Below are 576716 nucleotides of genomic sequence, written 5' to 3'. Positions count from 1 at the left end.
GACACTCTGGAGGGAGCCTATTGAACTAGGACTATGCTTTCAGCCCAGGAGCAGAGGCAGAACGGGGACAGTTGTCCCCATGCCCGTTATACCCACCCAAGGAGTAATGGGGTAGAGAAAGCAGAGAATCTAAGGGGAGAAGCTGTCAGGACACCACAAGTGTGCCTCTCAGGTGCAGTGTGCCTTGAGTACTGGACGGCTGGTGTGAGTCTCATTTTCCCTGTCTGCAAATGACACTAATGAACACCCACAGGTTAACTGTATTAAAAGGGAAAACAAGAAAGTGCTCCTGGTCTTGGTTGGAACCATGGCAATGATTATCCGGTCGCTTGGTTAATCAACATGGTTTTATCACTCTCCTGATGCATGCCAAGGACGTGCTACACATTGCCTCATATTATCTTCACAAGAACCCTGAGAGGAGGGTATCATTCCCATTTTATGGACAAGGAAATGGAGGCTGGGCTGTGAGGTTAATCATTTGCTCAAAGTTGCTTTGCTAAGTGATCATTCACTTGCAAGTGTTGGGCTTCCGAAGCCCATGCTCTTTGCACTACAGGACTCTGCCCCCACCCTCTAGGGCAGGAGACGTACACGAGAGATACAACGCATGTGCATGGAATCAGTAGAACGAGGGTGATGATATCGGGTGTAAGACTCACGCTGAAGGAGTTTAGCCTCCAGGGAATCAGTGGAGCCAAGGTGCGGGGAAGCTTTGTGCAAGAGATGAGAGCTGCCTGGGCCTCACATGGAGGGTGGAAGACACAGGCGGGCAGACAGCAGAAACCGTGGCCCGGTGGCCGTCGAGGTCTGGAGCCTACTGGGGCCAAGAAGAGGGCTGGGCACGGTGAGAAAAGGGCACCTGATTTGGGGCATCTGCAAGGGCACCTGCAGCATTGGCTGCAGGCCGGGCATCGTCTGGGCATGGCGGGCATAATGGTTGTGTCTCTAGGATGGCCCTGTCACCACAGGACTCCCAGTCCAGTGGGGGATTCAGGCAAATAGAGAAGCCACTGGTACACAGACAGCCATGTACTCTGAAACGCAGAGGAGATGCACCTCACCCAGCTGGGAACACATACCAAGAGGCTTCCAGGAGTCAGGCTGAGGCAGAAGGGAGGCAGGGCAGGAAAATGGGTTTCCAAGAGCCGCCATAGCACATTACCATAAACGTGATGAATTAAAGCAACAGGAATGTGTCCCCTCACAGTTATGCCGGCTAGAAATCCAAACTCAAGGTGTCACAAGGTGTCACCAAGGCCATGCTCCCTCTGCAGGCTCGAGGGGAGAATCTGCTCTCACTTCTTCCTAGCTTCCGGTGGCTCCAACAATCCTGGGTGTCCGTAGCTGTGTCACCCAATCGCTGCCTCTCTCTTCACATGGACTTCGTGTTTATGTGCCTTTCTGTGTCTTCTCTTCTCATAAGGACCCTTGTCCCTGGATTTAGGGCCCACCCCTTGCAGAATGAACTCATCTCCATCTTTAATTATTCCTGCAAAGATCTTATCTCCAAAGAAAGTCCCATTCTGAGGTTTCAGGTAGACATGAATCTGGGGGCTCACTCTTCAACTCACTGCAGAAGGCCAGGATGAAGTGGAGAGAGACAAGATCACAGCCTCGGGCTAGGGGACGCACACAGACTCTGGACTTCATCCAGGGACATTGGTGATAGGTGGATGTGTTTAGGCCAAAAAGTTATAGGACAGAATTTAAGCTTTAGAAAGATACGCTGGCTGCAAGGTGGAGAGCAGACTGGGTTCAGGCAAAATTAGATGCACAAGAACCAATTAGAACAGTATGGCAGCAATACAACGAGAAATCTCTCTGACATTTAATCGCTCTTTGGGGACAGAACTGACAAGCTTCGGTGGTGATTTGGAAGTAGGAGGAAGGAAAGGAATCACATTTTGTTCTCGAGTTTCTGACTCAGGCAACTGAAAGGAGGAGAGGGAACATGGGAGGAGGGACAAGCATGGGGAGGCAGGAGAGGGCAGGTCCAGTGGGGATTCGGGGAAGACTCTGGACTCAGTGCAGTAGACTTTAGCTCAGGGGAGCTGTCAGGGCTGGAGAGAGAGCCCATGGATGGGCCTGGTGCCATGAGGAGTGAGCCCTGTACAGCGTGAGGGGACAGGAAGGCTCAGAACAAGACTGGAGGGGCACCACCATTCAGGGCTCGGGCAGACAGCACTTCCAACAAAGACTGAGAAGGAAGGGAGAGAGCCTAGGAGAGCGGGCGACAGGGAAGTCACCCAAATTTGACAGTGCCCAGATCTTTCCCTGCCCTGCCCCCTGTCCTCGCTTCCCCTCCGGTTCCCTTTCTACTTTGCCACCGCAGTGAAAGCACTTGACCTTTCTTCGGGGTGATGGCAGGACAGCCTTACAGGACAGTGTTCAGCCCCTTATTTATTTACTCAAGCATGTTCTGTGCTTTTGTTTTCTAATCACAGCCTGCACTGGACAAACCTGGGTTCCCCTCTGTCACTTTCCTCCTTTAAGCTCCAGCCCCAGGCCCCTGGGTTATCTGGAACCTTCCGCTGTGTCATTCCTGGCAAAGAGCCCACACCTTCCAGCTGCTCTCCACGGTAAGGCAGCTATTAGCCCCAGGTGGCTATTAACCAGAGGAGGTCCAAATAGAGCTGGTTGAAATTGATTAAAATGCACACAATTTCACAGACTCAGTATGAAAAAAGATGTGCTATCCTGGGAATGATTTTATGTTGATTACCCCAAAATTATATTTTAAACATACTGGGCTGGGGCGCCTGGATGGGCTCAGTCAGTCGAGCCTCGGACTTCGGCTCAGGTCACGATCTCACCATTACTGAGTTTGAGCCCTGTGTCAGGCTCTGTGCGGACAGCTCAGAGCCTGGAGCCTGCTTTGGATTCTGTGTCTCCCTCTCTCTCTGCCCCTCCTCCACTCACGCTCTGTCTCTCTCTCTCTCTCTCTCTCTCTCAAAAATAAACATTAATTAATTAATTAATTAATTAGGTTAATTTAAGCAGTTTTTAAATTAATGTCACCTGTTTCTTTGTGCTTTTCTTTTTTAAAAAGAAACTGTGGTTCTTTTTTTTTTTTTTAAGTTTATTTATGTATTTTGAGAGAGAGAGAAAGAGCATAAGTAGAGGAGGTGCAGGGAGAGGGAGACAGAGAATCCCAAGCAGGTTCCTCCCTGTCAGCACAGAGCCCCACACGGAGCTCAGTCTCACAAACTGTGAGATCATGACGTCAGGCGAGATCAGGAGTTGGACACTTAACCGACTGAAGCACCCAGGCACCCCTGTGCTTTTTTTTTTTTTTAATGTGGTCACTAGAAAACCTAAAAGTACATATATGGCTTGCATTGTATTTCTATTGGACACTGCTGCCTTAGAGATTTTATCTGATGTCAAAATTTACTTGAGGGGCGCCTGGGTGGCTCAGTCGGTTAAGCGGCCGACTTCGGCTCAGGTCATGATCTCACGGTCTGTGAGTTTGAGCCCCACGTTGGGCTCTGTGCTGACAGCTAAGAGCCTGGAGCCTGTTTCAGATTCTGTGTCTCCCTCTCTCTGACCCTCCCCCGTTCATGCTCTGTCTCTCTCTGTCTCAAAAATAAATAAACGTTAAGAAAAAATTTTTAATAAAAAAAAAAAAAACTTACTTGAAACACAGAACACTTTTCCATTTCCCAGAGTCCTGCTGGCACAGTCATGGGAAGGGAGAAAGGCATGTCCAATGTTGCATCTGTGTTTCGCATTTTCATTGTATTTTTTTTTTAATTTTTTAAATGTTTTTATTTATTTTTGAGACAGAAAGAAACAGAGCATGAGAGGAGGAGGGGCAGAGAGAGAGGGAGACGCAGAATCCCAAGCAGGCTCCAGGCTCTGGGCTGTCAGCACAGAGCCTGACGTGGGGCTCGAACTCATCAACCATGAGATCACGAGCTAAGCTGAAGTCGGACACTTAACTGACTGAGCCACCCAGGTGCCCCTCGTTGTATTTCTTATAACTCATAAGAACACTTCTTTCTTGGGGCGCCTGGGTGGCTCAGTGGCTGAGCGTCTGACTTCAGCTCAGGTCACGATCTCTGATTTGTGAATTCGAGCCCCGAGTCAGGCTCTGTGCTGACAGTTCGGATTCTGTGTCTCCCTCTCTCCCTGCTCCTCCCCTACTCGCACTCTGTCTCTCTCTCAAAAATAAATACACATTAAAAAAAGTTTATAAAAAAAAATACTTCTTTCTCCTCCAGATTTTTAGATGACAAAACCTGAGGGCCAAGTTTAACTAATGTCCGTTCAATTCCTAAGGCCATAATTTTCCCAATACACAATGTTGTCAAGTCTAATGGTTGATAATAGTCTTTAAAGTACCTCCTCAGATAGTAATAATCCCTTTATGCACATAAAGCATCTCATATCATTTACATCATCCCATTGGCTCCAAAAGAAAACCTTACCACCTTCAATATAAAATAATGTATTTTTAAGTTTTGTTTATACACGGCAGAAAATTAAAAGGTACAAAGATATGTGGAGAAAAGTCAGCCTCCCACCCACCCATGACTTCCTCCCTCCTACCACCCTCTGTCCACACCCATCTCCTTCCCCAACCCCTGCCAACAACATGCTCTGTATATCCAGCCAGGGATGTTGATGCACAAATCCAACGAGGTATGTGGGTGGATATATAGCCATTTTTTTCTTAGACTCAAATAGTAGCAGGTTATACCCACATTCTACATTACTCTGTCCTTAGCACCTTATCTTGGATACCCTTCCATATCAGTGTATACGGTCTGCCTCTAACATACGTCATATTTAGGGGTGCCTGGGTGGCTCAGTCAGTTAAGCGTTCAGTTTGGCTCAGGTCATAATCTCCAAGTTCGTGGGTTCAAGTCCCACATCGGGCTCTGCTTTCAGCTCAGAGCCTGGAGCCTGCTTCGGATTCTGTATCTCCCTCTCTCTCTCTGCCCCTCTCCCTCTTGCGCTCTGTCTCTCTCTCTCTCTCTCTCAAAAATAAATAAACGTTAAAAAAAAAGTTGTTTAACTGGTATGTCATATTTAAATGAAAAGAATTTTGTAAATCACAAAATACAGTAAAACCTTGGACGGCAAGTAAGTTGGTGTGCGATGAGCAAACATTTCTAGTAAATTTTAACTTGATAAATGAGCAATGTCTTGCCATACAAGCGGTACCTGATGCCAAACAGCACATGATCACAAGTGAGCCAATGGTTCTTGAACTTCTCTTTGATATACAGGTGCTTTGGATTACAAGCATGTTGCTGGAATGACTTATGCTCACAAACCAAGGTTTTATTGTATATTCAAATAAGGAAATGAAGTTTGGAGAGTCATTGGTCTTTTGACAGCGACTATGACAGAATGAAGATAGGACTCAGGCCACCCGACCCCTGACCAGAACCTGCTTCTTCTCCTTGAGGCTCCCAGGGTCCCTATCTATAACATAGTGGAAATAATTCCTGGCCCACCTACTGTGAGCCTGACATGGAGACCAAACAAGCTGTCGAAATCTGGAAAGTGTGATCCAAGCAAGAAACGCTGTCATTATTATTATTGTAACTTTTTTATCTGAGTCACACCTAGGTAGAATTTTGAGTAACCCCGGCGAGAATAGGTCTATCTGACAGGGGACTCCCCCTTGAATCACAGCACAAGGGAATTATCCACTGAACCCATTGTATTGTCCCCCACCCAGTGTTGCTCTAGCCCAAGACGGATCCTGGCTGTCCTTCCCAAAAAGTTTGCAACGTTCTGAGGGACTCAGGTGTGACCGTTCAGCCCCTTGTCTTACGGGGGATAGGTGGCCACCATTCTTGGGCCCTGAGAACAGGCCTCCCCTGAGGGAGACTCTATTCACAGGACTAAGACAGAAACACAGACAGACGTAGACCTGGAAATCTGGAGCCAGGTGAATGGAAAACTGTCCTCAGCTCAGGAGTGGCTGGTTGTTTATGTATGGGCAGCCACAGCCTGACATTTTCCAGGCCCAGGCCCAGCACAGGGAGCTGAGCGGCCTCACAACCACAACTTTGGCCTCCACGCAGGGAGCAATGTAAACGGGATTAATCACAGCAAAATTAGCCAAGCCAAGGGGTCTGGCTTGTGCCATCGGGTGAGCAACTGACTGGTTAAAGAAACGCAACCTTATTTCCCTTGGCGGTCATGCCCACAGCCTTGGTGTCTGGGACTTGCTTCTTGCTTCTTCCTGGGTCTCCCCTGGCTCAGGGTTTGAGGAGAAAGAAAAGGGAAAAGTAAATCTCCAGGGAAGAAAAAAGCAAACCCAGACTTACCCAGGCGAAATCCAGGCCACTGGCCACCTAGCCTAGATACAGTCCACGTGTCCTCCTAGCTTTTCTAAGATGGTCCCAAGGTGCCCAGACTTGCAGGGGAACTGTTTCTGTTGTGTGAACGTGAGGACCAAGCTTCCAGGAGCTCCCTAGAGCCTAGGAGAAGTGCCCACAAAGCACAGGGCTTCCAGAAAGTGTGCCTTCCTTTGCCTTGGCAAATATCCACATTGCCTCCACCCAGGGAGGTGGAAGGCAAATCCACCCATCCTGTTTATAGAAAAGGTGTGGGGAGAGTGAAAAGACACCTCCTGCAGAAGACATGAATAGACCCTTCTCCAAAGAAGACATCCAGATGGCTAACAGACACATGAAAGAGATGCTCAACATCATTCATCATCAGGGAAATACAATCAAAACCACAATGAGATACCACCTTCCACCTGTCAGAACGGCTAACATTAACGACTCAAGCAACAACAGATGTTGGCGAGGATGCGGAGAAAGAGGATCTCTTTGGCATTGTTGGTGGGGATGCAAGCCGGTGCAGCCACTCTGGAAAACAGTATGGAGGTTCCTCAAAAACTAAAAATAGAAGTACCCTACGACCCGGAAATTGCACTAGTAGGTATTTATCCATGAGACACAGGTGTGCTGTTTTGAAGGGACACATGCACCCCCATGTTTAGAGCAGCACTATCAACAACAGCCAAAGTATGGAAAGAGCCCAAATGCCCATCCGTGGATGAATAGATGAAGAAGACGTGGAAGATAGATAGATAGATTTATATATAGAGATAGATAGATGATATAGATATAGATATATAATGGAATATTACTCGGCAATCAAAAAGAATGAAATCTTGACATTTGCAACAACGTAGATGGAACTAGAGAGTATTATGCTGAGTGAAACAGACATTCTCCCTGCTCCATGCTGCCCGGCCATGGCTGAGACAGTCGTGTTTCTCAAACTGCCAAAACCCCATTGTTACATTTCTACCTGCACTGTCTACAGGAAGAAGAGGAAATGTTACCAGGGCCTGGGGTGAGGGGCGGAAGGAGGGTTATTATTCAAAGGTGTACAATTTCTGTTTGGGATAATGACAAAGTTCTGGAAATTGATGGTAGGGATAGTTGCACAGTATTGCAAATGTACTTAATGCCACTAGAGTATATACTTAAAAATGGCTAAAAAGGTAAATTTTATGTTATGTATAAATCTATGGCATATGTTTTACCAAAATAAAAAGATTAAATTTTAAAACCATACCATAAAACTGACCCATGGCCCAAAGGTGATCTGAAAGACGCAGAGCAGTAGATCCAGAGAGTCGGCACCTGTTGGGTGGGGGCATTGCCACTGTGAGACATATGGACTAGTGACTCATGGCAGGAGTGGCCTGGGGCCTTTATCCAACCCAGTAGGGGATCACATAGTGGCCAAAGAAATATTTGGATTGAATTGTCTCACAGTCCAGTAGGCTGAGGAGATGAAATCAACATTAAACTGTGTTATTAGTCATGGTTCGCCAGAGAAACAGAACCAGTAGGATGTATACGAGAGAGAGAGAGAGAGAGAAGATTTATTGTAAGAATTGGCTCACATAATTATGGAGGCCAAGAAGTCCCAGGATCTGCTGTCAGTAAGCCAGAGAACCAGCAAAGCTGATGGTGTAATGCAGCTCAAGGCTAAAGGCCTGAGGATCGGGGTAGATGGTCTAAGTCCCAGGCTGAGTCCGAAGGCCTGAGAAGCAGGAACACTGGTGTCTGAGGGCAGGAAAAGATGGACATCTCAGTTCAGGCAGAGTGAATTTCCCTCCCCTGATCTTTTCGTTCTTTTCAAGCCCTCAGTACATTGGGTGATTCCTACCCAATATTGGTGAGAGTCTCCATTTTCCTCAGCCTACCGATTGAAATGCGACCCTCGTCTGGAGGCATCCTCACAGGCACACTCAGAAATAATGTTTTACCAGCTCTCTGGTCATCCTTTAGCCCAGTCAGGTTGACCCATAAAATGAACTGAAACAAGCTATTTTAGAAATTAAGAACTATGCCATTGCTTGCAGACAAAAGTTGGTGAACGGGGTCTTCCCAGTTATGAGAGATCTAGAGGTGGTTACTATGGGTGAGGTGGGGTTCAAGTGCACCTTGAGAACAACGGGAAGGGCTTGGGGCAACAAAGAGAGGGACTGGAGACCAGAAAGAGCAAACACGTGACAGCCCAGGTGAGCAGGGAGTGGGTGGCAGGGACGGTGAAGAAATGGGCTTGGCGGAAAGAGTGTCCAAATTAGGGGGCAGGAAGGAAGCCACTTTGAATGTCTCTCTTCCTCAGTATCAAAACACATCTGTCACTGAACATCTCCATGTCCCAGCTTCTGGGCCGTGTGCTGCCGAGTGCAGAGAGAAGTGAATTGCAAGACCTGTGCCTTCTTGAGCTTCGAACTTCGTTAGATGATGTATGTACATGGAGCTACATACTCAAGGCAGAGTGCCAAATTAGTGACATGGGCCATTGAGGCATACTTACTTATCAACCCGGTCCTATTCAGCTTCTTCGTACCATGCTATACTCTAGGGATATGGAGACAGATAATACAAAGTGCCATCCTGGAGAAATGCAGATAAATCACTCCCAGTTGAGGGAGATCTTCCAGAACTGGACGTGCATGGACCAGTAGACTTTGATGAGTATCTAAGGAGGAAGTAAGTATTCCACACCTGTGGTGCAATGGATAGAGGGACAATGGCCTGTGAAACGTCCCAGGGGAGCTGGAGGTGAGGTGGGCAGAGTGGGTCGGTCTGAGAATATCTGAGGTGAGAGCAAAGAGACAGATAGTTGGAAGGTTGGAATGACAGGAGAGGTTGGAAGCTGACGATAAAGTGTTCTGGATGGCGTTCCAAAGACCTCTGGGCTTCAGACTCTGAGCGCCTGGTGCTACCGAGGACCCCTGATGTGGGGTGGGGTCCTGAATGTGTGTGATGCGCAAAACCTCCTTCTGCTTTCAAAGTGAGTGGCCAATGGACCCAAGTGGGGCTCGGTGTTTTCATGTGGGGAACGTGGCCCAGTAAAGATGATTTGTGGTGCCGACCTCTGAGTAACTCCTCTCCCAGGCTCCTGCCAGCTGTAGGCAGTCACCAGAGCCTGGAGGGGCCCACATGTTCTTGAACAGCTCTGGAATTCCCTGTTTCTTCCAGTCAGACTGGAAGAGACAACAGAGCGTCCCTGTCACATCAACCTCTGTTCCCCATTGCTAGCTGAAAGGGGAGGATAAGGAATCCCCGAGGCCCACAGCAGAACCTAAGCTCACTTCCTGAGTCCCAGGAATGCTTAGATGGAGTCAGGGCCAGCCAGGCCTCGTTGACCACAAACTTAGCTGTAGGATACACAGAATGTTTCTTCAGGTGCCTGAGGCAGGTCTGTGTGCGGGCACGCACGGGGCTCCAGGGTCCAGGGTGTTGGATAACCCACATCTGATGTCCCAGCCCAACAAGCAGCCAAGGGATTGTGACAGGCTTTACCTCTGAGGGTGCTGACAAACAATTCTCCTTGTGAGGTCATTGTCCCCAGGAGCCCTGACGTCATGAACACATTGTACCATATGCTCCCTCTTCTCACGGACAGTACAACTGAAACCAAACACCCAAGCAGTGTAGATTTTAAGTGATGAGGCTAAGTTTTCACCAACACCCAGGTTCCCAGTGGATGTGTGTTGATTAAAAGGTAAAGCGGTCACAAGAAGACCAACCCACGGCCCTGTAGTGAGTTGGAACTTGTCTGTCCCTTTTCCTCAGGATGGTGGGCATGGCGGTGGAGGCAGTGGGATTGATGGGGAAAGAGAGGGGGTATAGATTTGCTACATCAGAATCTCCGGGGCGTTGGAAACCAGGCACGAATATTTCCTAAAGTACCCCAGATGAGGTCAAAGACTGAGAAACCAGTGTCCCCCAAGACAGAGCCTTGCCCCAAGCGGAATTACGTGCCGGGAATAAACCAGCCCGCCAGGTCTGGAGAATCCCCCGCCAGATCTCCATGGTCACCCAGATCCTTGCCTCAACCTATGGGCCACATTACAGGCGGGGCTCTAACACCCCTGCTGCGGCTGATGGCTGCTGCCCTAGGAATTTCATCCAGTCCCAGTTCAGAAGAACACAGGATCACCACCTTCCAGACCCCACCATCGCCCACACTGCACATTCAGAGATCCTTCCCCCCCTATCCTGGAAGAAGTACAAAGAGTTTGGGGTTTTTTTTTGTTTGTTTGTTTTTTTTGTCCCCACAAGCAAGCGGGGGTCCGGATATGGGCAAAATAGGAGCAAACTTGGTGTGTGACTTCTGGACGCTGGGATGAACAGTCAGGCCAGACTGCTGCCCTGCCAGGGTACCAAGCAAGCACTTAGATTCTTTAAATGCAAATTTCCCCTGAGGCAGCCCTGGCTTCCTCCTACAGGGACAGCAGCCACCCTGGGAGGAGAGATGAGATTTAAATTGGTAATAAAGCACTGTACCAAATTGGACTTTGACCTTGTTCAGAATTCCACTGGCCCACGTTCCCTGACCTGCCACCCCCCCCCCCTTTCTGCCCAATTGTTCCCTTGAGTAGCTGTCTAAGGCAGTCGGGCAGGCTGTCACCGGCTTCTGCTTCTCTGGCTGCCTTCCACCTGGCGGGCTTGGAAAGGCTTGGAAATCAAACAGCTCTGCCTTTCCAGCCTTTCTTGCTACCTCTGAGCCTGGAATGAGGCACGAGTGGTCTGGCTGAGGCCTCCGGCCCCGGCTGGGCCTGCTTGTGGGGCATGGGAAGAAGGGAGGACAGCCCCAGCAGGCGACTGTCACACATTCTTGGTTACCAGAGCGATTCCCAGACAAGGCCTGGAATGGCCAGAGTGGGCCCATTCACCTGCTACGTCCATGGAAGCAGCATAGAATCCTCATTTATTTTTTTCTACTCCCTCCACTGCCCCAGAACACCTTCCTCTTGCTGCAAAACACCAACTTTCTTCTGCCTTGTGTCCTTCGCCCGGAAGGTCTCCCACATTCTCTTCTGTGTGTCTAAATTCTGCTCTTCCTTCACGGCCTGGGAAACCACTCCCCACCACAGAGCCTACACCGCCCTGCAAGCCTGGCGCCCTTCTCTGACCTCCTCAATTCAGGATTCGAATCAAGTATGGGAGGCACCTAGTCACATGCTGATTTGCCTTGTTGTCTGTTTTAAGCCTCATTGTCCCAGTATGATGGTAAATTCCCCGGGAGCGTGTATTACCTGGAATTGGACCTGGTAGTTCTCCTGAGAAGGAGTAAATCAAAGGACAAATGAATGAGGAAATGGATTGCTTTGGTCAGAGCAATGTTTTCTTTAGACACCCAGAATTCTTCCCAACAAAAGAGCTGTTCTTTCCATTGTCTAAGCCACCGGTGGAAACAGTTGCCAATGCCTCAGATAGCACAGGAAGCCAGGCGTGTTTCACCGGGAGTCAGTTACCCAGAATAGCTGGACCTCCATCAGCGTGCAGGGCACTAGTGAGTACTGGGAGCCTATTTCCTGCCCTCCTTGATCTAATCGGGGTGATAGAATGTGCTCACATGAAGACGTGGCTTCTGGTTGTGCCCATGTATATAAGTTCTTGGAGAGGGACTCAGGCTAGGCTGTCCTAATCAGAGAGCATGTAGAGGATATAGAAAGTAGGGCTGTTGAGTGGAGGCAGAGAGGAGGCAAAGTCTAAGGGGGGGGGGGCGGCGCAGGGAAGAGCACCCCCTCCTCCGTCTTAAAAAAAATAAACTTAAATAAAGGAAAAGAGTCCAAATACACACGTGTGTGTGCAGGGAAACTTCCTTTCCCATTCTAGCTGGAGACACAGACATCAAGAAAGCAATCAATTAACTAATAATTCTGTAATTATTAATTAGTTAAACAAGTTATTAAATATTTTTATGATTTTTAATAAATGATTGAATCATAATTGTTATTAAACAATTAAATAATAATTGTTCATGGTTAGTCACTAACCATGATTATCCGGGGGAGGAAGGGGTTGTGGGAGAATGTCTTTTATTATGAGGAGGGTGGGTTAAACACCTAGAACATCTGATAACTACATATTCTTGAGAGCACACACCCACACATATTGTAGTGTTGAGGCCAAGAAACAGTGGAAAAGCAGTCAGAGAGGGAACAGAAAGGGGGCTGATATGGAAGTACACGTTCCATCTCCAATCAGTCTAAACTGAGTTAAGACCATGGTTCCCACACCGGGCCCTGCAGCAGAATCGCCTGGCAAGGTCAGTGAACATGCAGGTTCTTGGCCCCACTGCTGTCCTGCCAAGTCAAACCCACATGGGGTGGGGAAATTTGGGTGTGTGTGTGTGTGTGTGTGTGTGTGTGTGTTCAATGAGGTCCCCTGGGATTCTAATGCCATATGCCTCAACCCTGAGTTTGGAATTGTTTGATTGGTGAGCAAATTCCACGCAAGTTGGTGATGCTCTCACTCAAGGCCACAGGCAGCCCTCCAAGGACAGACCCTGAACCCAGAACATGGAATGGGCAGGCCAGGTCGACTCCCAGGGAAGCACTGCACAGCCTGAGCACGTGCTCACCTTAGGTTGGTTGGGCTTCCATTCCTCCCCAGAACCTCTTTTCTAGCACTTCGTGGTTTTCTTTGACAAAATCAACTATAGCTGAACGACTTTAAACTGCACAGGTGCACATATTGGTGGTGGGTCTTTTTCAGTAAATACGGCACAGTACTACAAATGTATTTTCTCTTTCTCACGGTTTTCTTAACATTTTCTTTCCCCTAGCTTACTTTATCGTGAGAATACAGTATATGATATATTTAACGTATAAAATATGGGTGAATCTACTGTGCATGCTATTGGTAAGGCTTCTGATCAACAGTAGGCTATTACCAGTTAAGTTTTGGGGGAGTCAAAAGTTAGGTATGAAGTTTTGACTGAGCTATGGGTCAGTGCCCCTAACCCTTCTGTTGTTCAAGGGTCAGCTATATTACAAATATTTGATGATAGAAACTTGAATGTTGACTTCCTTCCTGTTTAACATATTTGTCAACCAATCTTACCTATCAGAGGTAAGTGGAAACTTATCAGCCCCTGGCTCATTCAAGACAAGCCTGGGGTCACTAAACCATTATCTTATTTACTTTCGAGTTTCTGTTTGCCTGATCTGTTTTACCTTCACTTCAAAGTGATTTGGAAAGTCGGGATTAGACCACTACCCCTGAGAGAAACGGCTTGGGCAGATGAGACAGTGCCTCTGTTTCTTTCAGCTTTGTTTGCTCCTAAGGTAAGGATAAGGTCACAGAAGAAAGAACACTCCTTCCACGTTGATGGTGCCAAACCCTTGTAATTTACCGGTGATGTCTTACTCACTCATGAACTATCCTGGGTCTGAGTCACACACAGTGGGGCCGTTAAGAGGAGGGGAAAAAAAAAAAATTCTTGAAATAAATGAGTTACCTTCTGGCCAGTGAGGCAAGACAATAGAAGCACTCACTCTCCCCACATAATGGGTACTGACAGCTGGTGGGGATTGGTGGAAAAGGTTGTGAAGTTGGAGAATATGGAAACAACGCCTAAGGCTGTCCCGAGGGGGTGTAGTCGAATAGGACACTGTACTGGATCCCCAAAGGGCCACATGCAAGTGGAAAGAAGGAACTAGAAAAATATCTGCCCACAAAGCAAGGAAGATTACTTGTCTCTATCCTTGTCACCGGGTCCAAGGAAAATCATCTCCCCTGGGAAATGAAGGAAGGAGGCAGGGAAGAAAGAGACAAGAACACTGACACCTATCGAGTGTCGTTTATGTGACATCTGTCATATGATAGGCACTCACATCTTATTAGCATAGGCAGTCCCACAAATTGTCACCTTCTTAATGGAAGAGGAAACTGAGACTCAAAGGCCATGACCGACAACATGAGCTTGCAGATCCTATGATCACTGGTGTTGTCGAAGACGCTTTGCTGGGACACCAGCTACCACTGCCAACCACTGCCCAGGAATGGGTTCTCCACATGCACTCCCAGAACAACACCTTCTTTCCATTCATTTGGGATACGTGTTTTGCCCTCAGTGGGAGGATCTCGGCATACCAGCCTCTAAGACCAGGAACAAACACCCAGGCCAGTGGGGAACTTCATAGAAAAGCAAGATAACCAGTCTGTGATGGTTAATTTTAGGTAGTAGCTTGGTTGGGCCACAGTACCCAGATATTTGGCCAAACGTTAGTTGTTTCTGTGAATGTATTTTTTTAGATGAGATTAACATTTTAATCAGTAGACACCAGTAAAGCAGATTATCCTCTTAATGTGGGTGGGCCTCATCCAATGAGTTGAAGAACTTGATAGAAAACAAAGACTAACAACCTCCCCCAGGAAGAAGGGATTGTGTCAGCAGATTGCCTTTGGACTTGAACTGCAACTCCTCCTCTGGGCCTTCGGCCTGCAGCCTAGCCTGTGGATTTTGTGCTTGCCGATCTCCACAATGACATAAGCCAATTCCTTAAAATAATCTATATGTGTACACATCCTATTGGGTAATACACAGCCCAAGAGACAAGGGCATCCACACCACACTGTAAACCCATGCCAGCAAGGAGACCTTTGGCCCTTGCAGTGAGGCCGGCTGTCACAGTAACAAACTCAACACCGACTTAGCCATGGTTTTCGTGTTGCTGCTGTCAGGGGCACAGAGATGTACAGGGGGCAGAATGTCTGTCCTCCAGTCCTTGCTAACTCGCCACAAAGTTCAAGAGTTGCAGTGCTAAAAGGGACCCCGGTGAAACTCATCTAGTTCAACCTGTTTCGTGGACGGAAAACCTGAAGGGAAAAGTCGGGATTAGAGCCTAAGGGGAGTTTAGGTGAAGAGTGAGATGCGAGAGATGCTCACATGAGAGTGAGCATGAGCGATTACATGGGCATATGACACTCGAACTGAAGGCAGTGGGAAGAGAGTTAGCCCAAGGAGGGGAAGCTTTGTGGGATCTCTTTTCTTTTTTTTTTTTTTATTTTCAAAAAAAAATTTGTTTAATGTTTATTTATTTTTGAGACAGAGAGAGACAGAGGATGAACAGGGGAGAGGCAGAGAGCGAGACACAGAATCTGAAACAGGCTCCAGGCTCTGAGCCGTCAGCACAGAGCCCGACACAGGGCTTGAACTCATGGACCATGAGATCATGACCTGAGCCGAAGTCGGATGCTTAACCGACCAAGCCACGCAGGCGCCCCTGTGGGATCTGTTTCCAACAGCGCTGATCCCATCCCCGAGGGCTCCACCCCCATGACCTCATCACCTCCCAAAGGCCCCAGCTCCTAACACTGCCACTTTGGAGATGAGGCCTCAACATAGGAATCTGGGGGAGACACAAACATTCAGACCAGAGCAATACACACAACACGCATCACACTGTGTTGGCACCTCCCTCATAGCGGTTGTCACAATCCGCTGCGGGTCATAACGACATGTGACTGTATTTAACACCCTTTCTTGTAGATTCCTGACAAGGGAGGAAGCATCCTATGTCGTTGATTCTTACATGTCTGTTCAAAATTGCTCGGTGTGAAACCGATCATTTTTTTTTTTTTACTAAATTCCACAGTCCTGATGCTAATGTTTGGGTTCAGCCACCACTCAGAGATAGCCCCCAGAAAGCCACCACCCCCTCCTCTGGCACTGACTTGCCTCCCACAAGAGGTGGGGTTGTGTTTTTTTTTTTTAAGTTTGATTATTTACTTATTTTGAGAAAGAGGGAGAGCACAAGCGAGAGGGAGAGAGAGAGCAGAAGGGAGAGAGAGAATTCCAAGCAGGCTCCGCACTGCCAGCGTGGAGATCATGACCTGAGCTGAAGTCAGACATTTAACGACTGAGCCCCCCAGGCGCCCTTCCCATGAGAGGGTTTTAATGAGATGCTGCCCAAGGGCTCTTAAGTGACACCTGCCCCTTATCCAGATCTTCAGCCCTTCTCAACCCAGCTGCCTCTCAACCATAAGAGAATTTCTGGGACTGTGTGACATTCCAAGTGCACAGTTGTCATTGTCCTGTGCATGATTCCTGGTCTTCTCGCGTATTCATTCAACACCGGGGCGTGCGACGAAAAGGTGGGCTGGGCTCCAGTCGTGTCGTCACTGGGGGGAGCAGTGAAAGGCCTGCCTGGCCATGAAGGTTATCACTGTCCCAGAGACGAAGGCCAGGCTTTCATCCTTTCCAGCAATGCCCTTCTGGGGGAGCTCGGAGTGTGGCCCTGGGGAGGCTTTGTTTGCTCATGGCAGGAACCAGGAAAACGTTTCTGGCTCTAAAGCCCCCACTGCCTCTCCCTTGTGGGGCAAAATGGGCAAGAGATTCAAGACAACAGGTTGTGCTGCCAGTTAGACGGCCCTGGATGGGGTGGAGCGAGCCTCATGCCACATGCAGCCCACACATCCTGCGGGCCCGTGTGGTCTGATCTAGCAGATATCTGGAGGAGGCAGAGCCAGCCGGATCCTAATCAGAAGAACCAACTCTTTCCTCAGGATTGCACGTGGCAGCTTCTAAGGCTCCTTCCTATTTTCATCTCATCGGGTCCTCAAAACTAGCCTGGGAGGGGCAAGGATAATTATTCTTATCCCCACTTTACAGATGAGAAAACTGAGGCCCAGGGAGTGAAGTATCCATGGATCTCGAGGGGCAGCACTACTCAGTCTTCTGACTCCAAGTTCATTGCCTCCCCTTTTTAGGGTGTAGTGAAAAACAGACTCCACAGAGGCTAGAATTACTTCACCCTCTCAAGCCAACTTGACGACAAGGCATCAGAAAGGGTCTCCTCAACTTCAAGATGTAAAGACCACTTCTTAGAGCAAACCCTGCCTGACCAAGTCACAAAACACGCTCTTGCTACCTGATCAGAACCAGAAGGTGACCAAGGCTGCTTTGGGTTGTCCCCACTCTGTGGGGCAGTGGGTGGAGCTGATCCGGGAGTACATCCCACTGTGGGAGAAGGACCCAGGACACAAAAGTTCCCACCATTCAAACAGCTAACTTGAACTTCCTCCTTCGGGATGAGGTTGAAATGGCAGATTTCAACATATATAAGTACAGAAATGCGAAAAACCACTTCGCTTTTGCAGTTTACAATTGATCTAGTCAATCAGCAAGTATTTTCAGGGCAACATCTGTTTGCCCAGCCCGATGCGAGGCACGGGGAGAGCTACAAGCACAGCAGAAACACAGGCTCCGTGCAGAGTTAAGGACAGCAGAGCCCTGGGAGGCATCCTCCTATCTGCTTTTCCTGCCTCAAACCTCAAGGTCAAAGAGAAGAAAGAACAAAGCTCTCTCAGAATCCCTGCTCTATCCACTCAGACTCAAAACCAGGCCTTCATGGGCTAGCATCGTCAAGGGCAGAGGGACGTTCCTTGCGTGCTTCCGCTGTAGCTGAGGGAGGAGACTGTGCCAAGATGTTCCATCCCCACAGGCTGGGTCTGCTCTGGCCCTGGCTTACCTGGAGAGGTTGATTATGGCACTGGGTAGAACCGGAAGCTGTCCAGGCCAGAGCAGATCCAATGAGAAGGCCCTAGAAAGAACGGTCCCAGGGAGTCCTGAGACCACCTCATGGGCCCTTGGGTTTCTTCCACGGCAGGTCTGACCTCCTCTGATCCAAACTACTGTTTCCCATTGGATCCCACGTGTATCCCTTTGCCTGAACTTGCCGTCACAGAACTTGCCTCGACCGTCAGGGTATCTCATGGCTGCTGTCATCCTGACTCCTCAGCTGGATGGGAAGTGACACGAGGGAGGTTGGCAGCTGCTCTCCCAAAGCCATAATCTCCCATCTCTCAGCCTGTCACCCTTCTTTCCTCTCAAACGCTCACCATCCTTCCGGGCTCTTCCTACCCAAACCCAATCTCCAGAAAGCATCTCAAACTGAATCAGAGGCATCAGGAGCTGAAATGACTTGCTAACTTCCCCAGGTGAGGAGGCTGAGGTTACTACCTCGTTCTGTGTCCCTACCCCTGCAGGCCACACTTAGAACAGGACAACTGCAGGCACCAGTGAGGAGTGGGACACTGAGTGGTCAGAGCCTTTCCTCCACAGCACCCATTTATGAAATCAACGCTAGGACCCTGCTTCCCGTGAAGACTTTTCATGACCCAGGAAGGACAAGACATCGCGCATCCTTGGCACCACAAACCCCAGTTCCGGGAACAAAGGAGTGAGCCACTCTGGGTCTACGCAGCCGACATGGGCATGCTTGAGCTTGCACTGGCCTCAGTAGGTGATCAGAGCAGCCTCAGAGGTTTTGCTCTTTTGTCATTTTTCTCGGTTACGCTAGAGTCACTAGCTGCCTTGCGGCTCCAACTCCCAGACACACGCAGCCCTTCAGGCTCTAAAATACTTACCGATTGACTGAATTCATCGTAAACTACAAAAGCGAAGCGGGCAGCGTCTGGAAGCAGGAGCCTCCATCCTATATCTCGCTCCCACAAGCTGGTTCAGGACGCATCTATGGAGCACCTATGTTGTTCCAGGCACTGGCAGGGGCGCTGGGAAACCCACACCACACGCTTCCTCCTGGTCTGATGGGAAGACACATAGGCAACCAACAACCTCAGTTCTTCTCGGGGTGAGGGGAGGCTGAGAGAAGGGTGGGGAGGCAGATGTCCATCTGCACAGATCATTTCAGTAAAATATGGAAAGTGGAAGGAAAGAGAGATGTACAAAATCTGTCTTAAAAGGGAAGTCTTGGGGCTCCTGGGTGGCTCCGTTGGTTAAGCATCTGACTCTCGGTTTCGACTCAGGTGGTGATCTCACAGTTCGTGAGTTCAAGCCGCACGTCAGGCTCCAGGCTGAGAGCACTGAGCCTGCTCGCGGTTTTCTCTCCCTTCTCTCTCTGCCCCTCCTCTGCTCATGTGCTCTCTCTCTCTCTTTCAAAATAAATGTTAAAGAGAGAGAGAAGTCTTCCCCGGACCTGTTTCCCTTTTGCTTCGTTTTATTATCTCCTACCCTTCACAAAAATGTTTTTACAAATATTATGCACACTCATTTCCCGCTCCTCTGAAAGTGCTCTAAAATGACTAGGAACCTCGGGACGGATGAGCTGCAGTCTCCCCCTTCATTCCGTAAGCCCCTGTGATGTCTGGCCTCTTGGACACTCCCTCCTCCCATCTGGGTCCCCCTCACCCGTCTCTCCTAGCTGGCCGGCTGCTGGCTCCTTGGAGATTGTGTTCTTGACTCTCTCCTTTGCACAAGGCTCATGCTCCCCAGGGCCATTTTACCCACACCCGGCTTCAACTTCTCCCTGGTGACTTAAAACGACCAAGTGTCTCGGCGGCCCAGATACCGTGCCAGGCACCCTCCACATATTCCCTGATGCAGTCCTCCTGCAGCCTGGCAAAGTAGGACTTTGATTCCTTTTCCGCCAAAGTGGAAAGCAACGCACAGACGGCTTGTAGATCGCGTCTTCCTCCAGTTTACGCCACTAGTAAGAGGCAAAGCCAGGATGCAAACTCAGCCAGGCTCCTTGCCCTTCTTCTCTAAGATGGTGACACCACCTCTGATGTCAGATCTCTCCATCCCCTCCCTCTCCTTCACTCCGGGCCCCTCCCATGGGAGAGATCCTCCCTCGGGCACCGCAGACGTTCTGTGTCCGGGACAGAACTTGTCCTCATCCCTGTCCTGATTCCCATGGCAACATCACAGACACATGACCCTGGGCTGTGTCACCCCAGATGCCCCCCTCCCTCACTGTCTGCTTCCTCTCCCCACTCCCCCTGCCTGGGTCTCATTCCTCAGCGCTTTGATATCTTCCTGGTCCCCCCACTTCCAGGGCGCCCTCCGAGTCCATCCTCCGCACTGTGGCCCTCGCTTTCTGAAACACAAACCCCTTACTGGTTGCCCAGTGCTCTCAGCCTCCAAACAATTTAGCTTGGAACATCAAATCTTCCAGGACTCAGCCACTCACCTCTCCGTTTTGTCTCCTGTCCCTCTCACAGTGGGCCCACAGTCCAGCCACCTCAGGTGCCTATGGTCCTAGGAAAGTCTAAACTCTGTCCCGCCTTGGACTTCATAGATGCCTTTCCCTGTCTGGGACACCTATGTGATAAAATGCTACTCATTCTTTTTTTTTTTTTTTTTTTTTAACATTTGTGTATTATTGAGAGACAGAGCGTGAACAGGGGAGGGGCAGAGAGAGAAGGAGACACAGAATCGGAAGTAGGCTCCAGGCTCTGAGCTGTCAGCACAGAGCCGGAGGCGGGGCTCGAACTCACAAACCGCAAGATCATGACCTGAGCCGAAGTCAGACACTTAACTGACTGAGCCACCCAGGCGCCCCATACTCATTCTTAATAATGTTCCAATGTCACCGCCTCCAGGAAGCCTTCCCCCACACCTCCCCCCCACCCCGCACCACCACACCTTCCCAGGCACATTTCCAGACCCCCTCCTCAATGTCCCCATTTCTCTACTCACCACTGCATTTCTCTACTCACCACTGGTATGTCACTGTTCACTCAACTGTGTACCCCTATCCCAGGCTGCACCCCCCTCCTTCCAGATGGTGGTGCCTTATTGATCTTGGCACAGTGCTGGGCAAAGAGTTTCTTTTTTTTTTTTTTTAATTTTTTTTTTCAACGTTTATTTATTTTTGGGACAGAGAGAGACAGAGCATGAACGGGGGAGGGGCAGAGAGAGAGGGAGACACAGAATCGGAAACAGGCTCCAGGCTCTGAGCCATCAGCCCAGAGCCTGACGCAGGGCTCGAACTCACGGACCGCGAGATCGTGACCTGGCTGAAGTCGGACGCTTAACCGACTGTGCCACCCAGGTGCCCCAGGGCAAAGAGTTTCTTTAATAAACATTGATTGGTTGATTGGCTGATTAGTGAGTTAAGTGAAAAACAAGGTCCCCTCTAAAGGAACTGCAGCCCAGATGGGGAAGAAGGCCAATCTGGGTAAAGTGATGGGACACACTCATGCCAAGAACAAGCAGGTTGTCCTGACCACAAAGGACAGGGACCTCGGGGGGCTGGAGGGGGAGCAGTCTTCCTGGATGAGAAAGGGGTTAATCAGTGCACAAGCCTGGGCCGTGGATCCACCTACACCTGGTTTATTTTCCAGCAGCAGCAACATTTGAGCAAGGGTTGGCACCAAGAGGCACCCGGGGTCCCTTCCACACAATTAACATGTCTCTGGGGGAGGCCTGAATCCCACAGTCTGGAATGTAGACAAAGCGTTTCTGTTCCAGTTATGCTAATTGCTGCCGCTCTCCCACAGAGGATGGGGCTGTGAGAGATTCCAGGAGGCGGCCCAGCAGATGGGGAATTCCTCGGCTCACTTCTCCCAGCCGCACCCAGGGAGGGGGCCCTCCCAGCCGAGCAGGCTGAAAGCCAGAGGCAGAGCCACATTCATAAGCCCCCTACACTTTCACTGAGGAAGTGTGGTTTGAAGACCTGGCAGTTTCCTATCCAGGAACCCCAAAGCTTAAAATTCCACTTTAGAATTAGTGCTTTCTCCTGGAAGCCACTTTTTAAATGCAGATGACCATGGAAGAAGTAACACATTAAGTCCCTAGCACCTCAGTGTAAATGGGGGGGGGGGGGCGGGGGGTACGGCTCTCCCAAGGGGCCCAGAGGCCTGGGAAGTCAGGTGCCTTGAATTGTAGCAGGAATGAAGAAAAGACAAGAGGCCCTGGTCACAGACCCCGTCCTGCCACAAATGCACCCCCTACCGTTTATTGCCCAGCAACCCCCTTTGGAACCGGCCCTTCTTTCTGCCACCACCCGGGGCTGAGAACCTCATGAATCCTTGGGAGCACCCACCATCCCTCTCCTACACCCCCTTTTCAAGGCCTTCCTCTCCTCAGAATCAGCCTTCTCCCGAGGCCACAGGCCGTCTCACGGGTTTACAGCCCTCAGCTACTCTACTGAGGTGTTAGTCCATGTTGGGGAGGCATTTATGGGGGGGTGAGAGCATTTGATACATATCTAGCAATGGTTCTCAAACTCCAGTGTGCGGAGAGCTTGTTAGAACAGATCACTGTGGGGGGCTCCTGGGGGGCCCGGTCAGTTAAGCGCCCAACTCTTGATTTCGGCTCAGGTCATGATCTCATGGTTTGCGAGATGGAGCCCCACATCAAGCCCTGCGCTGGCAGCGTGGAGCCAACTTGAAATTCTCTCTCTCTCTCTCTCTCTCTCTCTCACACACACACACACACACACACACAAAACAGATCATTGGGTCCCATCCCCAGTGGGTGGAGCAAATCTGAGGTGGAACCTGAGAATTTTGCATCTCTAACAAGTTCCCAGGTGATGCTAATGCCTGTCCAGGCACCCCACTTTGAGAACCATGGCTCTATAGCCTTGAGACTCAAATGGTGGTCGATGCACCAGTATCCCTGGCATCATCTGAGAGCTGCTTAGAAACGCAGAACCAAAAGCTGCATTTTAATAAGGTCCCGGGTGACTTGTATGCACATTAAATTTTGAGAGGCCTCCTCCAAAGCAGGGTTTCTCAAAGCGTGGTCCAGACCACCTACAGCAGTAACACCAGGGGAGCTTATTAATAATAAAGACTCCCAGGCCCCACTCCAGGCCTCCTGAACCAGAATCTCTGTGGGCAGATTTCAGAAAAGGGCATTTAACAACCCTCACGGTGATCCTCTGGACCCTAATATTTAGGAACAACATGGTCTCTACTTCGACTGCCCATTAGAATATCCTGTGGAGTCTGTCCAGGCTGCACCCAGAATATTCAAATCAGACTCTTTTGGTTGGGGGGTGGGGGGAACCAGGCATCGGCATTTTTAAAGTTCCCCAAGTCATTCCCAATGTGCATTTGAAGTTGAGAACTTCTGGTCAACCACATCATCGTCTCAAGGGCAAATGTTGGAGCACATACCCTAGGTTATCTGACACCAGAAGTTCTCAAACCTGCCTGCAAATCAGAATCTCCTGGGAGGCTTTCAAGTTTGTTTTTTTAAGATACTATTCACAAAACTTAGAATCCATCATTGTGACCATTTTAAAGTGGAAAATTCAGTGGCTTTTAGCATAGTTGCAACGTCCCACCACTATCATCACTATCTAATTCTAAAATATTGTTATGGGGCACCTGGTTGCTCAGCCCATTAAGCATCCGACTTTTGATTTTGGCTCAGGTTATGATCTCATGGTTCATGAGATTGAGCCCCAAGTCGGGCTCAGAACTGGGTGTGGAACCTGCTTAGGATTCTCTCTTCCTTTTCCTCTGTCCCTCCCCCACTCACGCTCGCTCTCAATAAACAAATAAATAAATAAATAAAATATTACTATCATCCTGAAAGGAAAGCCCATAACTCTCATTTCCACCCTCCCCCATTCCCTGGCAACCATTAATCCACCAATATGGATTTGCATATTCTGGAGATTTCATATAAATGGAGCCATACAATATGTGGCCTTTGGCTTCTTTCACTTAGCACAATGTTTTTGAAGTTCATCCACACATATAACAGCACTTCATTCCTTTTTATGGCTGGGCAATATTCCATTGTATGGCTATACCACATTTGATGTATCTGGTCATCAGTATTTGTGTGGGAATATACGTTTTCTGTTCTCTGGGTCCTATTCCTAGGAATGAAGTTGCTGTGTCATGCGACAACTCTGTTTTTAACTTGAGAAATTGCCAAGCTGTTTTCCAAAGCAGCCGCACCATTTTACATTCTCTCCAGCAGTGTTTAAGGGTTCTGATTTCACCTCATCTTCGCCAACGCTTATCTTTTGTTCTTTATTTTTTTAATGTTTTTTGAATGTTTATTGAATTTTGAGAGAGAGAGAGGCAGACCGCAAGGGGGGGAGGGGCAGAGAGCGAGAGAGAGAGAGAGAGAGAGAGAGAGAGAGAGAGAGAGAGAATCAGAAGCAGGATCCAGGCTCCGAGCTGTCAGCACAGAGCCTGACACGGGGCTCGAACCCATGAAGCGTGGGATCATGATCTGAGCCGAAGTTGGACGCCCAACCGACTGAGCCACCCGGGGGCCCCTCTTTATTTTTTATTATAGCTATCCTATTAGGTATGAAGTACTAGCTCATTGTGGCTTTGATTTGCCTTTCCCTAATGACTAATGAGTTTGCACATCTCTTCATGCACTTACTGGCCATTTGTATACCTTCTTTGAAAAAACGTCTGGCCCAATCTTTTGCCCATGTTTTAGTTGGGTATTGGTCTTTTTGTTGTTGAGTTTTAAGGGCCCAGAAGGCTTTTAAAATCTTCCAGACATAGGCCCCAAAACAGTTCAATGAAATCGGAACCTGGAGTGCACCTGGGCATCGGTATTTTTTCAATTCCCCTAATCTGCATCCAGGGTGGAAAAGCACTGGATGGCACCGCATGGCCAAGTGGAAACAAAAGCACCGTGTAAGAGTTTATGCCCTCCTCCACTCACCTCCAGAGCCATGTCTGCTCATCACCCAGCACTAAGTGCCTTCTTCGTGCCAAGCACGGCGCTAAGATGGGGAGAGGCACAGTCCAAGACGAAGTGGATAAGACATGGCTGCTGCGGTGTGAGAATTCTCAGGGCAACAGAGAGGCTGAGTCCCAAGCAAACAATTATAGTCCAATGTTTTCAGTGCTGTGATGGAGGGATGTAGAGTGCATCAAAGGGGCTTCAAGAAAGGGCAACTCAGCTCCTTCCTGACTGCATTAGTATTGTTGATTGTGGGTCGGTGGTCATGCAGGCCCTCTACTCAAAGGTAGTCCCCCCCGTGAGCTGTGTTAGCACCCCATGGCGGCTTGTTAGAAATGCAGAATCTTGGACCCCATGCCAGCCCCACTGAATTACAGTCAAGTTTAACAAGATACCCAGGGGGTTCTTATGTACATAAAGTATGGGATGTGCGTTGATCTATTTAACTAGGTCAGTTCAGAAGCATTCAGAAAGTCCACCCACCTAAAACAAAATAAAACAAAGCAAAAAGATTCTACCGCAATGAGGTATGGGGTTATTAAATTGTTCCTTAAGATAACTGACTTGCTCTTTGCAAATGCAACATGTTAAATAACAGTCAAATATGTCTCAGCATGAATTTGCTTCTCAGAATGGTTTAGCCTGAGCCATTGTCTTTCTGCGGCCTCTGCCAGCCATATTGCTAAGGCCCAGGAGTTGAGACCAGACTGGAACAACGCTGGTTCTTGGGCCCCAGGCACAGTTGAACTGAAGGACGGAAGTGACAGGGAAAATGAAAAATGACCGCACAATTTTTTTCCAAACCCATCCCTACTGACACTTTGACACCAGATTTACAGAGGCAAAAGGCTTGTCCCAGCCTAACACAAGAAATTAGTGTAGCGGGAGATGGTTTAAGACTTGATTGAAATGACACAGTTGACTGTGTTCGACCGACCAGATTACATCTGAACTTGATCTTGGGACAGGTGAGATTCCAGCCTCCCCTGGTTGTGGGCTTCCCAGAAGTCAAATAATCCATATCCCAGTCCCATAACTAGTTGCATCTTACTCCCAGGTGCCCTCATACGTGAAAGTTTCCATGTCTTCCAGAGGTGACTTGGTGCACTGTTTTGGGAATTTTGCTGCTGGAAAAAATCTTCGTGATTCTTTTAAATGCCACCTGCTACAATGGGAGATTACATCTTTTAGAGCCGTGCAGTTTCCTTATCCATTCCAGGTTTCCACGCTGAATGCCGGACGAGAGACACCCACTCTCAACCCCTCCGTCTAAAAGCACCCAGGCCCCCAATGAGACCCCAGATACAGGGCTCTCTGAGGGATAAGAGACGTACAAATATACCCCCATAGTGTTGGTTCTATGAAAGCCTTAATACAAAATCTCTTTGAGCCACCATCCAAAGCCCTTCCTGGATCCACATCCTGAGACATAAACTTTTTTCTCTCCCTCCTCACTAACTGGGTGTTAACAAAGAAGTAGGAGTTCCAGTATCTCTTTAGTCATTTATTGAATGCCTCCCGGCTTTAGCCCCTAGGTATCCAGTACAGGAAACTTCTGTCACCGCTTGTGCTGACACTCAGGTCTGGTCCCAGGACTACAGCAAGAGGCGCAAACACAGTTGAGGCTTCCCATCTACAGCACCTCAGATCTTAGTAGAGGTCTCTCCTTATTCCGTTTCAACCATTTTATTGAGATATAATTAACATATCATACAATTCACCTATTTGGAACGTACTATTCAAAGGCTGCTAGTATATCCACAGTTGTACAACCATCCCCACAGCCAATTTTAAGACTTTTCCATCACCTCTAAAAGAAACCCCATACCGTTTAGCAGCCACACTCCAACCTCTCTGCTCTAAGTCCCTCAGCCCAAGGCAACCATTAATCAACTACATCTGTAGACTTGCCTATATTCCGTATGGTTTCTTTTCCACATAGATGGAATCATACAATATGTTGTCTTTGGGAACTGGCTTCCTGATCTTAGCATATCTTAGCATGTATCAGACTTTATTCCTTTTTGTGGCTGAGTGATATTTCATTGTATGGACATACCACATTTTGTTTAATCATTCTTCAGTTGATGGACATTTTAATTGGTTCTCCTTTTTGGCTATTATGAATAATATTACTATGAACATTCATGTACCCCCCAAAAAGTACCTTTTGCTTTCTGAAAAGACCAGAAGGAAAAAAACAAGGATCTTGTTAGTCATCCCAATATTTTGGGCAGAAAGAAACCAGTACAGGAGGAAAGGCAACAGACTACATCTCCTTGGACCATTTACTGGCATCAGAAACCTCAGGTTAGGTGCCCCTGAGCCGTGAGCTCTTGACTAAGCTATTTGCTTTATCTGTGCTTTTTTTTTCCTTCTTTAATTAAGTACTTCCTACCTCTCCTAGGGGAATCAGAAGACTATGCATTAAATCATTGTTGGAGTACTTACTTGTTATGCATGAGAGACTTATTCCAGAACAAAAGAAGGGAAAATTGACATCATCATGAATAACCTAGTATCAATCAGTCAGATGTTACATCCATTGCCAAATGTTCCAAACCTTCGTGCCTGTCCTTGTCGTGGCCAGACCCACTCTACCAGGATCTTCCCCGGGGCCCTCATGACACTCCTGGATGGTGTTAGCCAATACACGATCATGGAATTTGGGCAAACTCACCAGTCATCACGGGGAAGTTATGCACACAGCTGCAGGGCAGGGTGATCCATGGCCTGGAACGTCCTCTAGGAAACGAAAACTTTCCAAGTACCCCCTGAGTATTCTTCCAGAGTCTTTCATTCATAGAATAATCTGCACATCTTTACAGCTCAGGTTAATCTTGTGAATACCGGGTGATAGCCCTTCCTGGCTTTGCACAGATTAGGACAGGCTTCTTGGTACCTCTAGGCTGGCTTAAGCCCTAACCCTGTAACATGTGTCTTTTGTATTCATTTTCTTCTAAAAATTGTCAGGATTCTGACGAGCACGTTGTGTAGCAGGTGCAGGCTTTCCCTGGGTCTTCCTTCCTGGCCAGCCACTTCTGGCTATCTTTGCCCATTTCTGTACCTCTCTTTTATTCCCACTTCTCATACATGATTCTTTGTGTACAAGCTTTTAGATTTATCTTTTCCTAAGTGTTGAAATTGGATTGGGCAAAGTAAAGATTTGCCACACTGTGGACTGAATTCTTGGTAGACTACAATCTCCTTGATAAAAACAGGTCTAAATTACACGAAATCACGGTTTTTAGAAATATTCCGTTTGATTCATTTTCGACCGGAATGCCACGGACTTCAACCTCAGTAAAGTCTATCGACAGTAACAGGAAGTAAATAAAAAAGGAGAGAATAGGTTATTTATCACCATGTGCACATCCTGGGGCAGGCTTCCCAGAAAACGGTCTTTCTATAATCCCAACTTTCTTCAGATTAATGTGGCTAGATGGGGCCACATTGTTTGGGGCTGTTGACATTCTGAAGGGAAGCAGGGGATGTAGTCTGAGAGAAAGCCACCCAAGTGGGTGACAATTACCTGAAATGATCACCAGGTCCCCTCCCCTCCTGCTCTCCCACTAGGGACAACGGTGTCCGGAACCCTGCTACAAAACAGTGTGGCATGGCCCAGAGGAGGAGGGACACGGTAGAGCCATTTGGGCCGCGGGGGCCCTGCGTTTCCAGGCAGGCTGCCAACCTGGGACAGAGCAGAGAAGGAAGTCATACTGAGCAAAGTCAGAAGACAGAGTACGAGACTTCTTTGAAGTATCCACAGATGTGGTCTGTGGTGTGACCGCACGGGGGACAGTGGCAGTGCCTGAAGAGCCTGCCTTCGGCACCGCGACCACCCTGGCCACCTCTCAGGGTTTAAACTGCTTATGCTTGTAAGGGATACTCCGATGGGCTTCAGAATGGGGAAGAAGATACCGCTCAATGCGGAGCTCAGGCGAGCACAGTTTCCCCAGTGTGCCTTATAAGGTGAAAGGACGTGGTAACCACGGTACCCACAGCAAATCCCCACAGAAATCCCCAGCTTTCTGTCTGGAGGGACTTTGCAAGCTGAGGTTCAGGGAGGTATAAGAGCTGAGCTGGCTCTCCACGGGGCTCAAAGTCAAAGTGCCCACTTTCACAGACCAGTAGTTCCCACATCTGACCCCTGTTCTGCATTTCAAAACTCCATGCCTGCTGAGTGAAGGAGGCTGGACGCTGCCTGCTCCCCCACACCCCATCAACCCTTCCCCTTCTCGGTCTTAATCTTTCCACTAGCTAAATGTTGAAGAAATATTTTAAATAGGGGGTCTGAAGGTATGTAATATAATTCCTTATCCCGCTTGCTTCATACACAGTGTAACTCAGTGTTTAAAAACAACCGATTTAGGGGCGCCTGGGCGGCTCAGTCAGTTGAGCATCCGACTTCGGCTCAGGTCATGATCTCACGGCTCCTGAGTTCGAGTCCCACGTGCTGACAGCTCAGAGCCTGGAGTCGGCTTCGGATTCTGTGTCCCTCTCTTGCTGTGCCCCTCCCTTGCTCGTGCTCTGTCCCTCTTTCTCTCAAGAATAAATAACACATTTAAAAAAAAACAAACAAAAAACCCGATTTGGTGTCAGTGAGACCTGGGCTCAAAATTTAATTCCAACCTCCACTTATTGCCCTGATATTTGACGATTCAGTCTCTCCAGATCTCAGGGTCCACATATGAAATAAAGGATGGGAAAATCCATTTCATAGCAGTGCAGTGAAGATTAAATGGAATGGAACTGAAAAGGGCCTAGTTCCACACTGGGTCCTCTACTACTTCCAGAACTTTTCATGCCTGCCTTACTGAGCCATAGCTAGAGCCCTTCTCCTCTTCCTGTAGCTGCTCCTTCCCTTGGGTAGCATCCCCTCCCACCACACTAGGTGGTTCTGCTGGTAAAACATCTCCAGGCCATCCTTCAGGAATGTGCGATTCCGGTATCCCACAGCGAGCCAGTTGGGCAAGTTTGGAAATCTTGGTGACATCTCATCTCTCACTCACCTGGAGCACTGAAGAGACTATTTCCTCATTGTCCATCTTCTTATGAGAAAATCGTAGAATGGGTGTTCCCTCACAGAAAGCAGGTGGCCGGCCCCACCTCGCAATAAGTGAACATCCAGATTTATACAGAGGACAGACTCACTCTTCAGAAAGGTAAAGTCTTCTAGTGCTTTTAAGGGAAGGAAATAACACAGGCTTTAATATCTGTGGACCCAAGTTAAATCCAAGTTCATCCACTGACTGAGAGACCCTGTACCAGCCGCTGACCTCTGGGGACTTCAATTTGCCCCCCTGATAAGAGGAGACATTGTTATGGGCATAACAAAACCTACAGCAGAGATGGTTGTAAGGGTCACATAAGGGAACATAGGTGAGAGGACTTATTAGTCATTATATAATTAAATTTACAAAAACGTAAGTCTGTCGTATAAGGAAAACTCACTTACGTGAGCCAGCCCAAGGTTGTCTTTAAAGACCCCATTCTAACTCTTTAAACATGTGGGGGGATTCCATGAGGCACATATTATTGCGGCAGAATAGGACAAGATTTAGGTCAAGGTGAATGTTGCCTGAATAGCAAGGACCACTTAGGAAATCCGTTCGTTAGGATACTCGGATAGGATACTCGTTAGGATATCACCTCGGATAGCTCTGGTTTTCATTCGCATCAGCAGCAGGTGAATCAAAACATGTTTGAGTATCACAGTCGTATAGTATTTTTTGGTGCCATTTCCTCCGACTTCCCATCTCACATGCCTGCCCCTGTTGAAAGGGAGTTGAGGAAAGTTACGAAGTGAGTCTTCACCTTCCACGAGTGCTCCCCGAACGCCCCAGCTCTGTGATACCCTGCTCCCCGTGAGCAAGCCTCTCTTCAGCTTCACTTGGCCTTGATTCAAAGACTCCCTCTTTCCCTGTCTCTCCCACTGCATCATCCCTGTCCCTGCCAGATGCTTCCTCCTCCTCCTCCCCAAATCAGGGCAGCTTCAAAGGGTGCCATGTGAAAGGGAAAGCATGCCTGGGTGATGTAAGTGACTTTGGCCATAAGCAGTCATAACAGGCCAGTGATAATTGCCTTCCTATTTGGCCCAGTCTCATCTCTGAGCCTCAAGGGCTGACCTTATTTTCTCTGTCTACACTCCTCAAAGCTTGGAACTAATTGGAAGCTGGTTAGGAAATAATCTGGCCTCAGCTGAATTCCCAGGAGACAGTCGTCTGCGTGAGGTGGAGATCTGCATGCAAAACTTTTGCTGGGGACTGCTCTCAGGGATCACACCTGGGGTGAGGTGGGGATGGGGGGGGGCAGGAGTTCAAGGGCAGCAGGAGGGGCTGGTCCCACCAGGAGATCTGCAGCCCCTAAGGCTTCAGATCAGTCCTGTCTTGAGCAGGGAAAGGGGGAGCCTAATCACCAGTCAATGGCCAAGTACTGCCCCCCCCCCCCCGGGGGAGGAACTGTGCCTTTGAGCTCCTTGGTTGGCTGAGGCCAACTCCTGGAGAGAGGCTCATCTGACAGCCCTCAACTGCCAACTCTCCCAGCAGCCTGGGAAGGAGAGTGGCAGTTCCCCCTGCACCATGCAAAGTGGCATCTCGACATTTTTGGCCAAATTTTAAATTTTAAAAATAAAAATGCCACTGTAAGTAAGTGATTGCATATTGCTTAACATGGTTCTACTCAAAAGTAGTTTTTGTGTGCATTCAGAAAGAGTAAGCCAAGCCCCCTGAAGAAATAATGCTGTCTGTCATAGACAGTCAAGCTATAAAATATTGAATTCAATCTAAAAAGTGTTCCGTGTGGAGGTGGAAGGGGGTTACATGGGTGACAGACATAAAGGAGGATACTTTTCTGGATGAGCACTGGGTGTCATATGTAAGAGATGAATCACCGGGTTCTACTCTTGAAGCCAAGACTACACTGTATGTTAAGTAACTTGAATTTAAATTTTTTGAAAAGACGTTGGGGCGCCTGGGTGGTTCAGTCAGTTAAGCGTCCTTCAGCTCAGGTCGTGATCTCACAATTCGTGAATTCGAGCCCCACTTGGGGCTCTGTGCTGACAGCTCAGAGCCTGGAGCCTGCTTCACATTCAGGGTCTGCCTCCCTCTGCCCCTCCCCTGCTCACGCTCTGTCTCACTCTTTCTCTCAAAAATAAACCGTTAAAAATTGTTTTATACAAAGAAAAAAGACATCAATTCTCAAACAGGCCTCTAGATTCAATGCAATCTTACTAAAATCTCAGCCGGCTTTTTGTAGAAATTGGCAGCTGATTCTAAAATGCATATAAAAATGCATATGACCTAGAATAGCTAAAACAACTTGGGAACAAAGTGGGAAAACTATCAGGGTGCAATTTCAAGACTTATTATAAAGCTACAGTGATGGAGAGAGTGTGCCGTTGACATCAAAACAAATGAATAGATCGGTGAAACAGAGTCTAGAAACAAAGTCACACACACACAGACGACGTTTGACAAAGGTGCTAACACAGTTGTCTAGAGAAAATATGGTATTTCCAACAAATGGTACTGACACAACTATCTGTATGCAAAAAAAAAATGAACTTCGATCAATACCTCACATGTAAAACAATTAACCTAAAATGAATCATAGACTTAAATGTAAAACCTAAAACTAGAAAACTCCTAGATAAGACAGAAGAGAAAATCTTTGTACCCTTGAGTTAGGTAAATTTTTCTTACAGATGATACTAAAGGCAACATCCATAAAAGAACAAATGGATAGACTGCATTGCGTCAAAATTTTAAGCATCGTTCCTCAGAAGGCTCCGTTAGGTGACTAAAAAGATAAACCATAGCCTGGGAGAAAGTATATGAAAGTCATATGTCTAATAATTTATATCCAGAACATGTAAAGAACCTCCAGAGTTCAGTGATAGGAAAACAAACAACTTCCCCTAAAAGGGAGAAAAGAGTTGAGCAGGTACTTCACCAACGATACAGGAATGGAGGAGGGAGGGGGAGATGGGGAGAAAGGGGAGGGGGAGGAGGGGGAGGGAAGAAGGGAGAGGGAGGAAGAGGAGGGAAGAGGGGAAGGGGGGAGGAAGGGGAAGGGGAGAGGAAGCAAGGGAGAGGCAGAAGCAGGAGAACAGCTACTGAAGAAGCCTGCCTTGGAGGGAGAGACAAGAGTTGCCTGATCACCAGGAAGATGACTGCAGGGTTTATGGAGCCACCCTTCGGAGGGTCTCTTTTTGACAGGCCAGAAGAAGCCTGCATGGAGAGTTTAGGGTAGCTCGGTCAGAAAGAAGAAAGCTGTGTTTATCTTTTAAAAAGACCCAGGACAGACAGTAGGACTGATATCTCTGACCAAAAAATAAATAAATAAATAAATAAATAAATAAATTGTTGAGCTCACGATACGATGGTGTCCCTCCCAATAAATCGCCGAGGCTTTGACTTCACAACCATCGCACTGAACTTGTCTTGAGATACTGAGCAGGGCAGCAGGCAAGATATCTTTACTTTTAAAGTGTGTTCCAGGGGCGCCTGGGGGGCTCAGTTGGTTAAGCCGTCGGTTCTTGGTTGCAACTCAGGTCATGATCTCATTCTGAGAATCTAGCCCTGCGTCCAGGCTCCACACTGACAGCACGGGACCTGCTTAGGATTCTCTCTCTCTCTCCCTCTTTCTCTGCCCCTCCCCCACTTGAATGCACCCATGCTCTCTCTCTCTCAAAATACACAAATAAATTTTAAAAATACAAAAATAAAGGGTACTCCCCCAAAAAGGGTGGGGGGCACTGAGTGGTTCAGTTGGTTAAGCTCACCGATGCTCACCGAAGCAGACCCTTTGGCTCCGGTCACGATCTCCCAATTTGTGAGTTCAAGCCCCTCATTGGGCTTTCTGCCATCAGCACAGAGCCCACTTCAGATACTCTGTCCCCCTCTCTCTGCCCCTCCCCAACTCTCTCTCTGTCTCTCAAAAATAAAGCAACACTTAAAAATCATAATAAAGTGTACTCCCACCTTCCACACCCCAGTGAAATAACCCCAGCCTCTGTTCCTGGCCTCAACACTTGCAAGGTTCACATATGGCATCTGACCATGACCACCCACCTCCCGTGAAAGTATAGACAGCCAGAGTGTGCATTCTTTTGGGCTGCCATAACTAACACTGGGCCAGTTAACTACTCCATGCTGCTCTCTGGGCCTGAGCCCTTGCCTGCTTAGACCTGTCCTAGCTTCCAGACTCTTTCAGAAGCCCTTCCCCGTCACAACACATACATACACGGGCGCGCTATAAAGAAAGTCAGGGTTAAATGATATTGCTGACCACAGGTGTTTAGAACAAGTGACTTGAACACTAGTTTGTTTTACCTTTATTCCTTTACTTATTCATCTTTTTCTTAGGAGAACCCATCCCCAATTTGTAGATAAACCCGCAGTTACAAAAGATAGCTTCGACACCTCTCGCCACTTCTCCATGGCAACTACTGCCCCCATGGAGACTGTTGGGGAGGAGGGGGAGGGAAAAAACAAATACTGGTGCTCCCAGGAGCTATAGGTCAGGAGTGAAGGCAGGGGATCAACTGGGCAAAACAGCAATATTTTTTGGAGGAAAGATTCCCAAGCAGGACCACCACCCTGACCCAATATTTTCCTGCCCTAACAGGAAACCTTCCTTTTGATTTGCCCTGCCACCTCAGTGCAAATCAAAGATTAATTTGGGTTGACAAGCATCCTATTTTGACAATGGGAATGACTCTGGACTGGCTAAAACCTTACTTTACTAGCCATTGGTACATTAGCATGACTGAGTTGAAAGCGTCCAACAATCCCTCTTGGGAGTTAGCTACACCGAATAAACAAGGGCTTGGGTTGAGGGAGTAGAAACTCAAGTAAATTTGGAAAAGGGAACGTCTGAGGGGGAGGGGAGGGGAAGTGCTTGCAGCCACATGAGAGTGTGCAGTAGGAAAGGAGGCACCAGGGGAACGCAGTGGGCAGGCAAGGAACGTGGACCTGACGACCAGCCATGGAGGGACAGCTAAGGAACAGATGATGGTCCCCTCACTGTATGGACATTTCTGTGGCCATTTACAAAATGACCATTAAGCTCTATTGCAACAAGCGAAGTGCCCTTGATATTGTGTAGTGAGGAAAGCAAGAGGCATAAGAAAGAGACGCCAGAGTTTGACAAATATGAACTTTATCTAGTTCAATATTTTCAATATTGAACGAGTTCGAGAATATTTCAAAATAGTTCAAGAATATTTCAATATGCTTCTCCTCTTCCTTCTCGTGGGCTGGAAGGGGACGTGACGGGGGACACTTTGGATTGTGGGGATGAAGCGAACACCCTGTGGTTGGAACAGCAAAAACTTAGAGCCTGGACCCTGCTTTCAGGAGCCGAGCCTCAATACCAACTGAGACTTTAATAAAATAGAGAATTCAGTTTCTACCTGCATAGTTACAGCATAAGTTTCTGTTATCTGGGGCCCATGCAATGTGCACCAACGTGCAGCCACCCCTCCTTTTTCCTAATGTATATTTCAGGCACTTCTGCCATTCAAACAGTTTTCCTTCTTGCTCTTTAGTGAAAGAAGCTGTTGTCCACTTCCTACCACTAATTAGTACCAAATAGAGACTATAGTTTATATGTAGGTCACTTTTCATCAAACTCTAGGCTTGGGCAGCCATAATTCTTTCAAATGTTAAGAACTGAGAGGCCAGACCACAAAGAGTTATATAGATTTTTATTATTTTCCTATTAAAAATTTTTCATCTTGAAATTGGTTAATTTTAAAATAAAAACTAACCATATATCTGTTTTTATACATTATATACACTGGAGAAATAAATAGTACTCTAAGTGTTAAAAAAAAAAAAAAAGCATCATTATATACAACTAAGGCTTCAAGCCAAATGTATAAATACAGGACCCACTGAGGATTTGATTCCCGACGCTTCCATTCCTAAAAACAGAAGGCAGAAGTAATCAGGAGGCATGGCCAATAACAGAAGCTCCACTTTGGCTAGAAAGCATTCACAGAAGCAACAGAAGAAGCACACAATTTAAGAAAACACCTTGAACTAAGACTTGACTGGTTACGTCTTCAAAAGTCTGGCATTGAACAATTACACAACTTTGGCACAACACAGGTTAAAACAACATCTTTCGAAAAACCGAAGTGCAAAGAAAAATCACTCTTCTCCCCAATTTGACATCACACCTCCTTCCAAATAAATCTCGTCCATAAAAGGCCCAACCTCTTATTCCCCTGGCTATATACTAATATAAGGGTTTATGGTTTAATGGATGCCTCCAAAAACCAGCTCCTTGCATGTCACCTCTGAGGCCTGTTGGGGTCAAAAGGCTGTAGACATCTTGAGGAAGTTGCAGAAATGAACACACCACGGGCTTTGCCTCCAGGAAATCTGGGTCCTCACCGGGCTCCACCACCGACCTGGGATATAAATCTAGGCATGTGGCTGAACCTCATTAAGCCTTCGTGTTGTAAAACAGACATTAGCTGCCTTGCGCTCCTCTTGTGAGTCTCCAGCGAAGTGATGCACATGCAAATCTTTTGAAAAGTATAAACCAGTTTCTCAGATATCGCATATATTCATTTATGTCAAGAGCTACAATTGGAGGCTTTTCTAAGTTCAACACAGAGAAGGAGCTGCTATTAGAGCAAGATATTCCACGGAGGAAAAGGCATTCTATTGAATCTTAGCGCCAGCTCTGTTTGACAGGTGCTGGTTTCTGTATGAACAGATACGTATAACAGATATATGATGCCTTCTACGTCCCCAAGCAGAAGAGATTTTGCTCTGAAGCAATCGCATTTGGAGATGGGCCACGGTTCCATCCCCAGCACGTGTGGCACTCTGCTCGTTTCCATGCAAGTGATCAAACATGTCACTCTTACAGGGAGTGTGCACGTTAAGTAACAAGAAATAGCTGAAACCACTTCAAGCCTCGGATCCCCGAGGCTTACACCCTGTAGCCCTCCCGGTGTCCATTGTGCCCTTCATCCCATGGATATTCATGGATCATCTAAACTGGGAGGGAGACTAGAAATCCCAACTCCATTAGATTCCAAGTTTGGAAAGGTTTACTAATGCGTCTACTGCCTTGTGCTAATCAAGTTTAAGTGCTTAATAAACATCTGTCCAATCAAACAATAAGCAACTGGAAAACCAAGACACCCAATGATGTGTGCTTTAGAGAGTAAGCTGGGGAGCAGGACGGAATGCCTGCAATGTAACGATTATTGATCAATGCAGCCCACCGAACCCCAACAGTGAGGGCCTCGCCACCACCCCACATCTATACTCCCCTCCCTCTGGGCAAATGAGATCATGGGTCTGCCATCGTGACACGAGTCAGCTCCCAGTGGAAAGACCTCTCCCCACCATTCAGATCAGGCAGCTGACAGTCCTCCATGCGCTTTCACAAGTGTCCCCTGTCAGGCGAAGCACAGGCTCATCCAGTCACCCAGAAACCAGTGCAGTGTGCGCAGGAGGCCCGGGCGTCCGACCCTTCGCACACAGGTCTGGAGTTAGAGCAATTCTAGAGCAGCAGGAACAGCAGGAACAGCAGCGTATGGTCCCCTCCGGCGAGAAGTCCCAACAGTCATAGGAGGTAAGGTCCTGGGCCCAGCAAACAGTCTCTTGCCAGTGCCTGAGGATCAAGGCCAAGAGGGGTCCTTCCATCAGGTGGGTCCTCAGCAGTAACTTTCCTCCATGTGTCTGGAAGGCGGGTGTGAGTGGGCCTCACTGGCCCCTCAGGAAAGCTCCACAGTTGGGCTGAAAGGAACCATGTAAGAGATGAACAATATTTGGCATCCTCACCTGGCTTGCTTGGCAAACGTGCAGCCTGTACTGAGGATGTACTCTGTTTGCCACAAGTTCAAGCTTTCTTACACACCTATCACACACACACACACACACACAAATGCAGGGAAAACTATCCATGATCCTCTTTGCCTTGATCCAGAAATACGAGAGCGACTGTAGGGTGGCAGGAAGGGGGCAAGACAGAATCCAGAGATCTTGATCCTAGTCTCAGCTACACGAACATGCAATTGAACCTCTTGGAACCTCAGTCTCTTTATCGGTGAATAGGCGAACAGTATCCACATCAGGTGAGAGGATACCGAAGGCATAACCTATGTCTAGGGATTGTCACAACTTCCTAGTGTCGATGCATGACTCAGGCTTCTATCGCCTTATGTTCTTTTGGGGGTAATGACTGGCTTTCTCATTACCAGGATGACTAAGGTAGGATGTTAGTAGGACGAGATACTAACATTACCTAAGTATCAACATAACATCCTCAGCTGTTACAAAGTTCCGGAGCGGAAAAGAAAAAGAAAATGTTTTATCATAAGATATGTTATCATAACAATAATGATAAGAACAGTGATCCTTCCTGGGTGCGTACCATCTACACGGCTATTCTGAGGATCAATGAAATTGATGCATGGGGGAGCACTTTGGAAAGGTAATAATCTGAATACGAATGTAAAGAACTAAAGTTATTATTATAGCAGAATATCCTATGAGCCTGCACTAGACTGAGCTATTCGATGGGCAGTTTTCAGAATCCTACATGTCCTGTGATCACCAAGGTTGTGATCAGGCTGGTGATCCTGAACAGGACACAGAGCAGTCAGGATGAAGCCTGGTCCCCAGGGTTGGCAGAGGGCTCATCACAGGGGCCCCCCGAATGGGTGCAGCTGCTTGATAATTGATACCCAGATCAAAGTGAGGTGATTTATCTGAGTAAGTGAACCCTCCATGCTCAAGAAAGAGTACAGACTGGGCACCTGGGCGGCTCAGTCAGTTGAGCTTCCGACTTCAGCTCAGGTCACGATTTCACATCCTGAATGTTCGAGCCCCATGTCAGTCTCTGTGCTGACAGCTCAGAGACTGGAACCTGCTTTGGATTCTGTGTCTCCCTCTCTCTCTCTCTCTGCTCCTTCCCCCCACTCATGCTCTGTCTCTCTCTCAAAAATAAACATGAAAAAAATTTTTAATTAAAAAAAAAAAAGAGTACGGGCTTTAAAATAAACCAACATCAAATCTTCACTCTACCATTGCCTGCTGGGGGAGCTGGAAAGAGTGACCTAACTTCCCTGAGCCTCAGGGTCCACAACAGTACACAGGGTTAACAGCACCAATGTCACGGGGCTGGTGATACAAGTAAATGAGCTAACATAGAAAAGGCACTAAACACAGGTGAGCACATGTCGTGTGCTCGGTGTATGGAGGCTGCATTATTATACAGCATCTCAGTTGGGGCAAGTGGTGGAAGCCATCGAGGGGCCCATCTCCGTCCTCCAGAAGCAGGTGTTTAGGCTCAGAGACTCTGTGATGAATTTCCCTTTTGGATGCACCTGCTGCCTCACACCATGAGATCTGCCTTCCTCAAATCTGAAATAATGGGACTCCGGCATGGGGTCATGGGACACAGAATCAAGACGTGCCTTTTGTCTGGTTCAGTGTCATACACATGAGCACTCCTGCTTCTCCAAAAGGGGAAGAGCTGATCACTATCCCTGACACCCACCCGGGGTTCCAGAAAAACCTAAAAATGGGGATTATACCATGCCCTTCCCCTTTACCTCCCACCTGAGTCCCCATTCCAAACGGGTGCCCAGAAGGAAGCTAGGGGCCCTGGAATCTTCCTGTAGCCCCTGTCACTATGGAGAAGTTCAACCTAAGATGGCCTGACTCCAGCAGGACCATGGTCTGTGAACATCTTGAAGGGGAGTTGGACCAAGGGGCAAAGGGACACAAACGCCCTCCGACATCCTGCATATTCCACGGATTGGTCTATCTCTTCCCAACAGGTCAGCCTCACGAAAGAGGAGATCTGTATCTGGTCTGTTCACTGCTACATCCCAAGCACCCAGACCCATATCCAGCACATGCTAGGTGACCTGTCTAACAGGTACCGCATGACCCTATGAGAAAGTCCCTGGTTACCTGGTTTCATTTTTCATTCTCCAGCCATCCCGACACTTGTGAAACCAGAGCTCTTGGCCGGGGGATATGCTGGTGTCGTCAAGGTCTTCCACACAAAAGGTCAACCTAGGAGGAAGAAGAAACCACTCATGTAGCCAAAACTCAAGTGGGGGAGGCACATTGCTGTGCCTTAGCCAGACGGTGCTTTCTGGATCCAAAGTGGACCAAGTGAGGAGAAAAGGGCTTTCATCATGCCACACCTTGACTCAGAATCTTCAGAACCCCTCATTGCTGCTGCCATGTCCCACTCTGACATCTCCCGTGGTTTGGTTCATGCAGCCCTTTGATCACACCTTCCACCTTCTCCTGCCTGTCCATCCAAAAGGCTACCTGCCTTTCAAGGCATAGCCTCTCTGAAGTCTCCCTGACTGCCCAAGCCCTTGACCTCAATAGAAAAGCATATTGTTTTATAGGTGTTGCCTTTGCTATTGTCATTCCTATGCACGGCATGGAGTTAATAATAAATGCTTCATCTTATTTTACGCATCATACACTGCCTCGAATTGTTCATGGATTCCCGTATCTATGGTGGACCACAGTCTCCTCAAATGGAGGAATTCAATGTACCTCCAGTGGGGTGCTCATAAGCACCCATCAACAACCATAAATGGATGCAGCTGTGAGTCAGAAAATGCTCAACCAAGGTCGCAGAGAAAAATCACTAGTCTAATAACCATTTCAACTCTAACGTACAGCCAAACCACGTGGGTTACCGCAGCCTCTGTGGTGTGGCGTTCGTATGACCCCGCGACTGACAGATGTACGGGATACCTGATCCTGATGCCGATGGGAAGGACGAACGCCACCTGCAGAACAGGTTTAAGAACCTTTACCAGAGGGGCACCTGGGTGGCTCAGTTAGGTGTCCGGCTCTTGGTTTTGGCTCAGGTCATGATCTCACGGTTCATGAGTTCAAGCCCCGCATCAGGCTCTGTGCTGATGGTGCAGAGCCTGCTTGGGATTGTCCCTCCCCCTCTCTGCTCCTTCCCTGCCTGTGCGCGCTCTCTCTCTCTCTCTCTCTCTCTCTCTGTCTCCTCCCTCTCTCTCTCTTTCTCAAAATAAATAAATAGATATTTAAAAACAAAAGAACCTTTACCAGAAAGCCCAAATGGCCCATAAACATATAAAGAGGTGAGCCATCTCATCTCAACCAGGAAATTAAAACACGTTAAAGCAACAATAAGGGACCAGTTCACACCCAACAGAATGGCAAGAGTGTCCCCTCCAGTGTAGGTGAGGAGGAAAGGAAAAGGGGGCTCTTACTTTTAGATTGCACTGGTCTAAACACTTTGGACGCAGATTCCATAATATCTAGTCAAGTTGGAGAATACATCTACTGTAACCCAGCGACAGGGGTAGGGTGCAAAGAGGCCTCAGCTCTCCCCAGTTCACAGACTTCTAGACCAGAATCACTCAGACAAGGGACCCCCGCCTCCCTCCCCCTAAGGCCACACTACGCCGCAGGCGATGGATGGAAACAGGACACATGAAGAACTATGATGGAGAAAATACCAGATGAGGTACGAGGAGGGTGGTGCCTGCCTCCTATCATCCCCAGGCTGGCGGTGACCTCCCAGCGGTCTGCAGAAAGATATGGCCGAGGAAACCCTCCTCTTTTGACAAAGGTCCCACGGGCTTCCTTGGCTTCTGCTTAGAAGTTTGCTCAGAGAGTCAAGGTACCATTTTAGGGGATGATACATAAAGGTCTAGAGTTTTCACTCTAAGCCTGAGGTTAAAACTCGTGGGGGAACTGCCAGCTGGCATGGCATAGAGCATTCTCTGTGACTTGACGTCAGGGCCCCACCCCATACCCTTGACTCAGAGCCTTGGAAGGAAGGATATAATGCTCAAAGGGTCCGGGGAAATCAGGGCCTCTTGCAGACCTCAGCCGTGGGGGCTCCGTAGGCCTGATACTCTGGTATGCTCTGCACAGGGGCAAGCGAAGCCTTTGGTTGTGTGGACCCCACGGCAAACAGGTCATCAGGGCAGTGCTCGTAGGGAGCCCCGTCCAGGAGAAGCCCCCCTTCCTCCAAGCCAAGACAAGGTGCGGCAAAAGAAAGGTCGCGAAGCCCTTACCTCCGCTGGGTCTCCCCAGACTTGACCCGGATGCGCCTGATGTTCAGCTGCCGCTCAGAGCTGCGGGGCTGGGACAGGTAGCTGCGAAGCTCCTTCCACAGGTTGTACCAGGACTGAGCTGCCCCCTCCCAGGTGAGTTTGATCTTCAAGAGGTCTCCAAGGTCCTCCTCGGTGTAGACCAGGAAGGTGTTGGTGGCATTCAGCCCGATCTGCTCCACTCTACAAGGGGAGATAGGAGCAGGTCTCACCGCCTGGCCACTTGGAAAACTGCCCCACCGTGTGGGGTGATGCGGTGGCAGCACCTGCCACATGGTGACTGCAGAGAAATGAGCCCACAGATGCTCGCCTCCCTCTGAACTCCCAGCCCCTTCCTGCCTGTCCCCATCATGTGACCCTTGGGGGGACCTGTCCCATCCCATTTATGGAGGTGAGTGTGTGCATACATACCTGGTCCTCCAGCTAGACCCTGAACCCTGGGAAGTGAGTACTTTGAGGACGTTACTTTGCAGTCCCAACGTGACTTGGCATGGCGCCTTGTACCTCGCGTGCGCTTAACAAACATATACCGGTCGCCATGTGCCCCTCCCACAGATCATTAGAAACGGTGCAGGGATAACATTTATGTTCCAAATTTCCCAGAGCCCCAGGTGTCAGGCGTTGCCTGAAACGAAGCAACAGTTTCTGTCCAGCTGACCCAGCAGTTTCTCATGCTGCTGATTCATCCTGGAGCATCCTTCCCAGAAAGGGTCTGAGTCAAGGGCTTGGTGGAGAGTGTGGACCACAGAGCCACCCAGCCCCTCCCGCAGGCACTCAGGCTGCACTCCCCTGAACTGGCTCGCACGCTCCCACGCTCGCTCATTCTTAGCCGGACTCGTTCTCGGTCCTGAACTCATTAAAGGGAGCCCGGGACTCACATTTCCAAAGGCAGGATCTGGGAGTCTGCGTTGGTGCCATAAAGGGTGACGTAAAAGTTGGGTTCGATGTCTCCCATATTCTTGTAGCTGAAGATGTGGATTTTCATCTGATAATGGTAAACTGCACAGACAGTGGGACAAAGGCATTTGTGAACTTTGCCGGTCATCTCAGGACATGCTGAGCCAAACTGAGTCACTCACGACACTGAGTTTTTAGGGGCTAATGTCCCTTTGGTCCAGCCCAGCCTCCCTCTTGTCATCTTCAGTCCAATGGCATAAGGGATCACCTCAGTATAGGAGGAGCCCCAAACTTGGAGGCCAGTGACTCTTTCGGTGATTCCAACCTAGCAACTTTCTAGCTGTGTGACCTTGAATTAAGGACCAAGGTATTAACCGCTTTGGGCCCCAGCCTCCTCACATGTAAATACCATCGGCAAAACCCTATGGTTTTCTCACATGTTGTAAAAATGCAAGACCTCATTTTGATGCCCTATCGGTCCTCCCTCAGATTTGCTGTGACGATCATGAGAAAAATATGAAATAGCTTTGCAAAACTTAATTGCAAAGAAATGACAATTTTCCGTCTCAACACAAATTTAAGATACTGATGTTGCGACCACGGAGCGATGGTTTTCATCACAAAAGGAGTCCTCACCATTTATTTTTAAAGATTGACTTTCCTAGGGCACGCACAACATCGTTGATTTGCAATGGTTTGGTTTAATTGTGCCCTGCCACATCTCCTGGGCTGGGACGTGCCCTGCTCCACAACATGGTATTAGACAAAGGGAAAGGACGAAGGTCCCTCCTCAGGACACTGTGGGGACAGAGGGTTACCTCTGAAGGGCATGCCTGCCCGGGTCTTGAGGTACATTTTGCTGTTCCTCTTACTCCTGGTTTTCTTGGCATTGTAACCAATGCTGTTACAACGGTTCTTGCGGCAGCTGAGACAGATCCCCTTTTTGAAGCGATTTGAGTCCGTGCACTGGAACGCAAAACTCGGCTTGTCCTGATTCACCAGGGAGTCAACAAAGAGGTGTACGGCCCGCTCGTGCTCACATTTCACCACTTCCGTGATTGCTGGGGGAGGGGAGGACGGGCAGGATGAGCCTCTCATCAAATATAGATTGTGCCCTCAAAGCCCACAGAGATGAAGCCATTTGCTCAGAGTCACATGATCGGTTGGTTACGAAGTTAGGAGTGTAACTGGGATTTCCATGCCCACGGTGCGTCCTATCTCTTGTAACCGGAAGCTACAGCCAACAGCCCGGTAAATCCCAGGACCTTAGGAAAAATTTGACAAAGCCACCCCCTCCTCAGTAACACTACTAGTCTTAAGGAATGCCAGCATCTGACAGAGGTCCTTGCTGGACCTCCAAGCTTTGCAGGGGCTACTTGAATATTATCACATTGGGAGAGGGCTACAGTCTTAAGACTGAATGACAGGGCAGGACATCCAAAGGGCGGAGCATCAGAGTAGAGGGAGCCAATAGGGGCCAAGACTTAGCAACACAGCCGAGACCAGAGGGAGTGAGAAAATGGGAAATCCAGAAAGGGGTTGGTCACTCCAGCCACACATGGGTTTCGGCAGCAGATTCGGTTCAATCCAAGTCTGCTGGGAACAGGCTCAGGCATCCAGAAGGTAAATGGTAAGTGAATGGAGACCTCATCTTGGTTTTAATTCTTTAAAATGTCACAAAAAATTAAATTATAGAGCATCCATGCTGTAGAATATTGTACAGCCTTTAAAAAGAATAAGCGGGTGGGGGGAGGGGCCGAGGGGCGCCTGGGTGGCTCAGTTAAGCATCCGACTCTCGATTTCAGCTCGGGTCATGATCTCGTGGGTTCGTGGGTTTGAGCCCCGAACTGGGCTCTGCATAGACAGTGTGGGGCCTGGATGGGATTTTCTCTCTCTCCCTCTCTCTGCCCCTCCCCTGCTCACTTGCCTCCCCCCTCTCAAAATAAATAAATAAATGTAAAAATACCTTTCTTTTAAAATAAAAAGAATAAGATAAGTAAATCTATGTGTTCTGATGTTTAAGAATATTCACTATATATATAGTATATATATACTGTATATCATATATATATACTATATAGTATATATATAGTGACTATATATCATATATATACTATATAGTATATATATACTATATATCATATATATATACTATATAGTATATATATAGTGACTATATATATAATATATATAGTGACCGAAAAAGGAAAATTACAGGACAATGTGATTCTAAAAAATGTAATCTTACACACACACACATACACACACACACAAATGAATTTGCAAAGAAAAGAGACCAGGAGGATACACACAAAATTGTTTATACTGCCTACCTTTAAAGAGTAAAAGAGGCAGCTGGAGGAAGAGGCTTACTGTTTGCTCTAGGCGATTCTACAGTGCTTTTCCCAGCAGCTATATATTCCTTTTCTTATAAAAAGAAATTAACCAATAACAACTGGGACCTCAGTGCATGAGAGGGCAAAGCAGAAGCCAACAGATGGCTGTTAGTAGACCTGCAGGAAGATAAACTGCACACGGGATCGGCCGCCCCCGTGGGGGGGAGTGGGCATCGCAAAATGAACATTGTTGGGAGTACTACGTGCTCTGGCTGACTTAGGAGATGTGATAACCGAGTCAAACCACTGTATGAAGCAGAAAGTAAGGAACTCACTTCCGTACGCAATTGACCCCAAGACATCATGGAGTCCACAGCCCGGCTGGAAATCACCCCCGTTGGGGTAGATGTCGATGTGGCCCACGGGCATCTGAATTCCGATGCTCAAGCCGAAGGAACGCGTGTAGGTGTGGAGGACATCCACAAAGTCCGCGTCGTCGGGGGACAGCCTCCTGTGGATGTCCACCCCTTCAAACAGCGGCCCGGCAGGATCCAAACCTACAGCAGAAGAGCAAGCCAAGAGCAGCTGCATCGGGTGTGCAAAGTCCTGGAGTCTTGATTGAAAAGTAAATCTAAGTGTGCACAGAGAAGCCACCCTCAGAGCCAAGCCCCGTAAATCTGGAACCGTGGGATGCCTGCGGTTGGAGGAACTTTTGCTTTCTTCTGAAGCCTTTACCTATCCTGACAACTGAACTGAGTCACAATGACATACAGCTCCAAGGAACCACAGACTCTCAGAACTGGAGCACTCCTAGAAAGAACTCAGGCTGGCTGTGGCTGAACTAAGCCAGCCGTCCCATCTATTCTGCCACTGGGAGCCTTCTGCAGCCTTAATGTAGCAGCCCCTTTACAGAATAACTAAGCTACCTGCATCTTCTGGAGGGAGGACTCAGTTTCCCCAAACCGAGCTATTTGCATTTGGACTTCCTTTTCCCCTTCCTTTAGTTATGAATCAGGCCCAAAGGTGGATCGATGAGATTGAGGCAACGTGGGGGGAGGGGCGGGGAGGAGCGGACACGAGATACACTGAGGATCCATATCCCAGGCCTCCAAATTCCTCTGTTTTGCAGCAAGAAGGAGAAATCTTTTTGCCTGCAAACTTTCTGCATTAGACAGGCAAGCGGCAATGTAGAGAGAATCGGTTCTCACATTTGAAACAGCACAAATATCTCTGGGAGCTTGTTGAAAATTCAAATTCTACCATGTAGCTATAGAAAACTCTGGAAGGACACACAAGCCCCTGGCTACCTGTGTGTATGTGTGTTGGGCGAGACGGCAGGGAAGGGAACCGAGCAGATGGTAGCAACAATAAAAGACTTTCACCATCTTTTAATTTTGGAACCGCATGAATGTAAAACCATTTAAAAAAAAAGTAGAATTTGCAAAGCATGAAATGCAGATTCCCCAGCCCCCTAGAGATCCTGACTGGCAAGCACCCCCAGGTGATGCTGAAAGGAGGTGAACTAGAGTGGAAAAAACTTCTCCCACCTTCAGCATCATCAATAAAATTAAACCTGAACGTCGTAATCCATACAGCGCATGTGAGATATTAAGAGATTAAGCGCTCGTCAGTGTAAATACCAGCTGCTATTGCCAAGCTCGAGTAATTATGGGAGCCAAGTTCATGCCCGCATAGAAGGCTTTCCGCCCTATGGACACAGAGAAAGGACCTGGAAAAAGCTGAGAATACAGTGCACTATAAGCGGTGGGGGGGGGGGGGGGGGGGTCTGTTGAGCCTGGAACAGGGGTGCCCAGCTAGGTGTGATTTTGCTCCTAAGGGGACACTTGGCAATGTCTGGAGACACTTTTGGTTGTTGCAGTTGCCGGGGGGAGAAGGACGAGGACGAGAAGCCGCTAGCGCCTAGTGGGCAGAGGCCAGGGTGGCTGATAAACATCCAGCAATGCTCAGGTCAGCTCCCACAACAAAGCATTAACAGTGCTGAGGTCGAGGCACCCTGATCTAGAAACACCACGTGGGAGAGGAGTTTAGACGGAGAACAGAGTCGTTAAAGGAGGAGATGGGCAAAAGAACCCACCAGATCCCAGCGCAGTAGAACCAGGGAGCACCCTGTGAGGCCTGACGGGGGTGATTTTAAGCCAAGCAATAGGCCAAGCTATTGGCTGGAGTGGACGGTAAGCTTATGAAATCCATCACTCACGAGAGCTGCGGCGGCTGGTAGAAGCAAGCGGGCTCCAGAAGAAGTTGAAATAAATGCATATGCACGGCCAAGGCAGAAAAGAAGCCCAAGCTGCCTGGCGGTTCATCCCCAGCCCAGGGCCCTCAAGAAGGATGGTACAAAAGCGGTGACCCCCCGGCACAGCCCACGATGACTCATTTCAGAGGCTGCCAAGGGCTACAGGACTGACACAGGCAGCCTCCCCCTGCCTCTTGCTATGTTTTCTGGAAGGAAAAAGAGACAGACAGAGAGAGAGAGAGAGGAACATTCTGCTTTGCAACCAATACAAGAGAGGGGCTCTTCGCCTGATGTGAACAAAAGTCTCCACCAGACGGTCAGTGCCATGGAAACCAAGCTGTGCTGTAGGAATGCAGGCAGCTGACAGGGCTTCTCGAAAGGATGGCTGGGGGGGCAGGCTGAGCCTTCACCCACCCAGACTGACCCAGCCTGACACAGAGCCAGGGCTCACAGACTCTGGGGAAAAGTGGTACGATTTACTTTTTTTTTTAACTAGGGATGGGAGGGAGAGCTTGTCCCCTCCAAAAAAAGAAAAGGTGGAGAGCCAGCCCTTCTTCCATTCAGTCAGACACCTTCCAAGATGTTCCGTCCAGCAAATGGAAACCACACACGCACACACGCCCGGGAAAGCCTCTGCACTCGTCTGGCAGGGCAGGTCCCGCTCGGTTCCCACTGCTGGTTTATCTTCACCAACCAAGAAGAGGCAGTGTGGCACAGTGGCCAGGGCAGGCTCTGCAACCCGACAGCCTGGGTCTGAATCCTGGCTCTGCTACTAAGGGTGTAAAATGTTGCACTTGTCATTTAAGCACTGGTTCCTACTACCCCATCCGCAAAATGAAGCCAAAAGGCCCCCTCTGCCCCACCGCAGCGTGTCTTGGAGAAATAAATAAACATTAAAAAATTTAAGAAAAAGAGAGAGAAGTATATGACCTCTTTCCTAGTGAGGCACAGAATTCTCTCAAAAGCCTAAGAAGGTAAAACTCTGGCAAACCCCCGTCCACAGCCCTAACCCAAGCAACACTAGGGTTCAGGTGTCTCCCTGCTGGCCTCTGCATAGCAGCATCATGGGCCTTAGGACCCCACGCGAGCTACAGTCTGGTCCTTCTACCAGTTGGGACCACGTGGTTCCCAGACCCAGGGGAAGTCTGCCGACTGAGCTAGAAGAACATCCATGCCCCTCCCCCACACCGGACATGCACAACAGCACCCGTCAGGTGAGCCACATGCCCTCTGAGGTGCTGCTGGGCAACTGGACAGAGGGTACTTCTTCCCGCCGGGCTCACTCAGGCCCCTGCCCGCAGAGAAGGGCTGGAGGAGGGGACCATGCTCGGGACACGCAGGCCCCATGCTGCGTGCGGACAGCACGGAGCACTGATTAGCATTCGGTCAGCAAAGCCCCCATCTCAGCAGCTGCCACCCAAAGAGGCAGGGGGAAAGAACTGGAAAACTCTTCCCCAGCTCATTGCAGCTTTAGAAAGAGAATAAGGAAAGATCTGCAACCTGTCCTTGCTGCCTGTGACCCTGGGCTGGCAGGGAGGGGGAGGGGTGGCTGGGGATTTGAATGAGCTGCAGTCTGAACACGGCTGGCCTGGTTCTGCAGCATCAGGCCTCTCACTGGGGGCCAGGAGGAGTCGCTCGGACGGTGGAACCCAGAGCGGCTCACAGCCCAACAGCGCTGTGCCAGCAACGGGTTAACGAGCAGTCCTGTGCGGCCACACGATCACTGTCCGCCTGGATGATTAGGCTCCACAGTCTTGGTAAACAAAAATGAGGCTCTCAAGCTGTGCTAAATCAAGGAATTGGATCTAAAGGAGAGTGTGTGTGTATACGTGTGTGTGTGTGTGTGTGTGTGTGTGTACCTTAGACTGAAGCCCAGGGATGATTTGAGGTAAGCCAATAAAATTTTACAAATATCCATATATATTTAAATCTACCCCACTTGCTTGCTGCTAAAACCTGAAATTCTCCCTTTACTAAATTATTTATTAGCTAAGGACTCCCTTCTTCCCAAGTCCTGTTTTAAAATAAAAATACTGCCAGGAAAGAAATTGATCATATCTTTCCTTCGAGGTGAGCAGCTGGGCCTTGGTACCTCAGAGGTGAGAGGGAAGCTGGGAGTGAAGACAAATAAAAGAATTCTGGAAGGAAGATAAAGGTTTAAGACAACAAATCTGCCATTAACTTCAGCCTAGGGGTAGCTCTGTTTACAGATTTGAGGAAGCATAAAAATGGGAAGGAAAATCTTTCACACTTTTTAAATCATTAAATGATTTAATCCAAACACACATCAAAAGCTCAGCAAGAAGGGAAACCCAATTTTTTGTTGACAACCTGGGTGCCAATATCAGAAAGCCCTCTTTTTTTTTTTTTAATTTTTTTAACATTTATTTATTTTTGAGAGAGAGAGACAGAAAACAAGCAGGGGAGGGGCAGAGAGAGAGGGAGACACAGAATCCAAAGCAGGCTCCAGGCCCTGAGCTGTCAGCCCAGAGCCCATCGCAGGGCTTGAAACCACAAACCATGGAATCACGACCTGAGCCGAAGTCAGACGCTTCACCGACTGAGCCACCCAGGCACCCCAAGCCCTCTTTTTTTTTTATGTTTATTTATTTATTTTGAGAGAGAGAGAGAGAGACAGAGAGAGAGACCGTGAGTGGGGGAGGGACAGAAAGAGAGGAAGAGAGAGAATCTCAAGCGGCACATTCTAAACAGATAATGATCACTAATAAATGTGCCAGCTAAACATTGGAAAGAGGCTCTTGGTGGATGAAACAGAAATAAGGCAGAATTCAAACTCGACTCCACCACCCGTTCATTTCCCTTGAGGTCCTAAGCATCACTGGTGGAGAAAAGAGTGGGCCTCCAAGGCTGATAGGTCAGGACCCACTGCGGTTCTGTACTTTTCAGTTATTAGCTGTTGGCCTCTCGGTGTTTCCTTGCCTGTCAGACCCGGCCAGCAGTTTTCAAAGTGGGTTCCCTGGTGCTCTGGGATCCTGACATTTCTCTGGGGATGGGGAAGGCCCAAGAGCAAAGCTAACACTACCCACCATATATCCAGCTTCAACCAGAACATCCCTTCTGTCTGTTTCATTTATCAGGGTCCCACACAAGCTCAACTTGAAAGAGGGATTCTGTGACTGAAACGAACGCTTGAAAGCTGTGGATTCCATATCCCCCGGGTCCCTTCCAAAGCTAACCCTGTATGGCTCCCTCGTGCTGCCTCTTTGGGAACACTCCAGTTCAGAAAAGCCAGCTTGGCCAAGGAGCCGGGGGAGCTCGGGGGTCAGCTGTCAGCGCAGGAAGCAGACCCTACCTGTGATTCTGCCCACCGTGCCTTTCACGAAGTTGCCAGCATACCCTGCCACGTGGGCTCCGAGGCTGTAGCCGATCAAGTGAACATTCCCAAGAGAAAAATCATCCTTCTCCTGCAGAAAACCACAAAAGTGTGTGAGCGCAGCCAGTGGTCCCGAGCCCACTGGGTCACCAACCATTCAATGGAGACGAGGAAGAGCCATGGGAACCAGGGGCAGAGACTTCCCAGGGCATGGCCCTCATTGCCGGCAATGAGACAGGGAAGGGACGTAGCCAGGTGAGGGGAAGGCAAAAGGACTTTGTGCCACTTTAAATGCCAAGCGCTGGGGGCAGGGTGCAGGTTATGACTAGAAACCACATACCTGACCCTTTGGCTACATTCCCATTCTCTCTGGCACTGCAGGAGGTGCGGGTGGCCATGTGGAAATCAAAGCCACCAGACTCACTGGAGACTAAGTGCCAGCCACAGCCTGCAGCAGCCTACTCTTTCCTCGCTTCTTAGGCCCCAGGAGCTGCCGATCTGCTCACCACAAGCCCACCCAGGACCCCAGAGCTGAAGCACCATACCCTGAGAGGGCACTTCCTGGCAGGGGTGCCGAGGTGGGACTTTGGTCCCACAGCTCAGACACCAAGCTCTACAAAACAACCTAGGCAGAAAAATGAGGTAATGCTAGAGTACCCCTGACCAGATGCTGCCAGAATTCATCAGATTCCAGGGGCAAAAGGAAAGTCAGGCTGGAATTGCCCAGATAATGGGGTCACTTTGCCAGCGCACCCTTGCCCCCAGGAAAGTCTGTGATCTCAGGCAAATCATTAACCTATAGAGAGTAAATCTAAGACCTCAAGACATATTTTCCACACTTAATATTTTAAGTGTGGCATTAGGCTGCATTTGTGGGAACCAACCCTCTCCTCACCCCTGAGGACAGCCACCCTTCAGAGGCAAGAGCAGACTCCAGGAAGTTTTTTATTCCCAACCTGAGGGCATCAGCAAGTAACAACCTATAAGGCAGATTTTCTTCCGGCAAATAAAAGAACAGAAAAGAATCCAGAGATATATCAATAACTAAAAAGCTTTCCCAAAGCGCCAGCCTTCAAGTATTTCAAGCAATACTTAATTCAGTAAAAATTTGCATCCCAGAGATATTCTCAGATGCCTGAAGTTCAATGGAACACAGCCTGAACTGTGTTTTCTTAAGAAGGTTCAGGTTCAAGATCCTGCTCTTAAAAGCACTTACCTGCAGCCAATCGAGCATCCTTGCAACACTGTGTCCCACCACCCTCGTGTTATTGACCGCGTCTGTGTAGAGCTGGTGGGCCAGGGGAAGCCAGTCAACCACCACAACATTGGCTTCTTTCTCTCTCATCTGCAGGGCGGACACAAGCTTGTATAGCCAATTTTCAAACATGCCACTCATCTGCAAAGAAAAAAGGACACTTTTAAAAATTCTCCTTGTCGGTTTCAGGAATCCTGATGAATATGGGATTCGGTTCCATGACCCTCTCCCCAGCCAATTCCAGAACGTTTGCAATGGCTGCTCAGCCACCAGACATTTGTACCTGAGCAGGGCCCGCCACAGACAGGACTGCTGCATGAGTGTTTGTCTTCCATTGTTCTTTATATCTTTTTTTTTCCCGTCAGAATTTTCATAGCTGGTGTCTTAGGCTGCTACCCACTGTCCAACAGGACCATTACGAGATAAACATTCGTGGCGATACTGGCCTGAGGTTAGCCTGAGTCCCTGTCACAGACAAGCAAGAGGCCTCAAAGGCAGGTAGAAAGGGTAACCCTGGAGAATTAGCTTTTCTCTTGGAGACGCAAGGAGATGCGGTCTCCTAGGCGGATGCAGAGTTAACAAATGACCCCTTCCTACAACGGATCTCTGCCATCCCTCTTGACCCCAGAGTAGGGAAGATCTGTCCCTGGAATCCCAAATTAGAACTCAGAACACATTTTCCCACAGAAACAAAGTTATAAATAGTGACTAGGTCCAGTTGTAAACCTACCCACATGTACATTATTAGATAAATAGGTTTTCTGTGCGTGGCCTGGGAACCCAAAGGCCGTTTACAATCCTGCCTCTATGGGAAAAAGCTCTTCCAAGTTCCAGATTACAAAAGAACTTTCTGGAATGCAACCCATTTGGAAGTTGCAGGCAGTTTGTATTTGTATTTTGACAGGGGGGCTTAAAAAGGTTCAATTGCATGATTCTAATTGTAGGCTGCGGGATAAGCATGGATAGACAAGCCCCTGACCACCTCTTCAGTCACATTAGGTAGATAGGCGCCCCCACCCACAAGGCCTGACCCCAGCAGTTGGTGATAGACCTAAAGACCCAGAAAGCATGTAACGGATATGAATTTCTCATCATTAAAAGAAGGAATGTCCCCCCCCTCAATTAGCCCAGGCAGAAACCTGCTCACTTAATAGTGTCATTTTCCTACAGACCATCATTATAGGAATGAATAAACCCCTCGCTGGTCAAAAGCTTCTAAAGCTGAGCGTTAAAGCCCTTTTTTGTTGAAGTTTGTCATGGGCCTTTCAATGTGAATTGCTCAGCTAGGGCGCATAAAGAGCCCCAGTGCCTTTAAACGGAGCCATCTCTATGCAAACAGGAGGGCACCATGCCAACGGCGGCCAGCGATCTGGGCCAGCTGGCTCTTCATAGACTCTCGGAGCCAGTCAAGTTGCTGCAGTTCAGCTCAGCTCTTAGGGAGGGATGGCCCCCTCGAGGCAGTGGTTGACCAATGTAATTAAGTGTAATTAGAGGGCCCCTTAAGAGCCAGTGGAACTGGGCCGCTGCCTTCAGGAGAGCCACTTTCTGAAAGCCCGCTGCGTGCCAGCATTAAATACCACCCTGCTGGCGTCCATATAGCCCCCTCAGCGAAGTGCCCATTACATTCTTCACAGCTGTCTGAAACACAAGCAGCCCACAAGAAAAGAGAGAGAGCGAGAGACAGTAGAATCTGGAAGCACCAGCCTTCTTTTTAATTGACCAAAACAAAGGCAACCAAATCTTGTGTCAAGCTGCCGAGCTCCCTCCACTGGGCTCACCGTCCATCCATGAATGATGAAAAAGGTTTTGGCTGTCATGTTGAAGCCACAGTCTTCCAAGGGCTGGTTGTGGCCGAGGGAGAGGTAGCATCCTTCGTGTTCTGAGTCCCCAGAGGTGCGGAGGTTAAATCTCACAAGAGGTTTGGCAACAATCTGTACATTCCTGGGCGTACGGAGCTCATCTGGGGGAAAGAAACAGAGCGTGGGTGCATCTAGTAGGCTCGGGTAGTTAGAGATCTGGAGTCTAGTTCTAGTTCAATCTTGAGCACATTACCTAATCCTCTGGGTTTCAGCTTTTATACCTGCTGAATGTTTTCTCATTTCCCAGAAGAGTTGCAAAGATATTATAAAGGGACATCTCAGAATTTAAGAACATTAAGCCATCGGTACTAATTACTGTGACTCTGAAATAAATAGGTTCTCTTACCTCTCTTTCCTCTTCCCTACCAAAACGAGTTCTCCTTCCTATGCTCAAGTGGCTACTTTTAGAGAGTATGCGTCCTCGATTCTTTTCCTGAAATGCTGGGGACCAGCCGAGTTTCACAATTCAGCACTTTTCAGATTTTAGAAAGGCATCATGGCACATAAGCCACATAGTACATGACATCCCCAGTAGGGTCTGGGGGCATTCCCCAGTAATCAAACACACTAATGTTTCTGCAGGGAAATACGAAACTACTCACGCTCAAGGGCAGAAATCAAGTCTATCGATAGCCTCGTGTCAGTTCTGATCAGTTTTTGCTGCCACAGGAGTTCAGGGCCGGTGAGGCCAAGTCTCGCTGCCAAACAAATTACCAAACAAATTTTCCAATTTTGAGAGATTCTGGATTTTGGAATTAGAGGTAAGAAGCCATCCGCTATCATACAACGGGCTTCCTCCAGCGTTGCCAGCTAGATTCCGGTACTTACTTCAAACACCTCCTGCATCAGGGCTCTTGCAGTGCTAAACATGGGCCAGACGTTCTTTAAGTTTGTTAAAGAAGTGACTGAGCCATGAGGAAATTCATAAAAGCAGCAAAATCGTAACTTTCAGCGCATACAGTGCCCTTATGCCCTTTTAACACGAAGCACTGTCATCACCACATTATTATGGACAGTCATAAAGGAACCCCATCCAGCATTCTTTCAGCCATCCAGGAAACTATCTCTTGATAACAGGCTGGGAAATTAGAAAAATCAAACTCTCCTGTCACCCAGAAATCAAGGGAAAAAATACCAAATGACCAAACCAGGAGCTTCATTTATCCCAGAGTGGGTGGGCAAATGGCATCATGGAAAGAGACAGCAAAACAGTCGAAAAGGTGGTGGTGAAGAGGGCAGTGGGGAGGAAAAGAATATACCAGATGTACAAAGGGTAAGGTTCCAGAAAATGCAACTAAATATACATGAGCAGACCTCGGGTTAACTGCCATTAAAGTAATGAACAAAAGCCCCAACCAGCAGAAATTTGAACCATGGACAAAAATAGTCTCCCTCCCCAGTTATCACCCAGATAGCTACTCACAGAGACCAGATGGGGAATTCTAGGAGAAAAGGAGAGAAGTCTGCTGGCTTCCTGGGACAGATTTGTGGATAAACCCACATACTGACATAAAAGTTCCACCTTAGCATCCGGCCTTTTCTGACCCCAGAGTTCTCCGGCTTCATTTACCGCTTCCAGCCTGGGGCACTTCAACCTCTGGGACTTTGTGATTATTCTTACCCATGTGCTCTCATGGCTCATTCTCTCACCTCCTTCGGTTCCTTGCTCCGTGGTCAACTTCTCAGTGAGGGAAACCAGACCACAGATTAAATAAAACTGTGCCACCTTCTCCCCCAGCACCCTGTTCCTTCCTCCTCTGCTTTACTTTTCTCCCACCGAGTATCATTATCTATCTTAATTAGTTCTGCCGTCTGTCTTCCCACTACTGAAATGCAAGCTCCGTGAGGCAGGGGTCTTCATCTGTCTTGTTGCACATCACATCCCCTGATCCTAGAACAGTGCCTGGCACTGAGCAGCCATACTTTCTCGACTGAGAGAATGGCCCACAAATATTCGGAATCACAGAACACGTGAAACGGAAGGAGTGTTACCGATATACAGGACAGGAGCTAGAGACCTGACCTACCCCAGGTCCCAGTTCCAGTTAGCATTGGAACATGTTAAGCAAAGCAAGGCTTTCCCATTCATTCAAATTACCCCTCCCACAAGTACATAAACTGGCATGGACCAGCATCGTTGGCCCAACCTCGGCAGACTAGAAGAAGGTGAAATAATGGGGTGGAGTTTGGGAGATCTCCCTTCTCCACTGCTTCGCTAATAGATTTGGCACCCGGATGGGTGATCCTACCCTCACTCCACCAGGGCAAGGCTTCCTCTGGTGAAAGGAATTTGGAAGAAAAGCTAGCAGCTACAAGGAGGAAGGTGAAGAGAGGTAGGAAGAGGAAGAGCGGGGATGGGAAAGGGTGTTGGGGAGGAGGAGGCTGGCAACCTGGGGGAATCGGCCCAGCAGCTTCTGGGCACAAGTTACTCACCAAACGCTCTCCGCAAGCGCTAATCACACCAGAGCCAGCTACCCCTGCCGCCCAACTTTCCCAACACCTACACCCAGACTAGAAGGAAGGGCACCAAGCCACTTAGTTCTAACAACCTTCTCGCCTCGCAAAGGACACGGTTAAAGAGCAGCCGGCAGCCGACTCGGCTGGCTGGACAGCACCGATCCAGGGAATCTTATCAAGGAAGGGGGTGAGGCGAGAGGGTGAGCGCGGGCCAGCGCACACACTCGCCTGCGGCTTCTCGGATGCTTTGCTGGGGATGTGCACGCCCGGAGCGCCAAGAAACAAGTGAACTGCAAGGCTGATTGAGGAAGAGCGAATGGGCAGTGGGAAAGGAGAGAGGATTTCGCAGGCACCGGGAGGGGCTGGAAAAGCGTCGGCGAGACAGAGAGGGGGCATGGCCCGGAGAAGCTGGGGTGGGGGCGGGTAATAAGGGTAAGTGCACGTTACCTTGCAGCCGTCCCTCCGGACCGGGGGGTGTGGGGCTTCCCGCCGCAAAGCAACAATGGACGCTCCAGAGGCAGAGCAGAGGAACGGAGTTTCGCATCCTTCCCCGCCACACCCCCTCTCCCGAAACAGGACTGAAAAGAAGAAGAAGAGGAAGAAGACCTCTCGGGGTTTCCAGCGGTCCGCGCTGGTAAGACGCGAAGTGGGCAGCCCTCTCTCGCCCAGGGAGAGAGTGGTGGCCTTAGCCAGCTGAAGGTGAAGGTGGAGGGGAAAACTTGGCTAAAGTGAGCCGTGAGGAGGGGACGGGGCGTATGAAGGGGCTTGAACTAGAGGTGCCTTCACCCGGGCCGCCCGCCCGCCCGCCGGGGAAGCCAGGACTCGCCGCTGTCACTCCTGGAGCTCCCGGCGAGGTAGTTTTTAAAGTATGGGAGTCATCTGACCCATCGCCAGATGGTGATTTGCATAATTTATTCCCGTCCCCGGACTCTGATTGGTTACACCTTCGCTGACGCCGGAACCTAGGCTCCCCAAAGTTTGAATGAAAGCGCCGTACACACCCACCGCGTGGACGCGCGCCTCGCGCCCAGCCCCGCCCGCCCTGCTGGCAGCCGAGCTCCCACTACCCCACTTCCTGCTAGTGTCCACTCTCAGACCCCAGATTCTCCTCGCCCCTGCCGCCCCAGGGGGGACACTGCCCCGAAAAGCCGCGCCCGCTGGGGACGCGATCCCCGGAGAAGGAGGGTTACCCTCTCCAAAGTGCGCCCTAAGTGAGCTTTCCGCGCCGCGAGCCAAGGGTCAGGATGGAGGAGAGTCATCTGGTCACCCTTCTGGTCCTTCTCCTCTCGAGCCCCCACCCCCACCCCCAGCGAGGCCCGCGACAGGTGCATACGGAGTGACTTGACAAGGACGCGGCAGAGCTGAGGGGCTGTGGGCTGTGGCCTGGGCTTTTCAGGATCGCACAGTCCCTTCTGGAGTCTTTGCTCCGCCACTAGCAGTAAAACTCTAGCAAAGCCCCCCCCCCAGCTTCTCTAAGGTCGTTCCGTCGTCCGCAATACTCGGGTGTTAACAGTGCCCCAAGCTTATGGCACTCGGGGAAATAAAAAGAGATAATGGGGTACAGCGCTCAGCGCGGGGCCTGCCAAGTGACGGGGTAGGCTCTCTCTTACCTTGGGAATGCAGCGCTAGAGGGATACCAGGCGGCACTCTCCAAAGGGAACAGTGAGTCAAACTTGGGGTTCTCAGACACGTGGCCATTGCCAAGTCTCGGCCGACGCACGCAACCACCTGTTGAGTGGAATTAAGCAACTCGTTCCTTCGTCATTTTTCCCCTCCAGTCCTTCCCTTTATTGATTCCGGGTCTCTGTTCCTCCCTCCTGCGCTGGCTCCGGCTCTCTGCCCGAAGCGACCTCGGGACTAGGAGCGGAGAGCGCCCGAGACCTTCGCCGTGAGTCTGCGTCTGGCGCTTGCAAGCAGAGCTGCGCCTGGGGCACCCGCGGCACCAACCTCCCCTGGGGACGCAGAGCTGCCAGAGGAGGTGGCAAAAGGGGCCGCGGGGGGGGGGGGGGGGGGGAGGGGGAGCTGAGCTCAGCGGTCCCAGCGGGTCCAGCCAGCCAAAGCTGGCTCGGCAAGACTGCACCTTTGACCTCTAGTAACCCCACCATCGCAGGGAACCGGTCCCACTCCCACCTGGGGAGGAAAAGCGCCCGGGGCAGCCTCGCGCCCCTTTCTCCCTGGTGTTGGGGCCCCAGCCGAGGAGATCAGTGTGGGGAAACCAGTCCCGAGGAGCAGGTATTGTTCCGGCCTATCCTTGTTACTTTTGTTACTCCAGCCGCCAACGGAGCAAGCTTTGTCCTTCCCGTGTGGCGCAATTCATTAACAAGAAGTCGACTGGCTTTATTTTTCAGTATAAAACCCCGTGCACTTTATGGGATGGTAAATGGTACCCCTAGATATGTTGCTTCCGTTCCCCTCCAGCTCTCCTCCGTTGGTGAACAATGCAGACATAAGTCAGGTATAACTTACACATGAGGGCAGGCCCCCAGTAAGTCATGGGGGCAGTCTGCAGATTTGAAGGACATTTGACAACTAGGTCTCTCTCCTCTGCTCTCTGTTTCATTTGGGCGGTTGACCTCTAACATATGAGCTCTTGGGAACCCTGTCTCCATCTGTCATGCCTCAGGGATGAGGCAGTGGGTAACCTGTGAGCCAAAAATCCCCTTCTCTGTTCTGGGTTGCTCAAAGCCATAGTCCCTAGGACTTTAACCAGACAGTGTGGAGGATGTGTCTTGGGAATCTTTGCTACATGTCGATCCCCTAGGGGAATTAAGTATTCCTGCAAAGTTGGTTATCCTACTTGGAAAGGGGAAGGAAGGAAGGAAGAAAGAAAGAAAGAAAGAAAGAAAGAAAGAAAGAAAGAAAGAAAGAAAGAAGGAGGGAGGGAAGGAGGGAAGGGAAGGGAAGGAAGAAAAAACAGATTCAACAAAGCCCATATCCATTTTTTTAAACTGCCAAGGCTATTACACCACTTAAGTTTTATTGCTGGTTGGTTAGAGTGCCCTCCTGTGTCTCTATAATAAAATATAATGTGATAACTGTCAAAAGACATAACGAAATTACAATCACAGCATCAGAGTAATGTGTAACATCAACTGTTTGTTATGCTTCATACTTTCCAGAAGAACCACGAGATCTGGGGAGCCTCCTGTGTGGAGGAAGTCTGTCTGAGGAGTTTCAACGGAAAACTCTGGGTTTGTGTTGCAGTCAAAATTTCAAGGTTTCAGGCTACGCTAGTGAAGGATTCTGGTCATTCTTTTTGGCTACCAACATGTGAAGGCACCTTTCCGTGTTAGAGGAATGAATTCCCCTCTTAGGAGGCCTCTCCTGCTTCCCTTGTTGTTAGAGTTCTCACTTTAAATTCCGTCAGTGGAACTCTGCACTGGGAGCCAGTGAGGCTAGAAGCAGGTAGCCCCTCTCAGTGGGGCAGCAGCTCTGGCAGGCAGCTCTGTTTCTCTGGCACAGCAGTGGGAAGTGGGATTTAGGCACTGCCTGTGCCTGAACCATCTCCAAAGCCTGGTTCCTGTGCCCCACAGAGATTCTGGTAACTACCCAGTATCATTTTAATGATTCTCTTCTGCATAAATGAGCCAGAAACTATAGTGCTTGCAACAAAGGAGATGGCTTAATCACCACATGTAAATTGAGCAGCTATTACAGGTAAAGCACTGAGCAGAGCACCCCCAAGGAACGTTCACGAGGCCATCCCGGCTCTCACGAACACAAGGCGGAAAGTTAGAAGTGGCAACAGCTTGCTGCGGAGGGGTTACCAGACATCCAGTGCTGTCCGACAGAAATATAATACAAGCCACATGTCTTAATCAGCTCAGGTTACGGTAGCAAAATACCGTAGACTGGATGGCTCGCACAACAGAAACTTATTTTCTCACTTCTGGAAGCTAGAAGTCTGAGATCAGGATGCCAGCATGGTTAGGTTCTGATGAAAACCCTCTTTTTGGCTTATAGATAGTCATCTTCTCACTATGCCCTCACATGGGAGGGAGAAAGAGAGAGAGAGAGAGAGAAAGCTAGCTCCCTGGTCTCTTCTCATAAGGGCACTAATTCCCATCGTTAGGGCCCCAACCTCCTGACCCCATCTAAACCTAATTATCTTTCAAAGGCCCCATCTCTAAATACCATCATACTGAGGGTCAGGGCTCCAACATATGAATTTGGGTGGGGGGACACAATTCTCTCCGTAACTCCACATGTATATTTTTGCATTTTCTAATAGCAACACAAAAAGATAAAAAGAAACTTGTGAAATTAATTTAAATAATATATTTTCGTGGCACCTGGGTGGCTCGGTCGGTGAAGCATCTGACTCTTGATTTGGGCTCAGGTCAGGATCTTGTGGTTGTGAGATCGAGCCCCATGTCAGGCTCTGAGCTGGCTGTGGAGTCTGCTTGGGATTTTCTCTCTCTCTCTCCCTCTCTCAAAATAAATAAATAAACTTTTAAAAAGTAATATGTTTTGTCGAACACAATAGGTCTAAAATGGTATTTCAACATGTCGTCAATATAGGAGAGTATTAATGAGATGTCTTACGTTCTTGTTCTTGTACTGTATACTTACAACGCATGTCAAATCAGACCAGCCACATTTCAAGTGCTCAGTAACCACACATAACTGGTGGCTACCATGTTGGACGGCAGAAATCTAGTGTTAAAACTAAGACAGATCTTAGAGATCATTCAGTAGAACTGTCTCGCTTTACAAATAATGAAACCAAGACTCAGCCAAAATAACCGACGTGCTCAGAATCACACAGCAGGTAAAAAGGCAGAGATGAAACACAAACCCAGGTTTCTGATTCCAAAATCAGTGCTTTTCTTGTGTCCTCTCTCTGTTCAAGGACAGAAACGATGAGCTGAGAGGACCCAACTTAGTGGAAATCCTGGAATAAAGGTAGATCACTGGTTCCAAGAAAGAAAAGAAAAAAAAAAAAAAAAGAGTACAAACTTGACCCCTTCGAATATTTATTAAACATCTGTCACATGTCCAGCATTACGCTTAATGCTGTAAGAAACTCAAAAAAGAAGTGGAAACTATAATTAAATGCACAGCTTACTCAAACTACACATTATACATTCAAAGAAGAAAAAAAATATAAGTGAATCAAAGCTATTGGGAAAAGTATTGGGGTGGGGGGGAAGCAGGACTTGACAAGCCCTTAAAGAATGGAAAAGCCTTATGTCTCAACTCTTGGCTGGCACTGGGATCCTCTAAGTTATTTACTACTTACAATTTTTGGCAAAGGAGTGCAAACCTCCTTCAAGGGAGGAGCATCCGTCTGCTTACTGTCTCTTACTTCTGACCAACTAGCAGGAATTAAAATAAACTGGCTCTCCCTTTGACAAACTCAAAAGCCTGAGGTCTTCAGCTACTGAACTTTCTATCAATCAACAGCAGAGTTTCTCCCAAAAGGAAAGACTGGAACAGCATTTCCCAGTGTGTGGGCCAGAAATGGTAACAGGTGCTACACGGAATAAAATGGGAACGCTGAGTAAAAAACAAGCTATAACAGGCATCCTCCCTGCAGAACTTCCAAGGACCTTCAATATGCTTTAACCCTTCAGTGGCTTCAAGTTCAAAATTAAGATCCTTCACATGGCCTACAACCCTCTCCATGGACTGCCCTGGGGAATGACACCACCCCAGCTCACACCACCCTCCTCTTCTCTCTCTCCCTTCCTGCCCCATGGGCCTTCTCTTCAGTTCCTCTATCTGCTCTACTAAAATACCCATGAGCTATCTGTGACTTTTGAGCCCTTGAAATGGGACCAGTCTCAACAAAGATATGCTGTGAGTATAGAAGACATACCACATTGTAAAGACTTAGAACAAAAAAGTAAATAAAATACTGCATTCAGGGGCGCCTGGGTGGCTCAGTCGGTTAAGCATCTGACTTCGGCTCAGGTCATGATCTCACAGTGCATGGGTTCGAGCCCCACGTCAGGCTCTGCGCTGACAGCTCAGAGCCTGGAGCCCGCTTCGGATTCTGTGTCCCCCTCTCTCTCTGACCCTCCCCTGCTCATGCTCTGTCTCTCTCTGTCTCAAAAATAATAAACCTTAAAAAAAATTTTATGAAAAAATAAAATAAAATACTGCATTCATAATTGTTTATGTTGATTAAATGCTGAAATGACAATATTTTGGATATATTGAGTTAGGTAAAATACATCATTAAAATTAATTTCATATTTTTATTTTTTTGTAACATGGCTGCCATAATATGAAAATTTTTTATTACATATGTGGCTCACATTATATTTCTATTGGATATTCTAAAGCGTCAAGATTTGACCTTTGACCCTGGTTAACGCTAACTCTTATCAAACTTCAGATATCCATTTGTGTTTTCTTCTTTTAGAGACACTTTCCCTGGCCCCTGGCCTACGTTTCCTATAAGCTTAGCCCTTTATTTTGTAGAACTTACCTGGCTCTGTAATTAGACATTATTTGTTTGGCTATTTGATTAATGTCCATCTCCTTGTTAGTGTAGAAACCCCATGAAAGCAGCTTCTATATTTGATTTTGGTGTTTTGTTTTTTCTCCTGGAGCCCAGCATAAATCCTGGCACATAGAAAGAACTTGTGAAATATTTGTTGAATGATTAATTCCATAAATAAAGTATATGATAAATTTCCAAGACGGGGACAGAGTATCTGGCTTTTGCTAATTTGATTTGACCACAGAAACCTCACCCCATGAAAAGTTTAGTGAAGGCTCAGAATTCTCCAAAAAGATAGTCTGGAGAACGCTGTGTTAGGAATTGTAACTACAGAGGAAATTAACTGAGCCTCAGTTTTAATCTCCATTTGTAGTATGACCTCAGCTCTCCCATATGCTGAAGGTAGCTATGGGTAGGCTTGTCTGGATTTGTTTATTTGTTTGTTTCCCTTCCTCTGCAAATCACAACCTCAGCACCTCAGATTCTTTTACTTAGAAGACATCTAGAGGGAGCTAAGTCATTCTCCTTAATAAAGAGATGTTCTTGCAAATCCGTATTTGTGGTTTACACATGGTTGTTTTCCTCCTGCATATATACAGGCATTGAACAGGTCAAATACTGGGTTTAACCAGGGGGTCGGATGGCTTAAGGAATTTACCTGAGAAACTAGTCAGGCCGGCACATTACTTTGGGAAGAGACCGTATGCAGTGCTGGGCTACATTATCAGGATGAGACCCAGGGAAAGGATATTAAGCCCCATTCACACCCTCTACCCCCCACAAAACCAGAGTGGTTCAGCTCAGAGTGCCATTGAATTCACTGTTAGTAATCTTCTCCAACTAGCCCTACATATAAAAACTCAATAACTACTGTGATCCCAGCCAAGAAATTCAGGGTCCTGAGCAGGCCCGGGGGTCACACCCCTCACAGAGAGGACGAAAAGACAGCACCCAACTCCGTGCAGAGGGAGCCCAGCTGAGCAAACCGTGCAGGCTCTGCGAGGACTCTTTCTCTCGCCCATCACGTCCACACAACAGAACAGGCAAAGGAAAGGCTGAAGCAGAGGGACTCATTGCCAAACTGAGAAGCACGGATAATGGCTCAAATGACAGCCTGGAAGACTAGATCACCAAATTAAGTCCATTTTGAAATGCTCTGGCATTTCCAAAGCTCTGTAAAAAGAAAAAATTTTAACCTAATTCAAAAGGTCCATCTTCTAGCAAAATCTGTTACAAAGAACTGACCCCAGGATATCTAGAGACCCAATAACCACAAGAAAAGATTGATAGTGACCAACAATTCTATCCTTACAACCCCCAGAGTGCCAGATGTATATGGTTCCCCAGATAAATTCCCTTAAACTACCAAACGTTCAGTTAAATCCAATTTTTCACATATTCCTATATCTACACCTACATAGCAGATAATAGCTGGGAAAAAAAAACACATGAGCTTGCTAAGTTAAAGTAACCACCACTAACCTCACCTGGTCTTTGAAGTTTGCCTAGCAACCAACTGAAATTCCCTTAGACAATTTCCTCTTTCTACTCCTTCTCTTAGATAACTCTCTCCCATCTTGTCCTCTGCCCTCAGACCTCCAATGTCTCCCCCATCCATCATCCTGATGACCTGACTTCCCGTTTCACTGGGAAAATAAAGTCAATCAGAAGAGAACATCCACAAACCTCTACCATCACACCCATCCATCTGTTCACATCTGTCCCCATGTCCTCAGCCCGCCTCCTGTTGCTAAGGATGAACATTCTACTGCTGTCTAAGCACCACCCCCCGCCAGGGGAGCCCCAGTTAAACACCGGATTCCATCCCCTCTCACCCACATGAGAACATCACCCCAACAATCCCCCTCTCTATTGATTGTTTCCATGGATCATCAGCACACAAACACAAGTTACAATGTCTCCGTCTTAAAAAAATTGCATTGACTCTACCTCCTTCTGTCTCAAGACTCACCTTCTCAGCTGCTCTTTACAGCAAAATTCCTTTAAAGAGTCCCTAATCCCTGATTCCAATTCCTCTCCTCCCATCCCACTCGGACTCCACCACCTTTCCACAATCTCTCTCATCAAGGTCACCAGTGGCTTCCACACAGCCAGGTCAATCCCCAGCCCTCGTCTTACCCCCATCACGGCCACTCCCTCAGCCTTGGAATCTCATCTGGCTTATAAATCCTCCTTGTTCACTGGTCCCTCCTCCTCAGTCTCTTTGCTGACTGACTTCTCATTGTTGGCATAGGTAGAGCACTCTAGGGTCCATCTATGGAGCTCTTATGTTCCTTTATCTAAAATCACTCCCTCAATAATCTCACCTATTTTCACACCTTCAAAGACATCTGTATGTGATTCTCAAACATATAGAGATATATACAGATGTATAGATATGATAGAGAGAGATAAAGACAGAGATAGAGATATATAACCCCAGCCTGAACCTCTTCCCTGAACTCTAGACTTGTTCATGACCTTAGATGTCTTAAAGCCATCTCAAACATACCATGTTTAAAACTGAATCCCTGATCTTTCGCCCCAAACCTACTCCTGCCTCAGTCATCTTTCCAATTTCAGTAAATGGCAAACTAATCCTTTCAGTCACTCAAGCCAAAAATGGGAGCGGACTTTGACTTCTCCCTTTTTTTTCTCATCTCACATCCAACATTCAACAGTTCCTGGTGGCTTCCCCTTCAATGCTCATCCAGAATCTGACCACCATTTAACATCTCCATTGCCCCCACTATCATCTGTCACCTGAAATAAACCATCTGAAATACCTTCCAGTGGCTCCCCAATTCCTTTGTAGTAAAGATGAGTCCTTCTAATAAAGGGCCAGGCTCTGCAAGGCCTCCCCTGTACCTCTCTGACATTAATTCACCCTACTTTCCACCTGACTCAACCCCCTCCTCATTCTGGCCTTCTTATTGTTCTCTGAACACACCATCCATGTTCCATCTTGGAGCTTTCACCTTTGCTGTTCCTTCTACTGATTCCCCAGGTATTTACAGGGCTCACTCCCTCCCTGCCTTCAGATCTGTTCTCCCATGTCTTCATGAGGCTTCCCTGATGACCCAATTGAAAGTTGTAATCCCCCCCCACACACACTGACATTCCCTATCTCCCTCTCCTGCTTTATTTTTCTCCCTAACACTTACCACCATCTGACATGTGATGTATCTTTACTTCTTATTTGTTTACAGTCTGCCTTTCCCTGCTAGGATGAAAGGGATTTTTGTGTATGCTGGTCATTGCTGTATCTCCAGAACCAGGACTTAATAAATACTTGTTGAGTAAGTGCCTGAATAAAATCCGTAACTAAACATTTTCAGAGCCTCAAAATAAAAGAAGAAAAGCTTCGAAATCCTTTCTACAAAATCAGAATAACACTGATACCAAAATCTGACAAAGATTGAAATGCAGAAAGAAAAAAGGAAAGAAAAAAAACTATAAGCCATCTCATTTCAAATGTTTTAAGTAAAATATTAGGAAAAGAATCTTTAAGAAGGATATAAACACAGAAGATGAATGAAAAACATAGTAAGCTTGACTACACAAAAACTTTTAAAACTTTTTTACTGCAGGAAAAAACACTTCAGGGGCTCCTGGCTGGTTTATTTGGTAGAGCACACAACTCTTGATCTCAGGGTTGTTACGTTCAAGCCCCACGTTAGGTGTCGAGATTACTTTAAAAAAATAAAATATTTTTTAAAAATTTTAAATGCAGTTCGAAGACAATTTTGGACTGAGTTCCATAATATTTGTTTACATATAAGAACCCATCTCTAAATTTTGAAAGAATTTTTAAAAAAAGAAGCCAGGGGTGCCTGGCTGGTTCCGTCAGAAGAAGCATGTGACTCTTGATCTCAGGGTTGTGAGTCTGACCCGCACGTTGGGTGCTGAGATTAGTTGAATAAATAAATAAACTTAAAAAAAAATACAATATGGCACCTTGCGCAAATCAGGAAAAGGACTCCCTTCCTCAAAATATTTTACCTCCACTTTTCTGAAAAAGACCACACCATGCTAATTTTGTAGGACCAGACACTTCACTGCTATCTGCCAGAAAAGGGGCGTAATATTGAAATCTATGATCTCTGTGATGTGAATAGCAACCTCTAGGTTGGAGAGTATACAACCCACACAGCCAGCGACACCCCCTATATTCTAGACTTAGGTAATGGTAAATAGTATTTTTCACTTTCATGAACATCCACTAAGATTAAAACATGGCGTTGGATGCCAGTAAACTCTTTTTTTTTTTTTTCCTGCAGGATGAAAAGCATTCTTGCCCCCTCCCCAAATTCCAGTAATCAGTAATACCCTCTAATCATTGGAGCAATCATAAACACTCTTAGGCTTTTCCAAAATGCCCCCAGGAAATAGCACCCCCTCCCCACCCCGCCCTTTGAGAACCAAGAACCAGTGGTGTAGATTGGTTGGAAGGGGTGGAGGAAGATTTTAACTCTTTATGTCATGCTTTTCTATACGGCTTGAATTTTTCACGGTGTGCATGCATAAGAAAATGAATAATTAAAGTATGAAAATATAAATTAATTAAATTAGTACACGGAAGAGCTAAATATTAGAGATAGAGGAATGATTCCAAGGAAGACATATAATATTGATCCCAGTACCTAATAGTTAACAGAGGTCTGAAGTCTACCACCCTCTCAGCAGTAACTGGTTGAGAGAGCCTGGTCCAGAAAGCCAAGAGCTTGACTCTGCCCCTAGGAAAACCCAAAATCAACAACCACCCTCACAGTGTGTTGCATCTCAAACCGGACAGATGGCGTTATCTAGTGCAATAGTGTTCGAGCTCTTTGTAGATGGCAGAGCTCCTAAAGGTCATGATGCTTTTTGCCGAAGAGGGTTAAATGTTAAAATATTCCATTCTATCGCAGAAACTATGATCTCACAGAAACCATTTATTTAGCTCATCTGGGTTGCTTTAAAATGTCAGTTTAATGAAATTTGCAAACTACAAAACGCAGTGTGAAAATACAGATGGAACACCAGCTGTCTCGACATTACTGGCCGGTCCTGGGTTTTCCACTACTACCCCTTTGTTACTTGTTGGTGTTCTTTTCTCTGTTAAAGGCACACAATAGTAGAAAGCACAAATACTTTAAGAAAGATGATGGCTCTTCTGTAAGCCTAAACTAGTTCAAAATAAAACTTTTTTTTTTTTGACATGATAAAATCCAAATAAGGTTTGCAGTTAGGCTGGGAGTATTGTGCCCATGTCAGGGCCCTTGTCTTGACCATTCCACAGTGGTTATGTAGGGTGTCAACATTAGGGGGAGCTGGGTAAGGGAGAAGGAGCTCTCTGTACGATTGTTGCAACTTGTAAGGCAAAAATTAGTTCAAAACAAAGTTTAAAATTTTATTTTACAAAATAGGAATACACAGCGCTCATGTAAAATTACAAAAAAAAATCCAAGGTTAAAAAAAATTATGGGAGATGTACAACATAGTGACTATAGTTGGTGTAGTGCATATTTGAAATTGCTGTGTAGATCTTGAAAGTTCTCATAACAAGAGAAAAACATTTTATGTGTGGTGATGGATGTGAACCAGACTTATTGTGCTGGTTATTTTGAAATATATACTGATATCAACTCATTTTACTGTATTCCTGAAATGAGTATAATACCTCCATTTTTTTAAGTTATAGGAGAAAACTATGGGAGAATATTATTGATGTTAATATTTTTCTGCAAATAAGGGAAAAGCAGTTATTCCATTTTAGTTAAGAGTGTTTTTATCTCTTCTTGAAACTCACCAGAAGGAGCACAGTTTGGAAAACACAGGTGGCGGAGGCATTGGAGGGAGCAGAGGAAGGGACAGTGGGGTGAGGGGGTAGTGACCCGGAGAATCCAATCTGGTTTGCTCTAATTCAATCAGCATAACCCCTTCGTTTCCTCACTTGTAAAATGAGGAGGTAAACCAGATCTTTCTTACCTGAGAAGCCTAGGCACATTTATGTTGAAAAGCCCCTCAAGATGTTTATTCTATTCATCCTTAAAAATCTAAGTCAGAGGTCTCCAGAGGAAAAGCAAAAATGAACTATTGAGACCCCACCAAGATAAAAAGCTTCTGCCCTTTGCACTGCAAAGGAAACAATCAACAAAACTAAAAGGCAACCGATGGAATGGGAGAAGATATTTGCAAATGACATATCGGATAAAGGGTTAGTATCCAAAATCTATAAAGAACTTACCAAACTCAGCACCTAAAAAAACAAATAATCCAGAAGAAATGGGCAGAAGATATGAATAGACACTTTTCCAAAGAAGACATCCAGATGGCCAACCGACACATGAAACAATGCTTAACATCTCTCATCATCAGGGAAATACAAATCAAAAACCACAATGAGATACCACCTCACACTGGTCAGAATGGCTAAAATGAACAACTCAGGAAACAACAGATGCTGGCGAGGATGTGGAGAAAGGGGAACCCTTTTGCACTGTTGGTAGGAATGCTTCCTGGTGCAGCCGCTCTGGAAAACAGTGTGGAGGTTCTCCAAAAAATTAAAAATAGAACTAACGACCCTACAACCCAGCAATTGTACTACCAGGAATTTATCCAAAGGATACAAAAATGCTGACTTGAAGGGGCACATGCACCCCAGTATCTACAGCAGTGCTATCAACAATAACCAAATTATGAAAAGATCCTAAATGTCCATCAAGAGATGAATGGATTAAGAAGATGGGGTATATATGCACAATGGAATAGTATCTGGCAAGGAAAAAGAATGAAATCTTGCCATCTGCAACAACATGGATGGAACTGAAGGGTATTATGCTAAGCAAAATAAGTCAGTCAGAGAAAGACAGATATCATATGAGTTCACTCATACGTGGAATTTGAAAAACTCAACAGATGAACAAAGGGGAAGAGAAGGAAAAATAAGATAAAAACAGAGAGGGAGGTAAGCAAGAGATTCCTAAATACAGAGAAGAAACTCAGTTTTGCTGGAAGGGGGAGTGGGAAGGTGAAATGGGTGACCGGCATTAGGGAGGGCACTTTTGGGGATCACCACTGGGTGTCCTATGTAAGAGATGAATCGCTAGGTTCTACGCCTGAAGACCAGATTACACTGCATGTTAACTAACTTGAATACAAACTTTTAAAAAATCTAAGTCAGAAATCACCTCTTCCATGAAGCCTTCCTTGCCAGGAAAAGGCCAACTAGAATTCTGGAGATGTTCCGAGATGCAGTGAATCTACCTTATAAACCGAAAGGAGCTGACTGGCTCAAGGCTAGACTGTAATGAATACCATGGTGCTTCACCCAAATGCGCCCTCCAGGCCGATGGAAGTGTGGGCTGCTGACGACTCAGAGCAGAGTTCTTCCTGGGAAGTGCTCTTGGTTTAAGGGAATTGCCTGCCCAAAGTCACTCTCCCATCCCCCACTGTAACCTGCATATGCTGTCCGGTAGACGGGGTGGGGGCAGACAGGGTGGCACAAAGGCCAGGTTTCGTTGCCTGCCTCAACTTCACAGGACGCTGCTGGATGACTGGGGCCTCTGTAGCATCACAGTTTGCCACCTTCCTCTGCCCACTTCTGCTGCCTCGCTCCCTCCCTGATAGGATCCCGGGAAGGTTCCCCTACTAAACCACCTACACACGAAACGCTGCTTCAAGTCCATTCTCTGGGGAATCCATCCCAAGACAATCACACGTGCCAATACCTTGGAATTACCCAACCCACTTTAAGAAATCTGTCCTTCGTTCTTTGTGTACAAAGTCACACACACGCAGGATAACTTATTGCAAATAGCAACACATTGTAAACAATGTCCATGGACAGGGAACTAGGCAAATGAGAATACTTATACGTACATGTTTACACAACCACAGAATATTTCTGGGAGGATTTAGAAGAAACTAGAAACATTAGTTTCCTCTGGAGAGAGCATTCGGGTGAGCGGGGGGAGGGGGTTTTTTTGTTTGTTTGTTTGTTTGTTTGTTTTTTGACTCCATAGCTTTTTGGAACCTTTTGAATTTTGAACTGTATGAATACATAATCTATTCAAAGCTAAAATGACGCAAGTAGAGCAAAATAAAATAAGTGTTGCGAACCTAAAGGAGGCCTCTGGGCTTGGAGAACAGTAGCTGTGGATGGTTCTTGGGAAGAGGCTTCAACAGAGTGACGGAAGCAGTACATTTCAGGGGTTGCTGGGAGGAGAGGAGTGGAGAGAGGAAAGGGAGGCCCCCCTTTCTAGATGTCCAGGACAGCAGGCAGCAGACGTTTCCTCTGGACCCCCCACCCCGTCCTTCATGCCCTCAGTCAAACAAAGCCCCTTCGGGGGCTGGCCAGCAGCCTGTGAGGTTGCCCAGACCCCCAAATTCGCCCATCCAGGAACAAGCGTGGCCAAATTTCTCTCAGCGTTTGAACTGAAGTATGTAGAAGCCAAAGAGCCAAGCCAGAATGATGCACAGAGAGAGGCTGTCAGACAGAGGGATCACGGCCCACGAAGCGAGCCAAAGCCAGGTAGGAGGTGGGCACAAAACACGCAGAGCTGCAGGTGAGGAACTTTCCCCGGAGGGTAAACGCAAGAGCCAGGGCGAGAAGGTAGCTGCGTCCCAACAACGGTGATTGCACAAAGCTAGGGCCGAGATCCACGAACTGCCGCTCTTGAGGCCGCCAGCCCTGCCTTAGACAAGGGGGTCACAAGGTGTGGTCCTCAGACCCATAGCATCAGCATCACCTGGGGATTTGTTCGACATGCAGATTCTCTGGCCCTTCCCTAGTCTGACTGAAAACGCTGGAGGTGGCCCAGCCATCTGTGCCTTAAAAAGCCTGCCAGGTGATTCTGATGCACTCGAGAACCACTGGCACCTTAGACCCCGATGCCCAGAGGTACCAGGACTCCTGTGTATGGATCCCTGGCTGTGAGTGTCTTTATCACCAACCCCACTGCTAAAGCCAGCATGAGCTCTCTAGCATAAGATCTTGTTTCCCGCATCAAAAGAGCCTCGTATAGCCTTACCCCACTGGGCAAGTGAACTCCAACACTTACGACACTTACGTGAAGCTTCGGCTCAAGGGCCACCTCCTCCAAGAAGCTTTCCCAGCAGATCTCTCGCCGTCCAGGCCAGGCCTCCCCAAAACCTCTAGCTCAACACTTATGACTCGGTCCCATAACCAGGGATTTATTAGTTCACTTCCCACTGGGATGGGACTATGTCCTCACTGTATCTCCAGTGCTGGAAATGCAATTAATATTAGCTATTAACAGCTATTATTATTAAGCACTCAATAAATGAATACAATACATATATATTGAGTGATTACAGAGTTCCATAAATCACCACGGCTTCCTTAAACAGCGCTTAACTCTTCTCTGGTGAGCCTGCTGAGCCAAGTGATAATTGTTACCAACCGGCTGTGACAGCTCCTGAGCTGAATTAACCCTTTGTTTCTGTGCAGGGAATTCCAAGTAGTCAAGCAGATAATCACGGACAGGAGTTGCAGAAGAAGGCCACAAGACATGCCCAGCCAATCGGGCCTGTCTTTGAGGTGCAGGTAAAAGGTGCCTTCACTCAAGGATTCTGCCTAACAGGGAGGCAGACCCACAATAGACCCTTAGAACACAAAGGGTAAGTTTTACAAGGATGACACAATAATAAGATAATAAAGGGAAAGGCAGGGGAGGGGGGACAAGAAAATACTTAGTATACGTGCATAATATATAACTAAGTTAGCCAAAACCGTGAGTGGATAAATCAGAGAGAAAACACATAGCTGCTATGACCCTCATTTCTATAACAGGTCACAAGGCTGCAGTTGATATTTGTGACTTTCTTCCTCCGCTGCCCATTCCATGTTCCATTTGCCCTGGTGTGGTGAGCCAAACCTTCAATTCCTGAATGGTCTGAAACCCCAGTGAGCTTGTCTTTTTTTGTCTTTTTTTTTTAGATGGTATACTTTTACATTAGCTTCTATTATAGGACATGGAAGTACCAAGAGGTACTCAGAGAATGCCCAGGGTCCAGACAGGGTCGTCTTTGCCCCAGTTGCATGACAGCAACCAAATTTCCCAGGTCATGAGGATCGATCCCTCTGGCCACGAGGTGCACTTATCTTTCAATTCTATGGAACCAATATGGTGTCTCCCAGTGCAATCATTCCTCTCTTGGGAACTAAGACCTCCAAACCAACAGAGTCCAGAGTTGCAGGAACAGCAGGCAAAAATTCTATGAATAGGTTAAGTGTAATAATTAACGGAGCCACTCCCTGTCTTTCCCTCGATTCCTAGACCGTATGCTCTGCCCGTGGGAAAAGTAGCACCATATTTTGGTCACCAATTCAAAGCGTATACCACATCCTGTAAGCCAAAACCTCAGCTTTCCAGCTTGTTCCTCCAACTGGCATGGTATCTACGTGTTCTATTCCACCACTCAGGCCAAATGGGGCCCATGGTAAGAACAGTGATCTCCATGGGCTTGAGCCCACTGCTACTTTTCTCCCCCTGGAAATGAAATGAAATGAGCTCCTTGGTCGCAAGCAATGTTGTGTGGTATACATTTCAGTGTATAAGGCATTCCCTAAATCCACAGATGGTGCTGGGGCCGTGTGTCACAACTGGAGAAGGCAAATCACATTCAGAACACTACCTATTCCAGTTACAACAAAATACTGCCCCTTTCCTAATGAAAGGGACCCAATGTCATCAACCTGCCACCGGGTGGCTTCATAACCCCACCCACCACCCTCCAGGGAAAACTGCTACACTGGGGGCTTAGCAGTGGTGCCCGCCGTGGTGCCCGCCGTGGTGCCCGCCGATTAGACTCTCAGCAAGAGGGGACCCATGTTTGTTTTGGTGAAGGGAAGGCCTTCTCAGAAGTCTGTGCATCAACTAATCAGGGCCTGCCCTCTCATTATGAGGCCCCAGAAGGAGCTAGGAGGCCCCTCCTTCTCAGAAATTTCCGTGGAGCTCGTCCTCCAATACTCTAACCCTGATGCCCCCAATCTCTTCTTCTTGTCCCCATCTCCCTCCCCAGGGATGATAGCTGCTTTCTTACTTCCGTGTTGTAGTTTTGTTCTTTTGGCCAATGGGAAGCGAACGGTGGGAGGAAGGAAGAAGCCTGGGTGTTCATCCCCCTCCCTCTCTGTCTCTTGCAGCCTCTCCAGAGGAGGCTCTGTCTGCCCCAGGGCTCCAACGGCTGTCAGACCTGCTGTGGTTCCAATCTTCCTCGGAAGATCCCAGCCTCTGGCTCTGACCACACTACCCCCTCCCTCTGACCCTCTGACCGAGGGGTGGGAGGCACTTCCTTCCATTGCTGTTCTCTGGGGGCCTCATTAGCCTGTTTGGTGCCTCACCTCCTTCATCACCTGTGTAACCCATGCCCACCGTTCCACTCCCTCTGGGTCACATACTTCCAGTGGTTTCTCTCACCCTGGTTAGCCCCTAATGACACAGCTATATTTGATTGGTTTGGTTTTTTTTTAATGTTTATTTATTTCTTTTGAGAGGGAGGGGGGCAGCCACAGAGGGAGAGAGAGAATCCCAAGCAGGCTCCTGCTGTCAGTGTGGAGCCCGACATGGAACTCGATCTCGCAAACAGTGAGATCATGACCTGAGCCAAATCAAGAGTCAGACCCTTAACCAACCGAGCCACCCAGGTGCCCCTGATTGGTTTGGTTTTTAAAGACATTTTCACAAATCCATGACACCCCCACACACACACACCTTTGCTTGCTTGCCTGAAAAAATCATATTTCATACTCAGGGTTCAGCTTAGAATTTCTTTCCTTTCTAAAGGCTCTCCCATCTCCCACTCCTACCTCATCTCACCTCAGCTGTCCCCCTGAATTCCCTGCCTGCTTCTGGACTCTTCCAGCCCTTGGATTCATCTACTTGTTCCATATAATCATTCCTATGTCTGGCTTTTTTTGAGAGAGAGAGAGAGAGAGAGAGAGAGAAAGAATTCCAAGCAGGCTTCATGCTCAACTTGGAGCCCAACACAGGGTTCAATCCCATAAACCTGGGATCATGACCTGAGCCAAAGTCAAGAGTCAGATGCTCAACTGACTGAGTCACCCAGGCGCCTTAGGATGGCAATTTCTTGATGGCAGAAACTAAATTGTATGCACCTACTTGTATATTTGAAATATGATAGGTGTGCAATAAATGTTGATGGAACGAGTGAAGGAGTAATGGTGGCTTCCTCTGTTTAAAACAAGAACAAGGAGCGGTAGAGAGACTTGAGAGAGGGGTTAGTGTTTAACGGGGGCCGAGGTGCAGTTTGGGAAGCTGAAAGAGTTCTGGAGACGGATGGTGGCGATGGTGGTGCAACAGTGTGAATGCACAGAATGCCACCGAACTGCACGCTTCAAAACAGCTCAAGTGGTAGTTTTTACGTTATGTGTATTTTATCACAATGAAAACAGCCAAGCTAACCACAATAAAAATACCCTTTATTCTCAACTGTAAAATGAAGCTGCATACCCCATGAACCATCGATTCTCCTTTGGGATTCGTACCTTGGGAATGTTCTCACGCTTGCGCACGAGGAAGGAAGCAAGTGCACTGAATTTCCCAGCAGCTTTATTTGCAACAGCAGCAGCGAAGGGGGGAAGAGAGACAACCCAAAAGTCCCGTTAGGAAAATGGATGACTAAATGGCACCATTGCAAACTATGGCATGCTATATAATATTGAGAATGAAATCCATGAGAACTTCATTGATCAACGTGGCCAGTGCCAAAACCACAGGGTTGAGAAAAACAGAGGCAGCAAATTATATCTACGGTGTGATACTGTTTCGTAAATCTCAAAACGAAGCAAGAGCATAATGTATTGCCCACAGCTTCGTTCAGGTACACAGCAAAAGTATGAAAACACGCAATTTTGGGTTAGTGGTTAACCTGAAGGGAGGGAACAAGGTAGAATGAGAGTATTGGCCTGTAATATTTTATTTCCTGCAAAAGGGGGGCATTCTGAAGTACATACGGCAAAATATTACGCATTTCTTAAATCAAGTGAATGGGATGCATGGAGGCCAATTACATTTTTCTGTACTGTTCTGTATTCTTGGAATAGCTTATAATTTAAACTCTAAACACTAAATTAAGTTGATCACTGACACATACCAATTCTAACCAAATTCTCACTACCTACCAGCTTGCCAACGCAGGCATCTGCCCGCTTCCTCAAGCACGAGGCCGTGTGAGAAGATTTGAATAGGGGGAAATAATTGCAACGGGATGATTTGGGCAAGTAAAAACCTCACGCTACATCACATGACGCACGCCCACACGCCAATCGGTTGTGGAGGGCTGAATAAAAAATACAAATTGCCACAGGAGGATTACAATAGCATAGAAATAGAATATTCTCTCTTTTGTATTAAGAATCAGGTCATTGCTTGAAAGTAAAGTTTCCACTAATGAGAGCCTTTGCAGGGAAGATTGTTTCCCAGGGGCTGGTAACAATGCAGGCAGGGCAGTAGTGAATTTCGTGTTGTCTGGCCTCAGCGGGCCTCCCAGGAAAGCCAGAACGAGGAATTGCAGAACTGATTGAGGAGCATAAGCCAGGACGGCAGGGGGCCAGTGGCTACCTGCCCAAGAGTTCCAGTGACCCACAGAGAAAACTTCACCCAGGCCTGAAGTACATTGAATCTTTAAAATCTTCTCATCTAACTGCTCACCTACAATCTCTTCCATTGCACCCCTGTCAAACCTCTGCCCCAAGACTTCCAGATTTGGGGCCCCACTGTTTTTGAGGCATCTGATTATATTATTGGACCATTTTAGTTGTTGGAAGAGTCTTATGGGTTTAAAAAAAATTTTTTTTTAATGTTTATTTATTTTTGACAGAGAGACAGAGCATGAGCTGGGGTGGGGCGGGGTGGGCAGGGGGGAGGGAGACACAGAATCCAAAGCAGGCTCCAGGCTCCCAGCTGTCAGCACAGAGCCCGCGGGGCTCGAACTCACAGACCGCGAGATCATAACCTGAGCCGAAGTCGGACACTCAACCGACTGAGCCACCCAGGCGCCCCGAGTCTTAGGTTTTTTAAGAGAAACAATCAGAACTAAAGCAGGAGACATAAGCAAAGTGTGTGTGGGATGTGGGCACGTGTGCATTTGGGAGATCACGCCTCAAAATATAAAATATTAATATTCTGAGGGTTGGGATTGCTGGTGATTTTTATTTTCTTCTTTTTGTCTTCATTTCCTAAAATGAACACGTTTTACTTTGGTAAAGTGGGCAGAGGTAACGCACGTATTTTAAACTCAGCGGGGTGAGAAAGTTCTTTCTCACAAACGTGCAATAGGCCCTCTCCCGTCTTGTGTCTATTGGTACCAGTTCCATCAGATCTGTCAACTGGGCAGCTCAGAACTTTCGCTGGGCCTGGCTCACACTGGACACATGCCACCCGCCCGTGTGAGAAGAAAGGAGCTTTTCAGTAGCTACAGGAAATGTAAGCATGTCCACCCTTCACATCAGTGAGCTGGGAAAACCCAGGTTCCTCCCTCACATTTCAACCAGCACCTTCCAGAAATGCAATGATTTCCAGCTAAAGACAGGTTAGCAGAGGAATGTTTTGGTCTGAGTGCTCCAGAGTGAGTCGGGGAGGGGCAGAGATGGACGGAGAGAGAGACAATCCCAAGCAAGCTCCAAGCTGCCGGCCCGGAGCCCAACGCAGGGCTTGAACTCATAAAACCGTGAGATCAGGACCTGAACCAAAACCCAGAGTCAGCCGTTTACCCAGTGGAGCCGCCTGCGCCCCTAACAGGTACCATCTTAACTGACGCTTCACCCGGAATGCCCTCTTCCCCACCACCCCAATCCAGACACACAGCGTGTCCAAAACCCTGCGTGTCTCTGCGTGTGGTCACTTTGTTGGAAAGAAGAGCCCAAGCTTTTATCAGAGCCTCAAAAATGTGGGCCCCCTGGGATGATGGGTGCAGCCCAGAGCCGGCTTCTCAGCCAGCCCGCTCCGAGTCCTCATCTGTTGCCAGGCAGGGGTGAGCTGTGTGATTTCGGCCATCTCCTGGGGCTCCTGCTGCCCCTCCCTTAGCCCACCATCCAGGCCCTTGGGTACCAGAAATTATTTCAAGAGCCTGGAGGGAGCCCGACCTTCCCTATCACAGCCTCCCACGGGACCTGCCGGGGAGCAATGAGGATGTCTGCCTGCCTGGTGACAGGATTTTCAGCCGACAAAACCCTCCGGCAGGCAGGAGGCTTGTGTGGCCTGTCCGGCTACAATGTATTCTCTTCGGTCATTTTGACTGAAGCTAAGTGCCGGGAGGGATTTGAATCTCAATGCTGCTGCCTCCGAAATAAGCTTAGAAAAATATACAGGCTCTCTCCAACAAAGAGCAAGCCTGGCTGAGTGTAAAGAACCACGATGGGGTTGGGATAAAGACACCCAGGCAGACACCGTCCAATTGAGCAGGGTCTCAGGACACCAGAAGGAGATTAACCTCTCACTGGAGGGACGGATTGAGCCTGCAGGGGAGACACTGGCTTTGCACAGAAAGGTGGGGTGAAGGCAGGGTGTGACCGGGAGGGACGGGGACTGTGTCAAAAAAAACTTGATGGCACTCACCTGAATGATGCATCAGGAAGTCGAGGGCCTCAGTAGGGAGAGGCGCTGTGTCAAGGACACACAGGGAAGGATGTTTGCTGCAACACAGTTGTCAACGGCAACAGAGTGGAGGAGAAAACCTGTCCTCGCATCGCACATGGCCAGGAGGCTGCATCAGTGCACTAGTTACATGAAAAAAAAGCAAGGTGTAGCGTGTGATGTCTGTTGTGTATGTTCCTCTCTATGGGAATATGCCTGTACATCCGCATAATATCTCCAAGAGAATTCCCAAGAAATAGGTTAGGAGTGGGGTGCAGACTCGCTTTTCACTATATACCTTTCTAGACCCTTTGAATTGTTTACCATGTGCCTGTATTCATGTTTGAAAATATAAATACATAAATAAATACATACATACAAAAATAACGACTACAAAGGAAAGGGGTGGGGAGAAGTTACTCAACCTCTCCCCTTCCTCCAGAATCAGTTCTGCCATCCCTTCCCAGGTTTCATGGCTAGCTTTATGTGTCAACTCAGCTGGGCCCAAACTGGACTCAGATACTTGGACAAACATTATTCCAGATGTTTCTAGGAAGGTATTTTTTACATGAAATTAACATTTAAATCAGTAGACTGGGTGCGCCTGGGTGGCTCAGCAGGTTAAGTGTCCAACTTTGGCTCAGGTCATGATCTCATGGCTCGTGAGTTCGAACCCTGTTTCGGGCTCTGTGCTGACAGCTCAGAGCCTGGAGCCTGCTTCGCAATTCTGTGTCTCCCTCTCTCTCTGCCCCTCCCCCACTCACGGCCTGTCTCTCTCTCTCTCTCTCTCTCTCTCAAAAATGAATAAACATTAAAAATCAATCAATCAATCAGTAGACTGGGCAAAGTAGATTACCCTCTGTGATTTGGGTGGGGCTAATCTAATCAGGTGATGGCTCTGAGAGGAAAAAGGCTGAGAACCCTTAAGGAAGAGCCAGTTTGACCAGCAGATGCAATTTTTGACTCCAACTGCAATTCTTTCCCGGGTCTCCAGCCTGCCAGCCTACTCTGCAAATTTTAGACCTGCCCACCTCCACAATTGTGTAGACTAATTCCTTAAAACAAATTAAATAGATCTCTTTCCTACACGCTATATATATAGTCAAGAAATAGTCAAGAGTCAAGAAGTAATCCTGCTTTGAGTTCTATCATTTAATCCCTACAGCTACCATATGCCATGCTATTGGTTCTGTTTCTTTGGAGAACTCTGACTTGAGGGCTTAAGGGAATCACTGAGCCCAGGCTTGTGCACAGGCAGAGTGAGGGGACCTTTGTCACCCACTGGGCAAAAGGCAGGGGATGGCCACTGACCTCACTCTGGGGAGCAGAGCTTCGAGAAAGACAAGTGTAGCCCATTCTTGGTCAGCATGTGGAACGAGCCCTCCGGTGGCCCTCCCACAGACACTTGGAAGACTCCCTGAGCGGTAACAGATAGGTTCCTTTGCGTCCTCCTGGCCCTTCCTCACGCTCTGTCTTCTTTTTTTCCTCTCTCACTCTCCAAGTCCTTTCTCTTCCGTGTCTTCTCTGTGAACAAGGTTACACCAACAAGGCAAAAATGAAGATGTTGCCTGTTGCTGTTTCCTCCCTGGGTACGATCCTGTTGGCCTCAGTTCAGTTACCCGTCATGGCCTCTGAGGCCAGCACATTCCACTGAGCAGAAAGGACAATCAGCCAGCTACTTCGTCTCAAAGAACCAAGTAAGAAGTTTAACCATTTTCCCCCCAGCTGTTCTTGTTTGACCAAATAAGACCAGGCAATTCAAGTCAAGATGATTGAAAATGACATGTATAGATACCCTGCTTTTTTCTCCCTTCCCAACTCATGACACACTGAATTATTCATTCAGACTGTGTTATTCATTGTTCATTCCACCATGAAAAGGGGCATAAAATGATCTCAAACCTAAGGTCTTTGCATTGGGTGGTCTTTTGAAAATGAGTCTCCTGCCATGGATGCAGCTTCAATCAAGCACTCAATCCACAAAGACTAAACCCAGTTATGATTAAGGCATCACTCTAGGCACCGAAAGGATTCAAAGGAGCAGGAAAAGAGCTTATGTACAAGAAGATTAGATAAAGCACACATGTAAATAGATCATAAATTAGCAAAACGGTATAAGGCTATACAAGTGACAAATCAGAGGGGAGCAGTCACTGTGGGCTGGAGTGTTTCTGAAGGCTCTGGTTTGGATGCCAATGATGGCCAGGAGTCAAGAACAATCCTGCTTTAATTTCTGTTACATCATTTAATCCCTACAGCTACCCAGCAGGGTGAATAATTCAGGGAGATCTTCCCTCTGTCCGGGTGGGTTCAGTTTGAGTCAACAAATAGTTCCTGCCACGCAACAGGAATGAGTGTTCAAAGAAGCCAGGTGCTTTGACCAACGTTTATCCCGCACATCAAAGCCAGAATTGGGGCTGGATTTCCCAAACCCCCTGGTTGGGGCTCTGTTCACTAAATAAGAGAAACAGACAAGGCTTTCCAGCCAAGGGCATCAAAAGGCACAAAGTCCCAGGGGCACAAGGAAAGAGTGGACAAACCAGGTCACCTGGTACAGTGGGAGAGAGGGCTCACTCTCCGTCTCCGTAGCATGCACACATACACGCATTCCTTGTTTTCCTCAAATTACACTCTGCCTGAGAGAATATGAACAGCAAGCAAAGAATTAATCGCATATCAGCTGAATCAGGATCTGAAAGGACAGCTTTGATCTCCAGGCCCTTGCCCCCCATAGGAATCCGGCTCCAAGCCGATTCAGCAATTAATATAATGATACAAAAGCTTCTACTTGGGGGTAACATTATGTCGGAAACTCCTCGAGGAAGTAATAGTAATGCTATTCAGCAAAATAAATAAATAAATAAATGAAAGGAGCTTTATTATGTATGCAAAGTTATGCGCACTGTTCCAGAACTGATAACGTTTGGCACAATTTCAGCTACACACAAAGGAATTATCAGTGAGACAAGGAATTTGTTCTAGGAGCAGTAAATAGTGGGGTGAGGTGTTCACTTCAGCTCATTGGCCTGGGGCTTCCAACTGGACAAGATTTTGCCATGGGGTGACCCGTACAGATACAGTACAACTGGGAGCTGTTACAACCCCAGCTGATGTGAGCAGAAAGAATTGAGTGTGACCTGCCAAGAGATACTGGACAGTGACCTCCACTTTCTCTTCCCTGGTTGGCCAGTTTCCTTATCTGTACAGTCAGGATAATAAAACTAAGAAAAGTGTCTTTGAAGGCCTCCGAGGGCACATCCACGTGGGAACAACTGCTACCATCATCATGACCTTTCCTCCCAGGCAGACATCAGTGAAGACATGGAGAAGCATGCTGGGGGCCTCGTCAAGGGGCCTACCGACTTGGACCGATGCACAGAGTGAAGTGCAACTTCATCTGGGCTCTTTCCTCGACCTGGCTGCTGGGTTCTGCAGGGTCCGCCTTTAATATCCTTTAAGAGAGGGGAATGCAAGCTGGCGCAGCCACTCTGGAAAACAGGATGGAGGTTCCTCAAAAAGCTAAAAATAGAACTACCCTACGACCCAGCAATTGCACTACTAGGTGTTTATCCACGGGATACAGGTGTGCTGTTTCGAAGGGACACATGCACCCCCACGTTTACAGCAGCGCTATCGACAATAGCCAAAGTATGGAAAGAGCCCAAATATCCATCGATGGATGAATGGATAAAGAAGATGTGGTGTATATATATATATATATATATATATATATATATACAACGGAGTATTACTCGGCCATCAAAAAGAATGAAATCTTGCCATTTGCAACTACATGGATGGAACTGGAGGGTATTATGCTAAGTGAAATTAGAGAAAGACAAATATCATATGAGTTTACTCATATGAGGACTTTCAGAGACAAAACAGATGAACATAAGAGAAGGGAAACAAAAATAATATAAAAACAGGGAGGGGGACAAAACAGAAGAGACTCATAAATATGGAGAACAAACAGAGGGTTACTGGAGGGCGTGGTGGGAGGGGGGGATGGGCTAAATGGGGAAGGGGCACTAAGGAATCTACTCCTGAAATCATTGTTGCACTCTATGCTAACTAATTTGGATATAAATTAAAAAAAAAAAAATATATATATATATATATATATATATATATATATATATATATATATATATTCTTTAAGAGATACAGACTCTCTACTGCTGAGATCTTAATTCCTACTCAGCAGATTCCCATCAAGTGGTAGAATTCCCTCTGGTGTCCTGGACAAATGTTCATGCTTCCATGGATGCTGGTTGAACCCAAGTAATGAAGGGAACAGGCCACTTCAGGAGGCAGCCAGCTTATTCTATGAAGGTCACTGTAAATGGTAGAAGTCCTTTATTCAGAAGTTAAATCTATTCTTGATAATTCCCAGGACTGGGAATTAATTTCTGTCTACGCCGTCATCTAAGTGGTTACCCAAGTTCCAAAAGACTATCAATATGAAAACCACCCCCGATCTGAGCTTCTCTGATCCAGGTGAAACACCCACAATTTACCTTTGTAACACAATGGCTATAAGCTTCAAATCTGACAGGCCATGTTTGGAATCCCTTATCTCCTGTTTTCTACCGAAGTGCCCTTGGGCAAGTTACTTAATATGCAAATCTTCCTTTTCTGCACCTGTATGATGAGAATAGAAAGGATAGAAATGCCCACTTCAGAGCTGCTAGGGCAGACACACCCCCTGGTCTCATGCCCTCATAGGATCTCCTCCCCTTGAGTATGGGCAGGAAATGTGACAGGTTCCCAAAGTATACAATATAGCACAGGTGGCAGGATATCACTTCCATTATTATGTCACGTAAGAGTCTGACATCCATCTTGCTAACAGACACTGTCCTTGTTGGCTTTGATGAACTGAGCAGCCACATCGGTGAGGGCCACATGGCAAGGGACTGAGGGCAGCCTCTGGCCAACAACTAATTAGGAACTGATGATGGCCTCCAGGTGATAACCAGTGAGAAACTGAGGCCCTCAGTCTGACAGCTGGCAAAGACCTGAACCTTGCCGACTACCAGCTGAACTTGGCAGATACTCTCCCAGTCAAGCCTTCAGCTGAGACCCAGACCTTGATTAGTCTTACAAAGAATCCAACCTCGCCTGGACTCCTGAACACAGAAAACTGTAAGATAATACATGTGTTGTTTTAAACCACTAAGTTTGATGGAGCGCCTAGGTGGCTCAGCTGGTTGAGCGTCTGATTTTGGCTCAGGTCACGATCTGGTGGTTGAGTTTGAGCCCCACGTCAGGCCTGGAGCCCTGCATCAGACCCGGAGCCTGCTTCAGGTTCTGTGTCTCCCCCTCTCTCTGCCCCTCCCCTGCTCACACTCTGTCTCTCTCTCTCTCTCTCTCTCTCTCTATCCAAAATAAATAAACATTAAAAAAATTCAAACCACTAAGTTTGAGACGTTGTTACACAGAAAAGTGACACTCAGAGATGCTCTGAGATAATATAAGCAAAATTCTCAGCCAATGCTTGGCATGTGATTGGTAAGTGTTCAATCATGAGCAGTGTTTTTTTTTTTTCATTTTACTACTCCTCATATATTTCACCAACACCAATATCTCTATCCATTGTTCTACCCTCCTCAGAGTTTTTCTACTTCCTTGCTAATCTTCAAAACATACTTGTGACCTAGAATCCTTCACGTTAAAGAATTGCCTTTCCAGATCTCTATTTAAAAAATTTACTTTTAGGGGCGCCTGGGTGGTTCAGTCGCTTAAATGACAAACTTCAGCTCAAGTCATGATCTCACAGTTCATGGGTTCGAGCCCCGCGTTGGGCTCTGTGCTGCACACTTGCTCGGAGCCTGCAGCCTGCTTCAGATTCTGTGTCTTCTTCTCTCTCTGCCCCTGCCCTGCTTGTGCTCTGTCTTACTCTGTCTCTCAAAAATAAATAAATGTAAAAAAAATTTCTTATTTTTAATGTTTTATTTATTTTTGAGAGAGAGACAGAGCATGAGCAAGGGAGAGACAGAGACACAGAATCACAAGCAGGGTCCAGGCTCCAAGCTGTCAGCACAGTGTCAACATACAGCCCAACGGGGGACTCGAACCCACAAGCGGTGACATCACGACCTGAGCCGAAGTCGGAGGCTTAACCGACTGAGCCACCCAGGCGCCCCTCCAGGCCTCCAGGAAAATGTACCTGTGTTACTGAGCTGGGAAAGGCCCTTCAGGAAAATATATTATCTTCACACAAGCAAGCTGCCACCCTGGGAAGCAAACACAGGACTCTGAGGGAAAGGGCACAGCTTTGTTTTTGACGTGGGAGGGCCATTTGGAGCACGGAACACCACCAGGAAAGGGCATATCTGGAAAAGGCCCTGTCTGGGAGGGCTTCCTAGGGGAATAGCATCCAAACACATGGCACAGGGAGAGGACTAAGACAGGGGAGCAAACCTACCCCAGGACCCTGTCTGAGGAGGCAGCACCTGCATTTTAATATTCCATGCTCCAGAACCTGGAGGGCTCCACAGGTGGGGACTCTCCCCGTCGGACCCAGAAATATATCGAGTCCCCACTCTGTGCTCAGCCTGGTTGCACCGCGCCTGTATTCGTGCACAGAACCCCTGTATGTCACTAAATTAGGTCTGAGCTTAAGAGCCTTAGGGACAGAGACCACATCTTTTTTATCTTTGACTCTTCCTCCCCACAGGTGCTAACTAAGCTGTAGCAAACTGAGCTCTGCGGTGAGGAAATCTAGCTAGTCTTTGGAGAACTTTCATGGCAAAGGGGGCAAGAAAGGGACGGTGAAGAGTTGGAGGAAGAGAAGGAGGAGTTGGGGGTGTCTAAAGGCAGAGGGGGAGCCCAGCATTCGGCTGAGTAAGGGATGAGTGGGAGCCCCGCGGATGTTGCGGGTGGGGGGAGCCCGGCAGGTGCTGAGCGAGAGGAGCACCCCGGGAAGGGTAGGGGAGGTGAAGAGGCTCCAAAGTGAGGAGGCTAGACAGACGCAGGGTCTCTTGCACGGCTCAGGAAGCAGGAAAGCCTTCCTCCGGGAGTGAAAGGGGACTTGGGAAAAGATAAGGAGCTCTGGACAAGCTGCAGCGACAATAGCTTCCGCATTTGCCAGAACAGGAGCATCATCCAGACACAGTTTTCTGATACTTATCAGGCCTTATGTCTCAACTTTTTATTCCTTAAAAAAAAAAAATGCGGTCATTATGGAAATCACCGCTGAGGGCAAGTGAAAATGAAAGGGAATTTAGCAGCAGGCGGGAAGCAACAATGGAGAATCATTTCCTGCAAAGAAATAAATATACCTTTCCATGTTTACACTCGGTTGTGTTTGCCTAAAGAACACCCAAGTTAAAATAAGAATGGTGGTTATCAGGCTGCCTGGGTGGCTCAGTCTGTTGAGCGCCGACCTCAGGTCATGATATCACAGTCTGTGAGTTCAAGCCCTGCATCCGGCTCTGGGCTGACATCTCGGAGCCTAGAGCCTGCTTTGGATTCTGTGTCTCCCTCTCTCTCTGCCCCTCCCCTGCTCATGATCTATCTCTCTCTCTCTCAAAAATAAACATAAAACAATTTTTTTTTAATGGTAATTACCTGGGGTTTGAGGGGAGGGGTGAATGAGACAGATTGGGAAAGGGATAGGAGTGAGACTTTTTATTAGATATTTTTTTACACTGTTTTGATTTTGGGAACCAATTAAATAATAATTAAAAAAGAAAAAACTGGGGTGCCTGGGTGGCTCAGTCCGTTAAGCCTCTGACGCTTCTTTTAGGCTCAGGTCATGATCTCATGGTTTGTGAGTTGGAGCCCATATGGGGCTCTCTGCTGTTAGCACAGAGCCCCCTTTGGATCCTCTCTACCGCTCCCCTGCACGCACGTGTGTGCTCTCTCTCTCAAAAAACAAACAAACAAACAAACAAACATTTTAGGAAGAAAGAAAGAAAGAAAAAACTGTTTGAAAACTTTGTCTAGAGAGTGTTATGGGGACAAAAAGAAATCCCCGTCAGAAACAAAGCCTCACCCTTTATCTAGTTGCCTTACAAAAGGCCCCAGCCACCAGGAAGGCCACAAGGCAAGAAATGTTGGGACAATATTTTTTATTAGGACAACCGGGTAAGTTGGGGATCACTTTCTGTTACACAGAGAACAGCAGAATGTTTCTTCATCTGCATAATGAAAGAGTAGGGCTGGAAGAGCTCATCAGACCCTTCCAGCTCTAATGGTCTCACGGTCTTTGAGTGAGTTTTCTTGGTTCGGTGTCGTAGGTCAGTACTGTTTCCCTCTATCTAGCCTGCCAGGTTTCCCTGGGGCCAAACCTTCATCATTCTGTGTCGTCTCATTCCCACCACCCCCCATAACCCCAACCCCAGTCTCCGTCCATTCAGAGCCTCATCATTGAAAAACTTAAGGCAGCCCAGTTTGGAGGAAACACAGAGGCCATTAGATCAAAGTTATATTCACTTGTCAAAGTAAACAGACGAACTTGCTACCCGCACCCTTTGCCCACAAAAACTACGGAGACAAGCTTTACCCAACGCTGAACTGGTGCCATCTAGTGGCTCATGGTGTCACCCAGCCACCCCACAAGAGACTGTACCCTTCAAAAGAAGTTTTTGTGAACAATATTAAGGTTTCCTTGAGGCTAGCCCTGGGTGAAATTGTGAAATACAAGGCAAATTTTCCCATTTTCCAGTTTTCCTTGTTTGGAATTCTTCCCCCTGACAGGCAGGTGTAATGGCGAGAAAAAAATGCTGGAGTGAGGCCAACCTAACTAAGCCAAATGTGTCCTGTGCCACCTATTAGCTGCAGGATCCGGGACAGGTTGCAAAACTTCCCTGAGTCTCGGGTCCGTCCTCTGCAAAATGTGGACAGTACAACCTTCTTACAAAGTCATTGTGGGGAGTGAGTGTGACGAAGCGTACGTAGCACTATGTACCCTAAACATGAGCTCCGTCCTCAAGTACATCATTATTTTTGAAATGGGCGTGAAAAAGACAAATATTGAGCTCTGGTACCTAGAGGTATTCAAATAGAGGGTAGATAACCTCTGTTTATATGCCTGCAGGAAACAATTACATGCAGAGAGTTCACCAGAAGAGGCTTTAAGGAAATTGAGAGATGTGGGCAAACTAATAAGGGACGCGGAAACACACCCAGAAACCTCACAGCACAAAGCCATTTCAATGCCCAGGACTAGTGGGACAAGGAAAGTTGACACTGTAATGGGGTCCAAGGAAATCTGAGCCTGGGAGGAGGGGCAATCTGGCAGGGGCCGTAGTCTTGGAGGGATAGAGCCACTCCAGAACCCAGTGCCAAGGCAGCCAGGGAGCTGGGAAGAAATAGCCCGACTTCTCTCCCCATAACCTCCCAACTCCTGCCCATGCTCACCATTGGCCATCACCAACCAGGGTAGCAGTCAGTGGGCTCCACCTCAAGGGGCACGGAGCAGGGCACAGACACCAGAGAATGGGTCTGGAGGAGACACCCCGAGGAAAACCACTGCAGAGTGTCACAGAGGGACAAGTATCTGATCAGGTGATATCCAAGAATAAATTCTGAGGAGAAAGGAAGAAGGAAGGAACGACCCAACATTTACCAAATACCTATTTTATGCTATTCACAATGTCTTTTCACTATCTCCTATGTCTCAGCAATTGGTATTGTTAACTTCCTTTTTTACAGATGAAGGAACAAAGCTGGGCCAAACCAAACCACCTGCATTGAGTCACCCAGCAGGGAAGCACTGGAATCCCGTCCCCAGTTTCTGGATGCCAGTATCCCTCTAGGTGATCCCCGCCACCCCAGCGGTAGCTCTGGGAGGTACAGGAAAGACAGACCAGGCAACAGGGAGGAGAGGGCAGCAGCCCATCAGCCTGAGGGGGAAAGAAAAGGCCTCCAACCCCCTGAATAAAGGATTACATTTTCCTTATTGTCATGAAAAGAATTCCCCTTTCCTGGCGAATAAAGCCCATTTCCAAGTGAAGCTCAAACAGCATTGTGGGGAGGTTTAGAATGAGGAGGGCAGAATAAGTATCTGCCAGGGGATTAAGACTATCCTCCTTGGTTCTCCTGGAGGCCCAGGAGCCAACCCTCTAAGAGTATTATACAAAGGGGCAGGGAAGGTGGGGGACAATGCTAAAAGACAGAACATTGAATATTCACTCATCTGAAAATCCCCCAAAGACATTCTTTTCTGAGAAGATGGTCAGACTAATCCAGACTGGCCGACTGATTGAATGGCCAAGCAGACAGATTTTTTTCCCAACAGATTTATAGCTTCAGCTAAAAAAAAAAAAAAAAAAAAAGAACAGTTGTTTGGACAAACTGTCAAACCCCCGCAGGGCCCACTTGATATCTTGACTTGTGGGGTCAGAGAAGAGAATGGCTACCACTTGGAAAGACTGAAGGTTTGTTGTTTCCTGCTGCTCCCTGGAGATCTAGGTAGTAAATGGAGCCCCAGAGGTCATCATTAAGGAGAAGCCAATAGGAGGTCTCAGGGGAGTTGTGTCTCTGTCCCGTTTCAAGGAGCCCAGAGGCATTTGCGATACCGCTCCCACCTTCTCTACCTTTGCCAAACTCACGACCTCATGCCTGAATATCTGCTAGTTTTTTCTGGGGTTCTGCCATGATCCACTCTGAGGTTCCTGATCTCCCCAATCCACCCAGCACCTCGGAGCCGGAATAATCCTCCTCGACCTGCTCTCATTCGGTCCCTCCTATGAATGCAAGCAACAGTATTCTGAGAAGGTGGGAGTGTGGGCCAGGCCTGGAGAGCCGTGCAGAAGCTGGAGTGGAAGTCGAGAAATGGACTGTCCCGAGGCAGGACGCGGAAGTGAGGGCAGCCCCAGTGAGCCACAGGTCACCAGGAAACCTGGAGGTCACTGGGAAGCAGTCGGGAAGACAGGAAGGTGAAGAACTGGCGGCAAGGATGGTGAGAAAGAACACAGGCGCGGAGAGGAGATCTGGGTTCAAATCCCAGCCCTGTCCCTTTGAACCTTGTTTATCTTATCTGTAAAATGAAACAACAGCGCCTGTTGCCGTGGACACTGAGATGTGCCTCCCTCGTCTTTCTTCAGGAATGAAGGACTTCTTCTCCCTCTGTCAGGAGTGCTGTCAGTCCTCAGCCGTCTCAGTCGTCTCTGAGAATTAGCTGACGACAACTGCTTCACATCTTCCTGGAGAAGCCCCGTCCAGTGACGAATCCATGGGTGGGACAGAGGCCCAGCCCCCACCCAGGTTGGGACAAGTCAGAAGGAACAACCAGCTCCAGAGGTCCCCTAGGTAGGAGCAGGTGCTGGCTGATACCTTCACTGGGACCGCATCCCACCCTAACTTGACCCTCTGATCAGTCCTGTCTCCTTTCCACGATACTGAATCCATGAGCACTACTTAATTTCTATCTCAGACTCTGCTTTCTGGGAAGCCCAATCTGGGCCATCTACCTCATCTATTCAGGAGTTTCCAGAAAGTGGCAAATGTAAAGCATGCAGTCACAACACCCAGTATAAGAGATGTCAATCGGGGTGGCTCAGTCGGTCAAGCGTCTGACTTCAGCTCAGGTCATGCTCTCGCAGTTCATGGGTTCCAGCCCCGTGTCCGGCTCTCTGCTGACAGCTCAGAGCCTGGAGCCTGCTTCAGATTCTGTGTCTCCCTCTCTCTCTACCCACCTCTGCCCCCCAGTTGTGCTCGCTCTCTCTCTCTCTCTCTCACCTCTCTCTCTCTCTCTCAAAAACAAAGATAAACAGAAAGCAAGATGCAGAAGATTGTATACAGTATACTATCCTGGGAGTGTTTGTAATTCATAGAATTTTTCTGGAAGGATATAATACTGATATTGGTAGAAGCCTTGGAAATAGGGAACTGGAAGTTATTGGAGAGAGAAGGTATATCAGTGTGCTTGGGCTTTCATAATAAAGTGCCACAGATTAGCAGGTTTAAACAGAAATTTATTTTCTTAAAATCCTAGAGGCTAGAAGTCCCAGATCAAGGTGTCCAGGTTCTTCTGAAGCCTCGTACTGATCATCCATATAAACTCATTTTACTTTAATTACCTCTTCAATTCAATGCAGTCCCTATCAAAATCCCAGCAGACTTTTTGTAGAAATTTACAAGCTGATCCTAAAATTTATATGCAAACATAGAGGACCCAGGAGAGCCGAAACACCTTCAAAAAGAATAAAGTTGGAAAACATATGCTAGCTGATTTCAAATTTGGCTGTAAAGTTACATGACAGTGACATGCTGCTACAAAGATAATCAAATAGATCGATGGACCAGAAGTGGAAGTCCAGAAATAAATCCTCCCCTTTCTGGTCAATTGATTTTCAATAAAAATGCCACAACAGTTCAATAAAGAAAAGACCATGGTCTCAGCAAATGGTGCTAGAAAAATGGAATATCCACATGCAAAAAGATTGATTTGGACCTTATGTCAAATGAAACTGAGTTACAAAAATTAATTCAACCCAAATGTAAGAACTAAAACTTTTTTGTTTTAGTTTAGTCTAGGTTCGGTTAGTTTAGTTTCGTTTAGTTTAGAAAACATGGGAAAGAAATAATTACCTTGGGATAGGCAAAGATTTCTTAGGTATGATACCAGAATCACAATTTATTTGTTTTAATCAATACATTGAACTTCATCAAAATTTAAAACTTTGGTGGGGCACCTGGGTGGCTCAATCAGTTGAGTGTCCCACTCGTGATTTCAGCTCGAGTCATAATCCCAGAGTCGTGGGATGGAGACCCACACCGGGCTCCATGCTGAGCAGGGAGCCTGCTTAGGATTCTTTCTCTCCCTTTGCCCCTCTCCCCCTACCTCTCTAAAATAAACAATTTTTTTAAAAAAGGGAGAAAAAATTTTTAACTTTTTCACTTTGTTAGACATTATTAAGAAAATAAAAAGACAAGTCAGAGTCAGGGAGGACATATTTGCAAAGCTTATAAAACACTTGTATCCAGCATGAATAAATAACGCTTACAACTCGATAAGAAGACAAATAATCCATTTTTAAATGGCCAAAAGAGTTGAACACATACTTCAGAAAGCTGAATGTCAAATAAGCATGTGAAAAGATGCTCAACATCGTTAGACTTTAGGGAAATGCAGTCAAAAACCACAATGATATGCCACTACATAGCCATTACAATCAATAATTAAAAAGACAGACAATACCAAGTTTTGGCAAGGGCATACAGAAACTGGAACCCTCTTACATTGCTGGTGGGGATATCAAAAGATACAGGTGCGTTAGAAAACAGTTTGGGGGTTTCTTAAAAAGTTCAACATAAACTTAACATGTAACCAAGCAATTTCACTCCTAGGTATCTGCCTGAAGATAAATGAAAACACGTGTCCACACGAAAATTTGCACTCAGATGTTCACAACCGGTGTGTTCATCAGAGCCAAAAACCTGAAACAACACAAATGTCTGTCTGTGGCTGAACTGATAAATTGTGATATAGCTGTATAACGGAATTCTATTCAATAACAAAAAAATGGCTGACTGATACACGCAACTTAGACTGAGACAGTCTAAGTGAATTTCAAAAGCATTGTGCTAAACAAAAGAAGCCAGACACAAAACACTGCACACTATATGATTCCATTTACGTGATATTCTGGAAAAGGCAAAACTATAGTGACAGAAAGCAGATCAATAGCTGTTGGTTCCCATGGGTGGGAGAAAGGGATTAGCTATGAAGAGGCAGGATGGAACTTTGGGGAAGATGGAAATGTTCTACATCATGATCATGGTGGTGCCTATATGACTGTATTTATCTGTCAAAACAATAAATTCTATGCTAAAAAACTGGGGGAATTTTATTATACATCAAGTATACCTTAATAAAGCTGATTTGTAAAAATCCAAATCAGTCACCTTTGGCAAACCTTTGAGGAAACCAGCTCATTTTTCTGAAAGCCCATAAATAAATGGGAAGATTAAGCTTTATCCTGCCTTTTCTATATGAACTATATTTCAAGATAATCAAATAATTGAAAGAGGGAAAATTCTTTTTGACACAAGTCCAGCTAAAAAACACTGATAGACTGAGGGAGAAAAAAAAAATCACCAGTTTTAACTCCAGCTGAAATAATGGATATAGGTAAATAGTTTCAACAGCTGCTAAAGCCATTAGCTGAAAAGCTGATGTCGAACTTTATAAAGAAGGGATAAGACCTACAACTCCTGAACTCACTTACCCATCTTAACATCAGTACAAATGCGACACTCAGATGACACTACGTGCATTCTGATAGGATGCAAGGGGAAATACCACCTACACAATATCACCTATGAAGTTTTCTTGCCCCTGGTATTGAACTGAATCTAATCAAGCTTCAAGATATAATTCCAAGAAACTTGAATGATAAGGGTACTTTAGGTTTCAAGTATTTGACCCCCAGACCTGCTGCGAAATGTGTCCGGAAAGTAGTTTGATACTTGGGGCTAGTTAAGGCAAGAGATGTGGAATGGAAACAGTTTGGGTGTTCTCAGCCTCTGCTGGAAGCCATGTGAGGGATGGGAACTACTGAGGAAAGACTGTGGAATCCATCATCTGGCAATGGAAGTGGACTCCAGGAGAGGGACCTAGGACTGAGGTCTCTGGAATTGAGGTCAAGAAACCAAGAGTGCTTAGAGCATTGTCCAGAGTTCTTTCACTTAGAGTTCAAATTTGCCTGGAGTGACAGTGCTTTGAAATAGAAGAGCCAGTCAGAGGAAGACAGATATATATTTTCATTCATAGGTGGAACTTGAGAAATGTAACAGAAGACCATGGGGGAAGGGAAGGGGGAAAAATAGTCACAAACAGAGAGGGAGATCATAAGAGACTCTTAAATACAGAGAACAATCTGAGGGTTGATGGGCTGCTGGGGGAGAGGGGAAAATGGGTGATGGACCTTGAGGAGGACACTTGCTGGGATGAGTACTGGTTATTGTATGTAAGCGATGAACCACGGGAATCTACCCCCAAAACCAAGAGCACGCTGTACACACTTTTGTTAGCCAATTTGACAATAAATTATATTAACAAGAAAAACAAAACAAAAAAAGAAATAGAAGACCCAAAGTGCTAACACCACCAATGGCTGAGAAGGAATAACCAGATAGATGACTTGGGTGAGGAAGAAAGGGAAGATAGTGCCCAAGGGTTTTTCTGCACCGGAAGATCTAGAAGTGGCACTCTTCAGTAGAACTGATTGGGTGGTATCCCCCTCCAGAGAATTCTCTGATTACCATAATTACGTCCCATCCTTTACATCTTCTTAATTGTCCATTTACCTACCACTTTTAGAGGTGCGTGATCACATAATCAAATCTAACAAATGTTGATGAATAAATGTGCCAGCTATACCTAATAATACGTGATCCTGTGCTAGAATTACAGGCCTGTTCTTAACTGATATTTAAAATCCATAACTTTATTTCTGGATATCAAAAAAGGAGAATTTTGAGACACTCCCTAAGAAGGCAATTCGTTTCCAGATCCTCTCAAGTATATCCCACATTCCCTTTCTCTTAGCGCTCCGCCTATCTTCAAATCACGTTCTTCAGGCTGGAGATCTCGCGAGAGGTCGAGTGCGCATGAATTCTCCCAGGAGCCACCGCTCTTCCTCTTCCTGTAAGCGGCCTGAGGTGAGTGACTCTTTGCTATCTCTCTCCGAGAGCTGAATCCTCCAGTTATCGCCGCCATCCGGGCTTCGGTGGCGCTGATGGCTATGCCCGCGGGAGGAAGCCTCCTGCGGCTACTGATTCTTTGCTGAAGGCGATGTCCCTCTGTGCAGGGGGACGTGTCGGAGCAGAAGGCCGCGATGGGCGGGAATGGGAGTGGAACGGGTACCGGCGGCCTGTCGTCAGTGCCGTTTCCGACTCCCGAGGGCCAGTGTGTTGCGGTGATTGCTGGCCGCGACGCGGCGCGTGTGGGGCTGCAACGAGAGAGTTTGGGGGAGTAAAAGTGAAGTTGGGTTGAGGCTTCACTTACCCATTTGAAAGAGTGTTTCAAGTTCGATGGCGCTTAACCTAATAGCCCAAAAGCACCTGGGAAGATGGCATCACCTTCTGTGGGGAGGGAGCGTGCAGAGGGTTGTAGACGAGCATTCTGCGGTGCCATTGCGTGGAGTCCTTATACTCCTGAGGGATCCAGAGTGGGGTTGAGCCCGGCCACGTTCTCCTTCAGAGGGGGAAAAGGGCTCATGAGGTCCGAGTCCCTAGTAGATGCAGCGGGGAAGAAAGCTCTGGAGAAAAGGATGGCTGCGATGATGGCATTTCTTAGGACACCTTTGGATTGACCGTGAAAACAACTACTTTCTGAGCGGCTGTCGGTAGCATTTAATATGTATTTAAACCGCATCGGTGACTGTGAATGTGTGTTGACAGAATTTCCTCCTGATCCCTTCCAGGTGATCTCTGAAAATGGTTCGCTATTCACTTGACCCGGAAAACCCGACAAAATGTAAGTGAACCGGAAGGGATCTAAATTCCTTATCTTGGGGTAGGAGGAATCATAAGATAACCCAAAATTAACCAAAACTTTTATTTTTCAGCATGCAAATCAAGAGGTTCAAATCTTCGTGTTCACTTTAAGGTATGTGAATCCTCATATATGTTCTGAAAGGGTTGTGCCACATTGTTCCAGTGTTTTGGTTTGTTTTTTTTTTGTTTTGTTTTGTTTTTTACCATTCTAAAAAGGTGGCTGCAGTGATGCGTTTCTTAGGACACCTTTGGATTTACCATGAAAACTAATCAGTTCTGAGCAGTCACCTTTGAGGCATCGAGTCTGTAATGATCAATCATATAATGAGCACTTTGATTTGTGGAATTGCGTGAGATTACCAGAGAACTATTGGAGAACTTGGTGTAGAGATCAAGATAACAAGACCCTTAATAACATGGTTACAAGATGATGGAGTTAAAGCATTATAGTTAGGGGGCGCCTGGGTGGCTCAGTCAGTGAACGTCGGACTTTGGGTCACGTCATGATCTCTCAGTTCCCAGGTTCAAGCTTCAGGTCGGGTTCCGTCCTGACCGTTCAGAGCCTGGAACCTGCTTCAGATTCTGTGTCTTCCCTTTCTCTCTGCCCCTCCCATCTCATGTTCTTTTCTCTCAAAAATAAACATTTAAAATTTTTAAAAAATAAAACCTATTACACTTAATAGAGGTTTGGGGTTTATTTTTCCCTGACTTCCAAGTCTCCCTGGCTTTTAATCACAGACGGGTTTTTTTTTCTCATATTCCCTCCCCTTTAGAGAACGGGAAATCTTTTGTTGATGTATGTTGACATTTTAAAAAACAATTTCGTGTTTACTTCAAAAATTGTTACTCTTTCACATCGTTAAGTCACAGTTTATACTGTTTATACTTAGAACACACGGGAAACTGCCCAGGCCATCAAGGGTATGCATATCCGAAAAGCCACCAAGTATCTGAAAGATGTCACTTTGCAGAAGCAATGTGTGCCATTCCGACGCTACAATGGTGGAGTTGGTAGGTGTGCCCAGGTGAGCACTCACAGTGGCTGTCTGAAATGACTTTGTAATGGAGAGGGGTCGGGTGGGGTTAGGATCTGCCTGGAATCAGGTTCTTTCTGGTTGCTGGGATGACCATCTTAGGACACCTTTGGATTAACCATGAAAAAAAAACTGTTCTGAGCAACCTTGGTGTTGGATTAAAAATCATATTGGTTGTAACACTGATTAAAATGAGGGGAAATGACTAACGTGTTCCTTGGATTCCTTTTAGGCCAAACAGTGGGGCTGGACACAGGGTCGGTGGCCCAAAAAGAGTGCCGAATTTTTACTGCACATGCTTAAAAATGCAGAGAGTAATGCTGAACTTAAGGTACCTAAACCATTGACTTTTATTTATTTAGAGAGCTAGAGAGTGCACATGCGGGGGAGGGGCAGAGAGGGGGACAGAGGATCTGAAGTGGGCTCTGCTGACAGCAGAGAGCCCGGTGTGGGGTGAACTCCAACAAACTGCGAGATCGTGACCTGATCCAAAGTTGGACACTCAACTGAGCCACCCAGGCACCCCAGCATCTTTATTTATATGCATATAACTTGGATTGTTATTCAATTATTGTTGCTATTGTCCAGATTTTTTCTTTGACTGTCTTGTTTTCTCAGTAACTGAAATTTCCCATTCGTTTTTTTAAATCTCTACCTCCTAATTTCCAGAAGACCAATATTTTGTGTGTAGATCTTCAGAAGCATGATCCACTCCCCTTCATGACTTTTAGGGAGGCCCCTTACAAGCTGCATATAGCGCTGAGTTTTTTGTGGTTTTTTTTAATGTTTATTTATTTTTGACACAGAGACAGAGCCTGAGTGGGGGAGGGTCAGAGAGAGAGAGGGAGACACAGAATCTGAAACAGGCTCCAGGCTCTGCACTGTCAGCACAGAGCCCGACGCAGGGCTCAAACTCATGGACCGTGAGATCATGACCTGAGCCGAAGTCAGACGCTTAACCGACTGAGCCACCCAGGCGCACCCTGCACTGAGTTTTAATAGTTATTTAGATTTAAGGAAGGACCCTTAGAATAAAGGTGAAAGCAAAAAAATGTTTGACAGGCTATTTGAAGTCTTAAGGTTTGCCTTGCAAAGATGGGGACTTGATTTTCCAGTGATAAGGTTTGTGGTGTTGAGATAAAGATGTCAATTTGATTTTGTTCATCTCTTCCCAGGGTTTAGATGTAGATTCTCTGGTCATTGAGCACATCCAGGTGAACAAAGCCCCCAAAATGCGGCGTAGAACTTACAGGGCTCATGGTCGGATTAACCCATACATGAGCTCTCCCTGCCACATTGAGATGATCCTTACTGAAAAAGAGCAGATTGTTCCTAAACCAGAAGAGGAGGTTGCACAGAAGAAAAAGGTAAATTACTCACTGTTACTTAAGTCGTTGATCGGTTTTGTGTATGATACTGCTTTTTTGTATATACACATATCAGCACGGTATAATTATCTGCTGATGGCCCCACCTGAATTTTTATAGCAACTTAAAATGCAACATGTGCAAAAAAAGGGCCCCTCCGTCCTCCCCAAACTAATAAGCTTGTTTGCAGTAAATGATCCCATTCAGTTCTTTAAGCCGGGAACCTGGGAGTGATTCTAGATTCCCCCCCGCCCTTCAGCCTAACTAACTTCTGTTGGTTTAATTTCTTAAATACTGTCTTCCGTTCTTGTTGCCACTTAATCACATGGTCTCCCTGTCTCCAGTCTTCAGCACAAACTCCCCTGCCACTCCCCCGTGCCATTTCTCTATGCCAGAGGAATTGCCTTTACCTCTTCCTTTTAACATGTGCAAACTTCTCCAGGAAACTTGTTACAGCCTTTTTTTTTCTTTCCCCAGATATCCCAGAAGAAACTGAAGAAACAAAAACTTATGGCCCGGGAGTAAATTCTGCATGAAATACATGCAAATAAAAGTAAAAACAGAATGCTGGTTGTCTTTATTATTAAACGTATTACAAGTATCCTCACAAAATGGATCAAATGGGTTTTCTTCTGATTAGAATTAGAAACTGATTATTCTGTTAGCCCTGTGCTAACAGGGCTAATTTTGATTTGGAAACAGGCTGTTTTGAATTACTTGGTGCTACCTTGCATAAAATGGAATCTGAGTATGGGGCTATTTCTGAATTTTTTTCCAACCACTTCTATTGAGACTTAACACCTACTCACCCAAACACAATTCAGTTGATGGCTTTTATTATATTTATTTTATTATATTGTTACACATCTGTCACTGGGCAAATCTTTGTGGGCATTTTCATTATCCCAAGAGGAACCTTACCTAACCCAATCCAGCCTTGAGCAACTACTAACATGGATGTATAGATTTTCCTCTTTTGGACATTTCATGCGAATGAGTTGACAGTATGTGGTCTTTTGTCACTGGCTTTAATTTTGCATAGTATTTTGTGATAAAGCAAGTCTATTTTTTGACAAATAGGTATGCATCGTATAAACTAATAACGTTTGGACCCCTTTTTTGAGCTATTGTGGGTAGTGCAGCTGAAACTACAAGCTTGTGTGGGCGTGTCCTCATTTCTCTTGGGTCTGTACCAAGAGTGGATTTCCTGGATTTCGCCTGTCGTGCTGTTTACAGTCCTAACTGCAGTCTGTGAGGGTCCAATTAGCACTTAAAGCAACTTCGTGTTAATTCCCTGCCTGAATCCGACCCTTTTAACTAGCACAGTGAAGTTTAGTCACAACAGCGTTCGGTAACAGCCTGGTCCTTACACGCAAGTGGAGTGACCTTCTCTATGGCGGTGAACCACCGGCACCCGCCGTATCCGGATCAACGTTTTGGATTTTGTTCGAGTGTCCGGGACAGCTGACTCCCCGACTCCCTTGAGCGCAGGGTTTGCGCTTAAGGTGCCGGCGCCGGAAGTCAGGGCGCGCGTCCGCCTGGGCGTCACCGCTACGTCCTGCGCGTCCTCAGCCTGACGCAGGCGCGCCTTTGTCGGCCCCTTTTGCGGTGCCCATTGGCTCGGCGGCAGCACGTCCCTCCCTCCGGAAGTGCGGACATTTCCACTTGGACCCGGTGGACGCGGGTGAGCGGTGCCCGGTGGGCTGGGGCTTTCGGCTGCGGGTTCGGGGCGGGGGTGCGCGCGGGGGGGTCCCTGGTGCCGTCTGGCCGCTTCGCAGGCTCCAGCCCGGGTGGTGCTGAGCGAGCCCCACCCGCCTACAGTTGGCCTGCGCCGGGCACCCCGCGGCCCGCCTGCGCTCTCCCGGGATACCCCGCTTCGCCCTCCAGACGCGCGCCCCTGCCTCCTGCCCTCCCCTCGCCGTTACCTCCTCCGTCCGCGGCCGCCCGCCTCCCGGCCCGCCTCTCCCTTTCCATATGTCCGTTTATCCTCTTCCTTGGCCTGCACTGTCGGCTTCACTTCGCTCTCTTGTCTTCACCACCGTTCGCTCGTATCCTGTCCTGTCCTTTGTCGTTGTCTTTGAATCAGCCCGTCCCGTAGAACGATGTGCCAAACGGGGTTACCTGAAGGGAGGTGGCGTTCCGACACGGTACCTGCCAGATTTCTAACAGAGCCTCAGCCTTTTCCTCTGTAGTCCGTTGTCTTGGACTAAGCCGAATGAAAGCGAATTCCTCTCCTCCGACAGTTTAAATGCGTTTTGCCCGCTTTGCTGTAATATCCGAGAACTGGCTTCATGAAAGTAGAATGATAATCATCTTATCAGTTTGTCATAGCCAATTTCTAGACCTTCCTAAGCCACAGTTTCCACATGTATGAAGTTCCTCAGAGTGTCATAAAGATTGAGAGATAAAATACAGTAGTTTCATTATGAAGAGAGCTAAACAGTTTTATAAAAGCCATGTTTGTGACATAAGCGATTGGTAGTACTTGCTCTTGAGAGTTTCTTTAAGACAATAATTAGGAGTAGGTAAAGATGAATCTGTGATGATGGGCTGCCGGTCATTAACTGAACCTAGTCCTAGCCTAGGAGCACTGTCAGGGGAATAACTTGATCATTGTATTTTTGTTAGGGGAAAAAGCAAGAGTATTGAGGTAGGAAACCAGAATTGGGAATTCTGATCTTAACCAACTCTAGTTACTATTTGCCTTTGCGTGAACTTTGGACGGGTTGCAGCTTTTGGATCTGGGTTTGTTGTTGGGGGTGGGGGGGAGGTTCCTGGTTTTTTTGTGGTAACAACGCTTAGAAGGCACTTAACCCATTCACACACTCTTCTGGCCTTTGTATTCGTTATTAACATATCTAATCCATCTGCATCCCGTGAGAGAGGCTATTGTCCTAATTTTCCACTGGAAGGAATCAAGATCAGACTCCTTGGATAATTTGCCCAAGGACACCAATTCGAAAGTGGTGAGAACAGGTCTCATATTCTGGCAGCTGCCGACCAGTCTGCTTTGCTTAGTAGGCTGTGGTGTAAGAGTGCAAGACCTAAAAACCACATCCCTTCAGACCAAATTCAGAAGGTCTGTGGCCAAAAATAATGATTGCTTGGTAAATGCTGAAAAAGGCTCAGTGCTCGGTTTGGGTTTTTTCATCAGAAAATATGTTCTTTAAAACTTCGGAACAAAATAGTTTGGTAAATTCTTATAATGTTACTTTAATTTGACCAGAGGACTGTCTGAAAGAATGTAGCTATGAATCCTTTATAAAATAGCTGATCGTTCCTTGATGTACATTTATGTTAACTTGTTTATAGCTCTTGTAATTCATTTCAAAGCCACATTCAGATTGGGTTGTCTATACTGCTGCTTACTTGTATTGTGAATAATTTTAAATCACCTTAGTGTAGTCATTGTGCCGATTCATTTGCCAGCAAGTACTACCTGATTTGCAATATTTTGAAGTAAGTTTTTTGGGGGGTTTATTTTGAGAGAGCAAGAGAGTGAGCATGGGTAGGGGAGAGGCAGAGAGGGAGAGAGAGAGAATCCCAAGCAGGCTCTGAGCTGTTAGTGCAGAGCCTGCAAACCCTGAAATCATGACCTGAGCCAAAATCAGGGGACATTTAACCAACTGAGCCACCCAGGTGCCTCCAAAATAGGAAATTTTAGCGTTCTGAACTATTAGTTTTCTGCACTGTTCTGAAGCTTGTTAGTGTTTCATGCCTACTTTAAGGGATTAAAAATTCTTGTAAATTTAAAGTCTTTGGTTCAGTAGTATATTATGGAAGTAGTGTTGTTGGTTTTGAGAAATTTCAAGATTTCTAATTAAGGAAATTCGAGGTATTAATTTTTTTTTTGAAATGGACAATTTACTTATAACGATAATAATACCGCATAATTTTTTTTTTCTCAGCATACTTTAATTGCTATTAAAAAGAAAAAGGCAGGGGAGCCTAGGTGACTCAGTCAGTTAAGTGTCTGACTTCAGCTCAGGTCGTGATCTCACAGTTCATGAGTTCAAGCCCCGTGTCGGGCTCTGCGCTGACCGCTCAGAGCCTGGAAGCCTGCTTCAGATTCTGTGTCTGCGGCTCTCTCTGCCCCTTCCCCGCTCACGTGCACTCGCGCTCTCTCCCTTTTTCAAAAATAAACATTAAAAAAAAAGAGAGAGAGCAAATCTATCAATGGAGAGTTGTTGCCTGGGAAAGTCCAGCTGATTTGCAGCCCAGAGGTCTTCCAAAGTGAGTCCTTAGCGAATTCCATGTTAGAAGATTTGCCCTTAGCCTTGGGGTTTTCGCTGGTCAATATTGTCAGTTTCTGAAGATGATTAGGCCCTGGGAGTTAATTCCCACCAAACTGGAATAGAAGTCATAATTAATGTTCCATGTCTTTGAGCCTACTTTTCTTTGTATGGAAATGGCAAGGGTACTCCATCTCACTGGAGTTTTTGAGGATTACATAGTTAATAAATGCACAGGGCCTAACTGCCTGGTACCCAGCAACTAACTGGTGTCTTTCCTTTATCACATTTATGGTTGGGAAAAAGTGACTGAAGAGGCCTGGAGACGGGAGCCTCACTATTATTTTTATTATGTCTACACCTGTTACTCCTTTACAGAAAGTAGCATTTTATTGAATAGACTTGTGCTTTTCGCTAATTAATGATTTAAGTTTTTCCTTTAATGTAGAACTGGTCCTGTCCAGTATCTTAACCTAGGTAAGTTCCTTGCGTCATTCATGTCTGCTAACCAAACTTGTGTTTTCACGTGTGCCAGCACTTCGGGACCCCAGCCTGGGAGGATGGTGTGTATCCCTTGCATCGTCATTCCAGTTCTGCTCTGGATCTACAAGAAGTTCCTGGAGCCGTACATATACCCTCTGCTCTCCCCCTTTGTTAGTCGCATGTGGCCTAGTAAAGCCCTCCGAGAATCCCACGACAAAAACAAAGACCAAGTAGACTGCAAGGTAGGAACACGAAAATACCTTGAATAAGGGCAGGTGAGGGGGTTGGTACAGTCAAGGTAAAATACATGGCTTTAAAAAGGCAAGCTCTTGGAACCAGAAGCTTCCTTAATGTGCCTTTTTTTTTTTTTAATGTTTGTTTATTTTTGAGAGAGAGACAGACAGAGCATGAGTAGGGGAGGGGCAAAGAAGGAGACACAGAATCTGAAGCAGGCTCCAGACTCTGTCATCACAGAGCCCAATGCGGGGCTCAAACCCATGGATCACTAGATCATGACCTGAAGCAGTTGGCCGCTTAACCGACTGAGCCACCCAGGCACCCCTTCCTTAATGTGTCTTGATTTCTTTGTTTAAAATAAGGGGTTTGGGGTGTTTTTTAAGTAATTAACATTTGGTTTGAACTAAGGTTTTAAACTGGACTTCTGGTCAGTGCATTTATGTCTTGATTTTAAGCTATAATAGTAACCAGTATTTCTTAGCTGGTAAGAATAATAGTAAATAGCTAATGGATGAGAAGAGATGATATTAAAATATGCCAGTTTCATTGATTGATAACTTGGGTAAAAGATTTAGTTGGAAGGATCATAGAAATTAAAGCAAAAAAAAAAACCAAAAAACCACACACACAAAAAGGGGCACCTGGGTGGCTCAGTTGAACATCTGACTTTGGCTCAAGTCATGACCTCACAGTTGGTGAGTTCAAGCCCCGCGTCGGGGTCTGTGCTGACAGCTCAAAGCCTGCTTTGGATTCTCCATCTCCCTCTCTCTCTCTGCCGCCCTTCCCCAAATAAACTAAAAAAGAAAAAAAACTATTTTTTAAAATGAATATTTGGACAACTCTTTTTAGCCTTGGAGCTTGTTAAGCTCCACTTCAACTGTGTTCTGCACTAATTTAGCTACCCTGCCCATTTCTGGAACCAGGGTTTTTTCATTTTGAAGTTTGTCTGTTTTTAAAGAGAAGATCTCTTAAAATGATTGTCTTTTTGTTGTACTAATATCTATCATTGTTTTTTATTTTAGGGTACAGACATGAATGGATTACCAACAAAAGGACCAATGGAAATCTCTGATAAAAAGAAAGACTAAAGTGCTTGTCCCAAAGGATCGCATTGTTTAAAAATGGACCTGATAATATGAAGCACCTTGCTTGTAATTGTCTCTGACCTTTTTCTCTGAGACCAGGATTCCGGATAGATAGCTTAGCTGCTTACCTGATACTAATCAGGAAATACGTGATATTTGTATTTAAGATGTGTTTAGTGAGTTGTATTTAATGATCTCATTCCTGAGTTCCTTTTTCATTAAAGTAGCTTTAATTTCTCTTATTACAGTTACGAAGAAATAAAAGGGTTGTGCCTGTAGACACGGCTACTAAATCAGTACTCATAAATCCTTGGACCTCTGGCTTTTGTTCAGGCTCTTTGAATTTGAACAGAGCATGTTGTTACTGTGAAACAGTGCAGTGAGACTGTGCAGTGAAAGGAAAGTGTTTGGAGGGATGATGAGGACTTGAAACTTAAAGATATAATTACTGTCTAATACAACAGAGAAGCTTACTCAGGAGGGTAGCAATTACTGCTTATGGCTCTGAGAAAATAGAAAAGACAGGGAAATTGGGGAGACGCCTTTGAGAAATGGAATACCTTTTACAGAAATGTCTAATATACACTAATTCTAATCCTTGTTGCATTCCTTCTATTCTTACGAAGTATATTAAATATTCTGTTTAGTGTGTGGTGTCTTTTTTTTCTTTTAACGTTTAAATATTTAGTGGGTTGGCCGGTTAGCTCAGCTGGTTAGAGCGTGGTACCGGTAAAGTTTAAATATTTAAAAGGGCCATTTTGTAGCCCATCAAAAAGCAGAATTACAGTGCGATGGCATCTGTATAGTTGTGAAACAACAATCTTTTTTTTTTTTTTTTTTTTTTTAAGAGTAGATTGTATCCATTACCTTTGCATAATAAGACACTCCAAAATTGAGTGGTTTTTAACGGGGGACTGGGCAGAGTCCTTTGCTGGTCTGGGTCCCCACATCATCTCTCTTCCCTGGGCTTCTTCACATTAGTGTCAGGATGTATAAATAGTCAAAGATGATGACCATATCTTTGTATTGGATGTGTGCATTCCCTATGAGTTTAGAAGGAGAAGTTAGGGACTCCTGCCCTCGAAGTCCTCGGTCCTCACTGAGGCTCTGTTAAGCTGTGTGTCGAGTCAGGTCATTGATCCACCCTGGACTTCATCTGATGCAAGGCAGTAGCTTTACAGTTTTTCTCTTCCACCCCACCTGAAGGAAAAGAGAGATCCCCTTTAGCGACTGTGTTCAGCTGATTAGGTTTTTTGCACAGAACCCCCGAATGAGGTTTTTTTTTAAGGTATAAAAACTATTATAAAAATAGATGTAGGGGTGCTTGGCTGGCTCAGTCAGTGGAGTGTGCATCTCTTGATCTTGGGGTTGTGGGTTCAAGCCCCTGCGTTAGGTGTGGAGATTACTTAAAATATTAAAAACAAAAAACAGCAAATGTTTGTAGTAGGAGAGTTCAAGAGCAAGTTAAATGAGAAGTTAATGTTCTTTCTCTGCCTTTATTCCAGCTCCACAGACGTAACCACTGTTAGTTTTTTGTGTAGCTTTCTAGCAACTTCCTTGACTTTTTTGTTTTGTTTAAAAAAACTTTTTTAATGTTTATTTTAGAGAAAGAGGGAGAGACAGCATGAGACACAAAATCTGAAGCAGGCTCTAGGCTCTGAGCTGTCAGTATAGAGCCCGAATGGGGCTCAAACTCACAAACCGTGAGATCGTGACCTGAGCCGAACTCAGATGCTTAACCGACTGAGCCTCCCAGGCACCCCTTGTTTTCTTTAATGTTTTATTTTACTTTTGAGAGACAGAGTGCTCACGTGAGCAGGGGAGGGGCAGAGAGAGGGAGACAGAGGATCCCAAGCAGGCAGAGAGCCCGATGGCGGGGCTCAAACTCTGGAACCACGAGATGAAGACCTGAGCCAAAGTCGGACCCTCAACTGACAGAGCCACCCAGGCACCCCCTTAATTTGTTTTTATTAAATATATCACTTTTTAAAAATCATAATATTGCAAGACGTATAATGTCCCTACTCCCTTCGTCCCCAAAGGCATTACTCATTTAGGTATTGTTGGTCTTCTGTGTATCGCCATGTTAATAAATAATAACATACGTGCTGCTGTCTTTGGAGCTATTAACTCTTACTTTCTGCCATGGTTGAGCTCAAGCTATCTTACACTGCAAGTCCCACTGCTTCTCCCGCACATCCTCCTAATTTGTTTTCTGAACTTGGGTTGTCACTAGTATTTATAGCATCCTGAGTGCGCCAGATGTCTTCCATTTGCCCCTCCAAATCTGCCTTTGCCCTACTCTGCTGCCCAAGAAACGGTATGAACTACATCAACAGACTTCTGGCCTCTAAGATTCTGCTGGGTTTAGCCAGTGGAGATCTATAGCAGGGGGAAGGGGAAGGAAGGAAGGAGGGCGGTCCGGGTATTTATTCCCTTGGCTGCCTCCCTTGAGGGCTCTTTAAGTCAATTCTGTCCCTCAACCAAAAGTCCCTGTGCCTCAAATTGGCCAACTGCACGTTTTCAGTTTACATTAACTTCTCCCTCACCTTGTCCTTTGGGGCTGATAGGGGTGATAGCATCTCTTAACTACGGGCTGTGGGTCACTGCATTATCTCGAGTGCCTTCTGCTTTCTGGGACACTAACAACGAGCACGCAAGAACCACCACTGGGTAGCGTGTGCTGCAGTCGTCCCCCCCCCGCCCCCCTGCCCCCCCCCCCACCTTCAGTGTTTGACTCACATCATCACAAGGGCAAGTACGGACAGTAAGATACTTTGAGGGGCACCTGGGTGGCTCAGTTGGTTAAGCGTCCGACTCTCGGTTTCAGCTCAGGTCATGATCTCATGGTTGGTGAGCTCAAGCCCCGTGTCAGGCTCTGTGCTGACAGCTCGGAACCTGGAGCCTGCTTTGGATTCTGTGTCTCCCTCTCTCTGCCCCACCCCAGCTCACGCTCTGACTCTCTCTCTCTGGCAAAAATAAATATTAAAAGTTTTTTTTTTTTAATAAGATACTTTGAGAAATCACATTCACGACTTGTCACAGTATAATTGTTCTGTTTCATTATTAATCTCTTACTGTGTCTAATTTATAAATTAAACTTTGTCATAGGTATGCATGTGTAGGAAGAAAATAGTACATATGGGGTTCAGTGCTATCCACTGTTTCAGGCATACACAGTGGGGCTCGGGGCGTATCACCCACGGATGAGAAGGAACTACGGTAGCGTGATGTGTTTCCTTTCACAACAAGCATGGCTTTCCTAGAGTTGTAAATTACCTTTTTTCTCCCTATGCACTTCCTTTCCTGACTAGTTGTTGCCGAGGCCTGGTGCCCAGGGGTAGTTCTTGGGACTTCCTCCCGCTCCTGGATCCCACACCCCACATCTTCCTCTCTCTCGGTTTTCTCTCTCATTTTTTCTGTAGTACACCATTTTTCTAATTCAATACTCTCAGAGGTTGAGTATGAATACTTTTGTAAAGTTCTCCCCAGTCATCCCAGTTCATGTAAACTCACGTTCCCAAGAATTGCTGGTCTTCCGAGGCCCTTGCCCCTCTAACAGTGTCACACTCCAGCACTGATTCCCAGTCGTGTGTCTTACATACGAGTAAAATGTTCTTAAAAAGGTTGAGGGGACTGGGGCGCCTGGGTGGCTCAGTTAAGCGTCCAACTTCGGCTCAGGTCATGATCTCGCGGTTTGTGAGTTCGAGCCCTGCATCGGGCTCTGTGTTGACAGCTCAGAGCCTGGAGCCTGTTTCGGATTCTGTGTCTCCCTCTCTCTCTCTGCCCCTCCCCCGTCCATGCTGTGTCTCTCTCTCTCTGTCTCAAAAATAAATAAATGCTAAAAAAAAAAAAAAAAAAAGCTTGAGGGGACTGATACACAGTTGGCATTTTTATTTGGCCAACCAAGAATATTTTAAAAAGCTATAATGTTTTATCACCATTATTTCAGAAAAGACATTTTGACACTAAAAGGATGAAGAAGAACAGGAGAATAAAGGAAAACAATAGCCCATCAGTTTGAATACGTTTATGAAAAATGTTTTTATGGAAACTTCACACTAATTTTGTCCACATTTTTCTTCTTTTTATAGTTGGTTGGTGAAAACTTATCACCTACCTTAGACAGGATTTGGTAACCATTGTTCAATACCACACCAGTGTTCTCTTGTCCCCAAATATCAGTCCTATCTATCATGTTTCAGGATTGCCTTTCTAGTAAAAGCTAGAAAGCCCTGAAAAGGTGCTTTAAACGACCTTATCAAACAATTAAGCCACCACTCCATTCCGACACAGTGGAGGGTTTGGAGATTTTGGTCCCTGCTCTCCTGTGCTCTTTCCTCTGGATATCCTGATCCCCATTCTCCATACAATGGCAGGACAGCACAGACTGGGGCCTAAATCCCTTAGGCTCATAGCTTCTGGGAGATTCACTTTGCCTAATGAGACCAGCAGTCTCATTATTGTATAATTATATCTTTCTACAAAACATGATCTAGTGTGTGTTAAAACAACACTTACCTAGTTTGGTTCATTTGTGCCAATAAACTCTAACCGTGTCCTCTGAAATCGGTTACATTTCTTCAAATCTTCTTTGGATTAGTTGGTTGTACCCAGTGTTATGGATTGAATTATGGCACGCAGCCTCCCACGCAATTTTTATGTTGAAGCCCTAACCCCCAGAACCACAAACTGTGACCCTATTTGCAAATAGGGTCATTGCAGATGAGATTAGTTCAAATGAAGTCGTTAGGGTGGATCCTAATCCAGTATGACTGGTATTCTTATAAAAAGGAAATTTGGACACACGCACACACACCCGTGCAGAGAGAACACAACGAGAAGAGGAAGGCAGAGATCCGGTGACCCTTCTACAAGCCTCGGAACTCCAAAGGTTGCCAGGAAACCACCGGATGCTAGCTGGAAGGCCTGGAACAGAATCTCCCTCACGGCCTCTGAAAGAGCCAGCTCGGCCGACATCTTGATTTTGGACTTGGCGCCTCAAGAACTTCAAGACAATAAATTCTCTATTGTTTAAATCACCCGATTTGTGGTACGTTGTCACAGCAGCCCTGAATAACACGCCCAGGCATTGTAGTCCACCTTAGTTGGAAAGACAAAATAACCCTGAAGGAATCAGCGTGGACCTTCTTGAGTACCGGTGGTGTCGGTAAAGGGAGCCCTTGAGACGGCCTTGAGACTTCCCGTGAGCAGGTGTGAGCTCCACAGCCACACCGCCTGGGTTCGAATCGCCACTGGCCAGTTTTGTGGTGTGAGGAAGTCTGGGTACCTATTCTGGAGGGTCATAAAGCCCATTGAGTTAATGCACCTGAAACTTTAGAACAGTGCCTGGCATGGGTAGCTGCTTTCCAGACTAATTCATTGAGTAATATTAATTTGTGACTCCTCCTGACTTGTCCCCAGCAGGAAGGAGACTGTGATGACGGCATAGTGCCCCCCCCAGGTTTCTCCAGCAGCAGAGCGGTGGTCGCCTCCTCTCAGGAGGAAAGCTGGCAGGAGCTGTGGTGGTCTGGCTGGCCTAAGCCTTTCTCCCAAGGCTTAGCGTCAGAGCTCAGGATTAGTAAGGAGAGATGAACAGGAACCCTGTAGGCACGGCACGGATGTGTAGCTGAGCTACCGGTGGGGGTGGAGGGAATGGAGGGCTCATTGCGTAGCCTCTCGCTTGGCCAAGCAACTCCCTGGAACTGCGTAGTCATTGCCTTTTGGGCATTCAACACTCTCCGTGGCAGGCGTCTGGCTGACTGCTAACAGCCGGCATCGTTGGGGCTTCGGTAAGGCCTGCGAAAATGGTCCGTCCCATCATCAGCTTACTGGCTGTGTGTCCTTGTCCGAATCCTCATGCGTCCCTGGCACTCAGTCCCTCATCTCTCAAATGAAGGAACTTGACTGATTGCCAATGTTCCTTCCCAGTTGTCCTTTTGACCACCTGTTTACCCAAGACCCAGCTCGAACACAGGTAGAGGGATTGGCATCTCATTTTTCTTCCAAGCGGACCATTTCGCTATCAGTAAGCCAACGTCCACTTAACAAACTATTGTGAAGTCCGAGTCATTTGTTTCCGAGTCATCAGTTTCTACACTAACCCTTTCTCATAGGGTTGTTGGGGGAGTTAAATAAAATAACAGTGCACAGCTCACGGCAAAGAGCCCGTGATGTGAATTGTTAATTATGAGTCCTGGTATTCTTGTCAGAAAGTTCTTTGGTGGAGCTAAAATCTGCATCCTATAACTTCAGACCTTTGGTCCCAGTTTGGCACTCTGGGACAACATAAAACAAGTCTGGTCATGCCTCCTGAGAGCAGTTATAATAACGAGTCTTAGTCTCACTGTTCATACTCAGTTCCGCCAGGCATGCTACATCTGACATGATTTCCAGACCTCTCACCATCCTGATTGCCCTGTCCAGATGATCCAGTTCTGGTTAATCTATACTTCTCTTCAGAGGGATGCCTGGGGACTGGCAACGACAACATGTGAGTTGAGTACCATCTGGATTACGCAGGTGAAATCACATTTATTAAAAAAGGCATGCTACCTGCATTACTTAATTCTCATCGCAACGATGAGATGTGAGGGGAGTATTCCTGTCTCCTCTTTACAGAGAAGAAAACGAGGCTCCGAGGAGTCAAGTAGCTGTGATGCACTGTGTGTTTGTGTTCTCCTAAACGTCCTATCCTTAAACTAACCCTACCTGGGGTGACAGTAGGAGGCGGGGCCTTTGTAGGTAGGTAGATTTCAATAAGGTCATGAGGGTGGAGCCTCCATGATGGCTAAGTGTTTTCATTAGAAGAAACTGGAGCCCTAGCGACATCTGGGTGGCTTAGTTGTTTAAGTGTCAGACTTCGGCTCAGGTCATGATCTCGCGGTCTTTGAGTCTGAGCCCGGTGTCGGGCCCTGTGCTGACAGCTCGGAGCCTGGAGCCTGCTTCGGATTCTGTATCTCCTTCTCTCTCTGTCCCTTCCCCGCTGTCTCTTTCTTTCAAAAACGAATAAACATGAAAAGAAAGAAAGAAAGAAGAAAGACAGAAAGAAAGAAAGAAAGAAAGAGAGAAAGAAAGAAGAAAGAAAGAAAGAAAGAAGAAAGAAAGAAAGAAAGAAAGAGAAAGAAAGAAAAAGAAAGAAAGAAAGAAAAAGAAAGAAGAAAGAAAGAAACTGGCACTCTTTCTCCACCATATGAGGATATGATGAGAAGATGCTGTCTGCAAACCAGGACGAAGGCTGTCACCAGACGCTGGTTCTGATCTTGGACTTCCCACCTTCAGAACTGTGAGAAGTAATTGTCTATTGTTTAAGTCCCCCAGTCTACAGTATTCTGCTTATTTATTTCGAGAGAGAGAGAGAGAGAGAGCACAGAGCAGGGGAGAGGCAGAGAGAGAGAGAGGTAGAGAGAGAGAGGGACAGAGAGAGAGAATCCCAAGCTGGCTTTGTGGGTGGTCATCATGGACCCTGATTTAGGGCCTGAAACCATGAACCGTGAGCTCAGGAACTGAGGCGAAATCAAGAGTAGGACACTCGGGGCACCTGGGTGGCTTAGTAGGTTAAGTGGCCGATTTTTGGCTCAGGTCATGATCTCGCGGTCCGTGAGTTCGAGCCCTGGGTCGGGCTCTGTGCTGACAGCTCAGAGCCTGGAGCTTGTTTCAGATTCTGTCTCCCTCTCTCTGACCCTCCCCCATTCATGCTCTGTCTCTCTCTGTCTCATAAATAAATAAAATGTTAAAAAAAATTAAAAAAAAAAAAGAGTAGGACACTCAACCAACTGAACAACCCAGGTGCCTGCTGCCTTCTTTTAAAGATTTTATTTTTAAGTAAGCTCTACACCCACCATGGGGCTCGAACTCACAACCCCGAAATCAAGAGTTGCATGCTCTATGGACTGAGCCACCCAGGCACCCCTACAGTTACTTTCTAAGTAGCATGAATATTTGTACAGTCTCAGACTGAAAATGTGTCCGGAAAACAGGCAGCCATTTGGAAAGTTTTCTTTCTTAAACTTTATATTTTGGAATATATTCATTTTCCGTTGTTGCTATAATAAGTTACCACAAATTTAGTGGCTTCAGACAACACAGAATTATTATCTTCTAGTTCTGCAGGTCAGAAGTCTGACATAATTCTCACTAAGCTAAAGTCAAGGTATGGGCAAGCCTGTGTTCCCTTCTGGAGGCTCTAGGGGAGAATGTGTTTCCTCATCTTCTCCAGCTTCTAGGGGCCACTGGGCACATCCCAGTCTCTTGCCATCTTCCAAGTCAGCAGTGACCGACCCTTGCATTGCTTCACTTGACCTTCTTGCAGAGCCATATTGAGGACCCTCTTTTGGCTTCCTCTCACTTTTCATTTTCATGATTACGTTAGATCCCCCCTGATAATCCCGGATAATCTCCCTGCTTGAAGGTCATCTGATTAGCAACCTAGTACTATCTGCAACTCTCTGCCTTGTAACCTAACATATTCATAAATTTGGGGGATTTGGATGTGGATATCTTCAGTGGGATCATTATTCTGCCTACCACATGGAATAATTTCAAATGTTTATGTATTGTGTGTGTGTGTGTGTGAGAGAGAGAGAGAGAGAGAGAGAGAGAGTGAGAGTGAGAGCATTCGAATGGGGAAGGGGCAGAGAGAGAGGGAGAGAGAGAATACTAAGCAGGCTCTGCACTGTCAGCTCCGAGCCTGACGTAGGGCTCAATATCACGAACCATGAGATCATGACCTGAGCCAAAATAAACAGATGGATGCCTAATTGACTGAGCCACCCAGCGCCTCTGTAATAATTTCAGACTTACAAAAGAATTGCAAGGTACAGAGAGTTCCTGTATATCCTTCTCCCGGTTTCCTTTAATGTTAATGTCTTACATAACCATAACACATTTGTCAAAACTAGGAAATTAACATTGGTACAATACCATTAACTCAACCGCAGACTTCATTCTGATTTCATAAGTTTTCCCACTATTGCCTTTTTTGGTTCTAGGATCTGACACAGACACTCACTTGCATTTAGTAGCAGGGTTTTCATGACTTTCTGGTAGTGTTTCTGCACCAACTAGACACTGATGTAATCAGGTCAAAGTTAACATGACAGTGGTTCCGGCACTATGGGGAGTTGATGACCAAGGATAATATTTAGCACATTACGTACACAATAAATATTTAGTGAAGGATTGCTACTCCAGCTCATGCTTCATATATTGGGAAAACCATTCTTAATCTAATACGCTGATTTATGATGTTTGCCCAGCAGCGTTATGACATTTACCTAGGAACAGTGGTAAGACCCTTTTTATTTCAAGCCATCCAAAAACTATAAAAAAAGGGAGAATGTTAAATTTAACAATAGGATTGTCTCCAAGTAGAACGAATTGTTTCTTGGTCTCTAGCGCCGATTCTGGAGAGAGACTCACATTTGTTGCTTGGTCATTTGGGGGCAGGTGGAGGGTATAATTTTTGGTACAGGCAAAAATATAAAGTACTTTGAGTTTGGTTTTGGTGCCTCTCTTTCGCTATAATTTTAAAATAAAAATTATAAAATTATACATGTAATCATATTCATCGCAGAAAAAATAGAAAACAGGGAACAACTGAATTTAATCACACACCATCTCATACTCCAAAGTTAATAATTAATATTCTTTTAGCCTTTTCCCCTCCTGGGGATGTGTGTGTGTGTGTGTGTGTGTGTGTGCATCTATCTATATAATTCATTTATAAAAATTGGACAAGATTACATACACTATTTCCACTGGATAGATCATGAGCATGTATCCTAGCATTCTTTACAATGGCTGCATAGCAGTGCCCATCTCTTTTTAGCTAGGCTCCAAGGTACCTTGTGTTTTTAGTATGTTTTTCTGTATTAGTCCTGACAGCTCAGGGAGTTTATTGGTAATAGATGCTAGAAAAGTGTATCTAAAATTTGTATAGTACTTCTCGGGGTACAGCTGACACACTGACTGTAAAAGGGAAGTTAGTGATATTTGTCTCACCTTTATTTGTTGAAAGCAGTAACAGTGCACAGCACATAGAAACCAACCCGGAATGGGAGTTGCTAATTATTGTTATTGATTTGCCAATAGTCCTGTATGGGAAGAATCATCATCATCTTTATGTGTTAAAGAGGAAACTAACGGGAAAAGTTCAAGGACGGACGTTGATCTGGTAACTTCAGCTCATTTGACTTCAAATTCCAAATTTTGGCTGTATAGATACTCTTTGCCATGGGACGTGTGCTTTCTATAAACGGTGCAGGTAACAGATCTGCTACCTGCCTCCATCAAAAGTTATTTTCCAAAAGTCAGCTCTCGACACAAGTGTTTGAAAAGAATAAAGATGGAGATTAAAAAAAAAAACAACACCAAAAGATTAATCATTTTCCTATTTCCCAATTCTTCAGGGCCCTACAAGGAATTGCTTGACTGTGAGTTGGCTATCCAGTTGGGATAAAGAGGGGCCTTAACAAAGTTAAGCCACCAGAACACGTGGAGCGGGGTAAGCGGTCCAGCAGTCTGTAGTGGGCCTGGCCGCTTCTCGAGTTTGCCACGTGGCTTTGCGGTTGCCCTGGACGCGCGCTAGGTGGGTGGAGAAACGTCTAACGTCTGAAGGACTACATTTCCCAGAAGCCTGCGCGGCCGCGCGCCACGTGACCGTCGGCCGGGGCGCGCCCGGCGGTTCGGTCCCCAGCCGCGTTCTCGGCCGCTTCCCTCTTCTCTCCCCGCCTCCCGGCCTGCGCACGGACGCGGCCGGGGCGGGAGCCGAGCCGGAGTCGAGCCGGAGCCCGAGCCGCAGAGACGTGGAAACATGGAGGCCTGAGCCGGCGTGCGCCACTCCGGCTGCGGCGGCGACAGCGGCTTCTTCCGATCCCTCTCTGCCACCCTCTCGCGTGTCGCTTGAGCTGGAAGCGGATCTGCCCGCCGGCTGAGACAGGTGGGCTCTGGCGCCGCCCCCAGCGGAGCGGCCCTGAAAATCCGGCGGGGCCCCCGGCCCCTTGTCGGAGCGGGTTTGAGGACACCCGCCAGTCGGTGGGGCTTCTCCGCCAGGGCGGGGTACAGGGTCCTTTCCTGCCAGTGGGGGACTGGGCCACCCTGGAGGGGCTGTGCCTGGGCCCCAAGAGCTGCCCACATCTTCCCTTCTCCCCGCCCCCTTCCAGGGAACAGTGGCACTCAGAGGGTGAGGGAGTGTGTTAGTCAAGAGAGTGAGAGGGACGTCTGTCCGAGTCGCGGTAAGAGTTGGAGGGATACCGAAGAGCAGGTAGATGCTCCGGGAGATGGGGCGATGTTGGTCTGACAAATGGGCGTGTGATGGACAGGGTGAGCAATAGTGGTTTTTTTTTTTTTTTTTTTTTGACATATACATTGTTATTGAGATGTAATTCACCTACCATAAAATTCAACCTTTAAAAGTACAATTAAAGTATAACTCCGTGGTTTTTAGCATATTCACTGGGTTTGTGCAACTCTCTAATTCCAGAACATTTTTGTTACCCAAAAGAGAAACTCCTACCCATTAACGGTCTGTATTTCCCCTTTCCCACCCCCTGGCAGCTAGCAGTTGTGTCAGCTGAACGGTGAAAGGGTGGGAAGTTAGCCCAGGTGTTTGTGAGTTAGTGGCAGTAGCGGGGTGATAAAGCTGATCGCATGAAAGTACTGAGCTGGGGTAGAGGAGTGATGGGGTGACTGTAATAGGGCCGGCAAAGGGGTACACAGAATGGACAGAATGGGGGGGGGTAGATGAAGCGGGACCCTGAAAGGGAAGAGCGGAGGTTGGTGGGAGAGGCGTGTAGGGAGGAGCTGCTCAAAGATGTGGAAACATGGAGGGTGGAGGCCGGGGAGAGGAGTGTAATCTTATAGAGGAACCCAGGCTTCGGTCTGATGGGTTGAGAGCTCAAGAGAGAAACTGGAGGTGGAAGGGAGGAGATTTATAGGAATAGGTGAGTGGTTGCTGCTGAGCATGAAATTTATGATTTTTGGAAAGATTATTCTGCTTTATAACTTACATCTTCGGTATAATTCTCTTGGCAACTGAGACTAGCCAAATAGAAATACTCCCATTCTGCAGATGAAGAACTAGTCTCTCAGAGCTTAAGTGATTTGCTGAAACTCTTAAGGTTTTAAATAAGGTAAAATGACTTGGAGATTAAAGAATAATTGAACTATAAATTGCAGATGGTTTGAGTGGCAGAGAATTGAGGGGGGCGATGTCACAGGAAGGAGATTCTGTTAAATGTATTAAGTCTTATTTTGATAGAGGCCAAGGACTTTGTTTTTGTAACTTTTAAATACAAATACAGAAGAGTTCAGACATTGAAATAATTTAATATGCCCTCATGTACCCATTACCCAGCTTCGACAGTTAGTAACTCAGGCTAATTTAGTTTCATCTGTGTCCTTTATCCATTCCCATCCCCACTCTGAACTATTTTATTTAATTTTATTTAATTTTAATTTTATTTTATTTTAGTGTTTATTTATATTTGAGGGCGTGGGAGGGGCAGAGAGAGAGGGAGACAGAATCCGAAGTGGGCTCTGTGTCGGCAGTGCAAAGCCCAACGTGGGGCTTGAACCCACGAACCGTGAGATCATGACCTGAGCCGAAGTCTGTCACTCAGTTGACTGAATACCCAGGCTTCCTATTTTAATTTAATTTAATTTAATTTAATTTAATTTAATTTAATTTAATTTAATTTAATTTAATTTATTTTTTAAGAGAGAGACAAAGAAGTAAAAAGACACCAGCGGGCAGAGAGGCAGAGAGAGAAGGAAAGAGAGAATCTTAATCAGACTCCTTGCCCAGTGTGGAGCCTGACAGTGGGGCTCAGTCTTACAACCTTGTGATCGTGATCTAAGCTGAAATCAGGAGTCTGATGGTTAACCAACTGAGCCACCCAAGCGCCCCCAAACTATTTTATTTTATTATTTTTTTTAATTTTAGCAAGAAAGAGAGTGAGTTGTGGAGAGGGACAGTGGGAGAGGGAGAGAATCCCAAGCAGTCTTCATACACAGCACGGAGCCAGACTTGGGGGCTCAATGCCAGTATTCTGGGTCATGACCCAGGGCGAAATCCAGAGTGGGTCACTCAACTGACTGAGCCACACAGGTGCCTGGCCCCCTATTTTAAAGAAGATCATAGGCATACCATTTCATTTGTAAATATGTGAGTGTATATCTGTGGAAGGTTGAGGTACTCTTTTTTTAATATACCCACATACAAGTATCACATCCAAAAAAATCAATGGTAAGCTCTTAATATCAATATTTAGAAGGACTTGTTTTTTAAAATGTGGTATCCATTTGATACAAAGAAGTTACACATTCCAACCGCTTTGATGTTTGACTCTCTAAAAAAATATGGTATAATTGTTTCCTGATTTTTTTCCAGTTGTTCCTGGTATCCTGTTCCTTTTTCTTGGTTAATATGGTTCATCTTGTGTAAAAAGTTTGAAGAATTGTCACTTTGGCATTTTAATCGATGGAGTTTTGTAAGAGCGGGAGAAAGATAGAAGTGAAATGTAACACATGCACAGATTTTTAAAAAGCGAAATGTATATTCACAAATAACTTATGTCTGTTCTAAGTATGGGGCAATTTGATTATGCTTTTCTAGATAATTTCACATATTGTGAGAAGTTGTTTACTGTGTGTGTATTAGTTTTCTATGCCTACTGTAACAAAGTACCACAAATTTAGTGTCCTAAAAACAACACAAATTATTTTTAAAGTTCTGTATTTTAGGGGCACCCAGGTGGCTCAGTCAGTGATGTGTCCAACTTTGGCTTGGGTCTTGCGGTTCGTGGGTTCGGGCCCTGTGTTGGGCTCTCTGCTGTTATCATGGAGCCAGCCTCGGATCCTCTGTCCCCCCACCCCCACTTTTTCTTCTCCCCTGTGCGTGCTCGCTCTCTCTCTCTCTCTCTCTCTCTCTCTCTCAAAAATAAAGAAACATTTAAACAAATTTTTAAAGGTCTCTATTTTAGAGGTCCAAAATGGGTCTCACTGGGCTAAAAAAATTAGTGTGTCAACAAGTCTCTATTCTCTTCTGGAGTTTTCTAGAGGTTTCCTTACCTCTTCCAGCTTCTAGAGGCCACCTCCTGTTCCTTGGCTTGTGGCCCTCTTATTCCGTCTTCAAAGTGAGTAGTATTGTATCTCTCCAGTGACAGTTGGGAAAGGTTAAGGACCCATGTGACTAGATCAGGCTTATCTAGATAATTCAGGAGGATCTCCCCTATCTCAAGGTCCTTGACTTAATTATAGCTGCAAAGTCCCCTTTGCCAGGTAAGATAGCAATCATTGGTTCCATAGATTAGGACATGGACATCTTTGGGGGCTGTTATTCTTTCTGCCATGGTGTGTTTGGGGACATTTTGCTGAGACTTCGGAAAATAGGTGAGGTGACTTCTTTTGCTACTACAAATTCAATGTAAGTGTCATCTTTCACTGTGTAGGCAATGGGAATGGTTAGTGGTAGAGAGGACCACTCCATCTTCCTTTTTAGTGACCATGACAAACATACGGGAAGTACCTGTGCACTTGCAGTGTGGGCTTTGGTAAAATGAGACCCTTAAAAGTGATTAAGTGTATGGGAATGTAAGCTGGTACAGCCACTCTGGAAAACAGTATGGAGGTGCCTCAAAAAACTAAAAATAGAACTACGCTACGACCCAGCAATTGCACTACTAGGCATTTATCCATGGGATACAGGTGTGCTGTTTCGAAGGGACTCATGCACTATTGACGTATTTTATATGTTTATAGCAGCACTATCGACAATAGCCAAAGTATGGAAAGAGCCCACATGTCCATTGATGGTTGAATGGATAAAGATGTGGTATATATATACAATGGAGTATTACTCGGCCATCAAAAAGAATGAAATCTTGCCATTTGCAACGACGTGGATGGAACTGGAGGGTATTATCCTAAGTGAGATTAGTCAGAGAAAGACAAAAATCATAAGACTTCACTCATATGAGGACTTTAAGAGACAAAACAGATGAACATAAGGGAAGGGAAACAAAAATAGTGTAAAAACAGGGAGGGGACAAAACAGAAGAGACGCATAAATATGGAGAACAAACAGAGGGTTGCTGGAGGGGTGGTGGGAGGGGGGATGGGCTAAATGGGGAAGGGGCACTAAGGAATCTACTCCTGAAATCATTGTTTCACCATATGCTACCTAATTTGGATGTAAATGAAAAAAAAAAAAAGTGACTAAGCATAAAAGCGATGTAACAACCTGCAAAGTTTTTTTGTATTTCGTTTCGGTCTCTTCATATTCATGTTTCTAAAGTTTTGTGTACTTGTAATCACAGTGTGTGTAACACCCAGCAGCTGCTTGAAGTCACAGGGCAGGCTGGGGCAGTGAGGGAGAAGGCTCTCCGACTCAGTGGGTGATCAAGGCACCCCCAGTTCGACGGGAAGCTCTTAAAGTGCGAAAACGTTCAGGAAGAGTGAGCTCCTGACAGACCTGGGCTCGAGGCCCCTTCCCGACTTGTCCTTCTGTGACCTGGTTGGTTGAAAAGGGCTTTGAGCCTTTCCCAGGACCAGGAGAAGAGTGAATGTTGGAGGTAGAGAGGGCTTCGGGAAGGCCTCTAGTTTGGTGTCCAGCTTCCGTCCTCAGCTCCCGAGGTCGGGACCGTGTCGGGGCGTGAAGGTGCTGGTTCTGGTGGTGGTGTGTTTCTGGTTACCGCGTCTCAGGAAGAGCCTGTTCAGTATCTGCTCCTGCTCTTTACCTCGTTTCCCCTTGGGAGCTCCTTAGTGGCGCTTAATGCCCTGAACTTCTGCTTAAAACCTGCGTGTAAACAGTGTGTAAGTTATCTGCCTGATACTTCTTTGTGATCCAAATAATCTAAACTAGCAGCGTTGAGAACAACTTTATAAATAGGTCTCACTTACTAAAATGTTCTGTTTCTTTTCATTCCTTTCCGGAAGTTTGGTTGGTACTTTCTGATCTCTAATATTTTTTAAGATGTCTTTTTTTTTTATTTTGAGAGAGAGGGAGAATCTTAAGCAGGCTCTGTGCTGTGAGCGCAGAGCCCAGTGCTGGCCTCGATTCCATGAACCGTGAGATCATGGCCTGAGCTGGAATCGAGAGTCGGCCGCTCCACCGACTGAACCACCCAGGCCCTCCGATTTCTTCTGTAAGTTTGATCCCATTCGTTACATATGTGGACACCAGGCTGGGGTTATGGGGTGGGAGTGGGGCTGGGTATGTGGACAAAATGGGTAAAGGTGGTCAAAAGGTACAGACTTCTAGTTATAAGTCATGGGGGTGTGATGTGCAGCATGGCGACTACAGTTAATAAGGCTCTATTGTATATTTGAAAGTTGCTAACAGCAGATCTTTTAAGTTCTCATCACAAGAAAAAATTGTAACGATGTACGGTGATGGATGTCAACTAGATTTACTGTGGTGATATTTTTGCAATATATACACGCATAGAATACCCTGTGGTACACCTGAAACTGACATAATGCTTCATGTCAATTATATCTCAATGTAAAAACAATGCAGGCAGTAAAAGTAGCTGTTAACTTTCCAATAACACTGGAAGAATTAAAGAATACATATTCTGTATGTGATGTGATTGATAATTTCTTTTTTAGATGGAGTCAGTCACCAAATTGTAACAGTCCCTTCAGAGTATCTCTTGCAACCCTTCCCTTTAGAATACTTTAAAAAAAAATGTGTTTTTTTTTTTTTTTTAACATTTATTCAGTTTTGAGAGACAGAGACAAAGCGTGAGTGGGAGGGGCAGAGAGAGAGGAGACACAGAACCCGAAGCAGCTCCAGGCTCAGAGCTGTCAGCACAGAGCCTGACATGGGGCTCAAACTCATGAACCGCGAGATCATGACCTGAGCCGAAGTCGGACGCTTAACTGACTGAGCCACCCAGGCGCCCCTTGAATGCTTTTGAAGCCTCCTGCATCAGTTAAGATTCGGTTTGGCTGTGCAGAGCAGACTTGATTGAATAATAGCTTAAACATCTTGTTTGTTTCCCGTGTAAAAGTCCAGAGGTAGACAGCTCAGGGCTGGCATGGCGACTCCACTGTCATTAGTTACCCAGTTTCTTACTCTGTCATCCCTGGGGTGTGGCTTGTTTTCTGGGTCCCGATGGTGGTGCATGGCATGCAGTTAGATAAATGGTCTGGCACCCACAAAGAGTTCTGGACTGGATGTAGGTATTTTGAAATCATCAGTGTATGGGGAAGAGTTCACTGATCTCTTAGAAGACCCAGGGATGTGTGCTATCTTCTGGTTCCAGTGGACAAAGTAGAAACCTGTTAGTAAGTCATCCTGTTGTAAAGCATCAGGCATCAGCCTGCTCTCTGGCCCTTTTTTGCTTCCACTCTGATTCCCTCCCTGCTCTAGCCCTGCTCCAGCCGTGTTGAACTTCTCTCAGTTCCTGGAATGGGCCCTTGCCTGTGTTTGTCTTCACTCTAAGCCTTCACGTGTGGTGTTCCCTTTGCTTTGACAACTTTCTGAACCCTACACCCAGCTAGGCCAGTCCTTCTTATCCTTCAGGCCCTAGCTTTGATGGTATGACCTTTGGGAAGCTTTCACTGAGTCTTGAATAGTTGCCATATTATAATTTCCTGTTGATTTACCTATATCTCTTACTCGACTGTAAGTCAATTCCATTCTTCACAATTTCAGCCTTGGTGCTTAGCATTGTGCTGGTCACTAGTGGGCACTTGGGAAATATCGGCAGACCCCCTGTGTTTGCCTAAGCGTAATGTGATGGTGCTTGGGTACTGCTAGTTTGTGTTTTCACCCTGGCACTCTTCTTTGGTACTTGCACATTGAGTTGTTTATATGAATCAGTGATTGTGATGGTGAGTAGTAAAGCACGTTCTCTCTAATTTTATTTATTTATTTTTAAAGTTTATTTATTTATTTGGGGAGGGAGGGGCAGAGAGAGAGAATCCCAAGCAGGCTTCGCGCTGTCAACGCAGACCCAGAAGCAGGGCTTGAACTCACCAGCTGTGAGATCACGACTTGAGCCGAAGTCAAGAGTGGGTTTAACCAACTGAGCCACCCTGGTGCCCCTTCTCTACTTTATTTAAAAGTTAATTTTTCTATTTAAAGTAGTGCTTTTATTTTAGAAAAGATAAGAATAATAGTAGAAGAAGGTACATTGTATAAAATGGGCAGTGCCTTGCCTTCTCTGTCCTTTGGAGTCGGGTTCCCAGAGACAGCTACTTGAACTGTATTTATGACTAATATAACTAAATGGCCATTTTTTGGTTTATCAACTGTGGGTGCTACCTATTGACTCCTTGTTATGGTACACGAGGTGCTCTTCCTCCTCCTCCCCCGTCTTCCAGCCCTTCCATAGGTAAGAATTCTTGGCTCATTGAGCGTTCAGCGTTTACACTGCTAAGAGATATTGCTCGCTGCTGAGCTGAGTAATTTACCTGGTTTCCCTGCTCCCCACCCCCATTTGCTGCTTTTTTCATGGACGTATTACTAATTTTTACCAAATACTTTGAAAGGCCTGTGGGGATTGGGGCCCGGGAAACTGACGCAAGATGTTACTCTGGCGACCGCTGTTGCTATGAGCACTGAATCGTTTTGGTCCCTGTCCCAGAGGCTTCGTGGCTTTGTTAGTGTTCGGGTAAGATAAAATCTCAGACACTTCACACCCAGCCCAGCAGTGTCTACACTTAACACCCCTCTGTTTTGTTCCTGCTTTCTTCTTGGCGCTCCTGTTACTTCTGTCTTCGTGGTGTCTTCTAAGTTTCCATTTCCTGTTTGCCATCTGTCTTCCTGTCCTTTATTATGGGAGTTTCCTTGACCTTATCTTCTCTTTAGTGAATTAAAAAAACTTTTTTTTCAGGTTTATTCATTTATTTTATTATTATTTATTTTTAATGTTTATTTATGTTTGAGACAGAGAGAGACAGAGCATGAACAGGGGAGGGTCAGAGAGAGAGGGAGACACAGAATCGGAAGCAGGTTCCAGGCTCTGAGCTGTCAGCACAAAGCCCGACGCGGGGCTCGAACTCACGGACCATGAGATCATGACCTGAGCCGAAGTCGGACGCTTAACCGACTGAGCCACCCAGGCGCCCCTATTCATTTATTTTTGAGAGGGAGAGGGAAGCAGAGAGAGAGGGAGAGAGTATCCCGAGCGAGCTCCACGCTGTCAGTGCAGAACCCAGTGCGGGGCTTAATCTCACTAACCGAACTGTGAGGTCATGACCTGAGCTGAAATCAAGAGTTGGACAGTTAACCCACTGAGGCACCCAGGCGCCCCTCTCTAGTGAATTTTTTAATCAGTTTTTAATTTCAGGCATCTTTTCTTGTTCTTTGATTGTTTCCTTTTTTTTAAATGACATCTTGTTCTTGGGTCATGGAAACTGTGTGGTATAGTGGTTAAGAGCATGGTTTCTGCACCTAGCCTGCCTTGGTCTGAAACTCCGGTTCGTCATTTTCTAACTCTATAGTCTTGGGGAAGTCACTTAATCTTTTTTCACCTTTGTTCCTTCTTCTAGGCCAAAAGTTGCCAGACATTTGTGTAAAGGGCCAGATTGTAAATAATTTAGGCATTGTGGGCCAAGAAGCAAAATGAAGGATATTATTGTACAGGTACTTTTTTTTTTTTAAGGTTTATTTTTGAGAGAGAGAGGGAGAGAGAGAGAGAGAGAGAGAGAGGGAGACAGAGGATCCGAAGAGGGCTCTGTGCTGAGAGCGGAGAGCCCAGTGTGGGGCTCGAACTCCACAACCATGAGATCATGACCTGAGCCGAAGTTGGACGTTTAACTGACTGGGCCACTCAGGTGCCCCTGTTATACGGGCACTTATGTGATGAGAGAGGAGAAATTTCCATAAGTTTTTTACTGAGGAAATTGAAAATACAATACTAATAATGGCTGAGAATAGGTTTTTTGTAATAAAGGTTTTCTTTTTTTTTTTTTTAACGTTTTTTTTTAAATTTATTTTTGAGACAGGGAGAGACAGAGGATGAACAGGGGAGAGTCAGAGAGAGAGGGAGACACAGAATCTGAAACAGGCTCCAGGCTCTGAGCCATCAGCACAGAGCCCGACGCAGGGCTCAAACTCATGTAATAAAGGTTTTCTAACAAGAAGAATGAAATCTCTTTTTGGAGGAGAGGGGATAACATTTTACCTAATAGGGAATACTGAATGTAAACCTCAGTTGTCAGAATTGATTACAGATGTTCATATGTACTGTTTAAAAATTTTTTTAAAAAATATTTATTTTTGAGAGAGAGAGAGAGAGAGAGAGAGAGAGAGCGCGCGCGCGCACAAGCTGGGCAGGTGCAGCGATAGAGAGGGAGACACAGAATCTGAAGCAGATTCCAGGCTCTGAGCTGTCAGCACAGAGCCCTGACGCAGGGCTCAAACTCACGAACTGCGAGATCATGACCTGAGCCTAAGTTGGATGCTTAACCAACTGAGCCACCCAGGAGCCCCTTAAATTTTTTTTTAAGGTTTATTTTTGAGAGCGCGAGTGAGCGCTCATGCACAAGTTGGGGAGGGGCAGAGAGGAGGGGAGACACAGAATCCGAAGCAGGTTCCAGGCTCTGAGCTGTCAGCACAGAGCCTGACACGGGGCTTGAACTCACCAACTGCGAGATCATGACCTGAGCCTAAGTCGGATGCTCAACTGACTGAACCACCCAGGTGTCCCTAATGTGGGTTTTTTTTTTTTAATGTTTATTTATTTTTGGGAGAGAAAGAGACACAGAGTGTAAGTGGGAGAGAGGCAGAGAGAGAGGGAGACACGGGATCCAAAGCAGGCTCCAGGCTCTGCGCTGTCAGCACAGAGCCTGATCTGGGGCTCGAACCCACAAACTGTGAGATCATGACCTGAGCTGAAGTCAAACACTTAACAGAGTGAGCCACCCAGGTGCCCCCCTAACATGGGTTTTTAATGAGATTTTTTGTATTTCATCTTTGAAAGTATTCCGTGTAAAGTTTATTTATTTTGAGAGAGAGAGAGAGAGAGCAAGCGAGTGGGGGTAGGGGCAGAGAGAGAGGGAGAGAATCCCAGGCAGGCTCCAAGCCTGTCAGCGCAGAGCCCTGAAGTGGGGCTCAGTCTCACGAACCGAACCATGAGATCATGACCTGAGGTGAAAGCAAGAGTTGGACGCTTAACCGACTGAGCCACCCACATGCCCCTGAAAGTATCTTTTTCCATGGTGCCTCCAAATACAGATATAAACCCATGAACGTATGATTTTAGTGGAGCGTATTTATTGCTTGGAAGGCATCTATTGAATTCTGCTAGATTGTTTTCTTGATACTTACCTTTTAGCAAATCATCGCATTGCCCACTAATCACTTACAATGGAAGGTTAGGTAGAAGCTTCTTGTTGCATAGTTAAATGGTTTTCGAAATGTGGAAAGTACTTTTTTTTCTTTTTCTTTTTTTTTTAAGATTTTATTTTTAAGCAGTCTCTACACCCAACATGGGGCTTGAACTCACAACCCCAAGATCAAGGGTTGCATGCTCCACTGAGCGAGCCACCCAGGTGTCCCCGGAAAGTACTTTTATACTTGTATTGAGGTCTGAAAAATGCTGCAACTGTAGTTTTATTTTGGAAAGTATATCTACTGCATATTTGTTTGGGATTGGAGATCCCATCTCATTTTAATTTTTTTACAGCCTAGAAAGTGTGTAAAGCAGCTTGACATCACTTAAGAGTCAGTGTCAGTTGTCCTTGAAATGACTATCTCAGTATAGGTTTTGCATGGAAGTGCTATTGGCCTCCTAATTTTAGATTGAATTCATTGAGAAATATTAGCAAGTCAGCAAAAATGAATTTTCAAAGCCATTCAGTGTTCAGTAACAGTGGCTCAGGGGGATGGTTCTTCAGAAAAATTTCATTCTCAGTTCTGAGCTCGAGAAATTTCCATAAAAACATACCCCTGCTAAGTCATGGTACTGTGTGGTAGGACACATCAGGATATTCAGCTTCTGTTTCAGACAGAATTTTTATGGAACCGATGGTGGTTAAGTTCATGAAGGTAATGAAGTTAACGGTCGTAACTGGTTTAATAACACATGTTAGATTCAAATATTTTATGTAGTGCTCCTGCTCATTGATCATACAATGACTAATGAGTAGGTTGTTGCAATGAGTAGGTTGTTGCTATTGTTTTTTTTTTTTTTTTAAAGTTGTTTTGAGAGAGCGAGAGTGTATGAGTGTGCGAACAGTGGGGCAGAGCAGAGGGAGAGAGAGGATCCCAAGTAGGCTGCGTGCTGCCAGCGCAGAGCCCGATGCGGGTCTCAGACTCGCAAACCATGAGATCATGACCTGAGCCAAAACCAAGAGTCAGGTCCTTAACCATCTGAGCCACCCAGGCGCCCCATTGTGTGTGTGTGTGTGTGTGTGTGTGTGTGTGTGTGTGTGTGTGTGTTTAAATACTGAATAGGTTATAAACACCTTGCATTTTTACAAGGTTTGTAAATTTGTCCATCTAAGCCTTTTCTGATGGTGTATTTTTACCACCATCAGTTATTATGCATGTTAGCAGATCCCACTTCAGGTTGTACCGAATTAGTATTTTCCTCCACTTTTTTGGAAAATAATCATAGGTGTAGTTGTTCCATTCAGACTGTTCTCTGAACACTTATTTTCAATGGAGGGTCTGAAAGATGTTTATTTTTCCTGGACACATTTCTTTGGCTGCTGCACTCACACACGATTTAGTTCATCTCATGATTGGTCAGTGACTTTTCTTGTTTGGTTAATACATGAACCATCCAGAGACTTTGGTTGCAGCCCTCGTTTTCATTCTTTATTGTTGGGAAAGCACCCTGCTGTGATGAAATGCCGTGTTTTGTATTTTTATTTGTTTTTTTAAGTTTATTTTGAGAGAGGAGAGTGTGCACAAGGTCACCTGCGTGCACAAGTGGGGGCGGGGCAGAAAGAGAGGGAGAGAGAAAATCCTAAGCAGGCTCTGCACTGTGAGCACAGAGCCAGACGTGGGGCTCATCTCATGAACCATGAGAATGACCCCGGGCTGAAATCAAGAGTTGGACGCTTAACCAGCTGAGCCATCCGGGCACCCCTGAAATGTTGTGTTTTAAATTTGCTGACTCTCCTGATCGTCGCTTTCGTGAACCGGGAGCGCTCCGTGGTAGGTCATGTGAGGCTGTGCGTAGCTGGTAATGTCTTCCTATGTGGCGTTCCAGTGCAAGCGTGATGCTGTTACCCAACAGACGTGATGCTTCCCCATCTCATCAGGTTTAAAAAAACGATCTCTGCTCTGCTATAAAAGCATGACGTCAAAGTCTGCTTTCTTCTTTTCTTGTTTTGACATGATGTATATCCAGTGGTAGTGAGTGTCACAGTATGCAGGGTACTTGCAGTGCTGACTTCTAACTGTGTTATTGAGATTTGTAGTGTGGGCAGCAGCGGTATAAGGGGATGAAGGCGTCACATGCGGTCTGGGTAGTAACTATGCAGTTCTGCTGTTGTCACAAAAACAGCTACAGGCAACATGTGAACAAGTGAGTGTTGCAGTGTTCCACTAGAACTCTCATAACGTCCACATGTCACAACATATTCTTTTGTTTTTTTTTTCATTCGTTTAAAAATGTAAAAATCATTCTTCAGGCAGCAGGCTGGACCTGGCTCCTTGGGTCGTAATTTGCTAACCCATGATCTATGTGACGAGAACGTAGAAATACCACCTTAGGCTGTGGTGAGGAACAGGTGAGTTAATATGTAGAAAGCACTTTGAATAGTGCCTGGGTGGTGGGGGGGGGGGGGAACACCTGGGTGGCTCGGTTGGGTAAGCCTCATACTCTTGATATCAGCTCAGGGCATATTCTCATGGTTCGTGAGTTCGAGCCCCACGTTGGGCTCTGTGCTGATGGCACGGAGTCTGCTTGGGGTTCTGTCTCTCCCTCTCTCTCTGCTCCTCCTCTGTTCGCTCATTCACTCTCTCAAAATAAGCTTAAAAAAACTGAATAGTGCCTGGGGATATAGCAGGTGCTAAGTAAATATTTGCGTTCATTATTGTTACTGTTTACTCTCTCTGAGGCTATTTTAGTTTTTAATTTTTTCTTAGAATCATCTGTGTTCCAATTCCTTTCTTTGGTTGATTTTCGTTTCTTTATTTTGTGTCGGAGGCATTCCTCACGAGTCTAATCATTTTACACTGGGGCTTCCTCAGCTCTGCTGGTTCAGTTAGTACCCCTCTGTCACCTTTCCATCTTCCACACCTCTTCTGATCTTTGTGAGCTTAATCTTTTTATTCTCATTACTCTCATTTCACAGGAGTGGAATACCCCACTGTACTTAATATAGCACTTGGAACATAGTGACCTTTTGGAGAATGTTCCATTACTTGGTGGACCAAAGGCATCTGTGTGTTTAACATGTCCTTTGGCCAGTGACTGTTGTCCACTATTTCTCTCGTCTCCTGTTTCAACCGTGAGGTTTTGTCTTAAAGTCTTGGGTACAAGGGCGCCTGGGTAGCTTAGTCTGTTAAGCGTCCGACTCTTGATTTCTGCCTAGATCATGGGGTGTGAGATCAAGCCGTGAGTTGGGCTCCATGCTGAGCTAGCACAGAGCCTGCTTAAGATTCTCTCTCTTCCTCTCCTCCTCTTCCCTGCTCCCTCTCTCTCAAAACAAAACAAAACAAAACAAAACATGTTTCTCTTAAAAAGTCTCATACAAATGAGGGGGCATGTGTTATTTTTTTTTCCTTTCTCAGGAAGCAGGTGATTCTGCAATATAGCTTATGATTAATGGATTTTCAGCTTAAGTTGGGATAAAGTACACTGTGGTGTCATTTACATATTTTGAGGGTGTTAGGACAGAATTTGGTTATGGATTTTTCAGATCCACTAACGTTTACTTTCCACTTAAGGCACATGAAATCAGGAGACTGCGAGTCAGTACGCATAAAAGAGGAGACATAATTTTACGTATATATCAAATATTTCATGAATTAAAAACAGAATATTGAGCATATCATTTCTTGTTCAAAGTATCATTTTTGACCATGGTGGTAAAATTGACTCGGGGAAATAACTGGCCCGAGAAGTTAAATAGCAGTATGAGAGTCAGACAGCAAAACAGGTATTACCGGAAGGATACTTAAATTCCAAACGATAGTGAAGATAGTGTGTTTTAGGATTACAGAGGAAAGGGAGGGCTCATTCTGTGGTTAGGGTCAAAGGGGCTGGGGATCAGGGGTGGTGGTCGAAGGCAGGCGTGAATGGCATGAACAGAGGTGTAGATGGGCATGCTAGCTATTGACAAGAACACTTGCCTCTACTTTGTTGTTGTTTTTTTTTTTTTTTTTTAAGTTTATTTCCCTATTTTGAGAGAGAGAGTGTGTATGCTTACACATGCCGGCATGAGCAGAGGGAGGTGCAGAGAGAAGGGAGAGAGAGAATCCCAAGCAGGTTTTGTACTGTCGGTGCGGAGCCTGACTCAGGGCTCGAACTCACAAACCAACCATGAGATCGTGACCTGAGCTGAAACCAAAAACTAGAAACTTACCGACTAAGCCATCCAGGCACCCTGCTCCACACCCCACACCCCCCTGCCCCCCGCCCCACCTATTTTTTTTTTTTTAGCTAGGAGAGCGCATGAGTGGGGAGAGGGGCAGAGGGGGAGAGAGAATCCCAAGCAGGCTCCATGCTTAGCTCTGAACCCAATGTGGGGCTTGATCCCACAACCCTGGGATCATGACCTGGGCCAAAATCAAGAGTCAGATGCTCAACCAACTGAGCCACCCAGGCTCATAAAATCATAAAATTTTACGAAGCAGCTCCTGCTGCCCCCCTATGCTAGGTCAGCTTCTGTAATCCCACATGATCGAGTGTAACAGTATCCAAATTTGTTTGCTTCCCACCTCTTCGCCTGGATTCACCCTGCACAGGCCACCACCGTATTAATCCTCAACAGGTCATTCAAGCCAGGACTGCGATTAAAACCAAAGGTTCTAGTATGAGACAGACCCTTACTAAGTCTGTGCTGAGCGAGGGTGAATCTCCATTTTACACCACCACATAATGGGAAAAACAGTACTTCCAACTCATAAAGTTTTCTGAGGACGAAGCAGGATGAAGCAGCATGCAAAGCACTCAGGAAGGGACCTAGGGGAGCGTGCCTAGCCAAAAAAAAAGGTGAGATGTAATAGATCTTTAATGTGAGTGAAATTACGACTCCCGTCACTTCACGCACCAGCCCAATAACATTCAGTGATTCTTCATTACCTGAAACACAGAGTACGGTACTGGCATTCCAGACCCTCCACAGTCGGAAAGCTCGCGTTCCAACTTGATTTCCAAGTACCCTCCAAACCAGTGATTCCCAGACTTATTTAAGTACATCAAACACCTGAGGAGCATGTGATTAAAATGCAAATGCCTGCCCCTCCACCCCCCCCAGGTTCACAGTGTCGGAGGAGGGCCCAGGCATCTGCATTTTCAAAAAAGCATTCATACTAATTTGGATATAAGTAGTCTGTAACCTCAGCCTATAGATAAGTGTCATAACAAAGTACAGGCGGGGCGCCTGGGTGGCTCAGTCGGTTGCGGTTGTGCATCCAACTGTTGATTTTGGCTCAGGTCATGATCCCAGGGTTGTGGGATCGAGCCCTGTGTCGGGCTCCATGCTAAGTGTGAAGCTTACCTGGAAAAAGGTGATGTTGGGGCTTCTGGGTGGCTCAGTCGGTTGAGTGTCCGACTTCAGCTCAGGTCGCGATCTCACTGTTGGGGAATTCGAGCCCCACATTGGGCTCATTGCTGTCCGCGCAGAGCCCACTTGGGATCTTCTGTCTCCCTCCCTCTGCCCTTTCCCTGCTTGCACTCTCTCTTGCAAAAATAAAATAAAACATTAAAAGAAAAAGAGAAGAAGAACCCACAGGAGTTTTTTTAATTTTAATTTTTATTGAAGTATAGTTGGCATACAATCCATGAGTTTCAGGTGTGAAACTCATGAAATCGTTTTCACAGAGAGTATACGCCCTTAAAATTTTGATAGATACTGCCAGATATCTACACACTAAAAGGGTGCCTGTTTCCTATTACCTCGTGCTGCTATCAAGGTTTGTTTTTTTTTTTTAACCTTTACTAATACGATGGGTCGAAATAATACCATGTTTTTATAATTAGCATACTTTATTACTAATTTATACTGAAGATGTTTTTATATATTTATTGTTTGTGGGGCCTTGGCTGTTTCAAGGTCCTTGTTTTTTGGTGTTGGGGTTTATTATTTTTTTTGAGTAATTTCTCTTCAGCAGTGTGCTGCAGGTTGACTGGAAACGGGGAAGAAAGGTAAAGCCTGATTCATGCCTCTCAGAAGTAATCGACCTCAGGAGACAGGTCTTAGATACAACAGAAAGTTTCAAGGTAGTTTTTACATAGTGGGAACTTTATGGGGGTAGTGGGAAGTTGAGAGGGGAAACTGATCTGGGGAGGGAGGATGGCATCCGTTTTTATGTGTGAAGCTCAAGTTCTTGACTACACGGCATTAACGACGGGTCCTTTAAAAGGTTTATTACTGAAAGCATTAGTGATAGCACACTTTATTTATTTATTTATTTTTTACATTTATTTATTTTTGAGAGACAGAGCGAGACAGAGCACAAGCGGGGGAGGGGCAGAGAGAGAGGGAGACACAGAATCGGAAGCAGGCTCTAGGCTCTGAGCTGTCAGCATGGATCCTGATGTGGGGCTCAAACTCACTAACCACGAGATCAGGACCTGGGCCGAAGTCGGACACTTAACCACCCAGGTGCCCCAGCACACATTTCATTTCTAGTCTAGACTTAGGTAAGGAGCATGGTTATCCACAAAATTACTGATTATATATACAGTTATATATTCTTGAATTAAAAACAACTGTAAGTATTTTAGGGATACAGACAGAACTGGCACTTGGGTCAGAGGTTGGGAGTAGAAGCCGCGAGTGAAACCAGGAGATAGGCTCCGTTCCTGACAGATTGAGAGAAGGCAGGGCCGAAAGCCCAGGAAGCCTGGTGCCCAGCCAGAGGGAAAAGCAACAGGGCCCTTAGGAACTGAGGTGATTGGATAGTGGGTTTTTCAAGTTCCGTTTTATTCTGGGTTTCACTGATAAGGGTCTCACTGATAAAGTTCCAAATAAATTGTGTTCACTTCAGGTGGTGTGTGTGTATGTGTTTGTGTTTGGAATTCTTGGCATGAATCGTTGCAGAGGAGAGACCATTGGGCCTCAGTTTTCTACTTTGCTTTCTGTGAGGGTTGGGAGCAGGTGGAACTTTCTGGCAAGAATCTCCAGTGGCTAGTTGTCTTACTTGGCTGCCCTTGTTCCTCCTGGGCCTTCCAGCTGCCTTAGGCCTGGCCTTGGGCGCCGCCTTCACTGTTCTCGGCAGATAGTACTTACTGTTGCTCCCTGGGGGAGTGAGGGCAAAGGTGACAGGCTGGGTGTCCCGAGTCATCCCGGTCAGTTGTCCCTGGGCTCCGGCATTTTTCTGGCCTTCTGCTTCCGGACTGGAGTTGCTGTTTATACTCTTGCTGCCCTTGATCAGAGGCTCTTCTGCCTGCCTTGGGATGCCGCTTCCCTTCTCAGTCCATCTCCGGCTGTTTTCCAGTTTCCGGGGTTGCCTCACAACTTCTGGTCTCCTGTGACATTCTGAGTATGGCCGTGGCATTACTGACAATTAAGCTGTTTTGTTTTGTTTTGTGTTGTTTTTTTTTTTTTTTTTGAATATTCTGTTCAGTCTCTCCTGAGAAGCTTATAGGCTTGATTCATACTGTTGTTTTAGAAGGGTTTCATAGTGGTCCTGGATTGAACTGACTTGAATACTTTGTGGCCTAGCCTCGCAGCTTTGAAAATAAAATTTATTTGCTATACATCAATAAAAAACAGGCAAAGGAGAAGAACAGGCGATGGCCTCTTTCACAGCAAAAGAAATGCAAACTAAAATCATACTGAGAAACTTTTCTGTCTCAGCAGTTGGCAGGGATCAGAAAGTTTGATGAGACGGTGGTGGCCGTGCTGTGGAGAACAGGTGCAGAGGTGAGCGGGGTGCGGGCTGGCAGCCTCTAAAGAGGGCAGCTAAGCGGTACACGGGAGGAAAAGAAGTCCCCCCTCCACCCACCTGAGTTCATAGACCCTTGTCACGGAAGACAGGTTAGCAGGAGAAAACAAGTAGAAGTTTATTAACGTGTGTACCTCATGTATACATGGGAGATACCGAGGGAAAAATGAGCTCTTCTCTGAGGTGGTGTAGATTTCAGACTCAAATACCGTCTTAGGGGGGACAGGGGAGGGGAGGTGTGGGTCGCTTAGGGGCTCGTAAATGGTTTCTAGGAAAGAGGAATGAGCCCTTAGAAGAACAGACGAGAGGTGCGTTAGTTTGGGATAGTGTGTCTGCTGTGGTGTCCACTTCTGGTCTTCCCTGTGATGAGTTACCCGGTTGGCCACACTTCCAGGGGAGGGATTTATAATAATGAAGTTCTTTTGGAGGAACGGTCTTGAGGCAGATAGACAGCTTCGTCCTGCATTTGTTAGTTTTCACATGCCTGTGGCTCAAAATCATCAAAATGCCAAAGTGGCATTTTTAAATATTTCATTGAGACATATTCAGGAGTCTCAGGCATGATTAATTATTAGAGTATCGTAATTCTGGTATTAGAATTGGAAAGCTTTGATAAAAAAGAAGTAAGTAGTTGAGGATGAAATCTGCTGTGTATTCCTCAGAATTATATAGTTAACAGGAACTCCCTGATGGACCCAAATGCATGACTTCTTTTGCTTTTATTGAAAAAGTTTGGTTTTGAGTAAGACTTGAAATAATTTATCTGCGGAAAGTAGTCTGTGTAATAAAAGAGTGTTCCAAGCCACCAAGAAAAATAATTGTGAGCTCTTAATATCTCATCATGTGATGTTATAGGTGATGAAGTAACGTAATATGGAAAAATAAACCTAGTGGTTGTGATAGAAAGTACCTGTAAGACTTGCTGGCACCTTTCTTGGGCACGTGGATTAGACTTTGAAAGGGTTTGGCTTTTTTTTTTTTTTTTTAACCCGATTAAAAAAAAAAACAACCCTTTATTTTGTAATGATTATAGACTCGTAAGTTGCAAAAATAATGTGGAGAAATCCCAAGTACCTTTCCCTCAGCTTTCCTCAGTGTTAATATAAGGATTGTACATTATCCATTCCAGGAAGTTCATATTGACCCAAAATAATAGACGGTGGACTGCACTTGGGTTCTTCAGGCTTTACGTTCTTTTTCCCTTGTGTGTGTGTAGCTCTGTGAAATTTTATCACATGCGTAGATTCGTGCAGCCATCACCACCACCACCGCAGTCAAGATACAGAATTTTTCGATTCCCACAAATGAACTTCCTCAGGCTGTCCTTTTATGGTCACCTTCTGCCCCCTCCACGCCCTGGCAGGCCACCGATCTGTGCTTCCCCACTAGTTTTGTCATCTTGAGTGTTACATAAATAGAGTCACAGTGCGTAACCTTTTTGTTTGCCAAAACTCTTTTTCAATAACAAATTACAAGCATACAGAAAAGTAGAGAGAACAGTACAACACAATATAAACGCCTGTTCCTTCCGTCCGGATTTGATAATTGTTAATAGCTTGCCATGTTTGCTTTGTCTGTATTTTGTTCTGATACCGTTTGAAAGTTAAGTTGCAGATAAGATTACTCTTTACCACTAAATGTTCAAGCACACATCTCCTAAGAATTAGGTCATTTTTCTACTTACACTATCATTATCTCACTTATGTCCATGTGATAGCTTCTATTCAGTCCATATCCAGTTGGGTCTCAAGATTGTCTTTTATAATGGTTTTTTCTCTTTACAAATCTGGGTTCATTGAAGATTCATGTATACATTTGGTTGTTACAATATCCCTTCAGTCTCCTCCAGTTGAGAGAAGCCCCCAACCCCATGCACAGGGTGGTGGTTCTTTACAACGAATGTCGTGTATCCTGCGTTTGTCAGAATATTGCCGCATGTGGTCATCTCAGTCGTTTCTTTATTCTCAAGCTTCTTGGTTTTGAGCGCTCAAAAGCGCTTCTTTTAAATTAGTTAGGATGTTTTAAGGCCCAGAATGTGGTCTGTTTGGGTGACTATTCAGTGTGAACTGGAGGGCAATGTGTATTCCGCTGTTGTTGGATGAAGTAGGCCGTAGATGTCAGATCCGGTTGATTGATGGTGGTGTATAGATCCGTCAGGCCCTTACTGATTTTATTCCCCACTGGGTCTGAGCATTTCCGAGAGAGGTGTGCTCAGGTCTTTGTTCATAATCGTGGTTTACCTCTCCTTGCAGTTCTGGGTAGTTTTTGCCTCCTGTATTCTGACGCTGTTGTGCTAGGCGGCCCACATTAAGAGTAGGTCTTCTTGGACAGTTGACTCCTTTATCATTATGTAATGCTCTTTTGTTTTTTTTTTTTCAATCTGTGATAAGTTTCCTTGCTCTGAAGTCGACTGTGTCTAAGATTAATACAGCTTCTCCTGCTTTCTTTTGATTAGTGTTAAGTGATACATCTCTCTCCATCTCTTTACTTTTAATCTGTATGCGTCTCGTATATTTAAAGTGGGTTTCTTGGGGTGCCTGGTGGCTCAGCGCAGAGCCTGCTTTGGGTCCTCTGTCCCCCCTTCTCTCTGCCCCTCCCCCGTTCATGTGCGTGCACACCTTCTCTCCCCCCTAAAACAACAACAACAACAACAACAACAAAATATTAAACAAAATATAAAGTGTTTCTTGTAGACACATTTGGTTGGGTCTTATTTTTTGATCCACTTTGACAATCTCTTTTAATTGGCAGATTTAGGCCATTGATGTTCAGGGTGATTATTGATAAAGTTGGATTAATGTCTACCAGTGTTAGTTCCTCTTTTCTATTCACTGCCCTTATTTTTGTTCCTTTTTTTGTCTTCTCTTTCTCTGCCTTTTGTGGTGCTGATGGAGTACTTACGTGAATCCCTTCTCTCTCCTTTCTTAGCATGTTCATTGCGCTTTTTAAAACTTTTGTTTAGTGGTTGCCCTTGTGTTTGCAATACACACAGCTAACCCGAGTGCACTTTCAGACCACACCCTACCATTTCACAGGTAGCGCAAGTACCTTGAGATAACAAAGTACATCATCCTCATTCCTCTCTTCCGTTCCTTTTATCATCCCCGTTGTTCACTCACTTTTATATAAACTAGAATCACTAAACACAGTGTGGCTCTTCTTATTTTGAGTCTGTAACTTTTGGGGGTGGGCTTTGCTCCCTTATCACAATGCCCTGGAGACCTGTGCAAGTTACTGGATATATCAAAGGGTTCCTTCTTTTTATTCCATTATATGGAGGGACCTCAGTTCGCTTATTCATTCACGTGTTGAAAGAACATTTGGGTAGTTTTTTTGTGTGAACCTAAGTTTTCATTTCTCTGGGATCATACGTAGTGCAGGAATGCAACTGCCGGGTCAAATAGTATGTCTGTGTTTAACTTGATAAGAAACCGCGTAACCGTTTGCCAGAGTTGCTGTTCCATGTTACGTTCCGACCGGCACTGTATGAGAGTGCCACTTTCTCTGCATCCTTGGCAGCTTTGGTACTCTCAGTGTTTGTTTGTTTTTTATCTTAGCGATTCCAGTAGATGTGTACTAGCAGTATATCATTGTGCTCTTAATTTGTAGTTCCTTAATGGCTAATAATGATGGAATATCTTTTCATGTGTTTGTCATTTGCCTATCTTCTTTGGTGATGTGTTAAAATCTTCTGCATATTTTCTGATTGGACTGTTTTCTCATTGTTGAGTTCAGAGAGTTCCTTCTGTGTTCTGGGTACAAGTCCTTTGTTGGCTCTGTGACTTATAAATACTTTCTCTAAGTCTGTGGCTTTTTTTTTTTTTTTTCATTCTCTTTGCAGGGTCTTGCACTGACCAAAAGTTTTTAATTTTTGTGAAGCTTAATTTGTCACCTTTGTTTTTTTATGGGCTGTGCTTTTGTGTTATGTCTAATAAGCCCCTCCTAACCCCAGGTCACAAAGATTTTCTCCCTTGTTCTCTCCTAAAAAGGGTTTTATAGACTTTTGTTTTATGTTTAGGTCTGTGATTTATTTTGAGTTATTTATTTATTTATTTATTTATTTATTTATTTATTTAAATGAGCTCTGTGTCCAGTGTGGGGCTTGAACTCATGACGCTGAGATCAAGAGTCGCAGGCTCTACTGACTGAGCCAGCCAGGCGCCCCTATTTTGAGTTAACTTTTAAGATGCAAGGGTTTTTTGTTAGTGGCCTCTGGATTGCAGCACCATTTGTTCAAAGAACGGTCTTTGCTCTATTGAATTGCTTTTGCATTGTTGACAAAAATCAGCTGGTTGTATTCTAGTGAGTCCCTTTCTGGATTTTCTGTTTTGTTTCATTGATCTATGTGTTTATCCCTACTGTGGGTTTGAATTCAGTTCCTCTTTTCTGACCAAGCTGTGACTACGGCTTGTCAGTAAACACATAATGGTGGAAATCTGAAATTTAGATTTTGGGAGATAACTTTAATAATATAATGACATTAAACTATATCAGACAAATAGATTTCTTAAAGTTTGCTAATTGTTTGCCTCCGTAAAGAATAATTTACAGTTTTGGTCACTACTAATTTAGTTATGATGGTAACTTTGTGTTTTCCATACATGTTAAAAATTTAACTATGAGTAGATGAAGGAGCTTAAACATATTTAATTTTTAAAATCAAAGTAATACATAGACATAGTTAAAAAAACTCAGATAATCTGATGGACACAAAACAAAAAGACTGCATGACCACCCTCTCCACTCCAGAGAGGGCTGCACTCCAGTCTCTTAGCTGTTGTTTTTGGTTATTTATTTCCTGATTTATAACTAATATACTTTCACTGTTATTTGCCGATTTAGTAATTAGGTATTTTCTGCTGACTTCCTGCCTATTATGGAAGATGAGAATTTCACACTCTTAAACCACCACTACTGATTCTTTTTTAAGCATCTTCCCAATATAGTTCCCTCGCAATTTTTGGTTAAATGTCTACTTTTTCTATTGTGATGATTATATAAATATCGATAACTGTAGAATTGAGTCATGTACTATGATTACATGACCCTTAAACAATTTTTGTTTTTTCCACAGTGCGTAATTAAAAAATCATTTGTTTTCTGTGTAGCTGTCCTTCGTTCCTACCAGATTCTCCTACAATATTGGTAACGCGCCACAGAATAAGGTCAGACATGTCAGGTGACCTGTCGCTCTCTGGCTTGCTTCCCCCTGGAGGTCATGGGGCCGTCTCGACTCGTGTCCCAGCCTGCTGCACGTGTCTTCTCCTGGGCGTCTCTTACTCCTGTCTTGTGTTGCAGCCTTTGTTTCTTGAATTCCTTGTCTTCATTTTTCTTGGTTTATTCACTCACCTTGAAAGGGTACATCTTCCAGCACCTTCCAGAAGATGGGGCCATGGGAGGCTTTTTTGAGTTGCGGCAAGTCTAAAAATGCCTTTATTCTACCTTTATACTTAACTGGTAGCTTGGCTAGCCAAAGAATTGTAGTTAAAATTGTTATTATTATTTTCTTAAATGTTTTTATTTATTTTTGAGAGAGCGTGAGCAAGGGAGGGGCAGAGAGAGAGGACAGAGGATCTGAAGCCAGCTCTGTGCTGACTACGGCAAGCTTCACGTGGGGCTTGAACTCACAAATCGTGAGATCATGACCTGAGCCAGGTCGGATGCTCAACCAACTGATCCACCCAGGCACCCCTAAAATTATTTTTTATTAATATTTTAGAGACATTGCTTCCCTGTCATTTACCTTCCAGTATTGCTGCTGAGTGATTGAGAAACCATTTCTTTTAAAACAACTCTCACTCTATATTTATGGCAGGAACAGAGGGTAGTAGGCCAGACCCCTGTACATACTGTCCATTTTCAGCAAGTCTAAATATTTGGCACATGTGCTTCATCCCCTTTCTATAATTTTATTTTTTTATTATTTTTTTTAACGTTTATTTGTTTTGAAGAGACAGAACGTGAGCGGGGGAGGGGCAGAGAGAGAGAGAGAGAGAGAGAGAGAGAGAGAGAGAGAGAGACAGAATCCGAGGCAGGCTCCAGGCTCTGAGCTGTCAGCACGGAGCCTGATGCGGGGCTCGAACCCACTAACCATGAGATCATGACCTGAGCCAAAGTCGGACGCTTAACTGACCGAGCCAGCTAGGTGCCCCCATCCCTTTCCCTCTGTTCCTTTCCCCTTTTCTGTTTGAGAAAGTATTTATTGATACCACTAAAGCTCCTCTGTTCCTCTCCTGATAACATTCTGTAAAAGCATTCTTCTGAATTTGCTGTGTATTTTTTCCATGTATATTTTAATAATTTATAGTAGGTATGAACATATCCATGATATTGTTCGCATGTTTTAAAATCATATAAGTGAAATCACACCATGTCTGTTATTCTGTAGCATTTTCTTTAGTGTGTATTTTGTCCATGTTGGTAATTGTAGCTCTAGTTAATTCATTTTCATTAGTGTAATGTACCCCGTTGTAAGATTATATTAAAACATTTCATTTTAAATGACTTAAAATGTGTAAAATAACTTTGGAATTGGGTGTGACAAGTAAGGCATTTATATATTTCAGAATATTTTTATAGCATTTTCTAATTGGGCTTACTAATTCCTCATTTAAGATATTAAACCACAGTGCTGGCTTGGGCAGCGCACATACTAAAATTGGAACGATACGGAGAAGATTAGTGTGGCCCCTGTGCAAGGGTGACACGTAGATTTGTGAAGCTTCCGGATTTTTTAAAAATAAAAATAAAAAATTAAACCACAATCTAGACGTACGATTAGCTGGCTTGATATGGAGGCTTAGTTGGAGCCAGCTGGTTTTGGGGTCCCTGTCCCCTGGGTAGGGAAGAAGAAAATGCTAGGTGGTGTTGAATTCAGGGCCAGGTGACAGGAAGCCAGATTAGTATTTCTGCCTCCTGTTCAGAAGACCGGCTGTCTGTGTGCACTGGGGGAGCCTCATCCATTTAGGTAATTTAGCTTAGTCCAGTCGCAAAGTTCCAAAGAGAATGTGGAAGGCATGCTTCCAAATTCTGATGTTGGCTTCAGTGTCTCTGTGGAGTAAGGAGGGACAGACGTAAGAAAGTAAGTTGCTACCAATGGAGGTTCTCATCCAACTGGAGTTTTTCCTTTGGACATGGTTTCCTTTCATTGCAATGGTAATTTTAGCATAGTGTAATTATTATTCATCTTACCACCATTTTATATTGTCAGTGAGAGGCTTTCCTGAACAAATTGAGATAGAGCATGATCTAGAACTATGTCAAGTGTGGTTTGATGAAGACAGCAATTCATGCTTTATCTAAACCTTCTGCCTTCACCGTGGTCTCCCTGGGCTGCCTGGGGCACAGCTGGGCCCTACAGCACCACCCTCACTTGTCCACACCTGGCTGGAGGGGCCAGGGCTTTGGGAAGAGAAGAGCCCTTTCCTGCAGAAGTCCCCTCCCTGGCCCCATCTGCACCCACCCTGTCTGCACATCCCCGCAGGGCCTGGGGTGGCCTCGGCAACAGCTGGGCCCTGAGGCCATTACCAGCTTCTGGCCTTTCCCGGAACAAGGGGGCTGGACCCTAGTGTGGTTGGTGGACACTTGCCCTGGGGGAGCCCCTTTGACGGGCGCATGAGGAATGGGGGGCTGCCGTGGGGCCGCGAGGCTGGCCTGCTGCTCACGGATGCGCTGAGGGGCGTTTTCACCCCTGTGTTGTGAATGTCCCGAGGAACTGCCGTAAGGCCCACGTTGGGGTCAGTTTGTTTCCCCTCAGTACACACCGGAACTGCTTGTCCCTCGGGGGTCCCCACGCCCCTGGCCAGTGCCTGGCCGCCTCCTGGTGCTCAGACGTCCCTGGCCGTCAGTGTCACCTGATGCTGGACTCGCCTCTGTGCCTTGCTGTGTCCCAGGCCTGCCGCGGTGCTGTGTGGGGCTCAGTGTGCCCTGATGACCCTGAGGACCACCAGAAGAAGCCAGAATAAATGGTTTGCACTGTCAAAAGAACAAAAAGAAAAACAAACAAAAAAACCTCAAGCACAACAGATGTTGCAGATGCTGATCATTTATTCGCCTAAGCTTTCCTTCAGCATACTGCTCAGGGCATACCTGTTACATGCTAGTCTAGACACTGGGGAGAGGAAGGTGAATCAGTTCTTATTTTCAGAGAAACCAAGTGCCTCATGGTTTAGGGGAAGAAGCCTGCCAGCTAATGCTGATATGCATGACACCACAACGAGAGGGACACTAAGTGTCAGCTTTGGAACGGGGAGCCCGTTCTCTTTCAGCACATAACTCAGTTCAGGTTCCTTCTCCCCTGAGTGTAGGTAGCTGATGGCCGTCCCTTCGGCTACTTGCCCCCCTTCTGAGCACGTTCAAGATATGCACTCTCTATCTCTTTATCACCATCATTTGTTGTAAAAGGCCTTCATTTTCAGGGGCGTCTGGGTGACTCAGTCACTTAAACGTCCGACTTCAGTTGGGGTCATGATTTCATGGCTCATGGGTTCGAGCCCTGTGTCCGGCTCTGTGCTGACAGCTCAGAACCTGGAGCCTGCTTCGGATTCTGTGTCTCCCTCTCTCTCTGTGCCTCCCTTGTGCTCTCTCTCTCTCTCTTCCTCTCAAATATAAATGAACATTAAAAAATAAAAGTAGCTTCATTTTCAGACAATTGGTAAGAAGTTATCATTGTTAGGGATTTGCTTTGAGACGTTTCCTAGGCAGAGCTATGCTCATTTGAAGATCTAAAGCATGGAGTTGGACTTTTGTGTGTGTGTTAGCTAAGACAGATTTTAATTTTAGCCCCTTTCTCTCCTTTGTGACTTTGTATCTGGTGTCTAATATATTTAAAAATAAAGAGAAGTGTGATTCCCTTAAGTAATTTTCCGGGTTGGGTTTTTTTTTTTTTTTTTTTTTCATTTAGGTCAAGGATGGGAAAAGTATGATTAATGTTGAGCAAGTTTGAAATTTCTTTTCATTCTTTATAGATTGTCTTGCGGAAATGAAGGCTTAAGGACAAGTTATCTACCAGATTGGAAGATGGGATCGAACAGCAGCAGAATCGGTGATCTTCCTAAAAATGAGTACTTAAAAAAGTTATCGGGCACGGAATCCGTCTCTGAGAATGACCCGTTCTGGAATCAGCTCCTCTCGTTTTCTTTCCCTGCACCAACCAGCAGGTAAGAGGTTACTCAGAGATTGAAGATTCATGTAAACTTGTGTGGTATGCTGATTCAAAAAAGAAAGTTTTTAACGTTCTGTCTGTCCATCCTCTGTCATACATGTACCCGTAGAAAATCCAAAAGGTATGGAAAGTTGGAAATAAGTTTTTCTCTTTCCTTTCTTCCACCCAGCCACCTCCCTTCCCTGGAGGTGATTCCTCATAGCAGTTTCTTTTGAATCTTCTCGAATAATACAAGGTTATTTAAGCATATATGTCTCATGTAGTTTTACAACAGTGTTTAAACACAAGTCCCAGCATCCTGTACATGCCTTGCTTTTTCTTTTTTTGCTCCTATCCCTTGCTTTTTTTCCCCTACAGTTAAGTAAAATGTATTTTGTAAACATGTGCTTATATGCAACTGTCTTATTCACTCAAATGGCTACAGAAAATAAACTTGAAAAAAACAATGAAAAAAATGAAAAAAAAAAACCCAACAACCCTCTCTCTGCCCCTCCCCTACTCACTCTCTTGTGTCTGTCTCTCTCTCTTTCTCTCTCAAAATAAATAAACATTAAAAGAAGTTTTTTTAAATAAAGTGGTTTGAGGGGGGCGCCTGGGTGGCTCAGTTGGTTAAGCATCGACTTCAGCTCAGGTCGTGATCTCACGGTTTGTGGGTTCGAGCCCCTCGTTGTGCTCTGTGCTGACAGCTCAGAGCCTGGAGCCGGCTTCAGATTCTGTGTGTCCCTTTCTCTCTGTCCCTCCCCCGCTTGTGCGTGAGCACGCACTCTATATCCCTCTCTCTCAAAAATAAACATTAAAAAAAAATTAAAAAGAAAGAAAGAAATGTAACTACCAGAAGCAACGAATGCAACTTATTTAGTTCCTAATTCTAACAGACATTATAAAGCCAACTGTAGAAATGTCAATATGGACTCGGTAGGAGGATTTATTGTTAATTTTGTTGGGTCTGATAATGGTATTACGGTTATAGAAGACAATGTCCTTATTTTACTTTAAAATACTTTGAAAAAAGTGGGTGAAGCAAATACAGAAACAATCAGAATGGTATTAATTATGAATGGATAAGCCAAATATGGCACATTCATGCAACGGACTATCACTGAGAAATAAAAAGGAATGAGGTATTGATATATGCTGTGACATAACATTCACAGATCCCAGGGACTAGAACATCTTTAGGGGGCTGCTATTCTGCCTGTCACACTAAACCTGTGTAGGTATTGACTATGTGGGTATTCAGTATTCTAGTCACTCTACGTTATTATATGCCTATCAGTTTTTATAATAAAGTTAAAAAGGAGATCTTGGTTTTCATCTGTCAAATTGGCACAAGTCAAAGAGTCTCAAATTGCATTAAATTGACAAAAGGGTGGGGAAACAGACCTTCTTGCCCTGCTTGTAGGAGTATAAATGGACACAAGTTCCATGGAACAGTTTGGCAAGATCTGTCAAAATTATAAACCCGAACACTCTGACCCAGCAATGCTACTTTGCAGAATTTATACTAGAGATGTATTTGTACACAGGGGAAATGATGTATGCAGCATTATTTGTTATGACAGAAGCCTAAAAACAACATCCACAAATAGAAAACTGATTAAATATTTTCTGTAGATACCCTGCAGCCATTAAAATTAAAAAAAGTTTTTTTGTTTATTTTTGAGAGAGAGAAAAAAACTTTTTTTTAAGTTTATTTCTTTTAAGAGACAGAGACAGCTTGAATGGGGGAGGGGCAGGGAGAGGGGGAGGCAGAGAATCCCAAGCAGGCTCTGTGCTTGAACTCACAAAAACTACGAGATCATGACCTGAGCCGAAATCAAGAGTCAGATGCTCAACCCATTGAGCCACTCCAGCACCCCAGTTACATTTCTTAAATGTCTTTATTTATTTATTTTTAGAGAGAGGGGGAGAGAGAGCACGAGTGGGGCAAGGGTGGAGAGAGAGGGAATCCCAAGCAGGCTCTGCGCTGACAGCTGGATCTTATGAACTGTGAGATCATGACCCGAGCGAAACCAAGAGTCAGATGCTTAACCTACTGACCCACCCAGATGCCCTTTAAATGTCTTTATAATAGACATATTCACTCTCCAGCCCCTGCCACATTTTTTTCCCCCTGTGCTATTAAATTTTTCAACAAACTGGGTGTGTTTTTCTGTAGAATGTTCCACCTTCTGGATTTACCTGATTGCTTCTCATATCTTGTAACTCTGTGTGTGTGTGTGTGTGTGTGTGTGTGTGTGTGTGTTTTGTAAACTGGAAGTCAGATTTAATAGCTTGATGCAACTTAAACAGTTTTGGTAAGGGTACTGTGTAAGTGATTCCATATACTTGATATTGTGCTACATCAGGATGCAGAAACTGTGGTTTTGTATCAGTTATCGTGCTAAGATTGATTTGAGGTTTGAGTGTGTTTTAGCCTCCATTGATGACTTTGGTCTGAATCACCTGTTTCATAAGAAATTACAAAGTGGTGATATTTTTAATTTGATCCTTTCTTTTGTATTTATTAACTGGAATTTTTCTGTAAAGAAGAACTCTCCTTCATCTTTTAAGTGATATGCAGTTTTTACTCTATGATTAAATAAGGGTAAACACTTAATTCCTTTCCTTCACCAATTTTCAGTATGAAAATAGGATAACGGTGACAAATAAGTATTTCCCCTCTCCCTCGACCCCAGGCTTGGGAGGCCTGTCTCTCTGCCTTTGGATGGTGAATTAAAAAGAAAAAAATCTATGGATGTATGTTGTGGTCCTTATGGTTTTAATTTGCCTTTTTTTTTTTTAAGTTTATTTATTTATTTTGCGAGAGAGTGTGGGCATGAGTGGGAGAGAGGCAGAGAGAGAGAGGGAGAGCAAGAATCCCAACCAGTCTCCACTCTGTCAGCAGAGCCTGACGCTTGGTTTGATCTCACAAACCATGAGATCATGACCTGAGCCGAGGTCAAGGGTCGCTTAACCGACCGAGCCTCCCAGGCACCCCCCATCTGCCTTTCTTTAATAATCAAGGGTATGTGTATTTTTATGTGTTTAAAGAGTAAGGATTATTGCTATTTCCTTTTTGTGAACTATTTATATATTTTGGCAATAATGTTCAATTTCTAGTTTCTGGATACAGTTGGATTGGGCCTTGGAAGTTTCACTTAGTTTATGGTTTCATGTGATAGCATGGATTAGTTGCATGTTATAGGAAGTGGGTACTTATTACTGCTTCTGAGATCCTTAGAAAGTTAAAGAAGCTGTGGCTTGGTGGGAGACGTCAAACTGAAGACAATTATAGCATCAGCAGAGTACGAAACCGTTTTCCTTCACAATCAACAAAACTAACAGGCAACCGACAGAATGGGAGAAGATATTTGCAAATGACCTATCGGGTCGAGGGTTAGTATCCAAAATCAATAAAGAAATTACCAAGCTCAACACCCAAAAACCAAATAATGTAGCGAAGAGATTGGCAGAAGACACGAATAGACACTTTTCCAAAGACGACATCCGGATGGCTAACAGACACATGTAAAGATGCTCAACATCACTCATCATCAGGGAAATAAATACAGATCAAAACCACAATGGAATACCACCTCACACCTGTCAGGATGGCTAAAATTAATGACTCAGGAAACAACAGATGTTGGCGAGGATGAGGAGAAAGAGGAACCCTTTTGCACTGCTGGTGGGATGCAAACTAGTACAGCCACTCTGGAGAACAGTATGGCGGTTCCTCAAAAAATTGAAAATAAAGTTACCCTCCGACCCAGCAGTGGCACTACTAGATATTTATCCAAAGAACACAGGAGTGCTGATTTGAAGGGGCACATGCACTCCAGTATTTATAACAGCACTATTGACAATAGTCGAAGCATGGAAAGAGCCCAAATGTCCATCACCTGGTGGGTGGATAAAGAAGATGTGGTGTATCTATACAATGGAACACTCCTTGGTAGTCAAAAAGAATGAAATCTTGCCATTTACAACAATGTGGATGGAACTAGAGCGTATTATGTGAGCGAAATAAGTCAGTCAGAGGAGGGCAGATATCCTGTGATTTCACTCATATGTGGAATTTGAAAAACACAACAGATGACATAGCGGAAGGGAAAGAAAAGATAAAAACAGAGAGGGAGGCAAACCATAAGAGACTCGTAACTACAGAGAACAAACTGGGGGTTGGTGTGGGTGGGTGGGAGGATGGGTTAAAGGGGTGACGGGCATTAAGGCGGGCACTTGTTGGGATGAGCACGGGGTGTCCTTTGTAAGAGTTGAATCACTGGGTTCTACTCCTGAAGCCAAGACTACACTGTATGTTGTCTAACTTGAATTAAAAAAAAAAAAGAAAATGAATCTGTTTCCTTACTCCATGAGGAGTTTCTCACTGAGTGCCACTGCTCGTGTTGAAATAAGACTTAGAGGAAAAAGGGCATAGAGAGACTTCGTCATTTGCTGTCACACACGTTTTCTTTTCACTTGGGTAAGCTACGGTACGGCGCAGTTTTTAGTGTCTTCTGAAAGGCATTGAAAAAGACTTAACTAAAATGGAGAGAGATACCATGTTTAGAGATGAAGAAGACTACCATAAAAATGTCAGTTCTTCCCAAATGGACCTACAGAGAAGGTGATTCCAGTTAAAAATCACAACAGCTTTTTATGGGGGCTGGGGGGATAAGGTGGAGAGATTTTGATGAGCTGATTCTAAAACTTAAAACGGCAAAGAGCAAATCCTAATAATCGAAGAAGAAGAAGGGTGCATATGCGGACACGTGTTTGATTTATGCAGAACTGGCACCTCGGAGCACTGGGGGAAGGATGAACTTCTTAAGGAATAGTGATGCGAAGAATTCGTTAGTTCTTTTTGTCTATTTTGTACCCTCTAAAGTTTGCCATATTTTTGCTGGTGCTTCGTGGTTTGAATTACTGTGGCTTCATAGTTAGTTTTGTTTATTACTGCTCTTTCTCGAAGATCCTTTGCTGTCCTCACGTATTTATTCTCTTTGATGTCATTCCGTTTTCTTAATTCACCCTAGTTTATACGAAAAAGCACATAGGAATCTTAGGAAGTGTGAAAAGTTGTAAAGTGAATAAGCGGCATCGTGCAGGTGTGTGTGTGGGATGGTCCTGGAGGCTTCGTTGGTGGCATCGTACCTCTGCCCCTTTGTGCTGGTATTGTCCCTGCCCCTCGGTGCTGGTGTTTGATGTGTGACCTGTAGAGCCTTGACATTGAACAGGCCCTGAGCTAGCAGGTGCCGCCTCATTGGCCGAGTCAGAGATGGGATTACCTAGTGTATGAATTATTCAGCACTACGATGAATCTCTGCAGAGAAGACTCTGAATTTAGATGGTTTTTAGATTGCTCACTCCTGGAATTTCTTGGATCCATATGTGCGGTTTTCAAGTGCAGCCCATTTTTTGCAGCCAAAAATTGATGTCTGCCTTTTTTTTAAGACACTGTAAGGCCTTTAGGACTAATCTAATTCTTGCTTACTATAAATTATTTTTGGCACTAGAGTAATCAGATTTTGTTCGAGTTTCCAGGCATGGTTGCAAAATCCTATTAAGATTCTTCAATAGTTTTTAACTTTTCACTGTATTAAAATTACTTGTGAAGCAAAAGTCTGAAATAAAATCAAGATTAATTTAAGAGTAGAGTTTAAATAATATGCTGTTTATTTTTTCTTAATAAAATATTTAAAATTGCTTGCATGGCCGATTTTATATATTTCTAAATACTAAATAATAGCAGCAAAAACAAGAAACAAAACCGTGCTTATTATTTTTTGGTTTGTGGGCATCCGAGTATCCCCCCGTGAGGGTATGGTATATGGGAACACATTTGTAATTAATATGTGTCGTCCTTGTGACTGGACCAGATGACCTTTCGTTATTTATAAGCTATTATTAATTTTGTAAGTGTTTATTTTTTAGTTTTTTGAGAGAGAGAGAGGCAGAGCATGAGCGGGGGAGGGGTAGAGGGGGAGACACAGAATCCGAAGCAGGCTCCAGGCTCCGAGCTGTCAGCACAGAGCCCGACGTGGGGCTCGAACCCACCGACCGCGAGATCATGACCTGAGCTGAAGTCTGAGCTTGACCAACTGAGCCACCCAGGCGCTCCTGTAAGTTAAATTTATCCATTTATATCTCGGGATATAATGAGGAACTAGATAACGTCTCTTGCCCTCGAAGAGCTTATAATCTGTCTGTAAACCAACACATGAGTGCAGTGGAGCATGAACACAGCAGCAGCGTCTCAGGGTCTGAGGTAGAGCGGGACAGGGTGAGTCACAGATTTCCTGGGAAGAAGTGGCACTTATGTTTTGAAAGGGAATTCATTCTCATGGTTCAAATCCCAGAAGGTACCAAAGGCTATGTCATGGAAGTCTCCTTCCCACCCCTGTGGCCCTCAGCCAGTAGCCCTTTCTGGAGGCAACTGAAGAAGGAGAGATGCTTAAGTGGCCTCCTGAGCCCTAGGGAATAGGAGGGGCTGGCCCCAGTAGGGGAGGGGCAGAGGGGAGGCCCGGTGTGTGGAACTGGAGGTGAGGGGCGGGGGCTTGGCAGATTTGAGGGGTCTTGTAAAAAAGAAAGCAGTTTCGATTTTGTCCTAATGTGATTGAAAGATTTTTATCATAAAGGCCGGGATCAGACTTTCATTTTATTAGATACTCTGACTGCATCACCTTGTGACTGTCACTGTGTCCTTCAGCAGAAATTACGGTTGACCCTTGAACAGCACAGATTTGAACTCTGCGGGTCCACGTGTATGTGGATTTTTTTCTGATAAATGTAGCCCTGTACTGTAAATCTGTTTTCTCTTTCTTACGATTTTCTTTAATGGCATAGTCTTTTCTCTAGCTGACTTTCTATAGGATATAATACATATAGCATACAAATACGTGTGAATAGACTGTGTGTTATTGGTAAGGCTTCTGGTCAATAGTAGGCCCTTAGGGGTTAAGTTTGGGTCAGAAGTTATATGTGGTGGTTCCCATGCCAGGGGCACCTGGGTGGTTCAGTTGGTTAAGCGTCCAACTCTTGATTTCAGCTCAGGTCATGATCTCATGGTTGTGAAATTGAACCCCGTGTCTGGCTCTGTACCAGTGTGGAGCCTGCTCGGATTTCTCTCTCTCTCTCTCTCTCTCTCTCTCTGCCTGTCCCTCCCTCTCTTTCTCAAAATAAATAAATTTTGGAAAAAAAAGTTATATGTGGATTTTTCACGGTGCAGGGGTCGGTGTTCCTAACCCCCCTGCATTGTTCAGGGTCCACTGTATTACTTCAGTGTCTTTGTTTTGTTTTGTTTTTTAAATAATTCGGTTACAGGATCAGTTATGTATGTTTCAGGTAGGTGCAATGTTAGAAGGTATATGGATGCTGTGTAGGATAGTCAGGATTACAGGACTCTGGAAAGTGTTTTGGAGGGGTTGGAATGTGCCACCCGGGCGCCCCTGTAGCTGGAACTTTAAAAATTATCATTTATTTTTGTCTGAAAAGATAATACGTTCTTGAGGTCCCAAATTCAAAAGACACAAAAGGTTACAAAGCGGGAAGTCTCCCTTCCTCCATCCTGTTGTGTGTCCCGTTGCCTTCCCCAGAGGCAGCCGATGTTGCCAAGTGTTCTTAGATGTGCTTTCAGAGGACGTCTCATGCTGTCTTAGTCCGTTTAGGCCCCTGTAACAGAACCCCCCCCCCCCCCCCCCCCCCCCCGCCCCGGACCGGGGAGCTCATGAACAAGCGGAGTTTTCTGCTCACGGTTCTAGCGGCCGGGAGTCTGCGGCTGTGACATCAGCATGACTGGGTGAGGGCCCTCTTCCTGGTGTGTAGTCAGGACCTTCTCTGGCCCTCACGTGGTAGAAGGGGTGAGCAGGCTCTGTGGGGGCCTTTCTAATAATGGGAACTGATCCCATGCCTAATCCCATCACCTTTTGGGGTTAGGATTTCAACATATGCATTATGGGAGGGGGATCCAAACATTCAGACCGTAGCACATGCATTTATAAACGCATGCACATAGATCCCCCTTGTTTTAGACAATAACGTATGTTACATGCACTTCTGTACCTTGGGGTTTTGGATTGTATTTTGGAGAGCCTTCTCTATATTAGCTTCCTCATTGTTTTTGATGCGGGCATAGCATATGCCCTGAATATACCAAGATTAATATAGCCAAATACATTAACCATTTGGATTGCTTCCAATATTTTGTTATTACATTGCAAGCGAGTGCCACAATGAATAGCCATGTACGTATGGATGAAAGCGGTTCTTGTGCTGTGAGTAAAGCATGACTGAAGGACTTGCATTAATTCTTCTAGTTTGTGTTGGCAGGGCATGAGACACAAGTGTGATAGGTGGGGACCAGATTTTACGGATCACTAAAAACGCTTCCCAGCATGATTCATGGTGTTGCAGGGTAGAGTCATAAGCCTGCCCGGGTCTAGTGGCCTGGAGAAGGGTGCTTACTTTGGGCCACACCTGTTGAAAAGCTGAGGATTAGCATTGTAGGTTCTTGTTGAGTGGGTTTGGCTAAAGTATTGTTTTAGGGAGATCACTTGTTAGGGAGGGTGAATGGTAGATTGGAAGGAGCAGGAAAGAAGAGAAAGTAGGGCAGGAAAGCCACATGCCAGGCGCTGCGGTAATGGATCCACCGCGTGATGAAGGTCTGAGTGTCTGTGCCGACGCAGGAAATGGAAAGTACCGCATCCTCCTGGAACTGGCATAGCCAGCTAACAGAACAGTGCATAGAATGATGTATTTTAGGGGCGCCTGGGTGGCTCAGCCTGTTAAGCGTCTGACTTCAGCTCAGGTCATGATCTCACGGTTTGTGAGTTCGAGCCCCGCATCGGGCTTTGTGTGGACACCTCAGAGCCTGGAGCCTGCTTCAGATTCTTTGTCTACTCCTCTATATCCTTCCCCACTCCTGCTGTCTGTCTGTCTGTCTCTCTCTCAAAAGTAAATAAACATTAAGAAAAGCATTTTTTTTAAATAAAAAAGGATATATTTTAAAAGTTCTTTTGTTTTAAATTGATACTTGATTCGAACATAAATACTTAATGAGCTTACAGTTCTAGATTTGAGAGCAGTGCTCAGCCATATAGTGACAGCTTGTGCACTTATTTTTTAATTTTAATTTTTATTGAATTACGGTTGACATGCAGGGTTCTATTAGTTTTAGGTGGACAACCTAGTGATTCAGCAATTCTTCTGCATTGTGCTCCCCACAGTGTGTAGTTGCCATACAACATCATTACAGCACTGTTGATTGTGTTCTCTGTTGTACTTTTCATCCCATGACTTATTTTATGACTAGAAGTTTAAACCTCTCAATCCCCTCCACTTATTTCCTCCATTCCTCCACCTCCCTCTCCTAGCACCCACCAGGTTTCTTCCCTTCCCTTCCCTTCCCTTCCCTTCCCTTCCCTTCCCTCCTTCCTTCCTTCCCCCTCCTCCCCTCCCCTTCCTTTCAAATGTTTATTTTTTTTTTAAATTTTTTTTTTTTAACGCTTATTTATTTTTGGGACAGAGAGAGACAGAGCATGAACGGGGGAGGGGCAGAGAGAGGGGGAGACACAGAATCAGAAACAGGCTCCAGGCTCTGAGCCGTCAGCCCAGAGCCCGACGCGGGGCTCGAACTCCCGGACCGCGAGATCGTGACCTGAGCTGAAGTCGGATGCTTAACCGACTGCGCCACCCAGGCGCCCCTCAAATGTTTATTTTTGAGAGAGAGAGTGCAGGCAAGCACGATCAGGGGAGGGGCAGAGAGAGAGAGGGAGACAGAGCGTTCCAAGCAGGCTCCTTGTTGTTAGTGCAGAGCCCCTCTTGGGGCTTGAACTCATGAACCGTGATACTATGACCTGAGCTGAAATCAAGACTCGGGTGGATGCTTAACTGACCGAATCACCCAGGTACCCCTGTTCTCTGTGTTTATGATTCTGTTTCTGTTTTTGGTTTGTTTGTTTGTTTGTTTGTTTGTTTATTTATTTATCTATCTATTTATTTATTTTAAGAGTCCACATGCTTTTGTATACTTATTAAGAATGAGAATCATTTTACCGAAAAGGTGCACTGACTTTTTGAGTGACCTGTAAGGAATGGAGGCAGTGAAGCATGATAGGGGGAGCATAGATTTTGGAGCCAGACCAACTTTGTCTGGTTCCACTGTCTCAGCTCCACTACTGACTAGTTTTGTGAATTTAGGCAAGCTGCTTAATCTCACTGGGACTTTTGAAGCTTCTGTAAAATGGAAACGGTAACGCCTGCCCTCTAGATTTTTTGGTGTGTGTGTATGGGGGGGGGGGTATAAAACACCATAAAGCATGTAAAAGTGTTTGACTTTCTGCTTCTTTCAAGGATTAAATATCAATCAGTTTAAAAAAGAGGAAAGCCTCTGTCTTGGGACAGTCTAAAATATTTGAGGGCTGAAAAAAAAAGCAACAGGAATTACCAATTTCTCCGATAACTGCTATTTCCTAAAGTTTGAGAATACTCTGACTCTTTTGAATTAATTGTTCAGTTGTTTCAGAAAATTAAATCAGCCACGTAGTATAGTAATACTTGTCTTTGTGCTTGCATAATGTCCTTTTATAAAGATCACCTTTAGAAACCTTTACTGCATTGTGAAAATTGTATTATGTTTTCCAACCACTAGATGGCGCTCAAACAAGGCCAGAAGGTGGCTTTTGGCACACACAGTTAACTTAAGCTCATTTTTACTTTATTTTATTTTATTTTATTTTATTTTATTTTATTTTATTTTATTTTATTCTATTTTATTTATTTTATTTTATTTTATTTTATTTTATTTTATTTTATTTTATTTTATTTTATTTTATTTTTAATATATGAGATTTATTGTCAAATTGGTTTCCATACAACACCCAGTGCTCATCCCAAAAGATGCCCTCTTCAATACCCATCACCCACCCTCCCCTCCCTCCCACCCCTGGTCAACCTTCAGTTTGTTCTCAGTTTTTAAGAGTCTCTTATGCTTTGGCTCTCTCCCACTCTAACCTCTTTTTTTTTTTTTCCCTTCCCCTCCCCCATGGGTTTCTGTTAAGTTTCTCAGGATCCACATAAGAGTGAACACATATGGTATCTGTCTTTTTCTGTATGGCTTATTTCACTTAGCATCACACTTTCCAGTTCCATCCACGTTGCTACAAAGGGCCAGATTTCATTCTTTCTCATTGCCACGTAGTACTCCATTGTGTATATAAACCACAATTTCTTTATCCATTCATCAGTTGATGGACATTTAGGCTCTTTCCATAATTTGGCTATTGTTGAGAGTGCTGCTATAAACATTGGGGTACAAGTGCCCCTCTGCATCAGTACTCCTGTATCCCTTGGGTAAATTCCTAGCAGTGCTATTTCTGGGTCATAGGGTAGGTCTATTTTTAATTTTTTCAGGAATCTCCACACTGTTTTCCAGAGTGGCTGCACCAGTTTGCATTCCCACCAACAGTGCAAGAGGGTTCCCGTTTCTCCACATCCTCTCCAGCATCCATAGTCTCCTGATTTGTTCATTTTAGCCACTCTGACTGGTGTGAGGTGATATCTGAGTGTGGTTTCGATTTGTATTTCCCTGATGAGGAGCGACATTGAGCATCTTTTCATGTGTCTGTTGGCCATTGGATGTCTTCTTTAGAGAAGTGTCTATTCATGTTTTCTGCCCATTTCTTCAATGCAGTATTTGTTTTTTGGGTGTGGAGTTTGGTGAGCTCTTTATAGATTTTGGATACTAGCCCTTTGTCCGATATGTCATTTGCAAATATCTTTTCCCATTCCGTTGGTTGCCTTTTAGTTTTGTTGGTTGTTTCCTTTGCTGTGCAGAAGCTTTTTATCTTGATGAGGTCCCAATAGTTCATTTCTGCTTTTAATTCCCTTGCCTTTGGGGATGTGTCAAGTGTAAGCTCATTTTTTTGAATACCAGATAATGCATATTTACTTTTGGTACCTTTGTATACAGCGAAGCACAAAGAAGGAAAAAAAAGTAAAAATAATAGCAATCAGAAGTAACTATCATTAACATTTTGGTGTATATGCCATCAATTCTCTTGTTTAAAAATGTGTCATAGTCTACATGTTCTTTCTTTAACTTACATTTTTTAAATGTTTACTTACATATTTTGGAGAGTGAGAGAGAGAGAGGGAGCGGGGGAGGGACACAGAGAGAGGGAGAGAGAGGATCCCAAGTAGGCTCTGTGCTGTCAGCACAGAACCCCACATGGGGCGCGATCTCACAACCGTGAGATCATAACCTGAGCCAAAATCAGAGAGTCAGAAACCTAATTGGCTGAGCCACCCAAGCGCCCCAACTTACATTTTCCTCACGTCAGTGTTTTCCTACAGCATAGCTTATAAATGGATGTATGGTATTCTGTCTTATGGATGTCAGTATGTCAGTAATTTAACTAACATTTAACATTTTGGTTGTCTTTTTTAAAATTTTTTTATTTTTTAACGTTTATGTATTTTTGAGAGAGAGAGAGAGAGCGTGAGCAGGGGAGGGGCAGAGAGAGAGGAAGACAGAATCCAAAGTAGGCTTCAAGCTCGGAGCTGTCAGCACAGAGCCCGACGTGGGGCTCGAACTCACCAACCCCGAGATCATGACCTGAGGCGAAGTCTGACGCTTAACCGACTGAGCCACCCAGGCGCCCCTGGTTGTCTGGTTTTTGTCATTATATGTAAAACTATGATGAACTTCTTGTAGTCAAGTCTTTTTACATATCTGTAATTATATAAGTGGAGTGAGCTCTTAGTTGATTTGCTGGTAAAATTGTCTTTTTTTTTTTTTAATCACACAAATCTTTCATTGTAGAGAAGTTAGAAAATATGAAAACAAGAGGGAAAATAGTCATGTATTTTCTTCACATAAAGAAAGCCACTGTTGATATTTGGTATATATTCTTCCATACTTTTTATAATGCACATGCCTGTAGATAGACATGTGTATTTATATCTGTCTTTTTTTTCTCCTACAAATATGGGATTATACTGTATTACTGTTATGCAACCAAGAAATTAATGTATTCTTTTTTTTTTTAAGGTTATTTATTTACTTTAAGAGAGTGAGCGAGTTGGGGAGGGGCAGAGAGAGAGGGAGAGAAAGAATTCCACACAGGCTCCATGTTATCAGTGCAGAGCCTGACCTGGGGCTCAATCTTAGGAATTGTGAGTCTATGGCCTGAGGTGAAACCAAGCGTTGGACACTTAACTGACCAAGCCACCCAGGTGCCCCTGTATTTTTTTTTTTAATTTTATTTTTAAGTAATCTCTACCCACCCAATGTGGGGCGTGAACTCACAACCCTGAGATCAAGAGTCGCATGCTACACTGACTGAGCCAGCCAGATGCCCCAAATTAATATATTCTATATGACATATTTCCTTTTCAGTAATTGTGAATTTTTAAAGTTTATTTATCGAAAAAATAGTTACTGAGTGCCCCATCTTCATGAGACACTGTTTTAAAGGCTGGAAGTCTTTCTGTGAACATGAGGAATGAAGTCCCTGCCCTCTTATAGTTTGTATTTTAGTGGAGGAGATGGGCAATACATAAAGAAATAAATACATAAAATCATTTCTGAAAATGCCAAGTGCAGTGAAGAAAAATAAAGCAGAGCAAAGTCGCGGAGAGTGACAGAATGGGAGCAAATACAAGCAAGAGATTTCTTTAGATAGAGGGTCTCTGGGGAAGCAGCATTTAAGTAGAGACAGTAGCGAAACCAGGGACTGAGCCATGCAAATGAAAGAATATTCCAGGTAGAGGGAACGGCAGGTACCAGCCTGCACCTGCCGCAGGAGGAAGTCCTACGTGGCAGTGGAATGGCAGGAGGCAGAACAGTTAGCAGGGAAACATGGGACTTTGGCCACGTTCGAGACTTTTTATGTTGCATGGTATTCCAGAGATGAGCACGTTTCACTGCTGGCATTTGAGAGGGGAGTCTAGTCTGTTAGACTCACTAACTCTTCTAGACTACGGAAAGATTTTACTCACATAGTCTGATTTCTTATGGTAAAATTTACATAACGTGAAATTTACTATTGCAGTTGTTTCTGAGTGTGTGATTCAGTCAAGTACATTCCCAGTGTTGTATGGTCACCACCAGCGTATGTTTCCAGAACTCTTTCATCATCTCAGGCGGAAACTGGGTACCAATTAAATCCTAACCCCCCATTGCCCCTTTCCCAGCCCCTGGTAACTTCTGTTGTACTTTCTGTCTCTGTGAATTTGCCTCTTTGAGGTACTTCTTATAAGTGCAACCGTATAACATTTGTCATTTCATGTCTGGCTTCTTTCACTTTCATCCACGTGGCACGTGTCAGAATTTCCTTTTTAGCTTGAATAATGTCCATTTTATGTACATACCATATCGTATTTTCTTAATTAATTAACTTTTTTATTTTAGAGAGAACACAAGCAGGGGAGAGGGGCAGAGAGAGAGAGAGATAGAGAATCCCAAGCCCATGCTCAGTGCAGAGCCCGATGTGGGGCCTGATCCCACAACCCTGAGGTGGTGACCTGAGCCGAAACCAAGAGTCAGATGCTCGCCTGACTGAGCCACCCAGGTGCTCCATCACATCATGTTTATTTGAACTTCAGTTTGTTGTACTTACATATTCTTTTTAAAAAGTTCTCCATTTTGGGGGCACCTGGATGGCTGAGTTGGTTGAGTGTCTGACTTCGGCTCAGATCATGATCTCATAGTTTGTGGGTTCAAGCCCCATGATGGGCCCTGCACTGACAGTGTGGAGCCTGCTTTGGACTCTCTGTCTCCTTCTCTATCTGCCCTTTACCCGCTCACGCGTGCATGCTCTCACTTTCTCTCTCTCTCAAAAAAAAAAAAAAAAAATTAAAAAACATAAAAATAAATGTTTTCCATTTCTGTTCAGCATTGTTAGGTTCCAGTCACCACTGTGATTGTTTTTTTGTTTTTTGTTTTTCCAGGGATCCCTCTTACATTATAAGAAACTATGTACATTCAGCCAAGAGACTCGGCTAACGTACACGTCATCATTCATTTAGCAGTGGTTTATTGCACACGTACTGCGTGGCCAGGTGCTGGGCTTGTTGCCTTAGGTGCCTGTCCATGTGTAGATCACTTGTCAGGTCTGTGAGGTTGGGTCTGCACGTGAGACACTGAGACCTCGGGGGTTGTCCAGGCTCACCTGGCTCGAGGCTGACGGGAACCAGGTTTACACCCAGTTTTTGTAGCTCCAGAGCTGGATTCTGTGGGCCCTCATGGTACACAGTCTCCATTTGGAAGCAGAATCGCAGACGAATTCACATAATGGTGAAAGAGCTACAACATCAAATTGTATGACGATCTTGGAGCACAGAATCGCCAGATCATCTGTTCACATTTTGGAGCACTTTCAAAGCACAGTAGGTCACAATAACAGGTACTTTATGTCTGAGGGCCGTTACATACAATGTAAGTGTGAGGATTACATTGTTTACAGCATGGGTAGGCTGTCCCCCATTTAGCCTGGCCTTGAGTGGAGTGTGACTTCCTCCTGTTTGCAGTGAGCTGCCTGAATGATCCTTCCTCCGAGTTTCTTGATGTTCCCTCTGCTGAGAAACAGGAAGAGAGTCTTTTATTGAATTAGGTCATATGGTTTTAACTGACAGAAACAATTCAGTGATTGCAACATTTTTTTTTTCTTTGAATTTTTGATGCCTGTGTCCGCTGCTGTGCCTTTATTCCCTTTGGCATGCTTGCTGTTCAGTTTCATTAGCTGTTTCAAGTTGAAGCCGTCTGCTCTGCTGTTGGTGTAGTTGAATGGTGACCAGGGTCACATACTCGGTGTTTCGCGAAGGGAATAAATAACTTGAGACTTCTTTTGGCACCTTATTTTCTCCCGTCGAGGGGCCGAAAGAAGGTCAGTTTTCACATCTTGAGTCAAAACCTTTATTTCCCGTTCTTTCATTTATCCCCTTCTATGCAAGATCACTTTAGAAGATGCGTGAGTTTGCCCGGGGTTGATGATTTCTCCCTCAGACTAAAAGTGGAAATGGGGGCAGTAGCACTAGCCTTGTTTAAAACATGAAAATGAGGGGCAAGTGCATTTTACTGCGAGGACTCCCTTCCTTCCTTTCCCCGCTGTGTTGGGTAGCATCTGGATTTTCAAGTCATTTTTTCTGTCACTTTCTTGAGAAAATAAAGACAGTATTATCTTGCATGGTGGCTGCTGAAACTGTGACATTTTAATAGTTATGCTTCCTTTCACTCTGGCAGTTGAATGGCAACATATAGGATTCTCTGTGAATCCCATGAATCTAAACACCTTTTAGGTCCTGCTTGGCGCATTCAAAATTGCTATCATAAATTTATATGCAGTTTTTAGCCTTTGGCTTTTTCCAATGAATGGGCCCTTTTGAAACATTCCTTTTCCCATAGTTGAACCAGTGAATGGGCTGATTCTAGTTAGTTTTGTGAATGATTTCTGCAATTTTCTCTTTGCTAAGGGAAAGAAAAGTCTTTAGGAATGCTTCCATACTTTGCTGAATGGTTACTTGTTTATTTACTCAGGTTGTGTTTTAAACTGGCAAAACATTACATATTTGTCAGAGTGTGTGTGCTGTGGGCTGAAAGAGATAGTATCAATATAATGTCAATTTTGAAATCATTTTATGGCAAAATCCTCAGTGAAGGGGACATAAGCATTTTCAGTTTCTTTTTTGAACCTCATGATTATAGTTTGATTGTTCAGAAATCTATGTATAATTTACCCCAACAGCTTTCTGTCCATCAGCTTTTCATTAAATATGGTTTGAACTATGAATTTGTCATCTGTCATTATTGAGATTCATATATGAGATGGGTGTGCTTAAAAGTGAAATAAAACCAGTCTAAATTGCTGAAAGCTGTGAATTAGGGAATATATAATTTAAAAATTTAGCTTCCTGACCAAAGTATAGTTTATGATTTCTAACAGTTACAAAAAAGTCCCATCTGACATCCTTCCACTTTCCTTATTAGGCTTAAAACTTTCTGTTTCCTTTAGTTTCTTACCATTCACATAAGCTTTACATGATTTTAATCATAACATACAGTTTTTGTGCTGGATAATACGTGTGTGGCACAACTTGTTTTAGGTATGTATAGAAATTCCAAGTAGTTAGTAGGGAGTGTTTTAGATTGATGTCCTGTGGGTTTACTGTAATAAAAAAGCTAAATACTATTCATATTGTAAGAATATTAGATATAAGATGTGTTTATTCCTACATTGTGATCTTGGGCAAGCTACTTGGCTTCTGTTTCTGTTGCCTATAAAATGAGAATACCCCTGTTTTGTCAGGCAGCTTCTTGGGGTTTTGGAAAGCAATCAAGTGAAATGACCATGGTGAGACAACTTTGAATAATTTCTAGGTCTATACACATTGCAAATTCTAATCAGCAAATTTATTTGCATGTCGACAATTAATATGCTAAAGTCCTTAAACATACTTCTTTTGTAGAAGTTTTTTTTTAAACATTACTTTCCCTTTTTTTTTTTTTTTTTTTAGTTTATTTATTTATTTTGAGAGACAAAGAGGGCACAAGCAGGGGAGGGGCAGAAAGGGGGAGGGAGGGAGGGAGGGAGGGAGAGAGAATCCCAAGCAGGCTCCACACTGTCAGCACAGAGCCCGATGTGGGGCTCAAACCCAGGAACCGTGAGATCATGACCTGAGCCGAAATCAAGAGGTGGACGCTTAACTGACTGAGCCACCCAGGCACCCCTCTTTTGTAGACATTAAACAACGCTTGTCCTAAAACTTCTCCCTCGTTGAAGTGCTTTGTTTAAAAAACAACATGAAAGTCAGTTTAACCTCCATTTTAGCCAAACAGCCGAAATTCTAAATTAGTGGAGTTCAAATTAATGAAGTCACATTTTTAGTTAAAAAAATATTTTTCTCTGTAGTGTAAAAACTTAAAAAAAAAAAAACAACCCTTGCTTTTATGTGGGAACCCACATACTTCTGTATTTGAGAGTATGGTAAGACTGTGTTTAGGTTGCAGTGTTGTTTTACAACCAACTGGTAATCTCTTTTCTAAGATCATGTTTATTCAACCTTTTTCTCTTGCTTTAATCCCCGAGGGCCAGCACCATGGCCTGGCAGCATCCATTGGTACCTCTTATGTTACTCAAAATCCAGAGTGTGGCCGGATGAAGGATGACACAGATGGGTTGGTAGAAAAGAGAAGGAAGAGTCGGGGGCATTGTGGCGGGGGAGCCACATTGGATCGTAGAAACCACTTGAGGGCCACAGACAGGTCCTTCCGGTGGGTGTTCTTGGCCCCATGACACAGGTCACAGGTCAGCTCAGTCATCAGCCTAAATGCGCTGCCCCTGGGAGCTGCAGTGGTGAGTGTTTTGCTTGGCAGCCGTAGCCTGGCTGACCTCGTACACCAGCTGACTAAAATATGGTGGTAAATAACTCTTCCATATTTTCATGTGTGACAATTAACAGGAAGAGGTATTTGGTTTATTAGATGACCCTTTTTATATATTTATTTTGGTTGCAGAACCTTGAATTCTTGAACTACAGGCCTCATTTGAAATTGCCTTTTTTTTCCCCTGCCAACCAATGTTCTTTCTTGTTTATTGGTCAGTTGTGGAAACCGCTCTCCGTCTCGCAGTGGCACTGTGTTGGTGAATGCAGGGACGTGTGCCCTCACACCGAGCTCTGGCCCTTTTGTTCTTTCATTTACCAGCTAATGTCGGGATCTTGGTGAGGTGGTTGTGGAGAGCAGATACCTACCCATCAGGCACAAGGTTGTTTCCCGTCTCTCCTGTCACTTCGTGAATTACGGCTGAAGATATTTGGAGATATTTTCTGTATAAGTGGCTGATATGGTTGATTATTTTTATAATGAAAAAATAGCCACAGTTTTTGTTGTTGTTGTTGTTTAATGTTTATTTATTTTTGAGAGAGAGGGACAGAGTGAGAGCAGGGGAGGGGCAGAGAGAGAGGGAGACACAGAACCCGAAGCGGGCTCCAGCCTCTGAGCGGTCGGCACAGAGCCCGTCGCGGGGCTCGAACTCACAAACCGCGAGATCGTGACCTGAGCTGAAGTCAGATGCTCAACCGACTGAGCCACCCAGGTGCCCCCAAAATATCCACAGTTTTTTACTTAATATTTGCTAATATTTTTCTTTTTCTATCACAGCTGAACATTTCTGCTCCTTCCTGTTCTCCTTCTCCTTCTCCTCCTTCTTTTTTTAAAGATTTTTATTTTTAAGCAATCTCTACACCCAGCGTGGGGCTTGAACTTAAACCTCGAGGTCAAGAGTTGCGTGCTCTACTAACTGAGCCAGCCAGACAGACGCCCCGCATCTGAACATTTCCGTATCCCTTTCACTGTACCATTTTGAAGTTACAGCCAGAGTTCTTTGTCAGAGGATCGTCACTTCAGAGTTTAAATCCAAAGAAGTCGTGAACTCTCTATACAGCAGTTCTTGATGTACCCCCATGTTATTTAATACAAAAATTGACTTCCTGGTATGATGAAAGAACTTAGGTGGTGTTGAATAAAATTTGCTTTGAATTTACAGTGGCATGATAATAATTTACCAGCCATCACATCCTTAATGAATTCCTCCCAGTAGACCATTTTAGAGGGGAAAAAATTCAATGTGATAAAGGCTCTTAGCTTGCTTTTGGTCAACATATGCTTATCTGAGTATTAGGATCACTGGATTTGGTGTTAAAAGATCTGGGCTAGTAATTTTGCAAATTTAGGAATATGTGTGAGTTTATAAGCCACAGTTATGCGTTTTTGGTGGGTGGTAATTGGTGAAATCTTTCTACAGTGTAATGTGCAATATTCATCAGAACAGAAGGGTTCATTGGCCTACCAACTGCACTTCGGGAGTTTATGTTAAGGAGATAATTGGACATGTTCAGAAGAATGTGTAGAAAGATACATGTATAAAGACAGTCATAGCAATGTTTATGAAAGAAAATTGCTAACAATCTAAATGTTCATGAGTAAGGAAATTAGATAAAAAAAAATACAAATAATGCATCTGCACACTGTAACGTTACAGTCCTTAAAAATGATCATATGTTTATAGAAAGGGGAGAAGATTCACAGCGTATTAAGTGGTTAAAGCCAGTTATAAAAAAAAGCTCATATATAGTGTAATCTATTCAAGCAAAGTTGTGTATAAGTGTGTATTTTAAAAATGTGTATATTTGTATAGTTCTTGTATAGGTTTGTGTAGCTTTATGTTTATGATCCAGTTTTTAAAATTTGTTATTTTAAAATAATTACAGATGCATAGGAGGTTGCTAAAAATGTTCAGGGAGGTCTCTTGCATTCTTCACTCACCTCCCCCAGCGGTAACAATTCACATAACTACGGTTCAGTGCCAAAGCCAGGAAACTGACATTGGTACAATCCACAAAGGTGCTCGGGATTTCAGCAATTCTATATATGCACTCACTTGTGTGTGTATCTATAGCTCTATACAGTTTTTATCACATGTGTAGACTCGTATTACCACTGCCACAGTCAAGATGCTCACCTCTTTCATCCCAACAGGGCTCCCTGTGCTTTGCCTTTATAGCCCCACTCATCACCCTGCCCCCTCATCGCTAACTCCTGGTAGCCACTGATCAGTTTTCAATCTCTGTTATTTTGTTATTTCAAGAAAGTTATGTAAATGGCATAATACAATATTAAACATTTTGAGATTGACTCTTTTCACTCAGGATAGTCTTGAGACCCATTCAAGTTAGTCTGTATATCCGTAGTTCATTTTTATTGCTTTTTATTGCTGAGTAGTAGCCTATGTTGTGTATGTACCATAGTTTGTTTAAACAATGACCCATTGGAGGACATTTGGATTGTTTCCAGTTTTTTGCAAGTTGAGGTTTCTTTTTTAAAAAAATGTATTATCGTTATTTTAAATTTATTTTTTTAATGTTTTTATTTATTTTTGAGAGAAAGATAGTGCACATGGGGGAGGGGCAGAGAGAGAGGGAGACAGAGGATCCGAAGCGGGATCTGTGCTGACAGCAGTGAGCCCCATGTGGGGCTTGAACCCATGAACTGTGAGATCATGACCTGAGGCAAAGTCAGACGCTTAACCGACTGAGCCACTCAGGCGCCTCAGAATTTATTTTTCATTGAAGTACAGTTGATGTCATATTGTTGGTTTTAGGTATACAGCATAGTGAGTTGATAAACAAAATACTCAGCATGGTAAGTGCAGTTACCGGGTGCATAATTGGTTTTGTACAAAACTGCCAAACTGTTTTCTCATGGCTACATCATTTTACATATGATCTTTGTTTCTCTTCATCTTTGCCGGCCTTTGGTGTTGTCACTTGTTTTTTTTTTAAGCAGCACTGATAGGTGTGCATGTCTTTAGCATGGTTCAGTTTTGCAATAAAAAAAATAAAAACCATTCTCTTAAAAAAAGAAAAATTGGGGCGCCTGGGTGGCTCAGTCGGTTAAGCATCTGACTTCGGCTCAGGTCATGATCTCGTGGTCTGTGACTTCAAGTTGGGTGTCGGGCTCTGTGCTGACAGCTCAGAGCCCAGACCCTGCTTTAGGTTCTGTGTCTCCCTCTCTCTCTGCCCCTCCCCTGTTTGTGCTCTCTCTCTCTCTCCTTCCCTCTCCCTCCCTCTCTCTCTCTCTCTCTCTCTCTCTCTCTCTCTCAAAAATAAATAAATGTTAAGAAAAAAAGAAAAACTACCTAGGTAAGCCTGTTCTGCCACTTATTAGAAGTTGCTTAATATTGATTGAGAAGTTTCCTAGGTGAATAAGGACTGTTGATTTCCTTGGCACTCCACTGGGGTTGTTCTTCTATGGTAGAACACTAGTGTAAATAAAATCAAAGCCAATCACCTACCCTTGTTTGACACAACAAGTATAAGACTACTTCAGAAATTGCTGAATTTTGTTTTATACTTCCCTTCTGTGCCATGGCGGGGAAGACTGGCAAATTACTTGTAAGGCGTGGTAAGGAATAATATATGCAAATTTGATATTTTAATACACATGGTTTTGTTGTCATGGTGGGTTAGGAGACTTCCGTTGAGCTCTGTGCTGAGCACTTTCCATACCTTGCTGTTTATTCCTTACAACTCTCCTGCGAGATGGTGGTATCTTTCTCTCCGTTCTACAGACGAGGAAACCGAGACTCTCTCAGAGTAACTTTGATATTGCTTATATATACCAAGTGACTTTGGTATAAGCTTATACCAATAGGAAACAAGGAAGCTGGCACTTAAATACGTGGCTTCAAACTATGTACTCTTCCCATTATGCGTGTACATTGCTTTCATTAACAGGCCACATGATTGGAAATTCAAGTGCCGGTGTGTGTGAGTTTGGTAATTGATGGGAACACCTAAGTTGAGAGGTGGTATACCTGATGCAAAAGTATTGAAAATGACCGGCCTGTGAATCTAGTGGCGACAGAGGCCTTCTGTGTTCTTCCTGTTGGTGTTCCTTCCCAGCGCTCCAATTTGGTGTATCGTTTTAGCGGAATTAAACTAAAATTTTTAAGCGTTATGCACTTGACTGTGTTCTCCTTTAGTCACAGTTAAGTTAGTGATTTATCTATGTTTGCTGGCCCAACACTTGGTCTCATTGGCTAATTGCAGTGTTGTTGTGAGTGCACGATTAGGCTTCTCACGTGTCACCAGAGGCATTAGGGTTATTCTTTTTTTTTTTTTTGTCTAAAAATCTCAAGATGGTTGTAGTCATTTTACTGTTGTACACTTGGCTACCTTGGCTGCTGCTCTAAGAGTTCGCTGTGTTTTTGATTCTGTGCTCAGTAGCTTCCCATGGAATGCAGGATGAAATCCAAACTCCCTAACGCGACATGGAGGCTCTTCACTCTCCTTCTCTGCCGTGCCACTCTTCGGTGCTGCCTACACTTCGTAGCTATTTCACTTGGTTTTGCTGGATGTTAGTACATTCCGCAGAGGCGGCGTAGAGCGTGTGGACGATCTGAGACGTAACTTGGCAGTCATTGAGCCGTGTTACCGGTACTCACTGGGGAATTTTGTCTCAGAAGCTCTCCCACAAGCGTGTGGAGAGTGTGAGGTTGAAGTCGGTAAGGGTTCTCCTTAGGGAGATTCTCTTCATGAGAATCAAAGGAAGGAAGAAAGGGAGCAGAAATGGCAGTTGTAATGTTTAAGAACTTGCCTGTGGTTGTGAAAATTTTAGTAACTGCTTCATTGCCGAATTATCTTCAGGGAAGTCCAGTGAAGGTTCTTAAAACTGGGAAAATCCCTGCAGCAGTTACACATTTTCTTGTGACGCGTGAGTGTAATTCTTGGGACTATCTCTCCACGGCCTTAGGCCTCATTGTTCAGCGTGTCACCGGCAACCTGGAGACTCCCGTGACTCCCATGTGTTGCTGCTGGAGTACTGGCCCAGCCCCAGGCATGAGGAGTGTGATACCTTATCACATAGAAGGATGGCCGCAGACAGAGCCACACCTGATCGTCGGATCAGTGTGGTTGTTTGTCTAGAGTTTACTTCATTTAGCGAAAGTTTGATGACTGGTTTTAAGTATTTCTCCTTAATCTCCCGTCATTGACATTTAAAATATCGACCTGGGCGTCGTGGAGTTTAAGATACTCTGTGTGGTACTAATGTATTGAACCTGTACTGGTGTAAGTATTTGCTGCCCTCTCGCCCCCTTTTTGCACGCTCCCAGTGCCCCAAATTCGCCTTCAGAAACGACATTCGGTTTCTAATTGTAATTGTCTTGGAAACATTGGCATGTTTTGCAGCACCATTTTGCTTTTATTTACTGCAAATGATGATTTGTCAGTTGCCTGGTGCCAGAACATCTGAGTTCATCTGTTTAACTAAAACAGCCCCGTGCATCGATGCCTATAACGCACAGCAACAGTTACCAGCCACCCCAGTCGCTTACCACCTCATTTTGGCTCTGAATCAAGCAAGTGAGAAGCAAGATCATTCCTAAAATGTTCCAAGAAGTTTAGAAAATGGGGAGGGTGGAGGGATGAGAGGAAGGGGGGCTCTAGTAGAACGGTCGGCGTGTTGCTTTTGGCAGGGGTGTGCCTGGCTGGTTTTCTTTGCGGAAGAAAGCAACGCTTCAGGGTGCGGAGACCACAGCGTGTGCACTACGACAGCAGAGCTCTGCGGATCTTTGATTTACTAGGTCATTACTCAAGTGTTCCGGCCGAACCACGGCACCAGGCGCGGCGGGTGAATGAGACACGTTCCCTCTTCTCTTGTTGCTCATACTCCCGGCGCTGGAGACGCTTCCGACCCGAGGTGGCGATTGTTGAGGTGGTGGCAGTGAAACGGGACTCTTCCAGGTCGTTCCGTGTCGGGGGGGACCCAGGCCTGATGGGCCTGATCACAGGATGGCAGGTGCTGGCTGGCTTAACCACCAGAGAGGGGGCTTTCCAAGAGACGTGGGGGTGGGATAATTCCCAGCTTTTCTTATCTCTTCATCCAAGAAATCAGACTGCTTCGAAAGGATACCTTTCTCCACACCTGGAATTAAATAAGTATTTAAAAATAGTTTAATAAAATTTAAACTTCGGGGCAGGCCTTGCCTTGAGGGCTGGAGAGTGTGAAGTGTTTCTTGAGGAACAAGGGGAAGTAATGAACTTTGTCCTCTGATGAAGTATCTGACGATGGCATTCATTCACTCAGTACATTTTTATTATGTGCCTGCTTTGTACCAGGCTGGGAACGCCGTGATGAGCAAGGAGTCCACAATCCTGGAGTGGAGCGGGGCACAGACAAAGAATTGGGCAATGTTGCTACCGAGTACTCGCTTTTATAAGTGGGTGCTTTGGGGGCTGAAACCAGGCTTTTCACCTGGTCTTAGACGATCAAAGATTTCCTGGAGGAAGTGATGTCCAAACCAGCCTCGCTAACAGACGTTGAATTGATCCTTTTTTCAGGCTAATACTGTATTAAAAATAAAATCAGAGCCCTGTTTTGGGAACATCCAATACCCTTCTGTTGAGAACAGGTTAAAGAACTGAACTCTATGCTCCAGCCATCTAATACCTACTTTTCTAGTCTTGTAGTTTGCCATTCTCCAGTGTAGACGAACCTCTGCTTTCCAGAACGTGCCAGGCTCTCTGTGATGATTTGCATGCGCTGTCAGTCGTGTCTGGAAAGCCCTCTCCTGATGTCTGCCAGACTGAGTTCTCTTGCGGTTACTTCCTCCAGGATGCCTTCCTTGACCGCTCCTAGGGTAGGTTGCACCTACCCTAGGATGCACCTCTTAGGACCTTACATACAGGGCTGGGCTTGATCTTGGTGTTTCCCCCCCAACCCCCCACCCCACCAAATAGTCTAGCTGCTTCTTTATTCCTCCGTGTAACTTGGGGGCTGAGACAGCATCTTTCACGGAACCCAGCATGTCCTGAGCGCCCAGGCAGTGTTTGCTGAATGAACAAGCTTAGAAGATCTTGAAGGCTGTAGCCACATGTATATAATTGAAGTTCTTGGTTCCATCCAGTTTTAAGAGAGTGTTATTGACTGAGGAAAGTCGAAACACCACCGAAACAGATTTTATGCGTGTGGTCTAGTTATTAACCTCATAAAGCTATTTACAGTCTTTTGCATTTATACCTCTTTACTTTTATTTTTTTGCCTGAGTAACCAATAAACTGAGTAATTCATAGTTTCTACTTCTTGCCAACAAGTGTATATTATTAAATCTGACCACCGTGATTTATTAATAAGAACTCTTTTGGTTATTAACAAGAATCAATTTGATTTGGCATATGGCAGAAAGAGGGGCATATGTGATGAAGAGACAGGGATGTCTCATTGAATCCAAGATCAAGAACACAGACAGGCTTTGGGAAGAGCTGGCCCCAAGAATTGGAAGGCCAGCAGGAATCCTTTAATTGCTCTGTTCATCTCTGCTTCTTGCCTCAAATCTCTTTTATTCATTTTCTCTATTTTCTTACTAACTTGCTTTCTCTGCTTCTCAATGGATAGAGGATGGTTTCCCATAACTCTCAGCTTTGCAGCCATATTCTAGTTGTATGGAAAACCTTTCTTTCCTTTCCAGTTCCAGATTCCCCAGACGTTCCAAATGTCTGTCTCTGATTGAGTCAGGAGTGGCCAGGGAGTGGGGTCTTGCTGAACAAGCCTGTCTGGCTCTCCTCACCCCTGGGGGTAGGGGGGAAGATGGAAGAAAGGGATGGGGACATCAGGCTGACAGACACTGTGAGGTGGGCAGACGCTAAAACTATTTTTGTAAATAAAAATACAGTGATAAAGCCCAGAGACCCACAAATGCTTTATTATAGCATTATTTCTAGGTTATTTTGGCTAAAAAAAACTTCAGTGAGAAACTTAGAGATTTAACTTTGACAAGATATTTATCTTTTTGAATGTGAGTATAACTTGAGATTCTTTAAAAAAATATTTTTTTTAATGTTTATTTTTCAGAGAAAGAGACCATGAGTGGAGGTAGGGAGGTCGTGAGTGAAGGCGGGGGGGAGGGGGGGGCGCTCAGAGAGAGAGGGAGGCACAGAATCCGAAGCAGGCTCCAGGCTCCGAGCTGTTAGCACAGAGCCTAACATGGGGCTCAAACCCGTGAGCCGTGAGATCATGACCTGAGCCAAAGTCGGACGCCCAACCGACCGAGCCACCCAGGCGCCCCTATAACTTGAGAATCTTAAGGTAATGGCATGTTTGCTGAAGTAGCAAGTGGGTTCCAGCTTTGTGCGTGTGTATAATACTTGTAATTCTTAGACGTGACACTGCCTTCCGTTGTCAGGAGACAGGTTCCGGAGCAGCTCTCCTGCAAATACAAGGTGAGACACAGGTCATTTAAAGTTTTCCAACAGCCACATTAGAGAAGTGAAGCAGGCGAAATCAGTCTTAATAATACATTTCGTATATATCTATGTGTACATAAAAAGAGGGTTTATAGCTTCTGCTTATCAGAAGAGGTTGTCATGGGGCGCCTGGGTGGCTCAGCCGGTTAAACGACCGACTCTGGATTTCGGCTCAGGTCAGGATCTCACGGTCCCTGAGATTGAGCTCTATGTCAGGCTCTGTGCTGACAGCGTGTAGCCTGCTTGGGATTCTTTCTCTCCTTCTTTCTCTCCACCCCTTTCCCACTCACTCCCTCTCATGCTCTCGAAATAAATATTAAAAAAAAAAAAAAAAAAGAAGAGGTTGTCATGGGATTTAAATGTACTAATAAATTTTAAAGTGCTTTGAAAAATATAACATAGGGGCGCCTGGGTGGCTCAGTCGGTTAAGCGTCCGACTTCGGCTCAGGTCATGATCTCGCGGTTTGTGGGTTCGAGCCCCGCGTCAGGCTCTGTGCTGACCGCTCAGAGCCTGGAGCCTGTTTCAGATTCTGTGTCTCCCTCTCTCTCTGACCCTCCCCCGTTCATGCTCTGTCTCTCTCTGTCTCAAAAATAAACAAACACTTAAAAAAAAAAGAAAAAAAAGAAAAATATAAAGCATTATTTTAATTAACTGGGGGAGGGGGGAACCCACTACATTTTGGAATCAGTAATAGCGATCATTTATTAGGTTTTACTCTGTGCCAGATACTGTTCCAAGCACTTCATAACATATTATGTAATTTAATGATAACGCTGTCTTTTAGAGCAGGTACAATTATTTATCATCTCTGTTTTATATAGAAGGAAACTAAGACATAAAGGTTTAAGAAATTAGTCCAAAGTCACGTAGCTGGTAAGTAGTTGAGCTGGAATTGGAATGCGCTTTTTTTTTTTTTTTAATTGTGGCAAAACACAACATAACATTGATCACCTTAACCGTTTTTAAGTGTGTGCTTCTATGACATTAAATACAGTCGCATTGTTGTTTGACCCACCATCCGTCTCCAGAACTTTTCATCTTCCCAGACTGAAACCCGACTCATTAAACACTAACTCCCCATTCCCCCCGCCTTCAGCGCCACTAACTGCCGTTCTTTCTGTCTCTCTGAATCTGACTACTCCAGGGGCCTTCTATAAGTGGAATCATACAGTATTTCTTTTTTTGTGGCTGGTTTGTGTCACTCAGCATAATGTCTTCAGGGTTCATCTGTGTTGTAGCACGTGTTAGAATTTCTTTCCTTTTTAAGGCTGAATGATGTTACACTGTATGAATGTACCACATTTTGTACCGTGATTCACCCATTGATGGACATTTTGATTGTTTCTACTTTTGGCTGTTATGAGTGATGGTGACTGTGATGTGCAGATATCAGGTTGAGTCCCTGCTTTCAGTCCTTTTTGGGTATCTGTATACCCAGAAATGGAATTGCTGGATCACACAGTAATTTTATATTTAACGTTTTGCTGAATTGCCATACTCTGTTTCAAAGCACCAGCACCATTTTACATAATGCACGAAGGTCCCCATTTCTCTATATCTCCTCCAACACTTACCTTCTCCCTCTCCTTTTTTTTTTTTTTTTTAAGTAGCCATTTTAATAGGTGTGAAAGCAGTATCTCATTGTGGTTTTGATTTGCATTTCCCTGATGAATCGTGTTGTTGCACATCTTTTTATATACCTATTGCCTTTTGTATGTCTTCTTTGGAGAAATGTCTCTTTAAAGTTTTGCCCATTTTTAAATTGAGTTGTTTGGTTTTTTGTTGAGTCAGAGGTTTTTGTTTTTGTTTTGGTATATTCTGGATATCAGTCTCTTATCAGATAGAGGATTTGCAAACATTTTCTCCCATTCTGCTGTGTTGGCTTTTCACCCTGAGATAGTATCTTTTGATACGCAAAAGCTTTTCATTTTGATAAAGTCAAACTTACATATTTTTTTCTTTTAATGTCTGTGTTTTTGGTCTCATATCCAAGAAATCATTGCCTAATCCAGTGTCATAAAACTTTCCCCTGTGTTTTTTTCCGAGTTTTATGTCTGTTTCTGTCTGTGCCTCCTGTCTCCGTGTCACTCATATCTATCTCTGTGTGTTTCTGTTTTTCTTTGTTTATAAATTATTGAAGCTTATGTATGTGTTCTCGTGCTTTTCTTGCCTTGTTTCTTCCTTTATTTGTTGATCTATTTAAATGTATTGCAGGTATCATGAGACTTCATGTTTCTCCTAAAAATAATGGCATTTTTTTTCAAACAACTCTAACCCCATGATTGGTACTCTCTGAGTACATTTTCTAATTATGTCGAAAACAGAAGCTTAACTTCATTTTGTCTTTTTATTTTTTTTTTTAATGTTTTTATTTATTTTGAGAGACCAAGTGCAAGCAGGGGAGGGGCAGAGAGAGAGGGAGACACAGAATCTGAAGCAGGCTCCAGGCTCTGAGCTGTCAGCACAGAGCCCGACTTGGGGCTTGAACCCACAAAATGAGATCATGACCTGAGCTGGAGTCAGATATTTAACCAACTGAGCCACCCAATAAAATTTGTGATTTTATTGTTTATCATGGTACATCCTATTTTCCTTCTAAATTGTTTTTCTCCTCTTTATTTTATTTATTCCTTTAACTGGTCAGTGTGTACCTATTTAGCATTGTAGTTATTAATTACCTTTTCTTCTCTCCCTCCAGCACCGAGCTGAAGCTCTTGGAGGAAGCAACTGTTTCAGTCTGCAGGTCTTTAGGTAAGGGGCAAAATGAGTGAGTGAGTGAGTGAGTGAGTGAGTGAGTGAGTGTGTGTGTGTGTGTGTGTGTATGGGTGGCATTTATTTAAAAATTTCTGTTACAAGTTTTGGTAGTGTAATATGAATTAAGTTAATGAAGTGATATATTCTGGATGATTATATTTAGTAATATTTACTCCTGTTCATGGTGCTCATTGGGGCCGCTAGAAGGTACCATTTGGTCAAGAGCAGTAAGACACATGCTTGCTCACTTGCAGTGGTGGTAATAGACTCTCCTAAACCACAGACTGTTTTAGCTTGTTTTGTTTGGTGTTTAATTGAGGAATAGTTGGACAGTGTTACATTGGCTTCAGGTGTATAACATAGTGATTTGATCTTGATTTGACATTTATATATATCACAAAATGCTCATCGTAATAAGTCTAGTCACCATCTGTCATCATACACAGTTATAATAGTATTACTGACTGTATTTCTTATGCTGGACTTGATCATCTCTGCGACTTACTTCTTTTATAATTGGAAGTTTGTACCTCTTAATCCCCTTTACCTGTTTCACCCATTCCACCCCCTGCCCCACCTGTCAGCTACCACTTTGTTCTCTATATTTATGAGTCTGTTTTGTTTGTTTTTTCTTTTTTCTTTTTTTTGATTCCACATATAAGTGAAATAACACAGTATTGGTGTTTCTCAGACTTTTCACTTAGCGCAGTACCCTCTGGGTCTATCCATGTTGCCACCAATGGCAAGACTTCATTCTTACTTATGGTGGAGTAATATTCCCTTGTATGTATATATCACCTCTACTTTATCCATTCATCTATCGACGGACACCTGGGTTGTTTCCATGCCTTCACTATTGTAGATGATGCTGCCGTGAACCTGGGGCCACGTAGGTCTTTTGAAGTTAGTGTTTTCATTTTCTTCAGATAAAGGCTAGAAAGAGTTGCGTCATAGGGTAGTTCTATTTTTCATCTGTTGAGGAACCTCCATACTGTTTTCCACAGTGCCTGCCCCAGTTTGCATTCCCACCAACAGTGCAAGAGGGTTCCTGTTTCTCCCCATCTTCACCCACACTCGTTATTTCTTGTCTTTTTGATTTTAGTCACTCTGAAAGGTGTGAGGTGATACCTAATTGTCGTTTGGATTTGCATTTCCCTGATGATGAGTGATACTGAGCATCCTTTCATGTGTCTGTTGGCCATCTGTATGTCTTCTTTGGGAAAATGTCTGTTCAAGTCCTCAGCCTATTTTTCTTTAATTTTTTTTTAATGTTTATTTTTGAGAGGGAGAGAGACAGTGTGAGCAGGGGAGGGGCAGAGAGAGAAGGAGACACAGACTCTGAAGCAGGCTCCAGGCTCCAAGCTGTCAGCACAGAGCCCGATGTGGGCCTCGAACTCATGGATCGTGAGGTCATGGCCCGAGCCGAAGTCAAACACTTAAGCGACTGAGCCACCCAGGTGCCCCCCTCGGCCTATTTTTTAATCAGATGTGGGATTTTTTTGGTGTTGAGTTGTATGAATTCTTTACATATTTTGAATATGAACTTTTTTTAAAAAAAGATTTTATTTTCAAGTAATCTCTACACCCAACATGGGGCTCGAACTTACAACCTTGAGGTCAAGAGTCACGTGGTACACCAGCTGAGCCAGCCAGACACCCCTTGAATATTAACTTCTTATTGAATATGTCATTTGCAGATCTCTTCTGCCATTCATTAGGTTGCCTTCTCGTTTTGTTCATGGTTTCCTTTGCTGTGCAGAAGCTTTTTAGTTTGATGTAGTCCCACTTGTTTATTTTTGCTTTTGTTGCCCTTGCCTGAGGAGACAGATCCAAAAAATATTGCTAAGACTGAATTCCAAATTTACTGCCTATGTATTTTTTAAGAGTTTTATGGTTTCAGGTCTTACATGTAGGTCTTTAATCCATTTCAAATTTATTTTTGTATATGGTTTAAGAAAGTGGTTACTGGAGAGGAAGTCTGAAGATCGTAATTTTTTTTTTTTTGCTTCTTTGTTTATTACATCTTTTTCATTAACCATTATGATGAAGTGTTTCTCATTATACTTTTTTCTTTTTGATTTTGCCTGAAATTTGATGAGGTTTTTTTTATTGGCTTATTAAAGTCTTTTCAGGTCCAAAGTTTTCTTTAGTTATGGTTTTGATTTTCCTTGTGTTTGGGTTTCTTCTCCCCCAACTTAGGATCACCTGTTAACAGTCAGCTTGGACTGTTTTTGCTTTCTGTATCTTTCTTTTTCCTTTTTTTAAATGTAATTCTATCATAATTAATATAATTTTATTAATATAATTTTAATATAATTTCTTAAAAAAATTTTTTTAATGTTTATTTATTTTTGAGACAGAGAGAGACAGAGCATGAATGGGGGGAGGGGCAGAGAGAGAGGGAGACACAGAATCGGAAGCAGGCTCCGGGCTCTGAGCGGTCAGCCCAGAGCCCGACGCGGGGTTCGACTCACGGACCGCGAGATCGTGACCTGAGCTGAAGTCGGACGCTTAACCGACTGCGCCACCCAGGCGCCCCTATAATTTCTTTTTTAAATAAAATTTCTTTTTCAAATTAATTTATTTTTCAGAGAGAGAGGGGGCACAAGCGAATGAGGGGCAGAGAGAGAGGGTGAGAGAGAATCCTACACATGCTCTGCACTGTCAGTGTGGAGCTTGAAGTGGGGCTCAAGCTCAACCAATGTGGGGCTCAAACTCAAAAACTGTGAGATCATGACCTGACTTGAAGTCAGAAGTTTAACTGACTGAGCCACCCAGGTGTCCCTGTATCTTCTTTTTCTTCATCATCTTTCTTTTCTTGAGTTTCCTCCTTTATGTTTTTGGTTCAGTGTTTCTATACATTACAGTTTTGTAAAGATTCTAGTGCATCTTTTATTTCATTTTTAATCATTCTTTGTTTTTTTCTGTGTGTCAGACTACTCTCTTTTCATTATACTCATTTTTCCCAGGGGCTTTCTGGGGTTTTTTTTCTTCTTTCTTTCTTTCTTTTTAATTTTTTTATAAAATTTTTTAACATTTATTTATTTTTGAGAGACAGAGAGGGAGCACAAGCAGGGGAGGGGCAGAGAGAGAGACAGACACAGAATCTGAAGCAGGCTTCCGTCTCTGAACTGTCAGCACAGAGCCTGACACGGGGCTCGAACCCACGCACTGCGAGATCATGACCTGAACTGAAGTCAGATGCCTAACCAACTGAGCCACCCAGGGGCCCCTCTTTCTTTCTTTCTTTCTTTCTTTCTTTCTTTCTTTCTTTCTTTCTTTCTTTCTTTCTTTCTTTCTTTCCTTCCTTCCTTCCTTCCTTCCTTCCTTCCTTCCTTCCTTCTTTCTTTTTCTTTCTTCCTTCCTTCCTTCCTTCCTTCCTTCCTTCTTTCTTTTTCTTCCTTCCTTTCTTTCTTTCTTTCTTTCTTTCTTTCTTTCTTCTTCCTTTCTTTCTTCTTTCTTTCTTTCTTTCTTTCTTTCTTTCTTCTTCCTTTCTTTCTTTCTTTCTTTCTTTTCTTTCTTTTCTTTCTTTCTTTCTTTCTTTCTTTCTTTCTTTCTTTCTTTCTTTCTTTCTTTCTTTCTTTCTTTCTTTCTTTCTCTTTCTTTCTTTCTTGACATTTGAGGGGCACCTGGGTGGCTCAATTGGTTAAGTGTCTGACTTTTGATTTCAGCTCAGGTCATGATCTCAGGGTCGTGAGATTGAGTCCCATGTTGGACTCTGTGCTGAGTGTGGAGCCTGCTTGGGATTCTCTCTGCCCTTCCCTCCCTCTCCCTGCCCCTACCATTCCCCTGCCCACTCTGTCTCTCTCTCAAAATAAATAAACATAAAAAAAAAATAGTCGATTTTCTCTTCTTCCACTGATGATGCTTGTTACTCAAATTCGTTTGATAGTTTTTTCAATTTTTTATTTTTTTACGGTTTATTTATTTTTAAGAGACAGAGACTGAGCACAAGTGGGGGAGGAGCAGAGAGAGAGAGGGAGACACAGAATCTGAAGCAGGCTCCAGGCTCTGAGCTTCAGCACAGAGCCTGAAGTGGGACTCGAACTCGTGAACCATGAGATGATGACCTGAGCCTAATTCGGACACTTAGCCGACTGAGTCACCCAGGTGCCCCCTTGTTTGATAGTTTTGATTCAGTTCTTCCTCTGAAGGTTTACCATAGCCTGTTCCTTACTCTGTTGTTACTGTTTTGTTTTTCCTTATTCATGAAACTAGCAAATATTTATTGAGCACCTACTATATTATAGGCTCTATTCTGTATACTGTGCTATATATTGCATAATATATTCCATATTCTGGCACAAAAGACTGACCTAGATTCCTGACCTCATGGCTCTGTCTCATTAGGGGAATCAGACCAGAAATAAACAGACCTACTTTCATATGCTGTGTGTCTTCAGAAAACTAAAGCAGGGTAGACACACAGAGAGTACCCATGTAGGTATGTTGTTTGCTGTCAGAGAGGGTGTAAATACACCTTGTTATTAACTTTGTTCCTTGTGTGGATCCTGTAGGTGCTTGTTGAATCTGCTATTATTTAAGCTTGAAGGCAGGCTCCTGCTGTTTTCTAACTTAATTTTAGAACCCAAGAAGGTTTTATTTTGTGTAGGTTTTGCTTGGTTTAAATGGGGCCTTCTCTTACCCTTACTCTTTGGCTTTGGAGAGAATTATAAAATTCCCTGAAGGAACATCTGGGTCAACATTTTTTGTACATGTACCCTCTAGTGCATGTTGCTCTGTGTCTGGCATGTTTATTTCTCCCCAGTTGTTTTCAGCGGGGTTTGGGGGGGTAGCCTCAGAGTTGGTGTAGGAAGTAGGAGGGAAGTGTAGGAAGTGGGATGAGTAACGTAAGTTTTCTTGTTGGAGTAGACAGAAAGGGGGAGATTTTGTCCTTAAAGTTACTTTCAAGTGGTTAGCCTTGCTAACCGTCCATTGATTACCAAGTAAATACTCATCGGTTCTATAAACTCTGTAGTTCAAGTGTTCTCTGTTTTGGTGGGGAGAAGGACTGTCTGCCTAGAATTAGCATTTGTGTGAACTTGTGTCTTGCTGTGTATTTTCAAGGGTGTTTGATATTTAGGTTTCGTGCTTCTAGAAATGTGGGCCAAATAATGTAATAAACTCCCATAAGTTCCTCTTCTGACTCCACTCATTTTCAGCTAATGGGCAGGCTTCATCTATATCTCTCAACCATTCACGGAAGTATGAAACATGTACAGAAAAGCCGACAAACAGAGAGCACGTCCTCGCATATTAGACACCAACCTCAGGCATGTCATTTCATCCATAAATATTTTGGCATAGATCCCCTAAGAGGAGTTTTTTGTTTTGTTTTGTTTTTTTAAGGAAAACAATACCACTATCTTACTAGAAAGCAATTAAAAACATTTTTTTTAATGTTTATTTATTTTTGAGAGAGAGGGAGAGACAGAGTGTGAGCAGTGGAGGGGCAGAGAGAGAGGGAGACACAGAATCCGAAACAGGCCCCAGGCTCTGAGCTGTCAGCACAGAGCCCGATGCGGGGCTCAGACTCACAAACTGTGAGATCATGACCTGAGCTGAAGTCAGATGTTCAGCCGAATGAGCCACCCAGGCACCCCTAGAAAATCATTTTTAACATTATAAAATAACCACTGAGTGTTCACATTTCTGATTGTCTTAGTTTATGTGACTCAGGAACCAAAATAAAGCCTATCTGTTGTTATTGGTTGATACGTTTTTATGATTCTTTTCATAGCTAGGCTCCTTCTGCTATTGTCTCTCTCTTTTTTTCCCTTATTTATTTATTTATTTATTGAAGAAAGTGGGCAGTAGAGTTTCCCACAATATAAATTTTGTTGAGTGCATCCCCATGGATTGCTAACCTGTCTCTGTCCTAGCTTCTGTATATTTATTGGATTGGGGACTTGGGTATTTTAGTGAAATAATGGGAAAGGTTGTTTCAGGGTCTGGAAGCAAGTCCAACTTTCTTACCCCAGATGGAAATTTTCTTTATAATACCTTTACCTGAATGTTACTCAGACTTTGCTTGAACTCCTGTAGAGATAGGGAAGTCTCTTCTTTACACAAAAGCTATGAACAGATTGCTACAAGTTCAAACTCTAGAGTGAAATGAGTTAGTTTTTAATTTAAGTGCCATTGTTATTTAATTTTACAGTTGAGGAAACTGAGGCCTGGGGTGGGGGGCTGAAAGTAAGTTGCCAGGTGTCACAGCTAGTCAGTGGTGCAGCTGGGATTTGAACCTAGGCAGACTCTGTGGTCTAATTCTGTTATGCTTTTCTGCCTTCCTGTCAGTTATTCCCTGTTCCTGCTCTGGCTTATTCAGCTTGAACGTCATATTTGATTTTTACCAATTAACTTTGATTCCATTAAATTCCATCCAGGTGTTTTGGAATATTGAGTCTACCATTGGGTATTGTTGTTGAAACAGCAGGGAGTGTACTTTGTTTTATTAGTCTGTTTCCCTGTCTGCATCTTGTCTAAGAGTAATGTGAAAACTGAAATGTTTTAGAATGTCAGCTGCATTAAGACTGTGCGTCCTGAGTATCTCCTTAGTACCTGAAAGAGTACTGGGTCCATACGTAGAATTAGCTCAATAAATACATGCTGAATGAATGAATGAAAAGAAAAGGTATCCACAGTAGTAGTAGCTGGTTGCTGTTCCCAACAACACAGTGTTGTTTTTTTGTTGTTTGTTTTTAAATAGCTAACCGTTTATAAATTCAAACAATTACTTATGAAGTCATTCAGTAATAAAGGACCTGTTGAATGAACACAAGATTGTGAAGCTGGGGTTCTGAATAATGCTTGTAGTCATATCCTCTTTGTTTCGGTATTTTTTTTAATTTTAAATTTATTTTTAACGTTTATTTATTTTTGAGAGAGCGCAAGCGGGGGAGGGGCACAGAGACAGGGAGACACGGAATCCGAAGCAGGGTCCGGGCTCTGAGCGGTCAGCACAGAGCCCGACGCGGAGCTTGAACCCCACGAACCGTGAGATCCTGACCTGAGCCGAAGTCAGACACTTAACCAACTGAACAACCCAGGTGCCCCTGTTTCGGTATTTTGTTTCGGTTTACAGCAGCTAGGTAACAATAATTCACACAGAGATGCACTTGCAAACATTAACTTTTTGTGGGTTTTTTTTTTGTTTTTACACAGTGTATCCTGAAATCTCAGGATATTCTTTCATTAAGCCCCAAAGCTTGAAAGAGAAGCAGGAAATTTTTTATTTCAAAGTGTAGCTGACAAGATTTAACATCTAATCACATATCTATTCTTGATTGTAACAGTCGGACAAAACCCACCTTGACTTACCGCACGTGTCGCACCTTGCTGCCCACAGTGGGGTTTTCCGTTCAGCGGCAAGGAGCACCACCTGGGAGACAGTGTTGTAGACTCGCAGGTCACCCTCGACACCTGCGAGATCAGAATTGGAACTTTAAGAGTGCCTTGTGATTTAAAGGCACGTTAAGTCTTGAGAAGCGCTGTTAACTTCAGCAGGTGCAGGGGGGTGGCCCTGGGGTTCTGTGTGTCCGGCAGGCTCCCACATAACACTGTTGCCACCAGTCCCTGAACCACGCTTGGAATAGCAAGGTGCCGCAACGCTTTATTGCAGAGAGAAAGTTACACTGTAACTTGCACTGACTCAAGCTGTGACAAGAACAGCTCCCCAGCAGGTTGACCTGAATTAACTTGACAGTTATTGAGCACCGAGCAGGTATGCTGTAATGGTGTACTTATTCCCATGTGTGATTTTTTTTTTTATGCATGTGTGTGCATACCTGGATTTTTAACAGTTCTGGAGAACTTCGTTCTTTCAAATCTTTGACACATTTTCAACAAGTTCAAATGTATGCATAGAGATGGCAGCAAAAGATAAGTGTCAGGTCTGAATTTTTCTGGGGCGTCTGTGTGGCTCAGTTAAGCACTGACTTCGGCTCAGGTCCTGATCTTGTGGTTAGTGAGTTTGAGCCCCGCATCAGGCTCTGTGCTGACAGCTCAGAGCCTGGAGCCTGCTTCGGATTCTGTGTCTCCCTCTCTCTGTGCCCCTCCCCTGCTCGTGCTCTGTCTCTCTCTCTCTCTCTCTCTCTCTCTAAAAATAAACATTAAAAAAATTTTTTTTTAATGAATTTTTCAGGCAGCAGAGGCCAGTGTGTTTGAGCGTTTGCATTTCTGTTTTTCAAAATAGTTAAAAATACATTTCGAAAGAGAAACAAATATTCAGAACTCTGGAATCTCTCAGTTTGAAAACCGTAAAGCAAAAAGACTGGACATTTGTCACTAACATTGTTGGCTTTGGGCCCAACACTTAACCTTTCTGGGTCTCTTTTTCTTCATCAATAAAATTAAAGTTTTTGGCTAAATGGTTTCTTCCTTCTGATGAGTTTTTTTTTTAAGTTTGTATTTAAATTCATACAGTGTATTTAAATAACGTACAGTGTAGTATTAGTTTCAGGCGTACAATACAGTGATTCAGCATGTCTGTATCACAAGTGCCCTCCTTAATCCCCATCACTTATTTCCCCCCTCCCACCGCCAGTAACCATCAGTTTGTTCTCTGTAGTTAAGAGCCGGTTTCTTGGTTTGCCTCTCTCTCTCTTTCCCCCCCCCTTTGCTCATTTGTTTCTTAAATTCCACATAGGATGTGTGAAATCGGATGGTAATTGTCTTTCTCTGACTTACTTCACTTAGCATAGTACTCTTTAGCTCTGATGGGTTCTTAACTTCTGTGCTTCTGTGATGTATTAAGGTTGTCCAGAGACCCAGTGAAACTAATGGTGTGAATTCCCATTCAAGTCCAAAGGCCTGAAAAACATAAGAGCCAGTGTCGTAAGTCCCTGTCCAAGGGCAGAAGGCTAACGTTTTAGTTCAACAGTCAGCCAGAGGAGGATTCAGTCTTCCTTCGACCTCGGTCCCGTTCATGCCCTTAATGTGTTGGATGATGTACGCCCACTTTGGAGAGGCCCGTCTGTTTTACTCAGCTGAAAATTAAAATGCAGAAACATCCTCACAGATACACCCAGAAATAAGTTTAACCGGATATCTGGGCATCCTGTGGCTCAGTTAAGTTGACTCGTAAAATTAAACATCACGTGTGTCTTACTGGGCAGCCTGATAGAGCTTTATATCTTCATTAAGTCTGATTCCTTGATTAGAGGGGTTGGTGTAGCACAGCATTTTAGAGCCAGGGATTGTAACCAGCAGACAAGGATGTGTCCTTGAGCGGTAACAACAGAGACGTGAGGATCTGTGAAATGGAGGTGATATTGGTGCTTATCCCATAGTTGGTTTTGAGGATTTGGTGAGGTGATATGTGTAGAGCACTTACTGTATATTGGTCAGTGTGTGTTACCTGTTGCTCGATGAGAAAACAGGTTGGAGAAGAAAAGTAATTTGTCTGAGGTTTAATATTCTGTTAATTATAGCCTTGGATCTAGAAACCAGATCTTCTGATTCTCATTACTGTATCCGCTCAATTCTTTGGGCTGTACTTGTTGAAATGCCCCCCTTTGAACTTAAACAACTTCTTGAGCAAATTCTTTAAAATTGTATTTGATCAAAATAGCTTCCCCCGGCCATAGTGCTTTATGTGTCTGTTTTTCGTTAGAATGATTTATGATGATCCAAACAGAGTTTTTGCCTTTACAGTTGATTGTATTCTGTATACTGGGAATCCTTTTTTGAGTTTTTTTTTAACATTTGCTTTTCTAAAGAGAAATAATGTGTGTGTGTGTGTGTGTGTGTGTAAATTGAGTATGTATCAACTATTCTCTCTTTACAGTTTTGAATTCTGCTATGAATTGGCTACTTTGTCCTATTGTTTCCATCATTTTCGGTTTGCAAATCATTTTTTTTAAATTTTCTAAAATGTTTTTTATCTGTGTTTGAGACAGAGAGAGCACGCAAGCACGTGGGGGAGAAGGGGGAGGGACAGAGGATCCAAAGCAGGCTCTGTGCTGACAGCAGAGAGCCCAATGCAGGGCTCGAACTCACGGACCGAGAATTCATGACCTGAGCCTAAGTCAGACGCTTAACTGACTGAGCCACCCAGACGCCCCTTGCAAATCACTTTTTGTTCAAAATTAAGACCAGCAATTTCTCTCATTGTTTATTTTCCTAATTAGATGTGAAGTTGGTCATAAGGTTTGTCTGTGAGCAACTTCAGCTTGACAGCTTGGTTTTATAAGTGTTTTAATATGTTCACTTTGATTTCAGTTTTTAATTTTAACTTTTTAAAACCTTATCTTCTCTTGCAGTTGTAAACAATCCTCGAACAGGAAACCTTGGTGCGCTAATTAAGGTCTTCCTTTCTAGAACCAAAGAACTAAAACTTTCGGCAGAATGTCAGAAGTAAGCTGGCTGATTAAATCATGTTCTCTTTATATTTAGCAATATGAGTATTTTTCATTTTTTGGTGGAAATGGATTATGGTCTTTTTGAAAGCTATAAAGGAATTCTCATTATTAAAAAGTAAAAGAGAGGTTATAATTTACTGTCCAAGTCATTGTGGTGAGGTTATGGATTCTGGAATCTGTTTGATTTCAGCATTTCAGACAATCTTCAGAAATATATTCCTTAAGAAGGTTAATAGCAATGTAATTATTATTAAAAAAGATAGTTTCCCCGCCCCCATTATTATTGCTGTTCATACCTAGTTTAAATTATGACTAAGTTTGAGTATTTCATTCCACATCTGTTTCCTTTCTTCCTTTCCTAGTAGATGAAAGAAAGTTCTGATTAGATATTATAATTTTATTTTTATTTGAATTCCAGTATAGCTAATGTAGATATTAAAATTTTATATTTGATGCCTTGGAAGGTTAATCTTTGATGCCCTCAAGCATTTTTTAAAACCAGTTTTGCTTCCAAGCAAATTATATTGAATCTAATTTAAATTTTTCTTGTTGAGTTCCTGCTTACTAATACAAATAGTGACTATTGTCCTGGGCTGCTGGCAGTGCCCCATTTAAAATTTTGGTCGTGTGTTTGCATATAATCTCTTTATGTTACTATATTAAAAAAAAATTTTTTTTTCGCTTTTCTTTGCCCTGCCCACATGTGGGACAGGTACGAAGTTAAGAACAAAGAGCGGCCATACCTAACGAAAATATTTTTGTTAGGTTGACTCACTAAGTAAAATGTACAGCATGAAACATGAAGTGGATTGGCACAGAGTAATATATCACTAGCCATGAAAAGATAGGGACGCTGTGTTTATATTACAAACGGAATGGGCAAAACGACCGAGAAATCATGAACTGCATGGTGCCCGTGCTCCTGATGAAGTGCTGATTCCCGTGTGGTTTGGTCTTTCCTTTCTAGCCACATCTTCATTTGGCAGACACACAACGCTTTGTTTATTATTTGCTGTCTGCTGAAAGTGTTCATCTGTGAGATGTCAGAGGAGGAATTGCAACTTCATTTCACGTACGAAGAAAAATCTCCTGGCAGTTACAGTAAGTATGGCCTTTGAAGATGTTCCAGGGAGAGCACGTGTAACACGGAAGGATGAAACCTGAGGAATCAAAGCATAGTGTTGAAAATTCTCTCTGTCTTCCCTTGTCATTTTTAAACGACCTGGCACGCTGTCACTCCCTTTTCTCCTATATTTAAATGAGCCAGAGCTCTCAACGTTCTTTTTTTTTTCCTTTTTCTTTTGAAATAAGGAAGCCGGTAGCAGCGAAGCTTTTACTTACTTTGACGCATATGGAAAATAAAAATTAAAAACCACAAATATACCTTTCAGAAAACGGGGTTGTCAACTTAAGTATCATTACTAGGGGAATACATTATTAAAGGAGACAACCAATCAGAAGTACGGATTTTAGACATATTGAAGGTTACTTTCATAGGACGCAGCAGTCTCTGGCTCTTTGGTTCTACTTGATCAGAAATAACATTTAAGGGCAGTTTTACGATGCCGAAATGTGTGGTCTTTGTCCGAAGACACAGGGAAATGTTGCTGTTTTCTCCTGATATTGCTGGGTTTTTTGTGTTACTTTTTTTTTTTTTTTTTTTTGGCAGTAGTTAGGAGGGCCTGTAGTTTTCAAGATGGTGTTTTATGTCTTAGCATGAAAACTTACAGCCTGGAAAGTAGAAGGGCGGAAAGGGATTGTTATGTGAAATACAGGGAGTATAGGATTTTGTATCTACCCTTCCCGCTGACTTCTCTCTGAGGTTTGCAAAGGCAGTGTTGCTCCTGGTTCTGGGTTCATTTTTCTTTCTTTAAGAGAGAGAGAGAGGTGCAAGTGAGTGAGGGGCAGAGAGAGAGAGAGAAGTGGGGCTCACCCAAAGTGGGGCTTATGTTTACCTGAAGCGCGGCTCGAGCTCACCTGATATGGGACTCGAACTCATGAACTGTGAGATCATGACCTGAGCCAAAGTCAGATGCTTATCCTGGACTCATTTTTCAAACTATGTCTCTAGGGGTGCCTGGGTGGCTTATTTGGTTAAGCGTCCAACTCTTGATTTCAGCTCAGGTCATGAGGTCACGGGTTTGTGCATTTGAGCCCTGCATGCAGCTCTGCGCTGACAGCCCGGAGGGAGCCGGCTTGGGATTCTCTCTCCCTCTCTCTCTCTGGACTGCCTCTCTCTCCCACCCCTGTGTGTGTGTGCGCGTGTGTGCGTGCGTGTGTGTGTGCGCGTGTGTGCACGCTCTCTCTCTCAAAATAATTAAACAAACTTAAAAAACCATGTCTCTGTTCTCATCAGACTTATTGTCTACCTAGGGTTTTTTTTTTTTTTTAAATGTTTATTTATTTATTTATTTTGAGAGAGACAGAGACAGCACAAGTTGGGGAGGGGCAGAAATGGAGAGAGAGAATCCCAGGCGGGCTCTCTGCTGAGAGCGTGGAGCTCGAACTCATCAACTAGGAGATCATGACCTGAGTTGAAATCAGGAGTCAGACACTCAACTGACTGAACCACCCAGGCGCCCCCTACCTAGAGCTTTATATGTTGATTCTGAGTTTTAAGAGAGAAATATGTTCAGTTTACTACTGTGATAATCTGTATTTGTTAAACATACATGGATGTTTAAACAGAGCTTTTAATCAGAATTCTGTCTGGCGTGTGTTAATTTTGTTAATGCTAGGCTTCGTTTTTATGATACCGAAAGTGCCAAAGCAGCCCTAGTCGGGGAGGTGCAAACCTTTCCACCAAAGGGGTAGCAGCAGGAATGGAGTGCATGTTTGCTTCATGGGGCCTGAGAGCTAAGCCAGCCAAGAACCTACAAACCCAACACTTTGTTTTGCTTTATGTCAAAACAATTATGCATATATTGTACTTTATTTAGTTAAAAAATTAAAAAAAATTTTAATGTTTTATTTATTTTTGAGAGAGAGAGAGAGAGAGCGAGAGAGAGATAGAGTGCAAGCAGGGAAAGGGCAGAGAGAGAGGGAGACCCAGAATCCGAAGCAGGCTCCAGACTCTGAGCTGTCATTACAAGAGCCCGATGCGGGGCTCAAACTCATGAACCACAAGATCATAACCTGAGCCGAAGTCAGACACTTAACCCACTGAGCCACTCAGGCACCCCTTGACATTTCTACTTATCAGTGGTCTAAGTCCTTTTTACATTTTCTATCAATGTCTTTTTACAGTTTATAAAAGTAATAAAATTAAATGATTGCATACATACTGTTAAATGGTAAAAAAAAAAAAAAAGACATCATTGTGCAGTACCTAAAAACATCCATTTATCAGCTTGTATGTGCATATCCGCATTAGGTATGCCGAAGGCTGCAGGTGTAGATAGTATGCAGTTTGGTTGTTTGAAGGTTGAATTGACGGAAGTACAGGACCATCTACAAACAATTGAGCGCAGTCAGCTGTGGGATTTTAGGATGGTCGGGTTACCACACCCTACAGGATTTTTGTTCCAATTCCTTGTCAAACTGCTTGCGGCGAGATGGATGTTGCTGGCATGTTCAGGGAAGCCTTCTTTCTGAGGCTAATGTGACTGTCAGTAAGCTCCCAGTTTGTGACAGAAATTTGTGAGGATGTCCTCGGTGAACATTTCCCCACGGGCTGTGGATGATATGGTAATAGATTGTTTGCTGCGGAGAATTTGTATCCTCTTGTATCTATAACTCTTGGTGCTCTTCCCTGCCTTTGAGAATAGTCAGAGGGGACAAAGCTAGCCCTAGGGGAAACCAGGAAGCACGACAAAACGGTTTGTTTCCCCTTTGCCTTCTGTGTGAGTTCTATTCCTCCTAGTGTCCTGCGGTTCTCGGTATCATCTTCCATTACCTCCAATACTTAATTTACATTTTGCATCTCCTAAATCCAATATTTGAAGTCCTGAGGGATTTGCATGTATAGTTTGTTTTTGCAAACACTTTGTTTCCTTATGTATTTGAGGATGTTGGTTGTGAGCTTTTGCTGGTTGGATCTCAATCTGAGGCCCCAAATCAGGGAGGGATTTGCATTTGCTGCTGGAGGGATCTAGGGCTGCATCACCCGAGGCCATTAAGCCTCCTCCAGAGGTTCTGGGCCTAATGTGACATCTCAGGTTCAGCTTCCCAGTGGCAACCCGGTGTCGCGGCCTTGTACCATCGTTCATCATCAGGGTCACCCTACCCTTAGAGTTTGTTTACTGCCCAGTGTTTTACTCTGGATTCAAGCCAGTTTGTTCGCCTGTGGTTGTGCTTTTTGGTTATGGTGCAAGGGTCCTTAGAGATTTCCTTTAATTTCTGGAAGCCCATCAATGCACTAAAAAGAGTTATTTTAGCCAAGAACTACTTGTTTTGTATAGGAGGCCTCTTTGGAGTAACTACTCCACTAATATTGCCCCCAGTGGAAGGCAATTATAGTTTATTTACAAACATTTTTACATTTTTTTAAAATGGGGGACGAAGTGGGGTGCCTGGGTGGCTCAGTCAGTTAAATGTCGGACTTTGGCTCAAGTCATGATCTCACAGTCCATGAGTTCGAGTCCCGCGTCAGACTCTGCACTGACAGAGCCTGGAGCCTGTTTCGAATTCTATGTCTTCCTCTCTCTCTGCCCCTCTCCCACTCATGCTCTGTCTCTGTCTCTCTCTCTCTCTCTCTCTCTCTCTCTCAAAAACAAATAAACATTAAAAAAATTAAAAAAAAAATAAATGAAGGAAGAAGCTTTGAAGATTGAGAGACTGAAGACAGAAGAAAAAAAAAGAGGGGGAACGAGCTGAAACGAAAGCCCAGGGAAGTGGGGGACGCTAGGATCGAGAGCACAGAGCGGGGTGCTTTGAAGGAGCATACCATGTGTGCCTGTGAGCAGGTGGTGGTGTGGGTGGGCGTTGAGGGGATGAAGGACATGGGTCATGTGCCAAGAGCTGGGGACAGCAGAATGTGGAGCGTGGTGGTCAGTTATGGCTGTGCAGAGAGTAGGTAGAAAAGACGCTGGAGGTTGTCGGGTCCATGCAAAGGCTCACTTAACCACGTTTCCTTGGCATAAACTAGTTCAATATAAATTTATTCTAAAAAATCATACTGCCCTCAAGCATAGTGGATTGAAACTACATGTTTATCTTTGCGTTCTTCTGAAGCCCCAATAAAACATCAGTAAAAGCACTGTTAGAAAGTCATGATTTTCTTATTAAAGAAGAGGCAGGGGGAACACAGTGTTAACGTTTTGCAAGTTGGAAAGTGGAGTAATGGTGAACTCAACTGATCGGTTAAAGCCGAAGAAGGCTACATGCCTTCAGGGTTGGAGAACTCCAGGAAACAGCCAGTTCTTGCCATAGAACCCTGGAAAGGCTGAGGAATTGGAACTGTCTCCGAAGGCAGACACCCAGGAGGAGTGATGGAAAGAAACAGTGGGTCGCCCGGCTCCTCTCCCCAGCTCTGCGCAGTCAGGAGACCACCCAAGACCACGCCCCTCCTTTGGGCCACCTGGGGAGCTCAGTCGGTTAAGTGTCCAACTCTTAGTTCAGGTCTTGATCTCGGGGTCATAATAAGTTCAAGCCTCGCATTGGCCTCTATGCTGGGCAGGAAGCCTATTTAAGAAGAAAAAACCCACTAGAATCTCTTCTCCAAGAGGCTGAACCAAGATACGGGGGCTCCCTGGCCCAGTGGAGGGGTGGTCTACTGAGAACAGGGCTAAGAGCAAATGCTACAAATGGAGAAGTGAGGCATCTTGACTTGGCTTCCAGGAATGTGGGCACTGGGGTTGTACCCACTATCTCGAAGGTTGATGCATACTCTTCTGGAGAAAATGAACCCCAAACAGGGAAAAGATGTGGAGATGCTGTTGTTTGGGTGTCCCTCAATGGAACAGCTCTGGAACCTCCCCCTGGAGGCAGGCTGTGCCTGTGCACGCAGAAGTTCCATGAACAGTGGCTTCCTTCTGGCAAGCAAATGGGGAACCAAGGGTCCTGAGCAGTTGAAAAAAACTTCCAACTTGTGAGAGACCAAAGCAAGGAAAAGACGATCAAGGATAGAATATTTGTGGGAATTAAAACAATAACCCATAATCATACCTCTCTAACGTAACTACTCTCCTTTTCATTCTCCTCTGGCTGAAAACCTTTCTGAGACTCTTTGGAAGTACCTTCAGAATCCATGATGAATTCATTTAACTAAATGCAGTAAAGGTAAATCTCCCTCCTTTGAAACTAGTTTTGAATTTTTTCAGATGGCTGAGGTGCTTTGGCTCCCATGGCAGCAGGATTTCACTGTTCTCTTCTCTTTGCTTGAGCTACCCTCTAGGGCCTGGAGCAGGCTGTAGCTGAAGAGGTAAACCTGAAATTGTGTAGTGGGTAGGGGAGTTGTTTCTGTCTGGTTTATTTTTGTCTTAGTATAAAACTTAACAGTTTAGTTTCATTAGTTGAGTAACGCAAAAAGCAAATAAAACAGTTGCTGGAAAAAGAACTCAAGAAAGCATGGATTTATTATTTTGAAATATTCAGCATGTAAGATTTGTAATCTGTCTTTGCAGAAAAATAAAAGTGCTTCTAGGACCTCCTGAATTGTTCTTGGCCTTACATTAGGTAATACTGTTTTGTGATATTTCTTTTTTCTCTCTTTCTTTTCTGTTATCAATCAGTGGAATAGAATCATTAAACTTTACTAATAGGTTGCTTTCTGATTTCAAACTATATCACAAAGCTATAGTGATCGAAACAGTGTGGTATTGGCATTAAAGCAGATACAGATCAATGGAACAGAATAGAGAGCCCAAAAATAAACCCACGCATATGTGGTCACTTAATTCGTGACAAAGGTGCCAGAAATATACAATAGAGAAAGGAGAGTCTCTTCAGTAAATAGTGATGGGAAAGTTGGACAGACACGTGCAAAAGAATGAAACTGGCAATCCCTATAAAAACACCACCAGCATTCTTCACAGAGCTAGAACAAACAATCCTAAAATTTGTATGGAGCCAGAAAAGAATAGCCAAAGTAATCTTGAAAAAGAAAACTGATGCTGGAGGCATCACAATCCCGGACTTCAAGCTGTATGACAAAGCTGTAATCATCAAGACAGTATGGAAATGGCACAAAAGCAGACACTCAGACCAATAGAACAGAATAGAGAATCCAGAAATGGACCCACAAACGTATGGCCAACTAATACTTGACAAAGCAAGACAGAGTATGCAGTGGGATAAATAAAGACAGTCTCTTCAGCAAGTGGTGCTGGGAAAACTGGACAGTGACATGCAGAAAAATGAACCTGGACCACTTTCTTACACCATACACAAAAGCAAACTCAAAATGGATGAAAGACCTAAGACAGGAAGCCATCAAAATCCTCGAGGAGAATGCAGGCAGAAACCTCTTTGACCTCAGCTGCAACAACTTCTTATTCAACACGTCTCTGGAAGAAAGGGAAACAAAAGCAAAAATGAATTATTGGGACCTCATCAAAATGAAAAGCTTCTGCATGCAAAGGAAATAATCAGCAAAACTAAGAGGCAGCCAAAGGAATGGGAGAAGATATTTGCAAACGACATAACAGATAAAGGGTTAGTAGCCAAAATCTATAAAGAACTTATCAAACTCAACACCCAAAAAACAAATAATCCAGTAAAGAAATGGGCAAAAGACATGAATAGACACTTCTCCAAAGAAAACATCCAGATGGCCAAACAGCACATGAAAAAATGCTCCACATCACTCATCATCCGGGTAATACAAATTAAAACCACCATGAGATACCACCTCACACTTGCCAGAATGGCTAACATTAACAACTCAGGCAACGACAGGTGTTGGCCAGGATGCGGAAAAGGGGGATCTCTTTTGCACTGCTGGTGGGAATGCAAACTGGTGCAGCCACTCTGGAAAACAGTCTGGAGGTTCCTCAAAAAATTAAAAATAGAACTACCCTACGACCCAGCAGTTGCACTACTAGGTGTTTATCCAAGGGATACAGATGTGCTGTTTCCAAGGGGCACATGCACCCCAATGTTTATAGCAGTGCTATCGACAATAGTCAAAGCATGGAAAGAGCCCATATGTCCATCGATGGATGAATGGATAAAGATGTGGTATATATATATATATATATATATATATATATACACACACACACACACACACACACACACACACACACACACACACAATGGAGTATTACTCGGCCATCAAAAAGAATGAAATCTTACCATTTGCAACTATGTGGATGGAACTAGAGGGTATTAGGCTAAGTGAAATTAGATAAAGACAAATATCATATGACTTCACTCATATGAGGACTTTAGGATACAAAACAGATGAACATAAGGCAAGGGAAACAAAAATAATATAAAAACAGGGAGGGGGACAAAACGTAAGAGATTCTTAAATATGGAGAACAAACAAGAGGTTTGCTGGAGGGTTGTAGGAGGGGGGATAGGCTAAAGGTAAGGGTCATTAATGTATTCCTGCAATCATTGTTGCACTATATGCTAACTAACTTTGATGTAAACTTAAAGAAAAAATAAATAAATAGAATGAAACTGGACCCCTATCTCATACTAAACACAAAAATTAATTCAAAGTGGATTAAAGGCTTGAATGTAGGACCTGAAACCATAGAACTCCTAGAAGAAAATATAGGTGGTAAGCCCCTTGATATAGGTCTTAGAGATGACTTTTTTGAATCTGACCCCAAAAGTGAAAATAAACAGGTGGGACCACATCACACTAACCAGTTTCTACCCAGCAAAGGAAACCATCAAGAAAATGAAAAAGCAACTTACTGAATGGAAGAAGTTACTTGCAAGTCATATATCTGATAAGGGATTAATATCCAAAATATAAAAGGACTCAGCGCCTGGCTGGCTCAGTTGGTGGAACCAACTCTTGATCTCAGGGTCATGAGTTCAAGCCCAAGTTGGGAATAAAGCTTACTTAACAACAACAACAACAGAAAAGCCTAAGGATTCAACAGTTTTTGACCTGTTTTCGGGTTATTGCAGTGCATGGCACCACAAGCTGCAAAGCCTCCTGTAACACCCTGTACGAGGCGGTGCGGGAAGTCCTGCACGGGAACCAGCGTGGGTGCCGGAAGTTTTGGGAGATGGTGGAGCTGCATATCACCTTGAATATCTGTGGCTCTCAGAAGGACAAATGCTTCTTGGGCACCATTGGGCTTAAGTCCACTCCCTGCCTGAAGTTCTCTGTATGTGTTTTGGGGGACCAGCAACACTTGATGAGGCCAAGGCTGTGGATATTCCCCACATGGACATTGATGTGCTGAAGAACTCAACAGGAATAAAAAACTAGGCAAGAAGCTGGCCAAGAAGTATGATGCCTTTTTGGCTTCATAATCTTTGATTGAGCAGATCCTGTGAATCCTGGGCCCGGGACTTAATAAGGCTGGCAAGTTCCCTTCCTTGCTGACCCACAGTGAGAACATGGTGGCCAGAATGGATGAAGTGAAGTCCACGATCAAATTCCAGATGAAGAAGGTGCTGTGTCTGGCATGAACGTTACAGATGATAAGCTTGTATAGAACAGCTGTCAGTTTCCTGGTGTCACTGCTCAAGAACAATTGGCAGAAATTCTGGGCTTTCTACTTCAGGAGCACCATGGGGCCCCAACATCTGTACTAAGGCACAGCTTAATAAACCATAGTGCTATCATAAATATATAATATATATATATATACATATATGTACATATATACACACTATATATAATATATATACACACATATGTATTATGTATTATATAGTACAACTCAATAGGGAAAAATAATCTGATTACAAATGGGCAGATGATCTGAATAGACATTTTACCGAAGAAGACAGATGGCAAAGAGGTACATGAAAAGATGCTCAACATCACTAATTATCTGGGAGATGCAAATCAAAACCTCAGTGAGATATCACCTCACACCTGTTGGAATGCCTCTGGTCAAAAAAGGCTAGAAATAGCAAGTGTTGGCAAGAATGTGGAGAAAAGGTGAGCCCTTGTGTACTGTTGGTGGGAATGCAGCACACTGCTGGTGTAACCACTATGGAAAACAGTATGGAGATTACTCAAAAAAATTAAAAACAGAACTACCCTATGACCCAGCAGTTCCATTTCTGGGTATTTGAAAAAAAGGAAAACACTAATTAAAAAAAATGTATGTACCTGCATGTTCATTTCAGCATTATTTGCATTACCCAAGATATGGAAATAACCTACGTGTCCATTGATGGATGAGTGGACAAAGATGATGTAGTATATATACACAATGGGATATTTATTCAGCTATAAAAAACGAAATCCTGTCATTTACCGACAATGTGGATGAGCCTTGAGGGCATTAGGCTATGTGAAATAAGTCAGAGACAAATACCATATGATCTCTCTTATATGTGGAAGTTAAAAAATATTATACATATATCAGGCTCATAGATGGAAAGAACAGATTGGGGGATCGGGGGTGGTAGAAGTAGGTACATTTATTTATTTTTTTAGTATAAATTGAATGCAAAAAAATAACAAAAGTAGAATTTAAGAGGATAGAACTTTTTTTTTTTTTAAATTTTTTTTTTTCAACGTTTATTTATTTTTGGGACAGAGAGAGACAGAGCATGAACGGGGGAGGGGCAGAGAGAGAGGGAGACACAGAATCGGAAACAGGCTCCAGGCTCTGAGCCATCAGCCCAGAGCCTGATGCGGGGCTCGAACTCACGGACCGCGAGATGGTGACCTGGCTGAAGTCGGACGCTTAACCAACTGTGCCACCCAGGCGCCCCAAGAGGATAGAACTTTCAATTGGCCTAGAATCTAAGTACGTATTATGCAGTACAATACCTTGTCGCATATATATTCTATTTAGTTAGTGGTTACTCACTAAAATCTGTTTCTAAACTTTTTACAATGTACCACGAAACTGTTTTCTACTCTTTTCTGTTATCAACAGTGTTTATACTATACTCAACTGAGAAATAAAAAAGGCGTATTTTTATTAAACCTGGAAGACTATATTATCCTTGAGTATAATTAGAAACATTTCCATTTGATTGTAGTAATAGCAGGCAGCCGGAATGATTGCAGATTTTATTGGAATGTGTGGGGCACAGGCTTACAAATAGTGTAATACATTAAAATGTAGATCAGTTTTCATTTTAGAAAAGAGTGAGTCCATCTGCTTTCCCTTAACTTATGATTATTTTATAGAAGCATGTTCAATTTTGCTCATTAGAAGTTTCAATATGATTTTTAATATTTTAGAATAATTCCAGGAGCCCCTGGGTGGCTCAGTCGGTTGGGTGTCTGACTTCAGCCCAGGTAATGATCTCGTGGTCTGTGAGTTCGAGCCCCACGTCAGGCTCTGTGCTGACAGCTTGGAGCCTGGAGCCGGCCTCGGATTCTGTGTCTCCGCCTCTCTCTGCCCCTCCCCCACTTGTGCTCTGTCTCTCTCTATCAAAAATAAATAAAAAATTTAAAAAAAATTTAGAGTAATTCCAATATTAGTTTCACAAATAAAACTGCCAATTACAGACTTTACCATGGTTTTCTGAATATAAGTTTATAGTAAATACAATCCAGCTTATGTGTCCTCCACCTTAAGGAAGTTAGTTTTGCTCTAAGCTCTTGAGGCACTTTGGGAACCTGTTTGTGGCATATGGCTCTGTTAGTTCTTGATTATATTTTTAATACTTGTGTTTGGCACGGTGTGGCTTTAAGCAGCATTTAGAAACTGGCAGCTTTCTACATGCAAAAGGAAACGGCAGTGAGCTCTCTGTGTTTTAATATTTCCATGCTACCTGATTTAAATGACCCATAGGTTTTTCTCTGGCTGCTGCTTTGTTTTCCTTTAGTGCTGTTTCTTTCCCTCTTCCTCGAGTGAGTGCTTTTTTCATGATTTTCTCCCTCTCCCTTTCCCCTCCTACTTTGGTGGAAGGTATTTGATTTTAACAGTATCTTGCTCTCCTCTGGTTCCCTCCCTAAGGAGCGTGTGGTGTTTTAGCACGTACTGCATGGGGACTGAACAGCTCAGTTTCAAGTGGAGATGCCTGGAGTTGGAAGGGACCGTGGCTGTCATCTGGTCTTTGCTCCTTCCCCTGGCGTCACTCATAGCGACCAGAGAAGCAGGGTTAGGGCTTCAAAACGGGGAACCCCTGGTATAGAAGTAGGATTTCAGTGGCCTTGTTCTGCATAATACTCACAATAACAGTTTCTATTTATTCATTGTTTGAGGTTATTTCTAACTTAGGTAGTTTTCTCTTTTTAATTTTAATTTTAATTTTTAACTTTTTTTAAACCCAAGTTAGTAGCATGTAGTATAATAATGGTTTCAGGAGTAGAATTTAGTGATTCATCACTTACATACAACACCTAGTGCTCAGCCCAGCGAGTGCCTTCTTTAATGCCCATCACCCATTTAGCCCACCGCCCTACCCAACACCCCACCAGCAACCTTCAGTTTGTTCTCTGTATTTAAGAGGCTCTTATGGTTTGCCTCCCTCTCTGTTTTTGTCTTATTTTTCCTTCCCTTCCCCTATGTTCATCTGTGTTGTTTCTTGAAATCATAGATTTGTTTTTCCCTGACTGACTTACTTCCCTTAGCATAATACCCTCTAGTTCCATCCATGTTGTTGCAAATGACAAGATTTCATTCTTTTTGATTGCTGAGTAATATTCCATTGTATGTAGATATATATACATCATGTTTTCTTTACCCATTTGTCAGTGGACATTGGGCTCTTTCCACAATTTGACTATTGGTGACAGTGCTGCTATAAACATTGGGGTGCACGTGCCCCCTTCAAATCAGCATTTTTGTATCCTTTGGATAAATACCTAGTAGTGCAATTGCTGTGTCTAATATTTTTAATTTTTTGAGGAACCTCCATACTGTTTTCCAGAGTGGCTGCACCAGTTGGCATTCCCTATTTTTTCTTTCTTTCTTCTTTTTTTTTTTTTTTTTTTTTTTTTAGAGAGAGTGAGCACAAGCAGGGGAGAGGAGCAGAGAGAGAGAGAATCTTATGCACACTCCATAGTGTGGAGCCTGTCGCGGGGCTCGATCCCACGACTCTGGGATCATGAGTTGGTCACTCAACCAACTGAGCCACCCAGGTGCCCTTCTAAATGGGATATTTAAATCAAAGACTTCTAGTATGCGTTCATGAATGTGTAACATATCACTTTCATGTGTACCTAACACAGGGTATTTCATATGTCTCCCCTCATTCATTTACCAGGGGTTTGTATTTAGGGTCTTCAGTGAATCATGGGTTGTTGGACCAGGTTTTTTCCAACTTTGTGTAGAAACAGGTCTTTAAAAATCATTCATAATGTTTTTGTTTCTGTTTGTTTTTGTTTTTGTTTTTTCTTTCTATGAGTCCGTCTGGATTTGGGTTCAAATCTAGTCTCTGCCACTTACTGTAAGTAAACTGACCTCTCTGACCCTTGGTTTCTTTGTCTGTAATACAATGGTGATGATCATATCTACTTCTGAAGAGTTATTATCAGGCGGGGGGGGTGCCTGACTGGCTCAGTTGGTGGGCTGTACAACTCTTGACCTCAGGGTTGTGAGTTCAAGTCCCATGTTGGGTGTAGAGATTACATAAAAATAAAATCTTAAAAAACAGAAAAAGCTATTGTCAGGATTAATGTGGAATAAGGAATGAAATGCTTGGCACAGTGCCTCTCAAAGGGTAGAGTACTCAGTAAATATTAGCTATGAATGTTATCTCAGAGAAGCTAACATTGAAAATATGAGCCTATTTGACTGAAGCTGTAAGAGGCAATTTAAAACTCTTTAAGAGAAAAAAACTCTGGGTATAAAACTTCACAATATAGTAAACACACTGAATCTGTTCAAAGTCCTTCGCTCATAGAACTTCAATTTACTTTGCCACTGACTTGAAGATTTCAAGGACTTTCTAGATTCTCTTTCCTGTGAGAAATGCATGAGTGTTACTATAATTTTTGGCAGGTGAGTTTATATCTACTTGTTTTTATTGGCACTAAGGAAGATATTTGGCCTCAAATGAAAGCTGAGTGAAAGAAACACTGCTTGGACATCAGATCTGGTAAGCAGTCGGATCTTGTCCATCTTCACTTGATACACAATTATCTGCTTCTAGATTAGTCCCAGACATAAGAATATGGTATTCTGTAGGGATATTTTGTTTTAGGAAGTGGAAGTTGTCTGAGATTTCACCTGGAAATTGCGTATTCTTGTCTTCTGTTAGAGTTTTGGCCTTGAAATGGTACATTTCACTTGCATGAAATGTATTTATCGTCATTTTCATTGGTAGGTTGATGACAAAGCTGTGAATAGACTCCTTAATTGACCTACGCTATAATCTTGGCCGAAGTCAGGATTTGGATGGCACGTGACATAGAATACAAAGTCCTTCTCAGGGTGTTAAGAGTTGAGAATGAGATGTGTTTATACCCCTGAAAGGAAAAAAATCCAACCATGTGTGGGTCCTCGGCATTTGTTCCCTCACATTCTGTAATTAACAGACTGCTGACTACTTGGCTGAACAGGGGACACCGTTCGAGTGGTCTGCTGATTTGGTCTGAAATGTTCTTCAGGGAATCAATGATTGATTTTAAATGTCCTTACTTGGGTCTGTGTCACTCCGTTCTGTAGGATGAGCCAGCAAATGACATTTCTCAAGCTTGAATTGGGTATAGATTGTATGCCAGCAAATCAACTTGGAGTAGGTTATTGGCTCACTTGGGTTATGTTGGACGGCTTTTGCAATGAGAAGGATTTTAGTTATGTGTACTTTGTGTGGTGCAGCCTCAGAGACCAGTGTTACATATCTCCAAATTTTACTTTCTTCACTAGTTGAGCTAAGCCTGGCACTGCTCGAATAGATTTAAGGTAGTTATTGAACTTGATTCTTGCTGTGTGTTCTTTTTAGCACTGATCGTTGTGGTCAGTGTGATTTAGTATTTTCTTCAAGTTCTGCATTTACCTCTCAGAGGGTTACTGTTCCAGTTGTGTTTGTAGCAAGGCAGGAAGGAATTTCTTCATAATTTCTGAGTACCAGGTCATATGGTGGTCTAGAAAAAAGAATTGCTAAACTTTGAAGCTCCAAGTGTGCTGATGCCTCAGAAATAACCACTAGTTTCTCCTAGACGCCTGGGTTAATTTAGTTCAGCAGACATGTCTTTAGTGTACATGGTGTGTGTGTGAAGCTCTTTGTCAGTCCTCATCCTCGAGAAGTACAGAGTACAGGAGGAGCCTTCCCACATAGAGGCAGGAGTCAGGGCATAATGTAACCAACACATGCAGTGAAAGACCCATGCATGAGGCAAGGTGCTTTGTAGATGATTATTTTTACTCAGAGTGAGGCAGGAGAGTTGGGTTTTATGGAGGAGAGGAAGGCTGTGGAGGATCCAGATGGATAAAAATTGGCCCTTAAAAAAGTCAGGTTTTTATCGTCGGAGGGCAGGCTCGGCAGAGGGAATGTTGTTGAGGAGGCATGAAATGGCGTGTTGCAGGTAGCCGATTTGGTCTGAATATAAGTTGTGTTGTTGTTGGAGTATAAATTGTGAATAATGGGGAGGGGTCATGGTAGAAAGGGGTACAGGGCCTGTGTCTTGAAGCGTCTGGCATGCGGTACTTTTGCACGTGGAGTTTTTTCTCATGCCTTGTGTTCAGCTTAAAGTAGTTGAAAGGAAGTAAGCCAGGAGAGAGAAAGGAAGGAGTTGGGTTAGCTCTGTCTGGCAGCAGGCTGGAGTCTGGGTTGGAGAGGAGGAAAATTGAAGGTGGGAGTTGAAAGAAGATCAGGAGTGAGTTTGAGTTTAGTGAGCTGGTTTAACTGAGCTGAGGTGATGAAGTAACAGAAGCCTGACGAGGAGTGCAGAAAAGAGGAACCATCCGAGAGGTAGGCTGTGCCTGCCTAGAGTGGACCTAGAGATTGGTTAAGAAAGCTACGGGAGCATAGTCTGGGTTTGGCCCTGGCTTCTTGATGCAGTCACCAGAAGAAAGTAGAAAGAATAGGTGGATTGGGAAAGGTGGGGTCAGGTTTGAACACACGGAGTTGGGGTACTACTGAAGCATCTAGGTGGAGGTGGCCAGTAAGCCATTGGATATAGAGATAAGCAGTTCAGTGGCGAGGCCAAGAGGGGAAGTGCAGGTGTAGGAATCACCCGTGTGTAAGTGATGGTTGATGAAGGAGGACATAGGGAGCAGGAAGAGAGGAAGCCAGTAACACCGCAGTAGTCGACAGAAATGCTAAGGAAGTGGATCCTGAGAACGAATAGAAAAAGAACTAGATTGGAAATCAGGTGTCGTAGGACCTGAGGGGGGAAAGAATTCTGTGAAGGAGTAGGTGTCAGTAGCATCCACAGCCAGAAGTCACGTGAGCTGCTGATTTGATTGACTTTGGAAATGAGATGGTCGCTTAGAGCAGTTTGGGACAGAGGAGCATTTCTTCTGGATGCTTCTTTTGCATCCTGCCATTGCCACTTCCTCTGTGACTCAGGAAAGCCATTTTACCTTTGGCTCTTGTAAAGGGGTGGTTGGCCTCTTGGTGGGTTTCGGTCTGTGATCTGTGGAGCCCCACGGGTTCAGAACGGTGCTCTGGGGCCCATCAAGGAGATCCAGTGTTTGGTCACGTGTTTACTGGGGGGAAGAAGTATAGGTATTCTACTCATGATGCAAACAAAGTAGCTAGAGCAGCTTGATTTTTTGGTCTATTTTATATATTTCACTATAGTGTAAGATTTTATATGAAACAACATGGTGTAAAATAAGAGATTTGAAAACTGCTACCCTACAGAACCATAAGAGACTTTGATGTGTTAAAAGTTACATACTTAATAGCTAACGTTCAAAATTCCTATACTAGATGAAGATCGTAGTATGTGCTAACTTGCTCATGGTTCGGATTTTATTAGAGGTCAACATACAGCATCTGACTTTATGTAATCATAACTTGTTATTCTTATTAGAAATGAAGACTGAACTAAAAGCTCAATTCTGTTTTACGCTTTGTTAAAAAACCATTTATGTGTCTTACCAGGTTCTGACTCTGAAGATCTTTTGGAAGAATTGCTCTGTTGTTTGATGCAGTTAATCACTGATATTCCACTCTTGTAAGTTCTGGCTCAGCCGGGATTTGTTTTATCTTCTTTTGTATATTGAAGATGGTAATTGATCACGTCAAAGAGTTTGTGGGTCCTGGTGTGGGTTTTGGTTTTGTTTTTGTTTGAGAGAGCACGCCTGTGCACACTAGCGAGTGGGACAGGGATGCATAAGAAGAGGGAGAGAGAGGGGCGCCTGGGTGGCTCAGTAGGTTAAGCGTCCGACTTCAGCTCAGGTCATGGTCTTGCGGTCTGTGAGTTCGAGCCCCGCGTCGGGCTCTGTGCTGACAGCTCAGAGCCTGGAGCCTGTTTCAGATTTTGTGTCTCCCTCTCTCTCTGACCCTCCCCTGTTCATGCTCTGTCTCTCTCTGTCTCAAAAATAAATAAACGTTAAAAAAAAAATTAAAAAAAAAAAAAAAAGAGGGAGAGAGAATCTTAAGCAGGCTTCACGCCCAGTGAGGAGCCCGAATCAGGGCTCGATCTCACAGCTATGAGATCTGATCTGAGCCGAGTCAAAAGTTGGACACTTAACTGACGGAGCCACTCAGGTGCCCCTCTGGTGTAGTATTGTTATGTATGCGTTTTATGTATGTCTCTGTGTACATCCATGGAGTTCATCTGTATCTTTTGCCTAATATTTATACTCTCACTCTGCATTTTCAAAATAAGAATTTTATGTTCAGGGGAAAATAAACTGATCTTTAGGAATATTGAGCAAATGGTAGGCACAATTAATCTCCGTAGCGATATCTTACAGAGCTCTGTAAGTAGGATGTAAGAGAGACTCTAATCCGTATGTGGTAGAGGCAGCTAGTTAGCCACCCAGCATGCTCCCCTTCTTCCTTACTTCCTGACCTCTTTTGGAGAGGTTGGATTTCCATTTCTAGCCTTTTTTGAAGATAGGTGTGATCCCTGAGATGTAAGGGGACATCTTCCAGTAAAACTTCTGGGTAGGGGCACCTGGATGGCTCAGTCGGTTGAGCGTCCAACTTTGGCTCAGGTCAGGATCTCACAGTACATGGGTTCGAGCCCTGCGTCGGCCTCTGTGCTGACAGCTCAGAGCCTGGAGCCTGCCTCGGATTCTGTGTCTTCCTCTCTCTCTCTACCTGTCCCCCGCTCACGTGCTGTCTCACTCTCAAAAATGAATAAATGCTAAAAAAATTTTTTTTAAAAAAACCCAAAAAACTTCTGGGTAAAGCTTTTTAAAGGGCACCTGCCTCAGCTAGGAGATGTATCTTTTTCTTGACAGCTCTTCTTTCCTGCTATCTGGAATGTGGGACCAGGTAATTTGAATTGTGTGGCCATCTTTGCATGAGTCAGGGGACCCACAGAAAATTCTGCTTTGACATCATTGAGCTGCTGAACCAAAGTCATCAACTACCAGTGCCCCCTTGCCACTTTCACCCCCTTCTCATGTGAGAAAAATACTTGTTTATTGTAACTGGATTTCTGTCACTACAGCCGAATGCAATTCTTGTATGCTATAAAATGTTACTTTTAAAGCAGTTACTCTCAACTTTTGTTTAAAAAAAAATTGTCTCTCTAAGGCCTTTTTAGACATTTTTTAAATTGCCTCTCCCCACAAATGAAATTTGAATACCCCAGATAGACTGAATGTATCTTTATGTACTGTGGCCCTTTGGACGGCCACAAACCATTATAATATCTGTGAAGTTTTTTCACCCCTGAAGAATGAGTTTTCACTCTCTTGTGGGTAATATCACCCCATTGAGAATTCAGTCTTTTTCATTAAATTTTTTTTTTTTTTGAGACAGAGGGAGGGAGGGAGGGAGGGAGGGAGAGAGAGAGAGAGAGAGAGAGAGAGAGAGAGAGAGAGAGAATCCCAAGCAGGCTCCACACTGTCGGCACGGAGCCTGATGCGGGGCTCGAACTTGCAAACTGCGAGATCATGACATGAGCTGAAGTCCAAAGCTCAATATGAGCTCCCCAGGTGCCCCAAGAATGCATATTTTAAAAGAATTATTATTTAAAAAAAAATTTTTTTTATTTTTTAATTTTTTTAAGTATGTTTCATGCCCAGCATGGAACCCAGTGTGGGGCTTGAACTCACCACCCTGAGATCAAGACCTGAATTGAAATCAAGAACCAGACACTTAACCATCCAGGTGCCCCTAAAGATTTTAAAGTAATCTCTATACCCAACATGGAGCTCAGACTTAACAACTCTGAGATCAAGAGTTGCATGCTCTACTAAACAAGCCAGCCAGGCGCACTTAAAGGATTTATTTATTTATTTACTTACAGAGAGAGAAGAGAGAGAGAGAGAGAGAGAGAGAGAGAGAGAGAGAGAGAGAGCGCGAGCGCTCAAATAGGGGAGGGGCAGAGGGAGAGACAGGGAGAATCTTAAGCAGGCTCTATGCCCAGTGCAGAGCCCTATACAGGGCTCAATCTCACAACCGTGAGATCATGACCTGAGCCCAAATCAAGAGTCAGACACTTAGCCAACTGAGCCACCCAGGTGCGCCCCAGGAATTATTTTTTAAATAAAGACAAAGATTTTGAGACTGATGAGGACAAAATCCCAGTTAACGTGGTGATATCATTGGACCTGTGTGCTGCTTGCCTGTGGCCCAAACAGGAAGGACCAGGTGTTTGTGAGAAAACGGGCTCCCGGCCTCTGTTGTGCACAGGTCCAGCATCCAGAATTGTAATCTGGATTTAGAAACGACAACTACCAAACCCTGTCGGGACTTGGTCTGATGATGTGCAGCTTGGAAGGTGGGGCTGAGGCAACTGAGGAATCGCCGGGTGGGGAAGGGTACAGGGGACAAGGTCCTGTGGAAGTTGAACTCTGTGAGCGACACAGTTCCTTGCACTTCTGATGGCCCTTCTTGCCCTTTTTCTAACAGATGGCCAGTATTGTTTGGGGGGGGAGGGGGGCAGGCCTTCAGCTTGTCCGTTACCCATCTCTCCCTCCCTGGGATGCGGAGGCGGTGCTTGGGTCGTCCTGAAACCATTATGGTGAGTGCCACCTGCGAAGAATAGTGTCCCAGGAGCCTGGGATATGAATGTTACTATGGAACTATTACACCAGCCCTGGGTGGCTTATCTTAGGATTTCTTCTGAAGTGACAAAAATAAACACTTATTTTGGTTAAGCCACCGTGGTCAGGTTTCTGTTACATATGGTCAAACGTGGGAAGGGGAACACCTATATCGTCTACTATCTACTTGTCATAGTACGTGCGATATTTCGTGTGTTCTTAGTTTTTTTTAATGTTTTTTTAAAATGTATTTTGAGAGAGGGAGAGAGAGAGAGAGCAAGCGAGCATGAGCAGGGAAGGGGCAGAGAGAGAGGGAGAGAGAGAATCTTAAGCAGGCTTCTCACTGTCAGCACAGAGCCCTATGCGGGGCTCGATCTGATGAACTATCAGATCATGACGTGGGCCGAAACCAAGAGTCGGACGCTTAACCGACTGAGCCACCCAGGTGCTCCTTGACTTAATTTTTAAAAGTTTCATCTCTATTATGCATATGTCATTATCGAATACCAGCAATTTAAGATATATCCTCAGTGAGTACATTCTTTTTTGTTTTTTTCCTCCTTTGTTAATAAAATGTCTTGGTGAAGTTAGGGTGGATGGAAATATAAATAAATCTCTTTAGCTGGCAAATAAGCCTTGAATGCAATGAATAGACCAGCCACTTAAACACCCTTGAGGAGCAAGCAGACAGTGTTGCAATATATCAAACATTTCGGTGTTTTAATGTGTTTATACTTTTTTAAATGAACTGAAAATGCACAGACAACCAGATGTCTTATATTATGTACACTCAGCTTTAACCAGCTGCTGAAACAATTTCTGATGATTTAATGTTCTTGGAACTCCATTCTACAAGAAGGTTTGTCTTAGTAACGGTTTCCATGTGAAACCAAACTACTATTTTAAATGGTTCAACTACTATAACCGTAGTGCAGTGTGGTGGATCCACTTCTGACGTAAGGGGGAATATTAACTTGAAAAGTGGGGATGCTCTCACACTGGTGAGAGCTGGGGATGGTGACCATCCCCAGCCTCAATGTAACTTGTCATGTTTAACATGCCAGTGCGGTGCCAGCAGGCGAGAGCAGGAGGAAGGCAGTGTTTTGTTTGTTGGTTGGTTTGTTTCGAGAGAGAGAGAGGGCGTAAGCGATGGGCAGAGAGAGAGGCAGAGGGAGAGAATCCCACAAGGGGCAGAGAGCGAGAGACAGCGAGAGAAAGAGCGAGAGAGAGAAGTGGGCTCACCCAGCTCATGTTTTACCTGAAGCAGGGCTCAAGTTCACCCAAAGCAGGGCTCGAGCTCACTCGATGTGGGACTCGAATTCAGGAACTGTGAGATCAAGACCTGAGCTGTCGGATTCTTAACCGACGGAGCCACCCAGGTGCCCCATGAGGAATGCAGTGTGTTAGCAACCACCGAGGGCAACTTACAACTGGGACTCTGTGTCTCCCTTTCTCTCTGCTCCTCCCCTGCTCATGCTCTGTCTCGCTCTCCTTCAAAAGAAATAATCAGAAAAATTAAAAAAAAAAAAACTGGTTATTTATTATTAAGAGATCAGGATCAACTGTAGTAGTTTAGATAAACTCCCAGAGTTTGTGGGAATTCACTTGTAATAAAGATTGACTTGTAAGGAGTTAGTGGAAACTGCTTCTCTGATAGTTGGATATTTTGGTAAAATAATAATTCTATGAGATGCTAATCTTCAAAGCCTGATTAAAATAGCACATCTTCCAGGAATCCGTTCTTTACTCCATACCTCTCAGCATTTATATATTTCAAATAAAGGCTAAGTCGTTCACAGGGTCATGACTTGGCATTTTTCAGTGTATATTGGGTAGATCCCACTAGAATTCAGTAAAAGCCTGTGCTTTGCTCTGCCTTCTCTGTGATCTCAAGGAAGTGACTGGGAAGGAATAACTTAAGTAAGATGAAGGTATTTTCCTCAAGACATGAATAGAGGGTGTAATACAAGAAATGGTTTGGCATGACAGAGTTGAACGCGTAACACTTAGAGTTTGTGAATCGGTCCTCGCGGTGTTTCTGTTGGGGGTTGAATGAGACCCGGGTGACGCAGCCCAGTGGTTGAGCTTTGGAAGGGCCCCAGCAGCAGAGCAGTAATGGAACATCTGACACAGGGTGGGCCCAATACTTAGGTTTGCTCGTGAGGCTATCTCATTATGAGATAGAAGTTATTTGGAGAACTTGAAGTGGGTTTCTTCTTTTCAAGGTTTATTTATTTATTTTGAGAGAGTGCGCGTGCAGGGGAGAGACAGAGAGAGAGGGGGACAGAGAGAATCCCAAGAATCTGGCAACGCAGAGCCGGACGCGGGGCTCCTCGTGCGATCCTGCCCTGAAATCAGGAGTCCGATTCTTAGCTGGCATAGCCACCCAGGCACCCCTTGAATTGGATTTCTTAACTTGTCTGTCTTTTTGTCTGTCTTTGGTGTTGTTTTTGTGAAAGCCATCCCTCTTAGCTGTATATGATGATGCTCTTGTCAACCATGGGTCCTACCCTTCTCTACGGCTACCACTCCATACAGGTCCCTGTGAGGTTGGCTCCAAGTGGGCCATCCCACCGGCCCCAGGTCGGATGTACAGCCTCTTCTTCTGAGATCCATTTCTGTGTTCTCTTTATCAACCTGTGAACTCGTTGAGGACTAGGGCTGTTTAATTCTCAGCCTGGCCCCGATTTGCAGATTTTCCAGTTATGATTTAATCTAAGAACATTCTTCTTTTAGATGAGATACCCCGAATCGATTGCCTTTTTCTGGGCGTCTCTACTCGTGCAGTGTGACTTTGCCTACCACTCGAGTACGGGGGGTGCTGACGCTCTCCGCTGACCTCATCCGTGTCACTCATTCAGTTTCAGCCACACAGGTGTCCTTGCTAATTTAGGACGTGCCAGCCCACTCCCTGTCTCCAGGGCCTTTGCCCTCTTTTCTTCTTCTGCCTTGAACATCCCCCCTCAGGTACCCGTGTGGCTCGTGTCCTCACCATCATGCTTCCTTGTGCTCCGAGGAGGCCTGCTTCTTAGAAGCAGCTGCTCTGACCACCCTGAAATAGGACCCCTCTCATTCTCTGTTCTGTCGTCATGCTTTGTTTTTTGTCTCTACTCGACACTTACCACTACTTTCCATATTAGCTATTACTCTTCTTGCTTGTTTCCCTCAAATAAGATTAGGAGGAACGCTCCGTGAAAACCAGGACTGTTCCTGTGCCTGCGTTTGCTTTGCTCATTGTTGTTACCATTAGTGTTCAGGCCATTCGGCACATGGTAGGCTCTCAGCAAATATTTGTCGAATGGCTGAGATAGTAGGGGCACAACCTGTCCAGTGTGCTGAAAGCATTTTGTTTGTCCTCATCTAGTCTGTATGCAGACAGTATTGTGCTAAGGCACATTCCATGGCAAATGCAGTGGCTCAAAGCCCTTTGCAGATGGTACGTTGTATTATAGAAACTAGGTGTCCTATAGACGTTAGTAGTAGAAGGGGGCTATAGAAACAGAAACGCGGAGAAATAACGTCTGACAGTATTTAAGGAAATGGTAGATTAGTTATAAATGCTGAGTGGTCTGAGACCATTGAGTTTAGGGACAGTCAACTTTATATCTCAGTAGTCCTCAGATTATCCCTTTACAGTATAATAATCTCTCTTTCATTAAGTTCATTCTCAAAAACCTGTATTGGGAATATGCCGTGTGTCTATACTTTACTAGGCCCTGGACAAAGAAAGGTGTGGTTTCTGAAGAGCTTGGAGATGGATAAGTACGTAGAAAGATTGCCCAGGAGGAGGAGCAGTGCTGAGTGCTAGTCACTGGGGCTGTCGTGATTAGCAGCGGCTCGGCCATCGAAGAGCCAGAGAGGAGTCGGCCCAGGGCCTCTTGAGTGTAAATAATGAATTTGAGGAATCATAAGTGCATTAGTTTTTTGTTTTGTTTTGTTTTTAAAAAGAGCAAGAGAGAGCTCAAGTGGGGGAGGGGGCAGAGAGAGAGAGAGACTGACTGACTCCCAAGGGGGCTTCATGCTCAGTGTGGAGCCCAACATGGGGCTCAATCCCACGACCCTGGGGTCATGACCTGAGCGGAGATCAAGAGTTGGACATCCAACCTACTGAGCCACCCAGGCGTCCTCATAAGTCCACTAGCTTGATTAGAGCAGAGGGTTTGTGGGAGATTAGGGATGGACTGTGTTGTTTGATGGGGCAAAGACTTGAATTTAAAAAAAATTTTTTTTTAACATTTATTTATTTTTGAGACAGAGAGAGACAGAGCATGAATGGGGGGAGGGCCAGAGAGAGAGGGAGACACAGAATCTGAAGCAGGCTCCAGGCTCTGAGCCATCAGCCCAGAGCCCGACGCGGGGCTCGAACTCACGGACCGTGAGATCGTGACCTGAGTGAAGTCGGACGCTCAACCGACTGAGCCACCCAGGCGGCAAAGACTTGAATTTTAGAAAGACTGACGATTTGACTATGTTTAGAGTTCTCTGTTTATTAAGATGTAAAAGAAGGTACTTTTAGAGCTGTTTTTCTAAAATCCATTCTGGAAGTGTTTGGGAAGGGATGAAACTGAATAAGAATCTTATTTGTTAAATCACTTTATCCATAGGGTTTCCAAAATGTAATAGAATGATATGAAATGCATATTTATTTGACCCATAAACTAATGATATTGGCTTAGATGTTATCCTGTGGAAAATTGGAAAATTCGAAAACTTTGGTGCTACCATTGAGAAGGTTTGAGAGTGTGAAAAACCATGAACAGTTACTTTATGAAGTCTACAGTTGATGGGGACAGTGAGGGAACTAGAGGACCCATTGCTGGCAGTGAAGGGCTAGACTATCGACAAAATGCCTTTCTGTAGAAGCCCCGCATGTTAACACCTAAACCCTTCTCCAGATCCAGCCTCAGCAGAGCAGGTAGCTGAAAGAGCAAGTCCGTGTTCAAGTTGTAGGTGCTGTAGGGAAATGCCTAGTATGGCTTTCTGATTGAATTAGGGATTTTTGTCATTACGTGCCCCGAATTAAAGGTGATAGCATTTTCATATGCCAAGACGGTATTATATATTAAGTTCACAACAGCTTTTTAGTTTGAAAATTGATTTCTGGTGTGGTGAGGAGGGGGGGATCTCAGTTAAGTTCTTAAAAACTATCCAAACCTTGACCATGTTTACTGAAGTCTGGTGTGGCGAGGAGGGGGGTTCTCAGCTAAATTTTTAAAAAATATGTAGAGGTCTACCATGTTGATGGAAGTCTGACTAAAACACCTCCAGTACCACAAATCATGTTGATTTTATAAGTTATGTGCTCAGATGGCTCATAATTGCACAACTGATTGTTAAGAAGTATAGGACATACTGTGTGGTAAGGAAAAGACATTACTAATTCTGAATCCAGAAGATCGGGCTTGAATCCCAACTCTTCTGCTAACAGGCGATGTCCTCCACGTCTCAGTATTCTCATTTTAAAGTTAGGGGTAATAGATCAGACCAGAAATTGATACTTGGAAAAGACATTTGAAGACATCTAGTTCAGCTGTTCAGCATTTTAGATAAGGAAATTGAAGTGCATGAGTTTGGCGATCAACTCCTGTGGCTGTTGGAGGAACAGCCAAGCTGTACATCATGTCCTTAGATGCAGTGGAGTGGCCAGCGGCTGAGAGGGAGCCCCTGAACCCAGATGAGGTCTGCCTGGTGTTCTCACTGCCTACTGTGTTGCCAGAGCAGTGCATTTGAAGATGCTTTTGCACATTTTAAAATGCTTTAGGATTATAAAAGTGTATTGTCTTATGCATCCTGAGTACTCAAGAAAAACACTGAATACATTTGCTCTCTGAGTTAATTTTCCTATTTTAGACTTCTCAGTGAAAAGGAGCAGCACTGGGTCACCAACAAGTATAGTGGGCAGAGGGCACATGATGTCTGAGATTGCAGAGAACAAGGCTGAATCATGTGGGAACCGAAGGGAGTTTCTGTCGTGTTTGGCTGCCCGGGAGGACTGGTGCCAACCTGGCCTTTGGTGGGAAAGATTAGCAGCAGCAGAAGTGGGGTCCTGAATCCTGGCTATCATTTTGCCTGTTTGCATATTTTGCTTGCAGGTTATGAGCCAGATAATCGTTGGATTTTTAGAACGAGAATTCAGCTTTTCTTTAGCCTAGCCCTTTCATCTTCTATATGATGTCTCTGGAGTAGAAGGGATATGCATTTCCTAAGGTCAGTTTGCAGGATTCTTAGGTGGCCCTGAAAACACTGACTCTCTGCCTTCAAAGAATTTTTACTGTCATAAAACCAAGACTGGCACGGAATACATTTGTTAATTTCTCTTGCTGTTATTAGTACATGGATAGCAAAGTATGAATGAGGAAGTTTGATAGTAATAATTGCAAAGTTTAATTCTTCAAGCAAAGAATTGATTTTTTTTCTTTTTAATTTTGTGTCACTTACATAAGTTAATTCTTGACAGAGTAATTTCTTTTCCAGATTACATTATACATGTATATTATACACATGTATAATCCAGATTACATTACACATGGATATTTAATACTGGCCATTGATACTGATGCAATTATTTTATTTATTTTATTTTATTTTTTAATTTATTTATTTTGAGAGAGAGTGAGAGTGTGCATGCATGCAGGGTTGGGGCAGAGAGAAAGGGAGAGAGAGAGAGAGAGAGGAATCCCAAGCAGGCTCCACAGTGGCAGCACAGAACCCAACACGGGGCTTGAACACATGAATGAGAAAGAGATGATGACCTAAACTGAAATCGAGAGTCAGACACTTAACCAACTGAACCACGCAGGCGCCCCTGACGGAATTATTTTAATGGTAATCCATGTGTGCTCATGACTTTGGAAAAAAACAGATAGCACGGAGGGCTTATGATGAGAACAAATGCTGTTTGTCCTATCCTTTTGATTTCTTTCCTCCCCAGAGACAGTCATTTTTGATGTTTAACTGTTTGGGTGGTTTATAGAAATCTTTACCGTTATTATACCTTTATGTATATATATTTCTAAATAATGCTATTTCTTTTTCTTTGAATTAGTAGGCTTCAGTTTTCTGAGCAGTTTTTGATTCACAGCCAAATTGAGCAGAAAATACAGGGAATTCCCATCTAATCCTTGTCCCCACACTTGTGTAGCACTCCTACCCCCCTGCAACATCCCACCCCGGAGTAGGACATTTGCTGCAGTCGAGGAACCTACATTGACACAGCATTATCACCCAAAGTCACGGTTTATATTAGGGTTCACTCTTCATGCATCATACGTAGAATAGGTTTTACCAAACGGGAAATGACCTGGATCCACCATTAATAGTATTACAAGAGTAGACTCACTACCCTGAAAGTCCTCTGTGCTCTGCCTGTTCATCCCGTAGCCACCACTGATCCTTCTGCTGTCTCCTTAGTTGTGCCTTTTCTAGAATGTCATACAGTTGGAACCGTACAGTCTGTAGCCTTTTCCAGTTAGCTTTGTTAGCAGTATTCATCTCAGGTTCTTCCATGTTCATGGCTTTATAGCTCATTCGTTTTTAGCACCAAATAATATTCCATTGTGGTGATATACTACATGTACATAAATTAACTTCATGCATGTGTACAGATATAGCCATCATATAAGTTTTAGAATTGCTATTAAGTGTGTACAGTTTAAAATTTGATAAGAATATAAATTTGGTTAAAAAACCCAAACTGTCCCTTAAAGAGATGATATCAATTATTATTTTTTGAAATTTATTTATTTATTTTGAGAGAGAGAGGGAGAGCATGGGGAAGGGGCAGAGAGAGAGAGAGGACAGAGAGAATCCCAAGCAGGCTCCACGCTGTCAGCACAGAGCCTGGTGTGGGGCTCGAACCCATCAACTGCAAGAAAATGACCTGAACTGAAGTTGGATGCTCAGCTGAGCCACCCAGGCACCCTAGATTATACCAATTATAGTCTCACCAAAATCATTTACCAGAGCCTTGCCAATATTGCATAAACTTTTTTGTAAATTAAAAATGGAAATCGTAGTGTGAGTCTTACATGTATTTTCTCATTACGAGTGAGATGGTTTAGCAATCATTTTCAATTCCTGAGAACTCTTTTTCCTCTGTTTCTTGTTTTATGAATGCAACATTTTTAAGTTGGCATAATTGGAGTCTGGACATCCATATAACCATTTCAAGAAGTTACGTGGCTATATTTTATTGATGTGTTTGATGCATTGTTATATGTAGAGCACTGGCTCTTTAAGAAACCACGAAAAGACGGAATGGATATTTGAGTTTATTTGATCTGCCCCCTTGATTTTTACATAAGATGAAGTCGACAGGTGAGGTGGCTTATGAAGGTAATGAGTGACAGTTCTGAGACTAGAATCCAGATTTTTTTGACTCCTAGTCTCCAGGCACTTTCTGTTCCACTATTAAGATTTGTATAAACAAAAGGTATTACCGTGTCTTTGATTTTGTTCACTTTTAAAACCAGCCCCAAAACTACTGACAGCATCTGTGATACACTGCACTCCTTCTTAGTCTTTCCTCGTACTTTACTTTCACAGTATCCTTGGTGGCGTGACAGTGATAATTCTAAATTTTGGTCTCAGTCCTTTGAATTTGTCAGTTGTTTTTGTTAAACATATGTTCCATTTACAGTACTGTCCGTTTTCTTATCCAATAGTAAGTAAAAAAGGAGGATGTTTTTCTCCTCCGTATTCGTTGACTTTGTCCTTAGCCAACACTAACACCCATTTCATGAAGGCTTTTGTCTTTATCCAAGTGTTCCACTCTGCCCTAGCAGAGCAGTGCAAGGTCAAGGCGCCTGTCCTTTTTTTCTTCACATGAAATTAATAACTTGCTCCAACAGTAGTTTGTTTTAGGACGTTTCCAGCCCAGATGGTGGAAAGTTCTTGGGATAATATGGCAGCCAGAGCAACACTTTGGCTTTTTAAAGTTGACTTTGTTTTGGCGATTGTGTGCTACAGATCTTCTGAAGATCATACAAGGACATTAAAACAAGAAAGATCTGTTAGCTTGAAACATTTTTCATCTTTGAAAAACCACCACACTCAGCATGGTACCATTTTGGTTTCTTTTAAGTACTATTGGCCTGTCTGGCTCTTTTCCCTGATTATTTGGCACTTAGGATAGGCCAATTAATACATTTAAAATGTTGTTTTCACAGAAATCTAACATTGCCCTGAATTCCTTTTTTTGAGCATTATAGAAAGTTACAGCAAGAAATGACAGTAGAGATCATTTTGCCCAAAGTACTTATTTAAAAATAGGAAAGCTGAGGGGTGCTTGGGTGGCTCAGTTGGTTAAGCGTCCGACTTCAGCTCACGTCATGATCTTGCATTTTGTGAGTTCAAGCCCCGCGTCAGGCTCTGTGCTGACAGCTTGCTCAGAGCCTGGAGGCTGCTCCGGATTCTGTGTCCCTTTCTCTCTGCCCCTCCCCTGCTCACACTCTGTCTCTGCTTCTCTCAAAAATAAATGAACATTAAAAACAAATTTAAAAATAGGAAAGCTGAGACCCAGAGGAATTATTTGTTAAAATCAACAGAATGAGGTGTTGTTTTGTTTTTTTTTTTTTTTTTTTATGAAATATATTGTCAAGTTGGTTTCCATACAATACCTGGTGCTAACAGAATGAGTTTACTAGAGAGCTTAGAGGCAGACCCTAAGTCTCCTAATTTTGGATCACTGACTTCTACATCATAGCACAATGTGATTTAAGTTTTTGTTTGCTCTTATTTCAATATGTCAGCAGATGTGAATCAATGAAAGTTTAATTTTAACATTTATGACAGTCCTCTGTTTTTAGTTCTTGATTAATTTAATCTTAGAGCATATTTTTAAAATATCCAAATACCTAAGTGAACAGTCTACTGCCTCTTCTGGTTCCGCATCCCTCCAGCTGTTCTGTTTGCTTCCATAGGTAACCACTGTTCTTAGTCTCTTCTGTATCCTTCCCGAAGATGTTCATGCGATGCATATGCAGTTATGAGCACAGATTCTTCTATCTCCCTGCAGTCACACAAAAGATGGGAAATTATACATACTCTTTTGAACTTTCTTCTCTTTCCAGTCAGCACCGTATCCAGGCAGCTTTTGTACACAAGCATTTAAAGAGCTTTCTCATTATTGTTATGAGGATATTCAGATACCCCCAGATTTACCCCTCGAAAGTGTATTATTAGGTGGTCGTTAGTGAATTCACACAAGTTGTGAAGCTGTCATTACCATCTAATTATAGGACTCCTATTACCCCTTTGTGAAATGAATTTAAAGTATTTTTTTTTCTAAATTTGCCTTTCTTTTTTTTTAAAGATTTGAATCTTTTAAGTAATCTCTACACCTGTGTGGGGCTCGAGCCCACAGCCTTGAGGTCAAGAGTTGCAATTTCTACCAACCAAACCAGCCAGGCGCCCCTCTAGATTTGCCTTTTGACTTGACTTATTTGCTTATAGCACGCTTTTGTTTTGACGTGGTAAATTTTCAAAAACGACTTTTAAGAGTCTTAATTCATCCATCGTTGATAGCTTCTAGGCCTTCGGATGTATAAACTGGCTCATTGTTAACATTTTTGACCCTTTCTCTTTCTACTTGCCTTCTTGCGCATTTCATTGTAGCCCCACTGGCTTCTTTGGCGTTCCTTAAATATGCTAGGCATGTTCCTATCTCTGGGCCTTTGCATGCGCTTATCCCTCTCCCTGGCAGACTCTTTCTGTGCCTCCTTGCTTTTTTCAAGTCTTTGCTCAAAAGTCAGCTTCGTGTTGAGTCTTCTTACTTAAAATTGTAACACATCTGTGATAGATTGTCAGTGGTCCCTCAAATTCATTCTTCTCTTTATTAGCATTTGGCTGGGCAGTGGTTGTCCAGGCAGAGATGGCGTTTCTCAGGCTCGCTTGCCAGCTAGCTATGGGTGTACCGGAGGAATTGATATATACAGCTCTTACGTTATTTAAGAAGAAATGACTCTCCTTGGAGTGCACTTTTCTCCCTTCTCTCTGGTGGGAAATGGTAACCAGAACAAACTTGGAAGCACATGCAAAGGGTGACAGAGCTTCCTTCCCGGCAGAGCCTTTGAGTGATCTTACTAAGTAGATCCTGCTTGATCTGACTGCTAAGTGGCAGAGAAATGAGCTTTGATCTGGTTTAAAGCCTCATTTTGGACTTCTGTAGTAGCAGCTTAGCCTCACTATTCCTAACCACCCTAACCAGGTACTCCTTATCCAACCTTCATGCGTTATTTTCTTCATGGCACTTACAACCTTTTCATTTACTGCACAGCATTTTTGTCTGTCCCTCTAAAATAGAAGCACCAAAAGGCCTTCTTTAAAGCATGTTTTAAGAGAATCTCCCGTCTTGGCCCCTAGGATTTTCTTTTTTTTTTTTTTTTTTAAGATTTAATCTTCTGATCTATTTGGGATTTCTTTTGTACATAGGGTCTGAGGTGTAGGTTCAGGTGTTATTTTTCCTTCTGAAAGCAGACTGTGCAGTTGTTTGGACAGTACGTGTACCACTGTGTGTTTGGTATTGTACTGATGAAGTCCCATTCTTAACTTGTATAACAATGATTTACAGATAAGAAGTGGCTGCTCAGCTCTTCAGTAGATGCCTCACAAGAGAGATCACTGTGGTCTCCATCATGATCAAATCTGAGTGACTACAGTGTATTTGAACTGTTTTTTAGTCTATGCAAACAAAGAGACGCTAGATGCCCTTCTTTTCAGGCATTAGTTCCTTTTGGTTCTCTAAATCTTACATTTTTATTCATAGTAAATGGTGTATTGACATATGGGAAGTCTTGGTTTTGGCTCATAGTTATAGGCTATTTTGGAAATCAGAATAGCAAATACTGTATGTGCTAGCTTTATCTTGAGTAAAAAGTTTTTACTGAAATGTGTATTTGCTTTGGATAGTCACTAAAAACTAGGTGTCTGTGTTAGAATGCTGTTTGTTTCTTATGAAGGAACAAAATTTCTACGTACAAAGTCTTTCAAATATGCTTTCAACAACAACAACAAAATGTATGCCTTCAATGAGACTGAATCTGTGACTCTGTGCCTTCAGCCAGTATTTAAAAGTGTAACTTACATCTTTGATTGGCAAGTGTGATGGTTAATTTTGTGTGACAGCTTAACTGAGCTGAGGGGTGCCTAGAGGTCAGACATGGTTTCATTATTTCTGGGTGTATCCGTGAGTGTGTTTCCAGAAGTAGTTAGCATTAGAATCAGTAGACTTAGTGAAGAAGATCATACTCACCCATGCTGGTGTCATCCAGTCCTTTGAGGGATGGATAAAGCACATAGGTGGAGGAAAGAGATAAATTTACTCTCTTGCTTTAGCCGAGACGTCCATCTTCTCATGTCCTTAGACATTGGTCCTCCTGATTCTTGGGCCTTCCGACTTAGCCTGGGGTTTTTCTGGTTCTCAGGCCTTTGGGTTTGGACTGGAACTGTACCAGGCTTTTCCTGAGCGTCCACCTTGCAGATGGCAAGTAATGGATCCCTCAACTTCCATAATTGTGTGAGTCAGTCCTTCATAGTAAATCTCTTTTTGTCTATATCTATTCCTATACTATTGATTCTCTTTCTCTGCAGAGCCCTAAGTAATACAAGTGTGGCTGACTCATTGCTGTGATCTGAATGCTTGTGTCCTTCCAAAATTCTTATGTTGAAACCTAACCTACAAGGTGATGGTATTTGGGGGGGATGATTAGGTCATGCGGACAGAGCCCTCATGAATGGGATTGATGCTCATGGAAAAGATACCCAAGAAAGCTTCCTTGTCCCCCCTCCACTGTGTGATGACACAGCAAAATGATGTTCACTGTCAGGGGCACCTGGGTGGCTCAGTCAGTTGAGCATCCGACTCTTGATCTTAACTCGGGTCTTGATCTCAGGGTCATGAGTTCAAGCCCCATATTGGGCTCCACACTGGGCGTGGAACTTACTTAAAAAACAAGAATAAAAAAAAATTCAAAAAAAAAAAAAAAAAAAAAAAAAGCTCACTGTTTGTGAACCCAGAAAGCCAGCTCTTATCAGACACTGAATTTGCAGGTGCCTTGATTTGGGCCTTTGGAACTGTGAGAAATAAATTTCTGTGCTTTGTGAACTACCCAGTCTGTTAGTTTGTCAATTGCAATCTACAAGCACTAAGGCACTCTCCTGCTAAATTGTTTTTCCCTAGTTACAAAGCTTTGTTACTTTGATTGCTCACAGTGAAGTAAGAGGGGTATCATTAAGAAGACCTATGGTTAAAATGAGGTTAGACATTATCCTCAGACCATCATCACTATGATTTTGTTTCTCAAGGAAATTTCCCAGTAGGCACAGCCATTTGGGAGCAAACATTTCTTACATTCACTTTCTTCATGCTCTTCCTATTTAAAAAGTTTAAATTAAAAATAATAAAAATAGTCACCTGTAATCTCATCTCTCAAGATTGCTTTTTTTATTTTTTGCCTGTTAGCACCTGCATGTATATGCATTCATATAATACATAACGTTCTACCATTTTTGCTTAATATTATGTCGCGAGGCAAATATTTCAATAAAGTATGTCCCAGAAGCAGATGAGTAATGTGTTTTGTAAGGCTAGCATAACCCTGATACTAAAACCTAACGAACATTACATAAAAAGAAAGTTACAGACTAGTATGTCTTATCAATGTAGGAGAAACATATTTTTTAAAAAATTAGTAAATTGCACCCAGTAATATATGATAAAGGGCATAGCATCATAAACAAGTGGGGCTTATCGGACGAATGTGATATTGTTAAGACTTGAAAATCCATCAACATAATATGCCATATTGGCAGAATAAATTAGAAAAGCCATATGAGTGTCTCAGTAAGTGTGGAAAAAGCATTTGACTAAATTCAACATCCATTCATGAAAAAAAAAAACTTAGAAAACTAGGAATAGAAGGGAACGTTTTCAGTACACGTAAATATGTGTAAAGTGATTGTCCATTTGCAGTGTTCTTGATTTAGGTTGATACACCATGAGTTCTAAATCTATAAGCCTGTCTTCTTTGATTAGTCTTAGCCTTTTTTGCCCACGTTAAGCATACCGTCTGTCACTGAGTGCTATTAGTTTTATTTTGTTCCGTATCATTCAAGTCTGGTTGCTCTTTTCCATTCCTGTTCGTGTTTTCATCGCGGTCCTCATAATGTTCTAGCTAGATAATTTATTGCATGTTCTTTGTTTCCTGGGTTGGTCAAAGTATTTCTCCATGTCAGTATGTCTCCCAACCTCTGATGCCCCCCTTTGTCCCACTGTCCCTGATTTTGGACACATGAGGCATAGGGTTGAATAGATCACATTCTTCAGTTCAAGGCTAACTGTCATCCCTGCTTCATGTGAGGTCCATCTCTCCCTCCATTTGATATTCATCTGTTCATTTATTCCCATTTATCCCCATTCCGTGCTGCTCTTCTTTCCCGTAAACAGCCATTTTAAATGTGTTTAATGCATTATTTTTATATGTATATGCTCAACTAAATGTTACATGTACATGTATTTTTAATGTACATAAATAGAATTGTTACAGAACTCATTCTGTTTATTTATTCCTCTCAGAACTGTTCTTAAACGTTACCCGTGACACTAAATGAACATCTAGTCTGCTGCTGTTAAAACTTTCATTGTGTGTATCCACCACATTTTACTTACCCAGTTCCTCAGTGATGGACACCAGGGCTTTCTCCAACTTTGCAACACCACAAGTAATGAATTGTTTCATAGTTTGTTAGGATCAGGAGTGCAGGCACAGCTGGCGTGGTGCCTCTTGACTCAGATACCTCTTGAGGTTGTAGTTGAGCTTATTGGTGGGGCTGTGGTCTCGTCAGAAGCCTCAGCTAGGGAGGGAGAGACCTGCTTTCTTGATTTCTCATTTGCTGTTGGCAGGATTCTGTTCCTCTAGGGAAACTGGACTGAGGGCCTCAGATCTTCACTGGCTGTTGACTGGAGGCCTCCCTTAGTTCTTTGCCAGGTAGACGTCTGCATATGTCAGCTCACAACAGGGTGGTTAGCTTCTCCCACAGAAAGGGGAAAAAAAAGAGCAAGAGAGGGTACCCAGCACAAGCTGTAGTTGCTTTGTAAGATAATCGCCCCTTGAAAGTGGTTAAAAGTGAGTTATTAGATTCAGCCTATACTCAAGGGGAGGCAGTACATAAGAGCTATATGAATAGCAGGAAGCAGGGATTATTGGGGGTTGTCTTAGAGTTTGCCTAGCACAGTCCTCAGCCAGTTGCTGTGAATTTTTCTTTGGCATATATACATATTTGGGTCATGGGTTGCTCTCTAAAGATGACTTCTCTGGTTAATATTTTTATCAGCAGTACAAGAGGGTTTATATATCATCATATGCCTGCTGGTACTTTGCTTTCTACAGCATAAAGGGATATCACACTGTCTTAAACTGTTTATATATTTCGTTCTTATTTCCTAGTGGAGTTCTCGCCTTTTTCTTGGCCATTTGCAGGAGTTGCTGGCAATATTCTAGATATTAGTTTCTTCTTGTTCTTCTCTGTATCGTCTGCCTGTTACCTTTGTCCAAGGTTTCATTTGTTGAGCAGTAATCCTGAATTTTGATGTGATTAAATGTATTTTTTGGCTTTGTGGCTTGTGCTCTTAGGCTTTTATTTAAGAAGTCCTTTTTTTGTCCTTCTGTTAGAAACTTAGCGTACATTTTCTTGTGTTAACTTTAGCTTTACCATTCACCTCCAGGTCTTTAATCTGTCTGTAGTAGGCCTTTGATAGGGATCCATCATTGTTTTCTTTGTGAAATGAGCCAGTCTTCTGTACAATCTCCTCTGTCCTCATTGATTTGTGGATCCATCTTTACTGTATATTGTTTATGTCTACACCGCAGGTGTGAGCCATACATTTGGTTTGTAGGTGGATTTCTTTCGTTTGTCTGTTTCTTCATGTGTGCAAACACCATGCTGTTTTTATTGTTACAGCTGCATAGCATGGCTTGATACCTGGTAGTGAAAGGCCCTCTCATCACTCTTCATTTTCAAGGTTGACTTGGCCATGTTTACTCTTCCACAAAAAGTTTATTTCATTTATTTTATTTTTTTATATATAATTTATTGTCAAATTGGTTTCCATACAACACCCAGTGCTCATCCCAACAAGTGCCCTCCTCAATGCCCATCACCCATTTTCCCCTTTCCCCTGCCCCCCACATCAACCCTCAGTTTGTTCTCAGTATTTAAGAGTCTCTTATGGTTTGCCTCCTTCCCTCTCTGTAACTCCCCCCCCCCTTCTCCTCCCCCCTGGTCTTCTGTTAAGTTTCTCAGGATCCACATAAGAGTGAAAACAGATGGTATCTGTCTTTCTCTGCCTGACTTATTTCACTTAGCATAACACTCTCCACTTCCATCCACGTTGCTACAAAAGGCCATATTTCATTCTTTCTTATTGCCAAGTAGTATTCCATTGTATATATAAACCACAATTTCTTTATCCATTCGTCAGTTGATGGACATTTAGACTCTTTCCATAATGTGGCTATTGTTGAAAGTGCTGCCATAAACATTGGGGTACAAGTGCCCCTATGCGTCAGCGCTCCTGTATCCCTTGGGTAAATTCCTAGGAGCGCTATTGCTGGGTCACAGCATAGATCTATTTTTAATTTTTTGAGGTACCTCCACACTTTTTCAGAGTGGCCGCACCAGTTTGCATTCCCACCAACAGTGCAAGAGGGTTTCCGTTTCTCCACATCCTCTCCAGCATCTATAGTCTCCTGATTTGTTCATTTTAGCCACTCTGACCTGCGTAAGGTGATATTTCAGTGTGGTTTTGATTTGCATTCCCTGATGAGGAATGACGTTGAGCATCTTTTCATGTGCCTGTTGCCATGTGCCATCTGGGTGTCTTCTTTAGGAAAGTGTTTATTCATGTCTTCTGCCCATTTCTTCACTGGATTGTTTGTTTTTCGGGTGTAGAGTTTGGTGAGTTCTTTATAGATTTTGGATACTAGCTCTTTGTCCGATATGGCATTTGCAAATATCTTTTCCCATTCCATTGGTTGCCTTTTAGTTTTGTTGATTGATTACTTTGCAGTTCAGAACGTTTTTATCTTGATGAGGTCCCAATAGTTCATTTTTGATTTTAATTCCTTTGCCTTTGGAGATGTGTCAAGTAAGAAATTACTGCGGCTGAGGTCAGAGAGGTTTTTTCCTGCTTTCTCCTGTAGGGTTTTGATGGTTTCCTGTCTCACGTTCAGGTCCTTCACCCATTTTGAGTTTATTTTTGTCAATGGTGTAAGAAAGTGGTCTAGTTTCATTCTTCTGCATGTTGCTGTCCAGTTCTCCCAGCACCATTTTTTAAAGAGATTGTCTTTTTTCCATTGGATATTCTTTCCTGTTTTGTCAAAGATTAGTTGGCCATACATTTGTGGGTCCAATTCTGGAGGCTCTATTCTATTCCATTGGTCTGTGTGTCTGTTTTTGTGCCAATACCATGCTGTCTTGATGATTACAGCTTTGTAGTAGAGGCTAACGTCTGGGATTGTGATGCCTCCAGCTTTGGTTTTCTTCTTCAATATTACTTTGGCTATTTGGGGTCTTTTGTGGTTCCATACAAATTTTAGGATTGTTTGTTCTAGCTTCGAGAAGAATGCTAGTGCAATTTTGATTGGGATTGCATTGAATGTGTAGATTGCTTTGGGTAGTATTGACATTTTAACAATATTCATTCTTCCAATCCATGAGCATGGAATGTTTTTCCATTTCTTTGTATCTTCTTCAATTTCCTTCATAAGCTTCCTATAGTTTTCAGCATACAGATCTTTTACATCTTTGGTTAGGTTTATTCCTAGGTATTTTATGATTCTTGGTGCAATTGTGAATGGGATCAGTTTCTTTATTTGTCTTTCTGTTGCTTCATTCTTAGTGTATAAGAATGCAACTGATTTCTGTACGTTAATTTTGTATCCTGCGACTTTGCTGAATTCACGTATCAGTTCTGGCTGACTTTTGGTGGAGTCTGTTGGGTTTTCCATGTAGAGTATCATGTCATCTACAAAAAGTGAAAGCTTGACTTCATCTTTGCCAATTTCGATGCCTTTGATTTCCTTTTGTTGTCTGATTGCTGATGCTAGACCTTCCAACAGTATGTTAAACAACAGCAGTGAGAGTGGACATCCCTGTCATGTTCCTGATCTCAGGGGGAAAGCTCTGTTTTTCCCCATTGAGGATGATATTAGCTGTGGGCTTTTCATAAATGGCTTTTATGATGTTTAAGTATGTTCCTTCTATCCCGACTCTCTCGAGGGTCTTTATTAAGAAAGGATGCTGTATTTTGTCAAATGCTTTTACTGCATCGACTGACAGGATCATATGGTTCTTGTCTTTTCTTTTATTAATGTGATGTATCACATTGATTGATTTGCAAATATTGAACCAGCCCTGTAGCCCAGGAATGAATCCCACTTGATCATGGTGAATAATTCTTTTTATATGCTGTTGAATTCGATTTGCTAGTATCTTGTTGAGAATTTCTGCATCCATATTCATCAGCGATATTGGCCTGTAGTTCTCTTTTTTTGCTGGGTCTCTGTCTGGTTTGGGAATCAAAGTAATGCTGGCTTCATAGAATGAGTCTGGAAGTTTTTCCTCCCCTTTCTATTTTTTGGAACAGCTTGAGAAGGATAGGTATTATCTCTGCTTTAAATGTCTGGTAGAATTCCCCAGGGAAGCAATCTGGTCCTGGATTCTTATTTTTTGGGAGATTTTTGATAACTGATTCAATTTCTTCGCTGGTTATGGGTCTGTTCAAGTTTTCTATTCCTTCCCGTTTGAGTTTTGGAAGTATGTGGGGGTTTAGGAATTTGTCCATTTCTTCCATGTTGTCCAGTTTGTTGGCATATAATTTTTCATAGTATTCCCTGATAATTGCTTGTATTTCTGAGGGATGGGTTGTAATAATTCCATTTTCATTTGTGATGTTATCTGTTTGGGTCCTCTCCCTTTTCTTTTTGAGAACCCTTGCTGGAGGTTTATCAATTTTGTTTATTTTTTCAAAAAACCAACTCTTGGTTTCATTGATCTGCTCTACTGTTTTTTTAGATTCTATATTGTTTATTTCTGCTCTGATCTGTATTATTTCTCTTCTTCTGCTGGGTTTGGGGTGTCTTTGCTGTTCTGCTTCTATTTCCTGTAGGTGTGTTGTTAGATTTTGTATTTGGGATGTTTCTTCTTTCTTGAGATAGGCCTGGATTGCAATGTATTTTCCTCTCAGGACTGCCCTCGCTGTATATCATAGCGTTTGGACTGTTGTATTTTCATTTTCATTTGATTCCATATATTTTTTAATCTCTTCTCTATTTGCCTGGTTGACCCATTCATTCTTTAGTAAGCTGTTCTTTAACCTCCATGCTTTTGGAGGTTTTCTGGGCTTTTGTTCCTGTGGTTGATTTCATGTTTCATAGCATTGTGATCTGAAAGTGTGCATGGTATGATCTCAATTCTTTTATACTTATTAAGGGCTGTTTTGTGACCCAGTATGTGGTCTATTTTGGAGAATGTTCCATGTTCACTCGAGAAGAAAGAATATTCTGTTGCTTTGGGATGCAGAATTCTAAATATATCTTTCAAGTCCATCTAGTCCAATGTATCATTCAGGGCCCTTGTTTCTTTATTGATTCTCTGTCTAGATGATCTATCCATTGCTATAAGAGGAGTATTAAAGCCTGCTGCAATTACCACATTCTTATCAATAAGTTTGCTTATGTTTGTGATTAATTGTTTTATATATTTGGGGGCTTCCGAATTTGGTGCACAGACATTTATAATTGTTAGCTCTTCCTGATGGATAGACCCTGTAATTATTATATAATGCTCTTCTTCATCTCTTGTTACAACCTTTAATTTAAAGTCTAGTTTGTCTGATATAAGTACAGCTACTCCAGCTTTCTTTTGACTTCCAGTAGCATGATAGATAGTTCTCCATCCCCTCACGTTCAATCTGAAGGTGTCCTCAGGTCTGAAATGAGTCTCTTGTAGACAGCAAATAGATGGGTCTTGTTTTTTTTATCCATTCTGATACCCTGCGTCTTTTGGTTGGAGCATTTAGTCCATTTACATTCAGTGTTATTGAAAGATACGGGTTTAGAGTCATTGTGATGTCTGTAGGTTTCATGCTTGTAGTGGTGTCTCTGGTACTTTGTGGTCCTTGCAACATTTCACTCACAGAATCCCCCTTAGGATCCCTTGTAGGGCTGTTTAGTGGTGAGGAATTCCTTCCATTTTGTTTGTTTGGGAAGACCTTTATGTCCCCTTCTATTCTGAATGACAGACTTGCTGCATACAGGATTCTCGGCTGCATATTTTTTTCTGTTCATCACATTGAAGCTTTCCTGCCATTCCTGTCTGGCCTGCCAAGTTTCAGTAGATAGGTCTGCTACTACCCTTATGTATCTACCTTTGTATGTTAAGTCCTGTTTATCCCTAGCTGCTTTCAGAATTCTCTCTTTATCCTTGTATTTTGCCAGTTTCATTATGATATGTCGTGCAGAAGATCGATTCAAGTTATGTCTGAAGGGAGTTCTCTGTGCCTCTTTGGATTTCAATGTCAGGCTTGTCTTTCATTCAGTTGAAGGAATAAGAACAAATAGGATTGCATTTTACGTGGTTAATATTTATGACAGTTAAAGAAATGTCAGGAAAGAGAATTTTTCTATAGTACTTTAAAAGTAAGATTTCTGATTAGAACTGAGATTTATCCATTATGTAATAATGTAAATTGCATGGACCTCTTGTGTTGTTTTGTATACTTTGCTTTTAAAAGAGATTTCTGTCAGCAATAACCCCTTAAAATATCTGGTAGAATTTAAGCGTGCCCAATTCTAGAATCAGGTCATATTTAATTTGTTTAATGAGCCTCACTTAAGTAGATGTTAAGTGGGTTTTGTTTTTGTTTTGTGTTTGGTTTTGTTTTTTTTTTGGATTTCCATGCATATTTTAGTTCTGTCAGAATATTTTGATATTCTTTCGGAGCTGTTACTCTTTTTGTTGTGTTGTTGAGATCTCCACTTTCCTGATCTGTTCCTGTTCCCCGTGATCATCATGGTTAAACTTGTGCAGTAACTGAAGATTACTTAATGCGTTTATTCTTTTTTGTGCTTCCTCCTCAGCCAAAACCTTGTTTCCTTTTTCTTTGACCTAAGACTTATTTCTAAAGAGAGTTAATGATCTTGGGAGGACAGGAGTAGTCCTTCATAATAGAAATATGCTTAATAAAACAGGAATAATTTGTTCACTGTCCATATTTTGCTGAACATACAGACGTGGCCTTATGGAAGCAGACACTAGAGATGGGGTGATGTAAGGTATACATTGTTTTGATTGTTAAGTGATTATCAACACGAAAAGGCATTGTTTTCTTCCCTGCACTGTGACTTACTCTTAAATTTGACAATCTGAATATTGGGTTTCTGCATTATAACCAAACAGGGATGAACCTAAGGTTTTAGGGTTTATCTTCAAAGCAGAACGTTGCTGCTAACTGTTTCCATTCTACAGTAATAGACTTGTCATTCAGCAGGAGATTGGAACTGGAAAATAGGAAAGTAATGGGATGCCTGACCCGAGTACAAAAGCTAATGGTTGGGAAAAGCTTTCCTATTTTTGCCTGACTTAATTTTTAAGTAAAACACATTAGTGTTTCTTTGTAACCTAGAAACGTATTGAATATTTAGATTGAGTTTTTAAATGTATAGTTTATTTAGAAAAGAGCAGTCCTAATCTTCCAAAGTGATCATTATTCTGTTTGCTTCCTGTTTCTGCAGAGATATTACATATGAAATCTCAGTAGAAGCTGTATCGACAATGGTGGTTTTCCTTTCTTGCCAACTCTTCCACAAGGAGGTTTTGCGACAGAGCATCAGTCACAAGTATTTGATGCGAGGTCGATGGTATGTTTCTATTTTACATTTTTCTACCTTCTTTTTTTTTTTTTTATTGTACAAATCTCTGTCTCGGGTCTTGTCCTCTAACCTTAACGTTGTCCCAGATGTCCCGCCGAACGTTTCCTTCGGTCATTCTGTCCACACTCCAAACCCCATGCATAAGTAACCCACTTCTGCTTTCCTGTTTAAACTGCCCGTCCTCCCCGCCCCTTTCGTCCCCCAGCTTCTTACCTTCTCAAGTGGTTTCTTTGTAGAAGTGAAATGTTGAAGTCCTCCTCCTTCTTCCTTCTGCATCATTTCTCTATGTGTAAGCACCCATCAGTCATGGTCTGTCTGCTGAAGTTGTTTTCAGTCTCCCCCTCTCACTAGTCCCGTTGAAACGACCATCATCTCTGCCCTGTCACCCTGTGTCTGGAGTACTCCAGCAGCCTCTTAGCTGACAGTTCCTACTCTCACGTGGTCACAGATACTTATTGTGTGGCAACCATGTGCCAGACATGTGTTAGGATGGGGGGCTCTGCTCTTGAGCAGAACCTTACAGTCTTCTAATGGGGGGCTGGGAGTAGATACAAAATACACACACACACACACACACACACGCATCTTCTATTGACACAGTCTTCACAGAACTTGAGATTGTAAAACAGATACAAACCAAGTAGCTTTGGAAGTTCTCAGAGAGTGGGAGCTCTGTCTTTGTCATCTTGTCCTTGCTGCCTTGGTTGTCTGTGTGTCACCTCACTCCTTGAGTATCCTGTGGCACAGCCATAGAATCCCTTAGGGCTCTTTGGAACATATTTGAAAACCGCTGATAATAGAGAAGGAGCCTGGGCTTTGGCTCAGGATTCTATTACAGAGTTTTCTCTAGATGGCAGGAATTGATTTATCACCTTAATTTGTGGACACATATCCCTTTTCACCTGCGTTCTCTCCCTTGTCCTCTCATTCCATTACTTTAAAGCAAAGAGTGTTAACATCTAAACCACTTGTATGCATATGTGTCTTGTGTGTGCATGCATAAATTGAATGATTTCATACGTAAAATGTGTAGTCTTTTGTATTAATGCTTTCTTAATTCTTGTGTTTCCCTACTGATTCTATGGTACTATCTCCCTTCAAGCACCAGGTACCGTATAATACCCTGAATTAATAATATCTCACCTGTTATACGGGATTACCAGTAAGGTAACTGAAGCTCAAGAACTGAAGTGATTTGACCAACAACTGTGGCATAGAAACAGGAAAGCCAGAATTCAGCCTCAAATCTGATCTCAAAGCCCACGATCTTCACCATTATGTGACAGTGCTAGGTTCCTTCAAAGTGTTAATCCCTTTAATATTAATAGATTCTGCAGATTGTTACACAAAGTCAGGCGACTTCACGGGTTTGATTTTCTTCTTTTTTTCTTTTTGTGTAGTCTTCCATACACCAGCAAACTTGTGAAAACCCTGTTGTATAACTTTATCAGACAAGAGAAGCCGCCCCCTCCAGGAGCACACGTTCTCCCACAGCAATCCGATGGGGGCGGACTGCTGTATGGACTTGCATCCGGAGTAGCAAGTAAGTCTGATCAGGTTTTGTCAGTTCTCTGGTGTAGATAGAGTTTGTCTAATCGGCATAAGAAACTGCGTTTGCTTGGCTGCCACTACTGATGGTTACGTTGCCCTGTGCAGCTGGCTGAATGCGATATACCGGAAGTAACTGAACATATTTTGTCCATTTGGTGCAGCGATTAATGCGGTGAAATATATGCAAATAACGAATAGATTGTTTACCTGTAAAACACCACTTTCCAAGAATAATGTTTATAAATATGCATATTGCGTGTGCTTTAGCGGCACAATATTATACAGTTAAGGTCTTGGAAACCTTTTACTGCTGTGCTGTATGAGGAGACACTGCTGTTTTAGAGGCTTTATTGGTCAGGACCTTACATGACTCATTAGGTGTAGTTTTCTTGTTAGACTCTGTGTTTTATTCATTCAGTGACAAATGAGCACATTTTGAGGAATTTTGTATTGAATTCTGGAGTGGCACAAACACGGGTTTTATCAGATTGGAAGCAGATTTCATTAACTGAGGGAAACCTTTCCCTCCCAGACAGTGAAGCCTCATTTCCGGTTCACAGTGTCGGGCGTGAAGACCCTGGGAGTGGCAGCAGGAGCTCTGGTCCTTTCTCTAGTTAGCGTGGCGGGCCCGTGTCGTGTGAAGTCACAGAACCTGACCTTCTGCTTTATTCTGAAGGAGAATCAGAAACCAGGCTGGCAGTGCGGCAGCTGTAGGGTCTGCAGGCGCCTCTTACTAAAGCAGCCGCGTAGGCCGTCCTTGCATAGTGCAGGGCTCGGCTGTTTGAAGGAACTCTACGTCGAGCCCAGTCCCACGGCCGAATCCTGGCTGCAGCGTGCCCTCCACACCGCGAGGGATAGCAGTTTGATGTGGAAGTATAGTCCCGCTTGGTAATGTACTAGGTAATGAGTCTTGGGAACGTCTTTGGGTTGAAAGACCTCTGTTGGGCACCTGGCTGGCTCAGTCAGTTGAGCATCCGACTTCAGCTCAGGTCATGATCTCGAGGTTCACAAGTTCGAGCCCTGGAGCCTGCTTCTGATTCTGTGTCTCCTTCTCTCTCCACCCCTCCCCTGCTCATACTCTGTCTCTCTCTCTCTCTCTCTCAAAAATAAATAAAACATTAAAAACATATTTTTTTTTTTACAGACCTCTGTTGACTTTTGGAATTGACCTCCAGGCCAGGCTTTCCAGATTTGCCTTCCTTTGATTTCTTTTAACACTGTGGGTTGAATTACGTTTGTGCTCCCTCCTAGCTCTGTCCTTCGTGCTGAGCAGGCTCCCTAGCATGCCAGACCCGCCGAAGTTCGTTCTCTGCTTTGCTCCTACCCGCTGCCCTCGTTTCTGATGGGGAGGCATTCATGGCTTCCGAACGCAGCATAGCACTGGCTTCTCGTGTTTTCTTTTTTCAATCATTAAACTGGTATGAGGTTATAAAAGCTGAGTATTTTCCAGTACTTCGGTATGGTTGCAGATTTGGGGCGGGGGGAGATAGTATAAGTTCATTAACTGCTTTCTTCGAAACAATGCCAATTCTTTGCACTTTTCTGGTTTTTGTTTGTTTTTTAAGGGCAAACATAGATTTGTGTGTAATGTTTAGTTTTTCTTGGAGTTATGTGTCGTCAGAAGAATGTCCAGTATGGGAACGTGGTGTCATCAGTACCAGGTGCCAAAAACCTTTTAAACTTTAGAGCTATTTCTACCTAGTTAGCAGTGTATCAGAAGGAAGTCCCTTAATTTCCCTAGCTTCCGTTTTTTTTGTCTCTTGAAGGAGAAGGTCAGAATAAATGATCTCTGAGCTTATTTCCCTATAACTTGCAATGGTTCTATGGCCTTTCTTCTCACCAGTAAAAAATTTAACATTCAGAGTCAGGGGGAGAGGTGGCAGTGAAAAAAATTTAATATTCAGTTAAGGGCATTAAAATGGACTTAAGATTTTTAGTGTGCTGTAGTCACAAGACATTTTACGTACCTTCTTACGTCTTCATGAGATTAGTCATATAAAGGTATAAATCATGATGGAGTGATTATTCATTATTTCACAGTAGGTGACTCAAAGGATTACAAAAAAACAGCAAAAGGATGTTCTCTTCCTAAAAAGTACAGCTATTTATTGTGAACAAAAAGGATAAGAAAGGAAAAATAGTCACGTAATTTTGAATTAAGCCACATTCTGTGAAAGTCAGTCAGGTTTACAAGAACATTTGACTTCAGTTGTATGACCACTTTTGAAGATCTTTTGGTGGGTAGTTAAGGAATTTTCTTACTTTTTTTTTTTTAAAGTTTATTTATTTATTTTGAGAGAGGGACCCAGAGAGAGAAAGTAGGGGAGGGGTCGAGAGAGAGGGGGAGAGAGAGAATGCTAAGCAGGCTCTGCACCAGCAGTGCAGAGCCTGATGCAGGGCCCGAACTCCCAAACTGTGAAATCATGATCTGAGCTGAAGGTGGGGTGTTTAACCGACTGAGCCACCCAGGTACCCTGGGAATCTTCTTACTTTAGCATAGGCTTAAGAAAAATATGACTTGGAAGCTCCTCCCTGAAAAAAAAAAAATACTCCAAAGCCAAATATAAACTCTTTTGGGTGACATTTATCTTCACTGGGATTGAGTTTTTCCTGATTATAGAAAGCCATTTCCTGTCGCAGCAGTGTACGTATGGTAGGTTTGACTTGATTAATTTCCCTTGAAACTGAGCACCTTATTTTGGAAAACTTTATAGCTTTGGATAGTGAAGTTTTGTTGGCACTAGCAGGGAAGGGGAGCTTGCTCGTGCTAGGTGAGCGGTGAACCACACATCTGGACCCTCACATGAGTTAGGCAAGGCCTTCTCCGGTTTATCCTCACTTTTTCAGATTTATTTTTAGTTATTCTACTGCTGTATTTGTTTCTCAGACTCTAGCCATAACTCTGTTACTCTTTACATGCCTTACGCTTTCTCCCTTTCATGTCCTTTCTTGGATTATCTCTTCCACCTACGATCCTGTTTCCTCCTCTCTGACTTTTTTCTGCCCATCCATCCGTTAAGCGCTGTCTCAGGTACCACTTCCTCCACGAAGATTTCCTGTTCTCTCCTAGCCAGGGGTGATCTTTTCCTGTGGTGGACTTAGCACTCTGCTTTGTGTTACGATTACTGTGTATAGACATCACCTCCGCACCTGGGCTCTACGCGCAATACAGTGAGAACTAACATGTATATAACACTTGAGAGGTCATAGAGCAACTTCTTGTGTATTTCACTTTATTCTTGTAGCAACCTTGTCAAACACATGATTTCACCTTTTTAATGTGATTGATGAAGAGATGTTCCTGGTTATTATCTAAGATCACATAGGAGGTGATGTTGGTTTGCACTTGAGCTCAGTTTCTTTGACTCCTGACCTTTGCTTTCTGGTCCTTTCTGATCATCACTTGAGTCCTGAGTACGTCAGCTGGTGCTTGACTTATGCGAGCATGTTCACTGCAGTCTCCAGCAGAGCGCCTTACGTTTGTGGATTGTCAGTAGATTCTTGTTTGTAATTTAAGACCAACAGCTAATACGTTGTCTACATTCAAGATAGATGTGAATTCAGTTTATAATAACACGTCTGTCGTTTATTGAATGCCTTCTGTTTTGCAGTCACTTTATTATTATCTTTCTCTTCTCCAATTTTTATTTAAATTCTAGTTACTTAACATACTGCAATATTGGCTTCAGGAGTAGAATTCAGTGATTCATCACTTACATACAACACCCAGTGCTCATCACAACAAATGCCCTCCTAAGTACCCATCACTCATCTAGCCCATCCCCCACCCACCTCCCACCATCAATCCTCAGTTTGTTCTCTATCTTTAAGACTCTCTAATGGTTTGTTTCCCTCTCTTTTATCTTTTTATCCCATATGTTCATCTGTTTTGTTTCTTAAATAAGACATATGAGTGCAATCATATGGTATTTGTCCTTCTCTGATTGACTTATTTCACTCAGCATAATACACTCTAGCTGTGTCCACGTCATAGCATGTGGCAAGCTTTCATTCTTTTTGAAGGTTGAATAATATTCCTGTGTGTGTGTGTGTGTGTGTGTGTGTGTGTGTGTGTGTGTATTTATCCATTCATTTCCAGTCACTTTAGTAGCTAACTTACATACAGTTACAGTAGCTGACTCACCTCCCCTTTTTTTGTAACATTTTATTGTGGAAAATTTCAAAGATGGATAAAAGTAGGGAAATTGGTAGAATGAATCCCCACCTATCCATAACCCATCTTTAAGAATTATCAGTATTTTGCTATTTTTTCCCTCATCTGCTTCTTGTTCTTTTTAAAAAGCTTTATTTGGAAATAAGTTCATACATGTATAAAAGTTCAAAAACTAAAGGTATTATAAAAAATGATATAGTATACAGATTGATTTATTATTAACATTTTATCCTATTAGTTTTGTATCTCTATTCTCTCCCTCCTCCTCTCCCATTCTACACACACACACACACACACACACACACACACAGTGGTTTGTTTTTTTTTTTAACCGTTTGAGGGTAAGTTACATGCATTGTGACCCTTTATCTCTAAATATTTGAATGTGTATTTTCTGAAAGGGGATATCTCTTACACAACCTCAGTACACTTACCAACTTCAGTAAATTCAGTATTCAGCCACCCTTAAAAACAAATGTTTATTTCTTTGTCAGTAAAACTTAAGAAATGGAGATTTCCTCTGTATTCTGAAATCTACTTTATTAATACAGTATCATTTGGGTTGCACCTAAATTGAATTTTTACAGTTAGGTGTTCTTGTCACTATGCTGCTAACAACTCATCTATCTCAGACTAACTGCTCCATGATGCAGCCCCCACACCTTTCTCCTTTCTGTTTATTATTGGTCCTGCAGTATGCAGTGAGTGTTTGGATGATGTTTGAATAGAAGGTAATACATAACTGGAGGAATTATTATTATCTTTTAATGACCACTAGTAAGCTTTTTCCATAGTTAATGAGAGCAGTGAAAGTTACTTGTATGGATTTTGTTCTTTTTTAAAAAAGTTGTTTTCACACGTGTCAAGTGTGGTTTCTGTCTTTCCCTGGAAGTGGTTAGGATCAGTCGTACATTAATAAAATACTCTACCTGGCAACAACTGTGATACATGCCAACAAGCCTCTTCATAATTTTGCAGGACAAGAGATCATGGTTTCCTTCCTCTTTATAGCTTTTTAGCTTAGATGTTTCTCTAAAATGCTGACAAAATGAAAGAAGAACCAACTGATACATCACTTTACCGTTTCCAAAAGAATGCTAGAATTTTAATTAACGTATCCTTTAATGAATCGTAGAATTCCAAGATTAGGAGAAGCGAGGCTAAAGGTCAGCAGGTGACTTCTCAACATTAGCATAATTAAAAAAAGTGCATGCACATGCGCTTACACCCTTTAATTTCTAAGTCATTACACATGTGCTTGGGCCCTGTCATAGACATTTTCAAGAAGCATTCTAATATAGCTGGTCCATTTCAGCACCACTCACTTGGTTTGGGTCCCTTTCCCGTGCTTGGATCTATTTTGCTGTGGGCCCATCATTACACAGTTGAGCTGGTACTATTACCTACTGAGGAATATATTGTTGTCAGGCAGCTCTGATGGTTTTAACTGACCTTCTGCTCTTGTGTTATCTTGGTTTCTCTTCTTGTTGTTCTCTTCATTGTTTTCTGTTGCTGATGAGGTTCATTGTATCAGTTTGTCCTGAAGTGTGACCATTGGTACAGTACTCCAGCACGAAATAGATTGGAGTCTAAACCCCCTGATTCTGGACATTGCATTTTTTTTTTATTAATCTAGACTAAGTGCTCATTAACTCTTTTGGCAGGTACTATTCAGTTACTAATGAGTTTTTGTTAGTTTGATCATCTCAGTCTTTTCTGTACCTGCAACTTTATGTCCTGTCTTTCCCCTCCAGGTTTTATACATGCAGTGTTCAGTGTGTCTCAAATATAGTTTTCTTAGGTATGGTATGATCCACAATTTTAACTAACGGTAATATTTGTGCTTACTTTCAGCCCTAGATTATCCTTAAACAGATATTTTGGGGCTTCCTCCTTTATTCATGGTTCTGTCCTTGGCACCATATTGAAAGCAGATTTACTCATTCTATGACGTTTCTTTATTTTTGAGAGGCAGAGAGAGACAGAGCACGAGTGGGGAGGGGCAGAGAGAGAGGGAGACCCAGAATCCGAAGCAGGCTCCGGGCTCTGAGCAGTCAGCACAGACCCCAATGCAGGGCTCGAACTCGTTTACTACAAGATCATGACCTGAGCCTAAGTGGGAAGCTTAACCGACTGAGCCACCCAGGCGCCCCCAGATTTACTCATTCTAATTCCTTTGTGGAAAGCAGGGTGTTTCTGTAGGTGGCACATGTTAAATAACAAAGAAAATTAATGTATTGAGGGCTCTTGTGACTTTCTACATAGACTCAATTTCATTTCCTGGAATCCCAGCGAGGATTAGCTGGGGCGGAGGTGGGGGACAAGAGCCTGGTTTTCCCAGACAGCAGACCTCAGAGTTGATGAGGATTCCCACAGTTTCTCCTGAGTTTTAGGACTTACCCACAAGGCTCTTCATGAAGCTAGAGCTCGTAGTCCCTTAGTGGCAAGAGGTGCTGGCCAGGCCTCTTGTGAGTTCACACCAGCGCCTTCCCCTCGCCTCATAGCTCCACTCTAGATTATACCACAGGGAGCTCTCAGCTGACTTTTGTCTCATTCCCGGAAGTCCTTGTGGATAAGGGTAGATTGCCAGAGCTTGATATTGAGAATCAGATGATTTGGAATGGAGTCCCAGGTCAGCATGATCTTAGACAAGTTCTTTACCTCTTTGAATCTCATTATCCTACCACATAAGCCTGATCAACAAACAAGACTTTTTGTACCAGGTTATTGTGAAGAATAAATGAGGTATTGTATGTAAAATAACTTCTGAAACTATACAACATCTCTCCTCATCGAATAACTTTTTTTTAACCTGCATTGAAGCTCCTCTGCTTTTTGTTGAAGTCAAAATAATTTAAAAGAAGATACATTTAATTAGATGATGTGAGCGATCAGAAAATCTCTGATAAACTTATGGGAGTTTAAAATTTCAGAGAATATTTTGTCTTTTTGGTCTGTTCGTCAGACTTCAAAATTTATGTAAAAAATGTTTTGAAACACCAGCCGTGTTTTTGTTCTTTCTCCAACTGGCTTTCCATTTTATGTGGTGCAAAATTTGGCCAATGACAGGCAGAAAGGAAAATCTGATTGTTAAATAGATATTGCCCACAAGAGATTTCTCCTTGCTTCCTAAATGAACTTGCCTTGACAACAATTGCTATGGTACCGCTTCTTATTCACTAATTTATCTGAAAAAAATACAGTCTCTTTTCGATAGTTTGTGAAACTAGCCAAAGACTTTAGTACAAAAAGACTTGATGCTGACTAACCCGTATTATAATAAATACTTCAGATGTTCAGCTCATCAAAGGTATCAGTAGTATTGGTAGCCTTAGTTACAGTTAGTAAGGCAGTTGATACGTAGTTCTTACTTTACGCTGTAAGCATATCACCCTCCCCTGTTAAAGATGTTCTGCAAAGCCAGTGATCGAAGACACTTAACCTCTCCGATTGTGATGCGATGGAGCAGGGTATATGGTGATGACACATAGCTCACACAGCTATAATAAAATACTGTAGCCTGGATGGCTGAACAACAAACACTTGCTTCTTTCAGTACCAGAGGCTGGGAGGTCTAAGATCCAGGTGCTAGCAGATTTAATTCTTGGTGAGGGCCCTCTCCCTGGCCATCTCCCTGGCGAGCTCTATTTTCACACGGTGGAGAGAGAAAGCTCTGGTGTGTCTTCCTCTTCTTGTAAGGGTGTTAATCCCGAGGTAGGGTTTCCACCTTCGTGACCTCCTCTACACCTGATCACCCCCAAAGGCCTCCCCTTTTGTTACCATCGCATTGGGGGTTAGGGCTTCAATATATGAATTTGGGTGGGGGGACGCATTCAGTCCATAATAGGTATTAAGTGCTGAGATTCTGTTTGGGAGGCCGCTGGCCTCTTGTTTGTTGACAGCTAAGGCATCTCTAAGTGCCGGTCATTCTTTGTTTTAAACCACAGCCCTGCTTGTGGTGGGGCCAGAGCAGGCCAGTCACAGCCTCTCCCGACCTCACAAATGTGTTTTTTGTTTTTTTAAAAAGGACATTCCAGAAGGTGTAAGGAGTCCCTCCAGAAATAATTCTGTGATTGAAACAGATTGTTTTCTTTTCTGATTGTGGAGGCCACCATTTACATCGTCCTTCGGAGGGATGGGCTCTAGATTTTGATAATCGGAATTGTGTAAGGGATGCAAGTGTGAGATTGGCTGTTGGTGTCAGGCAGACCTGGAACTCAATGCCAGTCCTGCTGTCTACCGACTAGGTGTTCGCTGTTAACCTCTCAGTAGTGACTCAGATCAGTCAGGGTAAAATGAGGATAGTGCCTCCCTTTGTAGGACTGCCGAGGTGATCAAATGAGCAAAAGCGTAGGAAAGAGCCAGGCACCTAGCAGGTACACAAAAGTGGTCACTATTAGTAATGATATTACATAGTAATATTTAAAAGGTAACTTTTGTTTAAAAATTTTTTTTGAAAAAGGCCAGTGACCATATAGTGATTTACAAGTTTACTCAGATTTCTAATGTAACTAAATTATGAAAATATCTGCTCTTTGGTATACACGTTAAAAAAAATTTTTTTTAATGTTAATTTATTTTTGAGAGAGAAAGAGATAGAGTGGGAGCAGGGGAAGGACAGAGAGAAAGGGAGATGCAGAAAGTGAAGCAGGCTCCAGGCTCTGAGCTGTCAGCACAGAGCCCGACGCGGGGCTCGAACTCCTGAACCGTGAGCTCATGACCTGAGCCGAAGTCAGCTGCTTAACCAATTGAGCCACCCAGGTGCCCCCAGTATACACATTTATAATAGAGATTTCAGATAGTCACTGGAAGAATTACTAATTACGCTGAATATTTAATATTGGGAGAAAGAAAAACATAACAGTTATTTAGTTTTCTTTTGGTTCTATCCTTAACTTCTTTGACCTTGTCTTTTCTTATATTTTTAAGCTTTTTACTTGCCTCTGATGCCTAAAAAAAGAGTTGAAGCAAGGAAGGGCTGACCTTGAACTTTCTTGTGTTTTCTCTTTATAAGACCAAGCTGTAATGTGATTATAACCGAGTATTTAATGTTTTAAAGAGCCAACCCTAATTAAATGTGTTCTCCCACACTGCGCTTTCCGTCAAAGTACTGAGGTTTTACACAATAACTTCTGATATATGGCTTTTCCATTTGAATGAGCCATCAAAAATGTTTTTTTTTCCTTTGCTTGCGGTGGTGGGTGTCCCAGCCAAATTGCAAGGCCAAAGTTGTGATTGTTTGTTTAGGTGGATGCTGTCGTAGAGGAATTAATAAAGTAGAATTTGAAGATTAAAACTCCTATCTCTCCCGGTTACTTTTATTGAGAAAGTTATTGAATCCGTTACGACAGGTATGCTATGCAGTGGTTGTAATTTATTTTATGTGATGGTTATTTTTCTCTTCAGTTTTGGCTTTTTCTGGGCTGACTCATTGCGAGAAAGAAAAACTACCGTAAGAGAAAAAGTATGTGGCCCTCAGAAACAGGCATAGTTGTGAAAACATTTCCAATCAAAGCGCTTTGAACTTTCAAGAAAAGGAAGTGCTTTGTAAATAAACAATAATTACATTCTCAGTTCATTTTTACTTGGAATGATTTGGTAGATTTTATATACCAGGTGAAAGAATGGCTTTTTTTTTTTTCACCCTCCTTTATTTTCAGGACTGAAACTACTTTTGTGGCTTATGAAGTAGAGTTAATTTCATTTTGCTGGTTCCTTGTGGTGGCTCCTTGCAGGGATACATGGAGTATATAGGTCAGTATCCGCAATCCAAATGCCTGTGTGCAGTTGTAGGGTGGGAACAGGAGCGATTTCACTTTTAATTGCTCTCTGCAAAAAAAGTATTTCCGGTTTTAGACTTTCTAAAAGGTGTTTCCTAAATGATATTCATTGGAAGTAGTATGGTGTCAAACTACAGTTTTGGCTTCTCTCGTATTATCCTTGTAATTTGCTGACCACCGTGCCTGAAATGGCCGTGAAAGTCAGTGTGCCAGCCCTCTGTGCTCGTTTCCTTCTTAATAGTTGTGAAGGGAAGATCGGGGCCTCTTTTCTGTCACAGAGAGTTGGGAAGCAAATTCATTCGTATTCACCAGGAAGGTTATAGAATAAAGCAGTCAGTTTCTTTTCTTTTTTTTTTTTTTTTTCCACTGTTCGAAGCTTATTTGATATTTTAGTTGCTTGGTGGGACACTTAAGATAGTTGGTTGCATCGTTTGTAGGTAGATCTTTCTTTTTACATCATATGGCACCGTTCACTATGTTCTGACTTACACAGTACACAAAATAAGATCCTTTAGAGCAGTTACGCACAATACATGCAATGCTGAATTTAAACATTGGATCCCAGGATGTGATTGGCTGGAGAAAACAAAAGTTGCACGAGGCATGTTGGGTGAAGGATCCAGAAGTAAGTCATACAACACACAGTAAATACACATCTGGTTTGAATAGCGAACTGCAGCATATTCATTATGGGCCGTGGTGTCTCTGAGGCAGTGGAACTGTTTCACGTTAACTGACTTAGGAAGACGCGAGATGAGTACCATCCAGCATCAGGATGTAGCCGCAAGGCTTTGTGAACCATTCCTATTTGTAACTTAGGAAACTGACGTTTTTCCTAGGCCCTTTTTAACGTTATTACTTGAATAACAGAACACGATATACACAACCTCCAACTAAAAATCCCGTTGTAGTCTAGACGGTGATGTGGTACAACATTAGAAGACTCTAAAACTGCAGCTCTTTTTGGATCCCCCAGAGTGTATCTGCACTCTTCTTCAAACGGGCCACTTCCTCAGGAGTCAGGGTCACCTTCACAGCGTCTGAGATTCCATTCTGTCCCAAGATGCAAGGAACACTAAGGAAGACATCATCTTTTATTCCATAGAGACCCTGAATCATGGTGGAAATCGGATGCACCCGCCTAAGATTCTTCATTATACTTTCTGCCAAATCTGCCCCAGACAGTCCAGTGGCCCAGGAAGTGTAGCCTTTCAGTTTGATCACCTCATAGGCACTGTCAGCCACCTGTTTGTGAACCTCTTTCTACTGTTCCTTATCTGCATCAGTGCTTGAGTCAGGGTGCAGATTCTTCAGGGAGACACCAGCAACATTTACTCCACTCCATACAGGCACACTGGAGTCTCCATGCTCTCCAAGGACCCACCCATGGCAGCTTACCAGGTGAACTCCCAGCCTTTCCCCCATTAGGTAACGGGACCGGTGAATCCAGATTGCAACCACTTCCAATAACACGGTTTTTGGGAAAGCCGCTTATCTTCCAAGCCGCATAGGTCAAGACATCCACTGGATTGGAAACAACAAGCAACTTGCAGTTTGGGCTGTATTTTACAATATTAGGAATGATGAACTTAAAGCTGGTCACATTGCGCTGGACCGAATTAAGATGGCTCTCTCCCTCCTGCTGACGTGCCCCAGCTGTGATAATAACCAGCTTGGAGTTTGCAGTCACATTATAGTCTTTGCCAGAGAGTTTTGGTGTTCTGAGGAATAGGCTGCCGTGCTAGAGATCCATCATCTCTCCCTTCAGTTTGTCTTCCATGACGTCAACAAGAGCAAGTTCACCTGCCAAGTCCTTCATTAAGATACTGACGGCACAAGCCATGCCAACAGCACCAACCCCAACAACTGTAATTTTATTCCGGGGGGTATGGTCTTCCTTAAGAAGATTCTGAATCAGTTGATCCTTGAGAGTTGCCATATCTAATTATCTCTATAACCTTAGACTTAGAAGCAGAAGGAATCGGGAGTGCACCTTGGGCAGGCGGGCGTCGGCAGCATGTGTGCTGGGTCCGGACTTGGTGGCAGCCGCTCCCGTACCAAAGCAGTCAGTTTCAAATGAGATCCTAGGAGTAAGTTTCCAAGGCTTGCTAGAAGTGATTTGATCTGCTTCTAAGACTTCTGTGACAGAATTTATAGTACTGTGAAATTTTAAAATACTAAAGAGCTAAAAAAAATAAGAATATTAAAGCTAGGGAATTTCCATTTTTTTGGGAAGGCAAATCTCATTTGAAATATGAAGCAATTAAAATGGATTTGCTTTAAAACTGTTAAATTCTATCACAGTCAAGTGAGTGTAACTTTTATGAAGCAGCTGTTTTAACTTATGTTGATTTCAACATGGCTATTGGAGTAAATTCAAAGGCGACTTGCTGACAGAATTTGTGAATGGTAGTAAAAACGTTCTTAAAGGATAGTTGGTATAGTTTGGGACCACCTTTTACATGAGTAAATAATATTCCAAAATTTAGTGTTTTGAGTTGTTCAAGACTCCCATTTAAAATGTATCTGGAGCTTTGCTTTGAAGTACATTAACAAAATAAGCTACACTGATGGGTGAAGGTAGGGATGCATAGATGGGTAGGGATGTTATCACAAATGTAGCAAAATGTTCATGTAACATGGAGGTGGTGGGTATATGGGTATTCACTATATAATTCTTTCAATTTTCCTGTATGTTTGACAGATTTCATAATAAAATGTTGGGGGATGCCTGGGTGGCTCAGTCGGTTAAGCGTCCAAGTTTGGCTCAGGTCATGATCTCACAGTTTGTGAGTTCGAGCTCCGTGTCGGGGGCTCTGTGCTGACAGCTCGGAGCCTGGAGCCTGCTTCAGCTTCTGTGTCTCCCTCTCTCTCTCTCTGCCCCTCCCTCACTCACACTCTGTCTCTCTCTCAAAAATAAACAAACATTAAAAAAAAATTTTTTTTAATGTTGTAAAAAGAACAGAATCACTGTGAGGATGAGTTAGTGTTGTAAATTTCAGCTTGTGCATTAACAAGCTGTATCTTTGCTCCTGAGCCTTTTAGAATTGTTAGGTAAGATTCTGAAGAATGTGGAAGTAGACCAGACCTGGGTTTAAACCCTTTACCGTAAGTAATCTAATTATCTCTATAACCTGTGAAAGTTTTGTATCTCTCTAAGCCTTTCCCTGTCTATAAAAATGGAACGATGATTCCTTGTGGAATTATGGTAAGTATCTTTCGTTTTTCTGCTTTTGTGAGCCAGACCCTGGTCCTCAAAGGCTTATTGAATCCAGTTGGATGAATAGTGGAGAGAGAAAGGGAGGTATAATTCATTGGTGCTTGGGAGTCTCCAGATTCACTTCCACAAGGCCGTAGAGGTCCCATACTTGACAGAGGCCAGGCGAAAGAAAGGGAGGGAGAGAAGCAGCTAGAAATCTTCCCCAGTGGGATGGTGAGTTGGAAGCTTTTGGCATCAGATCTGAGCTAGAAACTGGGCTCTGCCTTCTGCTAGTTGTGTCACTTTGATTAAGTTACTTAAACTTCATCGAACCCTAATTCCCTCAGTTTAAAAATAGAAGCTAGAATATCATTTACCCTGTGGGCTTCTGTTACATTTAAATAACATATACATGACAAGTAGTGAGTAAGTGTTTAGAACATGATAAGTGCTAAAAGCAAATGCCATTTACCCTTTATCGTCCTCATCTTTGCCCCCTCCCATCTGTGTCACTTTCTCCACTTTTCCAAACACCGTTTATTTTTGTCTTTCGTGTTTCGTGTTCCCTCAGCCTTTCTGCTGACAAAATTAAGGCTATTGCCTCCCCTTTTCTAGATGATTGAAAAGGATGATAAGCAGATCCAGCAGCAACCTCCTTAGCATCCCTGGCCATAACTTTGTCAAATTGGAAGCCTGGCTAGCTATCAGTACTGTTTTTCAGGCCATTTGGTGCAAAAGCAAGCCAAGTTGAGATCATTTTGCAATTAAAAATTTCATAAGCTGCTGAGTCACATATTTTCATAGTCTGACATATTATGCTTCCAGTGGCTCCTGATGCTATGGATTGAGGGTAAGGGTTGGAACATTTTAAATTCGTCTTTTTAAAACTCTTCCTAATAATATTTCTGTGTCTTGGTAATATTAGTCAATTCTTACCCCCCGGCTTGTTTATCTTAGAAAGTATAGAGAGACTGACAGATACCAACTTTAAGAGAGGAGATCTTTTCAATAGTAGTTATTCTAAAGTATAAAGCTTTCCAGGAATATTTCTAAAAGTAAAAACAATTCTCTCCATTTACATATTTATACAGCTTAAGAGATGGTGCTGTTTGGGTAAATAACAGTTTGTGGGTCCATCTATTGTTTATGTTTTGAGATCCGTTTGATTTTGAGACGGCCCCAGTTTGCTCCACTACCCTTGGAGCCTTCCTACCCGAGCAGGAAGCCTGTGGAACCATGGTTGCATCTGCTAGAGAGCCGACCGGAAGCAGAAAGAAAAATGCCTTCTCTATTCTTGTCCACTTCCAGTCTCATTGTCTGCTCTAATCTGAAGCCAGCAGGCAAAGGAGTTTGGAAAATAAGAGTTTGCGGGTTTTGGCCCCCTACACTACTGATCATAGGTGAGAGCAGGGTGGAAATGAGAGCAACAGACATTAAATGGTACTAGTGTGATCCTTATTTTACAGACGTTATGTAATTTTCATTAAGTCACATAGCTGGTAGGTGGGAAGACTGGACTTTAAGATTACGTGTAGCTTCAAAACCAGTGATGTTTTCGTGATACCATCTATTGTTGTCCATACTCTGTGCTGTATGTGTGTAATATATATATTCCTGTGTTTATAAAAATGTTTAAAACATTACAGCACAAAGAGCGTTAGAAGTAATGAATATTTAAACAGATAAGCTATAATTCTACCACGGTGTAACAAATCAGCTGTTGCCATTTTTTCTCATTCTTTTTCAGTTCTTATCCTTGTGTATGTATATATTTGCATATAGCAAATTAAATGTTAAAGCAGGAGAGATTTAAGATGTGCCAATAAATACCAGGTTTTATTTTGTCGTTAGGGTACATTATGAAAATAAAATAGCATTACTATATACTTGCAAAGTTTGGTTTCCAGTGAGGAAAGGTGTGGCTTAAATCCAAGCTGTTACTTTCATTAATTTCATAGCTGACTTGGTCAAATCAGGAAGCAGGCAAATTCTTGCTGTGTAGTAGCTGAAGTTATTAACCCCTTTCTTTTGTGGTATGATTAATAGCACGTGCTTTGAGGCTTCCTGTTGCTTATATTAACAACAACAACAAAAAGGATGTCTTGGTTAAGTGTACCAGTGTTCCTGCCAGTTCTCAAGTTGTCCATAAAGCTCACTGGTTATCTGGACACACTTGTTTCCCCTGAGCTGAGTTACAGAAAGGGCTCAGAAAGGCAGGGTATGTTCAGCACACTAGCTGTTCCATCATCTCAGATGGAAGGGGCATGTTTAGGGGCGTTGCAAAGGATTTATTCGAATATGGTATGACACTGATTGCTAGTTTGTCTCTTCCCCCATATCAGCAGACTACACGGATGCCGAGAATAGATCACATTTCTCAGAACCTTTTGTAACCATATATAGTCTGCATTCTGGCCAAGGGAATGTAAGCAGAAGTGATATGGGCAAACTTGCAGGTAGAGTTCTTTTTTTTTTTTTTTTAAAGTTTATTTATTTATTTTGAGAGAGAGAGAGAGGCAGAGAGGAGAGAGAGAGAATCCCCAGCAGGCTCGGTACCATCAGTATGGAGCCCGATGTGGGGCTCGAACTCACGAACCGTGAGCCTGTGAGCCCAAGTCAAGGGTGGGACACTTAAGCGACCGAGCTACCCAGGCGCCCCAACAGGTAGAGTTCTTAAAGGGAATGCGTGTACTTACCTCTGTCCTTCTGACTGGAATGAAAATGTGATGGCTGGGGCTGGTGTAGCCATATCGGACCATGCGTGACACTTAGGAATGCAGACTATACGTAGTAGAGCCACAAAAGAACATCACAGAGCAAAATGCAACACTTTGGGACTTTTATTGAAGCCATTATTACACGGGTCTGTTACTTGTAATTTACCCGATCCTGACTTACCCCTGGGTGGTGATATATAGTGGATGCAGACAAGGCAGTAGTATAATAAATTAGGCTTCTAGGATGGGTGGTTTGTAGGGTTTCTCATCAGAACTTCACAGTGACCAGAAAACCGTGGGATGAGGCAGAGCCCTGTATCTCTCCCTCTCTGCGTACCACTTTTTGTCCTCAGTCTCCCAGCATTTTTGCTACATTCTACACAAACTGCAGCGTGTAAGTGCAGAACAAAAGAAAGAACAAAAACAGTTACAGAAAGAATCTTTTGTTGTTGTTAAGCGGATCTTGAATTCTGCCAATCGTAGTAATTCACGCATTGATGAGATAGCAACCAGAGCTATTAATAGTGCTTTTTTTAGCCTAGTTACAATAGCTGAGGCAAGTGAGTACATAACCTTAAGGATGGAGGAGTTTGTCAGAAGCCGCTTGGCCCATGCCCAGGTTTTATATTTTATCTTCTCAATTAATGCACGTTTAAGTACGCCTTCCGTGAGCATATCCGTGCTTGTTTCATTTCTGTTAAGATGGAATTATTTGCCAGTTCATGGACTTAATTAACTTCCTTGGAATCTTTTGTGTAAAATTAATAGTTCAGGAAAAAGTAGCATGTCTGTTTTCTGACCTTATTTGTTGACCTTTCTGATGTGCTTATTCCTAGCACATCATGGACCATCTCTAGGAGTTCATGCATCCCAGCTGGAGAAGTAGCATATGTGTGATTTGAGCCTCATGGGATCTCTTAGCACACTGGCTGTTTCTCTCTCTCCTCTTTTAGTGATATGATACATTGCAAAAAGCCTGAAACCTGGATTTAACCTTGTTAGTTATCTGACCTAGGGGTGGTTGTGGAGATCCTTAAACCTCTCCTTTCTGGTAGCTTGTGTGATCGGCAATTTGATTGTGTTGCGTTGTGTCTCTGAGGTTCTCTTTGGAAATTCCTGTCACTCGTATATTGGACCTTCTTGTTCTGTTCTTCCAATCTCTCTCTCTCTGAGAATTCTACTTCTTGGCATTCGGCTAATTTCCGATTTATGTTTTAGTTCACTAATTTTCCTGCTGTACTTCATCTTCTGTGAGATTCTTTCACGGAAGTTTTCTAATGTGTGAGTTATAACATAGGTACAATAAAGTACCTAGCTGGGTGAGGAGGGAAGCAAGGGCATGGGGGTGGTGACGGACGTTGAAAAAGTGATGGAGACCCGATCAGGTCCAAAACGGTTTGAGTCTGGTATTCCACGGAGGAGGTGACCTGGAAAGCTGGGCGATAGTAACCAGAGCGTGGAATGCAGGAATTCAGAACTGTAGTGGTGGTGCAGTTAGAACATGTAGGCGGGGTGCGGCCATGGGAGTGGCTCACTGAGGTAGGATAGGGGAAGTGAATCAGCAGATCAGGGCCTCTGAGGCTTCCTGTTGGGTGGCTTGACTGAGAGTAGGTTGAAATTTTTAAAATGAGGACTGGAGTAGTGTTGACAGAGAGACGGGGTCAGTGCTCCCATTACTGGAAGATGAGCAGAAGTGACAATGTTGCCTGTAGATGACTATAGCAAGAAGGACTGATGGGATGTCTGAAGGTCGCGGGAATGTGTGGAGAGAGGTAGTTGGGAAGCGGTAATGAGTCTGTGGTACATGGGCTGTGGACAGAGAAAAAGTGAGTCATCGCTTGAAACGTCTTCTGAGCAAGAACTGTCCTCAGGGGACACCCAGGTTTCTGTGATATCTGAGGCATTCAGAGAGATTGAACTTGAAAGCGTAGAGGGTCCCCCCCCCCACCCGCCAAAAGACCTGGGTTCCAGAGGGCTAGTAGAAGGATCCGGATGGCGAGAGCTATTTAAGTGACGTGCCGAACCATATGGCGAGGAGCCCAGGTGTGATAGAGCTTCAGACCTTTTTGCTGCTCTGGGTAAACAGGGACGCAGGGCAGAATGCAGTTCGTCCTGACGAGCTTTTAGGGGAAGGTGGGTGATCAGTTCCAGTTGTGGCTTTTGACGGTTTGTCCTGGTGACGCTTTGGCCTCACGGCCCCGGAAGGAGGTGTCTTATCTGAGGGACTCAGAGCTCCGTGAGCCTCCGTTGCGTCCCGCTGGGTGGCTGTGGCCCGGCGCGGGGAAGCGTGCCTTGGTGGCGGGGTGGTCTTCCCAGTTGTGCGTCACTGTGTTCTGGAGGGTTAACCAGAGAGCCCACAACCATCTTAATTGGTCATTTGGAAGCCAGTGTAACAGATTTATAACTCAGAAAGGTTAAAGTGCATCACTTAAGGCCATGACCAATTCAAAACAAAACGGGGCGCTCAGGAATGCCAAACGCCTGTCGTGCGTGCCTGGGTGCACATCGCTTTTCCGGGCGTAAGGAGCTTGGTAGCACAAACAGGCATTGCATAGCAGCTACTGGAAAGAAGACTTAGGATTTCCTGTAAGCTCTGGTGATCCTTTTTTCTGGTTTGTGAAAGCCAATTACGGGATCCCATAACTGATTTAGTACATTTGTAATGGGTCAGTATTAACCGTAGGTACACCTGAAAATGAATATGGGATAATTGTCATTCTTTTGTGTGATCATCAGAAAAGACTTGAATTCTTGGCCTGCCTGGGGCCCTTCAGAATCGGGCAGTGGGTCCAGCATTCCTGGAGAAGCTCTGTCCTGCGGCCCCCGCCCTCCTAGCCAGTCCTCTCTTTCTAGCCTGACTCACTCCACATTGCCCACTGAAGCGCTAGGAACACAGAAGGGCCGTGCTTGACCAGCTTTGTGTGATAACGTTCCGTGCACTGAAGATGCCTTCCTGCTCTCCACCTGCATGCAGATCTGTCACTCACCTGCACGCCCCAGGTCACAGGAAGCAGCTTTGGGAGGCTCTCCTGGGAACGCACTGGCAGAGTGAGCGCTTTCTTCCCGCGCGACTGTGTAACACTCTCACTACACGGTGTTAGAATGGCATTCCTGCCCGTCTCCTCTCTCAGGGTTGCAGGCACCCTGAATGTAGTGCCATCAATTTATTCATTGAAGGAGCTGGGCACACTTGCTAGAGAGAGAATTTGGAAAGGGGCGCCTGGGTGGCTCGGTCAGCTGAGCGTCCGACTTCGACTCAGGTCATGATCTCACTGTTCTTGAGTTCGAGCCCGGCATCAGGCTCAGGGCTGACAGCTCGGAGCCTGGAGCCTGCTTCGGATTCTGTGTCTCCCTTTCTCTCTGCCCTTCCCTTGTGCTCTCTCCCTCTCTCTCTTTCTCTCAAAAATAAACGTTAAAAAAAAAACAAAAGGATAATTTGGTAAATGTTTATTCACCATAAGAAAGGGGCAAAATGCCTAGGAGAGATGATGGTTCCTTAGGGGGAAATCAAGAAAATACACATGCATTACCAAGATGAACAGAAGCAGAAGGTTGAAGAACAACAACAACAACAACAAAAAAACCCAATCCATGCAAAAACAAAAAATGAAAATATGTAGGGTTCTCTGGATGAAGTTGGAAAGTGAGAGAGAAGTCGGGCGAGATAATTGGGGTACAGACTCATTTGTGAAGCACAGAATGCTGTTCCTGGTAGCAAATCGATCGAATTCAGGCCTGTTATATCCCAGGTACGGGAGACCTGATCTATGGTAGGATTTCAATTTGTAATTCACGGCTAAGACCAGGGGCCGCCTTTATTGTTTGGGAGCCAGAGAGGCAGTGAGGGCAGTGGGTGAGAGTATTTGCTTTAGACCGAGAGCAACTTGGGTCCTAAGGAACCGAGGCTCTCTGAGTTTAATCTGCCTGTAAAATTGGGTGAATGATAATAATGCTTGGTTTGGTTTTAATGTGGTAATTGGTAGAGATCGTCATTAAATGGCAGAAACTGCTTTTTTCTTCCTCTTTAGATTCCTTGTCTTCTGTTATCCCCCGCCTTCAACACTTTCTGGAGTGTGGTAGTCTTCAAACATTATTGAGCATCCACCCCATTGATATAACCTTTTAGAGCAGCCCCCTAATTTAAGTGAATTGATTCATAAATTATATAGTGCATGGTTAAACTAATGTGTCATGTACATTATAAGACATCTATAAATCGACATCTTCCAAAGAATACAATTAAAAATTTTTTTAACATATTTAAAATTGTGTTTATTAATAAGAAGAAAATCTTTTTGATAATACAGGAATTATTATTAATAATCATCCTGATGAGTGTTTCAATGTCTTGCTAATCACGATGGTTTCACAGTGTCATTATATAGTATCTCAAGGAACCGTAGATATTTATAGCCATTTCACTTTTTAATTTGTTTTTTTTTAACATTTATTCGTTTTTGAAAGTCAGAGAGAGACAGAGCGTGAATGGGGGAGGGGCAGAGAGAGAGGGAGACACAGAATCCGAAGCAGGCTCCAGGCTCCGAGCTGTCAGCACAGAGCCCGACATGGGGCTCAAACCCACGAACTGCAAGATCATGACCTGAGCTGAAGTTGAATGCTTAACCGACTGAGCCACCCAGATGCCCCTTGCTGAGCATTTACATCTTGGGAACCTATTGGATTCGTTAATTAAATGAATTTAATATTCCAAATATTTATGGATGGATGTCCTCATTTTAAAGATTCTAGTTTCCTAGTGCCTTCCAAGTTCCCATCCTATTCTTTGATGGTAGATGTCTTTAAGGCGTTTAAAAATTCATTTTAGTTTTTAAATTTTTTAAATGTTTTTATATGAGAAAGAGGGAGAGAGAGAGCTTGTGAGTGGGAGATGGGCAGAGAGAGGGGGAGACACAGAATGTGAAGCAGGCTCCAGGCTCCGAGCTGTCAGCACAGAGCCTGATGCAGGGCTCAAACTCCTGAACCGTGAGATCATGACCTGAGCCGAAGTCAGGCATTTAACCGACTGAGCCACCCAGGCGCCCCTAAAAATTCATTTTAAAATTGAAATGATCAGAGTTTTGAGAAGAAACTCCTTCCGTCTTTCCATCAATGTCATTTTTCAACCAGGGAGTAGTAACAGATTCTCAGTTTATAATTCCCAGAAAAGTAACACTTGGAGACCTACATGGAAAAAATGGTGGCTACCGAAGGTAGGAATAAATCTATATTGTTTATTACCTCTGCACTTATTTGATTTATATTTACTCCTCCACAAGTGGAAGTTGAATGCTAATGTGGGTAATCAGTCTAAGATTTTACTGGGTAGAAACTTATTGGTAGATTCCAAATGGATTCGCTTTGGTTACTGATACAGTTTATTTCCTGTGTTTTTTGAGGATTGATCCTACAGTTAATCTAGGTAGTTTCTGACAAAATCTCATGCATAATTCAGACTTTAACCTTGATTTTTATTTGGAGAAGGTAAAGAATTTCATATGAATATTTTTACATAAAAAGTAAATTTGAGGCGCTTGGATGGCTCCGTCAGTTAAGTGTCTGACTCTTGATTTCGGCTCAGGTCATGATCTCGTGGCTGATGGGATCGAGCCCTGCATTGGGCTTTGCGCTGACGGCACAGAGCCTGCTTGGGATTCTCTCTCTCTCTCTCTCTCTCTCTCTCTCTCTCTCTCTCTCTCTTTCTTTTTGTGATGGTCAAAGTATTCCTTCTGGGATACAGGACGGGGTAGTAATATCATGTTGTTTTGTCTTAGGAAAACTGAATTTGACTCACAATTGTTTTAGGAACTAGCAGTCACCAGATATTCTAAGAGGGCTTTAAATGTAAACACATGTAAAAAAGCGAAACTATTAGTGACCCCCCCCATCACCTAGTATTATAGTATGACTGGATGTAGTTCAAGATTGCGTATGTTGCTCTTTTATGTTCATTTTAAAATGAAAAAATAATTGCTAGGGATCATGTTTTCTTAACATAAATTTGGTTAGAGAGATAAAGAGACACTTGACGACTATGCCCTTTAATAAAGATAGAACATCAAGTATGATTTTTTCCTCATTAATCCAATATTTTAATATATTTCTTTTAAGAAATATTGTTCTAAGGATACCCCATGAACTTTTTTGCGGATTTTAGGATTTCTTTCACTACATGCTCAGTTTAGAAATCAAAGCATTCTAATGAGGAAAACAAATCACTTTTAGTTCCAGTAAACAAAGACAACCACTTTGAGCACTGTGGGATATACTTACCATCATCATCTTACAAAAAAGGATGCATACTTTGTTTTGTTTGGTTTTTTTGTAGTAGTTAACATTTTTTTTCTTAGTGGTAACATACAGAAAAATACACAGATGAAGTGTAGTTCAATTCATTATGATAGAGTGAATGGACATGTATGTAACTGCTGGTCAGTCAGATCAAGTAATTCTAGCACCCCAAAACTCCTCTCACATACTCACCTGACCTCTCTCCCCTCCCAACTGCAAAGGAAACCACTATCCCAACATCTAGTGCTGTAGTTTCGTCTGGCTTTGAAATTTCTATAAATGGGATCGTATGCTATGTATTCTTTTGTGTCTTCCTTCTTTTGCTTATTTGTAAAATTGATCTGTGGTTTTGCATGACGCATAGTTTGTTCATTTTTATTATGTAGTATTCCATTTTAAGACTATCTCACATTTACCCGTTCTACTGTAATATGTATTTGATATTTCCAACTTTTGGCTATTCAGACAATGCTATGTACATTCGTGTACCTGTCTGTGCACACATGTAAACATTTTGTTGGTCCACTAGTAAAATAATTAGTGAAATCGCTGGGTTCTAGTTGTGCCTCATTCACTTATATTGGTTACAAGTAACCTGTTTTCCAAATTATTTGCCCCAGTTTACACTCTCACTAGAGTAAATGAGAGTTCTACTTGCTCCACATCTGCGCCAACATGTTTTTGGAGAGGGTAAGGTAGAGTCAAGTTTATGGAGATATAACTTATATACAGTAAAAGTTGCTTTTGCTGTGTTTAGTTTCATTTTAGCAATTATGTGCAGTTATGCAAAAACCACCGTCATTAAGATATTGAGCATTTCCATCAAGGTCGAGACTTTATAGTTGGACCCCCAACAACTGGCCCTCCACTATAGTTTTGTGAGGCAGACCTCCACCACTTTACATCCGTAATCCGTTCATGAAAATCAGACATTCTGCCGAAAGTGCTAATCTGGAGCCTATTTACCATTATTTTAAATTTAAAAAATTATGTGATAATGACCCAACATATTCAGCCAGTTAAAAAATTTTTTTTTTCGTGTTTGTTTATTTTTGAGAGAGAGACAGAGCACGAGCAGGGGAGGAGCAGAGAGAGAAGGAGAGAGAATTCCAAGTAGGCTCCACTGTGTCAGCATGGAGCGCAGAGGGGCTCAATCCCACGAACTGTGAGATCATGACCTGAACCAAAATCGAGAGCTGGATGCTCAACCGACTGAGCCACCCAGGCACCCCTACTCAGCCATTTTTTTTAAAGCACACCAAATGCCTGTGTTTAAGAAAGAAACTAGTGTTTTTTTTTTTTTTTTAATATAAAATGCTTAAAACATGGCTTCCTGATCAAGTAATGATCACAAGTGAACAGGTGTTTTGTGAATAGTAACATCTCTTCCATTCTAGTCATTTTGCTCCCTTTGCCAGAATTTTAACGCATTTTCAACTTTTGCCTCTCTGTGTAACACTCTAGCAAAACCAAGGGCTCAGTGTAGAAGGGCTTATGGGAAACCACTTTAGTTTGTGTGCCCTGTAGGAGAGAATGGCTCACACCGAGCAGGACGCAGTGATGCTCTCTTAGCATCGATAACACCTGAGGCATACATCTAATTTTTTTACACTCAGTTCAGTTTTAAAAAGTCAACAATTTTGTCATGCCAGTTATGTTGGTAATGAGACCTGTCCCCTCCCTCACATTTTTATTGTTAACGGATAAATAATCTTGAGTCCATACTTTTAAAAGATTGAATCATCAACACCAGATTTGTTCTTTTAGTTTATTTCCGTGCTTACTAGTTTTAGTTAGATACATCTTATTTTAAGAGTTTATTTGGAAGACCTGAGTGAGGGATACAATTAAAAAACTTGGGAGACCATCCTTAATTTGCTTTTTTAGAACAGAAGGAAACATACTGTAACTTTCCCTTATTTTTCTGGTGGAGAGAGATTTTGTTTGCCAACAGGAAAATGCAATTCCACTAAGATTCTTGGGTCACAGATCAGAGACTTGGATCAGCAAAAAGAAATGAACTTTTGGAAGAATTCTGGTCCAACATCATGGGCCAGTTTAAACTACAATGTAGGCAGTGGCAGGCAGCCTCCCTTCTCCCTATAAGGAAAGGCCTCCCTGCAGTGATATTTGCCAGGGCAGGGAGGAGGGATGTGTGTGGTGAGGGCAGGCGGGGCTGCACTAGCTTCTTAATAAAAACTTAGTGTGTCTGACGTTGCACACAGCTTCTCAGCCCCCTTTGGGAAAACCCGAAAGGGGCAAAAAAACGAGAGTGGAGTTGTGCCATGAGACGTGTGTGAAATTTGTTCCAGGGGCGGTCAGCTCTTACTTCTTCTAGTTGCAAAGATGCGCAGCTGTGAAGAGAATCTGCAAAACAAACAGACAGAAAAACAAAACAAAAAACCCCACTTATCTTTTACCTGGGAGAGCGCTCGGTGATTATTTTTCTTGCAGATTGAACTTCCTGATTGGGTTTTTCTTTGCTTGCGATCCTGGAACACACAGCGGTGGAGGCAGGGGTACACGGTCCCGGGGCATACTCTGAGTGGAAGGAAGTGACTGGAAGCTTTTTATAATGTTAAGATAAACAACAAGTCAGTCCCAAAGCAAAGAATATTTGGCTGCTGGTTGCGCTTGCTTAAACGATTCTGAATCTCTTATGAAATGTTTCACATTCCGCAACTGTTCACATGAACATTGCTTCGAATCAGTTCAAGTTTGTGATGTGTAATGATGAATTATTAGTTGATATTTTTTATTCAAATATCTAAGTTTTCCTAATGCAAAGCAGGGAGCGCAGTGCTAGACAGAAATTTTACGGTCTTTGTCAATCATCTTAAGATCTTTCCTACGTTAAAGAAAACATCCTTTGGGTAATTTCTCTTCCTGGGCCTCAAGTTTGCTTGTGCCTACACTGGGGGTTCGTACTGGGCGTTCTGTGCATGCTGAGCGTCCCTGCATGTTCCTTTGGGGACCTCCAAAACGTGGGCAGGAATACCCCCACTGGAATAGAAAAGTCATTCCAGTGAATCATAGAAAATGTTTGAGATTTGCAGGACCACAATTATGTAAGAAGTGATATACTGATAGGGGTCCATGCGGTAGTTTTATATCGTGTGTTTACTCAAAAATGTAAACTATTAGAAGTGAACAGATGGTCACACTGAACTGTTGACAGTTTATAAAAAGGAAGTGAAAAGTATCTACCTGTGTTAGTTCTGGGAAAATGACATTTCCCAGTTTTATTTGCCATCCATTTAAAATTTCTTTACCAAAGCATTTAATTTCTTTAACAGAGGTGTTCGTTAAAAATGTCATCTGCTCGTTATAACAGGTAATCAAAATAAAAACCTAGATGAGTACAAAGACTAAAATATCATGACCATTGCCACCATCCTAGATCTGATCAGTGTTAACGTGTTGGTGTTTATCCCTCCAAAAAGCACCTGTCAGGAGGTGCTTTTTACAAATAAAGATCATCGGGCTGTATCCCGTAGCCCAGGTGCATATTGCCTCATATCTTGTGGGGTTGGTGACCAGGAATTTTCTCCCTTCCTTCACTTCTTCCATTATGTTTTTAATTGAAAGTTATGCTTGAATATTGATATGTCCATGTCGTACAAGAGTCGGGAATAAACTGAACGAAGTAAGAAACTCCTTCAGGCCACCTTCACTCCTACTCTCCTCTATGATCAGAGAGAATTTCTGTCAAAAGGGCACCCTGCCAGGCACCTGTAGGTGCTTTTACATGCAGAAAGATGTACATTTATAATTTTTTAAACACAAGTGGGGCATGTTGTGTATATATATATACTGTTTTGTGATTTGCATTTCCACTTAATGATGTATTGATAAGGTTTTTCTGTATTCTACATAATCGTATGCCTGTGAGGTCTCTTGTGGTCTGTTTTGTTTGCTTTAAAAAAAATTTTTTTTTAATCTTTATTTTTGAGAGAGAGAGAGCACGAGCAGGGGAGGAACAGAGCGAGAAGGAGACACAAAATCTGAAGCAGGCTCCAGGCTCTGAGCCATCAGCACATTTATTTATTTATTTCTCAAGTTATTTAACATGCAGTGTAATTTTGGCTTCAGGAGTAAAACCCAGTGATTCGTCACTTACATGTAACACCCAGTGCTCATCCCAACAAGTGCCCTCCTCAATGCCCATCACCCGTTTACCCCACTCCCCACCCTCATCAACCCTCAGTTCTTTGTGTTTAAGAGTCTCTTATGGTTTGCCTCCCTTTCTGTTTTTATCTTAATTTTCCTTCCCTTCCCCCACGATCATCTGTTAAGTTTCTCAAATTCCACATATAAGTAAAATCATATGATAGGTCTTTTTCTGACTGACCTATTTCACTTAATATAATACCCTCCAGTTCCATCCATGTTGTTGCAAATGGCGAGATTTCATTCTTTTTCATCACCAAGTAGTATTCCAGTGTGTGTGTGTGTGTGTGTGTGTGTGTGTGTGTGTGTGTACGTACGTGTACACACACACATATACTACATCTTCTTAATCCATTCATCAGTTGATGGACATTTGGGCTCATTCTGTGATTTGGCTATTGTTAATAGCGCTGCTATAAATATTGGGGTGCACGTGCCCCTTCGAATCAGCATTTTTGTAAGTGCAGAGCCTGACACACGGGGCTTTACCTCACGTACTGTAAGATCATGACCCGAGCCAAAATCAAGAGTTGGATGCTTAACCTACTGAGCCACCCGGGCGCTGCTGTTCTTTGTTATCTTTTTGAATTTTGTTTCTTGCATAACAGAAAGGCTTTCTGAACTCAAGGTTCATACAGGTACTTTTATAATTAAATACTGTGAAAATGATTAAATACTGTTGTCCCAAAGACATTTCTAGAATTTTGTCTTTACTCATTTGGAATACTACGTGTATCATAAGGTTAATTCTCAAATATATGTGGTTCTGTTGCTGAACTTGAACTCATTTCTGGTCCATCCAGCTAATTTGTCTACTGCCAGTATCACACTTTTAAATGACCTTAGCTTTATAAAAATTTTGCTGTTTAACCAGGAACATTCCTCCTCAGCAATATTTCTTTTGCACTGTATTACAAAATATTACACAAATTCCTCTTGGTATTTTGATAGTGATTATCCTGAAGTTTAGATTAATTTATGGGTAGTTTTGCAGTATTGCCTTTTAATCTAGAAATCTACTGTACCTCTGTATTAATTTAGATCTTACGGCCTTCAGTCTCAAGGTCTGTGGTTATCTGCCCGAAGGCATTACACATTTCTGTTGATTCTTTTTAAAAAAATTTTTAAATGTTTGTTTATTTTTGAGAGAGCACGAGCAGGGGAGGGGCAGAGAGAGAGAGAGAGGGAGACACAGAATCTGAAGCAGGCTCCAGGCTCTGAGCCATCAGTACAGAGACTGATGCGGGGCTCTAACTTTTGAACCGGGAGATCATGACTGGAGTTAGAGTTGGACACTTCATCAACTGAGCCACCCAGGTGCCCCTCTTTTGTGTTGATGTTTCAAGATTTTATTGATTCTTGAAGATTGTTTGTTGCTGTGGTGATTGGACTTTGTAATTGTTTGTTGCTCACGTATAGGCAGGTTTTTGATTTTTTATATGTCACTCTTTTAGTTCTAGACTGTACCAAAATCTGTTCGTTCTGATCGTGTGTCAGTTGATTCTCTTGATGTTCTAGAGCAGCTGTGTCTGATACAAACGTGAGCCATAGATGCAAACCACATATGTGATTTAAAAATTTCTGGTAGTCATATTGAAAAAGTAAAAACAAACAGGTGAAGCTTATCTTAACAATACACTTTAATATAATATGTCCAAAATATTATAATTTCAACATGTAATCAATATTTAAAAATTGGCAAAAAATTTTTTACTTTTGTATTAAGTCTTCAGAATTGAGTATTTTATACTTACAGCATGATGCGTTTGGGACGAACCACATTTCAAGTGCCCGGTACCCACAGTGGTTGGTGGCTACTCCATTGGACAGTGCACAGTCAGGTTGCTTGCAAATAATTTTGTGTGTGTGTTTACGAGTCTGTCATGGTTTGCCTCCCTTTCTGTTTCTTTCTTATTTTTCCCTCCCTTCCCCCACGATCATCTGTTAAGTTTCTCAAATTCCACATATGAGTAAAATCATATGATAGGTCTTTTTCTGACTGACTTATTTCGCCCTGCCCCCCGCCTTGCCTTAACACTTTTGCTCGGAGCACCTGTAGTTCATTGGTGATGTTGGTGATATCCATAGGGGTGTTCTTCTAATGTTTGACCACCGTGGATTTCTGATTAGATGGACTTTAGAATCCAAAGAGGTTACTTTTCTTTTCTAGCTTGTAAGAATTCTTCAAATTAAAAAAAAAAATTTTTTTTAACTTTTATTCATTTTTGAGAGACAGAGACAGAGCGTGAGTGGGGGAGGGGGACAGGGAGAGAGAGAGAGAGAGAGAGAGAGAGAGAGAGAGAGAGAGAGAGAATCTGAAGCAGGCTCCAGGCTCTGAGCTGCCAGCACAGAGCCTAATGCGGGGCTCGAACTCGCTAACTGTGAGATCATGACCTGAGCCCAAGTTGGATGCGGAACTGACTGAGCCACCCAGGCGCCCCAAATTTGTAAGAATTCTTAATAGGTTTTAAATTTAATTTTAAAAATTGGCAAGATTATCTTTTCCTCCGTCTTTTTACAGTGAGTAACAAGCATACTTCATTTTATTGTGCTGTGTTTTACTGTGCTTTGCAGATACAGCAGTTTTTATTGTTTGTTTGTTTGTTTTAGGGTTTGTGGCAACCTTGCATTGAGCAAGTCTGTCAGCACCATTTTTGCAGCCACATTTGCTCACTTTGTGTCTCTGTGTCACATTTTGATAATTCTCACAAGCCTTCAAACTTTTTCATTAATATATTGGTCATGGTGATAATGCGATCAGAGATTACAGCTAGCAAAAAGCTCAGATGATGGTTAGCATTTTTTAGTAATAAAGTATTTTTTAATTGAGGTATGTATGTTGGTTTTCTTAGACATAATGGAATTGCACACTTCATCCACTACAGTATAGTGTAAACATAACTCTTTTTTTTTAATTTTTTTTTAACGTTTATTTATTTTTGAGACAGAGAGAGACAGAGCATGAACAGGGGAGGGGCAGAGAGAGAGAGGGAGACACAGAATCCGAAGCAGGCTCCAGGCTCTGAGCTGTCAGCACAGAGCCCGACGCGGGGCTCGAACTCACGGACCGTGAGATCATGACCTGAGCCGGAGTCGGACGCTTAACCGACTGAACCACCCAGGCGCCCCTGTAAACATAACTCTTCTATGCGGTGGGAAACCAAAAACTTCATTTGATTCACTTCACCACAATACTAGTCGGAACCAAACCTGCAGTATCTCTGAAGTGTGCCTGCCTACAAATTAACAGACTTCTAAAATGATGAACAATTCTTGCATTTCAGAGACAAAACTTTCATGATCATGCTGCATTTGTTCTTTTAACGAATTTTTGTGTAAGATTTCATCTGCTTTTGTTTGATTGAGTCTGTCTGTAAACCTCTCTTTTCATTTCTCCCTCTTGTTTTAAATGCTGTCATTGTCCAGTTTCTGTAGCAGGGAGATGTTTCTGGTCTGGTCACATGAGTTGTGTATATATGACTCTTGTTGTGTACTTCGGAGCTGCTTATGTAACACGGGAATTGTCTGTGCTGGGAGGGCTTGGTGGACTTATTTGTGAGCTTTGGACTGGATTTGGTGTTTAGGACTAGCTCTTGGACTCCGTTTTCTGCTCTTCTAAGATTGTTTGTTCATTCAGGCTTTTGTCTTTGGCCAATTTTGGTATTTTGTATCTTCCTAGATATTTTAGCATTTTGCTTAGGTTTTCAAATCTGTTGGTATAAAGTTGCACCTGAAGTTTTCTTATAATTTTGTAGATGTTTTGATATGTAAAGAAAATCTCGGAAGACCTAAGAAGTTCAGCAGTGGTTATCTCTGGGAAGTAAAAGTAGGTTATAGGAGTGGGGAATGATGGTCTTAAGGAATTTTATATCGTTGGGCAATATGAGACTTTTCACGTACCAGACTTGTTTTACTTTAATAACTGAAAAGAGTGTTTCTTCAAAGTTTGAAATATGAAAAAGTGTACAATATCACACAGAAGTACGCATTTCCATCTCACTAGTCCCAGCACTTCTTAACTATGTGTTTTTTTTCTCAAGCTGGCCTCTGGACGGTCTTCACACTGGGCGGCGTGGGCAGCAAAGCAGCTGCCACTCCAGAACTTTCTTCTCCTCTGGCCAACCAGAGTCTCCTGCTTTTGCTGGTGCTGGCCAACCTGACCGACGCTGCAGATATGCCAAACCCCTACAGACAGGCCATTATGTCCTTTAAGAATACGCAAGGTTTGTGGTACTTTGTTCCCTGAGTATTCTTTCTAATGACGAATGAGGGTTTTGCTTACCCATGTTATCATTTTATAGTTGTGGAGATGAATATTTGTATATTTTCATATTGGTTAAAGATGAGAAAGAGTTAGATTTTTCTATCTGTATTCTTAGGAAGGTCAAATAAATCTTAGATAAAAGCTATAGTTCTTTAGAGCCACTTAAAACTATTTTTTTTTTTTTTCGTCCAGAAATAACCAAGCCAGCAATATGCTTCATTTAGATCCTCCTGTCCCACCTGTTAGGGATAGGAATTAACCTGGAAAACTCTGAGTCATAGATTGTTTGAAGGTTTTCATTTAAAGTCTGTATTCCAGTTAGAGTTTTATAAAACTAAAAATTAGAGCTTAATAAACTTCTTCTGGAAAGATGCAGACCCCTTTGTAGGGTCATGCAGTGTCTGTTACCATCTCTTAACTCTGCTGTGGTAGCACAAAAAGCAGGCATAGATAATAAGGACGTGAGCATCGCTGGTTTCTATTAAAACTTTATTTCCAAAATAGGTGGTGAGCTTGCCTGTGGTCTGTAACTTGCCCTGTAGAGCATGGGTAGATAGTTCCGTGTTGAAAGAGTAATCTCCAATCAAAAGATTACACTCTGTAAGCCAGGTTAATACAGTGGCTAGATTTTCAAGGTGTATTGGACATTAGTATAATTAACATGGGTAAGAAGTGAAATTATTGGATGGGAACATTTTTAAAGCTTCTGACATGCTTTGCCATGTTCCTTTCCAGAGTTCTAATACACGTTTCTTCTTTTTCTCTTAAGTTTATTTATTTATTTGGAGAGAGAGAAAGAGAGTGGAGAGAGAGAATCCCAAGCAGGCTCCGTGCTGACAGCACGAAGCCTGACACGGGGCTCGATCTCATGAACCTGTGAGATCATGACCTGAGCCGAAATCAAGAATCAGAGGCTTAACCAACTGAGCCATCCAGGCTCCTCTAATACGCGTTTCTTAATAGACAGTATATGAGTGTGCCAGTTGGGTGTACCTTTGCCAACTCTGGTATTACTGTTTGTAGGGGGAGATAATGATAGGTAACCTCTAACAATTTGATAGATAAAATGTGAAAACTCATGCATCTGATAGTACTTTTCTGTTCCCATTACTATTACATTGTGGCTTACTGGTTAAGAAAACAAGTTTTGCAAAGCAGATGAACATATTGGTTGGGGGGGGGCGGGGGGAGAAAAAAGAGAGAGGGAAACAAATCATAAGAGATTCTTAAAGATAGAGAACAAACTGAGGGTTGATGGAGGAAGGTCAGTGGGGAGATGGGCCAGATGGGTCCCAGGCATTAAGGAGGGCATATGTAAATGATGAATCACACAATTCTACTCCTGAAGCCACTATTGCTTAAATAAATAAAGTAAAAAAATAATTAAATAAAAATTTGAAAAGAAAACAAAAGCAAGTTTTGGGAGTCAAGCAGACAGAGTTTATGCCACACTGTGTCACTTCAGAGCTGTGAAGCTTCTCACAGTTTGCTTAACCTCAAGCCTCCCTGGCTTTGTCTTTAAAATGGGAATAATGTCCCCTAATATTTGTATAAGCACCAAGCAGGGTAAGGTTTTAAAATGATTAGCTCAGTTTTTGCAACATAGCCAGATACTCAGTTTATAGTATATATTGTCACTTTTGATGCTGAGGCCAGATGTTGCTATTGAAGGTCGAACCTTTCTGGGGTTGCCATCTTTTTTGGTGGACAGTTTGGTTCAGGGATTCTGAGCAATGACTTTAGGGTTAAACTGCCTTGGGTTCATATCCCAGTTTTTATTCTTTTTCTTTTTTTTTTCTTTTTAATTTTTTTTACATTTATTTATTTTTGAGAAACAGAGTGAGACAAAGTGTGAGTGGGGGGCGGGGGGCAGAGAGAGACAGCACAGAGCCCGATGCGGGGCTCCAACCCACAAACTGTGAGATGATGACCTGAGCCGAAGTCGGACGCTCAGCTGACTGAGCCACCCAGGTGCCCCTCTTTTTTAATGATTTAAGTTTATTTATTTGTTCTGAGAGAAAGAGGGAGGGACAGAGAGAGAGAGGGAAATAGAGAATCCCAAGCAGGCTCCATGCCACCAGCGTAGAGCCCGACATGGGGCTCATACCCACAAACCACGAGATCATGACCTGAGCTGAAATCAAGAGTCAGAAGCTTAACCGACTGAGCCACCCAAGTGCCCCCAGTTTTTATTCTTTAAATACCAGTGTCTTGAATCTGTAAAGCAGGGGTTATAATTTCTACCTCACAGGGTTTTTATAAAAATTAAGTATTTATCATAGTACGGAGTCATTCTATTATTGCTGTAATTATAAGAAGCAGGATAATGCAGTGGTGACAACAGAGGGTGATCCGTGTTTTACTTGGGGCTGCTCTAGGAAAAGTTCATCTCCCCAGGCCTCTATTTCATCCTTTGTGAAGCTGGTCAGAATAATGACATGATCCTTGTATGCATTAAATAAGGGATAATACATGTAAATCTGTAAATAATAGCTAGGTCATAGCACTTATTCGCTAGTAATATATAAATGTTATGGATACACACACATCACACATACTCCATTTGCAGTCAGGTATAAATCAGCCTGGCAAACAGGTTACTTTGCTTCATTCTAGAGAGGCATAGTGTGTCTAGAATCTTCCTCCATTCTGTAGATGCTGTAGTCATTTGCATACTCACAGATTATATGCAACGCTTCCTTTTGCCATCCTTTGCAAAAACAAGTCACACAAAACAGTGATTTTTGTAGCTGACCAAAATACAGTGTTAGGATTGGAAAACTAACCTATATGCTAAATGTGGGAGGAAAAATGAGGGCACTTTGTAGTAAAGTTACAGACACTTTTGAGATAATTCTCACAACGTACAGGTTAGAAAGGAGGCTCTAAGAGGTACGGGACTGTGCTATCAAAGATGTGTTGGTACACCTCTTTTCCGTAAGAGTGAAGCTTGTGGAGATTCTAACACAGGGATTTAAAATTTTTTACTTTTATTTATTTTTTGTGTCTTTAAAAAAAATCTTGGTTCTTTCCAAGATATTATTAAAATAATCACCTTGTTGTGCTGTCATGTTCCAGTGTTCTTATCTGATAGGATCATACTTTTCTCTACGTCAGTTGACCTGTCTCTACCTCCTTTTTGACTTGCTAACTTTGCTGGCTTCGGTGTTTAAGCAAGAGTCCAGCGCATGTAGGAAGGGGGCTCTGCTCTGTCAGTTTGCGGAATCAGGAATTTTCCCACATGGGCTGGGATTTATCATCATGCAAGTGACTCTAAAAAGGCGTCTGGGTGGCTCAGTCAGTTAAGCGTCCAACTCTTGGTTTTGGCCCAGGTCATGATCTCACGGTTCATGGGTTTCGAGTCCCACGTAGGGCTTTGTAGTGAGAGTGTGGAGCCTGCTTGGGATTTGCTCTCCTCTGTCTGCCCCTCATCTGCTCACGTGTGTGCACGCACACGCTCTCTCTCTCTCTCTCTCTCAAAATAAATAAATAAACTTGGAAAAAAGGATTTACAAAATCACGTACATGTTCTGATAGTTGTCTGAGGTTCAGTATATTCTACTACAGAAGCTACTGCTGAACATGCTGATAGTACTTTAAAACTGGCTAGGGGAACCTGGCTGGTGGAGCCCACAGCTCTTGATCTCGGGTCCTGTGTTCAAGCCCCATGTTGGGGGTACTATTTGCTTAATAAATAAATTTTTAAAAAAACAATTAAAAAATAAAAGTAATTAAATTATATGTTGCTATCCTAGCTGTTTTTTTCATAAATGGATTAGTGACATTGGTGAGTACTTGAGCCGTAGTTATTCATTGGAAAAAGATTAGCTTGAAGTCCTTTTTTCTTTTTAGCCCTTACAAGAGGATTTTCTGTTTTATATAGAAACTTTTATATTCTTTGTCTTGGTATTCTTTATTTAGGACTGGTGGTCATTTAATTTTGGTAACAGAACATTTCAGATGTCATGGTTAAATTGTATTTATTAAAGGGCCTTTGGGCTGGGCCTGTAGCTCTGTTTATTTAAGCTTATGTTCTTATAGCCAGTTTAATTTAGCTATATTAATGCAAAAATAGTAAATGAAGTCAAAGTATGTGACTTAGTTTTTTTTTATATATTTGGCTTGTTGAAATATAAACTGTCACTCTGTTAAGTGGTATTTGCACATATATTTATAATCATTCGAAGGCTGGGGTTTGGATAGTACAGAGAAATAAACTGTCCCAGTTTTTCCCCACCCTGGTGAGAACATTTCAGTCCTATTCTCTTAGCAAATTTCGATTACGCAATGATGTTACCAACCATAGTCACCATGCTTTAATTAGTTCTTTAAATACAATTTAAAATAGAAATAGGAATTTGAACCTGAAATGTGGCAACATACAACATTAATGGGAATCAAATTGTGTACATTAACGGTGCTTTTATTACTTGTATAAGGCATGGTCCAGAAAATACCAGCGTAATATTCCAATAATTTTGTGTTTTCTGTATTCCAGATAGCAGTCCTTTCCCCTCATCAATTCCACACGCTTTCCAGATTAACTTCAACAGTTTGTACACAGCTCTGTGTGAACAGCAGACGTCCGACCAAGCGACTCTCCTCTTGTACACATTGCTGCATCAGAATAGTAACGTTAGAACATACATGTTGGCTCGCACAGACATGGAAAATCTTGTAAGTATCACGCTACCCTCGTCATCCTTTTTGTATTGTATAATCTTTTGAAGAGCAGGTTCTTTTCCCAAGAGGGTAGATACGTTTGCCTCATTGCAAAGCTGAGGGTTGACAGGTTGACGGGGAGCTGCCAGCGGACACAGGCGGGGGTAGGAGTTTTACGGTGTAGGAGACAGTGCACATGGCAGTGTGCTCACAGCGCCCGAGAACCCCGCGGCGCAACCAGCTTCTCTGAACTTCAGGCCTTTACAGCTGCCCGTTGCCCAGGATCCAGCCCCATCAAGTCTTCCAAGAAGCACCGCCTCCCATTCTCAAGACATTTGTACCCTGGTGGTTCTTTCCAATGCTAAGTGTCCACCTACCGAGGTCATGTAGCTAGTCCTGTTTGCAGCAAGTTCCTGGTGGACATGGCTAGGATCCGGAAGGGTGATATTCCACATTGGTTTCCCACGTGTCCTGTCCCTGCATGAGGCTTAGACTTGAGGTCTGCCTGAACTCAATTCCTAGAGTGGTAGAGTTTAAAGTACCTGTGCCAGAGAGCACTGAAATGTGGCTGCAGAACTCCTGTAGTGAATCAGTGATTTCCTTTTGTAACTAACGTGTAAACAAAAATGCTTCCATGACTGGACAAGTAAACCTTATCTCACCAAGGTGTTAATGTTATATTTGAAATGCGTACTATAGAGATACCCGTGGGCCATTTATTCATTAATAAAGTTGTGAACATTCCTGCAAGAGCCAGCAGCTTGCTGGTGGCAACAGGAATGTTCCCCCGTACCAGTTTTTACAAGTTGGTAACAGGATTCACTAGGGATTTGGTGGCCATTTTTTCAGAGTTAACGTGAAAATACTGCATAACATGGAATATTAGAATTCATTTGAAGAGTATGTTCTGTGTCGAAGTGACGGTAAAGACCAAAAACATAATGAACAAACCTGTCTGCACACCCACTGTATGTGGAAAACATTGGTTATTTTACATAGTAAAATTGGATGTAACAGTGTTCTGCTCATGGGAATAAAAACTTGGAGCGAAGGCCTGTTTACTGATGGGTGAGTGGGAATAAGCAGAGACAATTCTGAGCATGATGTATCCTAAGTGAAATGATGGCAGTAAGCAGAAAGCCCATGACACCATCTGTTCTAGAAAGTTCATGGTAAGGATGTTAGTACATAAGAATACGCATCTGTATATGATGACATAACACCAGTAAAAACTTAAAAGGTTTTGTTTTGGGTTTTTTTGGAGTGGGGGTGGAGGGTTATATATTTACCTTTGTTTTTAATTTCTTGTATAGATTATTTTGATAATGTCTCAACTGATGTCCTTACCTGTCCTTTGCCTTTCGTCAACAATATTTATTGAGGCTATGGTTAGAAAATGTGTTATTGGTAGGAAGTTTACTGTGCTGATTTGATTTTGTTGTCAACCGTTCTTTTATTCTACAATCTTTCCTATGAAGAAGAGAGTGTTTGACACATTAGTGTTTCTAAGAATACCTTACTGTGTATAAGCTCCTGCTAGGCTGGAGGCAGATCTCCCTGTACTCAGTGCCACATGTTGGCCCAGATGGTCTCTGCAGACCCAGTCTTTATGTGGTGGCAGGGTGAAGGTTTTCTCTCCTGCTATCTGAGCTGTGTACACGGAGAAAGTACTTTCAGTCATAAGCTGGTTTGTGTGGTTTTCTTTTTCCTTTAAAGAAACCTATAACTATGAAATTGAAACAGTATATAATAAAAGCATAAAGGTTGAAAACATTGGTCTTCTCATAAAGTAATTGCAATAGTAAATTAAAATTTTTATCTGACAGGTTTTACCAATTCTTGAGATTCTGTATCACGTTGAAGAAAGAAATTCACACCATGTGTACATGGCCCTTATAATATTACTGATCCTTACAGAAGATGATGGCTTTAATAGATCCATTCACGAAGTGGTAAGTTATCATTACGTAAGGGTGTCAGAGTTACAGAATAGGCATGTCCCTCCACATGATTTACTGCGGCTTTAGCATTTCTTCCTTCTTTTCCTTCTGGTAGATGTTTCCACAAGAACCTCAGAAACGGTGTGTCTTTTTTCAGATTTATGAAGTGCTTTTTTTATGAATGACTAGTAGCCTGTTAAAAATTCTCAAAATTGGGGCATGTGGGTGGCTCAGTTGGGCATCTGACTTTGGCTCTGGTCATGATCTTGTGGTTTGTGGGTTCCAGCCCCACACTGGGCTCTGTGCTGACAGCTCAGAGCCTGGAGCCTGCTTCGGATTCCGTGTCTCTCCCTCTCTCTGTCCCTCCCCCAGCTTGCAATCCGTCTTTCTCTCTCTCAATAAATAAATAAATAAACAAACAAACAAACATTAAAAACAAAAATTAAGGGGCTCCTGGGTAGCTCAGTCGGTTAAGCGTCCGACTTCAGCTCAGGTCATTATCTCAGAGTTTGTGGGTTCAAGCCCCATGGCAGGCTCTTTGTTGACAGCTCAGAGCTTGGAACCTGTTTCAGATTCTGTGTCTCCTTCTCTCTCTGCCCCTCCCCCGCTTGTGCTTTGTGTGTGTCTCTCTCTCTCAAAAATAAATATTTAAAAAATTTACTTTAATTCTCAAAATGGTTTCTTGGGACGCCTGTGTGGCTCAGTTGGTTAAGTGTCTGACTCTCGATTTCAGCTCAGGTCATGATTTCACAATCCGTGGTATTGAGCCCTGCATCAGGCTCTGCACTGACAGCGTGTAGCCTGCTTGGGATCCTCTGTCTCCCTTTCTCTCTCTGCCCCTCCTCTGGTCGTGTTCTCTCTCCCTCAAAATAAACATTTGAGGGGGAAAAAACTCTCAAAACAGTTTCTTTAGTAATTGAAGTAAATGTTTTTGCTGTCACTGAGTTCGTTTTTCCTCTGTGTTTCATTTCCCATTTTTAGTTGTGACAGAAATTGTCAAACAGGTCAGCCCCTTGTATACACAGTAAGTGAAAGAATAGGGATCAGTCAGAGAAAGACAAATATCATATGACTTCACTCATATGAGGACTTTAAGAGACAAAGCAAATGAACATAAGGGAAGGGAAACAAAAATAATATAAAAACAGGGAGGGGGACAAAAACATAAGAGACTCTTAAATATGGAGAACAAACAGAGGGTTGCTGGAGGGGTTGTGGGAGGGGGGATGGGCTAAATGGGTAAGGGGCACTAAGGAATCTCCTCCTGAAATCCTTGTTGCACTATATGCTAACTAATTTGGATGTAAATTAAAAAAAAAAAAAAGAAAAAAAAATGAACAAAAAGAAGAAGACTGAGAAATTGTTTCATATTAAAAAACAATTTTTTTTAATGTTCGTTTATTCTTGAGGGAGAGAGAGACAGTGTGAGTGGGGGGAAGGACAGAGAGATAGAGGGAGACACAGAATCCGAAGCAGGCTCCAGGCTCTGAGCTGTGAGCACAGAGCCCGACATGGGGCTTGAACCCATGAACCACGAGATCATGACCTGAGCCAAAGTCCGAGGCTTAACCCACTGAGCCATCCAGGTGCCCTATTTGTTTTTTTAAAGATTGTGTTTTTAAATAATCTCTGCACCCAACATGGGGTTTGAACTCACAACCCTGAGATTGGGAGTCACATGCTCCACCGACTGAGCCACGCAGGTGCCCACTGATACTTCCTTTGAAAAAATTGGGTTTGGGGGGGCACCTGGGTGGCTCCGTCTGTTAAACGTCCAACTTTGTCTCAGGTCATGATCTCACGGTTTGTGGGTTTGAGCCCCACATTGAGCTCTGCACTGATAGCACAGAGTCTGCTTCAGATCCTCTGTCTTCTTCTCTCTCTGCCCTTGCATGCTTGCTCTCTCTCTCTCTCTCTCTCTCTCTCTCTCCCCCTCCCTCCCTCTCCCTCACAGAAATAAACATTTAAAAAAATAAAAATTTTTTTTTTGTCATATTACTGAGTTGTAAGCTTTCTTTATATATTCTGAATCACATGGATTTTTTTTCTAGTCTGTTAATGTAGTTTATTATACTGATTAAGTTTTGAATATTAAATCAATCTTACATTCCTTGGATAAACTTGGCCATAATATATTCTCTTTTTTTATATACAGTGTATTTGGTTAAATTTTGAGCTCTGATTATTTGTGTCTTTCAAGGAATTTATACATTTCTTCTAAGGGATTGATTTTATTCCTGTAAAGTTGTTCATAATTTTTTTTTTACTTATTATTGCTTTTTTCTTATTACTGTTTTTTCCACTTACCTTTTAAAAGAATTTTTTTTTTAATGTTTATTTATTTTTGAGGGAGAGAGAGAGACAGAATGCGAGCGGGTTGGGGCAGAGAGAGAGGGAGGCACAGAATCCGAAGCAGGCTCCAGGCTCCGAGCTGTCAGCACGGAGCCGGACATGGGGCTCGAATTCACGAACCGTGAGATCATGACACAAGATGAGATCAAGAGTTGGGCCTTAACTGACTGAGCCACCCAGGTGCCCCCAGGCAATCTTTTTATTTAAAAAAAATTCTTTTTTAATGTTTATTTTTGAGAGAGACACAGAGTGTGAGTGGGGCAGGGGCAGAGAGAACGGGACACACAGAATCTGAGGCAGGCTCCAGGCTCCGAGCTGTCAGCACAGAGCCCGACGCGGGGCTCGAACTCACAGACTGTGAGATCATGACCTGAGCCGAAGTCGGACGCTCAACCGACTGAGCCACCGAGGCGCCCCGTCCACTTACCTTTTTATATCTGTACTAGCCGTAGCTTGCTAGCCACGAACTTGCTTTTTGTTTTTAAGATTTTTTAGATAGAAGCTTAGATCTTTGATTTTAAATCTTTCTACTTTTTCTCCTATAAGCAAAATATATGAAAACTCATAAAATTGATAACCCCCTAGAAAGATGATCAAGAAGAGAAAAAGTTACAAATATATATTACTGGGAGTGTATAAGAGATTAGGACACATATCCCAGAGATATTTAAAAAAATGTTCAGAGGGTACTATGAGTAATTTTATGCTGCAAACTTTAAGCATTAAATGAAATGGACAGATTTCCTCCACTCCCAGAAAAAAAGTAACCAAAGCTCACAAAAGAAACAAAATACAAATAGTCCTGTTTCTATCAAGGGAACTGACTTTGTAATGTAAAATCCTAAACAGAAAATTATCAGCCCAACTGATCTTTACCTCTGAATTCTTCTGAAAATTGGAGGAAGAGGTAACACCAATCTTCTAAACCTCATCTAAAGACTAGAAAAAAGGGAAATCTTTCCAGCTCATTTTATGAGTACAGCATAATCCGGATACCAAATTTATCAAAATTTGATAAAGGAAAATTACAGGTGGATTTTGAGTTGAGAGGCAAAAATTTATTAAGTGGCACAAATATAATCAGAAAGCTTGTAAGTCTAATATTGTAAAATGGAGTAAAGCAAGATAGTAAAAAGAACATATGTCAATAACAGTATTCCAGGAATGCAAGGGTGGTTTAGTATTAGAAAATCTCTTAATGTAATTTATTAGAAAAACCATAAATCATGTCAATAGATAACAGCAAAGGATTTGATAAAGTTCAGCACCTATTCATGGTAAACAAGGCAAAATTCTCACAAAATAGGGGTAGAAAAGAGATTTGTTGTCTTTTAGTAAAGTGTATCTACAAAAACCTACAGTTAAAGCATTACACTTGAGGGGTGCCTGAGTGGCTTTAGTCAGTTAAGCGTCTGGCTCTTGATCTCGGCTCAGGTCATGATCTCCCAGTTCATGAGATTGAGACCCGAATCTGGCTCTGTGCTTATAGCACAGAGCCTGCTTGGGATTCTCTCTCTCCCTCGCTCTCTGCCCCTCCCCTGCTCATGCATGCTCACTCTCTAAACATTCAAAAAAAAAAAAAAAAAAAAAGCATTATAGTTGATTGGAAGAATTTTAGAAATAATCTCTTGAAAGTCAGAGCAAAGAGGATGCTCTGTGTTACCCCTCCTCTTCAGCATTGTATCAGAATTCCGAGCAGGTCATTTGAGCTAGAACAAGATGTAAATGGTTTAAAAATTGAAGAGAGGAAATCAAAATGTCCATGTTTACAGAATTTGTGATTGACTGCATATATAATTCAAGAAACTCTAAAATTAGAACTGTTAGGAAAGTTGAGTGAATTTTCCGGTTCTAAAGGTTGTATACAAAAACAAATACAGTTTGTACAGTAACAAAGTGCTTCAAAAATGTGACCTAGATGTTCTATCTATCTATCTATCTATCTATCTACCTACCTACCTACCTACCTACCTATCTATCTAGAAATATTGCGCATGCGCGAGCAGGGGAGGAGCAGAGAGAGAAAGGGAGAGAGAGAATTCCAAGCAGGCTCCGCACTATCAGTGCAGAGCCCAATGCCGGGCTCGATCTCACGACTTGAGATCATGACCTGAGCTGAAATCAAGAGTCAGACAGTTAACCAAAGGAGTCACCCAGGCGCTCCTAGAGATGCTATTTAAAATGGCAATAATCAGCAAAAGTACGTAAATGAAAGGTACTAAATGTGACATAATAAATGGAGAGAGGATACTATCTTGTGTTTATGGACAACTCTGTTCAGTGACTGAGTTGTTAATTTTGCTTTCGAATTAATCGCTATGTTCAATGCAGCTCTTACCAGCATTGTAACAGTTTTTTGGAGGAGACTTGATAAAATACAGTTTGAACAACATGGATTTGAACTATGTAGCTGTACTTGGACGTTTTCAATAAATACAGTAGTGCTTATCACTAAGTTAGTTTTTCAGGAGTCAAAATTTTGTTATAGATGGAGTTTTGACCGTGGAGGGGGTCAACTTGTTCCACATTGTTCAAGGGTCAACTACGATCCCTGAAATTATATGGAGGAGTATATTGCCCAGAGAGTTTTTGGAGAAAAGCAATGTGGACTTACCCTACCAGATAAAACTAGTTACAAAACATTAGTAATTAAGATGTGTTTCATTAATAATGGAATAAAAAAATAGATAAATGCAAAAGAAAATAGAGAGTACAGAAATTACTCACACATGGAAACACAAAGTGTGACAGAAATAGTAGGTAAATTGTGCTGAGACTGAGAGCTTGGCTTATCTAAGTAGAAAAAGTAAAATTATATGATCCTTGCCCCACATACAAAGACAAATTCCACTTGTGTCAACAAGACTTGGATGTGAAAAGCTGACCTTTAAAACCTCCAAAGGGAAATGAAAGCTAATATTTGTTCCCAACTAGAGACAGGGATTTCTTACATTTTATGTTATACAATGTATAAACCATGAGTGCAAACATTAATACATTTGACCACATTAAAATAAAAACTTTTCATGGTGAGATGAGAACAAGCCATAGACTACAAGAAGGATTCGCATTTTTTAGGGTTGGCATAATCAGAAAAACAAAGTATTCAGTAGAAAAATGGGCAAAGTAATAGAAAAACAGAATATAAAACCCGAATGACTAGCAGGCATTTTAAAAAGATGTCCAACCTAGTGATTCATTAGGATCCTGCTGACTAAAATGACTGCAGTATTTTGCCCTTGTCAGTTGGGCAGAAATTACAAGCCCTGTTAAGAACCGGAAAGGATATAGAGAAAGACGACTCTCCTAGTCCTCTTTGAGACGACTGTATAAATGAGCAGACCAACTTTCGGAAGGAATCTGGCCTTTCACATTCCTCAAAAACTGCAGAAGTAAATAAATACTCTGCCTCCCAGCAATTCCGTTTTCTGGCTTGCGTCCTCAGAAAACCTTTTTCAGATTTTCACAAGAACGCACTTGAAAGAATGTTCATCGTAGCATCGTTTGTAGTGTTCAAAGATGGCAAACAGCTGATAACATCCATGAGATACTGTGCAGCAGCCAGAACGAATGAAATAGAGCCACATGCATTGATAATAGTAAATCTCAAAAATCTGCATGGTAATCAGGTATCCAGTTCAGGCCGCCAGAGGTTAGAGAAGAGGATTAGGGAGGAGGAGTTCAGAAGCAAAGATATTAACATTTGATAAAATGGTGAAGATACAGTGGTGTTCTTCATAGCTGGCTATTTAACTTCTGTGAACTTTGAAATGTGATGACAGAAATCTCTAACTGTACTCTCTGATATGGTAGCACTTGTAGTGTGGCTGGTGTGACCAAGGAATTGAATTTTTAGTTTTATTACAGTTTAAGTTTAACTTAAGGACCCACCTACGGCTAGTGCTGCTGTGATGAACAGTACTGCTCTGTGCTTTTTAGTTAACAGGGACCCAAACCTGCATTTATTTAAAAAAAAAGAGCTATTCAGTGACTTTGCAATTTTGCGTCCTAGCAAAATCTTGGCGATTTGTTTATGAAGTCAGGAAGTACTGAAAAATGGGCGGCTTAAAACAGGTGTTGGATAGATTATTTTTCTTTAAAAAATTTTCGTGATTCCTGACTTCGGATAATTAACGCTCAGGCAATAAAGGTAGAGTAAGGAATCTCTGGTTTCTGAGTTTCATATAGTGAGATTTTGGACAGTTAAGGGTAAGGATCTATATCGTAACATTGTTTTTACTAGGGGAAAACCTGGAAAATAGCCTAATTTCCATTAGCAGAAGAGTGGACCAAAAGAAGTGTGGCCTATGAGTGCAGTACTCTTCAGTGCTTAGATGGAAGGGAGTAGAGGCGATATTCAGATACTTAACAAGTATGGTACCAAAACCAGCCAGTAAGAATGGGTGTCAACCCTGGTCTTTCGTTGTCTGCTGTATGTTAGTTGCTGAACCCTCAGGAGGTCCTGGGGGAGTGGCTTGGTGTAACAGCTCTTACTAACTGCCATAGAAGTATTCATTTTAAAAAGTGATCGGCACTATGGGAATTTGGCATATGTGGTAAGTATTAATGTTCTTAGATGCATCAACATAGGGGGCTTCCATGAACATACTGAGTGAAAAAATAAGATGCAAATAAATGCCTATGTGTGTTAGTGTCCTGGGCTGCCATCCTGCTGCGGTCTGGGTGGCTAAACACAACAGAAATTTATGGTCACAGTTCTGGTGATTAGAAGTTCAAAAGCAAGGTGTCAGCAGGGCCGTGTTTTCTCTGAAGGATCTAGGGGAGAGATCTTGCCTCTTCTTAGCTTCTGGTGGCCAGTCCACGCGTGTCCTTGGCATGTAGTTTCAGCGTGTCTGTTGTCTCGTGACCTTCCCTCCCGTGAATGTCTGTTTCTGTGTCTCTCCTCTTCTTATGGCGACACCATAGGACTTAGGCTCTTTCCTAACCCAGTATAATCTCATCTTAGTTATATCTATAAAGACGCTGTTTTCAAATAAGGTCACATTCACAGGTTTGGGGTGACATGAATTTTGGAGAACGCTATTCAGTCTAAGACACAGTGATACTGTTTTTGTAAACTAGCAAATATACAAAGGAATCCTGGGTTTTAGGGGGAGTGTGTGCACACATAAAGCATTTGAAAGCGATTGGAAAGATACATACTAAACTCAAGATAGTAGTTGATTAGCGGTTGATAGTGGGGGAATAAAATGGGATTTATACATTTAAAAATTGAAATCTTAACAGTTAATGTCAATTGTGGGAGTATGGAGGTTACTTATTCTTGGTCTTTCTATACATATTTGATTTTTTAAAGAGTTGATATTATATAATATGTTAGTGTATACTACTCTAGCTTATAAACATTTTGAAGAGATATATTCAATAAAGCAAAATTTGTATAGGGGGGAAAAGCTCAGGAAAAGACCTAGGACAAGCAATTCTCTCAGGTACTTTTTGAGAAGGAAGACATTTTCAGATCCTTGAGGGGTTTCCTTCTGCATGTTATTTGAGTTAGTTTACCATGAGATGATAAATACATATATTGCACAATCAGGATAGCAGTCTATGATTATTAAACTGTCTGTACAAGTATTGAATATGAGAGATGGGGAATTGTTTTTGTAAGAACCAGTTAAAGAAGTCAACAACTACAGCTAGGTTACCAAGAAAATTTTCCGTATGTTACCCATTCTGCATTGATGTCCCATGGAAAGCTGTGTGAGCTTTGTAAGGAGTTATTTATAATTCTTCTTAAGCACTACCAGAATTTCTAAACAATGATCATTTTTCACAGGAAGAAAAGAAAGAAATTTACGTAAACACTAAATTGGATTTCTGATTTTTATAGTAACATTGTAAGTGTACTGTGTGGCTACTATTTAAATATTTGTAGAATGTTAAATGAAGAAGACTGCTTTTATTCCAGACACTTCTTCCATCCAGTTATATAACGCACACACACAGGCAGATGATAAGAACTAATGACCTCTGTTTCAAATAAGGATGCCTTAGGATAATTTATTTCTAAATCAAGGAGCCGAGAGAAGAGAAACTGAGCTCTACTCAAAGGTGTGACCTTTAAAAAGGCAGAAGCTGCTGTCTCTAGTAAAGTTGCTTAATGAGTATCGTGTGTTATGTGTTAGTTCCCTTGCAGACTTAAGAGCACTGGTTCTAAAACTTTTTGGTCTTTACACTTGAAAATAATTGAGGCCACCAAATAGCTTTTTTTCTGTGGGTTATAGTTTTGTACATCTTATTAGAAATTAAAACTGAAATATTTTAAAAAATATTAGGTCATTTAGAAATACTGGTCATTATAATGAGTCCATTACATGTTAGCATCAATAATCCATTTTTATGAAAAATAACTGTTTTTCCCAAACAAAAATTTAGCAAGAAGAATGGCATTGTTTTATGTTTTTGCAAATCTTTTTAATGAATTGCCTTAACAGAAGACTGATAGATTCTCACGTCTGCTTCTGTGTTAAACTTGTTTAACATGACTATCAGCCACGTTGTGTAGTGTCTGGAAAACTCAACTACGTACTCATGAGACAATGAGCGTGGAAAGTAATGTCTTGGTGTTATCATGAAAATAGTTTTGACCTTGAGAATGCTCCAGAAATGCCTCCGGGACCCCTGGAGCATTCCGGGACCACGTTTTCAGAACTGCTGCATTAGAGAGTAAGTCAGAAGGACTGAGCACTTCACTGTTCCTTTATAAAGGTTCAACTGGTCTGTTTCTGTCCCCCGTTTTTTCATTTCTAATAGTTTTTGGACTTTTTGAGGGGCAGATTTACCAGAGAAATACCTATTTTAATGATTTTTTTAATGTGTATTCATTTTTGAGAGAGAGAGAGAGAGAGAGAGAGGCCGAGTGTGAGCAGGGGAGGGGGAGAGAGACAGAGGGAGACCCAGAATCCGTAGCAGGCTCCAGGCTCCGAGCTGTCAGCCCAGAGCCGAAGCAGGGCTCGAACTCATTAACCATGGGATCGTGACCTGAGCCGAAGTCAGATGTTTAATTCACTGAGCCACCCAGGCGCCCCTATGTTAATGATTCTTTAGAAGAACTGAAGTACAGCTATATTATTTCGTCTCAATCACATTGTCCTGATTCCATGGATTATAATTGTGCTTTGTTACTGCTTTGAGTTTTGTTTGGTAGTCGTTATTGTCCTTCTGTTGAAGTCACTTTGTGTTGTCACGGTGGAGAAGATGAGCAGCTGAATAGTTACATGTGTGGTGGTTTGGGTTTTTCCCCAGAAATGATGCATGGGCGGTTCATGTTGATTCTTTGCATAATTATAAGTCTTTATTTGTCTGTATACTTGTGTGGTGGTTTCTCTAGGTATAGAATTTTAGAATCATAATCCATTCCTCAAAAATTTATGGACATTGTTCTGTTGTTACGCAGATGGGTGGTGTTGAAGATGAGAAATCTAATGTTAGTTTGCTTGTCTTTCTTTTGGTGATAACCTGTTTCTTCTGTCTGGGAGCCAATAGGATTTTATTACATACTGTAAATTCAGAAGTCTTCCCAGAATAAATTTTGCTTTCTTTCAGTATTTCTGCTCAGAATGTTGAAAGTTTTTTTTTTTTTTCTTTTTCCTCAGAAAAATTTTCTCCTGTCACTAATTATTCTGTTCTCCTTCTCGTCTTGTACCCTTTGGAACTTCTATTAAGTAGATATTAGGTCTCCAGTTTGCTCTCATACTTTATTTTTGTCTTTTTGCCTTTTACTGCTGTTGTCTCAGAACTTTTTCAATTTTTTTCTTTCAAATCACCAACCTGCTGCACTGCCCAGTTTTTGCCTCTCTCTCTGACGCCATGTCACATATCTACGGTGGAACCGCGCCATCTTGAGCTGGAAAACAGTTCTTGCTTTCTGAGGTGTGGCGGTGAGCGCCACCGTTGCCTGCTCTGAGGAGCCGGAGCAGGACACGGCACGTCTCTTCCGGAGCTGGGCTTATCTGCGTTTCTTGGCCTTTCCTGAACACAAGTCTGAAGCTTTTCTGTGGTGGTTGGGACAGCTCTACTTTTCAAGAGACTCCTCGGTTTTCTTATTTTCGCTTTCAAACTGCTGAGCTCTGATTGGGTTTTCTCTCTCGACTTTGTGCCATCGTCTTCCAGACATAGCTCCTTTTCATCTATTAACGATATCCTCTGTTTCCCAGATCTATTTTCTTTCCTTTTCTGTTTAAGAAGGAAGAAGTAAACACCTCAGCACTGCTTCACTACCTTGAACTGAAAGTCTCACAGTTCACTTTTATATACTAACTCACGTTCAGAGCAAAGTCAGGGCTTATCAGAAATTGTAGACATGGATAATCCCTCTTTTCCGGAAGCAATCCTGTTCACTTAAACTTCTCTTCCCCACTACAGATATTAAAAAATATCACTTGGTATTCAGAACGGGTTTTAACTGAAATTTCACTGGGGAGTCTCCTGATACTAGTCGTAATAAGAACCATCCAGTACAACATGACAAGGACAAGAGTAAGTATTCCGTGGCTATTTTTTTTAATTGTTATGCATATAGTACAATTAGGCCTGTAGTTTAAAGTGATCTCAATATTTCGAGTACTAACATTTTCATGAAATATGGTCAGAAAATACAGATCTGCGTATAGTCGCTGAATTACATGATCCTGAAATAACATGTATAGTGTCGGTGTTTTAATATTTAATAGATTGTACAGAGATATTTTACATGAAACAAAAGGAGCCGTGGGCATATTTAGATAAAAAATGTTTACCTTTGCTGAACCAGTAACACCGATTTTCCCTTTAAAAGCAGCCACAACAGGGGCACCTGGGTGGCTCAGTCGGTTGAGCGTCCGACTCTTGGTGTTGGCTCAAGTCATGATCTCACGGTTTCGTGAGTTCGATCCCCACGTCGGGCCCTGCACTGGCAGCTCGGAGCTTGCTTGGGATTCTCTCTCCACCGCCCCGCCTCCCGTCTCTGCCCCTCTCCCACTCAAACTGTCTCTGTCTCTCTCAAATAAATACATGAAACTTAAAAAAATAAAAGCAACAACAAACTGTGTGAAGATACAGAGTGTGCAAGAATTATGAATTCAGATGGGAAAGAAAAGTAGAAAGAATACCTTCAAGAGTAAAAGGAAAACTTCAACTGGATTGTATTTGCAGCGCCTGGGAGCGAGTTTCAGTTCTGGTCTATAGAGAAGGAATATACAGAATTCACAGCTCAGAGAAATGGTCAGGTTTACTGCACTGTGTCTAGTTATTTCCCTCAATGAGGCTAATGTAGATGCTTGTCCATAATCTTTTATGTGAAACTCTAGGAGCCGGGTATGGTTAAGAATGGAGAATTTTTTGATTTTAGAAAGCTAATTACAGTACTTACATTACAGTGCTGCAGTGTATGGAACCACTAGGTTCCTGTAATTAAACATTAGTATTTCTGCAGCGGAATAATTCAGTATCCACCAGGAGAGGGATAACGAAGACCATAAGTAGCATTGTGATCTTTTGTACCAGTATGAAAAAACTTTGAATTTTTTTTTTAATGTTTATTTATTTTTGAGAAGAGAGAGACAGAGCTTGAGCGGGGGAGGAGAGAGGAAGAGGGAGACACAGGATCTGAAAGAGGCTCCAGGCTCCGAACTGTCAGCCCAGAGCCCGACACGGGGCTCGAACTCACAGACCACGAGAACACGACCTGAACCGAAGTCGGACACACAACCGACTGAGCCACCTGGGCGCCCCAAAGCTTTGAATTTTCAATGCTTAATTAAGGATTTTAGAATTAGAGAAAAAGGATCATAGACCCGAACTTTCTAGAATCAGTGACAGTTGAGTCGACATTTCCTTCTGGTTGACCTTGCTTCAGATGTAGAGACGACTCCATGTCTGTTTTCACCTTGCTATTTTCTCGCAGGACAAGTACCTTCACACCAACTGTCTGGCCGCCTTGGCAAACATGTCCGCACAGTTTCGTTCCCTCCACCAGTACGCTGCCCAGAGGATCATCAGGTAAATATGAGCTTTACGAGAAATACTGAGGTGTGCCTTTTGGCTGACCCAGCAGAACGGGTACTGTGGTGGTCCCTTTTTAATGTTATCCACGAGGAATATCAAATTTTCCTGCCTAGTATTTATCACCTTCTTGTTTCGTTGAAAATACCTCGTCCTGCTCTGACTTCCTACCCAGCTTTTTGGTCAGAGTTAATTGTATTTACTTTTCTGTCTTTTTATGAAATTTAGTTGTAAGCTTTGCGTGTTAGCTTTTTACAGAGGAGCAGGTATATTTCTTAGTAACGTAAACCACAACCATATTTGCTGAGCATTTTGCAGAGCATCGCATTACGCTTTTAAGGGAGGGTAGCTGTGTTTGTTTTAGAGAATTCCTCTAGTAGCAGTTTACTGTTGCATCACTTTCCTATTGACTGTTGTAACAGATGACCCCAAATTAATGTCTTAAAACAACACAGATTTATTAATCGGTAGGTTAAAAGCTCAACACAGGTCTCGCTAGGCTACAATCAAGATGCTACTGGGTGGCGTTCCTTTCTAGCAGCTCTAGAGGAGGAAGTCTGTTTCCTTGGCTTTTGCAGCTGCTACAAGCTGCCAGCTTTCCTTGGCTCGTGGCCCCTTCCTCCACTGTCCGCGCCAGCTGCATTAGGTTGTTGAGTCGTTCTTATGTCTCATCCCTCTGACCTCCTCCCTTTTCCACTTGGAGGATTCTTGTGATCGCCTTGGCCCTATCCGGGTAACCCAGGGTGACGTACCCATCTCAAGGTCTGTGGCTGAATCACAACTGCAGAGTGCCCTTTGCACATTCACAGGTTGGGGGATCGGCAGGTGGACATTTTGGGAGTAACCATTATTCTGCCTGCCACAACGTCACCAGAAGGTCCTTTCTGTCCTCTCTCCACCCTTTGCCAAAGACATTGTCTTTAAGGGCAGGAAAGCTAATTAACAAATGATGAATGAATTTTAAGTTTATTTATTTATTTTGAGAGAGAGAGAGGGAGAACAGGAGGGGCAGAGAGAGAGAGAGGGAAAGAGAGAATCCCAAGCAAGCCCTGCACTAATAGTGCAGGGCTCAAACTCATGAACCATGAGATCATGACCAGAGCTGAAACCAAGAGTCAGAGGCTTAACCGACTGAGCCACCCAGGTGCCCCTCATTTGCAAAGATTTTTAATATATGTGGGTACTTTTGGTCTTTGGGGTGGAATGCACAAGATTGTCCTCGAGGCTCTCAAGTAGAGCATTTGTTATGTAAGTCAGTGAAGTCAGATCGTTTCCTCTAGACCTTGCCTTTGGAGCAGTGCAATTCTAATGATTAATTCTTGTGTTCCAGGCATTGGTGGTAATCACAAGTCCGTATCACTTTTAAACTCTGATCTTACTTTCCATCCATTGGTTGGAGATGCTTACTGAGCTGGCCTCATTTTTAACAGTCACTCAGCATTATATATTTATCCTCAGAATTTAGCAAGGATATTTCCAGTGACTCACTGGTTAGTTGAGGTCCGGTCCTAATACGTTATATTGGCTTATTTGGGGGTTTGTACTTAGGTGGTTGTCTGTTTGACTGACCTTGTACTAACACTAACTTGATGACTTAAAGCTCACATAGCATCTCCTCATACCTCAGGTTCTTCCAGGTGTTCTGAAGATTCTTTAGTTTCTAAATAGTAATTTTTTTGTTACTGTGCTTTAGTTCAGCATGGCAGATTTAATGGTGTTGTGCCGCTTTGAGGTCTGTTTGTGTGTGTGTAGCTTCATAGTGGCTTGATGAAGGTTTCAGTACAAGATTCATTTTCCTTAATGGATACACCAACATTTGACCCGTTCAGAATGAAATTGGCAAGTGAACTGGTTCACATTTCGAGTTCTGATAACAGGTGTCAAGTGAGATGAAATAAACAGTTTCTAAGTATAAGAGTTGGGAAAGCAGATAAAGCACTGTGCCCAGTTTTCTATCTATGATGAATAAAGCAGAAAAGTGATTGGATTTGGAGAAATAAGAAACATAATTGAGATTTGTGATTTGGGAATATCTAGATCAAATTTATCACCAATAAGGAATACTGCTGTATTTTAATGGAGTTCTGTTTAGCATTGTGTTAGTGAGGAACTGTGTTACGCACTGCAAAGTACATATATCCAAATTAATTGTGAAGGTTCCTGCTTGTCCTTCAGTAGCTGAGATAAGACGAGGACCAGCGTATGTACAGCAGAATGTCTTAGAATGAGAGACAAATCCCTATGGTGAGGGTGACTGGTTGGTTCAGAGAATGGGAAAATTACATCTTACTGAGAAATCAGGCAAGGTGATTCGAGAGAGGTGGCTCTAGAGATCGGCCTGATAAGGAAAAGCACCAACCACAACAACGCAGACCGAGAGGGGCTGTGATAAACAGCATTCTATTTAGAAAATAACCAGTCCCATTCAGATGGCATGTTGTGGACCTGTATAGGGATTATAGGAGGAAAGCCTGGAAGAACCAGCTGGGGCCGCCTTGGAGGGTGCTTAGGTCTTAGATGCACAGTTTGGAATAATTGAAGGAATTGAGAGAGGAGAAGGTCTGATCTTCAGTAACAAAAAAGAGACTGTGAATGAATGAGCTGTAAGTGGATTTTTAAAAAAAATAATTGAATAGAAGTTTCAGCAGATGATATTGGTATGCTTTGTTTGTCACACCGAGGGCCCTGGGCAGTTCTAACAAGTTCCCAGATGCTGCCAGCACTTCAGGTTCAAGGGCCACATGTGAGTCACCAATATAGACTGGGACATCGTCATCCAGGAGAGGAGTGAGCCCATTAGAAATGTGAGTGTCAGCCCAGCTTTAGACCTGCTGAATCAAAGTCTTCATCCTAACAAGATCCCCAAAGATTTGTATGCATACTCACATTTGGAAAGCACTTTGAGCTTGGATCTGGAAATCAAAATTTATTCCTGTAGAAAACACTCACTTTCAGATGGAAACGGGGGCCAACTTTTTAATCTTGAGGAAACTCGTTTTTCGACTAAATGTTTGTGTTCGGGGTATGGAATTGTCAAGTATGATAAGGAATGCATAACAAAATACACAGATTTATTATAGCAGATCTATATATAATAGATACACAGATTTATTATAGCAGTACAACTCAAGATTCACCAGATGCTTCAGTAACTCCTTCAAGTGAGAAGTAATCAGTTTCATATACACATTTTCTAAATCCTGCTTTAGGAAGAGACCACACAGTATCTATCAGTTGCAAAACGTAGGAGAGCCAATGTTTCATGCCATCTTCAACAAAATGCAAAATAGAGTAACATGTTACATTGCTGTGACGTAGGCTGTGAGTAAAGCTTTTAAAAGCCTTTTTAGCTGGACATAAGCATAAGGAATGATTTCTTATGGTGTCTGTGCTGTTGTTTCATGTTTAATGACAGTGTATCTTCCACAAACTCTTGGTATTCTAGAAAAATCTCATAAGCATATATGATTTGAGTTTTGTTCAACTATAAAATCTTTTGAATATTCTATAAGCATGGGCATTTGATATGATCATTATTTGGGATTATACTTAGCTCAGTCAAAAACATTTATTTTTAAAGTTTATTTGAGAGAGCGAGAGAGAGCAAGAGAGAGAGAGAGCAGGGGAGGAGCAAAAAGAGAATCTCAAGCAGGCTCTGCACTGCCAGCACGAGCCCAACATGGGGCTCGAACTCAACGAACCGTGAGATTATGACATGATCATGACCACTCAATTAAAAACATTTATAAAGAGGGGGGCACCTGAGTGGCTTGGTCGGTTAAGCATCTTTGATTTGGGCTCAGGCCGTGATCTCATGATTTGAGTTTGAGCCCTGTGTCGGGCTTGTGCTGGCAGTGCAGCCTGCTTGGGATTCTCTCTCTCCTTCTCTCTCTGCCCCTCCCCTGCTTGTGCATATGTGCACTCTCTCTCAAAAATAAATAAACACTTAAAAAACATTTATAAAGAGTAGATTATAGACCCAGAAAAGAATAGAATATATGCAGGGAATTGTGGGTTACAAAGGCATCATTAGTTACTTCCTGCCCTTAAGACCTTCCCAACTTGCTCCCACCCCCCACTGGCTCCTTCCTCTGGCCTTGCCTTCACCTTTGGCTTAATACATACTTTTCTCCAGTATTTCATGCTACATTATTTTTTCTTCTCTCTTTGCTCATTGTCCCTAGGAGTTCACAGACATGCCTGTGACTTCACCTACCATGCACTTGTGTACGGAAAACCATCCAAATTCACGGTTCTGATCGCTCCATTTTTTCTGAGCAGGCAGTACAGTATAGTGGGTGAGAGCATAGACTCTGAGTTTGGGATCCCTGCTCTGAAACGTACTAGTTCTGGAACTGTGGAGAAGTTACTTAACTTCTCTATGTAACAGCTTCCCCATTGTAAGATGGGTGACAGTAGTTGTTATTTCAGGGGATGTGGTGAGGGTTAAGTGAGTTCATATTTGCAAAAGGCCTGGCACATAACATGCACTCTATATAACTGTTGACTGGCCGAACACTTACTCTAGTAACGTCACTCCCTGGATGTATCCCACGCTCACCTCAAACTTTTATTAAGTTTAAAACTTAATAAAAGCTCACCGTAAGCTCAGTTGGAGCTGAACTCCCGCTCTTTCAAACCCGCTCTTCCTTGTAAATTCCCTGTACCAGGTAATCGCCCTCATCCTAACCGCCTAAGTTGCCAAGTAATTCTCCATCATTTCTCCCTTTTCTTTAAATGCTATATCCATTTGGGCCCCGGAGTTCTGTCTTACTCTGCCGTTGAAGCTCACATTCCTGCCCCATGTCCTGTCTCCGCCAGTACTGCCTTGGTTCACAGGTTCACCATCTTGAACCCACACGGTGTGTCATTAGCCTGCCTGATCCTTTGCCTCCTCACCTGCCCTGCCCATAGGCTTTGGCTCTGCTGCTTCCGTTTGAAGGCGTATCTCAACACACCACTCCTTAGGCTTCAAGTTAGTCAGTAGCTTCCCTTTGCCAGGAGGTTACGGTTCAACTTCCTCAAAGCGGTGGCTCTCAGCTTTGGGTGATTTTGGCAGTGTCTGGAATAAGGTTTTGTTTTTTCATTGTTTTTGTGGGGGTTTTTTTTGTTTGTTTGTTTTATTTGGTTTTTTTTTTTTTTTTTTTTTGGTTGTTGCAACTGGGGAGGAGGTTGCTACTGACATCTAGTGGGTAGAGGCCAGCGATATTGCTAAATATCCTATAATACACAGTACAACAAAGAATTGTCCCGCCCAGAATGTCAGTGGTGCCGAGGCTGAGGAACTTTGCCTTACGGGAAATAATCGGGGTCCTGCCATTTGCCCTCTGTCTTCTGTTACGACCTGTGATATATTGGCAGGTGCCTGCTGCTCTGACTTCGCTGAATCATTGCAGTTCCTTGCTCTTTCACAGTTGCACTTCTGTGTCTAGCCCTGGAAAAAAGTTGAGGCTTTTTCACTTTTTATCACCTCTTCCTTCTGCAGAGCCTTTTCCACCAGCTTCCTACCCCTCTGTTGCATTTTACCTTGCTCCTGCAATGGCCAGACCTCCCGGCCTGCCTCCCCCCGCTCCTCCCCCCACCCCCTGTAGCTCTTGGGTCTTTTTACTTTAGACCTAGCTGCTGCTAACACAGTCAGTTCGTGTTTCCCTGTTCAGATTACAATGAGGAAGAACCCAGCTGGCCCTATTCATTGCTTTGTAGAAGTCCCAGGTCACCGTCAGTTTCTGGCCCAGTAGCTACTTACCAGTCCAGGAGCAGGGCCAATGGGCCAGAAAAGGAGAAGGTTACCTGTTGGAAAATGTGGCTTCTCCCAGAGGCGGGTGTGGGAGAGAGAGAACTGGAGCGTCTTCTTGAGCTGACTATTATAGGTACTTGTGACACATGGGCCTGACCTGAGGTTGCAAGTCTTGTTGCCTAAGCAGAGTAGTAATTACTGGAAATAAAAGACTTGTGCTATATTTCTTTGCATTAGTTTACAGAGAGTCGCTCTCATGAAGCACACTGTAGACTTTTAATAAGTACTTACTGACCGATTCTTAGGAGGTGGACTGACGTCTGACATTTAAGCTTGGTTCTGGCAGCCGTCTTTCTGAAACTTTATGTAAATTGATTTGTCTCTAGCTGCATTTTGCACATACCTGCTGCTGCTTGGAGCCAGGGAAGTTGATGACAGTGCAGAGTTTTGTTGGAAGCTTTCTGGTCTTCCAAACCTCTTGACAATAAAATAATATAAAACGTAGGTTAGATTTTTATTTACAACTATTTTTTTAATGTTTATTTACTTTTTTTAGAATTAATAAGTGAAGTTTTATTTATTTGTTTTTTAATATGAAATTTATTGTCAAATTGGTTTCCAGACAACACCCAGTGCTCATCCCAACAGGTGCCCTCCTCCATGCCCATCACCCACTTTCCCCTCCCTCCCACCCCTCACCAACCCTCAGTTTATTCTCAGTTTTTAAGAGTCTCTTATGTTTTGCCTCCTTCCCTCTCTGTAACTTTTTTCCCCCTTCCCCTCCCCCATGGGTTTCTGTTAAGTTTCTCAGGATCCACATAAGAGTGAAAACATATGGTATCTCTCTTTCTCTGCCTGACTTATTTCACTTAGCATAACACTCTCCAGTTCCATCCACGTCGCTACAAAAGGCCAGATTTCATTCTTTCTCATTGCCGTGTAGTATTCCATTGTGTATATAAACCACAATTTCTTTATCCATTCGTCAGTTGATGGACATTTAGGCTCTTTCCATAATTTGGCTATTGTTGAAAGTGCTGCTATTTTGAGAAAGAGACAGAGCACGAGCAGGGGAGGGGCAGAGAGAGAGGGAGACACAGAATCCGAAGCAGGCTCCAGGCCCTGAGCCGTCAGCACAGAGCCCAATACAGGACTTGAACCCATGAACTGTCAGATTATGACATGAGACCAAGTTGGATGTTTCAGCAACCGAACCACCTAGGCGCTCCTAATTACAACTATTTAATAGTAGTACAAAGGAGGTTTTTTTGGTAAAATCTAATCAGTAATCTAAGAATTTAAAAATGCTTCGACCCCTGATTTTTGCTCTTACCTTTTCTTACCGTTAACAGCCAGCAGTAATGAATGTAGACTCTTGCACATTCTCCTTCTCTCTGTCTAACCAGCCCCAGACTGGCAGTTATGTAAGCTTCCTTGTTCTGCTCTGCATATGTAACAATAGACATTGTAGTCATCCAGCATTTTTCTGAAGACTGCATAAACCAGGTTGGTTGTTTAACTCTGAGTGGTTAGCTCCTGTATTTTGGACAAAACTAGGTCATTCAGGATGGTTCATGGAATCAAAGATAGACAGTTTGCTTTTAATAATACTATCTGGTATTAACTTACCACATCAGGTTTCCTCACTTCTGTCCCCAATGAATTAAGTTTTCATTTTATTTTTTTTTCTGAGCCAAGCAATACATTGAACTGAAAGCCTACAGGAAAATATTAAGAAGCAAAACAGTCTGTCGTTGGGATGAATGTATATTATGCAACATAAAATACTCAAATATACTCATATATAGTGATATATCTGGTTATTTCTCTTGGTTACGGTATTTCAGCAATACTGTCTTATTTTTAAAATAAGTGCCATTCGATGATAAATTTACACCTATCGCCTTCAGTATCTCTCTGCTAGTTTCCTTTTTGTTGCATTTAAGACTAGTAAAAGTGTGGAGGCTTAGTTTAGGGTATTGATGGTACACGGCTGGTAAGTGTGTCCAGACTAAAAGCCCGGGTTCATTCCACTGCACTGGCAGAGAGAGGGAGAGAGGGAGAGAGGGACAGAGGGAGAGAGGGAGAGAGAGAGAGAGAGAGAGAGAGAGGGAGGCGGGGGGAGGGAGGGAGGGAGGGAGGGGCAAAGCATTATTTCTGAGGGTAATTCACATATCCAAGCTATGGAGGTTTTCTTGAACAGATGGTTCTCTGCCGTGGAAGGTGACCAAGCTCTAATTGATCATTCCATTCCCCCCTCATTTCGACTTTCTCCCGATAATATAGCTAAGTACCTAGAATTACAGTTGCAAAGACTGGAAGGTCTTTTCTTTTGTTCTTAAACTTGCTAGTTGAGAAAGGTATGGATGTGTCGAGGCCCTGCTGTACATGGTGTGTGGATATTATCCTGCAAGATGACCTTCGGAATGAGGACAAGATCTGTGTATCATTCAGCTTACAATTCTAATATTTTTATGTATTCCACTTAATCCTTGACATCAGAATTTATTTTTAATTCAGTAAGTACTTATTAGGCTTTTGCTGTAGACCTGCTACTACTGAAATTCTCTTTAATTTTAGATATTTCACATTTTAATTTCAGATGAAGGCCATTCCTTGTATCTGGAAATTCAGTGTTATACTCATGTTGGTTTTATTTTTTAAATCTCTAATAATTCCATTGCAATCTGTATCATTACCTGATATCACTGTATTCAGGAAAGTATTTCTTTAGGGAAGGAATTCTGTGACATTAAGGATTATAACAAAGTTCAACTCCGTTTCTGAAATCCTGGTAAGATGTGTTTTCTGATGACGTATGTATGCCTCGTGCAAGTGTTGTGAGAGTCATTAATGGCTTGCAAAGTCTTTAGCAGCTGTCTCTTTTCTCTTAACAGTTTTGTGACATTTTTGAAATAATTTTAATCTAAAAATAAATCTAGATAACATCCCTACAAAAAAATTTCTTGCTCCCTGTTAATACTCCTGGATTCTGATTTCCTTGCCCAAAGGACCATCAAACTGCCCATATATCCCAAATATTTCACCAAATGAAAACGTCATTGAATATAGTTTTAAATAATATGTCTCATTTTAGATTGGTAGAAGGTCTGAGCAGTGGTTTTGCAGTTTAAATACTTCTGTTAAATTTACATGGTTTATTTTAGAGGAGAGAATTGACTTGTTTTTGCCTGACGCCTAGGCAATACAGTACTTGCAGCTTCCCAGTTGCTTTGGACTTTGCCGATCCTTGTCTGATCTTGGCATAACAACCAAGAAAGGAAGGAAAAATATTTTGCCATAAAATCTGGCTTCCTGCACTTCCTACAGTTAATGGTACTTTGGAGGTAACTAAATTTTGTGGGAAAATCAGACATGGTTTGCTTTTTAGTTTAGCCCTTTCTTAAGTTACATTGAGAGTACTTAGCCCCCAGTTGAAAACCTGTGTTTTCAATAGAAAATTTCTAACCATTCAGAGACTGCTAGTATTTAACAATAAGTGTATCTGCGTAGATTTGATGGGACATGTGAAAACTTCACAATTGGTTTAATTTTAGTTTAGATTGCTCGCCCACTCAAAATACCAACTTTTAAAGTAGCATGACACACACTTACCTGAATTTTTACCTCTTATAAGTACAGATTTTTCTAAGCAGAATTGTCACATGGGACATTAAACCTTAAAATAACGTGCATGGAACTTTATAGAATGTTCTAGTCATATTGTAGAGGTAATGGAGAGGGTTCACACTTTGTCCTTTAGCCATGGATTATTAAGCTCCTATTCCTGTCTACTATAAAGGATCTGAGATTTTTACCCAACTTTCAAGCTGACAAATTAGCTTCCACAGTTTCATGGGTCTCGGTAGAGACTCAGTATTCTTGGGTCAGAGACAAAGGACAGTCTCTTAACCACACCAGTGGGAAGAGCCAGAATATCATTTTTTGTGTGTGGTCCCTCATGTGTCCAGAGCACGACACAATAGTGGGCATCTGTACACGCCATGGGCTGCATTACAGAAGAGGAACCCTGAGCTTAGAAAACTCCGATCTTTTACTATAGGATTCAAGCAACCTGCCCAGTCTTTGCATGGAGGCCTCTTTAATGTATTTGATAGCAAACAAACTGCCCTCTACTCTAGAGGGAGACGCCCTCTTCACCTTCCATGTCTGTTCACTCTGCAGACGCCCATGGAAAGATAGTCCAGAGCATGAGACCATCACTGCCTCTGCTTTCAAGATGTGCAAAAACTCGAGAGACCCATGGGAAATTGTGTCCCTGCAGTCTTTACTGAGTTACATGTTTCTGTTGCCAATTGGAAAAACCTGTCATTGTGTCATTAAGGTAGCTAGTCGATGCTACTCTGGGTTTCATGTGTCACTTGCTAATGTGTTGGATTTATGTATCTTAGAAAAAGTAAGAAAGGATTGAATGGCCTCACTAGTCTCGGCTTTGTTTTGTGTTATAATGGATTTCCCATTCACGTGTCAGTGTCATTGGCACAACCCTTAAAGCCTTGTTTCTGAGTGGCTTTGACATAAGCAAGAATATCTTGGTTTTAAACACAAATTATGAAATTTTAGGTTTGGAAGGACCTTTAAAGAGCATCTGAGACTAGTTTGCACATTTTACACCTGGAAATATTGAGACCTAGATTTGTTATGTGACTAGTCCGAGTGGACGTTGCTACAGAGGCCGACGTAGAAAGCACGTCTCCCAGCTCCTTGCCTCGTGTTCTTCCCAGAACAAAAGAGAGAAAAAAGGCATGCATTTATGTGCATGTATTCTCTCTCTCTCTTTTCTTCTTCTTCTTTTTTTTTTTTTTTTAACATAACTGTGATACCTGATATGTTATAAAATGCTAAGGTCAGGTAAGAGAAATAAAGTGACTTAGAAAGCATTTTTCTTTTTGATGAATTGCATACACTTCACAGACTTTGTAAAAAGCACCTTTTCCAGCCACGATAGACAAGGATGGTGGTAACAGGAGAAATAGGAGTATACAGAAGGCTCAGTGATTGAAAATGACTCGCGTGGCCAGTGTCCGTGCATGCAGAATCAGATGGAGCCCAAACGGGGCCATGCAAGGGAGGAGAGACCGCTTCCGGTGGGGAGGTGGCGGGGGCGGGGGTGGGGGGGTGTGGAGGGAAAATGGAGATGAGAAATGGTAGCTGCTGGAAAGGTAGGAAGGCACTCCCTGTCGCAGACATTCACCAGTACTCGGAGCAGTCACCATTGTTCATTTGCCTCCTATGCCTCAGTTTCCTCATTTACAAGTGGGGATATTCCTCCCAGTGCTATTGGGAGGAATAAGTGAGTTATGATATGTAAAACACTTGGAATGGCCACCATGTACTTCTCAGAGGGAAAAATCTTCCTGGTTAGAGGACAGACAGCACTATGTCGTGCTCCTGGTGGCTCAGTGAAATTCTTACGCTTTAGTTGGATTAAAATAAAGCTAAAATCCACTGGCAATAAGGTGAGGTAGCAACAGCGTGCCATATGGACTACTGTCTTGGGGTTTTTGTACAGCCCGTATCTGCCATACGCTACACACTGGGCCCTCTGCAGTGCTATTTGTGTTATCTGATGATACGGGTGTCGCTCTTTCCGGTTTACAGTGAAGAAACGAAATCTCAGAGGAGTAATTTATATAAGGTCCCGTTGCCAGACAGTGACAATGTTGGGATTGAAACCTTCATCTGTCCTCCATCCACCATACTGTACCATATTCCACTGCCAAGTGCTTCTTAAAAATGAAGTTTGAAACCAAAAACATGTGAATAATTGGCGTACGAGACATTTAATACTATATCCTGCCTTGGGCAAGTTGTTTTCAACCTTTTTAAGCACGTGATCCCTTGTTTTTAAAAAAAAAAACCATTGACAGCCATTCAGTAGTTGCTGACTGAGATTTGAGGGGGAATTGTGGGGTCTCAGACACCTTGCATCCCCTAGCGCGCTTTGTCATTTGGGGTCCCATGAGCGAGCCTCCCTGTGGAGAACAGGATGAGTGGCCATTTTCCCCAAGGATGGCACATAGCCAAAACCTTTCTAAACACGTGGGAGAGGAGTTAATTGATGACAAAATTACACTTTTTCAGGAACCCTGTTTGAAAAAGATCTGAGGGGTTTTCTGGGTTTGAGGACCACAGACCTAAGACAAACCTCTGTAGGAACCCGATATGACATTGCTATTAGTGCTGTTTTCCCATCTAAAATGTGCCTGTTTTCTTAACCTTTATTAGTCAAACATGAAGATCATAGAATATTACACGTTAATATATATTACAATATTATACATTGTTTACTTAATAAACTTTCGTGATCTCAGTCCTGGGTTCAGAAATGTACACAGCTCTGTATTTACTCCCTGATGTGAGCGTAATAATGGTACCTTAACGGATAAGATGCTAAAAGACCTTCAGACCTTCACGTCATTGTAAATTTCCCATTTAGAATCACTCAGTCGCTGGGATTCTAAACATACCTTCTGAGAAATGAGAGTAACTGCTTCTAATAATGTTTTCTTCACAATATTTAAATTGTTTTAGAACAACAGTAGGTACTTAGAGGTCATGTCCTCATTTATCAAGTATTTTCTATATGTCTGCCACGTGTCAGATACTGCCCATTGTCAGAGATGGATGCGACGTACCTTTCCTCCTGCCCGGCGTGGCGGAGCTGAGATTGGAATCCAGGTGTGACCTGAGCCCAGAAGTGTTGGTTCTTCTCTTTGTGGTAGACCTGACGTTGATAAGTACTGGGAAGGACAGACAGGTGTCAACCACATTACCGTCAGACTCTGTGTTGTGAGTGAGTGGTGTCCACTGTGTAGAGTTTTGGGATCACACCAATGCAAAGGTTCCCAAAGGGCGGCCCACAGACCGCATGGGTTCCCTGCAGTGGGAGCTGCTTTTCGAATGTCATTTGGCCTTTCCTCTGTGCTGTCCTTTGAACCAAAATTACAAAAGCAAATTGGGGTAAAACATAAGTCAAGGCAGCGGTGCTGGGTTGTCCTAGTACTCACTGTGTTTTCTACAACCACACACTTGGAGTGAGGGGTGGGGGACAGCCACTTTTACTTCAGAATGTCCTTGATGAGCCAGTAAAAATGATTAGTTGCAATACATCTTGACCTCTGGATACATGTCTTTGAAACACCATGTGTGATGAAACCGGCTCACGCGAGCACTTCTACGTATTGAGCCGCAGTCTTGTGGAAGGCACACGGAGGACTGAGCTGTGAACTAAACCAGCCACTTTTTTGATGCGATACCACTTCTCTGTTAAAGAATGAGTGACAATCTGATTATTTAGACTTGGCAGACATTTTTGCAGAGATGAATAAAATGAGCCCATCACTTCAAAGAAAACAGCCGCTAGTGTTGGTTGCCAACCATAAAATTGGCACTTAGAAGCAAAAATTAGAATTGTAAAAAACTCCTGTTGGCACCGTGAGTTCAACAGCTTCCCAATAATTAAAGACTTTCGTGATGCGATCGAAGATGATGGTAAGTTTGGGAATTTGGGCTATTGTGTGATGAAATGTATCAACATTTGGAAGATCTGTATGACTCAGCAAACCGATATTTTTCAAATGACCAAAGCATGCAGTTACAAAATTAAGCATCGGTAAAAAGATTCATTGAAAGTACAAAATAGACCAATGGATCTTAATGCAAAAGACTCAAAAAATTTTTCATTATTGCTTCCGATTCCATACTTTAATCTTTTAAGAAACTGCCATTTGAATTTTATTGTAGTGTCAAAGTAGACTATCTACAATCTTCTGGAAAGGGCATTAAAATGGTCCTCCCTTAAAAAAAAATTTTTTTTTAATGTTTTTCTTTATTTTTGAGATAGAGACAAAGTGTGAGCGGGGGAGGGGCAGAGAGAGGGAGACACAGAATCCGAAGCAGGCTCCAGGCTCCGAGCTGTTAGCACAGAGCCTGACGTGGGGCTCAAACTCACAAACCGTGAGATCATGACCTGAGCCAAAGTTGGACACTTAACCAACTAAGCCACCCACACGCCCCAAAATGGTCCTCTCTTTTCTAAGTACATTTATTAGGAAGCTACATTTTAATATGCTTCAACTAAAACAGGATTGACTTAAGAAGTAGGAGTGAGGATCTGTTTTCTGTTACACCGGACAGTAAAAGGATTTTTCAGAAATAGAAAATAAAGTTACTCTTCAGACATTTTGTTTTCAAAAGGGGTTATTTTTTGCTTATATTAACGTGTAATGTGTTATTATATTTAAATGAATTTTTATTTTTCTCATTTTTATTTTCATTGTAGTTAATATTTATATGTATAATCCGCATACAGAAAGTTTTTTGGGGTCTTCAGTAATTTTTTAGAAGTCTAAAGGGGCCCTGAGATAAGTTGAAAGCCATTGTTTTAATGCCCTTTCAGAGGATGGGGTAGAGATAGTGCATCTGTATATGTCTGTATTGCAGAGTTCATTGTATATACTTTTAAATATCTACCATTTCTGAATTAATTATACCCTTACTTCCTTCCATCAATATAATCAATAGTTAGCTATGTTTGTATTATTCATGCTTCCATTTAATAAATATTTATCGAGAACATAGTTATCAAGGGGTTGGAAGGGAAGGGGGATAACACAGAATACATAAATCATGTTTATTCCCTGTAAGAGCGCATGGTCTCTGTCTTTAAAAGTCGTAAACTGGGAATGTTACTGTGCTAAATTGTCCTATAAGTTTGTTGCTCCCCTTGCCTGGGTGTGGCTATAAAATAGTTCTGGTTATTTATTCCTGTGTAACAAATCCACCCCAAAACTTAGTTGCTTAAAACACTGGTTACTAATTATCTCTCGCAGTGCTGTGGATTGATTGCTTAGCTGAGTGATACTCGCTTGAAGTCTCTTACGTGCTTGGAGTCAGACAGCATCTGGGTTAGATGTCTAGTGTGGTCCAGTCTTGTGACTGGTGGTCAGTGTCAGCTGTTAGCTGGGAGGGCTGTTGAAATGTGGACTAGAACATCTCATTCTTTTCCATGCCTGTCCATGAAGCTTGGTCTTCTCACAAGTGCCCAAGACGAACCGTGACATAGAGATCAAAGCACTGTGTTGTACCTCTGGAACTAACGGAATATTTATGTCGACTATAAATTTAAAAAAGGGGGGCGGGTCCCAAGAGTGACAGAAAACGGACCTAGCTCATCTATCCCAGAACATCACTCTTACCACATTTTATCTGTCAAAAGCAGGTCACAGGACCAGCCCAGATTCAAAATGAGGGGACCACGGAAGGACATAAACACTGGGGGTCTTGGTTCCTTTGTAGCCATCTTTGGACACTGCCTGTCACAGGACTGTTAGAAATTATTCCCAGTGTAGCTGCGAAAATGAATGACTACTTCCATTCTTCAGTTCTAGGCTTAAGATAAATGTCTGGATTTCTTTTCAAAATAGAAAATTCAGCTGAATCCATTCAGATGCCATCTTTGTATTTTGTTTGTTTGTTTAATCTACATTTGACGTAGAAGTTCTCTCCCCTGACTTCTGCCTGTATTCAGTTTCATGTGTTGAGAAGGAAGTGCCCACTTTCTAGCAACGGTGTCTTCTCTTCTTAGAACAAGTGGGCAGAGTTCCTGTCCTCTGAATGCTCATGTTACTGCACTTGATCTAGTCACTGAGCGGTTGATATTGGCCTGATCTTACCTTTGGGCTGAGAAAATGTAGAGCTGTGTTATCCTGTGGCAGTGTGACTGACAATGGCAGCCGCAGAAGTTCTGTAAAGGGAGGTTAAAGGGGAACATTATATCTGGAGGGTGGAACTCAGAGACAGTTTGGAAGTAGCATTTATACAGCAGTCATACTGTCTGCAATTCTATCATGTGTTTGCTGTGGCTTAGAGATCTGGAAATTTGATGTGAGGGGTTGGGGGGGGGGATGCTTTAGCTAAAGCTCCCCTTGGTGGTGCTGTTGTGCTATAAACTTCCAAAGAAAACATTTTCTTGGTGCCTTTTTTTTTTCCCTTTTCTTTTCTTTTCTTTTCTTTTCTTTTCTTTTCTTTTCTTTTCTTTCTTTTCTTTTCTCTCTTCTCTTCTCTTCTCTTCTTTTCTTTTTCTTTTCTTTTTTTTTTTTTCCTTAGCAAATTGGACACCTAGGGTGTACCAGGCCCTGTGCTAGGCTTAGAGGAACTAATAAGACACAGTCATTATCCTCATAGCCTAATCCTGCCTGTTCACTTTCCTGACACTTTCTCAAAAGAGGAAAAATAATACCTAAGTGAATTCAAGCCAGGCCCATAGCTGCTTCTAGACACCCTAAAGGTATAACCAATTTGCCTAAAGATCACATATTCACAAAATTTAGGATTTTTAAAGTTACTCCAGAGGGAATCATATAGCCCTTAAATAGATTTAAAAATGCTCCATTTAATGAGAAAAGTGCAATTTAAAACTTACCTGAGATTACATATTTACCTTTCAGATCAGAAAAGGCTGCTTGGGTAGTTATATACAAACAGACACTCTCAAACTTTGCCCGTGGGAGTATACATTGGTACAACTCCTTTGAAGAACAGGGTGGCAGTTTCTATCTAAATTCCAAATACATTATTCCTTGACCCAACAGTCATGCCCGTATCTGTGCAAAATGCCAATGTACTGATTTATTTTGGCAGTATTTTTTATATATTAGCAAAAGGTTAGAAGCACCTCAAGGACCCATCAATAGAGGCTTATTTAGATAAATATAATACACTGATACAGTAGACAATGGGTAGCTACACGAAAAAGTAAAGGTGCTGATAGAAGGCTCTCTGAGATATGTGAAGAAAGCCAGGCACAAAACAATAATGTGGAGAATGTGATTATTGTAAGTGGGATAAATAATATGTATTTGTGTTTGTTCTTATTTACTCGGGAAAAATGTGGAAGGATACATAATAAACTGATTAAAATGGAGTCTGCAGAGCAAGACTTTTCACTGCCCTGTAAGCACCAGAGAAACGGGGATCCTTGTACTCACGAAAGTCTCTCAAGTGCCTATAACAATGCCTGGCACATAAATAATATTTGCACAATAGATGATTATGCAAAAATAGTACAGTTAAAAACCAAAAGCAACACAGACTCATTACAAGAATATAGACAAGTCTGAAGACAGCCATAGTTCCCACTTGTGAGTAATCCTTAGAGTAATGCCTTAGTATATAACACTCCAGATCATTTTTTATTCATATACATGTACATGTTTTCCAAAAGACAGACTATAGCATACATAGTTTTGTAAGCGCTTTTGTGTATGTTCGCCTCACCTGTGTTGGGAGAGTTTTATAATATCATTTGATTTATCCAATAAAATACATGTCATGTATTTGGACATTTAAGTTGTTTGCACATTATTACACCTACAGCTCTGGAAAGAAAATTCTTATGCATGCATGAGAGTCAGTATGTGAAAGTCAGTGGTAAGTATACACTGGAGTGAGACCCACCTCTGCCTCTAGCTAGCTGTGTGACCTTGGGCAAGTTAAATAAAATGTGGATAATAATAGTTCCTATTCTGTAGGGTTATTGTGAGGAGTCAGTAAAAATATGAAAACCGTTTAGAACAGTGTTCAGCATACTTAAGTATTAGCCAACACTCCTTTTCTCCAAATATAGAGCATGGGGAAAAAATGGTAGACTTGGTTCTGAATGACCATTAGTGTTCATTATTCATGAGCCTCAAAATCCCTCATAAGCATTTGTTTGTAGCTTATGTACCTTTTGTACCTTTAAGTACCTTTTTGTACCTGTTTGTAGCTTATGTACCTTTAAGTACCTTTAAGTACCTTTTGGTACTATCCTCCAGAGTGATCCCTGGGGTTACAAGCAGAAGACTCTTCTGGATAATTGGCTTGATAAAATTTAGGATGAGGATATCCTGAGTGAGCCTCCACAGGAGAATTCTCTTCAAGGAGGCAAATCCCTTGCTACTGGTCCCAAATCTCAGGTGTGTCTTGTGTTTCATTAGGTAGCAGGGAAAATTGTTTCGGAGTCTTCCTGAGGGGGGGTGGGGGGGTCTACAGCTACACCACCCTGAATGCACCTGATCTCGTCTGAGTCTTCCTGGGCAGAGCAAAGTCAAAGGGCTGACCATTCCTCTGTTCACCTTGCTAAGTGATATTCACAAAGAGAAGACCTGATTGGACTGATCTGACCCTACTGGGTGTACATGGGTTTATAGCTGTGTTCACCCACTGCCTCAGTGGCAGGGAGTTCTTCAGGTTTGGCCCTTAGTAGTTGCCCTTTGGGGTAGTCAATTCACGTTTCCCCACCTACTTATGTCATTGCTTTTTTTAAAGTTTTTATTTCTTATTCATTGTTAATTAGCTCTTAGAATTCATTTCTGTTTCCATTCCTGAGTCTTATCGTTTAGAAAGCAATTTCTTTTTTCCACATATTTTCTTAAAGTAGGGCATACTTGATCAAATTGAAGCAGTTCTGAAATACAAATAACATGACTGAGAGTAGCTGTGTATTTTCATTTACGTGTTAACAGATATTTCACGGACCACCCTCACTTAAAGGGAGAACTAGAAGTGCTTTCTGATAGTGATTTTAATTTTTAGATTCTCCAAAAGTGACACCTGAAAGGTGAATAAAACATTCTAGAACAAAACAAAATGTTTAACTAAATTATCAAATATTGGACACACGTGTTATTATACCTTACATGTCTGGAAGTCAAGTGTTTCATGTTAAAATGAAGATTGAATAGCTTAAGCAAATTTTGTTTGCAGAAGTCTTTTATTCCTTATGAAGAAAAAAGGGTAGCATGAGGATTTGATAGTATTATGTCTTTATATTGCCATTATGAAATGGATTATTTCTATATATTTGGAAAATTTTAGGCTTTTTTTAAGATAACTATTTTTTTCGTTCACAGTGACATGTAGCACTTACTTAAAATTGTGTTTTTCTTTCCTGCCAAACCATTTGTACCTATTTTGCTGATGTATACTGACCTTATTGTAGCCAGTAAGTGATTCCTAACCCTGACTGGTCCGGACACTGGCAGTGATGCAAACTTAAGCCATTTTTAAAAGACTTTCTTAAAATTGGGGGAACTAATATTTTACTTGCCTCTGCTGTTCTTTACATGTTGGTAATGATACTGTGCTGTGTTGAAAGGATTTCATCAAGTGTATCAGTCAGATTTAGGTTCAGCTGTGAGTAACTGAAAAAACTGACAATCCTACTAGTTTAAAGAAGAATTTTATTTTTCTCCCAGAAGTCCAGAGCACGCCTTCAAGGTCTGTTGAAGGTTCTGCTCCAGTAAGTATTAGTTTCCTTTAGCTGCTAAAACAAATGACCATCAACTCAAGTGCCTAAACCAACACAAATGTATTATCCCATAGTTCTGTGGATCAGAAGTCTGACTCTGACATGGCTCAGCTGGGGTCTGCTCCAGGCTTCACAAGGCTGAAACCCAGTTTTTGGCCTGCAGAGATATTACCAGAAGGCTCCGGGAAGAATCTCCTTCGAGATTCCCTGTTGTTGGGAAAATTCAGTTCTTTGAGGTTCTTTATACCTTTCTGGCACTCAGCTGGGGCCTTCCCTTTGCTTCTAGAAGCCTCTCTCTGGTCCTTGCCCATGGGTTCCTACATCTTAAAAGCCAGTGGCACATTAGATGATTTTCATGCTTCGAATCACTCTGATTTATCCTTTTCCCACACCTTTCTGACTCTAGCCAGAGAGAGTTCTGTGCTTTAAAGGGCTCATATGATTAGATTGTGCACATCTGGATAGTTCAGGATTATCTCCCTATTTTGAGATCTGTAATCTTAGTTACATCTGCCAGTCCCCTCTTGACTTGTAACATTCACTGATTCCAGGGATTAGGGCATGGACATCTTTGGGTAAATTCCTTTCGGTGTACCTCCACCACCCCTAGGATCTGATCTTTGCTGTTATGGTCCCAGTCAGCATCTGAGTTCAAGCCACAGGATAAGAAGAGGAGACAAAGAGCAAAAAGCAAGACAAGGCACCAGGTGACTCTTAAGAAAGGTTCCCAGAACCGCCACGAAATACTTACAGCTGGTAAAGCCAGAACTTAGTCGTGTGACCCCCACTTCGCAGCAGTAGAAGTGGCAGCGCGTGCTCGCTGAGAGTCTGTCAGGAGAGGAGTGGGTCACTGGAGGGCAGGGAGCACCCCGTCTCTTCCCAAGTGCATTTTTCTAATCCCTGGAAAACAAGAAACTAGAGAGGATTTCAGGAGCACAGCTACCAGGCCATGGGAGTGGGACGACAGGGCTTTCTGGCAAGCTAAAGGCCCTTAGGAGCAGATGGAAGAGAAATTCTTGAATAAGTGTAGCTTGACTCGAAGAGCATCTAGCCTTGGCTTATTCTACTCTTGTGTGCCTGGCGCAGTGTTTTCACAGAGTGGGTTTTAGTAAATATTTTTGGAATGAATAAAAATGTTGCTACTCATGTGACACTTGGAGTAAGATAAGCAATTTTGCAAAGCTACGGTGGATGTTTTTTTAATCCAGCTGTTTTCTTAAAAGTACATTTTTGGGTATTGTCTTGAATTCCAACTAGAAACACAGTATATAACCAGCCCATCCATTTTTGCATAATATAGGTCCTTCATTCCTATAGCATCTAAGTATCTTTTCTCCTGAAAGGAAATGTGAAAATACAGCATAGGAATAAGAAATTCAGTTTCAATTCAGTAGAATTTCTACATGGCCAACTATAATATAAGACAGCAAGTGAGAAGTTTTATAAAGTGCTGTTAGGTACATAGAAGAAAGGCGGGAGTAATTCTAACCTAGTATAAAATGGAATACTTCATGAAGTACACAGCATTTAACTGAGACCTTAAAAGGGTGAATGACATTTCAACAGGTAAAGGTACAGGGGAAAGCAAAATCACGCGTGTGACTAAAATACATCAATGGGCCGGCAAGGAGGAAGAATTTTGGAAAGAATATAGAACTGCCTGTTACTATAGAAGAAGTTTTTATATCAGTGAATGTTTGCTTCTGAGGTTTTCTGGTCTGCAGCCTTTCTTACTTTTCGTGTTAGCGGAAATAAGATCAGATACAGGCACTATCAATGTTTGGTGAAGGTGGCTCTCTTCAAGGCAGACTGGTTAGTGCTGCAGTCTGTAGACTTTGAGTAAGGTTTTTCTAGCAGTCTTTCAGCTCTAGGCGTGCTAATACAGTGTGAGGCATTTGAGGGGCTGTGTGTGTCATTAGAGAGGACACTTGGTTTAGAGGAACCAGACACAAAGAGGTCCGCCACGCCCTGCTCTGTTGTACCACGGAGGGCACGTGAATGCTAATAACCGGGAGGGGAGCATAGGTGATTCATACGTTTCAGTGTGGAAATGTGAACATGGAACAGTGTAGCTCTCACTGGGGAAGGACTAACATGACTGAGGCCATTTAACACAGGCTGCACAGTTTTGAAGGCGCCACAGAAGAGGCTGATGAAAAATTAAATAAGGTCCCTCTCAGCATCCAAGATGGTGGGATTCTGGCTTTGTGCTTTGTGTGTGGTTCTCCTGTAGACCTCTTGTCATCCTTGGTAATGGCAACGTGAGCAGCCAGGGCTCCCAGGGCCCCTACTCCTCCCAGAGTAGCTTTCCTCTGCTAGTTATCTGTTTTACATACTACACTTCCACATCAGATGCATGTGAAGAAAGGGCACCATTACTTTAAATACGTGTGTACGTCTTTACCGACATGTGTAAATAGCTTGGGAAAATCAGAAGACACTTCTTTAAGTGATGGAATAATGGGGTTGATCTTAAGGTTTTTCAGACTTCCCAAAAGGTGGTGCATTATTCTAAGGTATTATATCCATCTGAAAGATGGACATTGTACAGTAGAATAAACATTAGTGAAGTCGTTTTTAAAAAACAATAAATAATGGGTCCATTTGATTATCTAAATGCTGTGCATTTTCTTATATATTTGTAATGTGGAAACACTTTCTGTCTTCTTTTATTTATTTCTACATATAGATTGAGTTTTTCTACTTGGTTCTATTATTTATTCTCTCTTGGTCTCTGCCTTCTGTAGATTTTTATCTATGAACAGATAGAATGTAGATTCTTATGGAGAAAGTCTGTTTTATTAATTATAAGGCATATGTCTTAGGCTACCAACCAAGTATACTGAGTGTTTTGAATTAAATATTTAGTGTTTCATTGACTATTTCCTCTGACTTCCATTAAGACCTCTAGAAATAATTCTTCTCTAATACGCCTTTTGTTTGTTTTGGGCCAATACGCAGATTGATGTGGAAAGAGCCATTGTTGTAGTACTTAGGGTGTGGTTAAGCTTTTCTCTGTCACCTGTCTAACTTCAGTAGAGTTCATTTTTGGTGAGATGTTAAGTTTCTGTCATAGCAGGAAACACTTGGTTGTGTTCCCAGATGTCTCATAGTAGTACTGTTTTGAGAATAGAAAGAAACTTTTGATGATGGCGTGGAATAAACTTTAAAAGTGTACAGAGATAATAAAGGGCTTAGTATTAAACATTTTTACTAAAATGCATGGTCTGTTTGATCAGGGTATTATAGAGCTGAGCTTGGAATCTAGAACCTAATTTTCTTCTTTCCTTGAATGCAGTTGGTATATTTGACTAGCACAGGCTAATGTTTCATCATAGGTGATTGTTGTTATTATTTCTTTAAGACAGTTAAATAATATGTTCTATTATACACAGAAAATTTCCCCTTTTTAGCGTACAGTTCTTTGAATTGACAGACACACAGGGTCGTGTATCTGCCCCCACAATCATGATAAGGAAAAGGTTCCTCTCCCTGAAGATTCCCTATGTAGCTCTGTAGTCACACCCTTCCAGCCACCTGAGCCCCGTTCTGTTCCTGTAGTTCTTTCTCTTCCAGATTGTCATAGATACGAAATCGTACGGTATGCAGTCTTTTGAATCTGGAGACTTATGCGTGTTGTTGTATGGTTCCTGTTTTATTTATTTTTTTAATGATTTTTATTTTTGAGAGAGAGAGACAGAGTTTGAGCAGGGGAGAGTCAGAGAGAGAGGGAAACACAGAATCTGAGGCAGGCTCCAGGCTCTGAGCAACCAGCACAGAGCCTGACACGGGGCTCCAACTCGTGAACCGGGAGATCATGACCTGAGCCGAAGTTGAACGCTTCACCGACTGAGCCACCCAGGTGCCCCTGGTTCTGTTTTATTACTGAGTAGTATGCCACTGTAAGGATACCACAGTCTATCCATTATCAATTGAAGGACATTTGGGCTGTTTTCCTTTTGAGGCCGTTATGATGAAGCTGCTGTAAATATTTGTATAGAGAATTTTGTGTCAATGTAAGTTTTCATTTCTGCTGGATAAATGCATAGGAATGGTGTTTTGGGCTTAATGGTATGTGCATGGTTAAGTTTATGAGAAACTGCCAAACTCTTTTCCAAAGTGACTGTACCATTTTGCATTCCTACTGGCAATGTAGGAAAGTTCCAGTTACTCCATGGCCTCATCAACAATTAGTATTGTCCTTTTGTAAAAGTCATCCTAACTGATATGTAATTGTAGCTCCTTAAACTTTTAATTTGCATTTCCCTAGTGACTAATCATGTTGAGCATATTTTCCTGTACTCTTTTTGCCATCCATGAAATACCTCTTCACACTTTTTGCCCTTTTTATATCGGGTTGTTTGGGTTTCTTCTGTTGACACTTTTGAGAGTTCTTTTTTGTTTCTTTTTCTTTTTTGGGGGGGGGGTGTTTTATTTATTTATTTAAATTAAGTTAGTAATTTTAATTCCAGTATAGTTAACATGTTATATTAATTTCAGGTGTACAGGATAGGGATTCAGCAATTCCACAGATAGCTCAGTGCTCATCAAGACAAGTGTACCCTTTTTTTTTTTTAAGTTTATTTATTTATTTTGAGAGAGACAGAGACAGCATGAGTGGGGGAGGGGCAGTGAGAGCTGGAGAGAGAGAATCCCAAGCAGGCTTCACGCTGCCTGCGCAGTCTGCTAAGGGGCTCGAACACACGAAGCTGTGAGATCATGACCTGAGCTGAAACTAAGAGTCGGACACTTAACCGACTGAGCCACCCAGGCGCCCCAGGACAAGTGTACTCTTTAATCCCCATCAGCCAGTCCACCCATCCCCCTACGTGAGAATTCTTTTATCTATTTTGAATGCAAGTCCTTTTACAGGTGTGTATTTTATAAAGACATATTTACCAGTTAGCAACTTGTCTGTTCTCTTAACGACATCTTTAAAGGCTAGGGATTTTATTTATTGTTGTTGATGAAGTTCAGTTCATCAGTTTTTTCTTTTACAAATTACGCTTCTGGTATCTACTTAAGTAAGGTCTCTTCTGTCTAACCCGGGGCTACAAAAATTTTCTCCTATGTTTTCTTCTAGAAGTGTTATGGTTTCGGATGTTACCATTAAGTCTGTAATTCATTTTGAGTTAATTTTTGTATATGGCACAAAGTATGAATTAATGTTCATTTTTTTTGAACTCAGATATATAATTATTCCAGCAAAATGTGTCAAAAAGATTATCCTTTCTCCTTTGTATTTGGCATCATGCTAACAGTTGATTTTTTTTTTTTTAAAGGAATTTATGGAGATACATCTCTCACCAACCATGTCATTCTTACTTCCAGCCTGTAAGAATTAATAATTGGTAAAGAGAAGTTTAATTAAAAAAACAAGAAAATTGTCAAACATTTGAACCCCATGCCCCCTTTTTTGAGAAGTTGACCTAATCACCACGTGTACGGGGGCATTGTGGAACATTCCCCTCTTCGCTTGTACCTCTGAGCTTCAGCCTCCTAAGTTGAAGGAGACGCGAGCATCCTGTCCCTTCCCCCTCCCATTCTCCTCCAGATTTCTGCTCTGGTGGTGGTCTGTCTTGAGATGATTACCATCTGAAACACAGAAGCCACAACTGCAAATTATTAAAGCCACATTTTTACCTTTATAAATCAATTTAGTGTTGAAGTGATAGATTAGAAGCATCAAAGCATTTTTGAAGTGAAGAATTACCCTGAAAGCAGCCAGCATCCCTTGGATTTAGAATAAGTCAGCACCTATACACAATTGAAGTGTGAAGGAAAAATTGCTCTCTTTTCTGGAGGATAGAATTTGTGCAGCAGATTTTGACATACCTCAAGTGTAATTCCGGCCATTTTAGAAAAGATTAGGGCCCTTTGTTCCTTTGTTTATATTGTTCTAAGTTACATTACATGTTCTTGGAAAATACTGAAGTATTTTAAGGAGACATGAAGAAGACCTAAAATCTGTGGCTTGAATTTGAAGGCAGGAGTTTGGAGGAACCTTTTCGAAAAGCCTGCTTCTGCTTCTGCTCGGTTCTAATCCTGTTCTTCATGTTCTCTACCACCAGGTCAGAGGCCATCTGTTTATTCCTCCTGTTCGTCTTTCAGGTCTTAGTGTAGGTGCCACGTCCTCTGAGATCCATTTTTCCTGTCTCCCCACTGGGGCTTGGGTCTCCCCCTCCCCACTGCCATTCACCCCACCCACCGCCTCCCATTCATGGCATTTTTCATATTATGCTGTGCTGTAATTAATTGACTCTCCTTCTCCTCCTCTTCCCTGTAGGCTAGACCTTTGGGGGGCTGTTGAGTAGGGACACAGGTGCGAGGCAAGTAAACCCATGTACTGGGGGATTTGAGATGAGTGAAAGTGAAGGCTGGGTGAGGTGAAGTGACCGCAGAACTTCTTCAATCGGCTGGTCGGTCAGGAGAAGCCCTCCTTCCGGTAGTTTGTTTCTGATGGTGAGGTAATTGTGTCTTTTGTACTGTAATTCAGAGTGGATTCACAGTTAACCCTGAAACATCCTTTTAATGGTCCTGCTTGCCTGTGTGCTTTCCAGAGGGGGGAGAAAAAGAGAGCAGGTGAAGCCCAATCTTCGGAAGCTGAACACAGGAGTGTGTCGAGAGAGCAACGCCTCGGTCAGTGTTCTGGTAGCAGGAAATGCCTGAGGGCAGCTAGATGAGCTTTCAGTTTTCTTCCTGTTTTGAGTCCTCCATTTTAAGTGATGACGACATTGAAGCGGGCCGAAGGGCCCACCCGCCACTGCCGTCCTCACCTCAGCTGTTAACCCAGTGTCTCCTTGTCACCTGCTCCACTCCCCTCAGCCTGCAGGGAAGGGGTTGTGGTGACCATCTTTCCCACTGTGTTAGTTTCCTGCGGCTGCTGTAGCAAATTACCACAAACCGGGAGCTTAAAACAACACAGATTGATTGTCTCACAGTTGTGGAAGGTAGACGTCCGAGATCAGGATGGCAGGAGGGCCGTGCTTCCCCTGAAACGTGTAGGGAAGGATCCTTCCTTGCCTCGCCTAGCTTCTGGTGTCTGCTCGCAGTCCTGGGCCCTCCCTGGCTTGTAGATGCTCCAGTGTCTGCCTCCTTTGTCACGTGGCCATCTTCTCCCCGTGTGTTTCTGTTTCTTCTTAAAAGGACACCAGCCATATTGGACCAGGTACCCACCCTGCTCCAGAATAACCTCAGCTTAGCTAAGCATGTCTGACAACCCCATTTCTGAGTAAGATGACACCCTAAAGTACTGGGGGTCAGGCTCCCACGTCTTCTGGCACGATACAATTCAACGCATAATGCCTACTAATATTTGTCTCCTCATCCTTAATCCTTTATAGTTCATAGTACTCTCTTCTGTTCCTCTTCTTACACTTCTCATTGCCCTAGATTTATCATTTTGCCACTTAGGAAATACATGGAATTGTGATGTGTCTTAGGTGGTTTTTTGTCCTTTAATTTTTAGTATGCTCATATCTTGAATCTTCAGCTAGATTATAAACTGCTTGATGGATGACATTGATTACTTTTCTTATAGATTAGTTATCAAATAGAGATGAGAAGAGAGAGTGAATTGTTGATTCAGATGCTAGATAAATAATAAGCCCTGGTGTCCCTTCCACATGAAATAAGTCTTCTTTGTATTTGTACCCTGTTCTCTCCTTCTCTGAATGGTCACCAAAAACACACTTTGGTCTGTTGTTTTGGGGTTTTGTGGGTTGTTTTTTTTTTACAGTAAACTTTTCCTGCCTTTTCTTTCTTGATTTCTTTTATCCCATCTTGCCCATTTCCTGTATCCAACAGTTACACCTTTTGTCTTAAAAAGGATATGAAGCCTTTCTAAGGCATCTAGTTCTCAAGGTTGACAGACCGTTGCTCATTTTGCTCCAAAAAAGTGTAATTTTATAATGAATAAAGTGGTAGCTAATAAGGTCTTCCAAGCTATTGCCCGACGGCCAGCTCTGAGGTTAATCATGCTCTCTGTTTTCTCTATTCCATGGAAAGAAAGTAAGTTTTTGTTTGGTCGGAGGGTAGAGGTGATTACGACGATTGACTCTTTTGCACTTCTGAAAAAGTGGACAGATCATGAATTTCGTTTAGGAATTTAAAAAGTTAGCAATTAAGGCCTTAGAGAAAAATTACTGTGTAAGTTCCTATTCCCAATGATTTATAGGCCTTTGCTCACTCCTAAGGAAGGATGTAATTTTACATTTATGGTTATGACTCTCCCAGCCCAGCCTGAAGTGTGATTGTCAGTGTAGCATAAATGCATAAAAACTTCCCCAAACAAGGTAACTTGTGGATCATTCGATATGGGACATTAATTTTCGTCAGTTTTTCTCTAGTGACTTAATAAATATCGTGCTTTCTTAATACCAGGCATGTGCTGGGTGCTAGGGAAAGAAAACTAACAATTCAGAATCTTCCCTCAGAGAGGTTATGGTTGAGAGGGGAGAGAGATATAAAGACAGTTATAAATGTATTTTTGTCGTACATTGGCAGGAAACACAAGGCACGATCAGAACCTAGAGGGGGTGGACTAGATGTGCCTGCAACAATCAGGGAGAGCGTCGGCAGAGTCGCACGTGAAGAATGGAGGAGGCGGGGGTTGCCAGAAGGAGAAGGAGATGGACCGAGCATCTCCACATCGTTGGCGGCAGGCGCAAAGACCTAGGGGCAAGAGAAGGTGTGGCCTGTCCTTTCCCCCAGGAGAAGGTGTCCTGGTGTGGTGTGTCCTTGAGTTACTGTGGCACTCAGGCTAGTACTGCAGTTAGGCTGATGAGAGCGTCGAGCTAGTGAGCCCGACACCAGACTTTTCATCTCCGCCCACCTACGCCAGGGAGCTTCAATCTCATGATTACCACATTCCTGTAACAGACGGCACCAATAATCCTTGCTGACAGCTCACAGACGTGGGTTTAGGGTGTGGCACCACACCCATGTGGGTGAAAGGGTGGGGGAGTGTGGGTGTTTCAGCGTACATCCATGACCACAGCCAAAGAATGACTCCGAGATGGTCTCCCGATGATGAGTTATTAGCATAACTTCTATATATGAAGACTTGTCCTGATTTTTAATGACCTTAATAGATTTCCAACTCTTCTGATTATAGAGCACTTTATCTTGTGTGTATTTTTTCCTGCTCTGCTATAGAAAGGATGTGACATAAATATTTAATCAGTCTCAGCAGAATTGGCCTTTTTTCATGGCTCCAGATTATCTAACTTCACTGATCTAATATTTGTGGCATGTATCTTGAAGAATCAAGACTCAGAACTCAGATCGTTCAGGAGGATTTTACAATGATTATAAATCCTTCCGTGCCTTTTTGTCAAGAGGGAGTTTGTAAAATATAATGACTTTAGAAGTGAGCCTGATGGTCATAAAATGTGCTAAATATGCTGTTTTTTAGCTATTTGTTTGTGAACCCAGTCTTTCCATTACATTCGTAGTGTTTATACCTCAAATTACTCAGTGTAGACAGAGGTGTGTGGACTGAGGAACACTTTTGAATCTAGTATATAGTCATCATTAATGCCCCCTAAGGTCCAGATTTCTTTAAAAACACATCTCTTAATTTTGCCAGATCATGTGTAAAGATAATTTTTAGCTTTCAGGCTGAGTTCTGGGTCTTTGATAGCTAATTCTGTAATGAGCGCATGCTTTTTCCTTTTCTTCCTTCAATCAGCTCCACCCCCACTGGAACCAACTTGGCTTCTGTGGGAGTCATCATTGTAAAGGGTGCTCTGTCAGTCCACCACTTCCCTTGGCACAAGCAGGAAAATACTAACATTTTGAGATGCTTCTGTTAAAACACAAATCGTAAACAAATCCAATCAAGAAATTCTTTTCAAGTGAATTTTCCTTCCTTATGAAATGTCCATCAGTGTTCCCCTCCTCCTAACTCTAAGGTCATGAAAAGAAAATGTTAGCAGGGAGCTTGGGATGAATGAATGTGTTTGTAGATTTTTCAGACCTGCTTATTAGACCCTAAGCAGAGCAGACAGCAATATGCTATTAACACATTGAAATACAACTTCAAGCCATATAGCAGAACTGTGCATTGCTGGGAACCCAGCCAGCTGTACATTGCTGCAGGGCCTTATTGGGCATTTGCGGAGCAAATGTCTGTAATGGAGAACCACAACAACATTCTTTTTAAATAGTTGCTTTGTCCAAAGTCAAAAGACATTTTTCATATACATATGCCATGTAGAAAGGAATGCTGGTAATAAGCCGATCTGTTTATCGACACCTGTAAATATAGATGGTCACACCATCTTTAAAACAAGGGACAGTGGTATATTTAACGAGTGAGTACCATGTAAGTTTCCATCTACTTAGTCTAACGAATATGTAAATATCTGGTTTGTAGGGCCTTTTACTGTTTACAAAGCTTAAAATTTTTTTCAAGTGCCTTGTCTCCTTTACTTCAGTAGTATGAAGATCAATGCCTTTACTTTGTTTTCTATAAAGAGGAGAGGGAGATTCTATTAAATGAACTGTGATCAAGTCTTCAAAGACAAGTTGAAGTTTTCAGAAATGTTCTTGGATATGCAGTTTGTCCCGAAAGGAAAGTATGATTAATTCTATCGATACTGCCAAATTTATATTTGATTATAACAAATATTATTTTAGTTACAGGAAACAAGTAATTTGACAAAAACATTGTGAAATTGCTGTCTCAAATATTTGGCTGTCTTTTAAGCTCCTATACATGTTTACATTTTAGGTCTTTATTGATGGGTGTATATCCCAAAGTAAGTAGCTAGTTGAGGATGAAAGATCTTATTGGAAGATTTTCAAATCAGCAGAGAGTTTGATTAGATTGATTAGACTGCAAGTATCAATGATAGTGTGCATTCTAATTGATTAAAATGTTTTGTTAGACAAATCTAGGTGATTTTCTTATTTCGATTTCTTTAGCAACTGAAATAATAAATCATAGGAAGAAGTTTATATTATAATGTTATATTGTTAAAGAGGCCCTTTTTTATTGTTATTACAATCTTTATTACTTTCTAGATCTGGCAGCGAGATATTAGGTCATTTCATCCCTTCTGAGCTAGCACTAGATTGTTCCTTTCAATGTATTTTCCAGTGGTTGGGCCAGTATGTTAATCCTTCATACTAGAGATTCCCAGGATCTTCATTGCTGGCAGTATATTAGCTCCAGGAAAAATGGCTTCTGCTGCCAAGGAGTTAAATGATTCAAGGGCTGTGCTCCCACCACTGTTGTGTACTTTCCTGACATTCGTCCCAGATTTTCTTTTGCTTATTTTCTTGGATGTCCTTAGATATCCACATTGTATTGGAAGTTTTATGCTGTGTAAAATTGTGTGTGTGTTATTTTACAAATGTTTTGGTTTGCAAAAATCTCCCCTGGAAACTTAATGATACTTAATGCATGTGAATGAGCTAATCAATGGGATTAAAGATAAGAAGTCTTATACTCAGGGTTGGGTTTAGTGAATGGTATTTTTTGACATTTCCAGCATCAGCCCTGTTGGTTGTCGTCAGTGACTTTATATTGCTAAATCCAGCGGGCATCATCTGTTTTATTTGCCCTCTCAGTTGGGTTTGACACTGTTAACCACTCCTTCCTAAGATAGTCTCCTCTTGGTTCTTTCTTCTTTTTCTTTTCTTTGTAAAGTTTTTGTGGTGTCTTTTTTTTTTTTTTTTGGCCACTCCTCAAAATTCTGCGAAGATTTATCTTCCTCTGTCTAGATTGTGATCTTATGACGCTGTTAAATTTGGCACTTCTCAAGGTCACACCTAGACCCCTTTCCATTCTCTCCTTACCTAGGTCTTGGCCACTCCCACCTATATACTGATGACTCCCGAAATACATCTCCAGAGTAGACCTATTCTTGGCCTTTGAAACCTTTTTGTCCTTTCAGATACCTGATGTCATCTTCCTGGTTTTTCAGGGTTACTGCAAACCTCAGTGTTTTCAAACTGGAAATCTTCCCTTTTTCCTGCCCTTCCCGATCCTCTTTCCTGTCCCCTGCCTCAATGAGTGACATCACCTTTTATGCAAGCCAGAAGCCTGGGAGTATTTTTGATGCCCCTTTCCTCTCATCTAGCATATCCAATTCATCACTGAGTCTCGTGAATAACTTTGTCATATCTGCTGTTTCTTTCCTTCGACCCGTTACCTTCGTTCCCTGCTCTACTGCAGTAACTTCCCTTAGGTTTGTTACCAACTCTCGGCTCATCAGTCTGAAGCTAGACTGATCCTTTCAAAACGCAGATCTTGTCCTGAAACTGCTTATGTAGCCTTTCTGTATTTCTCATTGTTCTTAGGGTGAAGACCAAACTCCTCTGTAATCTGGCCTCTTTCACCGCTCCCTCCCTCCCTCCAGGTCAGCGCAGATCCTTAGTCTGTGTTGTTCCTTCTGCTTGTATTCTTTTCCTCCTCATCTTTATTCATCCTTTAAATCTTGGCTGAATTATTACTTTTATAGGGAAAACTTTCCTTACCTATCTGATCAGGTGAAGTCTCCTTATTTTTAGTTTTCATTTGTAGCACCTATTACCTGTTTGCATCAGCTTGATTAGTTTTTCCACACAAGAAAACTAACAATTCCTTAATCTCATAGCAAAGCAATACTCCTGTTGTGCCTGATTGAAAAATACGTTTATTTTGCTTAGTTCAAATCAGAGTCCAAATGAGGTCTTCATACCCATTAAACAGTTGTGTCTCTTAGGATTATTTCAATCTAGAGCAGGGTCAGGATTTTCAAAATAAAGTTTTATTAGAACACGACAGTGATCGTTTATTTACATCTTGTCTATAGCTGCTTCATCATACTAATTACAGAGTTCAGTTAGTTGTAAGAGAGACAGTAATGACTCACAGGTCTAAAACATTTATTACCTGGCTCTTTAGAAAAAGGTTGCTGATCCCTGACCTAGAGCAGTACCCCCTCCTTTGCTTTTCTTTCCTTTTTGTTTTCTTTCTGATTTGTTTGTTTTGTTTTTATTTTTGTTTTTTAACTCACAACTTTGATTAGTTGATCAACAGGTTAGTTGTTTTACAGAATATCCCACATTCTTGGTTTATCTGTTTGCTTTTTTCTGTGTCCTTTAATTTGTTCTTCCTGTCATCGATTTCTTCTGTAAACTGGGGTATAGATCGTTGAGATTCAACCTTTTTGGCAAAAGTTCTTCATTAAGCGTTCCTGTATATTTCATATTGCGTAGTATAAGGAGATACATGCTATCTATCCCAGAGATACTAAAATTGATCAGTGGGTTCAGTTGGTGATAGCCTAATCCCTTCCTTCTGAATTACACTATTGTTCTTTCACATGATGGTTTCATTCATTGATGATCTTTTACTGGATTAGTTGTCTTACCACAGGCTGCCAAAAGGAGTTTTTTTTGTTAAGATTTTATTTTTAAGTAATCTCTACACCTAACATGGGGCTCAAACTCACAACCCTGAGATCAAGAGTCACATGCTCTACTGACTGAACCAGCCAGGCACCCCCAAAATGAAATTGTAAAATTATAATATCACATGCCTATTTTTTTAGATACAATTCTTTCTTCCCAAGTAGGTTTGCCTGGAAAAACTGTTCTTTTTCACTCTTATTTTTTTTTATTAAAAAATGTTTTTTAAGTTTATATATTTATTTTGAGAGAGAGAGAGACAGAGAGATCGAGTGGGGGAGGGGAAGAGAGAGAGAATCCCAAGTAGGCTTTGCACTGTCAGCACGGCGTCTGATGTGGGGCTTGAACACACAAACCGTGAGATCATGACCCGCGCCAAAAACAAGAGTTGGACGCTTAACTGACTGAGCCACCCACGCACCCTGGAAAGACAGGATTTAATGCTTATTCTTTTCCTTTAATATTTAATTTTCAGAAAGAGAGATTGATGTCCTTGTTACCTTCAGTAGTAAACAAACCATTTTGCTTTTTGGTTTTTCATGTGTGTTATTATGAACTCTTTGATTTTTATATATATACCATGTGTTTAAGTCACTTGCAGAAATTATCTTTTCTGGTTTCTAACTGTGCCATCTTCAGCCAGTGGGAGACTCTAATGTTGCCTTTTGATGGAACCCTCTTTGTCATTGATAGTTTCCCTGCTTCCCTACTCTGAGGCCACTAGTAGAATGTCTCAGGCTCATCTTGCACATTTCCTGTCTCAGACCTAGAAAACACCATTCTTTCCCAGAGCTCTGGTTTCTTTTAGTGGAAGTGATACTTAGAGACCACAATCTGGTCGTGGGTGATAGGGGTGCTAATTGGTAAGGAGTGTGTCTTTTTTTTGACATCTCTTCAGTGGACAAAACTAGTAAAATATAAATTCTTGAAAGGAAAAAAATAGTTCATACTGTTAGTTTTGATTCAGATTTAAGGTTATTTAATATAAATTCTAATTTGATTCTTTTAACTGCATTAATATATTCTCTTTATTCCTCTCTCTATGTCTTTATATGTACATGTAATTGTTTTAAAATAATAGTAATGTTACTACTATAAGTGAACAAAGTTTAAGATTTTTTTTTTGTCTCTGACCTTAGTGTCTCTGACCACTGAGTATGTATGATCAATTCTATATTTTAAAATAATTTTTTATAATTTTAAAATAATTCTTTGTGTTGCTTCATCTCCTGATAGTTAAATTCATTTGTTTTAGTTTTTAATTTGAGGGAATTTTTTCATCTTGATTTTAGTTTAGTTTTTTTTTTATTTTAATTTTTTTTTTTTAACGTTTATTTATTTTTGAGACAGAGAGAGACAGAGCATAAATGGGGGAGGGGCAGAGAGAGAGGGAGACAGAATCGGAAGCAGGCTCCAGGCTCTGAGCCATCAGCCCAGAGCCCGACGCGGGGCTCGAACTCACAGACCGCGAGATCATGACCCGGGCTGAAGTCGGACGCTTAACCGACTGAGCCACCCAGGCGCCCCTAGTTTAGTTTTGTTTTTTTTTTTTAAGTTTATTTATTTTGAGAGAGAGAGAGAAAGAGAGAGGAGGGGAGGGGCAGAGAGAGAGGGAGAGAGAGATAATTCCAAACAGGCTCCACACTGTCAGTGCAAAGCCCAGTGCAGGACTCAAACTCATGAACCATGAGATCATGACCTGAATCAAAAACAAGAGTCAGATGCTTAACTGACTGAGCCACCCCAATGCCCTGATTTTAGTCTTTGAACATACATAATTTAAAGCTGTAGCAATAGAATATAATTTTCTCATCATTGCCCAAACACAACACATCTAGAATAATGTGTTCACTTCTGCTGCCGTATTTTAAGAATAAATATTTGGTAAGTGGCATACCAAGGCTGGGATGATACCAGTGATTCTGGCAATGCATTGTCTTGGGTATGTAAACCGTTTTAAAACTATGATAAAACTGACTAAAAGTTGGTCTGCTTTTTTATTATCACCATGTATCAGCAATTCTGAATACTATCAGTGAGAAAATGCTCCTCTCTGCTCTTGTTACATTGCTGAGGAGGTAATCAATCAATGTGAATATCCAAAGGAGAGTAATATAATTGATGATGAATCTAGAAACTGTAGCCCATGAACAATGAAAGAACAGATGTTTAATATCAATCAGAGCAGAAAAATTTTAAAGGTTTACAGTTTCTATATATATTTGAAGGCTATCGTGTAGAGAAAAAAGTTAACACTTTTCTTTCTAATTCCAAATGACATAACTGGGTAGAAATTTAACTTAACATTCCTAGTGAGATTTTGAGTCTGTGGAGGATCATGGCATCCTTTTTTATATATTTTATCTTCCCATCGAGAATCAAGGCCTCTTTTCTGCCCAGTGGTAAATTTTTGTAATATTCTTCATGTAGGTCCTAAACACTTATTATTAATTTGATTTCCTGGTATTTCATATCTACTAGTGAATCTATCAACAAGCTTTTTCTAAAACAATTTTTTAAATGGACGTTGGAAAGGGATACACATCATAGTCTAGAGAGTTGATAAAGTTTAACCTGCTCCTGGTGAGCTCAATATTTTTTTCTTGAAAGCTTGTTAAATGATTAAGAAAATAAATTAATAAAGAGTTGTTATGAAAATGTACTTTTATTGCCAAGGTGCTGTAAAATACATTATTAGAAAGCCTGACTCGGGGGTCTTTTCAAAGCATTATTCTTTTGCTTGTGGTTTTGGGCATCTTTTCCAGATTGAAGTGTTGTTCTAGGAGAGAACATTTTGATACTTTACTCGGGTGAAGCATAACCATATCAAATAACATTTCAGAACTATACATTGCATAATCTTGGACATTGTCATATAAGAAGGCACTAATGAGATTTTATTTTTTATGAAAATGCAGCTCTTACTTAACAGTGACTGTTTTTTATGGGCCAACTCCAGACCACATTTGCTTACTTCCCACGCTCTTAGTTTTTCTGATGTCCGAAGCTTTAAGTATAGAGGTCAGAATGACATTTTCATGCTCTTGATTGGAATCCCATAATCTTAAAATGGGTATTACTCAGTGTATCAAAAAGCCTAGTTCTGTTTTCTTTCTTATATTAAAAATAAATGAATTTTTTATATTTTAAGATCAATTTTTAAAAATCTTTTATCTTGAAATTGCAGATTTGCAAAAAATACATAAAGATTTTTCATTCACCTTTCACTTAGAGTCTTGAAATGGTAAAATTTTACAACCTTTGCTTAATCATTGTATTTTTTTTTTTAAACATTTGAGAATGAATTTATAGACATGATGTACCTTTTGCCACCAGGAACTAAAGTGGCTATTTCTTAGAAACAAGAACATTTATCAGAATCAAGAAATTAACATTGTCAAATCTACAGACACTCAAATTTTGTCATTTACCCCACTAATTTCCTTTCTAGAGAAAAAAAATGCTTTTTAACCCTCTGTAGTATGGGCTCCAATCCCAGAATCATGTTGCATTTTATTCTCTTTCACCTCCTTTAATCTGGAACAGTCCCTCTGCCTTTCTTGGTATTTCAAAATTTGAAGATTGTAGAACTTTTTTTTTGTTTTTGGGTTTTATAAAATACTCTTCAATTTCTATTGGTCTTTTGATTTCTCAAGATTAGATTTAGACTCTGCTGTGATCGTATCAGGAGTTACATGGTATCTCTTTACTGTTGATAATATTTACTGCAATCACTTGCTTAAAAATGTGAATCACCACTGCCTTAACACAGTTTCTATGTTTTCTGAAGTTTTGCTTTCCTTTGGTGGGTTGAGTCCTGAAATGTTTAATGATAAGCCCGTTAAAAAAAAAAAAATTTTCACTCTGTCTTATCTTAGACATTACCAGCTTCTTGAGACTTGACTTGGAGAGAAGTGGGCAAGGCCAGGACTTGCACAGCTTCTGGACTAGGTGGGTCCTATAGAGGTTATAAACAGAGGTTCCTAACTCTATTTAAGAATGATTAGGGGCTCCTGGGTGGCTCAGTTGGTTGAGCGTCCGACTTCGGCTCAGGTCATGATCTCATGGTCGGTGAGTTCGAGCCCCGCGTCAGGTTCTGTGCTGACAGCTCAGAGCCTGGAGCCTGTTTCGGATTCTGTGTCTCCCTCTCTCTCTCCCCCTCCCCCACTCATGCTCTGTCTCTATCTCAGAAATAAATAAACATTTTTTTAAAAAATTAAAAAAAAAAGAATGATTAGAAGAGATTCCTTTGTCGGGCATAGCTGTGAAGTGCTGATGTAAATGCAACATTGTATTTTTAAATCCATTTTCACATCTCTGCCTTTCTTTTGAAACATTTTATGTAGATCACAGGCTTTTAAAATAATTTCATAATTAAAATCTAGTTCAGCAACCAATAATTATTTACCCAGTGGATGCTCATAGATAATAATGACAGGTTAATATAATTAAAAGCCAATTTCCTGTGCCTTGATTTATATTTAAAGAATACAGATTAATTGTGCTGAATTCAAAATAATAGAGTCTAAGTGTAGAGTTGACTAAGTTTTCGAGCTCACTTTTTACCATTATTATAGTTGCTGTGAAAGTGTTAAGACAGACTTCATGGTAGAATTGTAAGTGATTAAAAGATAACTGTTAAAAACTAGTATTATTTTTTGTTCATTTCTTGGTGGGTTTTTTTTTTTTTTAAAGCTGAGAGTAATGGGACCAAAGGATTTTTCTCATAATGAGAATACATCTCTCATGTGTCTGCTAATCAGCAGGGCTATTTCCATTCGATCTCTATTAAATAATAATAATAAAGAATATTTCAAGATTATTAAATTACGAGGAAGGAACATCTCTAAATTGGACAGGAGCTCCTTTTCCTTTTATAAGAAAATGTTAGCTATTTCAGTCATACAGCTTGTGCAGCATATATGGAAATTATCTTCGAGGTGTATCATTACCATGACCTTCTTAAAACACCTTCTGACAACATCTGTAGATTTTCTTCTTACTTCTCTAGCTACCACTTAGTATTCTTTACCGCACCTCTCTGTCTTTAACTTGGAAATCCTGGAATTTCTTGGTCCGGGTCCTGTCTTTTCCCTCTGACCTTGTATATGTTCTCTGAGCTTTGACCTTCTTCTGTGTGTCTGTCTATAATCCATCTATATCTCTGGGTTAATCTACACCTCTCTTAGCTTTAAGCTTACACGTATACCAGCATTTGGTGACATCTCACAGCTGCGGTATCTGAAACTGAGCATGTCCAAAACGAAACTCATGATCTTCTGCATAAAACCTGTCCCTCCTCTGGTTTCTCCTTCCTCAGAAAACGTACTATCATTCGGTTCCTGATATGAGAAATCAGGGAATTATGCTTGATATCTTCCTCTACTGATCCCATCCCCCATTCCAATCAATTAGCAAGTCCATCGGTTGTAGCTCCAGAATAGTTTTGAATCTGCAGTACCCCTGCTCTGAGCCATCAGCAGTACTTGCATAAACTCTTGCAGTAACTGCTTACTGGTCTTTGCTTTTCTACTCTTGGTGCTTCTAGTTTTATCTTTCAACTTTTGCTCCTCCCCAGTTTTATCATTGTATTGCAGAAATGCACCTTTAAAACAGGCAATCATATCGGGGCGCCTGGGTGGCTCAGTCAGTTAAGCATCCAACTCTTGATTTCGGTTCAGGTCATGCTCTCATGGTTTGTAAGTTCTGCACTGCAACGCAGAGCCTGCTTGGGATTCTTCCCTCGTTCTCTCTCTGCCTCTCCTCTGCTAACACACACACACACACACACACACACTCTCTCTCTCTCTCTCTCTCAAAATGAATACTTAAAAAAAAAAAAAAAGTCAGTCCTATCTAGTTGCTCCCCTGCTCAGACCCTTAATTAGTTTTTCATGATGAGATAACTCACGCACCACATGAGCCTACCTTACCTTTCGCCATTTTCAGGTATACACCAACCATGCTGAACTTCCTTTGGATCCTTGAACCTGCCTGGATCTCCCCGCTTCATCATATTCCCTCTGAAATAATTGCTCCTGTGCCCCTTTCCATTTTTAAAAATTACTTAGCCATTAATTTATGTCTGATACATGAAAACGACAGGAAGTGGACACAGTACGAAAGATGCATCGTGCAAAGCGGCTATTTATATTTTCCGTTTTTATGGGATCAGATTTATGAGTCATATTTTTTAATGGCTCTCAGGTATATGGTTTATTTGTGAACTTCTATAGTTTTATTTTTACCTTCCAATCTTTGATCAACCTGGAATTTATTTTAAGAGGTAAGGTAAAGAGCTCTGTTTTTTTTTTTTTTTCCTAGTTATCTCTCAGTTATCCCAGTGCCATTTATTGAATATTTCATCTGATTTTCTGTTGAACCGAAGTCGGATGCTTAACCGACTGAGCCACCCAGGCGTCCCTGTGGTATTTTTTTTTTTAAAGTTAGTCCCATCAACTAGAGTTTTCCAGAATGTTCTGGCTTTTCTTAAATGTTTAGTTTACTAAATGGAATTCGGAATTAATATGGCTAGTTTGTTTTAAATCTTGTTGATATTTTTTGAGAATATGAATTTTTAGATTAATACCTGAACATTGGATGACTTTACAATCCTACAATTTCCTGTCTAAAAAAAATTTTTTTTTTCCCATTTTATTGACTCAGGGCTTTTGTTACCACCATTTTAAAGATTTCTTCATAGATATTTATACATCATACTTGGATATTTCATCTTATCTTCTTGTCAGTGTAATAGAACCACTATATTTTTAAAAAGTGATTGTTTTTTAAAAACAAACAAAAAGCAGAAACTGACCCAGAAGAGAAAAAACTAATGGTTGCCAGAGGGGAGGGAGGTGGGGAAATGACCAGAATGGGTGAAGGCAAGTGGAAATACAGGCTTCCAGTTACAGGATGGATGGATAAGTCACGGGATGAAAGGCACAGAATAGGGAATATAGTCAGTGGTATTTGAATAGCCTGGGTATGGTAACAGATGGTAGCTACACTTGTGAGCACAGCATAATGTCAAGAGTTGTTGAATCGCTACCTTGTGCACCTGCAACTAGTGGAACATTGTGTCTCAACTGTCCTTCAAATAAAAGAAAAAACCTACCTGTTTTTTGAACAGAGAAGGGTTGTTAATTTTGAGCCCACTCTCCTTACAATATTCATGTATTGTTTGTAATCGATTTTTAGCTCATTCACAGCGCCTCTTCCCCGGTCCATAATCTATTTAGCCACCTTCCATTCTTCCTTAAGATGTCAGCTTAAAGTTCACTTTGCAGGAGCCCTTTCCTAACTTCCATGTCTCAGGGAGAGAGCTCCATATTACTTCGCTTAGGGAACCCTATACAGTTTCCTTCAAAGGGCTTCCAGAGTTAGAACTTACACAGTTTACATGGGATTTTGTTGTTGTCGGACGTGTCTTTCTTCTGTCTTGCAAGCTGCCCGGGAAAGAATTGTGTCTGTTTTCTTCCTCACCCTGTCCTCAGCTCAGTGCATAGTTCCTACGTGCTACATAGTAGATACTGCTTGGCTGATGAGTAGACAGGCTGGTTAATAGGTTGAATGGATGATTGGACTGTCCAGTTTTTGGAAATTTGCCTGTTTCTAATCTTGCAATCTATTAGCTTTATTTTGAATTCAGCACACTTTAAAAGTCACACGTTGCCCCTTGGGAACTTGATGTATGTGGGGTGTAGATTTTTATTTTTTATTTTTTTAATTTTTATTTTAAAAAAATGTTGATGTATTTATTTGGAGAGAGAGAGAGCATGCAAATACAAGCGAGCAGGGGAGAGGGAGGGGTAGAAGAAAAGGGAGAGAGAGAATCCCAAGCAGGCTCCAAGCTTCGTGCAGAGCCCAACGCAGGGCTCGATCTCACAACTGTGAGATCATGACCTGAGCCGAAATTAGTCAGATGCTTAACTGACTCAGCCACCCAGGCACCCCATGTGGATTTTTAGAAAAGGTTCTCAAAGACGAATGGTTTAAGCATATCGGTTAATGTGTTCATGGTTTTGCTGATTCACTTTGTCAGATTGATTGGGTATTTTCCTCTTTCAAACTTGTTATTTTCGAGCAGTCTGAAATGTGGCACAAGTGAAATTACTCTGACAATAATAATTCTTTTATTTTTTTAAGTATCACTTCAAAATTTTGGAATAATTTAACATACTTCTCTGTTGCAATTTGTGGGATTGAGGCTTGGAGAGATCAAATACCCACTGTTACAAAGCTTCCAGTGGCTGGATCGGGTCCAGATTTCGAAGTTTTCTGACTCCTAATTCAGTGTTCCCTCTACCATGGTATCTTCCATATCGCTGTACTATTAATTGCCTGTCTTCCAGGAGTGTATTTGTAGTATTGTAGAGAGGAAAGTCTCTCACACCACTTTGCTCTATCAAGGCAATTTTCCTATGGTTAACTAATGACACCATCATATTTTGAAAAATTTCCCCCGGTCAGTAGATCTCCCCCCACTTTTAAATAGCCTTTTTCTTTAAGAGCAGCTCTAAATTCACAGCAAAAATGAGCAGAAAGTACAGAGAATTGCCATATATGCACCCTGCCTCCCTATACCCACAACCTCCCCTCCTGTCATCATTCTGCACTAGAAGTGTTACCGTTGATGAACCTTCCTTGACATCATTCTCACCCAGAGACCATAGTTCATGTCAAGACTCACTCTTGGTGGTGTACTTCCTGTGGGTTTTGACAGATGTACAATGGCATGCGTCCACCGGTAAGGAATTATAAAGAGTAGTTGCACTGCCCTAAAAATCCTCTGTGCTCTGGCCTGTTCATCCCTCTCTCCCCACTAACTCCTGGCGGCCACTGGGCTTTTTACTGTCTGCAGAATTTTGCCGCCTTCTCTGGAATGTCACGGAGTTGGAATCCTACAGTTGGTCGCCTTTTCAGAGAGGCTTCTCTCACTTAGCGACACACGTTTGAAGACTCCTCCATATCTTTTCGTGGCTGGTTTGCTCCTTTCTTTTTACCACTGACGACAGCACTTCATTTTCTGGATGTACCACAGTTGGTCCGTTTACCTACCAAATGACGTCTTGATTGCTTCCAAGTTTGGGCAGTTACGAAAACTGATAGAAACGTCCATGTGCAGGTGTTTATGCGGACAGAAACCGCCAGCCCATTTGGGCGAGTACCAAGGAACGTGCTTGCTGGACCGTGTGGTAAGAGTATGTTTAGTTTTGTGAGGAAACAGAACCTGTCTTCTGACACGGCTGTGTGATTTTTGCCTTCTCACCAGCAGTGAAGGGCGGTTCTCGTTGCTCCGTGCCCTCACCTGCAGTTGGTGTGGTCAGTGTTCTGGACTTTGGCCTTTCTCGTGGGTTTGGAGTGGTATCTTGTGGCTTTGATTTGCATTTGCTTCATGCCACAGGAGGTGGGGCATCTTTCCATACGCGTATTTGCCATCCGTATAGCTTCTTTGGTGAGGTGTCTGTTTAGGTCTTTTGCCCATTTTTAAATCACGTTGTTTGTTTTCTTTTTTATGTTTTTAATACTCTCTTTTAACACTTGTTTTTTGTTTTTTGTGTTTTTTTGTCCCTTGGGCAGCATCTAGTGAAAATACACAGAAAGCTTTGAGGACATTGAGAATGGTTTATTTTTTCAAAGGAAAACTCCTGTCTTTCTGTTTTTCTCCTTTTACCTTTGTCTTTCAGTTATACCTGCCGCCACTTGCGGAGATATGTTTATGTGTTGGACAAACTGTATTTCCCCCACTATCACTGTTCTACGCTTCAGCATTGCTTCTCGACCCTCAGTGACAATGGAGAGGAACTCTTGTCTTTAACTTGCTCTCACATTCTCAGATCCTATGCTTCCAGGTTATTAACCTCTGCTGTCTGTTTACTGCATGCTGCATGCTGTATGTGACTGATAATTGCATGTTTGAACGGGATACATGTCGGTGAAATGATTGCTGAGGAGATTTCTATTTGCAATGGTGCTAAATGATGCCTTAAAATAATGGCTGGGATTTGTTGCCTTACAAACGTCTTCTTAAGTACTTTATGTTTCATGGGAGAGAGAGAAGCTTTCAACCACACAGTTGTCACGTAAACCTGACAGAACTTTTCTATACTTTGCTCCATTTGGAAATCTTTTGATTTATGTGTAATAGTTGGGAGGTGCTCTGTCTGGTTTCTGTATGAATAGACTCTACCGTTACTGTTAATTACCTATGAATTTTGGGTTCTCTTCCTTGCTCTGCAAGCACCCCCGAGAGCTGACCGTGGCATTTCACCCATGTTTGGATAGAAGCACATTCAGCTGAGCAGGTTTGATTTTACAAGGTAGAAATTGTCCCCTGGGGTTTTGCATTTCTCACTCATTTGTATGTAGAATAGTTACAAAATCAGTAAGTTTCAGTGTGTCATGGGTGAATGTAGATTAAACAGAGCAACGGTGGGAGTCACAAGAAAGAGACAAGCCATTGATGTCAAGTATCAGAGAAAGTCCGTACCTGCTGTGTAGTGTATATCACACGCCAAAGTAGAGACGTAGTTTGACACGACTGCTTTGTATTTTGTAGGTGGCATTTTAAACACACATTTTCTGTAAGTCAGGAATGACTTGCGCACCAGCCCTATACTGTTAGCTAGGTATGATGTTTGAGGCAGTGTCTTCAGTGCAGAATGACTTCGAAGAAGAAAGAAGAAAACTTCCGTGACCACCTTCTAGAAAAGAGCAAGCTTTGGAATTAAAATAGATCTCTTCAGCTGAAGAAACATACAGAAGCTTTACACAGCATAAGTGAAATTTGACTATTATTTTGAATACATTTTGATTATTAAGACTAGAAGGTAGCGTGACATCTAAGCTGACGGCCTGTTTTTGGTGGCAGAAATATTTACAGACCCATAATGATGTTGGTCAGACTCATAATTAAGCCCGTAGAGACGTTTTGAGACATAAAGAAAATCAGAGACAGAAGTGTTAAGTGAAAATAATGGAATAAGCCCTCATGCATATAATATGGAAGAATTTATCAAAGGAAAGCCATTTACTTTCAGCTGACTCCAGGAAAACGAGTGAGTGTCGGGTAAGTGATGGTGTTAGGAATCGGGGACAGAAGGTGTCCAGTTGCAGGGAACAGAGAGCCGTTGCTAATCATTGAGCCTTTCGAGTGGGCAGCCTAGCTATTCCTGCCCAGATTTCCTAGTGGACCCACCGAAGGTTCCTCCAGAGAAACAGAACCAGCAGGACGCACGGGCATGTGTGCGTGTGTGTCCGTGCAGAGAGAACGAGAGATCGAGAATTACTTTAGGGAAGTGGCTCTTGTGACTGTAGGAACCGGCAAGTCGGAAATCTATGGGGGCAGGTTGGAAATTTTGGTGAGTGTTAACGTTACAATCTTAAATCTTAAATCCACAGTGCCGGGCAGGAGGCCAGAAACTCAGGCAGGATTTTTGTGATATAGTTTTGAAAAAGAATTCTTCTTCCTCAGGAAACCTCAGTCTCTGCTCTTAAGGCCTTTCGTTAATTGGATGGGGCCCACCCTCATTAGAGTAATTTTCTTTTTTTTTTTTTAATGTTTATTTATTTATTTTGGGAGAGAGAGGGCGTGCGCACATGTGCGAGCAGGGGAGGGGCAGAGTGAGAGAGGGAAAGAGAGAATCCCAAGCAGGCTCCTCACTGTCAGCACAGGGCCCAATAAGGGGCTTTATCCCACGAACCGTGAGATCATGACCTGAGCCGAAATCAAAAGTCGGCCACTTAACCGACCAAGCCACCCAGATGCCCTGGTAATTTGCTTGCCTTAAAATCAGCTGATTAACCTTCACAGCAACATGTAGGTGAGTGTTCGCCCACCCTACTGGCCCCGTAGCCCAGCTAAGTGGGCACGTTAAGGCCACCACCACACCGTACTTGTGTTTTTTCTCCGTGTGTCTTCATGTACGACATGTCTGTCCCACCAGACTCCAAACCTCGTGCAGTAGACGTGCCATCTGACCCCTCGTTGTGGGCCTGGCAGCACCTCACACCTGCGCGCTGGTCACCTGTATTAGTTGCTGCAGGGTTTCACCATCTGCTGTTTGTACTCGAGGCCTCTATCCACTTGCCTCTGGGTCACACCCCTCCCCTCACGGGGACAGACAGGAGAGAGGGATACAAGGGGAAGTGGGAAGGTAAAAGGGAACAGAAGGGAAAGGACCAGGAAGACAGAGTCGGGAGACGTGAAGAAAGTCGAGAGGGGAAACGTAAAGGCCAAAGCAGCATGGGATTCCTGGCAGAGCTGAAGCACCCTCTGTTTCTTGGAACAGCATTTTCTTTCATGTGTTTTGTTTCCTCTTTTAGCACCCCTCCTGGGGCCCCTTCCTCATTTTCAGGAGGTTGTTCGGTACTCGCATCTAGGGTAGAAGGTAGTAAGTAACCCTCCGAAGGGCATGTGTTCAGTGCATAGCCCTCCTCGGGACTGAAAAGCCTGTAGGCTGACTCTAGAAGGAAAATCAGGCTGTGGTAGACCCAGGTAGATGGGTTGAGGAAATAGTCTGAGGCCAGGAGAACTCTATGGCATTTTTGAAACGCTGTCCCTTTGCAGTCCTGGCCTCTCTCCGACTGCCGGCCCTCTTCTCTCACCTTATTCCAGAGCTGTTAAACCAGGTGCACTGTCTCCTGGCCTCCAGACTCTGCCAGGCCCTGACCACCTTCTCTGAATGGCAGAGAGGAAGTTCAGCGATTAGGGGCGTGGGCACTGGAGGTAAGGCCACGCCCCCTCCTCCACCGGCTTTGCATCCCAGCTCCACCCCTTTGCTGTCTGGGGCAGGGGGCGTGAAAAGCTTGCATTCTGGATGGACCTCAGAATGAGCTTGATTTTCACAAAGGGAGATACCTGGTCACCTTTGTGCCACGTTCATGCGCAAGTGACTAACATCCTGCATCCACAGTGACACGTGGTCAAGTGTAATGTAGTCTCTGCAGTTGACACATTTTTCTTTCAAGAGACCTGTGTTACTTAGCAGGACAAACCAAGCCGAATGCCTGAATGGAGCCATCTCAGACTCACTTCACAGTCTCAAGTAGCTTTTGGTTACGTAGTGTGATCCTCACACCAGTCAGTCTCTGGAGAGAAACATTAGTTTATCCTTAAAGAACTTGACCTCAGTCTAACATGAACTACTGCTCTAGGTAGAAATCTCAGTCACTGTGCTGCAAACTTCTTCCCGGTGTAAGAATTATTTCCATAGCCTCCCTGAGAGAGTGCTTCCGGGTGCTTCCCATGTTGGGAGGCAGCAGGGTTCTTACTGTTTCACTGTTAGAGGGTCAGGTTGAGTCCACCTGCCAATAACTTTCAACCATTTTAAAATTTGTTTTAATATACTAAAGATGTGGTGTAATCCTGGATTATTTTGCAGCCATAAGTTGCAAATGTAACATAAAAAATGGTAGAAAATAGTGGATTTCTATAAAGAAATATCTACCGAAAGTTATTAAAATGCTAATATCTTGAATTTATTATTATCCTAGGGAAATAACCCAAGGAAAGAATGATATTTAAGAACAAAATAAGGGATTAGTCAAGTAAACCGTATTTTGTCAACTCAATGGGAAATCATGTAGCCATTAAAAATATCATAAAGAAAAATAGGGGCTCCTGGGTGGCTGTCTGTTGGGGGACCGACTTCAGCTCAGGTCATGATATGGTCTGTGGGTTTGAGCCCTGTGTTGGGCTCTGTGCTGACAGCTCAGAGCCTGGAGCCTGTTTTGGATTCTGTGTCTCCCTCTCCCCCTCCCCACCTTGTGTTCTATCAAAAGTAAATAAACATTAAAAAATTTATATATATATATATATATATATATATATATATATATATATATATATATCATAAAGAAAAATAAAGAGGGGTACCTGAGAGGCTCAGTTGGTTAAGCCTGCGACTCTTGATTTCGGCTCAGGTCGTAATCTCACAGTTTGTAAGATTGAGCCCCGTGTCAGGCTCTGTGCTGACAGTGCGGAGCCTGCTTAGGCTTCTCTTTCTCCCTCTCTCTGCTCCTCCCCTACTTGTGCTCTCTCTCTCTCTCTCTCAAAATAATAAACATTTAAAAAAAAAAACATGGAAAACATTCGATATAATGTTGAAAAAAGGATATAAAATTATATACTGATATTAAAACTGTTATATGCATGCGGACAAAAACTAGATAACATACAAATACTTGCAGAACATTAGTGAAATATACATGACATTTAAAAGAATTTTAAATTTATTTTTTTAGCATTTAAAAATTATGCAAATTGACATTACAAGTTTCTTTGTTTTTTCCTCAGCCCTCCCTCCACCGTCCCAAGTTAAATGTATATCTCTGGCTGTTTTTTGTTTTTTTTTCCTTCACCACCATAACATAATGTCATTTTATTAATTGGCAAAGAACTGCAGTGGTTTATGGGAATAGATAGGAGTTCCTTCAAGTGTGATCACAGAAAATTTCTCCCGTAGCTTATTTTAGCATTTTTATAGTTTTGGGGGGGGGGGGAAGGGATGCTTTTCTTAACGGAATTGGTTTATTATTCTAAGTAAGCACAACATTAAATCATGTCTCTAAACTATAGCACTTTCAAATTTAGCAGTGTTTTCACCCATTTGGTATGTCTTTCATACTGTGGTTTAGAAAAATGACATCTGGTGCCATTTGATTGCTTTGAAAGAACTGTATCCTCAGTCTGAATCTAGGACAATGTCCTAATGAGTTTCCTCAAAAGAGGTTTTTTTTTTTTTTTTTAAATTACTAGAACAGTCTTGTCATATTGTATACCACTCTCTAAATCTGTCATGAATAAATATTTGCAGCCATAGTAATAATTTTTCATGCATATGATACTGTCTTAATAATTTTGTTGTGGCTATGTGCTTTATTGATTTCCGTGCCACTTCTGTGGCACGAAATGAAATGCATTATTCCACTTAAACCATTATGGTTTCCTTTTGAATTACGCATTCACTGCTTGATCCTGTCATCAAGCTTATTCTATTTTCTGTAATGTGGTGTTTGGTCTTGAGATTTACTTCTTTAGTGCTCAGTGCCATGTAAGGCAAAACCAGACAGGTAAATTCAGATCAGAAAAGTTGGAACGAATAAACAATATGTCGTTAAATTTTTTTTAGAGTCACTCCTTTAATGGAGTATGTTTCCTTGTTTGGGCCCTTGGGATTGTCTTTTTTTCTTCTCAGGAATTATAGGAGTGAATCGTGGCTGTGCATTCTGGAGAGGAGAGGAGGGCAAGGCTTGACATAGCAGCTGCCATCTTTGCTTGGTCTCAGAGCTGAGGTAGACAGCTTTGCCTACCGCCTTCCCTTGGCTTCTGTGACAGCAGAGTCCTGGCTTTCTTCCCACCGGTTTGCCATTTCTCGGTAGGCCTTTGTTGTAAATGTTGGAATTCCTTAAGGCTTGCTCCTGAGGCCCTACTCTCTTTTCGCTTAAACTCTCACCTCACGGGGCACCTGGGTGGCTCAGTCAGTTAAGCATCCGACTTCGGCTCAGGTCCTGATCTCACAGTTCGTGAGTTCGAGCCCCGCGTTGGGACCTGTGCTGACAGCTCGGAGCCTGGAGCCTGCTTCGGATTCTGTGTCTCCGTCTCTCTCTGTCCCTCCCTTGCTCACACTCTCTGTCTCAAACATAAAAAATAAACATTAAAAGAAATTTTTAAAACCTCTTACCTCAGGCATTTCCATCTCCTTTTATGACTTTACACGCCATCCATGTGTCAGTACGTCCCAAGTTGGTAACTCCAGCTGCACTTGTGAGCTCCAGCCCCACACTGTCAGCTGCCCTAGTGTTAACATCACTGCACTCACACCTCTCCTGCCCCGTCTCCCAGGCCAACTCTTAGCCCTTCTGCACAAACCTTGTCTTTTTGTCTCCTCCGTCTCGGCAAGTGGTGTCTCTAGCCGTCAAGCTCGTCTCATGAGAATCCTCAGCATTTGCGTTCTCTCGCCCCCCGCGTCCATCCTCACTCTGTCCATTTCAGTTCTGTATCCAGAATGTACACGGAACGTGTCCTCTCTTCCTCTGTGCCTGCTGCCAGCCGTGCCAGCTCACACCACCCTCACCTCCCACGCAGATGGCGAGAACCTGCCACCTGGTTTCCTCGAGTCTCACTACACAGCCCCCCGGCTCCCCAGTCCCGTCCCCCCCCCACCCCCCCCCACCCCCCGAGCAAGCGCCTGCAGAGACCCAAAGCCACATTCCAGCTCTTGCTTGTTCAGATCCCTGTGGCGCCTTCCCTCTGCCCTCAGGGTGGCACGTTCCCTAGCCACACCAACTGCCTTTCTTTTCCAGGATTCGCTGGCCTCTTTTCCGTCTTAGAGCTTTTTACATGTTCTTTCCTGTTCAGAATAGTTCCCTACTCTGTATTTCCTATGCTTGTTACTTCCTTACAGAGGTTTGTCCCTTAACCCCAAATCCATTGTTATATTTAATATTATGTTTCCCCTCACATACGTGCTCTGTCTTTTTCTCTCTTAGAGTAGACTGTAAGCTTCAGGAGGACAGAATCCACTTACCACTAGCACCTCATGTGATACTTAGTCCACAATAGGTGCTTCGTATTTACCTGGAAAGGATGATTTTAGTTTATTATAATGAACTTTTTGCAGACTTGCCCCGTCTAATAACGGCTCCCTTTTCAGAGATTACTTGGGAGAAGCAGTAAGGTGGCAGTCCTATTAAAATGCCACTACCTCTTCAAAAAAGCATTCAGGGTAGCATCGTTAGATAATGAAGTATTCTGGTTGTAGTTTCCCTAGTTCTGTAGTAAAACTGCCTGGCATGTATGGGATTGCATTGCTTTCCTCTCTCTTTTCCTTAAACATCTTATAAGCTATCTACTCTTTGGATTTACGTAGTAAACCACGACCATCCAAGCAGTATCAACATGCTTTGAAAGATGCCTCATAAAAATGCAAAAATAATATTTTCTCTGGTGGCTCGAGCTGAGCAGAAGAAACTCAGAGGGCAAAGTAAAATTATTTTACGTGAAATTTTGCCTCTTAAAATTGAAACACAATGCTATAAGATAACTGGAAAATCGAGTAGTTTGAACAAGCTCTATCACCACCCTCCACCCCAGAAGTTTTTCTTTGATACAGTAAATTATGGAAGCTGGTGGCTACAGTAATAGTAATAGAATGAAGATTCAGAAATGTGGATAAGAAATAAAGTATATCCCAGTAAGTATTAAAAATTCTATTTAACTTCCTTTTTAATTCAAAACTATTTGGTAGGCAAGCAAGCAAAGGTTACACTATACCTAATCAGAAATGTTTTTAAAAAATGTTTTTGGTGTGTTCCACCTATGGATATTGGTAGTATTTATTGATAGACCAACAGTAGCATTAAAACCCCATTCAAAACAGATGCTACACTAGCCTGCCATGGTCATCTGCCCTGAACCGTCACTTAGTTGTACAATTTATTGTCCAGAGGGAAGAAATTTATTTATTTATTTTTAATTTTTTTTTTTTTTAACGTTTATTTATTTTTGAGAGAGACAGAGACAGAATGCGAGTGGGTTAGGGGCAGAGAGAGAGAGGGAGACACGGAATCCGAAGCAGGCTCCAGGCTCCGAGCTGTCAGCACCAGAGCCTGACACGGGGCTTGAACCCGTGAGCTGTGAGACCATGACCCGAGCTGAAGTCGGACACTCAACCGGCTGAGCCACCCAGGCGCCCCCAGAGGGAAGAAATTTAGATGAAATCAATAATTAAAACATAAAAGATACTTATTCTGGGAGATGGATGCAATGAGAATTTGGGCATATGAAACCAAACTTAGAAAGAAATAATAGAATCGTAGGGAAAAACAATATGAGATTCATACTTGATTCAAAAAAGTGGTCATCTTTTTTTCCCTGCCCAATGCTCTCAGGTATAGAGAGCATTGATAGAGGAGGCACCCAGATCATAGCCATGTATTCGTGGTGTATAGGTATAACCAGAGTTCTGAAGGTGAACGCGTTAGATAACAAATTACAATTTCTCGTGCAGGTTACACTGTGTTTGGAGTGGGTACAGAATTCCCCTAGCTGGATGCTCTTCCCCTGCGGCCGCCATTTGCAGGGGATTCCATGTGCATATTCAGACACGCAGACTTGCATAACTGCTTATTATAGAAATATTCTTGGTCACTAAATGTCCAACAGACTTAAACTTACAGGGTTTCCCATATATGGAAGAAAAGTGATTTCCACCCAGTCTCCATGCCCTGGCATGTCACGATGCCAACCCTTACATTTATTTGACTTCTAGAATTTAAATAGGTGGTGATGTAAATCAGAGTTCATGTTTTACCTACTGACACTGAGTAACCCAGTCATCGTGATGTGCTTTTCAATGTGGCTGCACAGTGGGAGGGGCACTTATTCTAAGCTCATCCCTCTAAGTTAGATTGACAACAAAAGGATTTATTTCTATCTTATAAAAGACGAGGAAGCAGAGAAGACTATAGAGAAGTTACATGGTTTGGCAGAGATCACACAACAAAGCGGAAGTAGAATCCAAGTGTCTTTAAGGGTCTCTGCTATGATCAGAGTTTCGTCTTTACTGGATAATACAGCGTGAGAAAGTGAGATAAACCCATCTCACCATACATGTACGGAATGAATTACTCTCAGTAGATAGCTTCTTCTATTTTTTAAATATCCTTCATTCACTCCTGTTAACATTTTCGATCTCCACCCTACGTATTTGAGCTGGAATGGGAACTGAAGAGTCCCTAATTTTTCCACGTGCATTCTTACATTGATCTAAACTAGAATCAGATGTGTTCCAACAGGCCACTTGTTTTGTACAATAGTTCTACGAAGTAGCTGTCTATAAGAGGCAGTTCATTAAAAATTAATTTTTAAATGAACTTGAGATGTATGGTATAGATTTTCTAAAGGCAGCATATTGGAGCATGCATATAAAATATTTTCTTTGCCCAGTAGTGCTAATAGTAGCTAATATTTATTGAACTCTTGCTCTGTAACAGACACTGTTCTAATTATTAACTATTTTTATTTTAATCCTCAAGGCAGCTCTATGAGATAGTTAATATTATTATCCCCATTTGATACACAAGGGAAATGATGCATGGAGCGATTTAATCCTTGCTAGAAGATGGTAAAGCCAGTATTGAAACCCAAATATACTGGCTCTAACTTTTCTTTCTTTTTTTTTTTAATTTTTGAGAGAGATTCAGAGTGCAAGTTGGGGAGGGACGGAGAGAGAGGGAGACGCAGAATGTGAAGCAGGCTCCAGACTGTCAGCATAGAGCCCGACGTGGGGCTTGAACCCACAAACCGTGAGATCATGACCTGAGCTGAAGCTGGATGCTTAACCAGCTGAGCCCCCCAGGCACCCCTGAAAGCCCCACTTCTAATCTTTTACTGCCTCCCATCAAGCCTTTTAACAACAGTATGATTTTATTAAGTAACTTTGCCTTTGAAATTATTTTGACCTATCTGAGGACCTACTACAAATCTGATATTCTGTGATGATTATATATTTTCAGCTAATTGTGTTTAAGTTCTTGAACTTCTGTTCTCTATACACTCAACAGTTTCACTTGAGGTACTTTATAAAACTGGCTAAAATTTAAAATTGAAGTGTAGACTATAGATACAGAAATTCAAAACTGTATTTCTTGGTTCTTTAAATTGTGTGTATGTACCATTTAGTCTGGTTGCTACTCTCTAAACATGTAGTGTCTCTTAGTTTCCAAAGCTACTAATCCTTACAAAAACCCTTAGACATCTCAGATGTCTAAGTTTGGTGTTAATTTTGATATGGATTTGTTGGTTTTTTTTTTTTCCTTCTCAAAGTGATAATAGATACAAGCTGTTCTCAAAAGGTCTTTAACCAGATTTCACAAAGCAAACATGTATAGGCAGATTTTCAAAGTAACCCAAAGGATACGTTGTGCATTTTACTTGCCACTGGGAAAATTAAGAGCAATTATCAACCGAATATAATTTCTGATAGTGACTAAAAGTCTTACAGCTTCTTTGTCATTCTGTTTAATGACTAAAAATTGTGCTGCTCTTCTAACATTAAAAAGGCAAATAAGCAGAAGCTTTCCTGGGGATTTAGAAGTAGAGTTACATATAGACGTGTGTGTGTGTGTGTGTGTGTGCGCGCGCGCGCGTGCGCACTAGTACAGATAACATTTATATAGAGTTTTGAAGTATTAAGCTTGTTCTTGTTGTACCTCTCATTGACACGAATAATTTCTTATGTGCATTTATTTTCAAGTAGCACACAGTATAAGCCAGTAGTAAATTCAAGTCCCTGTTACTCTTGACAGTAGAAATTTTAAGAGTTTAATGTAGTCTGCATCCTGGCACACGGGGCTCGTGACAGTATTGGGAATCTGGCAGAGAGAGCAATTTCTGTCTTGTTAAGGTAGATCCACCTTTTAGGATTCATGTCCCATCCTTCAGTCCTAAACTTCCTAAACATTTAAAGGTAGCAGTGGAACTACCTATAATGATACTTTAGTATCTTTTCTGTAAAATGTTAGATAGTAACAGAGATGTTAACAAATCAGTCTAAAACCAGGGAATAAATAGCTGCAGGTGTAGTTATTTCATGTTCAGTAAGAAAACCAGGTCTGGGGAATACTTTTCATAGTTTAGCTTGTTGTACAATGGTCTCTGGATTTCTTTTACTGTCCTTAAATGGTTAGGTTGGAGAGCCTCATTGTGGACTGAATACTGGTCAGTAAAACACAATGGGCAATCATCTATGTTTTTTTTTTCCTCCTTGCTGTCTTGTCCAGTATAGCGATACATTACTGTAGCAAGCAAAGTATTGAAGCAATGTGCTGCGACTCTCTAGTTTGAAGGAAAGAAGAGAGATTTGATTTTCATCAGTTTTTTAATATTCCTTCTGAAGAATCACTATCTTTGGATTTCTTTGCCCGGGCACTAAATTGCAAGAGGTGTCCAGGCTACAGAAGTTTGCATGACACTTGGTGTGACTGTTACAAGAGTCTGTGGCATTTCCTGTTACCACGGTTTTGAGACGTTTTATTTCATTCTCACTGTCTGGTTTTCTAGTCCCTCCCTTCCTCTTGTGAATGTAAGGATGACAATAGTACCATTTCTGCATCAAAATGTACGTACATTAATGATTTTTGTTCCCACTGAAAGATGGTCCACGCGAGCTGGAGTCACGATAGAAACTAAGAGCCACTGATTACAGACTTATAAATGCAACTCATTTATGTCCATGATTCTTGGGTAATTTGTTCTTATTCTACTTTTGCTCTGTTGGCCTACATTCTTGTTATTAAGTCATTTCTGGGCTTAGCCCGTTGTTTGGCAGATAGTACATATAGATTGCTTTTTTTTTCCTTTTTTCAACTATGTTGGAGACAGAATATGGTAACAGTGTATCATCTGTTGCTTCAGGGTACTCCATATGCCATTTAGAAGTTTAATCAGAACTGTAAAGGCAGAGTGTTTTTAGCCCCAGAGAAGGCACAGCAGCTGTACCGATATTCTTTTTTTTTTTTTTTTAAGTTTTTATTTATTTATTCAGTTAAGTAATCTCTGCACCCAACGTGGGGCCGGAACTCATGACCCTGAGATCGAGAGTTGCATGCTTTTCCAACCGAGCCAGCAAGACGCCCTTGTACCCATATTCCTGAGGGGAATTTCTCAGTTATGAACAACCACGTCTTCAAGACTCACTTTTCTCTTCCATTGTCAATGTTTGTGCCACAAAGTACTCACTGACAAAGACGATATATTAAGAACACCCACCTTCCGTGTACACCCCCCCCCCCCCGGGTGGTGTTGAAGAAGGTAAAGCAGACTTTATTCAGGGAGACTGCCACAGTGGGGTTTTGCAATAGGGGAAAGAGATTGGGCTCTCAACACTGAATCTGAAAAGGAAAACGGGCTTACAGCCAAGCAGCAGATTTGGGGGAGGTAGGTGTCAGTGACTGGAAGATTACTAAGAAGGTAGGGTAATTCTTCACTAAACTGATGTAAGAGGATTCTTACTGAAAGCGGGCTAGATCAGATGTTACCTGGGGGATATCGGAGGGTGAATATTTGATCAGATATCAAGGGTGGGGGGACTCTGGCCAAGCCAGCTTGACAGGATTCTTACTAAAGCTGGGCTTCTAGAAGACATGTCCAAGAATGGAACCAGTTCATGCTCAGGAGCCTACCTGAGCCTACTTGAGTCTGGTCAAGGAGAGAGTCTCTTTGGATCGTGCACTACCAACGAGTGTGGTCTTCCTCTTGACAATCAGATAACCACATCTGTTTGTCCCTGGATCGTCTGAAAGCAGTGGTTGGATTTATGAGTTTTAGTAAGATCCCTCTGGATTGTATATTCTCTTTGGTTAAAAGCTATAGACATACCTAAAAGCCCTACTTTGAAATTGTAAAGTTTGGCAGGAGTCACGTTTGTTTTTGACGTGAGTGAATATGATGAAAACCTCATAATGATGTAATAGCAGAAACATTTCAAATTTGAACCTCCAAGAGGTTAGTCTGACAGATTTGGTCCATAAATAGGATAGGTGGGTGGATGGGTGATCTCAGGTAGACTTCACTGACTAAAGTGACTTTTAAAGTGATTTGAGGATAGGTGTTTGGTAGATTCGTAGGTTGTTCCCAGTGGGGGGGTGAGGGGGGGGCGTCCTGAAAGAAGATAGAGGGACGAGTGGGCGAGTGAAACAAAGTGTTCGCTTATTAGGAAGGAGCAGGGACGGGGACTGGGTGTGGGAGGAGAGGAGACCGAACATTCAATGAAAGTTTGGTGGGGCCATCTGGAGATGAGGAAACATGTGCCTTGAATGTTCAGAGAACCCCACTGATGAGAGGGAGGAGACCTGTATGGAGCTCACACCCCCAGAAGAAGGAACGACAGCAGATTATCGTGTTTCATTGCTTAATAAGAGAGACAGTGAGCGGGCAGAGCGAAAACTGAAGTGATTATCAAGTGGGTGCCCATAGAATTCATCATTCAAATTAGGACCCTTGAAGAGAATAAAAGGGGACTCTAACCCTCCCACTGGGACCGAGTGCATAAACTGGGACTGTCCTGGGCAAATGGGGACAAGTAACTCATGAACAGATCACAAAGACAGGAAAAATTAAAAATCTGACTTTTGAAAGTGGTACATCATAATATTCCTTAAAAAAAAAAAAATGGTAACTAGTTAAGAATCAGATTCTGGCCAGGATCAGCAGACCCATCACCGAGGCCCGTTTGCAGGTGTTAGTGTTTTCGTGGCTGTGTAGCATGGTGCTTAGGTGTTGGGTCAGGCTGCCTAGGCTTGTGCCGGGTCTGCCACTGAGCTGGCAGTCTTCGAAGACCAGGTCACATGGGGATGATAGGGAAACCCGCCCCACCCTGGGTTGAGGTTAGGTTTCAATGAGATACTGTATGCAGAACACTTAGCTAATGCTAATGTCACATATCAAACACCATTATTATTATTTTTCCGCGCTTACCACAACAACTACTCCTATTTCTGTAGTGGTGGTTAGCCTGTTTTCCATTTAAATTAAAGTACTATGTGCTTTTAGCTTTCTGGTGTCACTGCTAGTGTCTGCCTTTTATTTATGACAACTCAGTAATTAAAGAAAAATAAGTTTGGAAAAATATTTTTCATTCCAGCTGTAACATAATACAGCTCACACCTCACTATCTGCCTGCCAGTTCTTTTCAGAAGTAAACAGACTTTTCACAGTCGTTACTGAATTATTGAATGCAGTGATTCCCTTTTGCACTCAAGTAAATCTTAAAGATGGTTTCAGCAGCATTGTGTTTTTCAAATCCAGTTTCCTGTTCTGCAGGGGGTTGATGGCTAAAGAGTAAGCATTTAACTTTCTGTTTTAAGTAGGAAAGAAGTAACTTAATTTTGCTAGGGGTGGGATGGGGTGATCTTGGCAAACAAAAATAGTGATGTGTTTTAGAATTTTTTAAGCTTTAGACAATCATTTAAAGAGATTCATGAGATGTTTACCATTAATTCCACTGGAACGTGCCCTTCTTCCATTCACTTGCATTTCTAACTCCTTTTCCCTAGAATGTCTTTCTCCAGATGGCCACACAGCTCACACACTCACTTTCCTTACATCTTTGCTTAAATGTCACCTCCTCAGTGAAGCCCTCTCTGGCTGCCCCATCCAAAACCAGAGCCCATGTCCACACTTCATTCTTTTTTCAGCCTTATTGTCATAAATAACATTCCGCTTATTTATTTATTTATTTATTTATTTATTTATTTATGACCTTTAAAACATTTCTTAAAATTTGTTTCATTTTGAGAGAGAGAGGAAGAGAATGTGAGCAGGGGAGGGGCAGAGAGAGAGGGAGAGAAAGACTCCCAATCAGGCTCCACACTCCGCTCGGAGCCCGACTCGGGGCTCAGTCTCCTGACCATGAGATCATGACCTGAACCGAAATCAGGAGTTGAATGCTTGACTGGCTGAGCCACCCAGACGGCCCATAAATGACAGTCATTTTAGAAGCGCTGTGATAGTTCTTCATACCTCCGAGATGTATAGTGCTGGCATAACTAAAACTCTGGGATGGAATAAAAATGTGAGCTTGTCTAATACCTCAGTAACCCAGTCCTTACGGGAGCGAGCTTTCTTTTAGTATTGATTTGCATGTAAACAGGGTTAGGCCAATCTGATCTTGGTTTGGAGTGAGTCGTGCCGGCAGAGTTGACCAAGAACGAAATAGTGGCACTGTTTCAAATATAGCCCTCTGGAGAGAAGGCAGAAATAATATTTTTTCAGCTGAAGAGTTTGTACTGCTGGTCCTGGAGACCCAAGAACCCTGCCTGCCTTCTAGTTGGGGGAGAGGAACAGCCTCATCTTAACCACATCCCTGTATGTGTTAGCTGAGCCTGCTGTAACAAAACACCATAGGCTGGGAGGCTGAAACACCGTGCATTTATTTTCTCATGGTTCTGGAGGCTGGAAGTGCAAGATCGAGTCCTAACAGGATTGATGTCTGGTGAAGGCTCTCTCTCCCCTTGGGTTGCAGATGACTGCCTTCCGGCTGGGTACTCATGTGATCTGTTCTTTGTATGTGCACGGAGGGAGAAGGGCAGGGAGACCACTCTTCAGCGTGGATTCTCTTAAGAACAGTAATCCTGTTGAATCAGGGCCCCACCCGTACGACCTTGTTTAGCCTTAACTACTTTCTTACTCCAAATACAGCTACACTGGGGAGTTAGGGCTTCAACATATGAATTTTGGAGGAACACATACACTCAGTCCATAACGTGCTGCATCCCATATTATTTCTGCGTTTAGTTCAATTAAACATTTTCTGAGAACGTTTTACACATATAGGTACCATACTGGGCACTAAGGAGGCCAAAGTGAATTAGTCCATGCTCAAGCACTTAATATGTTAGTGAAGGAGATAAACAGGGACACAGCGTAGCTAATTAGAAATTGTGATCAGTGTTTTTTCTAAGTTTGAAGGGTGAGTGGAAAATTTGCCAGGCAGATTGATGTAGGAAGGGAAGGATACACCCTGAGGTTGGCCTGAGCAAAGGCACGGCATGTTCAGGAACGAGCTGGTCAACATGGTGGTGTATGAAATGAAGTAGGCAGGGTGGCCTTCAACCGGAGATGCAGAACTGCTCTGTGGTCTTCCCTCATGGTGATAACAACGTTACCTGAAAAAGTGGGGAGTACCTAGTATGGTGATTTCTACAGTGAAAAAAAAATAGGTTTTAAAAGCCTAGAATGATTGGCATTTATAATCTGCAACAGGAGACTAATTGTGCAAATAAAAGATAGTGGTGCAAAGCACGTAATTAGTGGCATTATTTTAAGGGAGTAAATTCTCCACACAAGGTAAAGTAAACGTATACTTAGTGTCATATTTGAGAAATCAGGGTGAAATTTAAAATACTGTGATTATGAGAAGTTGGGAAAAATTATGCAGCACAACTTCAAGTGAGGGAAAAGAGTAAAAATCTTTGGTTTTCTCCATCGTTCCTGAAGTTTCTACAGAAAATTTCTAAAACTTTTTTTTTTCATATGGATGCTTAAAAACCACTTTTTGCTTACCCTACTGCCTGAAACAACACCAAGAACATTCAAGACATAAGAAACATTGGTTTTCAAAATACTGGGCATCAGGCAACATAAGAAACTAATACCTAATGGCTGGGAAAAGATGGGAGTGAGCCCTGTGAGTATCACAGCTTACTGTTCTAATAGAATTTCCAGACCCCTGCTTGGAATTAAACAGCTAAAAAGCCAACTGATCAAACCATAAAAATACTCAGTCCAAAAGAAGGCAGAAAAAAAAAGCAAACGGGGGAAAAGAATGTTTGGGACAAATAGAAAACTAACAGCAAAATGATAGCTATAACCTTAGCCATCCATAGCAGTGGTCAAAAGAAAGTGGGAGTGACTTCAGAGCACAAGATATTCCCAGGAATAAAGAAATTATAGTGATAAAGGAGTCACTTCCTCAAGAGAACTATTAGAATCCTAAATGTATGTACCAAACAAATAACAGAGCTTCAAGATAAAAAGTAAATAAATAAATAAGCAAAGAGAAATAGAAGATTCCACGATTATAGCTAGAGATTTAAATACTTCTTTCTCCATAATTGATAGAACAAGTAGACAGAAAATGAGTCTGAATATTGGAGATTCAGACAGTGCTATCAACCAATTTGGCCTAACCGACATTTGTACAACACTCCAACCAGTAACAGCCAAATAACACTTTCTTCTCATTTGCACACGGGAACATTTATCAAGAAAGATCACATTCTGTGCCATCGAGCAAGTCTTGATAAGTGCAAAAAGGATTCCACTCATGGAAAGCATGTCCTCTGATCACAGAGGAATTACAACAGAAATCAATAATAAAAAGCTCTCTGGAAAACCCTCCAAAGAAATCAAATAACATTCTGCTGAATAACCCGTAGATCAAAGAAAAAAATGAATGGAATTTTTAAAAACTTTTTTTTTTTAATATTTATTTATGTGTTTTGAGAGAGTGAGCATGCAGGCAGGGTAGGGGCAAAGAGGGAGGGGAGGGAGAGAATCCCAAGCAGGCTCCGTGCTGTCATTGCAGAGCCGCGTGTGGGGCTCAAACTCAAGAACCACGAGATCATGCCCTGAGCTGGAATCAGTTGGCTTAACCAACTGAGCCCCTCAGGTGCCCCAAGAAATGAATGGATTTTAAAAAGTTATTTCGGTTCAGGGGCACCTGGGTGGTTGAGTTGGTTAAGTGTCAGACTCCTGATTTCAGCCCGGATCATGATCTTGGCGGTTCATGGGATCGAACCTCTGCTTTGACAGCACGGAGCTTTAATGTTTATTTATTTATTTTGGCTAAAGAAAATACAACAGATCAAAATGCTACTAAAGCAGTATTTAGAGGGAAACTTATAGCCTGAAATGCCTGTATCAATGTTGGAAAAGACGAAAGGTGTCAATCAGTGACCTCAGCTTCCACCTTGAGAAACTAGAAGAGCAAATTAAACCAAAATGAGGAGACCGGGGGCACCTGGGTGGCTCAGTTGGTTACGCATCTGACTTCGGCTCAGGTCATGATCTCGTGGTCGCGAGTTCAAGCCCCACGTCGGGCCCTGTGCTGACAGCTTGGAGCCCGGAGCCTACTTTGGATTCTGTGTCTCCCTCTCTCTCTGCACCTCCCCCCACTACTCACACTCTGTCTTTCTCTCTCAAAAATAAATAAACGTTAAAAAATTAAAAAAAAAAAAATGAGACCAAAGACGAGCAGAGCTCAGCGATACAGAAAATGGAAAAGCCGTAGAGCAAATCAATAAACAGAAGTTCATTTCTTGAGAAGATCAATAAAAGTCTGTTGAGTAAATTTGGATTTATAGTGTAGAGGTTCAGAGAACAGGGAGTAACATTCTCTTTACTAAGTGGGGAATCAGAGATTAAATTAAGGTACATTTATATAGGAGCACCTGGGTGGCTCCCAGCACAGGGCCCGACACGGGGCTCAAACTCATGAAACCGTGAGATCATGACCTGAGCCGAAGTCGGATGCTTAACCGACTGAGCCATCCAGGCGCCCCAAATAACCACTTTTTTGAAATACATTTATATAGAAAAAGGGTTTAAACTGGAATGTAACTATAGTTCCCAGTTATTTCAAAACCATGCTGTGCCAGAGAGACAGGCTTTTTGCTTTGAATTTCTCCCATAAAATCATCTTCACCTCCACCCTTGACTTTTCCTGCCAGAGCATATCTCTTTGTTTTAACATCCCTGTAACCCCGGAACACCCTTGAGTCCGGACACTTTGCTCTCCTGGATGACATGTGGCACTTCCAGCAATTCTGCAAAACAGAAACTACGTGTTGGTGGCTGGTGGTCCAGACTCGGCCCAGAGAGCTGCTGTGGTTGGCTTGCACGGTGTTTTTCAGAAGTTAGAATTTGCTGCCACCATAACAACAATTAAGAGTTGACACAGCTGGTAACCGAGAGCCCACGTTCCTCCATGCTGAGAATCAGGGGGAACTGACTGGTGGCCTTTTCCTTATGCTCCCCGTGAGGCTTTTTGTTTTTCCGTCAACCTGCCATCACAGCAAGTCTTAGTAGCTGTCACTGCCCTCATCACTGCATTTTGTAAAGAAGCTTGAGTCTCTGGAAAGTGAAGTGCCCAAGTTCACACAGCTAGTAAGTGGACGACTGCTGTTTAAACCGAAGTGTGTTTGAATTGGTTTGAATTCCTTTCTTTGGAACATCAAAGACAAGGCTGTTTTTATCTGTTATTTCAGTCGAACAGTCGGTATCTGTAAATATTATATGCTGCTACCTATAGAGCCTCGAGTAACAAGTTTATCACATTATTTAAATTATGCAAGGTTAAAATTGACACTCATGTGTCATTTCCCCTAAATTCCTTAAGTCTGGATTTAACCTAGGCTGCTATCTCATTTCTTGTTGTTGTTTTAATTTTTTGAAAGAGGGATTTTTTAAAAATATTTTTATTTTTTTAATTTTTTAAAAGTAATCTCTGTGCCCACTGTGGGGCTTGAACCCATGACCCCGAGATCAAGAGTCACATGCTTTACTAACTGAGCCAGCCAGGCACCCCTACTTTCTCATTTCTAAAATTTTGACATTTGTTGTCTTATATTGTCCAAATAAGTTACTGATAACTTATTGAGAAATATGTTCATTATAACACCATTTGCCTATTTTAAAACTTTAACAGGATTCCCTCCTGTGAAAATAACCAACCACTCCCAGAGAACAAGGATAGGTGGGCGCTGATGTCTTTAGTTTTCTGTTTTCAAGAGGAACACAGAATTTAAACTTCACTTTGAATAAAAATTGTCTGTGATTTAGATAACAATTTGTATCTTTCATCAAGAAACAAATGTCTCTTCCCCACAAAGACAGACTTGTATATTTTAGCTTAATAAATATTTACTTTTTGTCTGAACAGATTAAATTCTTTAATCCCAGACTGTTTGTGTCTGTGTAAATAGTATTGTTATCAGACTAGGGCTCGTGTTTTCAGTTTTCCACACACTGACTACTTGACAAATAATTAAATACATCAATTATACAAAAGTCCATTGGAAATAAATACTAACGTATGCTATGAGTTAATGAACATTTATGGTATGGGCCGTGTACTTTGCTAAAAATAAAGTATTAACCCTCCCCACTTTAGCTTAAATTTTAAAATAAATTACACAGTGTCGTGTTTTTAATAAATTATCTTTTGCCCAAAGCTTTCTTTTTTGCAGGAGGTGGGGTGCTGGTGCTGGTGGTAAGGGAGCATCTTCTACTGTTATTGTCTCTGTTGATTAAAGAATGAACAAAATATCTAAAGAGTTCGGTACAGAGGATGTGGTAGAGACTTGGCTATGACACAGAGCTTGGGCAAGCTACTCTCCCTCGGCTTCCTCTCTGTAAAACAGGGACAGCCGTGCCCTCCTTATAGATTGTCCCTGGCACAGATTTCTGTAAAGGCCCAACCCTGTACTTGGTATGTGATAGGCACTCGATAGACGGTACTATCCCTCCCCATCATCAACGAAATGACCTTATGGTTTTTACTAACATGAAAGCATACTGTATGATGACGATGTCTTCTAAGGCAAATATTGTGACATGTGACTTATTGTAAGTAAATAGTAGAAACACATTGGAGAAATTTAAGTATTCAGTGTGTTAGGAAACTTTATAATAGGTCACTGTCCAAGAAAACTAGAATCGTGGGAGGTCTTTGAGCCTACTCTGTCTCTACTGAATACTGTCAGATGCCTTAATCAGTTGTAATTACAGTCGAGTGAAAAGTCTGTGTGTGGCTCAGAGATATCCTGTTCTAGGTAAGTTGCAGGAAAGTATAGGTCAGTAAATCTTGTACGTGAAGACATTGAGATCATCATGGAATAGGAGGAGCCCAGGATCGGAAGTAAAAAGACCAGGATTGTTCTGTCTCTCAGCACCCTGTGTGACCTTGGTCAGTTGTTTTTCCCCTCTTGTTTTTCCTCAGGGCTCAAAAGAGGGAGCTGGCTTATATCTCTGACATCCCAAACATAACGTGCCAGTGCTATTCCGTGTTGTATTGGAATTATCTTGTACAACAAAAAAGTCTCTCAAGATTAACTATAGCTACAGAGCCAGCAGAGGGAGCACAAAGCATGAATTTATGTCTGGGTCTTAGGAAACTTGGGGGGTTTTATGTGGTTAAATATTAAGCACAGCTCTTCAAATGGAAGGTTATTTCTTATCAGGTTATGCTCACCTTCATTTGAGCTCGAATTTTGTTCAGAAGTGGTGATATTTTTGCAACTACCTCTAGAATTCCACCTCTATAAATTATTGGTAGTTGCAAGAAAGAGCTGTGTTCTACAAGGACATTTCATAGTGATTATTTATTTGTGAGGATCACTATGGTTTGTATCCTGTATTGTCAAATATATTTTAATTTTAAAACATTGTAATTTTATGTCAAATATTCTGATTGATACTCTAATAACTGCTGTTTGAGCTTTAACCCAGAACTAAAAGGGACTGTGCCTTCAAATATTACAGGGTTTTAAAGTTCTCTTTAAGTGATACCCCATTTATGTAGCATCCCTGGGAATTACAGAGTTCTACATACTCCGGGTGACAAAAGTATGTTTCATGAGAGCCCTACCTTAAAATGGCTTAAAAGTATTTTGGATAAGAGACCTTGCTATTGCATTGTGTCTGGAGTGTTTGAATGCAAGACCTTGTGCACAATTGAACCTTCTTGGTATTGCAGGGTTGTCGCTTAAACATGGACTGTTGTGCTGAACTGCAACCGAATTCTGAATTTGCTCTTACTTTAATGTCAGAACTCTTTTGTGTGTTTTTGGTTACGCTACGCTTAAGCTTTTCCTTTTTCATTCCTTTTTTTTTTTTTATTTAAGTTTTAGCTGAGGAAGCTAATAACTTAGCTTGTTGAGAATTATGTTAAATTGGATTAATAAGACTTTGAGTTAAAGTTCATAGCTTTCCATTGGGCACTGATTCATACATGGAAATCTTCCTCTCTTTATTTGTGGTTTGGGTTTATGTCTTCAGGGGAGGAATGGGGGCTGCTCCCGTATTTGAGAATGAGTCATGGTAGAGGTGGGTTGACTAGGAAGTTACTATAGATATATATAGACATCTAGATATCTAGATGTCTATATATTTGGATTCTTGGTTTTTCTAAAAAGTATTTCTCGACTTGAACTCAAAAGTATATTTTCCCACCAATAATCAATCATATTTTAAGAATTTATCCGCTGACCAGGATATAATTGTTTAAAAAGAACATGGGGAAGGGGAGCAAGTAACTCGCTATGCATACACAGTAGACTTTGCAGAAAACTTGAAAGAAGAATACAGACATCTGTGCCCTTAAAATTATGTTCTTAGAAGAAATGGGATAAATATACAAGCAAAAGATAAAGGAAGATACATGTTAAAAGCATATAGAGCAAGTATAAATTAGTAATTAAGTATACAAAGGTTGAAAGGAAGTTGAAATAAAAAGATAGTTTTTATAAATCTAAGATTTTTAATAGTAATGAGTCTGGCAGAAGTTGAAAAAAGGCATTTACTAGTAAAGACCTATAATTCCAATTAAGGCTTCCTGTTCCTATAGCCCTCCCAAAGACTAATTATATTCGCTAAATTAAGATTAAGAGCTAAACAAAAGAAATCTCAAAATTCTAGTTGGGATCCCCCAATTAAGGATCAACAAATAAGGAAAATATCTTCCTGATAAATTGTGTTATAATATAAAGGTAGGTATTCTGCAGCATTTTCTAAATAACAGTGATTAGTGTCACATTTCCTGTGACTATCTTTGTAAAATCTGACATGTAGTAAACATACTTCATTTGGTAGGCTTCCCCTGAGAGGAAATTTCTTTATACTTAGGAAGTGCCTTTTAACTTGTGACAGTAACTTCTAAACTGTCTGACCTGACTCCTCTTGCATTCACTGGGGGGAAATCCCACTTTCCAGATGAATTTTGTCATTAAATATTATTTCAGTCATAATCGTTGCCATAACAGTGTGACATTGCGCTACAGAATTTGTTGTTGTTGTTGTTGTTTTTAAGCGGATGGGTTTGCTGTCTGCTTGGCATTTAGTTTTCTCAAGGGACTAAGAAAGAGAACCAGAGAAAGACAACCTAAGTTCTTTCCAGGCAGGAAATCTGTTTCTGTTTGTTACATAATATACTTGAAAATACCGTTTTGGTTTCTTTCGAATTGCGTACTAATTAGAAAATACTTTGGGTCTTTCATTGCACCTGAGTTTGCATAAGAATATCATTTTTAAGTATAGTATCTATGAAAGAGGTATAAAAGTAAGTTAAAATTAGGGATAGAGCTTTTCCTTTGAGACAAATCAAATTACAAAATTTTTAATTTACTTACGTCATTCTTATTAAATAGCATTTCTGACCAAGGTTAGTCAGGATTGGAAAAATCTGCTTAAGAAAACAAACCTTTTGCATTGTGTCCACTCACTACACATTTCTCCACGGAATGACTTTAAAGCTAAAAACACAAATCTGCATGAACACATTTGTGAAAAATAAAATCATCTTTTAACCTAAAGATGGAATCTCTTATTTCGCACTTACATTTTTTTGTAATATATAGTTACCAGATTGTGTACTGGCAGATCATGTATTTTATCCATTATTTCCAAAACATTTTTATTTGTAATAATTCATGTAACATTATTTTTAAAGTTGTTAGTTACCTTCCAGTTTTCTTTCAATGGCTTCCTTATTTTGTTACCTTTAACTGTGGAAATTCAATGCCTGAGTTTTCAGCATTTTTTTAAAAAGACCCCTGGGGTGCCTGGGTGGCTCAGTCGGTTAAGCTTCAGACTTCGGCTCAGGTCATGATCTCGCGGTCCGTGAGTTCGAGCCCCGCGTCGGGCTCTGTGCTGACAGCTCAGAGCCTGGAGCCTGTTTCAGATTCTGTGTCTCCCTCTCTCTCTACCCCTCCCCCATTCATGCTCTGTCTCTCTCTGTCTCAAAAATAAATAAACGTTAAAAAAAAAAATTAAAAAGACCCCTCATTTCATTGATGATCTTGCTCTGGTCACGTAACTAGTTATTTTTGCATCTGTGTGTCATTTTTGGATATATAGTCGTACAGCGAAAATCATTCTGGACGTCGTAACCATAATTTCAAGTTCTCACTGAGCTACCTTGCGTGTTGTTACGGCAATCTGATTGGATTCTCCAGCTGCACTTCCAAGTGTGCCCTTTTGGTGGGAACTGTCCTTAGTAGATTTTATAAATGCATCTCTTTATATCTTTTGCTTTTTACCTTCAGCGTTTTTCAAGAAGGTGAGTTACTGAATTTTTCTTCGAGTGTTGCACCAGGGAGCAGTGTAGATTCTAGCTGGTCCAGCGTGACGATGGACACATGTTTCTGTGCGTTGCTGTGTAGACTGCTGATCTGCTAAACATTTGCATTTTCACAAGCCTGACTCAACAGTCGGCAGGCTGTTTATTGGTGGTGAGGTCTCCTATTTTGTGCTCTGCCTTACATGCCACGAAATCGGTGCCATTTTAGCACTTGTCCTGGATGGAAATGAATTTTAAGCTCTTTACTATATGTTTAAAGTAATATTTATGGTTATTAAGTCAATTAAATGTGAAGGGACAGTTTCTTCTCCTCTAACCTTACTTCTTTGTGTAAATGTCAGTGTTCTTAGTAAAGATAATTATGCATTTAGCCATCTTCTTCATTTCAATTTTAGATCCTTAAAAATAAGATTTTTTTTTTCTAAGAAAACAAAGACCTCGTGTTTCCAGTTTTATAAGGAAGGAATACTGATGTCTTCGCAGTTTCTTTTACTGGAGAAAGGGAGAAGAGGAAAAAAAGAAAGACAAATCATTAGTAGTAAGCATATTTTAGACCCTCTTGTGTGCAGAACCCTGTAAAAATGTAGAATCAAGGCCTAAATGAACTTAGCATTTGGGGAGAAAACCCCATGTTTACCATACATATAATGCATTATATGTATTATGAAACATACATATAGGCATATAGCAATTTAAGAGCATAAAACAGCATATTAAAACAAATACATATATAGTTTGGTTGAGAGGACAAGCCTGGAAAGTTACTAATTCTAGCATATTCCACAAGTATAAGGGGACATATTTCATAAGATGAGTAATAATCTTCATAGACTTTGATGAGTTTTTATTTTCTCAAAGATGTTCAAGATTCTCGGATTTTCCCCCACGTTTATTAGACCCATCCATCCAACAGCTGTTCCCTCACCTTTGGTTTGGTCTTTGACAGAGGCTGCCTGACTCTCATTCTTGGCAATCATTGGTCTGCTCAACTTTCTCTGAATAGATAGAAGGATTCTTCATGAGAAGCAAAGAAGTGGAATGAGAAAGAAAAACATTTCATGCGAACAGACTAATATTTCAGAAGTAGTAGTCATCACTTTAGGCTCCCCTGCAGCTGGACACACACACACACACACACACACGCGTGCGCGCGCGCATGCTCTGGGGGCCTGTTCCCCATTTTCCCAGTACAGGTGTACATACTTTTTACATCAGTGACCAGTGCTTACGTTGGCTGTGAGATATTATTCACCAGTGGTCCATATACTATAATGTGATCTGTTTACTTTCTTGGACAATTTGTCTGAAAATATCTTTATTTTAACCTTTAGAATAAAAACTTGTCAGGGTTCAGAACTGGAGGTATTTTCACTCTGCGTTTAGAAGGCATTGTTCATTGCTTTGTAGCTGTCGAGCTGTCTAATGTCATAGTAATTCTTGACAATTTGTATATGGCGCTCACTCGCGCTCTCTCTCTGTTACTAAGACCTTCCTTTTGTCTCCAGTGTTTTGAACTTCCAGTCATATGTGCTATTATGTGGGGGGATTTCTTTGTTTTTATCTATTTTCTGCATTCTTGGTGGGCTCTTTCATTCAGGAGATGCATGTTTTCCAGCTTTGGGAACTTTCCTTAAAATAATTTTTAGTAATGTCCACTTTTCCCCCTTCCATTTTCTTTTTTCTCTTAAAACATTCTCTGTTAGACTGTGTGGACCATTTCTCTGCCATTTTGCTATTGTTTTACATCTCTGTGTCTTTTCTGTTCCACTTTCTGGGAATGTTCTTCAAATTTGTTTTCCAACCCTTTCATTGAATTTTTCATTTCTGTTATCATATTGCACTTTCCAAGAGTTCTTTTTTGTTGTCTTTTTATACCACCTCCTTCTTGTATCCCAGCTGACATGTTTGTTTCTATTCCTTAGCTTAATAATTGTAACATTGTCAGAGTTTTCATTTTCTCCCTACGTTATCTCTGTTTCATTTGGGCTCCTTTTTTCTTTTTTGCTTGTCATTTTTGTGGCTCTCTGGTGATCTTTGGCAGAGCTCATATTTAACAGTGAGGCATCAAAGAACTGACTGGAAGTTCTGGGTGCTCAGGTTGGACTTTGCTGATTGGTCGCTTCCTTAAAACTGTTCTAGCTGGGCGGGTGGGGGGGGCGGTGCCTGAGTGGCTCCGTCGGTTAAGGGTACCCCTTCGTTTAGGTCATGATCTTATGGTTCATGGGTTCGAGCCCTGTGTCAGGCGCTGTGCTGACAGCTCAGAGCCTGGAGCCTGCTTCGGAGCCCCTCCCCCACTCATACTGTCTGTCTCTCTCTCAAAAATAAATAAACATTAAAAAAAAAACAAAAGCAAAAAACCCGTTCCCCTGGGCTGGGTTTCTTGAGAATCCCCCCAGTGTCAGTATCTATGCGTAACCTTTTCTTACACTTCTCTTCTGTTCCCGAGACAGTCCTCCTCAGTATTTCTCCCAAATGTACGAGCCTAGCTGACAGCATTCTCTGAGCTGATGGGGGGCGGGGGAGCAGGGGGCCGACAGCAGAGATTTCAGTGTTCAGCCTCTAGGCTGTTACATAATCACCCTCTTTCGGGATAGCACACCCATCCTTGGTGGTGCCTTCCACCTCGAAACCCACTGTCTGCTTCAGCCTTTCAAGAGTGAACACCTCTCCTTCTGCCAACACGCAGGAAGGCACTCATTGGGCCGAGTGAGGGAGGAGAGGGGAGCCGAAAGTCTGATTTTTTCAATACAGATCCTCAGTCTGCCTTCCTGCCTGTGGCCTCCTCTGCGCCCCACCTTCGAATACCTGGCACTTCTACTTACCCGAACCTTGTCAGCGTCCCAGAGTATAAGCACCTAGCGTCTAGTCTTCCTTCATTCCTGGCTTAGGTTTCGGCCCTTGCTGGCCTCTCTTTTTTTTGTCTCTAGGCTAAATACTGAGGTTTCTCATCCATTGCCATGGCTTTAAATTCCGGTTGTGTGTTTTCAGTTCCCAAATACATATCTTTAACTGGAATCTCTTTCCTAAAGCCAGAGTATCTACCTGAAACTTTCACTTGGACAGCAAACAGGCATCTCAAACTTACCATTTCCAAGAGGGGACCTCGGATGGTCTCCTTGGAACCTGTTCCCCAGATAGTTTTTCCCGTCTCAGTAAGTGATGTGCTCACTTTTGTGATGTAAGTAAGTGAGTCAGTGATGTGCTCATTCCGTTTGCTCGGGGTTAAAAAACTTTGATGATCTCCTTGACTCTCCTCCTCTCTATCCCAAATCCGGTCTGGCAGCAACCGCAGGCAGCTCTGCCATCAATTAGTTTTGTACACACAGGAAAAATATTGGAGGATTACTCTCAGGAAAAACTGAGAGATGTGAGTCAATTGTATTTCTAGGTAAATGGGAGAGAATACTTGTTTTTCTAAGGTAGTGAAATAATGGAAAAAAGATACTGTCTTGGCCGTAAAGAATTGGCTGTTTGGCTCAAGTCGGAAACCAGATAAACCTTGAAATTTTAAACTTAACAAAGGTGCATTCTTTTCAGGGGATGTTTTCCCTTTGTGTTTTATTTAGTGAACCAATATCAGATACCTGCTGTGCACCAGCCATTGTTCTAGGCACCGGGAATATAACCGTGAACAAAACAGGTGGAAATGGCTGACAGCATGGAGCTTACATTCTAGTGCAGGAGTGAGGAATTCTCCGAAGGATTAGATAGTAAATGTCTCAGCCTTTGCCTGCCAGACAGTCTCTGTCATAACTACTCAACTTTGCCATTGTACCATGAAAGCAGCCATAAACAATACACGAATGAATGGCTGTGGCTGTGTTCCAATAAAACTTTATTTGCAAAAACAGATGGCGGACCAGATTTGGTCTTCAAGCTGTATTCTGCCTACTTTTGTTCTAGTGGATGGAAACAATAAAAACATAAGAAGAGCGTACGGTATTTTAGAAAGTGGGATGTAGTGTGGAGAAAAAATAAAGCAACAGAGAGAAAATAGGATGTGCCAGGATTGGGTTGCAGTTTTGACTAGAGTGGTTGTGGTAGCCCCCAAAGAACAGATGAAGTTTGAACAAATACTTCAAGATGAAGGAGTAAAGCCCTACCAGACCCTAGCCTGTGTAAAAAGGAGGTTTGTCTTAAGAGATTCTTAGTGGGGAAGAGCTGACAAAAGAAATGTAGAAGGGGCACCTCGATGGCTCAGTCGGTTAAGTGTCCGACTTCTGATTTCAGTTCAGGTCTTGATCTCATGGGTCGTGAGTTCCAGCCCCGCGTCGGACTCCGTGCTGACAGTGCAGAGCCTGCTTGGGATTCTCTCTCTCCTTCTCTCTCTCTGCCCCGTACTCTCCCTCTCCTTCTTCCTCTCTCTCTTCCTCCCTCTCTCTGCCCCGTACTCTCCCTCTCCTTCTTCCTCCCTCCCTCTCTCTCTCTCTCTCTCTCTCTCTCTCTCTCTCACTGTCTCAAAATAAATTTAAAAAGAAAGAAAGAAAGAAAGAAAACAATGCAGATGTTGGGGCTCCAGAGGTGAGGTTCCAGAGACTTGAATTGAGGAGTCAGTACCTCCAGAGTATCTCTCTGCCTCTTGCTTTGTCTGTGCCTTTCTTGTCACTGTTTCAGCTTAGGCGGATTCCCTTTTCTTGCACCTGGGTTTTCTCTGTGAAACTAAATCATGACCATGGGCACCTCCAGATTAACATCTCTACAGTCTTCTAACCATGGGGAACAGCAGTCTTTCTCACCGTTCCCGGGTAGAAAAATCTTAGGGAAAGTTTCCGTCTGGCCCAGCTTAGAACGTATGTTTGTCTTTGTGATCCAGGAAAACGGTATGATAATTAACTCAGCCTTGTGTCAGGAGAGTCGTTAGACATTTTTCAGGAGAGTAGTCACTTCTGTTCTTAAAAGAAGGGTGTAGGAGTGAATCATGAAGGAAGGGGGGGGGTTGGAATTCACTATAATCAGTAAAACAAATCTCCTGATAAAAGATCATATGGTGGTTATGAGTGCAAAATTGAAAGTCAGCTTACCAGAATATAAATTCTAGCTCTTCCACTTATGAGCAGTATAATCCTCGACAAATTAATTTACCTCTCTAATGCCTTAGTTTCCTTTGTATAATGTGATGATAATGGTAGTGCCCTCTTAAGCCTGTTGTGTATGAATTTAGTTAACAATTATAAAAGTTGAGTAAGGTGCTGGGCACAGAGGATGTCCTCAGTAAGTGACAGCTGCCATCATTATTTCTTCTCAGCATATGAAAGGATGGATAACGAGTGAGATACATCCTAGGAATATAAGGTTGCCTCAACATTCCATGCTTTATCAGTACAATCCACCATATTTAATAGACTTAAAAAGAAAACCATGTGATCTTCTTAGGTACAGAAAAAGCATTTGACAAAATTCATTGCCTATTCATGATTTAAAAAAAAAAAATTCAGTTAACAAGTAATAGAAGGGATTGCCTCAACCTGATAAAGGGCATCTATGGAACATTTATAGCTAAAATCATACTTAATGGTAAAATACTGAATGTATTCTTTCCTAGGATCAAGAAAACGACTAGGATATTCATTCTCACATTTATTCAGCATTATACTAAAGGTCCTAGGCAGTGCAGTGAGTCAACAAAAAGAAATCTTAAAAACTCAGATTGGAAAAGAACACTTAAAACTGGCTTATTCACATAAAACAGGGTCAGATGTTTAAAAAATCCTAATCTACAAGAAAATAGGAAGAGATGAGTTTAACAAAGTCAAAGGATATAAGGTCAGTATATAACAATAATTATATTTTGCTATTCATGTGACAGTCAGAAATTGAAATTTGAAAGCAATACTGTCTATGGTATCCTAAAAATATGCAGTAACTTAGGAATAAACGTAACTCAAATACATGCAAGATGTGAATACCGAAAACTAAAGCATTGTGGAAAGAAATTTGAAAAGATCAGTCAAATCATGGTGTTGTGCACCTGAAATGAATATAACACTGCATGTCAACTGTACTTCAATAATAAAATTTTTTTAATTTTTTAAACATTTTTAAAAAAGAAATTGAAGAAGACTTAAATAAACTGGGTGATCCCATGTTCATGGATCAGAGACTTAGTATTGTTGAGATCCTGAAATTTATCTATACATTTAACACAGTCCTAATCAAAATCCCACCAGGCTTTTTGGTAGAAATTGACAAGTTGATTCTAAAATTTAGCCTGAGTGGCTCAGTTGGTTAAGCATCCGACTTCGGCTCAGGTCATGATCTCACAGTTCCGTGAGGTTGAGCCCCGTGTCGGGCTCTGTGCTGACAGCTCAGAGCCTGGAGCCTGCTTCAGATTCTGTGTGTGTGTGTGTGTGTGTGTGTGTGTGTGTGTGTGTGTGTCTGCCCCTTCCTTGCTCATGCTCTGTCTCTCAAAAATAAACAAACATTAAAAAAGGTTTTTGTTTAATTTATGTGGATATACAAAGGACCCAAAAGCAATTTTGACAAAACTCAAATTGGAGAACTCACACTACCTGATTTCAAGGTATACTATAGATTACAACTAACATAGTCAAGGCAGTGTAGTATTGTTGGTGTGCCATAGAGTTATAGACCAATGGAATGGAAGAGAATCCAGAAGGAGACCCATTCATATATGCTCATATATGAAATTTTGACAAGCCTGTCAAGGTAGTTTAAGGAGGAAGGAATAGTCTTATCTACTAATGGCGCAGGAACAGTTAAACATTCACATGCAAAAAACCAAACCAATTACATAAACCCTGACTCTTGCTTTATGCCATACATATATCTGAATGGAGCACAAACCGTAAATAGGAGAGGTAAAACTACAAACCATATATAAGAAACCATAGGAGAAAATCTTTGGGATCTTGGGTTAGGCAAAAGTTTTTTAGTACACGAAAAACACCACTTGCATTTTAAATTTTGATGAATTGGACTGGATCAAATTCTGAAATTTTCCTCTTCAAAAGACACTGTTAAGGAAAGGAAAAGAGCCCCCCACCATCACCACCACCACCACTGGTCTAGGAGATAATTTACAAAGAAATACCCGATAAAGGACTTATGTCTAGAATATATGAAGAACTCTTACAGACTCAGGAAGAAGAAGGAAAACAACCCATTGTTTAAAAGGGCAAAAAAGATCTGAATACACACTTCAGCAAACAACACCCAGGAGCACAGGAACATTCCTCAGGGGATGCAGGTGAAAACCACAGCCAGATTTCACAGCCACTGGAAGGGCCAATGCTAAAGAGACTGAAATAGCAAGTGCCAGCAAGAACGTAGGGCACAGAACCTAGCAGTCCCACTTCCAGGGATTTATTCAAGAGAAGTGAAGACTTATGTTCACGAAGAAACTTTTGTGAGAATGTTTATAGCAGCTTTATTCATAAGGGCCCAGAAGGGGAAACGGCCCAAGTGTCCATCAGCTAATTAATAAATAAATACATAAATACATAAATAAATAAAAATTAAAAAAAAAACAAAAACGAGGTTTGTTCCTACAATGGAAAACTACTCAGTGATAAAAAGGAATGAACTGCTGATACCAAACCCGTGGATGAAGTGCTAAGTGGTAGAAACCAGACGCAAAAGAGTAGGTCTGGTACCGCAGGCACAGGAAACAGATCAGTGGTTGCTTGGGGCCAGGGGGGGAGGGGGGGAGGAGGGGGGAGGGAGGTGGAGGATGGGAGAGGGGGGTGGGGGGTGGAGGAGGGGGGGGGTGGAGGAGGGGGGGGGGTGGTGACCAGCCATGTGAGACTGTATTTAAGCGTCAGCTGAGGTGTGGAGAAGTTAGAAGTTAGTGTGGTTCGGAGGCAGGGTGAGCACAGGTTAGAGGAATCCTTCACAGAGGGTATGGAATTGACAGCATGAGGCTGTGCCTCGAAGGCCAGGCAGCATTTAGATGGGCAGAGAGGAGAGAGGGGGATTCCTGCATGTGGAAGGAGTCACTGTGTACAGGGAAAACACGAAGCTTGGCGTAAGGAGATTCGGTTTCTGTCCGTAGCTCTGCCTTTAACATCCTGAATAATATTTTGTATTTCCTTGCATTTTAAAATAGCTCTTTAGGATTTATAAGAGAGCTTGCGTGTTCACTACACTGTGACTTTAACCTTGGACAAACTACCAACTGTACACCTAAGTTTCTTTACCTGCTCCCATTGTTTTGCGGAGTTAAGGTAGTCCTCGTTTCTCAGGGGACTGCTCTTATGAAGGAGGGACTGGGGTGTCGAGAGAAGGTGCCTAGAAGTTGTGAGGGGGTAGATTGTTGTGGGAAAGGTCTGCAGTATTCAAGGAGGGAGCCCCATGCCACCTCCTGAAAGTGACCTCCCAGTGTTGCCTCCCCTTTAGGGTATTACTCTAGCCTTTACCTTTTGACAGTGATGACCACTCTTCCCTTGAGATCATTCTCTTGGCTTCCAGAATGTCTTGTTCTTCCCCTTCTATGTCTCTAGGGGGCCCTTTGCTGTTTCCCCTTTTAGTCATGGTGTTTCCCAGAATTTTGACCTTGATCTTCTTTTCTTACTTGCCACATTATCCTTGGGTGATCACCTGTAGTTGTGTGATGTCAGCTGATGCTGATAACCCTAAAAGGTCTCACCTCTCTCCCAAGCACCAACTTCGTGTTTCTGAACCAACTGCCCACTTGGGTATCCCTGACCCTCTCCATCTGGATATTCCTGAGCATCTCTGGGTTTTGTGGCAGAATCATTAAGAGCATAGATTCTGGGCACTTGCGTGGCTTAGTTGGTTCAGTGACTGACTTCAGCTCAGGTCATGATCTCGTGGTTCATGAGTTCGGGCCCCACACTGGGCTCTGTGCTGACAGCTCGGGGCCTTGGAGCCTGCTTCAGATTCTGTGTTTCCCTCTCTCTGCTCCTCCCCCACTTGCTCACGCACGTGCACACGCGCTCTCTTTCTCTCTCTCAAAAATAAATAAACATTTAAAAAACACAGATTCTGGAGTTTGCCTGCCTGAATTTGACTCCTGACTCCACCGCTAAGTAGCTGTGTGCCTTAAGCAAAGTACTCAACCTTTGCCTCGATTTCACCCTCCCTAGAAAGGATGGATAGTGATAATGTGCACCTCATGTGATTATTGTCGAGCAGTGTCTGACACACAGTGAGCCTTATGTGCGTCCTCGTAGCTACTGCTGCTGCTCTTTTCTTTAAGGCAGAGCCCTGGCCCTCCTGGGCCCTCTCCCTGCTCTTCTGCTCTTCCGTTCCTAGCACATACATTCACGTTCTCAGCCAGCTGCTGTTTCCCAACTTGGGGACCTCGGAGTCGTCCATGACTTCCTTTCTGTCACTCTCTCTGTTGTCTCTTTGCCTTCCTGGTGGCTCAGACTGCTTTAGCTCGGTTACCTCCTCTGCTCTTGGGCAGCGTAGAAGTTACCTAAAGGATCTGCTTCTAGACCGTTCTCTTGGCAGCCCTTGTCTGTCCTTCCCTCTGGGGGTGGAGGAATCTTTCTACAGCAAGCACGCTTGCTTGTGTACTTATGCTTATGTACTTGTGCCTCACTCCTCGGGCTCTAGTTTTCAGACTTTGCTTCCTGGAGCCCTGGGGTTCTGTGGCAGGGACTGCCTGGCCACCGTGGGATGAGAGTGCACTGGGGAGAGATTGAGGACATAGACGAACAAGGAATGATCACTTCCTGCCCATCCCTTGCCCCATACTCCCCACCTGAACACCAGACACAACAGCTTCGCTTTTGCCTCTCCCGTTGTAGCCTTGCTGTCATAAAACGCTGGCATTCAGGATGAAGCCCAAGGTCTAAGTGAGACACGAGAGACGCTTCATAAACCATCCCCACTGGCAGCCCAGCCTTAACCCCGTGCTCTGCCGCGCGTGTGACACTCGGTGAGCGTGTGTGCCCTCCCGTTGCCTGCACTTGGATGTCTGCTTTCCCTCGTGCTCTTTTCTCTGTCCAGATGACCTTTACCCTTTTGCCCCATTTCCTTGGCCGACTCCCAAGTGTTCCTTCGGATTCCGCTCAGGCATCACGTGATCTCCAGGGCTGACCTCCCGTTCCTGCCTTCAGGTGCAGCTGGGCAGCCTCATCTGTGTCCCCATAGCTCTCCACGCCCATCTCCATCGCTGCACTGACGGTAGAACCTTCTGTGTAGGTTTGTCCCCAACGCAACCACCTCCTCCAGGAGGGCAGGACAAAGACCATGTTGCTTTTGCATGTCACTGTACCCCAGGCAACTTGCGCATTGCCCGGCACATAGAAGGTTCTTGGTAAATATTTGACTTCCTGCCTGCCTCAGTGACTTCGACAAGATGAACTGCAAACCCCTTAGCATGTTTTCTTTGACAGCCCATCCCTGTCTTGCTAAACTTCTCTCTTGCCCCCGCTCACCCCATGGACTTGCGTCGTTCTGGCCTTGGTACTTCCCTCGAGTCTCTCTGTGCCTCTGTGGGCGCTGTTTCCCCTTCTGAGTTCCTCTTCCTCACCCTGTACATCTCCCAGCTAGCAACCCCCTAAACATCAAGGCCACAGAAAGTAGGTTTCCTCCGAAATGTACCCAGCCTTCCTCTGTGTTCCCACAGCCTACTCTTAAGACCCATGGTGTTCTCCAATTTCAGAATTGCAGACTTTTTGTTGTTGTTGTTTCTTATCACCTTAGATTTGAGCTCCTTGGGAACAAGGAACATGTCTCTTTCATCATTTTGGAAGACAGATGTTCCATTAGCTTCTTCTCGACGTAGAATCAAGCCCCGGACTTTTGATCCTTCACATTCTGTCTCAGACATCTCCATTCTGGTCTCATCTCCTGTCACTGACTGTGCACCTTCAACTGCAGCCTTTTCAGCAGCTGATGGTTTTTTTAGCTTGTGTCATGTTGGACTCACCGTACATATTCTATCCACATGCTGCTTTCTTTGCTGAAATGTTGGCTGTCGGGGCACCCGGGGGGCTCAGTTGGTTAAGTGCCTGACTTTGGCTCGGGTCATGATCTCGTGGTTCAAGAGTTCGAGCCCTGCGTCAGGCTCTGTGCTAGCACTGTGGAGCCTGCTTGGGACTCTCTCTCTCCCCCTCTCTTTCTGACCCTACCCCTCTTGAGCTCTCTCTCTCTCAAAATAAATAAATAAACTTAAAAAAAAAATGTTGGCTGTTAGCAGGAACTCTCTTGTCTTCAGGGTAGTGTATTCTTTTTATTCCAGTTTTTAAAATGTATATAGTATTTCAAGCATACGTCAAAGAGATAAATACAGCAATCCCTTATGTATGTATCTAGCGTAACAAAAACAACATTTTACATATAGAGAGAGAGAGAGAAAGCAAGAGAGAGAAAGATGCAGAGAGAGCTAAATCCCTTATTTTTTCCCCTCTCTGATTCCATTTCCTTCCCTTCTTTCTCAGAGAATAATAGCTATCTTAAATGTAGTATTTATCACTTCCATATGTTTTATTCAAATGTTTTATCCATAGAAGACAGGTAGTATCATTTTTGCATTTTTAATACACTATTTAAATAATATTCTTTTGGTCACATTCTTCTCTAAGGGCCCAGCAAACAACATTGTTTTTGAGATGTATCCATATTATTGCGTGTACCTTTAGAAAACTTTAAATTACTACGTAGTTTTTCATTGTATGAATATCCCACAGTTTATTTACCCATTCCGTTCTTCCTCAGTGTTCTGGTTGTTCCCAGTTTTTCAGTGGTGAACCAGTTTGTAGTGAACATTCTTGTATAAAAAGAAAAGTCTAATCTTTTAAAAACAAGCATTGTGGCAGCCATATCCTGAGTGAATAGTACAGTTGAAAGCCAGCAATTACCCCTTTACATGCAAACACCCTCTACGTCTTTACCGCGTACTCTGACCAGCATTAAGCCAGGGCTAGTACTTTGGTTGCAAAGCTTTCAGCAGACATTACTTTTCTCAGCAATCTGCAAGCCACGTCTCATATAAATTTAGGTCATTTTGCCTTAAAAATGTTAAATACGAGCCAGAAATAGAATGTTTAAAAAAACAAAAAAAGAAGTTGAAAGCTCTGTGGCGGTTAAGACCTGAGGGGAAAGCCTGTTATATTGTAGAAGAATAACAACTTGAAGTAAGCGTGACTTCTCGGTTTCTCCTTCACGATAGAAAGCTGGGAGTGACCTCAACTCCTCTGTTCCCAAAGCAGCTTTCTTAAGAGCAGCCAGGAATGGTGGCCACAGCTCCTTGAGGTGGACCATTGCAACATTTTCTGCCCTTACTACTCAGATTTCCCATCATGCCTAGTAGAAAGAGTTTGTGTTTGCATTGAAGCTCACTTCCTGGTTTTGTCTTCTTCTAACAAGGAGAACGGGTTGTTGGTATTCACTTTTAAAGTAAACGAACTAGCCTTTCTTCTCCAAAGGAAACCATTTCAAATCCTTTCTGCTTTGATTCCTACCGCTCGTTTAATGAGTTTCTTCAGGTTTGATGGAAGTTACCCTAGATGACCTCTGTTGTCCTCTGAAGATGAGCTCAGGGCATGGACAGAACCCCCAGTTTGTTGAACCCATTAAGCAGCTTCCGAGTTCTGGTATTTTGTGAACTCAATAGAGTGTGCTGTCTTCTTCGGTGGCCCCCCCCTTCTCCTCACACCGGGAAGCTCACTTCTTCCAGGAGCGTTTATTGCTTTCCCTTCTTGTGCGGGCATTCGGTTCAGGCCTATGAGTCTTGCCATTCTCTATGCTAGAACTAACCATGCAAATTCTTTCATTCTCAGAAAACTCTCAAATTCCATTTGTTCCTGAAATGTACCGCAAGCAAAAGAATCTTACCAATTTTTCTCTTTACGCATTTCCGTGGGGATATACTTTACACACTATCCCAACATATTTTTGCCTTTTATTTTCATTATTTACAAAATAACTTGTATATTTGAAAAATGTATACTGCTACACAGTTCACTGTTCTGTTCTTTTCCATTATTCTTTTACTCGGTAGTTTCACTTCAAGGAATTTATCCAGTAGATAGTCACACCTCAGTATGCTAAAAATTATACAGAAGGGTGTTCAGCACAGTGCCGTTGATAGAAAAATAATGAAATGAAAGTGGAGGCGTTGCAATGATTAATAATAGACTGGTTAAATTATGATTTACCCGGATGTTTGGATAACCAAGTTACGGCACTCGATGTTTATTGAATGGATCAAGAAATGCAAAAAAGTATGAGGTGCAAAACTGTACGCATTGGGTGGTGGAATAAGAGAGATAGATGTGTGTGCACAGTATTCATTCATATACATGCCTTGTCGCATATAACATTTCTGGAATCACAGATAACGCAGTGCTGCTCCGTACTGGCTACCAGCACGTCGTGGCAAATGGGTGTGAACGGCGAGCGTGAGGTTCGCTTTCAACCTCAAAAGGACAAACAGAACCAAACCTCAAATGGAGAAGACCCTTGGGCAGGTTTCTGGACCTCCCTCTTGCGTTTCTCTCCAGTCTAATGATCTGCCTGCAAATTCCACCTGCCACGCAGCCGCCAGTCCTTCCCTCTGTGATTTCAGCGCAGCACGACGCTGCTGCATGCTGCCGGGTGCCAGCTTTCCATACCACAGTCCGGAAGGCTTGTCTAGGCGCACACTCTCTCGTAGGGACCACGGTCCTGCCCTGCGGGTGTTGTACGACATCTGGAAAATGTTGTCTCGTGTATCTCGTCCAGTTTTCCTAGGTGTTAATAGCAGGAAGGCTGTTCGGTACCAGTTAACCCATCATGGCCAGAAGTGGAAATCTTCTAATAAATGTATTTAAAGTCCTTATTTTTGAGAAGAATGTAAAGCTGTGATAAGCGATAGACTGTATTACATTAGAAAAATAATCTGACCCAACACACTTATATGAAAGATGAGAACATTGAGATACAAGTTCAAGTGACTAGTAATAGATTACGTTCCAAGTTACTCATAAAGTTCGTTCATATCCCAGACTGTCTGAATCTCTGTCCACTACTGTGGAAAGAAAATTATCCCGTGTTTGAAATACGGTCTTTAAGTTGTCAAACTTTTTTTATGCTTTAGACTCCTTATAATTTAAACATTCTCCTCACTTCACTTTTTGTCTTATTGGTAGTATTACTAATCCTGCTATTAACACAGGCATGAAAAAAGTCATTACATGTATATTTTAGAATAATGGACATCTTGTGGAACTGTATAATTCTGTATAAAACCTAGAAAAGGAGATACTCATTCTTTTTTTTTTTTTTTTTTCCAGTTTGTTTTCCTTGCTGTCTAAAAAACACAACAAAGTTCTGGAACAAGCCACACAGTCCTTGAGAGGTTCACTGAGTTCCAATGATGTTCCTCTACCAGATTACGTAAGTAGTTACCTTACTTTGTCAGCAAGAGGTTTTCCTTTCATGGTTAGGTTTGTAAGAAACAGTACTCCTCTCTTCTCAGTGTCTGTCTATCGCCATGACGCCTCTACTGTGCAGAGAAAGGAGTGATGTCGCAAATCAAGGAAGAACTTTAAATGATTATTATCAAGTGGTTAAAGAAGTCAAACCTAAGCCAGTGATTGTTAATAATTTGGACTCTTGCGGGGCGCTCGGGTGACTCAGTCGGTTAAGCATCCAACTCTATCTCAGCTCAGGTGTTGGTCTCAGCATTGTGAGTTCAAGCCTCATGTGCTCTACACCGGGCGTGAAGCCTACTTAGAAAAAAAAATAGGACTTGTTACCTTAGGCAAGAAACCCACTCAAACTAATTACATAAAAGCACAAGGAGCAGTTTTATAGAAACTGTGCAAAGGTTTCTCACTGAACTCAAGGGGGACAGGTACACCTAGATATCAGAGAACCAGAACCTGAAATTGAAAAGCCTTTTGGATTCAAGAATATTTTGTCTTTCTGAGGCTTTAGTTTAGTTTCGAGGCTCTGCTTCCTTTTGCTTCAGTATTATTCTTGTGCTGCTATCGGCCAGATTTCCCTATTTGTTGACTGGGACCTAAAACAGCCACTCCAGCTTTCTCCCTCCCAAGCTGTAACATGTCCTGTGAGGGTCGTGTCTTCAGCCACCTGACTAGAGTCATGAAGTCCTCATTCTCACTTCCTGGGAGAGAGAATCCAGTTGGCTCTGTTCAGATCAGAATGCTACTCTGGTCCTGTAAGCCATGGTCAGGGGACAGCAGCACTAATGTACTCCCTTGATTTCACCCACTTCAAAGATAAAGAGCTTATTACCACCTAACTTCAGAGGATGATGACAGAATAGAATGGGAGCAGCTCGGGGATGAGCATTATAACAGGAAGGAGAGAACATTCAGAGTTCCTTTAGAGCAGTGTCACTAACTGCAACATTTCTTATATTTTGTTGGAACATGGCTTAGATGATGATGTTAAAAATCCTCGTGTCATAAACCTCAGAACTTGTCCATCAAGTCTAATAAGGACCTCCCTGCATCCCCCGACGACAACTCAGTGGGTTGATGTTCAGAAACTTCATGAGAGAATTTTGAAGCTCTGAGTTTGAAGTGGTGATGCATGCCAGACAGCCAGAGAGTTGTTTTGTTTCCTGTGGTTTGTTTCATTTCTAAATGGCTGTGCTGATAGGAGACTGTGGGAACAGCACCCGGTCCGGGTAGCAGTCGCTGACAAACAAGAGATAGCCGTGAGCGTTCACAACCCGACACGTGCTGTTTGTCTTGTTTTGTGTTTATTGTGTGCATGTGTGTGATGCTGTGATCTGTCATTCCCATTAAGGTATTAAGTTTGTAATTCCAAAGTATTTCTCTCTTACCAAAAAAAAAAAAAAAATATATATATATATATATATATATATATGTATGTATCTTTTCGTAATTGAATATTCTCAACTTAAAAAAAAAAATAGCAAAATAACAAAATAACAAATATATAACAAAAACAAACAACAAAAATAAACAAAAAACAAAAATAACAAATGAGTTTAGTTGCTTTTTAAACTATAACCGTGGTTTTTCAATTATGAATATTATTACAATGTCACGTAAGCTTTATTTCCCTAATTTCTAACAATCATCTTAGCAACTATTTGAGATGAGAAGACTAACTTTATTTTAGGTGGAACCGTAAGGAACCAAATTATATTGTCCTTTGATCATCAACAAACTTGGGAAACTTTCTGTAGGACTGACTCTACCATCTAATTAAAAAAAAATTTTTTTTAATGTTTATTGATTTTGAGAGACAGAGAGAGCATGAGCAGGGGAGGAGCAGAGAGACAGGGAGACAAAGAATCGAAAGCAGTCTCCAGGCTCTGAGCTGTCAGCCCAGAGCCTGATGGGGGCTGGAACTCACGAGCCGCGAGATCATGACCTGAGCCAAAGTTGGACACTCAACCGACTGAGCCACCCAGGTGCCCCTCTACCATCTAATTTTAAATGGTGAATTCAAGGATGTAAGCCAAAAAGACCCAGCCAAAAAGATTAAGGAGACAGAATCAGAAAAAAACAGCTGAGGTATAAACAGCAGCTAAGAGTTTATCATTGAATGCTAAGCAAGTATAATGCTACTAACTTACATCTATGTGTCTGTGTGTACACGTACGTGCACACACATCCCAGTGGTTTTCAAAGTCTCATTTTTATCCTCCTTCTCCTGTACCACCGTATGGTAGAGTCGTCCAGAGGCTACATGGTCAACGATCATTTCATTGCTCTGGCAGCTCACAGAATGCGTTGTGTTCTTGTGTTTTAAATTGTTCTTGGCTTTAATTTGTAATGTAATAAATACCACTACATATAATCCGCATAAAAACAGTTTCTTAAGAGCATCAGAGATTTTTAAGAAGATAAAAGGCTCTTCTTGAGATGAGAGAACCAGTGGTATACATGATCTGTTGCACACACACAAAGAAGGAGCAACTAAATATATGCTCTTCTCTATCCTGTAATTGTTTCATTTGTAATATCTTCTCTCCTAGTAGGATTGAGTGCACTTTGAAGTGCGCATGAGTCTCTTGTGTCTTACGCTGAAAAAAGGAGGCTAAATATTAACTGGTTAATTGATGGGGATGAAGCTCTGTCTCCGCACGCCTGCACGCTCTTGCCGGTGTCCAGAGCTGAAAAGGAGTCTCAGGCCTAAGTTATATCTGTATGACATTTAATTTGAATGGTTTGGTCATTTTCTTAGTCAAAGAAGATTAGTTTCCAACACATGTCATGGATGTGTGTAATTTTTTAAGCTCAATTACATATTTTCTCATTAATTTGTACATGATCTTTATATCACAGTTGCTTCTTTCCTGGGGTGCCTGGCTGGCTTCCTCAGTGGAGTATGTGACTCTTTTTTTTTTTTTTTTTTTTTAATTTTTTAGTTTTTTTAATTTGCATCCACATTAGTATATAGTGCAACAGTGATTTCAGGAGTAGATTCCTTAATGCCCCTTCCCCATTTAGCCCATCCCCCCTCCCACACCCCTTTCAGTAACCCTCTGTTTGTTCTCCATATTTAAGAGTCTCTTATGTTTTGCCCCCTCCCTGTTTTATATTATTTTTGCTTCCCTTCCCTTGTTTTCATCTGTTCTGTGTCTTAAAGTCCTCGTATGAGTGAAATCGTATGATATTTGTCTTTGAGTGACTAATTTCACTTAGTATAATACCCTCTAGTTCCATCCACGTAGTTGCAAATGGCTGGAGTATGTGACTCTTGATCTCGGGGTTATGAGTTCAAGCCCCATGTTGAGTATAGAGATTACTTATAAAAATTAAATCTTAAAAAAAAAAAAAGAATGGTCTCTTTTCCTATTCAAAGGGTAGTTGTAGCATTTTTTCCTTTTAGTTCAGTACACATAAAACAGGTTGTTTAACGTCAACTCGATCTAATAATTTGCTGTCTTAAATTGTAGCTTCCTAAAGAGCAAAAGCCATGTATTTGAAATTTGTTCTGATCAAGTCTTGACTGCGTATCATTATCATTCTACATGGAACCCAAAAATATTGCTAACCCTGGAATATGTCATTTGACTTACCTTTTCAACCAATACTCTCCTGGCTCTTGTTTATTTTTGCTTTTAGACATTTCATTTCTTCAGAAAGAGGCTACGAGGTATTCTGAACTGATTCTATACGACAAGGAATTACTTTTGGGTGTTTATTCCAGTGATGGTGACATTAAGAAAGATCTTGATCAAACTTCTATCTGGGAATTACTTTAGCATGATGTGAGAGGTAAAAATGAAGTAAGCATAGCGCCTGTACACAGGGAATCTGAGAGGCTAATGAAAACAAGTGCACAACTAAGTTACAACTGCATGTGACATATTTTGTAAGGTGGCTATAACCAAACCTGGGGGGTTTCAGAAGAGGAAGAGAACAACTTGGGGGAAGTAGGAAAGGAATTGGGCCGGTTTTCATGGAAAGGAGTTGCAATTTGAGGTGGGTAGTGCTTTTAAGAAGAGAGATTAAGTCAGGAAAATAATCCAGGAGTTCTGCTTCTTGAACAAGGGCATAGAAGTGAAAACGGCACGTCGTCGCCGTAGGGTTTCTCGTGTGTGACAGAGTGTCTGGCGTGTAAGAGCGGCTCACGCCATATCCAAAAATTAGCTCAAAATCTAGCAGAGACCTTAAATGTAAGAGCTAAGACTGTGATATCCTCAGAAGAAAATGCACGACTAAATTTTAGGTGACAAAAGAAAAACATAAATTAGACTTCATCAAAATGTAAAGCTCTTGTGCTTCAAAGGATATCCCATCAAGAGAGTGAAAAGACAGCCCACCGAGTAGGGGAAAATACTTGCAAATCTTATATCTGATAAGGGACCAGGATTCGGAATATGTAAGGAACTCTTAACAGCTCAATCACAAAAAAGGCAAACAGTCCAAATTTTAAAAACGGGTGAATCTTTTGTAAGCTGGTTCTGTAACGTGTATATCTTACGCATAGCTGTCTGGCCTTGGACAGGTCATTTTGCTTCTCTAGGCCTCCGTTGCTTCATCTGAAAATCGGAGTAACAGTAGAATCCACTACACAAGATTGTTGTCAGGATTAAATGAGAGTCCAGGTAGGATCCTTGGCACAGCCAAGTGTTAAAGTGTTAGCTCTTACAGATGTGCTGTGCAGTTCTTGTTTGGGAAAGATATTCTGGGGCAACAGGAGTTGGTTCGGAGGATGGAGATGGCTCCACACCCTCTAGTGACAGGGAAAATTCCTGCAGGCTACGTGTGACCTCATCAGATGGAGGGGGAGAGATAACGGGAACCACCATGAACTGACCACAGTTGAGTGGCGCCATCAGGAAGCATCTTTAATCGGTCTCGAAATATCTAAGTAGTTATTTGGCACCAAAGGGTGAATCTCAGCCCCAAAGATGGGCCTTCACTCAGCATGCTCCCTGACGTTAGAAATATACCAGGGCTGAGTGTGTCCTAGAGCTCCTAAGATGAACCAAACCAGAGTGACCACCAAAAGCAAAAGGAGTGTCTTGTGTTGGCATTTTTCGAGTCCATCAGCCACTTTTCCTGAATGCCAGACACTCCACTAGGCCCCGGGTGAGGCAGTGAGGGGCTGGATGCTCACCGATCCCATCTCCTCTCCTTGGATATACAACTAAGCACTTTTTTCCATCGCGCTTGTGTCTTGCACGCGAAGGGGGTTGTGTCCACCTCCCCCTACCTCTCTCATCATGTGCTAGCTTGGATGCAGGAAATCTATTAAGAGATTCCAGGGTCCATAGTATGGCAAGTGCATGGACCCCCGAATCATCTTACTGAAAGCCAGTTGGGTACCCTGTTGGACTGTGATGCAAGAGAGCAATAATGCTTTTACTACATTACAAAAGAAAATGGGCACAAAGGATCTGAATAGTCATGTCTCCAAAGCAGATATACAGGTGACCGGTAAGCGCTTTGAAAGATGCTCAACATCATTGTCAGAAAGTGCAAATTTTGGGACACCTAGGTGGCTCAGTCAGTTAGGCATCTGACTTCAGCTCAGGTCATGATCTCACGGTTCGTGAGTTCAAGCTCCACATCGGGCCTGGAGCCTGTCTCAGATTCTGTGTCTCCTTATCTCTGCCCCTCCCCCACTCGTGCTTGCTCTCTCTCGCGCTCTCTCTCTCTCAAAAATAAATTTAGGGGTGCCTGGGTGGCTCAGTCGGTTCAGCGTCCAGCTTCGGCTCAGGTCATGACCTCACAGTTTGTGAGTTCGAGCCCCATGTCAGGCTCTGTGCCGACAGCTCAGAGCCTGGAGCCTGCTTCAGATTCTGTGTCTCCCTCTCTCTCTGCTCCTCCCCTGCTCGTGCTCTGTCTGTCTCTCTCTCAAAAATAAACACTAAAAAAAATTTTTTTTTAATTTAAAAAAAGAAAAAAGAAAGTGCAAATTTCAACCACAGTGAAGACAGAAAATCACAAGTGTTGGTGAGGGTGTGGAGAAATTAGTAGCCTCATTCAACTCATGGTGAGAATGTAAAATTGTGCAGCTGGTTCGGAAAACAATCTGCAGTGCCTCAAAAAGCTGAACATGGAATAATCATATAACCCAGCATATGATGATACTCTCAAAGAATTGAAAACAGAAGTCCAGGCGAAACGTGAGTGGTCATAGCACCTTTATTCCTAATAGGCAAAAAATAGTAACAATCCAAATACCTATCAACTAGCCAAGAAGTGTGGTATGTCCATACAGTGGAATATTATTGGATAGTTAAAAAAGAATGAAATACTGATAGGAGCTTCAACATGGATGAACCCTGGAAACGTTGTACTGAGTTAAAGAAGTCAGTAACAAAAGGCCACATGTCATTCATATGAAATGGCCACAACAGGTCCACATCTTACAGAGTTAGACAGTGGATGCATAGGACTGGGGATGTGAAGCAGAATGAGGAGTGACTGCTGAAGAGCACAGATTTCTTTTGCAAATGATGAAAATGTTTTAAAATGAGATGGTGGTGATGATGCCCAACTCTGTGAATATACTAAAAGCCACTGAATTGTACACTTCAAATCAGTGAGGTATATGGTGTATGAATTTTATCTTGATGAAGCCATTTTTTAAAAGTAGTGCTTGGAGGGGCGCCTGGGTGGCTCAGTCGGTTAAGCGTCCGACTTCAGCTCAGGTCACGATCTCGCGGTCCGTGAGTTCGAGCCCCGCGTCGGGTTGTGGGCTGATGGCTCAGAGCCTGGAGCCTGCTTCCGATTCTGTGTCTCCCTCTCTCTCTGCCCCTCCTCCGTTCATGCTCTGTCTCTCTCTGTCTCAAAAATAAATAAAACGTTAAAAAAAAAAATTTAAAAAGTAGTGCTTGGAGCACTAGGAAAAAAGAACTATTTGTTGAATGGGCTAGATAGATACCAGCTTGACTGGCATTGTGGCCTAAGGATGAATGTCGGAGAATAAAGCTCATACTTTGAAAAAGTTCATATATTCAGGGAGGGAAACTGTGTCTTGAGCAGTGATTTGACCTGAGAAACTCTTAAAGTCAGTCACATCTGCAGCTGCACAAAGGTGTGTTCGTTTTTCAGCCTGACTTACGAACAAAAAAGTGCAAACAAGCAAAATATCCGTTAACAGGGAACTGATTAGAAAAAGTATAAATTCATCCAGTGCGATATTCTGCAGCCATTTTTATAAAAACCAAATCCAGGCCATATGGGTTTGTGTGAAATGTAACACTTAAGTAACCAAACAACAACAAGAAAAGAAAAAACCCCAGAAAACAGAGAACTTTATAGTATGTAGGTTATACGTACATTTAAAAATACGCCTTTAGTTTTTCTGGAAGATGCATAAGAAACTAAATAAATAGTAGTCACTAATAAATAAATAGTAGTGGGGTGTCAAACTGAAGGCCAGCAAGGGCAGAGAACTTGTACTTTTTACCATATACTTTTCTTTCCAGGCTCTGAAATTTTTGCCAAGGACACCCAGGACTTACTTTTCCCTTCCTTCCCTCCTTCCTCCTTTCCTTTCTTCCTTCCTTTACCATTTTAAGATAACTTTTGACTTACAGAAGAGTTTTAAGGAGCTTCCATATACCCTTCACCCAGCTTTCCCTTTTGTTAATATCTTACATGACCACAGACCATTTATCAAAACTAAGAAATTAACCTTGGTCCGTACTGACTCAAATCCAGATCTCGTGCATGCTTTACCAGTTCTATCACTGATGCCCTTACCCTTTTCTAGGATTCAAGCCAGAATCCCACATTGCGTTTTGCGTCACGTCTCCTTAGTCTTTCCTTGTCCTTCTTGACCTTAACATTTTTGAAAAGTACTGGTCAGTTAGTTGGTAGGATGTCCCTCAGTTTGGGTGTGTCTGGCATTTTGTCACGATTAAATTGACGTTATGCATCACTGAGAAGGGTACTGCAGAGGTGACATGCCCTTCTCAGTGCCTCAGGTCAGGGAACACATGACATTAGTGTGTATTGCTGGTGACGTTTACCTGCATTTTCCTTGATCGGTTCACTATAGTGATATCCACTAGGATTCTTGACTGTGCACTTGCTGATTTTTCCCTTCTCTGTATTTGGGGGAGATTCTTTGCAACTGTGCCAGTATCCTGTTTCTGCTTAAATGTTATCCCACAAATTTTAGCATCCAGTGATCTCATCTGCATCATATATTACTGATTTATTAGTGATTTTCCATTTGTCTCATTCCTTTTACATATATTGAACAGTTCTGCAAGGAAGATTTGTCACCTGTCCTCAATGTATTCATTTATGCAGTTATGTATGTATATCAGTGTGGACTCATAGATCCTAATTTTATTCTTTCTTTGTCTTCTAATCCAGGGCTATTGCTATTTTGTTGTTCAGGTTATTCCAACTTTGGCCATTAGGAGCCCTTTGGGGGTGCCTCCTGTGCCCTTTGAATATGCTCAGACCTTTTTTTTTTTTTTTTGAGATATTCAAGATGTTCTAGCTCATCAGGTGTTTCCCCTGCTCCAGCTCTGGAATCCACCAGATTCTATAAAGAATCAAGATCTTTATAGCTGCTTTCATCATGAAGAAACTGCTCTTAAAAAAACCAGAAAAGGGAATCTTCTAAATAATGTTGGTAAACATCTTTAAAGAAACAACTGCTTTGATCTCAAATAGATCTCAAGCCCCACATTGATTAGGTCCCAGGAAGTTTCTTCTTTAGTACAATTGATTTTCAAATTCAAATAAATAAACCCTCTAGCAAGTAAGCAGACCTCCCCCCTTCCACTACCACTTTAATTACAAACCAGGCCTGACTTTAACATAATCAGACCGATTTTCTTGGTTGTATTGTAACTTGGCTTTGGACACACTTCTGAACTAGACGTTTCAGAAATGCGCTGAGAATTCTAAGGGCAATATTTAGTTGGAAGACTCTCCTCTTATTAAAAAAATAAATAAATAAAATAAAATTCTTCATTCTTAAAAAGCACACCTCCATTGAGGGAAAGAATATTACCCTTTCCTTATTCCTGGAAAGGATGTTTGTCCTGTCTGTTCTTAAGGAGTATGGTAGATTATTCTTTTTAAGGACTTTTAAAGAACAATTATCATTAAAAATACTTAAATAACTCTTAATGTTCTTTCCTCTGGCTTGTAAAAGGAAAATAGGATGCATTTGCATTGAAGTCTGGCAATGATTAATTAACTTTCGAAGCAAAGTTTAAAGAGTACAGAAAATAACCCATGCGTATTAAATTCAGTAGCAGTATGTGAATATATTTATAAAAACTAGTGATAATGGGGTTTTTTTTTCCCTTTCCCATTGTGCTGAAAAAATTCTTACCTGCTGCTGTGCAGAGCTAATATGAAAATACCTTTTCCTGTCAGTCTCCAAGTTTTATTTATTTAAGAAATCTTAATTTAAATTTTCTGTTTCCTCAAATTTTGAGTGTTTTTCTCTATTTCTCCCTTTCTGACTGAGTTTGTAGTTCCTAATAGGAAGAAAAGAAGTCTTCTATTTGGAATTTTCTTTGATATATCTTTGATTTACATGGCAAATAGAAAGCAGCTGTCTATTTAAGCATCTAATTCTTGAAACCATAGTCCCCTCAAGCGTCATCTGGAAATAATGTAGCTTGTAAAACAAAGCTAAGAAGAAAAGGCAATGTTTGTTTTATGTGGGATGAATGATTTCTGTTAGGGTCCTTTAATTCGGCTATTATGAGGGTTATTAAAAAGCAGTATTACAAAAGAGGTTTAAATGAAAAGAATCTTTTTGAGCTGGTATCTTATTATTACAGTTGATTATAGTCAAAGCTGCAAATGTTTTATAAATGGCACTTTATTTTTGTTTCTCCAAAAAGACCCCCAAAAACCAGTAATCTTATTCATTGTATGAGTGGAAATTCAACTCTTTCCTTAGCTGATTTAATTTACGAAACAAATTATATTTGAGAATTCAGCTCTCCCTGTTTTTCTGGAAATTTCATGGATTTCTGAAAAATTCTTAAGAATCCTTACAAGAACATTTGAGGAACACCTTACAAATGCAAAAACAAACGTGAAAGCATGAGAGTTTTATCCAGACTTCGGGTATTAGAAGATTCGATCAACACCAGAGAAAGTTAAGCCTAAATTGTTTATTAATTTACTCATAGATTATTTGAGTTTTTGAGATGTGAGTTTGGAGGCGTCTGTCATGAGAAGTGGTATATGGAGGGAAGTAGAAAGGCAAGTTCATTTGTGATTTGACATTTGTTAGAGGCGTTTTCATGATTGGAGTATATTGGTTTTCTTCTTTTGTTAATACAACAAAGCAGTTGTTTTTGGATAATTGACATATAAGAACTAAATTCAGTCCTTAAATGTACTTGCTGCCAGGGAAATGAAATTACTTATAAGCATGTTTGTTTAATAACGAATAGCGCATGGTTAATTATTTTCATGCATTTGAGGCCCCTTGTGATCTCTCACCTGGTACCCTCTGTGATCTCAACTTTGCATTTTGATTGAGGTCACCAGAAGAGTATTGTGTTGTTGTGAAACACGTCTATTTTCCTTGAATGTGCAATGCTAGCTGACCATGTTAGTGACTGAATTAATGCCATCCTTTTTGGGATCATATTCTAAGGCTACAAAGTACTGAGCCTTTAATGATTAGGTACTCTCTCTCTTACGAAGTTGTTTCATACTGGTCACTAATTCAGATAAGAGTAAGAGTAACTTTGTTTCACTGTGCGTAGCGCTTTCGCTTATTAACCAATTCCAAGTACTGAATTCCCCATACCCATTGGGAACGCTCCATCATATCATCACTCATACTTTCCTGGTGAACAGTTAGTGATAACGGTTCCAAAGGAGCTACGCATGCATAAACACGCTCCATATGGCACTTGAAATTCCTTATTCTTTCCTCCCACATGTTGTTAGCTGCTACCATTTTTTTCAGGTAACTTTCTCTTCCCTGTGAGGACACCAGTAAAGATAAAACTCTCTGCCCTCTTGAAGCCTACCTTCTCATGGGGAGAGCTCTGTAACGATTGCAAGCCCGGGTGAATGAATGAACAAATGAATGGCCTGTTAGAAGATCCCATGGGAAAATGGAGGATAGACAGGGATGGAAAGCACTGGCAACGAGAAGTTAGTGGTGTCAGTGGGCGGCCAGTGAAGTGCCTTCCTCATTGAGAAGGCAACATTTGAGCAAAGACAAGTCAGGTGGCTGTGCCAAAGACGTGTGCTGGTGAGATGGAACAAGGCATGCAGAGGGCTTCAGGCAGGAGCGGCCATGGGCCTGGCAGGGTGTTGAGGCTGGGAAAGATATGATCTGGATGCTGTGGATAATCACCTTGAACAACTGCGGGGTGGAGGAGTAATCCAGAAAAGTTTGAGATAGAGCAACAGCCTGAGAAGCAGAAGACCTGTGCTCAGTCTTTTTCTTACCTTTAACTTGCTGTGAGCTTTGGCGACTTACTTTGCCATTCTGACCCTTGATTTCCTTGCCTTTAAAATGTATCTTGAAGTAGCTTTTTTGCGTGTAATTTCCTTAACATTAGCATTCGCCAGTTCCCTTATTTCTGCGAGGATGCACTGGGTAGACAGAAAGGGATTTGTCTGGATGATTGTTGGAATGCACAATTGGAGGAGACTCCACTCACCTTGTATTCGGTGTGAACGATGTCCCCTGAAACACGGCCTAGAATATGGTATGAATATTGTGCCCTGGAGTTACATGGCGGTAGTGGGCCCAGGTGTAGGAAGAGGCTTAATAGGAAATACAGAATCATGGTGCAGATCCTTTCTTTAAGGATTTGAGACAGACGTTTTTAGATGTCACAAAATGATGGACATATTTGTAGATAAACTAAATATCAGCCTATGTTTTATAGAATGCTATAAATAAAAAGGCTTCCCTGAGAAGGCATAGTAAAAATTTGGGGTGGTTTTCATTCGAGTCTCCCATAGTAGAAGGGCCTTTAACTACACCAGTATATAGAGTGGTTGAGAGTGTTGCCTTTGTGAGAAGAATTCTTAGAAGATGGACCCAGCCTTATATTTTTTTAGTTTCCTGAAATTTCCCTATGGAGGCAACAAATAAAATGCACCAGCACTCATTCACACTAACATCTGCGAGATGGCAAAATAACCACCGAAAACCCAGAATACAAGAGAGTGGATGCAAACTACCGAGAACTACAAGATCCCTGTAGTGTCTGTGTGGGAGGAACTAGAAGGAAGCAAAGAGATCTGAGAACAGGAGGACCCCAAAGTAGGCAGAAGGGACTCACTGGAAAGCATCCTGGAGAGGCCAGTTTGAGAAAAGCGCCTGAAACTGTTAGGGCTTTTGCATACTCTAATTCACAGTTGAATGTAAGGCGTCTGCTGTAAGATCTGAAGAAGTTCTAGACTTGGGGCCCTATGAACTTTTAAAACTAAACAGCTGAAGCTTTCTTCTAGAACCAAACCCCACACTGACGTGAAGCTACTAGAAATACAACCCACAGAGAAGGTCAAGGACACTAAGCAAAATAATAAAAAATTCAGATAAATGTCGGGCTTAGAGAAGAGAGCCAGAAGATCCCAAAAAGAATGTGGCGATATTTAGGAGCACTTCACAAAAACTAAGAAAAGTTTGCCCTAGTGTCCTGAGACTAGAAAGTGCTAGACCCACCCCTCCCTCCTAAAATGTTAGGAAAACTAACTTTATTAGAAATGAGCATAAGAGAAAGGTCAGTCAAATCCAGTGCAAAGATAGAAGATAAAAGAAAATGAAGAGAGTATCTGTAGTGATAATGAAAGCACGAGATGCACCCATAAAATAAATGAAAACTCTTACATAACTTTTCAAAACAACTAAAAGAAACTAAGAAAACGATACAAGTTAAAACAGAATGGGGGCTCCTGGTTGGCTCAGTCAGTGGAGCATGTGACTCTTGATCTCGGGGTCGTGAGTTCATACCCCACATTGAATGTAAAGCTTACTTAAAAAAATAAGTACTGGAAAACAGTATGGAGGTTTCTCATAAAACTAAAAATAGAACTACCCTACAACCCAGCAATTGCACTAGTAGGCATTTATCCACGGGAGAGAGGTGTGCTGTTTTGAAGGGACACGGCACCCCCATGTTTATAGCAGCACTATCAACAATAGCCAAAGTATGGAAAGAGCCCAAATGTCCATCAGTGGATGAATGGATCAAGAAAATGTGGTATATATATACAATGGAGTATTACTGGACAATCAAAAAGAATGAAATCTTGCCATTTGCAACTACATGGATGGAACTGGAGGGTATTATGCTAAGCGAAATTAACCAGAGAAAGACAAAAATCATATGACTTCACTCATATGAGGACTTTAAGAGACAAAACAGATGAACATAAGGGAAGGGAAACAAAAATAATATAAAAACAGGGAGGGGGACAAAAAAAGAGACTCATAAATATGGAGAACAAACTGAGGGTTTCTGGAGGGATTCTGGGAGGGGGGATGGGCTAAATGGGTAAGGGGCATTAAGGAATCTACTGAAATCATTGCTTCACTATATACTAACTAATTTGGATGTAAATTTTTTTTTAATTTTTTTTTTTTTAACGTTTATTTATTTTTGAGACAGAGAGAGACAGAGCATGAACGGGGGAGGGGCAAAGAGAGAGGGAGACACAGAATTGGAAGCATGCTCCAGGCTCTGAGCCATCAGCCCAGAGCCCGACGCGGGGCTCAAACTCAAGGACCGTGAGATCGTGACCTGAGCTGAAGTTGGACGCCCAGCCGACTGAGCCACCCAGGCGCCCCTGGATGTAAATTTTAAAAAGTAAAAATTAAGTTAAAAAATAAAGATTTTTAAAAAATTTTTTAAATAAATGAAATTTTTTTAAAAAGTAAAAAAAAAATAAGTAAAACAGAAAAACATAAATCAGAAATATAAAAACTGAAATGGGTAATTTTTTTTCTTAATAAAAGAATCATTTCAGAAATGTCATCTATACACAGGTATCTAGTAAATAAATAAATACAGTGCCTTAGTAGAAGGTGAAAAGGATGAAAAACTTGAAGGCAAAAAGGAATGAAAGAAAGAAAAAGGATTTGAGAGAAGCTAAAGAATATAAAATACGAATCCCCCCCCCCAAAAAAAAGAGAAATACTAAAAGCTATACTTCAAGAAAACTTTCCGAAAATAGAGAAGAAAACAGATTCGAAACTGCATGTGGAAGGACAGTCGGTACCAACACAGAGATAAAGAGAAAGAAATTGAGGGGTAGCCAGGCAAAAAAAGACCAGGGCACTTTTAAGGGAAGAAAATCAAACTATCAACAGACTTTTTGACAGCAGTGTTTTATGCTGGAAGAAAATGGAATTACATATTGAAGATACTCAAAGAAAGCACATATAAGCAGGGATTTTATACCCCAACAAACTGACTTGCAAGTAAGTCAGGCACAGACAATCTTACGAAATGTAGGAACTCAGTATTGTTTCCTTCCTGAGGACTGTTTCCTACTCCTGTCTCTGAGTAGTGACCAGCAAAGGTTTTCCAGAAAGAGCCAGATAGTAAATGTTTGAGTTTGTAGGCCACATGGCTAGTCTCCATTGCCTGTCTTTGTATGGGGTGTTTAGTGTTTGTTTTGATTGGTTTATGTAGCCCTTTAAAAATGTAAGAACCATTCTTAGCTCAAAAGGTCGTATTAAAATAGTCCACAAACACGATTTGGCCCATGGTTCGTTTGCCAACCTCCATGCTAGAGAAGGAGCTTTGCACAACCATGACGATTGGACAGACCACACACATAGACTGGTGCTACATTTTGCTCAGTAGAAGGTTAAGTGATAGGCAGAAAGGAACAAGTGTAGTGAGTGAAGGCTGTATTTCTGACAAGTCTTAAAATACGGAGAGGACCTTGGGGAGAACATGTGAGAAGCAGAATAAGCTTGCTGATTAGAGGTAACTAGGAGTTCCAGGATTATTATTTCAGGTCGGATTGTAGGAAAGAAGTGGAACGTAAGAGAGGCAGTTAGCTAATTTCAGTATCGCTTATAGTAGTGAACCAACAGAAAATGACGAAGAATGAGAAGATGAGAGAAATGATACGTTATTCAAATAAAGATGACCATTAGAATAAAAACACAGACTTCCTAAATACCAAAAAAATATACTAAAAGACAAAATATAAAAAGACAGCGAACAAAATAGACCACATATCAAAAGTCTCCTTATTGAAAAGACTTAGATATGTATGAATAGAACATAAAATTGTATGAGAGCGTTGGCACCAACCAAGCTGATCTTTAAGGCTCCCTCCGTGAGAACTGGTTGGGTAACCTTCAGTGCATTCACACAGCAGTGTCCTGTGCAGCTATAAGAACAAATAAATACTTCTATATGAAGCTCTGCGTGCCACCACATCATCATCCTCAGAATAGGTTGGTGATATCCACTTGTATCTTTTTTTTTTGTCCATTTATTTATTTTTGAGAGAGAGAGACAGAGTGCGAGCAGGGGAGGGGCAGAGGGAGAGGGAGACACAGAATCCGAAGCAGGCTCCAGGCTCTGGGCTGTCAGCACAGAACCCAACGTGGGGCTCAAACCCACAAACCGTGAGATCATGACCTGAGCTGAAGTTGGAAGCTTAACCAGCTGAGCCACCTAGACGCGTCTATTTTGGGGAGGAAAAAAACAAACAAACAGTGGGGGCACCTGGCTGATTCAGTCGGTAGAGCATTGACCCTTGATCTTGGCCATCTGTTCGAGCATCACATTGGGGGTAGAGTTTGCTTTAAACAACAGCAACAACAGTGGAAGGATAAACTGTAAACTGTAAAAATGTATATATATATTTTTTTTGTTTTGAACAGTCACCTATAAGGAGAGTGGAGGAAAGTGATAAAGAGGGATAAGGCAAGCCTCTGAAAAACTATGTAGTTCCTCCCATATAGAGTTGAACTGAATATTAGTGATGATACAAGAGCAAACCTCTAACATGTAAATACATTGGAATAAGGGACGCCTGCGTGGCTCAGTTGGTTAAGCTTCCAACTTTGGCTCAGGTCACGATCTCGCGGTTTGTGAGTTGGAGCCCCGCGTCAGGCTCTGTGTTGACAGCTCAGATACTGGAGCCTGCTTTGGATTCTGTGTCTCCCTCTCTCTCTCTCTGCCCCACCCCTGCTCGCTCTCGCTCTCTCTCTCTCTCTCTCTCTCTCTCTCTCAAAAGTAAATAAACATTAAAAAAAATTTGTTTAATACATTTGAATAAATAAACCTAAATATATAACCAGTTGGTGGCGTATCCAACGAACCAAGTGACTCTTCATACCTGGTAGGCTATACCTTAAAGACATAATTGAAAACAAAATTAAACTGTTTCACTAATCTTATGTGTGTAGAAGGCTTGTCATTGTTATTTCAAGAAACGTGTGTGTAACATGAGATAAAGCCAATGAACAATTGTACAGTATTCTAATTTCGCTTCGCTCATTGCCTTGGGAACCTGGATTCTTGGCAGGGAAGCAGCATATGCAGATGGAAAATAGGAGAGATTGAGTAACACCCCTTTGATCTTAGTTTGAATAGGAAGTACCTGTATGGACTCCTGTTCTTGTTTGTTTAATACCTCTAGCTGTGGTTAGTTGTCCTCCTCCTGCCTTTTGAACTCATGGAACCAGTGACCCACCCAGTTACGTAGTACCGAGCGCTGCTAGCAACCAGGTTTCCACTAAAAGGAGCGAAGAATTTATCCTGCCTTTTATACAAGATGGTAAGAAAACAGCCGAGAGGGGAAAGTTCCTCTTTGGAGAAGTAGTCCAGCTAACAACTGAAAAGAGAGAATATGATCATTTTGCAGACCTTCATAAATTAATGGATCCGAGCCCTGAGCATGAGTGACGTTGAACTTACAAAAACAGACAACCAGACCTCATGTGCCCTCCAATGTGGGACACACCACCGTTTATGAAGTAGTTTTGTTTCAAAAGGGAAAAAGAGTCAAACCTGATCTGATCAAGCCTTTAGACTCAGCTGCCAATATGCTGGAAACATCCAGAACAGAGAAACCTTCACCACCATCACCAAAATCCAGATCTCAAGGAACTACATAGGACAAATAAGCTGGTTTATGCAACTAATCAATTGGGGTGAAAAAAGGAGAGAAACACATCGGTCAATAAAGACCAATTGCACTATAAAAACTTTATTTGGATCCTCATTCTGTTTTTTAAAAAAGAACAGAAAGGTTTTTTGACCTAATTGGATTAGATTGACTGAGTATTTGATAATTTTCAGAGATTGCTATTAACTTGTCTGTGTGTGAGAATGGCATCACGGTTATAGTTTTAAAAAGAAAAATGTTTATCTTTTGGAGGTGCTTAACAATATGCTAATGACTGAAAGATATGTTTGGAATTTGCTTCAAAATAACACTTGACGGGGAGGAAATGGAATATAAAGAAACAAGACCGGTATGCAAATTAAAAAAAATAAAGAATTTTTTAGGGGTGCCTGGGTGGCCCAGTCAGTTAAGTGTCCGACTCTTGATTTCAGCTCAGGTCATGGTCCCAGGGTCATGGGATTGAGCCCCGTGTCAGGCTCTGAGCTGAGCACGGAGTCTGCTTCAGATTCTCTCTCTCCCTCTGCTCTTCTCCCCGACTTGTGCGCGCGCGCGCTCTCTCTCTCTCTCTCTCAAATTTAAAAAAAAAAAAATTGTAAAGAATTTTTCAAAAAGACACTAGTGGGAAAAAACAGAAAAGAAATAAGATTTGTCAAGACTTTCACCTCAGACATACCTGGATTTGAATCCTTCTGTCTCTTAGTAGCTATGTGATAGTAAGGAAATTACTTAATTTTTTTGAGTTTCAGTTTCCATATTTGAAAATAAGCACAACAGTCCTGTTACGAATTACGTATTATTAGTTTTTACATAGGATTAAGTACAGTAAATACCAAAGTGAAACAGCATATATTCAAGGAGGGCATCATCCATTTAAAACACATGATTTTATTTGTGTCCTGTTTTGCCCCAGACATTGAGTACACAGTGATGAATGAACAGAAATGGACCCTGCTGCACCTCAGGAGCTGGTGGAGGGGAAAAACCACAGTCGTTTAGCAAGTAAATAAATGCGACATTATAAATAGGGCTAGGGAAAATAACTGTGACATGATGCGAGAGAATTTTGAGAATCTCAGTTTAAATGGGGGGGGGTGGGGGTTGGGGTTGGGGAAATGGGGTATTTGCTCTGTGAGAATTAAACTGAGACCTGATAGATGAGTAAGAGTCCGCCAGAGGAGGAGTGGGGATAGAACGTTTTAATGGCATGTTCAAAGGTCCTGAAGGGGGACTGAGTTCTGTGTATTCAGCAAAGTGTAAGCAAGCCAGAATGTCTTGAAGAGTAGCATTAAGTAAGCCTGGAGGTATAGATCGGTGTCAGGCCATGCCAGGCCTGGTGGGCTGTTCCTTGTCAGGAGTTGGGATGTTACCCATAGTTGGGGCATTAAGTCATTGAAGGGTTTTGAACAGTGGAGTAACTGGTCTGATGGACCTTTGAAAAAGTGATTTTGAGAGGTGATTTAAAGAGGTCAGAGTTGAGGCCAGTTAACTCAATCCGGTGAAAGATGAGAGTACGCTGGCTTGGAATCCGAGAAGTCTCAACCAGAGATGGAAACATAGGTGTCGTCTACCCGAATAAGGTATTCAAAGCCATGGCAATTGATGAGAGCACAATGAGCGAGAAAGAGAGAGAGGCATGAGAAGGAAAGAGGGATCAGTGCAGAACTCTGAGGGCTGAGGGGCCTCCAACCTTCAGAAGTTGGATAAAAGAGGAAGTGCTTATAACAGGGGGAATTAGGGAAACCCCAGGTGCATGGTGTCAGGTAGGTGTGTCTTAGAGGGGAAGAGATGGCGAGCCAAGTGTGGATTGAAGACTGAGGATGCCGTGAAGGTTAGAACATAGCCACTGGATCTGGCAAAACATAGATGGGATCTGGGCATGTAAAAGTGGGAATTATTGTGACTAGTATAAGCTGATAGGTAGCTAGATTAATGATGAGAAGATTCTTTAGAGATTACATTTTTAAATTGAAGTCTAGGAAGGAAAGAAAATACAAAACTAACTATTTTCAATCTCCTATTCAGCCTTTCTTACCTTAGAATATGTCTATACCCCTATTCCTATTTCTTCACATAGCCAACTTTATGACATTCTTGTGTGGATGGATGGTGAGAGTTAAGCTTGTTTAAAAAGCAAGTTAGTACTTTAATAATAATTTATAATAAACCTCATAGTAGCTAAATATCCTGATTCATTTAAATCTGTATGTCAGATTTTAAATTAAGTTACGCTTAACCAAGTGGAAAGCACTAACATTAAAGTGTGTTTTCACAAGTCAGATTATAGGAAGCTCCAGGTAGCCCCATAAAAGTCCTGGGATTACTTCCATGAGATCGTAGGACATATTTAAGCATCTCTTACATTATATAGTAAGCCTTATAGTAAGTCACCATCACATCCATGGTTCAGAGGAAATACTCCTTAAAGCATTTTTTGCTTTATAAACGTTTGTCATTTTCCTTTCTAAAAATTGTAGAGGAAAAGATTTTGAGAACTGAGTACAAATGAGCAAAATGCGTGCTGTGTAACAAAGGATGGGGGGGTGTGCACATGCACACACACACACTTGCAGGCACTAGCCTTCCCCAAAAGCTTTATTGTTTTTTTCTTTTCAGTCTTACGTTCTTGTGTCCTTACTATTATGTTACTTGTGTAGAGCCTTCTGTCCATTGAGTTCAAAGCACTTACAATCATCAAGTCATTTATTTCTTGGCTTTATTGAATAGGTGCCCATTGTTCAAAAGCCTGTGGGCGTAAGTACAAAGTTATAAAAGCACACAAATTAAATCTAATAGCACAGGAGCAAGAGAGAAAGCCGGCAGGATCACTTTTGAGCCTGTTGGGAATGCCAGACTCTTAAGAAAGAAAAGAGGAGAAAACAAAAGAGAGGGAATAAAACCACCACCTAGGATTTGTCCTGTTCTGAGAGTTACAAAATACATTTGTCTGTCAAAGGGAGTGACCATGGGGGTACAGTTAGGAGAGGCCCAACTGAATTTAGAAAATGCTCTGAGTCTCACAGCCTCAGATTCGACTCTAGTAAAAAGAGCATGAGAAATTATTGTTCCTGTACCTCATTTTACAGATAAGACCTTCACATACAAGGCCCTGTGGTTAACTGCTGTTGTCTCAAAGCAGGGTCATAACATTTGAAGCATGATCTTTTTCTCAGATTCCCAGTTAGATCTTGCTTTCAATTCTTTTCAGCATTTTAGAGAGACATCTATTTCTTTTTAGTGGTCTCCTTCATATAGTGGTTTTAAAAAATGGATATTTTCATAGTTTAGTAAATTAGAAAAATTTAAGCTGATTTTGAAATTAATTTAGAAGAGGAAAAGCCTCAGTTTTCAAGGGTAAGAAATCAATAGACAATTGAAAATTATAAAATTAAAAATTGAGACATAGCACGCATTCTTTCAGAATTAAGACTACAGATGTTAGAGGAAACAGATAAAATGGTTCAAAATCCTTGCCTCTGGGGAGGTGGGGTTAGAGAGAGGCAAAGGGTGGCCCAAATCTGGTGGTAGCCTTGGCTTTTAAACTAGGCTCATTTGTTAATTTGATAAAAGTTTAGGGAGAAGAAAAATAAGAACAGGAAAGCAAGCCCTCACGTGCAGTATTTGAGATCGTTTTCAAAACGGAGTTTAATGCGTGACTGCCTGTCTTAGCCCGTAAAGTAACAGATTCATCAGCACCCCCACACTGTGAACCTTAGTTGGATTGTTGGTAATTCAAGGGAGATTGGCGAAAACTGCTAATACATTATGCAGTCCACAATTAGGCGTTTCCTCCTACTTCTGGAATTCTTATTTGATTGGAAATCTCTAATGACACTGAGGGACACTTCTGAAAGCATGATGATGCGATGTCTTAAATGGGACCCTTCCTCTGCTGCTTTCTTCAGGTCTTTGTCTAAATTGTATCCACTTATCCTCCTGTTTCTCCCTTTTCTCTGCCTTCACCGAGTTTCCCACAATTCACAAGCTCTCCCACCGGACTCGACACGCAGTACAGGCAGGGGTTACATCGTTGGTCACTGCTTCAGTACCGCTCCTCGCTGGGTACATTTTCAGAACAGCCATCAATCGGTATTTGTTAAATGAATGACAGATTTCACCTGGGAATATTGTGTGGGCTAATGGGTAGCTACTGGGAGGATTGATTAAATTGCATCAATTAGCCCAGTAACCTGAAGGAGTTACTAAAACTTCCCAGCTGCCTAGAGTACATTGAACCAGACCTACCGTGGCCGGTAAATTACAGGGGAGCCCAGAAGCCTGGGCAGGTGTTCAGTTCCTTGCTGTTAGCAAAGCTCTTAGGAGGTGTAAGGAATATTCAGATAGCAACTGTTCCAAGATCTTTTATAAGAAAGGCAGCTTGTAACTGGAATTTTGTATATGCGGTTAATTCATTGTTAGTATCTCCCTCCGTGTCTCTGTTTGTCTGTCTTACAGCTTCTGTACCCTTTTGGCTCGACATGTTTGATTCCCCATCCAGTCTCCTTACATTTTAATTGACATAAAGTTGAGGTTTTTAAGAAGGTTATCGTCATTCCTCTGTTTGGCTTGTTGGCACCCCAAGTTAGAGTTAACAGTGACTGTTGAATAAATAAAACCCAGTAAATTAGTTCAAATAATGTCACAACATATTTCCTCACTATAGATCAAACACCTACAAGGGAAAAAAACTACTTCCTAAAAATTTTGCTTGGAGAGGCACTTTTATTAAAAAAGTAATAACAAAATTGCTAAAATTGATTTTATACTGCCATTTTCCAGTTCTTTGGATATTTGAGAGTCCTTGTTCACCTAGCTCCCGGTGTGTTCTGGTAAAACCAAATGATTTTCAGGAACATTTTAAGTGAACATTGGCTTTATTGATGAAATGAGGTGGAGATTTGTCTGTAATTGCTGCTGTGCACATTCAGGTCCTTGCCAAAGTTAAGCAAATGACATCTGTTCCAAGAGACGTTGTGTTGCAGCCCAGATCTGTGATGGGTGCCCATGTGGTGAGGCAGCACTTGTGCTGGTGCCTGTCTAATAACACCTCTGACTTTGGACTGAAGCTGCCTGTGTCCTGTTTACAAACTTACAAGACAGCTGGCTGAAGGGGATTATCATTAAATTGCCACTTAGTGGTCTACAAACTGTAGAAAAGACTGCATCTTCTTCATATTATGTCCTTGTACTGCCTATAACTGTGCTTTTTTTTTTGAGATTTTTTTTAAGTTTATTTATTTATTTTGAGAGAGCACAAGTTGGGGGGGGGGGAGAGAAGGAGAGAGAGAAAGAGAGAGAGAGAGTGTGCGCGCAAGAATCCCAAGCAAGCTCTGCACTGTCAGTGCAGAGCCCAGTGTGGGGCTTGAACTCATGAACCACGAGATCATGACCTGAACCACTTAACACTTAAGTCGGCCACTTAACCAACTGAGCCACCCAGGCGCCCCATCTGTGACTGTGCTCTTAGGAGAAATTCCACCAAGTGAATTTTAGTTTTGTTGCCGTTGATACTAACACGTGTACTTGAAAGTTCTCTTGTTACACTACTTGTTACCCTAAAATGTCTTTTGCTTGCATTTCGTATCTTCCTCATAACAAAATCCTTTCCTTATTCCCAAATTGGTACACGTAGACTCAAGAAGTGTAATAAGAGATGAGCAAGGGGGGAATCACATTCCTTCTTGCCAAGTAGATTTTTGACTGAAGAGACTCATTTAATAGCTCTTTTTCTATGTTTCTATATTAGTATCAACTTTTTCTTTGCCTCTAAAAAAGGATTTCCTTTATGCTACATTAGGGTTTTTCCCATCCTATTTTGATTTTATCTTTTACATATTGGTAGTTGTTGCTGCAAACTCCTTTCCAGGAAAAATATCCAGAAAATAAAACTAGGCATCTTCTTCTTACAAAGAAGTCAGCACCGTGTAGCAAAATGGCAGGCAGCCCCAACTCATGGCTTCACCGACTGCTAGGCCTGATCCAGAGGTGAGCCATTTAAAGTCCCATCCATGTCAGCGTTACAGGTTAAGTTCCATTCCCCAAAACTAATTTCATATTATACAAACACAAAAATAGATTAAAATGAATGTAAAATTTGTATTTTATAACACTGTATCACAGACAATAGCAAGATATAAATTGGGCTTATATATACTTTTGGGTGCCTTTGAGGCTTTTTGAAAACATAAGTCCAGTGACAGACTAAAGACATCTCATTTTTAGCAACTCTTCTTGTAGTAAGCATTCTTCATTACTCTAAGGACCGTCAAACTGCTTTTAAAATTAGTTTCTGCCCAAGAAATAAATTGCAAATTTAATACAGAATTGCCTCCCAAAGTTTTTGAATAGTAATTGCTGGGCCATAGGTGGTTTCCATGGCAACTTTTTCAGTGATTCTTTGCTCTAATTGTAACAGAAGACTGAGTCAGCCTCATGGCTATTGACCTTGACTGAATTGTGAGCGTTGGCAGTTGTTTGGGCAAACATTGATCCCAGTCATTAGACAACCATAAATACAGCTTTGGACATTATATGGAATATAGTTACAGTGCAGTGGGTTTCAGTTTAAACTGTCTTCAATCAGGGGCCATGTGTATTTCAGCATTAGAATTGGAGTAGTTTTGAACACGGTATTTCCTAAAGGAATTAGCCATTTAATATAACAACAGCATTTAGGTTCTTAAAGACCTCAGATTCACAGTTAGCTCGGTGCCTTTCACTGCAAGGCAACTCAAATGTTCTAAAATTCAAATTTCAACATCCTGGAGGCCTTTCTCTAAATAGACATGAAAGTGTAAGTCAGAAACATTACAGTTGTTTGTCTTAGTGCCTGATAGAGTTCACATCCCTCTGAAATACCTCTGTCTCTACTAAGAAACTTTCATTCGTACTGTTGCTTTTACTAGTAAGAACACCAAGTTTTGAACTGCTGCATATTAGGCATTGGGGTAGGTGTTTTTATTCATTTGCTTGTTTCCACTCCACTGTAACGGTTCTGCTGATAAAGAAATCCAGGTTTAGAATCTTGCCCAAAGTCACATGAGCGGTAAATTGGAGAACAGGGATTCAAAGGCCAGTCAGGGTGACCCCAGAGCCGGGGCGTTAACTCCTGTGACAGTATTCCTCTTTTGCCGCTCTGGCCACATTTCCATAAAACTGGGAAGTCTTCAAGATGCCGAGTAATGGCTTCCAATTTGAGTCCGTGAAAACAGCTTTTGGTGTCTAGATTGAGGTTCAGGATCCCTCAATTATATTTGCAGTGTTATTTCCAAGTGAAAACATGAAGTTAGGTTTCTCTGTAGGGTTGCATACCTATGTTGAAAGAAGTGTTTTTGAGAAATGTCTGCCTTACACAGCTAGACAGGATTGTATAACTCCCAAGGTGAAATAAAGGTCAAGGACCGCATCTTATTTTATATCCTCAGTACCTGTTCTCTGTGCTTTAGACAACGCTACCGGTCATGATGCTGGCTCTCAGTTACTGTTTGCAAAATCGTTGTCTTCTGTGATTATTTGGTATTTTGTTTGTCTGTCACAACTGAGAACCTGTTTTGTCAAATTTTGTTGAACTGTGGGGGTAGGTTTGTTTATGCCCATTGAGAAATAATTGAATCGAGACAGTATTTGTTTTATGTGTTAATTATTTTAGGGGGAACTTCCTTTTTGAAAATAAAAATGCCTCAAGCATGAGATGTAATTTGGTTTTCAAATTAACAATTCAAAAAATGCATCCTGTATTATTGTTTTTCTGTTTTAACTTGCTAATTATCTGAAGAATCAAGTGGAGTGAGATTTAATGCCGTTTGGGACTTAGTCTCCTTGTAAACTTTATGCAGAAGCTTATTTGCTGCTGCTTTGCTAGAAGTCTCCTAGACACCTAGATTTTCACCCAATGCAGTTTGAAGATCGTTGAAGTGGGGCTTAGAAGACCATTGGGCTAATTGTTTTTTCCCCAACATCTTATTATGAAAATTTTCAAATGTCCAAAAAAAGTTGAGAAATTTTTATAGTGAATAGCCATATACCTACCACCTAAATTCTACAGTTAACATTTTACTGAACTTGCTTTATTACCTACCTACTTACCCCTGTCCTTCTATCAGTCCTTTCTCAGTTGCCCAGTACCTGTCATTTGAGTAACTACATGGTATTCCATTGTCCTGATGTACTGTAATTTAACTAATCATCTGCTGTTGGACATTTAGGATTGCGGTAGGTGTAATGACCCTTGAGTAATTGTGGTAATGACCTCTGAAAAGTGTCCAGGTCCTAATCCCCAGAACCTGTGGATACGTCAAGTTACACAGCCAAAGGGACTTAGCAGATGTAAGTAAGGCTATGGACTTTAAGATAGGGAGATTAGTGTGGCTTCTTCAGGTGGACCCAATCAAAACATACGAGCCCTTAAAAGCAGAGAACTTTCTCCAGCTCAAGTAGAAGAGATAGGCCCAAAGGGGAGGCTGGAGAGATTCAAAGCTGAGAGCGATTTGACACGCGGTTGCTGGTTCAAAGATGGAAGAAGCCGGGCGATGCAGGCGCATAAAGCTGCTAACAGAGACTTCCAGCTGACAGCCAGCAAGAAAATAGGAAACTCAGCCCTGCAGCCAGGAGGAACTGAATTTTGCCAACAACCTGAGTGAACTTGGAAATAGATTCTCCCCCAGCGCCTCCAGATAAGAGCCTCGCCCAGCTGACGCCTTGAATTTGGCCTCGTGAGACCCAGGGCGGAGGAACCAGCCAAACCCACCCGGATGTCTTCAGAACTGTGAAATAATACGTTTGCGTTGTTTTAAGCTGCACAACTTGTGATGGTTTGCTGTGGCAGCAATAGAAAACTAATTGAGGGATGATGAGAATTTTTCATTATTATATCATAAACATCCACAAGGCAAAATCCTTGAGCACAGTCTTATTTCCTTAGAATAAATTTCTAACATCAGAATCGCGGGCACAAAAATGTCTGGGCACTTTTAAAGACTTTCTTAGTACATATTGATAAGTTGGCACCTGGGAAGAGTTGTGTTAGATCATGCTTCCATCTGGACTCTGCTGAGAAGGCCCATTTCGTTTCTTCTTGACCACACTGGGACTTAGATTTGTTATTTGTATCAATATGTCAAAAAAAAAAAAAAAGGTAGAGCCTTATAATTTTACTGGGTATTTTTAAACTGGCAAAAGTGAACGTATCTTAATGTTTTTATCTTTTGTGAATTACGTGTTTGTGTCCATGGTGCATTTTTTTTCAAATGAAGGCTCTTTCTGTTTCTTTACCAAACAACTTTTTAAATGGACTCTTCTCACGTTCCTTTTAAAAATCCGGTAGGATGACCATAACTTTCTTCTCCTTTGAATATTTACTGTGATCTCTTAGTATTGCACTATTCTAGAATTCCTGAAACTACTTGGGTTATAGAATTTTTTAGTAATGTTGACTTTGATGTGTATATGTTTTGAGTCTTTTAATGACACCGGCTTTTGTTTTCACTTTTGAGCTAACTTTACCATATTTTGAAATCAGTTACACTACCCTCATTTAAGGAAAAATGAGAAACTATCTTTTTTTCTGACCTTAAAAGCTTAAACGGTGCGGCGCCTGGCTGGCTCAGCCAGTAGAGATTATGACTCTTGATCTTGGGGCTGGGAGTTCGAGCCCCACGTTGGGTGTAGAGATTCAAGATTAAAACCTTTTAAAAAAATGAATAAAATAAAAGCTTAAAGGGCATAGGAATTACATATTCCCTGAAGATAGAATCAAGGAGCTATTCATAAAACTATATAAGTACAGCCCCCTTTTCAACAGTGTATCTCTGACAGGTCATTTGCTTTTTTCATGTTATTCTCTTCACATTGGTGAGTGTTGCCCAAATGAGTCGATTAGTTAAGAATACAGCACTTTTGTTTTCAAAATTTATTTTTCTTTCTACGTTCATTAGCTGTAGTTTTTCTAGAAAGAACATTTCTTTATCAGACAGGGTTAATTGAAATGCAATTCATAAAGGAAAAGCTTAATTATTCGCTTTTAATCTCAAGTTTTCAAAGTAAGAAGCTAGTGGCCTGTATACTGACAATGTTGTCCAATGAATTGGTGGGTTTGGGAGGTGAGAGATTTTGCTCTCATTTTTTGAAGGGTTACATTATTAAACTCACGGAGTTTTATATGATGAATATGTTTGAATTCATCGAATTCTTTAAAAAAAAACTTATTAGTGAAGTATTGCACACATACAGAAAAGTGTGCAAAACATAAGTTGATAGTGAGAAGGATTATCATAGATTGTCCCTCTTTGGTTGCTTTGAAGATTACTCTCTTTGTCTTTGGTTTTCAGTAGTTTTACTGTTATGTACTAAGATCAGTTTTTGTCAGATTTATCCTGTTTAGAATTCATAACGTTTCTTAAATTTGTTGCTTGATTTATTTCTCAACTAATATCTATCTCTAAAATATTGATTCCGTTCCTTTCTCTTTATTCTAGGTCTTTTCTTATCAGCTGTTTTCTTTCCTTTTTTTAATCTTTATTTTTGAGAGAGAGAGAGAGAGAGACAGAGTGCAAGTGGGGAAGGAACAGAGAGAGAGAGGGAGACCCAGAATCTGAAGCAGGCTCCAGGCTGTCTGAGCTGGCAGCACAGAGCCCGACACGGGGCTCGAACCCACGAACCATGATATCACGACCTGAGCCGATGTTAGACCCTTAACTGACTGAGCCACCCAGGCTCAACTATTTTCTGCTTCACTAATTTTCTCTGCAGTTGTGTCTCACTTGCTATTTAAGCCATCCATTAAGTTCTTCATGAGTTATTAACGCATTTTTAGTATCTAGATTTTTCATGTAGTTCTTTTTTGTAGCTTACAGTTCTTTCTGCAAATTCTGTCTCATCCTCAGATTTGTTAGGCATAATCATTTTAAAGCATGCATTTGAGGTTTTCCTGTGGGCCTGTTTCTACTGTCTTGTTCTCTTGTCTTTCAGTTAGGGACCTGGTTTTAATGCACCTGGTTTTATTGAGTGCCAGGCATTTTATATGAAAAGTGGTGGAGATAATTTGAGGCCCTTGATGATGTTATCTCCTTCCGGAGAGGATTTTTGCTTATGGCGACTGGTGAGGCTAGGAATGATATTACACCCAGATTGACTTCATCCGATCTGATTGAGATGCTTCAAAGCTAGACTTGAGTCTTTCTGAGGGGTGGTCTGTCTGTTTTTCACTTGTACAATTCAGGTATAGCTCTTAGACTTCCAGATAAAAGCCTGAAGGAATTACCTGGGTCCCTCTTCTTCGACAGATCCTAAATTCCAATATTTACCCTTTCCACCTGTAACTCCTGTGAGCCAGTCAAACCTTTTGCTAAGCTTCCCCCACCTACTCGGCTTCTGAGGCCCTCAGCTGTACTTGAGCAAACATCTTTAAGGAAAAAGTGGTCCTAAATGCCAGACTTACCTCTCTAGATCTTTCTGTTTTCCCAAATCCTGCATCTACAATTTTGCACTACCTTGCCGGCTTTCTGAGGCCATTATACGGTATATGTACGTGCATATGTGTATACACACACATATGTACATGTGTAGCTTTTATAGCTGTTCTCAGGTGGGAGAGTTGGTCTAAACATCTGATCACCTGCCAGAAATCTCATTATATGTGAAGTTTAGCTCTTCGAAGTTTCGTCTTTGGTCACTGGATATCACATCACGTTGACTTTTGTGTCCTTTTAACGCAATCCACTGGCCATGACAAGCCTCCTGGATTTCTGTCTGGTGCAGGTGTCTCAAGGAATACTCTGTGTGTTCAGGCACAGGCCTGGTACCGGTCATCCTTTCAAGGAGGCTTGGGCTGTTTTGTTTGTTTGGTTTTTGGTCCTGAATGGTGTTTAGAGAACATCATCTAACAGCTGGTGCTCTCATTGCTGTTTGGTTGTCATTACTAGACCTTTGCAGTGGACTGTATTAGAAAATGATATTTTTCGAACAACAACAAAAAATCATGTTCATGATTTCAAATTCACATTCAGCATTACAAGTTTTTTTAGCTTTCCTTTTTTATTTGGTTTTATGTTTTGAATTCCTCTCTGATTCTGAAAACCTTGATTCTTAAAAACCTTAACCTATTTACTTGCATTAAGTAATCTGTAGCTTCAAAACAGTGTCACCAATGTGACTACTAAACATTGGACTATTGAACTAAGTTTGAGATTTCATTTCTGTCTGTTTTTAGAGTACAGTCTAAGTATTCCGCTAGGAAAATATTTATGTACAGTCAATAGGATTTCAAAGATACTTGAGGTAAGAACTTTTGTCAGTATCATCATGTTACAGTTCTGATAAATTGTTACAGTTTATTGTCAAGTTTTTTTTTTAAGTTTATTTATTTATTTTGAGAGAGAGAGAGCGCGCACACCCACACAAGTAGGGGAAGGGTAGAAAGAGAGGAGAGAGAGAATTCCAAGCAGGCTTCATGCCGACAGCACAGAGTGCAATGCAGGGCTCGATCCCAGGACCCCGAGATCGTGACCTGAGCCGAAATGAAGAGTTGGACACTTAACCAACTGAGCCACCCAGGCACCCCATATTGTCAAGTTTTAGAGAATTCTTTTTAATTCTCAATTTGATTTTATTTTGGAATATGTAAAACATTTGTTGCCAAAGTCAAAACTGTGTAACAGGATATACGCAGAAATCTCTTGCTTTGGTTCCTGTTCCCTCTTCCTTGTTCCCTCCCTTCCTTTGTAGGTAACTATTTTATTTCATTTTGTGTTATTGTATTTATTTATTTATTTATTTATTTATTTATTTATTTATTATTTTTTTATCCTTCCAGTTTCTTTTTGCATGCACACAGACCCAGTCTTCCCCAGGTCCTTTCTTACCCAAAAGATAACACACTGCGTTTGTTGTACAACTCGCTGTATTCACGGTATAGCCCAGAGGTCGCTCCATGTTAGTGTAGACACATCTTTGCTTGTCCCAGCTGCGTAGTATTAGGCTATGTGGAGATACCATAGCTGATGGATGGACACTTTGTTTTCTTTCGTTATTTACAAATGCCATAATGACTAACCTCGTGCGTATGCTGTTTCATAATCGGGCAAACATGCCTTCGTATTCACCTCCTAAAGGTGGGATTCCTGAGTCAGGGCGCATGTGCACATGTAATTTTTTTATATGTTGCCAAATGTTCCTCCACTGAGACTGTACCACTTTGCATTCCCACTGACCTCTTTTGAGAGTTACTGTTTTCCTGCAGCATCACTAATAGAGTATATCATTCATGTTTTTCATTTTTACCACGGATGGTCAATTTTTTTAGAGAATTATACAGAGAATCTTCATTGAAATGTTTTCCAAATCCATATTTCTGTTCCTTTTCCTTTCCCTAATGTTTTATATGTTTTCCTTTTGTTCCTCATTAACATGTTGTCTGCTTTTCGTTTGCTTTTAAGGTAAACAAATGTATTTATTTACCTCTCTCTTGTGGTTTTACTGCATTTTCTAATTTATTTCTTTAGGGTTTTTTTTGGTTTTTTGTTTGTTTGTTTTGTTTTGTTTTTTGTCATTTCTCCTATCCTGCTTTCTTTGGACGTACTTTGTTTACTTTCTCAATTTTACTTGTTCACTTCTGAGTGACTGGGAGGCCGTGCATTTTTCTGTTAAGAACAACTTTGGTTGCATCCATTACCGATTAGCATTTTGCCATTGGCTATTTCTGTTTTTCTTACTGATCTGTAAAATTTCTTCATGTGTTTTTGCTCTTTATGAATATGTTGCTGATAGTTTTCTTAGTTGCTATTAGTCTTTTCTCCATTTTTAAGGCTCCTTTTCTCATTTCAAAAGATTTACATTTTTCATGTATCCAAAACTATGTGTTTTTTCCCTCAGAGACTCTGGATTCTTTTCTAAAATGTCAAAAAGCCTCCCAGCCTCTCTTACCCCATCCCTGGGTCAAGATTATAAAAATATTTACCTGTATTTTTTTTCTAAACCTTTAAACTTTATTTTTGACCTTTTAATCTTCTAGAATTCTTTTTGTTGAAGGAATTAATTAGAGATCTAGCCTTTACATTTTTTTATATTTAATTATTACTCAGCCCAGTAGCATTGATTTGATTATTTGTCTCCTCTGGTATAAAATCCAGTCTGTATAGTTTACTGAATTCCCACACATACTTGGATGTGTTTCTGGGTTCTTTCTCTTCCACTGTCTTATCTCTCTGTGTATGGTGTCATATCTAACATATTACCTAGTATAGCTTTGCACTACATATTGTTCGTTAGAAAACGTCAGCCCGGTGTTCCTTTTCAAAATTTTGGATGGTAGTTCCAAAGTTCATCCTTGGGTTTCAGTTTCTGCTCTCTTTCCCGTTTCTCATGCCCTTTGCACTGTGGGTAGCAAGTCGTAACACCCGAATGTCTGCCTCTGTAGCTTTTCAAAATGCGCTCTCTGGACCTCTCCAGAATTGTCTCGCCTACCCGTCTCCAGGGCCGCTTTGTAGCCAGAAGTGGGTTTTTCTTCTTTTGGGGTGTTTCAGAAGTAGGAGGACCCCCAGAGTTCCTCTTTACACTAGGGGAAGTCCTGAAGTCGTCTGACTTGGCCAGGGAGACCCGTTTGATCTGGTTCCACCTCTTGTCACCCTCTCTCACATTTGACGTTCTAGCCAAACTGGATTTCCTCCCCGTAGCATGGTCCATGTCGCTGTCAGGCTTTCTGTGCATGCACTTTTCTGCCTTTGACCTCCCCGCCAACTTCGACAGGTCTCTGCCTGCTCGTAATAAGTAGTCATAGGAACTACCATGTAATGAGCACCAGGCAAGACAGCAAATGTTTTAAAATATATTATTTAATCATATCCTATGAAATAGATAATATTCTAATTTTGAGATGAGAAGGCTGAGTGAGGTTCATAGGACACATAGCTAGTAAATGCTAAAGCTGGGGTTCACATCCAGGCGTATCTCCAGAGCTTATGTCCTAACTACTCTGTTGTACTGCCTCTCCCCTTTCTCCCCAAGACCCCCAAGTGTTCCCATGGCACCCTGTACCTCCCAGGGGGTGTCTCCTCTAAATGATTACCTGTGTGAAGGTGTGGGCATGTGCGTTTCACTACTCTGTCCCCAGCACCTGCCACGTCATATACTCTATGTGACTCACGAGCCATATGATTTATGTGCCTTAATTTTCTATTCAGTGCCAGACACTGTGTATAGGAGAGTGGAGTCTGGAGTAAAAAGCGCACCTAAAAACGGACCCGCCTCTGCTGATGTGGGAGTTGACTCATTCTGGTTGGGACGGGAGCTGGGTTTAGGTTTTGTCTTCAGTGCTTGCCAGCCTGGCATTCCCCAGTAGCTGTTGCCTGTGCCTGAAGGGCGGGCCTGGGTTCTGTTCCGTGTTGCTCTCAGCAGTCCCTGCGGCCGAGTCAGAGAAGGGCTGTTTCTGTTGTCCTGGCCCGGACTCTTTCTTGGGGAGCCTGTGTGCGTGCCTGGGTCTTAGAGGTGGGGCTTTCTCGACGCCTCTGTCCCTCCTCCTCTTGTCAGCTCTGTGTCTGTGGTTGGCCTTAAGCGACAGTTCCCTGCCCCATTCCAGTGGTAGCCTGAGATCCAGGTATAGGATTCTGCACCCCACATGGTTTCCTACCCTAATCCCCAGTGTTAGAGGGTTTTTGCTTGGTTCACCCACCAGCAGAAACAGATCTCTGCCTAGGTCCTGGAGAGGAGTTTCCTGCTTCTCATTCAGAGGCAGATGGGTTATATTTCTACTTCTCCCCAGAAACAGTGGAAATTTCCGTGTGTTCTGGGCCAGTAGAGTTTGCTGCCCCAGTAGCTTCAAGCTTTTGCTTAGCATGAGAGGAGGGTGTGGAAAGCAGGGTCAGATAGAAGGTTCTTTTCCGTCTCCTTCTCCACACCCAGCCTTTCTCCTGAGCACCTGGTGACGGCTGGGAGAAAAGAGCTTTCAAGTGAGTGCAGACTCCACTGTATCTGGGGCTCCAGCTTTCCAGACTGACACATTAGACCATACTTAGCCTTTAAGAATGTATTGAAATAGTGTCTGATTTCTTTCTACCAGCTTCTGTGGAGACCACGTCTTCCCCGTGCTTGCCAAAAACAAGAGAGTGTGTGTGCTCCTTCTCTCTTTAGAGGGGCTTGTCCCTCTGGGGAGTTCATGTCACTTGATGGACTTCCAAAATTACTCTCTGATGGCCTCAAGAAGACTTAGGATTTACTAAATTATCTGGCTTTTTCTCACTGGTAGAGTGAGAGAGGTGATCTTCACACATCCTAAGCACAAGCCAATGTGGGTCCCTTATCGTGCTTCCCTGCCTCGCCCCAGAGTGCCTGCTTATTTCACATTTGAAGGAGCCGAGGCCCAGATGGTAACTTGTCCCGTCTATGGCAAAACCGGGGCTAGAACCCAGTCTAGAGCCTCTCTCCACTGAGTGGCAGCTACTTCTGGTTTTCCTTTTTCCATTTTTTTTTTTTTTAAATCTGGGCTGTAACTCTCCTATATGTGATTCTTAGCGCCACTGACTCTTCTGAGGGAGAAAGAATGAAAAAAGGGCACCCACGTTTAGAAATGATTCCCCTAGGGCCACCTGGGTGGCTCAATTGGTTAAGCGTCCAACTTCGGCTCAGGTCGCGAGTTCAAGCCCCACGTCGGGCTCTGTGCTGACAGCTCAGAACCTGGAGCCTGCTTTGGATTCTGTGTCTGCCTCTCTCTAGTCCTCCTCTACTCATGCTCTTTCTCTCTCTCCCTCTCTCTCTCTCTCTCTCTCTCTCTCTCTCTCTCTCTCTCTCAGGAATAAAGAAACTTAAAAAAAATGTTTTTAAGTAAAAAATAAAGGAATGATTTCCCTTTTGTGCATTAACAATATCAAAGATAATAAACCTTGACATTTAATGCATGATAAAAGCCACAGGGTTTAGAGAATGATTATTTTCAAACTCAGCCTTACACATTTTTACTCTCAAAGGTTGTTGAGTGGTTTTCCCTTCTAAACTAACAGTGGCTCTATTCAAGATGCTGGGGTAATCTAACGTAAATTCTAAATTTTACTGAAGTTTGAGGTCATCCTAAAGATTTTTCTACATTAATTATGTGTTTGGTTACTCTAATAAAATTTGCTTTCTAAATTCAGTGTTTTCTGCATTCTCTATGGAAGCTGAGACTCCCAAGTAGCAAGGGATTTTTTTAAAAATTTTTTAATGTTTATTTATTTTTGAGAGAGAGACAGAGCGCGAATGAACACGAGTGGGGGAGGGACAGAGAGAGAGAGGGAGACATAGAATCCGAAGCAGGCTCCAGACTCTGAGCTGTCAGCACAGAGTCCGACGTGGGGCTCAAACTCATGAACTGCGAGATGACCCATGAGCCGAAGTCGGACACTTAACCAACTGAGCCACCCAGGCGCCCCAGCAAGGGATTTTTTTTTTAATCTTATAAGCACTTGTTTTTGCAGATGAAAAACTACAACCTAGGTGAAGTGACTTAACAAAGGTCATACAGCTCGTTGTAGGCAGAGCTAAGACTAGAACGGGGCTCTTCTCTTTCTGATTGGGATGAGGGAGCCACACAGTGGAACATCAAAGCCGTTATAAAGAAAAGATCCATCTTACTAGGGAGTTCTTTTACTCAGATTTTACTTTATAGGATGTCAAAGAATACTCCTTTTTCAATTCTTTTGTTTTGTTTTGTTTTGTTTTGTTTTGTTTTGTTTTGTTTTGTTTTGTTTTAGAGAGGGAGGGAGGAGGGACAGAGGGAGAGGAATCCCAAGCAGGCTCCAGGCTCGGCGCCGAGCCCCACGTGGGGCTTGATCTTGATCCCACGACCCGGGGATTGTGACCCAAGCTGAAATCAAGAGCCTGACGCTCAACCAGCTGAGCCACCCAGGCGCCCCAGAATCTTTCTTTTTATGATAAAACACCAATACAGTTTGAAGAAGAGTGGAAATGAACACTAATTCTTCAAAAAAAAAATTTTTTTTTTAATCTTTATTTATTTTTGAGAGAGAGAGTGTGAGCAGGGGAGGAGCAGAGAGAGAGGGAGACACAGAATCCGAAGCAGACTTCAGGCCCCGAGCTGTCAGCATGGAGCCTGACGCGGGGCTGGAACTCCCGAACCGTTGAGATCATGACCTGAGCCGAAGTCAGACGCTCAACCAACTGAGCCACCCAGGCGCCCCGTGAACATTAGTTCTTAAGGCAAAATGATACATTTTTAAAAACAGAACAAAAAAACTCCAGGCTTGGATGTCCGCCTGCTGTCTGCCCGTGCGAGGGCCTGAGGAAATCAGAGCAGCACTGCCCCACACCCCACTTTACGCCCCGTGTGAGTAGCCTGCTAAGGTAATGGGATTGTGGGGGGCTGCAACTTAGTTGGATTTCCATCAGAGCATTCCTTTTTCGTGCGCGTTCTCTGGCTGTTTTCCAGGTATGGAAAAACATGTAAAGTTAGCCAGTGTCCCCTAGCAGCCACCGTTATCTTGCCTTCCTGCCACCAGTAAGCATGTTTTAAATAACAGACTTCCCAGGCTTCTAGTTTAGGCTTGTGGGCCACGTTCAAACCCTGCCCAAAGAATGAAGAAAAAGACCACATCGTTTTACATTCCCACACAAGGCCGGTGGTTCCTTTCCTCTGGCTGCCCCCACCACTCCCCTACTCCCGCGTTAAGGTCACACATTGTCTCCTCTGGTCACAGGATTTATTCTTCAGCTGCGGTTTTCCATGTAATATAAAGCTAGTTCTTGCTATCAGAAGCTTGATATTTGGGGGCGAATCCAGTTCTGGCTAGAACTAACATGGTCACAAAGCTTTTTAGTGTGTGTGCCAGTAAATTAACAACATAAAGATAACAAGAGTCTATCACCAAATGATGGGCTTTGAAGGCCATTTGCACATTAACTTTAAAAAGAGCGTTGCCTGTGCATTTCCTCCCCCTTCATCCCCACTTTGGCAAAGTCCCATTAATTTTGTGGAAGGTTTTATTTTCTGCTGAAAATGCAGGAAATTTAGACAACTCTCTTGGAATCCCCCCAAAACTAATACAAACAAGATACATATGCTTCTCTTAAGGAAACTAAAAATAAATGATTTGAAACTATTTAACTGTATAAATTCCCTCTTAAAAGGAAAAGGAAGTTTATACAATGAGGCAACCCTGAGCACTGTTGACAGGGTCAGATCCTCCCACAACTGCCAGCCTGTTTGTTAGATGTGAAATCACAGCTTCGCACAGAACCTGTTCAGTGTTCGTTACCAACATGTACAAAAACCGTCAGAAACATCTGAACATGGGACCATTTTTCGGGGTCCTTTTTTTACATTTGAGACTTTGCACGACTAAATAAGTATGTGTTTTTGGTTCTTTGTTTTTGGGGGGACTCTGGGGGGCTTTTTGGAGAAGAAAGTCTGATCTGGGATCCGTTTCTAGAATGGAAACTGTATGTGCTAAAAACAAAGTCCCATGAATGAAAAAGACATGATATTCTCCACATACTTTGCTGCTCTCCCGGTGAGCCATCAGGTTTTCCCTGAGAGAGCTGATTTTGACACAATACACGGGAAACGCGATTGGTTTTTTTAAGACACATCTTTTTATAAAAACCTTACATAATTCCATAAACGTAAGTCAGTTTTTCTATACATGCCCTGTAATGGACCGGTTTTATAAATTAATAGAAGTGGAATTCGGGGCTTATATTTAAGACTAAGAAATGTGATTTCTAATTCTTTATAGTTACAGTAATTGAATTAATTTATCAACTTTGGAAAGGCATTTATCTTTTTCTTTTTATATAATGGCTGAAATTACCATGATTTTTCGTCTTTCAAATACATTATTACTTTTTTAAAAAAACACTCACATGGTGTGGTCCTTACTGTGTGTTACACACTATGTTAAGGGCTTTACAAGTGCTATTTCATTTCATCGTCATGGAAAAAAAAATCAAATAGCAATCTTCTCTAAATACCATTTGAAATTCTGACACCCGAATGGTGATGTGATTAGATAACATTTAGGTCTGTTTAAATATTGAGATTTGGACAATTCTGAAATTGTAAACTCTTACCAAATTCATGCTTATTTTTCATCTTTGTACAGGTAGTGATTATTGCCCAACAGTGCCTTTTAAAAATGAAGCAGGAAGGATTTCATTTGCTTATTGCCATGCATAGTAGGTACCTGCACCAGAATCCAGTCACAGTAGCAAATAACTTGTAAATTAACCATTGTGAGGATCGTTTTCTGTGGGAAGTAGAATTAAATAAAAGTTTGAGAATAGATAATTAGATCTCTTGGAACCATCATTCTGTGCGGAAGTTCTTGCTGCCCAGAAGAGACCATGTGCAGAGATTCAAAAACCCTGCCCCCACTCCCCAGCTACACCTCCCACCCTTTTTCTTACAAGCCACGCCAATCTGCCATCCGTGTGAGCTGTCATACTAGGAGAGCCTCTAACCTACAGTCAGGCGTCCCCATGGGAAGCCACATGGAGCAGAGACCTGCTGTCCCCATCAAGGCCAGCCCAGATCATTAGCAAACCAAATGATTATTGTTATTCTACACTGCTGAGCTGTGGAGTAGTTTGTCACACGGCAATAGCTAACTGATTTAAAAGTCACAAAACACGATGGAAGGAATAAATGCAAAGGTGCCAACAATGACAACAAATGTAAGTGAATTAAACTCACTGAAAATTCAGAAACTATCAGATTTTTTTTTTAATGTTTATTTATTTTTGAGAGAGAGAGAGAGAGAGAGTGTGTGAGCAGGAGAGAGAGAGAGAGGGAGGGAGACACAGAATCCAAAGCAGGCTCCAGGTTCCGAGCTGTCAGCACAGAGCCCGACGCAGGGCTTGAATCCATGAGCCGCGAGATCATGACCTGAGCCTAAGTCAGATGCTCAACGGACTGAGCCACCCAGGCGGCCCACAGATTAGATTTACAAACTCTGAAACCTAGCTATATAGTTGCTTTTAAGTATATATGTTTCTAGTAACACAGTTTGAAAATTAAAGGCTTGAAAGTTAAAGATATACCTGGCAAATGTTAAAAAAAAAAAAATGAAGATGGTACAACAATGTTAATATCAGTAAAACACATAAAATAAACAATATGGATTGAGAGAAACAGTAGATAGTGATAAAAATGTGTTGTTGTTTTTTTAAAGATGACCATCATGGACCTAGAGTCACTCCGAATATGTGAATCGCTTGGAGGAATAGATAAATCCTTTCTTATCTGGGGAAATTTTGACATAACTGTCCAGAAGTGATGAATCTTTCAGACAATGACTATTAAGTGGGATGATTATATATGTGGATGAGAAACTCAGTCATAAGCCTTCCTACATGGCAGTGTACATGTGTTGTCATTGCTCTTTAAGCAACAATCTGGCAACATCTATTCACAATACAAATTCAATATTTTCAGCAGTCCCTTTCCTGGAACCTGTCCCAGAGAGGTGGAAGGACAGATATAAGCCCCAAGGACAGACAGAAGACAGACGTAAGGGCAGGTCTACCGATACACTTACTGTATCATTGCCGGTAGAAACGAGGAGACAGGAATTGATTGGATGGCCATTAGTAAGAGAATGTTGTGATGTATTTTACATATGCAATAAACTGATAATACATTGTTCCTATTTTACTTTTGAGACCAGTTTTCTTCTAGAATGATTAAAAAATAAAACTGTCCTTATTTCCTTGTGTAGGTCTACCATCCAATCTGGTTTTAGACTCATTCTAATGCCTGAAGAAACTGTTGTACATTTCTCACAGTACAGGTGTCTCCTACATTTTCTCAGCTTATTTTAGTGTGAAAGAAATCTCTATTTCACCTTCACATTTGAAAGATATTTTTGCTAGCTATAGAATTCTTCTTTGACTCTTCTTCAGCACTGTATCCATGCCCCTCCGTTTAGATCAGCTTGTGTAGTTTCTCCAAGCCATCTCGTATAATTCCTATCCTTGTGTCTCGTACTTAATGTGTTTTTGTCTTTGGCTTTCAAAGTTTCATATGGTGTATCTGGATGTGTGTTTTGTTTTGTTTTGTTTTGTTTTGTTTTGTTTTGGGTGCATTTGTGGGGGGATATTCTCTGAGCTTCTTAGATCATTGTTTGATTCTTTCATTATTTTAATGCTCAGCCATTATCTCTTCAAGACTCTGTGAAGTCTGCTATTGAACCCACCTAGGTGTTCTTTACTGCTGATATATATAGATATATATATATATAGATATATATGTATTATATATAGGAATATATATTATATATATTAGCAGTAAATATATATATAGGAATATATATATAATAGAGAGAGAGAGAGAGAGCGAGCGAGCAGGGTGGGGAGAGAAGGGGACGGAGGATCTGAAGTGGGCCCTGCGCTGACAGCCAATGTGGGGCTTGAACTCATGAACTGTGAGATCATAACCTGATGAGTTATGTTGGACACTTAACGAACTGAGCCACCCAGGGACCCCTATATTTTTTAAAATTCTAGCATTTACATTTGTCACTTTCTTACAGTTTTCAGCTCTACTAAAATTCCCCATCAATCATGATAGATTTTGTAAATTATAGTTCTTTAAAATTTCTTGTTAGATATCCTTAATATCTTTCTGTCAGTCTGATAATGCTGGTTACTTTGATTCTTGGATGTGAGTTGTTTTTATTTGGTTTTTGTTTCTTTGTCTTGCACATTTTGATTGAATGCTGGACATTATACTTTGTATACATTGTACAGGTGGAGATAAGTTGTGTGCAAATAAGCGTAGCTTTTTGTCTGCTGGACCAGATAGTAAATATTGTTCACTTTGCAGGCCATACCGTCTTTGAGGTATACTTTATCTGACACTAATAGATCAGATCATTTCTTTCAGTTAATATTTGCATGGTATATCTTTTTCTCATCCTTTTGCTTTTGACCTAACTATATTTTGAAGTGAGTTCTATTTGAGATTTCTTGGGGCTAGCATATAGTTGAGTCTTGTGTTCTTATCCACTCTGCAAAGCTTTGAGTTTTAATTATTTACACCATTTGCAATTAATGTAATTACTGATAGATATTTTAGAGCTTAAGTCTGCCATTTTACTTTCTGTTTTCTGTTTGTTCCCTATTTTTCGTATGTCTGTCTTATTTTTCTGCCTTCCTGTAGATACTTGAACACTTTTTTAGAATTCCATTTTGATGTATGTATATACTGTTTTTGTGTGGATCTCTGTGTAGATTTGTTCTAAACAGTATACATACATAACTTGTCACAATCTAGTATTGTTGACATTTAACAGTTCAAGAGAGAAGTAGAAACTTTTTCTGTCTTTACATCCCTTTGCCCTCCCTGGTTTATAGTATAATTGTCTTAGATATTCGCTTATGAACATCAAGAACCACATCAGACAATGTTATAATTTTTTGCTGTAACTTTCAGACATAATTTAGAAAACTCAAGAGGAAAAGGAAAGTGTTGTATTTACCTATATTTTTGCTCTTTCCGTTGTTCTTTCTTCCAAGAGATTTGTTGATTGCTTTTGCTGTCTCGTAACTATTTCATGTTTAGATTCCCAAAGACTATTGACTGGGGAAAAAGAGACAAAACAGTAGGCTATTTATCTGTCAACAGAAAGATCAAAATGCCAGTGTAGAGAAGTGAGGTCATGTTCTGAATGAGGCACTTTTCTTGGAATTGGTAAGACCCAACCACCACCTTAAACTGTGGAAGTCTAATGATTTAGGGTGATGCCATATGGGAATACCAACAAGAGGTTAGTAAGTAAGGGCTTCAGTAAGCACCACATTTCCTCCTAGATTGGTGAGTCTATGATTTATTATTTCAGTTTCTAATTGTGACTATCTGAGTTCAAAAGATTTTTACTCAAATACTGTAGTAAGTGATCAACCTGCTTCTAAAGATTCTTGACAAAAATAATCAGAAAAATAATCTAAAGATTCTTGACAAATGGTCTCTTTTGCATTATCTTTTCAATGTCGTTATAATTTTAAAGCAGTTACTCTTGGTCTGATTAATTCTGTGTTAACGAGAAGAACACTGCGTGTGTGTGTGTTTTCTTTCTTTGTCAGGCACAAGACCTAAATGTCATCGAAGAAGTGATTCGAATGATGTTAGAGATCATCAATTCCTGCCTGACAAATTCTCTTCACCACAATCCAAACTTGGTGTATGCACTGCTTTACAAGCGAGATCTCTTTGAACAGTTTCGAACTCATCCTTCATTTCAGGATATAATGCAAAATATCGATCTGGTAAGTGTAAATGGAGATCCCACGATTCTTTTTTGAGTGTTAAAAAAGTTGAACAAACTTTGATAAAAAAAAAACTACATAAGTTAGAATCCCTTCTTTGAACATAAACTAGATTTGTAGTCTGTTCTGCCATAACAATTATTGTATTCCGTGTGCATTACACACACACTATTTAATAGAATCGAGATCATACTTTATACAGAATATATTCTGCCGTACTTACTTAGCATTTAGATCATCAGCATTTTTCTGTGGTATCATCAATTATTTGAAAATCTCACGTTTTAGTATCTGTGTGACGTATAAGATAACGGATGTCCCAAAAGAATATTTAACCATTATTCCATTTGTGTTCATTTTGGGTGTTTCACATATTTTATATTATTTCATAATTAATGAACAGTTTATAAATAAATCGTATTTCCCCTGTATTCAGTTATATTTTTGGTATGGTCTTAGAACTGGAATTGTACTAGTTTTTATTTTTGGAGGATATCACTATTTTTAAAACTCAACACACGCTGCCAAACTGCTCTCCAGAAACACTGGGCAGAAACACCTGTAAATCCAGAAACACCTGTAAATCATCTTATTTCCACGAGTGATCTACGAAAGGATGTGTCTCACTACACTCTTCTTGCAGCTTTGAGTAGTACAATTATTTTAATATTTGTCTTTTTATATCAGAAGTGGTATTTCATTATCATTTTTATGTGAATTTCTCTGGTAAGTATGGCTGAACACTCTTCCCAGGTTTATAACCTTTCTGTCCTTTCTAAAAATGTTTTTGCTGTATTTTCTATTGCTGTATTAGTGTTTTCCAGTTCAGTTTGGTTCCACCACCATTTCCTTTTTTTCTCACAGATTAATCTCCTACTAATTAACTTAACATACTAGGGAAAAGCTTAAAGAAAGTAGCCAGAAAATATGTTCAGTAGTTTATCAAGCAAACCAAATACCATGAGCAGGTAGCATCGACCCTGGAAAGCAACCAGCCTTTCCTATTGGTGATTTATTTATTGTAGTAGAGCAAATGATAAGAAAAAAATCATCCATATATAATAGGATCATCTTATTAAATGCTAAAGATATTGCATGAAAACAAACACTTCTGAGGAAACTGTGAATAGGATATTTCTTTTTTGATTTTTTTATTTTATAATATCAGTATAACTAAAATACAGTGTTCTGTTATTTTGAGGTATACAATATAGTGATTCAACAATTCTGTACATTACTCAGTGTTCATCATGGTAAGTGTACTCTTAATCCCTTCACACAGTTCACCCATGCCCCCACCTACCGCCACCCTGGCGATCACCTGTTCTCTCTAGTTAAGAGTCTGTTTTTTGGTTTGTCTCTTTTTTCCTTTCTTCATTTGCTTTGTTTCTTAAATTCCACATATGAGTGAAACGACACAGATTTTGTCTTTTTGTGACTTATTTCATTAGCATGATACCCTCTGAATCCATCCATGCCGTTGCAAATGGCAAGATTTCACTCTTTTTTGTGGCTGAATAATATTCCATTGTGTATATATACTCCGCATCTTCTTTATCCATTCATCTGTGATGGACACTTGAGTTTCCATAATTTGACTGTTGTTAATAATGCTGCAGTGAACACAGGGGTGCATATTTCTTTTCTAATTAGTGTTTTTGTGATTCCACAACCGTTTCTTGAGTAATTAATCGGATTCACAATACCAGGCACAAGAGTAAACTGAAGAGCCAACATCCTTGTCCTTATATTACTTACATTCAGAAAAACATTCAATAATTAAATTCTTTTTGTTGTTGTTTGTTTATTTTTGAGAGAGAGAGAGAGAGTGAGTGAGCATGAGCAAGGGAGGGGCAGAGAGAGAGAGAGAGAACAGAGGATCCAAGCGGGCTCTGTGCTCATAGCAGTGAGCCCAGTGCAGGGCTTGAACTCATGACCCGTGAGATCATGACCTGAGCTGAAGTCAGACGCTCAACGAACTGAGCCACCCAGGTGCCCCTCGATAGTTAAATTCTTACACGGTTTAAGTATGTGAGTTTGGTCATAAGTAAGCACAGGCACATACCCTTTTCTGAGATGTACGCCCAGAAGTGGAATTGCTTAGTAGGTAACATGTGTTATGCCAGAGTGCTTTCCGTGGGGGGCTACTGTTGACTCTCTGACCAGTGGTGTACGAGAGGTTCTGTTACTTCACATGCACTTAGTTTTGTCAGTTTTGTGATAGCACCTCATTATAGTCTTAATTTGCAATTTCTTGATGACCACCGAGGATGAGCATTTCTTCCCTCACCTCTTAACGGGTTTCCGCTTTTATGAGTTTCCATTCAAATCCTTTGCCAGGTTTTCTGTTGTTTATCTTTGTGCAGATACTTGATGTGTTCTGGATTCTAGGCCTTTCTTGATGATGTGTTACACGCATCCAGTCATGGACACAGCGACAGACTTTCAGCCATAACTCTAAAACTCCTCGCAAAATGGTCAAGCAGATCAGATCAAGTTTTTGTTTCCATTCTCTTCTTGGAGACCTGCTTTCTGCCCCAGTTACACGGTGCTCTGGTTCTCCTGCCCGGTTGCAACATCTTCCTGGGAATTTCCTTCCCCTGTCTCCTTTGGCTGACTTTGGCTCCTGTGTCTTCCTCTTTCTCGGCTGACCGCGTCACGTTGGCAAGAGTGTATACTGCGTAGTAGCTTTCTGGAAAAAGGGTGTACGTGAAGTATATTTCATTTTAACCTTCAATTTATAGATAAAACCAGCTTAGAGAGATTTTACCTTGCTCACAGTCACATATTCATAAAGTCATAGAGACAGGACTTAGACCGGGCAGTTTGATGACAAAGCCCATGCCCCTGTGTGAAATCACCATGCCCACCTACTGAACCCCTTGACTAAATGCTCCCACAGTTTCTCGTACACTGCTTAAAAACATCTAGTCCTATCCACAGAGATTTCACCATTTCCTTTCTCTCTCAGGATCACGTCTAATGATGTCTGATCGGTCTTTATTCCACCAGTGTTAGAACTGAGGATCCTTCTCAGTAACCAGGCAGATGACATCCTTAAAAAAATATCTCAGAAGGGCCATATTGGTTTTTGAAGAGACACACGAGAACCATGCAGAGAGAACCATGCAGGAAACATCGTTTCCTTGGAAAGATGTAAAAACCAGAGTGAAGGTGAGGAAACAGAAGGGACCTCGCTGTGCTTTCACACGGTGCGTGACCACGTGGAAATGAAGCAGCGTCTTAACTGGACATCCACCCAGCGCTCGCTCTCCTGAGCTTGAGGGGCAAAATGGTCGGCCCAAGGTCACTTAGCCAGTAGGTCACTCAGCCAGGCCTCGAATCCAGGTGTTCTTACCAGAGACTCTCTATGCTTGCAGCATTCACTTGAATAAACCTGACGTAAGATTTCAAACGAGCAGGTTTTCCAACAACTTTTTGTTGAATACTGCCGTCCAAAATAGTGCAGGGCACAATGGAAGATCATTCAAAAAGCATTTTAAACTCTTTTACATATTTTGGAAAGAATGCCACGATAGAGATAAAAATAACATCCCTACTTTTTGTCTCTCTCAGCGCTTTGCCTTCCCCTCCGCTGCCCTAAATGCCCCTGAAATTTGGCTCAAGCAAGCCGTTGCTCTATCTTTTTTCGTGGAGTTAACCTTGAAAAGTGTGGGTAGACTATGAATTGCTGTTATTTTTAGCTGACAGGCAGTTCAGAGTTGATATTTTTCATTGAGACATTCAGCAATGTTGAATATCTAAGACAGGAGAGACTAACCTTGGAGCACTTCTAACTTCCACGGAAGGAGATCGACATGTGTTTCAAGTGGCCAAATTTCTATTAGCCACTGCCACATATCCTTCCCATCTAACCCATAAAGTGATATGATCTGGCTGAATTAAGTAGCAGGACAATCAAATTACCGCACCAAATGAGAGAAGACGTGAAAGAAATTTCGTGGCTGCATATAAGTAAGGAACAGAGGCAATGAACAGTCAAGTCGTACAGTGTGGTAAAGGCAAGAACTATTTTTATCTCTGGACAGTGTAAAATTCATGTTAGATTTTGTGTATTTCCAAACCTGACCATCCTTGCTGGGCTCCGGACTAGTGCATTCTGTTGTCTACCTAACAATCCCACATAGGGGCACCTGGGTGGCTCAGTCGGTTGAGCGTCTGACTTCGGCTCAGGTCATGATTGTGGTCTGTGAGTTCGAGCCCCGCGTCGGGCTCTGTGCTGACAGATCAGAGCCTGGAGCCTGTTTCCGATTCTGTGTCTCCCTCTCTCTCTGACCCTCCCCCGTTCATGCTCTGTCTCTCTCTGTCTCAAAAATAAATAAACGTTTAAAAAAAATTAAAAAAAAAACAATCCCACAAATTTTGAACAAGGTTAAATCACAATTCTTTTGTTTTCTTCAAAAAATGAAACAGAATGAATCAACTCTTTCTTCTGCAGTTTTCCTGATCTCAGTAAATGACATCAATATCTACCCAATTGCTTAAGGGAAAAAAAAAAAAAGGGAGGAAGAATGAGTGCTGGTTGGAATAAGGGTGGGAAATTGCAAACCAAAAGAGCACAGTCAGAGAAGGCCTGTCTCTGAGAAGGTGCATCTGAGCTAGGACTTGAAGGAGGTAGAGAGTAAGCCAGGCAGCTATCTGGGGTTAGAGTGTCCCAGGCAAAGAGAACATAGGGGTGGGATCAGGGTATGTCTGTGTCTCCCTCAGGAGCAAAAGGTAGGCCTGCTTACTGACCATTATAAAAGATTTGGGCTCCCTAAGCTCACGGTTCTCTTCCTATAATATAAGCTACTGCATGGGGGTGGGGAGGGGGGGTCATCCAGCTTCTTCAAACCACCTTTGTGCAAACTGGGGCTTGCAGAACCCGTGAAGAAAGGCCAGTGCTCTGGTTGCTGCTGTTGCTTGACTAATAACTGCCCTTCATCACTGACCCAGAAATCTCCATATCCTTCCAAGATCCGCAAAATGGTAACTTGCAGGTGGGGCCAAATTCTTCAGGTCTTCACGTGGGAAAGGGTATTTCAAAGGTAGACTGGTAAGTGCAAGATGTCTATTATAAACTCTAGGCCAACCACAAAAAGTGAGAAAGAGAGAACTGGTCAGCCAAAGATGGAGATAAAATAAAATCATAAGATTATATTTAATCCAAAGGCAAGTTTAAAGCAAAACAAATAACAGTAGAAAGGGGTGCCTGGGTGGCTCCGTCAGTTAATCGTCCCACTCGATTTCTGCTCAGGTCACGATTCTCACAGTTCACTAAATTGAGCCCTGCATCAGGCTCTGCGCTGACAGCAAGGATCCTGCTTGGGATTTGCTGTCTCCCCCTCTCTCTCTCTGCCCCTCCCCTGCATGTGCGCTCACTCGTGCATACACACTCTCTCTCAAAATAAACTTTTAAAAAGTCGCAATGATAATAATAGTGGCACAGTGAGAAAACAGGCAATGCGATAAATTTAAATCCAGCCCTGTCAATAACCGCATTTAGTGCCTCAATTAAAAGAGAGTTTTCAGACTGGATAAAAGGTAGAATCTAACTCTGTGCTGTCGATAAGAAACTCACTGTAAGTAGAAAGAGCTAGACAGGTTAAAAGTAAAAGACCGAAAGAAGTTTGATCATGCAAGCACTAATTAAAAGAAAGCTGGAGTGACTATGTTATCAGCAAAGTGGACTTCGGAAAAAAGAACATTACCAGAGATAAAGAGGACACCATGTAACAATAAAGAGGTCAGTTTACCAAGGAGACATAACAATCCCAGATGTGGACGCACCTAACAACAGGGCTTTCAAAATACACGAAGCAAAAACTGATAGACTTGCAAGAAAAAATAAGCACATCCATAATTATAATTAGAGAATTCAACACTTCTGTCTCAATAACTAATACAGTAAATAGAAAATTAGTAATGATACGGAAGACCCAAGCAATACTACCAACTTGATTTCACTGACAATTAGAGAACATCCCACCCGTCATCATCAGTGCATCTGGAACAGTCACTGAGATAGAGCACAGATAGGAAATAAAACAAACCTCAACAAATTTTAAAGACTTGAAATCATATAGAATATGTTCTTTGACCACAAGGAAATTAAACTAGAAATCAGTAAGAAAGATATCTGGAAAATACCCCCAAATATTCAGAAAGTAACAGTGTACTTATGCATCACAAAGAGGAGGTCAAAAGTAAAAAGAACCTTTTTTTAAATTAATTAATTTATTGTTTAATTTACATGCAAGTTAGTTAGCATCTAGTGCAACAATGATTTCAGGAGTAGATTCCTTAATGCCACTTACCCATTTAGCCCATCCCCCCTCCCACAACCCCTCCAGCAACCCTCTGTTTGTTCTCCATATTTAAGAGTCTCTTATGTTTTTGTCCCCCTCCCTGCTTTTATATTATTTTTGCTTCCCTTCCCTTGTGTTCATCTGTTCTGTGTCTTAAAGTCCTCATATGAGTGAAGTCATATGAAATTTGTCTTTCTCTAATTTCGCTTAGCATAATACCCTCCAGTTCCATCCACATAGTTGCAAATGGCAAGATTTTATTCTTTTTGATTGTTGAGTGACATTCCATTTTATATATATATACCACATTTTCTTTATCCATTCATCCATCGGTGGACATTTGGGCTCTTTCCATACTTTGGCTATTGTCAATAGCACTGCTATAAACATTGGGGTGCATGTGCCCCTTCGAAACAGCACACCTGTATCCCTTGGATAAATGCCTAGTAGTGCAGTTGCTAGGTCGTAGGGTAGTTCTATTTTTAATTTTTTGAGGAACCTCCAGACTGTTTTCCAGAGTGGCTGCACCAGTTTGCATTCCCACCAGCAGTGCAAAAGAGATCCCCCTTTTCCGCATCCTGGCCAACATCTGTCGTTGCCTGAGTTGTTCATGTTAGCCATTCTGACGGGTGTGAGGTGCTATCTCATTGTGGTTTTGATTTGTATTTCCCTGATGATGAGTGATGCTGCGCATTTTTTCATGTGTCGACTGGCCATCTGGATGTCTTCTTTGGAGAAGTGTCTATTCATGTCTTTTGCCCATTTCTTCACTGGATTATTTGGTTTTTGGGTGTTGAGTTTGGTAAGTTCTTTATAGATTTTGGACACTAACCCTTTACCTGATATGTCATTTGCAAATATCTTCTCCCATTCCGTCGGTTGCCCTTTAGTTTTGCTGATTGCTGTGCAGAGCTTTTTATTTTGAGGAGGTCCTACTAGTTCATTTTTGCTTTTGTTTCACTTGCCTCCGGAGACATGTTGAGTAAGAAGTTGCTGTGGCCAAGGTCAAAGAGGTTTTTGCCTGCTTTCTCCTCGAGGATTTTGATGGCTTCCTGTCTTAGGTCTTTCATCCATTTTGAGTTCATTTTTGTGTATGGTGTAAGAAAGTGGTCCAGGTTCATTTTTCTGCATGTCGCTGTCCAGTTTTCCCAGCACCATTTGCTGAAGAGACTGTCTTTATTCCATTGCATATTCTTTCCTGCTTTGTCAAAGATTAGTTGGCCGTACGTTTGTGGGTCCATTTCTGAGTTCTCTATTCTGTTCTATTGATATGAGTGTCTGTTCTTGTGCCAGGACCATACTGTCTTGATGATTACAGCTTTTTGATATTTCTTGAAGTCCAGGATTGTGATACCTCCAGCTTCAGTTTTCTTTTTCAAGATTACTTTGGCTATTCGGGGACTTTTCTGGTTCCATACAAATTTTAGGATTGTTTGTTCTAGTTCTGTGAAGAATGCTGGTGTTATTTTGATAGGGATTGCATTGAATATGTAGATTGCTTTGGGTAGTATCGACATTTTAACAATATTTGTTCTTCCTATCCAGGAGCATGGAATCTTTTTCCATTTTTTTGTGTCTTCTTCAATTTCTTTCATAAGCTTTCTATAGTCTTCAATGTAGAGATTTTTCATCTCTTTGGTTAGGTTTATTCTTAAGTATTTTATGGTGTTTGGTACAGTTATCAATGGGATCAATTCCTTGATTTCTCTTTCTGCTGCTTCATTATTGATGTATAGAAATGTAACGGATTTCTGTGCATTGATTTTATATCCTGCGACTTTGCTGAATTCGTGGATTAGTTCAAGTAGTTTTTTGGTGGAATCTTTTGGGTTTTCCATATAAAGTATCGTGTCATCTGGGAAGAGTGAAAGTTTGACTTCCTCCTGGCCTATTTGGATGCGTTTTATTCCTTTGTTTTGTTTGATTGCTGAGACTAGGACCTCCAACATTGTGTTGATAACAGTGGCAAGAGTGGACATCCCTGTCGCGTTCCTGACCTTAGGGGGAAAGCTTTCAGTTTTTCCCCATTGAGGATGATATTAGCGTTGGGTCTTTCTTATATGGCTTTTATGATCTTGAGGTATGATCGTTTTATCCCTACTTGCTTGAGGGTTTTTATCAAGAAAGGATGCTATATTTTGTCAAATGCTTTCTCTCCTTCTGTTGAGAGGATCATGTGGTTCTTGTCCTTTCTTTTATTGATGTGATGAGTCATGTTAATTGTTTTGTGGCTATTGAACAGCCCTGTATCCCAGGTATAAATCCCACTTGGTCGCGGCGAATAACTCTTTTAATGTATTGTTGGATCCGGTTGGCTAGTATCTTGTTGAGGATTTTTGGATCCATAAAAGAACCTATTTTAGAGTTAGCAAAAATGAAAATGTAATATCAGAATTTGTGGGATACAGCTAAAGGGAAATTTATGGTATTAAATACTTCTATTAGAAAAGAAGAAAGGTCTTGAATAAATTATAAGATTACACATTAAGAAGTTAAAAAGAGTAAATTAAACCCAAAACAAGAAAAAGGAAATAATAAAGATGAGAACAAAAAATCAGTACAGTTGAAAAAGAAAGAAAACAAAATTGGTGATACCATAAGAAATCTCTGCCAGTAAATTTGATGACTTAGATGAAATGGACAAATTCCTTGAAAGGCCCAAACTTTCAAAGCTCACTCATGAAGACATAGATCATCTGAATAGTTCTGTATCTTTAATAGATACTGAATTAATACTTAAAAATTTACCAACAAAGAAAACTCCAGGCCTAGAAGGCTTCACCTTGAATTAATTCTGCCAAACTTTTAAGAAAGAACTATTACTATCTCAGTACAAACTCCTCCAGATAATACAAGGAGAGGATACTTCCCAACTCATTTTATTAAGGACATTATCACCCTAATGCCACTACTAGACAAAGATCTTACAAGAAAAGAAAAGTACAAGTCAGTATCACTCAGACACAGACATAAAAATCCTCAAAATATTAGCAAATTGAATCTAGCAATGTATCAAAAGAAAAATGCAGCATGCTCAATTATCATGTAACCCAGGAGTTCAAGGCCAATGTAATTCACATTAGCAGACTAAGGAAGAGAAACCAGTCATCTCAATACATGCAAAAAAAAAAAAAAAAAAAAAAAAAAAAAAAAATTTGTCAAAATTCAGCATTCTTTCATGATTGCAGTAAAACTTTCTCAGCGTTGTACTGTTTACATTTTCTGAAAATAATAAAATGTAAATTTCTTTGAAAGAGAAAGGTCATGCATAAATTCATCAAGTAAAAATAGAAGAGTTTTAAATTGACCCTCAGTAATGTATTAAGATGATCACGTTGGACTTTAAACAGCAGGCTTTCCTGGAATTTTCAGTAGATAGCACTTGCTACTCCTGTCTGGTTTGGTTTATCCGTAAGTTTCACATGTATTGCAGTTGTTTCCTACATGGTAGGTAGGGCACCGTCGTCACTTTATAAATGGAGATACTCAGATACACTTAATAATAATGACGGAAACTGACACTTCATGAGCACTTACCATGTGCCAGGCGTTGCTCTTTGCACTTTGAAGGTATTAACCTATTTCATTTTAACAACACCCCCATGAGGCAAGCACTGTGTTTTTCCTCATTTATAGATCAGGAAACTGAGGCATAGAGAAGTTAAATAACCTGTCTACATTTACAAGCAGAGCTAAGAATTAAGCCCAAGCATCTGACACCTGGTAGGTGCTCTAAGCTACTGCGTGATGCTGCACAGAGAGGAAGCTGAGTATCTTACAAGTCCGGTAGCTGGTAAGTATCCGAGGCAGGACCCAAACTACGCCTTCTGACTCTGAGCACTTCACAGCCCACATTACCACGAGGTCTAATCTATGTAATGACACATGTTCAGTCTTCATCTTGTCCTCCAGTTACATGGCGTCTTTCTTGAAAATATCATCTATTTTCTTTGTAAATCCTCTGGAGATCTCTCCCACTGAATAGGCTGTTAACACATGTATTGATTAGAGCACAAAAACTTGAGGAAAAACTGAGAATCAGTGGGGAAATACATGTATTTTACTTTTCAAAATGTGTTTATTATTGTCTTAAGAAAAAGAAAAAAAAGCTTAGCTCTCTACTTTTACCTCTTGGAAGAATGGCCATTTAGCAAGCAAAAATGCCTCTCTAATACATACTTACCTCTTTTTTACCCCCATCTACCCCACCAGAGCTTCTCATTTCTATAAATCTGTGTTCTAGTGATCACTCACTGGTTTCATAATAAGTGGTTAAATGTGATTGTGACGTTACTCAAAGGGTGCAGCTGATTAATCAGAACGTGACCTTGGATAATTACTGTTCACAACTAATAACATAATTGAAGGTAACGTGCTGTACTTAGATTTCAGGAATTGTAGCCAAACGTGGTGGGCGGAGGAAAACTGTACACGCCCAGGGAAAAATCCCTTCCTTTGAAAAGTTGCCTTTGAGTTGCACTGACATATCATTCATTCCCATTTTCACCTTAAATATTTTATCTTCTGCAGACCTTATCAGAGGGGAAATAGTTGATCATTTTTATGATCTGTTAATCATAACAGAATGCTCTGAAAGTTGATAAAAGCCACCTAACTGTTAAAATCATCATCACTAAATTTACTGTTGTTTGCAAAATTCTAACCCAGTGGTAGGAAATACAAGCCTATATCTTTTTTTTTTTTTTTTTTAAGTTTATTTGTTTTGAATGAGAGAGAGAGACAGAAAATCCCAAGCACGATCTGCGCTGTAAGCACAGAGCCTAATGCGGGGCTTGAACCCCCAAACCGTAAGATCATGACCTGAGCCAAAATCAAGACTCAGATACTCAACCCACTGAGCCACCCAGGCGCCCCCAAGTCTATACCTTTGAATAAATTGTTTCACATTCTTGGCTGCTGTGGCAGCCTGACTCCAAATGAAAGTCACCTCAAATACTTTCCATTAAGAAAAGTAAGGCTTTTGTTAGTAAGAACTGCTGGAGACAGCATGATAAAGTAAGGAACAGCCAAGTGCTGGTCTCCCTCCGGACACTGACCGGCTGACTTGGGACAAGCCTCTCTCTCTCTCTAACCCTGTTGAGTCATCCGTAGGACAGAGCTTTATCAGCTCCCTGGATTGTTGTGAGAATTAATTAACAGTAGAGCACATGGTCCATAGTAAACATGCAGTAGATGTCCGTTCCCTTCATTTTGATACATAACTTATACTTCCCTTCTGGAAGTGGTAGGTTTACCATTTTTTAAGTAGCGTGAGTTTGAATGCGACGAGAACATCAGCTTAAAACAGACGAATGGGAGCCAGTTTGAAAAAGGGAATTTAGTTAGAAACTGAGTCTCCTTCCTACCCCGCAGCTCTCCTGGTTGAGAACGGCAGTTCCTTGAGGCCTGCCTGGAGGCAAGTCCGCACATGGTACAGAGTGAACAAGAGTGGATCACCGTTGCGTTCCTTCCCTCTGTGACCATGTGGCACGTCCATGCTCTCCCTTGTGGGCTGTGGTATGTGTATTTGAGCACCACACAGTCTGCTTTGCTTTGGTTCTGTACGTTTTGGTCTCCCCATCGGCAGTCTCCAAAGTGGACGGGTACCCACCGTCCATAGCAGCGTGGGAGGACTGTATCAGAGCTTTCTTTTCATCTAAAAATAAAGAGATTGAGTTTTCCCAATTCACAGCATTGCACGGACTGCCCGCCAGGCTCTCCGTGTCAGCTGCAAGACTCCGGGTCTCCCGGGGAGGAGAGGGGCGGTCTCGGCTTGGAGGGCGTGGTGGGCACTCTCACCTTTCATTCACCTATAGTTCCTGGTGATGTATGTTATTCATGGTTATAAATCTGAGTTTAACTAAGTAAAGCCTCTAAGATGGAGTATTGGAAAGAGTCCTGCAAAGGAGCCATAAATCAAAGGCAGTCCAATAGAAGTACACGTGACACAAAGGAAATGGCAGAGCCGAGGTCCCCCTCAACCTGGAGCAGATGCTAAATCACAGGGTGAAAACACTAACGAACCCTTCTCATCTCGCAAGAGACAGTTGCACAAAAATTGCCAAGCAGGGTGTTTGCATTACGGGTTTGTATTTACTGTGATAAGCAGTGCTCTTACTGTGACCGATACCGTATTTGCTGTTGATAATGTGAAGCCTCTGTGACGTGTAAGATCCAGGACAGTTAATCATCCAGATTCATTCTAAGGATCATATTAATGAGTATAAAAAGGTGTTTTGTGTCTGTAGTTAGGTAACGTTTTAAACTAGCTTTTCTCTTTCACATATAAAATAGCCTATAAATGGAGATACTCAATTTTCTAACAAAACAAATTTTTATATTTTTACGTGCCTGACTGTAAATACTTAGGTTATTCTCTTGAATTAAAAAATGACCTATAATCTTCTTAATTTATTAACATCTTGATCTTAAAATGATTTCCTAAAAAAATACTGGCATTCTTTTAGTTTTTAGTGACCAATATTAAGGTGTGGGTTTTTTTTTTTTAACACTTATTTATTATTATTGAGAGACAGAGCACGAGTTGGGGAGGTTCAGGGAGAGAGAGAGAGAGAGAAGGAAACACAGAATCCGAAGCAGGCTCCAGGCTCTGAGCTGTCAGCACAAAGCCAGACACGGGGCTTGAACTCACAGAGTGGAGATCCCGACCTGAGCCCAAGTTGGACACTTCACTGAGCCCCTGTAGTGACCAATATTAAAAGACAGTGTTATTTTCAGAGCACCTCTGTTATTAGCATCTTGGTGCATAGTTCCAACTGTGCTGTCACACGAAACAAAAACAGTTCTAGCTTGCTGTTGATTAGCCTTGTTGATCAGGGATAAGAGTATGGTGATTACATTCCGTTAATAAATGATCCCCCATACGTCATTTTAGCTGTTAGCTTCGGATTGCTTTCTCATCGGGCCTTTTTTTTTTTTTTTTTTTTTTGAGAGTTCCCGGTCAGTAAGCCTCAAAATTGACAGATTTTAAGCTTTAGCTCTCTCTCCCCACCTTCTGATGGGTGCCACCCTCTAAATGAAATATAAACAAATGCAAGGTGAGGCTGCACACTGTAAGAGCAGAACTCCGGAGGCTTGCTTAAGCCACAGCATGGGTCATCAGCCCGGAATATTCAGACGCTGGTTCTGACTCAGCCATCAAATGCTTTCAGAGAGGACCGTGTGCAGGAGAGCTAGAGGAGTAAGGCTGGGTCGCCTTTAGGAAATGGACCTACCACATGAGGAAGGCAGCTTGTGCATCGCCTTGTTTAAGAAATAACACTTTACCTTCTAGGTGATCACCTTCTTCAGCTCAAGGTTGCTGCAAGCGGGAGCTGAGCTCTCTGTGGAACGGGTCCTGGAAATCATCAAGCAGGGCGCCGTCGCACTGCCCAAAGACAGGCTGAAGGTAAGACTGCTGAAGGACACGTGCACTTTTGTATCACTTGGTGTAAACATTAGTGTCTGGGCAGGCCCTACTCAGAGTCCTACCACTTGCCAGTACTTGGCTGGAAAAGGCTCTTTACTGCCTTCTCTACTCCATACTCGTACGCAGAACTGTGACGTAGAGGGATTCCCACAGTTTTTTAAAAGAAAACCGCCAAAGAAGGACGAACACCTTCATACCACGCCATGCACTGTGAATAAAGAAGCCCCTTACTTTTTTAACCCAGTGAAATGATTCAGTCTTACAAGTGTCAAGGGTTGAAGGGAAGGCACTGCTGGTGGTGGTGACTCAGCACTGGGCCACGCATAGTGTTCACTCAGTGCCCTGTGGCGTTCTGAGTGTCTCGTGCCGTTAACTGCTTCGATCCTCAGAACCCTTGGAGGTGGGTAGTGTTTCGCCCGAACTTTTCAGATGGAGAAACTGAGGCACAGAGAGGTTACGCGACTTACCCAAAACCACGCAGCCAGAACACTGTGGAACTGGGAGGTTCATACTCACGCAGTGTGGCTCCAAAGTCCACGCTCAGAATCCCCACGCCATTCACTGTCTGCCTGCACATAGCTCTGGAAAGAGAAGCATCTCTTGGAAGAGGTAGGGGAAATAGGGTATCTTACGAAGGCACTTAACGCTTGCTGTTTGGCGTGTTTCCAAAGTGATCTCATGATGTGAAACTCATACCCTAAGACTAATTTTCTCCTTAAAAAAAAAAAAAGGATATAAAGGGAGTATTTTGTGAACCTACAGCATTGTAACACATCTTAGCTTTCATGCTGCTTTTCAGGGTTTGCCTCATTACCTCTAATTTTTCTAGAGCGCTCGTTCCTAAATTAACAACACAGGGCTGTATCATAGTAGATGTTTAGCCGCCTTCATCATAGTGTTTTATCACAACCAACTTCTGTTCCAGAGTTACTGTTTGGGGGGCTGTGTTTTTAACACTATCACAGAACCACTGCTTCTGAATGCTCGAGAGAGGTTGTTGTAGGATATGAAAATATTTTCAGTTATAACAACAGAGTTTGTAAAATAATAGCACATTAGTCATCATAACCACTTGCACAAGTTCCACCGAAAGTAAACAGCAGCGAGGTTTCTGTTTATCAGCTAAAATGGCACCACCATGTGGCAATAACATAGAAACTGATTACAGGTCACCGGTCCCTCCAGCTTTGACTTGACTCTCTTCCTGACAGTTCTTTAAATGTAAGGAATTCATATCGTTTCCATTCTTACATAGAGTAAGACTTCGGAGGTTTGTTGTTTCTCGAGGGTGCGCGCGCGCATGTATGTGTGTGTGTGCGTGTGTGTGTGTGCGTGCGCACGTGCTGTTTCCAGTTTACCTGAACTACACCACGCGAACCGGTACGAAAACCCATGAAGATGGGAGTGGCTGCCTACAGGACATGGTGGACCTTGGTGTCTCAGCTAAGTCAATAGAGAAGAGGAGCCGTCAGGAGGCTGGAGGGAAAGGGTCACAGAGGTATCTGGAGGGGGATTTGAATGGGATCAAAGAGGGGGTGCAGTGGAAGTAGTGGAAATGGGGCTAAGGAAATGGGGCTAAATGAAGACGGCAGAAGTGGAGCACGTCTTGGTGACAGCGTGGTCTGGCTCTGGCCATGAGTGAGGGACTGAAGTGCTGTGCCTGCGAATGGAAGTCAGTGCGGTTGAGCCAGTTAGTGAACTGGAAGCCAGGGATGGGCTGGTCATTCGCATAAGCTTCCTAGTCCCCCAGGGCGATGAGCCGTGGGTGGAGAGAAGGACTGTGAGCCAGATGCCGCGGTCAGTCAATGGCAGTAGGTGGCAGTGCACAGACGACACGAAGCTGGTACCAGCCTCCTATGGGCAGACCCTTCTGCTTAAGGGTAGAGGAATAATAGCCAGGAGACAGTAATGAAAACAAAGAGGGCACCAGCCCCACCTCCAGACCCTGAAGTCTGGAATGTGAAAGAATGAGCAGCCTCTAACTTCCAAAGGCTCCAGGGGAATCGGAGTCCCAAGGGGAGAGAGCTGAGTTTCAGTTAAAGAAGTAAGGAGGGCGCCTGGGTGGCTCAGTCGGGTAAGCGTCCGACTTCAGCTCAGGTCACAATCTTGTGGTTCACGAGTTCGAACCCCACATCGGGCTCTGTGCCGACAGCTCCGAGCCTGGAGCCTGCTTCTGATTCTGTGTCTCCCTCTCTTTCTACCCCTCTCTCGCACTGAGTCTCTCTCTCTCTCCCCAAAATAAATAAACATTTTTTAAAAAGGAGGGGGGAGTAAGGAGGCAAGATTCCTTGCAGGGACTGAGGATGTAGTGATACTTACAGCCATGAAATAGGGGCTCCCAAGAGCCCTGTGGGGTATGGGAGCAGTGTGACCGAGTATCACATTAGTAACCCAGGTGGGGTGCAGACGCAGGTGAAGTTACAGTAGGGAACCTGTAAACCACGTAAGGTGAGGAATACAGGATGTGTAACCTGGAGAAGAGAAGACTTGAGGAAAAGGGCCTGCACGAGTGCGTATGCTTTCGGGATTCAACTGCTTTCGGGATTATTCTGTAGAAGAGGAGCTGAGCAGTTCACTGTCGGCCCTAGGACAGCGGGTAGAAACTGAACCAAGACAGGTGTTAGTTCAACATAAGAAAATGTTTGCTGACAACTTAAGTTGTTCAGCGGTCCAGACGTGGCTCCAGGAAATCGCGAAGTACTCACAACTAAGTCTGGATGGTAAGCATAAGGGGAGTACCAGATGGCAGGGGCACTCAATCCATAACATAAGAAAAATGGCTGAAAGGATTTCTATTATAAAAAGTTACAGGTGCGCCTGGGTGGCTCAGTCGGTTAAGCGTCCAACTCTTGATTTGGGTTCAGGTCCCGATCTCACGGTTCAGGAGTTGGAGCCCCGCGTTGGGCTCTGCACTGACATCGTGGAGCCTGCTTGGGATTCTCATTCTCTCTCTCTCTCTCTCTCTCTCTCTCTCTCTCTTTCTCTCTCTCTGTCTATCCTCCTCTGCCCCTCCCCTACTCACACTCTTGCTTGCTCTCTCTCTCTCAAAATAAATAAATAAACTTAAAAAAAAAAAATGTTTTTAAGTTACAAAGGATGATCCCAAAGATTTGCAGTTAACGGTCTGGACTTCTGTCTTCCAAAATTCCGTGAAGAGTTTCTGTAGAGCAGTGCCCTAGTAACATCCTCCTCCTCTTGAAAATGACTTAGAGGTGAGCACCCTGCTGCTGCCAGATAAAGTCTGGAGTCCTGGGACAGGAACCCGACACCGTGCACGTCTAGCCCCCAGCCACTGTTCTCCATACTCCCCTTTCCCTGAGCAGTGATCCAGCCACCAGAACGACCTCTGTGCCTTCTGCGTCTTCCTTCCTGCACGTTCAGATTTGCTGACACAGTTCTCTCTTCCCAGTGCACCGGCCCCTCAGCCCTTTGCTTCCCTCCTAAGCATTTTAAGGCCTTGCTGAGTTTGTGAACTGCTGTGAAGCCTTTCCTTTTACTTCTCCTCCTACATATGCTTCCGTCCTCTAACTGCCTGCAGCATTTGCTGAGACTCCTAGTCTCTTCCACCCCGTACGTAGTTGTTCAAATGTTTTCTCTTTCCCACTCAACTCCAACTTCCTTGAGGAGTCGCGTCTTGCTCATCTGTGTCCCCTTGATGCATGCTTCAGTGCCTTATACATAGTAGCTACCCAATAAATCTGATGAGAGGATGAGTGAAATTCCCACTTTACATGCTCTAAAGAGGAAACAGGGACTCGTTGGAATTCAGAGGTTCAGGAGTAACATTTTTTATCTCCAGACCTGCTTTTCGTATTTTTATTCTACCTTCCTCTTCACAATTTTAATTCATTTAACTCTTTCTCCGTGTATGTGTCAGGCACCGTACTAGACTGTAGGAAGATACAGCCTTGGACAAAACAGATAAAAATGGCTGCCTTCATAGAGTTTATTTTTTGGTGGGGGAAATGGACAACCAGATAAATAAGTAAAATGTTTGCTATTCTAGGTAGCAGTAAATGGGAGGGAAAATGTAGAAGAGGAGGAGAATACACAGCATTGGGAAGAAAGCAGTTTTGGATGGCATGGGCAGAATATTGTTGAATCAGTGCTGCTTTGCTGTTTTTTGTTTTACATTTTCTTTTAAAATAATTTTAGACTCACCAGAAAAGTTGCAAAAACAGTAGGTATAGTTCATATAAGCCCTTCATCCAGGTTCCCCTAATGTTAACAACACATATAACTCAAGTACGATATCAAAACCAGAAAATTGGAGCGCTAGATGGTTCAGTCGGTTAAGTGTCTGACTTTGGCTCCGGTCGTGATCCCATGTTCCGTGGGTGGAAGCCCTGAACTGGGTTCTGTGCTGACAGCTCAGAGCCTGGAGCCTGCTTTAGATTCTGCGTCTCCCTCTCTCTCTGCCCCTCCCCCACTCGTCCTCTGTCTCTCTCTCTCTCTCTCAAAAATAACATTTAAAAAAATTTTTTAATTAAAAAAAACCCACAAAATTAACATGAGTTTAATACTATTACCTGAATTACAGACCTTATGTGAATATTACTATTTTTTTCTCCTAGTGTCTTTATGCTGCTCCCCAGTCCTATTCAGATCCCACTTTGCATTTTGCTGTCATGTTTCCTTACTCTCCAGTCTGTAAGCGTTCCTCAGTCTTCCCTTACCTTTCATGACCTTGACAGTATGGATAGTGCTGCTCAGTTGTTTTGCAGAATGTCCCTCAGTTTGGGTTTTTCTCATGATTACATTGAAATTAACACATATTCTACCAACCTACGCATAGAAGTGATGTTGTGTCCTTCTCAGTCCATAGAATCAGGAGGTACCTGATGTTACCATGTCTCACTACTGATGATGGTTCTCCTTGATCATTTGGTTAATGTGGTGTCTACCAGATTTCTCCTGGAAAAAGTCACTGTTTTTCCCTTTATAACTGATGACTCTCTTAGGAGTGAGACTTTGCTAATATCCTGTTTCTCCTCACAACTTTTGCCACTGAATTTATCGTCCATCAGTGGATCTTATCTGCACAATTATTACTGTGGTGTTTACCTAATGATAATTTTGTATTTTGTTATAGAGTATAATTCAGTACTATCACTTACTTATTTTGTTGCTCAAATTGTTCTAGCTTTGGCCAGTGGGAGCTCCTCCGGGTTGGTTCCTGCATCCTCTGACATGCCCCTATCTTGTTTTGAGCACACCTTTACTTTTCTGGGGTGCAAGATACCCAAGACTCATCTCATGTTTTTCCTGCACCAGTCCTGGAATCAACCACTTCTCCAATGAGCTCTGGTTCCTTTCTTTTCTTTTCTTTTCTTCTCTTCTCTTCTCTTCTCTTCTCTTCTCTTCTCTTCTCTTTTCTTTTTTTTAATAAATGGTATTCAGGAGGGGTACCTGGGTGGCTCAGTTGGCTAACCGACCGACTTTGGCTCAGGTCATGATCTCACAGTTTGTGAGTTCGAGCCCTGCGTCAGGCTCTGTGCTGACAGCTCAGAGCCTGGAGCCTACTTCAGATTCTGTGTCTCCCCCCCTCTCTACCCCTCCCATGCTCACGCTCTGTGTCTCTCTGTCTCTCAATAATAAATAAATGTTAAATAAATTAAAATTTAAAAAAATAAATGGTATTCAGGAAACAAGACCTCAGCACTAGGCAACCTTCTTCTTAGAACTTTATGTACCCTTGTACTCGTTCTATCTTTCCCCATCTCCTTTCTGTTCTGTGGACAGCCAGTACTTCCTCACTCTGCTATCATACCAGATATTTTTCTTCTTTTATATCCCTCCCTTGCGATAAACCTTAGCTCCTTTCTTTCAGATTATTGCTCACTAATTGTGTCTTTAGTCCATTTCTTTCCTACCCATTCCAATCCCAGACTTTATTTTTTAATTCCTTTGGTGAATGCCTCTGGCCCAAGAGCCCCTCCATGGACCATAGCAGATACTGAAAGCTAATTAGTTCACTCTAGTACTGAATTTAAAGCAAAATGAATTGCAGCATACAGGCTATATGTTTGAATGTTAATATGTTGTGCATTCATTATACTGTATTCAGAAAGAAAGTGTTCTCTATATTTGAGACAGTAACATATAACTGAAAATATGACGCTTTGTTTTTCAGGATTATGGTTAAAGAGAGATTAATTAATCTGTAGGAGGTCCCAAGCCATTTAACTCTTATTTAGAGCAAGATCCTATGGAGACCAAGATCATGGATAAATCCCTTAGATGCCGGTTCACTTTTTTCCGAAACATAGCAAGAAAGTGTACTCCTGACTCCAGATTTCCATCTCACTCTGTGGTTGAAAGAGGGACAGATGAGGGAAGAGGGATGATTTAGTTTAAAAAAAAAAAAAAAAAAAAGACAAGAAAGCAAGCCATCCCCAGTACTAGAAAAGAAACTAAAGTTATATTTATTCACAGATGGTGAGTCATCCTCAGTTGGTTTAAATGATAGCGCATTATTACCACAGATGTTACCAGAAAAAAAGGCTGTTTATCTTTATAATCAAGCCTTATCTCAATTATTTTAATCATCTTTTTGGATTGAGTGTTTATAATAAAACGAATCACTTAAAACCTCTAGAGTTTAATTCATAGAACACTGCTGTATCTAGAGTTGATTGAAAATTCAAGCTGTGTGTTGAATAATATTTGTATTATACCACATGACAGCACATCATTGCCTTTTGGCTGGTTTACTACTATATACTGATAAAATAATTGTCGGGCCCGTAATAATAGCTTTGTGTGCAAGATTGATGTAAAAGAGGTTGTTTTAAATTGGAAATGCTGTTGTAATAAGGTCTTTCTGAAAGTGTGGGATAGTGTGCAGTTATTGATTTGTTCTTTTCCTAAAATATAAATTAAACATCAAGAAAATTCGGAGTTCTTTCCAACGACCCTTTGGGTTGTTAAGAGGAACACAAGGCTCCTTGCTCCTGAGAAATAATCAGCTAGTGTCAGCTGAAGATGAGCCAAAAGGTTTTGAAGTTTTCCTTGCATTATAGGACTGAAGCCAAATTTGTAGAGGAGTTATTCTTCCAATTTTGGGCAAGTAAACATTAAGATCTGGAAGCCCATGGCATAGTAATTGACTTTCAACCAAATAAAATATTTTTCAATCAAATGTTATTTGACATAGCCTTCTAAAATATTTGTGTAATATCCTGTGTGGGAACATATACTCTTTGGATAAATCTGTCTATATAGTTAAACAACTTGGCTGTTCAGAGTAAATAGTATTAATGTCATTCTAAACATCCTCTTCTTACTGGTATTCCGTGAAGTCTGGGAAAGGCAATACCAGGTAATTAGTTTTTTCAGACTCTCCTGCATAAACAGAGACCTAAAGAACAGGCTCTGAAATTCTAAGTTGCTTATTTCTCCTTTAGGGGTTGGAAGGAAATAAATAAAGTTAGTGTGTCCTCCAGGAGCTGAGTTCGAAGCCACAGCCCAAAGTTCGCACTGTCTGCGTCCGCAACAGGGACTGTTCGGACTCCCACGAGCAATCCGAGCGTCATGACAATGGGTCAGAACGCATCCAGGCCTGTGCGGATTCCCCTACGACTACCACACCACCTCATATTCAACTGCATAAAGTCCCCCAGGTCCCTCTTTTCTTTGATCCCGTGAATTATCTGTAGTTTGAAAACTAAGATACCACATCTAGTGTTTGAAAATTAGGCCCTGATTTTCAGGGGGAATTAACCAGAAGATAGCCTCCCTTTTAGGATAAAGAGGAAGCTACAGAATAATACAAGTCACTGACAATTAACTAAACGTCTCCTCTCATTCACTTGATAAAGCATAGGAATTAAAGGCGGGTAGCCAGTTGCACACTAAATTATTTTGAAAGCCTTTATTTTATATTCACTTTTTAGAATATTCTGTTGTTAGTCATGTAAAGAGAAATCTAGTTAACTGAAATTTCAAGAATTTTTTCATAGCTTCTTAATACTGACTTGCTTAAAAACTTCCCCCTCTCTCCTACCGGGAGTCTCCCCCCATCCCCACCCCAAGTGTCTGTCAGCTCTGTGTCCCCAGAGCTGATTCCTGAGTGCCACCCTGGCATGCCCACCTGCTGTTGGTGGCCTGCCTCCAGGTCCCATAGAAACTCTGGTCAGCAGGTCCGCAGCCACGCTCCCCTGTGTCCTTGTGGATTTCTTCCCGTGGAAATGTGACCAGCCGACATCCTCTCTAACTCAAAAGTGCCACCAGTTCTGTGAATTCTCATTACTTCCCAAATTTCTCCTTTCCCTCCACGTTCCCATCCCACCCACCCGCTCCCCCGTAGCCAGGGGAGTCTCCTGTGCCCACTCTCCTGTGGCCAGCACGCGGGGCCAGGCAGAGCCTCACTCTCGACCCTGGGTCCCGTTTGCCTATGGATCCTGGGCTCCAGGCTGCTGGCCCACCTCCACGAGGTCGGCATTGTCGCGGTCTGTGCCTGCCTCCTGCTGCTCCTGCCTCCTGCCTCCTTTCCTAACGCCCCCTCCCAGCTGCGTGTCTTTCTTCGGATGCACTCCTCATGCCTCAAGTCCCAGGGCAGGCTTTCCCTTTCCCGAGCGGCCCACCCCGGTTCACCCAGGCAGCACAGTCACGGCGGAAATGAACTTTTCCACCCTACCTCTTGATTTCCTTCTAGCTCTCCTCTCTGCCAAAATACCGATTTCTCCTTTGCTCCTTCAGCTCTCCTTACCCATTTCGCAGCATTAGAGCGAAACATCAAAAGGACTTACTCTCACCCAGTGCAAAGTGAGGGTTGTCTCCGTGGCCTGCTTTAGTGAGGACCCCTCGGCCCAGGCTTTGCGGTGCAGAATGGGAAGGTGGGGGCTGTGCCTGCCCTTAGCGCTTAGCTCTCCCAGCTGATGGGTTCCCCTGCGTTTTGTGCTGTTTCCACCATCTGTGTGCCTCTGTCCCCAAATTGACATCTCAGAATTTATTCATTCACTGTTCCTTTACTAGATTTTCATCATCGTCATTTGTAGTACATACAGCATACACATAACACATTATAATTTTTAAATGTGTTTTGACTGCTTATTCCGTCTGCAGCTAGTCCACTTTAAACACGACATGGCCAGAGCATTGGTGGGCAGATACAGGTGCAGACGACACCAACCCTGTCCTCAAAACTACGTGTCCCGTTTCAGGAGAGAAAGGCGCAGCTTGCAAAGACCGCGCACAGAGCAGGGCAATCAGTGCTGCACATCAAATGAACAGCATAGAAGTTCAGTTCTGAGGGAGGTCAGAGCAGGAAAACGGGACGTCGCTGGGAAGGTTTTAAGGAGAAACCTGGCCTTGATCTTCTCTGTCTTAAAGGGGTGGTGAGGGTTCCATGGGCTGAGATGAGAAAGAAATCCAGGCAGAGGAAATGTATGGGTGAGTGAAAGCGAACACCCAAGGCAAGTTCAGCTTTGTGTCCCACTGAAAACATAAGATTTCTCATAATTCCTGCGACCAGATTAATGTGGCTGGTGTTATTTAGTGACACACTAATGTCATTAGACTGGCGGCTTTCAAATTTTTTTGACTGCCACCCACAGCAAAATATGCATCTTACACACATTTCTATACAACCGAAACAAAAGTTTCATAAAAGAGAAACATTTCATTTGTCCTCAGTAAATGTGATGAGCGCTGATATTTCCCATTTCTTTCCTCTTTTTTAATTGCCAGGCAGACCCATTAAATCAATTTAATAGTCCACTATGATTTAGTAACTCAGTTTTTGAAATAAGCATTAGATCTTTTTTTTTTTTTTTTTTAAGTTTATCTTATCTACTTAGCATGCGTGCAAGCAGGGCAGGAGCAGAGAGAGAGGGAGAGAGAGAATCCCAAGCGGGCTCTGGGCTGTCAGCGCAGAGCCCGACTCAGGGCTCCATCCCATGAACCACAAGATCATGACCTGAGCCGAAGTCGAGTTCAGTGCTTCACCGACTGAACCACCCAGGCGCCCCTAGAATGTTGGTTTTCAAGGCATAGCCCTTGTGCCAGCAGCATCCGCATCCCATAGGAACTTGTTAGAAATGCACATTCTCGGGCCCCCAGAATTCCTGAAGTCGAAGCTCCGGGGCTGGGACCCAGCTGTCTGCGTTTTAACAAGCCCCAAAGGTGGTGTCTGATGTTCGTTCAAGTTTGAAAAGCACAGCAATGGCTAATTCCCCCCAGCACACCAGCAACTCTCCACTCTTAGGACCTTTGTACTGGTTCCTCTTGCCTGCTTCAACTGCTGTCCCCGATGTCTGCATACCCCCTTGGTGTATCCGCTCGCCCAAGCACCTGATGCCTGACTCCCTGAGGCCTACCCTGACCTCTGGTTTCAATGTTCACACTCCCTGTCCCCCAAGTCTGTATTTTTTTTCTTCCTTCACATTATTTATCATGTTAACATACTGTGTGCTTATTTATTATTCTTCTCCCAGGTAATGGAAGCTCCAGAAGGTCAGGGACCTTCACGTTTTGTTAATTTGAAGAGTCTGAAACTCTATTGGCACATCAGGGCACTTCCATATTTGCCGAATGGAAGGGAGGCAGGCAGAAAAGGGGGTCTGTTGACCACGGGGTGGTGGTCTGAGATTCTGCTTCCGATTAACATGCTTCTTTGGAGAACAGCTCTCCATAGACTTCTTGCAGGGTCCACTTTTGTGCCAAAACACCATCGCAGAACAAAAGTCAAAGCAGAAGTCCTGGTCACCTTGTTGGAATAGTTCCATTTTTTAAGCCGATAATATTATTCTACACTGTGTATTCTGAGAGCTTCAAAACCCTGATCTGACCTCCACTTGAGTGCACCCATCAACAGGATACTGCCTCTGCAGATTGACCTCCCTAAATTTTTAATAGTATCTCTTCTTGCCTCTTGGCTTGCACTGATTTCATTATCGTTCAAGCAGAGGAAACTATTCAGATAAGCGACCTCATCCTATTTCTGAATCTTTCTTGGAAAGGGAAGAGCGTGATGGAGCTACTGGGCTCAAGTGAAAAATACGGAGCCAGTGTCTGCTTCTTTCTGCCTGATTTTTCTCTTCCTCGGGATGTGTAGAGCATGCATGTTCTCAGGTTCTGACAAACACCGAGAATAAGTCACTCGCGTTCGGACAGGGAAATTTGAGCTCCTGTGCCCAGCACCGTCCCACCGGCCAACAGTTAGCCTTTTCCTGAGAGTCAGTCTGCTACTAGCTTGTAACTACTTTAATTGTTCCAGTGGCCGCGTTTGACTTTTTGACTTAATTTTTTTTTTTTTTTTTTTTTTGTACTTTGTTCTCTCTTCTTTTTGGAATATTATCAATCCCTTTTCACTTTTGGGTGGATTCTAGGAAGCGCTAAGTGTAAAAGGTACAGGTCTGGGCTGGACTTCCATCCTAAAAAAAGGAACACTGGCTACATTCCTACCGAAGTTTCCCTAAACCCAGAATGATCTCTGCAGAAGTTTAAAAGTCAGAGTGGCTCTCCCTCCTGTTCTAAGCTCCTTGATTTCCTGCCCAGTAAAGACAAGCATCAAGTCTTACTCATAAGTTACTTTTGTCTGTCATGGAACAATAAACACAAGATCATTAGTGGTTCAGGAGACCTCTGGATAATGCTGACAGCTGATTCTTAAGACCCTTCAATCCCCGCGTGAGGACTGTCTTAGGAAATACACGGTCTCAAGTGCACATGCACGCACACACTCCCCCAACATACACACGTGCAGGATGTTGTTCTAGCTTTTCAAGTCACCGGTCTGCAAATGGAAAGTCTTAGCCAAGGAGAGTCATCCCCTCAGTAGAATCCCTCAGAGCAGTTTTTCAGGGCAAGACTGTAGGAAGCACAAGGGAACTTGTGGCTGTTAGAAGCCTGTCTGTATGGGTGTTATGGAAGAACAAATCTGCCATTGCATTGATCCGTGTGTCCGTTTTTGTGCCAGTTACCATACTGTCTTAATGATTACAGCTCCGTAATACGTCTGTCTCTCCTCCCATCAACTTGAGGGTACCAGGAGTGCACACAGTCACATAGAGCACTGTTTCCAAATGCAGATTTCTGGGTCTCACCTCAAATTCTGACTCCGTGGTTTGGTGATGAATTTGGGAACCTGTCACTTTAAATGGTTCCCTGAGTGGTCCAGATGATTTACCAGATTGAAGAACCGCTCTCATATGGCCTGGTTTCCTCCAAATCCCAGCCCGCATGAAGACTAAGGCCATGATGGTGAGGGTTACCAGGTAGCCTTGGTGGGATCAGAGCAGTTTTATCTTCCTTTCCTATAAAACACTGAGAACTCTTCCATGATAAACCGTAAAATAGAAGATTTGTTTTACATGTAACCCCGATAGAAGATACCACAGTTACTTTATGAACTAGACAAACAGTCGCCAAAAATTAAAGTCCGTGTCTTTTAAAATGTTGCATATCTGTTCCTCGGTCTGACATAAATATCCCTTTTTTGGCTCTTTTTCCTTTGTTGTTTATTATCTGGTTCCGTTTATTGAGCACTTGCTCTGTGCCAGGTCCTCAGCGAGGTATTTTTGTATAAGCGTTTTTATTTAGTCTTCCTGACAACTGTAAGAAATACGAAGGTAATTTACATTTTGCAAGTGAGGAAACAGGCTAAAGAGAATCTAATGCTTTGTCCACATTCATTTCAGTTCATCTTCTCTTTGAGCCATGAATTCCCATTCTTCTTTCTTTTAAACCTTAAATTTTTGTCTCCTAATTCACAACCCCGTTTGCCTATTAGATCAGTTTGTTTAACCTAAAGCATGCATAATACACCTAGTTAAGTTCTTGGCTTCAACAGTATCTTACTCAGGGTTGTAGAATGACCTTAAAATGTTTGAAATTAGACTTATTGCTACTTTATAGAGTACTCAAACATACATGGAGTGTTTTCTCATACATAGTATTGAAATTGCACTAAACATGCAAAAACTTCATGTCATACTAACTTTTAGAATAGCCATTCTTGATCCATAGTCTAACTCATGATATTTAATGTCTTACATTATTTTTGTTTCATTAAACATGTGGTAGATTTGTAAGCAGTTGATAGGATTTTTTTCCCTTCCTTGTGATGAACGAGAAAGAAATCAAACCTAGTTTTTACTCTGTGACCCCAGAGTATAAAGCTTTAGTCTTTGTTTTCATTACATCTCACATATAGTCATGAAAACTAGAACACATAATTGAAAAGTGATAAAAATCTGATTTTACTGTAGGCAGAGAATTTTTGCCCACTTCTCTAAACCACGATTTCTAGTGACCAAGGAAGGGACACACGTTTGCCATGCAAGGGCAGCAGTGGAAAATGCTGATACTCTTCCACTGAAAAGGAAACGTGAATGTGTGTGGTTTTATCTTTAAATCTCTGCTATCAGTTTTGATAGAATTACTTTCTTTGGTAGAGGCAGAAATGTGTGACTCACAGACTAACATTTCTTAAGGAGAGATTCGACTCTGGTGGTTAAAAAAATTGAACCAGTTATTATTGTTCATCTGTCCCAGTCTTGACTTTTCCGTTAGGTTGACCATAATTACTGAGATTGTTCCGTTGCCTTTAGAGCTACTGTTCAAGTCATTCGCTCTAATCCTTACAAAGTGTTTTGTAATGTAATTCATGACCAAAAAGAAAAGCTCCCTGATCGTTACAAAATTATTTCTTTTTATTGGATAATAAGTGAAAGAATGAATTGTTTCTGAAAAAAGGATGACTAACGAATTATAGTAATTTGTTCTGTGGGTTCTCCTTATTAATACTCTCAAGCCAGAGAAAAAATAGAATGTTGTTAAGTGAAAGAATAAGAACACTAAATCATTGTGTTTGGTTCTGGTGATTTCTTAAAGAGATGTTCTTGGGGCGCCTGGGTGGCTCAGTCGGTTGAGCGTCCGACTTCAGCTCAGGTCATGATCTCGCAGTCCGTGAGTTCGAGCCCCGCGTCGGGCTCTGGGCTGATGGCTCAGAGCCTGGAGCCTGCTTCCGATTCTGTGTCGCCCTCTCTCCCTCTGCCCCTCCCCCATTCATGCTCTGTCTCTCTCTGTCTCAAAAATAAATAAATGTTAAAAAAGAAAAAATTAAAAAAAAAAAAAAGAGATGTTCTTACTTGAACATACACATCCCAAAAGTTGCTGAAAATTTCAAGGTGATAAAAGACTTTTTAAAGAAAGCAAAGTCCACTAACTGTAATCCCTTACATGTAGCAAAATTGGTTTGTTTGGAGGACCAAAACTACTTTCTTTGCGGTGGCTTTCCTTTCTGGGGCACGCTGGAAAGAGCAGTGATTGGTCCACAAGTAATCACACTGAGGACGCTGGTAAGCATCTGGCCATACTCGCTAAAGTTGCTTTGTGCTGCATCCGTTAGTTTTAGAGGGCTCAAGGCCACGAAAGCCTGGTTCTGTGAAGAACATGAATACTGTCAATGCCGATCAGCGATTGGGGATAACTAAGGAACTGATGAAACAATTTGTTTTCCTGGCAATTCCCCACATCCAGGTTCCTTACAGGATTCTCGCCCGAGAGCTCTGAGGGCAGCAGGAAGTACCTCAGGCACTGCATGATAATTGCAAGCAACTGAGTCCATTTTGAAGACTTAGAAGGTCTTCATAGCAAACACAGCTAAATTTACAAACTTGGACAGATATTTCAGGGGGTTCCTAATCTCTGACCAATATAGTGCCGATTACTAGACTACGAAGATCACTACCAGTATGCCCCTCTTAAAAGAATCAGATATACAGAGACTCCAACATTAAAAAAAAAAAAAAAAATGATAAAATATCGGCTAGTTATTTGTGTCCAGAAAGGACCTGTGCTCATCAAAAAGATTTTTCCCGTGCCCTTTCAAACAGAAATGACCTTGTGAGGTTTAAAATTGGGACGTAGTTTTTAAAAAACACTTAAAGTTGGCTTTTCTTTGGTATTAAGTTAAACCTGTGTTTGCTATCAAATTATATTATTGTTCACTAGTCTTAGTGAGATTGGAAGGAACATGTTTTCTACCCATTTTCAGAAGAATTTTGAGTCATAAGAATAATAACTGGTTCGTGGTCATGCCTCATGTGCAAATGTAGTCAAGGTTCCATTTCCTAATAAAGCCACCCCCCTTCTTTTTAAACTGTGAACAGCATCCTTATATAGATGACTACATAAGCTATAGATGTGTGCTATGAAAGAATAATTATAAAGTGACTGTCCATGCATTCACTGTTCGGATCGAGACATGGAGCATTGCCAACAGCCCAGAAATGCCTAGAAATAAACACTGTCCTGACTTCGGAGGTGACTATCTGATTCTTCCTCATAATTTTACCATCCATGTGTATATGCCCAAACGACCTGGTTTTCCGTTTTTGAACTTTTCGCAGACGGAATCACGCAGTCTATTTTTCTTTGCACCTTCCTTCTTTCGCTCAGCATTGTTTATGAGAGACGTTTTTGTTGCTACATGAAGTTTGTTCTTTTCCACTGATGTATTAATATTGCATTGTGTAAATAGTCCATGGTTTATCCATTCTACCGCTGGTAGACATGCAGATGATTCCCAATTTTAAGCTACCGAAAAAAAGTTCCCGTGCTATCTTGTATACAAAGATGTATATATATTTTCATCTCTCATTTCATTCTTAGTCCTTTGCCATGCTTTCTATGTTTATGTCTCCCGATGGCATCTAGCATAATGCACTGCCTTGCACAGAATAGCCACTCATCAAATGTGGCTGAATGAATTAAGATAGCTCGGTTGAAAATCAGCTTGAGGACACCTGCTTCTAGGTGTCATAGACTAAGACCCCACATGACACCCCCTACAGAAATAGCTAGAAAGCCTGGACAAATAACACAACATACAGCTGTATTTTAGGCACTAGAGAGTGAATAGAAGCAGATTCCAACAGGAGTTCTTGCTTATTTAGAGGAGGGAGATTGGAAGGTAGAGAAGTTTTGTGTCCTTGGCTTTTATAGCCTGGGGCTAATAAGCGCTGCCCGTGTAGTTTACTCCACGGTGGTGAGAGGTTCACATGGAAATACTTGGTTTTCCTGGCCTGAGGAACCACAGAAGTGAAGCTGGGAAAGCCTGAGTGCTGAGGAGACTAGAGGAATCCCAGAAGGGAAGGAGCCTGAGGGGCAATCCCCAAAGTGTGTCTGTCCCCATTGGTGAGTGATCCCTGAACCGTATGTGGGAAAGAGACTCCCAGCACTTCAGCCAAAGACCAGAAGTCTGAGGGAAGACCAGATTTGCCACCCTGAAGAAAGAGAGGAGTGCACAGATCAGAAGACCCTGGCGGAGAGTACTTTCACTTGGAGGTTGGGGGATAACAAACTGACCTCCTTGTCCCCCTGAGGCTTTTAGCCTGGGGCTAACTGCAGTGGCAAGCACACACCTAGCAGAAACAGGGCGGGGCGTGAGGGGTGAGTTGTAGCCTTTCTGGCCTAGAGAACCAGAAAAGAGAGGCAGAGAATCTATGAAGTCTGAAAATCGTGAAGGAATCCCAGGAGAAAAGGGGATCCTAAAACGTGTCTCCCCACACCTCTGAAATACGTGTGAACCACACGTCTAAGGACCAGACTTTAAGCAGCTCAGCCAAAGGCAAAAGATCTGAACAAGAGACTAGAGTGCGACACCAAATCCAAGGTTCGCAGCTCAAGGCCAGACAAGAATCTGCACAACTTAATATTATTCAGGATGCAATCCAAAATACCCCAACATCCAAGGAACCAAGAAAATGGAACACATTCTCTAAACAAAAGAAAATCAATCGAATTCAACCCCAAGATGAACCAGATGTCGGAACTAGCAGATAAGGATTTTAAAGCAGTCACTATAACTCTCCTCAGTGTTTTTTATTGCATAAAACATGTTTTCAATGCACGAAAATCTCAGCAGAAAAATGAAAAGTCTCAGCTGAGAAATAGAAACAATAAAAAAGAACCAAGGGTCAGGGGCACCTGGGCGGCTCAGTCGGTTGAGCATCCGACTTCGGCTCATGATCCCACGGTTTGTGCGTTCAAGCCCCACGTTGGGCCCGGTGCTGACAGCTCGAAGCCTGGAGGCTGCTTCGGATTCTGTGTCTCCCTCTCTCTCTGCCCCTCCCTTGCTCACGCTCAGTCTCTCTCTGTCTCAAAACTAAATAAACATTAAAAAAAAAAAAAAAAAAAAAAAAAAGAACCAAGGGGGGAAAAGACAGAAATGTGCAAATGCCAGATGCTAGCACCAAGCAGAATAAACGCAGAATGCCACATCAAGGCATGCTATTGTCAGAAGTACCGAAAGCCAGTGATAAAGAACAAGAGAAAAATGTCATAGTACGTGCAGGAGCACAACAGTCCAGTTAATGTATCACTTCTTGTTAGAAACCATATCGTCTTAAAGAGAACAGAACAAGATTTCCAAAGTATGAAAGAAAAAACAATTGTCAGCTCAGAATGCTATATCCAGTGACAAGATCATTTAGGAATGGAAATGAAATAAAGACATCATCAAGTAAAAGAAAACCAACAGAACTCGCTGCCGGCACACTTGCATTATAAAAAGTGCTAAGGAAGTTCTTTAGGCTGAATGGAAATGATCCCAGACGGAAACTCAGATTTGGGGGAAAGAATGAGTATTTACCGGAAGGGGCAATATATCTGGGTAAATGCCAATGATAGCATAAAGGTTAGGAGAGGCTGGAATGGCCCTCCTGTGCGTTCTGTATTTTACATGAAGTAATAAATTGTTGTCTGTAAGTTGACTGTGAAAAGTTAGACGTGTTTATTGTAATCTCGAGGGCAGCCACTATAAAAAAAATACAAAAATGAATAGCCAGAAAGCCAGCAGGAAAACAGAAATGTAAAAAATATTCAAATGATTCTCCCCTCCCCCATCAGGCAGGAAAGGAAGAACAAAGGAACAAATAGAAAACGGACAAGAAGGTGGCGGACCCCACACCCAGTCACATCAAAAATTATATAAAATACTCATTCGCTAAATACTCATTAAAAGGCAGGGATTGCCAGAATGGAGAAAATAAGACCTAAATATATACAGTCTGCAAAGGAAGTGCTTTAACTTTAAAGATACAGATAGGCTGGGGATGGGGAGCCTGGGTGGCTCAGTTGGTTAAGCATCCGACTTCCTTTCAGGTCATGATCTCATGGTTCTCAAGTTGAAGCCCTGCGTCAGGCTCTGTGCTGACAGCTCGCGCTCTCTCTCTCTCTCTCTCTCACACACACAAAATGAATAAACATTGAAAAAAAAGATTTAAAGGTAACAGATAGGCTGAAAGCAAATGACAAAATGACAAAGAGGTACCATGCAAACAGTAAGCATAAGGTTTAAGTGCCTATGTTAATATGAGAGAATACAGTTTTCACATGAAAACCTAGGACAAGAGGGAGGAATATGTCATAATGGTCCAAAGGACAATTCAATAGGAGGATATAAGCAATTGTAAATGTATAGGGACCAAAAACAGAGCATCAAAATCATGAAGCAGGAAATTGGCAGAATTAAAGGGAACATGAGACATTTCCACTATCATAGGGATTTTAACATCCCAATCTCAGTAGTTGGTAGAACAACCAGACAAAACAGAATCAACAAAGACACGGGAGATCTGGAAAATACTATCAGTCACTTTGACTTGATTGATATTCATGGAACATTTCACCTAACAGTGGCAGAATCCAGGTTCTTTTTGAATGCACATGGCACATTTAGACCAAGATTGACCATATTCTGAGCCCCAGAGCAAGCCTCAATAATTGTAAGAAGACTAGAATCATCAAAGTTAAGTGTGATGATTAGAAATTAATAAAATGCCAGGGTGCCTGGGTGGCTCAGCTGGTTAAGTGTCCAACTCTTGGTTTTGGCTCAGGTCAGGATCCCATGATTTCATGGGTTCGAGCTCCATGTCAGGCTCTGCAGTGATGGTTTGGAGCCTGTTTGGGATTCTGTCTCCCCCTCTCTGCCTCTCCCCTACTCACGCTCGGTCTCTCAAAATAAATAAATAAACTAAAAACAAACAATTAAAATTAAAGAAATTAACAAAATGCTTAAGAAGACAAAACTGTGACCAAAAGCAGATCAGTGGCTGCCTTGGGCCAAGGGGAGCAGGGTAAGTGCAAAGGGGCAGGAGGGGCTTCTTAGTGTGATGGAACCACGCAGTATCTTCATTGTGGCGATGCGTTGAGTGCATCCAAACAGCAAAACTTGGCGAATTGGACACTGAAACTACTCAATGTTATTGTATGATAATCTCAATAAACAAACAAGAAGGAAACAATCAGTTTGGTCATTTTCACCTAACAGATGCCAGAGTTCAATTCAAAAATTTAACTGAAGGGGGCACCTGGCTGGCTTGTCAGTGGAGCACCCAGCTCTTGATCCCCAGATTGTAAATTCGAGCCTCACGTTGGATGTAGAGATTATTTTAAAATAAAATATTATTTTTTAGATTATTTATTTATTTTGAGAAAGAAAGAGACAGCAAGAGAGGGGCAGACAGAGAGAAAGAGAGAGAAGGGATCCCAAGCAGACTCTGTGCCAGCAACAAGCCCCAACGTAGGGCTCGAACTTACAAACTGAGATCATGACCCGAGCCAAAACCAAGAGTCGGGTACTTAACGGACTGAGCCACCCAGGCGCCAAAAATAAAATCTTTAAAAAAAAATTTTTTTAACTGGAGACCAGGAAAGCATTGCCAAAAGGAAAAAGAGAAAAAGTACTTTTGTGACACTCCCTTGTCGTGCAAGGCACCGTGTGTTTCACCACTGGAGAAAAGAGCTAATTAATGGTTCGATCATTTCAAGAGTTCAGATCTTAGAAAAAGGAGCTTTCCGGGCTATGGTCCTACAGGGGACTCGAGCATTCTTTCTCCGTGTTCCTTCTCACACAGCCCAGGGCTCGCCCTTGTGCCAGAATAAAAGCTATTTAACACCTGCCCTCCAATACCGAGCTCCTCTAGGTGGAACGAGAGAAAGATTTTCCATCTAAGCATATTATCTGCCAAAAAGTTATCGGGACTGGCAGCAGTGGTGTGTTCTGTGGCATCCATAGCCTGTCCGTGCCACTCCCAGGGAGATTCCTGGGAGTAACTGAAACCACGTTTGTTCACTACCTCCAGAGATTGTCTTAGAGTGGAATATACAACTCACTCCTTTCCAGGTTTCTTCAGGATGCGAACATTCTACCCTTAATGTTGTTCCTACATTCTTATATGATAAGTCTTCATAGAAAAAGTCAACGGGCCCGGCGAAAATCATTCTGTGTGGCCCATAGTCCCAGAGTGTAGACAACACAGGGCTCATTATCACATTGGAGTGGTAAATTACTTGAACAATTACAATGTAATGTTTTACCAGAACACATGACAGTAGTTTACTTCTCTATAGCGTGGAGAGTAAACCAAAAGAGTAAACCAAAAGTAGGAAATAATTTATGGTGTCATCTAGAACGAGAAAGGCGTGGCAGCTTTTCTTAATGTCTTCCAGACTCAGAAACATCATAACACTTTTTACACGATTACAGCTATATTCTTATTTGTGTTTATACATACGCACTTGTGTGTATGTGTTTGTGTATTCACCCATCCAACTGTAGACACACACACACACACACACACACACACACACACACACAGGACGATCACTCCCCAAAGAGAAAACATTTACTCACTTTGAGTAGTAAGATTAAGTGTGGGTCGGGGTTATTTGTTTGCCTGCCTGCTTATAATCCATTTGAACGTGGCCCTGCTTCTGCAGTCACAGGGTGCTGGTGCTAACACTTTTCCGACACTGCTCTATCGAAAGGAAGGATAAACATCACCACAGCCTCAACATAGGAAAATATGTGTTAGCAAGCTCTTAAATGTGTGGGGTTTAAACTCTTCCCATGTTATATCAGGTCCTTACTGTAAACTAGCCAGAATGTTTCCCAGCTGAAAATAATAATTATGTCTTCCACTGGAAAGAGCACTTCATAAAACTTTTTTTTTTCCTATAAAACAGAGTAAACATTCTTTTGATCCCTCTGCTTCCCCACCTCAAAACTTAAACTACCATTCCTTCTTTCCAGGACTCAGAGTAGTAAATGTTTTGAATTCTCAGTGTTGGAAAAATCCTGACATTTTACAGCCATTACCCACTGCCCCCGTCGTCAAAACGTGGATGAAATTGCGCATCTATAGTTTACAGCTCATCAGACCTATTGCCAGTTTCCCAAGTAAGGATCCAGAAGTGTGTATTTTCTTTGTGACCCTGTCGTCAACTCCCTGTTTCTCCTTTACTGAACCTCTCTGTGCCTACAAGTCCTCAGCTCTATGATGATCATATTTGTTCGCTTTGGCTAGACTAACATTGCTGAGTGACTCGGATCCTTGGATGAAAGTCTGAGGAGAGGCCTAAGGAATAGTGGGAGTGGGAGAGAACCCCACGTTCAGGCTGGGTCTGCCCCCGACACACTCAGCTCTCAGAGGGGAAAGTCCTATGACTCACGTGGACTGAAAAGAACCTGAAGGAAGGAAAAGCACGCGGAAAGAGGGGGTTGCCCTGGCCCCTCCTCCTCATGAGAACCTCAGATTCCTAGCTGGCCAGTCCCTGGGATCTTGGGTCCTCACTCATTGTCTAGCTTGTAAAAATCATGCTGGCCGTCCTTCACCAGCAAGGAGGCAAAAGTTGAAGCGAGGTTCTTGACCTCTCAGAGTTTTAGTTGGGGAGCATCTGAGGGAAATCCTGTCCCGTCTGCCCTGCTTGGCAGCAGCTTCTCCTCTCAGAACCCCGGGAGTCTGGTCACACGGCCGTCTGTCGGTACACCCCCTCTCTAGAAGCCTTCCCCCCTCCCCCACTCCCACCCCATCCAGCTTCTAAACCTGAGCGCGGCTCAAAGCAGCCGCATTCAGAAGAAAACAACAGAAAAACATTTTCATTCTTTTGGAACCCACTGTATAAGAAAACCATGTGCTTTGCAGAATCCTTACAAGAAACAGTTCTTCAGATTAATTAAAGGCCTCAGATGTGCTTTTGGCTTATTAAATACAGTAGTCATTCGTAGCTCCGTTCTGCAAAGCACTGGCGATTAACCTTTAAATAGCTCTGTTGATGTTAAGAACCAGACCTAACGCTCCTACCGCAGGTAATGAGCTCTATTTTTTAATTAAACCTTTGAGTTTTATCAGTTTTGCTTATTTTCTGAACTCGGAAGTACCATGTACAGTTATTATATGCATAGATAATTAAAATTTGAAGTGGTTCAGAAACCCAGTACTTAGAAATTTATTTTTTGCTCTTGATTTAGAAGCCATAGAGACCAAAAGAGCCCCGGTGTTAAAGTGGCCTTCTTTTTCAGTTCACGTGACCAATGAGGGTCACAACTTAGACAGTTTTTAAATAGCCTAGGAAACTCCCGTGCCTTCATTCTCCCCTTTCTGTTATCAAATTATGTGACCTAGCTCAAGCCAACTTAGTACTGATTCCCTCCAAACGAATGCACAGACTTCTCTCCATAGCCTGGGCCTGGAGACGGCCCAGCTCAGTGTCACCAAGAATCTAAAATTGAAGTCAAAGGAAGAATGTATCTTGTGGTCCCAAAACCATGGAAAAAGAGAGAAAAAAAAACCAAACAAAACGATGTATTGAATGGTTAGAGAAGAAGCTAAAGGCCCCACTGGCTTTCCCTTTTTCCTCATTCTCTGCGTTGCTCTTGGTGGGTGGAATCTGTGCTCCCCCTCGCTGTAAAGCCCCAGCATGTGCCCTCGTCACCATCACCACTGGCACGAGAATGCCTTTGCAAGGGTGGGGCTAATCAGCTCCAGGTTTCCCTGCCGCCGGTCCAGGCCTGCAAGCCTCTTGAAAGCTCACTAGTTTCAGATTTTGTTTGCTTTATTTTTTATAATTAAGGGCCTGGAGCCATTTTTTTTAGGATTTTTTTCCCTTCCCCTGCCTTCAAGTGTTCATTTGACTATTTTATATAGGGTAATTTTGTGTGTTTTCTAAGCAAGGCCAAATTAGCTTTTTTAAATGTCAAGCTAACCTTTCACAAAAATTCACTTGAATCCGGCATACATATTTGAAAGTATATGCTTTGACCCCAATTCCGAATTAATGTGAAGAAATGTTCAAGATTTTAAAAATTTGTAAGTGTAAATACAGCATATAGGGTTGTATTTATGAGAATGGCCTTTGGGTTTACTTGGCCATACAGGTATTTATTTCATTTCAAGCTTAAAAGGTAAAGGGTCTTGTGATTAATTGGGCTGTTTACATTTCAGGTAAACTTGTTTCAGAACTTTGAAGTACTTTCTGTCTTTCAAAACTGCCCTCCGATTGACTTTCTACACGTGGCTCTTCTTTATCTGAGCATTTGTCTGTTTTTAGACATTACGTTCCCCCAAATCTGAATCTAAGCTGGATACCGAGGATATTTTAGAGTTTGTATCGGGTGGGCTGCGGGGGGGGGGGGTGGGGGGTGGGAGGAGAGGGGAGGGGTTACGTTTAAGTGATGAAGACCATTAAACCCGCTGCTCTAAAATAATTTTAATAGGCGTGTGTTTCCAGACCCACAGGTTAAAAGGGCCAGGATAATGGGAGGGGGGTGCATACGCTATCGTTTCTTAAAGGGATACCACACGTTTGTGCCGGCCTCTGCCTCGCGCTCCAGTCAGCTGGGAGTGGAGTCTGGCAGCTGCCCTGTTTGCATGGGGCCGGCTGGCTCAGCAGTGATAAGCAATAGACAGGCTGGCTCCTTCAAGGAGTCTTTCAGTAAAGGCTGAGCTCTCAACAGTTCCGAAACTCACTGGCCGACTTTCCCCTGTGGACCATTCATTTATCAGGAAATGAAATTGGTTACTGGGCTTCTCACATTGCCAAACCTCACTGACGAAATCTGATTTCTTCCAGAGTTCAGGAGGAGCTTTAACTCTTTGTTAGTGGCTCGGGCCCTGGGGCCTCCTATCAGTACGAGGGTCCGAGGAGCCCCCCAAGGGAGGGGCTGCTGGAGTGGCGGGGTGGGGGTGGGGGGCACGTCCGTCTATGGAGGTATAGCCCCCGGACCGTCGAGGGGCGGGGGTGGGTAGCTACTTCCATAGACATAAAAAGATGACCTTTGGGGATGGGATCGTTATATTTTGCACGTTATCCTCGCCTTTCAAACCAAACCAAAGTGTCAGTTTCACAGGACTGATTTTTTCCATTTTCAAAAATGAAGGCCCTTGCACATGATGTGAGTCACCTTATTGGCAGCACAACCTGGTAACTCAGAGCAGAGACCATTGTTTAAATTTTGTGAAACTGTAAGGAACAAAAATAAAGAGAAGCATGTAGTTCTATGGCACAGAAAATGTTTGGGTAAGTGAAGGTTAAATTATCACAAAGTATATAATCTAGTTCATATGTTTAAGGAGCGGAACTAGGCTAAATTATCTGAAATATTCTGACGTACTGAATCATTCCATTTTGTGCAACGGAATCTGACCAGCAGGGCGTTCGGTTGTGGGCCAGTCTGGGGAGCGCAGTCTATGGCTGCGACCTCCTGTGTTTGGAATTAGCAGCCCAGAGGTAACACACAAAGTGCATGTGGCAGTTATTACGGCTGGGGAAGTGGCTGCTGGCTAATTGAGAGCAGTAGCAGCTAGAAACAGCCTTATTTAATTTTCAGTAGTTCCTATGATAAGATGCTATAAATGAGACCCTTTGTAGTCCTACCATTATTATCCTTTCTCTCTCTGTCATTAAATATGCGATGTTTAACACATATACACTGGGTAATATTTAGGAGTAAATTCCTCAGACTCTTCCCCGCTCTTTGGAGATACTCTTCATCTTAACTTTTAGCTCCCAAGTTAGTAAAACCTTACTATCTGTGAGCACCTTTCCCCTTGACTGGCGTAGCTCCTATTTGCTAAAAATATATTTAAAGTCACAAAGCCAACCCGTGGCCTCTGATGGCTGGTGGCTGTGCTCATAATCTGAACCCCAGAGAGAGACACTGGTTTCATAAAGGGTAAACGAATGACTCATTTTCTCTGTTCATCACTTAGAGATAAGCTTTTGTGAATCTGAGTTGCATTTAGAGCATTGTGTCCATGGTTTCCGTTGTATCCCAGAATATTACATAGTCTGAAGTGGGTGATTACATTTAGTCAAGAGTGATCTCCATTCAGTTTTGGCATGTTTATAACAAAAGACTGTATTTGAGGGAATGAAAGCAGTCTATCTTTAAAAACGTGCATTAGAGGAATTTCACCTAAGAGAACATTCAAATGGAGTGTCTAGTTCTTTCTTTGTTTCTAATGATTCCTGCCATTAAGTATCAGTCTTATCAAATTTGTGCATTCAGGGCGCCTGGGCGGCTCAGTCGGTTGTGTCCGACTCTTGATTTTGGCTCAGGTCATGATCTCATTGTTTGTGAGATCAAGCCCCGCATCAGGCTCCACACCAAGAGCATGGAGCTTGCTTGGGGTTCTCTCTCTCCCTCCCTCTCTCTCTCTCTCTCTCTCTCTCTCTCTCTCTCTGCAGCCTCCCCACTGGCGTGCTCGCTCTCTCTCTCAAAATAAATAAGTAAAATGTTTTTGGTGTCTTTTTTTTCTTTTTTAATGTGGGTATTCAGCATTTTTCCTGTTGATACAGAGATAAGAAATAATGCCAGGTAGGCACCATAAAAGATTTGCCTTCATCTCCGGCCATCTGTGTCCCAGCCCTAAGCTATAGGATCTGAAAATGAAAAATCAGTGAGTATTTTAGTTCTTTGTACATGTTCTCTCCGTTCCCTCACGTAGCCTCTCCTTGTTAACAGTCCCTATTGAAGAAAACCACCAAATCCAACATTGAGGGTTTTTCATACCAGGATACAGTGGGATACAAGGAGCCATGTGGGCTCTTGATCATTATATTTATTTATGGCTCCCACAGTCCTTGGACCTCTGAGTCCTTGAATAAATATCTCCAGCACCCAGTGGCTAGCTTTCCTCTTTTTACAAAGCTACTGTTTGCAATGAGGATTTTCTTGCCTCTCATTTGTTTGTTCACCTAGTATTGATTGAGCAGTTCCTGCCTGCACTGCACCCCGCTAGAGGGTGGCCCTTAAAGAGGCTTCCTGTATAGGAGGGCACAGTTTCTAAAGCAGCATTCAAAGAAACAACTTCCTCTGTTCTGTTCCTTTGTAAATGAGGAATCGTAAGTAAATTAGGGGATGCCAATGGCAAAGGAAGGCTCCAGCCCTGCAGGTTTGGGGGATACTTTGATTTCCCTGAGTGTAGAAATGATAAATGGCTATGGACCGAATACAGAGCCCAAAACCAATGCCCTGGAACACCTAAATGGAGAGACAGGTAGGATACTCCAGGCCTTCAGAGCAAATCCTGTTTCCGCCACCTGTGCTGTCTCGGGCAGGTCACTTAACCCTCACTGTACATCAGTTCCTCACCTGTAGGATGGGTCTATCTTAGAACTTTGCCTACTTCCTGAAGTAGCTGGGGAAATTGAAGAGACAATAAATGCACAGTTCCTAGTAAGCGCTCAGTAATCATTCAGCCAGTGTTCTTTTCCCACTTAACCATCAGCCTCACTTCTCTAGAACAAAACCAGGAACTGGGGCTGAAGATTTAAACACCCAGAAGAGGTGGCTTCAGGTCCTTGCCGTGCTCTTTATCTCTAGGAGACAGCTGGGAGCCCCTTGCTCTTTACAGGCTCAGCTCTCTGGTTCCCAGGTTTGTAACAGATCCAAGGCCACAGCTTGCTAGGACTGCCACAGGCAAGTCTGTTTGTACCACTTATTCTGGTGCAACGAAGGAAGGAACACAAAACAACATGTGTGAATCTTACTTTTTGTGTCTTATAAGAAATTTTCTGCACTGTTCATGAAAAGATATCAGGAGAGGCGGCACATCTGTGGAGGGTGTGACCCTGAAGAAAAGTCAGGGCCATCATAGGACACTGAGCTGATCCCATCTCTGTCCTTTAGAGACGTAAGGCCTTGTCTTTCCAAACAGTGAGTGAATGACCTGATCCCAAGGCTCAAGTCACTAGTCTGAACTCTCAAAACACATCACTTCCAGAGTAATTCTAGTTCATTCGGTCGGTTTGATATTTTAGTTTGGAAGGAATCATAGCAAGATTCTTTTAAAGTAGTAACTTTAAAATACGATTTGGTTTATAATAATATACAATTTACGCACTGTTGTTTGTGGCCACATCGGTAGCTCTGGCAGAACTAAGTGATCTCCTTTAATTCACGCATCACTCCATCTAGAAAGTTCTGTGTCATAAAGTCAGGCTGAGCCAGGTTATCTGGCCCTGAAGCTCTGGTCTTTCCATAACCAACTTCTTGTACGACTACTCTTGCTTTGCTTGTGTTTCCTCCGTATACCTGCTGTTCTCAGTATGCAGAACAAGTAAAACTTGGTATTACAGATTTTTCCGTGACTCCAGGATTTTCAAAGGACGCTTTATGTATTTACGAAAAGATCTGTCAATTCCATGCAGATGTGTTCACACTCATCATGAGAGTTGACCTGACTCACTGCACAAGTGTACCACTTTCCAGTCAAATAGAAGAGATGGTCTGGACTGCAGTTACTCCTGGAGAGGAGATAGGAGAAGCCACTTCCTTGTTGTAATTTCCACTCTTTTTTTTTTTTTTTGATTTTTTTAATGTTTGTTTATTTTTGAGAGAGAAAAAGAGTACGCGTGAGGGGGGAAGGGGGAGAGAGAGAGGGAGACAGAGAATCTGCAGCGGGCTCTGTGCTGACAGCCCAAAACCCAACGTGGGGCTCAAACTCACGAACTTAACGAGATCATGACCTGAGCCTAAGTTGGACACCCAACCAACGGAACCACCCAGGTGCCCCATTGCATCAAGCATTTAAGTCTCCAGGTGTGTGGGAAATTTTGTTGTTTAAAGAAAGATAGAGAGGAGCCAGGCATGAACTCTCTCGTTTGTAAGGAAGTGAGCCAAAAAAAAAAAAAAAAAAAAAAATCCCTTCTCTCAGTATCGGTCGCTAGAATAGAGAGATAAGAGAGATTTTAGAAAACCCTGTTTCAACCTTTCATTTTACGAACAGAGGAAATGGACAGAATCAACCCCTTGCCCCTGGTCACAAAGCTGACGGGTACATGGAGGCCCAGATCCAGGTTTCCTGACTCCATTTGTACCACTTTGCACTTCTGCGTTCAGGGGGTGCTGTAACCCCTACTATTAGGCTAACCCATCCAGCAGTGAAGCCCCCAAAAAGTTTAAAAGTCCAACTATTACTAGTAATTGGCCCTTTGCTATTATTCGTATGGATGATGTCATGAGTTTTTACTGACTATTGATGGTGTATTTGTGTTCATTCAAATACTCTTTCCCTGTCCTGCGCCTTTATGACCAACAGAATGTGAGGGCCACTTCTGGACTCCTGTGTCAGTAATATTACAGATTTTTCTATGCCTTGGAAGGGTCACATTCTCAGTGTCCTTCCTAGTACCATATGTATTTTTAGAACTGTATTTTGAGGTAGTATTTGAACGCACACTTGTGACTAAGCATAATGTTTTTTAACTGGCAGACTTTTTTTTTTTTTTTTTATTGTTTTGGGTATCTTATTTGGCTGCAAGTTTCCTCTTCAACTGGCCATTCAGGAGACAGATTCTGCCCCTGTTGCAGCTATAGGGGACACAGATCATTGTTCCAGGATAACATTCATCCTTCCCTGTTCTCTAAACATAGCATGCACGCTCCCAGCCGTGGCCTTTGCTCTTCTTGGCCCTGTATTTCCCTCGAAGTTCAGCCAAGATCAGCTCTCCTTCCCAAGATACTCACATATCAGCCTTACCCCTTCGTCTTCTCTACTTCCGCAGCATTCATGATCTACCCCGGTTACTAGCTGCTTGGTGCATCCTGCCTCTGGTGAGACTCCCCTTCTTTCCTGTGTGCCCCCTTTCCCAGCTCAGTTTTAACACATGATGTCAAGGTCCTGCCATCTTCCTTTTTATATCCCTGGCCCTCAGCCTGAAACCTTACACACAGTAGGTACGCACTGCACGTTCATTTCTTCATTGTGATGGGAAGGTGCGAGGCTGACCAAAGTACAGGAGGCCACATTGGCCAACATGCGAGTGTGATGGCCACCAAGTAGGCTTTTAACAGTTTCCAGTGAGGGCTTGACAGAAGGGCAGGATCAGGGATAAGAAAAGCAACAGACCAGGGGTGGTGTGTTTGTTGGAGGTCCTTTAAAAAAAAAAAAAAAAATCCAAGTTGTACAAACAGTAGAAAAGTTTGGCCTGTCTGCTAAAGTTGAACATGCGCACAGTCTGTTCCACTCTTCAGTGCACACGTAACATGAGCGCATGGCCTGGTGTGCCAGGAAGTACATACAGGGATGTCCATAGGATCATTGTTCATGACAATGAAACCCTGGACAGAACCCAGTCCAGCAGCAGAATTAATTAATAAATTGTGGAATATTCAGACAATAGAGTCCTGTGTAACCATGCAGATATGTGAACCCCCAATATGTATGAAACCCACAGGTACAATGCTAAAGGGAAGAATCCAGGTGCAGTATAAGATTGTGTAATTCCATTAATATGAAATCCAAGGAAAGGTAGAACTCAACTGTAGTGTTAAGAAATTCAAATGTAGTTGGTAAAAATTATAAGAAAGAGCAAGGTTTTACTTTTACTGTAAAAGTCAGGATAGTGGTTCTTGTAGAACGAAGTGTTCTTGTAGACCCCGTGGTGGTAATGGCAATGCTCGCCTTCCACTGATTTCGTTGTCGTGTATTTGTCTTTGTGAACTTTTCTGTGTGTGTGTTGTCCTTCACAAAAGAAAAGTCTAAAAAAGTGAGGGAGTCCGTGAAGACCCCTTTATTTAAACAATGAATGAAGTATATGTAATTAGTGATGGAAATGTTAAAGAGATTTCAATGAAGGTAAAAATGTTTTTATTAGTATGTAAGATTCATCTCCGTTTCTGTCTGCACATGAAAATCAAATTATTTTATCCATTTTTCCTCTTTAAAATGTGATCTGTGCCCCCCCCAAAAGGAATATATTATCAAAATATACTAGAGGAATGTATTACCAAAATTGCTTAATAGTCATTATTTGCATTGTGGAACTCATGATAATTTTTAAATCCCTGTTATAAAATTTTTCTCCAGTGAATAGTAGTAGATTTTATTTAATATGAGGTACATAATAGAATTTTTTTTTTACTTTTAATTAAAACACACCCCTTGTCATCGCGACTATTTTTTAGAAAGTGTTGGTGAGAATGTGAAGAAATGGGAACCCTCGTGCGCTGTCGGTAGGATTGTAAAATGGTCCGACCACTATGGAAAACAGTTTAGAGGCTCCTCAAAAAATTAAAAATAGAACTGCCCTATCCAGTCCCACCTGTGTGGATATATCCAAAAGAACTAGAATCTGGGGTCTTAAAGACATCTTTGCACCCTCATGCCTGGCAGCACTATTCATGGAAACCAAAAGGTGGATGGATGGATGGATGGATGGATGGATGGATGGATGGATGAACAGAATGTGGTACATACATGCAGTGGAATATCATTCAGCCTTAAAAGGAAGGAAATCCTGTCACATGTTACAACATAGATGAACTTTGAGGTCCTCGTGCACAGTGAAATAAGCCAGTGCCCAAAGTGATTTCATTTATGGGAGATACCTGAAGTAGTCAGATTCAAAGAAATAGAGAATGGTAGTTGCCAAGGGTGAGGGGAAGGGGGAAAAGAGAAGACTTTAAATGGTACCGAGTTCCGGGGCGCCTGGGTGGCTCAGTCGGTTAAGCGGCCGACTTCAGCTCAGGTCACGATCTCGCGGTCCGTGAGTTCGAGCCCCGCGTCGGGCTCTGGGCTGATGGCTCAGAGCCTGGAGCCTGTTTCCGATTCTGTGTCTCCCTCTCTCTCTGCCCCTCCCCCGTTCATGCTGTGTCTCTCTCTGTCTCAAAAATAAATAAAACGTTAAAAAAAAAAAAATTTAAATGGTACCGAGTTCCAGTTTGGCAACACGGAAGGAGTTCTTCAGATCTTTCGCAACAATGTGAATATCTGAAACACTGCTGCATTGTACATTTAAAATTGGACAGGATGGTAAGTTTTATGTTTTTTATGACTCATAAAGAAGGGAAAGAAAGACGATCAAGGCAGTATGAGATAGAGGAGGTTATGCTGATGAATATGTGGACTTCGGGGTTAACAGAGGTAATGGTTTTAATGCAAATGGGAAGGGGAAAATGGATTATAGCCCTGCTTTCTCTCAAATAAAGGCTCAAGCCGCCTCTGAGATATTTTAGCGACGATGCTGTGCAAAGAACCTGAGCCAGGGCTTTGAGATTTGAGTGAGCGCTTTCAGAGAGTTTGTACTCTTGAGTTATTCTCTCAGCTCTGGCGATGGATTTGCTGATCGAGTAGTTTTAAGCACACCTTAAATAGTTCAGTACTTTCAGAAATAAGAATGTAGCTAATTTAAATTCTACAAGTAAGTAAAAATTTTGAGAAAATAAGGTGTTTATAGCTTAGCAACCCATAGGGATTGGGCATCTGTGCTGTTAAGAGTCAATATTTAGTTATGACTACAGATTAATACTATATGTATAATAACCAAGGAATTGAATTGCAAAGCAGCCTTTGAAAGTAAAGAAACTACAACTTTGAACATGGGAAAAATTAAAACTAGATTTATTTCAATTATAGATTTAGAAGTCTAAAAAGGAAAACTGTATATTTGGAACACAGTATCCCGGAAGATTTATTAATAGAACTTAATACACTCTTGCTAGAGATCTCAAATTCACGTTAGCTTCTCTGTGCACAGGTACAAAGGCCAAAAATTCCCTTGTATCAGTCTGGTGGAGTTTTGCATTATTTTTAATTTTCAAGTAGGATTTAATCAAATAGATCATAGCTGAAAATTCAGAATGGCCTTCAGGAAGTGACTGTAAAATTTCTTAACCGTTAACAGTTTCTTTAGAGAGTGTGAAATAGAGTTTGCTCTGGAGAGCTTCACAGAAGTTCATCTATTTTAAGAATGATGTATTTAATATAAATGTTTGCATGTTTATTTTCAAAAGCATTTTCTTTATAAGTGACAAGTGACTTTTGGGAGACTGAAATTTTAAAAAGTAGTTTAAAACAACTGAAATCTTAGAAGTTAATTTTTACTGACCAGTGAATAAGTTTATGAAGCCCCTTATTTTGACATCAGAGAATTTGTATTTCCAAGCCAGAGTCTACCTCAAAATGATGCTTTTCTAGGCATTACGTTTGTTCTGATAGACATTTTTGTGCTGTATATGGTTTTTTGATAAAGTTCTCCATAGGCTTGTAAATTATAAACTGCCAGTTTGTAAGAAGTAAAACATTAAAACATCTAGTCCTTTGGGGAGTGATTAGTTTTACTCTCTCTTCTATTTTTTTTTTTTTCATTTTATTTATTTTAGAGAGTGAGCAAGCAGGGGAGAGGGGCAGAGAGAGAGAGAGAGAGAGAGAGAGAGAGAGAGAGAGAGAATCTTAACCAGGCTCCATGCTCAGTGCAGAGCCCGACACAGGGCTCTACCCCCAACCCTGGGATCATGACCTGAGCCGAAACCAAGAGTCAGATGCTCAACCGACTGAGCCACTCAGGCACGCCTTTACTGTCTCCCTTCTAAAAGATGAAGTCACCATTGTTTGTGCATGCGTGACTCCGTTCATATCTTTTCCCGGTGTTTCAGGTGCTCCCTCCCTACCCAAACTGCCCCCTTCTCTCAGGATTTGGAAATTGTCACCGCTTCAGCACCGCCTTCCCTCCTGCTTTGTCAGCCCGGCCCTGAGAGCACTTCACACGTTGAATGACCAGCGTGTCCCGCAGCCAGCGCTGTCCCCTAGCCAGGAAGCCCCTCCGGGTCAGGACCGCCCTAAACCGCATTCAACCCCCTAGCTCTAGGATACAGTGTCTTTCACTTACATATTTCTTTAGCTCTGGCTGTATAGGCATTTGCTGACAAACTACAATTTCAATATAACTTGCTCCTCGAGTTTCTTATGGTAAGAGAGAGATTCTTTAGGCATAGATGAGGAACATGATAACATGATGCTTTTTTTATCTCTTGCGAATGATTCACAATTCTGCTGGGTTTCCATTAGCCCTCTCCTGTGAGTTCTAGTCCAGGCCCTTGCCAGGTGTGGAAAACCAGGCAGAGCGCACACGAATCTCCGTGGGAGGGTTCCTTGGAAGTCTGTTGTATGTTTCTTCACTTACTGAGTATGTGTTTGGTCTCTTATTTGTCCCCTTGTTCTAAAAATAAAGTGTGCTCTAGTGAAAGTTCCAGTTAGTCGGGTTCTAGTTAAATCAAGTCTTTGCCACACTGGAGAAGAGGAAGTTGAGAAATGAATTTAAAAAAAAGGGTGATGACAGACTATTCCAGATGCAGAAAGCTCCCGCTTGGGAATACCGTTGCCGTCTACCCTTAGATGAAGTCAGGCTACCTAAGTGGCTTTCCGATACCGTTATGATCTCCTCCTTCCCATTACCCACTCCGTCCCCATCCCTGATTTCCAGAAGTGAAACCGGGAAGAAAATGGGGAAGAATCCTGGGAATGAAGTTTACAAGCACATTTCTGAAAAGGAGTCAGGTTTTCTAAGCTGGAACCCTTACCCTGATGTGTCCCAAAGGCTCCTGTTTCCTCTCCGGCTAATTCAGGAGTTGAGTCGTAGGGAAGCCACTTGGCAATCAGCAGGACCATTCGGGCATGCTCCGTGCATGAGAGACGGGAAGGGCCCCGTGAGGCACCTGGAGTCCAGTCCGTTTTAACTTTTCTTCCTGGAATCCTTAAGGTCCTGCTGTTTTTCCACAAACATGTGGGAAGCAGCTTCCTGGCTTAGGAAGACTATCCATCCGTCTCTGTGTATTTGCAGGCCTTGGAGATCCCAGAGTCAAGGCCTGGGGACTGACCAGGGCATTCGTCAACAGGTCCTGAACTTAAGCTGGAGAAGGGTGCACTTCCTGGACTCCAGTGGAAAAGTCCGTTGAGGACGACCAGTCTGCCCTTGTTCCTCGCCATTGTCACTGCTCTCTGATCAAGAGGGACATGGACAAAATTGAGCAGAACATTTCTCTTCAGAAATAGGCATTGGGACCTTCTCCCAGGCTGTCTTTCCCCCTTTTCTAACTTTTATTTTTTTATTATTATTATTTTTTTAATGTTTATTTATTTTTGAGACAGAGAGAGACAGAGCATGAATGGGGGAGGGTCAGAGAGGGAGACACAGAATCTGAAACAGGCTCCAGGCTCTGAGCTGTCAGCACAGAGCCTGACGCGGGGCTCCAACTCATGGATCACAAGATCATGACCTGAGCCGAAGTCGGACGCTTAATTGACTGAGCCACCCAGGCGCGCCCCCCCCACCCCCACCCCACCTTTTCTAACTTTTAAAGCAGAGGCAGACGCGGCAGAGTTTTGATGGCCCTTCCAGACAGTTCGTTTAACCTGGGCCACGAGGCTGTCAGGACGGGGCCTTGTGTAGCAGCTGCTGCTGAGCTAAACACAAAATCATGGTGAGGTCCACTGCCGAGGCCCTTTCCCAGAGGCAGATAGGATCAAAGAAACCATATCACAAGATAAAGACTCATTAGTATGGAGCCAGGCAGAGGATGCAGACCGAGGTTTGTCTGCTCCTTTGTTTCCAGTGAAATAAGTAACAAAAGTCATTGGACTCAAAACATAGAACCATCAACAGAGGAGACCCTTGGGCTTATTTCTGGACCTGTCACTCGCGAGCCCTGATTTCCCTTTCTGGGGAGAGGCCTCTGTGACAAGCTGCCCCCTCCCTCCCACTCTGGTGGCATAGCCACCACCGCTCGGTTCCCCCTCCGGGGCCTGTCACCTGGATCCCTGCCCTCATCTTCTAGCCCCTCTGCTTCTAGGGCCTGCTTCCCCACCCCACCCCTGACTCCAGATGGAACGTCGGGAGTTCGCTCTGATGGTTTGTGTGAAAGAGAGGAGGCAGGAAGCTAGGAGGTCATGTGGATCTGTTTGTGTACATCGCAGGCTCGGTCTGAATCAGAGCCGGCAATTAGTACGTTGCATCTTCTGACAACAGGTTACATTGAAGAATTGCTTTTTAGTGATTCTTTTTTCCATTTGCATTTATCTTAGCTCTCTAAGTAATTAAGATTACTTTAAGGGCAGGGACCGTGTTTCATATTTTGGAAAAATACGTTTATGATACAAAATATCACTCTATAACTTAGTCTCTTCACCTATCATGTATCTTAAAAGAAGAGCAAAAAAATCTTACCTGTTTCACAACATGTAGGTCAATATTTAAGGGATGAAATTCTGTGTCTGGGCTCAGTACTGAAATAATTCAGAAGGGGGAAGTTTGAGGGCAATGAAACAGGAGTGACCTTGAGTCGGTAACTTGTAGCTGATTGATGGGCACACTGTTGTCTCCGCTTTTGTGTCGTGGGCTCTTGTCCCCGATAAAACATGAGGGGAGTGGTGAGCCTTCAGTGGTCCTGAGTAAGCCTCCAACTTGGGCTCCCCGCCTGCCACCTTCACACTGCAGCACCGTGTGGCAGCCACCTGTGCCTCCCACAGCGTTGCCACGGCCCTGACCACCGGAACAGCCAGGAAAGCAGCCAAGAGTCAGCCAGGGGTCCTGGGATAGTCACAACAAATGATGCAAAACTCATCAGCCAGATGGCAAAGAAGACCATTATTTTGTATCCACCATTGTGTTAAAATACCATAATTGTTGAAGCATCAGTGGCTATAATTCAAATGTAAGTATTAGGGCTCCTTGGTGGCTCAGTTGGTTAAGCGTCCGACTTCAGCTCAGGTCTGCTCTCACCGTTCATGGGTTTGGGCCCCATGTGGGGCTCTGTGCTGACATCTCAGAGACTGGAGCCCGCTTTGGATTCTGTGTTCTCCCCCTCTCTCTCTGACCCTCCCTCGCTCGTTCTCTCTCTCTCTCTCTCTCTCTCTCTCAAAATTAAATATTAAAATTTTTTTAAGTATTAAAACAAAGTAAGGGAGGATGCATGGATGAGTAGGTCACCTTGCAAGAGGGGTTTTAATCAGAAGTTTTATCTCAACCCATCTTCCTTCATCAGAGGTGTTTGTATGTTCACTAGGATGGGGAAACCTTAGAAAGACTATTAGCAATGTCAGTTACTCTTGTAATAAGCCCAGCGTTTTCCCTTAATCTGCTGCTTTTAAAAGCAAAGCTCTACAGGCACCTGGGTGGCCCAGTCACTTGTGTCTGACTCTTGGTTTTGGCTCAGATCATTTCATCGTTCTTGGGATCAAACCCCATGTAGGGTTCTGCATTGACAGTGAAACCTGCTAGGGATTGTCTCTCTCTCCTTCTCTTTATGTCCCTCCCCTGCTCATGCCCACTTGCACATACGTGCTCTCCCAAAATAAATAAATAAACTTTATTTTTTTTAAAAGCAAAGCTCTATTTTTATATTTATTCTGAGAGAGACAGAGACAGTGTGAGCAGGGGAGGGGTAGAGAGAGAGAATCCCAGGCAGGCTCCACACTGTCAGCTCAGAGCCCAGTGCAGGGCTTGACCTCATGAACCGTGAGATCATGACCTGAGCTGAAAGTTGGACACTTAACTGACTGAGCCAGTCGCCCCAATAACGCTCTAACATTTTAAAAACTCCAGAATTCAGAAGGTCATTGCTGAGCTCATAGTATTTCTCTGGGGAAGTTTATGGTTTTCACCTTGTTTTCCTATTTATCCCAAATTTTGATTTTTAAAAAAAATAAAACACGTCTGTATTCTCTCTTCTAAATATACTCCAAGTATAAAAGAGCATTTTATTATTTGTTTAAAATATAATATGTTGACTATTGCTCTTAGAAAGAGCCTTTAAAACGTTTTTTGAGTATTTTCCCGATAAATTCCAGCCTTATTTTCATGCTTGCAGTATGTAACAAATTGAGTTATACATGGTTAGTCCCTGGAAATAAATGGACAGATAAGCAATGTATCTTTCTTTATTTGAATACGTAAATGTGGAATAATTAGAGTCTATGTTGTAAAACACAAGACTCCTTCCTGTTAAGCCACTGTCATGTTTTGGAAATGACTTTAGATCTTCAAATGCCTCACCTACAGAGGTTTTACTTCCTTCTGGGGCATCGGTTTAAAAAATGAACAACGTTGGGGACCACAATGGAGAAGGGAGGAGTCCCTCTATTTCCCAGTTTTCCTGTGGCCGTGACCTTTGTCACAGGGCAGGAGCCCCTCTGTGGCACGACTCGAATAAGGCAGAGCGAGGTTCTGGCCTGGCCCGGCCTGGCCCGGCCTCGCCTGGCCCCCGGCCCCGCATGAGTCACTTAAGTACCACAGCCCCGTCTCCAGCATTATCAGCAGTAACGCTCCACAGATGGGGTGCTAAGTGTCAGGGAGGTGATGTGATTTGCCGGAGTTTATTATTTATTAGTGTCAGAGCCAGGTCTAAAATTCAGACATCCCGAATTTCCCCTCCATTATACCAGTCAGAGCTTCGATGGCAGAGATACGCTATTAATCTTAAAAGTTTACGCTTCCTTATCACAGTGCTTATTTCCATTTCAAGTAATCGGTAAGTGTGACCATTGCCAGAGGAGCATTAAGTACCAACTGCCTGCCTCTTAGAGCTTGCAGTCTGTGTCAGCTAGCAAATCAGAAGGGACAGGAGGCAAAGCACTGGCCCCAGCAGTGGCTCTCGGCCCGGCTCCCTTCCTTGATGTTTGCAGGGACACCTTCTCCGCCCGTATTTGCAGCACACGGAGCAAATAGAAACAAGGATGACTCCCACACTCCTTGCCTTGCTCTTCCTGACTGCCGTGGCCCAGGTTTGTGGCCCTGCCTGACCCCATACGTGAGCGGTGTCAGTGAGACCCGGGGCTCCAGGAGCAGGCCCCTTCACCACGTGTCCGCTCACCCTTCTGGGCCGTCCTGGCCTTGGCACTCAGTACCGCTGCTTTGCCACCTCGGAACGTACCTCTGACCCGCCTGTGGTGCTGTTGCCCGTGGATAAAGTTGTCAAGTGTTCCCTTCATTAAAAAATGATGGGGAGAAAATTGAAGTCACGTGAACTTCTGTCAGTGCAGTTGAGTTTCTGACCTGCCCTGGGACCAGTACAGGACTCCAATTTAGATGGGGTAGGCTGATTTTTAAACCTCTGACACACTAAGGGATGAAACAAAACCTGTGCCTTTTTGTACAGGAAAGGGTACACGCGGGATTCATGAATGGCAAAGAATAGACTTTCATAAATGGAAGATTTGATCTTTGTTTCCGCTTACAAGTATTACTATCTTCACCTTCATTAGCTTTCCATGAGTATCTTCTCGGTGCCATGCGGTCCGAGATCCACAAGTCATATTCGATCTGTGATCAAATCACCTGCCTCTTATCACCCTGTCTCTATGCTGGCTTTGGAAAGCTGAGAGCCTGGAGTATTTTTTCTTTCCTGCCATAATATTGACAATAAAAATGCTCTCTCTCCAGTTGTTCTGGTTAGTCGTGGTGCTAAAATAAAGAAGGACTCCGAGATGTTCTGTGGCTCTCAAGTCTCTCTGAATTGTCGTAAGCGGCCTGCCTGTTTCAGGAAAGCAGGAACAGGGTGATGGCGGAGGAAGTGGGAACATGACCAGAATGACTTAAAAAATGCTAAAGTCTACTTTGGCCTTGTTCCTCTCTCCCCATCACTCATGCCCTGGCCGGTCTGGGGGGTGGGGACCGGGGTGGGGGGTGGCCGCGTACTTGCCTGTAGCAGGGCCAGCACCCGCACGACCCCCGGCCTGGCACCGGGGCCACTGTTAACCAGAGTCGTCTGCCGCCCGTGGCCGGTTTGTTCATTTTGCGTGTGCCCTCGCAGGGTATTTCTTGAAACCCTGGAAGGAACCCTTTCTTCATTCAGCCTTTCTGTTCTTCAGCTCATCATACCCTGCCTTCCCATTCTCACTGCAGGGACACCTTTGTCCAAGGAGGGGAATTAAAATTATGCACACTTTGCGGGGGGGGGGGGGGGGGGGTGCTGTGCATCTTGGCCCTGAGCTGTTAAGAGGCTAGCTGTGAGCAGGATCCTGCACGCACAATCTGTTTGGAACATCAAACCAAGAAGAGTGTGGATTGGCCAGAGCTCCAGACACTTAGTATTCCGAATCTGTGCCCCATTCGCATGGTCATCTTTGCAGATAAACAGCAATAGCATAAAATCAGTTAAATATTTGTGAAATGATTGCATGCTAGTGAAGCTAGGCAGCTCCTAGCGAAATTTAGACCCACCGGATTGTCTTGAAACACCATTTTCCACCAGCCTCTCCCATATTTTTTATTGCCAGTCGCCTTCCCTTTGTTCTCAGGCTCCATGCCGTTGGTTGCAAGCCTCTGTGTCTGGGGCCCAGCCTAGCCAGTGCCCCCAAATACTGATTTCTTGTTAGATCTCTGCCACATTTTAGCCCTGAGGATCACTGTTGCTGTAAGGCCTCAGTTTCCCCGTGTTCTGAATGAAGGAGCTGTGTGGACGGTGTCTACATCTTTCCAACTCCAGCACTCAGGGGTGCCTTAGCAGTCCGTGGTCTCAGTCCCCCCAGGTCCTGAGACCCTGTACGCCCACGTACTGCTCCTCCTCCCAAAATGAAATTCTCGTAGCTCCGGGCACTCTTTCCCTTCAGCCTCCCCGAATCACGGAATATTTGGCGCCCAAGAATTTGCATTTGAACAGGTGCCTACCCTGGTGGGACTGGTGCTGCTGCTCTGTGGCTCTCATTTCCCGAACGGGACTTCTGGCGGGGGACACGGGCTGGGTCCCTGTAGTTCGTGGGGAGAATGTTACACACGCGTACACACCACCATCATCACTGCCGCCCCTACCAGTCATCTTAATGAACTTCACTGTGTCTCTTACCTCCGTCACCAGCCCTCCCCAGTGCCTGAAGAATCCAGGAAAAATAACATACGATTCAGACTCCGACCCTGTCCACCGTTAGCGCCCCGCCCCCACCACCTGCCCCCATGCTTCTTCGCCGCCCCCCCCCCCAGCCCCTGAACCCACTCTTCATTCCTGCCCTGCCTCCGGTGGCCTCCTCGCCTCTTCTCCACGTGTTCTTGCAGCCGGGGTCTCACCGCCTCCATGAAGACTGTCCCACACATGACAGGCTTAACTGACCTCTCCCTGCTGGAACCTCTTCGGTAGCTCACTTTCCGTATCATTCTTCTTGGCATTTGGCAACGAAGTGCTGTTTCAGTGCTCGGTTTGTGCGTTTATACTTCGTCCCCTTACTAGGTTTCCGGGCCCTCCAGAACAGGAACTCTGCTTTATACTCGCCATGCCTCACAGGGTTTCCCACGGAAGAGGCTGCTTAGTTGATGAGGAGGCAGGGAGGACGAGGGGAGGAAGAAGTGTGGTGGCTCCCGGAGCCACGACGTCCTTCGTACAACGCAGCACGTGACGGAAATACGGGCTTTGGTTCTTTCACGTGCTGGTGTATCGTTTGAAATCTTTACACCTGAAATTTTCAAAATTCAAACTCTTGAAAGCTTGACCCTTAACCACGTTTTTGAACTATAAAATAAGATGTATCCTATGTTCCCTGGATATTTTGTACAGGCCTTTGGGTTAGTTCTCCTGTGCTGATAACATAACAGGTATAAATTCTAAATTATATGCATCTGTGATGGTCCAGATTGGAAAGAGAGCTGTTACACCATTCAGGTCTCTCAGCTGTACAGTTGAGCATAGGGCAGGGTAGGTTCCGCCTTTATTTTTCTCTTCTTGGTCCCAGTTCTCAATCACAGCTCTAGCTAGGGTTCTTCTTATTCCCCCTTCCTCCCTGACCTGCCCGACTTCCCACTTTGCTCTGTCTTCACTTCTTCCCGTTCAGGTTTCCCTAGAGAAACGTTAATGAACGGCTTTGATTAGTTCTTTTTTTTTTAGTAAGATTTTTTTTTTTTTTAATGTTTGTTGATTTTTGAGAGAGCGAGAGAGACAGAGACAGAGAGCATGAGCGGGATAGGGGCAGAGAGAGAGGGAGACAGAATCCGAAGCAGGCTCCAGGCTCCGAGCTGTCGGCACAGAGCCCGATGCGGGGCTCGAACTCACGGACCTTGAAACCATGACCTGAGCCAAAGTCAGACGCTTAACAGACGGAGCCACCCAGGCGCCCCTTGATTAGTTCTTTCTGAAGCACTCATTGCTTATCTCCTGTCTTGAGGTGTTCAACCAATTGAACATTCACAACTGATAGCCATTTTACAAATGGGAAGGACACACTAAGATGATACCTTACAGTGTGATACATAACACCAAATCAGGTTTTTGGCTCACTTAATAGTATGTTTACTGACTTCAAGGGGATAAAAACACAACTAATTTATCAGCAGCTTTTTTTTTTTTTTAATTTTGGGGAAGTATCAGCTGCTTTCCCAAAGAGAAGCCTGAGTTTGAAGGCATTTGGGGCTGAAGTGATGTTATTAGTATATTAGGTTTATTAGATCAATCCAGTAGCCACTTAATGTGAATTCCAGTTGACTTGGTGTACCTTATGACTATTAAGGATTTCTGTTGTTTTATTTGTACCTTCTTTTTAAAAGGGTAGGAGAAGGGTGCCTGGGTGGCTCCTTGGTTAAGCATCCGACTTAGGCTCCAGTCGTGATCTCACGGTTCGTGAGTTTGAGCCCTCATCGGGCTCTGTGCTGACAGCGTGGAGCCTGGAGCCTACTTGAGTTCCGTGTCTCTCCCTCTCTCTCTGCCCCTCCCCTGCTCCTGCTCACACTCTGTCTCTCTCTCTCTCAAAAGTAAATAAACATTTAAAAATTTTATAAAAGGGTAAGAGTATGTGGGAGGGGGTGTTCAGTCCCTTTTGGTGGTGACATTCCACAATTCCATGAGTTCTTAGCATTAAGGCTCAGGAATGTAATATGGATTTTTCTAACTGACCTAGACCTGTTTTTTTTTTTAAGCTAGGGGACCCCCCCCCCATCTTCTAGATAGCTTTACCTCACATTTACCTGATTTTGGAACTTCACAGACATAATGGTCCTTGAATGAAATCTAAGACTCAACTTCATACCAAATTCTGCTTTTTGGCACATAGTAGTATTAGGAATCATTTACAGCTCTCTGCTTCTGTTTCCTTTCCTCTAGATTTCCTGATACCCTTTGTTAGTCCTAATGACGGTGCAGAAGTAAACAAATCTCATTTTGTGTTTTTCATTCACTCACAGCACATGTTGGAATAGCCGTGGGGCCAAGACCGTTGACAGGAAGTCACAGGTGTGGCTCACCCACCCAAGGATCACGCTTGGGTCACTGGGCAGTACGGCCATAAGAAGGACTGAAACTGAACTTTAGGTTCTAAAATGCTTGCCATTAGAACCATGGCTTTTAAGTAGGGTTTTCTCCGACCAGATTGAGGAAAACATCATTGGTTTAGCAACCACAGGCTTCTCACATAACACTTGGAATAGATTGTTCTTTCCATAAGCAGAGGGGGAAAATCCTCCTACCTATAATGGGTGCATGGGAATGTAGATTATCAGAGGCTAGTTTTAACTTCTTGCTAAAGAATAATGAAGGCGTGACTTTTTTAAATGTTTTATTTATTTTTGAGAGAGAGAGAGCGTGAGGGAGAACGTGAGCAGGGGAGGGGCAGTGAGAGAGTGGAACAGAGGATCCAAAACGGGCTCTGTGCTAAGAGCAGACAGCCCAATGCGGGACTCAAACTCACGAACCAGGAGATCATGATTTGAGCCAAAGTCGGACGCTTAACCGACTGAGCCACCCAAGCACCCCAAAGACATGACTTTTCTAAGAATGGGTGATGTCCCTTACAGTCTTGGAAAACTAGCACATTTGCTTATAACTTCAATCCTAAGAATGTTCGAAGAAATTAACTCTTAAGAAGTTAGAGATAACTCTTCCAAGGTGTCTCAGGTGGAATTGTCTTTCCAGATAGTTCTTTGACATATCGTAGCAAAGTCTGTGTTCTCACCTGACATGATCGCCCGCACTCCCCCTCACCAGTGGCACACCAATCTGGGCTGAAGTGTGCCAGGGAAGCCTCCTGCCTGCCTTTGTCCCATGTATTCCACGTGTCATCCACACGTAATTCCCAGCGTGGACCTTTCAGACTCTACGAGGATTCTTGTTTTGCCAGAATTTGTCTAAACATGATTCAGAATCTTTCTCCAGATCTGTATCTCTCACTCCCCTAGTTCACATATTAATCTCAAAAAAAGAAAACAGTGTAAAGAAAGGTTATCACTGATATAGCACTTAGGGCTTAAGTGTTAATTTGAGGGCATCTGGCCATACCATAATCTGGACAAGAGTAAACAGTAAAGGACTGATTAAAAGTAGAATTTGTCTCCATTTACATATTATGCACCAGTCTAGTCCATGACTATAACTGATATACAAAGAGTTCCCCATTTTCCATAATTAGATAGATTCTGAAATATAAAATAGGGCATTAATCGTGTATGTCAACAGTATCCATTATCCACGAGCTGGATTTTTCTACCGGCAAGAATCGGACGCGGCAGAATGGTGGCAGGCAAGGAGTGTGGCGATCTGAGAAGTAAATGAATCTGTTAGCTTTGAAGTATTGCCCCCCAGACCCCAGTGAGTCAGCTCATTGGCTTCTCAAAGTGACACGGGCTTAATCTGGCTCACTTTGCTCCCAATAAATTGAGACACTTATTCCACTAACTCACCTAGTGTGCCATACTCAATCTTCCAAACTCTCCCCCGCCCCCGCTCCCCAACTAAGAACTCTGGGTTTTTCTGCAAACAGCAGTTTGTACACATTTGTTCATTTATTCCTTCCTTCATTTATTCAGCAAACAGCTCTTAACAGCCCTGGCAGTATTCTCAGCACTGGGGGACGCATCAGTGGAAAAATAAGAATCTCTGCCCTCCTGGAGCTTGTATTCTACTTAAAATTGCATCTAATGGTAGCATATTTATTTTCTGGGATCTCACTCTCCTGGCCGGCTAGCCGGGCCCTATCCAAACTGAGGAGCCCCTGCAGGGGGATAATTCCTGCCACCACCCACTCGCCCAAAAGCCTGCTTCCGACAAAAGGAGTTCTGCCAGTAAGTGCTCCACTTTGGCCCTCTGTCGCCCACCCTGGAATCAAAACGTCCTCCTCCTCCCAGCCTCCTGAATTGGAATTGATTTGCCTTAGAAACAGGTGCACTGACTCAATAATGCAGGTCAGTCTTCTTGACTAGTTTATACATTTAGCAATCCAGACTGCTGCCTCAAAGCTAATGACCGTTAAATTACAAATATCAGTCCCCAACCTGTTCTCTCACCAAATGAATGGACTCGTCATCCCGGCCCTCAAGGCCAGCCTCCCTGTCTCCACCCCCCATCTTCCCAACACCATGGCGGCTGGCCTCAGGGCCCGTGCGCTGGCCCCACGCTGCTTGCCAGGCCCAGGGGTGTGCTCTTGGCTCATGAGGGTCTCTCCACGTGCAATGCCGGTTCCCTGTCCCCAGCCCTGTCCCTGCAGGTTAGAACCCATCTGTCGGGGCCTTTCTCCAACTTTTGCAACAACAGGAGAGCCTGTCCATCCATCCTTCTCCTTTGTGCCACTGCACTAGCCCTCAGAGAGGGAGAAATTCAAAACCAAAGATACCTTTCTTTCTGTGATCCCCTTAACCTGGGTCTGTAAGAGAAGAATCTAACTAGGGATATTTGCTCAGGCTTCGCACTCAAGCGAGTTTCAGATTCCGGCCGATGACGTGATGGTAAATTTATGGGGAGCTCATCACCAGGTTGGGTTCAACTTTCTACTCTCTCCATCTATGTTTCCTAAAGTGTTTTGACCACTCATTGGTCACAGAAGCTGTGTCACTTGCACAGGCAACGAGACAAGACATTGTCCTGAGCGAGGGGTGGCTGGTCACCCCGCCCAAGCTGCCAGGACAGGTGCCTACTCACCCATAACCCTCTTCCTGGGTCGTGACTTAACCTCCCAGTGAGTCCCCCCTCCTGGCCAGCCAGACTGCTCCCACCTATGCAATGTATTGTGACTGTCTTCTGAGCCACCCTCATCATGGACTTCTTAATTTCAGCTTTGTATTTCATAATTTCTAACTTTTAAGAAGTAGCCCTTTATAATTTTCTATATTTTGAATTCAGTTTTTCATCGATTTTGCAATTCACACAAGCTAGAACTCCACGTTCAGAGTTGCTGTCATTCATAGACCAGGGCCCGTCTTCTTTTTGTCAGTTAAGTAACAATACTGGTTGATAACGTTTGTAACTCATTCTACTACACATAGAAGAGACTGCAATCCAGGCTTGTGCAGATGGTAATTTAGCTGAATACAGATGCTTCAAGTGTCTGTTCCTTATTTCTCCTGGAGTTTGCTTTCTGAGCCCATCTAACATCTTCCGACCCCAGTGTTAGCCAGATGGACCAAGAAGGGAACCCTCCTGGGGCACTGTCCTTCCATATTCCGTGCTGCCCTCTGTTCTTATCCCTCTCGAATTATACCCCCTGTTAGTGGAACATCCATTATTTCTCTGTCCTTCCTCGACAGCCTCAAGCACAGCACATTGTATGCAGCTGGTGCTTAACCAGCATTTAACTTAAGGCCCCATCGCTGAAGGTGGCAATGTTGCACAGCCATAGCATATGAGGGTAAGAAGGGGAGGGAAGCTGGATAACCCTTCCCAAATGCACCCCCAGACAAAAACGTTGTCTGTGAATGCTTTTACCTTGCTGTCTTGCAACAGGATCTTGAAACCAGTTTGCTTTTCATGTGCACAGAACCTGCCCACCGCAGACGCTTACGTGTGGCGCTAACGGGAACCCACCTCCTCCCTCCTAACCCCCACCCCCCCGCCAGCAGTGATGGGTGCCTTGCGACTGACCATCACCTTTCACTCGTCTCTTCAGAGGCTAAATGTGGGCTTTTAAAGAACTCTCTTTAACGTGCTGTGTAGCTATTTGAGTTCAAGCTGTACTAAATTTCTGGAGCCGTGCCAGGTGCTTGCTAGAGTTTCTGGTGCTATCTATATAATCTGTAGGGGGAAGGGGGGAAACTCCATTGAACTTTCGTGGTAATAAAAATTATTGTAGTTGAGCCCTGTGTCTGCTCACTGAACTTCCTGTGGGTTTTCACCAAATCACATGACTGACAGCAGAAAGGCTTTTGGTCTTTAAAGCTTTTGGTCTGCTTGTTATACGCAAGTCTCAATCACCAAATCAGACCTTTGCTTTGTCTCTGGGCTGGGCGTCCGGATGTCCCACTGTGGTGGGTTGATTCACTGGAGCTGATAAAAACATTCCAGCCAAACTTGAGAGTCTAGCATTACCTCTGGCTCCAAAAATCAAAACAACCGGATTGTTGTAAGTAGCTTTGGATTGAGACCAAGCTCCAAGCTTTTTGAGAGACGGGTTTTCTCTCCTTATTGAGCTGAATCGCAGGACAACTGTCTCAGAAAGAACGGGGCAAGAGCCTAGGCCCAAGGTGAACAGCACCCTGCCCTCTGCTAGCCTGTTCCAGAAGATTCTTGCCATAACTATCAAGTCAAAGCCCCCGTGTCCCCAGAATGCCTCCTGGGCTCTCCCAGAGTTTTAGCAGTCCTCAGGCACATCCACCCGGCAGCCTCTGGCTAGAGCCCGGCGGGGGGGCCTGAGAAGTCCAAGAGGAGATGCGGTTAGAGAGCGTGCGGACAGACGTCAGAGCTGGGAAGGCCTGGCAGGGCCCAAGAAGCCCAGTCAGAATGAAAAGACACTCGAGTGAGGAAGTTGGACTTCCCTCAGCCATCACAGGATGGCATTATTGTTCTCCACAGGCTTGAAAAGGAACATAAAGAATGATTTTTTTCTAGGTTGTTGATCTGACATTCAGACTATGACATTTCTTGGACTGAATCCTGACAAAATGTGTCCCCAGTGTCATTAGTGCTAAATAAAACCTTTTGTCTTTCTTTTCCTTAGCTCTCAAGACTTCTAAGACACACTAGAGGAGCACATATTTTTGAGAATGTCTATTTAAATCTCCAACCATGTTGGCTCTCTGTAGCGAGACAGGTAAATTTGAGAGGGGATCAAATTAAATGCAGCTTGCGCACGGCTTGTTATACAGAGGCTGCATTCACATTCAATCAGGTTGACTGAATAGTGTTTCCAGAACTCTGTTATAATTTCTGTCTATTATTTCACCCCTGTAAAATGTTCCCAGTACACGGCCTTAAAAACAACTCGTTGCAAAAAAAAAAAAAAAAAAAAAAGGTACCTCTTTACCTCGTGCTTTCAAATGTGTGTAGCCAGTTTTAGGGAACATGCTCTTTTTTTTTTTTTTTTCCCCTGCTATTATGACTTATCCTCCGTTCTGAACCTTTTAAAAAAAGTGCCGGGGAAAAGTTCTGAGCAAAGAACCCCCAAAATAGCACCTCACGGCCCACGTGTCCCTTTGAGGAGAGGAGCCCGTAGTGTCCGTTCGGGGGCGAGCGTGGGTGCTGTCCACGGTGTTCAGGGTCTGCCAGTAATAGAAGTGCGTTCATGCTGTTCCGTCCGTGCTTGCTCTTCACCTCTCCTGTGTCCAGTGGCACACCCTCGGGCGACGATGACTTAGGCGTCCGGCCCGTGGCCTTCACGAGCCAGCACAGGCAGGGGCTGTGCCTGAACCTCCACCCGCTGAGCCACAAGCTCTGAAGCCACAAGAGCAGCTCGGCCACAGCCTCGTGCTTGTCTTTGTGTTAAGCATTTGGGAGGCTTAGCCTTTAAAGCCCTCTATTGTCAACCCACAGAACAGCCCGGGACCGTTAGATATTTAGCCCGTCCCCAAGACCGCCACCAGCTCATCAGATTTGTCCCAGCCCTGTGAAGGAGACGAGACGGTCGAAATCAAAATCTCACGGTAAACTTTTATGTTGTAAGAGTCTGGGTGAGGATGTGAGATTTGTCCCAGCTCACCCAGCTACTGCGGCTAGACTTTGAGCTCTGAGTTGCCAGGATTATGCACGTCTTGCTCAGCTAGACTTTTAGTACTGTGCTCATGACGCAGTAGGCTCTCAGTACATATTTGCCGAATGAAAGAATCCGCGCCTTTCAGGTGCTTTTTCTGGGTACTTCCAAGATTTAATGAGTGGCTCAATGTGAAGCGTTAGAATGGGCCCGCCCTACAGTAGGTGATCAGTTATGTTAGCCATAGCCTCAGAGTTGATGATGCTTTTACGGGAGAACTTCTGTAGAAATAACCGTTGGTCAGCTTGAAGAAAAACTTCGTAATAAAATACATGCCTGGTATTGACAGATAAACTTGACCCCATTTTATATACTGTCTTCCGTATGTTATTAAGTACTGTATTTCAGATGTTCTTGCCGCTCTGGGTATCCTCCCTTGTTGAGATTCTGTGTACTCCATTACTCCAGAACGAGATGGGTTGTTGTTTTGACATAAACTTGAGCCACAGTGAAAACCAGGCATTTTCAGCTCTGTTTGATCAGGTGGTGGGAAGGATAATCGCGGGGCCGCCGCATGATCGAAGGACAGGCTTGGACTCATCACTGTTTCTAACTGAAGAGTCATCAGAATCCCCCAAAATCATGAGGGCAGGTGAACCTAGTGCCAGCCACTCAGCGACTCTTGCCTAAGTGTCTTTAATTAAGCTGGAAGGAGTTCTTACAAAAGCATTTGGTTTTCTGGTTTTCTTTCCCATTTTACCCTCAGAGATGCAGAGAGCAGCCTCGCGCAAATGGCCTCACATCCTTTCCTGACGCCTTCATAGGAAAAACCCCAATATGTCCCCGGATGGAGAAAAGGTTTCACATCTTTTAGTCACTTCTGTTTCTAACAACAAGTGCATCGTATTGGTGACCTTACTACTTAGAAATGTAGGATGTTGTTATTTCCAGCGGAAAGAGGGAATGTGGGGGCTCTGAGCTTTCCAGACCACCACCCTGTACCCGCCCCTCCCCGGCCCCTCGCTTCTCTCCGGGTCAGTGGGAGAGGTTTTCTCAAGTTTGAGGCCATTCTGAGAACTAGGATTTTCATCCTTATTATTAGGGGGTAAATTTCCTCTTCAAACACAACCCCTCATTCTTTCTTGATTAGGACATCACTGTGGTTTGGTAATTTTCGAAGGACCAGTAGTGTGCCGGGTTCTGTTCCATGCAGTGAAAGAGCACGGAACTACCCCTGAGGGGTTCTGCAGAGCCTCGGAGAGTTGAATTCCAGGACAAAGCACTAGGGTGGCCTCAACCCTGTGTCCGTTTTCACACAGACTTTCCCACCCAGTCAGACCTACACCGCCCCACGGGCCGGGTGACTCAGAACCGGCTTAGCCTCCAGGCCCCACTTGGGCTTCCATTAGTGGGGTTGTCTGGATCAGCTCCGTCAAGACCTCGTGGTGACCACAGCATGCGCTCGGTCGCACAAATGCAGGTTTTTCACGAGAAAGAACAGCACTGTGTTGCAGCCTGTAAGACACCTGCTTCCGTGACAGAGACTTATTGCCACCTCCGAGAACTCTGTTCCCTCCGACCTGAGAACCCCGGGCCAGGCCGGAAGCAGCACAGAGCGTGTGAGGAGCTTCAGCAAGGGTGCCAAGGGTCCAGGCCCCCCAGCTGCTGAGCGGTTTCGGTGCACCCAGAGAATGCGGGCCCAGAGTGGGAGAGGCTCAGGGGGACTTCGGGAGCAGACAGCAAGGGGATGGCAAACGAGGGGGCCCCGCTGAATGCCAGTCACCTCAGGAAGTGCTGGCATCCATCCACAGCCCTTAGCTGACCAGACTTCGTCAGCCAGACTGCCCGGGGGAGCCAGGGTGGGGGGAGGAACTGTCGCCTACGGCGTCACAGTCACCAGCATTGCCGTCGGCACACTCCGAGACTTTCAGCCTCCACTGATGGTAACGAAGAACTGATTCGCAACACTCCCGGTCTGAAAAGGCTGGGGTTCTCATTAAACCACAGTAGTTCTGCAAAGGCCTCTAAAGTATGGGGTACGTCGAGCGTGAGGGAGGCTGTAGGGGTAGGTATGCTGGTGCTGGAGTTTGGGCCACTGATAAATCCCATTTGTGTATATTCTGTATTTACATAACGCCTTTGGAGCCGTGGAGTAGAGTTGATTTTCATTAAAGCTGTAACAGATGGGACCGGGCTCTGTGTGGTATGTTGAAGTAACATCCGTGACCAGGGTGACCCCCTTTCAGGAATTCCTATACACGTTTTCAAGATTTAACTCAGAACTCACCTTGCCAGAAGCATTTCCTGCTTACTCTGCCCTTCTCTCATCTTGCTGGAATGCCGAGGATCCGGCACTTAGGTGTTGAGTCTCAATTATTGCAAATGCTGCTTTCAAATCCCTACAACTCGGTAGGTGGATGGGTGGGTGCCTGGGTGGTTTTCCTGCCCGCCCCCCCTCCTCCATCTTAGTTTAGGCCTGTTTGCCTATCCCCCCACCGCCCACCCCCCCGCCCCGGCCCCGGGCCAGGCCTATCTCCGCCTCTGCCAGGTGCCCTCCATTCTCCACACGGTGATCAGAGGCATCCCTGCACAGAGGCCTTCTCACCAAGCCCCCTTCTCAGACCCATCAGAGGCTTCCAGGACGCCCGGGGGCCTCGAGACCAGCAGCCCCTCAGGCTGCTGGAATGAGAACCACTTCCTCTGCCCTGGCACGGGTAGAATTAGAGAACCTAAAGGCCAAATCCTGGTGAGGCGCTACAGGCCCAGTGCTTGCTTACCAGCCGGGTCCCCCTGGCTACGTGCGCAGAGTCAGACCTGGGCGATTCCGGAGGCTCAGTGAGGAATCCCCCAGCCTCCCTCCATGAGGCTGCAGCCCTCACCATGGCCCCCGGGAGAAGGCCAAGGCCAAGCTGTTCGGAGCAGCTGCCGCCCCGGAACCGGCCCCGCCTTTCACTGTGGACACGTGCCTGCCCCCGCGGGTCAGGGCTCAGGAGTCGCGAGGGAGAGTGCTCATCTCCAAGGCGACTCAGCCCTGAAAGCAAAGTCCCTCAAGAAGAGCCAGCCCTCAGCCTGTGCGGCAGCTGGTCTCTCCTTGAGCCCTCTGTCAGCCCAGTCTGACTTTTGTCCTCCCGCCTCTCCCCCTGTTCGGGTCCCTGCTCCGCTCGGCAGACTGACATTAGCGGACAGGTACTGACAGGGTGACGTGTCTTTCCTGTGGGTAATTCGCATCTTCTCAGGAGTCATCCGGAAACTGGCCCGTAAAGCCCCTAGAGCTCTCGGGGCCCGTGACCAGTTAGGGAGGCGGGCTCCCTGCATAGCACAGTACCACTGAGACACTGCCGCTGCTTTTGCACGGAACTGGAACATTATCAAATCGTCTCGTTTTTGTTGCAGAAATTTCCAGAACTGAAATTCAAGTATGTGGAAGAGGAGCAGCCCGAGGAGTTTTTTATCCCCTATGTCTGGTCTCTGGTCTACAACTCAGCGGTAGGCCTCTATTGGAACCCACAGGACATCCAGCTCTTCACAATGGACTCCGACTGAGGGCAGGACGCCACGTCCCACCCTCGCCTCCCTCCAGCCAAGCAGCCCTTCTGACTATTTTCTTTCTGGGGAACGGAAGTAGACAGATTGCCCGGTGTATCTTCCGTCAGAGAGGATCACCCGAGCATGTTTCCCTTTCGCACTTGGATTTGGAGAATTGGTGCCCAGTTGGCAATAGATCGCTCAGCTTAGATTGTAGTGCAAAAAAACGGGGAGGGGGGTACCCGACAATAATAAATGCAAAAACCTGCTATTCCACACGCAATTTTATTTCTAAACCAAAAACCTAGAGCTTTTCCAGGAACCTGAGGCCTTAGGCCTATAACACTTCACCAGTATATACTGTGGGTTTTCTGTTTCGGGTTGTTTTTCTTTTTTTTCGCATGTTCAAGATTTTTGTTTTGGGCGTGTGTGGGTGCGTGCGCGTGCGTGCTTCTTTCAACATTAAGAAATACCTGAAAAGATGACAAGACGGGAATTGATGAGGACATGACGTCACATGTGTGAGGGGTTGCCTTTCAGAGGGCCCATGATTTAATAAACACTATGGCCGGGCAGTTGGATAGAAGCCTTTAGATGAGATCCCCTGCACCTTTCTCAAAGAAAGAAATGGCTCCTTCTCATGAAGTTCAGATTAGCTTTTCTGTGGATTTGGCCTCTGAGCTGTGGCTGAATTAAATTGGAGTCTAGCACAAATTAAGTTAATCTACTCTGTATTAATCATTGGGAAAAGAAAAGTTTCATTTTGAAAGCAATCTTTTTTCTTCAACCAGACTAATAGGAGAAAAGGAGACCAATTTGATTAATACAGTACTCTACATGAGATGAAAAACATGTTTTTCTCTTCATTTCTGACTTTGCTTAAACCCTTTTAGACCCTGAGTTGGAGGAAGAAGCTTCTAGCCGCAGGCACTGAGGGCAGAGTGGGATGGTCCTTGTGAGGCCCGGTCTGAGCGCACGACCACCCTCTCACAGAGCGTGGCAGTTCCGTGAGGCGGAAATTTCAGTTCCGGAATGAGGAGCCTCATTTCCATTCTCAGAGACACGAAAAGAATTTGCTTATCCCCATAGAAAGCACACGGTCCCAGATGAGACCAAGCACCCAGTTTCAATCCGCTGTTGCCTAGTCTGTACGAGGAATGAGACTCTCTCCTGTCCCTCTGTTCCCCGGGCTGGAGGCCAGAGTCATTTTGGTCCATCACGATGTGAGAGGGTCTGAGAGGAGCCATCTCCAGTCACACGAAGCTCTGGAAAGGTCAGAAACCCACCAGCACATCAGTGGACACCTGTGTGGCTTCCACCCGTGAGAAGCTTGGGCTGCTCCCTCCCTTCAGGGGCTTTGCGGCCCACCAGGCCGTTTCCTGTTTCCTTGTCGTCAGGATGATGCTGGAGCCCCTGAGGCTCCCTGAGGCTGACTGACTGACGAAGGGCCGTCACTGGTGGCTAGACCCAGGAGGCAGGTGCAGTTTGCCTGTTGTCTCCTCAGGCCTTGCTCCGTTCAGGCCTCTTAACTGTCTCCACAAGTGGCAGGAGACCCTCGTGGATCTCACTTACCATCCCGCGGACAGGGCCTCAGCCCAGCAGATGAGGCACATTAACAGCTCCTGCTCAGTCCAGCCCAGTGGGCGAGGTGGTTTGAAGGTGGAAGGATCAACCCTCACATTCTGAACGATTATCGCTTTAGGTAGCAACATTTTTCCCCCCACAGGGAAGTGAGACCCAGCTGGAATTTGTTTCCAAAGCATGTTGATTTGCCTCCTTTTCCTTTAAACCAAAACACAGAATTTTGAAAGCGTCCCGGGGAGCAAGTGAACCTCTGGTGGGACCGTGGACCTGTCCTTGGAGGGCGAGGGCTGGGCAGTGCCGTGGGGTTGTCACCAGGCTGCAGGACCGTCTGTTCTTGTGGCAAGAGGAAATAGGGCCCCCCAAAAGTCAGTCAGGGAGCCCTTGATTGAGGGGATCCTGCAGTGCCCCCTCCTGAGGGCCGCCTGGCTCACCGAGGTGCCTCCAAAGCCCCATTCTCAGCAGGTTCCTCTCCCCCACCCCCCCTCAATTAACCAAACAGTTGGAGTGCTCACTGGCCTCAAAACCCGGCCGTGGCTACGGCCTCACGCCGTACATGAGCACATGCTCCCAGACACCAGTGCAGCCCTGCCTCAGCTCTGGAAACCCACCAGGAGTCTCTTCCTGATTTTTGTGAAAGATTTACTACGACAATAAATTTAACTGATAACCTTGAGTTAACGCTTGCATTAATTTGCTTAGAAATCTGTTTTCCACAAAGTAAAACTGTGTAGAATGAGGCAGCAGAGGACCGTCGCGTGTTTGGATGAGAGTTAGCCTCTGATTTTACCCAAGATACGGAACTGTTACTACACTGCGTCATAAACCAAGAGTTCTGCCACAATGCTTCTTTTGGAAAGCACGGGACCCTCTCAATATCACCTTCCTTCTCAAGAGCTGAAGGCCATGTGCAAAAAAGCTTCAAAATGGCGCCTCTGATTCCCATAGTCACCCATCCAGCCTGGTGCTGGCAGATCTGTGAACAACAGCCTTGTAGTGTTGGCCCCACAGGGCGGCCATCATTCAACTGCAGACAGGAGCAGGAGTGTGAAAGATCTCAAGGACAAAGACCAAGAAAGGAAAGACTGAGAAGGTCCCCGAGGTGAAGCACAGGAAGGACACTGCTCTGGAAGGAAATCACAGGAGCTGGGGAGGAGGAAGGTGGAGAGAGGAAAGAACATAGGACCAGCATCGGTCAGAACACTCGGCAACTTCCTGAAGCTTGCGGAGGTAAAGAGAGAGAAGTTCAGTGGAGTGGGGGATACTTCCACTGAATTTCTGGATCTCTTTAGGCAACATACTGGCCCTTAGGTTCTGGCGAGCCAGGGTTTTGCCTTAGGCATTAAATCTCTCTGTGTAACTGAGTCACTCTGTGCTCCTTTCCAGAGTCATAAAGTAGAATTGTGCTACTTGCTCATACTTTATAGGCTTGGGTTTGTAAGGTCAACCCTTTGGGTCTCTTAATTCCCTCCCAGGCACTCTGCCTGCAATTTCAGTAGTTGCCACCTGATATTAGGGACTGATCCTTGGGCTTTCTGATGCCAAATTCAGGGCTATTCCAGTGTCCTACGTTGCCTTCAGGAGTTAAGGAGATCAGGGTTTCTATTCTCTGATGAAGCTCCAAGCCTCATATGAATATGAAAAGCTGAGGAATGGATTATAGCACCCAATTCATAGCAAATAATACATGTTTTATCTTTTAAGAACTTTAATACAGCATACAATTTAATTGCATTAGGGTGTGTCCATTGGGGGATATCCCCTATATGGGGACAAAGCAAGGGAGAGTCACCAGGACCTGCCCCACCCCCTCCCCTTGGTCAGGTCATATATGGCAACCATGACTCTCCTGACTTTACAAGGCTATTTTTTTTTTGTATTTTTAAATTTTTTTTAAATGTTTGTTTATATTTGAGAGACAGCTCAAGCGGGGGAGGGTTAGAGAGAGAGGGAGAGAGAATCCAGAACAGGCTCCAGGCTCCGAGCTGTCAGCACAGAGCCCAACACAAGCAGAGAGAGAGGGAGAAAGAAAGAATCCCAAGCAGACTCCACGCCATCAGTGCAGAGCCCGACACGGGACTGAACCCATGTACCGTGAGATTATGACCTGAGCCAAGATCAGGAGTTGAATGCTTAACTGACTGAGCCATCCAGGTGCCCCTACAAGGGTATTGAAAGTGCCAGCTACTCAGACAACAGCCTCTGGAATTAGCAAAGACACCCCACCCCCACCCCAGAGGAAAAACAGTCCCATATGACTGACCAGGTAATACCTCACCATCCTGTTGGCTCTCACATACTTTCAAGCAAAATTTTAAATTTGTGGCCAGATTTCCAAGTTCTTAGCTGGAGGGTTGGTTTAGATTACCTAGTCCTCCATTCCTATCAGTAGACTGTCCTTCAAGGATACTGTGACCCAGCTTCTAAATCACCTCAGTCCTAAAACAGACAATCCACACCTGGACACATCATAGTAAAACTGCCGAAAACCAGAGAAAAAGAAATGTTAAAGCCACCAGTAGTGGTAGTGGTGGGATTACCTCTCAGCAGAAACAGCAGAAGACAGTGAAATCATGCCTTTAAGGTGCCAAGAGAGAATGACTGCCAACCCAGACGCTTCTAGTTGGCAAAATATCCTACAAGAATGAAGAAGAAGAAACGACACTTTTAGACAAACAACTGGAAGAATTCATCAGCACACATATCCTAAAGGAAAATTAAGAGTGTTTTAAGGGCAGAAAAGAAAATGATACCAATTATAGGGACAGTTTCAGGAAGGATTGAAGAGCACTGAAAATGAGAAAAGTACAGGTCAACGTAAGTACCGATGATGTAAAACAGTAATGATGTTGTGGAGTTCCAAATATATATCAAATTAAAATGCATGAAAGCAAAGGTATATAAATGGAGAGGGCTTACATACAGTTTAAGTGTTCTAAGCCCCCTGCATCATCCAAGAAGAGGGTTAAGAAAAATTCCATTTAATATTACACTTTGATAAATCAAGAATGCATGTCATAAAAAGTATTAGTAAAAGTGTGTGACTTTGAAACTAATTGGAGAAGAAGGAATAACCAATTTAGTGGCAGGTTGAAGAGATACAAAAGGGGATAAGAAAGAAGAAAAACAGTGGAACAAATAGGAAGCAAGTTGCAAGATATGTGTGATAAATCCATTATTACATTAAATGTAAATGGGCCAATGCTCCATTGTTGACAAAGATTGTCAGGCTAGCTTTAAAAATAACAATCATAGGGGTGCCTGGCTGGCTCGGTTAGTAAAGCATGCTACTCTTGATCTCAGGACCTTGAATTCAAAGGAGTTTACTTTAAAATGGAGTTTACTTTAAAAATAAATTTAAACAATAAAAATCATATGCTGTTTTCCAAGAGACACTTTTTAAAACATAAATTTTGAAATTTTGAAAGAAAAGAATGGAGAAACATAAAACAGTAGCCATAGGAAACTGGCGTAGATATATTAATATTGAAGTAAACTTTAAGGCAAAAAAAAAAAAAGCATCATTAGAAATAAAAAGAGTCAATTCACTTAGCAGAAAGAGGTAACAATTCAGCAGAGAGAGAGGGAGAGAGAGAATCCCAAGCAAGCTCCATGCTGTCAGCACAGAGCCCAACTCAGGGCTCAATCTCACAAACCGTGAGATCATGACCTGAGCCAAAATCCAGAATTGGAAGCTTAACTGACTGAGCCACCCATGTGCGCCTAAAATATTTTGAACTGAGTAATAAAATTACTATATATCAAAACCTATGGACAGGGACACCCGGATGGTTCAGTCGGTTAAGGGGCCGATTTCGGCACAGTCATGATCTCATGGTTCGTGAGTTCAAGCCCCACAATGGGCTCTCTGCTGTCAGCACAGAGCCCACTTTGGATCCTCTGTCCTCTCTCTACCCCTCCCCTGCTCACTCTCCCTGTCAAATATACATTAAAAATACTTTAAAAAATTGGGGCGCCAGGGTGGCTCAGTTAGTTAAGCATCCAACTTTGGCTCACGTCATGATCTCGCGGCTCGTGCTGACAGCTCGGAGCCTGGAGCCTGCTTCAATTCTGTGTGTCCCTCTCTCTCTGCCCCTCCCCTGCTTGTGCTCTCTGTCTCTCATAAATAAATAAATGTTAAAAAAAAAATTTTTTTTAAATACTTAAAAAGCCTACTAACAAACTTGAGTTGCAACTAGAACTGTGCTTATAAATTTATATCTTTAAATGCATATGTTAGAAAATAAGGCTGAAAAACAATGACCTCAAAATTTAAAAAAAAAGTGAAACCCCAAAACAAAAGCCAAAATATAGAACACAAATATGCAATAAGGGAATAAAGGGAATCAAGAAAATTAAAAATTGGCTTTCTAAAAGGACTAAGAGTTTGGTAACTGTGTAACGAGACTGGTCAAGAAGGAAGGAGAAAGGGTGGGAGGGAGGGAGGGGGGCCAGAGGAATAGTCAGTATCAGAGTGAAGATGGGCAAATTACTTCAAATCATACAGATGTTAAAAATATTTAAGAGGATGTTATGAATACTAATAATTTTTAAATTTAAATTGAACAATCTTTTTTTAAAGTAATCTCTATACCTAATGTGGGGCTTGAACCCACAACCCCAAGATCAGGAGTCTCATGCTCCACCAACCGTGCCATCTAGGCACCCCATAGATGGTACAGTCTTGATTGTAGTGATGTTTCAGGAGTATACACATATGTAAAACTAATCAAACTGTCCACTTTACCCATGTGCTGTTTTCATAATGTCAATTATACATTTTAATTATACAATTAAGACATTTTTAAACTTTGGGTAAAATGAACAATTTTTTTTAAAGGTGGTTTTTCAAAACTGACATCAGAAAATCTTGAAAATTGGAATCATCCTACATTTGAATCCATAATTTAAAAATCTCACAAGGCAATCGATAGGCCCAGATAGGATTGCCTGTGAATTTTCTAGAGAAAAATAATGCCAATCTTACACAGACTCTTCTAGGTGATAGAAAGCCTTCCAACTTCATCTTAAGAGACCAATATATCCTTATATATCAAAAATTTGACAAGAACAGTATAGAAAATGAAAATTGCATGCCAGCTTCTCTCATCGTTGTAGATGCAAAAGGTCTAAACAAAATGTTAGCCAACAGAAACCAGCAAGGGATAAAAAGCAATGTGTAAAAATACATCATGATTAAATTGGATTATCATTAAAAAATCAGAGCCATTCACATTAATAGAATGAAGGGGGAGAAGTCAATGATAACAGATGCGGACAACACTTTTTATGAAATTCAACAATCACTGGGTGATATAAATGTTAATAAACTAGAAAGATAAGGAAATGTCAGTCTGATAAAGATATCCACAAAAAACGTAGAGTGAACACATCTACTTAAAATATCAAAAACTTTCCTCCTAAGATTGGGAGCAAGAAAAAGAGGTCCCTGAACATATCTTCTATTCAAAATGATACTGGGTGACAATAGGCAGGGCATAGTATTTAGGGGGAGTATTCAGGGATTCCTGAAACCACTTTGAAATGCATCACTCACACACACACACACACACACACACACACACACACACACACCAACAACAACAACAAAACAAAAAGGATGAAGAAAAATGGATGGATGGAAGGATGGATGGTAGAATAAGTTTGGTAAACTTGGTAAAATCTAGAATGGTAGAATCTAGATAGTGTGTGGGTGTCCACTGTAAAATTCTTTCAGCTTCATTGTATGTTGGCGAAAAACAGTACCCAAGGTCTCAACCCAGTGCGACAATGTTTTTAAAAAAGGGGTCGGGGGTGGGGGTGCCTGGGTGGCTCAGTTGGTTAAGCGTCCGACTTTGGCTCAGGTCGTGATCTCATGGCTCATGATTTGAGCCCCGCATCAAGCTCTGTGCTAACAGCTCAGAGTGTGAAACCTGCTGTGGATTCTGTGTCTCCCTCTCTCTCTGCCCCTCCCCTGCTTTTTGCAGAAGACATGATTAAGTATGTAGATAATCTAAAAGAATCCACCAATGAACTAGTAGAATTAGCAAGGTTTCTGGATACCAGATCGTATAACAAAAATCACTTGCATTTCCAGATGCCAACAACAAACGGTTAATGTACCATCTCCAATAGCATTCTGAAAATCCATTAGAAAAAAAATAAAAGTTAAACAACAAAAATCCATTAGGCACTCAGAGACCAATCTAAAAAAGGGAGGGGGGGAATGAAATTAAAAATCTAAGCGGAGGGTATTAAATTCATGGATTGGAAGGCTGAACAGTGCTACTGCAGCTGCGACATAGGTGATACAGGTGAAGGAGGATTCCGCCTAATTCCTCCCTTTACCCACCCAACACCCACAGAATCTTTTTCCCCACACAAAGAGCACCACCCACCCTCCCCAAAGAAGATAAGCCCAAAGCCCCATCCTGTTCCTGCGCTCGGCCTGACACCTGACCGTGGGCTTCCTTCTGAAGCACGGGAGGAACCAATTGGACCTCGTATTTTCCCACTGCGTTCAAATGAGGGACTCTGCTTTCTCAGCCGCCGCAGGTGGATTCTCGCCATCGGCCACCCAGCCACCTCCCCAAAGTCAGTGGCACGTCTCGCATGATGTGATTTGCAGCAATCCTATGTGTAATCTGCTTGAGCTAATTTGGGAAGAAAAGGACTTGTTTCTGGGTATGAGGTAGCCACCAAATTCTGGGGTGCACCATGGGAACTAAGCTTCGATACTGTACAAGCAGGAGAAATGCCCCACCTAGCACCCTTGCACACAGCTAGAGACCAGTCACTAACTTTGCCCACGGCTGCCCCAGAGGAAGCCAGCGCCACCACCTTGCCCTCCTGCCCATGCACCTGCCACCCCCCTCCACGCTCACTCCCACCCATCGTCCATTGATTGGCTCTGCCTCGGGAAAGCCAGCTGCACGCGCAACCCCAGCCGCAGGGGAACCGAGACAGCGAAGCCTGTAGCTTTCCACGTGGGCTGGAGTGCCCTGCATGAGCCAAACCGTGGCTTCTGTCACCTTACCTCATGCTATTGTTTGAGTCGTGAGATCATACTTAGAAAATTAATATAAATGCAAAGCATGGAGAATGTAAATTCTCTAAAGACAGGGATTTAGGTCTGATTTCTGTGTGTCTGCATCCCACACCTAAACCAGTACCTGTCCTGAAGAAATATTTGTTGAATAATGCCAGCATTTAGCACAGTTTCTAAAACATGGTAAGCACTAATAAATAATAGCTAGTATTAGTTCAACATGATAGGAAGTCCCAGAGAAAGCTAATGCAGCAACCCAACGCATCTTAAGGACACCAACTCTGCCTATCTGCAGCTCTGGCACCCTCTGGCTGGCTCCCCTCATAGTCACAAAGGAGCTGCCCAGTTCCTGACGTTGCATCAAGGCATGATGTCCTCTAGGGCACAGCTTGGGAGTGGGGCTCCTCTCCCAGAAGTCCCCTAACATTTCCATGCCCAGGCCTGCTTCCCATACCCATTCCTAAACCATCGTTGGCAAGGAGAGGGATCCACCATCAGAGAAAACTAATCAGGCTCTGGAGCCAGGTTGGACCAGCTGTGTGCAGAGAGTGAATAAAAATCAGCCTCCTTTAGGAAGTAGGAAGTGGGAGGCAGGATAGACAAGTAACAGACACTGTAAGCCACGAACAGGGCGGTGGGAAAGGCCGGAGCCAGGGTTCTCCCGAGAACCCCCGGCCAGGGCTCCTGAGTCCCAGCTCTCAGACCCTACGGACGGATGAGGCTGATCAAGGGCCCAGGGACCATGCCCAGGACAAGGGCCTGTGGAAGAACAGGAGGTGTGCCGCTGAATGCGCCCACGGCATCCACAGCCCCATCCTCATCGGTGTTCCCACACGCAAGCTGCGTGAACGAATGGCGGCTTCCCCATCTCCCAGAGTCCGCTTAATAGGAAACAGGACTTGGTGGGGAACAAACAATGTATGACAACCCCAGCCCTCAAACTGGAAACATCTGTCCTTGCCGCAGCACCCCCTCCCCAGCCCAGCCCAGCCCGACTCCCGAGGGGGCCCACCGGGCCTGGCTGGGGAACTCAAGAACCTTCTAGGGAATAAATAACATAAAGGAGCCCGGAGCCTGGGAGGGTCTCCAGGCTTCCAGCTTGGCCCCAGAGCCTCGCGGGCTCCTAGCTTCATCCTGCTGGCCTCGGCACTGCGCCCACCCCAGGCCATGGGGGGATCTAGGGCTGATGGTCCCACAGGAGCCCTGGGCTACACTTGGCTTTGTTTCCATGGGGGGCCAGGGCCTCACAGGGAGATGCCCCTCGGATGGCCGAAGCTTCAGTCCCCAGGGCCGTCCCTTACCCATCGCCTTGTCTCTGCCCCCACTCTCTGTCCGGACTACCCTTCCCCTCCTTGTCTCCCTGCCAGGTCCTGTCCCCCTTCGAGGCCAGGCTCAGAAGTAGTTTGGGCCAGGCAGCCCGGCCCCAGCTGGTTAGATGACACGGGTCTCCCCTGGTGCCCCCAGAGTCACTGTCGGGGCCACGCTAGCATCCGTACAGCCCCGGTGAACACAGGGCAGCAGAAGGGATTCATTGTACCTGGGACCAAGGGTGCCCGGCAGGGACTGGGGCACGCGGGTTCCAAAGGCAGAGGCTGACACCCACACACACGGCTCCCACTAGGGCCACTGTTTCCGAGGCAGAGATCCGTGCCGTCCCCTGGCTGTTCTAGAGAGAATCCGGCCTCACAGAGGCCCGCCTGGCTACCTAGTGTGCATCCCTGCAGCATGGGCCCGTCTCCAGATCTCCCCGGCCTCGGTCCCCGGTCTGGATTGGGATGGGATGACAAGCCCCTGGGGAGCAGGGTGGCAGGAACATCGTCTGCAACCTCTGCTGCCCCACAGAGAGTGGGGAGAACTGGCCTCGGGAGGGGGCCGCCGGGGAGGGGGTTGCTGGCGAGGGCTATTGGGCAAGGGAGAAGCCTGGAGAAGCCTGGGCCTGGAGAAGCCTGGGGGGCTGCTCTCCGCTGGGAAAGGTGTTTCTTTGCCAAAGCCAGCCAACCAGCAGTGCTCCTGAGTACCCGGGGGTGGGACGGGACAGCCTGGAAGGAGAGTCCCACGCGGGGACATTTCCACCCAGCCCCTGGCTGCCCCCAGCCCTGTCCCCCCGCTTGGCCCCTCCCAGGCCTGGACCAAGGACCACGCGCACCCCCCGGCCGCATGCCGGTGCAAGCCCCCAGCCGGAACAGGTGCTGGCAGAGCAAGGGGCGGCCAGGTGGGTGCAAACGTCTTTAGACCAGCCCAACCCCCCGCCAGAGAGTGGGAAGCCCAGACTCAGCCTCCCCCCTCGTCCAGAGGCCGGGAGACCAGATGTCAGCTGAGGCGGCCATTCCAAAACGCACACATCTTCAAAGCAGGGCTATTTTCCACGTCCTTTGGGCAATTTTTAAACAAGTTTGTAAAACTAGAATTTTAATAGGTGACATATTGGTGTGTACGTGTGCGTGTATGTGTGCGTGCGCACGCGTGTCTGGGCCCCTTTGGCGGCTATTGCCGCCACAGTGTCCTGGGAGATGGGTGGGGTGGGGGGAGTTTCCTAAAGGGCCACCCGGTTCACTTCCAGGTTCACGGTGTGTTGCAAAAGAGCTGAGCCTTTAAGAATTGGGGGGAGGGGGGCAGTGCTTCGGAGCAAGCTAAGAAAGGGCACCGCAGCCCCGGAGGCCTCCCCACCTAGGGTGGGGGAGGGGAGCACAGCCTGATGGGAAATCACTGCCATGCAGCCCCCAACACTTCCGTGTGCCCCTTCTCCTGTCTCAGCGTTGAACCCAGACGTATCATTGGTCTGCTCGGGCTTCCATAATAAATACCACAGACAAGGGGGGCTTAAACCACAGACGTTTAGGTTTCTCACGGTTCTGGAGGCTGGAAGTGTGAGATCAAGGTGTTCACAGGTCTGGCTTCTCCTGAGGCCTCTCTCCTTGGCTTGCAAACGGCCGCCTTCTTGCCCCGTCCTCACACGGTCTTCCCCGTGTGCTCATGTTTATGTCCTAAGCTCTTCTTACAAGGATACCAATCATACTGGCTTGGGGCCCACCCTCATTTTACCCCAGTTACCTCTTCAAAGACCCTATCTCCAAATACAGTGGACCCTGGAACAGCACAGGTTTGAGCCTCCCAGGTTTATACACTGATTTTTGCATTGTGCTACTATAAATGTATTTCCTCTTCCTCGTGATTTCCTTGACATTTTCTTTCCTCCAGCTTATTCCATTGTTAGAATACAGTATATAATACATATATAAGGGCATCTGGGTGGCTCAGTGGGTTGAACATCCGACTCTTGACTTCTGCTTAGTCATGATCTCACAGTACGTGGGTTCAGTCCTGCATTGGGCTCTGCCCTGACAGCATGGAATCTGCTTGGGATTCTCTCTCTCCCTCCGTCTCTGACCCTCCCCTCCTCATGAGCCCATGCTCTCTCTCAGTCTCTCAAAATAAACATTTGAATACAGTAAAGATATATATAACATACAAACTATGTATTAGTCAATTTATGTTATCAGCAAGGCTTCTAGTCAACAGTAGGCTATAAAGTAGTTAAGTCTTGACGGAGTCCAAAGTTACAGGCAGATCTGCGACTGCATGGGGGTCAGTGCTCTTAACCCCTGCGCTGTTCAAGGGTCAGCGTAGTCACAGTCTGGGGCGCTGGGGGTTAAGGCCTTCACATACGGATTTTGGAGAGACAGAACTCAGCCTGGAACACCAGACGTCGTCTGTGAGTTTGCTCCCGGCGTGGTCCCACTTCAACCCTTCCATTTTTTTTTTTTAATGTTTATTTATTTTTGAGACACAGAGAGACAGAGCATGAACGGGGGAGGGGCAGAGAGAGAGGGAGACACAGAATCCGAAGCAGGCTCCAGGCTCTGAGCTGTCAGCACAGAGCCCGACCCAGGGCTCGAACTCACGGACCATGAGATCATGACCTGAGCCGAAGTCGGACGCTTAACCGACCGAGCCACCCAGGCGCCCCTCATCCCTTCTATTTTTAACTCCCAACTCCTTGTTTCCCTCCTCTGCTGGGCATCCCAGGCAATGCCCCCCGCTCCCGCCCACACGCACACACACGCTTGCACCAACACTCACATGGACACGCTCCCACCCGGGACAGAGCCCTACCATCCTCCAGCTCTGGCCTGAGAAGCTGGACCCCTCTTTCCCTGGAATCACCCTCAGACACTGCGCCAGCCACTGTGGCCTCCTTGCTACCTCCCCGGGCTGCCAACGCCACTCCCCACGTCAGGTCCCCTGCCGGGTCTGTTCTCTCCCCCTGGTCCTCAGACGGCCACCTCCCCCCTGGCCCTCAGCCTCTAAGGGGTCCACAGTCCCTGCCCGAAGAGGTCCCCCCAACCGGACCCTCCTGTTAGTTCCTCATCCGCCTTATTTCCTTAACACCCTCGTTCTATCCCTTGTGTATGTTCCTCGTTAATTTGGTGACTGCGGACTGTCTGCCCATCCAATGGGGTGCTCTGTGGGGGCAGCACCAGACCCCAGGGGCGTGCTCGAGGACATTTCCACCCTCTGCTGCGGAATGGCTGACAGCCGCTGTCCACACACTCAGAGTCAGAGCTAATGCAGGTGAGGGGTGGGGAGAGTAACAGGGAACCGGGGCTCTGTGTTTACATTTTAGGGGAAGGAGCTGGGGAAAGAGCGAGACTGTAGTCTCAGGTGAGGTCGAGGGGAATGGCTGGCGTGAGACCTTTCAAGGGGCCCAGGGAAGTCACCACACGCAAGGTCACATTCTAGCTGTGCCTCAGAGTCTGGGTGGGGGACCCCGTGAGGAAGGGCCCTGCCGGCACAAAAGCAAGAGACAAGTCCTGGGAAGGGAAAGCAGCTTCTGGGCCAAAGGAGGGCCGCGGCCCAGGCCTGGCCCCGGTCGGTCCCAGTCATGGGGATGATGGTAACTTTGACTCTGGGATCATGGAGCAGGGCAAGGAAAGCAGTTTCAGAAGAAGGGCGATTCAGTTCTTCCATTCTAAACCTATTCCTCCAGTGGAGCCCATGCCACAATCGCACCTTTGCCATGCTGCTGCCATCTTTAAACAGGGCAGAGTGCACGTAAGGACACTGATGTGAAGGCGCTTTCCAGATGCCATGTGAATGAAGCGCGCGTGCGTGTGTGTGTGTGTGTGTGTGTGTGTAAAAGAGAGAGGATGGAGCCATCACCTCGCACTTGCCTACCATCACGTCAAAGTCTATGTGGGGGGCGCCCTCTGGAGTTAAGCAGTGCACGACCCATGCAAACTTCCTTGCCTGCCCTGCCCTGAGTCTCCCCGCTTAGGGAAAGCCCTAGAGGCCCAGGCCCTGCTCCCCACCCTCTGCCTTCCCGGCTGCTCCCTAGACTCCCCAGCCTGCAGGATGAGTCAGGTAGGAGCTTGTGGCTTTCAACTCCCTGGTCTCCCAAACCACCCAAATTCCCCTCTGGGCCCCTCATGGCTTCCCCACTTGGTCTCCCTGACTAAGCCGGGGAGGCTGCTCCCCTGGCCAGGTGGGGAAAGCAGTGCCCTCTGGTCCTGTTACGTACCTCCTGTAGACACAACAGGGATAGTAGGGTGGCAGGGCGTGTGACCTTGGCTCTGAGACTTTGGCAAGGCCCCACCCCTCTTACCTGAGTCATGGAATTCTCCAGAGGTGGGCAGGGCTGCCGCCTGGAGCCAGAAGAGGTGAGGTCATGGGTCGTGTCCACCACAGTCCCCGCCCCTCCCTGTGCTGGGGCAGCTGAGCTCATGTTTCCGGGAGCTTACTCGCCTTGACCCGGAGCCTGGAGCAGGGCCCGGAGCCTGGAGCAGGTGGGAGGGGCCCTGTAGATACCGTGTCTCCTGCTGGGCTTCACGTCCCTTTCATCTTTCTGTCCCTTCCACTCCCTTTCATCTTTCTGTCCCTTCCACTCGAAAGAGAAGCCAGGAGCCTGGAGGGACGCCCCGGGAGGGGCCGGGGAGGAAGTAGCCAGAGGGGGAATCTGTGCATCAGGACAGAGACAGGGAAGGTCAAGGGCTGTATCTTCCCCCAGTGCTGACACAGACCGGCTGGCTCCAGTTTCCAGATGGGCAAGCCAAGGCTTCAAGAGGGTCACAGGGGGGCCGCAGGGGCTTGATCCACCCCCCCCAACCCCAGAGCTGTGCCCCTTCTTTCAGAAATGGTGGGACTCGGCCCCACGTGGCTGGACCAGGACAGGAGCAGCCGACGGTGAGGGCGGCGGGCTGTTGGGGGTGAGCAGAGACGATGGAGGGACTGTTTTCAGACCTGGGAGTGGGGAAGGAGCATCCACGCACATGTGGAGAAACTACTGGAAGGTGTGGAGTAGGGACTGGCCAGGATCAGGGCTTCCGAAGCCATCTCCCCAGAGGCAGGAAGGATGACCCCAAACCAGCGAGGCCCTCAGGTATTCAGAGGATTCGGAAGCAGAGCTACCCAGGACCTAGGGTGGGGTGGGTGAGGTGTCATCCTGGGGGCCTGCGCGTTGTCAGACTTCAAGCCAACCCCCCAGAGACGCTGTGTTTGGAGCTGGGACAACCTATGGCTGTGGATGAGGGCAGAGGAGGCACAGGGTGCGAGGGGTGGCTTTCCGGTGATCCTCTGTGAGGCCCCAACCCTGATGGCTGGTCTGGTGGGGGGGTGGGGGGTGGGGAAGATGCTCGAGGGACTGGGGGTGAAGATTTAGAGCCAGAGAGTGGCTTCGGGGGCCCTGCCAGCCTCCTGTCTGACGTGCCTCCTCATATGGGGGGCACAGCATGTTGGTCCCGCCCTCGTGCTGCCTGGGCACCAGCTCTGTCACCCTTAGCAATTACAGGAAGGCCACAGTGGTTGGTTTGGGGACTCCTGGGGACAGCGGTCTTTACTCACTCTCAAGCTCACTCCCAAGCTACACACCCACATACACACTGTCTCTGTCTCTCATACACGTCACACGTGTTCGCACGCGCACACACACACACACACACACACCTGCAGCCAAGATGTAGGCTCATGTCGTAGGGCCCGGGGACGTCCCCAGGAGGCTGAGTCCGGGGAACCCTGGCCGGGTGAACTCAAGGGAAGTTCATACTTTGCAGATGTGACCCTGAGAGGTAAGGGCTTGTCCAAGGTTACCCAGCCTGTCAGGGCCCACGATGGCTAAGCAGCAGACGCCTCCAGCCTCTGCCCGGGACTCCCGGCTCGCTTCCCCTGCTGTGCCCTGGGCGTCTGCTCCCCTGCAGGCCGGTGCCTGATGCCCGGTGCGGTACCGTGTGCCCTGCAGTGGTCCCTTCCCAAGGACCCCACCCCAGGGACCGGCTTCTCCAATTCGCACCCAGAGCACCAGCTCCTTGGCAGGTAGGTTTTCCTTCCCACTTAGCCCCCACTTACCATGGCCAGAGCTGTGCCCCATCCCTATAACCTGAAGAGTAAGGAGAAGAATCGGATGATGGGGCCACAGAAGCGGCCATACCAGCTTCCCCTCAGCCGGGCCAGGACGCGCAGGGGCGAGGGAGGGAGCTGGCTGGCGGAGTCCTGGGACACAGCAAGCACGTACTGAGGGAGCAGTTTCCTGCTCTGTCATTTCCAGGTCTGTGACCTTGGGCAAGGACGTGCCCTCCCTAGATCTCACTCTCCCGTCCGTGACACGGCATCCACCTCAGAAGGCTTCTGTGGGGGGGCGGGGAGCGGGGGGTAATTGTGATAACGCGTGTAGAGCACAGCGGGGGCTCAGCAGATCGAAATCATTCCTCCGGGGTCCAGGCAGCACTAGCCAGCCCAAAGAGGCAGCCGGCTGAGCTCAGTGGGGGAGCGAGGATGGGCCAGGTCAGGGTCCCAAGGAGGGAGAGGCCTCACTGCCCGAGAGCCAGCCCGGCCAGCAGGTACCCCGGGACCTGAGCTGCTGATCTGTGCAGGGTGTGAGGGGCGGGGTCTGTCTGGGGCTCAGAGGCCCAGAGAGAGGCCGGGGAGACGGGGGCGGGGGGGCTTCCCAGGGGCTACCAGCTCCCGACTGCAAAGCCACCCAGAGCTGCGTGGATGGTGGCCCTGGACATGAAGGGAGAATGCCTGCCCCTCCTTCAAAGCCCCAGATCAACGCCCCTCAGGGCTTCAGCTCAGTGGCTCCCACTAGCCCAGTGCACAACCCACCCACCCTGTCCCCTCTCTGGGCTCCCTGAGGATGAGGGCAAAGCTTTGGCCTTAGTTTCCTCCATGACGCACAGCAGTGGCTTCACCCCGAGAGGCCGCCCTGGATGTGTCTGAAGATGGGGACCGACGTGTGGGCGGGGGAAGGTGGAGACCAGATGCACCCGGATTCGTACCAGGAGTGGATAGGCCGATCGGGGCCTTTGTGTTCTCACTGCCCTGATTTCTGTGGGTTTGGTGAAGGGGGAGGAGGGAGGCTTCTGGTTCCAGAAACCCGCTGGCCCTCAGGGCAGCATCTTCAGGCGAACCCTCTCCCTCCTGGGCCTCAGTTTCCTCCTCCTGCGAGTCCATACCCGCCTGGTGCACCCGAGGCCGTTCCCGTGAGCACTGAGGTCATGACTGGGAAGCTGTGAGGTTCCTCCAGGAAGACGCGCCATAAATACCTCTTTGGTCTCATTATCTTCATTAGGGCCCGGGAGCCCAGGCGTGACAGCTGAGTGGGCGGGGAGCATGAGTCGCCCCAGAAGAATGGGGCCTCTGCTGGGGAGCAGGGAAGCGGGAGAACGGGGTTTCAGCTTGTGTCCAATCACAGGGGAGGAGGAGGAGGGCCCTGTCCTGGCCCAGAGCCTCAGAGCCAGGATGTTTTCTGTTTGGGTAGGTGGGGCCTCCCATCCTGAGAGCTGAGTAGGGATCTGAGGACCCAGAGTGCTCCCCTCGGCGGGGGGGAGGGGTGTGGGGGCTGGCGAGGAGGCAAAGGATGAGGCAAGGAGCACTGAGTTTTGGCCAACAAACCCAAGCAGGAGGTGGTTCTCTTGCCGTTTCTTGAACATTCTTATCATACTGTATCTGAAAACCTCTTACGATAAAAACACTCAACGAACAAGAAAATAGAGAGGAACTTCCTCAACCTGATAAAAGATTCCTATGAAAAACCCACGATGGACAGCTTGCTTTCTGGTGAAAGATTGAAGGCTCTCCCACTAAGATCAGGAACAAGACAGGGATCTCGGCCGCCACGACTTCCTTTCTTGTGCTGGAGGCTCCAGCCGGGGTGACCAGGCAAGAAGAGACGTGGAAGGAAGGCATACAACTGCCTCTGTCTGCAGAAGACAGGATCTCGAACGTAGAAAATCCTAGGGCGCCTGGGTGGCTCAGCCAGTTGAGTGTCCGGCTTCAGCTCAGGTCGTGATCTCATGGTTCGTGGGTTCGAGTCCCACATTGCACTGTCAGTGCAGAGCCTGCTTGGGATTCTCTCTGTCTCCCTCTCTGTGTGCCCCTCCCCCACTCATGCATGTGCGCTCCCTCTCTCTCTCTCTCTCAAAAATAAATATTTTTAAAAATGCTTATATTTAAAAAAAAGAGAAAGGAAATCCTGAAGAACCCACTAAAAAGCTATTCGAACTGGTAAACAATTCAGCACATTTGCAGGGTACAAAATCAATACCCCCAAATCCACTTTGTTTCTGTATACTGGCAACGAGCAATCCAAAATGAAATTAAGAAAACGATTCCGTCTACAATAGCATCAAAAAGAATAGAAGACTCAGAAGTAAATTTAAGAGAACAATGTTAGGTCTTACACTCTGAAAACTACAAAATATTGTTGAAAGAAATTTCAAAAGATGGGAATAAATGCAGAGACATCCCAGGGGCATTTGGGTGGCTCAGTTGGTTGAGCGTCCAACTCTTGGTTTCAGTGTAGGTCGTGATCCCAGGGTTGTGGGATCAAGCCCTGCATCAGGCTCTGTGCTCAGCATGGAGTCGGCTTCGGATTTTTTCTCTCTCTCCCTCTGCCCTCTCCCCCGCTCAAGCTTTCTCTCTCTCTCTAAAATAAAAAAAAAAAAAAAAAAAGAAAAGAAAGACATCTCATGCTCATGGATTGAAAGGCTTGGGGTGCCTGGCTGGCTCAGTCAGTAAAGTGAGTGACTCTTGATCTCAGGGTTATAAGTTTGAGCCCCACGTTAGGTGTAGAGATTACTTAAAAATAAAAAATTAAAAAAAAAAGAAAAGCTTAATATTGTTAAGATGACAGTCATCCCCAAATTGACCTAGAGAATCAGTGTAATCCCTATGTCTTAAGTCTCTGAAATGTCTATTTCTGTGAATCAGGGATGGGACCTTCTAGTAGGGGTCTTACCTTAGTCATTCCCTCAGGACCATCCGCAGCTGACCCCAGAAGACTGCCCACTTTAAGGCAAAAAGTTAGCTGTAGAAAGAAAGCCCAGACTTAAGCCAGATAGGTCTGGAATGAATCCCAATGCTGTGTAACCTTAGACATGTTACTTAACCTCTCTGAGCCTCTTTCACACAAGATAGAGGTTAATACCGCCTATCTCACAAGGTTGTGAAAAACAAATAAATGTTTGCAAAGCACCCTCCCCATGGTCCAGCACGCAAGGTGCTCAACCAAGGTTAGCTTCCTGCATATGTCCTCTCTCCTCTCTTTATGCCTCTGGGACAGGTGGGTGCACCTGCCTGGGAGAGGCCCAGGCCTAGGGAAGGCTTGGGACACAGAGTGATGTGCACTCAGGGATGTGGCCCAGTGCCTGAGCTCCTGGCAGAGCTAGGATTCACTTCCAAAGCCGTCGGGATCCTTGGTCAATGCTGCTGCATGGGCTAGAAGCAGTGCTGGGTGGAGCCTCCCTCCCCGATTTGACTCTCAGCTCCATCACTTCCCGACTCCATGACCTTGGGCAAAATCCCTCAACTCTGTGAGCCTCAAATTGCTCATCTATAAAACAGAGCTATAATCTACTTCTGGTTAATGCGAGAGTGACAGATCACATGTGGAAAGAGCTTGCATGGGGTAGTTGCCCAACGTGTGACAGGGATGTGATTTGCCGTTCGGAACGTAGGAGTCCAGCGCGAGAAACGGATGTCGGAGGAACAAGTCACTGGACAGAGGGGGTCATAAACGCTGAGGCCTTTGCACCAGACCGTGACCGGGAAGGAATGAAAAAGCACACCAAGAGCTGGGAATAGGAGTAGCCAAGTCGGGGAGGTGGGAAGTTCTGAGAATAAAAGCCAGCATCTGTGTCCTGCTTACTAAGTGCCAGAAACTGGGCCAAACGCTTGCCGGGCACCAACACCTCAGTCCTCCCGACAACTCACGTTATAGGAAAGACACCGGGGAGGAGCACAGAAGGAATTCCCACCGTGAGGTGAGCCATGAGCCCGGAAGCCAGGGAGCTCTGCCCGCGGGGTGAAGTGTGGGCAGAGCAACTTGGGAGGGGAAGAGGAGGGTGTGGACAGGGGGTCTGGGCCAGGGCCCGGGAGACCATTTTTGGAAACACAGGGCAATTGACCTTGCCCGATCAATTCCTTGACCCAGGGAATAAAAGAGAGGTGCAAACAGGCAAAACCAAACCGCAGTGGCCCAGATGCCAACAAAATCAAGGAAGCCATCACTGTGAAGTCAGGATGGCAGCCATCTTGGGGGGGGCGGGGTACCAGAAAGAGGCTGAGATTAGGAGGGACCCTGGGATGGGGGGCAGCTTCTGGGTGCCGGAACCATTCCCAGAGTCCGTGTGGTGGTTGTGGGTGGTTCCTGTATAACCCTTCATTCAGCTGTACGTTTGTCTTAAACACACTTGTCTCTACGCCTATTTCATGATAAGAAAGGCCTTTGGGGGGTCGCCTGCGCGGCTCAGTAAGATGAGCCTCTGACTCAGTCTCGGTTGTGGGATGGACCCCCGAGTCGGTCTCCGCACTGACAGCCTGGAACCTGCTTGGGATTCTCTCTCTCTCCCTCTCTCTCTGCCCCTCCCCTGCTCGTTCACTCTCTCTCTCTCCCTCTCTCTCCCCCCCCCTCAAAATAATTAAATAAACTTGAAAAAATAGAGGGGGGTGGAAAAAACCCACAACAATAGGACCAGGGAAAGGGATCCTGACCGGAGATAAGCATGAGACTTTTACGTTGTTAGGAAGTGACATACGTCGTGGCACGCCATAACATCTGAAAATCGAGATCACGTGGACGATGCTCGTTTGGAATTGCTGGGGAAAGAGCCTCAGGAAATGCCAGAAACTCTGAGTAGCTCTGGACAGATTCGAGGCCTGGGGTGGGCTCCAAACAGCCGGCAGGGACTTCCCAAGTGGTTCACTTCTGTGAGGGTTGCAATTTTTGTACACGGGGTATGGTACGCTAATGGTTTATGTATAATAGGTTTATCCGGAAAAGAGCCCAAACATTTAGCAAAGAAAGGGCTGTGGTCACTACCACTGAGGGGCTGGCCTCAAGGTGGGGAGGCTGTGCTCCAGAGACCAACGCTGCTGACCCATTTTCCAGAGGCGCCCCCCAGAGGCCCAGGACATCACCCAGGTGTCTCCGCTGGACTTGTGCTGTGGTCGGTTGGTCTGTCCACTGGAGCCAGAGCCCTATCCCTTCCAGAAAAGTCCTTTAACAAATCTCTCCTCTCTGAGTGCCTCGGAGCCAGCGCTGCGCCGCTCTCTCTTTTCCCAGAAGGATCTCCATTGGAGGGTGCAGGGCAATCCTGTCCCAAGGCCCCTGCTTTCCCGGGGCGGTGACAGGCCATGGAGTCCAGGGTCCATCCGCAATCTTGAGGAAGGCTTCTGAAGGCAGGAGGGGCTGTGCCCAGGGGCAGCCAGAGGCCTGGGGACCCAGCGCTCTCGCTTGACATAATGCCTCTGTCACGGTAAGCCTCTTCAGGCTGGGCTCTCATGCCAACAAGGTTCGAGTCCCCGTCAATTATACTCTGAGGGGCACGATTTAAGGAGGCAAGGGACACTGGGAAAGCAGAAAGGAACACTCTGGATACTTAGAAAATGAAAGAGCGGGAAAAAGAGGTCATAAACGAAGTTCAAAGACAATGACACGGCAGGGGAAAGTATATATTTGCGTCGTAAGTGAAACATAAAGGATTTGTATCCTGAATCTGTAAACGAGGAAGAAAGAGAACCCAATAGAAATAGAAGCAAACGATGGGGAGAAGAAATCCCCCACCCCCCGAAATAAAATGGTCCGTAAACCCATGAAAATGGAAATACAAATCCACACCAATGAGATAGTAGTTTTCCTCGATTCGTTGGGGAGGAAGAAGATTGCCGACACACTGTGCTGGGAGGAGTGTAGAAAACAGCACGCGCCGTCGCTTTGAAAGGAAATCGGGGCCACTTCGTGCAGTGTTAATTTTGCAACAGCTACACAGTGCCGCCACGCACCCGACTTCCAACCCGGTGAGCGAGTCCGGGAGCAGGGCGCCCACTAGCACTCGCACAAGCCCACAAGGGTGCTTTGGGGAGAGGTCTGTGCAGCTTTATCTGGATTGGCAAAAAAGTAGCGACAACCTGAGCGCCCGTCCATGCCAGGGGGCTCCAGTTAATCGTGGTATTTCACACGGTGAATCTCAGGCATTCCGCTCGCTTCAAGGAATTTCCACGATTTTGTGCTCAGGGTGAAAAAGCAAGTCATAGCGAAATATATGTAAGGGGAGTCCGAATTCGTGGACATGGGACAAAGCAAAGCTGAACAATAATAAAGAATAAAACACCGTGAGAGAGAAAGGGAGGGAGGCAGAGAGAGAGAGAAAGTATTAGCTTCTGGGAAATGGAATTGAAAAAAGAGGCAGCTGGAGATGGGGTGCGTATTCATTTCGTATTTAGATACTTTTGTGTTGCTTTAATATTTTTCAGCAAAATGGTGTTCTTTGATATTCTAAACATTCACAGAGAAAAACTAAAAAGAAAAAGACACCATCATGAGAGAGCCAGCCAAAAAGGTCAACTGTGGGTAATTTTGTTGGTGTCTGGGAGGAAGGGCGGGAAGCCGAGTGAAGGTGGAGGATAGCTGGCAGTAATGAAACAGTGCCTCGATCTTGCTGTCCCCACGGAGCCACTTCTGGCCCCTTTTGCGGGGGAGTGACACAGTCCTTTCCCTGGGGAGTGGTCTTCCTGGGGAAGCAGCCGCCTGTCAGGCCGCATCGTTCTGAAATGCAGAGTCCTCAGGGCCCCTGCCTCCTGTCGGGACCCTGAGTGGGGTCCTGGCTCTTCAGCCCTGACTCTCTCCAGCCCTCCTTTCCTGCCCAGCCTGAGCTTCCTGCTAAAACCCACTGGCCACCAGGACCCGCAGCCCCCACCTCTACTGCAGGAGTGCGAGGGGCACCTAACTCTCCCTGCAAAGCAACCAACGCTGACCTCCCCAAGGAGCCCCCCACAAGAGACCAATTCCCCTCCTTGCTCCCCTGCTCCAGCAGTTCCCAATTTTCTTAAAATTTGTTGCCTTCAAAAAAAAAAAAAAAATCACAAACATACTTGTTATTTTGACCCCCGCGTTGGGCTCTGTGCTGACAGCTCGGAGCCTGGAGCCTGCTTCGGATTCTGTGTCTCCCTCTCTCTCTGCCTCTCCCCTGCTCACAATTTGTCTTTGTCTCAAAAATAAATAAACATTAAACAAAGAACATAGCATGTTTGTGCCACATCAAGGAATTTAAAAACATTAAAATGAAATAAAAATTAATAAAATTTTTAAAAATAAGATAAATAAAACTCAAACAATGGGAAGTAAATAAAGTAAAAGCTGAAAGACCCTCACTCTTCTTCCAACACTTTAGCGATGACCCCTCTTAACATTTCAGAGTGAATCCTTCCAGGCTTCTCCCCTGGAGGGATTGTAAAGAAAAGCAGTTTAAAAAAAAAAAAAAAAATTTTTTTTTTTTTTTTACATTTATTTATTTTTGAAAGACTGCGACAGAGTGTGAGCAGGGGAGGGGCCGAGAGAGAAGGAGATGCAGAATCGGGCCCCAGGCTCTGAGCAAGCTGTCAGCGCAGAACCCGGTGCGGGGCTTGAACCCACGAACCGCGAGATCATGACCTGAGCGGAAGTCATGATCGGCTTAACCGACCGAGCCACCCAGGTGCCCCAAGGGAAGCAGTTTGTATACGCATACCCATCTTCGTAACCAAAATCCTTCCCACTTCCTCCTGCGTCCAAAGTCAGCGCTCCTGCCTGGGGTCTGGGATCCTGAGTGGTGGGTCTTGCCTAGCACCTTCTTTCTTCGCTCAACAACTACCTATGGAGCGTCTGCCGTGGGCAGGCAGTGAGAGGACGGACAACCAGACAGACTGCCGTCCCAGGGATCCTGAGCTCTGGTGAGGGAGATGCCAAGTAAGAGAAGATGTGCTTGGATGTGGCTGTTTCAGCCTCCAGCGGGACACGCGCTGGCTATCTCCCCACCTGGCCCTCTGACTTTGCAAACCCGCCTCATCCTGTAAGCCGGCTCTCCCGAATTACCCCGGCCCATCCAGCTCTGTCTTCTCTTCCAGATTTCTTTTGCTACTAAGCTGCGCTCTGTATGTTGCTGTTCCCTGTGAAGCCACATTTGTCCAACGAAGAAGCCAAGCACCTCCGCGAACCCCCACAGTGTGCCGGCTTCCGTCCCACAGAGTAAGGCCCATTGGTCAAAGGGCAGGTAACGCTCGAAACCCTGCAGAGTTGTTTCGGCCGTTTTACGTATGATGAAACTGAGGCACAGAGAGGTCAAATGACTGGCTCGAGGTCATACTGCCTGACCCCTAAGCAAACCCCACTACAGGAATTGCATATTGGGTCCCACAGCTACAAATGTCCTGGGTTTCCCAAGGCAGCCCTGATTTCAACCCTTCTGGAAACGTGATGCCCATCCTCTGAGCCCTGTGACAGCTAAGTGGTGCGGTTTGTACAAGAGATGGGGTGTGATACGGCCCGGGGATGCCTGGCTGGCTCAGTCGGTAGAGCACGCGACTCTTGATCTCAGGTTCGTGAGTTTGAGCCCCGTGTTGGGCATAGAGATTCCTTAAACAGAAACATAAATAAACTTTAAAAAGAGAGAGAGAGAGAGAGATGGGATGTGGATTTGTTGGTGCCCCCTCCCCTTTGCCAACTTCGGGAAGAAGAGAGAGTGGGTCTGTGAGCAGAAGAAATGCCAGCCTGAGAAGAGCGAGTAGGAAGGAGAGGGCTGAGGACGGGCTGGCCTTCAGGCTCTGCCTGAACCAAGGATCCTCCAAGTGTGTTTTGACACGTCGCGCTCAGGGGAGGGTGTAATTATTTTCCGTAAGGGTTTCCTAACGTATCATTAATGGATCGTTTCCCGCCCGCTGCAGAAGGCGGTTGCTTAGAGACTGGGTGAAGGGGCACATTCTCTGTAGGGGTGCATGAGAATCTAGAGAAAGCTGGAAGGCCACAGACTGCCACTCCAGCCCGCTGTGCTCCCCAGCCCCCTCCTGCGCCATCGGCCGACTCGGGGGGGGGGGGGGTGGCGGGCTCTCCCTTCTTGGTGCTTTTACGCACAGATCCCATGGTGGGGGGACCTGTGCCACCTTTTCCATACCCATGCCGCAGCATCCTGAGCCTGGGGGCTGCCGTGGCCTTTGGGGAGGATGGGTCAAGGGCAGTTGGGAGAAGCTTCCTTAGTATCAGGGAAATAACAGAGCCTTCAAAATCAGAAAGACACCAAGATCCAACCCCTCTAGCTGGGCGACTTTTTGCAAAATGCTTAACCACTCTGAGTTCTCCATAAAATGGAGGTTGTGTTGCACGCCTACAGGGAGTTTGAGAGAATTAGAACCAATGTCTGAAAAAAAGGTCAGAACACAGTGTATCCTCAATAAATGAGAGTTTCTTGCTTTTCGGGGTTATGGGGACATTCATTCATTCACTCATTCATTCATTCGTTCATGAAGCTTCTTGCTGTTGGCTAACTTCTCCCACTAGAATGCCAACTTCACTCAGGCAGAGGCTTGCCTCTTGTGTTCTGATGATCCTGAGTGCCATAAATGTGCTGGGCCCGGCATGTCTTTGTTGAATGAATGTATCCATAAGTAAGTAAACTGTATGAAGCACAAGGAGGTCATCAGAGCCATAATGAAAAACAGAGTGGACTTTTTCTTTTTAATTTTTTTTTAACGTTTATTTATTTTTGAGACAGAGAGAGACGGAGCATGAACGGGGGAGGGTCAGAAAGAGAGGGAGACACAGAATTCGAAACAGGCTCCAGGCTCTGAGCCATCAGCACAGAGCCCGACGCGGGGCTCGAATCCACGGACTGCGAGCTCATGACCTGAGCTGAAGTCGGACGCTTAACCGACTGAGCCGCCCAGGCGCCCCCAGAGTGGACGTTTTAAATAAGGTGGGAAGGGAGGACCCGGCTGAGAAAATGACATTGAGCCAAGACTTGATGGGGGTGAGAGAGTGAGCAGACGAGACAGCCAGGACAAAGGGCAAGGGGGTGTCTGCAGTGTTTTGGGGGTCAACAAGGAGGCCTGTTTGGCCGGAATGGAATCACTGATGGGGGCAGAGAGGCAATGAGGTCGGGTAGGCAGGGTAGGCAGTGGGGCGTCAGCAGTAGACCAGTAGGTCTCAAACTTGAGTGTTCATCCAAATCACCAGGAGGGGTTTATGAATAGACTGTTGCTCCTCTGCCGTCAAAGTCTGGGGCTCAGTGGGTCTGGGACGGGGCCTGAGAATGTGCATTTCTAATAGGTCCCCAGGTGTGGATACAGCTGGTCCGATGACACTCCTTTGACAATCACCATAACAGGTGACTGACTGTCAAGTCTTTGGGTTTTCCTCCCGGTGCGATGAGGAGCCATTGGAGGGTTTCGGGTTTGGGGCCCAGGCATGATATGGCTTGCACTTGAAAACGACCGTCTGGCCACTTTGAGAGCTTAGACTGCAGGGGGACAAGGACGAGCACAGGGACACAAGTGGGTAATGGAAACTTTCAGATGTGATTACCGCGGTGAGAAGTGGTAGGGTTCTGGCTAATACTCCGAAGGCAGAGTCAGTGGGATTTCCTGGCCGATTAGACGTGAGGGAAATGAGGTCAAGGATGACAGCAAGGGTTTTAGCTGTCATCTAAAATTGCCATTGACCAAGATAGGGAACGCTCACAGGGGGGCAGTCTGGCGGGGGAGTTCGGGAGTTGAGGTTTGTCCTGCTGAGTTTGACAAGGTTGCTGGACGTCCTTGAAGAGGTCAAAGAAGCTCGTGGATGTGGGAGCCTGGAGTGCAGGGGAGAAGGCAGGGCTGGACGATGACACGGGAGTCCTCTACGGACAGCAGAGCTTGACAAGGCCACCAGGATCTCCCTCCTGTAGCCAGAGGGCAGAGCCCAGGAAGAGGTCTGGGCATCTGACCAAAATGGGCAGAGAAGAGATAGGGGCAGCTGGGCAGGAGGAAGGGGAGGAGGAGGGAGAGAAGGTGGGGGCAAGGAGCCGGAGTGCTGTGACTGGCGAGTCAAGGGGAGGGGGCTGACCCTCCTTGAATGCTGCTAATCGAGCAAGGTGAAGGCCGGGAGCAGACCATGAGGCCCAGTAACACGGAGGTTGCTTTGCTTAATACTCTCCTTTCAGGCTCATAACTGACCCAGGCACGCATTCATTCGGGCACGTGTTGAGCACCAGCCCTGGGCTCGGCTGCGTAGCTGGTGCCTGGCAGGGCCACGGAGAAACGACAGCCCTCTTCCTCCCTTGAGGCAGATTTGGGGGCGCCCCACGTCATAGAAAGCTCTTAGCCACTGCAAGGTGCTTCTGCAGAAACTCTCCATTCTCGTTCTTCACAAAGGCACGTTGGAGGAAGAGGAAATTAGTTAGCTCCGTTCTATAGCCCAGAGCCCTGTCACTCACATGTCACTAATGGAGCTTATTGACTAACCCCCTATGATAAACTTGTTTCCCGTGCTTCATACATGCTGGCTGCAGGGCGTATGGAGCCAGGAGTGCACTGGGTGGGGGCATGTGGGTTCTTCCCCTGACCTCTCCCCACACTGCCTGACTGACCCCCCCTCCCTGCTCCTTCCCTGCCTTTCTCTCAGGCCCACCTCCAGGCCACCCACCCTGCCAGGGAGCAGCTGCTCCAGAAGCCAGGGTGGGAGTCAGGCCTCGGGTCCCAACTGGGGCAGGCTCCAATTCAAGTAAAACACACACATTTCAAGCCCTTGGGGAGAAACAGCCAAGTTCATCTCCACCCTGGGGCCTAGGTCTTGAGAAAGCTCTGCCCTGAGCCTGTTCTTTCCCGCACCGCCTGACAGCCCGTGTCCTGGGTCTGGCCAAAGGGCGTCTTGCCATTGGGCTTTTCACAGGAGTCAAAACCTGTGGGTGCAAGGGAGAACTCCAGGCTGGACCCTGGATCTGGGGGCTCTGGAGACTACGAAGGGCCTTGACCACAGGTACCCCTGCTCCACAAGCCCCGCCACCCCCGCCCTGCCCCTTTGCTACTGGACCTAGGCGGGACAGATCTAATTATTTGTGACAACAGCCCTTACATGAACCAGAATTGCACGGAAAGGACCAAATACCTCCCTCCTGCCCCCACCTCCACCTTCCCTTCCCTTCACCCATCCCAGGATCCCTTGTTGCCTGAGCTTTGCCTTTCTAGGGTCCTTTTCAAACAAAGACTGGAAGAATAAGTTGTGGTCCTTGCAAGCTCTGGACTGACACTTCGTCGTTGGGAAGCACAAGGAGACCACTGTGAACGGCCCCAGAAAGCCCTCCAAGATACCGTATCATGCTAGGAAGGAAAGTCACAGAACAGACTAAAGAAACAGCAACAAAACAGATACGCACGAACAGGATGTGGGTGCGACGGTGCCCGCAGACGCGAGGAAGGGGTGCTTGCTGCCAGCCCAGGGAAGGGGACAAGAGGGCACACGACGGTGGAAGTTTTTATGGCCAGCATTTATCATGCAGTATGTGAGTAATTTTCTAATAGACCAAAGGGGGATGCTCGGGTGGCTCAGTCGGTTGAGCGTCTTACTTCAGCTCAGGTCATGATCTCACAGTTCGTGAGTTCGAGTCCCGCGTCGGGCTCTGTGCTGACAGCGCAGAGCCTGGAGCCTGCTTTGGACCCTCTGTCTCCCTCTCTCTCTCTCTCTCTCTCTCTGCCCCTCCCCCACTCATTCTCTCTCTCAAAAATTAAAAAAAAGAAAAAAACGTTAAAAAAAGTAGACCAGAGAACTGTTCACATCTAAGTGGTGAGTGAGATGAAATGAACGTCATCGCTCCCACTCTGTAGATGAGGAAAACTGAGGCCCAAGGGAGTTGATGAAGAAAGGTGATCAGTGGGACAGAGGGCTGGCTCAGTCGGTGGAGCATCTGACTCTTGATCTCAGGTCGTGAGTTCAAGCCCCACATTGGGTGTGGAGCCTATAAGAAAGAAAGAGGAAGGAAGGAAGGAAGGAAGGAAGGAAGGAAGGAAGGGGGAGGGAAGGAGGAGGGAGAGAGGAAGGAAAGAAGTTGATCAAGTTAATGATCAAGAAAGCACTAGGCCTAGGATTCCAGGCCCCCTTCCCAGAGCACCTTTCCTGGACACCGCTGGGAGAGGCACCTTAGGAACATGCCTGGGGCTTGGCTTGTCGGAGCCTTGAGTGTGACGACCACAGGACCATTTGTGAGCTGAGTGTTGGCTGAGTGCTGGCCCAGGGCTTGGTTCTCTGTCACCGGCAGCACCTGGCACAGGGCCCCGTGGCTGCCTTTGGCACCTGGCAGGGCAGAGAACTCACTCCCATTCTACAGAAGAAGCAGGCCCAGAGGGGTTACGTGACTTGCTGGGGTCTCACACTGCCTGCCTGGTGCTCATACCTTCCCATTTCCACTGGGAGACATGGGCGGCCCCTGCCATCGTTATGATCGAAGCTGGCCCAGTTGACTGGGCCTGCACGGGCTCAGGGAGATGTGAGGCAAAGGGGAGAGGGGACCAGGAGAGCCGGGGAGGATCTCAGGCAGGTTTAAGTCTCCCAGTGTGACTTCCGGCAGGCTGAGGACTCGGGGGCCTGGCACAGGTGGAGGCAAAGAAGGTTCCGGGGCAGAGGCCTGAGGAGGGGCAGAGAGAGTGAGGTGTCTATGTTCGCCCAGCACCCCTAGGGGAGCCCGTGTGCCCTGAGGGCAGAGGGGCTGCTGTGAACGCTCTCCCCTCCCCTGTATTAGTGCTCTCTAGAGAAACAGGGCTGATGGTATGAGTCCAAAGGCCCAGGAATCAGGGTTCCGAGTCCGAAGTCCTGGGAGGCAGGCACGCCATGGCCAAGGGCCGAAGCTGGACGTCTCAGCTCAAGCAAAGACAGCATCACCCTTCCCCACACCTTTTTGTTCTCTTCAGGCTCTCAGTGGATTGGATGGTGCCCACTCACATCGGGGAGGGCCTCTTTTTTACTCGGTCTCCAGATTCAAATGCCAGTCTCTTCCAGAAACACCCTTACAGATATGCCCAGAAATAATGTTTTACCAGCTCTCTGGGCACCCTTTAGCCAGGTCCACAAGTAAAATTAGCCATCACTCCACTTCAACTTTGAGCGGTGGGCCAGGCTCCCCCAGGGCCGCTGGCTACCCATGTGGTTGCAGATGCCGGGTGGTTAGCTGTAACAAGCACTTTCCTCCTCCCAGAACCCAAGATCTAGATCCTTCCTCCCTGAGGGACAGACCCTCAGCCAGGGGCATACTTCTCTGGATGGCAGGGCGTACAAATTAAGTATCAATTTCTTGTCTACTTGTTGCTAGAATGAATAGGTAGGTGTGATGTTGATTTGATTTTTACCTCGGTTTTGACATCTGAACTGTATTTCAGGAAATGTAATCGATTATTTTATGCTCTTAGATTATTTGGCCGGCTCACTATTATACTTCAAAACTGACCAGTCGGGGTGCCTGTCTGGCTCAATTGGTAGAGCGTGCAACTCTCGATCTCGGGGATGTGAGTTCCAACCCCACACTGGGTGTAGAGCTTACTTTTAAAAAAATCTTGGAGTGTCTGGGTGGCTCAGCCTGTTAAGCAGCCAACTTTGGCTCAGAGCATGATCTCATGGTTCGTGAGTCCAAGCCCTGCATGGGGCTCTGTGCTGACAGCTGGGAGCCTGAAGCCTGCCTCGGATTCTATGTCTCCCTCTCTCTCTGCCCCTCCCCCGCTTACGCTCTCTGTCAAATAAATAAACGTTAAAAGAAAAAAATCTTAAAAAGAAAACAAAACATTGGTCAATGTTCTGTACATTAAAGGGAACAATCAGCACAGTGAGAAGGAACAATCAATAAAATGAAAAAAATATTTGCAAATCATATATCAGATAAAGGGTTAATATCCTGAATATATAAAGAACGCCTCCAACTCAACAACAGAAAACCAAGTAACCCGATTTTTAAACACGAGAGAAGGACCTTACTAGACATCTGTCGGAAGAAGATATATGAATGTCCAACAAGCGTATGAAAAGATGCTCAATCATTACAGAAATGCAAGTCAAAACCGCATTGAGGTATCACCTCACACCTGTCAGGATGGCCACAATAAAAGAAAGAAAGAAAGAAAGAAAGAAAGAAAGAAAGAAAGAAAGAAAGAAAGAAGTGTTGGTGAGGATGTGGAGAAATGGGAACCCTCGTACCATTTTGGTGGGAATATGAAATGGTGCAGCCACTGTGGAAAAACAGCATGGAAATGCCTCCAAAAACTAAAAATAGAACTATCATCTGATCCAGCAACCCCACGTCTGGTCATACGTCCAAAAAAGCTGAAAGCAGGGTCTTGAGTTACGTGCACATGCACGGTCATTGCAGCCTTATTCACAATAGGCAAGAGGCAGAAATAACCCAAATGTCCACTGACAGATGAATGAATGAAGACAATAGGGAATATTATTCAGCCTTAAGAAAGAAGGAAATCATGTCACGTATGCCAACAACATGGATAAACCTCGGGGACATTTGGCTGAGCCAAACGAGCTTGTCCCCCAAGGACAGGTAGTGTATGATTCCACTTCCATGAAATAGCTAGAGTGGTCAACCTCATGGAAACAGAAGGTAGAAGGGTGGTCACAGGGCAGGGCGAAGGGGCAGATGCTGTCCCAGAGGCAGAGAGCTTCGGTCCTGCAAGACGAAAACATTCCGGGGACCTGAGACACAGCAACGCGAATAGAGGTGATGCGACCGCACCATTCACTTACACATGGCTGAGAGGGTACGTTTTATGGGCTGTGTACCACACGGAAAAATCAACGCATAAACCGACCAGTGAACAGATTCTACAGTTTTCTTTTAGCGGGCAGCCTCTGCTTCCTCGTTGGTGAGCTCAACGCTTCGCTGTTCCCGGTACGCACACCGCCGTGATTCTGTTCTCCAAACCCAGCAGCCAGCACCCCGAGAAGGCCCCGCCTCCTGCCACCCCAGTCCGGGCCTAGCACCCTAGAGGGCCGGGTGCACCCACACAGGGGAGCCTGGCCCCAAACAGGCACACGGTATGCCGGCAGCTGAGCCCCCCTGCCTGGCTGACAGCCCGGGAGCCTAAGGAATGTGGGCTTCAGACGGGACGGGCAAGTCTACCCCTGGCAGACGAGGGCTCCGGGATGGCAGAACCCAGGGGCGCCCAGGCCCCAGACACACTTGCCCGAGGGGAAGGGCCCAGCAGCTGGTCAGAGAGGTGATGCCAGTCAAGAGCCCCTGGCTCTCAACCTAGGCTGCGCACTGGAATTTCAGCATTACGTCAGATCTACGTCGTTTAAAGCTCCCCGGGTGATTCCGGCGTGGGGCCGAGGTTGAGGACCGCTGCTCTCGAGAATGGACGACGTGTATTCCCGTGGCACCAAGGCCTGAGCCTGTCCGCAGTGGGAGCTCCTACCCAGTCCCCACGAGGCTCAAGAGGCCAGCTCTTAGCTGCACCTGACCTTGGTCAAGAGCTGGCAGGCAGGCACCAAGGGTCCTGCCTAGGATTCCAAGGCTGTCACACGTTCCCCACCATCCTGCGTAGGAGCCAAGGGTGTTACATCATGTTCAGAGCCATGAGTCACTGCAAGTGTCTCTGGCAATGGGCACAGAGAGGCGAGTGCCCAGGGGGAGGGAGGGAGCCACCGCACAGCCAGGCTCCCACGTCCCCTCTCACACAGAGGCCCCACAAACAGGACCAAGCTATTTTAGGGCAATAAGATCAAATGTGGGTATCAGTTCCCCCAGCTACTTTTGACTCGGTGCTCCAGGTTATTTCTGTGAGGGCGCAGGCTGGTGACATCCCGTGTCACTGAGCGCTCTGGGTCTGAAATTAAATGTGCGTCTGCCTGGAAGAACGAGTGTGAATTCCTATAGGATAGACAGTTGCCTGGCAACCGCAATGTCAAGGCCAAAACATGGGCCAGGACAGGATGGGCGCGGGAGACGCTCAGGTTTGCAAAGTGCCAAGGGTCTCCGATAGTCCAGACCCCGACGGTTGGCCAGAAATTAACAGTGAGCCTTTAACGGCACACAGAGAAGCTAAGAAGCTTGGGCCTCAGGGCACCTCCTAGGCTGAGCCCCTGCCAGGGCCCCGCACCTAATTTTGACTGGTAGTTCTGTATTACTTTTTTTTAAGGAGACGCCCTCACAAACTGCATAAGCTTCAGGGCCCCCCAGAATCTGGAGCAACCTGTGACCATACCGTAAGAACGACAACAAAGTTTACTTACGCGTACCCAGGTCAAATTCATTTACAATAAACATCACTGCAGCGAAAGTTCCATCGAAAAAATGGCTTCCCAGTTAAAAATCGATTCTGGGTATGTAATGGGAACAGGCAAGGACCCTACAAACCACCTGGCTCAGCCCACTTTTAAGATGGGCAAACTGAGGCTCTGAGAGGTAAGGCAGCTCACCCCAAGCCCCTCAGAGAGCTGCCACAAAGCCCCCCCCCCTCCATACGTCAGGGGGGCAACCTTTCCCTGCTTGCACCCCAGGGCCCTGGAACTGGTAATAAGGGGAATGGATCTGTGATTATTTGCAGAACGTGCCTCAGAGGTGAAAGACACCGGGTGCACAGTGGTGATTTTATTATTCTTGTGATGTCATCACTTGGAGAAGCTTATCCGTACACACATCTCCCCACCCCAACAACAAAGTCAGCTTCAAAAAAGAAAGCCCTGAAGCAAACTGTTTGTTTCATGAGTTGCTTAGCAAGGAGAAGCATCTGCTCTCCAGATTCTAAAACCGTAGGTGTCGTGGGCAGCGAGGGCTCCCAGGTCTCGCTGGCCTGGGCTGGGCCACGGCCGTGTCTGGGGGCCTGGGGGGCAGGGTGGTGCCTGGGAGGAGGGCTGCAGCCAAGACGAACTGGGGAGGCAGAGGAAGGCTCAGAGCCTTCTCTTCAACCCTCGCCCAACCTCAGTGGTTTCCAGAACCCTTGGCCCCGGCCTGCCCACCCTTGCTCACCGCCTACCCCCTCCCTCATGCCGGTTCACCCATCTTCCAGGTGGTGAGTCCAATGGCTTTTCCGATGAGATCTCAAGGCTCTGGCATGCTGGGAGCCTGTAGGCCACGTGCTTCTCAGGCACCCGCTTTGTTTCTCGAGACCGCCACTCTTCTCTCCTTAAAAACCACCGCTCTGACTTCTTTTCCTTGGGAGATGTGCTACACCCCGTGGTTTTCAGAGTGTGGTCCCTAGACCAACAGCATCAGCATCACATGGGAACCTTCTAGACAAGCAAATTCTCAGGTCCCACCCGAGACACCTACTAAATCTGAAACTCTGGAGCTGGGGCCCAACCTTCTGTATCTCAGCCGCTGAGGCACCCCACATTTGCTAGACTGCAAGCCCGTGAAAGCAGCGATCCCTCTGCTTTGTTCACGGACACTTGAGGGGAGCTCCCAGGATAGAGGAGACGTGAGAAGGCCCTCCCTTCTCGTGCCGGCACGATTCACCCGACCTCTTTTACCAAAACGGTCCTCGGTTTTAGGGGAAGCAAGGCCCGTGAAAGAACAGGAAGGGACAAGTGGATCGTCACAAACTGGAAACTAGCTCAGGACTCGGGGATGCCTCGTCAACAGGTTTTGGAAACAGAAGAGCCGATGGTGAACGTGTCATTTACTCCTCGTCTGGCCCACAGTCCAGCTCTGGGCCTGTGTCTCTGCCTGCCTTGTGCTCTATCTTTCTGGCCGGTCTCCGTGCGTGCCCACAGAAAGGGGGTTTCCAGAAAGGGCCCTCGGTCAACAGCAGACATCTCCGGGGCTCCCGCGCTGTGCCGTGTGAAGGCAACACGTACATGCGGCCCCACCTACACCATGCTGGTCCCCACCCTGTGTACCGGGTGATGTGGGGACACTGACTCAAAGACAGCACATAGCAGCCACACAAAGCTGTCTGAAAAGCATGCGCTGAAAAGGCGGTGGGGCCTCCCAGGGCTGCCCCAGTACAGAGGGGTCAACTCAAGGACTGGCTGGTGGAAACGTCAAGAAGGGATGGGTGCGGGGGGTGGTGGCAGGAAGTTCCCCACGAAGGCAGGGCTGACGCGGCGGTGTCGGGCAGGGGGGGTGTCTGTGGTGTGGTGGCACTGAGCGGTGAGCAGCACTCATGACAAGCAGAGCGGGGCAGCTGCGGCGGGTGAGGTGAGACAGGTCACTTTTGGGGAGGTGTCACCATCGTATCTGCTGCCCGGATGCTTCCAGGCTCATCAGGAATAACTGGAGAACACCCAGGACAATACCATTCCCCCCAAACCCCCCCCCCACCCCGAACCAGACCGCCGACATCTCTGAGCCCAGCACATCTCTGAGGGTTTGTCGGAGCAGGACTTTCCCCAAATGTTCTGTAAGGTCACTGTGTGGAGGGTGGGGGTGGAAGGGGAGAGAAGCGGGTCGGGAAAAGAGAGGGAAGTGCCTTGGGAATATTTCTACATAAATAACTTACTATTTTAGTCTCCCTACTAGACTAAAAGCCAAATATCAATTAATTTTTTTGGGGGGGGGGAGAAAGAAATAGATGTATTAATCCCCCCTTCATCCCTTCGTGGGCACGTCTGCCCTCTGCTCTTTGTGAGGCTGTGCGTGGGTGTGAATGACCGTGTGTGTGCACGAGAAGTGTTTTATAGCATGCGTACTGAACACGCACCTTGCGGGATACATATTCACATCCAGCTAATACGTGCCTTTCAAAAATTATAAAGCTGTTTTATGAATCCAACCCCGGAAATGACTGGATTTGGCATTTTTACGGGATGGGACGGCGGGGCGCGTCCCCTTCACGTGCCATATCCCACGAGGACAGAAAAGAACATCATACTTTATTTTATGACCGACAGGTCATTCGTCTGTATCTGCTCTTTAAAGCCACTGAGGACATTTTGCCAATCACTAGGAGAAACTAAATAAACAGGACCAAACAGTGTCAGCTCTCCACGGCTGAGTAATTATGAAGAATTCCTCTTTAAATAGAAGTTTAGGTAAATATAGAAAGATCACTTTACAGAAGGCAGCACAGGAGGAGATGGGGAACCGGCAAGTGTGAGACCCCTTCTAGGTCAAGGGGGGAGGTGAAGATGAGGCTCTGGAGAAATGGGAACCGGGAGACGGGGCTTCAACTGCCCGTACCTCTCCAGCTGGAGGGCCAGTAAGCCACGCTTCGACCTTGCTTCTGTCTTCGCGTTGGCGGGTTTCAATTTCAGACGCTTCATTCATAAAAATGGCTCCTGTGCTGGACCTGGGACCAAAACCCTGGCCCCAAAGGTTGGCTCTGTCAACCAGCTCCCCGGGGTGCCTGTCCCTCTTGGTCACTATGCCAAGCCCCGGGGAGGGATAGGGGTGTGGATAACAGGTAGAGCTTGGGAGATCGGTGGGACGCACAGAAAGAAGTCACCGGAAGTGCTTGGTAATTAATTAATACCGTTTGGTGCTAGGCGGGCAGAAAAGGCCCGTGGCGATGCACCAAAGGAAAGTCGCTGCCCTGGCCTGGGAGCCAGAGGGCAGTGGAGGCTGGTGCCGGTTCAGATAGGCGGGGGAGGGGGAGAAGGTATTCCAAGCTGGGGTCACCTGGTGAGCAAAGGCCCAGAGGCTGAAAGAGGTCAAGTGGAGGTAGGGGGGCAAGACTAGAGCTGAGCGGCCAGGGCAGATGAGCCCGTTTGGAAGCGGGAATAATACCAGAGAGGCAGGGAAACTCTGGAGCCCTCAGAGCCCCAGACTGGGTCGCTCCCTCCTGACACAGGACTCAGGGATCCTGAGGTCCAACCACACCCCATACTCACTAGCGAAGTGATTTTAAGCTGTCTCTACTGGCAACTGTTGGGGGCTGGTGTCACCTTCAGCTCCAAGCACCGTCAGAGCACCCAGGCCGGCCAAACTGACGGTGACAAGAAATAGCCCAGAACATTCCCTCACCCAGCAAACAGTTCTGAGCTCCCACCACATGCCGGGCACCGGACCAAGTGCTGGGGGATGCGAAGGAAAACCAGCGGTGGCCCCTGCCCCAGGGGGTGCACCTGCAGGGGGCACTGGAGGACACTGAGAATCCTGCTGGGTTACCGGTCAACCCTGAGCAGAAAGGAGTCACTACAACAGAGCCTTCCGCCGGGACTGGGGGAGCATGGAGGCAATGCTTACCTGGTCTTGGTTGCAATGGCAGGAGAGTCCTCCCAGCTCTCCTCCCTGGGAGTTTGTGAGGACAAGGGAGGGATTTGTTGGAAGTGGCAGGGCACCTACTCCGTGATAAAGCATATCCGGTTTATGTAGTTCGTGTAAATAAAAACTATACATCCGATAGTCTCTGGCCCCTCAGACAGGAGCTGCAGTGATTCCTGCCGGAAGCCTGGGGGGCCGCATCTTTCAGGAGCGGGAAGAAGTGCTCCTCCAGCCCCACACCATCTGCGGCCCTGGACCTCTGCTTTTTCTGTCCAGCATCTTTTTTTTTTTTTTTTTTAAGATTTTTTAAATGTCTATTCATTTTTGAGAGAGACAGAGAGAGAGCAAGAGAGAACAAGCAGGGGAGGGGCAGAGGGAGACAGAATCAGAAGCAAGTTCCAGGCTCTGAGCTGTCAGCACAGAGCCCGACACAGGGCTGGAACTCACAGACCACAAGATCGTGACTTGAGCTGAAGACGGCCACTTAACCGAAGGAGCTACCCAAGGCGCCCCAATGCCCAACATCTTATTTTAAAACTTGTTTTAGAGGGCGTCTGGGTGGTTCCGTCGGTTGAGCGTCTGACTCAGGTAATGATCTCGCAGTTCGTGAGTTCGAGTCCCGCATCGGACTTCGTGCTGACAGCTTGGAGGCTGCTTCGGATTCCGTGTCTCCCTCTCTCTCTGCCCCTCCCCTGCTCGCACACGGTCTTTCTCTCCCTCAAAATAAATAAACACTTAAAAAAATTTTTTTAAATAATAATAAATAAGTAAAACCTGTTTTAGAACTTCCACCCTACAGCAACGTTAAAAGAATTTTCCGGAGACTACGTGCTCATCCACCACCTGGGCTCTACTGTGAACGTACTAGTGTGCTTGTTTTCTCATCTGTCCGTCAACCTCTCTCTCTTCATCCGGCACACTTTCAGGACACATTTCAAAATAAATCGCAGACTTCGGTTCATCGCCCCCCTAGACGCTTCAGTGAGCATGCCATGCCCCAGAATTCCATATTTATTTACAGTGTTTTTTCTTTCGATATAAAGTATACATACAATGAGATGCAGAAGTCTGAAGTGTGTATTTGTTGGATTTCAACAAATGAACACACCGGGTAAGGCAAACGCCAGCAGGATACAGAACACGGACATCATCCCCAGAGAGCTCCCTCGTGGTGGGCCTCTGTTTCTTACTTAAAAAGTCTCCTTACAAAGTTGTCACCTGACACACGTAGGCAAGGCTCACGCCGCGGGCTCTGCCAGCTGCATCCTGTGAAAAACTAATAAGCCTCCCCCGCCCCGACCCCGTACGAAGCCGTGTGACGATCTCTGAACGCTCTGTGGTTCCCTCGCGGGGCTCCAAATTCTCCATGGATCATGGCAACAGGAAGAGTGCCACCTTGAAAGCCAGAGTATTAGATGTGCTTCACAACGTAAAACACCACATCACAGCCCGAGGCATTCCTGCCCACGGACCGGGAGGTCCTGGACGGCTGCTGAGGGGAAGTGGCACTTGAGTGGGGTTTTGAGGAATGAAGAGGAGTGTGCCAGACACAGGGAGAAAGGGCATTCCGGAACAGGTGTGATGTCTCAGGGGTGTCAACGACAGTACTTTGGAGAACTCCAAGGAGGCAGACTAGCTGGGATGTGGGTGGATGCGTGGGAGCAGAGGGTTGGGAGGAGGAAAGGAGGGCAGACAGGGGCTGGGATGAAGGAAGGTCCAAGCTCCTTAGAGAGGACCTTGTCCTACAAGCCGTGACGAGCCCTGGGGAGGTGTCAGGGAGAGAAGTGGCCTGTCACGGCCCCCGTGTTTCAAACTTCCCAGTGGTTGCCATGTGGGGGAAGGTTGGAAGGGCGAACCAGAAGGGAAGCAGGAAATTCAGTTAAGAGAGTCCCAGGACGAGGTGAAGACACTTCGCTAGATGGAACCAGGTTTTGAGACAGGTTGGACGCGTCTGTAGGGCACCAAGGGGAGATCCGGGAAGCGGCTGGATGCGGGGGTCTGCAACTTTGAAGAGAGGTCCGGGTTGGAGATGAATCGGAGCACACGTAGCATTTGAGCACTTGGTTTAGAATGAGTCACTCCTGGGAGAGCTGAAGTGAGGACAGGGCTGACGACAGGCCCCAGGGGACCCTGTACGGGGGGGCAAGAGGCAGGGGAGACTGAGGCCTCCCTCCAGAGGACAATCGGTGCAGGGGGCGTTCTCGAAGCCAAGGCCGGAGCCAGAGGAGAAGATGGTCCATGGCATCCTCATCACCGAGAATTCCCCGATGGCGCACCCGAGAAATGGGAACTGCATGACGACAAGGTGTGACTGGAGACCACAGAGAGGCTGGGCAGTGGGGACGCGGACACCCCAGGCCGGCCAGGCCTGCAGCTGTAACTCACCACCACCCACACTGCCTTCTGCCAGGGAGGTGGTTGTCTGCATAGTGGAGGGTGCGGGACGCAAAATCCACTCAAGCCTCTCCCTCCCCTTGCCAGTGGGGAGGCCTCTAGGCAACCCTTGAGCTTCTAGAAAGCCACCCTGTTTGGTGGGCTTCCGTGAGGACCAAAGTCACCACCTTGGCTGGCCCACCAATCAAAGCTCTCTCCAGCATCAGGAAGGTAGAGGACATCTGAAGGCTCCTTAGCCTACACTTGTCCTTGGATGAAATCAGAGCATAGTTACGGGCCAGCCCACTGGGGTCACTGAGTTCAGAGCCGGGCTCTGCACCAAGTAGGAGGCCAACAGGCTGGGCAGGTGAGGACTCAGGGGAAAGTGAGGATGGTCTGAGTTGACGCGCTGGCCCTCCCTCCTGGAGGAGAGATTTAGGAAGTCAGGGAAGACATTCATCTGCTGGGAATCAGGAAACTGCAGGCAGGACCAGGATCCTGTCTAGCCTTAGGGCAGGGTGGCCCTAGCACCCCTCCCAAGAGGAACTTGGGAACAACTTGACCCCACTGTGACTTGTGACCTCTTCCTGGCCTCATTCCTAGCAGGTTCTGCAGAGATCGGCTAATCTAATCTTCTCCCAGAGGAGGAAATGAGAACATTACAGAGAGGTTAGGTGACTTTCCCAAGATCCCACAGCACAAGGCAGTAGAATCAGTTCTAGAGTCCAGGGCTCCTGATGGCTGCCAGCAGGGAATTTTAAATGCACCCCATGGATCATTTCACTGTCAGATAAATACCCAGCATCAGTTCTGTGCCTGCCCCCCTCTTAGAAGCTCACTTAAGGGAGGGGCTGTGTGTGTGTGTGTGTGTGTGTGTGTGTGTATCCCAGAAGCCAGCAGCTGAATGGTCCCAGCTGAATGGTGGAGACCCCTCTTCCACACACAAAAACAACCAAATGCCTTGAGGCAGGCCCAAATGTGGCACCCAGGGGTGCTTGAATGAGCTCACAGGGGTTGGAGGTGGGGTGGGGGAGAACCTTTGCAAATTTAGCAGTGTTTCTGCTCTGACTAGCCTTGGAGAAAGGCAGGTAGGGTCTGGGTGAGCAGCTGGCGGGCAGAAGGTGTAGAAGGGGGAACTAGGGACACCAGCCACAGGGATGGATGGGCAGGGAGGAGGCCAGTCCTGAGCAAGGGCAGCTGTTGAGACGTTGCTGGAGGGAGCCAGGAAAGGAACAAGGACCCAGAGCAAGGGGCCTCTGGGCCTGTGTCCGGCCCTGGCTTCCCTGCCCCTTTCTCCTTCCTGCCCATTGCTATGTGAGCACCCAGCACTTACCCTCTTGTGGAATTGTCTTTAGGGTTGTGACTCTAGAGAGTAGTAGAGGCCTGGAAGTGGGGAGAGCAGCAGAAGGCTCTGCAGAATGGCCCCCTAGGATTCCCAACTCAAGTCACTTCCAAAGGGGGGCTCCTCCCGTGCCCTGGCCTGGCCCCTTCCTGGGGTTTTCCAGCTCCAAGCCCCCAAGGACTGGCTCTGCCTTTGGGAAGTACAAACCGCTTATCTTATCCGCTGGGCTCTGAGGAATTTGGCAGGGAGGGAGGAAGGGGCTCCAGGGACCCGGCTGGCTGGCCGGGATCTCCCCCCACCCTGGAGCAGGAGAGTGCTCAATATTAATAGCCACACAACAGACTCCGGTGATAAGCCCCCTCCACCTCCCACGACACGGATAGCCCTCAAGTTTGGAACGAGGAACCAGATGAACAAACCGCCAGACCCAGCATGGCTGGGCTTGGTCCACGTAACAGTTCCCGTGGCTTAATGCCACAGCCTGTGCCCAAGAGGGCTCCATTCGTTGGTCCCCCCAACGTGCCAGGAGTGTCTCTTAGTTCGGCAGAGGCAGTGTTCATCCCACCCTGCTTCTTCCTCCAGAGGTCTGCCCCTCTCCCTGCCAACCCAAAGCTAAGTCCAGGCCAGCCGGCCGGCCAGACCCCATCCCAGCCCCCTGTGAGGGTCTCTGTGCCCCACAGGCTGTCTTCTCGCAGAGGCAGAGGCATGCCTTTGGGTGGCGGTCTAATTCTTTCCCCCGGTGTCTCCCGTCCCCCAGGGGAGCAGCTGCCAGGCCACTCCCCTCTGAGGCCCCCAAACACCATCTTCTTAGAGCTGTTTTATGTATTTGCAGTTGTTCCTCGAGTACATAAATGACTGAATGAGTCACAGAAATGAGCCCCCCTGGTTGCTGGATAGGGCCTTCAGAGAAATCACACTGCAGCCAAGTTTGTGAAAGCCGAGCAAATGGCCAGGGGCACAGCCAGGAGCGAGGGTGCCTCTTGCCCTGGCACCTCAGTGGCTCCTTCGGGACCCGGCATCCTCCCAGCAGGGTGACAGCAGTTCCTAGACAGAACTCACCCTCTCATAGCCCCCGGGTGGCCCCGGCTGGCCACCAGAGGCCTCCTCGGGACACCGGACCAGAGCCTTCAGGGCACAGCCGCAGAGCACGTTTTCGGTGCCAGCTCGTGAGCCTCAAAAAGCACTCAGCAGCCTACTTCCCAGGGCCCAACAGGGACTCCCAGACCCCTGGCTGGGGAGCTCAGTTCTGCCTGATTCTGATCTCGGCCCTGCCAGGCCTGTGACCACAGGAGAGTCTGCTGCCCGCGGGGCCTTCAGCGTGTCCCCTTAGCTGTCACCTCCGCGAGGCTATGTTTGCTGTAACTGAGGCTTGCTGGGGCCTGGGGTCGGCTCCAAGCTCTGAGCTATCGGGAAAGGCCTAGGCGTGACCCCGCTGCCCCCCTGGTGGGCCTCAATGGCGTAGGCCACAGTGAGGCCAGGCCTTCCTGGAGACCCTTCTCCTGGAGCTCGGCTCAGAGAGGGCAGGAACCGCTTTAACCAACGCCAACCGCAGGTCCAGAGGAGCCACGCTGGGCTTCTCAGAAAAACATGACTCTCTTCCTCAGTACAAGCACATTTTGGAAAACTTTTAAACAAAGAAACCACGTGGGGAGAGTGGAAAAGGGGGGAAGAAGGGAAGGGCAGGCGAGGGCAGGAGAGGGCAACTTTTTTTTTTCTTTCTGGAGAACACTTACTTCTCTCTGAGTAGCCAAGCAAGGCCTAATCCCAGCAGTTTTGGGGCCAGATTCAATAAAAACTCTGTCTGCAGAGGCCTGAGCAAAGCCACAGAAAATAAATACTTCGTGGCTTGTCCGGTGTGCTGCCGCCTGGAGCCCGGAGGGCTGTTGTATTGACTCTCGGCCCAGCGGGATGTGGACCGAGTGTGGAATTTTCTCTGCAGCCACTCAACTTCCTCTCCCCAGTTAGGACCATTTAAAAATCATAAGTAGAGTTTCCGGTGTGGAGGGGGGAAAACAGAAGAGAGCATAATTTGGTCGAAGGAAGGAAAAAAAGAACAGCAGAAAAGCCAGTTTATTTTCGGTCCGAGCCAGAAGCCGTTGGACTGTCTTGTTTGTGTAAAATCGCATTTGGGGTTAGGGCCTTCCCGGAGCCGTCACACTTTCACCTCCCGTCTCCTTAAACAAATTCTCGTGTCTGCGGAAGGAAAGCCTGGTTCTCTCAGAACGCCCCTGTTGTGGGCTCTCTGGGTGCCTCCTGCCCTGGGGGCTCTGCTTCGCGGCTGACCGGGCCCAGCTCCGTGGCGACTGGGAAACTCAAGATAGAAAAGCATTCAGGGCCACAGACGGTGAAGAGCTGAACTGGGCCTCACCGGTCAAAATGGAACAGACTTTTATCAACAGGGAAAGTACAGAATTTGATGCTGTGCGGCAGGGGGCTTTTCCAGGAACAACAGGCAGGAAAGGAAAAGGAAGGTGCTTTCAGGACTCGGGGCGGGGGGGGGGGGGGGGGGGGGGGGGGGCAGTCTTTGAGATGTTAGTCTGCTATCTTCCGGGCGGGGGCCTCAGGGAAATACATTCCTTTCTTGTTTCGCCTCCACTCATTCCTCTGCCTTTGGATTTGGCCAGTTGGCCAGTGGCCAAACCTGGTCTGTTTGGGACCCCCGGAGCCAGGTCCCTTGCACCCCTGTGTCCCAGCTACAGTAGGTGGGCGGGTGGTCCAATAGAAACAGCATGATGGCAGGAGAGCACCGCTAAACGCCCCAGGGGCCTGGAGACCAAAACTCCCCAACTTTTTACGAGGTTACAGGTCAAAACATTTGGACAGCCATCTTGGGGTATGAAAAGTCCTAACTAATCCCAGCGATAGGCTGCAAGAATGTGACCTCTTTCCTACTCGTTGTCGAGATCCTCCCTCCGAGGGGTGCCTGGTGGGCTCCAGAGGGTGGGTCTGGTGGTGGGGAGTGAACCTACGCTCTGCCCCCTCACTCCCTCCACGCCACGTCTAGGAAGAAAAGAACGGGGCTGCTCTGGTCTTCCAAGGCAATGACAAAACAGAAGGCTGGAGGGCTCTGGGCCTGGGCTCTGGCGCAGCCTGAGCCCGGAGAGCCGTGTCCTCGGCTTTCAGCCACTGCCACTTCTGAGGGCCTGGTGGGGCTGCCGGGGGCCACAGATTCGGCCTATAAATACATTCCCCGGACATGACATTCCGCCCGCAGGGAGTGACTCTAGTAAGTTAAACACTGTTCTCCCCCGAGTTCTTATTTGAAAATGCAAATACTCTTGAGAGGCCTGATTCCGAGAATGCAGAATGCGCGCCACTGACGAAACTCAGGAACTGATGGATGGGAGTACCCTGACCTGACCCCAGAGGGTGTGGGTTAGCTGTTCCTCGGTTCCCTCTTCTGGCAGAGCCAACTGCTCCCCGAAGCTCTCCCCGTGGCCTCAATGTCAGGATGTGGTGGCTCCTTTGCATAAACAAGCTCCAAGTCAAGTGTTTTGGAAGGAAAAAGAAGAAAAGGATGACTAGAGTGTTCAAGACCGTCTTAGGTCTTGTCCCCACCGTCAAACACCGAGTAGTCACGGGTAGCTTAAAACAAGCTTCGGGGGCAGGAGCGACTTAATCTTTTGGTACAGTAATTGTACTTACAACGAGTCGTGGCATGTCAACTAGTCAAAAATCCAAGCTCTAAAATATTCCCACAGGAGCAGGATTGAAACAGAAAAGACTTCTTAGCAGCCAGAAAAGATGTCAAAAACCCATGCTTTCAAAGACAAGCTCTTTATTTGTTGGTGAGATGGTTAGTCGAAACCTTTGAACTGGGGCGCCTGGGTGGCTCAGTCGGTTAAGCTTCTGATTCTTGATTTTGGCTCAGGGCATGATCTCACAGTCCGTGGGTTCGAGCCCCGCGTCGGACTCTGTGCTGACAGCTCAGAGCCTGGAGCCTGCTTCCGATTCTGTGTCTCTGTCCCTCTCTGCCCCTCTCCTGCTCATGCTCTGTCTCTCTCTCTCTCTCTCTCTCAAAAATAAATAAACACTAAAAAAAAAAAAAAAAAAAACCCTCGAACTCATATTTTATATACAATTAACTGTCTGCATGAGCTGATACCTCAATCCAAGGTTGAAGGAATGGAGAAAGGAGGGGAAAGTACTGTTAAAAGGGGTGGGGGAGAGCGGATCCAAACTCGGCTGACTGGTCAGTTTGGAACGTGATGAGGGGCTCACCTTCAGAGCACTCTGAGGTCACGGCCCAAGGAAAACACAAGCGTCACATCGGGGACCACAAGTCACCAAGAAAGCATTCAATTCTTCTCCGGGGAGTGTGTGACGGATTTAAGAAAGATTCCTACTCAAAACTGAACAATGAACAGGGCTCTATCTTTTAATGGGATAAATACTCATGTATCAGAGATCATCGAGTTTCTTGTCCAGCTGAGCAGGGAGTAGAGGTTTCACTGCAGGAAGTTCTGGTTCCAGCAAGCTCTTCGGTTCCCCCGAAGCACAGCTAGAGGCAAGAAGAGAACCGGGCCCTGGCACCTGCATCAGTGAGCCACCCCGGATTGTGACCCATCAGCACTCAGACTCTGGAGCTCCTGAGTGCTCCAAAGGTAGCTCACACACCCGAGGAAGGTAGCCTCTAGTTTAAATAGCCACAAGCGGCTAGTGGCTGCCATTTCTGGACAGCACAGTGACCCTTGAGGGGTTCCACAGGGTCCTCTCAGGCCGCACGGAGGAGCTGCTTACTGCCCCGTTGGCCCGGACAGGCATTCATTCACTGTATATGTGACAATTATTAAGCACCTACTGTGTACCCCTCAGAAAAGGATCATCATGTGAAGTATTCTGGTGAGTTATCAGTCCCTCTCTTTTTCTCTGCTTTTCCCTGCTTTCATGAGCAAATCTTGACGCATGTGCAACCAAGGGCTGGGTCCTGCCTGGTGGCTGTTCTCAAACCACGGAGGACATTCGTTGAGTATGCAGAACTCCCCTCCCTACCCATTAGATCTGCTGAATCAGAATCTCCTGCATCCTGGGTCCTGCATCTGAGGCTTGCCACAAAGAATCCGAAGCCAATAGTGGGTTCTTTTCTACCAAGAGTTTATCATTTGGAAGACGTGTTTGAAAAAAACCAGGCCCATAAGTAGTGAGCTCATTTTAACAAACAGCTACTCCCCAAGAACTGTCTGCGAATCCCCCAGAGAGAACCAATACCGTGAGCCTTTTTACAGTGACATCTTAAGGGAATTCGTTGGCCAGATGTTTTTCCTACCATGGAGACGAATGGCCACGGGGAAAGATCTAGCCTCCAGTCCTGCCTTCGTGGCCTTCACAGAGGCCTTCCCCTCTCCCATTCTGGCCCCCATCTGTAAAACAGGGATAATCGTCCTTAACTTCAATGTCACCAAGCTTCCAGGAGAGGTGACAACCTTGAGGTTCTAGGGACCCTCAGGGCTAGCTGGGGTTTCAACCTGCAAGAGGGGGCGACGAAGGGAGACACCCAAATCAAAGGACCCGCAGGCCTTCCTTCACGCTGGGAAATTTTCAGCTTGGAAAACATTATGTTCTAATTGTCTTCCCGTTCAACCCGAATGCACTTAGAAAAGGCATAGATTTGATTTCAACTCAAATTGGTCCACTGGGTACTTTTTGAGTTAAAAAAAAAATGAAGTCGTGCGTTAGTAAAATTAAAATCTGAATTCAGGGTTGAGCACTTCAGGTGGAAGGTTTTGATCGTTGGTTCAGTTCAAGTCCCTGTGGTTCAAAGGAACTCAGTGGAGCATTTACTTAGCACCTAGTTTGCTCCAGGAATGGGTATGGGACAGTTTCAAGGACATTCTTCTGCTCATCTGGGGAAGGAGACAACTTAGCAACCTTACTCCCCAGGAGTAACACACCCAGGAACGATGACAGAGACCACCAAGTTCCCGGTGAGCCTGGCCTTGGAGGGGTGATGTGTGGATTGGGCACAATCCATTCACCGAACAGTGAATGAGGAGGGGATTCCTAGGCAGGGGATGAGGAGAAAGGCAAACTGGAGGATGAGAGAAGCTGGGAGCTACACAGAGCCATAGAAAGAAGGGAAGGGGGTAGTTTGGCTGAAGGGTACTCATGGGCTTGGGGAGGTATTCGGAGGCCACAAGAGGACCCAAGGCGGGGCCTCTGTACCCAAGACTATCCGCACGCACCGTGTGGATCTCCATCAGTACAAAACATTCCCTGAGCAGAAGGAAAGGCCTTGTATGTATGAACATATCTGTTTGCCTAATAGCTTTATTGAATGTAATTTACTGTCACGCAATTCATTCATTCAAAGTATACAACTGAATGGTTTAGAGAGTATTCGCAGGCATGTGCAGACATCCCCACCGTCAATTTTGGAACATCTTCCTCACCTCGAGAAGAAATTCCATACCCCTTAGCTAACACTCTCCTCTCCACCCGCCACCACCAAGACTCCTACTCACACACCAACCCTACTTTCTACTGCTGTGGATTTCCTTATTCTGGACATTCCAAGTAAATGAAATCAGACACTATGTGGCTCTCTGCATCTGACTTCTTCACTTAATATAACCTTTTCCGGGCCCGTCGTGTTCTAGCATGTACCAACACTTCATCCCTTTTTATGGCCAAATAATATTCCACTGTATGGATACGCTGCTTTTTGCCTATCCATTTGTCCGTTGATGGACACTTGGCTTGTTTCTACTCTGTGACTTTTGTGCTGCCATGAACTTCCCTACTAAATCATCCCTGTTATGACTCCCATGTTACATACGTAACTAGGATATGTACCTAGGACTAGAATTGCTGGATCATAGGCTAAGTCTAACTGTTTGTGGAACGGCCAGACTGTTTGGTATTTAGATGTTTATTCTGAGAAGACGGAAATGAATGAGGAGATGGCATAATAATGGAAATTGGCTTGAGGCCAAGGTGAGCCCGTGTTCAGGGAAGAGAGAGGTTAGGAAAGCAATCAGATTACCACGAGTGGCACTGCCACGTTCCCAGTCACAGTGCCAGCTTGGAGGAGACAGGTTCAGAGCCAGCCTCTGCGGCCACCCACCTAGTGACTGATGGCACTTCCTTGTCACCGCGGTCCCACTCCACAAACAGGGGCCCAGGCTGGCCGTGAGTCTCAAGGGAGCACATCTGTGCCCCAGCCTGGCATCGGATGAGGACACAGAATCAGGGATGAGTTCGCTTTCCCAAGGTTGAATAGCTCATAGTGATGAGGCTGGGATTCCAAAGCGCCCACCTCGCTACGTCACCTCGATCATTCTTTCACAAGGACAAAACTGACATTCTCATTTCAGAGCCAAGGACACTGAGGCTGAGTCAGATTCCCTTTCCCAAGGCCAGAGACTCGGGACTGGTCTCTGGCCGACACCAAGGCCTCCCTGTATGATGACAGAAGACAGAGCTAGCACGCAGTGACTTACCGCAGTTGGAGATGGAGGTGTGCACCTTCCTGCAGTGCTGCCTCTTCCAGGAAGTTTTTCCTGACTGCACCCCCAGTGGGGCTACAGGTCCCCGATCTGGGCTCCAGCAGCTTCGAGAGATGCTCCTTCCATGGGTTCATTCACTACGTGTGACCACTGGTGTGTAGATGGCCGGTGTGCACTGACCATGAGCTTGACCTCATCCCCTGTGCATCTATCTATCTCAAGCACTCAGCCCGGGGCCTGGCCCAAGCAGGTCCAAGCAAGCATGTGGGGGGACAAGTGGGTGAACTGTTAACAGTGAGGTCCAGGTAGTAAGTGACAGAAGGGCTTGGGGACGGAAGGGCTAAGCTACCAGAGCAGGAGAGGGGTAAGGGGACCCCACGTGGGACGGGGACGTCCAGTGGGGGGGCTGGGGCTGGCCTTGGGGTCCTGAGGTCTAACAGTCCAGAGAGGCCCGGGGGTGGGGGACTCTCCTGTGTTGTGGCCAGAGCCACGGCGAGCAGAGCCGGGGCCTTTGTGTGAAGGAGAAGATGCCCTTCCCCCCCGAGGGTCACGGGTCCTGGCCGGGACTCGTGAGCTGCCACACACCCCCTCAGCTGGGCCCGTGGGTAGGACACAACCTGCGCACCGCGCGTGAGATTTTCTGGGGCATGGGGGCGTGTGTGTGCATGTGCGAGGTGCACGCGGGGGACGGGTGTGTGTACGTGACTTGTGTGTTTTGTGCTGCAGTTTCCGAGTCCCCCGGCCGCTTGGCCTCTGAGCAACGAGGGCTGGGAAGCAGAGGCGTGAGGGTCCCGAGTCCCAGAACTAGAAACGGGGTGTCTTCCCGAGGAGGTGACAGGGTTCTCGCCCTGCCACCTGGGAACGGGGCTGATGGGAGGCCCGCCACATGCCACGAACGAGCTGATGGTCCCCAGTTGGGGAGGCCACACGCTGGCCTTCTGCTCAGGCGAGGCCCTCCTCCCTCAGGGGACTGCTTAGCTGGGGAGGGGAAAGGTGTGGGCAGACTGGAAAGAGGAATCTGGGAAGGCAAACGGCCCCAGGCGGCTGGGGGTGCCCGGTCACAGAAGCCCGTGGCTCAGCCAGACACCCAGGAGGGCCTCTGGCCGTGACCGCAGGAGGGGCTGCCCTTGCAGAGGCCTGATTCGTCAGGGCAGGGGCTGCACAGGACCACCGAGGGAAGACTCGGCTGCCATTCCTGAATGCTCTGCGGTCCCGGTCAATCAGACCCAGCCACCTGGGCAGCGGGCTTCCTCCCGTGAGTCGCACTCCCCGTCCCCACCCCTCGCTTGCCCAGTCAGCTGCTAGGATGGGAACATCGTGGAAACTGCAGTCTCAGAGAGGACTCTGCAGGACTTGTGTCTTCACCTCTCCCAGTGATGCTAAGACTGGGCCACAGGGACAGGGAAGCTGTGCTTCCAGGTTTCTGACCCTCACCTTGAGACACAGCTGGGCTCGTGGGGTCCGTCCGGGAGACCATCTGTGGCTCTCGATGCCTGACGTGAGCAGGGGTCCCTACCTGACCCTTGCTGGGGAGAAGACGCCCCCCAGGAGAGCTGTGCTAAAACCAGAATCGGGTCTGGAGGGGACAGACGGCTTGCTCGGCTTTCCCTGCTGAAGCTGCCCCACGGATATCGGGCTCCCCTTTGGGAACTCAATATCATGAGGCCCCTGGCCAAGGATGGTCAGCAGGCCGGGAAGGTGAGGGGAGCAGGTGCTCCGTGAGCAAGGAGAGGCTGCAGGAGCTCCGGGTGCTGCCTGAGAACGTGCGGCGGTGGCAGGGAGGGGGACGCACCTGTCCTCACAGCTCTGATGCGCCATCTCGGGGGAGAAGGCATGGGGGGCTGGACACCGAGAGGGGACAGCAGACACCCTGATTCAAGGACGGTATGGGGTCCAGCCGGTGGTGCGGCAGGGAATGGCTGAGGGTCCATACGCAGGAACGAGCCCCCGCACTGAGGTTCCCACAGGAGCCCCGGCCTACCCCCCCCCCCAAAAGTGCAGGAGGAACCCCTCCTCTGCGCCACAGAGCACGCTGAGGCCCTGAGGGGGAAAGGTCACAATGGTAGCAGCTAACAGGCATCCGACTGGGCCCTCGCCAGCTTCCCACCAGACCCGGGAGGTGCAAGCCGCACTTCACAGACACTGGGGGAGGCTAACTGGCCCCAGCTCACACCTCTAGGCAGAGGACTCTAACAGGGTCCCCTCTGCCTCCAAGCCCTTGCTGGTGACTCCAAACCCCGAACCTCAGCGTCCCCCACTGAGAACTGCAGACAGTCTCTTCCAAAAGCGTGTAGCGAGGCTGACAAGTCATTTTATCTGAGTTCGTTTCCTTCACTGTTAAGTGGGGATGATAACAGTAACAGTAATATTCAGGGCTTGTAGGATTTCGGGATTTCGGCAAATAACACAAGTGAAGGCTTCTTTTTGGAGCCCTGATTATTCCTTCCTCAATCCCTTTCCCTCCCCAAAGCGACACAGGTATAATATTTTCGGTTATTTCTCTCAAAGCATTCTTAAATGCTAAGGGCGATGCAAACGCTGATTAGCCATATGACCTTAACAAAGCTTCCACACTTCTGAGACTAGCGTCCTCAATTTATTGAGGTACGACGTATGTACAATAAAATGCACCCCTCTCAGAGGATGGTGAGTTTTGACAACTGTATACACCCACATAGCCACTTCAATCAAGACATGGGACATTTCCGTCCTCCCAAAGAGTTCCTTGTCTCATGCCCGTCACCTCCGCTGGCCCTTTTCTCCCAGGCAACCAATGATGGGCTTTCTGTGGATTACAGATTTGCCTTTTCCAGGGTTTTCACAAGGGAGTCCTACCGTACGTATTCTTTTGTGTCTGGCTTAGATTCACCCGCTGTTGCTTGTATCAGTCATTAGATTCTCCACAAGGACTTAACAGGTAGTGTGGCTCTTGTGACAGCCTGGGCCCAGGAACTGACCCGTCTCTTGCTCCGCCGCCGGATCTTCAGTGCTAACCACACAGGGCCTGGCCCGTAGTAGGCGCTCAAGTTTGTAAGCGACTAAATTGATTAACCATGCAATATTTGCGAAAGGCAAAAACCACCAGATCAGGTGGTGAGTCATTTCATTGCTTTTTAAGCAGCCCCACCAGAGTGGAGAGGAACGGGGTAAAACTTAAATAGGATGAACTGGGAAAGACGGTTTAAAATAAAGAATCTAAGCCGGCTCGGGAATAGTCCCCGCGTTCATGATGCAGCCCAGCCGGCCTTCCCCGCCCCCGCCCCCATCAGGGATAATTAAAAGCTCGACGCCTCGGTCCCTTCCCCGGGGAGGCGGCGGTGCTCCCGGAGTGAATGGGCTCAGAGGAATGAATAACGACACAGTGGCCTCATTGTTCGGCGGCCGGGGAAACTGAGGCCAGAGGGCGGGAGGGAGGCCGCCGGGTGACTGGAGGCTGGGTCACCGCGTGAGTCAGCGGCGCAGACGGGCGAGATCGCTGTCATTAAGGTTTACAGGTCGGCCGCCGCCACCGCGGCTGTGCGGCCCGCGCCCCGCCCGGGTCCCCGCGCCCCGCTCGGCCACCACGCCTCGGCGCCCGGCGGGGGCGCCCCCACCGGCTCCCGCTGCGCCGGCGGAGGGCCGGGGGCGGGGTCGGCCGGGGCCGGGCCCGCGCCGCAGCTCCGCCTCCTCGGCCCGCGCGCTGGCGGCGCGCAGCTTCGGGCTGGGCCAGCGGCTGGAACCTGAGCCCTGGGGTGGCCCCCGCCCCCGCCCCCGCCCGAGCTTCTACCTGCGCCACCCGCGCGGCGCCCCGGGAGGCGGCGCGGGCACTGGTAGCGCGGCGCCGGGCAGACGGCGCACGGCCGGGCCCGGTCTCCGCCCGGCGCCGCCGCGCGCGCTCCCGCCACCCCCCCCCCCCCGGCGCCCCCTGAGCCGGCCCGGGCGCGCGCACCGCCCTTCACCGCGGACGACCGGGCACCAACGCCTCCGGCCTCGGACCCCCGCGGCCCGGAAGCGGGCGGAGCCGGGCCGTTCCCGGCGGCTTTCGGAGGAGCAGCGAGCACCCGGGTCCCCCGCCCCTCAGTCCTCCGCGAGCGTCCCCACCCCCCACCCCTTCGCCCTTTCTGCACCCCGAGCGGAGTAATGCTTTCCCCCCCTTACCCCCCCCTCCGCTTCCCCTCTCCCTCTGGCCTCCTAGCCCGGCCCCTGGCCACCCCCGGCAGCGGCGGGACCCCAGGGCCGGGTCCCTCTGCCCCTCCCCCGATGCCTGGCCCCCTCGCCGCCGAGTGGGATTGGGCGGGGGAGAGGGAGAAGGATCCAGTTACGGAGGGGACCCGGGCCTAGGCCGCGGCCCCGCCTAGCACCCTGTGTTGTGGGGGTGCGGGCAGCGGGGTTGCGGGCAGCGGGGGTGGGTGGTGGGGCCGGGGTCACCCGGAGGGGACGCGTCGGAGAGGGTCCAGGCGGAACCCGCGCCCCGCCTAACCTAAGGGGTGGAATGGGGGGTGTGCACTGCCGGACTTGATGTGGACTTGAATGCGTCCTGAAATTTTTAAAAATAGTCTCGCTGTATAGACAAGAACACTGGAACCTTTAAGTCCTCATCCTCTCGCCTGAGTCCGGAGTGAGACTCCAAACATACTTCTTAAGAAACTGTTGCTTTATTTTGACTCGTTTACATAAATTTTCCACCTTGGGGGGGATGGTGGTGGGCTTGTGGAATCCCTAAAATAACTTTTAATGGAGCGAAGCCTTCCATTATGGGAAGAGCCTAGACGCGAGAGGCGTCTGGAGGCCTAGGTTCCCGTCACAGCCCTGCCACCAACTGGCTGAGCCACTGAGGCACGTCGCTGCCCCTCCCGGCCCGTGTGAGGAAAGGGGACGCCCCCCACCCAGAAAGGAGAGACCAGGGAGCTGGCTGAACCATTCAGAGACTGGGTTTTCCTTCCTGAAAATGTTCTGACACTAGAAGAGAGGCAACGTGGAAATGAGATTAGAAAGAAAAGAGGTGAAAACAGTTTGCCCCTCTGAACCGTGTCCTCTCTGCCTGACTCCAATTATATTTATGCTCAGTCAAGGTCAAGGTAACCTTCACCGATCTGTGCAGTTCCATTAATTACATGTTATCCTATCACCATGGGGAAACATCCACTTTATTTTCGATATCACTTCAGAACCTTCAGACCTTTGTACAATCCTCCTGCAAAAGGACACGTAGGGAGGGGTGCTACGCGCCTGACAGGAGGGACTTTTGATAGAGGGACAGAATAAAGGTGGACAGGTGATGTCAACTTGATGTGTCACATTTCAGGGAGCCATAACAGGTTTATGGCCCTGACCCCGGGGAGGCCCTGTCCACCCTACCACCAATGCTGGGAGAGGCTGAGTAATGTGGACACCTGGGTGAAGCAGCCATGAAGCTTTACCTGGTTGGTGACTTGTCCGGCCCCTGGCCTCCTCCCCTCTGCTCTGCAGGTGGAGTGGGACAGAGCCCACGGGGATTCTGGGGTTAAGTAAAACAAGTGTCAGGGTCCCCTTCCATGGCTCCCCCAGCCGCAAACATGGAGAGCATTTCGGTGCCGGGCCAGAGGTGGGAGAGAAGCAAAGGGTTTCATTTCAAATGTTAAAATGGTAGAATGGTGGGAAGAATGAAGGGAAGGTGATTAGTGCCCAAGTTTGAAAGAAGGCAGGGGAACAATTACTTTAAAAGGTTTTAATTGGTCATGTTCTGAAGAACTCACTCCTCCTGTGCTAAAACCCCAGGCCAGCTCAGACCTGTAGTTCTGGATTGCCCAAGTGCCTCCCTGTTTTTCCCCTTTGAACACTAGCTCTCCCAGCAAGTGCCTCTGTTGCCCTCCCTCTGGTGCCTTCTCCCTTTTGGTCTGTGTGTGTGTGTGTGTGTGTGTGTGTGTGTGTGTAGCTAGCTGACCACTTATCTATCTTTATACAGCAGTTTTACAGGCTGGCAGGTCAGAAGCCTTGCCAGAGGAGGACCTCTCTAATTTATTCTCCCAGCTCCGCAGCCTGACTCACTTGGGGCGGGTCTACATCACAGTCCAAGTCCAGTGAATGAGGAAAGTGGCTTCAAGCAAACTGAAAACCATTTGGGAGAAGGAACAGTAGGCATGCAGGGAGACACATAGCTACTCAAACCATAGCAACAAATCAAAATCGGGGGGAGCCCCCACGAAACACCAAACTACATTTAAAGTTGTTTACAAGTGGCTGGTTTGCACCGGGTAACAAGGCTAGGCTATTTCCCACCATGGGGACTGCTTGCATCCTGAGAGGAAAAGATGGGTGAAACCCCGCCAATCCGCCCTTTGAACCAATGGCTGATTCTAGGGCTGAGACAGGACATATTCAAGATGAGCGGAGAGCATCTTCTAGGGCTAGAAAGTAAGGCAGGGCTGAAAGATCAAAAGGATGGGGGGTGGGGGTATATTAAAGGAACCAACCTGGAACAGCTCCTGATAGCCAAGGCTGGATCAATTTGAGCAAAAAAACTTAATACATAATGTCATGTTGGATTTTAATCCAAAGCATAAAATAAATATCCATGAAGGAATTCAGACTGATGTGAAGAAATGACTGATGCGTCAATAAATAAATGGGAGAGAAGAGTCAAATCTCCCACAGAGGAAATGCCAAATAATCTATGTAGATATTCTCCCCTCAAGGAAGTGGAGCTCAATCCCTCCTCTCCTTGAGTGTGGTCTGCACTTAAGGACCTGCTTCCAAAGGGTACAGTATAGAAAGGGTGGCAGGGGAGAACAACTTTGCAGCGGAGAAGCCTGGCGAGCGCTACCTCAGCTGGGTGATCAACATCATCAGTGGTAAGTCACGTTACTAGCACGCATCCCTGATGTGACCTGATGAGAACAGCACTGTACCCCTTCTCCAAACCCTAGCCTCACCATGAGGAAAACATCAGGCAGACCCAACTGAGTGACATCCTCTAAAAGACCTGGCCAGTACTTCTCAAAACTGTCAAGATCATTAAAAACAAGGAAAATCTTGAGAAGCTATCACAGCCCAGAGGAGCCCAAGGAGACACAAGGAGCAAATCAAAGCTGGGATCCTGGAAGAGAAAAGGATGTTAGGGAAAACTGGTGGAATCAGAATGAAGTATGGAGGGGTGCCTGGGTGGCTCAACCAATTAAGCATCCAACTCTTAGTTTTGACTCAGGTCATGATCTCACAGTTTGAGAGTTCAAGCCCCACATTGGACTATGTGCTGGGGTGCAGAGCCTGCCTGGGATTCTCTCTTACTCTCTGTTTCTCTCTCTCTCTCTCTCTGTCTTTCAAAATAAATAAACACTAAACAAATTTCTGTTAAGGGGCGCCTGGGTGGCTCCGTCGGTTAGGGTTCCACTTGGGCTCAGGTCATGATCACATGGTTTGTGAGTTCGAGCCCAGCAACAGGCTCTGTGCTGACAGCTCAGATCCTGAAGCCTGCTTTGGATTCTGTGTCTCCCTTGTTCTCTGCCCCTCCCCGGCTCATGCTCTGTCTGTCTGTCTGTCTCTCTCTCTCTCAAAAATAAATGAACATTAAAAAAACAGTTTTTTAATTTTCTGTTAAAAAGAAAAAAAGAACGAGGTATGGAGTTAATAGTATACCAATGCAGTTTCTGGGTTGTGACAAACGGCACCATAGTAACAGATGTTAACAATAGAGAAAAATTAGTATTGAGCACAGGGTATATGGGAACTATCTTCACTCTCTCTGCAACATTTTTGTAAATCTAAAACTGTTCTAAAGAAAAGGCTGAAAAAAAAACAAACTGATCTGGCTTGGGTTTTAATATTACACGATTTAGGTGTCCTAAAGAGAAGGGGACCCACTAACAAATGGAGCCCAGGGACCCTAAGACAGACTGCTGAGACTCAGTTGGTGAGTTGATCAGGCAGAGTAAAATAAGTTGGTTTTTAAATTGTTTTATGATCTATACAGGGTGGTTTTAAAGCAGCTTGCTGCCTGATGCCCAAACCAAAAATATTGCCGTCTTGAAATTCCTCTACATGTAAACTTAAATTTTTAATTGCTTAAAAAGAAAGACCATTTAGCAGTGCCTGAGTGGCTCAGTCGGTTGAGTGTCGGATTCTTAATTTCGGCTGATCTCATGATCCCAGGGTCGTGGGATCAAGCCCCACCCTGGGCTCTGTGCTGAGCATTGAGCCTGCTTAAGATTCTCTCTCTTCCTCTGTCTCTGTTCCCTGCTCATGAGCGCTCTCTCTCAAATAGAAAATTTTTAAAAAGAAAGAACATTTAAAACTAACGTGGTGGGGTGTCTGGTTGGCCTCGTCAGAAGAGTGATCGACTGGGGCGCCTGGGTGGCTCAGTCGGTTAAGCGGCCGACTTCGGCTCAGGTCATGATCTCGTGGTCCGTGAGTTCGAGCCCCGCGTCGGGCTCTGGGCTGATGGCCCAGAGCCTGGAGCCTGCTTCCGATCCTGTGTCTCCCTCTCTCTCTGCTCCTCCCCCATTCATGCTCTGTCTCTCTCTGTCTCAAAAATAAATAAAAACATTAAAAAAAAAAACATTATAAAAAAAGAAGAGTGAGCGACTCTTGATCTCAGGGTTGTGAGTTCAAGCTCCACGTTGGATGTAGAGATTACTTTAAAATAAAATCTTAAATAAAAAAATGTGGTGATCCCATTTATATAAAGTTCAAAAGCAGGCAGAAGTAATATCAGGTGTGAGGAGTCAAAAAAGTGGTTATCAGTGTCGGGGGGTGGCTGGGAGGAAATGAATGAGGGAGCTTTGAGGCACTACTGATGTTCTGGGTTTTGACCTGGGACCTGATTATATGGACATATTCGGTTTGTGAAAATTCACCAAGATGTATGCTTTGGATCCGTGCACTTTTCTTGTGTAAGTTATCCACCAATAAAATGTCTATACATGATCAATTTATTTCAAACACTAAACTTTAAATCTTGGAAAGACCACTATGCCTCTCTCTTCCCCCCAGGAGGCAAAATCTAGAGTGGTCCAATAGTTGAACCCATCCCTGCATAACCAGGGTTTTCCACTGGACAGCTCTATGGAACAGTTAAGAACTCTTTAATCAACTGACAGATCTGGGTACAGACACATCTTTGAGGAGGGAACCACAGGGAAGGGCAGTACCAGCACCAACCCGGGGCGACCTTACACCAAACTTATATTCATCTGTGCCTCAGTTTACTCACTGTTAAAGAGGATCTTCAACTGCTATACTGTGTCTGTAGATCACCAAAAATGTCACTCTGTCATTAGTCTGGCTAGTCCTGGTCTGTCAGATTCTTCAGATTCTACTGTGTGCTTAGATCCCTGAGGTTCTATGCCTGGAAAATCGAAGGTGGGGGTGATATTGGCGACTATAAGGGCTGCTGGAATGACAGAGTCTTCCTGTAGCTCTGTCTCAACCTCTGACCTCCAAGGACCATCAGAGGACTGACCTGTGGTCCAGTGAAGGGGATGCTGAGCCCCATGGGGATAAAGCAACTTACCCAGGATCACCAGGCTAATACTTCCTAAAGGTTCTTATGTCAATAATGTCCTCCAACAGTCTGGCTAACCAGGCTGCCACTGTGACCTTGAGTTTTATTGTTTCCTTCAATGTTTTTTGCTTTCATAATTTCTTTTATTGAGTAAAATCTAGAAAATATAGAAAAGCAGAAAGCATAGCCACCAGAATTTACTTGTCATTCCAGCATTCAAAGGTGCAGCTGTCTGAAAGTCTTTGCATTGTGAAAGAACACCTATCATGGCATCACATCTTTGTATTTTTTAAATATGTAACCTTTGTGGCTAAGTTAAGCAGGAGAATGGGAATTCTTGGTTTGCCATTGTTGGGAGTTGAATAGGTCTCTGGAGATTTCTCCGGAGGTCTGGAGATGGGGGGAGTAGAGTCGTGCTCAGAGGGGAGGAACAGGGCACATGGCCAAATTGCCCTGTACCCAGGACATCCCATGGAGGCTTCTCGAGGGGTTTCTCTCTTCAAGAATTATACCATCAAACTCACAAATGAGACCTTTGAGAACTGAATTCAGCTTTTAGGTTGGGTTGTCTTTTATTTTCTTTAAGTATTTTTATTTATTTATTTATTTATTTATTTATCTTTAAGTTTGTTATTTATTTTGAGAGAAGAGAGCAAGTGAGCAGGGGAGGGGCAGAGAGAGAATCCCAAGCAGGCTTCTCGCTGTCAGCACGGAGCGTGATGTGAGGCTCAAACAAACTTCGAGATCACGACCTGAGCCAAAACCAAGCATCAAACACTTAATGGACTGAGCCAGCCAGGTATCCCTATTTACTTAAGTAAATTTTACCCCAGCATAGGGCCTGAATTTATAACCCCAAGATCAAGAGGCACATGCTCCACTGACTGAGCCAGCCAGGTGCCCCAAGGTCGGGTTATGATGTTTTTTGACTATTGTTTTTCAGAGCACTGTAGATTTCACCTGCAGTTGTGCAAAACACTATGGAGAGATCCTGTAGACCCTTCAGTCAGTTTCCCTCAATGAGAACATCCTGCATTAAGACTGTGTTTTGGAGGTTCCCGACTGGCTCAGTTGGTAGAGCAGTGGCTCTTGATGTCAGGGTTGTGAGTTCAAACGCTACGTAGGGTGTAGAATTTACTTAAAAACAAAACCTTTTAAAAAAAAGACTTTTTGCATGATCTGATGGACTTAAGAAATGTAGTTAAAGATCATCAAGATAAATCCTCTTCTTGGCAAGAAAACTGAGCCCTGGGGCGCCTGGGTGGCTCAGTTGGTTAAGTGAATGACTCTTGATTTCAGCTCAGGTCATGATCTCACAGTTCATGAGATCGAGCCCACCCAATGTCAGGCTCTGTGCTGTCAGCCTGGAGCCTGCTTGGGATTCTCTCTCCCTCTCTCTCTGCCCCTCCCCTGCTTGTGATTCCCGCTCCCCTCAAAATAAATAAACTTTATTTTAAAAAGAGAGAGAGAGAGAAAGGCAAATGGAGGCCTGGGTAGGTAAGTGACTTTCCCAGGCTCACGGCTGGGAATGGGAGGCTCCAGACCTTCTCCGGCTGGGTTCCGTGGCTTTGTGTACATGGGGTTTCATTTTCTGTTCTGCAAAATGCCTGGGATCAGGCTAGTTTGGCAGGTGGAAGTAGACGCCCCCTTGGGTTTTATTCTTCCCCAGTGGAAAAGCAACAAAGGTTTTTCACCTGTATTCCGTGTCCGTCGTGGGTTGGTTGGGGGAGGGGAGCTCTTCATGGTTCCGTCTGAGAGGGGTTTCACCTCCGTGGGAAAATGGTGGGAAAATGGGAACATGGTGATGGGACCCTGTTCTTCCACTTGCATTTTACTCTCAAGATATGTGGCTACACCCACTTCAAGGGGGCAAGGAAGCAGGTTTCAATCTTTGCCTGTGAATGGAACCAGAAATATTTGTTGAGTAGCTCCAATGAATGTCTCTCAGGAGAGACAGGCTTTTTGAGTTGGTCACTGGCAAGCTTCTTTCTTTGCGTGATTAGACTGCTCCCCTTCTGATTTTGCATTTCTTTGTTGCTGTGCTGCCTTCTTTGGCAGTCTCCCAGAGGGGTGGGCATCTGTCAGTGGGTCCTACAGCCTTCTCTCCCCAGGGAGAGAGAGGCTGGGGAGGCACGCCTACATCCCCAAGCCAATGATCCGGAAGCTTCTCGTGAAAATGTTAATATAATCTGAGGCTGTGGTAATACAAGGGAGATGATACTTCTGGTATATTATGTTGCTAATTGGACTACTCTGTTCATTCATTCATTCAACATTCATGCCTAGGATATTCTAGCCCCAAACTACTGTGACCCAGGTACCATACCCAGCAGGAGTACTAACCAACTGAGGATCCCCAGAGCAGGGTGACCATGATGGTGAAGGATCCGGAAATCTTGTCCTGGGACAATTGCCTGCCCGGACAGGGCATGTTTGGTTCATAAGGAGAGGAGGTGAAGGAGGACCTCGTAGAAGTGTTCGAGAGCCAGCAGGCGGACGTAGGTTGTCTGCTCGGTGGCTGCTGAAGGCAGAGGTAGATGAATGGATGGAAGTTATAAGCAGGCAAACGTCACTTTGGGGGCAGCCTTTTAACTAGAGAGTCCGCCAAGAGCACAGTCTTCCTTGAAAGCAGGGAATTCACAGTCCCTGAAAGTCCCCAAACAGGCTGGATGACCTCTCTTATTGATTATTTCTGAAGCTCTGCCCAATTCTTAGTCCATGATGCCCAAGGAAAAAAATTTCCAGCATCTCTTATTTCAGGATCTAAAGTTTCATCTTTAACTACAAATGAAGTCATCTACCTCTTAGCATAAGAGTTGGTCTTCTTCAAATACAGTTCAATTTAAATAACAACAAAATAGGGGCGCCTGGATGGTTCGGTCATTTATGCGACAGACTCATGGTTTAGGCTCGGGTCATGATCTCGCGGTTTGTGGGTTCAAGCCCCGCGTTGGTCTCTGCACTGGCAGCAAGGAGCCTCCCCTGCTTGCTCTCTCTCTCTCAAAATAAATAAAGAAATAAACTTAAAAAAAAAAAACTAAAAAAAAACCCCAAAACTGAAATAGATGATTGTTACCCTACAGCTAACACTCACAGAGGCACTTACTATGTGTCAGGTAGTTTCCTAAATGCTTAACATATATTTAATTAAAACAAATGCTTTTAATGTTTATTTTTGAAAGAGAGAGAGAAAGACAGAGTGTGAGTTGGGGGGAGGAGCAGAGAGGGAGACGCAGAATCAGAAGCAGTCTCCAAGCTCTGAGCTGTCGGCACAGAGCCGACGTGGGGCTCGAACTCACGAACCATGAGACCATGACCTGAGCCAAAGTCAGACGCTTAATCGACTGAGCCACCCAGGCGCCCCTATGAATGTGCAACTCTTGATGTCTGTCTGAGTTGTGAGCTCCAGCTCCATGTTGGGTGTAGAGATTACTAATAAGAAAAATTAATAAACATAAAAAATTATTTTTTTAATTAAATAAAATAACCCGTGGGTCAAAGGGAAAGGAGAAACACAATTTTTTTTGCAAAGTAGAAAATATTTTTAACGACGTTATGATGAAAACATAATCTGTCAAACCTTGTGGGCTGTAGCTAAAATCATACCTCAAGACATGCATAGTCTTATGCATATATTATAAAAGAACAAAGCTAAAACTCAGTGATCAAAGTGTCTATTTCAATTAGTGAGGGAAAAGGAGCATGTTAAGTGCAAAGAAGAAAGAAAGAAAATGACTTAAAAAACAGTGAAAATGAACAAAATAGAAAATAAACATATAACATAGGAAAGTATCAAAACCATAAGTGAGTTGGTTGAGAAAAAAACTGTATAATATGTTTTTCAAAAATTTTATCGAGAAATAATTGACAAAACCCATATATTTATAAACTAATTTCTGGCCTCTCAATTCTGTTCCATGATCTCTCGATGCAGGTGTCAGTAAAACACTCCTTTAATTACTAAAGCTTTATCCTGTTTTTTAACACTTGGTTGGCCTTGGCCTTGGCTCTCACTCTGCATTTTCAATTTTTACCTGGCATTTGCTTTTCATTTAAACGTGAGGCTTAGTCTATCCACCTTGTCAGTTCCCCTGCATATCCCTTGCTTAAATCCTACTGGCATTTCTATTAGGATCAAGTTAAATTATACATTAATTTGAGAAGGATTCACAACTTTGTAACGCTGAGTCTGCCTATCCAAGAACACGGTATGTCTTTTCATTTATTCGGGTCTACTTTCGTGTTTGAAAATTTTCTTCAGATAGATTGTGCATATATTTGGAAGGCTTTCCCTGAGTATTTTATCTTTTGGGTTGCCATTGAAAATGGGAGCTTTTCTTCAAATATATTTTGTAGTTTCAGTTGGTCAATTTCCAATACCTCTGTTTACCATGTAAGGAAGACTGTGTTTTAGACATTTTAGCTAAACTCATATGAATCATACTTGTCAATCACATCCTCTTTAAGCATGAGATACACATCCGACCTTATGTTTCTTTCCTACTTCTGGCAAATAATCTTCAGGCAACTGCTGATATAAGTATCCCAAAGGTTTCAACAAAACGCCTGTAGATGCCCCAAAGCAGTATAAAGCATGTGGGGCCACAGTTACCTAATCACAAATGTTTATCTCAAATATCCGCATTGTGCCCTGGTACTTTGCAGGCAGACCATGTACATTGCAGGTCTGATGCATCCACAGGAGAACTTGTTGGAATCATACGTTATGCCTGTGCGAACCACCTCCTGACCATTCCCAGATCCAGCAGGGATCCAGAGACACTCCTGCAGGCTCTAAAGTCTTTTTCATATTCATTTATCATTTTCCCCATAAAAAGTAATTAATACATACTCATCATAGAGTATTAGGAAACATATAAGGACGAATATAAAGGGGGCACCTGGGTGGCTCCGTCGGTTAAGCATCTGACTTTGGCTCAGGTCATGATCTCATGGTTCACGGGTTCGAGGCCCTCATTGGGCTCTGTGCTGACAGCTCAGAGCCTGGAGCCTGCTTCGGATTCTGTGTCCCCTTCTCTCCCTGCCCTCCCTGGCTTGCACTCTCCCTCTCTGTATCAAAAATAAATAAACTTAAAAATAAATAAAGACGAACATAAAAATGCATCTATAAACCCTACCACCCAGAGGTAACCACCGGTTTGTTTCCTTACGACCTTCTTTCCTTCCAATTATACCCGTAAACATATTCCGAAATTGAGATCACCCTGGATAGATGGCTTTGAATCTCCTTTCTTATGAAGTCTTTTGCCATGTCATTCTATCTTTTTCAAAAGCAGGCTTTTAAATGGCTACATGGTGTTTCCTAACAGATATTCTGTAATCTCTTTACTCATTCTACCATTATTTTCCTCCTAGGTTGTTTCCAGTTTAAAAAAAGAAACAAAAGACTTAAGTCAACGGTCTTGTACAAACATCTTTGCTGTCTTTTCTGATTATGTCCTTTGGATACATTCCTAGATGGATTCCTGAGTCATAAATTAGGAATATTTTTCTAAATTGCGGTAAAATATACATAACATAAAATTTACCATCTTGGCCATTTTTAAGCGTATTACGGTTCAGTGGCATTAGGCACATTCACACTGTTGTGCAACCATCACCACGCTGGACCTCCAGAACTTTTCTCAGCTTGCAAAACTGAAACTCTGTACCCATTAAACGGGAACTCTTATACTCTTCTCTCCCGGGCCCCTGACACTTTGGTTCTACTTTCTGTTTATGAACTTGGCTACTCTAATACCTCAGATAAATGAAGTCACAGAGTATTTGTACTTTTGTGACTGGCTTATTTCACGGAGTAATAATGTGTTCAAGATTCATCCATCGTGTAGCCTGTGTCAGAAAATTTCCTCCCTCCATTGTGTGTACAGAGCCTTTTGTTTGTTGACAGGAGCATGTTTAAGGCTCTGGATTCAAATTATCTACCGCTGTCCAGAAAGATCAACCAATTTACATGTCTGCCAGGATTGCATGAAATAAAAATTCTAAAGTTTGCACACCTAACTCTGTATTATAGTAACTTGTGGCCTAATTTATTCGTATCGTATCTACATAGAATTTTCTGCATTCACAGATATGTAGCACCCGGCTTCTGCAAAGGGACTTCCAAAAGGACTCCCTCCAAATGTGTGTGTGTGTGGGGGGGGGGTGGTGGGTGTATACATATACATATGCACATATGCATATACGCATACATACGTATAGCTGAAGATAAACATATTTAGTATTTGTCAAAGAATAAAGGAGCTCTTCCATAGTTTGGATCAGAGCCTTGGAATCTAAAACTGATGCCCAGACCGGCATTTGTCAGATTTTGACCTCCCCAGGTTCCATTCTTTTAAGCCTGGTTCCATTTTTGTGTCTACCAAGAAAGGCACCAAAGATTTTATTTGCGAGAAAACATTGGGAATTCATGTAGCGTGTTAAAGTTTTCAAGGAGCATGGCTTACATGATATCACCTAGTTTCTGTAAGATCCCTAGGAGGCAGACAGGGTGATACTATCAATCACGCGCGTGTAGACACAGATTCCAAGAAGGGACACTACTTCCTGGGTGTCGTATAGTTGGTGTTTCAGGACCTGAAGACTCAAGCTCCTATCTCCTGACCCCTGTGTACTGCTTCTGTCCCTTCACTGACTCCCAACTCACTTTTGCTATTGCCGGAGTGCTGCTCCTTTACTTGGCATGCCAACGTCCCTGGGTTGTCCAGGAATGTACTTTCTTGGAGAGGAAAGGAAATAGATATTTTAGCTACACACTGTGCTTGCCAGGCACCTAATAGGGACACTCAATAAATATTAATTAAAGAATACAGCCACACTGGCTTACGGCTGGCCAGATCCTTTAAAGTGTCAAGAATATTCCATGAGAGATTGAGTGTTGGGCTGCAAGGCTGTGTGGAGGCAGAGGAAACAGCAAAGTTCTGGAGTATTGGAGTATATTCTCTTGGAAGGTGAAAATAGCCCCCCCCCGGGGGGGGGCGCCCTATCCATCACCTGGAGAGAAGGAGGAAGAGAACACACATTTGTCGAGTGTCTTCTGGGGCCTGGATTTCCCAGCTGAGCTCGCATACTTCTGTATTTCTCAAGCCAGTGGAGGACATTGGGAGATAGCTGGCTGGGGTTAAGGGTGAGTGTGGTTTGTTGCGGGGTGGAGGGAGGTGGGTGGGAAATGGAATGCGTGTACCCACCCTCCTCTGGCATCCTGAAGGATTTAGTACTCGTACAGTAGGTGCCTGTTAAGTGTCTCTGGCTGGACAGAGAACCAGCAGAAGTCTACATGGGTAAGCAGTTCTGGGCACACAGGCAATTGTTGGAGTCTCTCCCCTGGTCCGGATCCACAGTGGCTCCCAGAAGACAGAGCTGGTGTTCCCTGGAGCCCAGGATCACGGGAGAGAACAAAGTCACGCTGGGAGCAGAGCAGAGGGTTGAGGCAGAGGGCCTGGGCAAGGAACACTTGCACAGCCACTGGTCAGGAGGGCTGCTGTCCAGCAGACTGATGTGCCAGGAGGCGGGACCCCCCAACCCCAGCCTGAGGAGGGCCAGAAGAGGAGATGGTTATCTCAAACCCCACCCACTGCCTGAGACCATCCTCTCTTTGCATCAGGATCTAATAGATGCCAGAGCATGTGCAAGGAACCTGGGGCTCCCCTGAAAGGCCAGAACCCAGGCAACGGTTTAGGACCCTGGGGCTTTTACAAGTGAGCCTGTATCTGTGTTCCTAGGCCTCTTTTGGCAGTTTTTCTTTTGTTCGTTTCTTACAAAGTAAGATTAGTGCGTTTGCGCAATTTGAAACAAACGTCAATACCAGATCATTTTGGTGTCAGTTTCTTCACCATCATCACCATGGAATTGTACTTAATTGCTCTTGTTAGTTCAAGGAGAGAAAGAGGAAGGGACCTGAGCTGTATATTTGCATATATAGCCATGAAATAATAACAAATTTACTACGCAAACGCATCTAGCAGTGATTCCACAAACGGAGCGTTTGCTGGTCAATCAGTATTCGTGCGTTAGTGTTCAACACCCTTCAATGACGGGTTCAGCAATGCCTGATTGGAGTTTCCTCTTGCATCGTGATTCTGTAGCCTTATCTCTACGGTGTTCTTGGACATTGGTTGGCTCATTTGATCTCAAGACAAATCCATGTGGGTATTATTATCCCCATTTTCTCCATGGAGAAACTGAGGTCTCCGGTGACACAGCCAACGGTGACAGGCTTGATGCTTGAACACAGCACTTCTGGTTCCAATGCTGGGGTGCTTTGCGCTTCCCCTCGAACGGTAATTGTCTCCATTATCTTGGATTTGCCAGAACATTCTGCTTAAGAAGCATAAATGCCTGGGTGGCTCTGCATGAACTAGCCTCTCCAGATCTCTCTTTTCTGCAATCCCAGTCACTCTTCCCATGCTGTCACCCCCGCCCCCAGCCACACGGGCCTTTCAAACTGTTCCTGTAACATGTTGGCTTACCTGTCTCAGGGTCTGGGCCCAGCCCATCGCCCTGTTCTGGAAGCACCTTACCTGATCTTTACTCCCACCCAAACACAGGTCTGAAACGGCCATGCTCGGCTCCGAAATAGCCCTGGTCCCTTGGTCGGCTTCATGTTTTCCAGAGCTCTTCTGTGTGAGATTACGTTTCCTATGTATTCATTTACTTGTCTCCCCAAGGAATGTCAACTCCCTGAGGACAGACTGTGTGCCCGGAGCAGTACTCAGCGCACGGTTGGGGTACAGAACTGGGGAGCCGTCCCTGCTCCCCTGGCCCACGGTGCAGCCAGGGCAATAGGGCTCTGGGGACTGTGAAATGTAATCCTGTGAACAATGAGATACAGATCAGGGGTGCCATGAGAGTCCCCGGAAGGGAGGCCGGGGTAGCAATCACACATTCTTTCATTCACTCACAGAGCACCTACTCTGTGCAAAACAGCTAGGGTCTGCCAGCCGGGGACGGACAGGCTGGTTTCTTTTTTCCTGTTTCTTTTTACCTGTACATCTGCTGTGTTGTCTTTTAGATATATGGGACACATGGGAGTAGAGAACCTGGGGGATGAGTTGCGTTCTGGACCTGAAGGTGCTTCTAACCAGCTGGGGGATCTTGGAGAGTTTGCTGTCCATCTTCCTGGGGGTCCACATGAGACAATGCACGTGAAGCCCCCAGACAGAAAAGGGAGGCATGGAGTGGACGGCACTGACTCCGAAGTCATCGAGAGTTTTCATTACCTCTCAACCTTGGGGCCACCTTATCCCTCAGTCAAGTATTTAAGAGTCCTCCAGGGTCTCTCCGGGTCTAAGATTCCTTCCTTGGGCTCGGGCAACAATTCATCAACTTTAAGGCTTTGAACTGAGGGACTCTTTTGACTCCATTGCCAGCATTTGATGTTGCTCAATAAATCCATAAATGAACACCGTCTATGACCAGCCGTTTCCTAAAGGATAGGGCACATTAATCCCTGATCCAGGAAGGACAGCATCTCAGATAAAATGATGGATTCCTCTGTTATTGGTCATTTATTCAGCCGGCACGGGTTGAGTTTGGATGGCTTACTCTAGAGGTACTGTTGTGCAGAGTCCCTGCCCTCACGGAGCTTACCGTTGTGGGGTAGAGGACCAGCACTAAAGGAGGGATTAGAATGGCAGGTGCTGTAAATGCTACAAAAGAGAAATGCCTGGGGCTCTGAAGGCGCATAAAGAAGTGGCTGGGTGACCTGATCTCAAAGACTGGGAGCCTGGAAGAGGCGTGGGAGAGCAGAGGAAAGCGTTTCAGGCTGAGCGACAGCAGGTGCAGAGGCCCCGGGGGCGGAAAGAAGACTCTGAGGTGACGGCCAGGGGTAGGAGGGGCACCAGGTCGCTCAGGGCTTGGAGGCCAAGGAAAAGAATTTGTCTTTGTTCCAAGGGTCGTAGGATGACTGCTGAGTGATGGTGTAGTCAGGCCAGCATCGAGACACGTCAGCAGTGCATCTGAGCGAGGGAAGAGCAGAAATGAGGAAAGCTCTGTCGTCAGTCACCTGAGTGTGACGATGGCTTCCGTTGGGGCGGGTCGCGGTGGGAGGGCCTGGGGAAAAGCGGCTGGGTTGAGAGGTGCCTTTGAAGGTAAAATTGACAAGATGTTGAAGGCTGGTTTGGGTGTGAAAGGGGGAAGAAAGGCCAACGCCCACCACCCGGTGGAGGCGGGTGGGTGGGCTCTCTGAGGGCAGAGCTCCGGCGGAGAAGCAGGTTCTGGAAGAAGATGCCTTGTCTGGAACAAAACCTTGAGCCCCTCTTTGAGGCACCCAAGGGGAGACGTCAGATATGCTGGTGGCCACGTGGGGCCACCCACCTGTTCAAAGCACAAGGGAGCCTTGTAATTTGACTCAGTTTCGGCACCTTTGGCTGTAATGAGGGCTGCTTCTTGAGGGGAGGGAGGCCTGTGTGGCCGGGGCCGGGGCAGAAGGAAGCCTTGCTTTTCTTTGTGCCCTTTTGTACCCTTTGAATTGTGTACCCTTATGCATATGTTATCTGTTCAAAGGTCAAAAAGGCATAAAAAGAGAACTAAAAATGTCGAATAACGAAGCACCTGAGAAAACGCACCCCACGTTGCAAACTTGAATCGGGAAGACGAGTTCCCGTGTATGACAGGTCGGGGAATGGGACCCTGAAAATCGCTGCCGGCTCCGACCCCATGTCACTGCACTTTTCTTACCGTTTCTTATTGAAAGGCCAGACTTGAGCACTGCAGAGTAACAGCGTATTTCCCCGACCTTGAAAGCCTTCAAAACAAATGTTTATGGGGTTTCTCGTGGGGGATCGGGACTGAACTCAGCAGGGCGGCATTCTGCCCGCTGGGTGCCTCTGTCCCCGTGAAGGTGGACCTCTTGTTACTTCCTCCTTGCCTGTCACAATCACCAACAAAGTTATTCCCAGGACACAGGAAAATATTTCTGACTCGCAGTCATGCCAGAAAAGAACAAGAAACTTTTTATTGTGTTCTCCCTGTGTCGTTCTAGGCAAACGATTTCCCAGGCTTGTTTGGTGGCTTGCTTTTAAACTCCGATGTTGGCCTTACTTCTTTGACAGCGTCCCGACTGGTCCTAGGGAAACCCACACAACGTCCCAGACACGAGGGAATTGGCTTCCTTCTTCAACACCCTATCCCTAGGACACTTCTCTCCTGGAAAACTTCATTTCCTACTTGGAAGGTTAAACAAAATGAGCTTACAGGGCGGCCCCGACCTCCGAATCCATGATAATCATGACAATTAGCATCTGTATGCCACTTCGTTTACATAGCGCTTGTGCTGGGGGGGGGGTGTCCACGCCTCGTCCTGCAACCCCGGGGTGAGGGCTTTGTGCTTGCAACCTCCCAGCAGGTCTGGCACACACAAGATGTTAAGTCGGTGTTTGTCGCAGAAGGAAAGCAGACAGACTGTGGAAACAGGCTTTTCCAAGACCGCGAAGCTAGTAATGGCAGGAAAGTAGATTTCATTCTAAACCTGGGCTGAGGGTCCCTTCTGTTTCCTTAGGTCCTCACCAGGAGAAATGCCCTTGCCATCACTCATGAGGCCTGGCTCCTTTGGTGGGTCCCAGAACGTGCCAGGACCAGTGTGTGTGGTCACCATGACTCTAGAGCTCTGCTACAGACATCATTCACCCCTTCTGCATGCTGTCGGTACTGATTCACCATTACCAGATGTCTCGTTACTTGGATCCTACCCAGCACATACTAGGCAGAACTGAGCACCGAATTCATCTCCTAATGACTTCTGGAATGGGAAAGATAAAAATGGCAGGGGGGTGGGGGTGGGGAGGGAATCAGAAAACAGCTAAGGTTAATCTGGTAATCCGATTCAGGTTCTTCTTCTTCTTTTTTTTTTTTTTTTTTTTTTTTTGGTAGGAGGGGGAATCTATTTTGAGTGTGGCTTTGTTTTGTTTTTGGTTTTTGTTTTTTACATTTATTTTATTTTTGAGGGCGAGAGACAGAGCACAAGTGGGGGAGGGGCAGAGAGAGAAGGAGACACAGACTCCAAAGCAGGGTCCAGGCTCTGAGCTGTCAGCACGGAGCCCGATGTGGGGCTCAAACTCTCAGACCGTGAGATCAGGACCTGAGCCAAAGTCAGACGCTTAACCGACTGAGCCACCCAGGTGCCCCTTGGGTGTGGCTTTGTAGCCAGGGGGCACAGAAATGCGAGAGCACCTGGCTGGGTGGGGGTGGGGGAGTCCTAAACAGATCACTGCCCACTGTCAAAATCCAAAGGCATAGAAAGGAGTGGTGGTAGAAGAAAAGAATTTATTTCCGTGAAGCCAACACCTGAAGATAGCGGAGCAGCTTCTTAAAGACGGGCTCCAAAGTGCTTAAAATACTTCCAGGTTTATATCAGGAAAATGTACGGCAAAGGTCGGGGAGGGGGGGCAATGAAGGTCAAGTCCATCATGGTCTGGGCCATGAGGAGTCAATCATGGGCGGGGTCTTGCTGGCTCAGGGCGGTCCTCTTTGCTTGGGGGGGGGGGGGGGATGTAGTTTCGGCTCCCTTCAGGGGAGGCTCTGCCCTCAGGGTGTGCTGCCTGAGCCTAGAGACAAGCTGGAAAGAACCCAGCTAGAAAGCTTGAGGTCACAATGGAGTCTGCTTGAGGTTCAGAATGGAGGCCCCCCGCCCGCCCCCCAGGCGTGGTCGGTGGGGAAAAAGGTCAGGGTTCCTGAGGGTGTGTCCGGTTGGTTAGTTTCAACATCGATTTCCTTGCCTTGCTGTCTTTAAAATATATATTTTTTTCCTTTTCTATTTATGTACTTATTTTGTAGTGCCTGTGGCAATCCCCCAAATTGTCTGTCTGTACTGCGGTGGGGAATAATAATTTTTGTTGTTGGTATTTGAGAGGACTGTCTAAGCACTCCTGTTACTGAACTGTCACAGGCCTACTCCACTGTTGAAGGCACTTCCCTTGCACTTGTGTTGAAACTGGCATCATTTCCTGACGTGAACCAGTCTGACACAAGTGAGGCCCGGCTGTTGATTCGAGAAGGGGAGATCATGGAAATTCCCCCAGTTATTTGAGGAGAAACTTTTTCTGTAACTATAGACCGACTAGTGTCCGTCCCGCAAATCCTCTCTACAAAGAAAACTTTACGCTGAGGGAGATGTTCCCCCGAAAACCTACTGCGGAAGCTTCACGTCCATGGTGGACTTCCTGAGGCTCAGGAGTGTTTGGGGATAAAGTTAGATACTTAAAATGACAAGCATGGTGGGGGTTCTGAAGAGTTACCGCCAAGCTGACAGAAAACAACCATTTGTTTTTTTCGTGTGTTTCTTCTGCGTGTGACCATTGGTACCTTGAACACCTCTCTGCCTGGTTAGTCAACTCAGCCAACTAGTGTGAAATCTTTGTTTTGAGAAACCTTTCAAGACCCCTCCCAGAGAGAATAAGCTGCTTGAGTTTTCGTTCTCAAGAAAACAAGCGCCTCCATTCTTCCTGCTAGGGTGGCTTTGGTCACATTTTGCAAGGATTTATTATTTTCATATTTTATTTTTATTTTTGAAGGAGAGGGAGACAGCACGAGCCGGGGAGGGGCAGAGAGAGAGGGGGACACAGAATCCGAAGCAGGCTCCAGGCTCTGGGCTGCCAGCTCAGAGCCCAATGCGGAGCTCGAACTCACTAACCAGGAGATCACGACCTGAGCCGAAGTTGGACGCCTAACCGACTGAGCCACCCAGGCACCCTGACTGTTTTCATATTTTAACTCCCTTCTAGATGATGCGCCTCTTGAGGGCAGACTATTGGCTTCACATCCCTGAGCCATCTCCCCCGGTGGTTGGCACCACATCTTGAATCGATGCTGGCTGAATGGATCGAGAATCATGTGAACACATTTCTGTTCCAAAACGCGAGGCTCTCATTTTCTCAGATCGGGCAGGCTCCTTCCTGTGTCTCTGGTCGTCGCGACATGAGTATTTATGAGGCCGGCCGGCCCGTGTTAGGACTTGCACCTGACTGATATCTAGAATGACTTTTGATTAGGACTGGCGTGTTTCCTCACTGACTCCCGGCAGGGTCATGACGAGGCAGCCTCCACCCTTGCCGTCTGGGATGACACATTGGCCTCTGCTGTCATCGGCCTTCCTGTAGTAACTGCCCCACAGAGAGAGAAGCTGTCTACGGCCTCCCTTCCACGTGGGACCTTGCCAACTCGTCCTTTTCTACAAGGACATCAGAACAGCAAATTTCAGGAAACAAGAAAAGCAGGCAGAGTTTTTTGTCGCTTTCAAATCTTGAAATCTGTCTATTGTTGAATAAGTAACACATTCACATGGTGCAAAATTTGTAAAGGCACAAAAAGTTAAGTTTCCCACCCTGCTCTGGTCGTCAGCCATCCAGTGGGTGTCCCTAGAGGGAACCATATCTGTATGTGATTGTATAGTTGAATGTCTCTGTTGTCCTCGATCTTGACTTTTTCTGGATGTTCCTCTCGTTCCTCCAGAACAATGTTCTTTTCATCCTGCCCCTTCCCCCAGCACCCTGTACTGAGTTGAGGGCCCTCCCTGCACAGCCACCTGGCAAATGTTACGGATCAGCTGACAGCATGTCTGTACTACAAGAATATTTGATGAGCATCTTTATTCGATTGTGAATTAGATGCATTTTCATTCACTTACGTTCCTGTTCTTCCAAGATAAGCCAAGAAGTGCTGATGGCCACATCGGCCTCACTCATGCCATCTTCCGTTCATGAACCATTGCTTCCATTTGTAATGCTGCCAGCCCAGGATGGTTTAGAGCTCACTCACACATTTTTCAGGGGACGGTTGTGCAAGAAATGTCGATATTTTCCAGCACTTTTTTGGCCCCTTCAATGGTTTCTTCTTTTGGCTTCTGCAAGAGCAAATCCTCAGCCCTGCCTCACCCCTGTCCTCAGCCCTGCCTGCACACACACACCCACATGTGCTCGGGGCCTCTCTGCCCCTCTCTTCCCAGAACCACTGGAAATGAGAAAAGTACTGCAAGGAAGAAGCCTGGCTTCCTCAGGCAGGAGGATTTTTGTTTGTTTGTTTGTTTGTTTGTGTTTTTGGCTTTTGCTGAGCGTTGCTTGTAGGTGTGGCCTTTGCAGATGCTCTTTTGCTCCCTTTTTCTGTCCCCCCCGACAGTTGTGGGGAGTTCACCTGCTTGTCCTCTGCTTCCTCCAGGCTAGCATAGCTCCCCTTCCTCGTGTACTCTGGGGCCCTGCCTGCTGCGGAGCAACTTCCCTCCGGCTTCCTCCCTCAACTAGATGCTTCGCCCACGGTCGGTCGAGTGGCAGCCCCCGCCGTCCTCCCGGTGCCAGTGGCCAGTGATTAAGTAGCCGGGTCTTTAGCTGAGTCCATCTTTGTTTGTCATAACGCTGCTGCAAGTTATTTTGGTCTCTGTGACTGGTGGCTGCACCATGATTAGGGTTTGATTACTATCACCAAAGTGACTAAAAGATGAAAATAGAAGCCACAACAGGAAATAAACCACTGCAAATGAGATATTTTATTCCATATTCCCTGCCAGCAAATGCTTAGAATCAAACTCATTCACAATAGTTGGGTGAACTCTAAACTTTTTCTTTCTTTTTTTTTTTTTAAGGATCAGAATAGCTTGAAACGGGGTGCTTGTCAGTCTCGCTTGTGCCTGTGGAGACGAGAGGAACTCCCTTTCTAGGCACACCAGCCAGCCAGGAGTTCCTCCCTGGGCTGGCTTCTTTCTTGGAAAGGAAAGGGACAAGAATGCAGTGGGGCGGGGCTGGCTCTCAGGAAGGCTTGGGATGTTAACTGATTCAGGGGATGTCAGGGAGCCGTAAGGCAGCACCAATCACTGCTGCTACTTGCCCAGCATCCCAGCCATCATCTACGTCGGGTAGTAAAATGGAGGAAAGCTGTGGACAGAGGGTAAGAGAGAGGTGACGCCTGAATTAAAACACCCACAATTACACTCTATGGGAACATATCTCTGCAAGTATATGCATGCTGTACTCAGACAAGCTGTGATGTCAGATTCAGCTCCTGAAACACCCACTAAATCTACCTGCCCTGTGTGTGCTCTGGCCTCTCATCACAGACTATTAGCACCATTGGCCAGATTTCTAAAAGAGTCTTCAGCTTCTCCATTTAGCCAAGATGCTTAATTAGAATTATGACATTTGCTTTCCCTTATTTATGTCCTTGTCACTTTGCAGCCTAGCCTAGCCTCTCTTGAAAAGCAAAGATCGTGTAGGGAGGCCCAGAGCAGAGAGAGGGAATGGGACCCTGTGAGGGTAGGAAACTTGCCCAGAAAGCTTTTTAATCCCTGCCAAGTATACGGCCGAGGCCAAACGTGAGGATAACCACTGGTGCAAGTTAGTTAACCAGTGAGGGCAGAGCCCCAGCCTGGAATCAGGTTTTCTGACATCTAGCCTGGGATTCTTAATAAGCCTTTCTAAGGGGAGTATATTGTGTATTTCCCAGAAATCTTATTTCTGTCTCTTTTGTCTTTCCTGCCTATGATGATGGGATCACCCAGAGCCACTCATCCATTTCTTCCTGGGGCTTTCTTGCTGCTGTGTTTGCAAATTTGCAAGGTGCTTCTTTACAAAGTTTCACACACACACACACACACACGCGCGCACACACACACGCACACACACACACGCACACACACATGCACACACGCACGCGGTCTCAATGCCCTTTTCACTAGGCAACATTTTTATTTACAATAAAATTATGACCTTACACAATTGCAGCTATGTGGCCTTACAAAGTAAACGTTTAGAATGCCAGCTTCTGCCCTGTCCTACATACATTTCTACACTGCTCGGCACCCCTGTGTCTTACAAGTCAACACGCTTCAGGGGTCTCTTGCCTGGAGCTGATGGTGTAAGCAACATTGCTGATTTTCTCTCACATTTTTATCTCCAAAGGTGCTTTTGTTAGATCTGGGGGGAGCAGTCCAAATGCCCCCTTTGCATCCTATGTTGGTTCCTCAATGTTTATTAAGCATCTACTGCCTGTCAGGCGCCTCTTAAATTGCTGGAGGGGAGGGGGCTGAACTGTAAAGCTAACATTAATCTGTCCCATTTCCTTCTAAGAAGGTATAATTTAACTGGGATAATGAAAATAGTACATCGCACCTTTCCTGAAGATTCGTCGTTCATCTCATCCCCAATGAGGTTCACTGTTGTCCTGATATCACAATTGTAAATCCCTTAAAAAAATATTTTTTATTTCACTGAATAATCTGTGAGGTTAGATCACCATGCCAACTAGTGGCCTCGTCAATAGTGATGCGTATATATTTAAATCATTTCTTTTCTCAGTACCATCAGTTTTCACGAAATAAACGCGTTCTGGTCGTGTGCCCTACCAAGGCCTTACCCCATTTCCTTGCCGTAATCTGCTAGCTGGGTCTCTGCTTCTCCCGAACCTGGGGTCAGGGGCTAAACTCTATGACCCTGAGCACCTTGAACGCTACGGAGCCGAGAAGGGCGCAGAAACAGGCCGTGCATGCATACGCATGCCCTAGGCAGGTCTGCTCGGAAAGGTAACCTTCCCGCGCCGGGAGGCGGGGTGCCGGAGGTCTTCCGGGCTCCGGAGGAAACCTGCCGGCGGCCGGGCCGGAGAGCCACCCCCCACCTCGCCCCCGCCCGTTCTCCCGCCTGGATGCTGCCCCTCGCAGCTCGTCAGCCGGCCAAATGCATTCCAGAAAACCCGAGCCCGGAGCGGGAGAGGGCGGGAGGGAGCGCGCGGCCGCCGCTGAGGTCACATTCGCGCCGCCTCCCCGCCCTCGGCGGCCCGGCTGTTCCCTCCAGCGCACACTTCCCAGGGCCGCGGTCCAGTCCGGTGTAAATGTCTTTTAAAACGGAGACAGCGCTCTCCTCCCCCTTCCCTCCAGCGCGGCCAGGGGATCCGCCGCCAGGGCCTTTAAAACAAAACGAATGAATGAAGCGCTAGGGCGAGCGCGCGCGGGACAGCCGCTGCGAAGCTCCGCCGGCTGCGTCTAAATCGGGCCGCCGACCGGTTCGTTCCGCTTGAAAACCCTCCGGCGAAGCCCGCTCGGTGCTTTTGGGTTTTCCCATTTCTCCTCTGATCCGGCCAGGTCTCCGTCGATTCTGGGAGCTCCTCAGCTCCCCACCTTTACCCGCACCCCCACCCCCCGAGTGGTACCCCTTCTGCAGACCGGGGAGGGGGTGGCGGTGGCGGGGGTGTGTGTGTGTGGGGGGGGAGAAATAGCTTTTAGAAACCCGATCTGTTGTTTGCGAAACACAATCGCTTTTTTTTTTTTTTTTAAAGCGACAGGGTGTCTAGACGGCCACGTGACGAGGCCGGAGCCGGGCGCGCCACTGCGCAGTGGAACCAGCAGAGCAGAGGGCCCGAGGGGGGGGAGCGGGGGGCGGGGAGGAGGCGGCGGCGGCGGCGGCGGCTGGGGGCGGGGGAGCGAAGGGGGAGGAAGGGGGAGGGAAGGGGGCGGGGGCGGGAGGCCTTGCGGGAGGCGGCGAGCCGCGGGCACACTCGCTCACTCGCTCGGCGCACGGAGCAGCCTGTCCCCGAGCCGCGCCAGCCGAGCCAGCCGGGCGCCGTGCTCGGTCCGCTCGCCGCGCGGGAGAGAGCTGCCCGAGACAGAGCCAGCCCGCCGGCGCCGAGCTGCCGAGCGTCCGGCCCCGGAGACCCTGAGTGCGGCGCGGCGAGCCCCCGGCGGCGGCAGAAGGACCCGAGCGCCAGGAGAGGGCGGACGGGGGACAAGGAGGCTCCCGGGCGCGACGAGGAGAGTCTCGGTGGAGGAGGCGGCGTGAGGACACCCGGGCCTCCTTGCCGCCGCAGCCGGGTCGGGGCGAACAGCTCCTACGGGGAGTCCAGGTGGCCAGCCGCGGCCAGGGGAGGGGGCGCCGGCGGCCCCCGCATTAGTGAGCAGCTTGCGCCCAGGAGGGCGAGAGCGCGCGACCCGCCAGGGGCCCGCCGCCGCCGCCGCCGCCGCGCCGCCCTCCCCCGCGCTGTCAGCCCCGCCGGGCGCAGCCGCCGCCGCAGCATCTTCTGCCCCTGCGCCCCCGCCAGCCCCGAGGAAGTCCCCGCCGAGGACCGGGGCCCCCGGGAGCGCAGGAGGAAAGACCAGACTCCCCCCAAACACGCAGATGCCGAGGATTGAAGCAGCCTAGCCAGAGCTTTCTGTGGATTAAAAAAATATACGATTTTTTTTTTTCCCTTGGCAGAAGAAAAGGAAAGGAAGACCAGCGGGGCTCTGCAAGGAAAAAAGGGATGTAACTCGTGGATACGTTTTTTTTTTCCACCCCTCAAACGTCTTGTTCTACTTTGTAAACATTTTCTTTTTTTAAACCCCAGCTCCAGCCGGACGCCCCCAGACCTCCGGGGGTGCGAGGAGGTGGTGTTTTTCATTTTGGGCTTTGCATATTTGGTTCTTAGATTTTTTGAGAGCCTTCTCATTTCGCCAGACATCTCATGTGGGGTGAAGTCCACTCGGCCCCCTCCTCCGAGTCTTCGTGTGCACGGAATTCGAGGAGATCCGGTTACTAAGGATATAGAGGAAAAAAATAAATCGCGTGCCTGCTTTTTTTTTTTTTTTAATTGCCTGTTTCTCCCCACCCCCAAATTAAGTTGCTTAGCAAGGGGGAGAGAGGCTTTTTCCTCCCTCCAGCAGCCCAGCCGAAAGCCTTTTCGTTTTTTGCCCCCGCGGATCTTCCATGTAGGAAGCCGAGGCTGGCGAGCCCGACACTCGGGAGCCGCTGCGGGGGGGCCTCTTTTTTGGGAGGCGCCGACCGGGGCAGGCTTCGCCGCCCCCAGGGAAGCGGCGGCCGCGTTCCTCCGGGGTGCGCCGGGGCCCGAGAGCCGCGCTCGGCGCGGGCCGCGCGGGGTGGGGCAGCCAGAGCGCAGGCCCCCGAGCCCCGGCGGGCGCCCCCGGGCCCCCGCGCGCGCCCCGGCCTCCGGGAGACTGGCGCATGCCACGGAGCGCCCCTCGGGCCGCCGCCGCTCCTGCCCGGGCCCCTGCTGCTGCTGCTGTCGCCTGCGCCTGCTGCCCCAACTCGGCGCCCGACTTCTTCATGGTGTGCGGAGGTCATGTTCGCTCCTTAGCCGGCAAACGACTTTTCTCCTCGCCTCCTCGCCCCGCATGTTCAGGACCAAACGATCTGCGCTCGTCCGGCGTCTCTGGAGGAGCCGCGCGCCCGGCGGCGAGGACGAGGAGGAGGGCGCGGGGGGAGGCGGAGGAGGAGGCGAGCTGCGGGGAGAAGGGGCGACGGACGGCCGGGCGCATGGGGCCGGTGGCGGCGGCGCGGGCAGGGCTGGCTGCTGCCTGGGCAAGGCGGTCAGAGGTGCCAAAGGTCACCACCATCCCCACCCCCCAGCCACGGGCGCCGGCGCGGCCGGGGGCGCCGAGGCGGATCTGAAGGCGCTCACGCACTCGGTGCTCAAGAAACTGAAGGAACGGCAGTTGGAGCTGCTGCTCCAGGCCGTGGAGTCCCGCGGCGGTACGCGCACCGCGTGCCTCCTGCTGCCCGGTCGCCTGGACTGCAGGCTGGGCCTGGGGGCGCCCGCCGGCTCGCAGCCCGCGCAGCCGCCCTCGTCCTACTCGCTCCCCCTCCTGCTGTGCAAAGTGTTCAGGTGGCCGGATCTCAGGCATTCCTCGGAAGTCAAGAGGCTGTGTTGCTGTGAATCTTACGGGAAGATCAACCCCGAGCTGGTGTGCTGCAACCCCCATCACCTTAGCCGACTCTGCGAACTAGGTAAGAAGTTATTCTGCGCCCACCCTCTTGCCTCCTCCCCCTGGCGCGCAAGTGGTAGAAGAACCCCCACTCTCCTGGGCTGTGTGTGTATGTGTGTGCAGCCGCCACCTCTCCGGAGGGGGGGGTTGTGTACATCCCCTCCTGGGAAGAGCCTTTAGGGACAAAAGTAGAGAAAGGACAAGGGGAATCTGCAAGGGCATTCCCTGGGGGTTCCCTTCCAGTTTTTCCTCCTCTGCTGCCCCGAGGTGGGCTGTGGGCACAGCTTGTGCACGCACTCCACAGACACGCGGCTCAAAATTTAAATGCCTTCATTTCCACAGCAGCTAGGCGGTGCAGAGACAAGGGGGGGTCACGCCTCCCCTGCACCCGGAAAAGCACTGAGGTGTGTGGCCGCGTTGGATTCGGGCCAGGCCCGCCGAGGAAGGTTGGGAGAAGCGAGTTGTAGAGGCTGGAAAGTCTCTTCTCCTTTAGTAAATAAGGACAGTCAGGTCGGGATACTCCCCGGCCCCGCAGCTCTGGGGTCTTGGGGCAAAGAAGGTTAGGATGGGAGGCAGGACTGGATACCCGCTCTCAAGCCAGCCAGCCAGGATGGAAAAGAGCAAGCGATCAGAAGTTGGGTGTCCCCAACTTTTTCCTTTCTTTCAGTAAAGCACACAGTGGACTATAGGGTGGTCTGCCCCCAGCGCCTCTGTGCCTTTGCTGCCCTTTTATTGCGCCAGGGCCTGGGCTTCGCCTCTGAGACCCCAGCCTCCCAGTCTTTTTCCTCCCAGCCTCCTCTGTTGCTTCCCGTTTCTCCACGTCTCTGTGCACAGCGGGGGATGTACCTCGGGCGCCCACAGATCCTCCCAAGTTCACCAGCGCACTTGGGGCGCGTCTCCCGGGTGGGCTGGGAATGGGGATCCCCGAGTTTCTGCGCGGGCGTGCAGCGGTGCGGCGGGAGGGGGGCGGGCGGGGTGAATTGCACCCCTGGGGGGCGGGGGCGGGGGCGGGGAGGGGGCTTTGTCGCTCCCCGCCCCGTGAACTGTGAAGTGCGCGGCCCGAGCCGGTGGTTTCCAGCCGGGCCGGCGGAGCGCGGCGGCGGCGGCGGCGGCGGCGGCGGCGGCGGCGGCGGCTGCAGACGTGGAGGAGCTGAGCGCCGAGGCTGGCGCCAGGCGGCCTCTTTTGTTTATCTGACAGCTAAATATCAAGGCAATCACCGCCTCGCGGCCCTGCCTCCAACCCCCACAGCTAAGACAAACAGTTGGGCTAAAAGAATGTCTCTGTTATCATAAGTTTCTATCTCTCTTTCTCATGGCTCGGCCTTTATTTTCTCTTACTTTTTTAATTCCAGAGTCTCCCCCTCCTCCTTACTCCAGATACCCGATGGATTTTCTCAAACCAACTGGTGAGTAGATGATTTTAAAAATACCCTTCCTATCTCAAGTTAGAAATGGAGCCTCTAGAACGCGGATTTTTTTATGTCTAGGCAGCGGCTTTGGGGAGGCGCTGGGCTTGCCCCGAGGTGGTTCTGGGTTTCCTCTGTTGGAAATTTGGTGGATTTTTCTGTTTTTGTTGTGGCTGGAGAGGGTGTGTGTGTGTGTGTGTGTGTGTGTGTGTGTGTGTGTGTGTAGATCTATCTATCTATCTATCTACTATGATTTTCTTTTTTGCAAAGATGTTTTTGTTCCTTTTTTGTGTATTTTCACTCTGTAACCAAATTGGCTCAGGTTTAACATGTGGAATTTGATCCACGAAGAAGTGTCTTGAGAGCCAAATAGGACAGGTTGATGGGAGCATTCGGAGAGTTTTGTGAGTGCCAGAAGAATCAGTGAGAAGAGTGGATAATTTGATGACCGAGGGAAGCCCGTTTCAAAGGTGCAGAGCAGGTCTTGGTTTGAAGTAAGAGCTTAGAAAATCTGAGAAGTAAAGGCAACAGCGTCCTGCTGGGTGTTCTGTGCTTCTGACACCTGCTAGTCAGCTCTGGCCTGCGTTTTCTCAGAATTCGAGCTCGGGACCATGCAGGTTTTTAGCATAACTCTGCCTGCCTGTTGCTTTGTCCCTGGATGGCCCAGGGCCAGAGCAAAAGCCCATTTGAGACTGGCACCAGCCCTGTTGCGGTTGTCTGTATTCAGCTTCTAGCTGGCAGTGCAGGGGCTCATCCTGTGGAGGTAACAGTGCCACGGGGCACAGGGGTCAGCAGAACGGGGCTTTGGGAGTGCCTCCAGGGATGGGCCCCACTGTCCCAGAGCGCCTTCTTAAAGCAGCGGGAGATGCCCTAGCTGAGGAGTACGGATTGTTAACCTCGGTCTTCAGGCCTGTATACTGATGCCTGAAAAATGCAACCCTTGTGACATCTTTCTTTTGCCAAGGTTCTGGGAGAAGGAGAAGTGAAGGGTTGGGCCCCATTTCTGTCTTGGAATTCACAAGTCCTTCCGCCTCATGAGTTTTGGCTGTTGGGCCTTTCCCCCCACTAATTAAAAGTTTTGCTGGGGCGTTGTCATAAATTAAATACTTTAATGAACGGTGTAACCAAAGCCCATGTTCTGCAGCCAGCCCCCCCCCCCCCCCCCCCCCCGGACTCCGCCGCTCCCTGAAGTCGGGAGGCGTTGCTGCCTGCCCGGTGCCTGTCTAATAAGTGGCCTGCAAAGCATGTGATATTTTGCTTTCGATTTACAAAACACCAGATAAATGGTCATTAATGAGGAGATAACCGGCTCTCTGTATTTGTAACAAACGTTAACTGAAATTCCCAAGCTCTGTTTTCTCAAAGAATGTAATTTGACTGGGCTTTTGGCATCAGGACCCAGAATTCTTTCATGAGGTTTGCTCTGTAAGGGGCCATCCCCGCCTGCCCCGTTTTTGTTTCTCCTTCTGTAGCCTTCCAATCTGGAGGGATTCCTTGCAAGAGAGAAAGACCAGTCACCTTGGCCCCAGGAGTAAAGATTGCTAGGGGTGAATAAATGCTCCCAGAAACCTCCTAAAACTGTAGAACAGAAGGGCCACAATTCTCCCGGGTTTCCTGCAGAGCTATCAGGATAAATCTGTTCGCAGGATTCAGGCGGTCCTTCTGCCAGGCCAGGACCTCATTTGCAGTGAGTGGAGTGATATATTTATTCATTAGCAAGTGTTGACATTAGGTAGCAAAATGTGTGTAAACAGAGAAGCCACAAAGACAGGAATGTGCCATTTCCAAGGGGGAGAAAAAGTTTTCCAGATCAGCCAATAGGAAGTGATTAACCTGCCAATCGGAAACTCAAACAGCTGGTTACTCACCCAAAACGTTTTGTTTAAAACCAAACAAGAAAGGGAATGAAAAAAGGCCCTGTCGTGGAAGGACGTGAGGTGGTACAGGCCATGCCCCTGTGGAAGGAACTGTCCCGACTTGCTGGAGGGCAGCCAGGTCTGGGAACCGTGGGGCTAGGGACAGGTCTGGGGCCGGTTTTGCCGGCTGCTGTGGCCAGGGCCAGGGCCGTTGAGGTCACACACACAGATGGGATGCTGCCCCCGCTTTTCGTCTTCACCTTGTACATGGGAGGAGAGTACTTGGCTGGGAAATTCAGATCAGCTGCTTGCTTTCTTGAGTGTGTGAGCCCCAGGTTGAAGTTTTGGTCTGGGGTGACTAGGTGAGAACCAGGAGCCAGGTTTTATAATGGACAGCTGTTAAAATCTTAACTGGCTACACAACGAAGGGAATCCCTTCTGTGAAGTCTCCAGCTTGGGAAGAGGTGGTGGGAAGGGAACTGGGGAAGGGACCTGGGTGCTAGGCGGTCCCAAACCAGTAGGATCTTCCGGGAAGGGTTAGACATACCTGAACCAAAGGGCAAGGTGGCTGTGACTTGTGACTATCTGAAGTCAAGAAGGCTCCTTCCTCTCCCGCAAGGGATAGGAACATGCTGTTCGAAAGTAGAACTTATGTTGTGGGGGGCGGGGGGGATGCTGAGGGGTTGCTATGTGGGCCCTGCTCCCTGTGTCCTCTGCATCTGATGGTGTGCAAGACTTCCCAGAATGGCTGGAGTTGAGGATGTTGCTGGGGACACTATATTTGCTTAGGCCAGGGTCCCAGGTGACCAGCACCCATTTGGTAGATCAAGCCTCCAAAGGGTAGTTGAGAAGTCTGGGATCTAGGCCTGCTTTTACCTCTTAACTCACCGTCTCCTAATTTTTCTGGGCCTCTGTAAATCTAGTTGATCAAAGAGTTAAGAGTTAGATGATTCGTTCATTTGCTCATTTATTGGTTCGTTCATTCATTCTACAGGCCTAATGATGTGCCTGCCTGAAAATGTGGATGATTCCCATGCAGTGGATTGTGCTCTATCCAGGGTTCATGGGAGCTGTGGATTGGGGCAGAAGCTGGGACATTGAGCGTGTGGTTGGGGGAGCGGGGCTGGGGCCCCTTGGGCCCCGGTGGCTCTTGGGAAGCTCAGAACTATGTTGACGAGAATATCTGAGCTCTCCTGGAACCATTCTCTTGGTGAGAGGAATAGAATCCCCAGCCCCTTCACCTTGTGCTCCTTGTACAGCTCATTCCTTGGCTGGTCCCCAGGCTTGCGTCTTCAAGGATTGTCTTTTTCTCCCAGAGAACCCAGCACTTACTGGGTGCTTGGTAATGTTTAATGGTGGATAAGAGCCAGGAATGGCCTAGAGCCTAGAGTGTGTGCATCCTGGGCCCTGGAGAGCTGGGGTCACAGGCAGAGGCTGAGACCCTGGCTTTGGACCTCTGTCTCTGGGTGAGGGCTGGGGGTGTGGCCTCTTGGACCTTTACGAGCCCTGCAGTAGCTTGAGGAGGTCAGTCTGGATGCTGAGGCCGTCTGGGCCTAACTACCTGCAGGGAAGAGTGAGGAGTTGGGCCCCTGGGGAGGGAGAGCTGTGGGATGGGCTGGATGAGCGCTCAACTCTTGCTCATGGCCCAGCTCACTGGGTGGCCCCCTGGGCTAGTCAGTGACGCCTCAGTTTACCAAGGTGCGGGTCCAACAGGTATACTTTAATACTTCACAGAGGTGGCGGGGAGGCCTAATTAATGTTTGTAAATCCCTCTTGAGATCAAAGGCTCTGCAGAAGGGCAGAGCACCATTTCATAAAAACGCTTGTGGTTGCCGGAGCTGGCTTACCTTTGATCTGAGACAGGCTGACACCTTGAATGTGGTCCCAGCTCTGCCCTGAGATGCCAGGCTCTTCCTTTGAAACCCACTTTGCCCCTGGGATTCAGCCAGCCAAAGCCGGAGGAAGGCAGGGGGCAGTGGCCGTGGATACGTCCTCCTGTTTAATGTGGGGGTGTCTTCCGCTTGTGGGTAGGTAAAACCTATCTCTCGAACATGGTGAAGGCCATCCAAGTAGTTTAAAAAGTGCAGGGTGTACACCATTTAACAAGCAGCTTCCATTTTCTGCTCCCCTATTGTTTTCCATTTGATTAAGTGTCTCCTGTAAAACTGTATATTCCTGTTAGGAATTACACTTTATCCTGATAAAATGAGATTACGCACACAGTCTTTTCTCTCTTGCTCTGCCTATGGCCCCCACTCCTCCCCTCTGCTCCCCCCCCCCCCCCCCACGCCCCTGTTGAGAATTCTTGAAAAGTTGTTCTTCCAGCCTGAGAGAGAATGCGGGAGACGGAAGGTTCTGGGATTAGAGAGAGAATCTCAGAGTTGGAGGGGTAGGCAGCAGAAATCCAGACGTGGTTTGGGGGCCCTGGGTAGGCCATGCTCAGTCCCTCCCCCCCCCCCTTTTATTGGGGAATGAAGGCTGCTGCTGGGCTACTAAATAAAGGATTCCAAATGGGCTTACTTGCCTCCGGGCTTCTCTTTCCATTGGCTTCCTGTTTGCCAGCGTGGCCAAGTGGTTCCAATGGGAAACTGGTAGAACACACCCCAGGTTCATCCTGCTGGTGACCTGGGGTGGTTGGGGGACGGGAATTGAACCATCTAACCCAGTGTGCTTGCAGTGGAGCCACGAAGCCCCTTTCCGGAGCCGGCCTCTCACTATGGCCCTCAGTTTGGCCTTGGCAGTGATGCATGATGAGCTTTCAGGGTCTTGTGTACTTTTGTTTCATGGGGCTAATTAGTTGTGTTTCGTGGGCATTAGGTTTTGGTTTAATTGCTCGGAGGGAGGTTGTGGAGTCTGTTTCTCAGCTAGAATTGTCATTAGCCTCGTTAGCGTTTAGGTCACCGTGCTAAGCACCTGAGGGTGACAGAAACATTGAAGAGAAGCTTATAGGCTGGTTAGGGCTTACAGGATCTGAAGGTAAAAGATGAGCAAAGTCGGCAGAAGGGAATTCCAAGTGCCGGATGCCAGAAAAATTTTATAGGAACCAAGGGCAAGGGAGCCTTGCAGGTCTGGGGCTGCCCGGGAAGGTTTCCAGAGAGGAGTTTGGACCAGGCCTAGAAGGAGGTAGAACGTTTCCCCTTCAGCTGGGAGCCTTGTTCTCGGTCCTGATGTGCCGGTGGCTTTATACAGGTGTGCACATGAGTAAGATTCGTTGGGTTCTTTTTATTTTATTTTAATTCAAAAATGTTTTTCATGTTTATTTATTTTGAGAGGGAGACAGAGCACCAGCAGGGAAGGGGCAGAGAGAGGGGGGGAGAGAGAGAGAGAGAGAGAGGGAGAGAAAGAGAGACAGACAGAGACCGAGAGAGAGAATCCCAAGCAGGCTCTGTGCTGACAGGGCAGAGCCCGACCCCGGGATCCATCCCATCAACCTCGAGATCACGACCTGAGCCGAGATCTAGTGCCGGACGCTTAACCGGCCGAGTCACCCAGGCGCCCACCATGGGGTTGTCCTTGAGATTTGTATGCCTCATTATACTTCTGATACATTAGTTAAAAGAGAAAAAAGTCCCTCAGCCCAAGGGCAGTCTTGAGAAAGTCCTGAAGAACTGGGAAGTCTAACAAGATGAGGGAGACACTGGTCTATGGGAGTGGCAGAGAGGCCCCTGGATCTACAGGAAGGCTTCACCTTGGGGGTTGAGAGCAGAGCCCAGGCTTCCTTTGACCTTGGGAACTACCTGGTTTCCTCAATGGGGGACTTGCAATAAAAGAGAAATTCCAGCCAGTCTGCGATCGAGCCTGACTTGACTAATGATTAACTGGCTGCCCAGAGCCCAGACCGGTGACAAGGTGCTGTGGTCTGTCTTCTGATGGGCAGCGAAGCCTGAGCAGACCATTAATAATCAGCATCGCGGTGGGGAGTCAGCTGTTTGGAATGTGTGGTTTCTCTTTAATGCTGTTTAGAATGTGCTTAAAAATTAATCTTGGTGTTTTTATTTATTTGTTTGTGTATTTATTTCTCTCCTTTTCACATCCACAGCAGACTGTCCAGATGCTGTGCCTTCCTCCGCTGAAACAGGGGGAACGAATTATCTGGCCCCTGGGGGGCTTTCAGGTGAGACATTTTCTCTTATTTCCCTGGCAGTTTCAAGACCTCTTGAAATGACTGGAGACGAGAGGAATCGGGGTGGCCCTTCTGCCACCCCAGCTGGTCTGGAATTAATTCTCACTTTTATGTGCTTGAACTGGATGCATCCGTGGTGACTCTGGCCCTTGAGCTCGCCATTGTGCAGTCCCTTACGCATCAGGACCCTGGGCCTGCTCTGTTGAGGAAGTGGGGGCCAGCTGGGGACTGGCATGATGCTGTGTTTCATGGTTATTGTTAAAGCAGCTACTGGCTCTGGGGGCTTCCGCTCGGTGACTTTGGCATTAGTTCATGGGTTTAAGCTTAAGCTCTTTCTTGCACTTGCCCTTAGTGCATGGAGTGCCTTGAAAGGGGATCGATCCACCTTTTGGGAACCCGTTGAAGACAGATCCCAGGCGTAGGGTGGGAGTTCAACGCAGATGTCCTTGATGCTTCTGTGCAGGTTTTAATTCCCAGTCTAGCTTTAGTGCAGGATTCTGTAGTGCGTATCCGGAGACGGGAGCCACAGGATGGAGGCACTGAGGACAGTAGAGACTTGGCAGTGCTACCCGGGAGGGAAGGTCTGGAATGCCAGTGCTGGAGGGTTATGGGAATGAGGGAGGTAGCCTGAGCATCACTGCCCCTGAGGGGCATGAGAAGAGAGTCATAAACTTGTAGGAGCTCATTAGCAACGTAAGTAGGAAGCATTTTCCTCTTTTTCAAAAGACATCCTATTTCTACCTGATTTTCCCACCCAGTGTGCCGTCTCTGGATTTTCCAAGAGCCAGCTAAAGCAAGAGGGAGAGTCACCCGGTTGGGGGGGGCGGGTAGGGGTAGGGGAGAAATTCCAGGGTTCCGTGCATTTGTCGTTGCTTGCCTCTGGGACGTTGGCAGAGGAGCATGGCGGCTCAGATGGAACCGTCTGGGGGGGCTGCTGTGGTGTGCCCTCTTTTGTGAGGTGACCTCTTATTGGCTGGATGCTGCCTCTAAGGCCATGGTCACGCTCATCCTGGCCAGCCCCTCCCAGGCTCTCCTGTCCAGGAACGGAGCTTGCTGAGGACGCCTTTAGGAAGACCCTTGTTTGTTTTTATTTCAGGGCAATATATACTCTTGTCTTATCTGCCGCAGAGGGTATTGTTTACACAAAGCTCCTAATGAGAAGTGGGCAGGAAGAAGAGGGACCCGGTGAGGGGCGGGGGGACCGCGGCGGTGGAGGAGGGAGAACATGCTGGAACGGGTGAACTGCGTCTTTTCTGCTTTCTAAGGCTGAGAAAGTTCCTGAAAGAAAGAAGGCCAAGAAGAGGAGAGGGTCTGGGCAAAATAACACACTCAGGATGTTGTTCGATGGGTTTATTTTTTAAATCCTGAATGTGCAGGGAGGAGCCCCAGCCCTTTTGAACCACATGAAATAAGCAAGGGAAGTGGTAGCTTTTGAAAGGGGGCTTTTCGGAAGGGTTGTCTTATTGATAACATCTTGTCTGTCTTGTCTGCTGGAGGAAATGACGACACCAAGCCGAGCATCTCCTTCCTCGGCCCCGTGCAGCCCTATTTGAGTTAGGTGGGCTTTCTGTTCCCAAAGCCATTCCAGTCCTAGAAAGAAACCGGGACGGGGGGGGGGGGGGGGGGGGGGGGAGGGGGAGGTGAGTAAAACAATTATTAACTGCTCTCCCCGCCCCCCCAAGGTAATTGCAACCATTTAGATTACTGAGGCGCTGCTTGGGAGGAGGAGTGGTTGTCTCTGAAGGGATCGAATGGTTTAACAAAACTGCAAAAAAGAAAAAGACCAGGGGGCCTCCACATGAAAGAGCATTTGTTTTGAATTTTAGCTCTTAATTTACTAATTCCCAAGGCTTCAAAGTTTGAGCTCTTTCTTCTTTCCGTTCGGAGTTGGAACAGCTTATTAATAATGTGCTGTGGGGGGAAATTGAAGGAACTTGAGTTTTGGGTTGGCGCCCAGTGGTTTGGGGGGTGTCAGGGGAGGCGATGGGCACAGAGAAACCCAGGAATACACCCTTTGTGGCGAGAGTGCCCCCGAAAAGATGGTTTAATGGCCCGGGTCCAGGACGAGGGTTTTGCAGATGGAGAGAGCCCAGACCTCGTCCTTCCTAAGTTGATCTTTCCATGGGGGGGGTTGGCTTGGGTGTGTCCACCTTAGAGGGTGAGGCTGGTGGGGGCTGTGGAGACGTAGCCGAGTGGGACAGGGCTGCGTGGGGGAAGGGGTTAGCAGAGGCTGGAAGGTGGGAGTCTGCTTCAGGAAGTGGGGGGGCACTGGGCATCAAGGTGGGGAGCGGTGAACGCGCTCAGAAGGATTTGCCCCCTCCTCCCCCTTGAAATAACCTCTCTGAGTGTCTCTTTCACAGGCCCTGTGTGCTGTTTTCCTTCCTGTCCTGCCCTGGCTGAGAGCGGGCTTAATGAATGGGGCTCAGTTTAGGGTGGGAGGAAGGTCGGGAGCGGGAGCCAGGGCTTGATTCTCTTGGCAAGGGAAGAAGGGAAAGAAAAAACAGCCAAATGTGAAAATGTGGTGCCTCGGAGGTGGGGGTGGGGGTGTGCTCAAAGGCATTCCCCTCCTGAACTGCCGGGGTGACTCCAAGGCTGGCCCTTCCCTCTCATGCGAGGAAGGGGAGTGGGCGGGTGGGAGCCCTGGGAGCAGGCCCGCTGGCTGCACTTGAAGTTCCAGCCTTGCAGCTTGGGTCTGGCCGGGGAGGCGACAGGCCCAGGCCTCCGGGACTTGCAGGGAAACATACCCCACCCCTGCAAGTTTCCTCAGTCTGGGAAAAACGGCACATTTTTAGAAGGCTGTGACTCGGTTCCAGGAGATTGTACTTTCATTTCTGACAGCCGGCTCTCTGAGACAGATGGATTGCTTGGTGCATGGTTTGGTGTGTGCGTGTGTGCGCACGCGTGTGCTGCAGACGTACAGATAGCCGATCCCGTGCACAGAACACACGAGCAGGCAGGTGCCCGCAGGCAGGCTGTGGGATGGGCCAAGGGGTAGGCGGACGGCAGGGTATGCACTCTGGGGGTCGGGGGCGGAGTGTTGGTGCATTGGGTCTGAACTGGGATCTGGCAGCGCTTAGTTAAGCTCTGGGCAGACAGTGCCTTTTCAAAGGCGTGCATCTCTAGAATAAGCCCTTGCTGCTGGAGTGTCTGTGTCCTGGCCCAGGAAGACCCACCTTTGGAGAGGTCTGCTGTTGAGGGGAAGCTTCTTCGTTCGGCTCAGTGGTGGTGGGAGGGGGAAGGATTTGCTCCCGGAGCTTTCACCGTCTCCCTGGTGATCAAAAGCATGTGCTAGAAGCCGCCATGTTTGCAGCCTCCATCTGGAGTCCCCGGTGGGGCTCTCTCGTTTAGCTCGTCTGCTGTCCTGGTTTGGGCAGGATGGAGGAGCACCGTCTCGCCTGCAGATTCTGGGTTGTTCAGCCATAGACCCATCCTTCAGCCTCCTCCTGTATGTATTAATGTCTGGAGCTGGCTGGGCCTCCGCCGTCAGTGCTTCCTTGGGTTGGGACACGGATTGGAGGCCAACACTTTGTACTTCTTTAAACTTCAAGAGAGACGCCACCGTGGATTTCAAGGAAGGAGCTGGGAGGCAGTGGTGACATAGGTACTGACGTGTCTCGCGGGGCTTGTTGGGGGGAGTTGAGGGAGCCCCAACTCTTGGCTGCGTAGAGTCATGCTTCTTGGAGAGACGCCGTCCCACCAGCCTAAGGGAGGCCAACTCCTTTGCAGGCTCTCCTTTGTTTAGCTTCTGGTTGCCACTTCTGGGTGATGGGAGGTCAGCGGCCACTCCTGGAACTTGTCTCTTCCTTCTCTTTGGTCCCTGCAGGCGTCTTGGATTGCCTCAGAGAGACAAGAGTCTTCAAAAATATCTATCTAATCAGAAAATGTGGTTCCGGCTCCGTCCAAGTAGTAAATTTAGGCTCAAAGCAAGGAGCTTAGGAAAGTTTGCTTCATCTTGTTCATCAGATACCTGTGAACAAGTCCTTATTGTCTGGCTTGGAGTGGCGATGGGACACTGGGAATTTGGGACCCGGGTGGCTGTTGCCGTGTTTTTGTGTCTCCTTCCTCTGCCTGGGAACGAGCAGCTTGTGGTTTTTGCTGAGGTCTCTAATGTTTGGGGGAGTCAGATGGACCAGCACATGTGACTGTGAGTGAGCTTCCTTACCTGCCCACTCCCTTACACCCCAGATCCAGACAGTCTGGATCTCTAGGGACTCAGCCCATATCTCCCGAAATGCCAGTGTAATGACTCGGGCCTCTGTCGGCTCACCTGCTGCACACTTACTCCCCAGTGAAGGACCGGTCCTGGACAGCAGCTCAGGTTTTTGCAATGCTCGAGGTCATGCTCCCGGCCCTGGATGAAACCCCCTTTGTCCTGGAAAGAATGAGGTAGTCAGGCAGGGGTTAAATGCAGGGAGACAGCATTTAAAGTCTCTGGAGCAAATCTGGGCTGCTCTCCTGGCCAGACTGGACGGGCTTCCGCCTCATGCATCCTGTCACTGAGGCAGAATAGGGCCTCCCAGCAAAGGGGCAGGGGGCCAGGTAAGGGCCGGGTTCTGTCCGGAGTCGCTTCTGGGTAAAGTCCAGCACATTAAATCTCACCGTTCGCCTTGGACTTTCCCTTAGCCGGGCTGTAGCCTGGTGGCCTTCTAGACCTATAGGACCTCGCTGGCAAGCTCCGAGCCAGTAGGGCAGTGAACAAGGAAGACATGCCAAAGTCATGCTCCAGTTTGACTTCCTCTGCATCTTTATTGTTGCTGTTACTACACCAAAATATTGGTCCCGCCAGTGCTGTGATTGCCTTCGCCGCAGTGGCAACTTCAAAGCAGGTGCGAGCAACCCTGGCGAGAGAAAACAAGGCCCAGGGTGGGAGTGCCAGATAGATGTGCCTCCAACATCAGGAGACCCTGGGATCTTCTGAATCACAGTCCCCGCGGGTGGGGACCCAGGATCGGTATGTTTTGAAGCTCCCCGGGTGATGGCAGTGTGCCGACAAGTCGAGGAACCCCTCATGGAAGGGGAAGGAGGGGTCTGTGTCCCCGTGGGGGATCTCTGGCGGCTTCTCTTGGTGGCCGGGCAGGTTTTCTGTGATTCCCTGTCTGCTCCCGTAGTGAAGAATTTGAGCCTCTGGCTCAATGAGCCTCTTCTCAAATAAGATTTTTGCTGCATTGTAAGAACTTGACAAGGTGCATTAACTTTGCACCTTCCTCCAGTTGACTTTGCTGTTGTTAATGACCTTGTAAAAGCGACCCGCGGGACAGAGTTTCCTTTTGGGGTGATAACAGTGTTCTGGAACTAGATAGTGGTGATGGTTACACACAGCTCTGTGAATGCACTCAGTGTCACCAATGGTAAATTTTATGTTATGTGTATTTTACCACAGTTTTTAAAAGTAGTGACCTGTGGTGGCTTTTAAATATATTTTAGATAATCAAGAACGGTGATTCCAGAAACTAAAAGTGGAGAGACTTGTGTTTGGTGCCTGGGATCCACCGTTGACAGACAGTCGTGTTGCCAAAGGACTTCTGAGGTCTCCTGGGTTGGGGGTGGGGGGGGCCCTTTGATGGGCTGGGAGCCTGTCTCTCTGACTCTTACTACCTGAAGAAGCAGGGAGAAGCGGGCGCATCTCTGTGTTGATTTTTTTTTTTTTTTTTGACCTTCCCTTTTCCATGCGGGTTGCAGAAATGAGAGGCAGGAAAGTTCCCTGTGGTTCTTTCCCAGCCTGACCTTTCTGCAGGGGAAGTGAGTGCACTTCTTCCCGCTCTGCCCCAGATGCCATTTTCCCCTGGTCTACCCAGCCCGGTTCCCTGCACCCTCGCCAGCCCAGGGATTGGAGACCGAGGGTGACGCAGGGGCTGTCCCTCAAAGTCCCGGGCCTCCTGACCCCTTGCCCCTCCCCCGCGATCCAGACCCTTTCCCCGGCTCTACTCCCAAGGCCCCTGGTCCATGTGACCTTCCCACTGAGGTTATAGGGCTGCAGAGGTGGGCAGGTGACTTCCCCGGAGCCCTCCCTTTGCAGGAGACTCGTGAAAGGATCCTGTGCGCCGCGGCCGCTGGGAGGTCACCACTGGTCCTACCATCTTCCTCGCTCAGTATTGAATGGCTAGCCCAGAGGCTGGCTGTGTGCCTACTGTCACAGAGAGGCTTCCTCTCTGGGCTATTTTCAGCGGGAAGATATTATTAACTGCTGAGGCACAGTTCTCAATTTAGTGGCTAACACACCAAGAAAGCAACACTCACTTTGTCAGCGGCAGCTCTACGCAAACACGCCGGGCTGCTCCCAGCCCCTTCCCCGTCTCCCCGTGGGGTGTCCTTGGGGATCTGGGGCGGAGAAGCTGTCTGCCACCAAGAGATCGAACCGTTTTAATTGAGCCAATCGTTTAAAGGTGTAGGACACGGTAGTGTTTATATCCTGAGGTGGGGAGATTCTGTGTTGGGAATGGGGACCCCAGATGGAAAAAGGAACTTTCTGTGGAGTTGAGGACCGTCATTTAAAACAGAGTGATAACTTTCACCTTGTAAGCGAACAGGAAATACTGGGAATAAGACAGGAAATTGCATCTTTTCCTTCTATAAGAAGAACTCCAGAAAAAAGTTGTTCATGAAAGGTAGCGGCTAAGATGAGGCCAGCCTTTTTTTTTTTTTTTTTTTGCGGGGGGGGGGGGGCTGGGTTTCTCCCCCCTTCTTCCTTTCCACTCCCACGAGAACTTTTAGGCCATTTTGTTTAAGAAAGAGGCTGTTTGAGAACTTTATGTTATTTTTATTATTTAAAAAAATATTTTACCAGAAGGGTCACCTTCAGTTGAAATGTTAACTGCAGCCTTATTTCCTGGTTCACTAAAGAATCTTTCATGATTTTTTTCAGCTTCCTTCCCCAAATGGTGAGGCCAAGCGGCTCTTGGCTGGAAGCGAATTTTGGTTTGGCTGCTCGAGGTCCTCCACACTGAGCCCCACCCAGGGTCATTAGCTCCGTTTTAACTTGCAAAAGAAAAAAAAACCTCTTTTTGGTAGGGGGTGGGTAAGAATTCGTTCGTGCCCGCAGTGTTCCACGTGCCCGCAGTGTTCCACCCCAGCGTTGCCTTCCCCTAACGCGGGTGCCTGGCCTGGGGCAGATTAGAAGTCAAGGCTGCCTCGAGGCCAGTCCTGTGTCCACCCCAGCAGCCTCCAGGAATTCCTTCCCTTCTGAGACTGTTTCCTGGGTGCTAGTGAGGAGTGGAGGGAAACAGGCTTCAGAGCTCTCCTGGTACAGCTCTGCTCTGCCCTGGGGGGACTGCACCCAGTCACCCAGAAGCTTCCCCCAGAAAGAGGGCTTGCCACAGCCTCATGTGGTGTGGAGAAGTAGGCGGTATATTGTCCTGGGTGTAAAAGCGGTTTCCATTTACTCATCTCTGGGTTTCTGAGTCCCCTCTTGGACGATGTCATTCATCGTTCTGGTGACAGGGGCTAGTGCCCTGACCCATGCTGCTAAGGGGCCCTCTTTAGGCTGGAGGTCGGAAAGAGATTTGTGTGTGGCTTGCTTGCTCCCCACTCACTCCGGTCCCCCACCCCAGCTTTTTTTCCTTAGCGTGCGTTGTTTTGTTTTCATAACACAACAAGAGCCCTGGGGTGTGTAAGAGCATTGTTGAACACTCGGTGAGGGTAACTTGTCCAAACAGAGCAGGACGCCAAGGCAGAATGCTGTGGGCAGGTGGTGTGCCCACAGAGGTTGCCGGGCCGGCGCCTGGCTTGGAAACACCTCCGGATCTGCCGCAGCTGGCTGGGAAGTAGGTGAGGACAGGGGCTTCTCTCTGCCCGTCTCCCCTGGGAACTGGGACACGGCCTGGGCCTTTCTGGCTGACCCCTGCCTGGAAGGCATGCTCCCCTCCCAGCCAGGTTCCCTCGTACCTCCCTCTGGCAGGTGTCAGGCTGGGTGGACCACCTGTTCTGGGAGAAGCCAGCCTGTCTCCGGCTCATTCATATAGTGATTATTTATTGAGCACCTACTATGTGCCAGCCTCTGCAGTTTTGGGGCTGCCAGAGCCGGAACGAAGAGCAGCATGCAGTGGTTTGTCTGGAGGGCTTTTGGGGTCAGCGAGGTGGAGGCTCTTTCTTGCACGGGATTTGGCTCTGTCTGGAGTACAGACAGAGGGCGGCTTCTCAGGCAATTTCTACAGGACAGAAGGAGCTTGGGCTCGGAGCCGGGCCGTAGGTGTTGTGAGACGCGGTAGAGGTGCAGGGATGGGCCCCTGGGGTGATTGTCTGAGCACGCCGGGTTGGCAAGAGCTTTTCTGTCATCGGCTTTTGCCTCTGCTTTGGTTGTGTGGTCTGTTGAGAGTTGAGATAAAACAAAGCTTGTGGATAAACAGAGGTCTGTCTCCTCGGGCTCCATCACACCCTCCCCCCCCCCCAGCCCCCGATTGTAAGATAATAAGCAGTAACCTTAGGAGGTACAGTTATAATCCAGACCCTGGTATAGTACCTGGGAGTGCTGTGTGGAGCAGAGGTGACCAGCCTTCCAGCCTTGCACTGGCTTAGCCCCGGGGGGGGGGGGGGGGGCACCAGACACAGATGTCTGGAGAGATAGTATTTAATGTCTTGACAGCCACAGGGCAGGTGGGCTATCTTCAAAGCTCTGGAGCTTGACTTTCCCTTTAGAACTCCTGTGGGCTTTTGCAGATGCAACTCTTGCTTTTAAATTTTCAGTCTGATGGTCAAACCCATTTCTGAGATGCCGGCCCCATGTCGGAGGCCCCTAGCGGTGGTTTTGTACAGGGTGGTCGAATATGCAGTGACCAAAGTGTTTTCATTTCCGCGCTCATCCTGTCCCTGCCTGTTTCCCCCAGGCTGACCCGATGGCTCTGTTCTTGGAGGTCCCTCATTTAATTTATCTATCTAGTTTATCTACTACTGTGCTGTGGAACCCCACTGGCCAGAAACAAATCAGAGCTGGTTTGGCTTGGGGTTTGATCAGGGCAGAAAGGGAAGAACTGATCTCAACCCCAGTTTCATCTTGTCAACGTTGGGAGTTTCTGTCCGAAGACAGCTCAGTTAACTGGCCAGGGACTGTTCGCGGCCCTCGGGTTTGTTCATTTGAGAGTCGCCTTTTTACTTTTAACTTGGGGCTGGTCGCTCAACAGGAACAGAAACAGTAAGACGCCAGGCTGTGCTTTCTGTGGACTCACCTTTTTGCATTTGCCACTCGGAGGTTCAATAGTTGTCCCCATCACCCTATCCCGGCTTCCACTGCTTCCGGGCACCTAACAAGAAGCTGGAAATGTCGCCTTGCCCAGTAGGCCGAATGAACTTCTGAGGCCACCAAAGGGTCTTGAAGAGCTGCTCAGCCCAGAAAGTGCTTGGGGACCTCGCCCGCCCCAGGGCAGCCTCTTAGCCAGCACAGCCCCTCCCCCTCATTAATGAGTAACCCAGAGGGAGAAGCTGGGTGCGTTGTACAGCTCTTAGAAATAGGCCCATCTCCAGCTTAGTGGGGTCACAGTTCAAACCCTGCTGAGAGGGGTTTCCTGGGGGGAGAGGCCTGGGGTGAGGGGCATGCAAAGATTGAGAAGCAACCCCCACCCCCAACTCCGGTCTCCGAGTCCTGGGAGGGCACCTGGAGAATGACAGTGGGAGGGAGAGCCCCCTCCAGGGCCACACCTGTCCTGGGGCCTCCGTTGTTTTGTTTTGGTTTTTTTTTTTTTCCCTCATCTGCAATGTAAGAGATTGGACCTGGTCTCTCCAAGTCCCCATGCCAGAATCTTGCAAGACCTCCCGTGATCTGTGTGGTCTCTGGTTCTTGGATTTGAGGGTTTGTGGGAATGAGACCCCCTGTTGCTGAGGTGGTGGGTAGCTAATGGCCTCTTGCCTACTGAATAAAAAGATTATAGTTCTTCACATTTCTTGGCTTGCAAACCTCCGGAGAATGAGTGAAAGTTGAGGAATCTTTCTTTCCCCGTAAAAATGCGGCTGCATATCAGCATTTGCATACATTTCCAGGGGGTCTTTATCCTTGTGATGGGCGGAGGCCCACCAGTGAATCCCCTGTACTTAAGGCAGTCAGGTTAATGGGGGAGCACGAGAAAGCATTAGAAGAGGTAGGGCCTTCTTCTGTTCCCTTTCCCTTCCCCTTCCCTTCTCCTTCCCCTTCCCTTCTTTTTGGGCAAAATATACCCAACATTTACCATCCTGACCATTTTTTTTTTTAAGTTTATTTTGAGAGAGCATGAGCAGGGGAGGGGAAGAGAGAGAGAGAGAGGAGAGAGAGAGAGAGAGAGAGAGAGAGAGAGAGAGAATCCCAAGCAGGCTGTGCCATGGTAGAGCCCAAGGGAGGGCCCCGAGCTCATGAAACTGAGATCATGACCTGAGCTGAGATCAAGAGTCTGAAGACACTTCACCGACTGAGCCACCCAGGAGCTCCATGCATCCTGACCATTTCTGAGTGCACAGCTGGGTGGTGTTAAGTCTGTCACATCCCCGTTCACCCACCATCCATCTCCAGAACCTTTTCACTTGCCCAGACTGAGACTCTGTCTCCACTAAACACTAGCTGCCCCCCTCCCCCACCCAGTCCATCTCTCCCCTGGCAGCCGCCATTCTGCTTTCAGTCTGTGTGAACTTGACTCCTTTGGGTACCACATATGAGTGGAATAGCACCATATTTGACCTTTTGCCTCTGGCTTATTTCACTCAGCATACTGTCTTCAAGGTTCATCCGGGTTGTAACCTGTGTCAGAATTGCCTTTCTTTTTTAGTGTGTGTGTGTGTGTGTGTGTGTGTGTGTGTGTGTGTGTCTTTATTCATTCATCCTTCAGTGGACACACTTGGGTTGCTCCCACTCTTTGGCTGTTGTGAATAATGCTGCTATGACCATGGGTGTGTGCATAATCTCTTCAAAACTTTTCTGGACATATACCCAGAAATGGAGTTTCTGGGTCATGTGGTGACTCCATGTTTAGTTTTTGAGGCACCGTCATAGGGCAGGGCCATCATGACTTGTGTCTCTGTGTGGATCGATCGCGTGGGGTGGGCAAGTCAGACCAGCCGTCACTCCTGGATGCAGCTGGGTGGGTTTCTGGGTGAGCCCTGGTGCAGGGGGAGTGAGAGAAGGGTAGGGGTGGCAGTGGGGGTGCTGAGTGTCCTTGCGTGGGAGTGGGGGGGCAGCCTGGCTCTCTGCAAAGTAATACAAGCCACATTGGAACCCAAAAAGAGTGTCTGGCCCGGAGTCCTCTGAAATATGGGGCACACAGCACAGAGCAGCCATAGCGATTTATGGTGGGCTCCAGGGGGCCTTGCCATGGCAAGTGCAGGCTGGGGGAGGCTTCATCCCTCTTTCACGGGGAGGGCCTGGGGCAGGCCCCAGGCCTAGGAGGCCCTGGTGCTTTGGGGGTGAAAGGGCTGGGATGGCTGGACAGTGAGTGTGTCAAAGCCAGAGAGATTAGATTACAGAGGCAGACAGAAGTAATGATTAACTTTTCCAGTCTGCCTACTGTTGTTTTTCCCTGTGAGCACAGTGCGGGCCTGGCCTGGCCAGGCCCTGGTGTTGGGTTGTAAAGAAAGAAGGAATGACGGCTCTCGCGAGCTGGGTGGGGGGAGCCAGGAGCTGGCCGGAGAAGGGAGCCTTTTCCATCAGATCCCGCGTTGGAATTTATTGGCCGGAATGCAGTAAATGTTCAAAATGCCATCCCATCCAACAGTTTTCATAATTGTTATGGAACAAGGGGAGCTGGGGGAGGGGAGGGATGAAAAGGACTTTTGTTCCTCCCTGTGTTTTTCCACGTCTTCGATGGTTTTTCTACCCCCTAGAAAAGCTGGAGCTGTGTGGGGGGATGGGAGGGGCAGGGCAGGGCCTGCGACTGGGTCCTGTAACACTGTACTGCCTTTTGGGGCCCCGGAGGTCAGTGTGCATGGGGCTTTATTAAAATGAGGCCCACAGCAAAGGCAGGCCAGAACTGTTCTGTACCTCTGGGGGTGTGTCCTTTAAAACAGTTGACATATGCATCCATTTTTATCAAGATCCTCACTGGGCTTTAGTGTGTATCCTATGTACTTAGAAGGGGTCAACACAAAAGAAAATGCGGGACTTTTTGGTGGTTTAAGAGAAGATCCTTTTGTTGGATTCATGTACGCATTCCCACTTGGGAATCCACATGTGGAATTTGTTGGGGGGGCCTGGGGGGAGGGCTAGCTCTGGACTCTCTCCAGGAGGGAGGCGGTTGGGTCAGCTTAGAGATTTGACTTGGACATCTTGTGTCTTCCTGGGACTGGCCGGGGTCATACCCCGTGGACGGGCAGGTGAACAGATAATGCCATGCGGGTCGGGGGGGGGGGGGGGCGGCGCTGTATGTGTGCAGGTGTGTGAACCCCCTTTCTGAAAAGAGTGGCTTAGTTATTTAGGGGGGGAATGGTGGGAGCTTTGTGGTACATGAGGGAGGGGAAGAGTCTTGAAATTCAAACTCGAGAAATGATGAGGCTGGGTGCATACCAACAACAGCCAGAGAGGCCCATTTACTGTAAATATTATGAATGGAGTTGGCCAGGCTGGGAGTCCCCACCCTTCCTCTGAGTCCTCTCGGAGCCGGGCAGAGCTGGCCTCCTCAGAAGGCAGGCAGCCGGGTACACGCTATAATTTGCATGGCTGAAGACTGGAGCACAGGAAGCCGTGTCAGCCCGGCTGGCGAGACAGACGAGAGCTTTTGATTTGTGTGGCTTCCCTCCCCTGCCCGGCACTACCCTCAATTATATTCTCCGCTGGCCAAATAACTTCTCTTAGGAGGGACCCCCAGGATGGGGGCTTTAGACTTGAACGTTTGAGGGGCCTTGGGAGACGGGGCTGGGGCCAGTTGGGGGAGCGGGGGGGGGGGGGAGTACGTTGTAGCTTTAGTAACTGATTACTCATCATCATTAGTCTGTAAGGCAGAGTCACGAATCAGTCTTCCAGACGAACAGGATCTGCCAAATTTGTAAGCTTGAGAGACCTCTCAGGAGGAGGAGGGTGATGATGGGTGAGGAACTTAAGGGCACCAAGCCTGGGCAGACCCTCCTCCCCTGGGGATCCACCTTTTCCCGAGGGCCACGAAAGACAAGACAGAAGGGACACAAGTTTGTAACTTGAAGTTCTTAAAGAAAAAATTGGTTTACAGGTGGACACAGCAAAGTCTGCCTCATATTTCCTTTTCCTTTTGATTTTGTTTTTATCATTGCAAATTGAATGCAAAAATGTGCCCTGCTCCCCGAAGTGATTTTCTTATTCTCCTGAACATAATAAAAATAAATGGAAGGAGCGTTCATAGGGATGGGGCATTTCTGTGATTCAGAGTGTAGCCAGGGGGCTGTCAGAGCCCCAAGGTGGCCTGCTGTGCCCCAGCCTCCTTCACATGAGTTGTGGATGGGTGGGTCAGACTGAGACTCTTCGAGGGCAAGCCATTTGGCCAGGATCGAAGAGCAGCATGCTGCCAAAGAAACCGGTTCATTCCCTGCTTGGTACGAGGGAGCTGGACCCCACACTCAGCCCTAAAGTAGGAATCACGTTTCCAGAATGTGTTTTGGAAGGACGCGTCTTTTTCCCCCTCTAGCATTTGGAGAGCTCCGGTGGCCTTAGAGGTCTGGGGTGGCTGCCCACTTGCCTGTTTGGCAAGTGACCTGTGTCTCATTTCCCCCCTCTTTAACATAAGGACAGTAATAGGATGTGACCTCACAGGGTTGTCACCAGCCCCTTCCAACAGGGCCTGTACATTATTAGGGGCCGGCATGGCCCAGAACTGTTCTGTCCCCTGGGGAGGGGTGGGGGGGGGGTAGGTAGCATTTTCTAAGCGGTTGGAGAACCCAAGACGAGAAGTCTGAGAGATGAGACCAGCATGTGTAGCCGCAAGCTAGTTCCTGGCCGCTGGCCACTTTGTATCAGATTGTCACAACAGCCCTATGAGGCTGGCACTGGGAGCTGTTTTAGGGGAAGAGCTTAAGTCACCGCCAAGGTCCCATGGGAAGTAGGTCTCAGCAGGGTGTCTGACTCCATAACTGGGGGGTGGGAGGATACTGCACAACACTGGAGTTTCCTGGGGGGCTGGGGGGGCAGGAGCTGGCTGGGCACAGGGACCTGAGCAAGCACCCTGGCCTTTGAAGGAGACCCCATGGTACCCAGTCCAGCCACCTCAGTGGAGATAGCTTGTTGCAGAGTGCTGAAAACAACCCAGCCTTTTCTCAGTCTTGCCGTCTACCAGCCAGAGTCCTGATCTCTTTGGTGGAGGAGCTTGGGGTTAGTGGTGATGGGTTGAGTCTGAGCGTTTTCTGGGTAACTGAGGGTGAACCTGTTTCCAGTTTGTTTCACTCCCTTTGGGTAACTTGTTCCAAACCCCGGGGTTGTCCCTGCTGTCTTAGGAATTTGAGGGTGCCCTGGCAGAATCTGTCAGGATCTGGATGAGGTTGTACATATGGCTGATCAGAGCTCACTCTGGAACTCAGCGGTGAGCCCAGACACCTCAGCAAGCGTCTGCTTTGGTTTCTGGTCATTTGCCTCTCAGACAAGAGACCAGCAAGGTTCCTCGTGAATTGAGAGTGTTTGGGTTGAGGACAGATGGGGCGGATTGGCCCCACGTCCTCATTATCTCAGCCCTTGTCCCTGAAGTGGGCTGGTTTGCTCTCAGAACAGCCAGTTTCCTGACCGGGGTGGGGAGCAGGGCTGACAGGTGCTGTTAACCTTTGAGATGTCTGAGGTGGGGGAAGGACAGGATGAGGCAACCCTTGGTGGCGCCTGAGTCCCGAGGAGGGAGGACCCTGGACCTACAGCAGGCGAGGCGTGGCGGTGTTTGCGTTCCAGGATCGCCAGGTTTAACTTCTCTGTCTCCCTTTGTGCCCTTTGCTTGCCCTCACCCACCTGTGTCAGGCAGCCACTTCTGCCCTGTCTCCCCTGGCTTCTCCATCTTCAGCCTTCTGGCCCTGCGGGACCACTGGGGAGGGGGCACACAGGCCTTTGCCCACGGTAGGATTTTGGCAGAGAGATGTCCTTGAAAAACATTTTTTTAAATGTTTACTTACTTTTGAAAGAGACAGAGCATGAGCGGGGGAGGGGCAGAGAGCAAGGGAGACCCAGAATCCAAAGCAGGCTCCGGGCTCTGAGCTATCAGCACAGAGCCCCACGCGGGGCTCGAACCCACGAACCGCGAGATCATGACCTGAGCTGAAGCCAGACGCTCAACCGACTGAGCCACCCAGGCGCCCCTAGAGAGATCTTCTTAAAAAAATTTTGTTTTTGATTTTTTAAAGTTTATTTTTAAAAAAGATTTTCCTTTTTATTTATTATTTTTATAAGTTTTATGTTTTTATTTTGAGAGAAAGAGCGTGAGCAGGGGAGTGGCAGAGAGAGAGAGAGAGGGAGAGAGAAAATCCCAAGCAGTTTCCGAACTATCAGTGCAGAGCCCAATGCGGGGCTCAAACTCATCAACCATGAGATCGTGACCTGAACTGAAATCAAGAGTCGGGGCCCTTGGGGCACCTGCGGGGCTCAGTTGGTTAAGGATCCAACTTCAGCTCAGGTCATGATCTCACAGCTCGTGTGTTCGAGCCCCTCATCGGGCTCTGTGCAGATGGCTCAGAGCCTGGAGCCTGCTTCAGATTCTGTGTCTCCCTCTCTCTCTGCCCCTCCCCCGCCCATGCTCTCAAAAATAAACATAATTTTTTTTTTTTTTAATTTAAAATCCTGAGCTCTGGTCACCCTGTGCCATTGAGAACCTTGGGCGTGAGAGTCATTCATGAGCCTCCAGTCTTCTAGAAGGGTCAGGTCTGTTCATTCATGACCAGGGTAATTAAATAACTCTTTGTAAGAGGCAGGGAGCTCCTTGTTAAGTGGTCTTCCCTAATGCAAGTGCAAACACAAGCAAAATCCTTTCCCTTCTCAACACCCACCCACCCCCTTCCCTTTCAAGGGTAGATTTTATGCTTTAAGGGAAATGAGGAAGGGGAGGGGGAGGTGGGGGGGAAACAACCTTAAAGGAATTTTAGGCGGATTCAGCATTTTTCTGGGGTTGCTCCAAAAATTCCCTAAACTGTAATAAAAAGAAAAAATTGTGAGCAGGCATCTGATTAGTTGGCTTTTACAACACAGCTTTTCTTTTTGGATGCTTTAAAAATGCACAAATACAGTTTTAAAACAAGCCCCTGTATAGTTTTCTGAGGAGGGAGAGAAGTTGCTGAAAATACCGGAAAAGGGTTGTAAAGCTGAGGGAAGTTAACAAGGGCCTGCGAGTCTTGCTTTTGGAGGTTAAGTATCAGCGACCGTGAGGAGAAGCCAAGTTGGGCTTCTGAGACTCTTCCTTAGTCCTTGGGAATGAGGGGGACTCCTCTATGTGAGAGCCTCCCAGACCCTCGCCGTGAGGCCTGGGAAGCCCCTCTGGGGGCGAAACGTCTGCACAGACCTTTGTGGGGAGACGCTTGTGGGCTGTGGGCCCAATTCAGGGGAACGTGCTTCTCTGAAGAGGATGCTGAACGTTTCCCAGAAATGGGCCCACATGGTGCAGATCTTGGGGGCAGGTCTCTGACTTGGCAACATGGGCTGTTGTCACGGGCCCCCAGAAGTATGATGTGTTACAAGGGGCCTTCGTGGGGGTGACGGTTTCGCTGGAGAGCGTGTTTTTGTGCCCAGAGATAGCCCAAGAGCAGTGAGGAGAAAAGGGGCATCAGGGTGCTGGGAGGCTGGGGGGTGACAGCCGGGCAGGCTGGAGGGTCAGGGCAGGGGAGGAGCCGGCGAGGGTCCTAGTGGGCTTTCAGGGGCCTTGTTCACACACAGGGACACCCATTCCCCTCTGTTTATCTGGGCTGGGCCATTAACCTCAACAGAAAAAGGCTTTTTCCAGGGATGTCTGGCAGCAAATTGCTGGGTGGACTGGCGGGCTGTACAGATGAAAGAGAAACCCGCCAGAACACTTCCCCCCTCCCCCTCTCCTCCCCCTACCCCCCACCCCCAGGGCTCTGGGCCAGTCCAGCCCAGTCCAGCCCGGCTTCCCCCGCCTCCGGAGGCTGCTGGGCAGACAGGGCCCCCCCACCCTTTACTGGTGGGCCTGGCATAGGCAACTTGATCCCAGGCCCCCACCCCACCCCACCCTGCACCTCCTCCCCCTGCCCCTCTTTTTTCCCTGCTAGCCGGTGCCAGGTTTCAGGGGGGGCCAAGATCCATGAAACAAAGTATCGGGAGGCTCCTGGAGGGTCTCCTGCACCTCCCTCCCAGTGACTCCCCCAGTCTTCTTCCCAGACCACATTTGTCGTCCTGAGTTGGGATATAATAATAAGCGAGAGCTTCCTACATTTCAAAACTCCCTCCTCCCCAAAACAGTTCGCCCCGTACCTTCCAGAAGAGGGCTTTCTCCTTCCCAGCAAACTTGCACGCCAGAGTATTCTTATTTACATGGATATTATGGGTCTTTGGTGTAGCCTTCAGAGCTGAACTCCCTCAACAAGAAAGTTCAAAGATTGCCAGCACTCACGAATTTATTAGCAGTTGATGGATACTTTGCAGAAACAAGTTAATGCCTGATGAGTCACCTCTGCTTGGAGCCCTTGTCCCTCTCTTGTTTTTCCATATGTTCCAGCGTGTATGCACGCAAGCACACGCATGCTCACATAACACTCGCACATGTGTTCACACTCATGGACACCCAGTGTCTCTCACATGCACTTGTGCTTTATAGATGCATGCATTTTGGGGGGCAGGCCAGTTTTCTGGGGCTGATTTTCAGGGGGGTGGGGGTTGAAGGAGAGGAGTGAGCCCTCAGCTTCCCCATTTTGTGTGGCTGTCTGGGTAGGCATTTGGGAAGGTCGGTTGGGGTGTCTGGAGGAGACAACCACTCAGGATGTGTGTTCGTGGCTGCCTCCGTGGGTCACGGTGCGCATTTGCACAGACTGATTCACAGAACACCTCCATGCAAGACTGCTGCTTTAAAAAAAATAAATAAATAAAATAATGGAGCCGACTGGTTCCCAGGTCCTAACATGCCTGTAAAGGTTGGAAGCAGTTATGTGTTGAGCTGCCTTGGGTTAGTTGTATATCCAGCCTGCTGGGGCAGCAGGACATGGGTCCCTGAGCCCTCCTCCACCCCTAGCTGCCATGCTATAGACTCCATCAGCACTGGCCCTAGGTTGTTCCAAAATCAAAACGGCCCAAACAAACCAAAAATCGTCTCACAGCCAACCCCCGCCTTCAGGCCCCAAACCCCCAGTGAGTGAGCAGTAAGGGCTACAGGGGAAGGCAGGAGGAGGTCTCTGCTGCCTGCCTTTCCCCATTTTTGTTAACAAATACAAGACTTCCGGTCTCCGCCCTGCCCCACAAACCACAGCGTTCCTGCAGCCCGGCCCGGCTGGGGAGATTTATGGTTCCCAGTCTGAGGCCTGCTCCGCTGGCTCCAGCTTAAGGAGGAGTTGGAATGCCAGCCGCTGGGGCCCCCTTTCCCTCCCTGTGATCCCCCCTTTAAAGACCTCCTAGCGCCTGTTCAGGAAAGTCACCTTCCCAGGATCCCCCCCCCCCCCCCCCCGCCGTCTCCTGGCTGCCTGTGGGAAGAACCAAGTCTAAGAAAGTTGGGGTGGGGCCTCTGGGGGAGGGGGCAGGGGTAGTGGGGAAAGGGGGCTGGGGCAAGGTGTCTGCATGCTTCTAGGGAGGGAGGGGAGAGAGGGGGTACAGGCAGAGAAGGGCACTTCAAGGAAGGTCAACCCATTTCAGACACATAATCTTCTGTCTGGGCTGAAGGCAGCTTCGTCAAGGTAGTCTGAGTTAACACCAGTCGGTGTGTTGTGATTTGACATTTTGACCAAATTCACCCTTTGCGTACAGAGCTGCTGCTGACACACACACTGAGAGATGGTTTTCTATTAGGAAGGTGTTTCGGCCCCAAAGCAACTCCATTTTCCATTTTTATCAGACGGCGCTCCTTTATGACTTGAGGCACTGACCTAAGCGCTGGGCAACACAGAGACCGCATAGCACATGACCCTGGAGTCTGGAGACCTGGGTTCTAGGTGTGGCTGTGTCGTCTGTGGGGCCCAAGCCAGCAAGCTTTCTGGGTCCTGGTTTTTCACCTGAGGATGACCAGGGGCTAGAGCAGCTAGCCTTCTGGGGTCCGTCCAGTTTAACGAACTGCAACTCTAGGCCATCTGGAAGCCCTTTTCTTGCCCTAAAACAGGACCAGTGAAGTTCCTAAGGGTTCCCTAGCTTCTGGGCTCGGCAGGGATGGGGCTTCCATTGGCCCCACGGGCCAACGTGATGGCGTCCTGGGTTGGGGGAGTGGAGGAAGGAGGTGCCCCAGAGAGCCCCGTGTTTAAAGGTGGGTTCTTGCACCACTGGGTCAAGATTTCTGAGCCACAGTAGGACTGCAGAGCCGGCAGCCTATCCAAGCACCAGCACCGCCTCTGTCTTAGGAGAGCTCGAGGGTGGTAACGAACTGCGGGTGTGTGCCTCTATCCTTGAGGAAAACGCCAATCCCCATCACCACCAACCGCGTCTGCCATTTTGTTTTGTAGATTCCCAACTTCTTCTGGAGCCTGGGGATCGGTCACACTGGTGCGTGGTGGCATACTGGGAGGAGAAGACGAGAGTGGGGAGGCTCTACTGTGTCCAGGAGCCCTCCCTGGACATCTTCTATGATCTACCTCAGGGGAATGGCTTTTGCCTCGGACAGCTCAATTCGGACAACAAGAGTCAGCTGGTGCAGAAAGTGCGGAGCAAAATCGGCTGTGGCATCCAGCTCACGCGGGAAGTGGATGGCGTGTGGGTGTACAACCGCAGCAGTTACCCCATCTTCATCAAGTCAGCCACACTGGACAACCCGGACTCCAGGACGCTGTTGGTGCACAAAGTGTTCCCCGGTTTCTCCATCAAGGCTTTTGACTACGAGAAAGCGTACAGCCTGCAGCGGCCCAACGACCATGAATTCATGCAGCAGCCGTGGACTGGCTTCACTGTGCAGATTAGCTTTGTGAAGGGCTGGGGCCAGTGCTACACCCGCCAGTTCATCAGCAGCTGCCCGTGCTGGCTGGAGGTCATTTTCAACAGCCGGTAGCCGCGTGGGGAGAGGACGGAGCGGGAGCCGAGCGGGCCCAGTCCAAACTACTTTGCTGCTAATACTTCCCTCCCGAGTGCTTGCTTTTCACGCAGACTCTTTCGTCGTCGTGTGTCCCCGGCCCCCGCCCCCCCACCGTTCTGGTCCTCGTTTCTGTTCTGTTTTGTTTTGTTCTTTGAGAAATAGCTTATGAAAAGAGTTGTTGGGGTTTTGGGGGGAGGGCGGGGTATGGCTGGCCGAGCACACCCCAGGATGAAAAGGGGAAGCAACAGTGAGCACCCAGCAAAACACAGTGGAAGAATGGGGAGGAGGCCCTGACTTTGGGGTCCTCATTTTCCCTCGTCAGGGCGCATGTGTGAGTGAGTGTGCGTCCGTGCGCGCGCGTGTCTTACGGTGACTGCTGAGAGGCCTGCGCCCCCAAGCTGTGTGTCGCCTGCCCTTTGGACATATGCTCAGTGGGGCAGAGGCCGTACCTGGGCAAGCTGGCAGCTGGGGTTTGGACAGCTGCCAGAAGCCAGGCTCTGCCCCTCCTCCCCGCCCCCGGGGAAGCCTCCCTGCCCCACCTCTCCCCTCCTAGGACACGGGCCTGTCTGCAGGCTTCTTAGAAGCAACCCTGCAAAGAGGCTGAACCAGAAACCAGTTGTTTCCTGCTTGTCCTAACTCCCCTCCAGCCACCCTGCTGTCCTTGTCACCTCTTTCTTTTTTGGCCATCTGCTCCTGGATATCTCTTGAGACGGGCTTCCCGAGGGCTGCCGGGGGCCACCCTGGCACAGTATTGCCCACCCAGCATCCTCCCAAACCCCTCAGCCTCTGCCCTGCCCTGGTCATATCAGGTGCGCCCACCCCCCCACCCCGCCATCCCCACCTCCAACTCCGAAAACCAGCTCAGCACTTTCCTCCCCTCTGCCGCCTGGGTGTTGAGCTCTGCTGTTAGACCAGCGAGGGGAGCCGCCCTGGGAGGGAGACTTCTCAGCAGCCCCCCTTCCCACCAAGAAGGATTCGGTCCATCATAACCCAAGGTACCACCCTGGGCTGTCACCTAACTCTTTCATTTCTTCTACAAACTCATACACTCGTATGATACGTTGACACTGCTCTTAGCTCAATGAGCATGTTTAGACTTTAACATAAGCTATTTTTCTAACTACAAAGGTTTAAATGAACAAGAGAAGCATTCTCATTGGAAATTTAGCATTGTAGTGCTTTGAGAGAGAAAGGACTCCTGGAAAAAAAAAACCTGAGATTTATTAAAGAAAAAATGTATTTTATGTTATATATAAATATATTATTACTTGTAAATATAAAGACGTTTTATAAGCATCATTATTTATGTATTGTGCAATGTGTATAAACAAGAAAAATAAAGAAAAGATGCACTTTGCTTTAATATAAATGCAAATAACAAATGCCAAATTAAAAAAAGATAAACACGAGATTGGTGTTTTTTTCTATGGGTGTTATCACCTGGCTGAATGTTTTTCTAAAGGAGTTTATGTTCCATTAAACAATTTTTAAAATGTATACTTGATTCCATGTCCTCTAGCTCCTTTTTCTTCTGCTGGGAGGGGAGTAGGGAGGGGCATCCTTTGGAATCAGGACATGGGGTCTCTTCGGCCCAGTGCTTGATTGGGGACGGGGAGGTGAGTCACCAAAGGGACCTGCAGGACACCTGCTCTTCCAGCATCTGTTACAAGGACCCCTCTTCCTGTTGGTATGCAGTGACTTTAGGGTGTAGCTGGCCAGGCATCCTCCATTTGTCACCCTTGGGGAGCCCCGAGTTGCAAAGGTGGGTGGATTTCTGCTGTTTGATCTAAACCACGGTTTGGACTCAAAGGCCTCTTGAGAAATGCTAATACATGTTCGTTTATGCTCGAGCGTTACTGCCAAATGGTCATCTGGGCCAGCTTATTCACGTGAGCTGACGGGGAGCTCACTAACTCTCAAAGCAGCGTTTTGCTTTTTATCAGCTGAAGTGAAACCTGCCCCCATTCTAGTTCTGCAACCCAGAATAAGTGTAAAATCCCGTGTCTGGAAAACACCCAAGGAGGTTTTAATTAACTCCTGGGGTGGTAGTCTGGAGGAGGGGTGGGATTGGGAGGTGTTACATTAGGGAGCCGGCAAAGCCATTTTGGTTTGCTCTAACTTGCATCAACCCGCAGGAAGCACTTTAATAATAATAATAATAGCTGTCATTTATTGGATGCCTAACCAGGTGCCGGGCACGATGCTAAGCATTCAAGGGAATTAATCCTCACTGGGACCTTCTGCAAAAATGCAGGCTTTGAGAGGTTAAGAGACTTGCCCAAGGTCGCTTAGGGAGGAAGTGCTTAGATCAGGAGGATCTGGGCTTAGTCCTTGGTCCCTGCTGAGATGTTTATTTGATAGAATCCTGTATGGTGACAGCCCCGAAACTCACAATCAGAAGGTGGGCCACCACACTGTGGCCTGGCCCCGCTGTTTGGGCAGGACCTCGGCTTCGGGAGGCAGGAGCTGCTGTGGCAGCAGCACCTGTGTGCCCTCCTGTGTTACCTGGACTTGACTTTCAGCCCCAGGAGGCTGGAATTGGGGTGGGGCGTGTGGACCCCGGCAGCCTGGCCTTCTGTGGGCAGGAAGAGAAAGGGGTGCATAGGGGAAGCCAGGTTTTCCTGGTAGCCCACCTGCCTCCCCTGGCCAGAGTGGTCATCACCCACAGGCCTTCCAAGTGCCACTGGAGGACCACACGCCAACCCACAGGCGAGCCCAGCCCCGGGCTCCCAGAGGCGGGGCTCCCAGACCAGCTGGGGTTTGGATTAGTGGAGGGAAGTGAGGGTGTCCCTGCCTGGTTCTACTCTCTTTTGTCTCAGTTCACCCCTCAAATTTGGGGGTGTCTTACAGGGTACTGCCCCCTCCCTGGGCAGCGACATCACTCTGGTGGCCTTATCCCTCTCGCCTGTAGATATCTCAGCCCCCACCAGGAACCTGGGTTTTCTCATCTCCCTAGCCCTGTCTGCCATCATGCAATAAAACAACCAAATCCTGTCCTCTCTGCCTCATTCAATCTGTAATTATAAAATGCAAACCTCTCTCCTACTTTCCCTTCTCAGACTCCACTTAGTATGATTCCTTTCAGGGCCTTGTAGCGCCTCTCGGCAGTGCTCACCTTTTAACCTCCTCACCCCGGACCCTTGGCCCCGTGCATTTGTAGTTCCTCAAACAAACCTTGCTTCTGGGCTTCCAAGCAAGTGCTTTCCATCCTCTTCGATTGGCTCTCTTCTTATCCTTCAGGATGTAGCTCAGGCCACACCTCCTCCAGGAAGCCTCTTTCCCCCCCTTTAAAAATATCTGCCCTGAAGAGACATCGGTGGTGTAGGATTCTGTCTCCCCTACTGAATCATAAGCTCTTGGTGCTCCGAAGCATCAGCTGCGGCCCCACTTAGGATCTGCTATCCTAACATTTCCTAGCACAGTGCTCAGACAGGGCTTGTCCCCTGAACTAGGAAGAGGGAGGCAGAATTGCGGGCTTAGTTTGGCCTGGGAATAAAAACAGGCAGCGTTGCTTGTGACCTGTGTGCTAGGCAGTGTTCCAAGCATTCCAAGCACACTGGGATTATCCCATATAATCCTTACAAACCTCCCTAAAAATAGATGCCATTATTAGCCCCATTCTACAGATGAAGAAACCGAGGTTCAAAGAGTTGCCCAAGTCCCCCAGCTGGTAAGCAGCAGTGTCAGATTTCATCATCTCTCTGCTGTCTAATCTCTAGGGGCATGCCTGTGTCAGGGGGTGACCGTGTTGGGCACGTTTTTTTCCCCTAAAACAAGTTCTGGTTTGAAAGGACCAAGCTGATCCGATGGCCAAACAACAGAAGCGACACCTGACGTCTGTGCCCGGTTGTAGGCACCAAGGCCTCGCCAGTGTCGTGCCCCCCCCGTGGCCCCGTGCCGCAGCAGCGAAGCAGGTGGGCCTTAGGCCGTGGGAGCCAGCGCTCCAGTGGGTGAGGGAGGCTGGTGGGGCACCCGACGCCAGCACACGCAGACCTCCTGGTGGGCCAGCGAGGCCCCATACTCAGCCTGCTTTCTGTCCAGTGTGCTTGTTGGCCGGGGCAACGGCTCGAAGCACAGCTCATGAATGAGTGAGTGCGGGGGCAGGTGGGACGGGGATCTGACATAAAAGAGGATGTGACTCACGGTCCTGGGTTTTGGAGTCACATCGACCGGGGTTTGAGTACTTACTTGGGCAAGTCACTTAACCTCTCTGAACCTCAATTTCTGAAACAAAATGGACATTATACCTGCCTCATGGGGCCAAGAGGGGGATTAGTGAGAAAATACATCTGAAGAGCTGGCCGTATGGTAATTAGGCTGAACCACGTGGGACTGCTAATATCTGACCGTTGTGACCTACGAAGATGGCAATTTCATATCGCTTCATCTGCTTGATGCTCGATTCAAGGCAGCGGCGGTTAGGGGTCTCCAACCTTCTTTTGGCTGTGGAGCTGCCGGCAGGGGCTGACGGTGACCTCCGTGTGCTGTAGTGCAAGCTGGCTGGCTGCACAACTAAGGCCAACGGCAGTGGGGGATGGTCAATGCTGGGGTGACCCCTTCCTGCTCAGAACGGCCAGCAAACCGCTGAGCCCAGGTGAGAGCAGGAGGTGAATGCCGGCAGGAGGCAGCCAGGAGGGCTGGGGTGCCCTGGCCTTGGGGAAGGGGCGTGGGCCCCCCAGCGGTGCCCGCTGAGCCACGAGCAGCCTGCACAGCCCCGGGTTTCCTGGTCAGTTTTCCCCAACCAGAAGTGCCCCCCTCTCTTTCTGAAAGCAATGATTTTCTAAAAATGGATTCCCTCCCCTCCCCCCGCTGCAATTAATCTACCGAACACAAAGTGGCCGCTGGAGGCGGCCCCTGGTGGGTTCGGACCAGTGCAAGCACTTTGATTAATTCAGGGACGATTTACTGGCTAGTGGGGGTGGGGAGGTGGGAGACCGGGGATGAAGGCTGGGTGAGAGCCGGGGGCGGGCCGGGGTGGGCTCACCGTTTGGTGCCCGTCGGAGCCACAGAGACTAGGAGAGCTGGGAGCCTCTTTCTAGAGGGTCTATGTGATGAAGATTTAAGAGCCACAGGATCTCAGCCCCAGCCCTGAGGTGGTCCCATGGACACGTGTGCCCTGGGCCAGGCTAAGCTGGTAAATAAACCCCGGGCACCTTCCTGGTGCTGCCATTTTAGTAGGATCTTCGGGGGAAGAAAAGACTAGAATTGTTTTGATCCTAAGACAAGCCCCTGTCTGTGACGTAGTAGTTTGCAAACGTGACATGAATTGTTGGGAAAAAAGACAAAAACAAAAACAAAACCAAGATGCTTTGCTCCTGGTGCTGCTCTCAGTGTGGTCCCAGGCCAGCGTGGGCACTTTGGTGGAAAAGTATGAGATGGAGTCTGTCTGCGCCTTGGATATACAGGCCCTGGAGGTAGAAATGGGACGTATCTCTTGGGGCTGCACTGAACCCAAAAGAAAATACCGGTTAATTCGTAGATAATGATATCGCGTTAGTTCTCAGCAGTGCAGAGAGCCCTTGCACACGCATTCTGCTCCTGATGCGGGATGGCGGCTTCCGCAGAGCCCCATTGGAGAAGAAGACCTGAAACACTGCTCCGGGAAGCCGACTGCGTGTAAATGTCACTTTTTGTGTGTCACCGGGCTGAGATTGGGCACTTTGCCCGTCCAGATGAATCGGTGGCCTGCTCCACGCACGCAGGTGCTCACCCAGTCTGTCGTGCCTTCTTTGTCTTTATGAAGACTGGTCTCGTACCTGCAGCGTGACTGGGGCTCCTTGAGGTCAGGCACCCGCTCTCGTACTGATTCGAATCTTTCAGAGCATGAACCAGCTCTGGGCTTATAGTAGGTGCACAGTTAATGCTCGCTATAGTTGACATGAACCGAGCTCCAGCGTGCTTTCTGAGGATGGCTGGGGTGCCCTCTGAGGGCACGGTCTCATCAAAGTGCCGCCTGGCCTGCTCCTCACCTCCTACAAGCCCCTCCCGTCTCCACAGGAGCAAGCTACCCACAGCGTTCCAGCCTAGGTCGCTGCCAGCTTAGACCCAGCCGAGACCAGGGCCCTCCTGGGCTTCTTCACTCAGCCAAGGAGAGAGAGAGAGTTCCAGAGCAGAGCCCAGGCTCAACTGAACACAGTGATTTGAATCCTCAGGTAGCATTCCCAGGATATCTTCTTGTTTTATTTTATTATTATTATTTTTTTTAATGTGTATTCATTTTTGAGAGACAGAGACAGAGCATAAGCGGGGGAGGCGCAGAGAGAGAGGGAGACACAGAATCCGAAGCGGGTTCCAGGCTCTGAGCTGTCAGCACAGAGCCTGACGCGGGGCTCGAACCCACAGACTGTGAGATCATGGCCTGAACTGGAGTCGGATGCTTAACTGACTGAGCCACCCAGGACCACCCTCCCCCCAACCCCTTATCCTCTTATCCTGCTTTATCTTTCTTCACAGCACTGTTTGACATCGTATGCATTGTATTATATGCATGTTTAACACTTTACGATATATCTGTTTATTGGTTTGGCTATTGGCTGACTCTTCGAGCAGAGACAAAGCTTCAAGATAGCAGGAACTTGGCTCTGGCCGCTGCCGCATCCCCCGGTATCTAGAACAGTGCCCAGCACACCGTGGGCACTCGACAAATATTCCTTGGTTGAATCAGTGTTGCATGACTACTTCACTTTCAACTCAAATACACGCAATTCAAGTTCCAGGCGAAACCAGTTTTCCCCAAGAAAAGCGCTTGCTTTATATTTGTGAAAAGAAAGGGTGCATTCTCGTCTTTATCCCCACTACCCCCAAGGTAAATGCAGTTTCTGAAGGCTAAGTTTGTGCCAGGCTCTCTCTGCCAGGGACTTGGTGTTGTCTCTAAGGTAAGGGTTGTTATTATCCCATTTTACAGGTGAGGAAGTGGAGGCCCAGGGAGTAGCAGAGCAGGAGCAGGTCTGCCTAATTCTACACCCCTTGAGTTGAGCCCTGAGCCCCCATAGGAGGCCACTGTTTTGAAAGTGCAGTTTTCACGGTTTCTTTCCTCCAAGCGAAGATATGTCCCACTGAGGCAGCTTGAGACTCTAGGGGTATCCCTGCCAGGAGGCTGGCTCCGTGGCCAGGCTGTCCTGTGCCATCAGGGTCTGGAATCTTTGCTGCATCTGGGCTTTGCGTCATCAGCACCAGATCTTTTAATGACACACTGCAGCCAGGGAAATTACAGTGCTCGGGAGACTTGTCCCAGAGGCCCAGCCCAGGGTAATTCCAGAGCAGGAGAGGATGCTGGGAATAACAAGAAAGACAGGGTCAGGCTGCCAGCCTTAGGTAATGGAATGGTGTGTGCCAGTAATGGGGAATGTGGGATGGGTAATTTTACTTGATTTATGCAGACTTTTGTTTCCAGATTTTAAAAACACTGAAAACCCCAAAATGAAAAGTCAAAACCACCCTCAATGTCATCATTTGAAGCTCCACCTTCCAGGGGCGCCTGCATGGCTCAGTTGATTAAGGGTCCAACTTCGGCTCAGGTCACGATCTCACAGTTTGTGAGTTCGAGCCCCACATCGGGCTCTCAGCAATCAGCACAGAGCCCTCTTTGGATCCTCTGTCTCCTCTCTTCCCCTCCCTCCCTCCCTCTCTCTCTCTCTCAGAAAAGAAATAAACATTAAAAAAATATAAAGTTATGCTTTCAGAGCCACTCCTGGAGGCTATGGAGGCTTTAATGCATCCCCTTTCTAAACTTGGCCTCTGATTCTACATACACACATATACAATTTTCATGAATGAAGCCATGTTACACATTTTGGCTTGCTACCTGTCTGTGTCACTTAATAACACATCCCACATATTTCTGTAGGCCATTCATTTTCACGTCTAGTATTGGAGCTGAGTTTAAAAGATGCTGGTATTCACTGAAAAGATACACCACTTGATACTGAATGGGAGTGACGGTGTGGGACAACGGGAACCCTCTTGTGAGGACGGTGCGGGTATAAAATGGTTTAGTACTTTTTGCAAACTGGCCATATCCACTAGAGCTAAAGATAACCATGCCTGTATCAGAAATGCACACATATATTCACTAAAAGTTGTGTTCAAGAACAGGCACAGTAGCACTCTCTTCAAGTAGCCTAAACAACGGAAACATTGTCCATCAGAACAGAATGGACTTTTTTTTTTTTTAATGTGGTAGGGTGCCTGGGTGGCTTAGTTGGTTGAGCGTCTGACTCTTGGTTTCGGCTTGGGTCGTGGTCTCACGGCTTGTGGGTTCGAGCCCCGCATCGGGCTCTGTGCTGACGGTGTGGAGTCTGCTTGGGATCCTCTCTCTCTGCCCCTCCCCTGCTCGTTTGCTCTCTCTCTCTCTCAAAATAAATAAATAAACTTCAAAAAATGTTTCTTTAAAAATTAAAAAAAAATTTTACAGAAAAAAATTAAAAATGTTTAATTATTTAATTAAATTATTTAATTTTTTAATTAAAATTAAAAATTTTTTAATTTTTAAAAATTAAAAAAAAAACCCACATGGTTAATTTCTACAGTGGACATCACACAGCAGTGGGAACAATGACCTGAGCCGAAGTCCGATGCTCAACTGACTGAGCCCCCCAGGCGCCCCTGTAGGTGTTTTTTTGTATCCTATGTGCATCCTGGAGGCTCACATACATACAGTAAGCACCCTGCCTATAATATCCTGCCAGCTTTTGCTTAATTTTGGTTGTTCAGTTTGTACATTTGAGGACCCACTACATGCTAGACCCTGTTGGGCGCTGAGGTAGAACAAGAGAGTAACATACAATCTCTGTCCAAGCAGGTTCATAATTGGGTGCTTATCCAAACCAATATTCATTGTTTATATATTTTATTTTGGGGGTGCTCAAAATAGGTAAATGTATAAATACAATTGTGTTTGTTTTGCTCTTTACTTTGATCTCTCTCTTTTTTTAACTAATGAATTAATTGAGAGAGAGAGAGAGCACGAGCAAGCAAGGGAGGGGGCAGGGAGAGAGGGAGAGAGAGAGAATCCCAAGCAGGCTCCATGCTGACAGCACAGAACCTGATGCAGGGCTCGAACTCATGAAACACGAGATCATGACCTGAGCTGAAACCAAGAGTTGGACAGTAAACCAACTGAGCCACCCAGGCACCCTTATTTTGATCTCTTTAGCAACCTATGTTCACTATTTTAAAATCAGAGACTAAATAAATAAGAAGGAAAAAGAATTTTTTAAAAAATCACATCTGGTCCCACAATCGCAGAGTACCTGCTAACATTAGAGCACAACCCTTTAAGATTTCTAAAAAATACGTTCTTTTAAAAAAAAATCTGTTTTAATGTTTATTTATTTTTGAGAGAAAGAGAGAGCGCTGAAGGCAGATGCTTAACCGACTGAGCCACCCAGGCACCCCTAAAAAGTACATTCTAATGTGCCCACCGTGTAGGAGATGCTCAAAGAAAATCT

At 44.7% G+C, this 576716-nt stretch overlaps 5 protein-coding genes, 1 long non-coding RNA gene, 4 other non-coding genes and 2 pseudogenes across 22 annotated transcripts; 9 read left to right on the top strand and 3 right to left on the bottom strand.

Annotated features, from left to right (window-relative positions):
• Window positions 1–35408: 35408 nt before the first annotated feature.
• Window positions 35409–58038, bottom strand: LIPG (lipase G, endothelial type). 6 transcript variants are annotated; one of them, XM_053205584.1, is made up of 12 exons: window positions 57818–57953; window positions 56655–56785; window positions 54353–54448; window positions 53670–53851; window positions 51853–52032; window positions 50616–50727; window positions 45384–45605; window positions 43531–43773; window positions 42694–42814; window positions 41780–41998; window positions 39666–39770; window positions 35409–37481 (listed from the first exon to the last, which is right to left on the bottom strand). In XM_053205584.1, exons 2-12 carry the CDS (start codon window positions 56749–56751, stop codon window positions 37460–37462), a joined length of 1599 nt encoding a protein of 532 aa, XP_053061559.1. In that variant the 5' UTR covers window positions 56752–56785; window positions 57818–57953; the 3' UTR covers window positions 35409–37459. The 6 variants fall into 6 exon arrangements, with proteins under 6 accessions (XP_053061559.1, XP_026924743.2, XP_053061558.1 ...); XM_027068942.2 differs by lacking the exon at window positions 57818–57953 and having other exon boundaries at window positions 43585–43773; window positions 56655–57073; XM_053205583.1 differs by lacking the exon at window positions 57818–57953 and having other exon boundaries at window positions 56655–57069.
• Window positions 58039–94490: 36452 nt separating this feature from the next.
• Window positions 94491–94556, top strand: LOC113602401 (small nucleolar RNA SNORD58). Its single transcript, XR_003423823.1, has one exon. It is a non-coding gene; the product is annotated as a small nucleolar RNA SNORD58 (small nucleolar RNA).
• An 83-nt stretch (window positions 94557–94639) lies between these two features.
• On the top strand, window positions 94640–97725 carry RPL17 (ribosomal protein L17). Its single transcript, XM_015072243.3, has 6 exons — window positions 94640–94692; window positions 94784–94824; window positions 95603–95737; window positions 95979–96077; window positions 96922–97113; window positions 97591–97725. Exons 1-6 carry the CDS (start codon window positions 94653–94655, stop codon window positions 97636–97638), a joined length of 555 nt encoding a protein of 184 aa, XP_014927729.1. The 5' UTR covers window positions 94640–94652; the 3' UTR covers window positions 97639–97725.
• On the top strand, window positions 94933–94997 carry LOC113602400 (small nucleolar RNA SNORD58). Its single transcript, XR_003423821.1, has one exon. It is a non-coding gene; the product is annotated as a small nucleolar RNA SNORD58 (small nucleolar RNA).
• LOC113602399 (small nucleolar RNA SNORD58) lies at window positions 95828–95892 on the top strand. The gene has a single exon (XR_003423820.1). It is a non-coding gene; the product is annotated as a small nucleolar RNA SNORD58 (small nucleolar RNA).
• A 913-nt stretch (window positions 97726–98638) lies between the features above and the next one.
• On the top strand, window positions 98639–103801 carry CD3H18orf32 (chromosome D3 C18orf32 homolog). 2 transcript variants are annotated; one of them, XM_015072244.3, is made up of 3 exons: window positions 98639–98797; window positions 101881–102070; window positions 103088–103801. In XM_015072244.3, the coding sequence occupies exons 2-3, from the start codon at window positions 101906–101908 to the stop codon at window positions 103151–103153; spliced, it is 231 nt and encodes a 76-aa protein (XP_014927730.1). In that variant the 5' UTR covers window positions 98639–98797; window positions 101881–101905; the 3' UTR covers window positions 103154–103801. The 2 variants fall into 2 exon arrangements, with proteins under 2 accessions (XP_014927730.1, XP_026924740.1); XM_027068939.2 differs by lacking the exon at window positions 98639–98797 and adding an exon at window positions 99895–100079.
• On the bottom strand, window positions 103323–108517 carry LOC106974954 (uncharacterized). The gene is made up of 2 exons (XR_001430240.3): window positions 107672–108517; window positions 103323–104350 (listed from the first exon to the last, which is right to left on the bottom strand). It is a non-coding gene; the product is annotated as an uncharacterized LOC106974954 (long non-coding RNA).
• A 23613-nt stretch (window positions 108518–132130) lies between these two features.
• Window positions 132131–461776, top strand: DYM (dymeclin). Of its 6 annotated transcripts, XM_027068935.2 has the most exons (18): window positions 132132–132154; window positions 141143–141334; window positions 170820–170872; window positions 181138–181231; window positions 182204–182337; window positions 198280–198352; window positions 223136–223261; window positions 224674–224816; window positions 255193–255375; window positions 259915–260093; window positions 261905–262030; window positions 272756–272869; window positions 274275–274369; window positions 316515–316679; window positions 354896–354998; window positions 396185–396367; window positions 409970–410083; window positions 461374–461776. In XM_027068935.2, exons 2-18 carry the CDS (start codon window positions 141195–141197, stop codon window positions 461521–461523), a joined length of 2175 nt encoding a protein of 724 aa, XP_026924736.1. In that variant the 5' UTR covers window positions 132132–132154; window positions 141143–141194; the 3' UTR covers window positions 461524–461776. The 6 variants fall into 6 exon arrangements, with proteins under 6 accessions (XP_053061554.1, XP_026924736.1, XP_026924738.1 ...); XM_027068937.2 differs by lacking the exons at window positions 316515–316679; window positions 461374–461776 and adding an exon at window positions 457012–457206; XM_053205579.1 differs by lacking the exons at window positions 316515–316679; window positions 396185–396367; window positions 461374–461776 and adding an exon at window positions 457012–457206 and having other exon boundaries at window positions 132131–132154.
• Window positions 138805–138911, top strand: LOC113602381 (U6 spliceosomal RNA). The gene has a single exon (XR_003423808.1). It is a non-coding gene; the product is annotated as a U6 spliceosomal RNA (small nuclear RNA).
• LOC106974937 (60S ribosomal protein L10a-like) lies at window positions 190212–191806 on the top strand (annotated as a pseudogene).
• LOC106974951 (L-lactate dehydrogenase A chain-like) lies at window positions 235645–236737 on the bottom strand (annotated as a pseudogene).
• A 77485-nt stretch (window positions 461777–539261) lies between the features above and the next one.
• Window positions 539262–568764, top strand: SMAD7 (SMAD family member 7). Of its 2 annotated transcripts, none has more exons than XM_027055347.2 (4): window positions 539262–539874; window positions 541205–541258; window positions 547157–547228; window positions 566705–568764. In XM_027055347.2, the coding sequence occupies exons 1-4, from the start codon at window positions 539262–539264 to the stop codon at window positions 567241–567243; spliced, it is 1278 nt and encodes a 425-aa protein (XP_026911148.1). In that variant the 3' UTR covers window positions 567244–568764. The 2 variants fall into 2 exon arrangements, with proteins under 2 accessions (XP_026911148.1, XP_026911151.1); XM_027055350.2 differs by having other exon boundaries at window positions 547154–547228.
• The last annotated feature ends 7952 nt before the right edge of the window (window positions 568765–576716 follow it).

The sequence above is a fragment of the Acinonyx jubatus genome, chromosome D3, assembly GCF_027475565.1.
Source record: "Acinonyx jubatus isolate Ajub_Pintada_27869175 chromosome D3, VMU_Ajub_asm_v1.0, whole genome shotgun sequence".
Taxonomy (NCBI): domain Eukaryota; kingdom Metazoa; phylum Chordata; class Mammalia; order Carnivora; family Felidae; genus Acinonyx; species Acinonyx jubatus.
The sequence above is the reverse complement of the archived record's forward strand: the minus strand, read 5'-3'. Positions and strand labels throughout refer to the sequence as shown.

Excerpts from the sequence above, each read along its gene's own strand:
- LIPG (XM_053205584.1), bottom strand. The coding sequence starts at position 56,751 with ATGCGAAACTCCGTTCCTCTGCTCTGCCTCTGGAGCGTCCATTGTTGC. Across the intron at positions 45,606-50,615 it reads CACGGTGGGCAGAATCACAG|GTTTGGATCCTGCCGGGCCG; the intron begins GTAGGGTCTGCT and ends CTTCTGCTGTAG. Across the intron at positions 42,815-43,530 it reads GGCAGGCATGCCCTTCAGAG|TTTACCATTATCAGATGAAA; the intron begins GTAACCCTCTGT and ends CTGTCTGTGCAG.
- RPL17 (XM_015072243.3), top strand. The coding sequence starts at position 94,653 with ATGGTTCGCTATTCACTTGACCCGGAAAACCCGACAAAAT. Across the intron at positions 94,693-94,783 it reads CCCGGAAAACCCGACAAAAT|CATGCAAATCAAGAGGTTCA; the intron begins GTAAGTGAACCG and ends TTTATTTTTCAG. Across the intron at positions 97,114-97,590 it reads AGGTTGCACAGAAGAAAAAG|ATATCCCAGAAGAAACTGAA; the intron begins GTAAATTACTCA and ends TTCTTTCCCCAG.
- CD3H18orf32 (XM_015072244.3), top strand. The coding sequence starts at position 101,906 with ATGGTGTGTATCCCTTGCATCGTCATTCCAGTTCTGCTCTGGATCTAC. Across the intron at positions 102,071-103,087 it reads AAGACCAAGTAGACTGCAAG|GGTACAGACATGAATGGATT; the intron begins GTAGGAACACGA and ends TTTTTATTTTAG.
- DYM (XM_027068935.2), top strand. The coding sequence starts at position 141,195 with ATGGGATCGAACAGCAGCAGAATCGGTGATCTTCCTAAAAATGAGTAC. Across the intron at positions 223,262-224,673 it reads TATTTGATGCGAGGTCGATG|TCTTCCATACACCAGCAAAC; the intron begins GTATGTTTCTAT and ends CTTTTTGTGTAG. Across the intron at positions 260,094-261,904 it reads GCACAGACATGGAAAATCTT|GTTTTACCAATTCTTGAGAT; the intron begins GTAAGTATCACG and ends TTTATCTGACAG.
- SMAD7 (XM_027055350.2), top strand. The coding sequence starts at position 539,262 with ATGTTCAGGACCAAACGATCTGCGCTCGTCCGGCGTCTCTGGAGGAGC. Across the intron at positions 539,875-541,204 it reads TAGCCGACTCTGCGAACTAG|AGTCTCCCCCTCCTCCTTAC; the intron begins GTAAGAAGTTAT and ends TTTTAATTCCAG. Across the intron at positions 541,259-547,153 it reads GGATTTTCTCAAACCAACTG|CAGACTGTCCAGATGCTGTG; the intron begins GTGAGTAGATGA and ends TCACATCCACAG.